Below are 573,169 nucleotides of genomic sequence, written 5' to 3'. Positions count from 1 at the left end.
GTGGGAAATTCTGAAGGAATATCTGCCTGTTTCACTGCATGGGATGTTCAAAACTAGATGGTCTGCAAGGAGTAATGGTGTTCAACTAGTTGCGCAGCATTTGAATTCAGTGAGAAAGGCTTTAAATGAGCTTGTATCTCAATCTCACTGCACAGGCTCAAACTGAACTTCAAATTTGGACATGTGCTTCTGAAGAGACTGAATGCATTCTGATGTCATCTTTGTGGATGAAGCTACATACAATGATCCACCGAACATTAATCTACATTTAATCTGGTAAATGAAGCAGACAATGCTACACTTGATGTTGAGAGGGATAACATTGAAAGTCTTATCAATGACATTCAACAGATTTGTGAACAATGGGATGCGATCTTGAGTCCAAATCAGTAACACAGAATATTGGCATTTCATCTCAGTTCTCCACCAATTGCAACTTATCTAGTGAATCTGATGCCGAGCAGCATTATAGGGTTAATGTCTTCCTTGTCATCATTGACTCTATTCAATCAGGGCTTACATGTCGATTTGAGTCAATGTGACTAATTTGTACCCTTTTGGGGTTTCTTTGGCAGTTCAACAGATTGGGTAATGAAGATCTACTTTCTGCAGCTGAACAATTTCAGCAACAGTACAACAAAGAAATCTCAAAAGATCTCAGTGATGAGATCATCTTCCTTAAACGAATATATTCCACAAACTTTAAATTGGATTGCAACCCAAAGGAATTGCTTCAAGAAATACTCGAGCTTGGACTCTCTGGGGTGTTTACTAATATCACAATTGCATTGTGTATTTCTGTCAGTTTGCCTGCATCAGTGGCTTTAGGTGAATACACCTTCAATGTGTTGAAGCAGGTAAAGAACTATCACCGTTCAACTATGGGACAAGAGCATTTGAATGGGCTCGCCATGCTTAATATCAACTGAGACATTCCACGAAAGCTAGATTTTTTTCCTCAATAATTAGTGCATTGGCACAGAAAAAGGCTAGAAAAGCATTTGTTAAAAAAAAATTCAAATTATGTCTCTCTTTTTTTGGTGCCTTATTTTGTTTTCATGTCATTTTTTATTTTTATTATGGCTAGGGGCCTCAAAAGCTGGAAGTGACCTTGGCCTCTCTGGACCTCTGAGAGGGTCTGACTGGTTGAAGAATCTTCGTTTTTATGCAGGTCTGTCCCTGAAGCGGTGTTTCTAGGCTTACCTTCAAGAGTTCTTGATGGCATCTTCCAACTGCCTCACTACCCCACACCTTAAAACAAGTTATCCTCAGTGTATCACTCTTCCTAGCCCAAAACTGCATTCCCTCAGGTCTTTGTTCAGCTGTCTTGTCCCTGCACTCTGGGTCCCAGTATCCTTAATAGTCCTGACCTCTCCAGTTATCTCAGTGCCCTCAGTCCATGCACCTGAGTGGCAGGAACGCATGTGTTCTTCCCTTTTGGTGTTTGTGATGGTCTGGCCTGTCCATGCGCTGCTGAGTGCTCTCCAAACCTGGTACCAGAACACTGGGGTAGTCGCTGTTGCTCTATCCACGAGTCTGGGAGTTCAGACATCTCACATCCAAGGATAGTGTAGGCACCTATCTGCATTCTCATCTCTCCTTAATGGAAGGGGGTTCATAAGTCCCTATTCAGGCACCACATGTAAAAGCATTCACAGTCCCTGTGTGTGTACCCCATCTTAATTTCACCCAATTGGGGCAACAATGAGTTCATTTCAACAGCCTGGGGGCTGGGGAAAGGGGAAGTCAACATTCACTAACAAATGGGACATCCCCTTTTAATACAGTTTAAGGACAGGAGAAAGCACAATACACAGTTCATAAGGTCCTCACATTAGGGCCCTAGTTCAATTCCCAAACTTAATGTTCACAAACAAGGTTTCTAGTTAGACTAGTCTAGAGCCTGAGAGGAAACAACCCATGTATTCTGCACAGCTTCTATTCCCTTCTCCCTTGGTCAGTTTCCTCTTCCTGTTTATAGAGCCCAGCCCTAAGGCAGGGCATGGCAGGACCTTCTTGATTACATCCCAGGCTTTCGGCTCCAGTCTGTCCCTTAAATGGATAGTACGCTCCTTCACACTCCCACATAGCAACTCTTATGTAGGGTAGCTCTTATTTCCCAAAAGTCTTGTTTAAACTCCTTCTTCCCTTTGGTTCTGATGTCTTTTACAACACAGTAAGCCCAAGCTTGGCAGCACGAGTTTTATCCACCAATCTGTGAGCACAGGTTAGATCTACTACCTTGTTTGGATTTTTGATGACCTCTGTGAAGAATGTATTATCACTTTCATCTTACAAGAAAAGTAAGTAAAAACACAGTTGTTGTGTCTTTGGGCTGTGGATTTGATGATAAAGTTATTTTGTTAATTAATAAACCCCCAAAGACTCTGAATGACTTCCCTGTGTGGCTCTCCATACGGATATTGTTGATTTCACTCATGACATATATACCCATAATATAGATAAATCCCTGTCTTCTAACACAAAGGCAGTTCAGTCGACTGATTCTGCGAGCTCCCAGCTTCTGCTAACTCTGTCGACATGTACTACCATAAGAGACAGCAATTACAAACTTTAGTAAATATAACCTTATACCTTTTAAATTTATATACATATAAAGTTGGCCCTTTTTAAAAACCAAAAGCATTTCATATACATATATTTATTTTAAAAACAAATATATTCCACTGTTAAACACTTTGGTTGTTCCTTCATTGGGTTCTGGTGACACACTGAAGCAGCTGGCTTAATCTCACCAAGATATAAAGGAGGTGAGAGTGGCTGACTAGAGAGAGGCTCTTGAGTATGGTGTGAGCAATACTGATTCAGGAACTCTAGAAGCAACCAAGCCTTGGGAGAAAGTTTTTGAGCTGATCTTTCAGCTCAAGCCCAAGGCCTGGCTGCTTCTAGAGTTCCTTCATCACTATTCAATGTCTGATGATTTGCTTTCTTTACTGTTCCCTCATGCTTCCTCCTCCCCGTTGCCTCCCCACATCAACCTATTGTATCTATATCTAATTTAGACTGTGACTTTTCGGGTGGGGCTGGAGGGAGACTATCTTTTGAGGGGTGTCTGCAAACCAACTGGGACAGTGGGGCTCTGCTGACAGATTGGTGCAGTAGGCATGGCTGCAATACCAATAATAAATAAAATAATAATGTTTGTTATCGTTAAACTGTGCTAATAAACCAAACCACAGAAAGATGGTGAATTTGGAGTCTACATAAGGGACCAGAGATGTTCAGACAGAAGTACACTTAAGTCCACGTACAAGCTGAGGTTCTGGCCCAGCATGAGGACTGTTTTAGAGCTGGTTGGGAATGACATTTACTCACATAATTGTATATCAGTTTGTTTATGGAAAAACATGTTAATGTAAGCCTCAGAACTAAAAGGCTTACAGGGATGGGAAAACTCAGCTCTGGCCAGTGCCATTTACATAAATTATATTGTTGGTTGCCTACAGTTCCACATAACGTGTTTTGTTGCTTTAGTTGGAATTAATCTTTGTTCTGATTGTATAAATGATAACATATTGTTACTGTACATATTGTTACTGTTACTCATAAAAGGGCATAGGTATTGTGTAAGACATGCTTGGAGTATGTGGGTCACCATGACCGTACAGGTCATGGACTCCAGTTTGGGAACAGGATTCAAGCTCACAATATTGACAACATTAAAGGTTAATAAATCATGAGTCAGACCCTCAAAAATCATGAGATTAAAAAAAATTGTATGGTTTTTGGGCCAAAGATTATATTGTGTTTTGGGGTCTGACTTTTGAATTCCCTGTGTCCATCCCCTGTGAGCGTGAGAGTGTGCCCACTCTCCCAAACATATTAGGTAAGATGATTTTGGCCCTTGTTGCAGGAGTTCTCACTCCCATATCTTCCTGCCTAGCAATTAATTCTGCCCCCAACCTCCAAATCAATCCTGCCGCCCATCAGTTCTGCCTGCCTAGCCCTGCATCAGTTCTATCTGCCCTCCCCACCCCGCCCCCATCTGCCCAGCTTCCCATCAGTTCTGCTCTCTAGCCTCACTTCTGTTCCTCCTGGGGTTCTTTACCCCCTGCTCCCAGGCCTGGGGGCCAGCTGCAGTGGGGTCCCCTCTATCCCTTTCAGGCTGGGGAAACACTTCCAGGAGCTCTTCAACCCCCTCTGCCCCTTCTCAGGGGGGATGTTGCAGCAAGGGAGGGCGCAGAAAGAGGAGCTGTCCTGTTGTTCACAAGAGGGCTGAGGGAGGAGGGAGTGGAGCCGCCCTGAGCTTGCCGAGGTCTTTCTGCTCCCTCCTTCCCTCTCTCCTTGCTGAGGGAAGCGGGAGAGAGAGCGCTGCAGTAGCCCTGATTGGCTACTCTTTCTCAGGAGGTGCCCAAAGGCGGAAAGCAGCCAATCAGGCAGGGTTTCTCTCAGGCCAGGCTGAAATTTGCTAGAGAGTTGGAGCTTCTCCTGTCATCAGCAGATGGGCTCCAGCCCATCCAAAATTCCATTACTCGCCAAAAAAAAATAGTAAGCTGGCAAGGCTGAGCTCAGCAAGAAGAGGTTTCTGTTCCAGGAACCAAGCACTCTCTCCAAAGGCCCTGTTTTGCTTTCGTCTCCCAGTTAGAGATTGATTCAGAAGGGCTGGACTGGACTGGCAGGAGGAGTGGTTCAGAGCTGACTTCACAGTAACAACAGGGCTGGACCAGTGGTGGCAGTGCAGAGCTGACGTCACAGCAGGGCTTGACTGGACTGGAAGCAGCACAGAGCTGGTTTCACATTGAGGGCAGACCAACAGCAGCAGAGCCAATGTCTGGAACTCGACCAGATAGCTGCAAATCAGAACAGACTATGCTGGGGTGGACTTCACTGAACTGGAGTAGAGAGACAGAAAAGAGCCAATCCTGATGCCCCTGACTACCACTGAATCTAACTAGAACTGTGAGTGAGATTTTTGGATAATAAGTAAGGCTACGATTTAGTCACGGAGGTTGCTGGAAGTCATGGATTCCGTGACTTCCAGTGACCTCTGTGACTTCAGTGGTGGGGAGCTGCAGGGTCCCCCACCGCCCACAGGGTCCCCCACCACCTCTGGCTGCCCCTGGAACGCCCCTGCCACTTGTGGCAGGGTTCCCTGCAGCTCCCAGCCGCTGCAAGGGGTAGCGTGGGGACCCCCAAGCTTCACAGCGGCAGGGGAACTCCCGAGCTCCCAGCTGCCACGGGTCCCCGAGCTGAGGGTGGTGGGATACCCTGCAGCTCCCGGTTGATATGGGAGCCAGGGACACCCAATGGCTCCCTGCCCCCATGGGCAGTGGGGGACCTTTGGAGCTGCAGGCAGCAGGGGCACCCCGCAGTCCCCAGCTGCTGCAGGTGGCTCCTAGCCCCTGCACAGCTGCCCTGCTTCAGGCAGTGTGGGGATCCGCAGATCCCCATTTTGACCCAGATATTTTTAGTAGAAGTCAGAGACAGGTCATGGCTTCCATGAATTTTTCTGTTTTTGCCCATGACCTGTCCCTGGGACTTCTACTAAAAATATCTGGGACAAAATCTTAGCCTTAACCATGAGGTCTAACTGGACTCACAAGGTGGGTAGAGATTGTTTTGTGACTGGACCTCAACAATTCAAATTTGAACTGTGGGATGACCATACTCCTGACCTACTGACTAGGTTTTGTTCATTTGTGTGGGGGACAGGGACACGACAGGGTGTTTCTTTTGCTTCCTGTATCCCTTTTCCCCAAAATAAACAGTATTTGTGATTCCATATTCCCAAAGACTCCTTAGGGATGGTGGGGATGGAGCACCTTCAAAAGTGACCAGGGAAATTAATGTTTAGTTTCCCTGGCCTAGAAGGATTACAACTCGGGGTAAGGGCGGTTCAAGACATCATTTGATTTACTTTAGAAAAGGACCCTGAGACAGACTGAACCCAGCCCTCGTTGCTGCTTTTGGCATCTGGCAAAAGGGTTACATCAGGGATTCTCAAACTGGGGGTCATGACCCCTCAGGAGGTCACAAGGTTATTACATGGGGGTTCACGAGCTGTCAGCCTCCACCCCAAACACCTCTTCACCTCCAGCATTTATAATAGTGTTAAATATATAAAAAAAGTGTTTTTAATTTATAAGTGGGGTGGGTCAAACTCAGAGTCTTGCTGTGTGAAAAGGGGTCACCAGTACAAAAGTTTGAGAACCACTGGGTTATATTAAGTTACCAGTGACTTTAAATTAAGCACACAAATAAGTTCAGAGCTGGTTAACGCATAGAGCAGTAGAAATGAGAGGTGCAAAAGCTGGCATAACTGCTGGGGAGGTGTTCAATATGGTGAAAGCAAACTTAGCAGGATGCTGGCAGAAAGGCTGAAGGGGCATGTCTTCAATGCAGGGAGTGCAGGAAATGTGGTCAGCTAGGATGCATTTGATGATGGTATGAGAACATAAGAATACAGGAACTCACATACTGGATCAGATCCAAGATTGGGGCAAAGAAATCATTTAGCTTTTCAGAAATGTTATCTTCCTTAATTGCTCCTTTTAAATTCTATAGTGATCCACCGACTCTTCTGCAGACTTCTGTTTCTAATATACTTAAGAATTTCTTGCTGTCTTCCTAAACCTTTAGCTATTTGCTCTTTGAAATCCATCTTAGCCCTCCTTATTTCTCTCTTACATGTTGCCTGTTTATTGCCCCTGTTTCTTGACCTCACCAGGGTTAGATTTCTAAACTGAAGGAGCTCTCTTTGGCTTACGTAACCTTTCAACCCCTGCCATTTAGCCATACTGATTTACTTATTGCCTTCCTGGTTTCCTTCTTCTTGTGAGGTATACGTGCCTTTTGAGACTCTATCATTGTTGGCTTAAGTAGTATCCCTGCTATGCTTTCCTTTACTTTTGAATTTAGAACTATTTTGACTCATCTCTTCATTTTATTGAACTCTCCCTTTCTAAAGTTCTGTGTCACTTTTTATAACTCACCACCATATGAACATACTTATAGTCCTATTGGCTACTCTCCCAGTGATTATGTTGAAGTCTGGGATAACTCATAGGAAATAGTAATACAAACCCAAAAAGTAACAAATTATAGGTTTAACAAGCTCACTGACCACACACACATGCACACACACATACTGTTTAATTGTTTGTGTTAAGTTTCAGAATCAATGCTTTGCCAGCTTGGTTTTAAAACAGCATATTTTCTGTTTTGATTTATACTGAAATAGTTAATTTAAATTTGTATTTTCATCTAACAAGTCTTCAGTAATTACCATATTTTCCATTATTTATAAGTAAGTCTTTATGTGGAAGCTAGTAGCTGAAAGCCTGTGCAACAGGCAGTTGGGTCACGAAATCCATTTGTGCAGTCTTCCTCATACAACCAATTAAGTTGTTGCCTGTAAATTACCTGTAGAGTAAGGATGGTGATTGGTTGAGTTACTGCTGACAGATATCACAATAGTCTAGGACTCTCGGCATGCCTTACTGTAGTTGTACACCACCCAGGTGTAAGTTGTAAAGTCAAACTGATTGAAAGCTTAAAAATTGAGAGTTTAAAAAATGATTGAACCTGGTGATATTCTGAACAAAGAGAACTCTCATCCATGTTTGTAGCTTCTTCTATCACTTCACAGTGATTCAACAGACATTTTAGGCTTCAGCATAATATACAGAGTGATGTTCCAGGAATATTATATAGATTATCATGCAGTCCAATCAATGACTCCCATAGGATTGCTCACAACATGTAAATCTCTGCAGGCTTGGGACCAAGGTTTATTATCAGGTTGATCCAAAACCATTTGTGTCACAAAACCATAATTACCAAGTAGATATAAAGTAAATTTAATGTATTTTCTAAGAAATATAAAAACTATAAAGTAGAATGAAAAGCATGTAATGAATCTGCTGGCTTGTTACTAGGTACCACTGGCTGACCTGGAGGGGAAAGCTCTAGTCAGTGGAGGCTACTGTTACCTGTTCAACATCCAGCTAGTACAGACAGAAATCTATAATTCATAGAGTACCAAAAAAGGAAGTAACATCCTGAGACCAGTGGGGACCTGATTCAGGAAAGAGCCAGAGGCTGAGTGGAAACAGGAGCACCAGGTCAGAAGTAGCAGCCTGAGAACTGGCTATGGGGGAAGGCAAGGCAGCAAGGAGCTTAAGAGCTTGGTCTGAAAAGCTAAAAGTCCGGCAAAAACCCATGGTGTTAGCCCAGTAGTGGCCATAGCAGGAAGATACAAGGCAGTGGCCAGAAGGCAGGAAAATGGTGTAGAGGAATCCCAGAAATATTCTTATCTGTCTTTGTACTCCTGTACCATGCTGCGCTTAGTGGATAAAGTTAGGAACTTAGTTTGATCTTTACTGTAATTGTTGGAGTTCTACCGTGGCTACTTGCATTTTCTGTTTTTGCCAATCCTACAGTTTTTTGGTTATTTTTTTTAGTGTTACTTATTTGAAACATGAGTATTTTATGGGAACCCTTGCCAATGACTACAGTTTATACAATACAGTGCATGGAGGACTCACAGAGCTAGTCTCCAAATTTATAGTACAATGAGCATTTGGAAGGGACTCCCATCACAGCATATCCTGCAATAAGGTTGTCAATTGTTTTCTGCAAGTTGGCTGTATAATTTTCTTTGTGAAAGCTTAATCACAGTTTCCATTATCAGTAACTTCTGCAAATTTGTTAGATGAAAATAAAAATTTGAGATGAACCATTTCAAAAAACAAAAATAGTAGATTTTTTTACACAGAATTAGAAAACTTGATTTTGAATTTTAACAAAACACAATGCTAAAGATGTCAGGGCTTTTTAATTGTTTCTTCATTTTCTGCAAAGTTCAGTTACTTGTTTTTTGTGAGATAACACCATATAAATCAAATCAGAATCTCTTAATAAAGAATTTATACATAATGCATTTTTAGTACAACTCCTTACCGAAGTGGCTGTTACATTTCGGGAAAGTTGCTTTACAACCCCACCACCACTGTCCCTCTATGCAGAAAGGTTTGCAAACCGACAGCTTACTGCGAATGCCTTGGTCTACTTCCTCCCAGCTGTTCTGCACATCTGGCCACAGCTGGTTTATTTCAGAATGGAGCTGTGTGGGGGCGGATCTGCAGCCTCCTCTCTCCCTTCTATTGGCTCATCCTAATGGGACTCTCCGGGCTTGCTGGCATTTCATTGGCTTGTCTTGCCCCCTTCCCCGTGAGCTAATTGGAGGAGTCAGGATGGAGGGGACGGAATCCCCTTTGGTTTATTGGGAGTGGGGGAGCGGAGTCATGCCCAGTCACCTGCGGCTCGGGCAGCTGTTATGTCTCCGGCGGCTCACCCCCGCCTCTCGCTGCTGCTGGGGGCTCCGCTGAGGGGAGCTGGAGCTGGAGCTGCCAGGCCCGCCGCTGTCGGGGGAAATGGCCAAAGCGACACACACAAAGAACATGGCGAGGGAAGGAGGAGTCTGAGCCGACGGCAGCTGCGCTCGCCCGCCCGCCCGCCCGAAGGACGCTCCGGGGAGGGAGGACAATGCCCAGCCCCCTCTGGCCCAGCTGCCGCCCGGCTCCCGAGGGAGGGGGCTGTTTTCCCAGGGCTGGGCGCCTCCTCCCCACCCCTGGTCCGGGTAAGTGGCTCCCACTCCTGTCCCCTCTCCTTCCCGAGGGGGCGGGGCTGAGCCGCAGTGCGCCCCACAGCCGAGCAGCCCCCCTGTCTACGGGAACTTTGCTGGAGCCGGGAACTTCGCTGGGAGCTTGGGCTGCAGCCCGTCGGGAGCTGGCCCAGGTAGGGAGAGGGGGCGCTGCTCGCTCCTCTGGACCAGCCCTGGGCGTGCCGCTGCTCTGGGCGGCGGGGGAGGGCGGGCAGGCGCGCCCCGGACCTGCCCTGGCCGGGAGCAGGCACCAGTCCCGCCAGCCCGCGCTGGGACTCGCCCTGAGAGGCGTTTCCCGGGGACGGCGGCCTCGTCCCCCGCCCGGCCGCCCTTGGCCGGTGCTCTCCCACCTGAGGCGGGCGCGGGCGGCTCTGGCCGTCTGAGCTCCGCTTGGGTGACCGGCTTCCCTCGGGGAGGGGGCAGCGGAGCCGCCGCTGCAGCCGGAGAAGCAGCCGCGGCGCCTGGGAACTTTTCTGCAGGGCGTTTGCAACTTGTCTGAAATGCGGCTGGGGCGAGTGGGCGCCTCTGATCCCCCTCTCGGGTCTGGACTGCCGGTGGCCCGGGCTGCTTCCCTGCCTGCCCCTTCTCTGCCGGGCAGAGCAGCGGGGGCGAACTCCAGAGGTGACCCCAGAGGTAGGAGCAACCTGTCTGCTGGGTCTCATCTGTTGTGGTTTGGTTCCAGCCTGCCCCGCGCTGTAACACTACTCGCAAGTGCTGCTGAACAGGACGCCGCTGGAGTGAGATCTGCAGGTGCAGCGACTGGTACTTCAACCCACCCTCGCCTGCTTTTTGCCCCCAGCTCTGGTTTACTCTGCACTGCATACAGGAGTTTTCTGTTTTCTGGCAGGAACAAAAACGGGAGCAGGTAGAAAGAAATTACGTGTAGCAACTATATTTTGAACTCCAATGTCCTTTGATGCCTGACCCATAGACATTACTATATCCTTATACTTAGCTGAAAGTGTCTGAGTTTAAGGAAGGCTTGAAAACAATTTGAAGAGCTGCTTTAAATGATTGTGTAATTTCAGTCTTAAGGATAGCTGATATCTGCATACTTGTGTTTTGTAACTTTAATTATGTCTAGTATTTATCTGCGTTAAACATAGCTTTACTAAAATATGACCAAACTTAAAATCATCTGTGACTTTGATCCTCTGAGGTACCATAGTAACATATTCTTAACAGATGTTAGTTTGTGTAGATAACCATCCAGAGGAAAAATAATCTAACCATGCCTCATTTAAAATAATTAAAAGTTAAATTATTTTTTTAAAAATAATTTATGGGAGTGGGCATGCACAGGCAACATCAGTGTGCAAAAAAACCCTCAAGATAAACTACATCAGATCTACAAAAAGAAAAGGAGGACTTGTGGCACCTTAGAGACTAACCAATTTATTTGAGCATAAGCTTTCCTGAGCTACAGTTCACTTCATCGAATGCATACAGTCTGATGAAGTGAGCTGTAGCTCAGGAAAGCTTATGCTCAAATAAATTGGTTAGTCTTTAAGGTGCCACAAGTCGTCCTCTTCTTTTTGCGGACACAGACTAACACGGCTGCTCCTCTGAATACATCAGATCTCTAACTCTGGAAAGTATTTTCTTACATTTTCAAAGTAATTCTACTTGTATACATTTACTTCAAAGTTTAATACTGCTGTCATGTGATTGTTGACCATGTAAACTAATCTTGACTGTTCTCAAACCCTCTGGAGTGTTTTCTTTTTTTGTCAGATTAGTATGTGCAGCAACATCCTTTCTTCAAATCCATTATTTATGTTAGGAATTAAAACGTGCCTGTGGAGGAATGTGTAATGCATCATTATGTAGTTCTATCAAGTGCCGTTACAGAAAACTGTATCCCTTTTTAATTACAGAAAAAGTGACTCTGCACTGTCTCCCTCTGTTGTCCCCTCATTCACCCATAAAAATCTTTTAATTTATATATTTATCTTTTATTTTAACTGTATTTTGAAAGTCTTGCTGATGAAAACTGGTATTGATATGATTGTTTTTGCGACAGTAGTTTCCTGAGACTAATCAGGGTTTGTCCCCCATTGTGCTAGGCCTTGTACGAATAGATAAAGGCCTACAATTTCAAAAATGACCAGTGATTTTGGGTATCCAATTTGAGATGCCATTAGGTGCCTGATTTTCAGAAAGCGTTGAACACCGATCCACTGAAAATCCAGCTTTAAGATGTTCCCAGAATCTCTAGCCACTAAAAACTTACCTATGAAGATAAGTGACAGTGAAGAGGCAAAATAAAATACATATGTGATCTTTTTAAAATCATTATTTATTATTGTGGTCACAGTCTCTTTTTCCAAACTTGTGACAGAGTTATGTTCTTCAAAAGTTACAGCCACCTAACGTACTAGTTGTGTTCTCAGAAGGCCTCTTCGTTCTAATGTTGTAATTTACTAGGCTTTCATCCTGTGAAACAAACTGTTTTTTCTCCTTGAGGATTAGAAAGAAATGAAAAAAGGGTGTCTCAGTGTACTTGATTAAACTAATAAAAGACAGACAGTTTAGTCGTATTAAAGCCAACAACATAACTTATTTTCTGTAGATTAATTAGTATTTATCTATCCTATATGTGCATACATAAATTTAGGTTGTGTAGAATTTAAATGTAAAGATGACATTACTGATTTAGAGGGTGCCATTACACATTGACCAAATTTAAGAAGAATCTCTCTCTAAAATTTGTTGACATTTAATTGACCTTTTAAAGTTCATTCTGTTAATCATACTCAAAGCGCTGAAGCTATGGTTGACTGCTCTCGTGTTCTTACATTCAGTCGTGCTCAGCATATAAATTCTACAGCATAATTGCTACTTATTGAGTAAGAGTTTCTTTTCTTCTCTGAAAATGAAAAAGTTTTACTTTGCCTCAGGCTGGATACTTGTTGTAGAGTTTTGAATCAAAATTCTTTCATGTCATTAATTGTTGTGTAGGGTGTGGCCTCTAGTTAGAGAGTAATGGAAATTCTTGTCTCCTTAAACTGCATTTTTTCTCTTTCCTGAAGCATTTTCAAATAGGGAAAGGTAACCTTGAAAGGTTTGAAGGTTATATTTGTCTAGCACAAATTTAAATGCAGGGTTTCAATATTTGCTGTATAAACCTTCACGTTAGCGTCTTTTTAAAGTAAAATCTAGTTGTCTTAATAATAAAATTCTGAATATAAAAGGTTGGTTTTGAAAAAACTTAGATCTAAATGCTAATAGTAGTATATGTGAGATAAAACTCTTACTACTGCATTATGGCTCTTAGTCACAGGACTGTTTTTAACCAAAAATTGTACAGATACTCAAAATAGCAATATTACTGAGAAGCTGCTAGTAAGGGATCTAATTGAGGATTAATTTCTATTATATCTATGTTCTAAAGGCCAGATTTGTAACCGAGGTAATATCTCCTGCTGTATGTCTTAGCGTTTCTGGGATTTTTGTGTAGTTTGTAGATTAGAGCTAAATTTTCTTTTCTTGTGTTCTTGCGTATCCAGTTTTACAAGTAATCTTTCTTTATGGTAAGAAAAGCATTAACCATGTAAATGCAGACAGTGAAATCTAATACCTGTCGTTCCTAATATCAATAGCCCTTCATCTCTGGGACACTACCATTGAAAATTAATTGATTAATTCAATGTAAGACTGTACTTAAAAAGATTGGGCTCCAAAAGAGAGTGGTGATTGTATGGATTTCTAAACTATTTTCTTGATGCTGAAAAAAGGAAAACCCAGAACACTTGATCCTGAATAGGCTGTGTACATTGCAAAATCAGAAATTGGTTTTTCAGGCTCGTTCTTAAGTTTCAATCTTGCTACTGCATGGGTGCAGGCAGACCCCTGAATACTTCACTCTGTGCAGGGACTCTCGGTGGGAAAGAGGATCAACACACACACAAGATTTATTTTAAAAAAATACCTTACAGATCAGAAAGTTCTGATAGGTAATTAATTTACCACATCACTAGTGATCTAGGTGAAACACTAAAATAAAACTATAGTGTGTCTGTATTTTGGTGAAGTTGATGAAATAAATTGACAAAAACCCCAAGTAACTTAGTTTAATCATGTTGGTGTCTATGGAAGGATGAGCTAAAATTCTCTGTACTCCATAACTGATATACTTTCGTTTTGTAGTACTCCTGGATTATACAAATGCAGCTAAGGAGGATGATCCTACAGTCCTCACCGTGAGGCTGATGTGAGCTTTGCCAGAATAAGGACTGGCAAAACTAATATAAATTTCACTGAAGTATGTAAGGTTGTATAACTGGAGTAAAGTCCTATTTCTCAGGAGGGCCTCCTGTTGAATGAATAGTTTAAAAATAATTCCTAACACTTCATGCTCTGCCTGAGTTAAAAAGTTTCTAGTACAAGATGGAAAATGGCAAAATGTACCACATTTTCCTGTGCCTGAGGATAGTATTCTTTCCATGCAAGCAGCAGGAGACTTGCAAGATATGCAAGTGATAAAATCATGACTGACAGGTATTTCCTCAAAATAGAAGTGAATATATCTTAGTGCCCTGTTCGGTTTTTTTTTTAACCAAAACACCAGTCAGACCTATGTTGATTGTGTGTCTAACACAAATCTTTTAAAATCATTTGCTATCAAAGCCTCTGACTGCTATTGTTGGGAGATAATATTGTGGGGTGATTTTGTGAGCTACCTTTTAGGAATTAGGTGAAACTAACAAACTCCTCTTTCTAGAATTCACACCCCGGTAATCCTGACTGCAGGGCTGTGCGGACAAGCCCTTAATGAAGAAAACCCTCTATAAATTACTTACCAGTATATATTAACTAACAGTTACATTAGAAAAAGGTTTCATTGTTTTTTTAAATGGTACTAATTTTTTGCATTTAGAACGCCCTTTCAACCAAGGATCTGGAAGCACTCTTACCAAGTGAGCATTATTGATTTGGACTCAGGAAACTTGGGTTCAATTCTTGATTCAGCCACAGATTTCTTCTGTAACCTAGGAGAAGTCTCACTTAACCCAGTGGTTCTCAACCTTTCCAGACTACTGTACCCCTTTCACGAGTCTGATTTGTCTTGTGTACCCCAAGTTTCACCTCACTTAAAAACTACTTGCTAACAAAATCAGATATAAAACTATAAAAGTGTCACAGCACACTACTACTGAAAAATTACTTTCTCATTTTGTCTGTATGAAATTTTTAAGTTGATGTACATCATGGAAGACCTTTGTGTACCCTGGTGGAGAACCACTGACTTAACCTACCCTGTACCTCAGTTTCATGTCTGTAAAATGGAGATGATACTTCACTACACCACTGCAGTGTTTCGAGGACAAATCCATTAATAACATCAGGTACTCAGATACTACTATGATGAGGGCCATATATAAATTGTAAGCCCTTTGGGGAAGGGAACAGGGTCAAGGTTTTCAAAGCCAACTAGTACACTCCACCACACAACACACAATTTCAAAGTGAGGACAAATCCCTTAGTTAGCTTTGGAAATCTCCACATTTCTTATGCATTTGTACAGCATTTAGAGCTCAAAGGGCCCCTTTTGTATTGTTATATTAACTCACTGGCAAAGTCAGGAAAAGAAGGAGTCTGTTGACCCTGCCTTTCCCAGCTCTAATCATTGAGCCATTGTTCTGCCATTCAACAACAACACAGTTCTTATGTCATCCTTCATAATTCTTTATCACGTTACTACAATAGATCTAAAATGTATAGTAGTTGTTCTTTAGAGTTTACACTGGGCTTTCAGAGAGTAGGAAGAAAATATCTGAAATATTAAGAGGATACTTTAAGTGCTGTGTCTGCAAGTTATAACCAGTGGGGGAAGGGCTGGAGTAAGAAGAGAGGAAATAAACCAGATAATTCTGACCTCCAGTGACTGGATAAGAACATGACATTTAAAAAAATGAAGGCTCACTTGACCTTTTTACTCACCCCTTCCTGGTTTAAAATTCCAATGTGTCGGTACTGGGGGAAATGTGAGAATTGCATACTAACTAGTGCACAGAGGGCAAGTTAGGCCACTTAAATAAGACATAGTTAGGGCTATTTAAATAGCTAAACCCCTTTTCCTAAGATAGTTGGTCTAGTAGGGATCTTTTAACTGGTGCTTTTTTTTCTTTAAACATATAACTTTTTGACTCAGTTACATTTTCCTCTACTTCTAGAAAAGCTATAAGAAGTAACTCTTTAATCAGTAATTGCACTGGAGGTAATAGGAACTTTAAAGGTATAACATTAACAGGATTTCAGGTCCATGACCCAGGCAATAAATGTCAACACTTTGTCCCCTGGGTCACGGTATTTAATTACCAACCACAGGAACATACAGGCGTTAACTGGCTTTTAGGTGTACTTCTCTTCACCCTGCTCGCCTCAATGCAATATTGATACCCAGGAACAGGGAATCCTTCATAAAGCAACTGAGAGCTAGAATTCAAGCAGGTTTGGCTTGCAGTGAATACCCCACTCTATATTTGATGACAATTAGAGTTCATTTACTATGACTTGTGCTTCTTTAAGAACAAGAATGTTCCCATATTTTAGCTATGCACTTCCTTATAAACAAGCCTCTTATAAAACCACTTTATTATGTGGTTTTATTGATTATAGTTTGTGCAGAACACCCAGAAAATAGTTGAATTGCTTTGTCAGTGCAATGCCCAAGATTTCCTGTTGTGTGGCACAAACTGGTACATAAATACGATGGGTGTGAAGTTAGCAACCAGCTAATACATTGCACTACTTTTTAGTGAGAAAAGTTGGACTAAAAGCATTAGTTCAAAATCTTGCTCTTACAAAAATGCTATGGGATCTGTGAAATCCCCACAGATCTCTGCTTGTTAAGATCTTGACTAAAAAGATCTCTGTACAGTAATAGAGTGGAAGTCAGCTTATCAATATCTAATCATTTGAGACTAACTAGACCCTGCCGTGATTTGAGCTAATTGTTCCTAGGTGTCTAGGCATTCCTGCTCTCTGTTTCTGCACAGGAAGAGTGGCAATGGAGAGGCAAAGGTGCTTTACACCACTTTGTGTTCTCTCTCTTCATGGGGAAGCCAGGGGCCTGCCTGATGCAAATTTAGAGCTGTCTCCAGGCAGTGGGAAGCCAAAACTAGTTAAAGCACGGGGCACTCTGCAGTTGCCCACTCCCTGCCCTGGAATGCTACTATGTGGGGGCTGACATCATTGTGGCAGCTTTATGCCATCTAGGGAGGCTGTCCTTCATTGAGTACACCTAGAGGCTACCTTTTGCCTCATTAAAGGCTCTTATCTTATGTGCTCATATGGCCCCCATTACAGGAGTATCTGAGCACTTCACAATCTGTAATATATTTATCCTCCCAACAACCCTGTGAGGTAGGGATGTACTATCCCTAGTTTGAAGATATGCTTCTGTGCTTCGCTTCTTTCCCCAAGTGACTTGCCCGTGGTCACATGGAAAGTCTAGTGGAGCAATGACTTGCATGAGCGTCTCCCCAACCATAAATTAGCGCTCTAGCCCACTAGACCTTTTTCTCTGGTAGAGTGGTGTAAAGGAGTCTTAGGCCTCAGTTTTCTTCTACAGAGGTATGTCAATATTTAACCATACCTAGGGCTTGAAATAGTCACCTAACACATACCTACCAGAGTGAAAACTATCTGTGCCCAATCCTTGAAATTTAAAAGACTAAAACAATTTTGTACCGTTCATGTGTTCTGTAGTGAACTGTAGACGTAAATCAAATTTATTATTTAATGTTAACTTACTGATAGGACTGATCAAACAGCAGAAAAAAAAATTATTGAATATATTCAGTGAATTCCATCTATATTCATCTAATGTATTTTCTGTATAGCGTTTGCTCACCTGGAGCTGGCTGTGTTTTACAAAAGGTGTTTGTTATTATTCACTGAATACTGGTGAAATTTGTAAAATATATTTGAGTGTTATTTAACAGGTCATATTTGCTACATTTTTCTTGCTTTTGTTGTATGTTCACAGTGGATCATCATGAGCGCTCTTGTTTCTCCCTTTTCTTCTTTCCTTCTATCACCTTTTTAATTCTTTGTCCCTATACTGTGTTTTCTCTACTGTCATCTTCTCCTAAAAACTCTCCCCCCCCCCACCTTCCCTTGCTCCCATATTTTTCTGTTCTAACTTATCCCATCGGTTCTTCCCTCATATATTTATCCAGGCACCTGTAGGACCTGGACATGCTTACCTGACCCTAATAACCAGAGAAAAAATTTACTGGCCAGAAATGGCAATGAAAGAGCAGGTGTTCTACTCCCTAGGGACAAATTCCTATATAGGAGGGAGTTGGGATTCTTCTGACTACAGATCTTGAACTCCCCTTGGGTGGCTCCATCTTTTGTATGAAACTCGTGCTAGTAGGTGTCTGTAACTTGATGTAGCTCTCTCTGCCTCTTCTCTGGCTTTCAGAAGAAATAAGCAATATTCCAGCTGACCCCAGCCCCAGTTTCCCTGCTCCCTTCTCAGTGGTTTCAACAGTTGTTGGGGCTTCTCTGTTACTTTCCCCCTTCCCCAGGTTCCTGGTTAGAGCTGGTCAGGAATTTTTGGATGAAACTTTTTACTGTAGAAAAATGCCAGTTCATTGAAGCAAAACCTTTTCATGGGAAGATTAAGGTTTTTTTGGTCAAAACCAAATTTTTTTGATACTTGAAATGTAAACATTTTTTTGGTTAGGAATGACTTCATTTTTTTTTGTTTTTACACTGTTGTGTAACTTAAATTTTGAAACAAAAGTTTAAAATCAAAACATGTTTTGAAATTCACAATGTTTCATTTGATCTGATCCAATTTTTTTTTAATTGGCTTTTCAGTGTGTGAAAATTTGAAATTTCAGCTCTTCATCTGATAGGGGATGGTAAAACTTTTTGAAATTGTGCAAACTGTTTCCTGCCCAGCTGTACTCATAGTTGCTGCAATAGAGGCATGTATCTTTGCCACTCTTACCTGCCTCAAGTGTCAGTTTTTTGGATCTGCCTCCTCTTGTGGCTGCTCCAGGCTGTCTCAGACAGCAGTAGAATGAAATTGATTTGATTCTTGTCACTTTAAATGCTGCTCACAGGAATCTGGAAAAACAACTCTGAAAATATAGTGGTTGGTTTTCACTCACTTCAGCCAGGGACAGCTCTGAGCAGTAGGAGAAGCCCTGGAACTACCTGTCTGCAGGCTTAGTAATAAAGAATTTCATTAATTTATCCCAGATTTGCATTTAGAAGGCTTTATTCTCAATCTTAAGGGCTAGAAACTTAATTTTTCAAAAATCAAAGTTTAGTTTCTGCAGAAAATGACATTGGGAAAGCTGTCTATTTGCTGTGGGCCAGTGGGGTTTTTTTCAGCCCTGACTGTGCTTCTCAACTGTCTGAAGCCCAAATGTGGGATGCTGTGGGCTGAAGACACAAAAGGAGGGATGTAAGAAAAGTAGAAAGGAAAGCTTAAAATGAAGTGAGCTCAATTCTCAAAGATATTTTCTGTAATTTCAGTATCATAGTTAGTGCTTCTGATGTAAATAATTTACATTAATGAAATTAGGTTAATGTGGAAAAAGAAATAAACTTAATCTAGTGTATATACTCGTTCATAAGCCGAATATTTTAGGTAAAAAAGTGATGCATCAAAGAGCGGGGGTTGGCTTATAAACGGGTCTAAACCAAAATTTGATGATTTTTTTGAACTCTATGAAATCATTGAATTGAATATTTAATACATTGTAATTTTGTTTACCTGGAGCGTCTACAAGCATGGAGCCCCTCCACTCCCTGTGGCTGCGGTTCGCCGTTCCCAAGCAATGGGAGCTGCAGGAAGTGGCACTGTTGGCTGGGAATGGCGAACCGCGGCCACAGGGAGCTGAGGGGCTCCATGCCTCAGACGCTCCAGGTAAACAAAACATCCCGACCTGGCTTACCCTGACAGGCTGGGAGCCAAAGTTTGCCGACCCATTTATTGATGTCAATACTGCAGCCTTTTAAAGTTGCAATGGCTTTGTTTAGTGGACTAGATTGCCTTGAAAAGAATACCAAAAGAGCAGTGCTGCAGATCTGCATGACATTTGACCCATACATTTCACAAAATATAACGTGCAGAAAATATGTTTACTTGGAGCATCTGCAGTGGCTGGGAATGGCAAACCCCGGCCACTGGGAGCTGAGGGGCTCTGTGCCTGCGAATGCTCCAGGTAAACAAAACATCCTGACCCGCCAGTGGCTTACCCTGATGGGCCGGGAGCCAAAGTTTGCCAACCCCTGAAATATAGGGTCAGCTTATGAAAAGGTCATACAGTTTTTACTATTTTTACCTATCTATCTTGGTGGAGTTGGCTTATAAACGAATGGGTTAACGAACGAGTATATACGGTATATAATCCTGCTGTGCCTGTACTTGTTTCCTCACTGTTTCTCTGTTCAGTTTTAGGCAAGCAAGGGGTGTGTGACTTCCCTGCTTGTGTATGCATATTCACAGTAGCGCTCATCGAGCTAATGCAAGTATAAATAGCAATATAGCTGCTGTACTCTGTTGGCAGCGGTCGAGTTACTAAAACCGGTAGGTATGTACTTGGCACGGCTCTGCCAACAGTGCTGCCAAAGCTACACTGCTGTGGATACTCACACTGGCTTGATGAGAGCTACTGAGAGTACGGTTACACAGACAGGGGACACCTCTAGCTTACAGTGTAGACAGATTTCAAAGCCAAAGACTACAATTTACTGGGGCAGATAGCAAATCTGGGAAACCTGTATCTACCTTTAGTCAATTTACTGAAAAAAGTTTGCAAGGTACTCAATAGTGGCATTTCAGTAATTGTGTTTCTTCTCTTTGTAACAGTTCCACCAGAAGTACTGAAGATAGGAACCAGCTGCTGAGTGTGCAACTTCAGGAATAACCATTTCCCTACTCCAAACTACTAGCCACAGCAACTTGCTATTTCACATTACCACATGAAAATTGCATCCACTTCATTGTGGATACTTCTGTCACAGATCATAGATGCAGAGTGAGTTTACCTGGAAACCTCTTGAGTGGCTAGGAAAACTTTATGTATAAATTTCCTAAAAATATTTTAAGAATTGATAGGTTTTCTTAGCAGGTATTGGCACTAGATCTGTGTGGTATTATCACTTACTTTAGTCTTGTGCCCAATTGGGTCTTGTAAGCTTTCTGAAACGGTCCTAAAACTGTTTCTACACAAGCAGTTAAATCTTTTTCAACACCTGCTGAAGGAGGCCAGGGGAGTCAGTTTCGGACAACCATTATCAGCCAATAAGTCAATTTCCTAATGTAGTGTTCTAAAACATAGAACAGTAAAGTGACACTTGCTCTCCAATCCAACTATTTGACTTCAAACTTGTTTTAATTCACTTCTAGAAAACAATTTTAATGATGGGAGCCAGATGATATGAAATCCTAACTGAGCTTCTGTAATTACAATAATCCATTCAACTAATTTTTGTAAATGTATAATACAGTTCATGTCTTGAATTTCCAGGAATCTTCTCTTAATGGCCATGCAGTGTGGTGTTCCCTGATTGAGTGTGCAGCTTAAATAAATTATAATGGAAGTTGAAATGGGAAGAATTGGACCCAACAAGTAAGTTCCTGGGTTTTTGCTCCCCCCCCAAATATTTCCACATGGAGATTATTGTTTTAAGACTTGTATATAACTCAGTATATTATTCACCCTCCTAAATAAACCACATTAAAAAGTGAAACTTACATCAGACAATATGGGGAGGCATCTGACATAAAGCACTAAGTGTTGTTCAAGTTGTATTTTGGGAAACAGATAAATCTTTCCTATTAAGATGTCTGAACTGTCACTTTACCAAAGTGAGATGGAAAATACTGTGCTGAATTTCACCTGACTGCAACTGCACTCATGTTTGCTCAATGCATTGGAATCTGCATATCAACCCACAGCTCTAAAATACTGAGTGAAAGGCATTTCAGAACAGGCACAAACATCTCAGAGTTGGGAATAAAAGCTACCAACAAATAGTGCACTGTCTCACAGAAAAAGTGAATACCAAATTAAGTTGTAATTTCTCACTTATCCTTGCCTATACTCTATGTGATAGAAATGGAAGGATGAAGAACTTTGGATTAATGTTAAATATGAGAACAAAGTCTCTGTCCACATAAGTTGTAATAAGTAGACAACATACTGTTGGGGAATGGGTTGCAACATGCGAAGGAGTGACTTTTTTTTATCATGGGTCTTGTAAATTCTACATGTTTTGGTTTGTATTATTTATTTTGTTAGCATTTTGACATTAGATTAATTTAACTGAATTACTATAATTTACCTTTATGCATTTGCCTGCGTCATTCTATCCATGCTTCTGGTGGTAGAAAAGTGAAGCCATTTTAGTTGCCCAGCTAACTTTCAATTGTATCATGAGTATAATTTGAGTGACAGTTTTGTGTTGCCTTTTTTTAATAACAATTCTCTCTTGCCCTTCTATACCTCCTTCACCAGATAATTCATATAATTTTTATTTGTTGTTCTGTGAAAAACTCAATGGGCTTATGACCAAAACTTCCTTAGTTGTACTACCACTGGTAATATGGAAAGTTATCATGCTAAGATGTGAACATAAAGGCACAAGTTTATGAAGACCATCCCAAAAGTGTATTAGCCTGTTGGAACACTCTCTTTAATTTCTCAGTCATGGCCATTCAGAATCTCTGCATCTACACCACTAATACATAAAAAGCTTTAATTACCTGATATTTCTGTCTTTTAACACATTTTATTTAATGCTGTAAATGTTACATTATCCTGCTAAATGAATTACTTTACAGTATACAAATTGTGCATAATATAAATTGGAAAATTATCATATAGTGGAAACACCTAATCTTAAATTGTCTTGCATAAATGGACATTACTTTACTGGTAAAACTGGCTCACATTTTAGATGTGACCTTGCTTTGACTTTAATATAGATCTAATCTGTTTCTTGCAATAGTTGAAAGGGAACTATACATGAGGAAAATGATACAATGTATTGTTGTGACACCGTGTCCTTCATCTAATGAATTCAAACAACTAAGATCTTGTTAATCTTTCTCTTCCCACACCTCACCCCCACATTTTTTCTATTAATGAATTGTAGATATTAGATTAGCCTTCTATCTGTAAATTTATTAATCTTCAGTTTGTGACAAGGTGTAATTAAACTGAAATCTTTGCCCTCTGCTATCACTGAATTATATCTAGTTCTGCACTCAGTGTGCATTGTGTTGTACGGTGTGTGTTCACTCGTTTTCTGCTTGGATTACATTTTACAAGAGTTTTTAAGAGTCCATAATCAAGGAAATATTTTCTTAGCCTTTGTTTTGCTCTATAGACTCTACAAAGGGATTTATTAAGTAATTCTATCTGTAACTCGCTGAAGTGAGCATCTTAGTGAGAATTTCACAAAGTTAGTCTTGGTCATTCTGCTATGTAGAGGGAGGATCAATCTCTCTGGTCTGGAGTGTACGGCTGCCAAGTGCTAAGAATTCCTGGAATGTAGAATTGCCACAGCGTTAATAAAGTTTGCTTTGTTCCCTTAGTGACTTGACCCATTGAGAAAATGTGGTTCCTTAGCAAGTTTTAATAGCTCAAAGTTGGTAGTGAATAAAGGGAAAGACCTCAACATAATTATGCTTGTTTTCACCTGCTGCCTGGAAGATTAACTTTCTTAACCTTAGTATAGAAAATATAACCCCTGTGTTTTGAAATAGTGATTTATGAGGATTCTTCACATTTGTTTTTTTTAAAAAACCACAGATTTTTGCATTCCAAGCAGCTATATTCTTCCCATAAACTAGTTAGTTTGCTATATAACTTCATTTTAAGGCAAGTTCCAAGGAAAATAACTTCCTACTTATGCCACTTTAATCACGTAACTGATTCTCTATGGTTTTGAATTAATTTGGAAAAATAGTTGAGTTCTTAATCTTCTGTTTTCCCCCTTCATTATCTGCATAAGAAAACAGGAGTTAGGATGAAGAAACCAACTGCAAAACTGCACCACTGAGACTCGTTATGTCAGATATTGTTGTGTTTTTTGTTCTGTGGTAAATACTGTAATTCTGATAACTCTGTGATTTAATGGCAACTGGTTATCCAAAACAGTAAATTAGTAAAGTTTTATTACCCATTTAAACTTTACATAAGTTTTCACAGAGCATGCTAACTCCCTCCCCCGCGCCCAGTTATCTTCTGCAGTCATTCTGGAGCAAAGGTTGGATAAGTTAATTTTAAGATCACATAGCTTCTTCCATTCCTCTTTGCAGAAAGGAAGAAAGCCAATCCCATCATTATATTAAAACAGTCTTAAAATTAGATCTTCTGTTTCAGTGGCTAATAAAAGATCTGTCACTATATTTACTGAAAAGTTTTATGTTACTGATAAGTGAACTTAGTGGATTGCATAGTAATGCAATAATAAACACCACCATGACTGTTCTATTAGTATCTTGGACTCACAATAAGTTGCAACAGAGCATGCAAGTCACTTCTTCCATAAATCTTTACTGTAATTCTATACCATATGTAAAACAGACATATTTAAATTATATAACATTTGAGTATTAAATATACCTATGTTTCAAACTATTCCACTAGAAGTCATAAGTTATCTTATTAATAAAAATGTGTGAAAACAGGCTACTTTGTACATTTGCATGTAGCAATATGGCAACATGGAGAGAGGTTGTACCAGTTTTCTTAAGCAACTTGCTTGGATCCTCCTGTTGGATAATGATGTGAAGTAAACAGCTAAGGAGTGTGTATTGCTGTTGACAGTGAGCGACTGTAAACATCCTCGACTGGAAGCTGTGAAGCAGCAGATGGGGCTTTCAGTCGGATGTTTGCAGCTGCCAGCTGTCACAGACGTCAAGAAATGTTTGACACCTAAGCATAGCAGTCTTTTAAAACCTTTAGTGTGCTAGGTTTCTGTCTGTTTCAGAGACATGGAATTAAAACAGTAAGAGTGAAAATGTCTGACTTTTAATGTATCTTGAAATGTCTCTATAAAATATCTAGTAATAGTTCATAGATGTTTTGTTTTTTTTTAAAGGAAATGATGTGAAATGTAAACCAGTAAAATCTTAGATGAAATAGGAATTCCTGGAACACTGAACTATTATAGTGAAGGTGAGAACTTTGACTTAGAAAAATGCTTGCTCAACTTTAAGTGTTTAGGCTAAAAGTAGGTTTCATACAGCTAAGTGTTTATACTGTATGGCTCATATATCAGGTCTTTATAAGAGGAGTCTGTGTATTTAGCTTATCTTTGATAGTTCATATAGAATTTCAAATGAAGCCTTTTAGGAAAGTGAAGCTTGCAAAATTTCGAAAGGGAGAAATATACTGGCTGTAACAGTAAAGTAAGAATTCAAAACTCGGCATTCTTGGAGAAGAGCAACATTTTTAACAAAATACGGGGGAAATGGCAGCATTTCATTGGACTGGTTTTTGTGGCTCATATACCATGTTGCGTCTCGTATAAATATTTTTTAAAAATAAAATCTAATGATATTTCTTCCCCTTCCCCCAAAACAAACAAAAAGTCAACATTAAATGGACTCTAAAACAAACAAACTGGCTTTAAGACAATTACAAGTCCTGTGCTTGTGGATCCCTATGTTTGCGTAAAACTCCAGGGGTTCAGCTGCACAAAACAGTTCACAGAATTGGGGTTATAGTTAGCAAAGTCATAACTTCATCATAGGTAAGAAAGGAAAAATAAAACTGGGTCAGAAGCTCATTCTCAATTGAAATTGCCAGGAAAAGCACTTATATTTTGAATATCTCATCTTAAATTTTAACATTTATCTGTGTATTAAATTTGTTTAGATAACCCTAGTTCTGTTTTAACGCATATTCCTTTTGTCAGTTTCCTTTCTCAGAAGAAAATATATTTAGTATTTCCCTATATATTTATATAAAAATAAATGACCAAGAAGACATTTGACCCTTACTGTAGTTCTGTGTTATAAAGGAGTTAATATTCCTGGACGCGATACTTATATTGACATACTTATTCAAACTAGTTTGGGGGCCCTAAGCAGGAATACACACAACACACATTAAAAAAGTAATTAGGGGGCCCTACACAATTGCTTTGTCTACTTATGCCTAGCACCAGCACTGTTTCAAAGCCATATCTCTGAGGTCAAAGAAGTGGGATCTATATTTGACACAACATCACTAATCCATGCTTTAGCACACAGCTTTAATGTAGATTTGCAGGCTTGCTGTTCATTTAGTTTGTTTTATTTATATTTCAGTAGTGCTTGGAGGCTCTAGTCAGGATCAGTGCTGTACAGTGTACTAGGAGCTGTACAACACACTATAAGAGACAAGCTCTTCAGGACACAGATTCCAATCTAATTTTAAGACAAACTACAACAAAGATAATTGGAGGAAGAGAGGGAGAGAGAAAGAGGTTAACCATAAGAACACATTGCATAAATTAGCTGTCTACATTACAGTAGATGGCTTTGAGTTGTCCGTCTTTTCATTCTTATTTTAATTATAAACAAAATAGGATGAATAATCGCTGCTAGCCTTCTACTTAGCCATTGAGTTAAGTTTCCCATTAAGTATTATGATAGAAGTAGGCCTTGAGGATAGAGTTGAATGAAGGCAGGGTAGCGGCTTTAGTTCCATGGATATGGGATGGCATGGAAACATATGCTTGTGAAAGCTGGAAGAGGAACTGACAGGTGATTTGTGGCTGACTTCATTAGTAGAGCAGAGGAGACAGGTTGCAATGTGTGGATGAGCAGAGAGAGGCACTGTTGTAAAGGGCCTTAAATGTGAGTATAAGAACCTTGAAATTTTTGTAATGGGTTCAAAGAGGTAGGTGGGGCCACAAGAACAGAGCAATCAACCAAGGAGATAATCTTAGCAGCACAACTTTGAATAGATTGAAGGGGGCAAGGTGGATGTCAGAAATGGCAGAGAGGAGGAAATTGTGGAAGTCAAGAGGGAAAACAAGTGCCTGGATTACAGTAAGCAATATGTCCAGATAAAAGGCTAGATCTTGAATATGTTATGTTGAATATGTTAGGGAGGAAGAAGCAGCAAGACTTGGTTGCAGCCTTGATGCCCAGGGAAAAGGCAGAGTTAAAGATAACTGATATGTTATGATTCTCAGTGACTTGGAGGATGATGGTATTGTCAATAGAATTGGTGAGTGGGGAGACTTGTAGAGGAATGATGAGTTTAGTTTTAGTTAATTTAATTGTTGAATTGACAAGGAGCCACATCAGAGATCCAAACTGTGATTCAGGATTGGATGTAGGAGATTCTCCAGAAGTGGAGGGAGAGATCTGTGAGTAAGCCATGTGGACAGTTAAGATCTTCTGAAGTGGGAGGTGGGGAGGCGAGAGAAAGTGGGCCCAAAGGACTAAGCCCCAAGAGACTCCACAGATAGTGGAAGTTGTGGGAGGAGGGGAAGGAGAGTCAATTGAAGGAAATGCTGAGGAAATAACCAGAGACATAGGAGAACCAGATGTAGATGGTCACAGAAGCTGGAAGTACGGTGTGGAAGAGGGGTACAACAGGATTTCAAGAAGTCTCTGATCAGTGGTATTTAAAGCAGCCAAGAGATTAAGGACGATGACAATAGACTAGAAGCCTTGAGACCTACAAGAAGAGGTTGTTAGAGACCGTGGTGGGAGCCGTGTTAAGTGGAGAAGTGAGAATCTGGGTTGGAGAGAACTCGGGAGAGAGTTAGAGGAGAGAAATTCAGTTCAATGGTTGTAGACTTTTCAGTGATCTGAAAATCAAGAAGGAATCCTACAAAAAGTGGAAACGTACACATTGCTAAGGATGAGTACAAAAGAATAGTGCAAGCGTGTAGGGATAAAATCAGAAAGGCTAGGGCACGAAATGAGTTGCACCTAACAAGGGACATAAAACGCAATAAGAAAAGTATCTATAAATACAGTAGAAACAAGAGAAAAATGAAGGAAAGTGTAGGCCCTCTACTTAGTGGGGAAGGAGAGCTAATTATGGATGACACCAAGAAGGCTGAGGTGTTTAATGCCTATTTTGCTTCAGTCCTCATTCAAAGATTAACTGTGACCAGATGCTTTACACAGTTAATATTAAAAATAATGGGAAAGGAACACAAGCCAAAACAGGGAAAGAACACGTTAGGCAGTAATATTGCTGACAAGCATCTGGGGATAATAGTGAATTTGTGAACACAAATTGAATATGAGCCAACATGATGCAGTTGGGACATAATATTCTGGGATGTATTAACAGGGGTGTCATATATAAGACACAGGAGGTAATTGTCCCAGTCTGCTTTGTGCTGGTAATACCTCGGCTTGAGATCTGTGTCCAGTTTTGGGTGCAGCACTTTAGGAAAGATGTGGACAAATCGGAGAGTCCAGAGGAGAGAAAAAAATGAGCAAAGGTTTAGAAAACCTGACCTATGAGGAAAGGTTTTTAAAAAGGGGGCGGGGAGAAGAGCATGTTTAGTCTTGGGAGACTGAAGGGGAACCAGATAAGTCTTCAAATATGTTAAGAGATATTATAAAGAAGACTGTGATCAATTGTTCTCCCTGTCCACCGAAGGTAGGACAAGAAGAAATGGGCTTAATCTGTAGCAGGGGAGACTTAGGTTAGATATTAGGAAAAACTTTCTAAACATCAGGCTAGTTAAGAGCTGGAATTGGTTTCCAAGGAAGGTTGTAGAATCCTCATCATTGGAGGTTTTTAGGAAGAGGTTAGACAAACACCCACCAGGGATGGTCTAGATTAGAATCATAGAATAACAGAGTTGGAAGGGACCTCTGGAGGCCATCTAGTCCAATCCCCTGTCCAGAGCAGGACCAATCCCAACTAAATCATCCTAGCCAGGGCTTTGTCAAGCCTGACCTTAAAAATTTCTAAGGAAGGGGATTCCACCACCTCCCTAGGTAACGCATTCCAGTGTTTCACAACCCTCTTAGTGAAAAAGTCTTTCCTAATATCCAACCTAAACCTCTCCCACTGCAACTTGAGACCATTACTCCTTGTCCTGTCATCTGCTATCACTGAGAATAGTCTAGATCCATCCTCTTTGGATCCACCTTTCAAGTAGTTAAAAGCAGCTATCAAATCCCCCCTCATTCTTCTCTTCTGCAGACTAAACAATCCCAGCTCCCTCAGCCTCTCCTCATAAGTCATGTGTTCCAGACCCCTAATCATTTTTGTTGCCCTTCGCTGGACTCTCTCCAATTTATCCACATCCTTCTTGTAGTGTGGGGCCCAAAACTGGACACAGTACTCCAGATGAGGCCTCACCAATGTCGAATAGAGGGGGACAATCACGTCCCTCGATCTGCTCGCTATGCCCCTACTTATACATCCCATAATGCCATTGGCCTTCTTGGCAACAAGGGCACACTGCTGACTCATATCCAGCTTCTCGTCCACTGTCACCCCAGGTCCTTTTCCGCAGAACTGCTGCCTAGCCATTTGGTCCCTAGTCTGTAGCGGTGCATTGGACTCTGCACTTGTCCTTGTTGAACCTCATCAGATTTCTTTTGGCCCAATCCTCCAATTTGTCTAGGTCCCTCTGTATCCTATCCCTACCCTCCAGCATATCTACCGCTCCTCCCATTTTAGTGTCATTTGCAAACTTGCTGAGAGTGCAATCCACACCATCCTCCAGATCATTTATGAAGATATTGAACAAAACCAGCCCCAGGACCGACCCTTGGGGCACTCCGCTAGATACCGGCTGCCAACTAGACATGGAGCCATTGATCACCAAACATGCACTTCAATGATATTGCCAGTAAAGAAGACACTGACTGAGCAGCCCAGTGCTCACATTTTATAGGGCATGAGTGTGTGTGGTAGGGAAGGAATTTTCAAGGAAACTATTCAATTTCAAGGAGTGGCTCTAAAGAGGAGTTTGGGTGTCTGGGCATTCTCCTTTATTCTGCTCTCTTGGAGTTTAAATTACAAATGCAATAGTTACCTTTATTATGTAAAACTCTTAAAGAAAATTACTCTGTTTTGGGGTATGTCTACACTATGAAATTAGGTCGAATTTATAGAAGTCGGTTTTGTAGAAAGCGTTTTTTACAGTCGATTGTGTGTGTCCCCACACAAATGCTCTAAGTGCATTTAGTCGGCGGAGTGTGTCCACAGTACCGAGGCAACCATCGACTTCCAGAGCATTGCACTGTGGGTAGCTATCCCACAGTTCCCGTAGTCTCCGCCGCCCATTTGAATTCTGGGTAGAAATCCCAGTGCCTGATGGAGCTAAAACATTGTCGTGGGTGGTTCTGGGTAATATCATCAGGCCCCCCTTCCCTCCCTCCTTCCGTGAAAGCAAGGGCAGACAATCGTTTTGTACCTTTTTTTTCTTGAGTTACCTGTGCAAACACCATACCACGGCAAGCATGGAGCCCACTCAGCTAACCGTCACCGTATGTCTCCTGGGTGCTGGCAGACGCGGTACTGCATTGCTATACAGCAGCAGTTTATTGCCGTTGGCAGCAGACAGTGCAGTATGACTGGTAGCCGTCATCGACGCAGTCCTGGGTGCTCTTTTAACCGACCTCGATGAGGTCAGGGGCGCCTGGGCAAACATGGGAATGACTCAGCCAGGTCATTTCCCTTTTAAGTTTCATCTCCTTGCGATTCAGTACAACCAGCAGTGCACTGTCTTTTAATCAGCAGCCAGCAGAAGATGATGGCCAGCAGTCATACTGCACCGTCTTCTGCCGAGCACCCAGGAGATGACGATGGCTAGCGATCGTACTGCACGGTCTGCTGCCAGCAAGAGGTATAAAGATAGATGAAGTGGCTCAAAACAAGAAATAGACCAGATTTGTTTTGTATTCATTTTCTCCTCCCTCCGTGAAATCAACAGCCTGCTAAACCCAGTTTTGAGTTCTATCCTTGAGGTTTTGAGTTCTATCCTTGAGGGGGCCATTCTGTTTCTCGCAAAGCCACCCCCTTTGTTGATTTTTAATTCCCTGTAAGCCAACCTTGTAAGCCATGTCGTCAGTCACCCCTCCCTCCGTAAGGGCAATGGCAGACAATCGTTCCGTGCCTTTTTTCTGTGCAGACGCCACACCACGGCAAGCATGGAGCCCGCTCAGATCACTTTGGCAATTAGGAGCACATTAAACACCACATGCATTATCCAGCCGTATATGCAGCACCAGAACCTGGCAAAGCGAAACCGGGCGAGTAGGCGACGTCAGCGCGGTGACAAGAATGATGAGGACGTGGACACAGACTTCTCTCAAAGCACGGGCCCTGGCAATGTGGGCATGGTTCTAATGGGGCAGGTTTATGCTGTGGAATGCCAATTCTGGGCCCTGGAAAACAAGCACAGACTGGTGGGACTGCATAGTGTTGCAGGTCAGGGATGATTCCCAGTGGCTGCGAAACTTTCGCATGCGTTAAGGGCACTTTCATGGAACTTTGTGACTTGCTTTCCCCTGACCTGAGGCGCAAGAATACCAAGGTGAGAGCAGCTCTCACAGTTGAGAAGCGAGAGGCAATAGCCCCGTGGAAGCTTGCAATGCCAGACAGCTACTGGTCAGTCAGGAATCAATTTGGAGTGGGCAAATCTACTGTGGGGGCTGCTGTGATCCAAGTAGCCAACGCAATCAAAGATCTGCTGCTATCAAGGGTAGTGACCCTGGGAAATGTGCAGGTCATAGTGGATGGCTTTGCTGCAATGGGATTACCTAACTGTGGTGGGGCCATAGACGGAACCCATATCCCTATCTTGGCACTGGAGCACCAAGCCGGTGAGTACATAAACCGCAAGGGGTACTTTTCAATAGTGCTGCAAGCACTGGTGGATCACAAGGGACGTTTCACCAACATCAATGTGGGATGGCCAGGAAAGGTACATGACGCTCGTATCTTCAGGAACTCTGGTCTGTTTCAAAGGCTGCAGGAAGGGACTTTATTCCCAGACCAGAAAATAACTGTTGGGGAAGTTGAAATGCCTATAGCTATCCTTGGGGACCCAGCCTACCCCTTAATGCCATGGCTCAAGAAGCCTGGACAGTAGTCAGGAGCTGTTCAACTACAGGCTGAGCACGTGCATTATGGTGGTAGAATGTGCATTTGAACGTTTAAAAGCGCGCTGGTGCAGTTTACTGACTCGGTTAGACCTCAGTGAAACCAATATTCCCACCCTTATTACTGCTTGCTGTACACTCCACAATATCTGTGAGAATAAGGGGAAGACATTTATGGCAGGGTGGGAGGTTGAGGCAAATCACCTGGCTTCTGGTTACGCACAGTCAGACACCAGGACGGTTAGAAGAGCACAGGAGGGCACGGTGCGCATCAGAGAAGCTTTGAAAACCAATTTCATGACTGGCCAGGCTACGGTGTGACAGTTCTGTTTCTTTCTCCTTGATGAAACCCCCCGCCCCTTGGTTCACTCTACTTCCCTGTAAGCTAACCACCCTCCCCTCTTCCCTTCGATCACCGCTTGCAGAGGCAATAAAGTCATTATTGCTTCATTGAAGCAACAATTACTTTATTAATTCATCACACAAATAGGGGGATAACTACCAAGGTAGCCCAGGAGGGGTGGTGGAGGAGAGAAGCACCAGGAGGGGTCGTGGAGGAGGGAAGGACAAGGCCACACAGCACTTTAAAAGTTTAAAACTTTAAAACTTATTGAATACCAGCTTTCTGTTGCTTGGGCAATCCTTTGAGGTGGAGTGGCTGGGTGGTCAGAGGTCCCCCCACCGCGTTCTTGGGTGTCTGGGTGAGGAGGCTATGGAACTTGGGGAGGAGGGCGGTTGGTTACACAGGGGCTGTAGCAGCAGTCTGTGCTCCTGCTGCCTTTCCTGCAGCTCAACCATACACTGGAGCATATTGGTTTGATCCTCCATCAGCCTCAGCATTGAATCCCGCCTCCCCTCATCACGCTGCCACCACCTTTCAGCTTCAGGCCTCTTTTCAGCCCGCCACTTAATCTCTTCAGCCCGCCACCTCTCCTCCTGGTCATTTTGTGCTTTCATGCACTCTGACGTTGTCTGCCTCTGTGCATTCGTCTGTGCTCTGTCAATGTGGGAGTTCAGAGAACATTTCATCGTGAGTGCGTTTTTTTTCGCCTTCTAATCTTCGCTAGCCTCTTTGAAGGAGAAGATCCTGTGGTCCTTGAAACACATGCAGCTGGTGGAGGAAAAAAAAGGGACATTTTATAGAACAATGGGTACACTCTTTCACGGTAAACCTTGCTGTTAACATTACATACATAGCACATGTGCTTTCGTTCCAAGGTCGCATTTTGCCTCCCCCCAGCGTGTGGCTAGCCCCTTACCCCTCACCATGGCTAACAGCGGGGAACATTTCTGTTCAGCCACAGGCAAACAGCCTAGCAGGAACGGGCACCTCTGAATGTCCCCGTAAGAAAAGCACCCTATTTCAACCAGGTGACCATGGATGATATCACTCTCCTGAGGATGACACAGAGAGATAAAGAACGGATGTTGTTTGAATGCAGCAAACATACGCTGCAATGCTTTGTTCTACAATGATTCCTGAGTTCGTGCTACTAACCTGGAGTGGTAAAGTGTCCTACCATGGTGGACGGAATAAGGCTGCCCTCCCCAGAAACCTTTTGCAAAGGCTTTGGGAGTACATCCAGGAGAGCAACGAATGCCAGAGCAAATTAATCATTAAACATGCTTGCTTTTGAACCATGTATAGTATTTTAAAAGGTACACTCACCAGAGGTACCTTCTCCGCCTGGCAGGTCCGGGAGGCAGCCTTGGGTAGGTTCGGGGGGTACTGGCTCCAGGTCCAGGGTGAGAAACAGTTCCTGGCTGTCAGGAAAACCGGTTTCTCCACTTGCTTGCTGTGAGCTATCTACAACCTCATCATCATCATCATCATCATCCTTCCTCGTCCCCAAAACCTGCTTCCGTGTTGCCTCCATCTCCATTGAAGGAGTCTAAAATGGCATGCAGCTCATCCTAGAAGCGGCATATTTTGGGTTCTGACCCGGAGCGGCCATTCGCTTCTCTGGTTTTCTGGTAGGCTTGCCTCAGCTCCTTAAGTTTCACGCGGCACTGCTTCGGGTCCCTGTTATGGCCTCTGTCGTTCATGCCCTGGGAGATTTTGACAAATGTTTTGGCATTTCAAAAACTGGAACAGAGTTCTGATAGCACGGATTCCTCTCCCCATACAGCGATCAGATCCCGTACCTCCCGTTCGGTCCATGCTGGAGCTCTTTTGCGATTCTGGGGCTCCATCATGGTCACCTTTGCTGATGAGCTCTGCATGGTCTCCTGCAGCTTGCCATGCTGGCCAAACGGGAAATTGAAATTCAAAAGTTTGCGGGCCTTTTCCTGTCTACCTGGCCAGTGCATCTGAGTTGAGTGCTGTCCAGAGCGGTCACAATGGAGTACTCTGGGATAGCTCCCGGAGGCCAATACTGTCTAATTGTGTCCACAGTACCCCAAATTTGACCCGGCAAGGCCGATTTCAGCACTAATCCCCTTGTCGGGGGTGCAGTAAGGAAATCGATTTTAAGAGCTCTTAAAGTCGAGAAAAGGGCTTCGTCGTGTGAACAGGTGTAGGGTTAAATCGATTTAACTCTGCTAAATTCGACCTCAACTCCTAGTGTAGACCAGGGCTAAGAATTTTGGCTGGCATTTAGAGATTTCTCCCCCTGCCTCCCTTGCATAGCCCACTTAAGGGCCGGGCATACTTGCGGTCTTCTGCTGCAATTGCCCTCCTTATAATATGAGACTGGAATTACTAACTTCTTACCAAAATTTCAATTATACTGTGACATGGTTAGATTTTTCAATGTATGCTGCCATTGTTAGCAAAATGGTCTACCTCTCCTGTTTTACGAGAGGAGATGAAAACACTAATTACAAAAAATGGCAGCATAGCTATAACAGTATTTTATAAACTGCTAACACAATTCTCTGGTCACTTAATTTTTTTTATTATGCTACTCCATTTTATCTCATGTTAAAATTGTTTATTCCAAACTCAGAGTTGTAGAGTTATGAATGAGATATTAATTACAGTAACAAATACAAACTTTACAAATCCACTGAAGTTGTTGTTGTTAGGCATTCATTGGATCATTAACAAGTGACATTTTTTTAATTAACTGGTACATCTAGTTTGGCTACATGAAGAACAGTATAACACTTTCTTTTCCTCTGGAACAAGATAACTTACCAGTGTGCCAACAGCATAATATGCAGGCTGGAGTGTATTACAGATCAAAAATTCTGACATAGAAGGGATTTTATAGAATGAGCTATCTTGATTAGTGGATATTATGTAATTGTAAAGCTTCCTTGCATATCTGATGTGATTTAAGATTTATAGGCGTGAATAAGAATACAGAAATGGTAGGTGCTGAACATTAAAATGTAAAATGTGTCAACTTTTTAAAGATTTTCAGATCTTACCATAACCATAATGTAGACTTACAACCATGTCACATAATTCTCATATATAGCCATATAACATACAAAAGAGAAATTATACTTTGACAAATTTACTGATTTCTTAATTCTCCTTCCTAATTATAGTGAGTTGGGCAGTTAATGCTATAATGTAAGTAGTAGCCCTTAAAAGATTCCCTTGAATGGGTATGGCTCTACAGAATCACAAAGAAAATAGTGGAAGGCGTGTAAGTGATGAACAAATTACTTTACTTTGGAGCTTGACAAATGCATTTACCATCTCTTTCCTTGACAAGTGGGTGGGCTTGCTCATCAGTTTCTGCACGTTTAACAAACTAACAAACCTCTGCCATTAATGTAAATTAATCCAATACTATCTGCCTGAATCTGAGAAATACTAGAAATGTGAACTCTCCATTCCTCTCAGTGGAATGTGCATGTGTGCTGTCTGTTTCGACCCAGAACACTTCTGAGGGGCTTCCACTGTTTCCCTTCCAATAAAACCCAGCATGTATTTAAACACTGGCAGCAAAGAGGATAAAACTCCATGGCCTAGTGGGCCACTTGTCAAGGATTATATAGGTCCCCCTTTTCTAGCAAGAAAATAATGCACAGATTTTTCTAAGATTATTTTCTTCCTAAATTCATTTCCTTCACCCACTTCTTAATTGTGGCAGGTCAGTTTTCCCCAGTCCTCCACTCTTCTTCAGTGCAATATAAATGGGTTTAAAAATAGTTTGAAGAGGAAGGTGAGATTGAGGGTCCAATTGGGAGGAAGGATGGAACATTTACATGTATAACAAGAATTTCCAGGGTTATAATAAAGGTTTTAGAAGGAATCTAAAACCTCATGCTTCAGGATTTAAGCAAATCTCTAACCTATATTAGGAATTAGGAGGAAACTCCCACTTCTGCCAACTGTAGCTCTTCTCTTCTCCTTCCTCCCCGCCCCCCTCCTCCCCCCCCCCCCCCCCCGGGTCTTCCTCAAAAACTTTTGGTACTGGCTACTGTCATGGACAGGATACAGGACTAGATGGGCCAGAGCTTTGATTCAATATAGTAACTCCTATGATTAAAGATCAAAGGGGTTGGGGGGGGGAGATAGTCCTTTGCCTCCAATCCTACTTCTTCTGACGTATTGCACAACACAAGTTGTCCTCTCCACTTATTGCAGTATCAGTAAAGCTCTTTAAACATCTTGACTCTAACCTACTATTTCTGAGTTGCTCATTACTTTCATCTATCATGCTGAAAAAAATGTGGTTTGACCTCTGCCTGAAAATGAGGTTTGTTTCTAAAGTTTTTGAGCAAAAGCAGTTTGAGTTTTTGAGTATGATGGCACAAATTGAGACTTGAATAGCCTAGGCCTGAAAAACATAGGCCAAGATCTTAAAAAGTAACCAGTGATTTTGGGTGTCCAACTAGAGACATCTTAAAGGCTCCTAATTTTTCAGAGGTTGGGTGCTCAGTGCTTTCTGAAAATCAGGTCTATTTAAGGTGTCTCCAGTTGAGCACCCAAAATCATGTCAGTCTTGAAAATCTTGGCCATATTATGGGGTTTCCAGAAGTCATTCTTGAAGTTGTCTCATGAGCCTATCCTGGGAAAATGAGTCCTTTTAATATGTCATAACTGTTGTCTGCTTCTAACAGTTAGATACTGTTCTGGCCCTTATTTGACTTGAGCTGGGTCATAATTCTGAAGAAAGATGTATTTATCCATATAAAATCAATATATTTTTTTAAATTCTTGTTTAAAGATTATTGAATAGTCAGTCTAGTTTGAACCCTCAAGTTCTGACCTAGTTTAACTTATTTGTGTAATCTCCAATGCTTCCAGATATTGGCAATGGAACAGTGAGGTCAGAGTAGGTAGATCAAATTCCTAAATCAATCTGTTTCTGATTCATCTTTGAAGCACAGTTCCAGATCTTCAGTGTAAGCCAAGTTCTCTGCAGCAACAAATGTTTCTACTTCCCTGGGTGTATCGAAAAAGTAGCAGAGGGATAGCCGTGTTAGTCTGGATCTGTAAAAGCGGCAAAGAGTCCTGTGGCACCTTATAGACTAACAGACGTATTGGAGCAGAAGCTTTTGTGGGTGAATACCACTACATGCATCTGACGAAGTGGGTATTCACCCACGAAAGCTTATGCTCCAATACGTCTGTTAGTCTATAAGGTGCCACAGGACTCTTTTGCCGTTTTTAAAAAAGTAGGTATGTTCAGTGAAATCCGAATGCAATTTGGCAAGCTAGAATATGGAGATGATGCTGCCTGCCAAAATTTAACCTTAGTGGAAGCTCTTCTCTGTTTTCAGTAGACCTGGAATATACTCATACAAGATCTCTGTTGCCTACACATGGAAACACAGCGGATGTCTTAAAATATTTATATTAAATGACTTGCGTGTAATAAACAGCTGTAGAGGCACTTTTAAACCCTGGGTAGTTTCCTTGCTTGCAATTTCTGTTCAGGCTGTAAGAATTGTATTATAGATGTGAGAGTAATTCAGACAATTGTTAAATGAGCAGCAAAGAACACCAAATCTCTGGGTAGATTTTTTTTTTTTGTCTTGTAAAACTGCTATATAGCACCAAAAGTGTGCTAGCTGCTTTGTTCTGGCCTCGGAGAATAACTGGTGGGCCTACAGATTGAATCCAGTAAGCAGGCATAATGTGGCCGACAGACAGAAGACTTGTGGGCAGCTAGAACTTAAACACTTCTCTGGGAGTCCAGCCTCAGAACATAGGCAGTGGGAGAATCCAGAGAGCGGTGCAAAGAACCTATAGGATGTCTCTTCCTCTAAAATTTCCCATGGTTGGAACTGTACTGGTGATAGCAATGGTGGTAGCACAAGTGTAGACTAGCCACCAATATTCTAACTATTGTCATCTAGACTGACATTTGCACTGGTAGAGCTGTGCCCGAGTTAATGATGGGAAACTTGGTAAGAAAAGCTAATAAAGACAAGATCTGAGAGATTGGAGATCAAGACAAGAAGAAAGGAAGGGAAGTTAAAGGCAAGAAAGAATGAAAAAGTGCTTTTCAAAGTGAGGAGAGAGATGATAAATAGTTAGAATGGAAGTGGGGAAAGTAAGGAGACAGGACTAAAGAGAGCAAGAAAAGCAGTGTGTAGCTTGAAACTTAGTACAAGTGCATGTTTCTTCATTATATTGTATTTCCCTCACTGGTATTATAGAGCCCTAAAACTATAGCAAGCTGGTGTGGTCCTTGATGCTGCATCAGTTTGACACGCTTTCTCTAAATGCATCCAGTGTAGAGGAAAGACTTATTCTTCTAGATTAACACTTCAAACCACAGAGAGAGGAAGGTGTTCAACACACTGAATTCTGCTAGACACTTTCACCCTGACTCTCTGCTATTGAAAGTCACCTTTGACCCCTAACTGCCATCCAAAGGCCCACTTAATTTAGGCACCCGTAATTTAGAGGCTCCTCCTCAATGGAAAGCTGAATGGTAAAGCCACCGACTTTAAGTTGCTGAGCTACATTTGGAGGGAAGTGTTTTTCGTAGATTATAAAGAAAGGAGTGACTGTTCTGATCTAGTCTGACTTCCTGTACAACCAAGGTCATAGGACTTCTCTGAATTAATTCCTGTTTTCTCAGAGTAGGTTTCCTTTCTAGTGGTCTGACTGAATACAGTTCCCTCAGGATGGGTATGGGTACGGGAAACCCAATCTGGATCACTATTCAGTAATAGCAGAAATGGGAGGGGGAAAAGTCAGTACCAAATGACACACACACAGTTTCCAGGACTGCGGGCCACACATGATTTAGAATAGGAACTCTTCCCCACTGAGTTATATTTGAGTTGTGCAGAGAACTCACTTCTCATGTAACACAAAACTAGAATGTGATTATGGTTTACGCTTAATCTACCTGTTGTAATGGCACTACGTATACATCATGACTAAAGTCATTTCAGTGCCAAATGACATCGTAGCTGTACAATGAACTATCTGAAGAAACTGACAGGAAATATAATTGTATGTAAAAACTAAACAGACAGTGTATGGTGACTGAAGGTCACAACCATGGATATCCTGAACTCCATAGAATCCCTGGTTCAAACACTGGTGTCCTCCTTGGAATGATGCTATTGTGTATAGACTTACACAAGGCCCTTCAAAATGTCCTCCTTTTGTTACCCACAGACACACTCTCCAACTCAACTGTCCAGATTGAAATATCACAGAGAGTGATGGATGAAGGACAGTTGGTATCTAACAAGGACATCAGATTTTTAAACCACACAGACTCTGACAGATGCCAATCTAAGCAGCTGTGGAGAACCTGCAAAAGGGAGATCTGTACAGGGAATCTCTTCAGGAGATGGGAGAAGACAGCATACATTGGCCAGAACTCAGATGAGTATGAAATGGCCTTGGAGTATAGCTGTTCCCACATTGAATAACAACAGTATCCCAATAATGACGGATGACACATCTACCAGGCTTTAAATCAAAAAAGGCTAGAGGAATCACTTCTTCAACTCTACAGCAAAAAGCTGCTCCGTTGAGAAGACAGTGTCTCATTGCTTCATGTCTTCCATCTAGAAGGGAAGCTCGATGTCAAGACAGTTTGGCTTAAACAGGTGATTGATCAAGCCAAATGGAGTCTCCATCACAAGGTGGTCAGACTTCTAGTCAACTCTTGGCAATGCAACAATTGGTTTAGCTGTAATGTTCAGGTTCTTCTCAAAAAGACAAGACCAAAAGAAAATGGTAACAGATGCTCTCTCCCAGAGTTGTCCAAAATCTAACTTATAAATATCCATACATTCTGAAGATCGGGAAGGAGAGTGATGTTGATAGCCCCTTGCTGACTTAGGAGATCCTAATTCTGACCTGAAGAAGTTTGCAGCTTGCCTTCCCATGCAGAAATTGTGCTCGTTTGCATTCTGTCTCTCCCATAGGGTCTGATCCTGCATCATGGCTGCATGCTGACCCCAGCTGCATGGTATTTGAAAGGAGAACATTCAAATGAGGGGGGACTTAACAAACTCATTATCTAACGAGCATCTGTGAAGAAGTTGTTCCACAGCACATACTGTTAGACGTGACCGATGATCCTGATGTTTGGTAAGGTCCATAATGTAGTCTCAATTAATTCTGTCAGACATGTCCTGGAATTTCTACAAGACAATCTGACCACAGATACTAAACTTTGGACCTTTAAAGTGAAAGTGGCAGCTTTATCCACCATACTGTTGACAACTATCAGAAGAGGATGAATCTCACTATACCTAGACATGAAGAAGTTCCGTGGTGGGAAGGAAGTCTCCAGTCAGTCCTCCTTTGGTGCATACAACACAACCCTGAGGTTTGTCTTCTCCCTTCTCAGGGTGTCTCCTGTGAGTGGCACAAAGTGAAATGAAAATGGATGAAAATAGAAGTGTGGAACACATGCTCCCATTCTAAGTGACATTCAGCCTGGAAGAGCCACCCTGCAAGGGGACTCCTTTCAGGACCAGCACTGCAAACTCTAGTGCTGGGGGTGGTTCTCAAGATGCTACATTTTAATATTGAGGGGAAATCCGTGGTGAAAGTGGATATCTATTTCCACTTAACTACAAACTTTGAAGCACATGTAATCTTGCTCCAGGAAACGCACTCCACCACCAAAGCACAACTGCTAGTTCTGTGCTATTCTGTCATAGCTCATCACCATCACAAGCGCTTGGGATGGCCTCTTACATTAGAGAAGGGTTGTCCATTCTCACTGCATTGACATCTAGTCATAACATCAATCCTGAGACATCAATCTGGCTACTTTTCCAAGTAACTTTCCTCATAATCATGATTTCAGCCAGAAGGATGTCAGACTCAGGATTCTGTCCATAGATCTATAGTATTGACACTTCACAAAGAGAAAGTAGTGCTCAGAACGAATTTGGCCTTAATGCCCAAGTTGAATATCTTTATACAAGAGTTAATGCTGAATTTATTCTGTGAAACTCTTACATCGCTCAAAAAGTCTCTGCCGTATGCTAAATGTCCACAGGGTTCTCAAGATCCATATAGAACACACAAACTTGCTGAAGTGTCCTGTACAATCCAGCCACCAAAAGCAAGAAGCCTCAAGGGTTTTCAGTTTCAAGATGGATCAAATAGAGTACATTGGAAGCCAGTAAAGCAAGACATCTGACCCCCCTGCTTCAAAGCAGAGCCATGGCAACTATCTGTGTGGAAAAACTTTATGCATTATTTGAGGAAACGTTGAAGGAAGGTGTTTCGTGCTTTGTCCATGCTTTTCATAAAACAAAGATTTGCAACATAGGGGTGTGTGTGTGTGATGCTGTTTTGGGAAGATGCATGTTACACTCCGTGGGACCTTAGTGATCAGAGAGACCAACTGTAAATAGTAATGCATAATATGTAGGAATTTTTGTCTTATCTAGCACTTGGCTATGCACTGGCTATACACTGCTGACAAAATCCTATCATAAAGGATCTGTGTACCTTCCTGAACAGAAAACATGAAAATGTATCCCTGCTTACCTGCACATTTCCTTTCTTTCTCATAGGAAGGTTCACAAATCTGCCTAACCTTACATAACTTCTTATAATGTGGGACAATATTAGTAGAATCAGGAGGAAGAGGACATATGCGTTGACAATTTTTTTATAAAAATAATTTTTAGTATCTCTGATCTCTTCCACACTGCTGCTTACAGAAGTAACTTATTTCATAATGGCTGGGTTGTCAGTAACTGGGTCACTGCTGCTCTGTTGCTGACTAACAGGTCGGGTTTTGCCCCTAAACAGCAAGCAGGTTGAAGACCCAATTTTTTTTTACCTAATGGTAGAGACAGAAAACTATGGTAAGTGCACAAACATTTTTGTTCTTGTATGGTATTAATTGGGCTCAATTTCTAAAAGCTACACACACCTTGCAGGTTTCAGAGTGGCAGCCGTGTTAGTCTGTATCAGCAAAAAAAAATGAGGAGTACTTGTGGCACCTTAGAGACTAACAAATTTATTGCAGCTTTTCAAGCCACTATTTTATGGGGCTCTTGTTCCATTTATCCTGGTTACACTGATTAGAGTGTTTTCCACCATAGACTCCTTGTTTAATATTGCAAAAATAGCTAATGCCATAACTTTCAAAAGTGTCTAATCCTTTTGTGTGCCCCACTCCCATCCTCACCCATGGCTTTCAGATGGTGCTGAGTGCAGCTCCCATTGGCTTCAGTGCTAGATGTACTGATTAAATTGAATTAAAATGTACTATTTTTGAAAGGTTCGTGATTGTGGGTATGGTATTTGGTGCTTAACGTCCTCGTACAGAGACTTAGCATGCAATTTGACATTTAGAACTATTGTAACTACTGTTCTGCACTAAATTTTAAGGGTTTCTTTTATAGAAGAAAACCTTTCTAAACAGATGGCAGACTACACTTGTTAGATGTGTTGAATTACCGGATAAGGTGATTGCACACAGAGATGCTTTCTTTTCCATGAAAGCTGTAAAACAAGCAAGCACTCTAACTGGATCTGTAAATAGATTGTCTACTGTCTGTTTTCATTGGTGAAGTATCTTTGCTTCTAGTGTCCTTAATGAGATTCAGCAGCTGCTAATGGGATTATATAGTTTAGCTTCTAATGTGTGAATACAGTGAATATTTCTTTCATTTTAAAAGATGCAAGCGTTTTTGCTTTTTAAATTTATTTTATTAACCACAATTTCTAAATAGCCCCCTTTTTTAATATTTGATATTGCAGCGTATGAGCAGAAATAGTATGTGCTAATGTGATCATGTACCATATCAGGCTGTGACATCGTATTCTAGAAAACACATTGTGCCAATCTTGAATTGTATTCACTTACTGAAAAGGTTGTCTAAAGATATAAATCTCATAGCCTTGTATCAGTATAATGTAAATCATCTCTGTGATTAGACTGAAATTTGCATTTTACTAACTCTTATGGAGGAATAACAGGTTCAGAGACAAAAATAGCTGGCCTTATACCCTGATATGTTGCTCTAATTTCTCGTCCTTGCTTTGGTGTGAATAACTTTCCTTTCTTTTTTCTGAGAGGGAAGTTGGCAACTTTCATGTTTAGGGTTGAGTTGGTATGGGAAGCCTGTTGGAGTGGACAGACTGTCCACAGCAAAGGCAGCCAATGTGTATAGATATAGTTGTTTTGTTTTTGTTGACAGTTGATTGGAGTGCTTGTTGAATATCCGATGGCGAAGTCTTCCAAAAGCCTGGCTTGTTTTTTGTATGCTGTTTGACACTTCTTGATCCAGGGGATCATTACTTGAGGTGGTAACAGAGTTGGATCCCTATGTATGTCATGCGAAGGGCAAACTGAAAAAATGTTGGTTGTAAACCTTCTGACATTTGATATCCTAAAATGATAGCTTGTGGGAGATCTTCACTGAACAATGGGGATTATATGGTTGTGTTAGAGAGGCGGTGAATCAAAGAACTTTTGAAAAGTTAGATAACATTTTGTGTTAAATGCCCCCTCAGAGGTCGCTTTGTGGATTATGAACATCTTTCTGAACCTGATTTAATAGTCATTTCAGCCCTGAAGTTTACCTCTAAATGCTATATGAAAACAAATTGCTACTTTTTTGTTTTAAAGCTGTTGTCATGCTTATGAGAGGTCTCACTTCAGCAGCTCTGGAGAACAAAATTCTCTATCTTCAGAATGAGCAGCAGCTGGACAGGATTTTCTGCGTGGTGGAGGAAGAGTATAGGTAAGCTACTGTGCCTCTTGGATTTGAGTCTTGGCCTCTGCTAACAATGGCGCTAATTTTGGTGACTGCTTATTTATTGTATGTCCTCTTATCCTAGTTTCCAGTAATTCCAATGAAGCATGGTGTAGCCCTGTCCTACCAAGAGGCAAAAGTGTCAGTCATGGGAGATTCTAAATATCCATTCCCTACCCTTTATCTTGGGGTTATTTTTCTCGCTCATTAAAGCTAAAGAGATGGAGTCCTCAATCTTCTGTTCCAACAAATTGCAGCTTTCTTTTTCCTTTTCTCTCTTATTAGATTCACTAAGAGGAAAAGGAGGATGGGATTGGGAGTGGAGGGGAAAGGGAGGGGGCAGAATAGAAACAAAGATGAGAAGTCTACTGTGGAAACTCCACTTGCTACTGACACCTTCTGTAAATGCCCCCTTCAATTTGTACGCCAGTATAGTGGCTTTAAATTAGTGTATTGTTGACCCTTTGATACAGCCCAGTTCTGGAACTGCAGCACTGATCAAAAAATCCTCCATAAAGGAAGTACCTGTCTGCATCCCTACAACCCTTGGCAGGCTTCTTTGCTTGCTCCAGAGGTTAATACAGTGAAGTAGCTGGATAGGCTAGTTGCATCAAGTAATGACTTCTGAATACTAGCTGGATGCTCTCAATTCTATCCAGGAAGAGCATGAAACAGAGTTGCAGTTAGTTGTTTGATTGTCCTGCAGTGCTTCTGAGATGTTCTGATGTTGTGAAATGGGCCAAACTGAGAGAGGAAGATGTATTATCAGGTCTAAATCCATTGTATGGTATTTGATGTCTTAAAAGGCTGTCTTGGCTGCAGGTTACTTAGCTGAGAAGTAGCACAATTAATGGTTTTAGTGGGACATGCCAGATTCTGGAGGTGAATGGAATCATTCCATTTTAACAAGATGACTCATAGTCCAGAATAGTACAGCAAGATGTGATTTAGCAATTAATATGGTGGAGGAGACTTGATTGATTGATTGATTGATTTGGCTGCTTCCATTGCCACAGCATTGGCTCACAAAATTCTTTGTGCCAGAGCCTGTCCCTGTCTGCTCTTATCTTCAATAGTTAACACTTTCTTTCTTTCTTTCAGCTTCTCGGGTGAAGCTGGGAATTTATGTTGTCCATTACTGATGGTTCTTTCCTGCATGCTGTCTAGATGTCATGCTGGAGAAGATAACAAATAGAATTACAGTGTAACACACACCTGCTAAAAATACTAGACCAACTTATTTTATGCAAGCAAAATATGAGTTGATAACTTCCTACCACGAATGAATGTCTTGGATTCAGTTCAGTAGCCACATGATTAAAACAGCACCTAGCTTTAAGAGTTGACCATTGGACTGGCTTTTTCAAAAGTTGCTATTGAAGTAAATTTTGCAGCACTGAAAGAGTTAAATTGAAGTGTCCTATTCTAGGATTATGATTTTATTTATTTATTTATTTATTTGCCTAAGCTTGGGGTACAGCATATACTATCATGATGTGAACTACTGTATTGTTTCATTTCCTTAACATAAATAAACCAATCTTTAGCAGTTCACTAGATGGTGAAGGGTTGATTGCTAATTAAATAAATAGAATTGCCAAAGCATATGTAGGAAGAATTATAACTGACACAGTATTTTATTAAATATTTCAGTTACTCCTGCCTCCCACTGCCAGAACTTTCAATCCATGAAAATATTAAGTGTCCTGGTCTCATTTCAAAAAATTCCCCCTTGTTTTATGTTGCCATCATGTGGGCTTGTTCTAGTGTGTGTGTGTGTGTGTGTGTGTGTTCAAAAGCAGGCAGGAGGAAAAGGGAGGGTGAGGGCAGGGAGGCAGAACTGGAGCCAAATCAGGACTTTTTAAATTTCTCTACTTAAATAAACGCTACCAGAATCAAGAAGATATATATTTTATATAGGCTATTTATTTAAGTAACTAAAATATATACATCTTTGATCTAATGTATGGTATACTCTTTAGTGGTGACTCTTTCTTTGCTACAAGTCCCTTGTTATGACGTATCAGTTCTCTGAAACTGTCATATCAGTGATATTGCTGTCTCTGTAAACAGAGTATATGTGAGCTGGCTTCATGGCTCTGTTTTTGCAGAGAATTAGTTGGGAGACTCCCTTCCAACAGAGGAAATGAGCTGATGAGTATAAGCTCTTGCTCAAGATTGTTCACATCTACAGAAGCTGTATTCTCTACAGGGGAAAAAAGGACTTGGAATCTTGCCACAATGTGTCTGATGTTAATGAGTGGGAGAAGCCACATGTTCTTTGCCTGCTTCAGCACTAATCTGCTAATTTGGTGAAGGAGTGATAAAACTAAAAAAAAAAATGGAATTTGATTAAATGTAATGTTAAATTAGGTGTAATGCTGTTAAAACAGACTGGGTTGTGAAAAGTACTGTCCCTGCATGCATGCCAAAACCAGAACTAGAGTATTCACCTAAACCTTTTACATTGAGAGGGGTCAGATAAAATGGGATAATGGGAATAAGAGTATGTACTGGAGAATTTATTTTTTGAAGATTGTTTACAAATTACTAAGAGTTAAAATGATATATCTGTAAAACTTTCTCAAAATTTCAAGTTTGAAAGTTCCAAAAAAGTTCTGTATTTATTGCTTATTAGATCTTGCTTGTTTGGAAGCCTGAGGTTTTTCAGTAGCAATTTAGAACAGAAACACTTTTGCTTAGCTTATCACTAAAATGAAACTCTTAAAAGTCCAAAGCTGTGATAAAATAATGTTAAATAATCTTTCCTTCAAAGTGCAGTTTCAAACCTTTTATTAAAGTGACTCTACCAACTTAAAAATTGCTCCTGTTTTAAAATGTTTTACCTATTATTGTTAAACATATGATCTTATAAATGAAATATTAGCTAAATACTTCTGTATTTTTTTATCTTTGTATCTTTGATAGTACTTTGTTTATAGTCCATTTCACTTTGTCCTATTAGAGTCTTTCAGGAAGCAACACAGGGACTGGAAACAGGTGTATTTGAATCTACTTGTAACTTTTTTAATGGATGAGATTTCAAGCTGACAGTGTCCCTTTCTTGAGTGCATCTTTATCTAGAAGAACTAGGTCAGTGGGAAAAAGATGCATTCCTGACATCACTCCCCAGGTGTTCTGTCACACAAGTAGTGCAATGTTGAAGTGCAACCACACAACAAGGCTTTATAGGCTGGAATCTGGCAAATGGCATTCATTCAATAGCCTCGCTAGTTTGGTTAGTGGGTGTAGTACCATGTTAGAAGCATCTGAGGGTGGGGGCTAGATGGTAAGGAGAAAGGTGGGAATAACTGGCCTAATCATAGAATCATAGAATATCAGGGTTGGAAGGGACCTCAGGAGGTCATCTAGTCCAACCCCCCTGCTCAAAGCAGGACCAATCCCCAATTAAATCATCCCAGCCAGGGCTTTGTCAAGCCTGACCTTAAAAACTTCTAAGGAAGGAGATTCTACCACCTCCCTAGGTAACGCATTCCAGTGTTTCACCACCCTCCTAGTGAAAAAGTTTTTCCTAATATCCAACCTAAACCTTCCCCACTGCAACTTGAGACCATTACTCCTTGTCCTGTCCTCTTCTACCACTGAGAATAGTCTAGAACCATCCTCTCTGGAACCACCTCTCAGGTAGTTGAAAGCAGCTATCAAATCCCCCCTCATTCTTCTCTTCTGCAGACTAAACAATCCCAGCTCCCTCAGCCTCTCCTCATAAGTCATGTGTTCCAGACCCCTAATCATTTTTTTGCCCTTCGCTGGACTCTCTCCAATTTATCCACATCCTTCTTGTAGTGTGGGGCCCAAAACTGGACACAGTACTCCAGATGAGGCCTCACCAATGTCGAATAGAGGGGGACAATCACGTCCCTCGATCTGCTCGCTATGCCCCTACTTATACATCCCATAATGCCATTGGCCTTCTTGGCAACAAGGGCACACTGCTGACTCATATCCAGCTTCTCGTCCACTGTCACCCCAGGTCCTTTTCCGCAGAACTGCTGCCTAGCCATTCGGTCCCTAGTCTGTAGCTGTGCATTGGGTTCTTCCGTCCTAAGTGCAGGACCCTGCACTTATCCTTATTGAACCTCATCAGATTTCTTTTGGCCCAATCCTCCAATTTGTCTAGGTCCCTCTGTATCCTATCCCTGCCCTCCAGCGTATCTACCACTCCTCCTAGTTTAGTATCATCTGCAAATTTGCTGAGAGTGCAACCCACACCATCCTCCAGATCATTTATGAAGATGTTGAACAAAACCGGCCCCGGGACCGACCCCTGGGGCACTCCACTTGACACCGGCTGCCAACTAGACATGGAGCCATTGATCACTACCGGTTGAGCCCGACAATCTAGCCAACTTTCTACCCACCTTATAGTGCATTCATCCAGCCCATACTTCTTTAACTTGCTGACAAGAATACTGTGGGAGACCGTGTCAAAAGCTTTGCTAAAGTCAAGAAACAATACATCCACTGCTTTCCCTTCATCCACAGTACCAGTAATCTCATCATAGAAGGCGATTAGATTAGTCAGGCATGACCTTCCCTTGGTGAATCCATGCTGACTGTTCCTGATCACTTTCCTCTCATGTAAGTGCTTCAGGATTGATTCTTTGAGGACCTGCTCCATGATTTTTCCGGGGACTGAGGTGAGGCTGACTGGCCTGTAGTTCCCAGGATCCTCCTTCTTCCCTTTTTTAAAGATTGGCACTACATTAGCCTTTTTCCAGTCATCTGGGACTTCCCCCATTCGCCACGAGTTTTCAAAGATAATGGCCAATGGCTCTGCAATCACAGCAGCCAGTTCCTTTAGCACTCTTGGATGCAACTCGTCCGGCCCCATGGACTTGGGCACATCCAGCTTTTCTAAATAGTCCCTAACCACCTCTTTCTCCACAGAGGGCTGGCCATCTACTCCCCATGTTGTGATGCCCAGCGCAGCAGTCTGGGAGCTGACTTTGTTAGTGAAGACAGAGGCAAAAAAAGCATTGAGTACATTAGCTTTTTCCACATCCTCTGTCACTAGGTTGCCTCCCTCATTCAGTAAGGGGCCCACACTTTCCTTGGCTTTCTTCTTGTTGCCAGCATACCTGAAGAAATCCTTCTTGTTACTCTTGACATCTCTTGCTAGCTGCAGCTCCAGGTGCGATTTGGCCCTCCTGATATCATTCCTACATGCCTGAGCAATATTTTTATACTCTTCCCTGGTCATATGTCCAACCTTCCACTTCTTGTAAGCTTCTTTTTTATGTTTAAGATCCGCTAGGATTTCACCGTTAAGCCAAGCTGGTCGCCTGTCATATTTACTATTCTTTCGACTCATCGGGATGGTTTGTCCCTGTAACCTCAACAGGGATTCCTTGAAATACAGCCAGCTCTCCTGGACTCCTTTCCCCTTCATGTTAGTCCCCCAGGGGATCCTACCCATGCATTCCCTGAGGGAGTCAAAGTCTGCTTTCCTGAAGTCCAGGGTCCGTATCCTGCTGCTTACCTTTCTTCCCTGTGTCAGGATCCTGAACTCAACCAACTCATGGTCACTGCCTCCCAGATTCCCATCCACTTTTGCTTCCCCCACTAATTCTTCCCGGTTTGTGAGCAGCAGGTCAAGAAAAGCCCCCCCCCCCCCCCCAGTTGGCTCCTCTAGCACTTGCACCAGGAAATTGTCCCCTATGCTTTCCAAAATCTTCCTGGATCCTTCCAAGAAGGTGAACTTTGATTTAAAGGTAAACTGCTAAAGTTATTTTAAGAAATTAAATTGAGTAGCTATAAACTTGCACATATGATCTGTTATTAAATAGCTAATGCACTTGTTTTGTTTAAATGCTTGAAAAAATCTCTTTTTTTCTTTGCTCACCTGTCAGTTTATTCAGAGTTTTGTCTGCCCTGAAACATTTGATTTACATCACCACAACCTGCCTCAAAACATTTGGTGCATTCAGGTTTGCAATGCTGTTGTCTGTAGCGTAAGCTTGGAATGCTACTGGTTTTTGCCAATCTTAAAAGAAAAGATGCCATTTTAAATTCTTAGACTAAACAAGTCAGAACTAATTCTGTTATTGAGGCAAGGTCTTCAGCAGGTTGTTTTTGTTTTCTTTTTAAATAAGTTTTGCCATTTACCTTTTATAGAAGCTAGAATTCCTTTATTACTGTCTAATAAAAGATCTTTGAGCTCAACGATACAGAATAGTCTATACAGCAAAAAAAGTGGACTGCACGTTAACTATTCCATTACTGCCTTTTGATTCACATACTCTAGATACTAGTAATGTTGTTAGTACTTTCTGAAGAGAGGTTTGACAGACTGAAGTTGCATGATGAGCACCTCCGACTCTTTCAGTATGCAGAAGGAATGCTTAAACTTTGAAGAGTTTATTTTTGTTACATATTTTGAATGCATCAAAAGCCATTTCAGATTTTTTTAAAAGGGGTGGGCAGGACCTGTAGTACTAAATGTTCATAGAGGACATATGGTAAACACAAGTGTTTGGATATGACAAATTTGAGATCCTCAAAGAAAAGTTAGTGTAGGGGGGGGGAAACTTGAGTTTCAAGGGTCCTTGTTCATTTAGGAACAAGACTGAAGAACCAGCAATTCCAGTTTGCAGTCTCAAAACACGAGTTAACCTAGGTAAACATGACAAAGATTAACAGTTCTATGGCATAATAAGAAATAGAGATGTGCAAAAGTTTCACAGTTAATCCCCAAACAAGGTGAAAGTCCCTTGTGAACCTTTTACCATCTTTCTAAGCATTTAGTTGTGTTTGTCAATAGAAATTCTGTCTTCCTTTCTAACTTTGTGAGCAAGCACCTTGGGCAGACTCTTTTGAGAACATCTCATTAGTGCTAGGCATGCTCAGACACTTAATACAAGCATTAGCTTACTTATTCCCATTCTGTGAACAGGGCACTTACCCTTGGTTTGGCAGCATAACAGCCTGCAAGTTATCTGAACATCAGTGAACACTTGGAGCTACTGAGTTTCAGTTTGGGGTACATTTGGCCCAGCCTGGCTGGGTTCCTCTCTTTCATCAGGCTCCTGGGGTGCTGTTAGTCCCATCTTCTCCTCTATAGAATGGTATGACAAGGTGAGATTGAACAACCATGGAATCTTCTGGGTGATGGTCATTTGCTCCTTCTTCTAATTTCTCTCCCACTCCTGTTTCTGAAGTAGGAGGATCCACTTTGATCCACCAGTGTTTCTTTTACCTCATTTTAGACGGTAGAGATGCTCCAGACTGAATTCCTCTATATTTATATGGTTTGGTTTATAGGTTCTATCTATGTTGCCCCCCCCCCAAAAAAAAGTAAGGCAAAACTTAGGAGTCATGAAAATATGCACAATAAATACACCAATGAGGTATATTTGAAACTCCAGTGCACTGAAACTCTTGGCTTTAGCACAGCCCTAAATATGAAACTAAATCATTTGCCCAAAGAGACCTCTTTCCTACTTATACAAAATCTAGACTTGACATTGATAAGTCATTAATGCTTTTCATTTTCCAAGTCCTTTACCAACACAAATGAATTCTCACAATATCACTACCTTAAGTATTACCTTTTTTACACATGATAAGAGAAGATAAGTGTATAGCCCTGGGGAAGTCAGCAAGTCAGTGTCCGAGCTCTAGCTAATCTAGTTCTTTATATGGCTACTATCACTGTGATATCGGAGCCATGGTTAGAACTCAAAAGTTCATGACGCTCATTCTTGGGTCATTAAATAAACCATATGTTAACATATAGTATCTGCCACTTCGATTACCTGAATATTGTTTGACATTGTAAATGACACTTTTTATCTGAAATTGATAAACACCTTACATGCGTCTAGGCTTTGCTCTAGTTCAGCTAGAAACCTTTAGCCTGTATTTTTGGGTCTCTGACCAGTTCTCTTTATTTGGTGTGTACTGTTCTAGTGTTCTCTTAACTCATACTTTTGCTTTTGAGGATGATTTTCTATTTATAACAAACAAACAAGCCCATACACACAGTGTCAACCACTGAATCTGCAAATTCTTGCCAAAACTGACCAACTAACTATAGATTAAGTGTTTTGGTTTTTTAATGTGTACATTAAGGTTCTAGGTAGGCCATATAATCTTTGCAAGTGCCCTGTGAAACAAACTGAGTATAATTATTTTACGTTGTAAGATAAGAGCCATGAGAAACTACTGAAATTAGACTATATGCGGCAAAATGTTTTTCTGCAGTCTGCCTGGCTGAATTGTAATGATAGTTGTATAGAATGGTTGGATGCCCATTTGAGTGAATTAACCAAAGCTAAGCTCTGCTACTAGAACTTTCCAAGTATGCTGATATTATCTTAACCAGAAAGACCTGTCAAGCATTTCCTGCAACTCTTCTGGAAAACCAGGGGCATGTGGGAAACAGAGCTGCTACAACAGTTAGTATGTGCCCATCTGAATAATGCAATGTTCCTTTCAGAGGGAAGCTATATTTAGTTATCTTTGTAAACACCCACAGGCAAGTAACAGTATAGTCTGAGGAGCTTCAGGGGGTATTTGTGAAAGAAGAGTTGCTGCAAAAAACATTTGGGGCTTTGGGGGTAGGGGGAGGGGAACAGGGGATGAAGAGTGTAATAGGTTGTCATAGTGAAGAGATCAATGATAACCAGTGTTGGGGAGAAGAGGATAATTTTCCCAGAAGTGAGCCCAAATGCTGATTCGTGATGCCTTCAATAATGGTGGAGGAGGAGGATGGGATGAAACTTGAGACATTTAACTAGCTTTGTTTAAAAAAAAAAATCCCTTCAACATCTAGAAAATGCAAATCATTTTCACATGGTATTGAAGTGCAGACCTTGAGGAATCACCTACTCCTCCAAGAGTTTAACTTTCTAATTGATCCTTGACTCCTGACTTGTGCCAAACCTATTATATGACTGCCTGTTTGTGCATGCTAAGAAATAGGTAAAAAGCCTTACTAACCAGTTACAGGGGCGACAAATAGCAGTTTTTTAGGTTGTACTGACACCTGGTGGCAGCCAGTTTACTAATCCTTAAAACAGGTTGTTCCACTCAAAGATGGGAAAATAACTTCATACATTTTCAGCTCTTGCTCTGTCCTTCACTGAGCCAAGAAACCGTTTGGCTCTTCTGCTAGCTATCCTTCCCTCCGTCAGACTCCTGCAAAGTTAATTCAGAGTGTTTGTGCAAAACCTAACTATAGCTGTTCCTTTCACACAAGCTTGTAAAACCATCTGCTGAACCTTTGTTTCATAAGTTTGTCTTACGGAGTGGCCCTCGCAGCAGTTAGTGTTAAGAGGTGTTTTATGTTTGGAGCCCTTTTTTTTTTTTTTTAAGTGCTGTAAAATCCACAAACTTAGTGAAACTGGCCTGAAAATGAGTATGCCAGTTTAGGGTATGAACTAGTTTGTGCTGCAAATTTAGGATTACTTGGTCAAAGTTTTCCTATAGGCCCAACTCCAAAATGTCCTGTTTTTAAAATGACTGATGCATGCCATTGGCATGCAGTTCTGGGGATTCATGTGTGGAGCAGAGAATAACCATGTTGATTTCATGATGGTTACACAGTGTAGTTAAGTCAGTCTGGGTCCATTCCACAGGTAGACTGTGATACTGGGATGGGCAAGGAGATCTCTGGGGGTAGTTCATACATCTGTATGCCTCCAGAAGATTGGTACACAGCTTCCTAGGAGTGCCTCACAGGGCTTTGGAGACCCGTGAGGCATTCTGGAGCTTCCATTTCCCCTTTACCCCCTCCCCACAGAAGTAGAAGAAGCCCTGAGCTCCTTCCCTAATCAGGGGAAGAGATTCTGGCCTTCCTCATAACCAGTTCAGGAGCCAAGGGGTGTGCAGAGCTCCCTGCCCTCCACTAGGTCCTGATATGAAGCAAAAACTCAGCAGCTCTTCACTGATGCTGCCTCCACCTGGCAGATACACTCCTCACTCGGTCAGCTACCAGGTTCACTCCTTAGCTTGATCCTCCCACTCCTGCCCAGAATGTGGAGGGGGCAGGAGCAGGAGCTGGTGGGTGGTGAGATGTGACCAGGAAGCCACATCATGCCCCCAGCCCAGGATGCCTCCTGGTCATACCTTCCTCAGTACTACCACTTTCTCATTATTTAAAAAAAAAAAAAAAAAAAAAAGCAGCAGATCAGTAACAAAAGTCTCTGTTAATGGGGAATTAAGGTTGCTTAGCAATGCCTTGCAGCCAAAAGCAGATGTATCTGAGAACCAAAAAAACCACTTAGCCACACAATAAAGGCATTAGAAGAAAAAGAGGAAATGCAGTTACGGTCGTGCTTCCCACCCAGCCCAAAAGCCTTGAAAGTGCCTCTGAGGGTATGGTCATATACCACTAGGTGTACATCTCACCCACACCCATCCCTAACAACACCTGCCATTTTCTCTGTGCCCGTGCACAACTCCAAATCTGCACTCTTATTCATAAGCTCCCAGAGACCCTCACCATGCTCCAAGCCACACCATTGATCTAGTGGTTCTAGCAAGGTGTTTGGAAACATCTACCTGGATGTTAGAAGTGTGTCAGGACTAAGGTAATGCCATCTCCCCGAGGGACTCCTTAGAGCAGGGAATAGATTTTAAATACTTCAGGGTTTCCTTGAAACTGCTGCTCTTCGCTCTCCGGGCTGACCTCGAAATGTCTTGGGGAGGGATACAGCACTGAATCTGCCTGATGGAGGTGATCACTTGCCTCTATTCTACTCTACCGTCCATACGCCTATGGCAGAGGTGAGTTTTTTCAGGGTGGGCCTTGAAAGTGGGCAAGCTGTCAACATCACAGATTTTAATTGGGAGCTTTCCCATTCATAAAATACAGCATGCGGGAGCTTAAAGTCTAACTAGTGCTGCCTCTGCCAGGCTATCCAAATGATTCAGTGCCTCCCCTTTCCATTTGAATGGTGGAGTGCGAAGGAAGCAGAAGTGTCAGTGAGATACAACAGAGAGTGTAAGGGAGCATGTAAATGAACTGTGATCTCAAATAGTTGTGAGCATGTCGCATATTTCAGATGTGTATGTACTTGTGTAATATGCAGTTGTCCCCATGTTTGCAAACTCAGGCCTAAAGTTCCTCAGATACTTGATTTAAACTCCCACTATCAGGATACAGTTTGGCCCAAAGATTAGGAAAAACTGCTGTGTGCATTAATATACTAAGTGTTGGGTTATTAAATATACCAACATGCAAAAGAATTGTGAAAACATCGTGTAAGTGCGCTCCTAACTTCAGATTTTTGTGATGACTTAAGTTACCTACAAGAGGAAGAACTAGAGACTAGAATTTCTTTTAAATGCTTCTCTTTAGTGCTTAATGTGGAATAAAAGCTCATGAAAAGACCACAGTCTCTTTAGATACAGGCTGTCTGTATCTTGCAAATTGGGGTCTGTGCCGGATGGCCATGGTTCACTGATTTTTTTTTTAATTTGGTTTTACTTTCTGCTTTATTCAAATCACTCTGTAGTCTTTCTCTTTGATTCAAATCTAGTGACTGATAGTGGGTTGGTGGGGTGAATGGAAGGGTAAACGTAATGAAAACAGACAGTTTGGGGCTAACCCAGGCTCAGGCCCACCAGTACTGTGCTACTTTAAGTATTGAGAAACAAGATTTTCTTCCAGCAGCCTACCTTTACCCCCTCCCCTCCTCACTTCCCCAGACCTTAATTTCTTCTTCTAAGCTGTAGTCCTATACAGTTGCTGCCCCACTTTAACCCCAGCAGGTCCAGCTGTGTCAGTGCTAGGAATTCCTACCTACTGTGATTCTGCTGCTCTTTGAGTTCACCATGTTGTCATGCTGGGCATTGAGGCATCCTGGATAACACTGCAGAGGGTATAATGAAGTAAAACACTGAATTCAAACAACATAAATTGGCTTGGATAGTGACCTTTTTGAAGGTCCTGGACCTCCATTCCACCTTAACATCTCTGCTCCCTCCCCCATAAAAGCACACAGATACTCTGCCAATCCACACTTTTAGCATGTGAGGCTCCAAGATGTAGATTAATAAATCTGCCCTTAATCGCCTCCCTCCCCCTGCATTCTATCTGGAAAATACTGTGGATTTTTTGACTCTTCCAGAAGCACATTAGTGTGACTTAAAAATGCATCTTCCTACCTCTAGAAAACTTGTCCATTATTTACATTTTAAAACAAAAGTCTATACCACATTCTGGTGCATTGATATCCAGAATTCCAAGATACTATAAATTCTCCTTTATTTCTCACTTGTACACCAATTGGTGAAAAGCTGAAAGAATAAATGGGCATTTCTGGGAATCTGGATCTTTTTCTGACAGTGGAGGTGGAATTAAGCTCCAAAATAGAGGACTCTCCACTGAAAATGGCCTGCCACCCTTCCTTTCCAGTTAAAATGAGGACTGTTGGTTCAGGTGTCCCGGCTGATTCCAACTTTGTAGTATTTTTGTAAGTTATGAGACAGTCTCTCTACTAGCTGGAGCCATCACCCTTAAGGGCTATATAGGTCAAAAGCAACACCTTTTAAAATCACTCTGAAGCCAAAAGAAAGTGTGCGTATCGCAGAGCATGGTAGTATAGTGTGGCACAGCACTTATAAGCAACATCTGCAATCTCTAAAATTTCAGGTAGGGCTTAAAGGTGTGCAGCCCTAGGTAGCATCCACTGCAGTAATCGTACATCGGGGTGAGATTGTCATGAATAATAGTGATGAACTCTGCATCTAAAAGGAAAGGTTGCAGTATTCTTACCAGACAGATGGGGGAGAAATACCCTTCGATACTGCTGCTGCCTGGACATCTAGTAGTTCATGGGGAGCCAACATACACCTCCATTTTGCAAACCTGTCTAACAAATGGTAGTCATGCTACTTCAGTTAGGAGGGCTGATATAATCTCTATTATTTCTCCTACCCCCCCCCCCAAGCTCACTAACACTACCTCCATTTTCGTAGGAATTAGATAAAATATCTGATATGCCGGGGTAAACACTGATTATAATAAAACCAAAATTAATGACATACCCTACATGTAGTAATAGGTGCCTTTTTCAATAGGGTACCCATTCCCTTGCCATCCATCTCAATCAACTCCTATGCTAATATAAATAAGAATGAAGGCTGAAGGGAGATGTGGTAAATAGGTAGAAAAGTAATAAAAATACAAAATATGTGCTCAGTGCAATCATTTCACTGCTACCCTGTCCTCTACCTGTTGTCTCTTGTCACTTGTGTTCATTGTAAGCTCTTTGAAATGGATTGTCACTCAATATGTGTGTGCAGTTTGATAGTGATCACAACTGGGGCCTCTAAGTGCTACTGTAATATAAATAATAGATTAATAAGTTTCTGATAGGATGCTATAAGGTAGCCAGAATATGCCTAACTTTAGACAACCAACTTTGAAAACTGTTCTCCACATAGAATTCACAATTAGGGCTGTCAATTAATGGCAGTTAACTCACACAATTAACTCAAAAAATTAATGGAGATTAAAAAAATGAATTGTGATTAATCACACTGTTAAACAAAAGAATACCAATTGATGTTTGTTAAATATTTTGGATGTTTTTCTACATTTTCAAATATATTGATTTCAGTTACAATGCAGAATACAAAGTGTACAGAATTGAATGTCTCCTGCTGTGTGTTTTACCCACATCCTGCCATATATCATGTTATAGCAGTCTCAGATGATGACCCAGCATGTTGTTCGTTTTAAGAACACTTTCACTGCAGATTTGACAACACAAAGAAGGAACCAATGTGAGATTTCTAAAGATAGCTATAGTACTCTACCCAAGATTTAAGAATCTGAAGTGCCTTCCAAAATCTAAGAGGGACAGGGTGTAGAGCATGCTTTCAGAAGTCTTAAAAGAGCAACACTCCCATTCAGAATCTACAGAACCCGAATCACCAAAAGAGAAAATCAACCTTCTGCTGGTGGCATCTGACTCAGATGATGAAAATGAACATGCATTGGTCTGCACTGCTTTGGATAGTTATCGAGCAGAACCCATCATCAGCATGGACGCATGTCCTTTGGAATGGTGGTTCAGGCTGAAGGGACATATGAATCTTTAGCACCTGTTCTCACTTTCAGGTGACATTGTAAACAAGAAGCAGGCAGCATTATCTCTTGCAAGTATAAACAAACTTGTTTGAGCGATTGGCTGAACAAGAAGTAGGACTGAGTGGACTCATAGGCTCTAAAGTTTTATGTTTTATTTTTGAATGGAGTTATTTTTGTACATAATTCTACATTAGTAAGTTCACCTTTCATGATAGAGATTGCGCTACAGTACTTGTATTATGTGAATTGAAAAATACAATTTATTTTTTTATAGTGGAAATATTTATAATAAAAATAAATATAAAGTGAGCACAGTACACTTTGTATTCTGTGTTGTAATTGAAATCAATATATTTGAAAATGTGGAAAACATCCAAAAATATTTATATAAATGATATTCTATTATTGTTTAACAGTGCAATTAATCGTGATTAATTTTTTTAATCGCTTGACAGTCCTATTCACAATGAATATGTGAAAATATTCATAACTGAACTGTAAGACTGTACCTATCAAGGTTATGTCATGATAGGTAATCTGATGACTTTGGGTTTTTTCTTTGTTTGGTCAGAGCCCTTGGAAGAACTAACAATGTTTTCCTCTAAAGTTATAATGAAACCCCATCAGAGGTGTATCGACAAAAGGGTTGTGTTTAAACTACCATGGGAATCTTCAGCTGAATTTCCTGACTGCTTTCGTTCTCCGTTTAATAGAAGTGTGGTCCCTTCTGACAAACATACTGGCAGTTTAATTCCGAGAAAAGTCTCCTCTTTTTTACTAGTAACAATTACACATTTTACTCTTTCTTCTTTCCCTTTTCTGAGCTTATGTCTATTTATTTTCTCATTTAACTTGTATCTGCTCCAGCACTAGACCATCCTGCCTCTTAAAAGGTTGGCTGGCACTCCCAAAAGACTGGCTTCCCAGATTCTTTTCACAGAGTGTCTCTGACGAGCACCCAACCCCTGACCCTATTAAACAATTAAAATGAAATTTTTAGGCATTGGCATATCCTGTGAGTGCAAAATATAAAAGTTGCATTTGTGTTATTAGTTGCTAATTAGAGATGATTTTACTCCTCATGGAGAGCTTGAGGTGAGCAGCAAACCTTTTAATTCTTTACGTACCTTCATGTTTGCCAGCTGGCTGCACGTGTGGCACCTAATCCCATCTAGAGGCAGTTCACCTGGCCCTGTGGCAGGCTGAATGTTGGACGTGAACTAAATGTTCACGTCCCTTTGAACTTTTCAGACTTGCACAATTTTGTGACCCTTCTACATATGCCAAAGTATCAGCCACTTTCTCTCTCTCTCTCTCTCTGGATGATCTAGTCACCTCTATCTTAACTAGGGTCAGGAGTTCTAAAAATGAGTGGAAGAATCAGACTGCTAAATAACTGGCCTGTTTTTTTCAAAAGTGATGCAATTGATGATATAGGAGTTATTCATGAATGGTAAACTCTAGTCCAAATAAAACTCAGTTTACGACCTTATGATGATACTTCAGATTTCATCCAATATTCTATGATACAAGTGAACAACTTGATTAGAACAGTACCAGAACCAGTCCTGGAGTGAGTTCAAAACTTCTGTTGATTAAGCAGAGTATTGTAAAGCCCTCTCTTGCCTCTTCAGCAACAAGCTAAATTTTCTCTTCTGCGGCTGGGTTAATCTTAATCCATAAAATTCCCCATATTGTGTCTCTTTGGCAGTAGCAGTGTTATGAGTATGAATGAATACTCCTTTATGTTTACATCATCTAGCACACAGTGGGTGCTTCCAGAAATAAAACATTACAAATAATGTAGTATGGCCTGTTCTGCAACTTCATAGGTGTACTACAGGCCTTAAAAGCAAACAACACTTAATGCTATATATTTTTCCCATCCTGCTTCCTGGCAGGTAGATTGAGTACTTTAGACTGTCTGGGTGGCTATTTCTAGTAGATAAAGTTGTTTTCCACATTCCTCTAACCCATCACTCTAGGTCTTTTTCTTTTTTCTTGTTACTATTAATTTAAAACTTTGAATCTTGTTTGGACAGCATATTGTGTTCTGTATTTTCCTTTTGTTAACATGCTTCTGTGCACTCTAATTAAAATGGTGAAATATCTTCTGTCTGCAGGCACAGCTTTGTCAGAAGTTGAGCTGGCATGAAGTCTTGATACACAACTGTCAAACTGATGGTGGATATCCTCTGGAGATGCCAAGCTAAATGTTCTTGTGAACTTTCATCTATTATTCCTCCCCTGTCACGCACTAAGAAAGGAGGACAAATCTTGAATTTTAAAAAAAGTGTAAGAATTTTGTGGTATAAAAATGTACTGGATGTTTTTCCTCCATTGACGATGTCTGTATATTTCCTGCAGTTTTAGTTATGAAGTCTGTACTTGGCCAGCTGATTTGTGATTCATTCTTGAGAGCTCTGAGTGGCAGGTACTGTAAACATCCTACACTCTCAGCTGTGGAAAGTAAGGAAGCTGGGAGAAGGCTGTTTACTCTCTCTGCCTTGGAAAGCAGCTGGAGGGAAGAGAATGGAGAGTATTGCAAGTTCAAATGTCTCTGCTCTAATCATATTTACTGTACTTCAGAAAACTTGTATTTTGTATCTTACATTCTGGTGTCAGTATACAAGTAATGGAATTATATAGTGATGTGAAATTTTAATGAGAAAGGAGGGATGTGTTCTTAATCTGCTTCTGTGGCTTTGCTGGTATGAGAGAGTGCTGAGTGGTAGCAATTAAAACAGTATGGCACTTACAATCTGATCTGGTTTTTTGTTTGTTTCGTTTAAATGGTGGTTGTTTTTTTTAATAGAATGGCTCCAAGACAGTAGTTTATTATTTTTTGCTTATAAGTATAATGAAAATTAAAAGTACTAGTGTAGCCATAACTCTAGAGCAGCGGTTCTCAACCCAAAGTGGGACAATCCTGGGGGCAGCTCCACCCACTCTCTCCTCTCCCCCTGCCCACTTCAGGCCCCGCCCTCTGGCCAGGTCCTAGGTGGGAAGCTGGAGCCAGGTAAAGCATGGCAGCTGCTCTTCTGGCTGGGGGTGCCATGGAGCAGGCAGCTGTGGCATTTCCCCATCTGCTGCTGGTGCCCGGGGTTGTGGCTGCTCCTCATCTCCCAGCCCCCTTGCACTGCTCACACAGCTGGTCAGAGCTGCCCAGACGACACCAGGCCCAGCAGAGCCCTCGGGGAATAGCCACCGGCACACAGCCCCAGATGGGTGGGTGGCCTTCTGAGGTGAGTCAGGGATGGAGGTGGCGCTCCATCCCTGGACCCAGCTGTGCAAAGCTGGCCAGAGCCCCACCGGTCCTTGGCACCGTCCTTCCTCTTCCCCCCCAAAAATAGAAGTCAAACTACGTGTATGCTCAGGATTCTCACCCTGGCCTGGAGCCCCGAGTTCCCTCCCCACTGGGCCCTGGAGTTTTTCTAGCACGTTGAGGGCCTCAGAACGTAAAAGGTTGAGAACCCATGCTCTCGTGTTCTAAAATGAATAAGGCTCCCAAAAATCAGGAGACTTTTTTTTCTACTGTTTTCTGAGCCTTTAGGGTTCACTTTCGAGCCCTCGTGGTTGTGGAGTTTGAACTTTTTTTTAAAAAAACAGGAAGTTAAGATTTTGTCAGGATCTCACTAAGGGTATTGAACAAATACCCCATCCCTTCCTTTTTCCATCATTGACCACACCCCTAGAATGCACATGTGGACACCTACTTATGGCTTTTTGTCCGATCATGGTTTGGAAAAAATTTATTTTGAAATGAATTTAAAGTTAGATTGACTTGAATTTCACTTCCTGTTCTGGGTGTCTGCCAATAGGTTTGAGTTTGTGTTTCGGGTACGTTTTACAATAAAAACACGTGTACTGAATGCTGCCTCCCCTGCTCCACTCTCCTCATTTCATCACAACCCCTCAGATGTTGTATGTTTAATTTTATATTTAGTAAAGCTGAAATGGAAGTCTTGTTTATCCAGCCCCAGCTGTCATGATGGGAGATGTGTAGTCTTGGGATTCCGCTGCATTATGAAGAATTTCTTGGCGGCAGCTCAAGGGTTACTCCCCAACCCCAGTGAAATATTTCTTTCTGTCCTGGTTTCGGCAAGTGCCACTGCTCTGCTCCAGAAAGCAGTCTGCTCTCCATCAGGATTGAGATCATGCCAGCAGGATATTGGATTTGGGAGAAACAATGCCTTCTTCAGCTTCTTCTAAATTTAAAATGATAAAGTCTTTGCCCTTGGCTAAAGCAGAAATCAGAAGAAATATGGGGAGGGAGAAGGGTTGGCAGGTCTCTGCTACCTGAGGATTCCCCTGCATCTGTGAAATCCTTGAGTGACTGAATCCACCATTTAAGGCTGCTTAATGCCAACAGAACAGCACAGAGAAGCCCTAGTGTTATCAAATAAGGAGGGTCACAGGCCTGTACCATTTGAAAGCTGTTTTTTGCCAACTGTTTTCATATAGTCTGAAGCACTAGGTTCTGGCTGTTGGTGCTCTCAAGATAGAGCTGCTAAAATAACTTTTGAATTCATGGGGGTGGGAAAGGATGCTGTAGAGTGAAATAATTTTAAGGTCCATTAGCTCATGATCTTTCTGTAACTAGGAATAGATGTTTTCATACAGCTGCAAATCCTAGATTTCCTATGACATCGCATTACTAGCCCTGATGGTTTACGAGAGAGTGGATTTTAAAGGTGATTATGTTCCCTCAGTCAAGTGATGCTTATTAATGCTGATCCAAGACAGAAAATATAGCAAGTCCTAGACCTTGGATTGGTGTCACTTTCATTCCCCATCATAAAACCAGCTTGGATTATGGTATTTAGGAGCCTTCTGAATATGTTTAGCATGCAGTTCACCAAGCAGACATTCACTCAGATGTGAGGATTTGTACATATAGCTGAGATGAAGCTCTGCAACAGATCTTAATATGCGTGGTGCTGACCACACATAATGCTGACAGTGATGAAACTGTTAATGGAAGTAGTATGTATCACTGATGATATGCTAAAATATGCTTAGTGCACAGCCTGCATGGAAGAGCAGATCAAGTATGAGGTGAAATAGATAATGTTTTGTTTTACTTCCTGTTGGGTAATTGTACATTACACACACAACTTGAAATCAGACATAGCAAAACTGGTAATAGCTGTTCCTCACAGGGCTGCTTCTCAGAATAAGCATGAGACACAGGGTGTGATTGCAGCATAGCCATACCAAACTAGCTTTAATCTAGCTATCTTGGGTAATCTGGCTATCTTCAGTGTCAGTGAAGCCATGCTGCCATGGTATCACTGCTACTGGTTCCCAAGATAGCTAGATTAAAGCTACCTCAGGAATATCCACATGAGCTGCAATCAAACCCCATGATTGCAATGTAGATATCCCACAGTGTGTATAGACTATAAAACTAGAGATGGGCAATTTTTGCCTGGAATTCTAGATAAACAGGCCGTGGAGTCCAAAAACAGTGGTGCTCATTTGTATACAATTGTTATTGGTTCCTTGTGGCACTTCCTGGTTCCTGCCAAAATAGCTACCCCAAAGAGAAGTGGTCCTAATGGCATTTCTTCCCTAGCTGGAAGTGAGAAGTAAGGGAAGTCTCATGAGAGTCTATTTTTGTGACAAATCCAGGTCAAGTCTGCAGACTCCAAAAAGTTGGATAAGTATCGAAACTTCAGGGCACCTGCTAGAGATTCTAAGTGCTAATGAAGAGCTCTTGTTTGTCGTTGGAAGTCACTTATTATGAGAGTTCATTTTACATGTTTCAGAGTAGCAGCCGTGTTAGTCTGTATTTGCAAAAAGAAAAGGAGTACTTGTGGCACCTTAGAGACTAACAAATTTATTTGAGCATAAGCTTTCGTGAGCTACAGCTCACTTCATCGGATGCATTTGTGCATCACTAAATATTCACTACCCTATAAATTCTTTCCTGGGGTAGTTGGGAAAAGGGTTTAAATGACATTCTGCTTTGTTGCTGTTTAGTTTGAGGAGACCATCAGTAAGAGCTACACAAGCTTGCTGCTTCCTGGAGTCTTCATCAAGGGACTTTACCATTAGGATAGAAAGAAAATAGGAGAGTGAAACCTCTGGGGCAAAAGGAGAAAAAAAAAACATTTCTGGCAGGATTTTTTGTTTTTTTGTTTTTTAAACTTGCTGAGCGCTTTCAAGTGGCTGAGGAAAAGGATTAAAAGTGAAGAATGTTAAAGACAAATTGAAGTTGATGCTTGAATTGTCAGTCTCCAGAGTTTTCCGAACTGACTGAATGAAAAGTTTTTTTCAGTTGAAGTCTACAAAGAATTTAAGAAAGGTCCGAATGGAGAACAGCAAGGATTTACATCCTTGTGTCCATGAACTGAATAATTACGGTCAGCCAGGAAAGAAATTCAAGATTCTTGGCAGTAAAAGAAAGTGGTCCAGGACAATGTACAGGCCTTTGACTGAGAGAGACTTTAAAGGAACTATCTAAGATGTTGGACATGTAAAATATAATGAATGGTATGGAAAAAGGGCTTACATGGAAGTTGGAGGTTGGGGGAGGTGGGGAAGACTGACTGACTTTGGTTTCGCTGAAAGCATATTAAAGATTGATCATTTGTCTACAGTTCATTTATTACAATTCATTTACAGCCAGCAAATTAATTGCATAGAAATGAGCACATTATTTCCTGCATTAGATTAAAACCCTGTCATTTCATTTTAAAAAAGCAAAACTTCCTTTCTGTGGATGATTAAACAATCTTCCAGTTTTTCTCACATTTTGTTGGCTTTTTTGGGAGGCGGGGAGAGAAGGTAGGTTAATCTTAAATGCTAGGAAAGACATTTGATATTGTAATTATATTCTCATATGGTACAATTTGACCAGTTTGAGGAATTTGTCTAGATTTTATATTCCGCGTTGTACTGAAACAACATTGCTCAAAAGTTTATGGTGCTCATGTAGATGGGGTGTTCCTTTTCTTTATTGATTTCCTTGCGCCCTTCGGTAGCATTTGGTATGGTCAAACCTGACATTCTTTTGTTCTGTTTGAAATAGCTGGTGTAATTGTCTGAGACAACCTTGGGCTGGTTTTATTCCTCTCTCCCCAGTAATCTGTAATTATGTCAGGGATGAAAAACAGTGTGGGGAGCAGAGTAAGGATTTAGGTGCAATCCATTTTGACTCGCATTCAGGTCTCCTGTGGAGGTTTATTCTGAGACCTCCACAGTTGCTATTAGGATTTTATTTTTTTTTAATTTATTTATTTTTGGAAGCTGAGTTCTTACCATTAAGCAAATGATGCACAGATTTATTTAGCACTGCAATCTAACTGAGTGTTCACAGGCCTGGATGGTAGAAACTTGTGATACGCTAACTTCTCATAAGAGCAAATGTTGCTGAATTGGTCCTAGATATCTTCTCGGTATCTCCCCCTCCTCTCGACCGGTCCTTGACAGTGTTTTGGACAGACCAGTGGAGTTTCTCCAGGCTCCTTCTGCAACCTGTATTTCTCTGTGGAAGAGAAGAATCTGTTATTTCCTAAAGGGCTGGTCCAATTGGTTTACCATCTCTGGGATATTTTTCCAAAGCTGCTCCTTTCTGGAGGGGGAATTAATACAATAGGCTATGAGGCTGAGAGAAATGAAAAGCCCACTGAGAAGGGAAACAGCCTGCAGAAAGCTAACTGCTTTCAGTAGAAGGGAGATCCAGCTGGCTGAGGAAGCTCACCATGGGCTAGGGCTAATGTGATTGCCAGCAGAGCTGAGAGTGGAGCTTGCAAGGCATTTGGCTGTCAAGGTCTGAGGAAGGTGTAACCAGAAAGAGGCATCACATGAGGTGGCCTTGGGAAACAGAGGAAAAAGGCAGTCTTGGGTTAGGGCAGATGCTGCCTTGTGATACTGGATCTCAGGGCTGAACCTCATAGTAGAGGGGGAGAGCACACTGCCTCCTCCCCGTAATGCCCCCTAGGACGGAGGTGCAGAAACCCATACACCAAAGTTAAAAGGACAGTTAAGGCCAGGGAGATTGAAGGACTACCAAACCCTGCAATACAGACTGTAGTTAGCCCCTGATTGACAGGGAAAGGGGAAGACCATTACATAGAGGAGTGAAAGATTATTCAGTGCAGGAAGTGCAAAAATGGTTGTTGGGTTCCAGGGGGGTCAACTACAAGGGTTATTCGGCCTAGGGAGGGCCAAAGATTATTGAGCCAAAGGATCTGATTTGTGCTTTCATTTGGACTTTGATTTTTGCCCTGGAATGGGGAGGAGCTTCTGCTTTGCCAAAAGGGCAAATGGTCAACATCACCTTACCATCAGCAGAGCAGGGAAAAGTAAGGCCTTATACATCCTGATTCTGGGGGAGGAATAAACCAAACCCTCGCATCGCTCTGTTCTCAGCAATCCTGAACAGAGGCAAAATAAAAAGCAGCAGAACCCTTAACTGAGTTCTGGGCAAGCAGTGCTCCAAACTGTGCTACTCTGTGAACTGGTTTCTTCCCCTTAATAAAGAAAGACCACAGGATGCTTCCTTTTCATACACTGCAGTAGTTCAGAGCTTTTTTAAAGATAGCTTTATAACTTTTCCTGCAGCATTCCTCAAGCAAAGAAATCCTAAAGGGAAACTGTATTCATTCCTTCTGATTCCCATGAAATCTGAACATGGTGGTGCCTATAGGCAGAACTAGAAGCTCTTGGAAAATGTAGTAGGAGGTATTTTTTAATAATGTGGATTGTTGGTTTTTTTGGTTTTGTTTTATTTTTGCATAATACCTATCACTTGTGTTGTCCTTAGAACATAACGATCAATATGTTTAATGCAAGGCTATACCCAGTCCTGCATGAGGGCGAAAATATTAGCAGGGAAGAGGAGGATGATAAAAGGAGCATTTCCTTTCTCTTCCGTGTGCAGGGTTAGACACTACTGCAGACTCTGCTCCCCTGAGTGTAACTGCATTAGGTTGCTGGTGCTAGCAATGTTCTGTCCCTGCACTAGCACTGACAATGGAACCGACTCTCAGCAGAGGGAGGGCAAGTGCATTCTGCACTCTGTCAAGCAGAGGTGCAGCAGCCCCACAGCCCCTGCTCTCCAGGAGCCCCTCTGCTTGTTTGAAGCCTAATGCCTCCTGGAGCTGGAGCAAAGTACATGCACCATCCCCACCGACCATGGGCTGAACCTTAAAACTGTTCTGCAAAAGATTTTTTTTAATTGGATTTGTGCCTTTGTATTTAGCTGCTTTATTATGCGTAAGAAGAGCTAAAAAGTGGTTATTTTAAGCTGTGGGTGAAAGGTTTGGGAAGAGGAAGGTGGGATTTCCTGCTCTCTTTACCAAAAGGTCAAAAATGGTCTTTGTAAATGTCACAGACAATGTGTGCAGATGCTTTGTGCATCTGAATTGAAGATTCAGGGGTACTGAATGTGTAACAGAGACTTCCTTTCTCCAACATATTAGTTGGTCATTGAAGATGTTAAAAAAAATTGAAATGGTCGGACTGAGAAGCTAATATCCTCTCAAAGGCTCGTCTTTGTCTTTTATCTCTTGATGTTTGTTTGCCTCGCAAGTTCCCTAGGTCCCCATTTATCTTTTGAGCTGGTCTACACCCAGTTTCCTTGCCTACAAGCTCCCATATCCATTGAGCACCTAAAGAGGGGCTTCCATAGACGGAGGGAGTATGTCCCCTTTTGCCTTTCCCTCATCTCTCTTCAAATTTTCTGCTGTTTGTCCCACTCTGCTTGCAGAAGTATGTTGGAGCATCAGGCCCTCTGACCTCATCACAAATAATTAATCACCATGGGCACCAGTAGCACTGTGTAAATAACAGTCAGACCATACCGTAATTTTGCTGTCAAACTGAGCCCATTCCTTCTGCTCTACCCTGGAGATTGTAGTAAGTATAATAAAATTGAATTTGTTTTCTAAGGACTAATTGTTAGCTCACAAAATGCATATTAACTAAATGATCAGAGTTCCTCAATATATTGTTTTCAGAGGGTTTGGGACTTTTTTTTAACCCTTAGACGTGTTTTATAATATGAACCTCTGAAATGGACTCAAATTCATAGCCATTAAAAAGAACGAGGAGTACTTGTGGCACCTTAGAGACTAACAAATTTATTTGAGCATAAGCTTTCATGGGCTACAGCCCACTTCATCGGATGCATGCAGTGGAAAATACAGTAGGAAGATATATACACACACAGAGAACATGAAAAAATGGGTGTTGCCATAAGCACTATAATGAGAGTGATCAATTAAGGTGAGCAATTGTCAGCAGGGGAAAAAATAATCTTTTGTAGCGATAATCAGGATGGCCCATTTCCAACAGTTGACAAGAAGGTGAGAGTAACAGTGTGGGGCGGGGAAAATAAGGATGGGGAAATAGTTTTTGCTCCAAACCCTCAGACAGAGACAAACACCTACAAGATCTCTATCAAGCGTTCTTACAACTACAATACCCATCTGCTGAACTGAAGAAACAGATTGACAGAGCCAGAAGAGTACTCAGAAGGCACCTACTACAGGACAGGCCCTACAAAGAAAGTAACAGAACGCCTCTAGCTGTCACCTTCAGCCCCCAACTAAAACCACTCCAGCGCATCGTCAAGGATCTACAATCTATCCTGAAGGACAATCCCTCACTGTCACAAATCTTGGGAGACAGGCCAGTCCTTGCTTACAGACAGCCCCCCAACCTGAAGCAAATACTCTCCAGCAACGACACACCACACAACAGAAACACTAACCCAGGAACCTATCCTTGCAACAAAGCCTGTTGCCAACTCTGTCCACATATCTATTCAGGGGACACCATCATAGGACCGAATCACATCAGCCACACTATCAGAGGCTTGTTCACCTTCACATCTACCAATGTGGTATGTGCCAGCAATGCTCCTCTGCCATGTACATTGGCCAAACTGGACAGTCTCTACATAAAAGATTAAATGGACACAAATCAGACGTCAAGAATTATAACATTCAAAAACCAGTTGGAGAACACTTCAATCTCCCTGGTCATTTGATTACAGACCTAAAAGTAGCAATATTATAACAAAAAGCCTTCAAAAACAGACTCCAATGAGAGACTGCTGAATTGGAATTAATTTGCAAACTGGATACCATTAAATTAGGCTTGAATAAAGACTGGGAGTGGATGGGTCATTACACAAAAGAAAACTATTTCCCCATGCTTATCCCCCCTCCCCCATGGTTACTCTCACCTTCTTGTCAACTGTTGGAAATGGGGCATCCTGATTATCACTACAAAAGGTTTTTTTCTCCTGCTGATAATAGCTCTCCTTAATTGATCACTCTCATTATAGTGTGTATGGCAACAGCCATTTTTCATGTTCTCTATGTGTGTGTGTGTATATATATATATATCTTCGTCCTGTATTTTCCACTGCATGAAGTGGGTTTTAGCCCATGAGCGCTTATGCTCAAATAAATTTCTTAGTCTCTAAGGTGCCACAAGTACTCCTCATTCTTTTTTGCTGATACAGACTAACACGGCTACCACTCTGAAACCTATAGCCATTAAAGACATCAAATGTATTTGTATTTCATATTTCTTCAGACAATGATTGTCAAATGAATGTTTTACTCTGGTTGAAATGCCACGAGAGGGCATTATAGTTCTTGTACAAATCCTAAAGTATGTGGTTCCAAGAATGATAATGCCGGGGGGGGGGGGGGGACAAACAAAACAGCTAGATCAAAAGAATGTGAGACTAAAGGAATGGGTGGGTGGTTGGCTTGACTTGGCAAAGTGACTGAAAACCAGTGTAAGGAATGGACAGAATATTCTCTTTCACAAACACAAGAATATCTACATTGCCTTGAGAGATGTAGGATGTCTGCAGCCTGTTTGTGGGGAAAATGTTTATCTTGATTTAAATGTAGTAAAATTCACCCAGATAATACAGTGAACAATCATATGTCAACTACCTTGTTACTTTAAATCTTCTGACATGTATTCACATATACCTTGATGATGATGTGTGTTACAAATATTGGCATAATCTGCAGGAAAATAAATTACTGGCATCAGTTTTGCATGGGTAACCTATCCTTTCATTGCTGAGTTACCCAAATGAGGAGTCTCGAGGGTAAGAGAAACAGGTTTTGAGGAAGTATAATCATTGCCATTTATTTTTTTTTAAACTTTGTAGAGGCAGGGGAAAGAATACAATCAATAAATAGTTTCAAAGAGAGGAAGATGGTTTCTGTTTGTTTGGGGGACATATGGATGATTATATAGTTAGGGGAAGGGTAAAATTGTCTCTTCGATTTTTAGCCACACTGTGCACAGTTTTGGATTTTTGAAATGTGTAGGTTGGTAACAATTAATAAAGGAATAACATTCCAAACAGTACCATGGATAGAAAAAATAGAATACCACCTATGTAAAGTTACAAGAAATGCAAGCAATTAAATCCTTTTACAATGTGAAAGAGGCACATTAAACAAAATTTTTAAACATGCCTTAAATCAGCAAACGTAATCAGGTGCAGACACAATTTATTATAACATTTTGATGTCTAACCACAGGCATGATCAGTTAGACATCTAATGCTACAGTCCCTTTCCCCCTGCCACACTTGTGGATCATCTGCAGATGATTGTGGATGCCAGAATGTAAATGTAAAAATTAAGGCTGGTTTTTAAAAACTTGGCCCTATATTCCTTGTAACTAGTGCCTCTCAACACATCTTTCTCACATCACTTTGCGTCCTAGGCTCAAAGAAAATATCTAAATATAAATCAAATGCACAATCATAATTGGGAAGAGCACATTATAAGCACAATCTTCCTCACACCTTAGGTAGTTGCATTTTTTCACTTGCTCATGTGCAAAACAAACAAAACCTCATATGGGGTGGGGGACGATACAGGACTGCTTTGGAACTTTTCCATGTTGAAAGCATGTTCACTGCCCACAGTGGCTGTATACTATAATACTTGGAGTGCATGTGTCTCTAACTGTATGCAGAATAGCTTTCATATATTCCTGATGGTGATGACTAACCTACCGCTAGGGGTAGCACTGCATTTGGGAGCAGGAATTGGTTAGAAGAAGGAGGCAGAGAGGGAGGAGGAGTCTACCATCAGCGTTCAGACAGAAGAAAGAAAAGAATTATTGGAGAAAATGAGAGCCACCTAAAGTGCCACTGTTATGACCAACAATGTAAAAGAAATGATAAAGTGAGGCTTCAGAACTGCATGTGGGATCTCTTTTTATGAGCTAAGAGAAATTTTACGCAGAGATCTGTTTTGGGGATAATTTCACTGCCAGGAAAGAATGGAGAACAGGTGATGTGTGAGTTTTACATCACATGCAGGATTCATAGGCTTATATCCATCTAATAGTTGATGCTTTCTAGCCCACCCTACTTCCCTCCCACATCATCACAAGCAAATGTGTATTGTGCCTCTGTAAGGATGAATGGGGAGTATATGTGAGCACTAGCTTCTCTGTTCATTATTCTGACAAATAGATGTCGTCAGGCCTTTAATTTTGGTGCATCACCTGTGCACATCATTCTCTCTGAGAGAGCACTCTGACTGTCATGACAGCCAGTTCAATTCCATACTACAGCAGTTTCCTAGGTAACGAACACACAGACTTCACACAATGGAAGGAAACCAAAAGATGTGCAACATTTCCCATTCTTTCTTGATATCTTCGAAATGTTAGAAATAAAAAAAGTTTCAACGAAACATTGTGGTAGAAAGAACATAAAGAGCAGATGGCTGGGGGATACTCTCCCCAATGACAATGGCTCACTCTAAAGAGGGTAGACTATACCTGCCATTAAAAAAAAAAAAAAAAAAGAAAAGAAAAAGAAAGACACTGTATGTCCCTTTTTTTAAGCAGGATGAAAATTTTCCTTTTCCATCTCTGCACGGTCTTCTGCAATATCTAGCTGAAAAAATGACACAAGATCCCAACCCAAAGATTTTTTTAAAAATCTATTCACAGTAGATCTTCCTAAATTGCTACTCCTAGATTCTGCTCTTCCCTGGCTCATGGTGGATTAATATCTTCAGACTGACTTGCTGCCTGAGATGGAATTTTAAGCTTAGGCACAGGGCAAGGAGCTAGCAATATATGCTGGTGAGAGAGGTTGAAGTTTTTAATCTTCCCAAACTGGTTATAGCCATGGCAAAGGATTTACAGGCTCCACTGAACACGTTTGTAAGTTCCGCAAGCCGGATAACCCTGAATATTTTTTTCTTAAAAAGAACAGTTTAAATATGGGGGGAAAGCCAACAGCCTCTTAATATTAACAATAAGGATGATAAACCAAGTACAAAAAAGTCAGGAAATTCCAACATGTATGTCAATTCAGTTGTGTTTTACATGGGTAGTATTTGCTATTTGTATTATTTGTTAAATATAAATATTGGTCTTATATTGTTTGTAATTGCAGTGGGCCATACAATATATACACATATGTAACATGGTTTATATCATGGGGTCATGTGTTAAAAACATTTTACAAGTCAAATTAGGCCCTACATGATACATGTGCAATCCTGTTGCTTTCAATGGGAGTTCAGGACACTTAGCACCTTACTGATCAAGGTGCTAAGGCTCCAAATCAGAAAAAAAAAAAATCAGCAAAACGTTGTCTTTAAATTTAAGATGTTAACCACACACCCAGATTAGATCCCAGAACTCCTATGCACCAACCTCCAGTCACACTTCCTCCCCATGGTAGTGATCGCTAATCATCAAGCGCATGGTGCCTTAGTTTATGCCAAGAAAGTCAGCTCTAACTTGTCTATGTGGAATGCTTATCACTTCAGACAGAATAGATATAACGTTGTTTTGAAAGAATTTTATATGGCAGCTGTTCACCTTATGCGGGTACTCCTCAGTGTAGGATTATTAAATAGTCTGAAAAGAAAACAGAGCAAAACCAGAAAGGAAACATTTTTGTCTTTTATATGTTTACATCTGTAATGTAACTAAATGTCAATAGAAGATGCTACAGCACTTGGGCAAACCGGCTCTTGGGATTTACTCCACAGGAGGCAGAGTGGGGAGGGTGTGGAAATTAGCAGGCACCAGCAGCTGTTCTTAAAGAGAAGGTTTATGTCAGCAGAATTTACACAGCCTCTGCTCAGAAAGTTTGTGTCAGCAGCCATAAATGCTAGCCTGTCAGCATTTCTATTTTATTTCATACGCAAAATGCACATTACTTAACAATTATGCCAAAGGCAGTGAATTTCTGATAACTCAACTTGGAAGGTAATGTCTTCCTATGGGAGCAATTCCTGTCATCCGCCACAGAAATCTAAGTGTTTGTGAATGCAAATCCTTAGTGTCCATATGAGATTGCCCTTGGATACCAAGTAGTTTGTGTGGTATAGTGCAACCAGTGTTCTATAGGCCTGGTCCAAAAGCCCATTGCAGTCAATGGATAGACTCCCAGTGACTTCAATATACGTTCAATAGGCCCTTAAAGTGTGTTTATATGGGGAATGATGAGGTGTAATGTTTGGACCTTTCCAATTCTTTTTCACCCCATGGAGTTCAATAACTACTTAATTTCAATCCAGCAATTGTAACAGGTAGGGCAGAAGCACTTGAAGATAAGAGGACATGGAATATAGATTAAGTCTTGGTCTTCACCACAAAGGTAGGTCAGTGGAAGTAGCCTTGCAACAACCTATTTGTGCACATCTGCACTGATATTTGTTTCCATCTGACATGAGTGCCTTGTCATAAATATAAAGGGAAGGGTAAACCCCTTTGAAATCCCTCCTGGCCAGGGGAAAGCTCCTCTCACCTGTAAAGGGTTAAGAAGCTAAAGGTAACCTCGCTGGCACCTGACCAAAATGACCAATGAGGAGACAAGATACTTTCAAAAGCTGGGAGGAGGGAGAGAAACAAAGGGTCTGTGGGTCTGTCTATATTCTGTCTTGGCCGGGGATAGACCAGGAATGGAGTCTTAGAACTTTTAGTAAGTAATCTAGCTAGGTACGTGTTAGATTATGATTTCTTTAAATGGCTGAGAAAAGAACTGTGCTGAATAGAATAACTATTTCTGTCTGTGTATCTTTTTTGTAACTTAAGTTTTGCCTAGAGGGGTTCTCTATGTTTTTGAATCTAATTACCCTGTAAGGTATCTACCATCCTGATTTTACAGGGGGGATTTCTTTATTTCTATTTACTTCTATTTTTATTAAAAGTCTTCTTGTAAGAAAACTGAATGCTTTTTCATTGTTCTCAGATCCAAGGGTTTGGGTCTGTGGTCACCTATGCAAATTGGTGAGGCTTTTTATCCAACATTTCCCAGGAAAGGGGGGGGTGCAAGTGTTGGGAGGATTGTTCATTGTTCTTAAGATCCAAGGGTCTGGGTCTGTAGTCACCTAGGCAAATTGGTGAGGCTTTTTACCAAACCTTGTCCCGGAAGTGGGGTGCAAGGTTTTGGGAAGTATTTTGGGGGGAAAGATGCGTCCAAACAGCTCTTCCCCAGTAACCAGTATTAGTTTGGTGGTGGTAGCGGCCAGTCCAAGGACAACGGGTGGAATATTTTGTACCTTGGGGAAGTTTTCACCTAAGCTGGTAAAGATAAGCTTAGGAGGGTTTTCATGCAGGTCCCCACATCTGTACCCTAGAGTTCAGAGTGGGGGAGGAACCTTGACTCGCCTCATTATAGTAATGCAGTAAAACTAATTCCCCTAATGACATAGCATTATGATCAACCTACTGTATGAATGTAGACAAGGTATGAACGTACACACTGCTTGACTTGTGTTGACCTTAGCAGTCCTCCAGCAGCTGTCCCACAATGTCCCATTCCCTGTGACAGTGATCACTCTGCTCACAGTTTTAAACTCCATTGCCCAGGGGTCACAGAGACTAGAAGCAAGCCCCCCTCCCTTAAAACACCTCATGTGGTTTTAAAATGCCTTTTCTTGATGGCCTAGCTTGGTAAACACATCTAGCAGCTCATGTTTGTTGTGTGCAACTGTCCAACTGATCTCCAACTGCTGCTGCCTGGAGTAGACAGGAAGTATTGGATCTCCTGGGCCTGTGGGGAGGAAAGGCTATACAGGCACAGCTATGGACCCGTTGTGGAAATGTGAACATCTATGAGCAGATTCCACAGGGGCAGGACAGGAATTAGCAGCAGTGACTCGTAAGAATGAAGGAACTTTGCGCTCCTGAGCCTTGTGGTATCCCTGGCAATCTAGTGCTGTGCTGCAGACCTGGTGATTTTACAACAATTGGCATACTATGCTTGGTGGAGAACCCACCCCAGAATCACTCATAGCACTGTGGATACCTCAAAGGAGCCCAAGGCAGAGAACCCTGCCAAGAACAGGGAGAAGAAGGAGGGAGACGGAGTGGGAGACTGCAACCAAGCCACAAGCCAGGACCTGTTTGAGACTCCACCACAGTCTAGCCAGTCCCACCAGGCAAACACAGATGAGCCTGATGAAGGGGAAAGGACGTCGGGCAAGTATGCACATGCATTTTTCTTTACAGTGTTTAAATTTTAAAATGGCCCCAGTCCATCCACATGTTAACGCAAAGGTATCAACTTTTCATGGGTCTGCCCATGCGAGATGAAGTAGAAGGTACTACAAACGGAGGTAGAGTTGGCAGCAGCTTTTTATTCCCCTGTTGTTAGGTGGGGGTGGGGCACGAAGAGTGCTTTGTTTGTGTGAATAGGGATGGCTCTTTTACCCTCCTGAGAGATCTCGGTGAAACTTTCATGGACGTAGTCTGCCATCCTCCCAAAGTTTTTTGGGGATGGCAGCCTTATTTCTTCCTCCGCAGTAGGACACCTTCCCATGCCACTCTGTGAGCTCAGCTGGCACCATTGCAGTAAACAAGCAAGCAGCATACAGACCTGGCAGTTTCAGGACCACCAGCAGCAGCTGTCGTCTCTATATCTTTGTGACCTTCAGGAGTGAGATATCACTAAAATCACCACTGCCTGTAGAGAGCAGTGCTAGTGTTCTGTGCCATTTCCCTATATTTATGCCCAAGGAATAAGGACCAACATTTTATAGCTTCATACAAGAGGAAATCCTGCCCCACCCCACTGCCCGGCCATTCATACTCACTATGGCTGGGGCTGGAGAGCAGTGCTGTGCCAACACACTCCAAAACTAACGTGTCAATAAGTATTTCTTATGAAAAGCATTTATGGAAATAAGGGTGTGACGGGTTGCATCATAGAAACCCCCTTGGGGCTGCCAACTGATGTGCCAAGACTACTTCTGCCCCTGCTTTCCCTGCCCTCCCAGCTTGGGACTTCAGTGCCCTGCCTGGTTTGAGCCAGACCCGCTAGCCCCAGGTCTGAACCACGTCCCCTAACAGCTGTAGGTTTAAACTGAAAGCAGCTTAAGAAGTGTACCTGTCTTTAACACTCAGATGCCCAACTCCCAATGGGGTCCAAACCCTACATAAATCCATTTTATCCTGTATGAAGCTTATACGGGATAAATTCATAAATTGTTCGCCCTCTATAATACTGATAGAGAGAGATGCACAGGTGTTTGCCTCTCCCCCCAGGTATTAATACATACTCTGGGTTAATTAATAAGTAAGAAGTGATTTTATTAAATACAGAAAGTAGGATTTAAGTGGTTCCAAGTAGTAACAGACAGAACAAAGTGAATTACCAAGCAAAATAAAGTACAGTAGTACAGTAATACTAGTACAGTAATAAAACTGAATACAGATAAAATCTCACCCTCAGAGATGTTTCAATAAGTTTCTTTCACATACAGAATGCCTTCCAAGTCTGGGTACAATCCTTTCCGCTGGTACAGCCTTGTCCCAGCTCAGGTGGTAGCTAGGGGATTTCTCATGATGTCCGCCCCATTTGTTCTCTTCGACCCACTTATATATCTTTTGCATAAGGAGGGAATCCACCCTTCCTTCTCAATGGAAAAGCACTAGGTTAAAGATGGATTCCAGTTCAGGTGACATGATCACATTTAACTGTAAGACTTCATTACCCACTTACCAGCCCACAGGTATGCAGGAAGACTTACAAGTATAATAGATTTCAGAGTAACAGCCGTGTTAGTCTGTATTCGCAAAAAGAAAAGGAGTACTTGTGGCACCTTAGAGACTAACCAATTTATTAGAGCATAAGCTTTCGTGAGCTACAGCTCACTTCATATGCATCTGATGAAGTGAGCTGTAGCTCACGAAAGCTTATGCTCTAATAAATTGGTTAGTCTCTAAGTATAATAGAGCCATCTACAGTCGATTGTCCTGGTTAATGGGAGCCATTAAGATCCCAAACTACAGTTAATGGCCCACACTTTGCATTACTACAATAGGACCTCAGAGTTATATTTCATATTTCTAGTTTCAGATACAAGAGTGATACATTTATACAAATAGGATGACCACACTCGGTAGATTATAAGCTTTGTAATGATACCCTACAAGAGACCTTTTACATGAAGCATATTCCAGTTACATTATATTCACACTCATTAGCATATTTTTATAAAATCATAGAGAGTGCAAAAGGGAAGGGAGTTTTAAAATGTATGTTTCCCTTTCTGTTGTGTTATGAGAGATTGTGCAAGCCCATGCTGCATTCAGGCCATGGACAAAGGGCTTGGAGGACCAACATAACCAACAGCATGGATAAAGAAGCAGTTAAAAAGGCCTAGGAGTCCCAGCATGATAAAGAGCAGGAAATGCACCACGACATAATGGGTCTTCTCAGGCAACAAACCCAAATGCTGCAGACCCTGGTTGACCTACAGGTCTAAAAATCCAAGACTCCTCTCCCTTTGCAGCCCTTGGAGATCTCTATGGTCACAGCTCTCTACACCATCACAACAAATCACGTGATGCATCATTACCCCTACTATTCCATGCCAGGGGACATCAAGGAAAACCACAGCTTCACACACACTGACCTTTGAGAACCATGATGGGTGTATGTATAGCCACAATGGGTTACATTTGTTCACTCAAATGGACATAAATATTTACTTCCTTTCTATTTTTTTTCATTTCACCCCATTAAGTTATGTTAAAACTTTGTATGACCATGCCTGTGGGGTTTTTTGCACACTGATTTTTCTTCGGTCCTTTTTTTTCCTGTTCAATAAAGTTCTCTTTTTGGAGAATCAAATTATTTTTATTAGTTCACGACAAATATTGCATAATGCATAGTGGTAGTCAAAGCAAATAGTACTTGTAAATACACATCAACCATCATCGAATTCATAGTTTCAGGAAAACAGCCAGCCATATTTATAAATGTACAGCGAACTACCCAATTCTTAGCAGCACCAAAAGTTCCAGGCCCAGAGAACATTCCAGAAAAGAACACTACTGTTGCTGACCAATGAAGTGCTCTTTCAAAGCCTGTCTCAGCCGTACAGCTCTGCAGTAGGCTCTTGTAATAGCCCACATGTCTGGCTGTTCAAATTCAACTGATAGCTACCCCCACCACACTGGCGTCAGTTTTTCCTCCTTTGCCTCACAGATATTATTCCTGGGGGAATTCTGCACTCCTATGCAAGCGCAGAATAAATATCCCCTGAACATCTTTTTCCTTGCAGATTCTGTTAAGGCAAAGGAAGTCTGAAATTACAACTTTCACCCACCAGGTGGTGCCAGAAGAGAGCAGTGGGCTCAGCCTGAGAGAGGGAGGGTGCCCTCCTCACAGCACCCTGTGCCTATGTGTGTGTTTTAAAGTGCAATCCTAGAAGCATGAAAACCTGTTTTCCTTTAATAGTTTAGAAGTGTTTTCATTGATTTTAAAGGGATGGTCTTTATTTCCCTCCTCCCTCCACCCCATTTAGGGGATCATTGATTTTTCCTTGTGTTTTAGATAGAGCTGAAATTGACATGCCCATTTTAATAAACAAAATACATCAGCCCCTCATGATTACAATTCCTACCAAACTCATATTTGTTCAGCGTCATCGAGCCATTAATGCTAACCGTGGTTTGGGAATAGTTTTCATTTAGCTGGTGTTGATGCAAATGCATTGGGGAAGAGCACAATTTTGCTTTTCTGAGACTGATAAACTAGCTGCTGTTGATTTTTTTTTTTTTAGATGTTCTTGGTGGTGAAGTGGCCGAACTATTTTTTTTGACAAAACAAATAGGGAAACATTCTGATTTCCTCATGAAGTCCAAGTAAATCATCTTATGATTGGGTGGGGTGATGTTTTGTACAGCAACTGGGAAAAGAAATTCTTATCCCACAGAGCCACTCTATGGCTAATACTGAATTTCTCAGGCTATGTTAGCCATCACAGCAGATGTATCTTCCCTCCAACCAGATATTTAGGTGGTGGATTCATACTCAGTAGTTCTAGATCAGCCAGCCCCCTCTCCCGCCCCCCCAAACAAAACATCCTGTGCAGTGGTGGAGAGGGAGCGCATGAGGAGCATAGCATCATTGCTGGGCAAGAGGTGCTGGACCTTCTCCTTTGTAGGCTCACTATAACCTGCCTTATCCCTGTGTGTCACTACCGGCGCAGGCAGGGGTTCTGCTTTCTAGAATCCGGAAGATGCTCTCCATTGGATGATGGCAGTTTTAAGGTAGGAGAAGTTGCGTGCCTTCAATTCTTGACAGTCTCTCTTAAAATGTAGCCTTCTGACAATCCTAATTATCTTAGGTGTCAGCGTAGCAGCCGTGTTAGTCTGTATCCACAAAAAGAACAGGAGGACTTGTGGCACCTTAGAGACTAACCAATTTATTAGCGCATAAGCTTTCGTGGGCTACAGCCCACTGCATCAGATGCACAGAATGGAACGTATAGTAAGAAGATATTGTGACAGGGTCGTGCCAGATGGCTACAGGAGAGTAATAGAAGGCAGATATAAGGAGTACTTGTGGAACCTTAGAGACTAACAAATTTACTTGAGTATAAGCTTTCGTGAGCTACAGCTCACTTCATCGGATGCATTCAATGGAAAATACAGTGGGGAGATTTATATACACAGAGAACATGAAACAATGGGTGTTACCATACACACTGTAACAACAGTGATCACTTAAGGTGAGCTATTACCAGCAGGAGAGCCGGGTGTGGGGGGAACCTTTTGTAGTGATAATCAAGGTGGGCCATATCCAGCAGTTGACAAGAATGTCTGAGGAACAGTGGGGGCTAGAGGGGGGGAATAAACATGGGGAAATAGTTTTACTTTGTGTAATGACACATCCACTCCCAGTCTCTATTCAAGCCTAAGTTAATTGTATCCAGTTTGCAAATTAATTCCAATTCAGCTGTCTCTCGTTGGAGTCTTTTTTGAAGGTTTTTTGTTGAAGAATTGCAACTTTTAGGTCTGTAATCAAGTGACCAGAGAGATTGAAGTGTTCTCCAACTGGTTTTTGAATGTTATAATTCTTGACGTCTGATTTGTGCCCATTTATTCTTTTATGTAGAGACTGTCCAGTTTGACCAATGTACATGGTAGAGGGGCATTGCTGGCACATGATGGCATATATCACATTAGTAGATGTGCAGGTGAACGAGCCTCTGATAGTGTGGCTGATGTGATTAGGCGCTATGATGGTGTCCCCTGAATAGATATGTGGACACAGTTGGCAACGGGCTTTGTTGCAAGGATAGGTTCCTGGATTAGTGGTTCTGTTGTGTGGTGTGTGGTTGCTGGTGAGTATTTGCTTCAGGTTGTAAGCAAGGACTGGCCTGTCTCCCAAGATCTGTGAGAGTGATGGGTCGTCCTTCAGGATAGGTTTAGATCCTTGATGATGCGTTGGAGAGGTTTTAGTTGGGGGCTGAACAAGATCTCTATCACCTACAAGATCTCTATCAAGCGTTCTTACAACTACAGTACCCACCTGCTGAAGTGAAGAAACAGATTGACAGAGCCAAAAGAGTACCCAGAAGTCACCTACTATAGGACAGGCCCAACAAAGAAAATAACAGAACGCCACTAGCCATCACCTTCATGTTCTCTATGTATATAAATCTCCCCACTGTATTTTCCACTGAATGCATCCGATGAAGTGAGCTGTAGCTCACGGAAGCTTATGCTCAAATAAATTGGTTAGTCTCTAAGGTGCCACAAGTACTCCTTTTCTTTTTGCGAATACAGACTAACATGGCTGCTAGTCTGAAAGAAGGCAGATATATTAGCCCCAGGTTAAGTAGGTCCCTTTCCCCTGGGTAAGGTAACAGGGAAGGTTCGAGAACAATCAGGAACCTTCTGGAGACAATTAAGACAGACAGGCTGATTAGAACATCTGCAGCCAATCAAGAAGTTGCTAGAATCAATTAAGGCAGGCTAATCAGGGCACCTGGGTTTAAAAAGGAGCTCACTTCAGTTTGTGGTGCGAGTGTAAGGAGCGGGGAGCAAGAGTCCCTAGGAGCTGAGAGTAAGAATGCATACTGTTGGAGGACTGAGAAGTACAAGCATTGTAAGACACCAGGAGGAAGGTCTTATGGTAAGGATAAAGAAGGTGTTGGGAGGAGGCCATGGGGAAGTAGCCCAGAGAATTGTAGCTGTCACACAGCTGTTCCAGGAGACACTCTAGACAGCTGCATTGCACAGGGCCCTGGGCTGGAACTCGGAGTAGAGGGTGGGCCGGGTTCCCCCCAAACCTCCCAACTCCTGGTCAGACACAGGAGGAGTTGACCTGGACTGGGGGTTCACGAAAACGGCCAAACTAAGGGCTGCCGTGAAGCTCCAAGGCGAGCAAATCCGCCAATAAGCGCAAGACCCACCAAGGTAGAGGAGGAACTTTGTCACAATATATATATACATACAGATAGGTTGGAAGTTGCCATACGAACTGTGAGAGGCTAATTAGTTAAGATGAGCTATTATCAGCAGGAGAAAAAAACTTTTGTAGTGATAATCAAGATGGCCCATTTAGACAGTTGACAAGAAGGTGTGAGGAGACTTAACTTTAGAGAAATAGATTCAATATGTGTAATGACCCAGCCACTCCCAGTCTCTATTCAAACCCAAGTTAATGGTATCTAGTTTGCATATTAATTCAAGCTCAGCAGTTTCTCGTTGGAGTCTCTTTTTGAAGCTTTTCTGTTGCAAAATTGCCACCCTTAAATCTTTTACTGAGTGGCCAGAGAGGTTGAAGTGTTCTCCTACCGGTTTTTGAATGTTATGATTCCTGATGTCAGATTTGTGTTCATTTATTCTTTTGTGACTTTGTCCTCACCCACAACCATTTCACATTTGGGGACAATATATACCTTCGAGTCAGCGGCACTGCTATGGGAACCCGCATGGCCCCACAGTATGCCAACATTTTTATGGCTGACTTAGAACAATGCTTCCTTAGCTCTTGTCCCCTAACGCCCCTACTCTACTTAAAGTAAGAGACTACCAAAACCAGAAAATTATAGCTGGAAGGGTTGAAAGAACCCTATTTCGTTGTCCAGAAGCAATCAAAGATTATATTTTCTATATGCTGTACTGTACTTATCTAGCTTGGGTGCCTTGTATCCGTTTAACTATTGTAACTCAAAGAAAACATCCTTTCTGTCCAATTGTTCTTACCTCCCTCAGAAACTTTTTTTCTCTAATATACAAGTTAAATTTATCCTTTTTCAACTTTAATCCTTTACTGTTATATTTGTGGCTTCTCAGTGCAAATTATTTTCTTCCTTTTATAATTTTCTATGAATATTTATATTGTTATTCTGTTCCTCCCTTTAATTCTTGTTCCTTAGGTTAAATAAATTGAATTCTTATCATCTTCCTTTCTAAGTCCTATTGTTAAATAATAAGACAGAGTTAAATGCAGTTAAAAACAAAGTGAGCAGACAGCATAATGGACGATTTTAGAATAATTTCAGGCATTTAAAGACAATGGTGCCTAATTTGCTAAAACCAACAATCCAGAGTTCAAGAATACTCCCCTCTATGAACAAACTGTGAAATGTATTTTAATATTTTTTAAAAATAAGTCTTTTTAAATAATTCATTACTGGTGGTGACAATGAGAAGCTCATTGTCTGACACTGTAAAAAGTCCCCATCCTATTTTATTACTAACTTGAACAATTTTTGAAGATGAAATTGAGTTTTCCTTCTACTTGTTAAACCACTATTAAAACAGCCTGAAGACTCTTGCAGTGTTTGGCACAGGACTCCCATGTTGTCAGATGGAAATTGACTTATTTTTTCTCCCATTGGGCTCCCACACTGTCAATGCTACTGGTTTTTCAGCAAGATGATTCCTACTAGGAATTGCAGAATGCTAGTGGTATCAATATTTTCCCATGGGAGCCGGATTGCTCATGGGAATAGTAATGGAATATGGAGCCTTTAGCTTCTAAATCACTTGTTTAAATCCAGCCTATCTAGATAGTAACTGAAAAGCTTTACAATACTATATATTGTAGTATTATAATTATAATATAAAATATTATAGCCTCTTTGATACAAATTGTATCCCAAAATGATTTACCAAGTAATGATACCATGTAATGAGCTATTTATTATTGTATATCTTATGGACAAATCCTGTAAAAATTACTACAGAAGTTAGGATTCTAGAGCCATTATTATTTAAAAGTCTATAAGATATAATTTTCTGTTGTTTTTTTCGAAACAAATTTTAAACTAACCTATAAATACTAAGTGTAGGTAACTGATCACCCCAGTAGCATATGAATGTCTTTTGTTATCCAATTCTGCTGTTTGTTTCATAACTCAAAGCTACTCAAAAAGCGCTTCTAAGCTATGTCATGAGTGTAGGAGATTTGTCCTTGATCCCTATATTAAGAACTTGACTCCTACTGATTAAAACTTGAGTTCTAATGAACTTCAAGGCAGAGCTATTCAGTGAATTACACCAAGATCAAAAATACTTAAAGCTGGAGCTTTTCAGTTGTTTGTCCAGAAGTAGCCTTGAAAAGCCATATACTTGATTCCAAACACTGAATATTTTGGAACTGCCCCAAAAAGAGTGAAAGTTGTCCTTTCTGGGTGACACTTGGGACGCTTAGCCAACATAACTAGTTTAAATGTACTAAGGAAGTAAGGAGTGCAGTAAGGCATGTGGAGTATATAATATTGTTACTTCTTAAATTTATTATAAATAGATGCATGACTAAGAGATACTTTACACTGACTTTCTGATAACTCTGTACCAAGATCTGTATTCCAGACAGTTCTGTAGCTTTTATTGTTAGTTTCTAATTTTATCTAAATATTTTATTAAGCATGATACTGTGCCCTTTGGGGATTTTAAGATGTATAAATTTCTCTAACTCACAGGTTTCTCTGATTCATTTTCTGGGGCTCCAGTGATTAAGATGAAATTCTTTGTCTGTATATACAGAAAGTGTTGTCTTGTCTCAAGTCTTCTGGTGATTTGATAATGTTCTCCGAACGGAAAAAGTGTTTAATTTTTGCATAAGTTCAGGAAGCCTGTACTGTGCACTCCATGTTGGAATAAAAGGAGTCTTATTGTGAGTTTTGGAGAGAACTGAGTTTGACTTCTCATTATTTTATATTTATTATAGTAGGACCTAGAGGCTCCAACAGAGATCAGCGTCCCATTGCACTAGTTGCTGAATCACATGTGCAAGAAGGAGTCCCAGCTCTTGTCTTCTCTATTTTGACTGCATGTTCTTCAAAGACTGAAGGAAAGAAGTATTAATAAGCCCATTTTTGCAGATGAGGAAATGAGACATAGAGAAATTAAAGAAAAGGAGTACTTGTGGCACCTTAGAGACTAACAAATTTATCTGAGCATAAGCTTTCGTGAGTTACAGCTCACTTCGACAGCTTATGCTCAAATAAATTTGTTAGTCTCTAAGGTGCCACAAGTACTCCTTTTGTTTTTGCGGATACAGATTAACATAGCTGCTACTCTGAGAGAAATTAAAGCTATACATCTTTAAAGATATTCACCTCTTGCCTGTAGGCTAAAAGCATTTTCTTTAGACAAAAAAGTAAATGCATATAAAAATATTAAAGAAGAAAAACCCCACACTTTTATTTCAAAGGGAACCTCAAAAGTGTGCAATTATAATAGCAAATAATTTCAAATGACCCCTAATCAAAGCAAAACAGCAAAGCAGGGTTAAGCACTAACTCAAAGACATGTAGCCCAATTATCTTTTTGATGTTGTTCCTGTGATGTCTCAGAAGAAATTACTACCTGAAACCTTTCTCCACTCTTCAATGGTAGGATGGGGATAATAGCAGAGACAAACATCTGCACATTGCAGCTCACTTTCAGGTGTCTTTTTTGGTACTCAGCACTCTTTCCAAGGTTAAATTTTGCAAAGAAAACTTTCCAGCTGAGAACCATAACCATACCAAAGCTCCTGCTAATTTAAAATTTTGGTTCCTTGGTAGAACTGCTGCCAGTACCACAAGGATTCCAGTTCTAACTTTGGCTCTGGTTATATCTGGGGACAGCAAGTTTAAATGTTCAACCCCTGATCTCCTTAGTGATGTCTGCAGACAATGTACAGTTTGTTGAAAGCAAGGAAATCCTATAATGTTATATGTTTATTAGCTAATTGGGTGCATTACTGAGTATTTGTATGCATAAATACCTACAATAGCATGTGATTGTGTGGGGTTGCTGATGCAATTAATTGTGTGCACATATACCCACATCTTTTCTGAGCATAATTTAAGCTATGAGGTTTGAAATGTTTTTGTTCTGTGAGTCCAGCCATCTGGTTTATTCTGATAGCTAAATCTGCTCTGGTTTTTATCCACAGACTGATACATAATCCGCACACACAAAGTCATGGCACTTCCTGTTTTTATCCTTTCTTTTCCCTACTACTTAAGCATTTCTTACTACTCCCAATGCCCTTCATTTTTATTTTGTTTAAATGTCTTGGGAATTTATTGGTGTTTTAGAACAAAAATGAAGAAACAAGTGAAAAATCAGTGCAAAAAATTAACTTCACAATTTTCCAGATAAATATCATGGTTAATATTGGGGGATGGGAGGACAGAAAAAAAGCAACAAATACTGATTGTTAAGAAAATCTACTACGTTATATTAGGTACGTGTGTTTATATTAATAAATTAAGTGTAAATGTGAGGCTGTCTGTTGAAGTAAGGCAATATAGCGGAAGATACATATACATTCATGTGTACAACAGTGCTCAAGCCCTAAAAAAAGAAGTGCCAGAATTCCCTGGACTTGGCTCCCTACTCCTGGCTGCTCAGGTTACCAAGGATAAAAAAAAGCTGCCATTTCTCATTCCAGAGTTGCCCACAGTCCCTGTAGCTACAAGATAGTCAAGTTCTCTGCTGTCCTCCTTGCCCTTTGGCAGCAGGGATTCCTAGGGAATCGCTGCTGGCAGCCTGCTCCTCCCTCATGCAAACTAAAGACAGTTAGGTAGAGACTGCTGTGGCCAGTTCCTTCCACTGGCAGCAGTCAGAGAACACTTCAATCTCTCTGGTCACGCGATTACAGACATGAAAGTTGCGATATTACAACAGAAAAACTTCAAAACCAGTCTCCAGCGAGAGACTGCTGAATTGGAATTCATTTGCAAATTGGATACAATTAACTTAGGCTTGAATAGAGACTGGGCGTGGCTAAGTCATTATGCAAGGTAACATATTTCCCCTTGTTTTTTCCTACCCTCCCCCCCCTTCCCTCCACTGTTCCTCGGATGTTCTTGTTAAACCCTGGATTTGTGCTGGAAATGGCCCACCTTGATTATCATACACATTGTAAGGAGAGTGATCACTTTAGGTAAGCTATTACCAGCAGGAGAGTGGGGTGGGGGGAGAGAAAACCTTTTGAAGTGATAAACACCCATTTTTCGTGGTCTGTGTGTATAAAACATCCTCACTGCATTTTCCACTTTATGCATCTGATGAAGTCAGCTGTAGCTCCTGAAAGCTTATGCTCAAATAAATTGGTTAGTCTCTAAGGTGCCACAAGTACTCCTTTTCTTTTTACGAATACAGACTAACACGGCTGCTACTCTGAAACCTGGCAGCAGAGTTCTCAGAGGAGGACAAAGCCTTTTTTGACAGCAGAAGTACTTGGTGAAAGTTAGGAAAACACCAGGGTCCTGACTACCTAATCAAACATGTAAGTATGTGCTGTCTATGAACTGGCATTGCACTTCAACCTGGTTGATTACTTGAATTCTGACTATTCTTAGCTGTCTCTGTCTCCCTTGTCCTACTGTATATACTCAGTCTGCAGTTGGGGGAGTGGGTGGCTGGGTGACTGTTCTTGTGGGCATACTTTGAAATGCTAAAATGGGACTTTGATATTAAAAATTGTGTACTGTGCCTAGAGCCTTGGTTCAGTACTGCTTCCTTTCTCTTGGTTTATTATTCTAATCCCTAGATACTGTATTTTCATTATTGTTAGCTTACTCCTAAAAGGCTCCCTCATGTAGAATTACTGGATGTAGTTACTTACAAATACCACTACAAAGCTTATAAAATGAAAAAGTGATGTTTATTTTATTTGCCTTAGGCAGTTTCTTGGCCTACTTGCTCAACCTGTGAATGAAACTTTCCCATCAGCTTGTTCCAGGCTCTGCTCACTCTCCAAGTAGTTGTCACTAGTTCTCTTTACTGTTTTTCAGTTTACTAGAATATTTGAAAACACCTTTTGCTAATCTAAAGAAATAAGTGGTGTCTCTGATTCCTGCCAAGTACATCAAGTTTGTAGTGCAGTGATAAAGCATACAAGTTTGGTTAAAGAGTCAGGAGCCTGATGTTTTCATAACTTCCCCCAATTCCTTTCACCAAGCACAAGAGGTGTAGGCGGTACAAAAGTACACATGTTCATAAAAGCAATACAAGGATTCCAGGACTCTCTTACTTTGGTTCCTCCAATAATGGTGTATAAGTCAAGATTATTTTTTTGCAGGAAGAGACTATGAGATAATGAATAAAGGAGCATGTGTGATTGTACATCATTCTACCAGGGTTTGGGAGTGACCCTGTATTTGATGGTATGCTCATCTCATCCTTCCTCCCATACTCATTCTGCTTGTTTTTTACACCTACTTGTTGCAGTTTGTCTTAATTTAGACCCATACATGTGAGTAACTTTAATGGGACTTCCATGTGTATAAAATTACATAAGTGTTTATAGGATGAGGGTCTTAGTGGATGGCCTCTTGCTATGGGTTTGAACAGTGCCCAACATAATATGGGGCACCTTCTGATTAGGGATCCTGGATGTTACTTTTAATACAAATAATAATGAATTCATTAATAAAAATAATGAGGATGATGAATACTGTTGTGCCTGGTAGGCCTAGAGGAGGGTGGAACTTTTTGCTTAGGATCTGCGGATGCATAAGAGTTGATACAAATGTACATGGGCATGTCCCTCCTCTTTGCGGGCTTCTCCATTCCTGGGGGGGGGGGGGGGGGAGAATGCATCAGAGAGCAGGATTCTTGTTTATTTTAATGGACTGCCTTTTTACACAAAACAAAGCAGCTATGCAGAATGAAGGTGCAACATGACAATCATGTATGAGATCATGTAGGAGGTTGTGGAATCTCCATCACTGGAGATTTTTAAGAGCAAGTTAGATAATCACCTGTCAAGGACTGGACTAGAAGACCTCTTGAGGTCCTTTCCAGGCAAAGAAACTGTAATTTCTTGTCACACAGGGACACTCATAGAGAAACAGAGCTCCCTGTAGTTGTTGTTCCATTACCAGGCAAAGAAACTGTAATTTTTCCCCCTCATTTGATTTGAGTGGAAATAGTTTTAAAATAAAGATCATATGGATTATTTTACACTGCATTTTAAAAGTAGATTAAACTATTAATGCATGTATCTAACTATGCCCCTCTAGATATTCTGAGAACTTTTGTACAGGGCATGTAAAAAAAGATCCGAATCCTGCAGTTCTTTATACAGGACATGTATTTAAAGAAGCAATAAAAAAGGGAACTATAAAGTGCAATCTCAGAAAGTTCAACACAACAAAGTTTTAAACTTTTATAACTAAATAAGTCTAACAGTTCTATAAAGAGGATTTTTTTTTTTGGTTTGACACCTCTTTGCCAGTGTAAACAACAGATGAGATATTCCAATACAAGACACTTTTTAAAAGAAGTAGTAGATACTTCATTCTGTAACAGCAGGTATGGTAAAAGATTAGATAGAACAGCCTTCCTTAAAAATCTAAACATAAAACACTTTCAGCATGTTTTTCTTCTGTCTTCCCTTGTATGATAAGGCTATCTATTGATCTTAAATTCTATTCTCCTACCATTGAGTGATAGCATCACAGATCATCAGACATCATTGTCTTCTTCATGTGTATCAGTCCTAAAAAGAATGGTCTTTGTCTTCTGCCCCTAGTTTTTTACATTTCCTGCATTTATTTCTTTATTTGTTCTGTGCTAGGCAATTTTCCTTTTGGTTGTCATTGTGAATCCAGCAGGTATATTTCTCACCTGCTCTTATGCCAGTTCCTTGCTTTTTGTCACTTTTCTGGATCATATTCCATTTCTTCACTGTCTTTCACTCTGCAGACTGACCCAGGAGCTCACTCAGCTTCTTAGCTGTTTCCTTGCCTGCATTTTCCTTCTTAATGAGCCCTGAGTGACAAGCTATTTGGATAGTGTTCTCCACTGTCATTTCTGACTCCATCTGTAATTGTAGTGACACTGCTTGCTTTTTTTTTTTTTTTAACAGCATTGCAGTTTTAAATGCACGTCTAATTTGTTCTTCTTTGTCTGCTCCAAAGTTAGAGTGTTTGCCAGTTCAGATTCTTCTAACAAATGTTTCTGTGAGTGCTCCAACAATCATGGTGCAAGCAAGGACTCTGCTGAGTGAAGTGTGTCTGGGGACAAGGTATCATTTGGTCATTTATTAGTTGTATAGTCTAATCATGGATCAGGACCCCACAGTGCAAACATAGAACTAAAAAGACAGTCCCTGGTCCAAGGCGTTTACAATCTAAACATAAGACAAGAGAGAACAGATGGATACAAAGAGTTTGACAAGGGGGTACAAGGAAACAATGAGACAGTATTAGTCAGCATGATAGGCTGGGTCTCTGCACATCAGCAGTCTAACCATTATCAAGTTTTATGTAGTCATCGTGGCAAGGGAGAGTTTTCAGGAGGGATGTGAAGGTGGATAATGAGGTAGCTTTGTGACACAGCATTATAAATATTTTCCAGGTCTATTTTCTCACATTAAAAAAAAAGTATAAATATGTTTAGTCTCTTTCCCCCTTGAAAAGGAGTTAACTCATATGTCACTGGTTCATCCAGCTTTGTCAAAATATAGACCTTAGAGGATAACTGTCTTTTCAGGGCACAGTGACGGCTGTCAGGTGGATTGTAATAAGGCATATTGCACAGCTAGGATGTGCTAATTCTGGAATGCTTCATACGTCACACAGGGCTCAGATAATTTGTGATATTATGTCACCTGACAGATGAAACATAGTAACATTCTTAAGATTCTTTATTTGCTATGTGGTAAACCCAGGACAAACAGCTAAAAAAGGGGGGTAGTAATTAGTCCCAGGGGATTAGAAGGCCGCTCCCTGTCCACTGAGGAGAGAGAACCACGGGGCAATAAGGTTCAGCTGGAAAAGGGGCTGTTAGGGAGCCAATTAGGTTCAGCTGACTCCAACTACTTGGGACCTTTTTAAACCCTCCCCTGGGTGGTAGGAGGGGAAGAGTGAGGGAGTGAGAGGAGCAGGGAAGTTGCCAGTAGGCTGTTTGCAGCAAGACACCAGACCTTCGCAGTAGGGAGGCTGCACTCGCTCCCCAGAAGGGAAGGAAAACAAGCAAGGGACTGACTGAGGAAAGGAGTAGCAGGACCCTGTGCCACCTATAAGGATTCACCTTGCCCCAAACCTGAGTCTCCAAGGCTAAAAAGGATCGAGCCTACTGAGGCAAACAAGTATTTTGCCACACGTGGTGTCAGCAGTGGGATGTGGTGAGTGAGTAAGACTCTGTGGCAAGCCATCTCAGGGCAGGGTAAATCACACAAAAAAAATGGAGGATGTAGTGAAGACATTGGTACAGGCCACTGCGGCCCAACAAGAGGCTACCAGGGTGCAGATGCTTGCTCAGCAAGAGTCAGTATGTGTCCAAGAGGAGACAAACCAATTACTGATGAACCAGGCAGCCCAAGATCGAGCCACCCTGAATGAAGTAGTGAACCAGTTAAAAGCCCTGACCACGGTGACGCACGGGCCCCAGGGGATCCGGCCGCTGTGGGCAAGCAACTATTTACAGAAGATGACTACGGATGACTATATAGAGGCATATCTCCTCGCCTTCGAGAGGACGGCACTGCGGGAGGCCTGGCCCCAAGACAAGTGGGCAGGTATTCTGGCTCCATTTCTGTGTGGGGAGCCCAGAAGGCCTATTTCGACATGACCACAGAGACAGTTATGGATTACCCCCAGCTGAAGGCAGAAATTCTGGCAAGGTCAGGTGTGACGTCAGCCATACGGGCCCAGCACTTCCATGAGTGGAAATACTGGGACAGCAAAGCGCCGAGGTCCCAGCTATTTGATTTAATCCGCCTCGCCCGGAAGTGGCTCCGCCCCAAGACCCATGGGCCGGAGAAGATAGTAGAAATCCTCGTGTTGGACAGGTACATGAGGGGGTTTGCCACCTGACATACGCGGGTGGGTCCACCAAAATGATTCCTCCTCCTATGATGAACTAGTTGCCCTCGTAGAGAGACACCTAGCAGCCCAAGAACTTTTGCGGACCACCGGGGAAGGAAGGCGCCAGAATCGGAGACAAGTCTCTGTGCCGAAGCCCCAGTTTGCCCTAGCACCAGGCTGGACTATGGAGGGGAGGAAGGAGGCCGAAGAGCAGCCAGAGGTCTCGGAGAGACTTGAGGATGAGGGGAGAAAGGCTCAGGGGATAAAGCCCAGTAGCCCGAAAAATCGGGGGCTGCCCTGAGCAGGGTACCAATGTTATACATGTGGCGAATTGGGGCATTATCGCTGCCCAATCTAGAAGAGCCCAGGCAATGTGAACTGGGAGATATAGGGGGACCATGTGATCTAATAAGTCTAGTAGGGGTTGCAATGGTCCCTCATAGATACACTAGACCCGTTAAGATGAATGGAATAGAGACCATCACGTTAGTAGACTCGGGAAGTGCAATCACGCTGGTCTCAGGAAAGTTGGTCGGGCAGGACCAACTATCCCGGGCCAAATGCTCAGGAATATCCTGTGTGGATGGGGATGTCAGTTACTACCCGACCATCCCCGTAAAAATAGAAGTTCTTGGAAACCCCACTAAGGAGATGGTGGGAGTAGTTCCGAAACTCCCCTACCCAGTCCTTATCGGATGAGACTTCCTGGGGTTTGATAGCCTACTCCCTGGGGAGAAGGTAGAAGAAAATAATAAACCCGGGACCCAGGGGATGGCCCAGATAGATAACCCCCCCACGCCCCGGCCTTCCACGAATTTGGCCAGGATTTGTTCTCCCCGCTGGGAAAGCCCCGGGAGACTCGGAGGGAACAGAGGGTGGATAAAAGGAGGGGAATGAGGATCTTGACCCAGTACCAGAAATCTATGCTTGTAGGGGAAAGAGGTGGCTCAACAGACAGTGGGGCGGGGCAGGAGATCAATGACCCAATAGCCGGACCTTGTTCTCCGGGGGTTTTCCCTGAGGGGGAGACAGAGGTAGATCCCCCTGAGTTTGGATAAATGGGGACCTCACTCGGGAATTTTGGTCAGGATCAGCCCAATGATCCAATATACAGCAATATTCGTAAAGAAGTAGTCGAGGTAAATGGGGTCCCCGTGGAGGGGAGAGTCAAGGGCCCAGGGCCATATTATGTGATTAAGGGTGATCTGCTATACAGAGTAGTCCAGGTCCAAGAGCAAGTCATAGAACAACTCTTGGTCCCACAGAAGCATCAGAGGGGCGTGATGGATCTGGCCTACAGCCATCTGTTTGGGGGCCATCTAGGGGTAGATAAGACCCTTGATCCAATTCTGCAGAGGTTTTTTTGGCCCGGCATTTATGCGGCTGTCCGGCGATATTGTACCTCCTGTCCAGAATGTCAGTTACATGGGCCCCGAACACACCTAAGGGCCCCTTTGGTACCTCCACCAATTATTGAAATCCCATTCGAGCGAACAGCTATGGATCTAGTAGGACCACTGGAGAAGTCAGCCCGGGGTCATCAGTACATTCTGGTAGTACTAGATTATGCCACCCGATATCCCAAGGCTGTACCCCTACGGAACACCATGTCCAAGACCATAGCCAAAGAATTAGTCCGGATTTTTTCCAGAATAGGGATACCTAAAGAGATCCTGACGGACCACGGGACCCCCTTTGTGTCTAAGTTAATGAAGGACCTATGTACAATGCTTCATATACGGACCCTCAGAATGTCAGTTTATCATCCCCAGACTGACGGTCTTGTCGAACACTTCAATAGAACATTGAAGAACATGCTACAGAAAGTGGTTAGTCGCGACGGGAAAGACTGAGATGCCCTGCTGCCTTACTTGCCGTTTGCTGTACGGGAGGTTCCCCAAGCTTCCACTGGATTCTCCCCATTCGAGCTGTTATATGGTCGCCACCCCAGGGGCATATTGGACATGGCCAAAGAGGGCTGGGAAGAACAGCCGAACATCGGGAGAAACATTGTTGAACATGTATTGCAAATGAAAGACAGGATAGCCCAAGTCGCCCCTCTTGTGTGCGAACACCTGGAGAAGGCCCAAGGGGCCCAACGGACATACTACAATTGCCAAGCAATGACCCAGAAGTTCCAGGTGGGAGACCGGGTAATGGTGCTCATACCCATGGCAGAGAGCAAGCTCCTGGCCAGGTGGCAGGGACCATATGAGATGACAGAAACCATAGGAGAAGTCGACTATAAGGTCCGACAGCCGGGTCACCAGAAGCTGGAGCAGATCTACCAATAAACCTGCTGAAACCATGGCAGGATAGAGAAGCGCATGTGGTTGCGCTAGGGGCACCATCCCCTAAAAGCAACCAGCCCGACAAAGTGGGAATATCCCTGGAGTTGACTCCGGAGCAACAATCTGAAGTGATCAGCCTAATTAAACACAACCAGGATGTGTTCTCAGAAAAGCCAGGCAGGACTACTGAGGTTCACCATCACATCCTCACAGAGCCTGGAGTGAAGATGAACGTCAAGCCATACTGGATCCTGGAGGCCAAAAGCGAGGAGATCAGGACAGAGGTCAGGAAAATGCTGGCCTTAGGAGTCATTGAAGAATCTCATAGCCAATGGTCAAGTCCAGTGGTTTTAGTGCCTAACCTGGATGGCAGCGTGAGGTTCTGCAACGACTTCCGAAAGCTGAATGAGGTGTCCTAGTTTGATGCGTACCCTATACCCCGGATAGATGAGCTAATTGACAGATTGGGAAAAGCACAGTTTATGTCTACCCTTGACCTGACCAAGGGCTATTGGCAGATCCCCCTGGCCAAGGCCGACAAAGAGAAGACGGCCTTTGCAACTCCAGAGGGACTATATCAGTACACCGTCCTCCCCTTTGGGGCGCCCGCTACTTTCTAAAGACTCAGTAGACAAACTGTTGCAACCACATGCCAAGTATGCAGCAGCCTATCTCGACGACGTTATCATATATAGCCCCGACTGGGGGAGACACTTGGAGAAGGTAGAGGCAGTGCTGGATACCCTGAGGAAGGCAGGGCTGACGGCAAACCCCTCCAAGTGTTCGCTCGGGCTTGCTGAAGCCAAATACCTTGGGTATATAGTCCAGAGGGGTGTGGTGAGGCCCCAACTCAACAAGTTAGAAGCTATACAGAAGTGGCCCCGACCACTCCGAAAAAAACAGGTCAGGGCATTCCTGGGACTAGTGGGGTACTATAGACTGTTCATTCCCCACTTTGCCACCAGGGCATGCCCATTAATGGACCTAACTAAAGCTCGGGGTCCAGACATAGTAAGATGGACTACCGCGGCTGAAGATGCTTTTTCAGATCTATAGATGGCCCTCTGCACTGACCCCATACTCGTGGCCCCAGACTGGAGGAAGGAGTTTATCCTACAAACCGACGCCTCTGATGTAAGGTTTCACAAATCGTCAGGGATGACGAACACCCCATCCTCTTCCTCAGTAGGAAGCTCCTGCCTAGGGAACGGAAATACGCTGTTGTCGATAAAGAATGCCTGGTGGTAAAATGGGCCGTAGAAAGCCTCTGCTACTATCTACTGGGACGGAGATTTACCCTTGTCACGGACCGTGCCCCTCTGCAGTGGATGCACCAAAATAAAGACAAAAGTGCCAGAGTGACGAGATGGTTCCTGTCACTTCAATCCTTCCACTTCAGAGTACAACATAGGTCTGGAATCCAACATGGCAGTGCGGATGGCCTGTCGAGAGTGCACTGTTTGCCAACCCAAGTAGCCCAACCCCGTAGTGTTGAGCGGGGGGGGCGGGGGGGGGCGCAGGGAGGATATGTGGTAAACCCAGGACAAACAGCTACAAAAGGGGGCTAGTAATTAATCCCAGGGGATTAAAAGGCCCCTCCCTATCCACTGGGGAGAGAGAACCACGGGGCAATAAGGTTCAGCTGGAAAAGGGGCTGTTAGGGAACCAATTAGGTTCAGCTGACTCCAACTACTTGGGACCTTTTTAAACCCTCCCCTGGGTAGTAGGAGGGGAAGAGTGAGGGAGTGAGAGGAGCAGGGAAGTTGCCAGTAGGCTGTTTGCAGCAAGACACCAGACCTTTGCAGTAGGGAGGCTGCACTTGCTCCCCAGAAGGGAAGGAAAACAAGCAAGGGACTGACTGAGGAAAGGAGTAGCAGGACCCTGTGCCACCTATAAGGATTCGCCTTGCCCCAAACCTGAGTCTCCAAGGCTAAACAGGATCGAGCCTACTGAGGCGAATAAGGTATTTTGCCACAGCTAGCATATATAACTCAGCTCCTCTGGCAAGGAAAAGATTTTCCATGTACTTGAATGATGGTGTATCTCTGTTCAGTACCCTGGTAGCTGTATGCTTAAGTGGCACCTACTGTAGAATGTCACTCCCTCAATTTGCAATCTTATTTACTCAGCACAGATGACAAGTGCAGTAAGGCAATGAAGATTTGGGGAAAACAAATTGGAGTCTTTACAGAATCCCCCCTGTCATAAATATAAAGGGAAGGGTAAACCCCTTTGAAATCCCTCCTGGCCAGGGGAAAGCTCCTCTCACCTGTAAAGGGTTAAGAAGCTAAAGGTAACCTCGCTGGCACCTGACCAAAATGACCAATGAGGAGACAAGATACTTTCAAAAGCTGGGAGGAGGGAGAGAAACAAAGGGTCTGGGTCTGTCTGTAGTCGTTTTGGCCGGGGACAGAACAGGAATGGAGTCTTAGAACTTTTAGTAAGTAATCTAGCTAGGTATGTGTTAGATTATGATTTCGTTAAATGGCTGAGAAAAGAATTGTGCTGAATAGAATAACTATTTCTGTCTGTGTATCTTTTTTGTAACTTAAGGTTTTGCCTAGAGGGGTTCTCTATGTTTTTGAATCTAATTACCCTGTAAGATATCTACCATCCTGATTTTACAGGGGGGATTTCTTTATTTCTATTTACTTCTATTTTTTATTAAAAGTCTTCTTGTAAAACACTGAATGCTTTTTCATTGTTCTCAGATCCAAGGGTTTGGGTCTGTGGTCACCTACGCAAATTGGTGAGGCTTTTTATCCAACATTTCCCAGGAAAGGGGGGGTGCAAGTGTTGGGAGGATTGTTCATTGTTCTTAAGATCCAAGGGTCTGGATCTGTAGTCACCTAAGCAAATTGGTGAGGCTTTTTACCAAACCTTGTCCAGGAAGTGGGGTGCAAGGTTTTGGGAAGTATTTTGGGGGGGAAGGACGCGTCCAAACAGCTCTTCCCCAGTAACCAGTATTAGTTTGGTGGTGGTAGCGGCCAGTCCAAGGTGTAATATTTTGTACCTTGGGGAAGTTTTGACCTAAGCTGGTAAAGATAAGCTTAGGAGGTTTTTCATGCAGGTCCCCACATCTGTACCCTAGAGTTCAGAGTGGGGGAGGAACCGTGACACCCCCCCTTTCTGGTACGCCACCTGATGTACTGGGATTTCACTGAGCCCACCTGCTCCACTAGCCTAGGCTCCCTCTCCCTGTTTTGCTGAATTAGGCTCTCCGGCCTCTAGCAACACACACACACACAGGTAGGGACGCACCAGCTGTAGAATCACACTGAGTCTGCAAACAGCTGTCTATGGGAAGACTCAGCTAGGAAATCACCCAGCACTCAAGTGCAGCTCCCCTCTGGAAAGTACACCCAAGATAATAATGTCTTGCATTGTAGAGTAATCTATACAACATAAGCTCATAAATTCGCCCCCTCCCTCAATGTAGACAAAGATATGCACAACTTCTTGCCCGCCCCCAGTTATAAATTGCACAAACTATTTTTTTATAACAAACAAAACAAATGTATTAACTATAAAAGATATTTTAAGTGATTATAAGGGATAATAAACAGAACAAAGCAAATTGCTAAGCAAATAAAACAAAACACGCATACTAAGCTTAAGATTTTAAAGAAATTGGTTACAAAATATAATTTCTCACCTAAATGTTGACTTAGGCAGGATGCAGAGTTTCTGTAGCATAGAGTTCCAGTTATTTCTCTTTACAGACTAGACTCCTCTGTCTCAGTCTGGTCTCACCCTTGCCTTTCCCTCAGCTCAGTTCCTTTGTCTCTTCAGGTACTTTCAGCAGTCTTTCTTCTTGTGTGGGAAGGCAGTGAAGGGGAGAGTCCTGTTTGCCTTCCTCCCCAGCCTTAAATAAGATTTACATAAGGCGAGAATCTTTTGTTTCCCAGACTTGACTTCCACCTCCTTTTCATGGAAAATTACTAGAAGTCCAAGATGGTGTTTAGTACCAGGTGGCAGGACCACCTGACCTAGTAGTGTCACAGCTACATTCCAGGATGCCTCTCAAGAAGGAGAGAGATTAGTATCTTTAAAGTCTTATTGTTCCTTCCTAATGGCTCATCAAGGCTGATGGCCTGTTGTCTGGTTGGTGTCTCCCAAACACATACAGTTGTAATTGTTACATAGTCAATATTCCTAACTTTAGATACAGAAATGATACATACACACAAATTGGATCATCACATTCAGTAAATTATAACCTTTCCAATGATATCTTATCAGACCCATCTTACATAAAATATATCTCAGTTATGCCATATCCATATCATATGTATATTTCCATAAAGAATATGGGGTGTAATGTCACACTATTAAGTCTTTTTTTTTTTTCAGAACAGAAAGAGTTGCTATGCGTATGGTCCTACAGTGGTCTGAAAGAGCCCGTGACAATGAATCTAATATGGGAAACACAAAAGAAATGAAATTCAAATTAATATTTAAACATTTCATAGCAGGAGTTGTGTGAAGCTGGGTGAAATATCTTGTGCTAATAGTTTTTTCCACAAAAATTGCAAGTCCAGGTCATCCAAAACTATTTGTAAATTCGGGTCAAATTCAACAAATTCATTTTGGCTATTAAAAAAAAAAAGGGAAAACATGGAATTGTCAAAATATTTTGTTTTGGCTTTTCTGAAATGAAACATTTTGACTTTTTGTTTCAGAATTTACCTACATTTAATTTTAAACAAATTTAAATCCTCCAAATTTTTTTGTTTTGTTTCATTTTCCGGAGGTGGTTTTGATCCAACAAAATATTGATTTGATCCAAAGCAATACTTTTTGGTTTTTGTTTCAAGAAAAACTGAAAAATCATCATTTTGATTTGATCCTAAATGATTTTCCCCGCCAATTCAACCACTGACTTGAAAAATTTGTTATTTTCCCAGTCTAACCAAGACATCAGTTGTTTCCAGTAGTCTCGCCAAGACTTGCATTTATGAAGAACAAAAGGCTTTTGCAATGAGATCTACTCACACTTTGATCAGTTTACTAATATCACCTATGGGCTGGATATTCAGCCCCTTCTCAGTCTTCTTTGCACCACTCCAGTGTAGGGGAATTCTTAGTTTGTTTAGGGCTAGCGTAGCTCCGCCCGCCATTCCCACCTCACCTAGGACTGGAAGGATCCTAGAGCATGCTGGGGGTAGAATTATGTTGCGGGTGGCACTAGATTGTGATGTGCTCCACCAAACCTGGCAGCACAGCAACTCCTTGCATGAGCTTTGCATTAGTGCACCTGGGGATCTTGCCCTATATTTTTTATTCCATGCTTAACATTTAAACAAACTAGTCCAAATGGCTGTACAGTCATAGGGCCTGAGATGAGCATGTCAAAGCAGAAGTTAGTATTAAGTCTCATGCAGTGAGTTTTCTCCCTTAATCTCATTAAACTAACAAATTCACCAACTAAAAGCATCGTAGAACACCTGTGACCTGATTAAAAAATGGCTTCATGGAATTCAGTCCCAAATATTTGTCATGTGTTTATTTTTTGAGACAGTTGACATATCAAGCGTCATGTAGAAAAGGTAGAGAAAAGCAGGTGGTCTTACAGATGTTGCCTACAATTATCACAGTCATGCATCTTGGCACTGTGCCAACAATAGACTGGACCTAACCATTGCACAGTTTGTCAGAAAGATTGATGAGGTTAAGGCTTTTAAAATTGTCCTTAATTAATTATATAAAATCCACAGTTCTCCTCCAAAGACAAACCACAAATTGCAAGAATGTGCATCAAACTTAGTGCACATTTTTTTACTTGTAGGGATTCTATAAACTCAGTGAGTCACATCCATCATGAAGTCAATTAGATCTTTGAAATAGCTTTGCTGCACTCCTGTATAATTCACACAGTCAGACAAAAAGCAAGTCAAGAAGGAACAGGCAGAATTTGCTGGTTTAAAATAATTATTTACTGACTTTTTTCCCCACACACACTGAAGGGGTTTGTTTCTGCAAAACTTCCATTGATAAAGTATGGTTCATTTAAGTATGGGCCAAATTCTCAGCTATGACTTCAATGGAGCTACATCAATTTACCCTAGCTGAGAATCTGACCTAATGAGTACAACTGTAACATGACACCAACATGTAACATGTCCCTCTACACCAACATTCCACACAAAGATGGACTACAAGCCGTCAAGAACACTATCCCCGATAATGTCACGGCTAACCTGGTGGCTGAACTTTGTGACTTTGTCCTTACCCATAACTATTTCACATTTGGGGACAATGTATACCTTCAGATCAGCGGCACTGCTATGGGTACCCGCATGGCCCCACAGTATGCCAACATTTTTATGGCTGATTTAGAACAACGCTTCCTCAGCTCTCGTCCCCTAAAGCCCCTACTCTACTTGCGCTATATTGATGACATCTTCATCATCTGGACCCATGGAAAAGAAGCCCTTGAGGAATTCCACCATGATTTCAACAATTTCCATCCCACCACCAACCTCAGCCTGGTCCAGTCCACACAAGAGATCCACTTCCTGGACACTACAGTGCTAATAAACAATGGCCACATAAACACCACCCTATACCGTAAACCTACTGACCGCTATTCCTACCTGCATGCCTCCAGCTTTCACCCTGACCACACCACACGATCCATCGTCTACAGCCAAGCTCTGCGATACAACCGCATTTGCTCCAACCCCTCAGACAGAGACAAACACCTACAAGATCTCTGTCAAGCTTTCTTACAACTACAATACCCACCTGCAGAAGTAAAGAAACAGATTGATAGAGCCAGAAGAGTTCCCAGAAGTTACCTACTACAGGACAGGCCTAACAAAGAAAATAACAGAACGCCACTAGCCGTCACCTTCAGCCCCCAACTAAAACCCCTCCAACGCATTATTAAGGATCTACAACCTATCCTAAAGGATGACCCAACACTCTCACAAGTCTTGGGAGACAGGCCAGTCCTTGCCTACAGACAGCCCCGCAACCTGAAGCAAATACTCACCAACAACCACATACCACACAACAGAACCACTAACCCAGGAACTTATCCTTGCAACAAAGCCCGTTGCCAATTGTGCCCACATATCTATTCAGGGGACACCATCACAGGGCCTAATAACATCAGCCACACTATCAGAGGCTCGTTCACCTGCACATCCACCAATGTGATCTATGCCATCATGTGTCAGCAATGCCCCTCTGCCATGTACATTGGTCAAACTGGACAGTCTCTACGTAAAAGAATAAATGGACACAAATCAGATGTCAAGAATTATAACATTCATAAACCAGTCGGAGAACACTTCAATCTCTCTGGTCACGCAATCACAGACATGAAGGTCGCTATCTTAAAACAAAAAAACTTCAAATCCAGACTCCAGCGAGAAACTGCTGAATTGGAATTCATTTGCAAATTGGATACTATTAATTTAGGCTTAAATAGAGACTGGGAGTGGCTAAGTCATTATGCAAGGTAGCCTGTTTCCTCTTGCTTTTTCCTACCCCCCCCCCCCAGATGTTCTGGTTTAACTTGGATTTAAACCTGGAGAATGGTCAGTTTAGATGAGCTATTACCAGCAGGAGAGTGAGTTTGTGTGTGTATGGGGGTGGGGGGGATGTGAGAAAACCTTGATCTATGCAGGAAATAGCCCGACTTGATTATGTAAAGAGTTGTCACTTTGGATGGGCTAGCACCAGCAGGAGAGTGAATTTGTGTGGGGGGGTGGAGGGTGAGAAAACCTGGATTTGTGCTGGAAATGGCCCACCTGTTGATCACTTTAGATAAGCTATTACCAGCAGGACAGTGGGGTGGGAGGAGGTATTGTTTCATGATTTCTGTGTGTATATAAAGTCTGCTGCAGTTTCCACGGTAAACATCTGATGAAGTGAGCTGTAGCTCACGAAAGCTCATGCTCAAATAAATTGGTTAGTCTCTAAGGTGCCACAAGTACTCCTTTTCTTTTTGCGAATACAGACTAACACGGCTGTTCCTCTGAAACCTGTAACATGACAGGATTCCCGACAACCTCCACATTTTAATTAATCAGCAAATGGTGCGTGGTCACTTAATAGAGTTTCTTGAAGTGTCAGAAGAGAAAATAAAACACTATAATTAAATATCAAGGAGTTAAGTGGCACAATGACACACACAAATCTATCAGTTCAGTAGTGTTCCATTGTTCCAGGGCTTGTCCATTTACTGCAGAGGCTTAATATTTGGCCAAATATTTGACATGCTTCAGCCTTTGCCCATCAAATAGCAAATTAACAATGTTTGGATTTGGCCACAATGGTCTTCTCCAAAGGACACATATGGATAATTTTGTATGGATGGGCCATGGACAGTGGACTAGATGTACCTCTCCCATTATTATTAAAGGAAGCTGAAAACATCATAAATATGTAGCACGCAGCATTGTATTATCCCACTGTATTTTGTGTGGAATAGCTAAAGATGACAGCTGCAATGCAGAGAAAGGAGATTAGTACACCCCACCCTGTTTGGTGGGTGGGACCAGGCACTATTTTTTTATATCCGCACTTTACATACAGTACTATAGGCCATGTTACAGGCTCATAAATAAAATTATAAATAGGCTTATTTTTATGATATCTCTTTGCATTGATTCATATTTAGCTACTGGCTCATATTAATTCAGTTCTTTTTCAGGCTTTATCCAATTAAAGTTACCTTCTTTGAGGCTACATTGGATCCATGTCTTATTCAGCCAAACAATGGAGAAAGCGTGAGTAAACCTGTACTTTGGGTCCAGGTATGGTGCAGAGCAGAGTCCCTGGTCTCCAGATACTCCTCACTGTCAGGTGTTAGCAGAGAATGGGTGGAGAGGCTGAGGCGTGGGTGGAGCCTTGACTTTGATTTTATTACTTACTGGCTACAGTAGCTGACCATGTGCAAAGAAATAACTTGCACCCTTCCAAGGGCTGCAGTAGTTACTTTCCCCCATTCTGGAGCAACAGGGAAGCTGGGTGTTAGTATATAGGCTCATCGGTCAGCCTGAGAGAATTTTGGGTTTGACTTTTTGATACTCTTATATCTTATACTAATATGTGTGAACAAAGGACAAAGACACTCTGTGTGTTGCTTCTGCCTAGCCAGATGAGTTTGTTAGTACAATAGGAACAGATGAGAGCAGTTAGTGTTACTGGAGAGCACACTTTAAGATTGCCTCAACCCCTATCTCAAGGCAAGGTCAAGCAACAAGTCGGGAGGGGAAAAGGGAGATTGGAGAAGGTATAAAACACTAGAAGACCAAGAAATGCCTGTTCCTGACCATAGCACAACCTCACTCCTCATCCCTCCCATGGAGTACAAAAGAGGTGGGATGAAGACCCCAGATCCACAATCCCCCGAAACGGAACATGACCATAAATTGCAAGGGATGGGACTGTGGGCATGCACTGCAGGTATATTTTGGCCTGCTAGAAGGAGGAGGTGGGAATGGGGAATAGGGACACAGGCAATGTTCTGCAGCATCAGAGCTGGGAAGGGGGATACGGGATAAACGAACTGTGGCATCAGAGCTAGGAATGGCATTGGGAAGCAGACTCTGCCAGTGTGTAGAGCTATGGAACTAACCCCAATAAACATCACATTGCCTGCACTTTGGACTTCTGGTCATCTGCTTTCAGTCTGTCTGACAAGAACCAGGGGAGAGGGTGAAGGGAAAGCCCTCTAACAGCGGGGAAGCCTCTGAGACCCAGTGCCCCCCAGGGCTACTTTGGGTGGTGCAGTTTATGCACTATGCTTTGCTCAGGTCCAGAATGGCTAAAGGAGGAACCAATCAAGTACATCTTCACTTTGAAAGACAGAGAAAGAGAGAGAGAGAAATACCAGAAGAAAATGTTAGAAGGGTGGGTGTGTGTGTATGTGTGTGTGAATGAGAGAGAGAGAGACAACAGCAGCAGTACTGGCATAAGTGAAAGTGGAAAAAAGAAAAACCAGGGAAACTGGAAGGTGGACTGAATTGGGAGTGATATCCTGAGCAAGAGGTTTTGATCATCAGATTTGATTACATCATTTTCTGTATATTTTATTGTCTCTTTATATTATCCTCTATTCTCCATGATAATTATGGCACCTCTTAGTAACAATTACCACATTGATCTTACCATTCTACTTTATTTCAAGTATACTTTATGCTGTTCTCTGGTTAGAGATTGCTATTTGATCATTTGAATGTGCATAACATCCCAATGAATGGAATGATGTAGGTTGCACTGTTCTGCAGAAGATGATTGGCAAATTACAATGCTGTTAAGCTGCCCTTGAGTACATAGCTGAGAGTAGAAAACTGCATCAGCATCACTCACAAGTGAAGAATGGCAAAAAGCTGGGTATGGCCCAAGCAAAGGCAAGTACAACCAGATGAAAAAATACTTTGTTGTTTCCCTGCTGAGCCCAGAGCTGGTTTCCTGAGACTGAGCTGTGCTAAAGTATGCTTTAGTGTGGATAGTACTCTGTCTTCTTCAGAGATGATGTTGACACTCTGTCAGCAGTGGCCCTTGGTGCTCCCAGGCATTTTTATTTTAACACATACACCAGACACGGTAGACATAAGTTCAAATCAGAAGAGGGAAATATTTTCTTTCAGCACTTGTAGGATGACTTGATCTGTGAATTCTTGGGGAGAAGATGTGTAATATGTGTTAATTTCAGTCTACAGAGGCTACTGTCCAGACAATGTGTCCTGATGCTAGTGACCTTCTGTGACAGGTATTTTGATAGTTGCTCATATCATTCATAGCTGGCTTGTGGGATGGCATGGAGGCAATCTGGGTTGACAAAGCAATTTACGACCTGGAAAAGTTGTGCAGGGTAAGAGTTAGATTCTCTCATGGCAGAAGAGATGGGTCATTTAACCTTTATCATGGCTGCAGCATAGGACTTTAGGAAAATCCTGTTGTTGCTATCAGTACTTGGCCGTATAACCAAATGCCACAGAGCGCACCACTCATACCGGACTGGCGCCTCCTCCAGGTCACTCTGAGGATTAGCTTGAGGCTGAAACCCCCATCCACAGTCTGCACACTGTCACTCCTTCTCCATAATCCTGCAGCCCATCTCACAGTGTCAGGAACCACAGTGTCTTCTCTGTGTCACTGTCTGTGTTCCCTCCCTCCAGGGGAAGTTTAGCTTCTCAATAGTCCTGCACCCTAGTGGTGACCACAGTAAATTGTCCTGCTACTTCCCCAATGGCGAGTGGGGGGACCTAGGTCCACCCACTACTTGAGGTCCCAGCCCAGGGACCCTGTGGATTGCAGCATCCTGCTGCACCTCTCCTATTGTTGCATTTCCCTGGGCCACTTCCCCGTGGCCACAGAACCTTCCTCAGTCTCAGCAGCCTGTCCAGAGCACCCTCTCTTGCTCCCTGGGTTCCTGCCTATACTGCTCTGTCCAAGGTGCTACCGGGTTCCAGCCCACTCCAGACACAGTCCTCCCTCCTCAAGCTCCAAGCAACTAATGACTCTGCTCTGCCCTGAGGCCTTTTTATATGGGCCTGCTGGTCCCTGATTGGCCACTTCTCACAGTCCCTCCCCTTCTCGTGCAGCCTCCCTAGGGCTCTGTTAACCCCTTATTAGCCTGTGTGAGGTGATGCCCCATCACACCAAGGATACCCTTAACTCTCAGGATAGTTGTTGCTCTGAGCCATATTTTCAGCCGCTCTGTTAACAACCTTGTGTCCTTATAGTGGTATGTTTCAGTCTAAGAAACGTCAGCCATTTCTGGATGACAGCAGGCAGTGTCCATGATTTTTGCAGAGACAGTTGCATCTTGGTTACACTGCACATTTTCGATGTATTTTTACCACAGCTTTTCTCTTTGTAAGCTTTTCTGCACATAAAAGAATTACCAAGCCTTTAAAGTTAATTGTAGACTCAGGGTATGTCTATACTGCCAAAAAAAAAAAAAAAAAGAAAGAAAAGAGAAAACCCTGCAGCAGCAAGTCCCAAAGCTTGGGTCAACTGACTCAGGCTTGCAGGGCTCATGCTATGGGGCTAAAAATAGCAGTGGAGACATTCCCGGTTCACCTGGAGCCTGGGCTCTGAGGCCCACACCGCCCTGGCCAGTTTTCAGAGCCCAGGCTCTAGACCAAATGCAAGCCCAGGGCAATTGATCCAGGCTCTGAGACTCACTGCCGTGGGTTATTTTTTCCCCCAGTGTAGACACACTCTTATGTGCCAAACTCATCTCTGGTGTAAATGGCTTCTACTCTTTTGACGAGAATGAAGTGGCAGCTGCATACACCGGAGTGAATTTTGCCTTAGTGTTTATATATTTTTCTCTGAACACTTCTAATAGAATAAATTATAAAAATAAGATGTTGCTAGTTGGGCTTGTTCCATACTGTACCCGGCAAATGGGGGATAGGAAAAAATCCTGAAACTGAAAATTCTTACCCAGAATTATGGATTTAATTATTCTGCATAACATCATTTGTTTAGACTAAGGCACTTGGCACAGTGCTCAAATCTTAACACTTGAAAGAAATTCTTGGTATCCATCACATATTGTTTAAAATCAATTTGCTTACAAATTTTCTCTCCTTTATACCAGTAGTGCTATGGTACCAAAACACTGAATTATTAATAATTACCCCATATTTAATTTTTAATCCAATTTGGTATCCATTTTATAGTAGTCCCATTGAATACACTTTTCATTAGTTTCCCTAAGAGGATGTTGTGCCCAATACTAAGTCCATTGCATACCCTTTATGCAACAAGCTAATATTAAAAAAAAATTGAGTTTGGTATGATTTATTTTTGGACAAATCCATGCTGCCTATCACATATGTTCTTCTAGATAATAACTAACTGATTGTTTTGTTATCTGTTCTAGCAATATTCCACATATCTGTAGTCAATGTTAGTGGTCTATAATTTCCCACGTCTTATGCCATTCTTAAAACCTGAGGTGAGGTTCTGTGGCTGGTGTCATCCAGCAGATTAGACTAGATGAGCATAATGGTACCTTTTGGCCTTAAAATCTAAGAATCCATTAATTTTCCAGTGTACTGGGATTTCGACAATCTTCCATAAGTCCTTGGAAATGATTGCCAATCAAGGAGCTATCCAGGGTGGTAACCCACTTTGTCATTTCTGAGTGCCTACAGCCCACAACAGAACCAAGCACTGTGAAGAACTAACATGTTCACCGAAAAGATCATCTATATTTGGGAAGGCTCTCCAAGAACATGGACCTGCCCTACCTTATACCAACAAAAATACCCAAAACAAAACAAGAAACAAAAATGCCCCACAGCCCACCTTAATTCTTGAAGTTTAGTACAGTCACTGCTCAAGAAATACTGAACACTTAACAGAGTCTCAATCCAAGAACTGGGTACCCAATCAATGCCCTGCCTGGCTGGTGAAAGACAGTCATGAGCAACTGGTGTATGCAGTGTAGTTGTACTCATGTAGGTCCCAGGATATTCGCAAGATAAAGTGGGTGAGGTAAAATCTTTTAAATCTCTCTCTAACGAGGTGATACTTATGACAAAAATATGCAATATATCACTCTGGGAAGGAATCTTCTCTCCCTCCTTCAAACATGCAATAGTGTGATCAACAGAGTATCAAATCTTTCATTCCTGAGCAAGCTGATAGAGAAACTAGCCTAAATCCAACTACAGTCTTGTCTAATTTAAGCTAATATCCTAGACCCTGGCCTGAATCCAGTCTGGATTCAGGCCATAATATGGGACAGAAACATCTTTAACAGCATTGTTGGATAGTCTCTTCCTGTCAATGGGTAGAAAGCAGACATGCATTCTAATCCCTCTGGACCTGTCTACAGTATTCAGCACTAGTGAACGTGAGATACATCTGTCCCACCTGAGAGAGATATCAGTGGTCTAGAAAAGGCAGTGTGGCATAGTTGATAAAGCACTGGCCAGGGACTCAAGAAATCTAGGTTCTAGTCCCAACTCTGCCACTGGCCTGCTTTGTGACCTTGGGCAAGTCATTTCACTTCTGGATGCCTCAGTTTCCTCATCTGTAAAATGGGATAATAATACTGACCTCCTTTGTAAAGGGTTTTGGGTTCTACAGATGAAAAGTACTATGTAAAAGCTAGGTATTATTAATATGGTTTAAATCTTTACTCACAGGACTCACCCAAAGAGTAGCAGTGGGAATCTGCATCTCTGCCACTACAGTTTTCACTTGTTGAGTCTCCCAAGAATCAGTTCTCTCTCGGGTCCCATTCAACATCTACACGCAGCCACTACATGAATTGGTCAGACAACATGCACTAAGTGCCAGGCCTATGCAGATTGCACATTGCTTTATCTTTTCTTTACCACATATGTGCACACCACTACCACCAAGATGTCCCAGTACTTGGATGAGATCAACTCATAAGAACAACCATATTGGGTGAGACCAATGGTCCATCTACCCCAGCACCATGACTTCCAACAGTAGCCAATGCCAGGTGCTTCAGGGGGAATGAACAGAACAGGCAATCATCAACTGATCCATACCCTGTCATCCACTCCTGACTCCCAGCTTCTACCAGTCAGAGGCCAGGGGGAGCCAGAGTATAGGGTTGCATCCCTGACCATCTTGGCTAATAATCATTGATGGACCTCTCCTCCATGAACTTTTATTTTTTTGGACCCTGTTACAGCTTTGGCCTTTAAAACATACACTGGCAATAAGTTTCACAGGTAGACTGTTGTGTGAAGAAGTTCACGCACTGCCCTGGGACAGAACATTCCAGCAAATCTCATCAGCAACAGGAGCTACTGCAGGCAAAACAAACCTGACTTCTGCTCTTTCCCCGGTTTCCCAAAGAATATCAAGTCAAGTTCAAGGTCTTGGTCCTTATCTTCAAAGAACTCAATAGCCTAGGCCCAGGATATCTAAACGTCCACCCAAAGCTCTGGAATGAAGACCATGGTTGACAAGTCCACTGCTCAGGCACAGTGGAACACTATCACAAGTGTAAAGCTTGTCTGTGCAGGAAACAGGGCTTTCTCGTGGGCCAGGAATGAAACGGGCTTTCTCATGAGACTCTGGAATTAACTCTTCTACAGGAACTAAGGACCATAACCAACTTTGCCCCCTTCTGCGCCAAGTACAAGGCACACTTTTTTGGCCTTGCCTTCTCTAACATAAACACATAGCAGTGTGTACAAAAACCCCCAAACCAAAACCCTACCAAACTAAAACACACAGTTCTCCCCTTGGGAAGACAATGAGAGAAAGAGAATAAACCATATGTGACAGATGTTAGTCACATCACTTAATGAATGACTGGAAGGTACTCAGGTACTATGGTATAGTAACATATACAAGTTTCTATCTCCTTCCTCTCACTTTGTTCTGTCCATCCTTACTCACAATTCCTCTTTCTCACATGTATTTGTGCATCTGTTTCTCACTTACAATCACACATTTCTCATGCCTGCCAGGATTGTAGGCAGAATGGGTGTTTGAATGGTGAGAGGGAAGGGTGAGTGGCCGAGAGACAGGTAAGACATGATAGATAAGTGGATGGCACAGCAAGTGGGGTAGCAGTTGAATAGGCAGGAAGGCAGTATAGATGAGTTGGTGAAAGGTAGAGAAGCAGGCGGGCTGGTTGGGAGGAAGGGTGCTTTTCGGGGAAGTCATTAAGGTGAACAGCTGGCAGAAAGACAAGAGAGGAAGGTGGCTGAGAGACAGACAAGAAGTCAGTTACAGTGGGTGGGAATCAGGCAGAATAAGTGAGTGAATGTCAGGATGGGTTGGTCTTCTTTGGAATGAGTGGGTGTCAGTCCAGACCAGTAGGTAGGAGAGAGGCAGGTAGCCATGGTGGGTGGGTTCCAGGACTCAGTGCCCTCAGTTTGTACCCACCACCACCACCACCCCTGAGCTGTGGGAGGAGATACTGTGGGAGTAGGAAAAAATACCTCTCCCTCAAGTTAAGAAGAGTGAACTCCTTGGAAGGCCCTGAAGTTAAGGGCCTGGCCCCCAAAGTCCCTCTCCAAGAGGGCTGCATTTCTTTTGCAGCAGCTGTAGTGCCCAGGAAAGCTCCACCCTCAGAACTAGCAGGTTTCCTTGTGCTCAGGTGCCTTTTCCTTGTTCATATTTGGCAGGAGTTCCTTCAATCATGTTGTTAAAATACTACTTGTTGGTAGGGATGGAGCTGAGCCATTACTGTTCAACTACTTTCCTGGATTGGAAAACAAAAGTCTTTCCTAGCAGGATTGGAGAGAAAAGAGACATTATGGTGAGCGGGGGGTTGTATAAGTAAATAGACACAGATCGGCATACCAGAACATTAGGATAATAGGGCCAAGGGAGGTTGAGGAAATGTGACATTGAGGAGCACAGGGTGGAACTGAAGCTTGTCTGTGATATAAAAGATATAAGGCATTTAGGATGTGGGAAATTTTGGACAGTAGACTGGGCCTTAGGGGCAGCCATCAGATGGAACTGGAGTGCAGACTGGAAAGCCAGGTTTCAGGGACCAAAGCTGTGGAAAGGTTGGGTTTGGGGCAGGAAGGGGATCTTGGATTATAGGGTCCCCATCTTGAGGACTGGGAATAGATTGTTTGATCTAGGGGTGGGTTGGAAGAGCTGGGTTCTGAGGACAGCAGGTTGCTGGGATGATGGTGTGGAAGGGTAGATGGAGAGGGAAGAGGAGACTTTGGTCTTTGTAGAGAGTAGAGGAGGTCTGCATTGTGTAGGCAGTGGGGTGGGGGCATGCTCCATCTTGCAGAGAAGTGGGTACAGGGGCTGGGGAAGCTGCTGCTGCTGGACAAGACTGGGCTGGCTTATTGAAAGGCCTAACCACTTACAGCTCAACCCAGCAGCACCAGTGATCAAGCTAGTGTAATCCTTGGAGGTATAAAGAGGAGAGTAATGAATAGGAGTAGGGAGGTGATTTTACCTGTGTATACGGCACTGGTGAGACGGATACTGGAATAGTGAACATAGTTCTGGTGGATGTTAATAAAATTGAAGAGGTGCAGAGAAGAACCACAAAAATGATTTGCAGTCTGGAGAAAATGCTTTGCAGTGAGAGACTTAAACAGCTCAATCAATGTAGCTTACCCAAAAGAAGAATGAAAGATTACTTGATTATAGTGTATAAATGTCTTCATGGAGAGAAAATATTGGGTACTAAAGGGCTCATTAATCCAGCAGAGAAAGGCATAACAAGAACCAGGGCCGTCCATAGAGGGGTGCGGGGCCTGGGGTAGAAGCGACGGATTTGACTCTTCCGGGACCGACTGCGCTGGCCAATTGCACCAGCCTGCAGGGCCCCCCAAAGCGTGGGCCCTGGAATGGGAGGGCTGGGGCGGAAAGGACGGATTCATCTCTTCCAGGACTGACTACGCCGGCCAATCACACCGGCCTGCGGGGACCCCCAAAAGCGTGGGGCCCGGAGCGGTTGCCCCGATTTGCCCCACCCAAGGGACAGCTCTGACAAGAACCAGTGGCTAGAAGCTGAAGCCAGACAATTAAAAAATAAGGCACAAATTTGTAATAGTGAGGGTGACGAACCATTGGAACAAAATACTATGAGAAGTGCTGGATACCTTTCTGGAAGATATACTTTTGCCAAATATAAGTTATTGGACTCAATACAGGAGTAAATTTAATGGCATGTGCTATACAGGAGGTCAGACTAGATGCTCAAATGGTCCCTTCTGGCCTTAAACTATGAATTTATGATGCCCGTTCCTGTTGCTTCTATCTCATTCCCAAACATGTCCTGGGATTCAAGACCCAGCTCAGACTGGGCGCAGAAGCACCAAACACTGGCTCTCTAGCTCCAATTTTCTGTCTTCTTGCTCTATGTGCTCGTTGCTGTCCATCTGACTCACAACCCTGCCCAGAGCCTTTAAACTGTCCAGTGTAAAATCAGGGCCCATGCTTGTGGCACTGCTAATGAAGAAATCCATCTCATCATAGTGCGGACTTGTCTTTGGTAAATACCAGACTGGAATTTATGGTCCCTAGCCTTCCAGAAAAGCATTTTAATCCCTTTGATTTTCTTCTTAGAGTGCACTCCTATTTGTTGGATTCCCTGCATAGACAGTGTATGTGAAATCTCATTGTACAGCCTGGAACTTTGGTTCTTGTTCCCAAAATCATGGGCCCTGCTAGCATCACACTAGAGATCCACCAGTACCCTGGTGTCATCCTCCAGCTGGCCAGCAGCATGCAGAGGTGATGCCTTCGTTGGGGCCATCTTCAAAAAATGGACTTCTCTACTGGTATGGATGAGCGCAACTGCTGGTACTGGAAGTCACATGGAAATGAGAGGAAGTGGGGGAGGACTGCTGAGCAGGCCTACAGGCAGTGATAGCGGACTTCCAGTTAAGAAGCAGAGAATAGGTAGATTGCAAGAAAAGGACATGGGGATAGGAGTAGAGTAACCAGATACCCTGATATTATCAGGACTGGCCTGATATTGGGGGCTTTGTCTTATATATACAACTACACCTTCTCTCCTCCCCAGCAAAAAAAAGTGTCCTGATTTTTCACACTTGCTATCTGGTCACCCTAGCTGGGAGTCCTAAGGGATTGGAGATCCAGCCAGCAGCCTTCAATTTTTATGCTGAGGTAGGAGCCTGCATCCCCACTACATATAGGGCAAGTTAGTAGCTTTAGAGAGGTTTCAGAGGAACAGCCGTGTTAGTCTGTATTTCAAAAAGAAAAGGAGTACTTGTGGCACCTTAGAGACTAACCAATTTATTTGAGCATGAGCTTTCGTGAGCTACAGCTCACTTCATCAGATGTTTACCGTGGAAACTGCAGCAGAGAAACTCACCTGAGGTCTGCTCTACACCACACCCACCCCAACCCCTTCTGTGCGGCTACCACACCTGGGGTATGTCTATGCTGAACCCGTCGTTCCCAACTCAGGTAGATGTACAGGGCCTAGCTTTGACAGAGCACCCTAAAAACGGAAGTGTAGCTGTGATGGTGGGGGTATGACCTAGCTGCCCCAGTAGTACCTAGGATCTTGGGCGGAGCCACCGCCTTGCCAGTAGCACAGCTGGAAATTACAGCTGTAGCTGCAGTGTAGAAGGAGACTAGAGCTCTACCTCGTGCTAACGGGCTAGTGCCGGCGAGCCCATGAGGGACCCTGAGCGAGACCCTGCCCCCCGTGTCTCATTCATGCAGGAGCAGGGGGAGGGAAGGGGCGTGCTCGAGCGCTTGCTGTGGAAATCCCGAAGCCTCCAGCTCCTCCCTGTGTGTGTCTCTAGGCTGGGGACCGGCTGAGGCGCAGGCAGCCCGGGCTGCCGCCTTTGCCTTGCTCCCGCTCTCCTCCTCCCTGGGCTCCCCGCCTGCGGCCTCCCCACACTGACATGCCCCAGCAGCAGCAGCTGCAGCCCTAGCCCCGCCTGCGGCCCCTTCCCCCGGCTCTCCGCGTCCTCCCGGAGGAGGCGAAGGCGCTCGGCTCGGGGGCTGTCATCGCGCCTCCCCGATGGGCAGCCTGCTGAGCGGGGTCAGCGTCAAGGAGCCCGCCACGGTGGAGGACTGCGACTCCACCTGGGAGACGGACTCCGAGCCCGAGCCGCAGGACCCAGGCGGGGACCAGCAGCAGGAGGCGGTCGGCGGGGAAGAGCCGGCCCCGGAGCCGCCGGCCCCTCTCCCTGCCGCAAGCGGCCGGCCCGAGGAGATCCAGCAGGAAGGGGAAGAGGTGGAGGGGGGCCGAGAAGAAGCAGCAGCAGCAGCCCCCGGCCCTGAGCAGGTACCCCTGGCGCCGTCAACTTCTGCAGGCTGGCTAGGAGCCAGACAGAGCCCCCCGGCAGCCCGGCGGGTGTTTTCTTACCGCCCCCAGCCAGGGCTGTGGGAGGTCTCCACGGTCATGGGTGTCCCATGAATGCAGCAGGCTTGGGGCGCTGGGGATTTGCTCTGCTTTCTCGGTACCCTTCCGCACGTCGTGTTGTCGGCGTAAATTGGGGCTGGATCTTTGCCTTGGAATGAGGCAAATGGGGGTGGGGGGCTGCGTGGCACCCCCGGGCTGGGGGAGGCAGACCCCGCTTGGGTACTTTGCTGCTTTCTGAGCCTGCCGCCTGCTGCCGCCTGGGTGCTTGTTTTCCTCGTGGTGACGTGTGCTCTGTATCAGGCTGAAAAAGGAGGAAGTGTGTTGGGCTGTGGGGATTTTTTTTAATTTTTTTTTTTTTATTTCCCCTACCGCAGTTTGTTTCACAGCTCATTTCTACTGGCCTTCAGGGCTGTTTGAGACCAAGATTGTTTTGATATCCTCTTAGTAATCTAATGCTATGGTTACCAACCATGGGGAATGTGTGTGTGTGTGTGTGTGTGGACAGAGCAAAGGACTGGAAGCCAGGAACTCAGGAGATCTAATCTTGGCTCTGATATTGACACCTTTGTGTGGCCTAGGACAAGTCTCTTGATTTCACCTCTCTGTGAAGACTTAATCTCTCTTGAGAGATTTAGTTAATATTTGTAAAAGCCTTTGAGATGAAACATGCTAAGTATAATAATTATAGTATCACTTTTGGTACTTTCTGGCACCTATGACTGGAATTTTATGCTCCCCTTTCAATGATGATCCTCAGTGCAAGGTCACATTGCTTTGCTACCTATTTCCCATTCATCTGTAAGTGACCTGCAGTGGCAGCTTTGCTGCTCTCTCATGATTGCACCTGTCTTGGTTAGTCTCTAAGGTGCCACAAGTACTCCTTTTCTTTTTGCGAATACAGACTAACACGGCTGTTACTCTGAAACCTGTCTGAGGTTTGGAACAGCTCAGGTTCCACAAATTGTGCACAAAAGGATAGAAAGTGATGTGCACTGTTGGTATAACCAAGGTATTATGCTCTTGAACCTATGACAGGCTGAGTGACTTTAATGGGATTTGAAAGTGCTCAGCACGTTACCAGAGACTGGGCTCAGTATCTGCTAAACTAGTACAGTTGCTGAAAAGGTTGAAAATTGTTAGTGTAGTAGAGCAGCTTTCAGGCTCAGCAGCAGTGGCTTATTAAGAGATACAAGACTAGTATACTGATGTCGTCTTGATGTCTCTGAGGCTTCCATATTTTTTTTCTATACTAAGATTTTATCTATAGTAGGAAACTTTTCCTTAAAATTACCACCATTGCTAGCATCTGTAGTGTTCTACAGAGTAGCGACAGTGGGAGCCCTTGTGTAGATTGGGTTCCAGCAGGGGTAGCCAATAGGCGGACCAGGGGCCAGATCCGGACCGCCAGATGTTTTTGAATGGACCCCAACATCTATTTATTTACTTATTATTATAATTGTTATTTTATTATTATTATTTTCTCCAGAATCTGGACCTTGACTAGATCTTGCCCAAGAAATTTGGACCTTGCCAAAAATTAATTGACTACGCCTGGGTGCCAGTGTATCAGCAGCTGCCAATATTTTAGTTGCCAAAACATGTATACCGATTCTGAGCAGGGCTAGCTGCTAGATGCTATGTATAGCATCATTCCTACCACTGTTACCCCCCAAGAGTAGCAGAACCGGTGGCAGCAATGGTGGGAAATTTTAGAGGGGGGGGGAAAAAAGGCTAATGTAAATAAAGCCTAAAAGCCCAGTTTGACCCTTAATTACTCATGTGCAACTCCAATGGACATTAATAGGAGATGTACTTGCACTCCCTGTAACTGAGGGTAGAAGCAGTGCCTAGGCATCTAAACTGAAAATTGTCTTATGTTTGAGGGACTGAGATGAATAATTACAATTAAAGATGGTACTAGGAAAACTAACAACATAAGATCAGTCCAAACGCAAATATATTGCACAACAAGTTGCAAGTGTCTTATGGTAAGCATTCTTACACTTGGATGTCGAAAACAAGTCAATTTGTTTTCAGATTTACTATAGTAGCAGATATTTGTAAGCCATAAAGTAAGATAACTAACCCTTGGAATGCGCTTACAATTCCAATCAGAAAGCCTGCGCTAAGTCTTTCTTTGCTGATTATGTGAAGATTATTTTTTAAACTTTGAAACACCAACATTAAATTTGTTTCTAAACTGACTCCCCAGTTGAAGGGGTTGAGGGATATGTATAAGTATTGGGTAGTACACAACGTAGATTTGTGACTTCTCACTGGACCGGATATCAAGAGTTTTAGTACTGAGTCCTGCATTTTAGGAACATAGGATGAAATCTTGACCCAGTTAAGTCAATGGCAAAACAGCCATTGACTTCAGTGGTATCAGAACTTCATCAATGGGGTCAAGCTTTTTCTTAGCTTTATAGAAGTGTTTACTTTTTGAGGTATATGTAAATGAAATAAGAACTAGAATTTTAAAATTTACTGTCATTCTGCTTCATGTATCATGGTGGAGCAGCTAATGCCTGGTATTTAATTATCAAAGGGTATTTCCTGTTCAAGTAAGCATGTTTTATCTTTAGTTGGAGTCACAGCCAGTCTATCATCAAAGACTGTTTGTCATCAAAGCAATGTATTAATGGCAAGGAGTTTGGGGTACAGTGGATGGAGGATATCCTGTGTAATAACACAGGAGTAAGCCTGGCTGTGTCCGTACTACCACAAATAAGGTGTAAAGGAGTGTTTGATTTCCCCCCCAGCCCCTGCAAGTTTGTGTATTGATTTCTGTAGGGGAGTTTTATTTCTGCATCTTAAAACAAATAGAAGTATCTCTGATTACAATATTGTAGAAAACAAAATGATGTGAAAAATAAAGTGCATAACAGAATTAAGAAAAGGAGTACTTGTGGCACCTTAGAGACTAACCAATTTATTAGAGCATAAGCTTTCGTGAGCTACAGCTCACTTCATCGGATGCATACCGTGGAAACTGCAGCAGACTTTATATATACACAGAGAATATGAAACAATACCTCCTCCCACCCCACTGTCCTGCTGGTAATAGCTTATCTAAAGTGATCATCAGGTGGGCCATTTCCAGCACAAATCCAGGTTTTCTCATCCAAGAGGGTGAGAAAACCTGGATTTGTGCTGGAAATGGCCCACCTGATGATCACTTTAGATAAGCTATTACCAGCAGGACAGTGGGGTGGGAGGAGGTATTGTTTCATATTCTCTGTGTATATATAAAGTCTGCTGCAGTTTCCACGGTATGCATCCGATGAAGTGAGCTGTAGCTCACGAAAGCTTATGCTCTAATAAATTGGTTAGTCTCTAAGGTGCCACAAGTACTCCTTTTCTTTTTGCGAATACAGACTAACACGGCTGTTACTCTGAAACATAACAGAATTAGTAAGTCTCCGTATATGGGTGCTTTTAGCTGGGTTTTTGTAAAATGTATACAGCTTGATCCAGCACCTGCTGAAGCCAATGGGAGTCTTTCCACTGACTTCAGCGGGCTCTGAATCAGGCCCATAGATTCCAAAATGGTTGGGATCTACTACAAGCTTTGATAAATGCTTTTTTTTTTTTTTTCAAGAACAATTTTGCTTTAGGGGTTTAATGATGCTTTTCACTGGAACGTAAACTTATGTTCTTATGATAAATGAAGGGGGGGAGTAGCTCCCTTTTATGGACACACAGCCAGCCAGTTAGCTATAAAATCCCTCTTGGTGGCTGCTTGCTATACCTGTAAATGGTTAAAAAGTCCCCCAAGTAAAGAAAAGTGAGTGGGCACCTGACCAAAAGAGCCAATGGGAAGGCTAGAATTTTTTAAAATTGGGAAAAAAGCTTTGCCTTTGTGTTCTGTGGTGGTTCTCTGGAGAGAGGGGAACAGAGAAAGGCAGGGCTATGACTATGCTGTAAAAAACCTTTTGCCAGGTATGGAAATAATCAGATTATAGCTAGAACTACCCAAATATGTAAGTAGATTAGGAATGTCTAGAAAGACGTGATTAGGGTTATTTCTTTTATTTTCTGTAAGGCTTGTGGACTCCTCTGTGCTAACCCCAGATGCTTTTGTTTGCTTGTAACCTTTAAGCTGAACCCCCAAGAAAGCTATTTTGGGTGCTTAATTTTTGGAAGTGCTCTTTTAAAATCTAGCAAAAGCCTAAGTTCCAGATTTATTTTCTTTCTTTTTGTTTTTAATAAAATTTACCTTTTTAAGAACGGGATTGGATTTTTGGTACCCTAAGAGGTTTGTGCATATGTTGTTTAATTACCTGGTGGCAACAGCTGATTTCCTTTGGTTTCTTTCTTAGCTCTGCGGGGCGGAGGTGAAAGGGCTTGAGGGTACCCCACAGGGAGGAATTCCCAAGTGCTCCTTCCTGGATCCAAAAGGGGTTTGCATTTGGGTGGGGCAGCGTTTACCAAGCCAAGGTTAGAGAGAAGCTGTAACCTGGAGTGGCAAGTATTAATTTTTTTAATCCTTGCAGGCCGCCGCCTTCTGCACTCAAAGTGCCAGAGTGTGGACTCAGCCTTGACAGATCTAAACACTAGTTTCCTGAATCATATAAAATAGTTTGACAGTGCTACAAATATTCTTGTTTGCCATTCAACAGTTTTCTTCCACAGGATGCAGTGGTAGCTTTAGGTATGCTTTCATGGTAAGATATGACCCAGACATATGAATAGTCTGATTTCACTAACATAAAGGTATAGTTATGCTTCACTTTCATGTTCAGCCACTTCTTATTTTGTCTTGATAAGCGTTTGCGCTTTTTAAATAATTTCTAGATAAGTTTTACATTCAGTAAATAAATCACTGACCAACCTATCGGTCCAAATTCAAGAAATTACAGAATTTATAAATGGATCTACCATGTGTGCTAGGCCTGCTTTTGTTCATATGTTAAAAATATCCTTCCTGTCACACACACATTGTTTGATAAAAGCTTAAGTAAATTTATGCAACTGTACATCTATGTATTCAGAATTCTTGAAGCCCATTCTGAAAAATAATTATTTTAAAATGTGTCAAACCATAATAATACAAATCAGTGTTCAGCTTGGCTGTAGGTGGATATTAACTACTCTTTAAATGTTTCAGAATAATGATACAACTGAACTGACAACAAAACCAAAGAGGAGCTTTTATGCAGCAAGAGACTTGTACAAGTATCGACACCAGTATCCAGTAAGGGCATTATGTGGTTTAAAAACTCTTTAAATAAAGAACAATAACCAACAAAACTCATTAGAACAGGCCTTATCTTTGCCTATTAAGTATGAGACAATGAAAAGAGTAGGATTTCTGATGGAATAGCCAAAAGTAAATGCCAGAGGGGGGAGACTGGACCTGATGTACCATTGTTCCCTCCCAAACCTATAAAACTCCTTCATGCCTGAGGAGCTTACCGTCTAAGGTCCTGATCATGCAAACTCTTATGCACATGCTTAATTTTAAGCAAGTGAGTAGTCCCAGTGACTTACTATTTTTAGAGGCCTACCTTCTTGGTTCTAAAATCTTTTAAAAGAGCTGAATGCTAGCATACTTCCACTGTTGATAGTTTTATTGCAGACTAATAATGCTTTGTTTCTTTCTTTTCAGCAGAACTTTAAAGATCTCCGGTATCAAAATGACTTGTGCAATCTCCGATTTTATAAAAATAAAATTCCCTTTAAACCTGATGGTGAGTAATCTGACAGTAGTAGTAACAAAAACAATGTGCAATAACATAAAACTGAACTGATAATTACAGTACTAAGGACTAGGTTTGTGTAATACTTATGTCACAAAAATGTCCACACAGTGCCTTTTTTAATTGACTTTTCCTGTAGTGTAATGTTAATATACTGAGAACACTGCAGTATACACCATTCCTTAAAGGTGGCTGTATAACACAGAAATTATTTATTACATTAGTCCCTGTTCTACAGGGGAACATTTCAGTCATGGCTGGAAATTCTAAGCAATGCATTCCCAATGCAGTCATGGGACTCTAACCGCGCTTTTCATGAATACCAATGGCTGTTGCTTATGTTACGAACTGCACATCAAGCTGCAGTGATATCCTTAACATAGAAATAAGATATTCCATTAAGAATAGTTTAAGGGCTGCATTATGACTGTTACAGTGATGATGCAGTAGGGCTGGAGGAAGTGCATCTTGTAAAAATCAGCACTGGAGACATTATACCTGAGAAAGCCAGGTGCAGGCTCAATGCCTCCAGTGGTCCGGGGGTAAGAAGAGTCACCAGCAGCACTTGTTACACCTTTAGAAATGGTTAAGAAGGTGCTTTTTCCAGCACAGCCCTCTGGACACTTGCTTATGCATGGGAATTATTAATATCTGTATTACTGTAGCACCTTGGAACCCTAGTCATGGACCATTATCCTATTGTGCTAGGTTCTGTACAGGCAAAGAACAAAAAGACAGTTCCTGCTCTAGAGAGCTGGTGATCTAAGTATAAAACAAGAGACAGAAGGAGACAGGTCTAGAATCGAGAAGTAGATCTGTGAGTTGTCAGCATAGAGATGGTAGTTGAATTTATGATTGTGGATGAGATTACCTACAGATAAAATGTATAGTAAGAAGAGATAGGGGGACCAAGGACAGAGCTCTGTGGCACCTCCACAGGAAGTTGGAGGAGGAATGAGGGGGATCCTCTGCTGGGCATGCTGAAGGAGTGATTAGAGAAGTAGGAAGAGAACCAGGAGAGGACAGAATCACGGAAGCCAAAGGAAGGCAAGATTTCAATAAGAAAAGCATGGAGGACGATGTCAAAGGTGGCTGACAGATCAAGGGGGATGAGGATAAAGTGCTTGTTCTGAGCTTTGGCAAGAAGTGTCCCAAAGAGAGAATAAGAAGGATCTCCCACTCAAGTGTGACTCCATATAATTTTGGGTGGTGTTCACAGGGAGTGCGAGCAGCCGCTCTATGGGGCCAACTGCTCTAGAGCATAGTGGGAAAGGAGCTCCCTGCCTCCACCTGCTTACCACAACACTGGCTCTGAGGTAGCCATAGTTTGGTGCTAAAAGCTATAGATTTAGGGTGTGATTTTTTTTTTTCTGAGTCACTCAGAATAGGCCTTCCTGTGCCCCCTGGAATTTGGTGGCAGTGCTGCCAATCTCTTGAATCATTGTGAATAACATCATTTTGACTGGTACTGGAGCCAGCATGGTAATGATGTGAGGCGCTCCTGGTGAATTCTAGCCCTGCCCAAGGGGGAAAAAAACCCTTTTACTGGCTACCTTCCCCACTGCCCCATGTCCTGCAGAAGAGCATCCAACCAGGGCTGCTTCAGAAGGCAGGTCTAGCTCTCCCCTCAGGAGTCAGTGGTGGTTCTGGGTAGGGGAGTGATGCCATTCTCACAGGAGGGGAGTGTGACATATCAGTCACACCCTGGAAATCCAGATCAGTGGGGGGAGGGCTGTGTCACCCTTGCCCTGCAACATGTGGGGCCTTTCAATGCCTTACTGTTGTAGCTCCCAGCTTGGACCTCTTACAAACAGCATGCAGCTGTTTTATTGCCAGCATGCAGGTCACTCGCAGATGTGTTTCTGTAACTGCAGCCTGTCAGTCACATTCTGGCTCTCACCAGCCTTTGTTATTCCGCAAGGTGACACCAACACATTCCCAGTTCCAGATTTCTCTCTAGAAATGTATGTTTTCTACTGCTCAGCCCTCTTCTGGACAGTCCAAATATATGTTATTCCTTTAAGGAAATAATATACAACTTGCCACTTTAAATGGAGTTACGCAGACACTTCTTAAACACAATTAAATAAAACAATAAAACAAGTTTATTAAAGATAAAGAGAGAGATTTTAATTGAGAATAAGTATAGGAAATACAGTCAGAAATAGATACAAAAATAAAGATAAAATACTTTCTAATGCTAAACTTAACAAACTATATTAGACTTAAGCAAAATTTCTCACCACATGCTTCCAGGACCTCTTCCCCAGAATCCAACAGCTGCTTCTTTTGTCTTCTCAAATGCAAAGAGTGAGATGGACAGGGGGAGAAAGGAGAGGAGACTCTTAAGGTGTTTTTCACCTGTGTATGCTCACAAACAGGTTTGCTTTTGTTTCCTCCCTTCCCCCTTTCTACTTGATGACTCTGTTTATTACTTAAATGCAAATTAAGGCAAACACACACTCTTTGTTCAAGACAGGCTTGTTTGGCCAGTTTGATGCTTCATGAGTTTTGAACATGCACTTTTAACATCATATAGAAAGAAATTTACAGTTTCACACACAATGCTGCTATACACATTTTACCATATTACTGATCAGCAAGTTGAGTTTTCAGATGATATCTCACAAGTCATACTTTTTACAAAGATTATTACAATAATGTGTAGGGTGTGAATATAGGGGTGCATCCCATTACAGGGAGAAGGTAATGAGCAGAAAGATCCTAGCAGCTCAAGGCAGCTCTGCTCCCTCCTTCCTGATGCCCTTTTGTGAAAAATGGGTCAATCTGCTCTCTGCATCTCCTCCATGCCAGGCCTGGGCAGGGACAGTGGGGGTGAAGAGCATCTGGAGCTTTCTCCCTTTTTCTCCGATCCTGGGAAGGAGGAGACGGGCACTTAGCAGATGGGTAAAGAACCCTTGGAGCTGTAAGAGCAGATAAGGGAGGCTGGAGGAGCAAAGTTGATGTGGACACAGGGGCACAGATATGGGAAATTGATGTGGGAACAGATGTGTTCGTATTTAATTTGTTGCTGGGCTCGGAGACAGGCAGATGTGGGCTGGGGCAGGCAGACACACAAATAATTAATTAGAACTTTGTCTTGGGGAGAAGCTGGAAGGAAGTTCAGCACCATCAGGTAGCCATGTAGAGACCCTGCAGTGGGGGCCAAAATCAGCGTGCCATATAAATTTGGGAGAGTGGGCAACACTGTGACACAAGAGAATATTTTTTCTTAAATCTCATGTTTGTTTTTTAGTTTTTCTCATGGTTTTTGAACTTTGGGGGTTGGCAATATTTCAGTGATAAAACTGCCATTAAGTTCAACCAGAGAAGCACAGAGCGCTTTTGAAAATCCCACTATATAATTAGAATGTAAGGCTTTGGGCGCGGGGGGTGTCATCAGTGTGTCCTGTGCTTTGTCCAGCAACTAGCACAAAGAGGTGCTAATGTGTGACTGGAGCTCTTGAGGTGCTGCATGGTATGAATGATTAATAATAATTCATAAATTCCATTTTTGTTTGGTCCCCTACTGTTGGTTTCTGTTTGTGTTTGCCAGTTGGACCCAAATGCATTAATGTGTTGAGACTAATACAAGTGGAAATTATCCTGGAGTGTTGTAGATTTTTCCAGCGTGGCTTGAGAAACTCCATTTAAATTCTTGGCAGTGCTAGTGGCCTCAGGAGTTTCAGGCACAATTAATTGAAACAAATTCCCAGATCCTAATGCACCTGGCAACCGGAGAGATTCTTGAATCAATGACTTCCTTGCAGTATTCAGGACATATGCTACTAGACTAGGATCTCATATATGCAGAGTTGCGTTAATGGAGTGACTATAGATTTCACTCTGAATATCATCAGAGTAAATAGCTTGTTTTAAATGTGATAAAAAATCTACTCCATTGAGTAAACAATGATCAACATACTTTACACAGGTTATAGTGCCATATCCTCAGCTGGTATAAATCCGCATCTATTGAAATCAATGGAGCTATGCCAATTTACGCCAGCTGAATAGCTGGTCTGTATTAATTAGCATCTGTGTATGGACAATGCTAATTATCCTTTTCTTTAATTTAATGGCATGGCTTTAGCACAAAGCACAATATAGGGCTAAAACATTTGTGATACATTTGAAAGATATATTTTATCACTACCTAATAATTTCCTGAATTTGTTTATACAGGAGTTTACATTGAAGAAGTCCTGAATAAATGGAAGGGAGACTATGAAAAATTGGAACATAATCATACTTATATACAGTGGTTGGTTACTTATTAGCTATTTTTATTTTAAAGCATTGATTTGATTAAAAGTGTTATTTTGTCCACCATAAACTAAAACCATTTTTTTTTAAACAGGCTTTTTCCACTTCGAGAACAAGGTTTGAATTTCTATGCTAAAGAATTAACTACATATGAAATAGAGGTAATATACATTGAGTTTACTGTCAACTCTCAGATTAATATTGAAGTAAGACTGTTTGTTATTGTATCAGGTTGTTGTGTACAATGCAAAATAATTTGGTTTAGAGCCATTTAGGTTTTTAGATTAACTTCTTGTTTTATTAGGAATTCAAGAAAACAAAAGAAGCAATTAGAAGATTCCTGTTGGCTTATAAAATGATGTTGGAGTTTTTTGGAATAAAACTAATTGATAAAACAGGAAATGTAGCTCGAGCTGCTAATTGTCAAGAAAGATTTCAACATTTGAATGAGTAAGTAATGGCATGCATTAGATGCCATGTAAATTGCCTTAGAATTTTTATCCTTTGTTTTCTAGAGAAAAGCAGGACATATTTTCAAAAGAATGCCAAGGAAGTGGGAAAGACAAAAAGCAAGAATCAACGATTGTTTTGTGTCTGGATGTGTGTATCTCTTCCACACATTCTTGTGACTGTGCTCCTTACCTACTGTCAATCTAACCAACAGCCATGAATTCACTGAACGTAATACTTTCAAGTACTATTGAATAAGAACATAACTCCATATTAGTTTGTCTAACACGCGGCTGTACAAATTTCTCAATTATTCCCAAAATGATGCTTCTAGCCTATTAACAAATATTGGATTATCTAAGTATTCACTTTTCTTTACTTTTAAAAGGAGGAGCAAATTCTCCACACTTTTAATAGGCTTGAAAAAGAGAAGGCTTCCCTCCTCGCCTAAAAATTAAATGCTTTATCTCAACTGTAACACTACCTGAATAGTTTTAACGTACACTGGACCAAATTTTGACCTGACTCTCACCCTGTATAATCCCATTTCCTTCACAGGGATTATCTGGGAGATAAGTCGAAGTTGAATTTGGCCAACATTTATCTCTCAGGGTTTTTTTTAAGTTTGATAGGACTTTTCTAATACCACTGAGCTTGAAATTGAAGTTTGTTTTCTTGCAACATTTTCTCCTGACATTATGGGTGCACACTGCTTTCTTAGGTTAGAGTTGCTTATGAATAAATCTGGTCAAATAATTGCCTTTTCTGAAAAAAATCAAGTACTTTTATTTATCCAGTAGCTTATCTGAGTCATCTCATTGACCTTAGTAGACTTTGAATCAGGCCCTAAATAAGTCAGGACTGCACAGGAGCCAAGGTCTCAATCACTGCGTATTTTACAAGATCAATTCAAGTGTTCAGTGCTAGCTAGCCACAGTTTTAAGTCAATGTATTGCTAAAATAAACAAATAGTAGTGATCAGATTCCATACTTGCAGCTCTTCGTCCAAGAGTCTCCCAGCATTTTACAAACATTAGTTTTCACTCCCAACTGTCCTGTGAGGAAGGTACTATTAAGTAGTAGTATCTGCATGTTACAGATGGAGAAAATAAAGCACAGAAAGATTAAATGACATGTCCATGACATGTACACAATGGCAAACGAGATAATGGAATCCAAGACTTCTGGCTCTAGTCCTATAACCACTAGCCTATACTCAATCTCTCATGTCAGAAGAATTTATTTTTAAGCATTTCTTGTCCTTATTATTTTTATCTAATTTCAGTGAATCTTTTCTTGCAGGTCCCAACACAACTACTTAAGAATCACTCGCATTCTGAAAAGTCTTGGTGAGCTTGGATATGAGAGTTTCAAATCTCCTCTTGTAAAATTTATTCTCCATGAAGCTCTTGTGGAAGACACAATTCCCAACATTAAGCAAAGTGCTTTGGAATATTTTGTATACACCATTAGAGACAGAAGAGAAAGGAGAAAGCTCCTGCGATTTGCCCAGCAACATTACACACCTTCAGAGCATTTCATCTGGGGACCACCAAGAAAACAGAAGTTGGAGGGAAACAAAACAGGTAAAAAGCCAACATCCCCAGTTTCTTCTCACAACAGTTACATTTCTAAACATAAGAAGTGGAGAGATTCCAAGAATACATCCATAACTGGTAGCTCAAGTAGCAAAACAGCTGAAGAAAAAAAGGTAGAACTCTCAAGACATGGAGAAGAAAATGAACAGTTTGGAACAGAAACTAACTGTGAAGCTGCTAGGCAGAGCAACAGTGAAAAGAACAGTGATACTGAAAGTCAAAATTCCAAATCAGAGGAAGTTCTCAATTTGTCAGACAAAAAGGAAAATATTCCTCATTCCAAAAAAGATACGGGAAAAGATGGTGAAAATCTGAGCCAAGATTGTGGAAATCCAACAGTTGTAGAGAGAGAGCCATGTGACAGTGAGAACTGTTCAAATAATGTATCTGCAGACGTGCAAGACAACCTCGGTAAGGATAAACCTCCAGTGGAATCCACCATAAAGAACAAAGATGAGATAAAATCATGAGTCCAAATTTAAAACTAGTTATGTTTCAAACTGAATGAAACAAATTATTCATTGTTCTTTAATTTTGGATGATATTCACATCTAGTGTAATATAAAGAAGATCATGGGACCAGGCTGGATATGAGAGCATCAGATTAAGCTTCTTAGGGGTTGATTTTTTTTTAACTCAGTTTATAGGGCACAATCCAAAATGTGTATATGCTATTTAAAATATGTATATGCTAATTTGAAACAACTATATAGGATTAAATTCCATACATTCCCCTTTTCAGTTAGGTTACAGTCCACATAGAAAGGAATGCCATTCATTTCTGATCTCACTTTGTTCATCTATTTTTTAAAAAATTAGAATGTTAGAATTTTGGTGTGTTAAGATTTGCAGGAAAAGACTGCAATATTGATTGCCTTTTTCAAGATGATTCTGCAAATTACTTTTAAGGGCCCAGGCCTTTCACTTCGTTTTGAAGTCAGTGGAAGTCCTGCATGATATCCAAGGGCAGAATTAGGTACAAAGGCTTTAATCTTAAATGAGCATTTTTGGCTGAGACTTTCTGAACTGGATATCAAAATGTTCCATTTTGTGAAGCATCATTCTAAATTAAGTGGAAGTGTAACTCATGGTTAAACTGTACAAAAGCTTTATATGTACAGTCCTTGTCACAGTTGCAGGGTGAGCTGTGCTTTAGATCTCTTTAAATGTCTTTCCAGTGTGTCCCTCTGGTGACAGGTTTTGCTTCTCCCATCTACTATATAAAAAAGAAAATAAATCTGGTTCTGAATTTTCAGTTGTTGGGCTCAGGATTCTTGGGATGTAAATCCAAAAAGTTTATAGTTGCAGAAATATATTCTGTCATTGTGACACTACTTGCACATGCAATAATGGCTATCCATCCATATGTAGGCACCTAAAATAAAAATGGCCTGATTTTTACAGAAAGTGCTGAGAACCTGAGAATTATCTCTGAAAAGACAGTAAAAATTTACGTGGTTAAATACAGATTTAACTGCCTAATTATAAGCACCTAAGATTGAGCATTTTAGTCAGGTCTCATAAAGATGAAATGCAATGAGATATTAATTTCCCACAAAGTGTCATGCTACAGAAAAACTAATATCTTTGTGCCTAATAGCACTCCTGGGTTCCATAATTTTTGTTTTGTAACTTCACCAATAGAACAAATCCTACATGGGCACTTCAACATTTAACTAATAAATGCCATTATATGTAAAATATTATGGTATGTCATAATTTTCCTGAAGGAAGGTGGTAAAAGTAAATATTATAATGGTGGTGTGCATAGTACATCTTAGGCAGAGGAAAACTCCTTTTTTCAATTTTTGTAAAAATTCCAATTGTTTCATGCTGTGACAATGGACCACTATTTGTAAGGATGTTTTTGTCTCAAAGAAGTATTTTAATATCTAGCTTTAGTCTATGTATATGCTGTGGAAGAACACCAAAATTCGTTCCCCTATTTTGGAAGCAGTTAAAGAATAATTGAGCTCAAGCCCCAATCCTGCAATGTGGAGCCCCCTTAAAATCTGTGGGGATTCAAGTGGATGCAGGGGTCCACTTGCATGCATCTGCATCGTATTGAAAGATCAGGGCCTTAGGGCTTGCCTATACAGAGAGTTAAGATATGTCTACACTACAGAATTATGTTGACCTAAGTTACATCAGTTGTACAGCCACCTCAGTAATTGAATTGCTTTTGCACATCCACACTATGCTCCTTGTGTTGGCAGTGCACATCCTTGCCTGGAGAACTTGCACTGATTTAACTGTCAGAGTGGGGTATTGTGGGACAGCTTCTGAAAGGCAGCAACAGTCGATGTAAGCAACACAGTGTCTGCACTGAAACTGCGTGGACATAACTACATCAACCTAAGCACTACACCTCTTGCGGAGGTGGAGTTGTTAAGTCGGCATAGCGTGCAAGTTACATCTATGGGAGTAATATTTTAGTGTAGACACTTACAGTTAGGTCAATGTAGAGCTGTCTTGCATCAATCTAATTCTGTAGTGTAGACCAGGGTGAAATCTGCTGCGTGTTAAGTTGCCATGTGGACCCTGCTGCCATTCTCTAGAAGTTCCATAGTGCGCTTGACTTCATCTGTTTCAAATATGTGCTTTACATTCACACCCTGGCTTGCCATGCATTAAGTCTCTGTGGGCATAAGCCCATAGTCTGTAAAAGCACCTGCAGGACTAAAGGGCAATTCATGTTGAAATTATTGAAAATGATTGTGTATTCATAAATGTAAGCAGTTAGTTATTCACCAGTTATTTCAAAATCCAAGGATGTACAAAACAAACCATAATATTTACAGGTTATTTTTAACTTACTTTAGTCTTAAATGCTTGGGACTTTTGTGTGTGCTTAGTACAGTAACTTGCTTCTGCCCAGTAGTTAAGGGGAGTTTGATCAATTCATATATAGATTAAAGCGTCTTTCCCATTTAGGGGTCTATTTTCTATTAAATAGATATGTATAACTCCAAATAATGTAACTAGGAATTATATGTATACATAGACAGGTGGGAATTTGATTTATACCATAGTATTTTATTCAAATATCAAATGAAGGGGCATACCAGTGTGTAACTTGACAAACTTTCTACTGGGTACGCATGTGCAAGTATAGTAGTTTATTTGACAAGTTCTGCAGATATGCTTCTCTTTGTATCTGAAATTGGAGTTATAGCTCACCTCCCCGCCATACTGAACCAAATCCTGCCTGAATACATGGAAACTCTTTGACACAGAACCTATAAAAACTACTACCCATTAAACAGAAATGCAGCAATAAATGTGCATGTCTGGGAGCAAAACAGTGTCCATATTTCTGGTAATTAACAAACTTATCCTCAAGGTTGCTGAGTACTTGCAACTCCTCATTGAAGCCACTGAGGGTTAGGCTTGCTCAGTTCCTCTCAGGATCAGACTCTAAGATTCCAAGGAACCTATGTACTAGGAGTTTGTATAATATTAATTTATATTTCATGTTACCGAGATATAATCCTGCTTAAATTATTATTCTAGGGTAATTCTAATAATGTACAGTTGCATATACCTGTACCATACATAGAAAGTTTACGTCTGTGGTATAATTTTGATGGATGATCCAATAAGATAAGTCAAATGAGGTATAGTAGATTTAAATGGAAAACAAGTCTTGTTTCTTTTTAAATAAAGTTTATTTATATCTGCTTAACTAAATTATTTTGTGCACCTTTTTTTCTGTTGAGACTGAGGGTTGTGCTGGTAGTGATCCATGCAATGGGGCTTGGGGTTTGTTTGTTTGTTTTTTTTTTTTAAGCTGCACGTAAATTTGCATTATAGCATGCATACACTTATAAATGTGGCTAGAGGAAATGCTGGTTTGCCTCTAAAAGACTGATCACATGCTTACAGCCTTGTTTTGTGTGTGTGCAACATACCAACTTTAACTTTAATTTGGGGGAAAAGTGAAAACAGAAAAAATTTGCTTTTTTAATGAATTTTACCTAAAACCATTTTACACTGATTTTTAAAAAATGCAATAGCATCTCTTAATCAAAACTTGATAAAACTTGACAATATTGCCATTTAGAAGCTACAAAAATCCTTTATTCTCATTACAATGGAAATTATTACTTTTTTCCCACTGGAAAATGAATAATAAATTATAGTAAGATTTAATGGACTAGACTTTTTTCTGTTCAAGTGAAAAACATAATTTTATTGTGCATGTTTGTCAGAAGTATGAAAAATATAATTTTGAATTTCATTGACAACTGCTACGTTTACCTGGTTTACATTAGGAAAGCAGCAATCTGCCAGTAACTTTCCCCATTAAATAAATGTCAAACACTTTGACCTATGATATCATTTACTAACTCAGAACCTGCCACTGTACTCTAACAAATACATTAAAAGAATATAGTGGGTAAAGTGAATGTTAGTCACCTTAACTTTAGTGTACAACAACCTTGATAAATTGTAATGAAAACTTGCCCACCCAGTACAAATGTATTCATTTGTCCTTATCGTGATGATAACAGTAAGGATATTTTACTTGTCAGCCAAAAAAGGATGACTTGCCTCTGGTGAATAAATAATTACAGAACTGTTTCAAAATACAGTGTTTAGTGAGTGAAGTATTAAAAATAAAATTCCATCTTCAGAACAAAATTCATAATTTTATTTGTGTAATGGTGTAAAAGTAATTATTCAAAGGCAAAGTCTAATCCTAGCACAAAGCCCAAAGAGGTAAGATTTATGTTAGGAGAGAATAGTAGTGGTGGGACTATGGGATTATTTAAACCAATGTCAGATCTCTCTTAGGTCAAAAATTAGGGGTCGGAAGAGGGTGTAGAGTTGTGACAGTGTAGAAGGCAAAGATACAATCCTGAGCATGTGACAAGCGTAGTCCCCAATTTAGGTAATAGTGGTGACTGTCCTAGTACATATCTACCCTTGCTATTGCAGCTGCACAGAAGTAACTATTTTACCCAATCTAGTTGCTGAATGCTGGATGTTGAGGGTCAAGAATGGGCCAACAAGGCCCATTAATAGCCACCTCACTCTGTCCCCATACTACCCCATCCTCCTTCTTATGTATAATGGTACAATTTGAGAAGAGGAATTGGGTCAGGAGAGTGTGTATATGGAGAGGATTTTGTGCAGGATGCAGATTGACAGGTTCACCGTGCCTCTTTGTGTACCTAACAAGATGCTCAAAACCCCTTCTCTCCCCCTTTTGAACCATGAAAACCTTGCCCAATCTGCCCATTAATTTGTGATAATGTATCACTACTTTATGATGGATGTGCTGCAAAATGAGGGTGGCTTAGCTACTAACATCTAACTAAATACAACAGTGCAGTGTAATTTTGAACTCTCTCTCTGTGATCAGTCTCTCTTGGGCACCACATTATCCTACAAACCATTTTTTCTCACATCAGATGTTACTTGTACAACTCAAATCCTAAGTATCAAAGACCATGGGAAAGATACAATATACTCTTTTTAAAAAAACCTGCTTTATCTTTGATACGTCTGATGAAAATAAGTTCTAACCTGATGCAGTCTGAAAAATGTAATTCAAAATCATATGGAAATCAATTAAATTAAGACCCCTGTGGTTTAACATTTATAATCGCTTCCACATTTATTTTAGAAAGCATAAAGGTTTTTGCTGTAAATGGCTGAATAGAAGAGTGGGTAAATAGTCTCTTATTCCCTAGGGAACTCAGCACTTTTTATTCTAACATGCTTATAAATTTGGAAGCATATCCATTAACTAGACTACACTGAATGTGTTTACTACTGAAGTTAATTATGTGAAATTTATTGTCTTTGTAGTAAATAAAGTTTTAGCACTTATTTTTGGAGGGACCTGCTCAGGACATGTTAGCTAGTCATTGGTTATTCCTTTCTTGGGACTTAACTAACTTCCTAGTTGTTCGCTCTTTCTGAAGTTTAAGTTCAGTGACAGATGGTTGGATGTACTTATGCACTGGTAAAATTTGGACTTATTGTGTACGTGGTTATTAAAATGTATTTCAGGAAAAAGTGCAGTAATTGTAAAAAAAAAAAAAAAAAAAAAAAAAAAAACCATATTTTTACTTGTAACATGAAATGGCAACATGTCATTTTTAATGTGTGGGCGTGCTCTGTACTCTGTATTCCTTTGCAGTGTTAAATTACAGAATGCTGTGCATGTTTGTTAGTACCAATACCATATGTATGTGGTAGAAGTGGTAACCAGTTTCTGGATTTGTAAGGTACTATAAAAATATATTTTATAATTCTGTAATGGTATGGCAATGTTTTATGCCAAAAATGTATAAACAAAAAAAGCAATAGTTTCTGTTGCTTATTGCAGTATTTTAAATTATTTGTTTGTAAAATGATATACTTGGAGTTCCTTCCTTTCAGGTAAATATATTTTTAATAACTGCAGCCAAAATCTATAATAATAATACTAATTAATAATAAAGCCTCTTCACTTTAACAGCATTATTTTGGCAATGTGTTGAAATGTTATGTAGATCTGACTATTTATTCAGTATGTATAGTCTCCTGTATTTAATGTGTGTCTATATAAGCACTTTGAAGTGACACAACTCTGCTCCTTTTGTTGTCAATGGCAAAAACACCATTGATAGGAGAACAGGTTTAAGTCCAGAGTGTTTCTTTTTCTGAAAGTCTTAATATTTTTATTAAAGAAGTGTACTCTGAAAACATGCCTTTTTGGAAGCATTTTAAGAATTGCAGTTTAATAATAACATCACAAGATGATTCGTGTGTACAGAACCCCACTGAAGTCACTGAGGTTCTGCGCAGGGCCTGTGCGTCTGCTGCCATAGATCCAGTCGCAGGATTGGGGGCATATGTAAGGTATGTCTACATTGCTGCTAGGAGCGAGCCTTCTTGCCCAGGCAGACTTGCACTAGCTCCACTCGAGCTAGTGCACTAAAAATAGCAGTATGGACACTGTAGCACTAGCAGCAGCTTAGGCTAGCCACCCAAGTCCAAACCTGCCCAATCCCCTGGGTCCAAGCTCGGGTGGCTATTCCGAGCTGATGCCCATGCTGCAACATCCATACTGTTGTTTTTAGCGTCCTAGTGGGAGTGGCGGTAGCATGGCAGTGTCTACCAAGGCTGGGAAGCAGGCTTCCAGCTGCAGTATATTATTGAAGGCATTACATTTTCAAACCTGTGTACAATATCAACTGCTTAAAGAGCTAAAGCTGTGAGGTGTTGAGCACCACCAAATGTCATTGACTATAGCACCCTCTAGATACTGAGCCTATAATAGTAACCAGCGATGTTTCCATAACTCTTAATAGGAGAATATTATATCTTCTATTCAGTTTCAGTTTGAGCTAGAATTCTACTTTTAGAGAGAATTGGCCAACTTCTGCTCATTCCTCCATTTATATTGCATTGGTGTTTTGAATAGCAATGTCCTGGATTTACATAGATGGATTTACATGGATTTATCAGAGCATAATTTTGGTCAATGTGTTGAGTAATTTAAAATAGTCCAAAGTTCTTTCTTCTCCGATGTTTATTTCCAAACAGCGAAGAGGGTATTTGCCAGATGGAAAACTTGATTTGGAAGAATACTTCACACACAGCCCATATCTCTAACGAAGCTTGAAATTAGCATGTTTATTTTAATTTACTTCCTTGTTGGCATATCATCCAGGGGTAGGATTGAGCTACTGCTCAGTAATACATTCTATAGGCAGTGTGGTGGCCCCATCAGTTTCTTTGTAAAGAATTAAGTGACAAAGATAACTTTCTGAACAAGAACTGAATCGGTATGTAGTTTTTGATTGTAGACTCACTCTCATCTCAGAGAAATGGAATTACATAAGAACGGCCATCCTGGGTCAGACCAAACATCCATCTAGCCCAGTATCCTGTCTTCCAACAGTGGCCAATGCCAGGTGGCGTAGAGGGAATGAACAGAACAGGTAATCATCAAGTGATCCATTCCCTGTCCCCATTCCCAGCTTCAGGCAAACAGAGGAGAGGGATGCCATCCCTGCCCATCCTGGCTAATAGCCATTGATGGACCTATCCTCCATGAATTTATCTAGTTCTTTTTTGAACCCTGTTATAGTCTTGGCATTCACAACATCCTCTAGCAAGGTTGACTGTGTGTTGTGTGAAGAAATACTTCCTTTTGTTTGTTTTAAACCAGCTGCCTATTAATTTCATTTGGTGACCCCTAGTTGTGTTATGAGAAGGAGTAAATAACACTTCCTTATTTACTTTCTCCACCCCAGTCATGATTTTATAGACCTCTATCATATCCCCCTTTAGTTGTCTTTTTTCCAAGCTGAAGCTTTTTTACCAACTACTGTCAGTGGAATGTTAAACTCTGAAGCCAGGTATTCTAGGTATTTCAGCTGCTCTGGATTGTGGGCATAGTTCAGTAAACTACTACCACACATTTTTGTTCCAGTCTGAATCCTGTCCATCAGTGATGCCAAAGCAGCTGTGAAAAGTTTCCCTGAGCCACTGCCAAAAAGCAATAGCATAAACTAATGGTTTTCTATCACATCTTCATTAATACTGGCTCCTCCTTTTTAAATTTGTCCTCAGTGACAGAATGCTGGATGTAAATACATGCACAAAACTCAGCAGTGTTAACTTCACTACCTTTTAGGGTACTCATTGCCATTTCATAACTGTTAGTATTCAATCTAAGAAACGCCCTTAGCTGATATCAAGGTACATTTTAACATATTGCTTGTTTTTCTAGCTATGGTGTGCACGAATCTCCCCCTGACTTTAATAGGAGCTCTACCTGTGGGACCAGTACAGAATAAATTAAAGTAATTGTCTTTGTCTCCTCCTTCCTCTTCACCGGGATGAGCTGTTTGTCTGCTAATTATTCAAAGCTGTACACTTTTGCCTCATATAAGGGAGGAAAGTAGAAGTTTCTCTGTCCGTTCACCTTTCTCTTTTCCCTCTCCTTGTTGTTCTGTTGTAACTGAAATGGAAGATGGATGCATGGCTCTTACTTTAGTAGTTGTATGCAGCACCTGACAAAGAAGTGTTGTAAGATCACAATGCCTGCACCTTGCCCCTAGAGACTCAGCAAATGTCTTTACTATACACAGAGCTGAGTAAAGAAGATTCATTTAGAATCTAAACTTGTTTGACATAGTTATACAGAGATCTCTTTGTTGCTTTGAGATATTTTTCTAGCAGGTACCTGTTAGTGCCATTTTATGGAGACAGCAACATCACTTTAATTTGAATTATATAGGTAATTATTATCAAGTACCAAATTGGTAGTGACAGTTGCACTTAGTTTAAAAGAACTACTTTTGCAACTAACAAAACTGCAGACAATTCTTTTAACAAATTACATTCCACTTTTTCTATAATCATTCACTGGCCCTGTTTGATGGGGTTGAATAATAAGCTGCAAAAACAAAGTCTTAGGAAACGCTACCACTCCCAGAAGTCACCTACCTTTGCACTGTTATTTGAAAGTTAAATCACCAACAATGAGTTTTTGCAATTTAAACCTGATCCACTGAAGAAATAACAAAAAGGATTTTATCAAAATATTTTGTAATTATAAAGATTTGTGGAAGCATCAGCTTCTGATGTACTTCAGTATATAACTTTATAAAACATGGTGCTTCAGAGGTATACTCTATGGATGTTAGAAGTTCATTGTGACTGTGTTGCACAGTTTATTCCCTATCTACAAGCTGCTCTCAACCTTTATCCATTGAACCTCTTCCTTAGTGTGACTCTATGGGGGCGGGGTGGGAGAGGAACTTTGTGGGACCAGGACCATAATGTGATTCCCTGTTTGTGTCCCTCGGGGTTCTGTATCAAACATGCTCCATTTACAAGTAAATAGATTTTTTTTTCCCCAGCTGCCAGCTGTTCAGACTCAGCATGGGATCTAAGAGTCAAGCTGGGTTATTTCTTGTGCATCATAACCAGTGATAAAGCTCCTGCCGATCAAATTGTGCCCTCCATGATCTGTCTGGGCACAGGTGTGTGCACTAGTGCAATTATTTGGAAGCTCACACCTTTACTTAGGATTGATCCTGGTCAACATGCATTGAAATGAATTTAAAACAGTACTCTTTCCCTGGGTTCTTCCCTATGAAAATCTGCATTGCATGCCCCATATATGCCATTTTATTTGTATTATACATTTTTTTATTTATTTTTTGTCCAATGTTTGTATCATTAGAAATTCCTGCAATGTGGTTTTTTTTAAAATGTTCATAAGGTCAATAATGTTCATTTTACACGCGCATGTATTTATTTATATTCTATGTATAATTCCAAGACTTATTGAATGTGTGAAAAAATGTTTAAACCTAGCTATTTCTTTCCTTTGTGGTTTAACACATTTCACAGCTCGACCAAGGTTAGGTTCATTAGTTTAGTTTAACAAACACTATACAGGGTTATAAACAAGTGTAACACCTGTTTCAAATTTCTGAATAAAAATAGAAAAAAGGAACTTCACATTTTCACTTCTTGTGTTTCATTTGAAGGCTTAAACAAGTGGCCTCTGAATAAAGATCCAGAGTAAAGTTTTCAAAAGTGCCTAATGCACTTAGGAAGCTAAGCCTGAGTCACTTAGTTCTTGAAAATTTTACATTGCATCCCACATTTAAGTGGGTCATTCAAAATTTAAGTTCTCAATCCTATAAACCTGGGGGGCAGGGGGGCGGGGGTTCAGGCCTTCTCTGTGTGGTGCATTAGTCCACAGCAAAGGGATGTAAATTCAAATGTATGTTAGCGTCTTGTGGACTAACTGGCCCATGAGGACCCTTCTGGCATGCACTAAAAGTTTCTTAGTGTGTGTTAATGTCCCATTTCAAACTGGGCACTAACACACTTTTAGTGCATGCCAGGAGGGTCCTCATGAGCCAGTTAGTGTGCAACACACTAGTGCACTAGAATTTACAGGCCACTGGTGCAGACAACCCCTCGATTTTTCATTTTGGCAACCCCTTATTTGAAGTAAAATTTATCCCTTTACATTTACTATAAAAGTATATCAATTATAATAAGCCTATATAATTTGTGGGTGTGATTTCAGACGTTGAGAGAGAACAGTTCACCTTGAAGGATAAGGATGTGCGGGAAAAGAGATTTTCTTAGCTTTAGATTGTTATAAAATTTTCAACATCTCATGGCCCTCAGTTACCTTTATGACCCATTCTCACTCCCCCCAACCCCCACCGGGTCATGATCTGCCAGTTGAGAAACACTGCTGTAAACCTTTATTGATGTTTAATGCAGAGGGCTGGGGTGTGAGGGGGTGCAGGGGTCAGGGCAGAGGGCTGGGAGTGTGTGCGCGGGGGTGCAGGGATCAAGGCAGAGAGCTGGGGGTGTGGGCTAGGGTCGTGGGGGTGGTCCCAGCCCCCTGCCCAGAGTGGCTCACGGCAGGGGGCTCGAGGGGATATGCCCTGATTCCACCCCACTTCCCCAAGGCCCCGTCCCCACCTCTTCTCCGCATCCTCCTCGGAGCAGCGAGCACGCTACGGCTCCGCTTCTCCCCCACCCGTGCAAGGGCCATCAGCTGATCGGTGGCAAGGAGGGAGAGGAGGAGGGGCAGGAACCCAGCATGGCAGGGGAGGGGGAGCTTGCCTGCCCTGCAGCAGCAGCCGTCAGGACCAAGCTTCTTCACCCTGCCCCTGCGGGGGAGGGGAGGGGAGGCGGCGGCGGCGGAGAAGAGCAGGCCGGAGCGGGCAGGATTTTTAATAGCACGCTGCTGCCTGCAGGGGTTCTGGCTGCCGGCCCCACTCAGCTCCCTGCGGGCCTGGGTTCAGCGGCGGGCTGAGCGGGGCTGGCAGCCGGGACCTGGCGGGCAGTCGCGTGCCGTTAAAAACCGGCTCACATGCCGTCTTTGGCACGTGTGCCATAGGTTGCCGACCCCTGTCCTAGATGCACCAGATGCAGTACACAGACACTGTAGCCTTCTCTGGGTTCCAATGTGTAACAAGTAACTATGTTATGGTATAAGAGTAATGCTCCTACAACATTTCATAAAACCAATCAGCTGGAGACAGAGTCTGTGAATACAGAACTGCTTCCTGATAGAGGTGTCTAGTGGTTAGAGAACAGAACCTGAGTTCTATTCCCCACTTTGTCAAGTCATCCAGAGATAGATTTTTAAGCAATGGCTTCCATTTTTGCCATTGTCATTACTTGCAGGCATAATATAGCGTATGGCGATCGGGGGAAGTCCCGGACGACTGGAAAAAGGCTAATGTAGTGCCCATCTTTAAAAAAGGGAAGAAGGAGGATCCTCGGAACTACAGGCCAGTCAGCTTCACCTCAGTCCCTGGAAAAATCATGGAGCAGGTCCTCAAGGAATCAATCCTGAAGCACTTACATGAGAGGAAAGTGATCAGGAACAGTCAGCATGGATTCACCAAGGGAAGGTCATGCCTGACTAATCTAATCGCCTTCTATGATGAGATTACTGGTTCTGTGGATGAAGGGAAAGCAGTGGATGTATTGTTTCTTGACTTCAGCAAAGCTTTTGACATGGTCTCCCACAGTATTCTTGTCAGCAAGTTAAAGAAGTATGGGCTGGATGAATGCACTATAAGGTGGGTAGAAAGTTGGCTAGATTATCGGGCTCAACGGGTAGTGATCAATGGCTCCATGTCTAGATGGCAGCCGGTATCAAGTGGAGTGCCCCAAGGGTCGGTCGTGGGACCGGTTTTGTTCAATATCTTCATAAATGATCTGGAGGATGGTGCGGATTGCACTCTCAGCAAATTTGCGGATGATACTAAACTAGGAGGAGTGGTAGATACGGTGGCAGGTAGGGATAGGATACAGAGGGACCTAGACAAATTGGAGGATTGGGCCAAAAGAAATCTGATGAGGTTCAATAAGGATAAGTGCAGGGTCCTGCACTTAGGACGGAAGAACCCAATGCACCGCTACAGACTAGGGACCGAATGGCTAGGCAGCAGTTCCGCGGAAAAGGACCTAGGGGTGACAGTGGACGAGAAGCTGGATATGAGTCAACAGTGTGCCCTTGTTGCCAAGAAGGCCAATGGCATTTTGGGATGTATAAGTAGGGGCATAGCCAGCAGATCGAGGGACGTGATCATTCCCCTCTATTCGACATTGGTGAGGCCTCATCTGGAGTACTGTGTCCAGTTTTGGGCCCCACACTATAAGAAGGATGTGGAGAAATTGGAGAGAGTCCAGCGAAGGGCAACAAAAATGATTAGGGGTCTGGAACACATGACTTATGAGGAGAGGCTGAGGGAACTGGGATTGTTTAGTCTGCAGAAGAGAAGAATGAGCGGGGATTTGATAGGTGCTTTCAACTACCTGAGAGGTGGTTCCAAAGAGGATGGTTCTAGACTATTCTCAGTGGTAGAAGATGACAGAACGAGGAGTAATGGTCTCAAGTTGCAGTGGGGGAGGTTTAGGTTGGATATTAGGAAAAACTTTTTCACTAGGAGGGTGGTGAAACACTGGAATGCGTTACCTAGGGAGGTGGTAGAATCTCCTTCCTTAGAAGTTTTTAAGGTCAGGCTTGACAAAGCCCTGGCTGGGATGATTTAATTGGGGATGGTCCTGCTTTGAGCAGGGGGTTGGACTAGATGACCTCCTGAGGTCCCTTCCAACCCTGATATTCTATGATTCTATGATTCTATGTAAGTCATTGGGACTTAGACTTCTTGCTCAGATAGGCGGTTCTGAAAATTTTACCATCAGTGAATAAGCAGCCTAAGTTTCCAAATGGCTCCTGAATTTCCTTTTATCTTAAATGTGAATATACCCCAATGAGAGAGAATTGTGTGGTATGCCAAGATCCCCAATGAAAATATATTCAGTTAAAAACATGAAGATTCTAGAAAATAATCTATATTGCTAATTTTAGCACAATATACCAATATTTATACTATCGGCCTGATCCAAAGATTTCCTGACCAGATCAGGCAGAGAAAGGGAGCCAGATGATATTGTGCCTCTGTTTTTCCAGCAGTGAGAACTTGTCACTCCCCTATGTGTCCTTTTTCTTTGCTACGTTATTTATTTTCTTTCCTCTCCCTTTTTTACTGAGTTTAGTAAGAATCTGGCTCAGCCATCCAAGACTGCATATTTTGCAACACTGCTGTAAGCCTGTGACCAAAAAGTAATTAAAAGCAATGCCCTAAACAGCCTGATGCTAATACACATGTGCCAGGTCTCAGAGTGGCTAATAAAGCCATGTGTTGTGCCTCTGTTTTTCCAGCAGTGAGGTTGCCAGTCAGAGTTAATACCAGAGATAGAAGCTATATTTTCTCTCTTTGCTGTGCTTCTCTTTCCCCTTGAGTGTGTTTGTCTTCTTTTGCCTTCTGGGAAATGGGACAGCATTCAACAAGAGGTCCAGTCCGTCTCAACTGAAGTCTTCTCTTTTCCCAAAAAAGGATGGTTATTAGCATCCACAAGATTGTCAATAAAGGTGAGTTTATTTTTTAAAATTCTCTTCAGCTGAAGGAAAAGGGAGCAGGGGGTGTTGTTAAAATGAAAGCTTTACTTAATACCTCATTTCAAATGCTCTAAGTGCTTTTCCTTCTTTTCTGTGTCTTTAATAGAAGGCAAAAAAGATTTTTAATTGTTTGCCCTGGCACTAAGCAGGCTGAGGTCTCTGTATATCATACCCCAAACCTTGTTTAACACTTGTTCAATGTTGGACAGTTACAGGCTCATGTTAACACCTTTAACTCTTTGGCCCTTATATATTCCATCTAAATTAGTACACCACCACTCTCTTACACCAGGTAGAAAGCAATGCAGCCACACTGACAAAACCAGTGTAATGGGAGATTGGCCCTGTAGGCCATAAGTACATCAGGATCCTGCTCACCTGATTGATATATGGAATCTTGTTGTTTTCTGTGGGACTTCTTGTCTGAGTTAGGCTTTGGCTGCATGTACCTGAAACTTTTCTTTTAAAGTATTAAGGTCAATTATCAGCCCTTGCTTATGTTAGTAAAGATAAAATGCTACAGACAAGCAGGCAGATTTCCCAATGGTGCTTTTAAAATAATTTTGCCCACTTTGGATAAAACTCTGCTGATAAAACATTTCTCCCTACCTCAATCTTGAAGTCTCTTGCAAACATACAATCATTACAGAAATTCTGCTGATTCAAGCTAAAAATGTGTTAAAGCTGCACTGGGGCATGTCTAGGAACACCAGTGCTTATTTTAAATTAGTTCCCTAATGCAGCAGATCTGAATGATTGAGTACAGATACAGGGCCAGGCTCTGTGCTGACTTACTTGCTGTACAAATCCATGGCCTGAATGGAGTTCCATGGGGTGTAAACTGAGGCAGAATTTGGCTGGCATACAGTAAGAACCACTTCATATTGTCTTTGAATGAAGTTAACTGTATATACTAAAAGCCACATTCAGTTTTAAGGACCTGTGCTGGAGAGGTTCCTGGTAATTACCTCCAGGGCAGGGAGTTGTTTGTTTGAAATTATACTGGATGCCGTGGATCTGTTTATCACGAACAGGTACCATAAGACACATAAGTTGCTGTGATGCCCAATTAAAATACATTTTCAGCGTGGATAGTAAGATCATCAGACAAATGCAAGGTTTACATTTTGTTAATGTGTCCTTTAGGAGCCCTTGCCATAAACATTATCCTATAAATCTCCTTAATGTGATAAGATATGTTTAAATTGGACAATATAATTTTTCATTGTTTTCAATATGTTTCTTCAGTAGCTTGACAAGTTTCTGGGAAAGGGTTTGAAAGGACCCTTGAAGCAATAAAACATCAGAAAACATGTTTAATGTTTGTCTACTTGTCCCACAAATATCTCTTGTGTTTTCTTGCATTTTGTCCCTAATGTGCTGAATTATTCCCCTATAGTGCCACTCCCTACTCTCTAGGAAACAGGATTTGCCATACTGGATCATACTTGATGTCCATCTAGTCCATTATCCTGTCTCTAACAGTGCCCAGCACGAGGTGCTTCAGAGGTAGGAACAAGAACACTGCAGTAGGTAACAATTAGAGATTGGCTTAAACCCTCAAGCATGAGACTTAATATCTCTTCCAAAATTATTTTTAGCATTTATTATTATTATGAAGAATATTATTGTTATCCATATAAATGCCCAGTCCCTTTTTGAATCTTGCTAAATTTTTGGCCTCAACAACTTCCTGTGGCACTAGGTTCCACAGTCTATTTGCATGCTGTATGAAAAAGCATTTAGTTTGTTAGTTTCAAATTTCCCACATTTTAATGTAATTGAATCCTCCTAGCTCTAGTGTTATGAGTCAGGGAGAACAGAAGTTTCTGAGATATCTTCTCTATACTTACATGAGGGAAGGAACAGTGGGAAGGATATACGGCTTCTTGTTTTTGTTTTTGGGGACTCTGTGCCTAAAGACTTGCTAGAGTCGTGGGGGCGGGGGGCAAAGAGTGAGAGGTGTGCGTGACTGCTGGATGGGTCAGAATCATCCAGAATTTGGGTGTGGCAGGCAGTAGACATGCTCATTAGCTGTTTGAAGCTACTTGGGTTATCTCCATTGTGGGCAAGCAGCCTGGTAGGACATCTGGAGTCACTGTCTGAAAGTAGAACGGGGGGGGGGAGAGGGAGGAGGAGGAGTTTATAAACAGGAACAGTGGGACCCAGCCTGGAGGACCTACCGGTGGAGCAGCACAAGTTCCAGAAAGGTCTGATGTAAGGATTGTGCTCTAGGGATTTTGCCAGTTTTTTGGATTTCAACTGTAGGCTCCTGTGCCCTACTGGAGAAGAAGAGAACTAGAATTGCTGCACACTGTGAAAATTGCGAAGACTACAGGGGAGTTTGAAGGAGGCTGGCATGCCCTACAGAGGACTTGGACACCATTCCACCAAATCCTCCCAGAGAGGAGCCTTGGGGGACTGTGGGTGTTGGGTGGATAACAAGTACTAAAACTTGGGAGAAACACCCTGAAAGTGTTGTCCATAAAACAGTTGTTACTGACAATAGTTACAATTATTTCAAGGATTTTAAGTAATCTGGTATGCGTTCTCATATATAGAAAGATAGATTTAGTAAATGTTTTCCTTTAGAGATCTTGTGTCACACTCCAACTAGTGCAGATTTAACTGTAAAAAATTATGTATCTAATCAAAAGGCATGGAAAGACCAAACTCTTGTCTGTACTACAGCAGAAAGATAAGCTAAGGTAAGGGAAAGAAATACTATCCCTGACATTAGCATCTTTCCTATTGCCTTCCCCGGAATAGCTACAGTAGAAATACTGGCAGTGGAAGAGCTATAGTTTGCTGTCTAAAAGCCATGTGGATGCTGCAGTTTATCACATCATCACAAAATCATCCACAGTCAGGGCCAAAATCATGTTATTCATAAGAGTTGGCAGTGCTGCTCTTGGGTGCGCTCCTTCACTCTTTACTCAGGCAAAATTCCCCCTGTACATTTCTGTCAGTGGAGTTAAGTAGAAATAACAAGACATTCAGCTGTGACTCATGTTGTATTTGAAATCCTGAGGCATGCATGGAACTACAAATCTGATGATACCTTCCTATAATGTGAGCAGAGTTTTGATAAAGAGGCTAGTGCCTCGGTTTTCTCAAGACCTGGTCCAGCATTTTAGAATTCACTATTGCTGGACCTAAGGATGACCACAAATCTCAATCTTTAACAGTTTTAAGAAGATTAATCTCTGCAACTAAACAGTCTGTTTATAAACTATATGAAAATGGGGAAGTGAGGAGCTGAGACTCAGTACCCCTCTCTCCCTAGCACTCCCAGATGCAGAACTTTGTAAAGAAGACCACTCTCCACCCCGAAAGTACCAGGGACTATGCAGCCCCACAAGTCCTTGCAGCCATGTGATCTTGGGCACAAATTAAACTACTGGGAGGAGCAAGCCAGAGATTCAGCCAGAGCAAACTTACAAAATCATAGAAATGTAGAGCTGAAAGGGACCCTGAGAAGTCATCAAGTCCAGCCCCCTGTACAAAGGAGGGACCAAGTAAAGCTAGACCATCCCCGACAGGTGTTTGTCCAACCCTTTCTTAAAAACCTCCAGTGACAGGTATTCCACAACCTCTGTTGGAAGCCTATTTCAGAGCTTAACTACTGTTATAGTTAAAGTTTTTCCCAATACCTAAGAAGAAAGCTACTGAAGCAGCGACCGGCCAACTTAGATGATGTCTTTAGCAGCTGATTGTTTTGCTGTTTTTAACAGCTTTTACTCATGATATTCTTTCCCCTGTACTGACCTTCCCTTTTTTCCTAGCTCCCTCCCTTTGATATTCTCTCCACCTTCCTTGTCTCTTTTTAGCTAAATCAATTCCCAAGGAAACACCACTCAAAATTTAAAAATAAAAGAGAGAAAACCAAAACTTACAGTACTAACGTGATGTTTGTAGATCATCACTTTGTTCACTATCGGTATGTTATAGCCCTTCCCCCAATCCAAACCTTTGTTTCCTTTGTGTGTTTAAACTGTATACTCTTTGGGTCAGGGACTATCTCTTATTCTATATTTCCAGACTGCCTAGTGCAATGGATGGCGTCCTGATCTCCATTGGGCTTTGTAGACACCACTAATAAACATAACTAACTAGGTTGGATGAGTATTGTACAGCGTGGAGTAAATTGTCAAAGTTAAAAATAAATCATAATCAGGAGTCTTATGATTTGATGGAAATTATCTGAACTAGTTGCAATAGTAATTCAGTTTTTGAAGCTAGATATGTACAGAGGTTCAAAGGGGGCAGGTGACCAAAGCCTACAGAGGTAGGTCAAGAACATGGAGACCTGAGAGAAGGTTTGAAATTTGGGGGGATCATGGGCTGTTAGAGCAGGGATAAAGAAGAGACAAGACAGAACTGGGGCAGGGGGGAAATCAAATCAGTATCTTATATGTCTGTATACTAATGCAAGAAGCATGGGGAATAAGCAGGAAGAACTCGAAATGCTAGTAAATGAACACAACTATGACATAGTTGGCATCACAGAGACCTGGTGGGATAATACACATGACTGAAATATTGGTATAGAACGGTACAGCTTGCTCAGGAAGGACAGGCAGGGAAAAAAGGGAAGTGGTGTTGCATAATATATTAAACATGTATACACTTGGAGTGAGGTTGAGAGGGAAATAGGAGACAGACTTGTTGAAAGGGGTAAAAAACAAGGGTGATGTCATGGTAGGACCACCTAACCAGGAAGAAGAGGTGGATGAATCTTTTTTTAAACAGCTAACAAAATCATCCAAAGCACAGGACTTGGTGGTGATGGGGAACTTCAACTACCCAGACATCTGTTGAGAAAATAACACAGCAGGGCACAGATTATCCAATAAATTCTTGGACTGTATTGGTGACAGTTTTTTTTCAGAAGGTGGAGAAAGCTATAAGGGGAGAGGCTGTTCTAGATTTGATTTTGACAAATAGGGAGGGACTGGTTGAGAATTTGAAAGTGGAAGGCAGTTTGGGTGAAAGTGATCATGAAATGGTAGAGTTCATGATTCTAAGGAATGGTAGGAGAGAGAACAGCAAAATAAAGACAATGGATTTCCAGAAGGTAGACTTCAGCAAACTCAGGAAGTTGGTAGATAAGATCCCATGGGAAGCAAGCCTAAGGGGAAAAACAATTGAAGATACTTAGTAGTTTTTCAAAGAGATATTATTAAGGTCCCAAGAGCAAACTATCCCATCGTGTAGGAAAGATAGAAAATATGGCAAGAGCCCACCCTGGCTTAACCAGGAGATCGTCAATGATCTAAAACTCAAAAAAGAGTCCTATAAAAAGTGGAAACTCGGTCAAATTACAAAAGATTAATATAAACAAATAACACAAGTATGTAGGAACAAAATTAGAAAGGCCGAGGCACAAAACAAGATCAAACTAGCTAGGGACATAAAGAGTAACAAGAAAACATTCTATAAATACATTAGAAGAAAGAAGAAGACCAAGGACAGGGTAGGCCCACTACTCAATGTGGGGGGTGGGGGAGAATAATAATAGAAAGTGTGGAAATGGCAGAGTTGCTTAACGACTTCATTTTTCGAATTTCACCAAGAAGGTTGGTGATGATTGGAGGTCTAATGCAGTGAATGCCAGTGAAAATGAGGTAGGATCAGAAGAGGCTAAAATAGGGAAAGAACAAGTTAAAAATTACTTGGACAAATTAGAGGTCTTCAAGTCATCAGGGCCTGATGAAATGCATCCTAGAATACTCAAAGAGCTGACTGAGGAGGTATCTGAGCCATGAGCGATTATCTTTGAAAAGTCATGGAAGATGAGAGACATTCCAGAAGACTGGAAAAGGGTAAATATAGTACCAGTCTATAAAAAGGGAAATAAGGACAACCTAGTGAATTAGTTAGTCAGTCTGTAACTTCTATACCCAGAAAGATAATGGAGCAAATAATTAAACAATTTGAAAACATCTACAAGATAATAAGGTGATAAGTAACAGTCAGCATGGATTTGTCAAAAACAAATATGTCAAACCAACCTGATAGCTTTCTTTGACAGGGTGTATAGGGGGGAAGAGGTAGACATGGTATATCTTGACTTTAATAATGCTTTTGATACTGTCTCACATGACCTCATAAACAAACTACGGAAATGCAACCTAGATGGAGCTACTATAAGGTGGGTGCAAAACTGATTGGAAAATGGTTCCCAGAGAGTAGTTATCAGTTGTTCACATTCATGCTGGAAGGGCATTATGAGTGGGGTCCTGCAGCGATCAGTTCTGGGTCTGGTTCTGGTCAATATCTTCATCAATGATTTAGATAATGACATAGAGAGTACACTTATAAAGCTTCCGGACGATACCAAACTGGGAGGGGTTGCAAGTGCTTTGGAGGATAGGATTATAATTCAAAATGATCTGGACAAAGGAGAAATGGTCTGAAGTAAAAAGGATGAAATTCAATAAGGAGAAATGCAAAGTACTCCATTTAGGAAGGAACAATCAATTGCACACATACAAAATGGGAAATGACTGCCTAGGAAGGAGAACTGTGGAAAGGGATTTGGGGGTCATAGTGGACCATAAGCTAAATATGAGTCAACAGTGTAATGATGTTGCAAAAAAAGCAAACATCATTCTGGGATGTATTAGCAGGAATGTTGTAAGCAAGACACGAGAAGTAATTCTTCCGCTCTACTCTGTACTGATTAGGACTCGACTGAAATATTGTGTCCAGTTCTGGGCACCACATTTCAGGAAGGATGTGGACAAATTGGAGAAAGTCCAGAGATGAGTGACAAAAATGATCAAAGGTCTAGAAAACATGATCTGTGAGGGAAGATTGGAAAAAATTGGGTTTGTTTATTCTGGAAAAGAGAAGACTGAGGTGGGACATGATAACAGTTTTCAAGTCCATAAAAGGATGTTACAAGGAGGAAGGAGAAAAATTGTTCTTCTTAACCTCTGAGGATATGACAAGAAGCAATGGGCTTAAATTGCAGCAACGGTGGTTTAGGTTGGACATTAGTAAAAACTTCCTAACTGTCAGGGTGGTTAAGCACTGGAATAAATTGCCTACAGAGGTTGTGGAAGCTCCATTGTTGGAGATTTTTAAGAGCAGGTTGGACAAACACCTGTCAGGAATGGTCTAGATAAAACTTAGTCCTGCCATGAGTGCAGGGGACTGGACTAGATGACCTCTCAAGGTCCCTTCCAGTTCTTTGATTCAGTAGCAGTTTCCCCTTGTTTTTGCAGCAGTACATATTAGGAAAATGTGCTAAGCAGAAATTGTTTATCTAAACAACTTAGAATATATAGGTAAAATACCTGAAACAGTCTCTCTTCAAATGTAAAAATTAAGATGCTCTATTTTAGGAGGGGTTAAGGCCACCATTTGAAAACATGTACAGTGACCAAATCTTTGATTTGCTACCAACAATTTGCTATGTTCCTACACTTCTTGTACACCAAGAGTTGAAAATATCTGTGGGTGAAGCGTGGCTTAAAAATAATCGCAATAGGACTAGAGGAGATTAATTAGGTTTTTTTATGTGTGCAAAGCTGCAGAACAAGAGAGAGAACTCACAAGTAGTTGATGGCTGGTAACTATAACCCATGCCATCTGGATTTGTGTGATTTTATAATATTTATGGTCACTAACTCTGAGAGGAATATATGAATAGAGCTGGCTGCATGTGGAGATGATTTGGCTTTTCAACAGAGAGAATCCTGTGAGGAATCTTGGCAAGGATCTCACATCAGTGCTAGCATCTGATTCCAGCTGTCCAGCTATGCATTATCTCTTCATTGTTCAGGCCTACCATGTGAAACAGCAGCAAAAAATGCTTCAGAAAGTAGGCTTGAAGAAAATGGCAACTAAAATTTGTCATTTAAGTCTCATGAAAATTGTTTTTTTCTTAAAGCCCAATATCTGGAGTCATGAGTATTTGCAAATCGCTGCTTTCCTTTTTTTAGAAAAAGAAATTTAGCCCTCATACTTCAGAGAAAATCATAAAAAATGTGATATACATACCTCTCCTATCCTGAAGGTTGAAAAACTAGAAGACCCCAAAATGTATTTATTTTATTTTAATCTCATTATTTTTAAGCCAGTCTCATGATTTTGGAACATTTGGAGTTGGCAGTGCTGAGGATGGTCATGCAGTTAAGGCACAGGGCTGGGATTGAGGGGAATTGTGTTTGATTTCCTGGCCCTACCATAGACTTCCTGCATGTCCTTGACCAAATCATTTAATGTCTCTGCCTCAGCTCCTCATCTGTGAAACAGGACTAGTCATACTTCCTTACCACAAAAGGTAAGATGAAGATAAATTCATTATGTTCCAGTACTAAGGCAGTGATACCCATGCTCATGATTCTATAGAGACTTGTGATATTGGTTGTTTTTCTTAAAGCCCCAACTTTAAGTTGTGATTACATGACAGTATGAGCTTTCATTTTGTATAAAAGTAAATTTCCAGACCTCATGTTTGCATAGTAAAGCTTGAAGACATGAACCCTGTAGGCTTAAAAGAAGACAAATAAAAAGAAACCCATGTTTATTTTTTAAAATCTCATGATTTTTAATGGCTTAGATTAGTGAAATTCCTATGGTTTGGTGTTCAGATAATATAGAAATATGTACGATAGAAAAGCAAATAAATGAAATGACAATTTATTCCAATAATTACTATGCTTTCCAAATCTGTACTTCCTCAGCTATAAGCTTCTATTTATTATTGTTTTTTCTATGGAAAGCTTTTGGTTCTATAGTCTGGGATTCATTCTACAATTCATGTTATAGTTGCTAACTGTCATCGCAGTTTTGTAAATGCCCCAAACCTACCAATGGAGTTACCCAGATGCTTAAACACACTGGATTAGCTAAAACAAGTTTATTACTAGAAAGAGATAGAGTTTAAGTGAGTACAAGTAATGAGGCATAAGAGTCAGAAATGGTTACAAGAAAAATGCAGTAGAACCTCAGAACTGACCAGTCAACCACACACCTTATTCGGAACTGGAAGTATGCAATCAGACAGCAGCAGAGACAAAAAAGAAAGCAAATAGAGTACAGTACTGTATTAAATATAAACCACTAAAAATAAAAGGAAAGTTTAAAAAAAGATTTGACAAGGTAGAATCATAGAATATCAGGGTTGGAAGAGACCTCAGGAGGTCATCTAGTCCAACCCCCTTCTCAAATCAGGAACAATCCTCAACTAAATCATCCCAGCCAGGGCTTTGTCAAGCCTGACCTTAAAAATATCTAAGGAAGGCTATTCCACCACCTCCCTAGGTAACACATTCCAGTGTTTCACCACCCTCCTAGTGAAAAAGTTTTTCCTAATATTGAACCTAAACCTCCCCCACTGCAACTTGAGACCATTACTCCTTGTTCTGTCATCAGCTACCACTGAGAACAGTCTAGATCCATCCTCTTTGGAACCCCCTTTCAGGTAGTTGAAAGCAGCTATCAAATCCCGCCTCATTCTTCTCTTCCGCAGACTAAACAATCCCAGTTCCCTCAGCCTCTCCTCATAAGTCATGTGTTCCAGTCCCCTAATCATTTTTGTTCCCCTCCGCTGGACTCTTTCCAATTTTTCCACATCCTTCTTGTAGTGTGGGGCCCAAAACTGGACGCAGTACTGCAGATGAGGCCTCACCAATGTCGAATAGAGGGGAACAATCACATCCCTTGATCTGCTGGCAATGCCCCTACTTATACTGCCCAAAATGCCATTGGCCTTCTTGGCAACAAGGGCACACTGTTGACTCATATCCAGCTTCTCGTCCACTGTAACCCCTAGGTCCTTTTCCGCAGAACTACTGCCGAGCCATTCGGTCCCTAGTCTGTAGCGGTGCACGGGATTCTTCCTTCCTAAGTGCAGGACTCTGCACTTGTCCTTGTTGAACTTCATCAGATTTCTTTTGGCCCAATCCTCTAATTTGTCTAGGGCCCTCTGTATCCTATCCCTACCCTCCAGCATATCTACCTCTCCTCGCAGTTTAGTGTCATCTGCAAACTTGCTGAGGGTGCAATCCACACCATCCTCCAGATCATTTATGAAGATATTGAACAAAACAGGCTTGAGGACCGACCCTTGGGGCACTCCACTTGATACCGGCTGCCAACTAGACATGGAGCCATTGATCACTACCCGTTGAGCCCGACAATCTAGCCAACTTTCTATCCACCTTTATAGTCCATTCATCCAGCCCATATTTCTTTAACTTGCTGGCAAGAATACTGTGGGAGACCATGTCAAAAGCTTTGCTAAAGTCAAGGAACAACACGTCCACTGCTTTCCCCTCATCCACAGAGCCAGTTATATTGTCATAGAAGGCAATTAGATTAGTCAGACATGACTTGCCCTTGGTGAATCCATGCTGACTGTTCCTGATCACTTTCCTCTCCTCTAAGTGCTTCAGAATTGATTCCTTGACGACCTGCTCCATGATTTTTCTAGGGACTGAGGTGAGGCTGACTGGCCTGTAATTCCCAGGATCCTCCTTCTTCCCTTTTTTAAAAATGGGCACTACATTAGCCTTTTTCCAGTCGTCTGGGACTTCCCCAGATCGCCATGAGTTTTCAAAGATAATGGCCAATGGCTCTGCAATCACAGCCGCCAACTCCTTTAGCACTCTCAGATGCAGCGCATCCGGCCCCATGGACTTGTGCTCATCCAGCTTTTCTAAATAGTCCCGAATCACTTCTTTCTCCACAGAGGGCTGGTCACCTCCTCCCCATGCTGTGCTGCCCAGTGCAGTAGTCTGGGAGCTGACCTTGTTCGTGAAGACAGAGGCAAAAAAAGCATTGAGTACATTAGCTTTTTCCACATCCTCTGTCACTAGGTTACCTCCCTCATTCAGTAAGGGGCCCACACTTTCCTTGACTTTCTTCTTGTTGCTAACATATCTCAAGAAACCCTTCTTGTTATTCTTAACATCTCTTGCTAGCTGCAACTCCAGGTGTGATTTGGCCTTCCTGATTTCACTCCTGCATCCTCGAGCAATATTTTTATACTCTTCCCTGGTCATTTGTCCAATCTTCCACTTCTTGTAAGCTTCTTTTTTGTGTTCAAGATCAGCAAGGATTTCACTGTTAAGCCAAGCTGGTCGCCTGCCATATTTACTATTCTTTCTACACATCGGGATGTTTTGTCCCTGTAACCTCAATAAGGATTCTTTAAAATACAGCCAGTTCTCCTGGACTCCTTTCCCCCTCATGTTGTTCTCCCAGGGAATCCTGCCCATCAGTTCCCTGAGGGAGTCAAAGTCTGCTTTTCTGAAGCACTTGCACCAGGAAATTGTCCCCTACACTTACCAAAAGCTTCCTGGATTGTCTGTGCACCGCTGTATTGCTCTCCCAGCAGATATCAGGGTGATTGAAGTCTCCCATGAGAACCAGGGCCTGCGATCTAGTAACTTCCATGAGTTGCCAGAAGAAAGCCTCGTCAGGTAAAGAAACTCTGTGCTTGTTTCATTTAAATTAAGATGGTTAAAAGCAGCACTTTTCTTCTGCACGCTAAAGTTTCAAAGCTGTATTAAGTCAATGTTCAGTTGTAAACTTTTGAAAGAACACTCAATGTTTTATTCAGAGTTACAAATCTTTCAGACAGGTTTCAGAGTGATAGCCATGTTATCAGTTTTTGTATCAGCAAAAACCATGAGGAGTTCTTATGGCACCTTAGAGACTAACAAATTTATTTGGGCATAAGCGTTCATGGTTTAAAACCCTCTTCATCAGATGCATGGAGTGGAAAATACAGTAGCAGGTATATATGCACAGTACATGAAAAGATGGGAGTTGCCTTACCGAGTGTGGGGGTCAGTGCTAACAAGACAATTCAATTAACAGTAGAATATCAAGGGAGGAAAAATCACTTTTGTAGTGGTAATGAGGGTGGCCCATTTCAAACAGTTGACAACAGTTCACAGTTGTACTGTGAGTAACAGTACAGGGAAATTAATGTGGGGAAATTAGTTGTTGTAATGACCCATCCACTCCCAGTCTTTATTAAAGCCTAATTTGATGGTGTCCAGTTTGCAAATTCATTCCAATTCTGTAGTTGCTCGTTGGAGTCTGGTTTTGAAGTTTTTTTGTTGAAGAATTGCCACTTTTAAGTCTGTTATTGAGTGACCAGGGAGATTGAAATGTTCTCCTACTGGTTTTTGAATGTTACAATTACTGGTGTCAGTTGTCCATTTATTCTTTTGCATAGAGACTGTTTGGTTTGGCCAACGTACATGGCAGAGGGGCACTGCTGGCACATGATGGCATATATCACATTGGTAGATGTGCAGGTGACCATTCCCAAGGTGTTCGTAACTCTGAGGTTCTACTGTAAAGATAAAATGCTTTCTAGTGCTTACCTTAACCAACTATATTAGATTCAAGCAAAATTTCTCACCTCATGCTTCCAGCAAGATTGCTGACTAACCTCTATAGGTCAGGACTCCTCCCCCAGAGTCCAGTGGCTGTTTCTTTTGTCTTCTCAGGTACAGAGATGCTAAGCACAAAAAGAAAGAGAGGGGAGTCTTGGTGTTTGCTTCTCCTTTTTATTGTTTCAATCCCCCTCTTGAAAAATATTTCCAGCTCAGAACTAGCAGATCCAGTAGACAAAGAGTTCCCTGCTGTTTTTTTTTCACCTGTTTGAGCTTCCTTTGTTTTCCCTTCCTGCTTCATGACTCTGTTTATTGCTTAAATTCAAATTAAGGCAAGCACACATCCCTTTGTCTAGGACAGAACTATTTGCTGACTTCTGCCAGGGCAGGGCTGTGGGGTTTGGAAAATGTGTTAATAATATCAAGTAGGGGAATCTTATAACTTCACATACAATGTTATCATATATATTTATCAGGATAATATTGACCAGCAAATTATGAGTTTTCAAATGATACCTTATATGGCATATATTGTACAACGATTATTACAACAGTGTGTAGGGTGTGAGCACAGGGGTGTAGTCTGTCACACAGTAATTGTACACCTGTCAGTCTGACTGATCCATGGCAAAATAATGAAACAGCTGATATGGGACTCAATTAACAAAGAATTCAAGGTTAATATAATTAATGCCAATATAAATGAGTTTATGTAAAATAGATCCTGTTAAACTAGCTTGATAACTGGATATATATTTAATGAGATTACATGTTTGATTGATAAAGATAATAATGTTGATGTAATAGACTTCAATAAGGCATTTGACTTGGTTCCACATGACATTTTGATTTAAAAAATAAAACAATATGAAATTAACAAAGATTAAATGGATTAAAAACTAGCTAACTGACATCTCTCAATGTAATTGTAAGTGGTGAATCATCATTGAACAGGTGTATTTCTAGTGGGTTTCTGTTCTAGGCCCCACATTAAATAATATTTTTATCAATGACCTGGAAAAAAACATATAATCATCACTGATAAGATTTGCAGATGGCACACATGTGAGGAGTGATAAATAACAAAGAGGATTGGTCACTGCTTCAGAGTCGTCACTACAGTGGATCACTTGGTAAGCAGGGCAGAAGCAAACACTATGTGTTTCAATCCAGCCAAACGTAAAGATATACATCTAGGAACAAAAAATGTAAGCCATACTTACAGGAAGGGGGATTCTATCCTGGGAAGTAGTTACTCTGAAAAGACTTGGTGTCATGGCAGATAATCAGCTGGACATGAGCTGCCAGTGTAATGCTGTGGTCAAAAGGGCTAATGTAATCCTTAAATATATAAAGAGGGGAATATCAAGTAAGAGTAGGGAGGTTTATTGTTTTAGTATATTGTTATCATATTTCACATTGGTGCAACCACTACTAAAGTATTGTGTCCAGTTCTGGTGTCAACAATTCAAGAAGGATGCTGATAAATTAGAGAGGGTTCAAAGAAAAGCCATGAGAATAATTGAAGGACTGGAAATTATGCCTTGTAAGAGACTCAAAGAGCTTCATCTATTTAATTTAACTACAGGACAGTTAAAGGGTGATTTGATCATAGTTTCTAAGTACGTACATGGTGAACAAAAATTTGATAATGAGCTCCTTATTTTAGCAGACACAGTCCAATGACTGGAAATTTAAGTTAGACAAATTCCGTGTGGAAATAAGGTGCCAGTTTTAAACAGTGAGGGTAATTAATCCTCAATTTACCATGGTCCGTCACAGGTAATTTTTAAATAAATCAAAGAATTAATTCAAGGAAGTCCAATGGCCTGTATTATATGGGAGGTCATATTGGGTTGTCATAGGGCTCTTTTCTGACCCAATAATCTGTGAATGGGATGATACGGATGGGGACAAAAGAAGAATATCTAAAATTAGCTAAAAGAAAAGGAGTACTTGTGGCACCTTAGCGACTAACACATTTATTTAAGCATAAGCTTTCGTGTGAGCTACAGCTCACACGAAAGCTTATGCTCCAATAAATTTTAGTCTCTAAGGTGCCACAAGTACTCCTTTTCTTTTTGCGGATACACACAAACACAGCGGCTACTCTGAAACCTAAAATTAGCTAATTTCTGCAGGTAGGAGAAAATCAGAATTGTGCAAAATACAGATCTGGCTAGAGACACATCTCTTTTGTTCCCCACTCCATTTTCCACCAGAATGGAGGATTTACCTAAGATAAGTATCTGTAGTGATGTAAAAGCAAATAAAATATGGAGGATTCGAAGCAGGGTATGGATATTTTGAAATGCTGAAAGTAATTTCCCTGCATTTTAGAAGATTAAAAATGCATTTCAAGAGAGAAATGTTATGCAAAATGCTGTGTTACATATTTATTTGTCTCCCTCTCGCCTCACCCTCTACATTCCCAGGGAGGAAAGGGAGCTGGAAGAGTGAAGGTTGGTGGGTGATGGGGATTCTGTTCCTCTACCCCTGAAAGAGGGAAGGGAAAGAAGATTTTTCTTTAGAGGACACTCAGGTGAGACACCTGTTAGGTGACTATGTTGTTCCACCCACTGGGGGGAAAGGTGGGAGGGCCAGACATCAGCTCCATCTGCTATTTCCACTTTAGATTCCTCTGCCTGTTGAGACTTTACTTCACCAGCTAGAGAAGAGAGGGAGTTCTATGAAAGCAGGGCTCCTACAATCCAGAAAGACAGCAAGATGAGGGAGCTTCCCAGACCTCCTTTACTTTAATGCCTGACTGCATGGTTGGTATTAGAAGAAGTAGATTATTTTTATAATAATATCTCAAACTCAAATAGTAAGTGTAACTCTGTAGAGTGTAGTTCAAAAGAGATAGCATGACTTTATCAATTATTAGTGCAACAAACTCATCTCCTTCTTGCAAAATTTGTATCAGCATTCATAGGAGACTGCCATGTAAGTGAACATTCTTAACATAGCCTCATTCATAAAAAGAAAAGGGATGAGGAAAGATCTTGTGTCCAAATTATTTGATCCCCAGCCCTTAATCAGAAATTATTCATTTGGGGGCCTGCTCCAGAAAACACTTGCACACATGAGTAAGTTTACACAGGAATATAAACTTATTCATATGTGTAAGTGTTTGAAGAATTCAGACTTAATTTAATAAATTAACTACTGAGGAGACATTGCACATCAAAAGATTAAATATGGATCTTATCTTGAATATGGATATTGAATACACTTGGAGCTGGGAATGTGATTTGCACTAGCTTGTGACTTGCACTAGCTTTCATTGAGCTCGTGTACTAAAAAATAGTTGTATAGTTGCAGTAGGACAAGCAGCGGTGAGCTAGCCACCCTGAGTATAAATCTGGTTCGACACTATGGATATATACTCAGGGCAGCTAGCCCATGCCACTGCCTGTGCTACTGAGTCTACACTACTATTTTTAGTGCAGTAGCTCCATCAGAGCTAGCACGAGTATGTCTACTTGAGCTGGGAATCACACCTTCAGCTCCAAACATAGTCACAGCCATGGAGCGTTACAAAGGAGATGACAACACATTCTTCAATTCCTTTGCAGGAAAGTTTTGTTTAATCATATTCAGCTTTTTCCTCCTTGTCTTGGGATGGCCAGAAAAATTAAATCTCATGATCTACAGTACCATAAGGATGTCATTTTTGGACTTGATTGTCTTAAGGGATTGTCTTCTGAGCTGTCAGATCAAAGACAACAATTATTGTGCCTCAGAACTCTCCCCTGCTTCTGACTTCCAGTTAGTTACCTCTGATGACCTAATTTTACACTGAAAAAATGTTATCTTTTAAACTGATTATGACCAAATGAGATACTACCTGTTCCATAAAACATCACACCTCTCCCAGCCACCCTGAGGCCTTCAGCATTTTCAGTTTTTGCAACTTCACTACTTGTTCAAAAACCTTTGTTACAGAATGTTATTGATAAAATTCTTGGTATGCTTGAAAATATCACTGTCTTCAGAAAAACACTGATCAAGCAAAGCAGTTAAGCACATGTTTTTCAGTACATAAGTAGTGCAATTGAAATCAGTGGCCCTATTGACATTCCTACAGTTAAGTACGTGCTTAAATGCTTTGATGAACCATGGCCTAAAAACCTCAGCTTTTTCCTTCACCTAATGTTTTCTTCCCCCCAGCTCTCTTCTAAATTATGTTTTGCTAATAACCTTTCAACTTTGCCCTGCAGAAAGGTCATAGTCACCACAGTCTGTTGGTTTTCTTGTGTATCCCTTCAGTTAGGACTCTAAGTGCCTGGGGAGTGGGGAGCCTTCCTATGTAGATCCTGACAAGACAAGAACCATTCTAGGTCAAATGGTACTTGAGCTTGCTGTGAAAAACATCCATTTCATCAGCTCTTTCTTTCCTACTAGTCATATAACTCAGCAGCTAAAATATGAAAACTTGTGAACTACAGAAGACACCAAAAGTTGCAGTAAACAAATGTAAAGGATTTTTTTAAAATGTAAAATAAGACCCAAGAAGAGGAGCAACAGAACATGGAGTCAAGTCCTGTCCCTCCATATGGATCTAGTATTTTTTTCATAATGCCTCATATTGATAAAAAATAAGATTGTGGCTCAATTGAACCTTCCACAGACTAGGAGAAAGTAAATGAGCAAAATTCTTCAAGTGAAAAATTATTCTTACAGGGTTTTTTTTTTTTTTACACATTTTTTTTTATTGCTTCCCATTTACAAATATACTCAAATAGGGATACACCGAGCCAGAATATGCAGTGTCATTATTCAAACTTATATTGCAAATACTTTCAGGCTATTCTCTCTCTTGTTAACGTACCGTAATATAAAAAATGTTATAGCCCTAAATCTAGGAAGGCTCCTCAAGGCAACTGACTCATAAAAATAATAAAATAAAACAGGTCCAATAAAATTTTTTAAAAAGCACCAGATAGGAGGAGTGTGAAAGATGTGAAGGGCTATAGGACATGATTCACATAGGAGACTTAGTAGCAATGCCTAACTCCTACATGCCCTGCTGCCCGTTTGAATTCACAGCCCTGACTGAGGTGCCTGGATACCCCATGCACTATATGGGAAGAGATAGGTACCTAACAAAGAGATTCCCAGAAGCCAGCAAGTTGATCAGGGAGCCACCTAAGCTATCCAGGCAAAATGCAGAGGAAAGGGCAGGGCTTAGAGGCTAGATCCACAAAGGTACTTAGGCGCCTAACTCCCACTGATCTGGGCCTTAAGCACCTGACTGACAGGTAGAGGGAAGTGCCTATCTCCACTTGGGATTCTCAGCTGTGAACCCTCTCCTGCAGTTAGCCATCTAAGGCAGGTCAGCCCTTTCTTGCAAAAAGAAAACAGAGGGAAAGAGATCCCCCCACTGCCAGTAGCCCAGTGGTTAGGGAATTTGCCTAGTTTCAAATCCTTGCCTCCAGAAACCATTTCTCAGGGGGACCTGAGTGCGGTCCTGGGATTCACCAGCTCACCCAGAGTCAGACCAGCCCTTTCTGTGGCTCCACACTACTCAGATTGGCTTCTCCCCTCCCCAGAGTGCCATGGGGCAGGCATCTCACTTCCTATTGGTCAGACTAGCTCTTCTTCCCCAGCTTTCCCGTCAGCCATTTAACTCTGCTGCCTCCTTTATCTCAGACACTTAGCAGACCCCCTGCTCTCTGCCCCCTGCACCAACAGGGCCCCTGGCGCTCGACATGATATCTCTCCTCTCACCTGCTGACTTGCCTAGGAGAGGCTGAGTCTGTCCTTGGCCCCCTGCCTACTCGAGACAGCGCCGCCCAAGCTACCAGCGCACAGAGCCCCAGGAGAGCACCTGGGGGTTACACAGACAAGACAGACTCAAGTGGGGTGGGGTGGGATAGAACACAGAAGCAGGGTCAACAATGTGATGGCAGGAAGTGGCATGTTAGTGCCAAAAGATTTTTTCATAGGGTGGGGAGGCTATTTAGGGGATCAGCTGAATGGGCTGGGAAAACAGGTCAAGGGGTAAGAGGCGTGGATATGCAGGGCTGGATTTCCAATAGGCACAGTAGGCATGTGCCTAGGGGTGCCTAAAAGTTAAAAGTGGGTTAAAAGTTTTGGGTTTCATGGAAAACATGAAGATCAGCTGTAGGCGGGGGGCACTGAAGATGCTGTGTCTCGGGGTGTGTAAGGTGTATATCCGGCCCTGCGGGTGTGAGGTGAAGTGACACTGTGCAAGGGGGAGAGGGAGGGGTAAGGTTGGCAGGAACAGTCATTCAGCACAAGGCAGAGAAAGTCCAGTCAAGTGCTTGCAGGCCCCTGTTTTGGCTGCTTCTGTCCCTACCTGCTGGAGCGGCTGACTGGCTCCTCTGCAGTTTTTTGCCAAAGCCACATGGAGGGAGAAGGTACCATCTGGTTTCCAGTATGGGCAGAGCGTGTGCGCATGTAGATGTCCTTTACAGAGCTCTGGGGGTGCTAGAATCCAGGGAGTGCATCCCCGCCCTCTGTCATATGGCCTAGTTTGAGACTCCTGGCCAGACTTAGGCACGAACAAGGGCTCTAAACCACTCATTAGTTATGGGGCAGTGTCAGGGTTTGGGTGGCTTTGCACATACCCACCGGCAGAAACTTAGGTGCCTATGGGGATTTCAGTGCCTACAGGGTTAGGCAGCAGCTGAGTAGTGGTTTTGTGAATGTCAGTGGTACCTAGATGGTAGACTTGGGGACTTAAAGAGGCAATGAGGCAGGCACCTTTGTATCCTTTTGGATGTAGGCCTTAGGCACCGAAGTCTCAATGAAAATGGGATTTAGGCACATCTGAAAATGTTACCCTAAGATCTGTAACTCCAGTTCTCTAAATTTGAATGACTGGTGTCACGATGAGGGATGTTAATTGCTTCAACAGAGAACTATTATTTAATGCTTTTCAAAAATATACTAAGGGTCTATCGTGCTATCATTTTTGAAGCAGAAGTCTTAATTGAAATCAGTTAAATAATAATGATACAATATGGCCCTAACTGTGGTGGTATAAATATAGTATGTTCCTGCATAAATAAAATGGAAGTTATTTTTAAAAAAATAGACAGTCATATGCACAAAGCCAATTTGAATTAATTATTCACTGAATAACACTTGACCAAATTGTATCACCATAAAGTCTAAATTAACAGGGAATATTTAAAGAGGAGATTAATCTGATTTATAAAACTGCCCAGTTTAATTAACAATATGGAAGAAAACTTGAATGCTTTGTTCTTCAAGAAAAACCATGCTACTTCTGATGTGTGTAAAATTAAAAGGAGCCAGAGATTAAAATAATATTAACACAGTTTGTAACAACCTTTCTTGGCTAATCTTAAATGTTATCAGATAGCAAAGTGAGAAATGTTTACATTCAGTGTTTCCTGAATAGGAGGGTGCACAAAAAATGTTTTGTACCAAGGGGAAAAAATCTGTTCTTCACAACATATTAAAATCAGTCACATTAAGGGGAAAAAATAATTCTAAAACAACGAAATTGTAGTAGAGGCTAAGCCATCTCCCACATACACTGCTACTTTATAAAGCTTCTCAATTGTCAGCAAGCTTTACTGTGCCCAATGAATGTAAATGATACAGAAATAATTCCTTATTTCATTAGAACAAAGCCTGTCAGAAAATTCTTTCATTTTTTTTCTAAATTAATTCCATTTACCTTTTCAACAGAATTTTCAATCTTTTGTAAAATACTCCAAGGGGTAACTGCGCACTGTGAGACTTATAATCAGTGTGAAAGACTGACAGAAAGTTGGCTCAGTCAGTCTCCCTCACTGTTTTCCTTTTTTCTGGCTCTTCTGTTCACAGCTTAAATCACAGAGAAAGTCAGTGTTTAACTCTTACAGCAGGGAGCACAAAAAATACAAAGAAACCCGACCAAAATTTAAGTAAAATCCTGGTGCAGAGGCAAGACAGGGGCATTACTCACCTACATAAAACAATTGTTCTACGTGTTCAACCTTCTTGAGCACTGTACAATTTGTTGCATAGATTTTACACGTGATTCAACAACCATTCCCATAATGCATGAGGTAATTAATTAGGCAAAAGCAGATTTGCAGAAGGAAAACAAGCATGGGCATGGATAACCCTCTTGGTGGAAGGGGCTGATCTTGATGCTAAACTCCCATAAGAAATAGTCTCGTCCTTCGTGACAGTGGCAATTGGCCTATTGGTACCAATGCCGGGGTAACTGAATGCCACCTGTCCCAGCCAGAAAAAATATTCCATGACAAGAGCTAACATGATTTCTGGTACAACAATTTACTGATGCCATTCTTCTGGTGCCTTTATAGATCATTAGCAAGTATAGGGCAGAAAAGGATTGCCACCTCTATTTGTTTTCCCCCTTTTTTCCTAAGACGTCACAAGCTAAGTATGGGTGGGAGTTTTCCAAAGAAATCCAGACGGTGCAGAAAGTGGTCTTGGTTATTCAGCAGGTGGCACTCTTTCCTCTGAATTAATATTGAAACAATTCACCACTGTGGTGTTGGGCTACTCTGTGCAGATAGAAGTATTGTCTTTTCAGATGAGACATAATGCTGAAATCCTAACCACTTCTGTTTAAAAAAAAAAAAAAAGACAACAGTCACGCAGCTGGGTCTAAATCAACAAAGGGATTTAGGTGATACAACATCTAATTTGAAGGCATGCTGCTGGCCAGCGGAATTCACAGATCTGATATAATGTCTTCTGCAGTTTCCACGGTATGCATCCGATGAAGTGAGCTGTAGCTCACGAAAGCTCATGCTCAAATAAATTGGTTAGTCTCTAAGGTGCCACAAGTACTCCTTTTCTTTTTGCGAATACAGACTAACACGGCTGTTACTCTGAAACCAGTGAAAGAACTGTGTTTCACTAGAATTGAACAGACGCAAGTGAAAGCAGAATTGGAACCTAACTGTGGTTTACCACATTTAGATCTGGATTGATAGAACAGCTCAATTAGGTGATATCTAAACAGATTATAAATACAGTCTTCTCTGCTGGCGTTTCATCCTGTTTTGGTCAGTGTGGTAGCTGTTGCAGAGTAACAACCATGTTAGTCTGTATTCGCAAAAAGAAAAGGAGTACTTGTGGCACCTTAGTTAATCTCTAAGGTGCCACAAGTACTCCTTTTCTTTTAGTGGTAGCTGTGTTTACAGGGTATCTTCCAACAATCTGTCAGCTGCAGAGAATTTTGCCCCTCATAGATGGTAAAGACCAGGGCCAGACTGAGGTAATCCCAGGTCTTAAGCACAACAAGCCACTGAATCCCCAGTGGCCCCACCCGTTACAATGACAAAACATTTTCCTCCCAAAGAGGAAGGGCAGGGCGTGAGGCACCTCAGTTCCCAAAGGACTCTCAGCAGGGTTCTCACCTCCCTTGACAGCAGCGGAGGTGCACTAGGGAGTCCTCTCAACCCTCTGGTGATGAAGGGGGGCAACAAGTACTTAGACCATCAGGAAGGGTGTAACTGCAGGACCAGGTGAGTGAGGCTCATTGTACTCTCCTCTTCCTGCCATACACAAAGGTTTGTCTAGATTAGATAGAAAGGGTGAGGTTAGGTTGGGATCAATAGAGCAGTATTAATTTACACCACCTGAGGATTTGGCGGTATGTGCTACTGTTGCATCCTGAAAATGAAGAAGATGAGCGCATTGCAAATTGTAAGATGAGTGTATTGAAATCAACAGGTTTCAGAGTAGCAGTCATGTTAGTCTGTATTCGCAAAAAGAAAAGGAGTACTCTCTAAGGTGCCACAAGTACTCCTTTTCTTTTTGAAATCAGTAGATTGTGCTCATTTACACCCAGGGCCAGCTTAACTCTCCTGTGAGCCCAAGGCTATTAGATTTTGTGGGGGCCCTGTATACAAGTCTTTTTCCTAATTTAAAACAGAATTATAACAATTATGGCATCAAGGCTATTAATGCTATACTAAACTTGCCTTCTAATTAACATAAAGCCATTTTGTGGTTACATTTCAGTCTTAAAACATGTAGAACATAGTTAAGATAATTCAAAATAGCCTTCTTTATCACCTTAGAACAGCTGTTATATTAGTTTCTTTCTGGGAGGGAGTTTGGGTGCAGGGGGGGCTCCAGGCTGGGGCAGGGTTTTGGGGTGCAGGAGAGGGTGTGGGTGCAGGCTCTGGGAGGGAGTTTGGTGCAGGAGGGGATTCTGACCTGGGGTAGGAGGTTGGGGTGCAGGAGTGGGGGGTGGGGTCTGGGAGGGAGTTTGGGTGCAGGAGGGGATTCTGGTCTGGAGAAGGGGGTTGGGGTGCAGGAGGGGGTCCAAGGTGCAGGCTCTGGTTGGGAGGCACTTACCACAGGCGGCTCCCAGCCGGCGGTGCAGCAGGGCTCAGGCAGGCTGCCGGCCTGCATGCCGTGGCCCCACACCACTCCCAGAAGCAGCTGGCTGCTGGCACATCTCTGCACACCCCTGGGGGGAGGGGAACAGCGTGTCTCCATGTGCTGCCCATGCCCAGAGGCACTGCCCCAACAGCTCCCATTAGCTGGGAAGTGGTCAGTGGGAGCTGCAGGGACAGTGCTGTGGGTGGGGGCAGAGTGCGGAGCTGCTTTTCCCCTGCCCCCCAAGGACTGCTTAGACATGCCAGCAGCCTGCAGCTTCCAGGAGTGGCGTAGGGCCACGGCATGCAGGCAGCCTGCCTGAGCTCTGCTGCGCCGAGACCCCCCTTAGCCCAGGACCCTGCGCTGCAGCCCCTAAAGCCTCTGCATTAATCCGGCCCTGTTTACACCTCTTGAGGATCTGGCTCGTAGTGCCTGTTTCACTTACAGTTGGTTAAGAGGCTGTGACTATTCCACTATACTGTTCCCTACCTTTGTAACTTCCAGGTTAGATTATTGCAACAAGCTCTACATGAGGCTACCCTTGAAATTTACTCAGAATCTACATGGAAAATGTATTGTGATTCCATGATGATTATTCTTCCTTAATTATATCACAGGCTGCACAGTTTCCGTTACAGAATCCTGGCATTTGGATCCTGTATTACTGTAGGAATAAACCTTAGCAACAAGGATATATATGCATTTGTGTTTTCCATGTGGCCGTTTATTCTAAAAATAGGGTTTATGCTTCTGCTGGAAAGACATTGGGAGTTAATTATTGAAAAGTGAATGATGTTTAACCCAGTCCCACCACTATTAACAGTGATCACAGTGAAAGATAAGGGAAACTTGATTCCAAAACACAGGCTGTTTTTCCTTAAGAAGGCTGCAACTTGTTGAATAGAGCTACTGTTGTGAAGTTCTGCTATAAAACTATCTCCAGCCTCTTAAATAAAAGTCAAGCACAGATTGACCTTTCTGTTGCTGTAGCTAAGATGGCTGATCTGAGTGAGTACTAATCCTCCAATTGCACAGGAAACTGATTTTGAAAATCATGAAAAATACCTCAGCAGTGTCCTTTTAAACTTAGCTAATATTGCCGCTAGGTATGATGAAATGTAATTGGGACATCTGTCTATTACTCTGTGCTATTGATTTAATAGGAAAGCTCCATTACATCTTCATTAGATTTCTTCCATCAAATAATGCCTTAGCCTGGTCTGATAATGGATGTGTTCTTTTGATGTCGTTAGTGATGGAAATAAAGCCCGATTAACATTAGTTCCCCAAACTCATTTTAAAGGGATCGTCACAGTGCCCCAATCCAATTTATTTGTATGTACCGTATATTTTTTAACAGCAGCAGCTTTGGCATTTGCTGCTTAAACTCTTAAAGTGCTGGGATTATGAAAAAACAGCTGGACTCTCCTCTGCAGCTGCTTTGTCTGGTCAAGAATTTAAGAACTGTACTCCTGCTGCACAAAACCATCATATATAATGATTGAAGGCCATGCTGTTCCCTTCTCTCAAGTCAAAATGTCTCTTGAAAGATTTTTGTCCCTTTCAAAATATTGTGCTATAGGATATCTTGTATACTTAATTTCAAACATATTTGATGACATTTTTCTTTTTTTTCCCCCTCCCTCTCTCTTTCTCTTGCCCTTCCCTTCAGACAAGAAGAAAATGGTATATTACAGGTTTCAGAGTAACAGCCGTGTTAGTCTGTATTCGCAAAAAGAAAAGGAGTACACACACAAACTCACTCTCCTGCTGGTAAAACCCCTTCAAAACTGACCACTCTCCAAGTTTAAATCCAAGTTAAACCAGAACATCTGGGGGGGGGGGGTTAGGAAAAAACAAGAGGAAATAGGCTACCTTGCATAATGACTTAGCCACTCCCAGTCTCTATTTAAGCCTAAATTAACAGTATCCAATTTGCAAATGAATTCCAATTCAGCAGTTTCTCGCTGGAGTCTGGATTTGAAGTTTTTTTGTTTTAAGATAGCGACCTTCATGTCTGTGATTGTGTGTATGGGGGTGGGGGGGATGTGAGAAAACCTGGATTTGTGCTGGAAATGGCCCACCTTAATTATGCACATTGTAGGGAGAATGGTCACTTTGGATGAGCTATTACCAGCAGGATAGTGAGTTTGTGTGTGTGGTTTTTGGGAGGGGGGTGAGGGGGTGAGAGAACCTGGATTTGTGCAGGAAATGGCCCAACTTTATTATCATGCACATTGTGTAAAGAGTTGTCACTTTGGATGGGCTATCACCAGCAGGAGAGTGAATTTGTGGGGGGGGGGTGGAGGGTGAGAAAACCTGGATTTGTGCTGGAAATGGCCCACATGATGATCACTTTAGATAAGTTATTACCAGCTGGACAGTGGGGTGGGAGGAGGTATTTTTTCATATTCTCTGTGTATATATAAAGTCTGCTGCAGTTTCCACGGTATGCATCCGATGAAGTGAGCTGTAGCTCACGAAAGCTCATGCTCAAATAAATTGGTTAGTCTCTAAGGTGCCACAAGTACTGGTATATTACACTATTTCTGACTAACTGTGAGCTTAGATTTATAGACTTAGCTGATGGCATATTTTACGTGGTAAGCTCCTTGTCTGTTATTTACCATTAATTTATACAAACCTAGCACAATGGGCGCAGTACTTGGTGGGCTTTAGGACTACTGCAATATAAATTTGCTAATAAAATGTGTCGAGGACACAGAGTGTTAAAGAATTATGAGGCCAGAACAGTCATGTAGAGCAATCTGGATCACTTGTTAAACTGGGCCCATTCAAATAAAATGCATTTTAATATAGCCACATACAAAGTGATACAACTAGGAACAAGGAGTGCAGGCCATACCCGCTGAATGGGGGACTGTATCCTGGAGACCAGTGAGAGTGAAAAGGATTTAGCAGTCAAGCAACTGAACAAGCTCCTAGTGTGTTGTTATGGAAAAAAAAATCCTGGAATGTATTAATAGGAGCGTAGTGAGTAGGAGTAGGGAGGTGATTTTACCTCTGTTTATGGCATTGATGAGACTGATACTGGAGTACTGTATCCAGTTCTCGTGTCTACATAGCATATCAGGGTTGGAAGGGACCTCAGGGGATCTAGTCCAACCCCCTGCTCAAAGCAGGACCAATCCCCAACTAAATCATCACATTTTTTAAAGGACTTTGAAAAATTGAAGAAAGTGTAGAAAGCAGACACAAAAATTATTTGAGACCTGGAGAAGATTATTGATCCTGAGATATTTAAAGAGTTCAGTCTCTTTAGCTTATTCAAAAAGAAGATTGAGAGGTGACCTGACTACAGTAAGTACTGGGAGAAAATACCATTCCTAAAGGGCTCTTTAATCTAGTGGAGAAAGGCACTACAAGAATCAGTAACTGAAAACTCAGGCCAGACAAATTCAAATTAGAAATCAGGTGCAGTTTTCTAAGTGATTAGCCGCTACGAAGTCAACAAGCTAAAAATAGAAGTGGTGGATTTTCCATCTCTTGATGTTCTTCAGATCAAGACTGGATGCTTTTCTGGAAGATATGCTTAAGTCAAGCACAAGTTATTGGGCTCAGTTAAGGGTAATGGCCTGTAATATATAGGATGTTAGACTAGATGATCCAATGATCCATTCTAGCCTTGAACTCTATAAACATATATCAAAGAATAATGCAAGAGTGTAGGAAAATGTATTGCATAGTGTATTTGTGCTGTCTTAGATTATAGAATGTAATAACCTATACCACAGCACTATGCAGCTCTGATACATGTTGCAGGTACAAAATTGAGAAGCATATCTACATCCCAATCTCTGACCCAGATCTTACTGGTTCATCTCCCCCATCAAAAAAAAAAAAGAAGAAGAAGAAGAAGAAGAAGAAAGAAATCACTACAGATTCTGGCCAGGAAAATGTTCCTTATTACCCACACATATTTAACTCCACTTTTCGCCTAACCCTTCTGGGAATAGGACAAACTTTCGAGACAGGGATACAAATATGGTGGGAATGGTAGAAGCTCTAAATTTTCCTGACCAGCTTCTTGAGCTCCAGTGGGATCTGCAAGGATGATCTAACCTGGTTCCTTTGTAGCATCTGCTATGCTTCCTGATGAAGTGTTTTCAAGGTGGATAAGTCTCACCACCTTTCTTTATGTTGGCATCAAAGCAATAACAGTGGGACTAAGTGATGCCTAGCAACAGGCATCTTTGTGTTGATGTGTACCATTTCAGTTTCAAATTTTACTTATTAATTTTACTTTAACATTTAAAATATGGAGGAGTTGATCATATGATTCCAGATGGTGCAATATTATTTAAAATATTACTTTATCGAATATGCTAGGAGTATTCAGTACAGCAGATCAATGTATTCATTCAGTTCACACTTTCCTTAAATGGCAGCAACACATTTTGTGTAGACTTATTTATTCCTGATTCTACACAGAACAACATTCTATTTACCAGATGATATCCTGCAGTGCAATATATATAAATGCTCTATACATTAGCTTCTACAATTCCATTTACTCTGTAACCTATATTTACATCATTTTCTTCCATTATTGTCTCATGCTCTTATTTTAAATCCTCAGAAAATATTTTATATGCACACAGTACCTTTCCCCCTGAAGGATCCTCCAGGATGCTACAGCTGGGAATGGGCCACATCCATCTTGATTGAATTGGCCTCGTTAGCACTACAAAAAGTAATTTTCCCTCAGTTGATATTCACCCCTTCTTGTCAACTGTTGGGAATGGGCCACATCCACCCTATTTGAATTGGCCTCATTAGCACTGACCCCCGACTTGGTAAGGCAACTCCCATCTTTTCATGTGCTGTATATTTATACATGCTTACTGTATTTTCCACTCCATGCATCTGATGAAGTTGGTTATATCCCACAAAAGCTTATGCCCAAATAAATTTGTTAGTCTCTAAGGTGCCACAAGGACTCCTCGTTGTTTTTACAGCTAGAAAGGTGGTTCACAGAAATACATTTCCCTCTGCAATGATGGGTGTCATTCAGGTAGACATCTACAAATACCAAAATAAAGACTCCCAGTGGCACAGCCCAGAGTATGTCACTTAGTACCATTAATAAAAAATGTGCAATCTTTTCTGAATTGATCTATTAAAAAGAAGAGTATTAAGTTACCAAGTTACAAGCTGCAATTCTGGTAGTCTCCGCAGCTGTTTAAGGTGTATATTTGCCATCATTTTATGTTGCCAGTCTCCAAAATTATTTTATGATCAGCCATGCCCATGCCATACTGTACCTCTCCAACTTCCCTCCATCCCATATCATGCTATTGATTTTCTTGTTTACAAAGATATGGAGAAATATCCAGGTTTAAAATTTAGCTGGAAGGAAAAGTAAATAATATGATTACCATCAGGCACCAGTTGCAGCCTGAGCCCCATGTAATCTCTCTGGTAGTTTAGGGCCTGGCAGGACAGGAACCCTGGACATAGACACGTTATTTGCCAGCCACAGCAGTACTAATAACAGGACTGTCTCAAATCTAATTGTTCTCTCATCTCAGTTTCAGTTCACAAAAAGAAAAGGAGTACTTGTGACACCTTAGAGACTAACCAATTTATTTGAGCATGAGCTTTCGTGAGCTACAACTCACTTCATCGGATGAAGTGAGCTGTAGCTCACGAAAGCTCATGCTCAAATAAATTGGTTAGTCTCTAAGGTGCCACAAGTACTCCTTTTCTTTTTGCGAATACAGACTAACACGGCTGTTACTCTGAAAAAAGTTTCAGTTCAGGTGCTCTCTCAGCCAGTTCTCTCTGTTGAACAACAATGGGAAGGAGTCACTTTCTTCTAAAAGTGAACAAGGAACTTTATTAGAATGAAGAAAACAGTATTATCTATAAAACAACATTCTCTCTGCTTCACTGTAGAGCTTCTGCCTGGAACTTTTCCCATTTCCTCTCCTGCCTGTATTCTTGTTACAAAGAGTACACACATCCTCACACTCTCATCTCCAGTTTCAAGTTCATACATGTATTTCCTTGCTGCGGCTTTTTCCTTAGTCATTTTCAAGTGTTTTCAGTATGGGAGGGTCAATAGTTGCCACTGAGCCTTGTGAAGAGTTGAAAAGCTGTTTGCCAGTGTTTGTGAAAGATGATACAGATAGGTTGTCATAGGAGAGGACATCTTAGGGAATGGAGATGAAACGTCCTGCAAACTCTAGGGTCAGTCCTGCCAGGCACATTGTAGATAGAAGCTCTGGTTATCTTACTGGAGAATATAGACTATATACAGCTTCACTGTGGCTTCATTGTAGCAGTTAGAGGAAAATGTGACCCTTAATTTGGAATCACTGTCCAAATTACCTTGCAATAGGAAAAAGGAACTGGTGGAACCCTCTCCTTGATTGATATGATTAATCAGATACAAAGGTTTCAGAGTAGCAGCCGTGTTAGTCTGTATTCGCAAAAAGAAAAGGAGTACTTGTGGCACCTTAGAGACTAACCAATTTATTTGAGCATAAGCTTTCGTGAGCTACAGCTCACTTCATCGGATGCATCGATGAAGTGAGCTGTAGCTCACAAAAGCTTATGCTCAAATAAATTGGTTAGTCTCTAAGGTGCCACAAGTACTCCTTTTCTTTTTATCAGATACAAAGAATGCCTTCAGCCTAGCTTAATTACAGCTTCCACAATATGCCTGGGGAGATGCCTAGCAAATATTATGAGAAATTCAACAGTTGGGTAAGAAATTTACTGTGGGAGTTTGGAAGGAAAGCAATTCTGTATCAGACTTGACAGTTTCTATAACATAACACAGTGGCACCCGATAGCAACCCCGCTGTCCACATTCTGTGAGCATTTCCATCATGAACCCCCCCTTTATCAAGATTTTTAAACTGCCATTTCAAATCAGGTTTGGCTGCAACTTATCCATCAAGATATGAATAGTTTTGAGTGATATGCTATTTAAGCCTCTTTCAAAGTAGAGAGTAGCAACAAACAATTTAAATTATCAAGTTTTCAGACACTATTGGTTCTACTTTTCCAAGCCCTGCAGAGAGAATAATTTGGTGTCGTGGTTAAAACATAGAGCTGGGAGTCAAAAGACTGGGATTCTATTCCCAACTGTGCTACTTTGTTGCCTTGTCAACTCAACCTTTCTCTGCCTCACTTTCCCCAAATGTCAAATGCGGGCTAATAGAACCAAAAATGAAGTAAAAGGATGCATGCAGCACAATAAACTTATCTCATATATTACATTGGTATAATCCTTATTCTCCCACACCTCCCTTTCACCCACTCTTCACTTTTCGTCATCCCTTGCTATGTTGAGGCTAATTGATATTCTAAGTTCCTTAGGGCAGAAGCCTGTCATATTTATTTATCTATGAAATTCCATGCACACTTATGGCTTTATACAAGTAGAACTATGATAATTATTAATACCAGCCTCTTTAAGGGAACTTAAGATTCTCAGAGGAAAGGTATTCAATATGTACAGATAATAGTTTTTCTTTTCTTCTTACTGTTGCTAATAATTTTTAAACTCATGGTTTAAATTAAGCCAGCCAAAGATTTTTATCTGGAAGTCCCCATTTTGAATTTGATTCAAGCCAATATGACTGAAAGTCATTAAGACCATCAAATCAAAGAGTTATTGCAGGCCTATGAAAAATGATTTTGGTTGTCTCGGTCCAGGTCCCAATGAATCATTGTTTCAGTCACATAAGTAACTGATATTCACATCAGTTGACACTGCTGTTGGCCGCCTTTGCAAACAGGCTAAGGACTGAGTGAAACTGAAGCCTTGTGCACACTTTAAAAATAGATCAACCTGAATACCAGGGTTAGGTTGACACAACCTCCAGTGTAGGAGAATTGGAGAAGCTGTAGAAGTGGTAGTGTAGATGCGGCCTGAGCTAACCTCTCACTCCTAAAAATAGCCTCTCCTTGTTAAGCACATCCTTGGGCAATGTGATGTGATGGAAGACTGCTTTGCTGCTATTTGTTAGGTGGATAAAGAGGGCTTCTCTCTCTAGAGCTGTCAATCTGGCACTTCTCGCTAACACTAAACTCACTTTAAAAAGAGAGTATAGAAAAGAACGCACAGAGAAACAGTATGCTTATCTGCAGAGTTCTGCCGATCCCAACATATTTCAGACAGTGCACCTGAAATATGAGAGATATTCCAAGCAACAAAGTACTATTTCAGGTATGTAAAGTTGAAAGGTCATATGAGATACTGCAGTTTTAAGACACAAATTCTCCTGCTGAAAATGATGACATCCCTTGAGCCTCAGACTAATTCAATTATAATCTCTTTGTAGTATAATATTGAAAAGAAGCGTTCACAATGCTTAAATCTCTTCAGCGCTACTATGCATTTCAGTCCATCTCACAGTGTTACACTTTTCAGATCAAAATCCCTGTCAGTTTCACTTAGAGGGGAAAGAAACAGAGTTGCCATTGGAGCTGACAGGTGTTACAGCTTTTCCTGTTTTTTCTCTCACTGCCATTTTGGGTGGAGTTTTAATTTTTCAGTTTCTTAGGTATATAAACACAGGGCTCCAATTTCTGATGGATTTAGATGAACCCAAGTTTTCCCATGTTAAGATTATTAAATCAGTCTGCTTAATTGAAGCATGGAACTGAACAGGGAAAGGAACTGTTTTCATTCAGACCTTGGAATTCCAACTCTTTTTGGATAATGGAGAGAGAAAAACCCAATGAACTTGTTTATATTTATAAAAAGTTGGGAGGCTGTAGATTTTGATGAATAATAATTGGGAAAAACAGCTCAAATAAATAAGACCTGACTCAAAGTTTGATCCAAAACTGAACACGAATCTTATGTCAAATCTGAAAATGTTCAGATAACTTTTATTTAGTTTTTAGTAGGGATAAGTGTGCACCACAACCTGCATCTGAACACAGACACATTTTAAGGGGCAGGAATGTTTGTGATACAGTTTTAGATCAGAAGTTTGATGGCGCTGCTCATTTCTAATTCTTAAAGTGCATCTACACTAGTGACTGTACATATGTCCATGTGCATGGTTGTCCCATAATGTCCCTATCTCCCACTCCTAAACCCCAGTAGCACATGTCTGAAAGCAAGTAGAGGGTAAGTAAGCTAGCACGCCTGAAGGGTGTGGGTATGTACATGCCTCAGCCTTTGGCATGGCCCTGTACCTATGCCAGTTTGAGTGTGGATGGGGTTAGGGGCATGTTCCAGGTCTTAATTTGAATAGTCTTCCATCCTCATTCTCACAATGCATTGAACCCTTTTCCTCCTAATCATTACACAATCTATAGAGGTCCACTCCCACTGTTTTCACTGGTAATAGCATGCTGCGCTGACCACAATGGAACAGCTTTCTGCTACATTATTTACAAAGCTGTACAGGTGACAATGGATGCAGTCCTGAGCAGCCACGTGGCCTGCCAGCCACACCTGATCCATGTGTGGTCAGCGTAAACCAGAGTACACCATCCTCCATGATTTCACCCAGAATGGCATGAATATTCATTTGTACTGGGAAATTTCACAGAGGCTGGAGCAGGCAGGCAATGAGCAGACTCTGGCCCAGTGCCGGTGATATATCAAGAATCTGAGGCTCCTGTACAGGAAGGCTAAAGACTCAAACAGTCACTGTGGGACTTTGTAACAATACAAACCAAAAAAAAAAAAAAAGATTTTGGAAATGTTTTTTTTCAAAGACAGATTCCTTACTAGGCTACAACACAGAAACTTATTTCCCTCACCCCTCGGAAGCAGTACAAAGGTTTGGGAGAGGGAAGTAATTGCTGGGAAGGAGCCTGGGGGTGAATCTGGAGGGTTGTTGGGTGTGGGTTGGAGAAGTATAGAATGGGGGGGGGGGGGTTGGAGCGGGAGAGGGATTGTTAGGGAGTTGGAAAGCCTCCCCCATGTGGACTCTGGCTGACCTCTAGCTTCTCCCATTCAATCAAGCACATCTGCCTCTGTCCCTGTGTGTCTCTGCACCCTCCCACCCCCCACATCCCCATGTGGCCCTACACCTCATTCTGCCCTACTCCATGTGTCCCTGCACCTTCCCTCCCCCATCCCCATGTGACCCTGCAGCCCCACTCTGATTCAGGCCCTGGCTCAATGCTGTCACCCCTCTCGCTCCTGAGCATGCCCCAGTCTGTGTCCCCACCCCACACACACACACTAGCCCTTCTGAGCTCCAGTCTGTGACCCCCCAGCAGCTCTGTGTGCCCTGCTCTGTCCCTGCCGCGCCTCCTCACGTGGCCCCACTATGAGGAACACAGCTTCTCCACCCTCTTCATCTGTATGATAAGCTGTTTTTATTTGATGAAGTGACTCATGAACAGCCAGCCACCTTTCTCTCTTTATATTCCTGATATGGGGCCTGGTGATTTATTTTTCTTCTCCAACAGTTGCTTTTATTGCAAAACATTTACAGTAACTTTATGGGAGACAATGTAAACTACTCAACTATATTTTAAAGGTAATGCTTTAAGTGGTTTAGTGATTAAAAGGGTTGCTCCTAGCCTTCCATACCTGGTTAACCACCCATTTGCACACCATACTATCCACAGACATCTTAAAAATTAAGTGTTCCTAGGAAGTTGTTACAGGAAAATAAATTCATTGTCTGTTCACTGTTGTCTCTGACAGTAAATATTTCACTTTATAACAAGAGAGAAGACACAGCTGAATATGTTTTGGATTTGCGTTAGCTGTAACCCAAACACTGTAGGACAAAACCCACTGAGACAGAATTTTTCAGAACAGATTCCTTTGAAATAATATACTCTGGACTGCATTGTAGAATATAATTTTTAGTTTCCTAAACAATTACATCCTGGGGCCACTTGGTTAGTTAGAACATTACTTTCTATTGTGTGGTTAATGTAATGTACTGTCACATTAAAGTAAATTGCCCTGGGATTTAAAAATTACATTGTCTTCAGGTTTCATTTGTGAGAAAAGGTCAACCTTTACTAAGTAAAAGGAATACATCAACAGTTGCTAACAGAAATCCTTTCCAGGCCTTCAATAAATCAGAATATTCTCAAAGCTTTGACTGAGCTCTAGAGAGATTAGCTAGGTTTAGAATCTTATTGTAGTCTCCAGAAAGAACACACACAAGCACTTTCCAATAACACTTCCACAGTATTCTACACCTCATTAAGCCCTCTCAAAACCTTTTTGCTAGGCAAATCATTTTTTCATTGCTCCCTAATCACCCATAGTTGGGAAATTTCTGTTTACATTGCTGCCATTTCTCCATATGGAATAGTTGTAAGATAGAGCTGGGTGAATAATCTTAAAAATAACATTAAATGCGTCTGATAAATTATTCACAAATATATTTGGCCAATGATCAGTGCAGCTCTATAGATGAATGAATGCTTTCAAAAAAGTCATATAATACATGCAAAAAGTATTGCAAAATTATTCAAATGATTTATTTGATGAATATTATTTAAGGAGTTCTAAGCCTAAGGATCTTGTTATGACAAGCGGAGTGGCTTTGGATAGATAAGATGGTGGTAAAAATGCCTGAGCCATCTCTATATTAGAGCTTCTTCTGGTGCAACCATCAATAGAATTGCACCCATTGAGAATTAATCCTAGTGCAGACAAAGCCTGAAAGTCCAGTCCTGGAAATCATTATTCACATACGTATCAAATTAAGTAGTAACTTTTGACTCCACTGACTCACACGAGTGAGGATTACTACATGGTTGGGGCTCTTAATAGCCACCAGGTTTGCTTTAAATTAACGTGCAATATCAGAGAGGTGAGCTACCCACCCACATTTATGTCAGTGAGGTATTAACTCTGAAGTTACCAGCAGGAGAGTGAGTTTGTGGGGTGGGTGGAGGGTGAGAAAACCTGGATTTGTGCTGGAAATGGCCAAACTTGATGATCACTTTAGATAAGCTATTACCAGCAGGACAGTGGGGTGGGAGGAGGTATTGTTTATGATCTCTGTGTGTATATAAAGTCTGCTGCAGTTTCCACGGTATGCATCCGATGAAGTGAGCTGTAGCTCACAAAAGCTCATGCTCAAATAAATTGGTTAGTCTCTAAGGTGCCACAAGTACTCCTTTTCTTTTTGCGAATACAGACTAACACAGCTGTTACTCTGAAACCTATGATAGCATTGTGGACATTTTAAATTATCTTACAGACGACCAAAGCAAACCAGAAAGGAGAAGATTGATCATATTGGGTCAGATTGTGATAAATAGAACATTACTCCATGAGTAGTCCTATTGAAGACAATGGAAATACTTGTGAAGTAAGATACCATTCATTGTGAGTAAGACCATTATTAAGATCTGCCCAATCTGTATTGTCTCTTCTTTCTGGTATCCCAAGTGGGTGGAGTTTAGTTGTAGGAGCTCTTAGGAAAGTGCTACTCCTGTATCTCTAACATTTCACAGCACATGTTATTTTGTTCTCTCTCTTTTGTAGGATGTATGGGAGGAATCCCAGTTTGTTGTGTATTTCCCTAATTCCAGTCCATGTGCCTAGGTGGGGAGAATCCCACTTGCCTCTCTCTAGGCCCAAACCCCTTGGTGCCCTTCCACAACCTTTTAGAAGGCAGCCATGAACCCCAGAATTAAATGCTACACTCAGATGTAATTCTAAGACTTTTATCTGGCCAGCAACAAAATCTTAGTTAGTACAAGACACCATTCAGGGGCACCTATGGGACTCAGACATACCTTCCCCTCTCCTCAATACCACAATTTACTAAGCACCTAAATATTCGGACTATTACTACCTAACTTGATTAAGAGTACAATTAGCCAACCAGCCAAAAGTCCGAGAATATATTATCTCCTGCCCATTGCAGTGGTTGCTAATGCTTGGGAGCACTTTGAGCACTTTGAGTACAAGACACCATTCAGGGGCAACTATGGGACTCAGACATACCTTCCCCTCTCCTCAATACCACAATTTACTAAGCACCTAAATATTCGGACTATTACTACCTAACTTGATTAAGAGTACAATTGGCCAACCAGCCAAAAGTCCGAGAATATATTATCTCCTGCCCATTGCAGTGGTTGCTAATGCTTGGGTGCACTTTGAGCTCAGAATGGTGAATCCACATCTCCACTCTACCTCCAGCTGTGCACCCTGGTGGTTGCTGTGCTAGCCAGCTCCTCTGCTGGATTTGGGCCACCCTTCCAGCCTGGCTTCAGCTGTACCCCAGCCTGATCCATGGGCCAAACCAGCACTGGGTCCAGGTTGCATTTGAGACTGCTCGTCCCAAATAAATTTTTCGTTGGACTTCTCTGTACTTTTCCCAATGGTAATATATCTTTTTTGAGATGGGGCTACCAGACCTGCATGCAGTATTCAAGGAGCAGGTGTACCATGGATTTATATAGTGGCATTATGATATTTACTGTCTTCTTATCTATCCCTTTCCTAATGGTACCTAACATTCTGGTAGCTTTTTTTACTGCTGTTTCACATTAAGAAGATATTTTCAGAGAACTATCCTCAATGTGTCCAAGTTCTCTTTCTTGAGTAGTAACAGCTAATTTAGATCTCATCATTTTGTATGTATTGTTGGGATTATGTTTTCTCATGTGCATTACTTTGCATTTATCAACATTGAATTTCATCTGGCATTTTGTTGTCCAGTTTTGTGAGATCCCTTTGTAACTCTTCACGGAGAGCTTTGGATTTAACTATCTTGAGTAATTTTGTATCATCTGCAAACTTTGCCACCTCACTGTTTACCCCTTTTTTCAAGTATCCCTCTTCTGTTTACACATCATGCAGGTGCTAAGCCAGTGATGAAAGGGGAATTACAAGTCATCTCTTAATTGCTTTTGATATACTAAGCAGCTTTTGCTCTTTAATTCTCTCACCATAAGGCATTTCTCCAGCTCTCAATTCATTTTTGCATCCTCTCCAATTTTTCAACATTCTTTATGGAAATGTGGTCACCAGCACTAGATGTGGTGTTCCAGTATCAGTCTCACCAGTGCTGTATACAAAAGTAAAATCACCTCACTTTATACATCTCAGGATCTTATTAGGTTTTTTTGACACAGCATCACACTAGTGGCTCATGTTCAGTTACTTGTTCTCTATGATTCTAAATCCTTTTCAGAGATGTTGCTTTCCAGGAGCCACTCCCTCACTCTGTAGTTATGTCCTGCATTTTTTGCTCCTTGCATCTTGTTGTATTAAAACACATTTTGCTGGAATAGACCCAGCTAGTTAAATGATTCTGATCATGCTGTATTACTGCCCTGTTCTCATCATCATTTATCATTCCACCATTGTGTCACTGGGAAATTTATCAACTGTGATTTTATATTTACTTCCAGATCATTAATACAAATATTGTGTAGAGCTGGCCTAGTACCAATCCCTGTGGAATCCCATTGGAAACAACTCCATTTGGTGATGATTCTCTGTCAACTATTTTTGATATCCTTCAATTAGCCAGTTCTTAATAAATTTACTGTGTGCTTTATTGATATTATACTGTGCTAATATTTTAATTAGAATGTCATAGGGTACTAAGTCAAGTGCCTTACAAAAGTTTAAGTGCATTACTTCTATGTAGTTACCTCTATCAACCAAATTTGTAATCTCATCAAAAAATGAAATCAGTTTTGTTTGACAAGACCCATTTTCTCTAAAATCATGTTGGCTGACATTAATTATATTGTCAGCTGTTAATTCTTTATTAATTTAATCCTCTATCAGTTTTTCCATTACTTTGGTCGGGGTTGATGTCAGGCTAACCAGCCTGTAATTACCTGGGTCATCCCACTTGCCTTTTTTGAATAGTGACATAGCATTAGCCCTCTTCCAGTCTTTTGGAATTTCCCCAGTATTCCAAGATTTATTGAAATTTACATAAACAGCCAGAGATTCCCTCAGCCAATTCTTTTATAACTTTGTCACCAACCCCACAACTGAAGTTCATTCCAGGCTTCACAGAGGCACATTAGGACATATTCAACTCTGGAGCATGTAGCTCCAACTCTAAGGCAGTCACTAGGGTTACACCAGGGTTCAATCTGACTCTCTCTTTTTAGCTTACCTCTATTATGAAATCATTGCTGATCAAAGAGGGTGCACCGTGTTTCAATGTATTAAAACAGCCCATACAGTACAATTATGGTTTGAATTAGTTGTGCCTCCAATGCTAATTTACTTTTCCGCAGTGTAACTCTGAAAACTACAGACTCTTTTGCTGCCATCTACATTCTTCTCCTCAGGTCAATTATGTGTTTCCTGGTATTAGTTCATAGTTTGATTAAATTCTTTAGTGCTATAAGCAAAAACTTATAAAGGTTAAGGCTGATCAGAAGAGCAAAGATAAATGAGCAGATTTCTAGACATGGTTGTTAATGGCACGTATTCAAAGTAAAAAGAAAAAACATTCACAGATTAAATACATTCCCTGTCAAAGAGAGAAAATTTGATGGGAAAAGATTATTGGTGTCAGTATTAACTTGCAATCCTCCTGCCCAGCCTTTTACATATTAATAAAGAGGAAGGAGACAGAGAAAAGCGAGAGTAAGCAGCAAGGTATCAAGAGGAATCAATATTAGAGCTGTCATACATATTGCAATTTTTAAAACATTACTTTTTTTTATTTTGCCATTTTTCCTGTGGGTGGATGGCTCCACACTGCCCCCACCACAAAGCTATGTCTACCAGGGATGCTGTACTGTTTGCATTATTTATTTTCTTAATCTGTCACAGAATTTCAAGCTTGTCTCACCAAAATGTTATGAAAACCAGGAGCCTGGCTGCAAATTTTGAGTCCATCTTGGCACACAGTACGCAGAGTCTCATTCCTAAGGTGCTCAGAGAGGGGACTCCTGCCCGAAAGATTTTACCAAGAAAATAAAGTCCAATGCTGGAACAGTAATGGGGGCAGGAGAGGGTGTGAGTTGTAATTTTAAGGCGTTTACACAACAATCTTGAGAGCAGCAGGAAAAATAAGCACCAGATATCAATACAGTGTGCAGGTGAACATTCCTGTACTATACTGTGCAGGGGCTGAGAAACAGGAGGAGACACCAGTGCTGGAACTGGGGGTGGAGGTGGGCAGGAGGCCACCCCACTCCCCTCCACTTTTTATCAAAAGAACGTAAGTTCAGAATTCATGTCCCCTGCAGAGTTCCCCCCCCCCCCACAGAATAATAGGTGCAATTACACCTTTCACCCACCAGGAGCTGCTGTGGCACCAGAAGAGAGGGCAGCTGGCTCACTACTGGAGAAGCCAGCTGCAGAGTTGGGGGGGGGGCACTTTGTTCTTGCCCCCCCCCCAACACTTTTACAAAGGTTCCGGTGCCCTTAGGAGGAGGATCAGAACAAAAGATTCCACTGTGTTTATCGCCATTCTTTTTAGCATCTGTATGAAGTTACATGGTGCCAACAAGGATCATCTGACACTTATAAAAATGTGTAAAAAATAAATAATGTTAGGACAACATTAGAAAATAACTTGGAGGATTAAAGTTATCAGAATTGTGCAACCAATATTAATTTAGGCTGCCTGCAATGGGTTTATATGTCTGAGCCAGCTTTGCTTAAGTTGGCCTCGCATTTTGAAATGTCATATTATAAATACCGATGAGCTCCAATAAGGGAGGGAAGGATGGTCCAGTGGTTAGAGCACTAGCTTTGGGCTTGGGAGACCTGCTTTCAATTCAGCCACAGGATTCCTGTGTGATTTGGGGCAAGTCAGGTCCTTTTCTATAAAATGGGAATAATAGTACTACCCGTCCTGACAGGGACTCTGTGAGGATAAATACAGTAAAGATTGTGAGGTGCTCCGATACTATGGAAATGCAGACCATATAAATACCTTAGATGGACAGAGGAGGGTTATGAACAGCTGTCCTTGTAAAATGCTGATTCAATTAAACCTAAACATTTTGTAGGAACTTATCAATAATGTTGACATTTTTGTTGGACATTATTGAAATGTTTCTGTCACTCTGTCTGAAGTGGCTTTCAACTGTCAATGCATACCTCAGGGTAGACTGTCAGGTAACAAGGGTAAACACCCCAAACTGGTATGTTCTACCAAGCCAGTAACTGTTGGATCACTTTATCAGTCTTACCATGGAGTCACAGGCCCCTTAGACTCTCGAGCCTATCCTGCCACTCAGACAAACTGGACTGTGTGATGATGGTCACTTAAACCAAAAATCACACCACATCAGGTTTCTGCCAGTCCCAAGAGACCATCACTGATCCCAGATCAATTGGTACTCCAGATCTTACACCAAAGATGACACTGGCAGCCAATTCTATAGTAAACTAACTAAAGGTTTATTATCTAAGAAAAAGAATTAGAGTTATTGAGAGATTAAAGCAGGTAAAATGTACGTGCAGATGATTCACAGAGTGTAACTCCAAATGGTGGCAGTGATGAGCTCCGCTTTGCATCTGGTACATTTCCCTGTAAGAGTCCAAACAGTTCAGGGATGAAAGATCTTTCTTTGAATCCATTCTTATATCATCTTCTGACAGCAGACAAGTTGACAATCTCTCCACTAACATGGACTTTTCCTTTGGTTACGGTGAGTTAGGATTCAGAGTAGCAGCCGTGTTAGTCTGTATTCGCAAAAAGAAAAGGAGTACTTGTGGCACCTTAGAGACTAACCAATTTATTTGAGCGTAAGCTTTCGTGAGCTACAGCTCACTTAGTTAGGAATGTACTTAGTCTTTTGACCTCCGACCAGCATAGATAATGGCCACTTGCTTTGAAATTAGCATTTTCTGTTAAAGTCCTTAAGTCCTTCATTAGTATTTCACAAGATTTCTTTGGTGGGTTATTTAGTTATAGGGGTATACACAATGTTTGCTATTACATTATAATAGGAACAGATAAGTGAGAACAATGCAAATTAGTTTTCATGAAGTTTAAACATCCAATACACTCTTATACAGTTAAACATTACTTTGATCTATACTAATACAGAATTGAATAGACCTGAATGCATTCTAGCATGACCTGGTCTGCCAGTGTCAAAGTTTCATGTCTACTTCACCATTTTGACTTTTATGTTAGACTATAATATAAATTATAATATAAATATTTTTGGAATATTTTGTTATATGAAAAATTTCAGGATTTCAATTTTTTTGTCTGATTCAGGATGACAACAAATTTTGAAATCTCAGAATTTCCCATGGAAAATATGGCATTTTTCAATTAGCTCTATTTGGCAGTCAAAAAGTTAGTTCTGCTAGAGAAATGGTTGACATCTATTGGCAACTTACCCCAACCCTGACGGAAATGAAGGACATGTCAGATGACAACAATATTCAACTGAGCAGTTTGAATGGCTGATGTGCATCAGCTATACTAAGTGCAGAATCACTATGGAGACAGAGAATACCCTGTACTGTAATGAAAGCTAATGAAAAAGGTGTTAGTCAAGACTATCGGGTGGGAAGAGGCTCCGGGGAGGCTATTTTTCCCTACACCTATGAATTAGGCTTGCCATCTTGTGACAGGTTCAGTCCATCTCCCAAATATCTGACGCAAAACCACCTGAAAATGTATGCCTGTTCCTTACATCAGTTTGCTGAAATGTCAAATGATTCAATTCTCAGCATGAAAACAGAAATGCGGATGAAAAGTGCTTGGCATCAACCCTTGAGAATGCAACACCTCACTGAGGAGCCAGAGAGGGAGAATTGTCTGTTAGATTTTCCTGAACACCAAGTGTGAGGAAGCTACACATAGTGACACCTCCCCATCCTAAATCACACATGTTCCTTCTCCATTCTGCTGCAAAAAATTGAAAAATTGGTCACTGAATTAATGTCACACTCTCTTCCACTAGGCCATTACCAATTTGCAGCATATGGTCAGCCTGGCTGGCATATTGCAAACATGCATGCATATCGTTTATCGATTGTCCTAGCAATACTACAGCATGCTTTTAGAACAGGAAAAGATTTAGGAGAAAATAGTTTTAGGACTGGTAGTGAACAAATTTACTTTACCTAATTAAAGTGACCGGTGAATTTAGATGGGCAGAATATAATTAACCCAATTATAATTTAATCAGAACACTCATCTGTTCTTTTTTTCACATAGAAATAAAATATCATAGAAATTAAAGATGAGAAAAGACATTCGGTCACCAAGTCCAATTCCCTACCAATGTATTGTTCCCTACAAAACATTTTTTTAGTGTTATCCCACTCATTTTAAATGTCCCAAGGAATGGGGCTACTATCAGTTCCCTTGGGAACCTATTCCATATTCCAATGCATTGCATTGTCAGTAAGTTTTTCTTGATATTCACCCTCAATTTTCCCTTTCTTAATCTATTTGATTATATCCCAATGTATTATCCTGAATAATAATTCTTCATTATGGATATTTATATTCTTCAGCTATATATGCATGATTGTCCTGTCTCTATATTGTGCAACAAATAGTATAACAAAGCACTCTAGGATTTTAGGACCTGATCCTATTCTCCTTGACCTCAGTGGCAAAAATCCCATTTAAACCAGTTGTGTAGAGTCTGGATTTTAGTAACTGAAAATGTTTGGGGCTTCAGTTTTATATCTCAACTAAAAATATGTGATTTGATACCTATTGTCTGACTTCTGCTAGTGTACAGATATTTTCATTTCTACCATCCAGAGGCTGCTGGGGATTCATAGGAATTAAAATCTGTTAGAATTGTCAGTGTTCTATTTTATTATTTGAACAGTGGTGCAGACTGTTTACCCAGTGCTATTAACTGGTGGTATCTGGTGTATTAATCATCTTGAGGAAAGAAAAATACTATATTTTTTCATTTCATGGATTCCCCATGTTAGTCCTTCTAGATGTATTCTTTTAGGGCTGTGTCTTGGCAGGTTCACTTTCAGAAAGAGTAGGTCTGAGTAAGAAAACAGAATAAAAATCATGCTTGTCCTGCTTGTCAAGCATGATATTGGCTCACAAGGTTATTAAAATTCTCACACACAGCAGGTGAAGTGCAAACACTCACTGCACGCTCTTGCATCTAGCTGCTATAACAATAAAGATTCCACTAGACAAACAGGAATTGGACTGATGTAGCTCACAGTGTTCATGCTGATTGTTACTAGTCAGTGCAGTAGTGAAACACACACACACACACTTTTAGCATCATCAGATGTGTCATGGTACAGTTTTGGCTACCTAATAGTTTATTATATGCAAAGCTCAAAGACACTGTAGCTGATTAAGCTACTAGACCCATGTAGACCCTCGTACTTGGTGGGTACCCATAAATCCCCTTCAACACACATCAGTTACAAATGAGCTAACCCTTGTCTGGTAGACAGGAACTGGTGCAAATTCTTCATCTGTGCCTACTGAGAGGAGTGTGGCCTGTTCTTTATGATGATGCAGATTTTGCTGCAGTTATCCATGCTTTTATCATTACACCTAATTTCAGGGTGATATCTACATGATATCTACATGGGGATGTACCTTGAGACCATTAGCAAACTGAAACTTGTGCAGAATGTGGCTGCTTGCTTACTGAGTGCAGTTTCATGCCAAATACAAATTACACCAGTGTTCCGTTATCTGCACTGGACTCCAATAAGCTTCCAGGTGGAATTTAAGGTGTTTGGTGTTTTATCTATAAATCCATAAATGGTTTGAGACCTATTCACCTGAAGGATCAACTCTTTCCCCAGACCATACTGGTGCAGTTGATATCAGTTCAAGCCGCAGCTGCTTTGCTGTGCATAAGAAGGAGCTGCTGGCAGGGTATTCTCTGTGAGGGGTCTTCAGCTTTGGAACTTGATCCCCATTTTGGTTCAACAGAGCTGGGATTTGCTAACTTTCTCGCCATGCTGTTTAGCCTGCTGGTATCCATTCACAAACATCAAGCCTCTGTCTTTCACTCTGCACTTCAGTGCCTAGGGAAGATATAGAGAAGTGAAGCACTGACTGCCCCTGGACTGGGGAAAACCAAAACTCAAAAGCCAAGTATGATATCCGGTCCTTCTCTGTATTGGCAATACCTCCCAGCTTTGTGTCATCCTCAAACTTTATTAGCACATTCCCGCTTTTTGTGCCAAGGTCAGTAATAAAAAGATTAAAAAAGATTCGTCCCAAAACCGATCCCTGAGGAACTCCACTAGTAACCTCCTTCCAGTCTGACAGTTCACCTTTCAGTGTGACCCGTTGTATCTCCCCTTTAACTAGTTCCTTATCCACCTGTCAATTTTCATATTGATCCGCATCTTTTCCAATTTAGCTAATAATTCCCCATGTGGAACCGTATCAAATGCCTTATTGAAATGAAGGTAAATTAGATCCACTGCATTTCCTTTGTCTAAAAAATCTGTTACCTTCTCAAAGAAAGAGATCAGGTTGGTTTGACATGATCTATCTTTTGTAAAACCATGTTGTATTTTGTCCAATTTACCATTGACCTCAATGTCTTTAACTACTTTCTCCTTCAAAATTTTTTCCAAGACCTTGCATACTACAGATGTCAAACTAACAGGCCTGTAGTTACCTGAATCACTTTTTTTTCCCTTTCTTAAAAATAGGAACTATGTTAACAATTCTCTAGTCATACGGTACAACCCCTGAGTTTACAGATTCATTAAACATTTTTGCTAATAGCCTTGCAATTTCATGTGCCAGTTCTTTTAATATTCTTGGATGAAGATTATCTACCTACATATCCGCCTTCCCATTTGTCTTCCTACCATTATCTCTAAGATCCTCATTAAAGACTGAGGCAAAGTATTTGTTTATATAGTGTTATAAAAAGTTTATACAACTGACTAAAGCCACAGTTAGGGCCTTGTACTTAATTAGCCTGTGAGGATTGTATAACCTTATCAAGCTCTTCCAAATGAATGGCTTGCTCCATTTTTTTTTAGCAGATAGTTGAGACTATTAGTGACAATTTTTGGCATGTATTCTATATGCAGATTAACTCCCCTCTAAGGGTAGAGGCCATTAGAAAAAGCTGTTTCTTTTTGTGAAAATCAGTGTAATATTTACCATCTTTGATAGAAAAGTTCTCTTACTAATTGTTTTGTTATACAAGCTCCAGTAACTAAAGGCTACTTTGCTAACTCTTATCCTGTGACACAAAGTAGGTGTTCTCTGGTCAATTAAGTCTTCCAAGTCTTACTCAGAATTCTGCAGTAAGAAAAAGACAGTGATAGTTATGGATCATGATAATTATTTTTGTACTAAATGTCAATATTTCAGGTTTGCACTTGTAATATTTATTTTAAAATATATTAAATATAATTTTGGTCATTTCATTTTGATGGGTTTTTTTCTTATCAAGAATAAGATAATAATACTCCTGTCAAGGTTCCTTCCCCACTCTGAACTCTAGGGTACAGATGTGGGGACCTGCATGAAAGACCCCCTAAGCTTATTCTTACCAGCTTAGGTTAAAAACTTCCTCAAGGTACAAACTTTGCCTTGTCCTTGAACCCTATGCTGCCACCACCAAGCGTGTTAAACAAAGAACAGGGAAAGAGCCCACTTGGAGACATCTTCCCCCCAAAATATCCCCCCAAGCTCTACACCCCCTTTCCTGGGGAAGGCATGATAAAAATCCTCACCAATTTGCGTAGGTGAACACAGACCCAAACCCTTGGATCTTAAGAACAATGAAAAAGCAATCAGGATCTTAAAAGAAGAATTTTAACTAAAGAAAAGTAAAAGAATCACCTCTGTAAAATCAGGATGGTAAATACCTTACAGGGTAATCAGATTCAAAACATAGAGAATCCCTCGAGGCAAAACCTTAAGTTACAAAAAGACACAAAAACAGGAATATACATTCCATTCAGCACAGCTTATTTTGTCAGCCATTTAAACAAAACAGAATCTAACTAGATTACTTACTAACTCTTTACAGGAGTTCTGACCTGCATTCCTGCTCTGGTCCCAGCAAAAGCATCACACAGACAGAGACACCCTTTGTTCCCCTGCCCCCCTCCAGCTTTGAAAGTATCTTGTCTCCTCATTGGTCATTTTAGTCAGGTGCCAGCGCGGTTATCTTAGCTTCTTAACCCACCACAGGTGAAAGGGTTTTGCCTCTGGCTGGGAGGGATTTTATAGTTCTGTATACAGAAAGGTGGTTACACTTCCCTTTATATTTATGACAGCTCCTTATCAGAATGTCCCAAGTTATTGAATGGTTAAAAGATTATATACATTACAAATGCTTCCAAGATCCTTAGATCAGATTTGTAGCAGTGATGGATGAGTCCACTGGCTTGCAAAAGTCTTCCGGAATCATCCCAAAAGGTTAGCATCCAAATGCAGCTCAGATATAGAATCTGTTAGTCTTTCCAGGGTTTTCCAAGTAACCCAGGGCTTGAATCTTTCCCTGTTTAAAGTTCAGCAAACTAGAGATGCAGGATCAGGCCCAAGGTTTCACTTTTATAGCTGAAGCAGGCTATCAGGTGTTTTGAGCACAGCATGTGACTGCAGAGTCTTCTTTGTTGAGGACACAGGAACCCACCACTTTGAAATTAACATTCAATTTCCTATGGATACAAAGGTAATTTAGTTACACTCATTTATATAAGGCAACAGCCAGTCATTCATTATAATAGGGACAGATAAGCTGAAGACAATGTAGATAATGTTATTAGTTTCCAGTAGTGTCTCACATCTTTTGATCTTAAGGTTAACTGAACACAGTTGCATACATAATGTAAGACAATTAAGACATGAAAAGGATTTAGCATCTAACATCTAATTTGGTTACATTGGTAAACTTTTAACAGGATACAGGAATGCAGACAACACATTTAGCATCTACCCTAGAATTCTATTATGACAAATGAATGGATTAGTAATTGCTGGTCTAGTACATCACTTTGATATTCACATACAAGTGAATTGTCCTGATACAATTGTAATGCCTCTTGTTAAGTTGTTATAGGTCATACAGAGGTTGCCTGGTTTGCCAGTGTCAGAGCTCTGTATTAGAACAAGCATTGTTAAATGATCCAGAAAGGGGGCAGAGTATTAAATGGATGAAATGGCAAAATTTGTGGGCAACACAAATTTATTTAAGATATTCATCTCAACAAAAGATTGTGAAGAACTCCAGAAGGAAAGAATAATGTTGGCAATAGGATGGCAGACAAAATTCAGTGCACATGGACAGTATTTGTAAAATTAACTGATGGAAAAGCAAGGCCAAAGAATTAATCTGAATTACTTCTGTATATTGATGGATTCTAAATCAATTGTAATCAATTAAGAAAGAGACCTGGGCATCACTGTGGACAACTCAATGAAAATTTCAGCTGAAAGTAGAAGAGCAAACAAGATGTTATAATGTACTAAGAATGGGATAGAGAACAATACTAAATAAATGTAGGACCAGATCCTCAGTAGATGTAGATTGGTGTAGTTCCATTGGTCATTGGAGCTGTGCTGTTCTTATACCAGTGGGAGTTCTGGCCCATGATAGTATTATTATATATTCTAAACAGACATGCTCTTACGTTCATTATGGTGTCCAGATGAGGACAATCAAAAAGATCTGAGGCATGGAAAGCCTTCCATTTCAAGAGAGATTAAAAATATTAGGATTATTTCATTAAAAAGCAGACAAATAAAAGGGGCATACAAAATAATAAGCAGTAGAGAGAAGTTGGGCACTACTATTTACCCTCTCAAAATACTAAGACAAGGGGGCAGCCAATGACACAGAAAAGCAACATATCTAACATTAATAAAATAAAATAATTTTCTACATAATGCATAAATAAGATAGGGGGCTCACAGCCACAAGATGTTATTGAAACTAATAGCTCACTGGGATTTTACAGAACTAGATTATTTATATAAGTAACACAAACATCTGTAGTTACAATAGATGGTATACAAATGTACCAGAGATACAAACCCTCATGCTCCAGGGAAGAAACCCACCACTAACTTCCTGGCATCAGGAAGAAAAGTCCCCCATAAGCATATTATTTTATCATTTTCTATTTGGGGATTAAACAGCTTAGTCTGAAATATCTGGAACTGGCCACTACCAGAAACAGAATACTGGACACAATTGGTCTGATCTGATGTGAAAATACTTATGTTCCATTATACTGTAGTTTTCATTTAATCTTCTAGGAGAAAAAAGGAATGTATAATTACTTAGTCATTACATATTCTCTTTGAAAATTCTTTCTTGAAGTATTCAAACTGCTAAACTCTGCCATGAATTTTAACTAGTGTAGCTGATGAAGAAAATGCATTTATTTTTGTTAATGGCTTCTCCTTTCAAACGACATTATTATTCAGTTGCTATGGTTTATCTGATTTTGTTAAGTACCCTGGGAGACACCACAATGATTGGGCACTTTAGAAATACAGTGATAAATAGACTTGATATACTTGTAAAAAGCAGAGTATTAACACTTAGGGGGCTGACTTCCAGAGGCAGTGAACACCCAGTACCTTCAGCTGGATTTGAGGATGCCCAGCATTCCTTAAAATTAGGCCTTCTTTTTTGCTATATAGCTTGTACCACAATATTAGACAATTCGCTACACTGTTAAAAATTGCCACCTTTTTAGTTTATAATAATGCCACTTACTCTTTATAATGTACATCTGTCTAATAAGAAGAGTACAGGCCCCAAACAGAGCTATTTTTTCCTCTCTTTGCCTAAAAACAAACAAAGGTATTTTCAGAGTAAAGCACTGGATTCAGTTTTAATATTCCACATTCACAGTACTTGCTATGTCTCCTGGGTTTGGCTTAATTGTATTACCTCAATACAAGAAACGACATGTGTCTTCCTTTAGAAGTTGCCCAGTGTTAAGTTCTAGTGCGCTCAGTAGAGAAGAGTTTATATAAGCCCAGCTCTATGCACTGAACCTCAAAGAGGCACTTCCAGATTCTGCTGTCATCTCGGCGTTTTATTTAAAAGGACACTGTCAAGTAATATTTTGTTTGGGGTGAGCAAATGCGGGAAGTTTGAGTTCTGGTTGGGATTCTTCTGTTGCACTCAAAATTCAGCAAGCTAAACTCTGAACCCAAACTCCTCTCTCTATCCATGCATTAGTGACAGGCTCCCAAAATACAGGCTTTCCTGATCCTACAAAAAAGAAAGATACACAGAGACACCCACTTCTGCCATCTTCACCCTGGTTGTCATAAATATAAAGGGAAGGGTAAACATCTTTAAAATCCCTCCTGGCCAGAGGAAAAATCCTTTCACCTGTAAAGGGTGAAGAAGCTAGGATAACCTCACTGGCACCTGACCAAAATGACCAATGAGGAGAAAAGATACTTTCAAAAGCTGGGAGGAGGGAGAAAAACAAAGGGTCTGTGTCTGTCTGTGTGATGCTTTTGCCAGGGACAGAACAGGAATGGAGTCTCAGAACTTAGTAAATAATCTAGCTAGATATGCGTTAGATTATGATTTCTTTAAATGGCTGAGAAATTAAGCTGTGTTGAATAGAATGATACTCCTGTCTGTGTGTCTTTTTGTAACTTAAGGTTTTGCCTAGAGGGATTCTCTATGTTTTGAATCTAATTACCCTGTAAGGTATTTACCATCCTGATTTTACAGAGGTGATTCTTTTTTACTTTTTACTTCTATTAAAATCCTTCTTTTCAGAAACTGAATGCTTTTTCATTATTCTTAAAATCCAAGGGTTTGGGTCTGTGGTCACCTAAGCAAATTGGTGAGGATTTTTACCAAACCTTCCCCAGGAAGTGAGGTGCAAGGGTTGGGAGGATTTGGGGGGGAAAGACGTTTCCAAACAATGCTTTCCTAATAAATAAACTGAGATAAACGTTTGGTGGTGGCAGTGGAAGTCCAAGGGCAAAGGGTAAAATAGTTTGTACCTTGGGGAAGTTTTAACCTAAGCTGGTAAAAGTAAGCTTAGGAGGTTTTCATGCAGGTCTCCACATCTGTACCCTAGAGTTCAGAGTGGGGAAGGAACCTTGACACTGGTTTTGAAGGTGCAGGGCTCTTCTAAAATATGGTCACAATACAATCCATAACTTTCACATCAAACTCAGATTATGTGTATTCAGAGAAGTGCTAACATTGAAACCAGCATTACACACACACACACACACACAAACTAAAGTCACCTGAAGATTTTTCTTAATAGAAAGTCTTATGTGGATATTTTGTTGATCTTTCTTTTTCTGTTACTTTATAAGACTATTAAGGAATTTCAATTTTTCTGATTAACTTTCATTTTGGAAGTTAGAACAGGTTTATTCAGATGTGAAGTAATACAGTTTATATATATATATATATATTTTTAAATTAGATTAATGTTAAAATTCTTTCAGTTTTAATCATTTAGAATATTATTAGTAAGAAAGATAAGTCACTTTAAATATAGGAATATGATGCATTTTAACCTACAGGGGGAAAAGTATTTTAAAAACCTCCACCTCTAATACGTTTCCTCCCCCAAACCTAATTTAATAGGGACTCATTTGCTTTTCTGTTTGAAATGCCTTTCCTCCTAAACTCCAAAAAACTGTTAAGCTCAATAATGTATCCACATGAAATAGACTGCATCTCCCAGAATCGATTTTGAAATACTACTTCTATAACCTACACACTAATGTATAGTTTAAGGCCTCCCCATCCTTCAAACGCCTCTGCATGGACAGACTTCTGAGTAGGCACAGAACCTTTAGACTTCACTGCATCTCTGCACAAGAACAGGTATCCATTCTCATGGAAGGAGTTGCAGGATTAAAGAATCTGTAAACTTCTCGTTTTCCCAGTTAGTTAAGAGACAAAACTGCAAAAAAATACAGACTATGCTTCTAGTTAGGTCTGGAAACTGATCCAAGCCTTTGCAACATAGCAAAAATCCACCTGTTTTGTATTCAGGCCAAATTTTAAAAAATTGTAATCTTTGCTGAATGTCAGGCTCCCTTATTGTCTGCCAATTTGATTAAAAATATGCGATGATACATTGGAAAGAGCTTAAATGAAGGCAACAAAGTCATGCATAGGATTAGACAGCAGACACAAGACCTGTAAGGAGAAATGAACTTATTACATGTCCTGTGTTAAGTTAATGAGAGAGAGAAAAGACAACAAGGGGGACACATGGTAGTTGTCTATAAAAAAGGTAACTGCATAAGAAAGAGCAGGGATCGTCTTAGTGTCCATAGGTGATAACAACAATTCTTGGCCTTTGGAAAAGAAACATTTAAGTTGAACTTCAGAGGTTGTGGGGGAAAATCAAACAGTCAATTCAATGAGGCATCGGAATGATCTGTGAAAGAAGGCTAGCGATGAACCAAAACTAGATGTTCAAAACCAGACTAGATGAAACACTGAAGGGAATATATTAATATAATAATAAGTAGGGCTGTCAATCACAGTTAACTCACGTGATTAACTCAAGAAAATTAATCGTGATTAAAAAAATTAATTGCGATTAATCAGACTGTTAAACAATAGAATACCCATTGAAATTTATTTTGGATGTGTTTCTACATTTTCATATATATCTATTCTATGTTGTAATTTAAATCAAAGTGTATATTATTTTATTACAAATATTTGCACTGTAAAAATGATAAACAAAAGAAATAGTATTTTTCAGTTCACCTCCTACAAGTACTGTAGTGCAATCTCTTTGTCATGAAAGTGCAACTTACAAATGTAGATTTTTTTTTTTGTTACATAACGGTACTCATAAACAAAACAATGTAAAACTTCAGAGCCTACAAGTCTATTCTGTGCTACTTCTTGTTCAGCCAATTGCTAAGACAAACAAGTTTGAATTGAAAAATACTATTTTTTGTTTATCATTTTTACAGTGCAAATACTTGTAATCTAAAATATACACTTTGATTTCAATTACAACACAGAATACAATATATATGAAAAATGTAGAAAAACATCCAAAATATTTAATAAATTTCAATTGGTATTGTTTAATGGTGTGATTAAAACTGCAATTAATTGTGCTTAATTTTTTAAATCACAATTAATTCTTGAGTTAATCGTGTGAGTTAACTGTGATTAATCGACAGCCCTAATTAGTATTATTACTAATTAGTAATATATTGTATTACCATAGAACCAAGGAACCCTAATCATGGACCTTGACTCTATTGTGCAAGATGCTGTCCAAACACAAACCAAAAAGATGGTCCTGCCCCAAAGAGCTTAGGTCCAGATCCACAAAGTATTTGGGTACCAAAAACCCAGACATAGTCCTATTTTAGGCACCATTCACAAAACTCCCATTGGCTGCCATCTAACCCTGTAGGCACCTAACTTTGTGGGCACCTAACACAAACATCTTTCAGGGTAAAAGTTCCCAAGGAGCAGGGCTGGCTCCAGACACCAGCGTTCCAAGCAGATGCTTGGGGCGGCAGTTAGAAAGGGGCAGCAGTTCCGCCTGCCGTGGCAGCAAATCAGCGGCAGCTTCTCTGTTCCGCCCACTGAGGCGTCTTCCTTTTGCCATCTGCGGCGGCAGTTTTTTTCACGGCTTGGGGCGGCAAAAAGTGTAGAGCCGGCCCTGCCAAGGAGCCTGTGTTTCTGCCTCTGAGCATATGCACTGTTGCCTCCCTTGAGGTGTCCGGACGCTTATCTCCCACATAAGCTCCAAAGCAATCCACAAACCAGGTAAAGATAGGCACTCCTCTAAACTATCTCATCCTGAGGCCTGATCCGGTAGGTGTGCTCAGAGATCACCTACTGGATCATGTCCTATTCAAAATTCAGCAAGCGCAGAAGGTAGTGTTGGTGTTGCCCACCTTATTGCTTTTAGTCCAGTAGTTAGCACCTTCACCTGAGATATGGGAGGCCAAGGTTCAATCACCCCCACCCCCACTGCCTCAGGGGGGAGAAAAGATTTGAACAGGGATCTCCCACCACTCAGGTACATTTTCTAATTACGGAGATATGGGTTAATCTGATGTGGGGCTCCCTCAGTCTCTGCTGTTGAAGCTGTTCTGTTGTGTCAACATAATTAAAGCGTCAATGGAGCAGAGGGACTGGACCCTAGGTTTCCCACCTCCTGTGACAGATGTAGCCTGTTGATTCAATGGGTGCACTATACTGCATCCAGTTATTCACTATGGCGAGAGAAACCCCACCCAGGATGCAGTGGGGGAGGCAGCTCCGCTCACCATCTGAACCTGGATGCTCAGAGTGGGGAGAGGCCCCACCATGAGTCCAGCACCTCTCCCAGTGTCCCTATTTGCTGGAGACTGGAATATGTGATGGCACCACCCCAGGGCTCCCTCTGGCAGATTTTGCCCTTTGGGGATCTGGTAGCAGCATGTGACTCTGACGTCATTGCACAGCAACATGGCCAGGAGCACAGCCATAGTGACATAGGGCCTAGGCTATGGACCTGCGCAGTTTCTCCTGCAAAGGTGGAAACATGGCTCCTTGCCCTCCAGGATGTTTTTTCACCCTTCGTTTCATGATTTCTGTGGGTGCAGTTGAACCCAGGAACTCCCACTAAAGCACCTTCCCCACCTCCCCAGTGCGTGTTCAAACACCAGACTAAAACATCTCTCTCGCTGTCTCACCCATTAACTCTTGAAGTATTTATCCAAAGTGGAATAGCTTCAACAGGAGATAGTGAGGGAGCCCCACATCAGAATATCCCATAGTGGTTAGAGCACACACCTGAAAGCTGAGGGAGACCCCTGTTTAAATCCTCTCCCCCACCCCTCATCTGAGGGGAGAATTGAACCTGCGTATCCCACATCCCAGGTTCGTGAGCTAACCACTGGGCTAAAAGTTATAAGGTGGGGAGCACTGCCTTCTCCTCCTCCAGCCATTTGGCATGAAGTTAGGCAGGCATCTAATTCATTCCTGCAAAAAACAACTTAGGTGCCGAAGCAACCTGACAGCAGGAGAGGGCTCCCATCTGTGGATCGCAAGCAGAGATAGGTGCCTCTCTATAACCTGGACTTAGTGGGACAGTTCTTCTTGTTGACATCTCCCATTGGCTAATTTAGGCAGTTCCCTGTCTAGCGTGCTGGTTTTGTGGCTTGTAGTCTAAGGCACTTATCTCTCCCCGTTCATTGTATTATTCTTGTGATTTTGTAGGTGCCCAAAAGGCACTACGACACTGAAGACGCACTGCCTTAGAGTACGTCTACATTGCAAAAAAAATGAACCCGAGGCCCAGGTCAGCTGACTCAGGCTCACGCTACGGGGCTAAACATAACAGTGTAGACATCCCCACTCAGGCTGGAGCCCAGGCGGAGGAGAGTACAAGTGAACAATGAGGCAGCAAGATAGGTAATGGTGTCAGCACTCCAAGAGCACTTAAAAACTAGCCTGCACAGAACTCTAGGGGCTAGCTTGTGACACGTACCCACAAGCCCTGAGAATGGGGTGTCGAGTCACACTGCTCCAGGAGGAGCTCCAGAGAGATTATGCCACAAGTAGTCTCTCTCCTGGTGTTGCTCCCAAAGCATGGACAGGGCAGACGTTTCACTAGCCAAGAAGCTGACACAGAATGCTCCCAGCTGGAGCACCTGGCCCTCTCTGCAGACTGCTGTAGAGTGGAGACAGGGCAATGGTCCTCTGTCAGCCACCTTGCACCCTGGTAGTGAGGAGGAGCAAGTAGTCCCTGTGCTTCTCATATCAAAAAGAGTGCAGGGGCTGCCATTGTGTGTTGCCTAGAGCAGTTACATAAAGTGGATGATGGGGGAAGGCTTCATGCAAGTCCCTGCATGGGTGAGCAAGAGTGGCACTCAGTCTGACCCTAATCCAGTATAATGCACAGTAAGAAACAGCTTGCACCATCATGGAGAGAGGCTGGGTGATCTCGTTGTGTTTTTTCTATATCTAACTTCTGTGATTCTACAAGGGGTCTCAAGAGAGTTACAGCGAGTAAGTGAAGGCAGGTTAGAACAAGAAAGAATGTGCTATTCTGCCATCTTTTTCTTGGCTTGTATTTCAAAGAAAATAGCTATCAGAACAGGAAGTGCACCATTTCAGCGTGCTTTCATTGAAAAATGCACAGCCATGCACCTTTTTCCTCTTAGCTCCAAAGATAACCACAAGATCTTCCCACTATCAAGACTGTCACATTTAATTGACTAGTAATTTGTATTTTTGAATGATCTTGTTATTTTCCATTTGTACCCTGGGGAAGATTCCTATCACTGTTTACTCGCTAGTCCTGAGATTGATGGGAGTAATCATATCACCCTCTCGCTGCTTGTATGTCAACTCACAACCAAATGCAGCATTTGCTGGATTTTATTAAAATGCCATTATAACCTCTCACTGACTTTCAAAAATTAGGCCATTACCGGATCAATACGGCTACTTTTATTTTATTTCAGGGATTGATTTTGGTGCTTTAAGAAGATAACCAAAAGGGTGATAGGAGTGGACTCCTTTTGACATTGCAGCACTTAATATTTTTTTTCTATAGTCTGTACCAGTAAAACCTGCACATTTTGAACTTGATGTTTATTCAGACATGAGCAAGGCAAATCTCGGATTGAATGTTCTTCTTTACATGCGGAGAACTCCCACTGATATAAATAGAAGAGCAGACTATTGGAATCAAAAGCTGCCATGTAGATTGGAGAAGAGGATATTGCCTTTAGAGTGCCCTAATATGGTGTAAAATGACTCTGTAAAAATGGCAGGTAACATTCATCTTTACTGTCACTTAGTGGTTTCCATATCATATGTGCTCTGTTTACAAGTAAAAAGATGTTTGTTTCCAGTTGCCAGCCCTGTGAACTCAACCAGGTCTCTGTGAATCAAACTTTTTGCAGCTTATCACCAGTGATAAAGGTTCTGGAACCCCACATGAGACTCTCAGAGTCAACTGTGTAACCCTCTACTGTCAAGGGGTTTGCACATGTGTAACTTGCTACAATTTAGTAAATAATTCTGTTGATGTTCAAAAAGTATAGAATCCCGCTAACTCTCCTTGAGCTGGATTGGCTCTTCAGGGCAGGCAGAACTAAAAATCAGCAAAAATTTATTTTTTATCACTAAAGCCAGCAACTATGACTCTGAATACACACAGTGACAAGTTCTGTTGAGTGTGAAGATGCAATATAGTACGTAATTGCTCTTCAGAGCAGAAATGCACTTTAATGAGCAGAATGGGATGATTGCAAGGAACAGAGCTGGTGACAGTGAAGTGTAACTTGCACATTTCTCCTCCATTCTGGTCCCTGCCCTGTTACAAATTAAGACCCCAATCCTGCAGTTGATTGCATGTGGGTAGGCTGAGCCCCATTGCTTTCAACAGAGAGTAGCTTAGCCAAGTAGTCCATCAGTGTGCAGTCCCTCGCAGGTTGGGACTCCGAGAAAAAGAGAACAATCCAGCTGCCTTTCAAATCCAAAGAGCAGCACAAAGGAAGCTTTCCCCTGGGGATGGGTCCAGCTGAAATGAGAATTTTAGTCTGACATATCTTTATTATTGTTTATTTTGCCATACAGCACCTTGAGGCGCATAATATATTTAGTTAGAAAAACATGTTTTTCACTGCATTCTAAGTAGTTTGCCATAAAAAAAAACATTTCCCAGGAGTCATAAAAGTTCTAAATCTCTCATAAATCAACAAGACATTTCTGTTACAAAGTAATTTAGAACACAGAGCCTTTTAACCTTCCCTCAGCCCTCTTTTCCATCATACATTCTACAGCTGTAGACTGTCCTGCTCCATGGCAGGGTATCCTATTTAATGCAAGGCTCAGAAACCAGAAGACAATGAAAAAAACCCAAAATTTATTAGTTTAAAAAAAAATCTCATGATTTTTTAAGACTTTCTCCTAATTTTTGAACCCTTGGGGTTGGTAATACTGGAATAAGAATTTCATCTTAAAAACCTCTTACTTCAAAGATGATTTTTCCAGGTCAGATCAGGGTTGAAGTATATTGGCAGGGCAGTGTGGAAAAGTTGTACAGCCACTGGCTGTGTTGTTCCAGTTCTGTGAGAATGAAATTCACTGTTTCAATCACAAAAACTAATCAACTGGAATAGGAACCATTGTCCCTTTGTGCCCCATCATCTGGCAGGGTTGGGGCCCCTGTGTGTAACGTTGGATTGTGGGCACCTGCATTTGGCCTGCCCACAAAGGGCCAAGTCTATTCAGAGCCAGTACAGAGACGAGCTGTGTGGCACAAAGAGGGATGCAGAGACCTCTCTGAACAGTCAGTTTGCTCGTGGCCTCCTTTGCACAGCATTTTAAGTGTTCCAGAAGGAATTTCAGTGTGAAACGAGGCAGGACTTTCCCCCCAGGACTGCCAACCAAGCACTGCATTCACCACAATGTGCAGTCCTAACAGAGCAGAAGTGGAACTTAAGAGGTACACAGGCCTTGGGCTGGCACTCTTCACGGGGCAAATTTCTTCTTTTACACAGAAGAGTAAAGTAACTACCACGTAGAGATTTCCCTCATTTAATGCTTCAGTATTTACAGATGTCCTCAGAGAGAAACATCACATTTCAGCCCATCTCACGGATACCTGTCATACACTTTAAATAGCAATGCTGCTGGCACCCAGTGGCACCACAGGACACCGGACAATTTCTGATAAGTCTCCCAGTGAACAGCAAATACAGCTGTAATGAACTCCCGTAAACAGCAATATTCTGCTGCCCCCCAGGGGAAGGAAGTAACATGTATTGTTGGGCTCAGAGTGACCTGTGTCACTGAACCACAGACTTTGTAGTTGACCCTGTATTGGTAGAGCTCTTTTGTTAAGTGAAGTCTGCGCTGCTGAACATTGCTCTGGGAATTAGTGTTTTTAAATGTGCTGCAAAAAGGACAGAGGTAGAGGCTTCAAAAAAATAGTGGGTGCAGCCAGATCTTTTACTGTTATTTTATATGGTGAAATACTGCATTATGATAATTAATCATGCAGTACAGGCAAAGCACAGAAAGGGAAGATAATACACATATTTTAGAAATGTACGTGTTAGTAGAAACAGCGATACTAGTATCAACAGTCATAAGAATAACTTTCCCTTTTCAAATAACATACATTATTTAACAATCATATATGTGCATAAATAAAAAAGGACTGAGTATTAGCTAAGATCTTTCTTTTGCTTCTGAACAATATTTGGTATTTGTTCAACAAAAGCTGTTCATGAAAATGAAGATAACCTGCCATACAATTGAACTGTCTGTGCATTCACATTGAATCATAACATTCAAAACATTAGATCTACCCAACTTACAATCATTCTAAATAAGTGGCCTCTGAAGGTTACAGTAGATGAAGTTAGAGATGGAAGTGAACTATTAGTTTATTTACTCCCTCCCCCAGCCAAAGTAGGGTTCTCCTCTGACTGTGTTGAACAGTGTTTTGACCAGTCCTGTTTTAAATGATTCTGGAAAGCAGCTTAGGTAAATATGATCTTCAATTCAATAAACAGAGAGTCATTAAAATATGTCTTATTATTGATGGTGTTTGTAAGTGGCTTTGTAACGGAACATGGATGATTCACCTCTACTTCTGCAGTTTGAATTAGTCAGTAGTAACCAATGGGAGCTATTGCCACAAGATGGCTGTTTGTTGAACTTTGTGAAATGATTTGGTGGTTTATATTGGGAAGAGGGCCACAGCAGAAAAAATGTGGAATTGTCACCTTGTCAGCAGTCTCAGTAAGGAGGCCAGATATCTAAATGGGCAAAGAGACTGAGTTATATGCCCGCTCACCTCTTCCAAGATAAAAGTTGAAGTAAATGATAAAGCAATGTGGAAATGCCTGTCCTGCCTTATAAAGGATTCTTAACAACCAACAGAGCATACAACTATGAATTATCCACCTGTAATTATCTCTCTCCCACAAAGAAATTTCATAACCCTATTATTAACTAACCCCTCTTAGAAGGGGTTGTTTTTCCAATTTCAACAGTGGATTTCCCACCCAAAGAACAAAACCAAACTACATAAAGCAACAACACCACAACAAGAAATCTAATAAAATCAATGCTAACTAAATTATTGACATGAAGGACTGTACTTTCAAAGGTGGGACCTTCACTAGATTTATTTTACTTCCACAAATCAATAATAAAGAAGATTAATATTCCAAAGTCAACTACTCAAAAGTTAGGAAATGTGTATGCACAAGGGGGCCAAATTAATGTTACGCAGGCAACCTTAATTCTGGCATTTCCTAACTTCTAAATGCTTGACTTAAATTACATCATATAGAACCTACAAACTCCCAGCTTGGGTCATCAGCAGGATTTGGACCTTTAAATCCACCGCACAGACCCCTACTAAGCTAATGGAGTAAATGATGGCAATAGTAGGCTGTTATCCTCTGTGTGGCCCAAACAAAGTAGACTGAGACACACTTTGCCAGTAGGTTTCACAGCTATTTGCTGATACAGAGATATGTAGAGACTTAGAACTCCTGGATTCAAATCCAGGTTTTGGAAGGGAGTATCCTCTATTTGTTTTAGACTGTCCCCTCTGTTCTCATCCACCCCCTTTCCCATCCTGGTTTCCATCCCACTAGTCTTCTGCTCCGATTATGGTTGCCAACTTTCTAATCGCACAAAACCAAACACCCCTGCCATGCCCCCTTTCCCGCCCTTTCCCTGAGGCCCCAGCCCTGCCTCACCCCTACCTCGAGGCCCTGCCCCTGCTCACTCCATCCCCCCTCCCTCCGTAGCTCGCTGTCCCCCACCCTCACTCACTTTCACTGGGCTGGGGCAGAGGGTTGGGGTGTGAGAGGGGGGTGAGGGCTCTGATTGGAGGGTGTGAGCTCTGGGATGGGGTCAGGTGTGACACTACACCCCCATATTCTTCATAGAAATATTGTTGTAATATGATTATAGCATAACTAGGATATGTTTTGTGCAAGGTAAGGCATGTGAAATATCATTGGAAAGGTTATGATTTGCTGAATACGATTATCCTATTTGTATGCATATATCATTTTTGTATCTAAAGTTAAGAATATTGACTACACCTCTGTACTTCAAAAGTGTTTGCACCTGGGGAACGCCCACCAGACAGTATGCAATCAGTCTGACTGGCTAGCGGGAGACAAGTAAGTGGGCCATTAGGGAGAACAATAGGTCTTTGAAGATGCTAATCTCCAACCTTCCTGGGATGCTACAAACAGTCTTTGACTCATGGCTGCCTTGACACTGCAGGGTCATGTGTTCATGTCATCTGGCACTGGACTCCATGATAGCATACCAGTATTTTCCACAGGGGGGAGAACCACCCTGGAAAACAAAGGGTTCCCGCCATATGTAAAACCTATTTAAGGAAGGGGAGGGACATAATCGGTGTTCATTCTTCACTGAATTCCCCCCCAGGATGACTGCTGGAAACATCTAAGAAAAAAGACTGAGGGGAGGAGAAGAGCTGAGCTCAGGCTAGAAAAGGTGTCTGGCCTGTGAATGAAATATCTTAGAATCATAGAATATCAGGGTTGGAAGGGACCTCAGGAGGTCATCTAGTCCAACCCCCTGCTCAAAGCAGGGCCAATCCCCAACTAAATCATCCCAGCCAGGGCTTTGTCAAGCCTGATCTTAAAAACCTCAAAGTAAGGAGATTCCACCACCTCCCTAGGTAACGCATTCCAGTGCTTCACCACCCTCTTAGTGAAAATTCTTTTCCTAATATCCAAGCTAAACCTCCTCCACTGCAACTTGAGACCATTACTCTTTGTTCCATCATCTGCTACCACTGAGAAAAGTCTAGATCCATCCTCTTTGGAACCCCCTTTCAGGTAGTTGAAAGCAGCTGTCAAATCCCCCCTCATTCTTCTCTTCTGCAAACTAAACAATCCCAGTTCCCTCAGCCTCTCCTCATAAGTCATGTGTTCCAGTCCCCAATCATTTTTGTTGCCCTCCACTGGACGCTTTCCAATTTTTCCACATCCTTCTTGTAGTGTGGGGCCCAAAACTGGACACAGTACTCCAGACTAGGTCTCACCAATCTCGAATAGAGGGGAATGATCACGTCCCTCGATCTGCTGGGAATGCCCATACTTATACAACCCAAAATGCCGTTAACCTTCTTGGCAACAAGGGCACACTGTTGACTCATATCCAGCTTCTCATCCAGTGTAACCCTTAGGTCCTTTTCTGAAGAACTGTTGCCTAGCCATCCGGTCCCTAGTCTGTAGCAGTGCATGGGATTCTTTCATCCTACATGCAGGACTCTGCACTTGTCTTTGTTGAACCTCATCAGATTTCTTTTGGCCATTCATGCAAAGACCCCGCTCCTTGTGGATTCCAGGATCCTGTGATGTCATAAGAGCTGTCATCACATGATCCTGTCACTGAGGCACTAGGCACAGGACTGTTGAGCCTATTGGTCAATCTGGCACTGTGAATTCTGAAAACTACTCACTCAAGAGATTCAGTCTGTGTAAAAGTAGCCATCTATTCCACCTCTGCTTGGAAAGCATTGCCTTTCTAGTGCCTTAAAATCATTCTCTTCATCATCATTAAACTGTGTCCAGGCGATCTTTTCTAATATAGGTTTCAGCGTAGCAGCCATGTTAGTCTATCTACAAAAAGAAAAGGAGTACTTGTGGCACCTTAGAGACTAACAAATTTATTAGAGCATAAGCTTTCGTGGGCTACAGTCCACTTCATCGGATGCATAGAATGGAACATATAGTAAGATATATATATATTGTGACAGGGTCGGGCCAGATGGCTATAGAAGAGTAATAGAAGGCAGATATATTAGCCCCAGGCTGAGTAGGTCCCTTTTCCCTGGGTAAGGTAACAGGGAAGGTTCGAGAACAATCAGGAACCTTCTGGAGACAATTAAGACAGGCTAATTAGAACACCTGCAGCCACTCAAGAAGCTGCTAGAATCAATTAAGGCAGGCTAATCAGGGCACCTGGGTTTTAAAAGGAGCTCACTTCAGTTTGTGGTGTGCGTGTGAGGAGCTGGGAGCAAGAGGCACTAGGAGCTGAGAGTGAGAATGCGGACTGTTGGAGGACTGAGAAGTACAAGCATTATCAGACACCAGGAGGAAGGTCTTATGGTGAGGATAAAGAAGGTGTTGGGAGGAGGCCATGGGAAAGTAGCCCAGAGAGTTGTAGCTGTCACACAGCTGTTCCAGGAGACGGCCCTGGGCTGGAACCCGGAGTAGAGGGCGGGCCCGGGTTCCCCCCAAATCCTCCCAACTCCTGGTCAGACACAGGAGAAGTCGACCTGGACTGGGGGTTCAGAAAAACGGCCAAGCTGAGGGCTGCCGTGAAGCTCTAAGGCGAGCAAATCCGCCAATAAGCGCAAGACCCACCAAGGTAGAGCAGGAACTTTGTCAAAATATATATATATACATATACAGATAAGTTGGAAGTTACCATACAAACTGTGAGAGGTTAATTAGTTAAGATGAGCTATTATCAGCAGGAGAAAAAAACTTTTGTAGTGATAATCAAGATGGCCCATTTAGACAGTTGTCTCTAAGGTGCCACAAGTACTCCTGTTCTTTTTTCTAATATAATGTTCTTCAGATCAGAAATACAATTTAGTATATATCCATTGAATTAAATGCAAAGTTCATATCCAGCAAGGTGATTATCATCCTGGCTGTGATGTCTTGTCCATTTAAATGTGTGGGTTCTCTGCGCTCCTCTCTCCCCGAGCAAAAAGCCTCACTTTGGTGTTTGTTTCATTTTTACTGCCAGAAGGATAAAGCTACTTGAGGAGACAGCTGTGTTTCTATCAGCTCCTTCTCTGCTGGGTCCAGATATAACACATTGGTGACAAAGGTCTTCTATCCCATGAGTGCTCAGTGTTCCCACTGCCTGACCAAGAAGAAGAAAAGGCAAGCAAATACTGAGGGTTGGGGGAAGGAAAAGAAGTTCTCCTAGAAGCAGAAGGTTGCAGACTGCTGCTGCATTTTGCTTCAGGTATAGCTGGCACCAACCAGCTAGAGCAGGGGAAGTTGGTATTTAAGGACAGAACACAGGAGTTTTCTGCTTTTGCTGCCTCACTGCTGCAGAGATAGAACTGTAACAAGAGAGCAGCCATCTGGTTGACCACATGCAAGAAAGCCGAGAAACAGCATTAGCCTGCACTAAAGGTCTGTAGCCAACAGCAGGAGTGACTTTTCAGTATAAGCACACAGCCAAAAGAGAGAGATCAAGGGCAGATAATGTGCGGTTAAAAAAAAAAAAGTTTCCCTGTGGCAGAGAAGACATCCAGGAGGTGTAAAATTCAACAGGAGAGAAGCAAAATGACAACTTTTATGGGCAATGTTGGGGAGTTTGATGAAAATTGAGAATCATGGATAGCTTGCCTCCAACATTTTGAGCAATTTGTAGCTTACCGCTCCATTTCAGACAGACAGTTTCAACCTTGCTGACCATGATGGGCATGAATTGCTGTGTGACCTATTGTCTCCAACTGTGGCCAAACTGCCATGTACAACATAATGACTGCAGCAATGCAGGAACATTTCTCTCCTACACCATCAACGATAGCAGAACAATATCAGTTTCATTAGCAGCATCAGGGAAGTGGAGAGTCAGTAGCACAATTCGTTGTTGCTCAAAGGAAATTGTCAGAGCATTGTCATTTTGGACAATGCTTAAGTGATGCTCTCAGTGACCAATTTGTCTCTGGATTATGCAATGACCAGATCCAGAAGAAGTTATTGACTGTATCAGTGTGTGACAGGATGTACCAACCTCGCACTGAGGAGGCAATGGTTAACAAACTGCTCTGGGCCCAAGAGGAGCCCCCTCACTCCTGCTTTCATGCTCCCAGTGTAGGGAGCATTCAAAAGCGAGCAGCTCAACTTAGCTCAACTGGGCTGACTGAGGAGGAGAGCAGTTGGGTGTAGTAGCCTCCTGCCAGGAAGTCACCAGGACTCCAAGCCACTGGGGTCGAGCCTCCTAGCCACGTCGTGGGAAGCCGGTCGACCACAGGAACCGCTGTTGCCAATGGAAGAGACTTTGGAGATAAACCGAGGGAATGCAAGAGGGACCCCATGTCCAACCCTGAGACAACACCAGAGGGACTGGAACAAGGGTAGGAAGTGACCCAGAGAACATGCTTGGGGGTATCAGTGCCTGAACAATGTGTCAGGGTCCATTGTTTCAGAGGGCCCTGGGTCAGAACCAAATGGAGGAGGTGGGCTCAGGTTCTCCTTTCTCACCGGTGGGCAACACTACCATGTGATATTGCCCCTAGGCAAAGCAGCCCCTGTGACTCTTGCCGGTGGGCACCACTACCCCATGACATTGACACTAGGCAAAGTGGTCCTTAGACGCTTACATTTAAGCATTATATCCCTGAGCATTACCATTAGGTGGCACGGTTGACCTGGAGCACTCAACAAGGAGGCTTGAAAAGCAGATTGGGCTAAACAAGACTTTAAAAATAAGCACCTTGTGCCAGATCCCATGCAGAAGGTTCCTAGGTTTGACCTTCCATGGTCCTCTTGGTCAGCTCTGAACTGAATTTAAACCAGCCATGGTAGATGCAGATATCTAATGCACAAATGGAAAATCAAGGATTCCATGGTGTGTAAGTGTGGTTCCCCATGACAGACCATCAAACATATCACTACCTACTGCCCATTGTATAAATATGAAGGAGGCATCACTGCAATACATTCTGCTACTCCTGATGTAGCCATTTGGCTTGATCAACTTCAGGTGAAATTGTAGTTGCTGCTTTACACCAGCCATACAAAAGAAGAAGAGAGTCAACCAACCTTCGACACAGTGCCAACATTCAAGAAGGCTGTTGAAATACATATTGCCCTGGGAACCATAGGGAAGGATTCTCTGAAATTTAATGTGAGCCAAGAAGTACATCTCCTGAATCAGCATGACAGAGGACCACAGAAAGGTAAGGAATTTCTATATGGCTGTTGTGCACAAACTATGCATACTAAGAAAGGCTGCTGGGCACACCAGGTCATTTGCAGAAAGTGACAGAAGAAAAGACACATCACCATGATCAGTCACACAGTTCAACAACCAGCAACACAGAGTAACCATCCATCCAAGAAGACACTTATGAAGGTTGAACCTAAGAAAGGACAGAAGTCAGGCATTCATAATGTGGAAAAAATCAAAAGATTGAGCACTGCACGTGTTATCAGAAGCTAGAGTAAGAGATGACATCTAGGAGTTTGATCCTGGAGCTGTCATCTCACTGGTTTCTGCATCTGCCTATCATCAGACTTTGTCACAAGTTCCTCTGGAAGAAACTTACAAAACTTACAAGTTTTGTAGATGTATGCCAGAGAAAGTTACTCCCAAATGGGATACTCCAGGTGAAAGTTCAACTAGATGGACAATCAGTTGTGCTACCCTGGTATGTGATTGAAGGAAACTATCCACCATTATTGGGCAGATCTTGGCTTAAGCTCAAGGTGAATTGGACTGAGATCCAGGTGATCATGAAAACACCTTGAAAGCTTCAAGATATGCTGGACAGACACTACAAAGTTTTTGAAAAAGAACTTGGACAGATGAACAATATGTTAGTTAAGCTTTCTGTTAAGTCAAACAGCCAACCAAAATACTACAAGCTCAGAGTTGGGCCTTATGCTGTAAAGCCTCTGGTAGAAGCTGATTTGGACCGTTTAATGAACTTTGAAGTCTTGTCATCTGTTTCACACAGTGAGTGAACTACACCCATTGTACCAGTGATCAATAATGATAGCTCTGTCTGAATTTGTGGAAATTTCAAAGTGACACCAAATCCAGATTGTGTGCAGGCTGGTATGCACTACCTTATATTGAAGATTTGTTTTCTACTCTTAGTGGAGGAATTTCAGTAAATTGGCTTTGTTCAGTGTATACCTACTAATCAAGACTGATCCAGCATCTCACAAATATTTCATAATGAACACAAAGAAAATCTTATTTTTTAACAATAGTTTGCCTTTTGGTATCACATCGAGAGCTACCCTGTCCCAGAAAGCCAGGGATAAGATTGAGAAGGGACTAAACAGAGTGCAATGTTATTTGGACAACATCCTTGTTACAGTGAAGGATCAAGAAGATCATCTTCAAAATTTGGACACTGTCTTACAACATTTCGAAGACCATGGACTGAGGGCACATCAAGACAAATGTGAGCTTTTCAAACCTTCAGTTGAACACCTTGTATATGTAATCGATGTTACAGGCTTAAGGAAATTGTCAGAGAAAGAGAAGGCATTTTTAAATGCCACCCACCAGAGAACGTGTCCCAGTTACATTCATTCTTAGGCTTGTTTACTACTATGGTAAATTTCTGCCTAATCTGCTGACAGTATTGATACCTTTACATGAAATGTTACAAGCAAAGAAAAAATTGAAATGAACTAAAGAGTGTGAGTGTGTATTTAAGGAAGCAAAGGAACTGTTGACATCCGCTTACATTCTTACACACTGAGAAGCTCTCAGCATTATCTTAGGAATTCAGAGGTTCCTTACTTATCTGTATGGTAGACATTTTACCATGCTAGCAGATCATCACCCATTAATTTCAATTTTTGGACCAAAACATGGAATTCCATCTGTGACAGAGTGTACCGGATCCTTTGAGGTCCCCGGCTGGAGGCCTCACAGTCCTACCACACCCCACCCCAGAAAAGGAGCAGTGAAGGTGAGTCCTCCAAGCCTGCCTAGAAAGGCTGCAGAGAAGAAACCAATTATAGCACAGCAGTTTCAGTTAAAAAGAGCTGCGGAGCATGAGCAGATCAGTTCCTGGCTAGGACCAGAAGGGATTAGACAGAGGAATTCTCCAGGCAAGGAGGACTGAGAGAAGCCCTGCACAAACAGGGAACAGAGAACCCAAGAACTGTAACCGCAAGGTAATGGGTGAAGATGATGGGACACAGTGGGAAGCAGCCCAGGGAATTCAGCAGCAGCAGCTATTAAAGAAAGCAGCACATGGGTGCTATTTGTAGGGTCCTGGAATGTGGAGTAGTGGATGGAGCCAGGTCCCCGCACCAGCCACTGGAAAAGTGGGGAAAGCCCCAAGAAGGGGACAAGCTATGTTTGGAAGCCCAAGAAAGGGGCTGGAACTTTAAACAGGGCCAACCGTTTGTTGAACTTTGTTACCCCCGGAAGGGGACTGAAGTTAAGAAGTGACCTGGCTGGAGAGCTGGGAAACAATAGAGCTGCAAAAGGCAGAGTCTCCACAGAAAAAAAACAGGGGGCACTGCTCTATAACAGGGCCCAGAAGGGGCCAAGAACTGAGCCCAGAGGCAGGGCTGCAGATACCACCACAGGTCCAGTTATAGCACTTGTTGGACCTTTTTCATCCCTGGAAGGGTTCATTTGTTTTAGTCTGTGTGACTTAGCCAGAGAGTTGAGCCACTGAAGACCCACCTGCCAAGGGCACCGGGCAACAGGGGGCACTGCAAACACAAAGAGAAAGAGATGGTAGGTTCCCACTCAGCTAACAGGAGGCACTCACAAGAGGTGAGTGCGCCCCATCACACCATCATTAGCTGCTGCATATGCAACGATGGTCATTGGTTCTTTTAGCTCATTCCTATGCTATTCAATTCTGTAAAGGAACACAGCACAACAATGATGATGGGCTATTGTGTATGCCATGTCCAAGCTCCTGTCAATCCAAAGAAACTTTGGACAAAGTGTTCTATCTCAATTGATGGATAAGTTACTCATCACTAGCACAGAGATCAAAAAAGGAACTACTAAGGATGGTGTGCTTTCTCTTGTGAAAGGTTCTGCAAGATACAGTATTGGATTGTAAGACTTCCCAGTTTACACAGTTCGTATCATATCAGCATGAATTATCTGTGAATCATGGTTGCATTTTATGGATAATGCTAGCGATCATTCCAAAATTATGTCAGTCTCAGGTTTTGAAAGCTTTTTATGAAGGTCATTTTGGCATTGTACAGATGAAGGCCATAGCTTGGAGACAGGTCTGATGGCCAGGGATTGACAAAGACATTAAAAGGAAGGTAAAGTGCTGTGCTAAATGTCAGCAAATGCAGCATGATCCTAGTCCAGCTTGTCTTGTCTACACCATTGGTCCTGGCCTCAGAATCCTTGGCCACGTATTCACATTGACTGGACTTTTAGTCAACATTCATTCAAAATGGCCACAAGTTTTCAGAATGACTTCTACTACAGCTACCAAGACCATTGGACATCTTTATATCTTGCTTAGCCAAGCTGGTTTACCATTATAGTTGGTGAATGATAATAGATCTCAATTCAGTTCTGAATAATTTCAGAAGTTACTAGCTTCAAAGGAAATTCAGGAAATGTGCTCTGCTCCATATCATCCTGCTACAAATGAACTAGCAGAACACTTTGTACAGACAGCTAAGCATGCCTTAAAAGCTAACAAGTCTATTTTGAGTCATCTGAAGAAATTGGGCAATGTCTTGCTTATCTACAGGAACACACCATGTACTACTACCCAGGAGTCACCTGCCACTCTTTTCTTGAAGCAATCTTTGTGTACCTGTTGGGACCTGCTATGTCCTGATGTTACCTCACGTGTAGCTAAATCACAATCTATGCAAATTGATCGACAATGTGAGACTCATCATTATTCTTTTCAAGTAGGAGACTTAGTGTGGACAAACAACTATGGTTGCAGAGTGAAATGGATACCCGGAGAACTTGTGAAATGCATGGGATTTCTTTCGTTCATGGTCAGATAATTCAATGGCACTTTGTGGAAATGACATATGGACCCGTTGCAGCCTCGACAAGTACCACACTCAGGGGATGTTCCAGTAGGACTTTCTGTTTCTCCAATCGAACCTCTTTCTTTTACAACTCCTAATTTTGATGATTGTGTTGAAGAAACTTTGGTATCAAATCCAGTTGATTCCTTACCCGATTCAGTTGATTCCTTACCACCAGTGGTTCCTGTTGTTCAGGACACTGCTGCACCACTATCACCACATTATCCCAAGAGAGTGAAAAAACCGGTGATGCACCTGAATTTATAAATTGTTTAGTTAGTGAGTTGCCATTCCAGGGCAGAATAATCCCTTGCAATTTAAGTGTCTGTGGTAGTCTACCTGCAACTTTTAGTTAGGTTGTATAGTATTTTATGTTAGCCAAGTAAATGATAATATGTAAATATATGTGGAAAGTATTTTTAAGCAGGGTGGAGAATGTAATGTGCTGTCCTTTTAAATGTGTGGACACTCTGCACTCCTCTATCCCCAGAGAAAAGCCTTACTTTTGTGTTTGGTTTCAGTTTTGCTGCCAAAACAATAAAGCTACCACAGCAGACAGCTGTATTTCTCTCAGCTTCTCTGTGTGTCTATCTGCTTCTCCGCTGGGTCCAGATAGAACACTTACCTTTTCCCACTGTGTGTGTATGATCCCACAGTCTCAGAACATTTGGATAAGATCTATTAAAACTTCTTTTCTAAACTAAGAAGATTTGAAAACTGTTCAGCCTAAGCAATAACCCTGAAAAGCTTATTCCATACTATGCACAATTGATTTTATCCTAAAATGAATGTAGTTTGTTAAGATACAGTACACAAAGACATTGCACTATAAACTTTAAAACATCCATCAATTTCAATTTACAGTCATTTGTTTTTAAAAATTAAATTATGGGTTAACTCAGCAGGCAATAAAATTCAGGAGGAAAGTATTTGTGATACAGGGAGTCCCTTCATACGTTAATTTTCATTTTTGGTGAGATTGCAAATTATAGCTTTGTATGGGCTCCCTATTGCTACCCAGTGAAATACTCAGGTTCTTGAGGATGAACAATTTTATTTCCCATAATAGGGCTGCAAAAGCCTTTTTTCCCACTGGTAGAATAACAGGTCTGTAGCATGAAGTGAAGGAGTCAAGCATTTGCTCCTTGACTTGGTGACCAGCAGGGATACATTAAACTGAAAAGTACAACAGAGATGGGAAGAAACATTGTTATATGGTGAGTTTAAATTAAACCCAGAACCTACAGCTGTCTCACCTACTTCATTTTCTCATGCTCAGATACTAAAATTATATTTTTGATTCTATAAAAGTAGTTAATTGTCATTCTATGCAATATACATGATCTGTGTTTCTCATACACTGCTGATCTCATGTTTTGTACTGGTATTTGTGCTAGGTACTGTACAAACTCAGGACAAAAACACAAACCCCATCCCAAAGAGCCTACAATCTATGTATAAGATGAGACAAAAGGTGGATACAGAGATAGACTGTGCCTCAAGAATTGATTTTAATCAGATCCCAAGGCAGAGAGCAAATCCACTCCTGCTAACTCACAGCTCCATCTCCTCAAGCCACCTCTATATAAAAATCTTGCGTAATTCAAAACTGGGAACTACATTGATGTCTTCCCAAAAGTCAAAACTTCCTCACATTCTAAGAAAAAGAACTTTGAAAACTATGTGTAACAGCACTGCCTGGTGATACCTGCCATAACGATATGGCAGGCGACCAGCTTGGCTTAACGGTGAAATCCTAGCGGATCTTAAGCATAAAAAAGAAGCTTACAAGAAGTGGAAGGTTGGACATATGACCAGGGAAGAGTATAAAAATATTGCTCGAGCATGTAGGAATGAAATTAGGAGGGCCAAATCGCACCTGGAGCTGAAGCTAGCGAGAGATGTTAAGAGTAACAAGAAGGGTTTCTTCAGGTATGTTGGCAACAAGAAGAAAGCCAAGGAAAGTGTGGGCCCCTTAATGAATGAGGGAGGCAACCTAGTGACAGAGGATGTGGAAAAAGCTAATGTACTCAATGCTTTTTTTGCCTCTGTCTTCACGAACAAGGTCAGCTCCCAGACTGCTGCGCTGGGCATCACAACATGGGGAATAGATGGCCAGCCCTCTGTGGAGAAAGAGGTGGTTAGGGACTATTTAGAAAAGCTGGACGTGCACAAGTCCATGGGGCCGGACGAGTTGCAACCGAGAGTGCTAAAGGAACTGGCGGCTGTGATTGCAGAGCCATTGGCCATTATCTTTGAAAACTCGTGGCGAACGGGGGAAGTCCCGGATGACTGGAAAAAGGCTAATGTAGTGCCAATCTTTAAAAAAGGGAAGAAGGAGGATCCTGGGAACTACAGGCCAGTGAGCCTCACTTCAGTCCCCGGAAAAATCATGGAGCAGGTCCTCAAAGAATCAATCCTGAAGCACTTACATGAGAGGAAAGTGATCAGGAACAGTCAGCATGGATTCACCAAGGGAAGGTCATGCCTGACTAATCTAATTGCCTTCTATGATGAGATTACTGGTTCTGTGGATGAAGGGAAAGCAGTGGATGTATTGTATCTTGACTTTAGCAAAGCTTTTGACACGGTCTCCCACAGTATTCTTGTCAGCAAGTTAAAGAAGTATGGGCTGGATGAATGCACTATAAGGTGGGTAGAAAGTTGGCTAGATTGTCGGGCTCAATGGGTAGTGATCAATGGCTCTATGTCTAGTTGGCAGCCGGTGTCAAGTGGAGTGCCCCAGGGGTCGGTCCTGGGGCCGGTTTTGTTCAATATCTTCATAAAAGATCTGGAGGATGGTGTGGATTGCACTCTCAGCAAATTTGTGGATGATGCTAAACTGGGAGGAGTGGTAGATACGCTGGAGGGCAGGGATAAGATACAGAGGGCCCTAGACAAATTAGAGGATTGGGCCAAAAGAAATCTGATGAGGTTCAATAAGGATAAGTGCAGGGTCCTGCACTTAGGATGGACGAACCCAATGCACAGCTACAGACTAGGGACCGAATGGCTAGGCAGCAGTTCTGCGGAAAAGGACCTAGGGGTGACAGTGGACGAGAAGCTGGATATGAGTCAGCAGTGTGCCCTTGTTGCCAAAAAGGCCAATGGCATTTTGGGATGTATAAGTAGAGGCATAGTGAGCAGATCGAGGGACGTGATTGTCCCCCTCTATTCGACATTGGTGAGGCCTCATCTGGAGTACTGGGCCCCACACTACAAGAAAGATGTGGATAAATTGGAGAGAGTCCAGCGAAGGGCAACAAAAATGATTAGGGGTCTGGAACACATGACTTATGAGGAGAGGCTGAGGGAACTGGGATTGTTTAGTCTGCAGAAGAAAAGAATGAGGGGGGATTTGATAGCTGCTTTCAACTACCTGACAGGTAGTTCCAGAGAGGATGGTTCTAGACTATTCTCAGTGGTGGAAGAGGACAGGACAATGAGTAATGGTCTCAAGTTGCAGTGGGGGAGGTTTAGATTGGATATTAGGAAAAACTTTTTCACTAGGAGGGTGGTGAAACACTGGAATGCGTTGCCTAGGGAGGTGGTGGAATCTCCTTCCTTAGAAGTTTTTAAGGTCAGGCTTGACAAAGCCCTGGCTGGGATGATTTAATTGGGGATGGGTCCTGCTTTTGAGCAGGGGGTTGGACTAGATGACCTTCTGGGGTCCCTTCCAACCCTGATATTCTATGATTCTATGATATATTTATTCAAGAAAAGACCTCTTTCTGTAACTCTTAAATACAGGAAAGTTTGATGTCTTTTGAAGTTTTACACTGCTTTTCTCACATTCATTATTAGTGATTATCATTACAGTCATTCATAACCATTACATTTCTAAAGAATCATGCATTCTTGCTGATCACATAAAACCTCTTCTTTTATAATATGCTGTTGTACCAGATGGTAGATGCTAGGTCCATGTGTCAAAACGCTGGGCTTCTCTGCTGAGTCACCTTAAACCTAGGAGCTAGAATCCTGCATAAAAGAAGCAGTTTTATTACGGCCACCTCCTGCTTGGAGCTAGATCTTGATCCTTCCAACCAGGCTAAACAGGGTTTAGAGCCCCCCGCCCTCCTCTCTCTCTGGGATAGAGGCAACAAGGGGCAGAGATAGATGGGTTCTATAGGGGAAATGCTAGGAATAGGCTTTTTTATTTTGTTTCAACTGCCAATAAAGACAAACTATAGAAAGGGGGTTTTGTTGAGACTTTGATGTATACACTAGTCAGAGCAGGGTGAGAACTCCACCTGCTTCCTCCTCTTCTGCCAATAAACATTAAGTCTGCTACCATTTTAATATTATGATTTTAATTCTTTGGAATTATATTCCTGAATTTATTTATCTCTGTCTGTGGTACAACATATGGGAGGGCAGTGGACCATTTATTAATGATGTCAAATCACAACAGGTGAGACTCATTGTATCATTACCAAACCAAACTATCACGAGAGGAAATTGTAATATTAAGAATGTGATATTGTTTCTTGATTACTCACTTCTTTTAAGAAGCTTTTGGGTCTGATCTTATCACACTGATGTCAATGAGAGTCTTGTCATTGACTTCAGCTGGAACAAGTTCAAGCTCTTTATAAATGTTTTAGTTTGTTGGAGCAGATATAAGTGCTTCTCTTATGTACAAGAGTAAATTTGTCATCAGAGTTTAGGAAGGGGAACTTACATACATGCAGGTATTGAGACAGGAAGAGCTAAAGCAGTGGAGAAACAGGAAGAGATAGGTGGGCCTACAAAAATACATTCACAAATGGTAAGTTATTTTTTCCTAATTTCAACAATGTGCATAGTAAATAAACATATATCCCAAGTAAGTCCTTTAGAAAAACATTGCTGTGTTTTACTAAATGCATGTTGTTATGCTACAGGACAGAGATGTATTTGAGCAGTATTGTGCATCTATCTGCTACATGAGTATTTAGTGAAAGTGAGCAAACGTATGTGTGTAGTAGATAGGCACTTGATGATGGCAATAAATAAATGCATTTTATTTCAGCCATTGCTGAAGATACATTCTCTGTTTACTCCTGGACCCTCAGGAAGGATGGCAATTTTTTAAAATTCTGGGACAAAACAAGGAGAAATTGATTCACATCACAAAATTCAAATCTTATTCTAGATTCCAAATGCCTCAGCATTCAGCAGCATTCAGCTCTGGGGTTCTCCCCATCTCTAGAAACATGACACAGCATGAAAACACACATCAGCTAAATATTGAGAGGTAAAGAGAGATGGGCAATAGGTTAGACGCACCTGTCAGGGATGGTCTAAGTATACTTAATCCTAGCTCAGCACAGGGGGAATGGACTTTAGTAACCTGTTAAGGTCCCTTCCTGCCCTATATTTCCATGATTCTATAAAGACAGAGATCCAAACTGTGTATGTGCATGTGCACATTTACGCATGTCCAATTATGTTTTCAAAAACTTCATTCACATGTATAAGGTATGTGCTCATGCAAATCCCTGTCACAGGTCTATGCATCAGGGGCTGCATGCACATCTGGTACTGTAAAAAATGCACATACTATTTTAGGAACACCTGTAAACTTTGAGCTACAAAATTAGGAGAAAAAGAGGTTTATGTAAAAGCGGGTTTCGAAAAGAATGAGCCATGAGACTTCAAGATGGACCAAGCCATTACAGCTAAAAACTGCAGATAATAAAGGGAATAAATTGATAGTAAAAAAAATAGTTTACAGACTACATAATTAGAAGCAGCATCATAATGAGATAAAATAAAAATGGTTACAGAGAACTGGATGACTCAAGGGACTGATAATAAACGGTGTACTGTGCTGTAAGCCTCTCTCCTATCAGTCAAATATGCCCCGGGTTGTGAGTTTCTGAAGGTTGTTACTATCTGATGGCTGTTCTTTGGACTTTATGAAATTAGCTGATTACTTTAATCCAGTTCCTAATGGACAAGTCCATCTTATAAAAACTACAATCATAATAGGCACCTTTATTGGCTGTTTCGGCAAAGAGGCCTACGGTTGAATGGGCAAAGAGACTGAAGAATCCACTCTATGTAGAGATGGTACTCTGATCTGGTTTGTGGTAAATTGCTCACCACTATGGGGGAAATTTGCACCACTGCTACATGTGTTAGATATCTTTTTAAATATAGGATTTACATGCTTCCAAGCTTAACTTCTGTACCTGGAAAGATAATGAAGCAAATAATTAAGCAATCAATTTGCAAACATCTAACAGATAATAAGGTGGTAAGTAACAGTCAGCATAGATTTGTCAAGAACAAATCATATCAAACCAACCTGATGGCTTTCTTTGTCAGGGTAACAAGTCTTGTGGATAGTGGGGAAGCAGAAGACGTGGTATATCTTGACTTCAGTAAAGCTTTTAATACTGTCTCGCATGACCGTCTCATAAATGAACTAGGGAAATGCAACCTAGATGGAGCTACTATAAGGTGGATGCAAAACTGTTTGGAAAACTGTTCCCAGAGAGTAGTTATCAATGGTTCACATTCATGCTGGAAGGGCATTATGAGTGGGGTCCTGCAGCGATCAGTTCTGGGTCTGGTTCTGGTCAATATCTTCATCAATGATTTAGATAGGGGCATCAAGAGTACACTTATAAAGTTTGTGGAGGATACCAAGCTGGGAGGGGTTGCAAGTGCTTTGGAGGATAGGATTAAAATTCAAAATAATCTGGACAAACTGAAGAAATGGTCTGAAGTAAATAGGATGAAATTCAATAAGGACAAATGCAAAGTACTCCATTTAGGAAGGAACAATCAGTTGCACACATACAAAATGGGAAATGACTGCCTAGGAAGGAGAACTGTGGAAAGGGATTTGGGGGTCATAGTGGACCATAAGCTAAATATGAGTCAACAGTGTAATGATGTTGCAAAAAAAGCAAACATCATTCTGGGATGTATTAGCAGGAATGTTGTAAGCAAGACACGAGAAGTAATTCTTCCGCTCTACTCTGTACTGATTAGGACTCGACTGAAATATTGTGTCCAGTTCTGGGCACCACATTTCAGGAAGGATGTGGACAAATTGGAGAAAGTCCAGAGATGAGTGACAAAAATGATCAAAGGTCTAGAAAACATGATCTGTGAGGGAAGATTGGAAAAAATTGGGTTTGTTTATTCTGGAAAAGAGAAGACTGAGGTGGGACATGATAACAGTTTTCAAGTCCATAAAAGGATGTTACAAGGAGGAAGGAGAAAAATTGTTCTTCTTAACCTCTGAGGATATGACAAGAAGCAATGGGCTTAAATTGCAGCAACGGTGGTTTAGGTTGGACATTAGTAAAAACTTCCTAACTGTCAGGGTGGTTAAGCACTGGAATAAATTGCCTACAGAGGTTGTGGAAGCTCCATTGTTGGAGATTTTTAAGAGCAGGTTGGACAAACACCTGTCAGGAATGGTCTAGATAAAACTTAGTCCTGCCATGAGTGCAGGGGACTGGACTAGATGACCTCTTGATATCCCTTCTAGTCCTATGATTCTATGCCCAGGGCTGCCAATCCAATGTTTTTCACGTGTAGTAACAAAAATCATTAAGAAGGACCAATGACTGGAAACTGAAGCCAGACGCATTCAAATTTAAAATTAGGCACAATTTTTAATAGTGAGGGTGATTATACATTGGAACACACTACTGAGGGAAGTGGTGGATTCTCCATCTCTTGATGTTTTTAGATCAAGATGGGATGTTTTTCTGGAAGATATGCTTAATCAAAGACAATTTATTGGGTTGGTAATCAGTGAAAATCTATTGCCTGTGTTATACAGGAGGTCAGACTAGATGATATAACAGTCTCCTCTGCCCTACGAATCTATTAATCTACTAGATTCCTTTGTAAAAGGTTGTGAAAATAGCACACTTGTAGGAATGGGAGATGTCGATTCCCCGGTTGTACTCTAATGTAAGACAGAAAGAAAGCCATCCTTGATTTCATTTGAGGTGATGCGGAATATGGCTGGAGGAGCACGTAGCAACGATTTGTTAAAGGAGGGGGAGATTGTAATTTGACACACAAAGTTTATAGGAACAACGAACAAAAAGTCATCTTACTATTATCTTTAACCTTATTGCAATGCCGGTCAGTTATTTCTGCATCAGCCAAAGCACTAATATCATTGCTTTCATCAAACATAATATCATCCTTCATCATTAATGTCACCCCACCTTCTATTTTATCTTGTCTATCTTTTCTGTAAACTTAGCACCTTGGTATTTTTAATCCACTATCGTTTCCTTGGTTTAGTCATGCCTCAGTAATGTCAATAATACAGTACCTCTCCCTCAATAGGTATGCCTTGAATTCATCAGTCTTGTTATGTATGCTTCTAGCAATGTACCCTGTAAGAGATATTTCATATTTCAGTTTCCTTTCTCTCAGCTATCTCTTTCTTCTTTCCTTATCATTATCCCTTACAATATTTGCGTGGCGGTACAATCCTTTGGAATTTAGGTCCTATGGGCCTGATTCTGGTGTCATTTTACACTGGAGTAACTCTATTGATTCCTCACTTATACTAGAGTAAGTGGGATAAGAAGCAGGCCCTGTGTCTCTATATTTCTGTCCTTTTCATTATTAATGTTTTAAAACACTACCAAATTACTTCAACTGATGTGTTTGGTTCAGATGCAGCCCATCCCCCCCCCATAAGAATATAATGTAAAAGAATGATGCATTACATGTCTCTCTCAATGACAATACCAAAAACAGACTCAGGGACGGGAGGAAACCCATAGAGCATAGAAAGAATGTGTACATTATCTACAAAGTGACAGAAAGGACTTATCTGTGATAAAACCTACAAAACTTAAACTGTACAAACTTCACCTTCATTTTGCATTATTAGTATTGTCCAATATTTATATAGCGCCTTACGTTTAATTAACAGTTTTCCCAACACAGATAAAGCACATTCCCATCTCCAAAGAGCTTGCAATCTAAATAATACAAGACAAGGCAGAGGACGACAGTTCAGGAAAGGAGAGTGGGGAGATTGTTGATGAGGGAAAGAAGGGAAGGGGAAATGATGGAAGATTCCTTTTTTTTTTTTTAAAGAGTTCATACAACTAAGGAACTCGGCATACTGCAGGAGCGAGGGCAATAGACATGTTACTGATAAGGCCATGTCTGCATTTAAATGTGTCTGAAATTTTGTGGTTCACACAAAAGCAGCTCGGCTTTCTCAACATAAAACAAACGTTAACCCTCCATGGGCTCCATCCTCTATGTATGAAATTATACATAAAAGTGACTAGCGATTTGGGTCTATTGGTTTTTGGGTGCCCAACATGAAATACCTTAAAAGGACCTTTTTTTCAGCGGGTATGTACTTAGCGCTTTCTGAAAATCAGGCCCATTCAAGCAGACTCAAGTTAGTCACACCAAAAATGAGGCATCAAAAATCATTAGTCACTTTTGAAAATGTAGGCCATAGATCCTGGGGTAATAGGCCCCAAATGACAGCAGATGCTAATTGCACATGGTATAGTGTATATATATGGATATAGTATATATATGGAGCTGGCACAGAGTTAATCAGGAGCTTGGATCTCATATAAAGAAGCTCTCTATCCTTCATACATGGCTACTCACAGTTCTGGTTCCTTCTGCCCTTTCCCCCAGCTCAAACCCGCTGGGACCATACAGCCCACAGGAGTTACTACATCCCTGGCAATGACATTGCCTTAGGTTATATGGGGATGAGTTGACCATGGGCATTTGGGTGGAGTGGAATCTTAGGATCCACCCTGCAAGCGTGGCTACACTGAATTTGGCACTGGCATGCCCAGTCAGGATATGGTTGTTTACACAGTGAAGTTTTTGCATGCTAACTACTACAGAATAACTATTCCAAACTAATTGCGTCCACGTGGCCATTTTACCTACTTGCTTCTGAATCAATGCGTACACACAGGACAGACTTTTTTTAAATAAATACTCAGCATTCTGGGTGGGTATCCTGTTGTGCTCTGTCCCACTCCTGGGATCTCTTCATGCTGGGGGTTTTCTTGCAGCTCATTGTGGGATACATACCAGAAGGCACTGTAATTCTGGGACTTGAGGGCCACAGCAGCAAATTCCCATGATTCCTCTCCTTGGATCCCATGACTCATCTGCCTTTTGCAAGTCTGCACCATTTTCAAACTGCTCTCAACCAGCATGAAGGGAACACAGCTGTGCAGCACAATCCAAGCACTCGTTAATACATACAGGCAGCTAGAATGACACATGTGGGTGGCTTTGGAAGCTAATCCCTGCACTGCCGAGCTGTTTTTGATAGAGAGGAAGGATGAAAATGGAGCAGCTCATGGATCACCTTGGGGCTTAGGCAAGAGATAGGCATCTGGACACATAGAGAGAGGCAACAGCCTGCATGTCCAAAAGCAGAAACTTAGGTGCCTAGAGAGCTTTTACAGTGAAAATTTAGAAGCCTAGTTTAGTTGCCTACAGGGTTAGGCATGAGTTCTGTGGATCACAGTGGAGCCTACAGTGGGATTTAGGTGCCTAAACCCCAGATTGAGGCATCTAAATTTGGGATTTAGGCATCTGTGAAGGGATTGATTCACCACTGGAGCCTCCTTGTGGCCAGACATGGTGTAGCAGCTCTCTCCCTGCTGAGTATCGCCTGCCAGCAGCTGCTGTGCTCCTTGGTGACTTGCCTCTTCCTGTGACTTGGTCCCTCAGCCAGGTCACTTTAAAGTCTCTTCCCTTCCGCAGTGGTCCATGAACAAAAAGCAAGAGGAATTAATGCAAATAAACTGAGTCAATAAAAAATAGAGGGGAATGTTTCCCTCTTAGGGTGCATCAGAATTTGGCCCTCCCATCCCCCTTCAGGCAGTGGTTGTCTGGGAAGCTCCTGCCTTCAGTCAGCCCTTTCCTTGGGAGCTGAGGGCTGAAGGTGTGTTTTCTTCCCTGCTCTGTCAACAAGTGATCTGCTAAGCACTTCTGCAAAACGCTGATTGCCCTCAGCTTACTGTGAGTTGAAGGTGCTTTGCCCTTTGCAGGATAGAGGACTTAATGAATAATTTGAAATAGACAAATAGAAAATAACACACATATATAAGATCAGACAAAATGTGCTTGAAAATTCTGGGGAAGGAGATGCTTCCCCAGTGACATCCATGACAGAATGTAAATATATTCCTTCTGCCTTTTCTCAAGTCAAGGGCACATGACTGAACCTTAAACAATGAGCCATGAATGGATATGTCTCAAAACTGCAAATAAAAATAAATCCAGCATTTTAGTAAAAATGCTGTTCTTGTTAGGATGCACAGTGACAACTTAGTGGGAAAATTAAATATGAGCATCCTAGAAATACCTGGCTCCTCATCACTTCTTGTTTTTGAGGAATTCCAGCCAGCTCATATCACCAACGCAAAGTTCATGCTGGCAACTGATGTAGCAGGTCATGTCTATTTCCAAAGCTTGCCTGATTATGTTTTTTAAACAGAGTCTGAAGGACACATTTTCAAAGGGGCTCTCAAACCGGCCTACACTGATGCTCATAGAAACACTTGTACTCTGTCAGGAATGAGGGCCTGCAGCTGCACCTGCCGAGACACCAGGCGGTCAATGAATACAGCTAGACCAGTGACCTGCCTCCCATCCCTTGGGGGGTGGCTTGCTCTTAAGCCCAGCACGTGCAGAGGATCAGTAGCAGCTGTAGAGGATCAGTGGCAGCTTATTGTATGTACCTGGGGATTCATTGTCTCCTTTTGTTCGCTTTGCTCCAATCCCTGCTCCTGCACTACTCCAGTCTAGACCTTGCGCTGCAGCCAGCCTTGTTCCAGTCCTATTCCAGCCTTGCTTTTGCCTCTGAACTGCCCTACTCCTGCCCTCCCTGACTTCAGGTGATCTCATTGTGACCTTTGGCTCTGATTCCTGGCTCCGACTTGGTCTTGACCCTTGGTTCTGGCATCAGACTCTGATTTTGGTTCTGACTGTTGGCTCTGATCCCTGGCTTTGACTTTGCTTTTATCTTGGGCTTTGGCATTTGGAGTCTGACCAGTGGGCCCAACTGACTGTACCCTGATCTCCTGACATACTCACGCTAAAAGAACTGTGAAGATCAATGATAAGATAAGACTCAATCACATATGTGGACAATGATCGTGATCAAAAATGCATATGCATGTGTTTTCCCAGGCAAAATTGTGGGTGCACAACGGAGGTTGGGTTTGAGAATTTGGTCCCAAAGTTTTCTACTTCCTAGGCTTCTTACATATTAGCCTATACGTTATTTAGGGAAAGGACTGTCTTTTGGACCTGGTGTACACTACAAAGTTTTGCCAGCATAGCTATGTTGGCTAGGAGTTGGGGGGGGGGGGGGAACACATACACCCTTGCTGACTTAGCTGTTCTGGCAAAACCCCAGTGTAGATGCTATGCCAATAAAAGGGTGCTTCTGTCAGCATAGCTACTGTTGTTTGGGGAGGTGGTATAGATATGCACTGGGAGAACTCCTTCTACTGGCTTAGGCTACATCTCCACTAGGGGTTTTGCTGGTGCAGCTATACTGGTCAAGGGTCTGTGGTGTAAATAAATCCTTACCATATGCTTCTATAGCACAATGGAACTCCAATCCCAGGACTGGGGACTTTAGGTACTACTGTAATGGAAATAAATCATAGTAATACTTCAGCTATCAAAAATTGTGCTTTTCTCCACCAACAACATGTCTTCCACAGGCATAAGCCAAGGAGAAGGAGCATTCCCTGAGTCTGAGCGCAGTTCTTACTTTACTGTCACACAATGCTGCATTGCCTTTTGGGCACAGTGGGAGGCCTGCTAGGTAGTGAGGATAACCTTTACAACAGATGTCACAAGCGTTCTCCCTGTGCAACGCTGCCCCTGTGGAAAGGCACGTGTTCACCTTCTCACCACTCATGGTGCTGGCAGCATTAGTACCCCAATGCTTCCCTGCCCAGCCGTGCAAATAATGGATGCTGTCAGGACTAGTGTGCTAGAGATGTAGAGGACTCGCTGTTCCCTCTTCTTCCTTCAGTAAAGCCATTCTGGAGCAGCTATAATTCGGCTCAAAGTGTTTATCTCTTTAAGGTCCTAGTTCAGCAATGCATGTAAGCGTGTGTCTGATTTTTAGCACATCAGTAATCCTACTGGCTTAAACCAGGGTCTGCTGCTTTTTATTTATAACTTTTTTTTATTGTTATTGCCTTAATAATGTTGCCTCATGGCTTTTTAAGGAATGACATAAATAAAAACGGATACCTCCATTACAGAAAGATGAAAGTAATGAAACAATCTGATGTGCCTTTGTTTTACAACAGTGTGAGACACTGAGTAGCATACTGTGATTTCAGTTACTTCATTTCCTATATCTCACTAATGCACTCAAGGTACATCTAATAACACAAAATAAACAGACAAATGAAGAAATCAATAAAGCAAAGAAAATATTGTGGCACTGCACATACTGTGTCTGACTGCGTACTCTGCCTCTTAGTTAGCATATAAAATATTTCCTAATTGATTTTGTAATTTGCGTACAACTATTACAGATTCAAAGCACCATAACCTCACATGTAACCAAGGTCAATAAGAGAAGCAAAACAGACACCTCACGCTGTGACTGTTCTTTTGTCTAACTGAGCATCATTCCACTTCAGCTTTCACAGCATTTCAAATATTTTTCCAAATTAGCTATCTCCAGTTACCCCTGTGATTTGGAAGCTACGGAGGGAGACATGTGGTGCTTTCACAGTGTTGTGCAGTGCTGTGAAGTAATCTGTAATTTTGTATATGCAAATTGAGGTCCAGGGATGCACAGATGCATATGCTCCAGAAGGAGAATATGATTTATCTGGTGGTACAAAATCAGCATCAAACTTCCAGCACTTACAAAAGTTCCTGTGAAGCCGGACCCTGAATGATCCCCAGAAGAAGAGCTAACTTCCACATGAATTTTCCATTGTAGCAACATTTGCCTTTTTCCTCTTTTTGTCCTGGACAAAGGGTCAGATTTCTAATAAAGCTGGTTATGGAATTTCACCTGGTTGAGTACCTGCTCTGCAAAGGATCTGTTCAATCAGGGTAGCTCCCTTCTTTTAATCTGTCACTTGTCTAAAATATTGTTATAATATCCCTTAAAGTGAAATTCTTATTTCTTCATAGTGGATCAGGCAATCCAGTCTCCTCATTGTCACGGGCCTTTAATATTATCATTTTATTATTATTATTATTTATTATTATTATTGTTTGACTGTGGTTCCCACTGTCACAGCATTTCCTCCTCACAATTCCACAACATTTCTCAACAACTATGGGAACATTCTTCTATGTCTGTTTGTATAACGCACTGGGGACCCATCATGTCATAAATCCAAACAGGTCACTTCTCTACTTCTCTGGGGTAGTCCAATAACCCAAGTGTTATGAGGTCTGACTTGGTTCTTAATTATTTCTAGACACAGATTTAATATCTTGTTTTCTTTTTGCTATTATTGCTGCTGTTGTAACAGTGTTAAATCACCCCGTGTGCAGTGCTATTTTTCAGCATAAGCCTTGACAATAGCCTAGTTTCACAGTCCAGTGTTCCAAAGAGTCAAGTCTAAAGTTCTTATTGGTATATACAAGATGCCTATCTGTTCAAATTGCATAGTACTTTAGTCTCAGATTAATCTTTTCTAGCAGAGTTTCTCCAGTGGTTGAAGACAAAAAAAGTTCTGAGAGGGAGATGGTGTTGAACATTGCATTCCTTCCTCAGACATCTTTTTTTAAAAACCCGCATTTGTTCTTTGCTCCTCCCAGTCTTGTGTTACACCCAGCCCTACAGCTAATTGTAAGCTGTAGACATCCAGAAGGGAGAGGAATTGTTCTGAGTACAGTGGCAGCTGGTGACTTTTCTGAGAGGTGAGGCACAAATAACAAAGTAGTTATTTCCACCCCTGGCCCTGTCCAATGTATAATTAATAGCTATTAAAAGCTTACCTTATTTATAGTGAAGAAGCAGCAGATGCACCCAGGAACTGGAGATGCCACCATTGGCTCCTCACACACAAGTGTGGGGCCTGCCCTGTGGGGAAAAGGGCCAGGGAGGAACAGGGCATAGGCTCCATCACTTCCCCCTGCAGCCTTTAACAGCTACCATCCTGTTATGGCCTCACCGGCAAATTGGCATAGTAATAAGGGAGCTTGGTGAGACACTACTAGGTATAACAAGATTTGACCCTCACACAGCACTACATTCTTTGAACTTTCTTGTGTTGCGTTTTGCTAGCGGAGAGAGTGAGTTGTGACACTTAAATCACAATTACATCTATATATATATATATATTTATATATATATATTTATTTATCACATAAAAAACATGCAAAATGTATTTTGTAACTTTGTGGAATTCTTGGTTAAGCTGTGCCTCTCTTGCCTAGCCTTACAAGCTGCCCCTGTTCGAGTGACTGAAGGGTTGGTTAGTGACCACATAAGAATAGCGGGATAGAGGTTAGCAGTAAAAAAAAAAAAAAAAAAAACCAAAACTCTTAACAGGAAGATGTATTTGAATAGGGAAAAGTCTTTGAAGACATTCTCAGAGTTACCTGAAACCACACTGATCAAAGCACTAAAGAACACACTGTTGGGAAAAGCTGCATGGGTAGGGTGGTGGACTGTATGGGCTAAAGAGGATTTTCCTCTCCTTAGCCTCTATGATTCTCATATAATTTTGCTTCCTAATTAACTGTTGTGGAAATGTAGACTATGAAAATTCAGTGCAGTACCTTGAAACTTCTCTGTGGTAGTGGTAAGTTTAAGCCCTGATCCTGCTACCATTGAAAGCAATGGCAAAATTCCACTGATGTCAGTAGTACGGGATCGGCACCAAATACAGCGTACTCTACCCTTCTTCCCCTTGCACCATCAGTGAAATTAGCTGAATATGTCTTAGAAAGTTACAGAAGGTATTTTTAGTCAGCTGTCTGTGAGCAAGATTGACTGCACTCAATCATAGTCATATATGGTTACATTGATATAGTATCTTTCTGTTTCCTCTGTCTTTTTTCCCACAACTCCCCAAGTGCACTATACCCTCTTACCTCGTGATAAGTATATTTATGTTACTCACACCTTCTTGTCAACTGTTTGAAATGGGCCATCCTGATTATCACTACAAAAGTTGTTTTTCACCTGCTGATAATAGCCCGCCTTAATTGATTTGTCTCGTTAGAGTTAGTATGACAACCCCCATCTTTTCATGTTCTCTGCGTGTGTGCATATATATATATATATATATATATATATATATCTTCCAACTGTATTTTCCACTCCATGAATCTGATGAAGTAGGTTTTAGCCCATGAAAGCTTATGCCCAAATAAATGTGTTAGTCTCTAAGGTGCCACAAGTCCTCCTCGGTTTTTTTGCTGATACAGACTAACACGGCTGCCCCTCTGAAACCTATATTTATAGATACATGCACACAAACATACATTTTTCTAGCATTGCACTAGACAATGAGTGATGCTATAGAGAAAAAAGACACACTGAAAAATTGAAAGCAATCATTGTCATCATTTCAGCAAAAGAGCAAAATACTCTAAAGGCAACACAAAACAGCCAACAAATCCTCTGCATGTGGCTAACAGATTAAACCCCCATAACCTGGATTTATGTATGCCAAATCAGAGGGGATTTATTTAAAAGAAGTCAGAAACTAACAATGTCCATAGACTTATGGACATAATTGACTGGGTTAAAATCACTCCGCTCCTGTTTTGGTTCCCTTGCTTGGCTCAGAGAAAGCTTTTGACTAAGCAGAATGAGAGTCTGAGCTCTGTGTCTTATGGATGATGGGATTTAACAAGAAATACATTGATTAGATTGAAACTCTGGATGACAAATGTACACACACATCTGCTTGAACAACTGTTTCTTTTATTGGGCTCCATGGATTCATCATGAAGTTACCTCCCCTTCTCCACAGATGAAGACCTAGTTGAGGCCATCAGATTACACTCAGCAGTATTAGCAGGTCACAGATGCTCACACTTTACAAGGTGTTTTTCTGAATTGCTATAGTCCTTCCTCTCTGTTTAGGCAGCCCACTGTTCCCAATCTAACTCAACTAACAACCATTGCAAACTTCCCCTCTTATAAACATCACTATACCAAACACCTGACTCTCTTCCACAGTAAAGTATCTAGAGACAGAGAGCTTCTCAGTTCTTACTACTTCTTCTGTTTCATTTTGTAGACTTCCATGGTAAGTTTGAGGAGCCTCCTGGGTAGAGAGACTGAGAAAGCAAAAATTCCAGTTTCCAATTACAGAATGAATTTCAAGTGTGAAGCATCCCTATAACTTCATTAGTTGTGTCACACTCTTAGCACTTCCAGTATCTCTTATGTGTGTGGAATGCTCTCCATATCTTTAAATCTCAATAAGCCTTATTTCTTATGAACTACTTGATCATACTTATTTATTCCTTAATATTTTTTAATTATGAGATTCATTTCTATATGTTGTAGGGTCTTATCTCTATCAATATTCAATAAAAATAATTGGGGGAGAAATTAAGCATCCTGTATAAGCCTTTGAATTGCATGCATTGATTCTTTATCGCAGAACCTTTAGTATTAAAAGAGCCATTTTCCTATATTATGTACCATGCTGCATATGTTACTATTTTCCATTCCCTGTCTCATCTACACTGTGCCCAAATCCACTGAGTCCATACTCAATTTGTCCATATGCTGAGGTATCAGAAATTCTACCAGTAGCCAATGTTAGTGTTAGAATATTTGTAACTCATTTACCATTTGTAAAAATCTCTTTTTATTTGGATTTTTAATATACTTTGGAGTCTCCAAATCTGGCAGTATATTGTATCCTAGAAGTTCTTCTACTTAATTAAACAGAATTTATCATGATATAATTGTATGAAAATGCTTAATTCTATTTGTAAGTAATAAACTGCTTAAAACTACTATTTCACCTAAATAATAGTATCTTTTGCATGCTTATAGTAATTCTTTATATGAATTTAAGACAAGAAATTGGCTTGCACATTTTATATGAAAGAATAATTCCTAGGATTTTCAATACAGCTATACCACTCTTTTTTCTCTGAGGCTTAGTAGCTTCAGATGTATAGAAATAATATTTTATGGGCAGAATATGATTTATGATCTAATTATTTCTAGATACATGACTAAAGCAGAAAGGTTTTAAATAACAGAAGAATTATTATGTCTGGAGTATATTCCCACTCTTCCCTATTGCAGGCAAACTCTCATTTCCCCTCTATTCTAAGTTAATAATTTTAGGACATGTGAAACAAATGTATTAAATGAAAACATTTATCAATACACACTCTCTATTATTCTTTCTACAGTGGAGTGTGTGACCCAAAAACCCACTAATGCCAACTGGCAAGAGGATTACAGGAATGTCCTGATTCTTGTATGCACATTGATGGTTCACCAAACAATGTCATGTGAGCTCTCAAATTAAAGCTGTGGCTCACTGGTCATTAATATGAAATGTATATACAGATAGGAGTTATGTATCCTGAAAATATATTTTTAAAGTCAGCATCAAGGTGGAGTTGACAAACAGACTTTCCGTCAGATGAATAAACATTTCTTGTCTGTCTCTCTGAGATGTAAATTAAGTAGTATAAGCTAACACAGGGGATATCCATTAACTTACAGAAGTCAACAGGGATGTGAAGCCAACAGGGAAGAGCACACAGGAAAAACTAGTGATGGGGGAATTATATTGTCTGAGCACAGTCAGCTTTGGGGATATAAATAGAAGGCAAAGAAGACTTCCCCAAATCTGTACCTAGGAATGAAACAGGCAGAGCATTTACATTCATGAATGGGATCACAACCATCCTTGGTTGGAAAAGCTGTGGAAGACTTCTTGGGCGAGAGGTTAGCCTGTTAAGGTAAGTTTAGTCTCTAGAAAGCATGTTATGATTTTGTTTCATATGTAAACCTTTTGTTTCCATTATCCTTACTCACTGTATCTTGAATTTTTTGTAATACATTTATTCTTGTTTTCACTATAAATATATCTCAGTGCTGTGATATTAAGCAAGATGCTGAGCCTGAGTTGAATCATACAAGCTGGTGTGTATATTGTTCCCTTGGGGACAACAGACCTGGTATTTCTATGAGTGCTCACAGGATAAGAGGCTGGACACTACAGGAGAATTTCAAAGCAGTGTGGGGACTGGGATGCATGTAACATTAACCTGCAAAGCAAAGTAAGAGCTCTCTTAGCCCAGAGGAGATTGTTTGTTTGGGTGGCTATCAATCTGGTGGTGTCAAGGAGCTGGCACCCAGTTAAGCATAAGCAAATCTCCCTCATGCTGGAGGCAGAGGGGTAACAGAATGTGATTCATAATCCTGGTTACCTTGAGAACCGTCAGAGTTGTCTGAGCCAGCCAGAATATAGGGATGCTGTACCTTAAGGCCCTTATCCTACGAAGACTGATGCATGGATTTAATTTGAAACATTGTGAGTAATCCTGTTGAACTCAGTTGGACTGTCCTGTCCTTGAAGTTAAATCTGTGAATAAGTCTTTGCAGGATTGAGGCCTTACTGACTGAACAGTGTATAGTAACCTTCAAGTGAGAATACAATATGCAGATTCCTGGACTGACAGACTACCACATGTAAATTGGCTTCAGTAACTGTACAGCATGCAAATCTCTGCACTGATGCACTACTGCACTCAGAACTCACCTTCCACTTGCCCAAACCAAACATGGAGAGCTCAGCCTCTCATTTCATTAGATGAAAGATGCATGTTTGCACATGCTTAAATTCTCCAGTAAGATATTAAATAATCAGCTATGACCATATCTGCGCAGAGTATCCTCTGCCAAATCACTCAGATATCATTATATATAAATTATTGTATTAATTAGTATTTATACATCACCTAGAGTGTGCTAGGCACACACAAAAATAAAGCATGTTCCCATCCCAGGTGAGCTAATGGTCTAATTTTTAAGATTGAATTCAGTTCCCATTGAGCCCAGTGGGAGTATTTTCATTTACTTCCATGGAACTGAATGGCACCCTTACCCATGATTCAGCTGGTGAAAATAGCTGATCATGGCAGGAAGAAAGGGAGGATAAAAGCTGCAAGAACAACATTGTGACATTATGCCCATATTCTTTATAGAAATATTGTTATGATATGAATATGGCATAACTAAGATGTTTTATGCAAGATGGGTCATGTGAGGTGTCCTTGGAAAGGTTATGCTTTATTGAATGTGATTATCCAATTTGTATGCATGTATATTTCTGTATCTGAAATTAGAATGATTGACTATGTAATAATTACAACTGTGTTTTCACCTGGGGAACACCCACCAGACAGTATGCAAACAGCCTGGATGGGCCATAAGAAAAGACAATAAGATTTTCAAGATACTAATCTCCCTCCTTCCTGAGACATTTCTAGGATGCTGCTTTGTCCCTGCAGGGTCATGTGATCATGTCACCTGGTACAGGATACCATCTTAAAATGCTGGTATTTTTCCACAGGATGGGAAACAAAGGATTCCTGCCATATACAAATCCTATTTGAGGCTGGGGAGTGAGTTAATCTTGACTATTCTCCACTGTCTCCCCGCCCAAGCAGGAAAATTGCTGAAAACACCTGAAGAAACAAAGGAACTAAGCAGGGAGAGGCAGGGGCTGAGCCCAGGCAAGAAAGGTCAGCCTGTAAAAGGAATCCCTGGAGATTTAAGCTGCAAGAGGTGCAGTTTACCTTCAAGAAACTCTGCAACCTGCTTGAAACAACATTTAGGGTGAGACATTTTTATTTGTAGCCAGTATTCCTTAGTGTATTACACTTAGTTTGTGTGTTTTATTTGCTCAGTAATCTGCTTTGATCTGTTTGCTATCCCTTATAATCACTTAAAATTTATCTTTTGTAGTTAATGAACTTGTTTTTTGTCTGTTCCAAAACCCAGTTTGTGCAATTCATGACTTGGGGGCCAGGGGGCAAAAAGCTGTGCATATCTTCCTCCACATTGAGGGAGGGGGCAAATTTCATGAGCTTATGCTGTATAGATCTCTATACAGCGCAAGACAATATACTTTCAGGTTTACACTCCAAAGGGTGTGTGCACCAAAGTACTGGGCAGTTCCCTGAGTTGAGTCCTGCCACACAGAGCTGATTGCAGACTCTGTGCGATTCTACAGCTGGGTGTGTGCTGGAAGGGAGCTTGGGAGCCTGTCACAGCAGCCCAGAGTAAGGGGAACCCGTGCTGGTGGAACAGGCCAGCTCAGTGGGACCCCAGCACAACAGGTGGCACTCCGGAAGGGGGCTCCAACCCGTCGCAAACATTTCACCGTTGCTTGGTTTGGTTAGGTATATGTCTTGATGGCATTACTGACTGGCTTGCTTGTATTTATTTATTTACACTATTTAACAATTTTCTTATAATCTGTTATTTTGACTGTGTGCCTGAACATTTAATTGCCCTACAAAAATCACAAAGAAAAATAGAAGTGAGAAAAACCTTCAGATATAGCAAAAATGAAGCTCTGACCTTGAATATTTTGCATAAGCATGTTGTGCAAAAGCCTGTTCTCTTAATTGTCCAAGGGCATAAAAGTTCAACTCAGCCTGTTATATAAAATTGTTATCACAAAAGCTGGAGGCAAAAGATGCATAACAGAGTTGGCATTCAGCATCTGAGCAAGGGGTTTGCAAACCAACCCATTCATTGCGAATAGTCCCATTATGTTATGTAGACATTTTTTTTTAAATTGACATTTACAAATCTATTATAGCATCAATGAAGATGAGTTAATTGACTCAATCCTAGTATACAAAGTTCATTCAGATATTGGTTTAGTAATAATTATGGCATATTTCCAGAAGTGGGTCAGTGGAGCGATTCTTCTTTAATGAAATATATCATATGAAAATACATTGCAATATTACACGAGCTGTGTGTGCATCCAGCAAGATATGTTTGGGGAATGCAATAACAAGAGAAATTATGGAGGAGAAAGCAACCTGCTGTAATGGCTAAATTAGATGACAAGAGCGAATGTTGCAATCATATAGTTATTCACCTTGGGATCTCTGCATTATTTGAAAAATAATATACAGCTCATGTGAAGCGATCTTAGTGCTGGAATGCATCTAACACTTTTAAGTCACACACCAGTTTCCATACACAGTAATGTGATTATTTTTTTTACCTTATATTCACATTTTAGAAATAGCTTTATTTGTACATCATGTAATTAAAATATGTCATATACAGAAGCCAAACTTTTGCCTTAAACTTGATTAAGGTGGGTTGGCTAGGAAATCCACTGTCAAGAAACACTGAGGTCACCAAAGCTCATTTCACTGAGGTATCCTGCAAGTTCAAGCCAAGTTCTCAAACCCATTATTATTCCTACTCCGAGGTGGTGTAGTAAAGTGGGTTCAAGTAACCTAGGCAACAGCGATGCCAAGATACAGATTGGAACTGACTAGCACCTGACTTACATTCCCAGTGGTAATCTGCCAGTCGGGAAAGAAAGTCCCTGCTCGTAGCTTTCTGAATAGTCCTGTATTCTTAAAGATGTGAGCGTCATGCACTTTCCCTGACTAGCCATACTGATGTCAGTTTCGCATCCCTGGTGATGCTCTTTTTGTTGGTGGTAGGGTGGTCTGGTGCCAAAAAGAGGGATGTGTGTGCTGTCTATCACTTCACCACAGTTCAGGAACCCCATTGTTGAAAATCCATCCATTATGTCAGGGATAGGCAACCTTCAGCACATGGTCCATCAGGGTAATCCACTGGTGGGCCATGAGACATTTTGTTTACATTGACTGTCCGCAGGCATGGCTCTCTGCAGGTACGGCCCCCCGCAGCTCCCAGGTGCATCGGTTTGCCATTCCCAGCCAATGGGAGCTGCAGGAAGCGGCACGGGCTGCAGGGACATGCTGGCCACCGCTTCCCACAGCTCCCATTGGCCGGGAACCAGCTCCCATTGGCACGGCGAACCGCAACCACTGAGAGCTGTGGGGGGCCGTGCCTGCAGACAGTCAATGTAAACAAAATGTCTCTCAGCCTACCAGCAGATTACCCTGATGGGTCCTGTGCCGAAGGTTGACAACCCCTGCATTATGTCCTGAATGTTGCCAAGAGTCACAGTCCTGCATAGCTGGAGGCAATTAATTGCACATTTGCATGACAATGGTCCCTGTGGTGGATTTCCCAACTCTAGCTTGATTCCCAACTTACCAGTAGCATTCAGGTGTTGCAAGTTTCCTCAGTGCATTCACTTCTCCACTGTCAGTGCAGCTCTCATTTTGGTGTCCCTGCACTGGAGTGGTGTGGCAACCTAAGAGCCAGGAATATGGCCTTGCACATCTGAAAGTTTGACAGCCACTCTTCATCATCCCAAACCCACACAACAATGTGATCCCACAGGTCAATGCTTGTTTCCCAGGCCCAAAAGTAGCACTCCACCATCTGCAGCTGCTCCGTGAATGCCACTGACAACCCTGAATTGGTTCTCGCTATGACACACATCAATCTGACCTTCAGGTATTCATCATGTTCCCCACTCGTTCGTCTTGTGACTCCTCAGATACTCAGGATCATGTGCCCTGTGCTTGCAATACTCATGACAATAATGTAGAGCTGTGCAGGCATCATGCTTTTGTCAGAGATGGCTGACAGCAAGGAAGGCCATGCAGATTTGAAAAAAAGGCATGAAAATTATGGGATACAGGTAACATTATGGGAAGTTGACCCCGTGCTGCCAATTACCCCTGAGTGACTTGTTTTGGTCCCATCATGCATTGCCAACACTTCCCAAAAGATAGTATGCGGGACAATGGAGAGCTGCACCATAGGATACCTACCCATAGTGCACTCTACAATGCTACACGCACTCCTGGTGACACACAAAGCCACATATGCACACGCACAAGCAATTTACTAACTGTTGTAGTTGTATGCTGATGTAACTTGAGTCAACATAAGTCTGTAGTATAGACATGGCTGAAGGAAGTTAACCTACTTTCTGCTTGTAAATTATTCATGACAAGATTTTTTTTAAGAATGTATTTTCAAAACAGATTTCAGCCTGTGCATTCTTCGTCTTGGTTATTAACTATTAACTTTTCACCATGATCATATAAACCTCTTCACAGATTTTCTGCTCCTTGATTGGATGACTAATTTTATCAGCAAACTTTCTACAAATTAAACTTATATGCTGCTTTGTGCTATCCCTTATTTTTTTTCTTTTTCCTCTCTCTCCCTTCCACATTTTTCTTTTCTTCTATATCTGACTCTTACCTCACACTCTGCAATTAACTCCTCTAGTCCCCCTTCTCTAAGGCCTCGTCTACATTACGAGTTTGTCAGATTTAGCAGCATTAAATTGAATTAACCCTGCACCTGTCCACACAAAGAAGCCATTTTTTTTTCAACATAAAGGGCTCTTAATACCGATTTCTGTACTCCTCCCCAGTTAGGGGATTAGCGCTAAAATCAACATTGCCATTTCGAATTAGGGTTAGTGTGGATGCAATTCGAAGGTATTGGCCTCTGGGAGCTATCCCACAGTGCACCATTGTGACCACTCTAGACAGCACTCTGAACTCGGATGTACTGGCCAGGTGTACAGGAAAAGCCCCGGGAACTTTTGAATCTCATTTGCTGTTTGGCCAGGCGAGCTCATCAGCACAGGTGACCATGCAGTCCCAGAATCGAAAAAGAGTTCCAGCATGGACTGAATGGGAGGTACGGGATCTGATTGCTGTATGGGGAGAGGAATCTGTGCTATCAGAACTACGTTCCAAAAGACAAAATGCCAAAACATTTCAGAAAATCTCCGAGGCCATGAGGGACAGAGGCTACAGCAGGGATGCCACACAGTGCCGCGTGAAACTTAAAGAGCTCAGACAAGCGTACCAGAAAACCAAAGAATCAAACAGATGCTCCGGGACAGAGCCCCAGACATGCCGCTTCTACGCTGAGCTGCATGCAATTCTAGGGGGGCCGCCACCACTACCCCACCCCTGTCCGTGGGCTCTGATGATAGGGTACTCTCCGCCATCCCTGAGGATTTTGTGGATGGGGAAGATGAGGAGGAGGAGGACAAGGTTAAGGAGAGCACACAGCACACCATTCTCCCCGACACCAGGATCTTTTTATCACCCTGACTGAAATACCCTCCCAACCCAACGAAGACAGAGAAAGGACCTCTGGTGAGTGTACCTTTTAAAATATAATACACGTTATAAAAGTAAGCGTTTTTTTAATGATTAAGTAGCCCTGAGGACTTGGGATGTATTCGTGACCAGTACAGCTACTGGAAAAGTCTGTTAACGTGTCTGGGGATGGAGCGGAAATCCTTCAGGGACATCTCCATGAAGCTCTCCTCTAGGTACTCTAAAAGCCTTTGCAGAAGGTTTCTGGGGGGAGCAGCCTTATTCCATCCTCCATGTTAGGACACTTTACCATGCCATGCTAGTAGCAAGTAATCTGACATGACAAAGCCATGGCAGCGTATGGTCCCGGTGTTTGCTGGCATTCAAGCAACATCCGTTCTTTATCTCTCTGTGTTATCCTCAGGAGAGTGATATCGTTCATGGTAACCTGGTTGAAATAGGGGAATTTAATTAAGGGGACATTCAGAGGTGGCCTTTCCTACTGGGCTGTTTGCCTGTGGCTGAGAAGAAATCCCCCCTGCAGTTAGCAATGTGGTGAGGGGAGGGGGGCATTGGTGCTGAGCTGTTTGTGTTTGGCTAGCAGGGATCTTCCCTGATACCAGCCACGCGGTGGGGGGAGAGGTAAACGATCATCCCAGAGAATTGGATGTGGGGGGGGTTAGTTTGGTTTCTGCTGCTGCAGTTAACAGGAAAACCGCAGCACTAAATGGCTAACTCAACATGCTTTGCTTGGTATGGGAGAGTAGGGCGCTGCTGTTGTGAAGGTTGCACAAGCCGAAAGACTATGGCTTACCATGGCCACCTGCAAGCCGAATTCTGTTGCCCGGCCCTGCGTGTATGATCTCTAACACCAAAGCCGCAGGCACTCAATATAAGATTCAAAATGCGATCTTGTACCAAAATCACATGTGCTATGTAATGTGAATAGTGTTGTTCACCGTGAAAGAGTATAGCCATTGTTCTGTAAAATGTATCTTTTAAAATACTTCACTCCCTTTTTTTCCTCCAGCAGCTGCAAATTTTTCAAGCCTCCCTCCACAGTCCCAAAAGCTATCTCCAATATGGCAGCGAAAAAAAACGATTGTGCGACGAAATGTTCTCTGAGCTCATGCAGTCGTCTGGCACTGACAGAGCTCAGCAGAATGTGTGGAGGGACACAATAGCAGAGTACAGGACAGTGACCAATGAACGTGAGGAGAGGTGGAGGCAGGAAGATCAGAGGAGGCATGAGGCAACTCTGGGGCTATTGCGGGATCAAACGGACATGCTCCGGTGTCTGGTGGAGGTTTGCAAATGGCAGCGGGATCACAGACTGCCACTGCAGCCCCTGTTTAACCGCCCTACCTCCTCCCCAAGTTCCATAGCCTCCTCACCCAGACACCCAAGAACGTGGGGTGGGAGGCTCCGGGCACCCAACCACTCACCCCAGTGGACAGCCCAAGCAACAGAAGGCTGGCATTCAACAAGTTTTAAAGTAGCCTTTTCCTTCCCTCCTACCCTCCTCCCACACCCCACCCAGGCTACCTTGTGAGTTATCTCCCTATTTGTATAATCAATTAATAAAGAATACATGTTTTTTAAATGATAGTGACTTTATTTCCTTTGCAAGCAAGATGTGATCGAAGGGGGGAGGGCTGGTGGCTTACAGGGAATTTAGAGGCAACCAAGGGGGTGGGTTTTCATCAAGGAGAAACAAACAGAAGTGTCACACAGTACCCTGGCCAGTCATGAAACTGGTTTTCAAAGCTTCTCTGATGCACAGCGCTTCCTGCTGTGCTCTTCTAACCGCCCTGATGTCTGGCTGCATTCAGCAGTCAGGCGATTTGCATCAACCTCCCACCCTGCCATAAATGTCTCCCCCTTACTCTCACAGATATTGTGGAGCACACAGCAAGCAGCAATAACCATGGAAATATTGGTTTCACTGAGGTCTGAGCAAGTCAGTAAACTGTGCCAATGATCCTTTAAATGTCCGAATGCACACTCTGCCACCATTCTGCACTTGCTCAGCCTATAGTTGAACAGCTCCTTACTACTGTCCAGGGTGCCTGTGTACGGCTTAATGAGACAGGGCATTAAGGGCTAGGCTGGGTCCCCAAGGATAACTATAGGCATTTCAACATCCCCAACAGTTATTTTCTGGTCTGGGAAGTAAATCCCTTCCTGCAGCTATTTAAACAGACCAGAGTTCCTGAAGACGCGAGAGTCATGAACCTTTCCCGGCCATCCCACGTTGATGTTGGTGAAACGTCCCTTGTGATCCACCAGAGCTTGCAGCACCATTGAAAAGTACCCCTTGCAGTTTATGTACTCACCGGCTAGGTGCTCCGGTGCCAAGATAGGGATATGTGTTCCGTCTATGGCCCCACCACAGTTAGGGAATCCCATTGCAGCAAAGCCATCCACTGTGACCTGCACATTTCCCAGAATCACTACCTTTGATAGCAGCAGCTCAATGATTGCATTGGCTCCTTGCATCACAGCAACCCCCACAGTATATTTGCCCACTCCAAATTGATTACCAACTGACCAGTAGCTGTCTGGCGTTGCAAGCTTCCACAGGGCTATTGCCACTCACTTGTAAACTGTGAGGGCTGCTCTCATCTTGGTATTCTTGCGCTTCAGGTCAGGGGAAAGCAAGTCACAAAGTTCCATGAAAGTGCCCTTATGCATGGGAAAGTTTCAGAGCCACTGGGAATCATTCCAAACCTGCAACACTGCGGTCCCACCAGTCTGTGCTTGTTTCCCAGGCCCAGAATCAGCGTTCCATAGCGTGAGCCTGCCCCAGTAACACCATGATCTCCAAATTGCTGGGGACCGCGGTTTAGAGAAATCTGTGTTCATGTCCTCATCACTGTGCTGCCGTCGCTGCCTCGCCTGGTTTTTCAGGTGCTGGTTCTGCATACACTGCATGATAATGCTCGAGGTGTTTACAATGGTCATAACTGCTGCGGTGAGCTGAACAGGCTCCATGCTTGCTGTGCTATGGCGTCTGCTCAGGCAATCCAGGGAAAAGGGTACGAAATGATTGTCTGCCATTGCTCTGACGGAGGGAGGGGCGACTGACAACATGGCTTACAGGGTTGGCTTACAGGGAATTAAAATCAACAAAGGGGGTGGCTTTGCATGAAGGAGAAACAGAATGGCCCCCTCAAGGATAGAACTCAAAACCCTGGGTTTAGCAGGCCGTTGATTTCACAGAGGGAGGGAGGAGAAAATGAATACAGAACAAATCTGGTCCATTTCTTGTTTTGATCCACTTCATCTATCTTTATACATCTTGCTGGCAGCGGACAGTGCAGTACGACTGCTGGCCATCATCATCTCCTGGGTGCTTGGCAGAAGACGGTGCAGTATGACTGCTGGCCATCATCATCTCCTGGCTGCTCGGCAGAAGACAGTGCAGTAGGACTGCCGGAAGGACTGAATCGCCATGAGACGAAACTTAAAAGGGAAATGACCTGGCTGAGTCACTCCCATGTTTGCCCAGGCGCCCCTGACCAACCTCACCAAGGTTGGCTAAAAGAGCACCCTGGAGTACGGTGATGATGGCTACCAGTCCTACTGCACTGTCTGTTGCCAAAAGGGAATGAGCTGCTGCTGTGTAGCAATGCAGCACCGTGTCTGCCAGCACCCAGGAGACATACAGTGACAGTGAGCTGAGCGGGCTCCATGCTTGCCGTGGTATGGCGTCTGCACGTGTAACCCAAGAAAAAAGGTGCAAAACGATTGTCTGCCGTTGCTTTCACGGAGGGAGGGTGGGAAGGGGGGCGCCTGACGATATGTACCCAGAACCACCCGCGACAATGTTTTGCTCCATCAGGCATTGGGATTTCTACCCAGAATTCAAATGTGCGGCGGAGACTGCGGGAACTGTGGGATAGCTCCCCACAGTGCAACACTCCGGAAGTCGACAGTTGCCTCAGTACTATGGATGCACTCCGCCGACTAAATGCACTTAGAGCATTTGTGTGGGGACACACACAATCGACTGTATAAAAACATTTTCTACAAAACCGAATTCTATAAATTCGACCTAATTTCATAGTGTAGACATGGCCTAAGTCTGACTATTTATTCCCCTCTCTCCATTTTCCTCTCTCCTTGTCACCTTTTTCATTCCTTCTTTCATGATGAGCTCCTCCTTCTCACACCTTCCTCTCTTAGCTCCTGGTCTCTCGTCCAAGGCCACAGAACTCTTATCCCCTCAACCTCTCAAGAGCAATCAGCATGAACTCTCGCCATCTAGCAACACGTCCTCCTCCAGTTACTCTAGATAAGCTGGAACTGACCTATGTCCCACACTCCCCTCTGTGCAGTGAATCTGTGAGGAATCTGGGACTGCCAGGATACTTGGCACCTAAGTAAGGGAATTCATGCCCTACTGGAAGATTGTGTTGCCACTTCCCGAATCCACTGATCAGCCCAAGTCCAGGGCAGCATCCCTCCCTGTCCCCACCCCCTTGCTAGCCCTGAGTGTGGAAAAGTTTTTACTCTCTTGTGTCTGTTCGTCAGATAAATATAGGACTCCCAGCTCTCTGGCTTTTAGTCTGGCACCTTTCACAAGCAATCCAGTATCATTGCTTACAAGTATGGCTGATTTAAAGAAATATTTTAAATGTTTATTATCAAGTAACCTGTGTAGATATCTTTATAGGTCTTTATTGTACAGTGGCTCTGGCTGGAACACCCTCCAGTGGTAGGTCACAACACACCAGGTATGTCTGCCTCAGTTTTCCTAGTCCAGTAACACCCTATCAGACTTTCTTGTCTCAATAACACCCCTCCTTGGAGCGGATTTATTATCAAAACATAATTCAAATAATCCCCAACAGAAGTTCCAGACATAGTCTATTTATCAGCACTGTGTATGTAGTCCTTAAAATCCCATGTAATCTAGTCAGTCAGTGAAACACATACAACATTCTGGTATACCCCACCCAGACTCTTTGTCAGTCCTCTTCTGTCCCTCTGCCAGGACAGCTGGAGTGTAACCCTGCTCTTTCCATTGGGAACCTCCACAGCCTCTCTGCTGGGAGATCATCCTCCCCAGGGAAGCATCCCCTGTTCCCCCTGGGTCTCTCTCTATTGCCCTGGCTCCAGCTCTCCAGTTTGGAGCCAGCATGCTCCTCTCTCTGCTGCTCTCCTGCCTTCAGCTGTCTCCAGCCCTTGCCCTCTGGCTTCAGGAGTTAGACCAGCAAAACCCCACTTGTTGCTGTCCTGCCTTCAACCATTTACCAGGAATCTCCTACAACTTCCTTTAGGGTCCTCCTCCAGCCTCCTGGTCTCTAGCAGCTCTCCCCTGCTTTTTCCTGACTCTCACTGATGCAACTCTGACTCATTAGGTCTCTCCTTCTAGCCCCAGGTGCTCCTTTTAAGCCCAGTTGGGATCAACTGATGAGTCACAGGTGCACTGGCCTTGCTCCTACTGAAAAGGGCCAGTTCCAGCCTGTGACAGTTCCCTGAGGTCAACTAAATGTGATTGGTACATGAAAAATCTGCTGCAAAAAGTTCAAACTTGAATGTATTATTAAGAAACACATCCTGGCAATTTTCTAAATACCACTTACCCATTGATTGGAGTTTGTCCGAGAGTCACAGTTCTGGGGTAGACCTTAGAAAAATCCAGCATAATACTAATGGTACCCAATGGCAGGTCATTTCAATCTTTCTACATAATGTATCTGAAGTCAATAATCAGATGCATCATGTGAGTTTCAAGTAATAATTTATTAAAGTATATCTGTCAGGGAGCAAGAAATGCAGTGATTAGCTTTACCTTCTGATCAATTAACAGCACTCAGACTCAGATAAGCAATCCTTGAACTATGCCAAAGCCCCAGATGAGCCAAGTTAGTCAGTAGGAAGTCTGTAGTACTCCTTTGTGGCGGCAGCTGTTCATTTTATCATATTTACTTTTATAAATGACTATTATCGTCATGCAGCCTTAGCTATATGACTCTTTGGAAACTACCCAAGCTTTGCTTTGTAAGGGCTCTACGTGCAGTTTAATCTACTTCAATGGAAAATATTGAAATTTTTGAATGAAGTGGAGTTGCAGGAAGAAAATGCTTTTAACAGCAATTTGCAAGTAATCAAAATACAATATAAAGCCCCTCCAAAGAGCCTCTTTCTAGCCAGGCACTTTCTAATCAGGGAATTCTATCCAATGTGGCAGGCCAGTATCTGTAATTAGAGAATGTCTGACAGCACCTACACTTTTTAGTAGGCTGCAATCCACACTTTAAAGTGTTTTATCTACAGCAGACCTGAAAACCCAAACAAGCTTTCGCAACATATATTTGCACTTGTTTCCCAAACTCATTTTTTGCAGTGGTATCCCTGCTTTCGTGGCCAAGGCCAGGCCAGATGCAGGCCTGACTATCCCTACTATTTTCACCCACTGTAAACACCAGTGATTGGTGCATTAGAAATAGGAAGGAAGACAGTCAAGTAGAAAAAGACTGCCCTGGGCCAATGAGTGACTAACAACTACTCAGAATGAGTAGAAACCACTTGAGCTCTGAATGAGAGTTGCAACCTCACCATGTCTCATTACACTGAGCTGCCCTAACTGGATTAACAGAAGAGGCCACCCCAGTTTTTAATGACTAAATACAAAATTGGAGTAAAAATATTTGTGTGAGCAGGACCTGTCTGAGCTTTCCCCTGACATCTAGTGACAAACTGGGGGAAAAGACTTCAGGGGCAGACTGTATTTGCCTAGACCCACCTGCTCTGCCTACATGTTCAACAGGCAACCGCTTTGCCAAACTGATCAATTGTGGCTGGTTTTGGGTTACAATTTACTTTGATGTCAGACACCATGAGGTGGTCAAAGGACACTTATTTAGAACATATCACCAGACATTGGCAATACCAGGAGAAATGAGCTATCATGCCAATAAGAAGAGAAGATGGGAAAGTAGCCGAAATCCTTTTCTAATGGACTGTGTTTATTCAAGGACAACCCACCCTAAATTCTCAATTACTGAGAGACAATTTACACTCATTACTGAATTTATTTTCCACAAGCTACTCCTAGTATAATTTTCCATGAGTGATGGACCTGAGTATTTGAATTCATTGTGAAGAAATGTTGTTACCCTTATTGTATGAGTAAATGGCAGCAGAACTGTACTTAGCACGCTCTGATTGAGGGGGGTCTCTCTAATCTGAACCTCATTCGCTAAGTAGTGGGTAGGGATGCCAAATCCCACTGAAAGAGAGTGGGGATGGGGATAGCTTTTCCTACGTGGTGTGGATTCCGCTTAAAAAGTCCTAGACAGCATTTGATCTCCCCTCTCCAGTGTTTAAAGATAGAGCTGACAGGACGCAATTGAGAGTCTTTGTTTCTGTTTGGTAATTACTGGAGCTAAAATTGCTGATGACCAAGCTAGGGGGCTAAACCTTATACCTTGTGTGGGGACAGTGTGGCAGTGAAAGACAACACAGAGACTGCACTAGCAGTGAGGTTCGCAATTACTCAGTGACATCACTAAGAACTGAGTCAAGTGGTAGAACCTCAGAATGCTGCAACACAGACGTGGCAGAGCTGAGTGGTGGCAGAGATAACAGAAGCAGAGGTGACAATATGGGCAGAGAGCGGTAGAGATAGCAGCAGCATTGTGCCATTGAGTTGTAGAGGGCAGCAGCAGAATCATTGCTTGCCCCTCACCCCTTCCAGGGACAGAGCTTAACCCACGCAAATGGACCTCTGGGTCTTTGCGCACCAAGGATGACCAACTGTGCATGGGGTGCAGTGGAGAGAAAGGGGACTGTAGTGTTAAAGGGACGTTTACTCGTCAGCAAGGGGCTTATAGCTTATAGCTGTGCAAGGAGGAGTCTAGGGAAGGAACCGGGCTTCAGAGAATCCCAATCCCTTTCTTATTTCCCCCTGGCTCCCATTACCCGGAACCTTAATTATCAATAGTAGATTACAAACAGTACGCACACCAGTTCAGCTGTGTTGTCATGTGCATGGGGAGGAGAAAGAGAACCAAGGTTCCATTTGCTTCCTGCCCTTCTTCACCCGTACCCCTGAGCTGGGGCAGAGGATATGGGACACTCTTAGTCTCCCGGATATCCCCTGAACAGCTATGTAAGTCCAGGCCAAAATTTGGCTCACGTGTTTTACAGCTCCATTTTTATGCTGAAATGTGTCTGCCATTTTTCTCTAGCTAGGCAGATAGAGTACACCTGCTATTCAGCACATGAAATGCATCTCTACACGTACAGATCAGATTAATACAGTAATGCTCGTTTTTTATATGTATACATCAGAACCTGCTGAAAAGGCAAAGACTGCTGTTCATATTGTGTAGCATTTTGTTGCAAAGCTGGATGGATCTCTGACATGGGGTGTATGTACCCCATGCTGGCCCAGCAACCAAAGAGTTAATACAGGCACTGCTGGCTGCTGCTGATTGGGAGGATAAAAGGGCTGGGAAGCAGTGGGGCAGGTACCAGAGGAGTGCTCAGGCTAGAGACTGGAGTTCCTGCCAGAGAACCACTAAAGAGCTGCTCAGAAACAACAGCCCTGAAGGGGATGATCTGACCAACATAGGGAAGGTAAGAAGATGCTTAGGGCACTGTCAGAGTTAAAGATCCCTGATTTTGCTTATCTAACTTGAGGGCTGTCAAGGTTCCTTCCCCACTCTGAACTCTAGGGTACAGATGTGGGGACCTGCATGAAAACCTCCTAAGCTTACTTTTATCAGCTTAGGTTAAAACTTCCCCAATGTACAAACTATTTTACCTTTTGCCCTTGTACTTTATTGCTGCCACTACCAAATGTCTAACAGATATATAACTGGGAAAGAGCCCGTTTGGAAATGTCTTTTCCCCAGGAAAGGGGGTGTAAGGTTTGGGAGGATTCTGGGGGAAGGTTTGATTAAAAATCCTCACCAATTTGCATAGGTGAACACAGACCCAAACCCTTGGATCTTAAGAACAATGAAAAAGCAATCAGATTCTTAAAAGAAGAATTTTAATAGAAAAAAAAGTAAAAGAATCACCTCTGTAAAATCAGGATGGTAAATACCTTACAGGGTAATTAGATTAAAAACATAGAGAATCCCTCTAGGCAAAACCTTAAGTTACAAAAAGACACAAAAACAGGAATATACATTCCATTCAGCACAGCTTATTTTGTCAGCCATTTAAAGAAAACAGAATCTAACGCATATCTAGCTAGATTACTTACTAAATTCTAAAACTCCATTGTTCTGTTCTGTCCCCGGCAAAAGCATCACACAGACAGAGAGAACCTTTTTTTCTCCCCCCCCCCCTCCAGCTTTTGAATGTATCTTGTCTCCTCATTGGTCATTTTGGTCAGGTGCCAGCGAGGTTATCCTAGCTTCTTAACCCTTTACAGGTGAGGAGGGATTTTAAAGGTGTTTACCCTTCCCTTTATATTTATGACAAGGGCCCTGAGATGGAACTCAGTGGAGTGGGTGGGCCTGGGTTCCCCTACTAACTCCCAATGGGCTTGGAACTGAAGAAAGGCTTTTTGGGCTCCTAGGCACCAGGATTAGACTCTCAGTTCCACTAGACTAGGTGAGCCCAGGGGCTGTGCCATATTTGGCCAGAGGGGGCGCCATTGCACTAACAATGCCTCACCATCTTCTCTTTGCTGGATGAGACAGAGATTCTGTCTGCATAGACCTAAGAAAGAAATTCATTTTTTAATGTGGATCCTTCCTAAATGATTTATCCCCATTTGTGTCATGGACAGTTCCCACTATTGCTGACTTGCTGCAGTCTGTGATGTGCTACTTGCAATAGGGATCTGCATCCACTGTTTCATAGCTAGTTGTCAGTTTCCCCAACTTTGATGGAATTAATCTGTGTTTAGTTTTTGAAGAAAGTCATGTGTCCTGTGCGCTCCTGCATAGTCTGAACAGTTACAAGTTGCTACCATCAAACAGATCTTCTGAATGATTCTAATGTTGTATTTTCCTCCCCACCCCCACCCATGCCCACACAGTTAATGTTTCCTTTCTTGCTATTATTTTTGTTCATTTTGTTTCATTTCCCTTAACAAAAAGACCTGGAAGTTACTGCAGCTTTTATGCAGTACAGAGATCTGCCAAGATCAAAATACCCTTATATATAGATCAGATCTAACACGTTACTTATATGCTGGAAAATACTCTGAGGCTCATTAGCAACCTAGTCTGCATGTTAGTCACAAAAAGCGAGACAGGGTATTTGCCATCCATATTTGTAAACCATTTCTTTTAATCTTCATTTCTCGTTAGATGCAATTCACTGTAGAAAAGGGGGAAATGGGATGTGGTCATTTTCCCCGATATTATCTAACACCACTTCACAGGGCACACCACTATTTTCTTAGCTGATTTTTCCTAGCAGATATACCTGATTTACATCATAGCATTTTGGCCAAGCAAGTTTTTGTTTCTCACCATCCATGTCTCATATCTCAGGCCAAATAGCGAATGGTTTTGTATATCACTGTGAATTCTTGGGGGTTTTTTTAAGTGCCAGTAGTATACTCAGTGCTGTACAAGAAACTTGTTTCAGTCCTTGCTCTGGATACCTCACACTCTAAGGTTAGTTTGACTACAGGCACAGCCCTCAAAAGTGATGTGCATGAACTACTTGAATCTGTATCTACTGCATCTAGTGGGGCCCTACAGGGGACAGGGCTGGGTCTAGTACTAGTCAGTATTTTCATTAATGACTTAGATAACGGAGTAGAGAATATACTTATAAAATTTGTGGATGACCCCAAGCTTGGGGGTGTTGCAAACACTTTGGATTAGAATTCAAAATGATCTTCACAAATTGGGGCATTGGTCTGAAACCAACAAGATGACACTCCATCAAGACAAGTGCAAAATGTTACACTTAGGAAGGAAAAATCAACAAGGTGATGCAGCTGCAAAAAAAGCTAGTAGCCTTCTACGATGTATTAACAGGAGTATGTATGTAAGACACAGGAGATGAGGGTCCCATTTTACATGGCACTGGTGAGGCCTCAGCTGGAGTACTGCGTTCAGTTCTGAGTGCCGCACTTTAGGTATAATGTGAGCAAATTGGAGAGAGTACAGAGGAAAGCTTTTTATCAAAAATAAGTTTTAGAAAACCTGACCAATGAGGAAGGGTTAAAAAAGCTGGGTACATGTAGTCCTGAGAAGACTGAGAGGGCCCTGATATTGGTCTTCACTATCCCCCTTTATAGGAGTCCTTAACTTATTTGATCGATTGTTCTCCATGTCGTCTGAAGGTAAAACAAGAACTAATGGGCTTAATCTGCAGTAAGGGAGATTTAGGCCAGATAGTAGGAAAATCTTTCTAACTCTATAAGGATATTTAATCACTGGAATAGGTTGCCAAGGGAAGTTGTGGAATCCCTATCATTGGAGGTTTTTAAGAACAAATTAGACAAACATCTGTCAGGGATGGTCTAGGTATACTTGGTCCTACCTCAGTGCAGAAGGCTGGACTAGATGACCTCTCAAGGTCCCTTCTAGTCCTAACTTTCTATGATTCTATGAAGAGTAGCCTATGACTGAGGGGATGCCTTCACTATGGAGCTAACTGGGGCTCTTACTCAGGTGTTGCCTCTGACCTCCTCCTGTCCTCACACAGAACCCTCTAACCAGAGTGTGGTGCTTTACAGCCCAGCTAGCTTGACTGTCCTGGGCTATAGGTTAAAACTTGAATGTTGCTTACGCTCAGGCTGGTAGCCCACCCACTTTGCATTGTGGACACAGGCTAAACTACTTGAGTGCTGATAGTCCTCCAGTACCTTCTCACAATTGTGCCCATGTGCCAGAAAGACAGACAAGCTCTCCCAACATTTACTGGGAAAGTTTAAAGAGCAGTTCATCTTACTGCCTCACTAAGAACCATGAGCAATGACCCCAGGTGGCTTACATGGCTGAGTGAAGCACCAGTGAGGGTGCTGTAAAGTGAGTGTGGCTTTGCAGTGGGGCTGCTCACACCTGAACCAGGCTAACCTGAGTGCTCAAACCCAAATACTGATCACCTGGGTTAACTCTGTAGTGAAAACATGCTCTTAGCAATAGAATTCTTACCTGCTTCATCCTCACTCTCCGTAGCAGTTGACTGCTAATCTCTAGTTGCAGAAAACTACTGACACCCTGCTAGTGCTGGCTCAGCAATTCTCTTCAGTAAGTAGGGGAATGAAGCCAAGGCACCACCTCTGCCCCACCTCTCTGGAAGTAAGTTAGTAGTCCCACATACCCCTGGAACCCAACATCCAGATAGCTCACCTAAGGGAGTAAGAGATCCTCAACTCCTTAATCCCTTGCAGGAGCCCATACAATGTCACCGTGAAAGGCAGACCAACAAGACACACCAGGAGACCCAAAGAGCTGCTAACATGGTGTTTTTTCTAAAAAATTGCTGTATTTATCTTTTCAGATTGTGGGCCTCAAGGAAGGAGGGGGTCTTTATGAGAGACTTAAATTTGGAGAGGGTGGGGACCTAGCACTCTGGTACCGGGACATTGTTTCTTGTATAGGAGCAGCTTGGAAGAAGACACACAGATGGGAATGGGAGGAAGTAAAGGCAGTGTTGAGGATAGCCTTGTTGGCAAAGGGAAGCAAGCAGGGGACTGTGTGATAAGAGCTGAGAAATGAGATCCAGGCCAGGGAAGAGTTGTGCAGTACATCCGAGACCAGGCTACTTGCAGAACTCAGCCCTATGCATTATTCCTGGGTTGTGCAAATTGTGTCAAATTCACAGACCCCAGAAGATACTAACTGCTTCACCGCTAAATAACGTAAAAGGAAAGGGAGAGGTATCAACCCTCATCCCCGCTGCATTCAGTATTTTTCCTTGACTCAAACAAAGACCTTTCACTACTTTATAGATGAGATGATGCCCACAGACTGCATTGTAGAGCTCCATATGCCACATTTGGTCCAGAAGCTACATTCTGGCCACTGCAGAATTACAGTATATGCTGCAAGATATACTGTAACATATTTGTCTGGATAAATTCTGAGCAGTGACTACAGAGGTGAGGAGGTTCAAGAATTCATCTGTCTAGGCTTTCCAAGGCCTATCATTTCAGCATTTTCTCCTTTAGTCCATCCATCATTTACTGTGCATTTTCATGTCCCCACATGCTGACTTAATGCTGCAAAGCACACGTCAGATCAATGTTCGAAGACCAGAAACTGTTTCTCATTCTTGTAGGATTAAAGGGGGGGACGGGCAGGAACAAAACCCCATGCATCATAACCTCTCAGAAGTTTGACCTGGTTTCTGTTTGTTCATTGAGTTTCTCCTGGGTCTGGGCTCCTCATGGTAATATACTTCTGACCATGCATTGCCATGTTATGGGGTAGAGATGGTGAAAGAACACAGGACCTAGAGAGAGACTCTGGGAATTAAAGACTCCATTATATCAATAGACTATACCTTTGTAGCATGCTTCTAATCATAAGATATTTATCTTTCAAAAATGCATTCCTCCAGCTCTAATCCTACATATTCTTCCTTTTGCACTTGCAACATGCCAGGCTTTGTATCTGAGGACAAAGCAGCTGAAAAGAGGAGTCTCTGTATCTGAAATGAAATTAAAATGTAGGGCTTTCTGGATGAATTGTTGTGATAGTTACTTGATGATTATGATTTCAGACAAAGTCTTTATAATATTAATAGAGATGTGTTGGCACTAAAATCTCCATATACTGCATACAAATAACACCAGCTAGAATTATTAGCTTCAGATAATACAGTTTTTCTCAAGGAGGGGGGAAAAAAAGTGCTAAAAAAACAAAGACCACTCAATAATAGGTTTTTACTTTCAGAACCACAGTTTATTAAAAATATCTAATGCATCATAATCAGTCAAGTGGTGTGGTCTACTGTCTGTCTACCATGTCACACTACACAGTTGTTTGCTGTTGCACAGTCATAAAGGCACCTCACTATACTTTGATGTATGCTTTATGCTTCATTAAGGAATAGTCAATGGTGTGTCATTACTAATAAGAAATGCACCAGGCATGCAAAGCTGTAGAAAAGCGATCCTTGCTAAGCATGCTGAGTGGCCAATGTTGTATGTTGAGGCTCTGGGTCTGAGAGATAGCAGTTTGCCTGGTGCTAGCCCTCCTGAGCCCCACAGAGTCACTGACCCAACCAGAAGACTGACCCTCTTTCTTCATTTCCACTTGTCATACCTACAGACAACAGTGATGATACCTTATGGCCTTTGAGACACGTGTGGCTCTTTGGGGCCTTGCAAATAGGTCTTCTGAAGTGTTTGTGGCTGATCAAGCTGTACTGTTAGGCAGACAGAGCAGAAAGCTGATCACAGGAGCACTCCCCAAGCTGTCTGGGACATGTGAAAACGGCACTCGGAGCAGCTAGGATTCTTTAAAAAGAAAAGGAGTACTTGTGGCACCTTAGAGACTAACCAATTTATTAGAGCATAAGCTTTCGTGAGCTACAGCTCACTTCCTCAGATGCATATCGTGGAAACTGCAGCAGGCTTTATATATACACAGAGAATATGAAACAATACCTACTCCCACCCCACTGTCCTGCTGGTAATAGCTTATCTAAAGTGATCATCAGGTGGGCCATTTCCAGCACAAATCCAGGTTTTCTCACCCTCCACCCCCCCACACACAAATTCACTCTCCTGCTGGTGATAGCCCATCCAAAGTGACAACTCTTTACACAATGTGCATGACAATCAAGTTGGGCTATTTCCTGCACAAATCCAGGTTTTCTCACATCCCCCCCACCCCCATACACACACAAACTCACTCTCCTGCTGGTAATAGCTCATCCAAACTGACCACTCTTCAAGTTTAAATCCAAGTTAAACCAGAACATCTGGGGGGGGGGGGGTAGGAAAAAAAAGAGGAAACAGGCTACCTTGCATAATGACTTAGCCACTCCCAGTCTCTATTTAAGCCTAAATTAATAGTATCCAATTTGCAAATGAATTCCAATTCAGCAGTTTCTCGCTGGAGTCTGGATTTGAAGTTTTTTTGTTTTAAGATAGCGACCTTCATGTCTGTGATTGCGTGACCAGAGAGATTGAAGTGTTCTCCGACTGGTTTATGAATGTTATAATTCTTGACATCTGATTTGTGTCCATTTATTCTTTTACGTAGAGACTGTCCAGTTTGACCAATGTACATGGCAGAGGGGCATTGCTGGCACATGATGGCATATATCACATTGGTGGATGTGCAGGTGAACGAGCCTCTGATAGTGTGGCTGATGTTATTAGGCCCTGTGATGGTGTCCCCTGAATAGATATGTGGGCACAATTGGCAACGGGCTTTGTTGCAAGGATAAGTTCCTGGGTTAGTGGTTCTGTTGTGTGGTATGTGGTTGTTGGTGAGTATTTGCTTCAGGTTGCGGGGCTGTCTGTAGGCAAGGACTGGCCTGTCTCCCAAGATTTGTGAGAGTGTTGGGTCATCCTTTAGGATAGGTTGTAGATCCTTAATAATGCGTTGGAGGGGTTTTAGTTGGGGGCTGAAGGTGACGGCTAGCGGCGTTCTGTTATTTTCTTTGTTAGGCCTGTCCTGTAGTAGGTAACTTCTGGGAACTCTTCTGGCTCTATCAATCTGTTTCTTTACTTCTGCAGGTGGGTATTGTAGTTGTAAGAAAGCTTGACAGAGATCTTGTAGGTGTTTGTCTCTGTCTGAGGGGTTGGAGCAAATGCGGTTGTATCGCAGAGCTTGGCTGTAGACGATGGATCGTGTGGTGTGGTCAGGGTGAAAGCTGGAGGCATGCAGGTAGGAATAGCGGTCAGTAGGTTTCCGGTATAGGGTGGTGTTCATGTGACCATTGTTTATTAGCACTGTAGTGTCCAGGAAGTGGATCTCTTGTGTGGACTGGACCAGGCTGAGGTTGGTGGTGGGATGGAAATTGTTGAAATCATGGTGGAATTCCTCAAGGGCTTCTTTTCCATGGGTCCAGATGATGAAGATGTCATCAATATAGCGCAAGTAGAGTAGGGGCTTTAGGGGACGAGAGCTGAGGAAGCGTTGTTCTAAGTCAGCCATAAAAATGTTGGCATACTGTGGGGCCATGCGGGAACCCATAGCAGTGCCGCTGATCTGAAGGTATACATTGTCCCCAAATGTGAAGTAGTTATGGGTAAGGACAAAGTCACAAAGTTCAGCTACCAGGTTAGCCGTGACAGTATCGGGGATAGTGTTCTTGACGGCTTGAAGTCCATCTTTGTGTGGAATGTTGGTGTAGAGGGCTTCTACATCCATAGTGGCCAGGATGGTGTTATCAGGAAGATCACCGATGGATTGAAGTTTCCTCAGGAAGTCAGTGGTGTCTCGAAGGTAGCTGGGAGTGCTGGTAGCGTAAGGCCTGAGGAGGGTGTCTACATAGCCAGACAATCCTGCTGTCAGGGTGCCAATGCCTGAGATGATGGGGCTCCCAGGATTTCCAGGTGTATGGATCTTGGGTAGTAGATAGAATATCCCAGGTCGGGGTTCCAGGGGTGTGTCTGTGCGGATTTGATCTTGTGCTTCTTCAGGAAGTTTCTTGAGCAAATGCTGTAGTTGCTTTTGGTAACTCTCAGTGGGATCAGAGGGTAATGGCTTGTAGAAACTCGTGTTGGAGAGCTGCCGAGCAGCCTCTTGTTCATATTCCGACCTATTCATGATGACAACAGCACCTCCTTTGTCAGCCTTTTTGATTATGATGTCAGAGTTGTTTCTGAGGCTGTGGATGGCATTGCGTTCCGCATGGCTGAGGTTATGGGGCAAGTGATGCTGCTTTTCCACAATTTCAGCCCGTGCACGTCGGCGGAAGCACTCTATGTAGAAGTCCAGTCTGCTGTTTCGACCTTCAGGAGGAGTCCATCTAGAATCCCTCTTTCTGTAGTGTTGGTAGGGAGAACTCTGTGGATTAGTATGCTGTTCAGAGGTATTTTGGAAATATTCCTTGAGTCGGAGACGTCGAAAATAGGATTCTAGGTCACCACAGAACTGTATCATGTTCGTGGGGGTGGAGGGGCAGAAGGAGAGGCCCCGAGATAGAACAGCTGCTTCTGCTGGGCTGAGAGTATAGTTGGATAGGTTAACAATATTGCTAGGTGGGTTGAGGGAACCATTGCTGTGGCCCCTTGTAGCATGTAGTAGTTTAGAAAGTTTAGTGTCCTTTTTCTTTTGTAGAGAAGCAAAGTGTGTGTTGTAAATGGCTTGTCTGGTTTTAATAAAATCCAGCCACGAGGAAGCTTGTGTGGAAGGTTGGTTTTTATGAGAGTATCCATTTTTGAGAGCTCATTCTTTATCTTTCCCTGTTTGCTGTAGAGGATGTTGATCAGGTGGTTCCGCAGTTTCTTTGAGAGCTTGTGGCACAAGCTGTCAGCATAGTCTGTGTGGTATGTAGATTGTAATGGATTTTTTACCTTCTTTGCCATTCTTCCACATAACTAAGAAATGAGGAACAGGACAACAGGGAGCGATAAGAAATTGTGTTGATTAGCAATGAAGGGATGCAGTTGTGTGATGGCAGTAAGTTGTCATGTTGCAACGTCAGGATGTGAGAATCACAACACACCACCAGGTACTCCTGTCTCCTCAATTGCCTTCACAGAGGAAGTTGCTCTTTGAGGTTGAAAAGTACGACTCTGCAGAATAACTTGTTGCTTTTAACATATAGGAATTGATTCTCTGTTATCCTAAAGCTCCTTAATGCTGCTCTAGCCTCCCCAGCTAGTGTAAAGCTGATGTAAGGGCCCTATCTGACCCTGCTCCCAGCCCTGCTGTAGAGGGCAGATCAAAGGGGTTGCAGGAGCAGGGCTGGAGTGCACTGTTTCCATAGGTGCACCTAACTCTGACTCAGCATTTCATTTACCAATAGATTCTAGCAACTCTTTCCAGCCTAGTGCCTGGTTTTCATTGCATAACAGTGAGATCTGCAGAGATGGAAGGAGCGATCAACTATATGTGAAAAGCTCACAAAAGTAAAAAATCTCTTGTATGGGAGGTGGAACAGCAGAACTGCTGTGAAAATACCTATCAAAGGCCTTCCTGCCTGCCTCCCTTTATTCTTACACTTCAAAGACCATTCTGGGCCAGCTCCTCAGGAGGTATAAATCTGTGTGAATGTGCATTGCCAAGAAGGGGAAGGAAACAGACTTGGCTAACAATATCACAGTTATATAAACCCTCCCTCACCAGGTATGAAGAAGTTCTGGCCAAACATTACTTCATAATGGATAGAAGCAGAGCAGCACCTTTCACCCTACTATCAGCTATGAATAGCTCTACTGCTAATACTTCACTATCCACGTATGTGGATTAGAAGAAACTACAGAATATTGGGAAAGAATCATGGACACCTGCTTTGCTAATTGTTTGTACATAATATCATCATTGTTCCTCAGCTGACATGTTTGATTTATTGCTTTTAATATCTTCCAAGTAATGCTCTTGGTAATTGTAGTTATGCTATTGATATTCAGAGACACTTCATCCCATAGGAAACCATTGCTTTTAAATCCAATGAATAAGTAGTGGAGTAATATGAATATTCAGAGTGCTTCTCATCAGGTTTTCTCAACAGCTACCCTCTAAATGCAATTTCAGGGACCTAAAGAAACTGTTTAATATAGTTACTGAATGCTCACCAATTCATAAGACTCTGCCCTAGCTGCCTCATGTCTTTTACGCATAACAAAACCTTCTTAATTAAGTTGGTGAAAGAAATGGATTGCCATACCCACAAGGGGACTGATCATACATGATTATTAAGCATTATTAAAAAACCCAAAAACTTCTCCCACCCAGAAAACGGATTAGAAAAGCGCTAACGAGAAAGAACCTTCCTTACCTTGGAACAGGGAAACGAATGGCCGAGTTTAAGCTGACTGACTCAGCCCCTGACTGACACTGCAGTGCTTCGCTGGAGGTAACATATATTTTTCTTGGACTAGCTGTGTGTCGTTTGAAGTTCCTCAGCCCATTTTTATTTTTCTTTCTTACAGCAAGACACAATTGCTGTGATCCTTAGTCCAAGCTGAACTCCATTTGGCACCAGACACAAGAGGCTGTGGGGAAGGGGGTTCTCCCCCAAGGTGCTAGGGACTGGTTCTGCCCACCCCCTATTCAGCTTCAACCCTTTCTACACACAAAAGGGTTTGCCAGTTTAACTATAACTATACCAGCAAGCCCCACTAGTGGAGGTGCAGCGGTCTTTTGCCAGCATAGCTTAAACCATTTCCCTGAACAGAAGAAGTCATATATACAGTGCTACCAGCAAACACTGGGGCTTTTGTTGCCAGAATTATGCCAAGTAGCAGAAGGATTTTTTCACATTCCTTACCAAAATAGATATGTCACTGAAACTTGTTGAATTAGAGTAGGCCTTAGGGTTGCTCTAAGTTACGCTGATTGTAACATGCCCTTCCCCTCCCCCCCACCACACATACACACACACACACACACACACACACACACACACAGGCTATATACACAAGTTGGTGATCAACTGGACCGCATCAGCACCCCAGCAGACTCTGCCCACATATCTTGGGGGGAGGGGGACTGTATAGAGCCAAGTACTCCAGATCTGTGCCAGCTGGGGATTTTTCCCTGCATTGAGGGACCCCCAGCTAGTCAGTTAAGCTAACTTTTGGACCCTATGTGCCACCAGAGCAGTGCAAAAGGGCCAAAATGTGGCTGTGGATCTGGCCCAATACACTTAAATTTGGAAATTTCATTAATATTTAGTGATAGTTGCATTACATTATTTTCTAGTGGCCTGATTAATTAGGTCCATATCCTGTGAGATGCACATTGCAGGTCCCAGCACCTTCATTGATGTGGTGCAGGGATGTGCTGACATCCGTCTCTGTACCTGAGTATTGAGCATTGGTGCTTTTATGCTCCGTTCCTCCATAGGGACGGAATCCCCAGATCTGCACCTCTCGAGAACCTGGTGACACTGAGGAAATCAGGATTGTTTTATACAAAAAAGTGTTGATCATGTCAGTCTGTTGCTTAGTGGTCCAACAGTATACGGGGTAATGGGACATTTCTATCCAAAACACAATACAACAGAAACAAAAGATCTATTGCAGTAGGACCAGGTCACCTCTTTTCTATGATTGGCATGGGGAGAGAATAATAGGGTTAGAAGGGACCTCCAGGGTCATCTAGTCTTTCCCAAGGAGGGTTGCCAGGGCAGTGGACACACCACAATCCAGGCACACCTCCAGGCACTCCTCCACACACACACCTCCAGAACCTTTGTCTTTGTTCAGGGCCCAATCCAATTCGCATTGAAGACTATGCAAGTGTTTCCATTGACTTTGGCAGGAGATGTATCGGTCCCTTACTGGACATCAGCCACCTCAGGTACCAGCTCCTGCTCACAATGGTTCAAGCAAGGTGAAGCAGTCCTCTACGATCATCTGATCAACCGTAGACCAGAGCTAGAAGAGTTTGGCAAGCTAGGCATCCCCCACACAAATGTTTCAATAGTAAAGGGGCTGCAGATCTTGGTGCCTGCAGGATGTATTACGGGCTGAGTTTTGGGTTCAGTGATAAATCCAAAACTGAGCTAATGTCAAGTGAGTTCAGGTTTCATTGCAAGCGTTTTGAACAGTTAAGTTATCACCATGATGATGGGGATGCCATGCAGGAATGAGGTAATGTGTGCACCTATGTAACTAGTATTTTGTGTACTGCATCATTAAATTTCCACAGTGCCTGCCTGCCCATCTGCTGTGCAGTTCTCCATTTGGAAGAGCAATTTTTGTTCAGAATGGATGGTTTTACAAAGACCATCACACACCTTAATGTCTCTCATAGGGACTTTACAGTGGTTGGTTCTTAAATTTAAAATAAATCATTGAGACTGAAAGTAGTCTGTCTGTCAATCATATTGTAAACTCTCTGAGGCTGGGATCATTATTTACTATATTATACAATGCCCAGCACAATGGGGCTCTGGTGTTGAGGCCTCTAAACTCTACTACAGTATGAATATTGGTTATTTATTTATGTGGCCCTCACCACTGTAGTATTTGAGAATTTTTCACACTCACTAGAGGAATTTGGGTCCAAAAACCAGTGAATGTATTACAAGACTGTATTGTGATTTCATCTCTCTCACCTCAAATCTGCTTCCAATATTGTTCAGTATATAATAAAAATGTAAACATTTCCCTTAGACCTGCACTCTGAAATTTCAAACAGACAATTTTATTCATGAATTATTAATTATTGTTGTTTGTATTACAAGGACTTTTAGACACTATGGTCACAAAGCAGGATCCCATTGTGTTAGGCACGGTACCAACACCGGGAAAAAAATAGGCCCTGTTGTGCATAACCATTAGTTTGGTCTCACCTTTTGAAATTTCATTCTTCTTGCATATATAAATTACTCCATTTTGCTTTCGTTATTCAGTTGTAAATCTGGAATTACTTCAATGAGGTCAGAGAAGATACTCCAGATTTATACCTGAGTATGAGAGCAAACTCTGGCCTTCAGTGTGCAGAGTGGAGCAGGACAAATTATTTGCAGTAGACAATCATTAAATTTAGCATCTTTTTCTTTTTTTTGTGTATTATCTATGAACAGATTTAAACTTTTTACAAATTGGTTTATTCAGAATTATTCAACTGTTTTGAAACTGTTTCTGTTGTGTGGTTGGTCACAATGTTTTTCTGCACTGTGACTGCATAATTGAAAACTCTTATAAGCAGAATATAGGATTGAATAAGTCACTTGTAATACCAAGCATGGTTGTGACCACATCTTTATCACAAATATCTGTGAATTTCTTTTTCCACGAACAATTGCTCATATGACTGTTCATAGAAAGTCAATTAAAATTGGTTTGAATTCCCTCAAAATAATCTTGTTTTTTTTATTTGAGCAAATGTCCACACTCATATTCAGTATTTACTCCTTTCTAGTAGAGATGTCCACCATAATTTCTGGATCAAGTACTCTTTTCTGGAAGGTAGGGTCTGTCCCTTTGTGGATACTACTACTGCTAAGTACTGAGACTGCTGTTGCAGTAACAGATATATTGAAAACATGTCAGGATGACGAGTTAAATTGCTGTACATATTTCTTTTAGAAGTTCTATTTATCACTGGAGGTAGCAACACATCATTATGCATAAAAGAAAAACAAATCTCCAGTGTATGAATACTGATAGTACTATTAAGCTCTTCAAATTACCAGTGCAGGATGTTTTTTAAAAAATCCTTAAGTACAAAGCAATGAGACACTGCTTCAAAGATAATCCTCAGGCTATAAACCCAGCCTGTCAGCCTTAGAAACTTGTACCCAGAGTATAAACAAATGGGGGTTTTGAAGCTATGTTGCCTTGGCAGACATGAAGTTTGTTTTAATGTTTTTAATTTGTTTGTACTGTGCATCTTTTATTTCTCAATGGCATTGAGAAGTAGACAATTAAGGCTTGGTTCTGCATTTGTTGTTCTGAAAGTGGGTGTTTTGGGTGCAAATAAAATATAGGTTTGGGACCTGAAATGGACTATTTTCAGTCTACATTTCTCAACTTCCTTTTCCCAAAGGACAGTTGAGCACTGTCTGCATTGGAGAGCAACTGAATCCTTATGGCCTCAGGGACTATTTTATGTTAAGCTGTACTCATTAGGAAATATTCACTAGTGCTGCTACTCTGGCTCTGTACTTCTTCATGATGCCATGCAACCTGGGTTCAACACTGAGCTCATTACTCACTACCAGTATGAGAGATGGCCTCAAACTATTTTTATTATTCTTGCAGGTACAATGGCCAAAAAAAGTAATTGCAATAATATTATTCATATGATCAATACTGTGATGTACTGAGGGAACCCCTCTCCTTTCTTGTTGTGTTTTGTGGAGGGGCACTTGAAGAGCTCATGGCAGAGCAAGACTGAACCTGCTAAGTAGAGTGGTGGTCAATATTCCATGGTCTTTGGAGGCAGGGAGAAAATACATTAGTTGGTTGGGAATCCTCAGTGCCCAGTGTTGGTTGAAAGTCTCTGTTACCATAAACAATAAGGAAAGGAGAGGTGGTGTTTTAACTGCCTGGAAAGTTACTAATACAACAGTTGCTGCTGCCTGAGATGGCTCCAGACTCTCCTGTTGCTGTTTGTAGTTTAGAAGGCTGGGGGCCCCTTTTATTGTACAGATGGTCAAAACAAGGTATTGTTAGGAAACACTTGCAGCCTATTGTGGGGGCGGAGAGGGAAATAACAGCTGGTATGTGCAATCAACTTCATTTTCTTTAAAGAAACCATATCTCTTTTTCTCTGTGCTCTGTGTTCTGTACTCTTTATTATTTAGTACTCTTCCACCAATAATACTAAATGATTATTTGCTTGTGCAGTTGTGTGCCTCCTGTTTAAAATACTGAAGGGAACATTTTGTGCTTCACAGCTGGACCCTAATCAGCCTGTCCTTGTTAATTGACATACCCTCCCCTCCCATTGGATGTGGAGCCAAGGAAGAGCCTCTCTACACAGCATGCTTTCTTCCAACACCTGTGAACTGCTGAGTTGAAATCTGAGCAGTAGATGAGGCTGCTAGGAGTAGTGTTAACTCTCCTCTGTTGCTTTTACCTACCTTGAGTACAAGGGGTACTGGACAGTCACAAGGAAGGAGGTGACCCAAGAGGTGAGAGGTAGACCAAGATGCTGCACAGAGGGGCAGCTTTCTTCATGATGAGAGAATATCCCAGGAGCTCTACAAACTGTGTGGTGATTTCTTCCTTCAGTAGATTTCACCATAGGAGAGGGAGCACACAGGCCTTACTAACACCACTAAAACTAGCTGACAAAATTAGAGCTGGTCACAATGTTTCAAAATTCAAATGTTCAGTTCTGATTTTTTTTTTTTTGTCAAAATGTCTAATTGTGCCCAAAAAAAGGGGAGTGGAGGGTTTACCAAAAATTGTATTTTTTTTACCTCCCTATTTCTTCAGCCAGCTCCAGTGAAAAGGTTGGGTCAGATTCACTAGTGCATCCCAGCTGTTTTGCACAGCCGTTATGACACAAAGCAGCCATAAACTAGACGTGTTGCAGTACATACCAGTGAATCTGGCTTTTTGTCTTATGAATAAAGATTAAATTCCATGTTTGTGGTTGCACTGCAAAGGCTGTCAACTCTCTCCTGCTGTCACAAGGTGACATCGAATCTCTCACTCTCTGGAACACTCTCCTCACACACATTTGGATGGTGAGCAAGACAAATGTTCTGGGCTCCATTGTAAGAAGACCTGTGAACAAGGGGTGAGAGGCACCAAGACACAAACAGGAGAAAATCAGAAAGAAAGGGCCTGAGGGGAAAAGTGGTGTCAAATCCGAAAAGAAAAATGTCTTGTAGGGAATGTTTATGATAGAGAAATTAGCAAACATTTAAAAAGATGGAAAAACTATAGAAATACTAAGCTGAAGGAAAACAGAGACCTCAAGAGATGGAAGAAAAGTGTTTGAATAGGAAGAAATAAAGGTTGTGGGGAAGAATACATAGTAATTTTTTCTTTGTAGAGAAAGTTTGCTTTGATACATCGTTCTATGATGTAATGGTGGCTTGGCTGTTTCTAGCAAAATAACTAAATACATATGAAAACATTCCCAGATTTGGATAGGGATGGAATGATGCCCTTACTCTAAAATGACACTTTTCAATGCTGTAGGTAACCTTCATTTGCTTTTTGAAAATGTGACATTTGTGTGAGGCACTAAATCTTATGGCCACTTTACATCTGGGACACCTGAACTACCGGTTTGATGCAGCTAATTCCTTTGGGGATCCAGACCCAGGGCTGCACCATCTGCCAGTCAATAAACTCTGACCTTTGCAGGCATTCCTTACTGAGCTAAGCAGAATCTTTGTATTTCTAAAGGTTTTGCTCTGGAGAAGATACCAGGCTAAGATGACTACATTTCTACTTCAGTCTCCACCATGGATTCCTTGAAAAACAATAACTGGGGAGTGCTGGGTGATGGCTCTGTCTCAGTTAGCGCCCGGTGCTGTCACCAACATGGCAGCATATTTTGGAAACAAGGAACTTAAAATTAATGATTAGTCAAACATCATAAATATACGACTGCTGGCTGTGATTTTTGTCAGCTTCCTCCAGAAAAGGACAGATCAATACTTGGATGCGAGCCATGCATGAATGGGTGACTCAGTAGGCTGCACTCTTAACTCCATGTTAAACCAATGCCCCACCAAGTGTTTGAGGTAACTGTTCTGCTGGAAGTGATAACATTGCCAATAAAAGATAACTCAAGGTCCTGACCTAGGCCACTATCTATCTCATGGCCCTTGTAGCGAGGGGGCGTGGCCTCCCTCCCAGATGAATGGAGGGATAGCTGCAATCACCCTCCCCCCCGACCCCCAGGTGGGCAGAGCTGGGACACCCATGCCCGCCCTGCCAGAAGCGGAGGGGTAGGACAGGAACTGGAAATATACAAGGCCGGCCCTCCAGCTCAGTTGGAGCAGAGACACCGGAGGAGAGGGATGCCTCTCACCTGCTATTTGAGCTCGGACCAGACAGCAACCGCAGCAGTGCCTGAGATCTAGAGGGACTGACAGAGCTGCCAGTCTCCAGAGACATCGAGGAGTTGCTGGGGCTGCCATTAGCTCTTTACCCCAGCAAGATGGACGATGACCCTGGGACCCAAGTGCCCCCACAAATGGGAGTGTAGGAAGTAGCCATGGGGAGCTGAATAACATTCAGCTCTGTTGCTGACTGAGAGCCGGCCAGCTTGTTGCAGTTGAATTTCCCTGCTGACCCAGTGGCAGACCACTGCCATTGTTAGGGCCCTGGGCTGGGATGCAGTGGAGTCGGTCGGGCCTGCATCCCCCCACCCCCTGACTCTGAGGTGACTGCCTCTCCACCACAGGCCAAGAGGCCTGGGTTTTTCGGCGGTCCACCAGAGCTGGGACCCCCAACTGTTTGCTGCCCTGCCCTGTTTGAGGTCCTGGGCTTAGAGACTTATTATTATTCTGTCCTGAGTACAGGCCCAAGCTTCCTGACTTTGCTGCCCCACCCTGTTTGAGGGATGGGCTAATAGACTGGTTACTGCGCTGCCCTGACTACAGGCTATAGCCTCCTGATTTTGCTGCCCTGCCCTGCCTGCGGGCCTGGGCTAATAGACTCATTGCTCTGCCCTGAATATTGCCGAGAGCTGCCTAACTGCTTGCTGCCTCACCCTGCCAGAGGCCAGGGGCTTATGGACACTGCTGCTTTACCCTGACTGTAGGCTGGAGCCCCCTAACTGTTTAGTGCCCTGTCTGGTCAGAGGACCAGGGCTCCTAGACCCAGTACTGGGTTACCCTGCTGAGTGGCAGAGACCCTTATGCTAATTCCCCTTGAACTGTGCTCTTCCAGAGGACTTGTAGTGAGGGGGCATGATCTCCCTCCCAGACCAACGGAGGGACAGCTGTGACTGCCTTACAGCCCTTTTTGCCAGAGTAGAGGAATTAGCTATCTAATTAGCTATTAGCTGTCCTGGTCAGGTTCCAACCTGAGTAACTCCCCTGTAATTTCAGGGGATATTAATTTCAATACCTATCTAAATACTTTTGCATATCCCACACCTAGTGAAATGATCAATAACCAATTAGACTATATTAAAGATGGAAGCAAACTAGTTCCAAACCACCCTTTCTCCTCTTGAACTTTTGAGGAAGTTTGGATTTGGATCCAGTCCTCATTCTGAACGTCATGGATCAGTCCCATCTCAAGAATGTAAACTTTAACTTTCAAACTGAAAACTGTCAAGGTAAACTGGCCTGCATTCATTATGCATTGCCATCACTGAAGGATTTTTGTGCAAACAACATCTGCATAAGCTCTGTTTTGTAGATGTTCTATGACATGCTTCAGTACATTCTTCAGGGAATTTTAGGCTTCAGACTACATAAAAAAAAATTTAGGCTTCAGAGTATCTTTCTTAGCAAGCTGTCTTTGTCAAAAGAACTCTGATTCCAGATGCTGCTGATACAAAATGGTACCAATAAATATATATTTCACCTATTCATTTTAGAACAAAATTTTTATGTTCCATTGAGAGAAGAAAAGAGAGAGTGGCATAATAGTAGCCATATTTGGCTACAATCTTCTAACAAGTCTCTGTTTCAGTCCTAGGTAACCACAGTATCTGTAAAGCCCAATCCTGAAAATTCCCATGCATATAGGAAGTCACTTTGACTTCACAAAGGAATTATATGCATAAGAGTAATGGTTGGCATGAATGGCCCATGCTATAATTACTGTTACTCTTAGTGATTTCTAATACAATATTGCTTTCAAAAATAATGGAAAATTGCTTACTTGAGTGTAAAAGTGGATAATTATGTATTTCCAAGATCCACTGAAAATCAAACTATTATAAAAATTTTACCATATTATACATACAAAATCTACCTTAGTCTGAATGTCTTACTCTAAACTGTTTTGTTTTTCAAGTGCAGTCAGTTAATTTAGTCTTAATTTGTATTATGTACACACATGTATTTTCAGAACTTTTGAAAGTTGCATGATGTTCTATTTAAGCAATGACTCTGTATCTCCCATCATTTACTGACCTGCTTCTTTGGGCCAGAGGCATAGTTGATGGCAGTTAACTTTCCAGTTCACTGCTTGCTGACAATAACAGCTGATCTACTATTTTATGGAAATGACTGATGGAAAATCAATAGTCCTTTGTTGATAACTGATTTTCCACCCATCTAAATGCTCATGTCAATATGTTGAATTTGCTTTTAGCCTTAGAGTAACAGATGACACAGCTAAAATATAGCATGTCAGCTCTCTCTGTAACTGCCCAGCTCCAAAACCTCTCCTCTTTATCCTACAAAGTTTCTCCACTGAAAATAAAGCCACAGTAAGTAAAGAAGATTTGGGCATTTTACATATTTTGCTTTTAAGTCCAAAGGTAAATAACTGCACAGCAACCCTCTGCCACCCACTAGATGGCGCTCTAGCACTTTTATTTACAATAGTTTACAAGGATTACAAAAAAATAAGCAAAAACTTCTAGGAAGCATACAGGAGACAGATGAAATTATTATAATTTAGAGGAGTTTACCTTTTCGCTGCTCCTGGACTGTGACAGTGACCAGGTAGTTCTTTTAACAAAAACCCCATAAAACTAAATGGAGAGTTATGACAAGCCTGTTAGCTACATCTGGCTATGTTGGACCTGGACATCTCTCTTCTCACAGGCATTGACCTTACATTGGCATAACTACATTCATTTCAGTGGAATTGTTCCTGATTTCTGCCACAGTCGATGACACAGGAATCAGTCCCTTTGATTGTACCTGAAACTTCTGTTAAACTCCAGCTAGTTGGCTTCTGATTTTATGGCTAGAATTTTCCCCTGTCCCTGCTTGATCTGCCATTAGTAACAACTAAGGACTGAGAGCTGAAAGGCAGTAAATACATTTGTATTTCTAAGCATGGCTGAAGCTCTCACTCATTAAAATACTTACATGTAGCATCTACTTGCCTGAGTCATTAATTTCCTTTTTATAGATGTTGCCTCCATTATTTTGATGCTTTGTCCTTGATGTTTCGTTACAATGCCCCTGTTTTCCATGTCATAGAGCACAAAGGTGCTGTACCCATTAGAGATGAATAATACAGGAACAGACAGGGGGAAAAACAGACACAAAAGAGAAAGGAATTTGTACTAGCATCATTAAGAAAATCCTGCTGCTCACACAGAAGCAATCTGTGTAAGGAAACTCTATTAGGAAGCCATTACTTAGGTGGAAATACAATTAAAGCACCATAGTAAAGTAGCAGAAAATGTAGAAATAAGGTTAATAATAAACTCAATTCATTGATTAGAAAAAATACTTTCATTGTTGCATGAATGCACGAAGCTTAGAAGGGAAATTAAACTGCTAGTCACTTATTATGTACTCATTAAATACAGAGGAGTATATGGAAAAATGGATGGGCAGAGAATATTGGAGTGGGCCCTTAATGCAAAAACATAGCTCCTTCTAACATTCAAGAGTAAATATGCCTCCACAGAAGCTTCTTGTTATATGTGCATTAACTGGTTTATACACCTACTTACCGTATGCCTCACAAAAACAGCTCATTGCACAATACAGTAATACCTTGATTTCATCTTATTTCATTTTTCCTGGCATTCCTTGAAATTGGAAGCCCTATCTTTGGATTTTAGAACAGAACTTTCTGTCACAAAAGATTCTCTCCCCTCTGCTTCTGCCGTCCCATCTTAAACCCTATTTCCCCATACTCTCCCAACAATACTAAGCCCCCCAAATTCCTCCTCCAATCCCTGCCTGCCCCCCAGGCTCCCTCTTTTAATGCACCCCTAATCTTTGGCTCTTCATGGAGCTACTTCAAGCTGTGTGAGGAACTGAGGGTAAGGGAAGAGCAGGGATGTTGGGGGTGGAGGCAATAGGGGTTGACTGGGGAGGTGAGGAATTAGAGGGATGTGTATGTCTGCAAGGTTTGGGGAAGAGGTTTTTGGTTGGAAGGAATAGAGTGGTGCAGTGTGATTGGTCTGTGGCACTGGAAGCCAAGTGCCTCTTTGCTGAAGCACCCACATTTATTTTCCACTGAATGCATCCGATGAAGTGAGCTGTAGCTCATGAAAGCTTATGCTCAAATAAATTGGTCTCTAAGGTGCCACTAGTACTCCTTTTCTTTTTGCACATTTGAAGTGCTTCCTCAACATCACTGCCACTGTTGCTCTGCAGTACACTGCAGGTAGCCCCTCATGTGCTGCATTGTCTCCAATAGAGACTGGTTTCTCTGTGCTGCTGGAGCCAAGGCAGCAACCAGGGGAGACGTGTCAGAGCTGGAGAGAGGAAAATCCTGATAAATGTGTATGTTTTCCAAACAACCCTATTTTTTTAATTGAAAATGGAAATTCTATCAATGAATCTTGGTGAAACTCAAATAGATTCCTTGAATAAGGAGGAAAAACTCTCATTTAAAAAAAATGCACAAAGCTTAAAAATGGCCTGAGTAGAAAATGTTATCAGAACATACATATACATGTCTGTGTTTGGGTGAAGTTTGATGTTTGTGAACATTGTGGCTCTTTAGCTAGAGGAACCCAAATAAATGTGAGCTAACCAGGCAACATTTCAAAAAGGGAGTACTTTTAAATGTTTCTTCTGCAAGAGTTAGTCAATATTTTTCTTAAAAAATGACATGGAAAAATCAGTTGTCCTCTGAGGATTACTGTGCCAAATTCAAAGAATAAATTTAACCATTAAAGTGTGAAGCAGAGGGATTTTAGTCCTTCTTTAAATGCAAATCTCAACACTTAATTATGTAGTGAGTGATTTTTCAAAGGCACAAATGGGAGTAAGATGTGCAACTCCCAATGCCCTTGGAAAATCTCCCCCCTAGTTACTAATACCTCCACAATGTTAAAAATTATATCTCATATGGTTTTCTGAAGCATTCAGGTTTTTTAAAAAGCCATGCCCCCCTCTATTTCCTGTTATGTATTCTTTACAGTAACAGCCTGTACATTAGATTGTAAATTCTTTAGAGAAGCGACTCTTAGCCTGGAATATCTATGCTACTGTATTAATAAGCCAATACATTCAACATGCAAACAGGACACTTTAAGTCCCAATATGTAATATTTTGTAACTGTATGTGTGGTGACCTTTGTGACTAATACATTGGTAATGAGTAGGGCCCTGCCAAATTCATGGTCCATTTTTGTCAATTTCACAGTCATAGGATTTTTTAAATTATAAATTTCATGATTTCAGCTATTTAAATCTAAAATGTCATGGTGTTGTAATTGTAGGGGTCCTGACCCAAAAAGGAGTTGGGGGGAAGGGTTGCAAGAGTATTGTGTGGGAGGGGTTGCATTACTGCTACCCTTACTTCTGCACTACTGCTGGCGGTGGGGCTGCCTTCAGAGCTGAGCAGCTGGAGAGCAGCGGCTGCTGGCCAGGAGCCCAGCTCTGAAGGCAGAGCCACTGCCAGCAGCAGCACAGAAGTAAGGATGGCCTGGTATGGTATTGCCACCCTTACTTCTCTGCTGCTGCTGGCAGGGCACTGCCTTCAGAGCTGGGCTCATAGCCAACAGCAGCCACTCTCCGGCCACCTAGCTCCGAAGTCTGTGCAGAAGTAAGGGTGGCAATACCGTGACCCCCTAAAATAACCTTGTGACCCCTCCTGCAACTCCCTTTTAAGTCAGGACCCCCAATTTGAGAAATGTTAGTTTCACCCATGAAATCTCTATAGTATATAGGGTAAAAGCACACAAGGCCAGATTTCATGGTCCATGACACATTTTTCATGGCCGTGAATTTGGTAGGGCCCTGGTAATGGCACTGGATTACAGTTCCTGTGCATTTCAAATCTCCATATGACCATTGCATTAACATAGTTTTGTAATATCCTGGATTTTTTTCCACAGATATAAAATGAATGCAGTGCTCATGACCACTCCACTTCACTGGTACTCTAGGCGCATACGCCGAGCCAGCCCTGTTGAGACTAACAACAAACAGTGGTTCTCAAACTTCATTGCACTATGACCCCTTTCTGAGAAAAAAATCACTGTATGACCTGAGGAGGGAGGCTGCCCCAGCTCCACCATCCTGAGCCCTGCCACCCAGTACAGGCTCCAGCTTTGGCTTCAGCCCTGGGCCCCAGAAAATCTAATGCCAGTCCTGGCAATCCCATTAAAACAGGGTAACCACCGACTTTGGAGTCCTGAGCCACAGTTTGAGAACAGCTTTGCTAGCATGTCTGCCCTCTCTGCACCTGTCCCAAGCCCCACATGAACTCCCATGAACCAAGCCAAGACAGCCTGCGCTCCTGTCTGCCTCCATTCTCCAACTGCTTCTTTGCTGAGAAGACACCCCCTCTTCCCAACAGCCTCTAGAGCAGGGGTTGACATTCTCAGCCCCTACCTGCCGCTCCAGGCTTGATAAGTTAAAACAAACCCAAATTTAAAAGTACCTGACCCAAACACCGTTGAAAATTGCAGAAGAGTCAGCCAGAAAGGGCGGAAGCAGACAGTTCAAGGTCCTCTGCCCTAGGAGGAGGAGGTAAAACTGGGCCCAGCCAGGGCCCCCGCTCCCTCCACTACCACCCTGGAGCCAGGGGGAAAACACATCCCACTCGGGGGGCACTAGGATGTAGGTGGTGCCTCCCCTCCATTGGCATGGGACTTTGGGGGGAAAAACTGCAGAGGAGTCAACCAGACACTCCAGGTGGCAGGGATAGAGGCAGCCATATCACGGACTGTTGGACATCCAGAGACCTTTCTACAGCAGTGGTTCCCAGACTTGTTTCACCGCTTGTGCAGGGAAAGCCCCTGCTGGGCCGGGCCAGTTTGTTTACCTGCCACATCCCCAGGTTCAGCCGATCGCGGCTCCCACTGGCCACGGTTCACTGCTCCAGGCCAATGGGAGCCGCTGGGCATTGCGGGCCGATGGAGCTAAAAATTGCTGTGGAGACATCCACTCTTGCAGGGTGCCAGAGCTTGGGCTCCAGCTTGAGCCCAAATGTCTATACGCAGTTTTTCAGCCCTGAAGCCTTAGCCTTGTGAGCCCAAGTCAGCTAACCTGGGCCCCATGTAGACATACCTTTAAATTGTAAACTCTTAGGGGCACAGACCATTTGCTACTCACTGTTTGTACAGTGCCTAGCACAATGTGGCCTCATTCTTGATTTGTCCCATAGGCAATAAACACGATTAATAACCCCTAACACTAGCAGCCAAAAATGCAGCACAAGGAACCACAGTGCTGTCCAAGAAAGCATTTCCCCACATGCCTTCTGTAGAGTACACAAGCTCCACAGGTAGGAAATACAGGCCACCTGTACAGTGTGCATGCAGCCAGTTACCATCATAACTGCTGTAAAGCCTAAATTACTGGTGTTAAATGAAAATAACCACCCCCTTGTTTAAAAAGAGAAGGTGGGGGAAAGAACAGATAGATTAGGACAGGGGCCAGAATGTCTCTAGTATCTCACTTCCACTTTAGGGCTATCTCTGAATCAGACATCAGTGGGAGAAGTAGCTCCATTTTCAATACCTTCCTTTACATTTTGTTTATTTGTTGGGTTTTTATGTATAAAATATTTTTTTAGGGCTGTCGATTAATCACAGTTAACACACATGATTCAACTCATAAAAATTAATTGTGATGTTAAGCAATAGAATACCAAGTGAAATTTATTAAATTTTTTGGATGTTTTTCTACATTTTCAAATATATTGATTTCAGTTACAATGCAGAATACAAAGGGTACAATGCTCACTTTATATTATTTTTGATTACTAATATTTTCACTCTAAATAAACAAAAGAAATGGTATTTTCAATTCACCTCCTACAAGTACTGTAAGGCAATCTCTTTGTCGTGAAAGTGCAACTTACAAGTGTAGATTTTTGTTGTTGTTGTTTGTTATATAACTGCAGTCAAAAATAAAACCATCTAAAACTTTAGAGCCTACAAGTCCACACAGTGCTACTCTTTGTCCAGCCGACTGTGAAGATGAACAAGTTTGTTTATAGGACATAATGCTGCCTGCTTATTATTTACAATGTTACCTGTAAGTGAGAACAGGCATTCGCACTTTTGTAGCCAGCATTGCAAGGTATTTATGTTCTATATATGCTAAACATTCGTATGCCCCTTCATGCTTCGGCCACCATTCGAGAGGACATGCTTCCATGCTGATGACGCTCATTAAAAAAATAATGCATTGATTAAATTTGTCACTGAACTTTTCGGGGGAGAATTGTATGTCTCCTGCTCTGTTTTACATGCATTCTGCCATATATTTCATGTTATAGTAGTCTCAGAGGATGACCCAGCACATGTTGTTTGTTTTAAATCTGCAATGAAAGTGTTCTTGACAAAACGCAAAGAAGGAGCCAACATGAGATTTCTAAAGATAGCTACAGCACTCAACCCAAGCCTTAAGAATCTGAAGTGCCTTCCAAAATCTGAGAGGGATAAGGCGTGGAGCATGCTTTCAGAAGTCTTAAAAGAGCAACAGTCTGATGCAGAAACTACAGAACCCGAACCACCAAAAAGGAAAATCAACCTTCTGCTGGTGGCATCTGACTCAGATGATGAAAATGAACATGGGTCGGTCCACACTACTTTGGATCGTTATCGAGCAGAACCTGTCATCAGCATGGATGCATGTCCTCTGGAATGGTGGCTGAAGCATAAAGGGACATATGAATCTTTAGGGCATTTAGAATGTAAATATCTTGTGACGCTGGCTGTAACAGTGCCATGTGAACACCTGTTCTCACTTTCAGGTGACATAGTAAACAAGAAGCGGGCAGCATTATCTCCTGCAAATGTAAACAAACTTGTTCATCTTCATGATTGGCAGAACAAGAAGTAGGACTGAGTGGACTTGTAGGCTCTAAAGTTTTACATTGTTTTATTTTTGAGTGCAGTTATTTTTTGTACATAATTCTACATTTGTAAGTTCAACTTTCATGATCGAGATTGCATTACAGTACTTGTATGAGATGAATTGACAAATGCTATTTCTTTTGTTTTTATAGCAAAAATATTTGTAATAAAAATAAATATAAATTTAATGTACACTTTGTATTCTGTGTTGTAATTGAAACCAATATATTTGAAAATGCAGAAATCACCCAAAAATATGTAAATGGTATTCTATTATTTAACAGTATGATTAATTGTGATTAATTTTTAATCACGATTTTTTTAATCACTTAGCCCTATATTTTTTTATATTGTCAGCTGTCTGTACTCTGTGAGCTCACTTTATTTTCCAGACCACCTACCCTTCATATACATTTTTTTTTTCTTTTTCCATAAACTGTGTTGGATTTTTGAACTTCAGTTTTTCTTTATGGGGAACCAATTCTAGTACAGCCCCCACCAAAGGTGTGCAGGAGAAAACAAGTCCATATGAGCACTTCCAGTTCCCAGATGCAGGGAAGGCATGCAAATCAGTCTGTATTTCTGTTGCCTCTCCACGAAGCTAACAACTGGCTTACAGCAGTATGATGGCAAATTCAATCATTAATTCCCCAAGTCATTTGTGAGATGGACTAATACTCTATGCTAAAAAGGATGAGACTCATTTGGCAGGCCCTACAACAGGCTACTCCTGGGGGGAATTCTGCACAGGTGCAGATTTCCTGTGCAGATTTCTTTGCTTCCCTGCAGAAAAAGGCCTTTCTGACTGGGAAGCAAAGGCTGCTAGTCCCAGCTGGGCTGGGGGGGGCGGGACTTCCTCTTCCCCTGTATGGCAGCTGGGGCCAGGTCAGACCCACTCTCAGATTTATCCCCCAGCTGCAGGAAGCTCTCCTTCTTCCTGCTTCCTACATCCATCACTCCTTAGCTGCAGGCGGAGGGATCCATATAAAGGGAGCTGTTCCCCCAATCTCCATGCATCTAGACCCCCTCATATTCAGACCCTACTGCCAAGCCTCACCGCCTCACACTCAGAACTCACCAACCCCCCGATGAACTCCACTCCCTCCTGCACCTGGGCCATCCCAACAAGCCACCCACACCCCTATCCCCATCCCTCTGAGCCCTAACCAGCTGCACCTAGATCCCCACCCAACCGAGCCCCACTCCCCCAGCATCTGAACCTCCACTGAGCCCCCCCATATCCAGACCCCCCTGCCAAGCTCTATCCCGCACACACCCAGACCCCCTCCTGCTGAGCCCTAAACATTTTCACCTGGACCCCCTGCAGAGTCCCATTGCATCCAGAACCCCACCTCAACAAGCCCCTGTGCATCCAGATTCTCCCTGTACCCAAATCCCGCAGTGAGCTGCCCGCACCCAGATTGCCCCACTCAGAACCCTTTCAACCTGCACCTGAATCCCCCCACACTAAGCCCCTCCACACTTGAATCCTGACTTGCTGAGCCTGCCTGCCCACACCTGGTTCACCTGTCATGGAGGGACAGGGCCCTGGGGTGTTTCTGGGGCAGACCCGGTCCTTGGACTGTCAAGGTTGGGTGCAGCCTCACCACTGAGTCCATGTCCCAGAGGGAGCTAAACAGTGATCTCCCGCCTCTGTGCAGCCAGTGGCCTGTGCTCCCCAATGCCATGCTGAAGCCTCCACATTTATTTGACAAATAAAATTTGCAGAATTTTAAAATATTGTTTGCAGAATTTTTATTTTTTTAGTGCAGAATGCCCTCAGGAGTAACAGGCACTAGAATTAGATTCCTGTCCTATCAATAGCTACACTTGAAGGGAAAACCAAAATACTTGGAAGAGCTCTTATACCAAAAGAACCTGGGCTTTAAAAACTCAGTTCAATCGTTTGAAGGGACTGTGGGCAGTTTTAATAAAGGGAAAAACACTCTTTTGCCAGAAAATAGACCATAGAAAACATAAGCAAGAGTCTGAATATACGTTCTGGGATTCATAGGGGAGATTGAAGGCAATTCTTCTTTTGAACCAAAGTTACATGGGATTCCAGAGACCATTCTTGAAATCAAATGTTCAAACCTCCTCTGGAAATTGTGAGGGCATTTCACAATCCCTCATGGCCTTCTGCAGCGAGTGAGGTTCTCACTTATGGCCTCCAAATTTGTGAAATTTAAATTATTTAACCATAAATTCACTTCAGAGTAGTTGGTGATGTGTCAAGATTTTCTGGAAATTCAGACAGAAAGGTTATATTGATTTAGGACTGTACAGATTTCCCTGCAAACCTCTGACTCTTCTACAGAGGGCAAACATTTGTTTTTTAGATTAGGATGTTGCCAAAGAATTCCTTACTGCCCGTCTGACAGCTTGGGAAAACCAGCTGTGGGAAACACAGGGACATTTCAGATGGTTTAGACAATGATTATATTAGGAAATGCTGTTGTTCTGGATGTTTAATCTCATTTCCTTTTCTCCCATCTCTGTTTTATACATACATTGTTCCAGTGGCAGACTGATGTAATAGCTTGCAGCCTGAAGATGATACAGGGACACTGTTAATTGTGTTTACTATTACACAGGACATGTGTGTGACATTTTGGCCTCCATCTTGCCGTGAGCTCTGCTCAGGGCAACTCATATGGAGTTTATTGCAGGATTGTGTCCTTAGTAATAAATCAGTTTAATCTGAATATATGATAATAATTTCTCCCCTCCATCAGTTATTGTGAATGCTTCTCATTCTCTTGGGGGCTTTGCACAATTTGTTTGGGACCTGGACTAACTTAATTTTTTTGTTAATTATTATAATATATTTTATATATTTATATTGGTAGAGCTTTAGTGTCTGCTTCTTTCTTGACTACTCCTAGTCTTTAGTTTCATTATTATGGGGAGGGAGGAAGTCCATGTTATAAAATTAAGAACTATCACTGAAGATATCCTTTTTAAAAAGAACTGTGATTGCTCACACATTCAAATAAACTTATAGTGTCTTCATTTGCATGAGCCAGGATACAGTTAATGAAATAGATATATTTCCATCTGTAATAGCTTCAGGTCAGCATCTTGGGATGGCTCCAAAGCCGACTGAACTTATTGGGAATCTTTCCATTCACTTCCCTGGGCTTTGGATCAAGCCTCTTGAGTATAGTACATTGAGAAAACTGTAGTAGAAAAGAGAAAAGGAGGACTTGTGGCACCTTAGAGACTAAAAAATCTATTTGAGCATAAGCTTTCGTGAGCTACAGCTCACTTCATCGGATGCATTCAGTGGAAAATACAGTGGGGAGATTTATATACATAGAGAACATGAAACAATGGGTGTGACACACTGTAACCAGAGTGATCACTTAAGGTGAGCTATTACCAGCAGGACAGCGGGGGGACCTTTTGTAGTGATAATCAAGGTGGGCCATGTGTTGTGCATTTGCAATTTTTTTCAAAGGAGTTTAAGCTTGTTTCTACCCCAAAATTTTATAAACATATGGAGCCTCTCCTCATTGAGGACTATGGCTCCATAAACACATATGTAAACATTTAACTTTGTTTATGTACATAGGTCCATTGACCTAAGTAAATATTTGCAAGAATGGGGCTAAGTCCATTGCAGGTTTCATTCTTTTATTAAAAAAAATAACCAATTTGAGTTATCTAAACACTAAAACTCATGCATTAAGAAATTTTTCAGATGTAAGATTCATTTTCCACATAAGCAGAGGAAATTCAAAACTGGGTAAATGTTTTTTAATGTTCTTTGCAAAACAGGCACCCTAAGACTTAAAACAAGCATAAGAAATCTCACCTCTTATTTTTATTTACATTTACAGTAATAACCAGAGGTCACAGTGACGACAAGAGCCCCATTTTATTAGGTGCTGTACAAACACAGATGAAGACAGGAGGTAAAAATCCTGGCCTCATTGAATTCAAGGGTAAAACTCCCACAGACTTCATTAGGAGCAGACTTTCACCCAGGGTCCCTTCCCTGAAAAGCTTACCATCTAAAAAATTAAATGGGGAGGATTTTTATTTCCAGAAAGTTATAGATGCATTTGAAGAAAAGGGCTTATAATGAAAATGCCTCTTTTACGGTTTTGTTGTCTATCAATATCTGGAATCTATTAAAAAAGCATGTAGAATTCTATCCCTATACATCAGGAAAAGTCTAGTGTTAAGCAACATCTGAATTCATTGAGTACAGTATTGTACATTTCTGATAGGGCTAACAAACTCTCATACTTCCACCCCTTTCTCCGCCTTGTTTGTTACACTCACTTCTATCTCTTTTCAAATTAGATCATTAATTCTCTGGGGCTGGATCTTCTTATGTTTGCACAGCACCTAGCACTATGGAACTTTCATCTTGGTCATATCTGGGAGCACTAACACAGTAGTAGTAATAACAACAATAAAAATAATGTCCCTGTTTTCTCCCTAAAGAGTTATTTATTAATTACTGATGAATGTTAGCACCTATGATATAGTCCTGTTCATTACATAAAACCAACATTTTCATTAGATACGTAAGTGAAAACCTGGCCCCATTGAAGTCAATGGCAAAGCTCTCATTGACTTCAGTGGAGCCAGCATTTCACCCTATAATTCTAAAGACCCTTCCCTAAATGAACTAATGTTTGTAGCTCATGGAGCTAGCTATAGTATTTTATTTTAGTTGGCAATAACACAAGGAATTTACATGCCTGTGTCATGAGATATTTAGCTTAATAGTTAGCATAAGATATAAGTTAACATAATGCTTTGAGGCCTGTGAACTTTGGCATGGATAAATGGCCAACGGTTACCCTGAGTTTTGGGGAAGTAGGAATAGGGTGCTTAAGAAGGGGTTTGTCTAAAATACTACCAGGAATATTGAGCTGATACTAGGCTTGCTATTTTAGGATAGACTGTTGGCAGATGTTTAACCATGAATTTGCCCTGGTGACAGTGGGATGGGGGCTGCACAGGGCAAAGGAAACCCCTGAAGGGTTCAGCAGATGGGCCAGCGTTCCCCAGGGTAGCTTCTGGGCTCTGCGTGCAGAAGGAGCTAACGCCTGGCCGAGTGGCTGGCTGTGAGACAGCTATTGTTCCGCCTCGCCCGCTCGAAAGAGTCGCCCTTAAACTTCTTTTGTTTAGCAAAGGTGGCAGCTCTAACACGCTCTGAAGCTTGTGGCAAGTGTGGCTGCAGTGAGACAATGTCTGTGCAATGGGAGATGTAATAAGTAAGGCTATGTTTTAGTAATGGGTATTTTTAGTAAAAGTCATGGACAAAAATTCACGGTTTGTGACTTATCCATGACTTGTACTGTATACACCTGACTAAATCTAGGGTGGGCGGGAGGAAGCGGCCCGGGGGCACCATGTTTGCTGGGGGGGGGGGAGGTGGCCCAGGAGGCGTCGCGGGTACTGGGGGGTGGAGGTGGGCTGGCAGGTTCCCTATCTGACTTAGTGCCTCCCTGGAAGCCATGACATCCCCCACCCTCAGCTCCTAGGTGGAGGCATGGCCTGGCAGCTCTGCACGCTGCCTCTGCCTGCAGGCACTGCCCCCACAGCTTCCACTGGCTGTGGTTCCCGGCCAGTGGGAACTGTGGAGCCGGCACTTGGGGCAGAGGCAGTATGCAGAGCTGCCTGGTCACACCTCCACCTAGGAGCTGAGGGTGGGGGATGTTGCAGCTTTCGGGGAGCCACCCAAGGTAAGCACCGCCCCGATCCCTCACCCTGTCCCATGTCCCAGCCCACTGCCCCCTCCCATACTCAAACCCCTGCTGCTGCTAGGGGAGAGGGGCGCAGTAGCCCGAGACTGCCCCAGCAGTGGTGGCCGTGACTGGCCCAGGGGCTGCTTGAACTACTCAGGCAGCCCCCAGGCCAGGCACACCAGCCACTGCAGAAGTCATGGAGGTCTCAGAAAGTCAAGGAATCTGTGACTTCCATGACCTCCAGGACAAACTCATAGCCTTAGTAATAAGCTACAATTATTAATATACTAACCTATAGGATAAAAGGCCTCCCAACATTATTAGGGTGAGGAAGTTAGATGTGGACAAGGGAGGCTGGACATTTGCATGACTATTCATGACAACACCTAAGCCCTATAATAGGCCAGACCACCATGTAATTGGAGTTGTCAGTTGATCAGGACCATTAGACTCATTGCCAGGGACAGAGAAGGTTCTTTGTCTTTCACCACCGGATCCCCAAGAAAGGGGGTGAATATATGAGTATATATCTGAGGAATGGTACAAGATATCACCTTAACTCTGTATTTGGTTTGGAACATTTTTGTCTTTACTAATTGTGCTACTAGAAGTGGTTAAAGCTTTGCTCTGCCTTCAGTGTGAGTATCTTTGTGGTACATACCAGGATTCCCACCCAGATATGGAACTTGATAAGCACAAAAGAATCAAGTTTGATTCTGGGACTAGAACCCTACAATCCCCCAGCTCATTACGTTAGAATTAATTGGAATTCAATAATAATCGATAACACTAAGGGCACGGCTACACTTGCAGATGTAGAGCGCTGTGAGTTAAACCCACCTTCATAGAGTGCAGTAGGGAAAGCGCTGCAGTCTGTCCACACTGACAGCTGCAAGCGCTTTGGCGTGGCCACATTTGTGGCACTTGCAGCTGCATTGGGAGCGGTGCATTATGGGCAGCTATCCCACAAAGCACCTCTTCCCATTCTGGCGCTGTGGCTTGTGGGAAGTGGGCAGGGAGTGCAGGGCATTCTGGGTCCTGTCCCAAAGCCCCGTGATGCATCGGTTTGCATCCCAGCATTCCCTTTTCTTCCGTCCACATTTGGTGCCATCTTTCAATGTTTTTCATACTGCTGGCTCTGTCTTCCCTTTTGGTCTGCGGGAATGGAGTCCAAACTGCTGAGGAGTATGCTGACGAGCCTTGCCAGCACATCACGTTTGGCAGTTAAGATATTCCTTATGATCCAAAGAGACAGTGAGGCGGTGATGAGCTGCCAAAATCTTAACAACGGGTTCCCTCCTCACCCCACGAGGGGGTCGTTGCCCACCCCCGCCCCCCGGGACTCCTGCTCCATCCAACACCCCCTGCGTTCCTTGACGCCACCCCCAGGACCCCTGCCCCATCCACCCCCCTCCCCTGTCCCCTGACTACCCCCAGAACCGGGCAGGAGGGTCTCGTGGGCCACTGTAGTGGGTGCCCACCCCACCCCTAAGAGCCAGAAGCACCTACTGGGGGCAAGGTGGGGAGTCTCGGCAGTGCTTACCTGTGGCAGCTCCCAGGAAGCATCTGGCAGGTCCTTCTGGCTCCTAGGGGCGGGGGACCATAGCTAGGGAGGGGAGCAGGGGGAGCGGCTGCTACCTCACTGATCCGCTCCATGGCTGGAGCACCCATGGGGAAAATTTGGTGGGTGCAGAGCACCCACAGTCAGCTCCCCACGCCCAGCCCCAGCTCACCTCTGCTCCGCCTCCTCCCCTGAACCCACCGCCCTGCCCTGCTTCTCCGTGCCCCCGCCCCCCCGACCGGCTTCCCATGAATCAGCTGTTCGGCGGGAAGCCAAGGAGGGCTGAGAAGCAGGCCACAGCTTCCCACTCAGGCCAAGAATGGTGGAGGTGAGCTGGGGCGGGGAGTGGTTCCCCTGCGCCCCCACCCCCGGGTTACCTGCTGCAGCATGGGCAGCCCTCCTCGCGCCTCGCCCCCCGGCCCGAGCTCACCTCTGCTCTGTCTCCCTGGCCTGAGCGGGAAGCCGCCGCTTGCTTCTCAGCCTGCCCTGGCTTCTCGCGTGAACAGCTGATTCGCGGGAAACCGGGGGGGTGGCAGAGAAGCAGAGCGGGGCGGCGAGTTCAGGGGAGGAGGTGGAGGCGGAGCGGAGGTGAGGTGAGCTGGGGCCTTGGGGGGGGAGCTGCCGGTGGGTGCTCTGCACCCACCAAATTTTCCCCTTGGGTGCTCCAGCCCTGGAGCACCCGTGGAGTCGGCGCCTAAGGCGCCACTTTTGGCCGGTTAAATTTAGAAGCCCTTTCAGAACCGGTTGTCCCCTGCGGAACAATCGGTTCTAAAAGGGCTTCTAAATTTAACAACCGGTTCTAGCGAACCGGTGCAAACTGTCTCCAGCTCACCACTGCAGTGAGGACTTCGAAGATATCGACTTGAGTAATGCATATGACATGAGTTTGCTTGTGACATTCACGGACATGCTCACCACCGTGGAGAGCCGCTTTTGGGCTCGGGAAACAAGCACTGAGTGGTGGGATCACATCGTCATGCAAGTCTGGGATGACGAGCAGTGGCTGCAGAACTTTTGGATGAGAAAAGCCTCTTTCATGGGACTGTGTGAGGAGCTCGCCCCCACCCTGCAGCGCAAGGACACGAGATTGAGAGCTGCCCTGATGGTGGAGAAGCAGGTGGCTATTGCAGTCTGGAAGCTGGCAACTCCAGACAGCTAGTGATTGGTCGCTAACCAGTTTGGAGTGGGGAAGTTGACCGTTGGAATCGTGTTGATGCAAGTTTGCAGGGCCATTAATCGCATCCTGCTCAGAAGAACCATGATTCTGGGTAACGTGCATGACATTGTGGCTGGCTTTGCACAAATGGGTTTCCCTAACTGCACAGGGGCAATAGATGGCATGCTGTCAAGGTTCCTTCCCCACTCTGAACTCTGGGGTACAGATGTGGGGACCTGCATGAAAACCTCCTAAGCTTACTTTTACCAGCTTAGGTTAAAACTTCCCCAAGGTACAAATTAATTTTACCCTTTGCCCTTGGATTTCTAATGTCACCACCAAACTTTATCTGGGTTTACTGGGAAATGTAGTTTGGACACATCTTTCCCCCAAAAATCCTCCCAACCCTTGCACCCCACTTCCTGGGGAAGGTTTGGTAAAAATCCTCACCAATTTGCATAGGTGACCACAGACCTAAACCCTTGGATCTTAGAATAATGAAAAAGCATTCAGTTTTCTTACAAGAAGACTTTTAATAGAAGTAAAGGAATCCCCTCTGTAAAATCAGGATGGTAGATACCTTACAGGGTAATTAGATTCAAAACATAGAGAATCCCTCTAGGCAAAACCTTAAGTTACAAAAAAGACACACAGACAGGAATAGTCATTCTATTCAGCACAGCTCTTTTCTCAGCCATTTAAAGAAATCATATTCTAACACATACCTAGCTAGATTACTTACTAAAAGTTCTAAGACTCCATTCCTGTTCTGTCCCCGGCAAAAGCAGCATACAGACAGACACAGACCCTTTGTTTTTCTCCCTCCTCCCAGCTTTTGAAAGTATCTTGTCTCCTCATTGGTCATTTTGGTCAGGTGCCAGCGAGGTTACCTTTAGCTTCTTAACCCTTTACAGGTGAGAGGATTTTTCCTCTGGCCAGGAGGGATTTTAAAGGGGTTTACTTTTCCCTTTATATTTATGACACATGCATATTCCAATTCTGTTTCATATAGCCCACATAGCCTCCGAGTACGTTAATCGGAAGGGGTATTTCTCGATGGCTCTCCAGGCGCTTGTGGATCACCGTGGGCGTTTCATTGACATTAACGCAGGCTGGCCCAGAAAGGTACATGATGCACGCATCTTTTGGAACACTGGCCTGTTCAGGAAGCTGTAAGCTGGGACTTTTTTCCCAGATCAGAAGATCACAGTAGGGGAAGTCGAAATGCCCATTGTGATCCTTGGAGACCCCGCTTACCCTTTAATGCTGTGACTCATGAAACCCTACACAGGGAGCCTTGACAGCAGCAAGGAGCAGTTCAACAACAGGCTGAGCCGGTGCAGAATGACTGTGGAGTGTGCTTTTGGCTGTTTAAAGGGCCGCTGGCACTCTCTGTATGGGAAGCTGGACCTGGCTGATGACCATATCCCTGCAGTTATATCCCACGCTGTACCCTCCATAACATTTGTGAAGGGAAGGGTGAAAGATTCACTCAGGCATGGAAGTCGGAGGTTTCAACACCTGGAGGCTGAATTTGAACAGCCAGAGAGCAGAGCTATTAGAGGGGCCAGCGTGGGGCTGCAAGGATTACGGATGCCTTGAGGGAGCAATTTGAGGCTGAAAGCCACCATTAATGTCTGGTGCCCTGCAGGGGAGTGAAGTGCGGTGGTTCCAATGTTAGTAGGAATCTGTTTGCTACGCTGACTTGCAGTGCCTGTTTCTTTCCTGGGCTAAGGTATCTTTTACTCTATGCAATAATGAAGAATGTTTTCAAAGCCAAAAAATCCATTTATTTATTGAAAACAGACACAACTGCTTGGGAAACAGAAAGGGCAAGGGGGTGGGGAACGGTACATCACAGATTTGCGTATGTCCTGTCTGGAGTGCTGTGCAATGAGTGCTGCACTTCAGGATGGCTATACTGTATGGTGATGGAGGTTGAGTGCAGTGGGTAAGGGTCGTAGTTTTCAGGGCTGGGTGGTGAAGCTACAGGTGTTGGAGGCAGCTGGTGGTGGTAAGAACCCGGATGTTGGGGAAAGTGGGTTGGAGGTGACATGGGGGCACAAGAGAAAGAGTTTTGGGATGGGGCTGCGGGGTGGGGAGGGCGCAGTAGTGCTCCGCTTGCATTGCTACGAGCGCCTGTGTCAAGTCCGTTTGGCGCTCCATGATGCTTAGCAGCTGCTCTATGCTTTGGTGCCAGCGAACCACATTCTGCTGGCAGACCCTCCTTTCACTCTCCCACCACTCCTGCACTTTTTGATTTTCATTACTTGAATGCTGCATTACTTCATGCAACATGTCTTCCTTGCTTCTACGTGGCCTCTTTCTGATTCTTTGGAGGCTTTCGGCCAGTGATAACACAGACGGCTGAGATCTCAAGGTTGCATCAGTACAGGCAAAATGCAACACTTAACAGGCAGCATTGTTCACATCAGACAGAGCAATGATTCCCCCGTACTTAAGGGCAGCACAGTCTATACAATAGCATAATTTGCTTGTCCCAAAGCGAGTGCACATAACCCACAGGAGCCCCAAAATGATGAGTAAGCACAGGGTCAAGCATTACTGATTGTTTCATGGCTGTACTGTCCTTTGGCTTTCTGTGCCTTGGGGAGAGCCAACAGTGGCAGGGGCCCTATACTGAACACTGTCCCCACATTTTCCACAGGAGTTCGTCCTGAAAGATGTCGCCCTGCTGAGGGTGACCTGGGAAGCAAGGGAGGGTCTTCTACTGCAATGTGGCTTCCGCCCTGGCCCATATGCAGCTTGCCTGTGTGCAACAATGGTCCCCTCACCTCTCACAGTACAGTGGTGCGGACAAGTTAGCCTGACTGGGACAAGGACCCGTGGTGCCTCTCCCAAGAAACCTGCGCAAGTGTATTGCCCAAGTTCTGGATGAGACCTTTGAAGGCCTCCACTGAGGCCGCGATGTGAGAGAGCACATCAACGCCCTATTCCACATCTAGGCATGCATGCAACCCTAACCCTCCTCACCCCAAGAGCCCGCGCAGAATAACTTCCTTCCCAAAATAAAAGCCGCTTACCGGGAACCTCCTCTGGTGTTTGTCCTTCCCCAAGCACCAGCCTCCGCGACTGGCTACCTTCCTCCTGGCTTGAGAACAGCTCTTGGCTGCATGCATCTAGGGATTCTGGGGTGTCTTCCTCCGCCTCAGCACCCTCGCTCCCACTTTGCTCTTGCTCCTGCCTTGTTGCACTGGGCTCTGAAGTGTCCATGGTGGTACTCGGAGTGGAGGTGGGGTCAGCCCCAAGTATCGCATCCAGCTCTTTGTAGAAACGGCAGGTCACAGGGGCAGCACCAGAGCGGCTGTTTGCCTCGCTGGCTTTGCAGTAGGCATTCCGCAGCTCCTTCACTTTAATCCTGCACTGCAGTGCGTCCCAGCCATGGCCCGTTTCCATTATGTCCCTTGATATCTGCCCGAAGGTATAGTAATTCCTATGGCTGGAGCGCAGGACTGGACAGCTTCCTCCCACAAACACTGATGAGGTCCAGCTTGCCATTGCTCCATACTGGGGATCGCCTGGCGCGTGGAGGCCTGGTCACCTGGAAGGACTCGGGGAGAGCACTCCACACGTGGCTGAGCAAACAGGAAGAGATTTTTCAAAATTCCCAGAGAATTTAAAGGGTGGGTCTGATGGTTGGTCACCTGAGGGCAGGGCAGTAGAGTTCAAAGTGATGACCAGAGTGGCTAGCACAGGCATTGTAGGACAGTTCTGGTGGCTGATCAGAGCGCACTATAGGACCGGGGCGTCCACACTGGCACTGTGGCGCTCCAGCGGGGGTGCAGCAAACCTGCAGCAAATTCCACTCACCAAGGTGGAGTACTAGCAGCGCTGTAGCTGCGGAGTCAGAGCGCTCTACGTGCCTTGCCAGTGAGGACGGGTAGTGAGCTAGCATGCCTGGGGCTCCTTTATTGCGCTGTAACTCCCAAGTGTAGCTAAGGCCTAAATAGTCACACAACACATTTAACTCTGCAGTGTGCAATCTGAATATGCCCTTGCCAAGAATGCCTGTGAATAAATGAACATCATCCAGTATTTCGAGAGACGTTGCACTTCTCTGAGATAGAAAAACACGCTGGTGTGGAATGGAAAACCTGAGCATTTTCTTGTGTAAAAATATGTTCAGGCTTAAGTCTGACATGAATTGCACACAACTTGAAGAGTGAGAGGAGTCTGAACAAATAAAGATGATCATTTCCAAATAATATATCCAAGCATGATTATTAAACTGTCTTTCAAATGTATTTTCCCTTTCTGTTTTGTCTGATGCAAATTCCAGTTCTGAACATTATAAATAAAGTTAGGGGTGCAAGATAGGGAATTATGAATGAGAGAAGGGACCACCAAGCCCCACTCTTAAAGCGATGTATAATTTACATCCTCATCTTTTACAGGATTCCTGGTGTCAGAGAAAGACAGGGAGATGAATCAGACTTCACAGTAACTGGTGGTCTGTAAAGAATAGATCTTTTTAGGGGGAGATAAAAGACTGTAATGGAGTGATCAACATTCCATTGTTACATTTTTAATCAAACAAATGTTACAATAGTGATTTTAATGTATGTATCGTGTAGATTTCAATACTGAAATTGAAACCACAATGCTGTAGTTCAGTGCACTGAAAATTGTAGGAGAGTCCTTCTGAAAAGCCTACCCAAAAGTGCATAACATTTTCAAATTAATGTCCTATAGGAATATAGGTTGACCTTTCATAAAGTATTAAATTTCATTCACAGGTTTGGAACAACTGTAGTACTCAGAAATTGTGGCGCAAATAAGGTCATACATGAGGTAAAGTGAATGTTGATTAAGATAAGTGATGAATAGTTTCAATATTCAATAATATATTCCATAATGTTGTATTTCTGTTTATGCTATACATAATTAATACAGATCTGTCAAATATGGTATGTTAAATGATGCCATTTGAGAATTCTCTAATACCTCATCCTTAGTGAAAACTTTGATAGGTAGTTACACTATGTAAAATTGCATCATTTGAGAATTACAAACAGTGCATTCTTTGGGAAATGTTGTGATAGCTATAACTATTTGCCTTGTCTTTTCACAAAGGATATGATAGTCTGTCCCTCTCAAATGTCATAACTGATCAGACATATTTGGTAGAATTAAACTGTTTACAACAACATTACAGTCCTGGACTGTGAAAACTCCACCTGCCATGCAGGAAGAGTTTCTCTTTTACAGGTACTCATTGTTATTCAATAGAATTCACCCTACAGGATAGGAAATCCACTGTGGAGAGATGTAATTTTAATGCTCCAGGACTATATATTAAGGTCCAGATTATGTTCTTATATGGGCATGTAAAGGTGGGGAAGGGGATAATTCTATTAAGGGATTTGATACTGGGCACAACACAGTAGTATCTAAGTGCCTTATCCTGGTATAAGTGTGCCCCAAACATGCAAAGTCCTGGCAATCTCAGATGGTTCCCTTTGATAGCACATCACAGGCACTTCCTTGAGCCACAGTCCTTCCTGGAAATCCCTATAAGCAGTCACCTCTACACTGCCCCTCATGCAGGACAGTGCCATCAATGCACCATCTGGCCCTAAATGTCTGTCAAGATAACATACTTTGCAGCTCTGTTTCTGTTGCAACATCTAGCCCTAATCCTTAAAATTGTGAGACATCAAAGGATTTGAACATGCCTAGGGATAGAGTCTGACTACACAAATGCTGTTTAAACATTGTTATGTAAAAGACAACATAATTGTAAAATACAACAAACAAAAACCCCCACAACCACACACCCCACCAGTGCTGATAAAGAGCATATCAGTAAACAGCATATTAAACAGCAGACAGAGAGCCTTACAGCACAATTATACATAATTTGCCAAGGACATGGTGTGAGGAAGACATGCACATAATGATTTAGAGAAATTTACCTAGCTTGACCACAGCTGTATTAATCACAATAATGCCAGAAGGCATATCGTCCTTGAAAAAGAACTCTTGGGAAAGAACTCTTGGCCAAATCCTTTCCCTACTGATTGCCATGGAGGAACCCCATCCTTCTGCCCCATCCTGGGACCTCTTTATGGGTCACCTGGGCCAAGTGCTTTTGCATAGTGATGCTTAAACATCCCACCTCTCATACTGAGAGCGTGGGCCTCATAGCTAAGTTTCTACCAGCCATCAATTGCTGGCATTTCAGAATCCATGTAAATGACTTCCTCTTGCCTTTCAATCGCACTGAGATTAAGTGGCTGGGATACTTCACCCAACTCAGGCCTACTCTTTTGGCCATTTATCTAATGCTCTTGCAAAGACTACCTTCCACAAGATCCCACTCGCAAATTGCTTAGCCATGCACAAAAGACTTGAATCCACAAAGGCAAAGCCAAAAAATGTTAGAGAAATATAGTCACACCAGAATCTATGTGCCTGCAAAAAGTTTGCCCCACTGCTCCTTACACAGGAGGAACGCTGACAAGTCTAGCATAGCCTCAAGGAACACCTATAGCTCTATCAATCCCATTTCACTTTGACCATCAGCTCTTTGTATGTTTCCAAAACCATGTTTATGTGAGGTGGATGAAGATTGTGTCTGGTTGTCCATGCTTTCTCTGCATGTCATGGAAGAGGGGTCTGGGCTGAACCAAGCACACGCCCCCTGATTTCTTTAAAAGTGATTCAGTTTGTGCCACATTCAAATTCCAGTGACAAGATCTTTCTTTTGCTGGCCATTTACTTTTGAGTCCAAGACACAATACTTGTGACCAACAACTTTGGTGGTCTCAGGGACACATTGTTGGGACAACACAAGGAAGAAAGATTATAAAGGTGAACGAATGGTCTAACAGAGGGATGACACCCCTTCAAGTCAGATACATCACTGGAAACACTAAGATCACTATCTACTCATAGTCTGTACCTCATTGTCTTGGAAGCCCAGCCATCGTGGCTAAGGTTGCAAGCTGAATGCAAAAGAAATGGGTAATGTATATATTTATGTCCTGAAAGGGATCACCAAGAATCGTCACTGGAAGAAGAGTATGCCATCACAACATGTAAACCCAACAGTAATACTGAGCTGTAATGACCAGGTTTATGTGTTTGGTCTATTTTGGAGACAACAGCTAGAGTTTCAAATAGCACTGCTCCATGGTGTGACCTTTTTTCCAGCCCCTTTATCTTTATATGGCGTGACCCTTCTTCCAGCTAACTCATCCAGGATGCCCCAAGGAAGATGACAGCGAAGATGGCCTGAAACAGCTGAAGAGTCAGAACCAGACCCGTTACTTGACAAGACTTTGGCACCTAATGGTTAATAATGTGAACTATCACTTGATTATCATGCCAAGTATTAGATGTGGAGCTGAAAAAAAGGCCAGATCACTGACCTGTGCCTGCCTTTATGGTGGCTGTGTGAGACCCACATGCCTAATTACCATCTGGAAGAATTATTGATCAGTTGATCACAATGTCATTGTCTTGGGCCTGTCTACCTTCTATGCCATTGAGACTGGCTGACATTTAGATCTGCAGAGCAGTGACAAATTGGAACTCTGGAAAATCATGAACCTCACGCTGTGAGCCATTGGGCCACAGAGGTCAAGGAAGCCACTTCTTATATTGTCCTTCCTTCCATCTCCCCAGAGTAAATTGGCTCAAATGCAGGACTGGTATGAATTAATTTACAATCTAGATTCAGTGAATTTTCTTACTGAGACTTTGTCTACATGGGAAAGTTGCACCAGTTTAATTTAAATTGATTTTAAACTGATATAATTAAACTGGAACAAACCACCAGTGTGCATATTCTTCTCAGTTTAAGAGTGGCTTATTTTGGTTTAGCTTAAACCTTTTCCTAATCAATTTAAGCTAAGCAGCAAAAAGCCATAGTTATACTGAAATAAGTATACCCCAGATTAAGTAAGTATATCCCCAGATACAGAGAGGATTTGCATGGTTTAACTATATTGGTTCACATGCAAATATTAAGCTAGACCTGTGCAACTTTCCTATGTAGACAAGGCCTTATTTAGGCCCCAGTTCTGCACCATCAAGGTTAGATCAGCAGTGACTTCAATAAGAATTGGAGCAGGTTCTTTGCCTTCTCAGAGACAAAACGGCATATCAGCCTGAGGGCCTTCTAAAAATTCACTACATAGTAAATAAAATAATCTTTCTTTATGAGGAGTGACTGCTACCAACTGGAAGCCATTCTTCTTCTGAAGGCATTTCAAATGATTTCCAGTGCCTTAGTATAATATAACATCACCAAAAAAAAATACAAAATAAAACCTGCACAAATGTTAGTATTGTGTCTATGGTCGAGTATCCTTTAATTTTCTTTTCTCAGGGATTTATTCAATATGGATAGGAGAGGCAGTAGAAGTAATATATCTTGATTTTAATAAGGCTTTTGATACAGTTCTGCATAACATTCTCATAAGAAAATTAGAGAAAATTAATCTAGATTAAATTATGAAAAGTGGGTGCACAACAGGTTGAAAGACCATACCCAAAGAATCAATCATTCACTGTCAAACTGGGAGGGTGTATCTAGTGGGGTCCCTCAGGGGTCCGGCCTGGGTCTAGTACTGTTACATATTTTCACTAATGACTTGGATAATGGAGTGGAGAATTGGCTTCTAAAATTTGTGGATGATACCAATCAGGAAATGGTTGCAAGCACTTTTGACAGGATTTGAATTCAAAATTACCTTGAAAAACTGGAGATTTGGTCTGAATTCAACATGATGAAATTCAATAAAGATAAGTCTTCAGTTAGGAAGGAAAAATCAAATGCACAACTAGAAAATGGAGAATAACTGTGAAAGTGATAGTACTTTCGAAAGGGATCTAGGGTAATCGATCACAAATGGAATATGTGTCAACTATGTGATGCAGCTGTGAAAAAGGCTTGTATCATTTTGGGATGTATTAAGAGGCCTCAGCTGGAATATTGAGTCTAATACTGAGTGCCACGCTTTAGGAAAGAGGTGGACAAGTACAGAGGAGAGCAACAAAATGATGAAAGGTTTAAAAACTTGACCTATGAAGAAAGATTTAAAAAACTGGGCATGTTTATTCTTGAGAAACGAAGATGGAGGAGAGGGGAATCTGATAACAGTTTTCAAATATGCTAAGGGTTATTATAAAAAGGACTGTGATAAATTGTTCTCCAATTCCACTGAATGTAGGACAAGAAGTAATGGGCTTAATCTACAGCAAGGGAGAATTACATTAGATATAAGGAAAAACTTTTAACTGTAAGGGTAGTTAAGCACTGCAATGGGCTTCAAAGGAGGTTTTGGAATCCCTATTATTGGAGATTTTTAAGAAGAAGTTGGACAAACATTTCTCAGGGATGGCCTAGGTTTATTTGATCCTGCCTCAGCACAGGGGACCAGACTTTATGACTTTTTGAGATCCCTTCCACCCCTACATTTCTATGATTCTGTCATTCTATGAAATCTCCATCGTGTGTCCTTCAGATTGAAGTCTCCCATAATAATGTAGCTATTTTTGCCCCAAACATTATAGATAGGTGTTTAAGGACCAGCCATCCTGTTCTCTAGTGTGAGCTGGTGGTCTGTAACAGACACCTAATAGCATTCCATCTTGTTCTTTTAAGATAATTTAAGATAATTTGCTTCAAAGTTGTCAGCAACTTGGAAACAGGTAATGCCATTTTTGACATAAATTGCCACTCCCCATCCCGTTTTGCCCACTCAGTCCTTGCTAAATAGATTATAACCAGTGATTTTTAGCATCCAATCATGTGATTCTACACCACGTTGCAAGAATGCCAGCTATGTCAAATTGTGTATATGCTGTTATGATAGTCTTTAACTACCTGGTCACATACTGTAATTCCACAGGACACATGCCTCATTCCACAAGACTCAGCAAGTCTTTACTGAGCATCTGGAAATTGTGATATTTTCAAAGGCTTATTACTTGGCCAAATTGTTCCTGTTTCCTTCAGGAGTGAAATAGTTCCACCATTGCAGAGCATACAGAAAAATCCATTTTAATTGCTGCTTTCAAATGCTCCTATCTCCAACTATAACTTCAGATAGATATATTATCAGCCTAGGGAAACCATATTGCTTATAACCCTGGACAGAAAGAAGTGCTATTTGGACAACTAAAAGTGTCAGGCTTTCTGCCAATGAGACAGGCATGACAGGAGAGACTGGAGATAGGCTGGGTGACATCAGAAGTAGCAACACTGATGACAAAGCAGAGAGTGGTCCAAGGGGCTGAGTGGAAGAAAAGCAAAGAGAACTGAGCTGCCTCAGGATTAGAGGAAGTGTAGGAGGATTCTCGGATGGTCCAGCTGTAACAGTTCCTGTACCATGGCTTTTCCCCCCAATACATACATGTTGGAGGGATTGTGATCAGTGGAAAGAAAGCATGACATCACTGGCTGTCATTATGGCTCCTTGTTTCCAGGCAGTGCATGTTGCAACAGCCTGCAGTATGCTTTAATTTGGTACAAGGCAGCTGAATCCTGTGAATCCTGAATCCCTAGGATGGAAAAGTTGGCACCACGTCCTGAAAAATCTATGACAAAAATCTGCATTGGGGAATGGAGGAACTGATCAGCAACACCATAATATATTTTCAGCACAATAACCTTCTGCAAATAAACCATTTTGGATTCTAAAGAGAAATCATGCCCACATGCCATCATGCAACTCCGAATATGCTTTTGTGTGCAACCATAAGAATGATCTGAGTCATGCAATGATTTGTGCCATCCATCACAGGTTAGAGTCTGGCCCTTTGTTTTATAGTTCTACCTGAGGCCCAAAATCAAATGTAACAATTTTGGTAATAAATAGTGCTGAGGTGTTTTGTAGTAAAATCTGTATCTGTAGCTAGTCTTACCCCACAAAAATAGCATGTTTAGTCATTATATAATGTGAGTGTGTCTCTCTAATTTCAAAAACAAGAACATTCTCCTTTGCTTATTTGGGAGCAATATTAATAAATAATACTTTATTTGTATATAGTGCCTTTCAACCTGAGGAATTTCAAAACTCTTCAAACACTTTACAACTCACTGGTTTTCTCTTGGCCTAAAATAATCTATATTTAAATATGAAAGACAATGCTTCTGCATCATTAACTGGCATCTGCTACTACACATTGTGTCCTTAATCTACCATTGAAATGCAGCCACCTCTGAGGCAAAATGTAGTTGCTGTGTCATAACATACATCATGCAAAAATTTAAGAGTAAAACTACAGGCACAGTAAAATAATTACATAGCATGTGGACATAAAAACAGGCAAATGAGCGTTGCCTACAAAACAATATATAAATACCGTTCACACTGTGCGGATATATTTATCTAGAAATTTATATCAGCACACATTGTCAGACAGCTGGGTACTTCCCATCAATAAAACCAATCAATAGATTACAATATGTTGTGTAACAGAAACAGTAAATACAAATTGAATAGATGTACATAAGCACTGAATTTAGTTACCAGATGCCAGGAACATAGTCAATTACAGCGATGGAATAGTATCAAATATTCCATCAAGAACTCGCCTTGATGTTGAGTTAGTGGTTGTGCTCCTTTCTAAACTGTTGCAATTACACCAGTTGTTCCTATTGCTGTCTTTGTTAAGGTATAAATATATCAGTATTGATTACTCCTACAAAATTCCCACTAAAGATAATTTTTCCTGAGAAAAGACTAGGTGTTATACAAAGAATATGTCCATTAAAATACACTCCTTCCTAATCCTTAATTTTAGTCTGTGCCCCACTGTGCTTTTGGTGCTCTGATACTGAAATATCTGGAGATAATGAGCTTTGAACTCCCCTGAAGTGACCCTTAACTTTTAAAAATGAAATCTTATTGGGATGTGGCTTTAATACATAAGTTACATTACCTGAGTAAGCACCATCTGTAAATATCATTGTTCAGTAAATGGGGAAACAATGGCATATTCAGCCATCTGACAGAGGTGTTATTTAGATTATTGTCCTTTAGATAAGCTACATCAGCACAAAATGGGCAACTGTAATTTCAGGTATGAGATGCTTTTGATTTGGATATATTGAACTACTTATACTTGCTGCATTCCTCCGTATTATTTCATTAATCACATAACAAGCTTTCCATTTCTCCACTAAACACGCTAACTCAAATTATTGCTAGACTGCACAGATGTTTCCTCATTTAGATGCTCAGTACATAGTCATTTGTTACTCTCATTGTCACACAGATTTCAATTTATATTACATCACTCTAATGTCCTTTCTGTTTGTGAGCCCTTTGGATTAATATGTTCATTTGAATAACAAGTATAAACATAAAAATAGATTAGAAATGTGAACTTTCAGCTAATGGGCTTGTCTGAAAATATAAGGAATGTTTCTTTTAACAGCAGAATCATCCCACTAAATACAGCTAAATGGGCAAAATTCTGATGTCAGATACAATTATTCCAGATTTACACTGGTGAGGCCATAAGTTGGCCTATAAATGTAATATATGTATTAAATAGCATAATTCTCATTATAATGAGTAATAGTGTATCTTTCTATCTATTTTGCGTCACATGAAATGTAAAGGAACTTTTAAACTAATGTTTAGTAATGACAGTGGGAAATGCTGAACAATGCAACAGAAACTTCTTCTGCACTCCTAGGAGAGGAAGGAGTAGTGTTTAGAACCTGTATTTCTTTTTGGTATGAGGGAATGAAGTTTGTTGTAGCACTTGATTGTCTGTATCGTATTCAGATGAAATACTGATATATGATTGATTACAAGATAAATACCCATGCCTATTTGATTTGAAACAACAGTTCTTGGGATTTGTTTGTAACAAAGTTGAAGCAAATTTAGAGATACGGTGAACAAGCAAGAAAATGAGATTCAGGTGTACAAAAATGGGCAGTCAGAGGGGGTTAGAATGCCTTTTACTACTCTTCTTAAAATGGTTTCAGAGTAGCAGCCGTGTTAGTCTGTATTCGCAAAAAGCTCAGGAAAGCTTATGCTCAAATAAATTGGTTAGTCTCTAAGGTGCCACTAGTACTCCTTTTCTTTCCTCTTAAAATGTTTGTTATGCAACAAAGAGTATGGGTTATTCAGATATTAAAATAAGCATGTAAAGTCCTGCTGCAAATACAAGAACACAAAGAAGCTGACAAAAATTAAGTCAAGAAAAGGAAATGTAAGTGTATGAAATGTTTTCAAGTAATTTACAAATATTAATTTTTGCTTATCTCAGAACATTATTCTTCCAGTTAAAAAAGGGCAGAAAAGTGGGCAGCAGCACACACTATACATATACTCTAGTATTCAATTTTTCTCCCTGTCAGAAACACTAATTTTATTGTAAAAACAATTGCGTTGTAGAGACTTAATTTCTCTAGGCAACTCGGAGGTGAGCAGTAAAGACCTCCACGCACACGTTTCCCAGCAATAGATACGGTGGTGCAGTCTCACACAGAGCCCTGCAAAGCCGAACATTCCCTCGCCCTCAGCCGCGAGAACTGCCTGCTCTAACATCCCGCCTTGGAGCCGTTGGCATTTTGTTTTCTATGGCCCAAGCAGGGAACGGCATGTTTCAGAAGACAAGCTGGATTCAGCCGATGATGTACGTCCTTGCGTTTGTTACCGTCTCCCGGAGCACAGGCACTGTCTCGCTGCAGCCACGCTAGCCACGAGCTTCAGGGCGCCTTACAGCTGCCACCTTTGCTAAACAAAAGAAGTTTAAGGGCGACTCTTTCGAGCGGGCGAGGCGGAACAATAGCTGTCTCACAGCCAGCCGCCCGGCCAGGCGGTAGCTCCTTCTGCACGCAGAGCCCAGAAGCTACCCTGGGGCCCGCTGGCCCCTTCTGCGGAACCCTTCGGGGGTTTCCTTTGCCCTGTGGAGCCCCGTCCCGCAGCACGCAAACCCGCGCGGCTGGCTTACGCGACTGGGCGGGAAGGCTGATTAAAACTCACGGCATTGGTTCGTTAGTGGTGTGAACCCCCCGCCCCCGATGCTCCGGTCCCTGGAGTTTTAAGCACGTGAGCACACGACGCTGCCTGTTCTCCAAAGACCCCGCAGCCTTTCAGGAGGGAGCCCGCGCGCCAACCTCTCCAGCCAGCTCCACCGGCGAGTCCCTGCTCCGCCCGCGCACCCGAGGAGCCTCCCACCACCAGCGCCGCGCACAGGACTGTCCGGCAGGCCCGCCGCGGCGCTGGCTCGAGGGGGGATGCTGCGAGGGCAAGAGGCGGCGGAAGGGCGGCAACAGGCGGCGTAGGAGAGCAGGCAGCCCCCGGCGGGACTGGCCGGGCGAAGAGGGGAACCACAGGCGCCCTGGGCAGCGGCTGGGCACCCTCCCTGCCCCGGCTCCGCGCCTGCCCCAGCGCCATGTGACTGACCCGCTCTGTGCGGCCCAGGGCAGAACGTCGGACTCGGTCCCCGGGGCATTGACCCGCCCGCCCAGGCTGACCCCAGGCCCCCTTGTGATCGCTGGGGCTGCCCCCCTCCGCCCGGCCGCCATGCGCTGAGAGCCGCCGGCCCGCAGTCCGGCTCCCATGGGGAGGGGAGCCCAGGCGGCGGCCGCTGGCGCTGTGAGGGCGGCGCCCTGCTTGGCCGGGGCATCATGAAGTCCCTGCTCCTCAGCCGCTTCCTGCTGCTGCTACCCTGGGGGCTCATCGTCATCCTCCTGCTGGACACGGACAGCAGCCGGGCGCCGCCCGCGCCCCCGGCCCGGCCCCCGCAGCAGGCGGGCCCCCGGCGGCCGGCGCTGCCCCCCATCTATGCCATCACCCCCACCTACAGCCGCCCGGTGCAGAAAGCCGAGCTCACCCGCCTGGCCAACACCTTCCGCCAGGTGGCGCGGCTGCACTGGGTCCTGGTGGAGGACGCGGCCCGGCGCAGCGAGCTGGTGAGCCGCTTCGTGGCGCGGGCCGGCCTGCCCTGCACCCACCTGCACGTCCCCACCCCGCGCAGGTACAAGCGGCCCGGCCTGCCCCGCGCCACCGAGCAGCGCAACGCCGGCCTGGCCTGGCTCCGGCAGCGACACCAGCACCTGCCGCCGCCGCAGCCCGGGGTGCTCTTCTTCGCCGACGACGACAACACCTACAGCCTGGAGCTCTTCGAGGAGGTAGCGGGGGACGGAGGGCGGGTGTCGGGCCCGGGGTGAATCCAGAGCCTGGCACACCCTGTCCACCTGCATGCACCTTAACCCAGTCCAGAGCCTGGCCCCCCGACACCCTGCAAACACTGGCTCCACCCAGTCCTGAGCCAAGCCGTGGTACTCCGACCGCTTCCATTCAGTCCAGAGCTGTGCATCTCCAGCCCCTTGCATGCACCTCCACCTAATCCGGAATCAGCCCCCCCCGCATCTTTAGCCAATCCAGAGCCGTGCACCCTGCCTGCACCTCCACCAGGTGACACCCAGGCCCAGAGAGTCCGCAGCACCACAGACCTTGCATATTCTTCTAACAGCCAATTAACACCCTGACCCTGCATGCACTCTTCCCCAGCCTGCACACAGACACAGTTTTATGCACTGTGCATTCACTTTCAGGAGATCTAGACCTTCAATACACCCAGAACTCATACAGTCCACCTAGTTTTAGGCACAGTGCATGGCCCCTCACCCAAACTCATGCAAAGGCCTTTCTAAAATCAATATTCCAGCATTCTGCACCCATCTTTCCCCAGACTCAACGTTTCACATATTCCCTTCTCCCAAATTCATGCACTCTGCAAGCATTCAGAGTACCAATGAATTTGTGCTGCTCCTGCTACCATTACCTTAATCTTAATTCTGCCTTTCAGGAACAGTTCCCCTTTTTTTCCCTTCCCACATCCTGAAGCAGTCACTTGCTCTTTTATCATTTTCTTGCTGAGATATGCAGAGTTGGATTATATAATGACTTCACTGTGGCTCTGTTAAAACTGGGATAAAAGAGACACCACTGTCTTTGATCTCTTCAGTTCTGGTTGTGTCTCTTTCTTTTACCCTGGAGGGCAAACTCACATCATGAATCATGGTCCTTTATAATTTAACTTGCCATGAATTACTTTGCTTGGAGTTGCCCACTCTTTTTTGAAGCCTGTCATTGTTCAAAGCAGAAAATCTTTTACATAATGGCTAAACATCTTTTCAGGAGTCTCAGTTGTAAGGGGATGTGTTTTGTCTTTATTCCAGCCACTCCGTGAAGTGCTTGCTCCCTTTCAGTGGGAGTTGGCAAGTGCACAGGGATGAGGTTATCCAGCTTTCTGATTTCCCACTGGCAGGAAGGAGGGATGTTTAATAAGTGGACATAAAACAGCAGAAGAAAGATCATGTATATTTGACAGATAAAAGAATACCTTGGCAGAAAAACGGGGGAGGGAAAGAGGAAAAAAATAGATTGGCAGACAATGTGCAGGAGTTTTAAAGAGATTGAAATCAGCATACTTCACTGCTTAAAGGTATGAACCTATCAATGTATGATAGTATCCTGTATTTAGCTAGCACTTCACATCCATGGGTGACTTACAATCAGTAGATGGAAACACCCAGTATACAAAGATGTGCAGCAGATAAAGCCTCTAGAGGGAGTTTGTTTTAGAAATGTTGATCAACGCAATTGACTAGTGTTTAGATTTAAAATATATTTTCTTCCCTTTTCAATACATTGACAGGTGCAAGTTCCTCATTTAGCAGAGCTGCTCTAGTTCCTTTTCCAGCGTGAGATGCAGCACTGAAGCTCCTAATTTGAGGACCTTACACTGGAAATGTCATATTCTGTTTTTCTGGGTTATTTTCCTAAACCTCCCTACACCCCCATGGCTGTACTTAGCTCATCAATGCAAAGGAATTCTATGCCTTCATCTTGTTTTAATGATGTCATCTGGGTTCTTTTGGAATTCGGTGCCAGTGTGGTTCATTCCGCTGAAGGTTACAACCCAATCCAGAAAATATGCCCCGCTCCCAGCAGTAGCACAGGGGCAAAGTCTGGACACAAATCCTTTCTATAATATACACAGGAAAGAGGAAACACTAAATGAAGAAGTGACAGGGCACACCAGTTGAGTAACTGTTAAGTTTATGCTCAAATAAATTGGTTAGTCTCTAAGGTGCCACTAGTACTCCTTTTCTTGTTAAGAGAAGATGGTCCTGAGTCAGCTTGAATCTTTTTTATTTCCTAGTCCTTTATTTCTAATTTCTGAGGATGATGAAATTAAAAAGGTACAAATTAGCTCCCCAAAGTGCTGGCTGTGAATGCAGGAATGCAAAGGATGAATGAATCTGTAGGGTTAACCTTGAAGATTACAGGCACAACAGGCAATCCATGTTCAATTATTTCTCTTTGCTAACAGGAATGCCAGCCTCTTCACACATGCAGCTAAGCAATTCTAAGCCTCCTTTCAACACGGTTCAGTGCTAAGAAAGAAATGTGTGCTTTGAACAGTCCCATGTTCACAGGGAAACACATTTGTGAGTGAAGCTCTTGCTATGAGATGCAGTAGCAGAAACAAACAAAACAGATCTCAGGGAGAGATTTCAATCTTCAAATATCTACCGAAACAACCCCATTTCTGTTTTCCCTGCAGCACAGATGGGCTCTCGTGGTGAGGGGGAGGTACTGCTGGAACACAGATAATCCTCCCCCCCACCCCCCGCCCATATTGATCTGTTGCTCTGTCCAAGCAACTAAAATCGTTTGCAAATGAGCCTTTCCAAATGCCACAAGCAGAGTGTGCCTTTCTGGTGAGAAGGTGGACCGCATAGCCTTGTTTTCAATCAGGGCATTGGTCAGATTTCTATTTCTCACTGAAAAAACTTCATATTTCTCATTGGAAAACCTTCACTATTTTCATGAGTTCTGACTTGACAATTTTAAAATAAATTTCTGTCTCCCCTTTGGGAATTGATTGAGTAAATTGTGCTCCTCCTCTCCAAGCATGAAGCGGCCAGCCTCAGAACACATCACCTATGACAGAAATCCTGTAGTAATTCCCTTCCTGAAAGTGGCTTAATGGGATGTGAGAGGGAATATGTTAATGCTTAATGCTGTTTCCTATCCTTCCAGTAGCAACTCTTCTAAATGGTGGTTGCTGAATCGCTAATCCCAAAGGAAACCGGATTTAAGACCTATTGTAGACGAGGAAGGGATTGGGATAGACATGGGACTGGAAGCCAGAAACTCCTGTATTCTAATCCTGCCTTGAGCATGGACTGCCTGTGTGATTTTTGAACAAGTCACAATTACAGCCAGAAAATGACTATGTAAAATTGCTGTCTTATTAAATAGATCTGCATGTGTGTGTTCAGAATCATAGCTGCTGATTTTAGTGACAAAAGTAGGGATGTTTTGGTAATATTTTTCACTCCTGTTAGCACCAGAAAGACCAGAAAGTTCAAACTCTGAAGGACTTCCAAAACCCCATAGGAGTTTTGCATCAGTTCACTTTACACTGGTAATGGTTTGCATTGGTGTAGCTCCAGTGATGCAATTTTCTCTAATATACTTAAGAGAATGTGAGCCTCTTTAATGAAGCATCCCCCTGCAGCAGCTTTATTACTAGAGAAGGTGTACAAGCCAGAAGGAATGCGCTTTGTGAAATGCCAGGTTGTTTTTGTCGAGGTGTCAGTTTGAAAAATCTAGTCTCCATTTATGGTATTTTATAATGTGCTCATCATCATATTAGAAATGCACCAGATTTATTTGATATGGAGAGATGTTAAATATTAGAGTTAGTAAGAAAACAGCAACAGTTTTCCTTTACAATTAAAAATAAAATGCAGGGTTTTTTCTTTTTAATTAAATCTGGAAACAAATATAGACTAACTGTAGTAAACGTGGAACCCCACAGGGCTCTTTGTACTGTGGCCCACACATTTGCCTGTCTCCCCTGGGTGGTGTGGAGCTTAATTTGTTAATAGCCAAAAAATGTGCTCTCCTATTCCAATTAAATGAGGTTGCTCCAAGCAGGTTTTAACTATAGTTTCTGAAGTGGTGCTGAGGATGGTTTGTCCTTAGCTACCTTGCAGCTAAACTTTGATCCCCATTGGTTCCTCTGCATCTTTTGTCAGGAATGAGTATTTTTAACAACTTAGAAGAGGCTTCTGTGAGAGGAGCAGTTGGCCAGTGTTTGGAGTGCTAAGTGATATTATGGCAATAACTGAGAAATTGTTCTCTGGAATAAATGGAGGTCCGGCCTTTAGATGCTCACAACTCTTTTCACTTTAGGATGTAACCTAGAAATTTAGGTCTACAATTTCTCTTTAGTCCAGATAGCTGTGTCAGTATTTATCTATTTATTTTCATAGCCTAGAGACCTAGAAGTTGATTGATTCTTTACCTGAGATGTGGATCACTCATCTACAACCCCATCTCCCATCAAAAGCAATTCCTCCCCCCGCCCCCATTCTGGAAATGTATTTAATTATATGATCAGACAAGATACTCAACAAGAAATTAATTTTCATAGCAAAGCCAGTGGAAGGACTGAAGCCCAACTAACATTTATTTCATGAATTTTATTGAGATTTCAACATGAATCAGTGTGACCTCTCTTTCTTTCTTTTCTTGTAGGTTGTTTTGAGTGATGCAGTTACCCTTTCTGTTGCATTTAGCTCACCCTATGCCTGGATACAAGTAATTTATAATAAAGTGCTAATACTTTGATTTCCAGTTATATACTTTTAGATTTCTAAACAAAAATCTTAGTTAAGACTGAGACTATCTGATCCTGTAATTCTGCCTCCATAGAATGTTAGATTAATAAGTCAAAAACAACAGTTTTTGTGGTTCCAACTCCAACCTCTACCTTAACTTTTCATATCTCTTCCTGCCCACCTTGTATATATCACTAAGCCAGAGATTCACTTACTCTGCCCTTTCTGTATTTTAAATAATGGGCCATATACTATTACTTTTAAAACCTATATATGTTAAATTTACACGTACAGATTGGGTGTCCTCCATCAGTTCAGCTAATCTCCTGCTTCTTACTCAGACATACCTGTCAATGAAGACTTCAGTAGGAGGTTGTCCTGCTGAAAGGATACAGGAAAGGGCTTGATGTATGTAGAATCAAATATGCCATCTCAAAATCTGCAGTGTAGTTATAGCCACCTCAGTCCCAGATATTAGAGAGACAAGGATGGCTGAGGTAATATCTTTTATTGGGCCATCTCTCTTACCAACAGAAGTTCATACAATAAAAGATATTACCCCACCCACAGTGTTCCCGCTAATTTTTCCCATCCATTTGTGGAATGAATTTTGTTATGTGCACCAATATGGAGGTGATGTGGGTGACACATCACCTCCATATTGGTGCACATAACAAAAGTAATGGGGTGGGGCTGAGGGGTTTGGAGTGTGGGAGGGGGCTCAGGGCTGAAGCAGAGGGTTGAGGTATGTGGGGGAGTGAGGGCTCTGGCTGGGGGTGTGGGCTCTGGGGTGGGGCCAGGGGTGAGGGGTTTGGGGTGCAGGCGGATGCTCTGGAGCTACGGCGGGGAGAGAGAACTCCCCCCAGCTCTTTCTCCTCGTAGCAGCACCTGGTAGGCGCCCCAGCCGCGGCAGGGCCAGGCCAGGGCTGAGCTGGGGCTGGGGGAGGGGAGGGGCGCCCCAGCCGTGGCAGGTTCTGGCTGGGGCTGGGTTTGGGCTGCCCCTCCCCCAGCTGCAACAGGTCTGAGGCTGAGTTGGGGCTGGGGGAGGGGTGCCCACTCCATGAGAAATTAGTGAGTGCTGCTCAGCAGCACCAATGGCAGCCAAGCTTCCCCAACCCCCCAGCACCTCTCACCTGCCAGTGGCCCCGCTGACCAACTCCTCCCGCTCCCTCCCAGAGCCTCCTGCCTACCGCGAACAGCTGTTTAGAAGCATGTAGGAAACTCCAGGAGGGAAGGGGAGGAGTGGGGATGGGGTATGCTTGGGGGAGGAGGCAGGGAAGGGGCGGAATGGGGGCAGGAGAAGCAGGGTAGGGACCTGGGTGGAGGGAGGGAGGTTGAGCACCCCTGGCTAGAGAGGAAGTCAGGGCCTCTGGGCGCCCCTCCCTTGGCCGCAGCAGGTCCCAGCTGGGTGGGCTCCCTGAGTGCCTGCGCAGTGCTAAATAGGCTGCTGCGTGGCCGTACAGCTTACAGAGAGCTTAGCTCACCCACCTTGTCGATTCAAGATATTGTGAAATAACTGATTTTAATAACTGCCTTTCTTCATACTGGGATATGTCTTCCACCTTTATTTGTCTTTTGTGGTTATTCTAACCATTAATTTGTTCCCAGACAAAACAACTTTGTTAATCTTGCAATAAAGGATGAAAGAATTTTTCATTTCATTCAAAAACTGCTAAGACTTAAGTAATAGTTCAGGGGTGGGCAAACTTTTTGGCCCGAGGGCCACATCGAGGTGTGAAACTGTATGGAGGGCTGGGTAGGGAAGTCTGTGCCTCCCCAACCAGCCTGGCCCCTGCCCCCTCCCCCTGACTGCCCCCCTCAGAACCCCCCCTGCTCCTTGTCCCATGACCGCCCCCTCCCAGGATCCCTGCCCTGGGACCCCACCCCCTATCCAGCCCTCCCCTGCTCCCTGTCCCCTGACTGCCCCCTGCCCCCATCCACACCCCTGCCCCCTGACAGACCGCCCCCCCCGGGATTCCTACACACTGTCGAACCCCCCTTGTTCCCCATCCCCGACCGCCCCATCCCCAAGAACCTCCGCACCATCCAAACGCCCCTTGTTCCCTGACTGCCCCCGGGACTCCCTGCCCCTTATCCAACCCCCCGCCGCCGCCCCCTCCTTACCATACTGCTCAGAGCAGCAGGAGCTCACAGCCCCGCCGCCCAGACAGAGCCAGCCGTGCTGCCCACACGGCGGCGTAGCTGCGTGGGAGGGGGCTAGCCTCCCGGGCTAGGACCTCAAAGGCCGGGCAGGACAGTTCCGGCTAATAGTTGGTAGTGTTTTCAAAAGACTCTGAAGCTTTCTCTAGGAAGTTCTGATTTATCGTTTTAGTTTATAAACTAACAAAGCAACACACCATATCAACCATTTGACAGTTACCAACTGCCTAGCTAGTTACCCAAACTGCCCCGATGGTCAACTTGAGAACTGTCAGACTCAGACATTGGATCCATCCTTTCACACAGGTTTATTAAAAAGAAGAGTAAGGTACTAAATATTTTATGGTCGCTAATAGGAATGACCTGTTTGATGTCTGGGTTTGTGGTAGTCCTTAGGATGGCACTATGAAGCAGCGTTAAGGTTGGTTGGGTGACCCAAGCTTTGCATTTTACCAAAAAAGGTGGGTGGGTGTGTGTAAAAACTGGCATCTTATCTGGAATTTCCAGTCAATGCAGTTTGCTGCCTGGGAACCTCCTGGGATTTTAAAAGTATAACAGGATTCCTTGTATGACTTGTATTGTCTGTGGGCACTTTGGTAGCGATGCAGGAAATCTGACAGATTTTGTAAATCATGCACAAACTGACCTCATTCCTTTCCAGAAAGCCTTCTACACCCATATGTGGCTTCCTCATCCCTATTTCTGGTCCAGGACCTGTTATGACCCATGTAGCTTTTGCTCTTTTATTCTTCCGGGCAGGACTTACCTGCACCAAAGTGGTTCCCTTGCAGAACCTCATCCCATCAGGAGCATCTGTCTGTACCACGCATGCTTTGCAAAGCCCTTGTCATGCCATGTACATTTTGCAAAGAACCTGCTGGGTTACCTATACTTTACCAAGTGTCTGTCAAAATAATGCATGTATCAAATTGATGGATTATCAAATTTATGTATGTATTTTGTACATTTAAAAAGAGACGTGTTCAGTGCACCTGAATATATACATATCTGCAATACATGTATGTAAAAAGATGCTTGTATCATATACATGGTACATGTTATTTTTAAATGGATTTAAATCATGTTGTCCTTACTTATATCTATATGGGTGATAACACCTTTAAACTGATCCATAATTCATGCATGCGTCACTAGCTTCCAATGTACTACCAGCATCTCTGCTTTTTAGGGACTAAGGCCCTGATCTAATGCCCATGAAAATCAGTGGGAGCCTTTCCATTGACTTAAATGGATGCTGGATTCAGGCCGTATTTAAGCAGTTACCTTGAAGTTTTGAAGATATGATTACTCAAAAAATGTTAGGAAAATCTTCTGAAAGGGAATTAAGAGTATATTTCCTAGCCTCCATATCTCTGAAACTGCTTATGTGATTTGCTCCCAGTTTACCAAAAAAAATTTACACTGAATTTTCAGATTAGGCAGGTTTTGTGTCTGCTCTAGTGGAAGCTAGTTCGACTGTAGCTCTGGAAGGACTAGTGTGCCTTCCACTATACGTTTAATGTAATCTGTTATTAACCAGCATAGGTCAGTTGTTAGTGATTTCAGTAGTAGTCAAAAATGGGTTCCTATGTAATTGTGTATGGATAAAATGACAGCCAAATGGATTTTTTAAAAAAAGTTTATTAATAGACTCCTACCAATATTTTTTAAATGTGACTGGTATTATGAAATCTTTGAATCTACAGAATTGGTTGGAAAAAGCAGATTTTTGCTCAGCTCCCTAGTTTTGGGAAACAGTATTTAGCAGCCTAGACAGAATGAAATATTAGCCATCTGTCATTGAGTTTTTTTTCTTCATATTAAAAAAACCTTACCTTAAGAAACAATCTAAATATGTTTAGACCACTACTGGGTCAGTAGTGCATTAAATATTTTTCTAATGTGTAGATGAATTTGATACACTTGAGGGTATATGAATGCACACTGATATTAGAGTTAGTCAAGTGATGCCTTTTCTAAATAGTTCAGAATAAACATAAGTTGCTGGGAAAAAAAGCTGGAGTAACTTTAAAAGGAGAGAAACTAGATAACAGTAAAAAAAGGGGGGAGGGATTTGGTGCAGGTATTTAAGGATTTAGGGACCCTATTTTTCAAGATGCTGGACGTCCTCAAGAGATGCTGAGCATCCTCAGCTCAAGCTCTTTGGGACCAAATCTTGTCGTCTTATACGTTTATAGTGAAATCCAGACCATTACTACTAATAATAATTGAGGGTGGCCAGCAGCTCTGAAGAGACACTTGTTTTCCTTCAGGATCAGGACCTACCAGAACAGCAAAATGAGGAAAGAGAAAGAGGATCTATTAAGTAAGAGTGGGATAATAAACTCAAATAGTAGATATTTGCAAGGGTAGAAAGTCTATGAAATTTAAAGGTTGAGTGCTCTCTTCCACATTTTGCTATATTCATTGTCAAAATATAAGCTGCTGTTTCAGAAGGTTTCTAGTCCTAATTGTAAAGCTAGTTCTGGTGCATGACTGCCTTAGCGAATTTAGAGCAAGACTCTAAATTATAAATATAGTACATATATATTACATTATCGTCATACCTTGCACTTAATCTAAGGCCTTATTTACACAAGAAAATGATACTGATGTGTTCATCAGTTTAGAACCTAAAGTTAAATTAGTGCAGCTCCCTTGTGTAGCTACTCCTTTTGGTTCAAGAGTGTCCTATATCAAGTTAGCTTGAGTCATTAAGGTTTGACTTTGGCTAAATCAATAAAATGCATTTTTAAACTGAAATAAGTGTGTCCACATGAGGGCTGTGCTCTGCTTTAACTAAATCAGTTTTTAAAGTGTTTCTAAAAACTTAGCGCATAGCCAATCTGATAGCTTTCTTTGACAGGGTAACAAGCCTTGTGGATTGGGGGGAAGTGGTAGATATGCCATATCTTGACTTTTGTAAGTCTTTGGGTACTGTCTTGCATGACCTTCTTGTAAACAAACTAGGGAAATACAACCTAGATGGAGCTACTATAAGGTGGGTACATAACTGGTTGGAAAACCGTTCCCAGAGAGTAGTGGTTCACAGTCAAGCTGGAAGGGCATATCAAGTGATGTCCCACAGGGATCAGTTCTGGATATGGTTCTGTTCAATATTTTCATCAATGATTTAGATAATGGCATAGAGAGTACACTTATAAAGTTTGTGGAAAATACCAAGCTGGCACAGGCTGCAAGTACTTCGGAGGATATGATTCAAATTCAGAATGATCTGGACAAACTGGAGAAATAGTCTGAAGTAAATAAGGTGAAATTCAATAAGGACAAATGCAAAGTACTCCACTTAGCAAGGAACAATCAGTTGCACACATACAAAATGGGAAATGACTGGCTAGAAAGGAGTACTGTGGAAAGGGATTTGGGGGTCATAGTGGACCACAAGCTAAATATGAACCAACAGTGTAACACTGTTGCAAAAAAAGAACATCATTCTGGGATGTATTAGCAGGAGTGTTGTAAGCAAGACATGAGAAGTAATTCTTCTGCTCTACTCCACGCTGATTAGGCCTCAACTGGAATATTGTTTCCAGTTCTGGGCTCCACGTTTCAGGAAAGATGTGGACAAATTGGAGAAAGTCCAGAGATGAGTGACAAAAATGATTAAAGGTCTAGAAAACATGACCTATGAGGGAAGATTGAAAAAATTGGTTTTGTTTCGTCTGGAAAAGAGAAGACTGAGAGGGGACATAACCATTTTCAAGTACATAAAAGGAGGAGGGAGAAAAATTATTGTTCTTAACCTCTGAGGATAGGACAAGAAGCAATGGGTTTAAATTTCAGCAAGGGAGGTTTAGATTGGACATTAGTAAAAACTTCCTGTCAGGTGGTTAAGCATAAATTAATAAATTAATGGAATAAATTACCTAGGGAGGTTGTGGAATCTCCATTATTGGAGATTTTTAAGACCAGGTTAGACAAACACCTGTCAGAAATGGTCTAGATAATACGTAGTCCTGCCATGAGTGTAGGAGACTGGACTAGATGACTTCTCAAGATTTCTTCCAGTCCTATGATTCTATGATTGTATGCCTGGTATATTAGCCCCACTTTACAGTTGAGGAAATTGAGACACACAACTATCATGGGGTGAATTCTGTTTCCAGTCACAATTTGCAATCCCCTTGACTTGTATGAGCATGACTCAGGCCACAATTTGGCCTTAAATGATTTGCCTGTGGTCGCATAAGAATTGCGTCTCAGAGCTTATGGTCAGGAGACTTGCATTCTAAGGTCCATACTTCTACCGTACACCATCTTTCCTCTTTTATAGAGGTACAGTGGTAAATGTTGAAGAGATGGAGTTCTAAATCCAACTTCTAGCAAAATAAATTGGAGCTGTTTGTAGAAGTCTGCTGGTGTCCCACTGGTACTGTGTGGCAAGTCCAGGCAATAATCTGGGCACTAGCATTGCATCAGAATGCAGATTACATGGGAACTGAAACAATAGAAAACTGAGAAGCAGAAAAAAATGTTACACAAAGCTGAATTTTCTGGAGACTTTTTAGTCCTAAATGGGGAGGCAGTGATGGATGGCTGTGAAAACATTCAGCAAATTGTTACAGTCTGGAAGCCTTTTCATGATAGAAGCAGTGACTAGATTCCCTCCTCTTCATCTTTTACTTCCAGTTCCCTGGGGTTTTTCCATTTTCCAACCAATTTGACCCCTTCCCTATCATTCCTGCACTTCCCAGGTCTTAATCTTCTTGAGTGACTAATGAAGTGCTATTTTTGGCAAGATAGAGAGTGTGTGTGTGTGTGAGAGAGAGAGAATGAGAGAGAGAGAATCGTTTTTGTTCTCTCTCTGCTTTTGTTTTTTTTTTCTCTCTCAGCTCTTGGCTTTCGGAGCTTCCTTCCCCCATTATCTGTTCTCTGATTCCCCATTTCCCTCTAATCAGTTGTCCTCATCTTCCTCCATCACAATGCTCTGTCCCTCCCGTTTTTACTTTTCCCTTGTTCTTTATCTATTTTACTCCTCCTCCCCCCATGCTGTTCTTTCTTCTCCTGGCTTTACCCATCCACTTCCTCATTCTTCTTCCTCATATCCTGTCCCTTTTGAAAAAGATTGCCACATTGTGGTTGCCAACCCTCCAGGATTGTCCTGGAGTCCCCAGGAATTAAAGATCAATCTTTAATTATAGATAATGTCATGTGATGAAACCTCCAAGAATTCAGCCAACCAAAGTTGGCAACCCTATATCACATGTATACTGTGGCTTCAAGTTTTGATTATTCAGATAACAGATGTGCTGCTGTCCATTAAAAATATAGTTAGAGAAACAGTGCAGAATTCTTGTGGTGCAATGTATGGGATTACATTGGTATCTGATAGTCTAATATCTTTAAATTACTCTCTCTGTGCCCTAACACTTGTTAGGGTCAAGCAGAATAGAAAACAAAATGAAATCTCTGATACAGATTGACTTATTAATCCATATGATTTTTCCTACCCTGGTACATGAACAGTGTTCACAACACATCAGCACATTAATGTGTAGTAATACTGAGGCTTATAAGACATTTTGCCACTTCTACTCTCAAATATATCCTGAGACTGTAAAATACTCTACAGTTAGCATTTACACAGCCTTAGATACATTCTTTCACTTTGCGCTAAGGGATTTTTATGTTCTTGGCAGCTACTTAGATTTGTAGAGAGTGACCGAGTATACAGGAAAGAGAACAAAGAAGTGAGATTACAACATAAGGGTGAAATGAATCGGTCTGGAAGTATCTGGTTTCTTTTTCCTCTTTAGGTACACACTTAACATCTACACAGGGTTGATGAGTTCCTGAGTGAATAAGAGGTGAAGCTTAATGGGCCACCCAGTTCTGCTTCTCTGAGGTCAAGGTACTTCTCGCTTACACTGGGATAAAGGCTTGTCTACATGGAAAGTTATACTAATATAAGATAAGATATGAATTTAAATTATCTCCATGTGTCAACACTATTATTATAAGAGGGTCTGTCTTTTTATTTAGCTTATGTCACTTTGGAAGGGGTTTACACTAATTGGGGAAAGTCATTCTTAAAAGAATAAGAGTATCTGCAGTAGGGTTTATACTGGTATAGTTATATTGGTTTAACTATACCAATTAACTATACTGGTAAAACTTTCCTGTGTAGACATGTTCTAAGAGAGGGCAGGCAGGGCTGGCCTTACCGTGAGGTGAACTGAGGTGGCTGCCTCAGGTGCCAGACTGGGGGGGGGCTGCCACTAGGACCAAAGTGTAGAAAATTGTGTCTGCTGCTGGTGCATATGTATTCTCTTTGCTTTAGATGCACAGAGATGGTGGACTGCTGTGCTGGAGGAAGGAGGGCACAAGAGACAAAACAGGCAGGCAGGAGAAAAGGTGAGAGGGAATAACAGAAAGCAGCAGGAGCTGCAGGGAGAGAGAGAGAAGGAGCCTCTTATGTACCTCTCTAGCACCCTCAGGAGCCTGGACTGATTAACACCAGCTTCTCAGGGAGCTTCCTGTTTCCTGTAGCTTCCCTGAACCCACTTGAGGAGAACAAAAAGAACAGGAGTACTTGTGGCACCTTAGAGACTAACAAATTTATTAGAGCAAAAGCTTTCGTGGGCTACAGCCCACTTCATTAGATGCATAGAATGGAACATATAGTAAGAAGATATATACATACAGAGAAGGTGGAAGTTGCCATACAAACCGTAAGAGGCTAATTAATTAAGATGAGCTATTATCAGCAGGAGAAAAAAACTTTTGTAGTGATAATCAAGATGGCCCATTTAGACAGTTGACAGGAAGGTGTGAGGATACCTAACATGGGGAAATAGATTCAATATGTGTAATGACCCAGCCACTCCCAGTCTCTATTCAAACCCAAGTTAATGGTATCTAGTTTGCATATTAATTCAAGCTCAGCAGTTTCTCTTTGGAGTCTGTTTTTGAAGCTTTTCTGTTGCAGAATTGCCACCTTTTAGTCTTTCATTGAGTGGCCAGAGAGGTTGAAGTGTTCTCCTACCGGTTTTTGAATGTTATGATTCCTGGCAGTCAACTGAAGTAGTAGGAGCCAGTTAGGCCCTTAAGATGCTGTCATCTTTCCTCACTCAGGCCCTGCTACCAGCCTGCTTATTTGTCCCCTTCAATTGAGTCTTGAGAGCCACTATAGCTGGCACAGAACAGCAGTCATGAGTGAAAGAAGAAAACACCCCTCTGGGTCAGCATTCAGAAAAAGAAAGCAAAGGAAGCTTTTCTATCTAAGCAGGAAGGAGCTCTCCTGAGATGCATAGACACAAATGTGCACGGAGAGCCTTCCGGCCCCAGTGAGGATGTGAGTGGTGAGGAGATGCCTGATCTTCCAGTTAGTCAGAGTGCAGGTGACCTGGCAGCTACTGCAACATCCCTATCTCCATCTCAAATGGATGTAACCATGCACATCCCTGAAGAAAAATGTAGATCAGAGAAGAGTGTGGTGGAGGCGCAAGAAACAGCTGCTGCTGAGTTTAGTTCCTTAAGTCTAGATGATCCAGGACTGTGGACCCACTTGAGCACTAGCCTGAGGGACTTCCTTGTACTGCATGGGCCACAGCAAGTGAAAAACTTCATGTTCCCCAAAGACAATGAAAATAGAAATTTCCATCCAACACATTATTGAAATCCCCAATGGTGACAAAGTGGAGAGGCTATGGCTTATGTACTCAAAAACTCAGAATGCTGCATCCTGTTTTTGTTGCAAACTCTTCCAGTCTAATGTTCCAGCCACATTGCTTCTACAGGAACAAAGGACTGGAAAAATCTGGCTAGAAATCTGGCATGCCATGAGAAGGCAGCAAATCACCAGAGAGCATTCCATAGGTGGAGAGAGCTTGAGATGAGACTAAGTTTAAAGGCCACCAAAGATGAACATCAAGAGAAGATTGTGTCAGAATCTCTTTACTGGCAAAGTGTTCTGAAAAGGCTCATTGCCATTGTGAGAATGCTTGCTACCTAAAACCTAGCACCATGTGGCACGTCAGATCAGCTGTATGTGCCAAACAATGGAAACTTCCTTAAAATTGTGGAGCTGATGGCTGAGTTTGATGCTGTACTCCAGGAGCATCTAAGAAGAGTCACCACCGAAGAAATGTACACACACCAGTAACTTGGAAAAACAATTCAAAATGAGATCATAGAGTTACTGGCAACAAAAGTCGAACAGAAGATTGTGGCAGATCTGAAGTCAGCAAGATATTACTCTGTTATTCTGGACTGCACACCTGACATCAGCCATACGGAACAAATGACTTTAATGGTGCGTTTTGTAACAACAATAGAACCTAGTGAAAATGTCCCTGCAATGGTGACAGTCAGAAAGCATTTTCTAGAATTTATTGACATTGATGATACTACAGGAGCTGGTATGACAAATGTGCTTCTTAAAAAGCTGGAAGATACAGGAATTAAACCCTCGAGCTTTTTTTGTCCCATGCAGTTCTCATTCATTGAATTTGGTGGTCAATGATGTAGCATCAGCTTCTAGTGATGCTGCTGAATTTTTTAATGTAATTCAGAGCACCTATGTATTTTTCTCTACATCAACTCATCGATGCCAAATTTTGAAGCAACATCTGGGAACATCTTCTCTGACACTGAAACCACTAAGTGCCACACAATGGGAAAGTCGAGTGGAGGCGATAAAGCCTATCAAACACCAAATTGGAAAGATAGATGATGCCATAGTTGCCATTATGGAGGATAATGCTGTGACAGGAACTGTTTGTGGGAGAACAGTGGCAGAGAGAAATAGAATTACCAGAAACATACATAACTTCAAATTTCTGTGTGGCTTAGTGTTGTGGCATGACATAGTGTTTGAAATAAATGTTGTAAGCAAGAGACTCCAAGGTGTTGACCTTGATATATCTGGAGCAATGGAACAAGTGGACAAAGCAAAGTCATACCTACGGTCTTACCGGTCAGATGAGGGATTTCAAAACATTCTGAAGAGTGCACAGCAGTTGGTAGAGGAACTTTACACTGAAGCTATTTTCCCACCCATTCAAGAATATGAGAGTCACCAAAGAAGAAGACATATTGATTACAAGGCACGGGATAATCCCATAAGAGACCCCAAACAACAATTCAAAGTTGAATTCTTTAACCAGGTGCTAGATTGTGCAATACAGTCAGTTCAAGAACGTTTCATGCAGCTCAAGGAACACAGCAGTATATCTGGGATGTTGTATGGTATTCCAAAACTCCTCACTATACCTGAAGAAGACCTACATCAGCAATGCAGGGCACTAGAGACAGTGTTGACACAGGATGACATGCGCGATATTGATGCGAGTGATTTAGGTGATGAACTCAAAGCCCTTTCAAGATACATTTCAGCCGGATCAACTCCAAGGGCTGTTCTGGAATATATGTGCACAAATAAGATGACCACCCTCTTTCCAAATGCTTTTGTTGCTCTGCGCATACTTCTAACACTTCCTGTAACAGTTGCCAGTGGAGAACGCAGCTTCTCCAAGCTGAAGTTAATAAAAACACATCTACACTCCACAATGACACAGGAGAGGCTGGTCAGCCTTGCAACCATCTCAATAGAGCATGAGCTGGCCCAGATTGTGGACAGTCAGCAGGAAGCAGTTCAAATCTTTGCAACCAAGAAGGCATGGAAAGCACTACTTTGATTATTCAAACAGATAAAAATGCCAGTGTTTACTATGCAGAGAAGAAAAGTTACATTTGCTGTTCAGGTGTTTGAAAGTTAAGTGTTACTTAAAAATTGTGAACAAGGCATTTTAAGTTGTTAGTTCTCCTTTATTGGGGTAGGTAGCAGAGCAGTACCATGAGAGGAGTAGAACAGGAAGAAGGCAGAATTGAGACGTTTCAAAGTTTTGGCCCAAGCGAGGGGGCATAGGGGCGTCATTTGAGCACCCCGCCTCAGGTGCCAAAATGCTGTGGGCTGGCCCTGAGGGCAGGATCCAGCCCTGCACCTGTATGCACATTTTGTGACATTAGATCCAATATGTGTACATGTTACAATGTATATATTTTTACAAAGAGCTCAAGAAATGGGTGTAATGTTGAAACCACAGCTACCGAACCACTTCATGTTTTGCAGTCTTGAAGTAGTCCAAGTGACTTTTGTGCACTAAATATTTAAAAGAAGATAGTAATTAATGTTGTGAACTTTCCATTTCACCCCACAGAGCAGTAAAAGACCAGGGAAAAATGACAGCAAACAAAAAGGCCTTAAACAGGAAAAATACAGTACAGACCCATTTACGCATGAATCCGCTTAAAGCGCGGTAGCGCCATGCTTCCCAGTGCTACCTATTTAACACGCAAGACTCAGGAACTTGCAATGTAGCGCTACAGATTTGCTCACTAACTCTCTGACATAGAAATCGACAGGAAGTGCGGAGCGGAAACGTATTGTACATCTTTACTGATATTGGTTAAGACGTATCACGCACACTTAATCATTATCCCGCTAGTAGTTTTATTTATATATATACACACACACACACACACACTACATTAGAAAATTTTAACCGTAGGCCGAATATAATGGCAGAGGGCATGCCTCAGCGTTCCTACACTGTAGAAGAAAAACTAGCTGCAACAGATTGAGTAAATAGTGGAGAAACCCAGGCCAAAGTTTCAAAAGCTATTGGGATTGCTGAATCTACTCTCCGAGGATGGCTAAAAAACGCATCTAAACTGAATAGCTTTGTACAAAATATCGATTCTGCCGTGGGGCTTAAGCGAAAATGTGTGCGCTATTCAGCAAAACCCACAATAGACAAAGCTATGCGCACGTGGTTTGCTCAGGAAAGGCTGAAAGGAATGTCGCTAAGTGGTCCAATTCTTCAAGCGCAGGCGACAAAATTTGGAAATTTAATGGGGGATGAATCATTCCAAGTCAGTAAGGGGTTTAAAGGTCGTTTTAAAAAGCATCATGGCATAGCGCCGATATCGATTTCTGGAGAAAGCCGATGGGCCGATGAATTGGCTGCGAACACGTTTCCCACCAAGTTAAAATCTATTTTACAAAATGAAGACTACCATGAAAAACAACTTTTATAATTGTGATGAAACAGCTTTATTTGCAAAACTGCTATCTGATAAGACTTTAGCCTTTAATTACGAGACACAGAAAACAGCTAGATTTAAAAAGATAAAAGATCTTGTGACTCTTCTTTTTTGTAGTAATAAGATGGTCAGCCATAAGCTTGCCCCTCTTCTTGTTGGCTGCTTTCATAACCCTAGCTGCTTTAATCACCTCAGTAGAGCCAAACTGCCAATAATATACGCTAACAGCAAAAATGCTTGGATGACAAGACACATTTTTGATGACTGGTTCCACAACAGCTTTGTTTCAGCTGTTCGTAAGCATGTGCAGTCGAAGAAACTCTATGCCAAAGCACTTTTGCTACTTGACAATTGTCTAGCCCATCCTCCAGCTGAATCACTGGTATCGAGCGATGGAAAAATTTGAGTGCTATACCTACCATTCAACACAACATCAAATATTCAACCTTTTAGACTAGGGCATTATTCAGAATTTTAAAAACAATTATCGACGGGAGCTGATTTCGGCAATCATGTCATGCACGTCTTTAGGCATTTCCGAATTCCTGAAACAATTAAACATGAAGGAAATTATTTATTTAGTTAAAAAAGCTTGGGACGGAGTAAAACAAAAGCCCATTGAAAACTGCTGGATGAAGGCTCTTGGTGATGCTTTTTCTGTCAAAGATGGCTCAAACTTGGAAAACTCCAGCAGTGGCACTGATTCAGAGCCAGACTTCGAAGGATTTTTGAAAGAAGACATCCTACAAACACGCACACAGACAAAAGAGGATAAAGGTAAACTTCTCTTTCAAATGATAAAACAGGGGTTGGCAACCGACGGCACACAAGCCAATTTTTAATGGCACGCTGCTGCCTGCCGGGTCTCAGCTGCCGGCCCTACTCGGCCTGCTGCCAAACCCAGGCCAGCAGAGGGCTGAGTGGGGCCGGCGGCCGGGACTCCGGCAGGCAGCAGTGTGCCGTTAAAAATTCTGCCTGCCCCGGCACGCTCTTCTCCTCCTCTCCCCTACATATGACAGTAGTTTAGTTATATAATATATAGACTTGTAGAGAGAGAGACCTTCTAAAAAACGTTAAAATGTATTACTGGCACGCGGAACCTTAAATTAAAGTGAATAAATGAAGCCTCGGCACACCACTTCTGAAAGGTTGCCAACCCCTGTGATAAAAGATTTTAGTTTGGATACGTCACCAGAAATCATTACCAAGTGGCTGGAAATGGATGAAGATTGCCCGACTTCAGAATTTCTGTCCGAGGAAGAAATATTAATGCGCTGCGAGGCTATGTTGGACTGCAAAAGTGATGGCGAGAATTCTAATAATGCAGGCCTAAATGACAATAATGACGACGTTGAAAAGGTCAGAATTTCACCCACAGAAGCCCTTAGTGCTGTAGAAACTGTTGTAAGATTTATGGAGAGCAAAATGCGGAAAATATCGAAATCATTCATCTGCGGTGAATGACAGACTTCATAAGAAAGAGAAAAAAATGTGAGCCAGAAAGAGCGGAAAATAACAGCTTTTTTTTCTAAGTGAATCATAGACACTTTTTTCAGCATGGTCCTCTTAACCTGCAGTCCGTTAACACACGGTCGTGATGGCTTGACTCCCGACATCCGCGCATAAACGGGTCTGTACTGTAGTTAAAAGGAAACCAATAACCCATGTTGGAACTTGAACACTAGACAAACGTAAAGGTGTCTTAAAAGGGTTAGAAAAAAAGGTTTTGTGTCCATTTTGAAAAGTGTTTGTTTTTTTTTAAGATGTAGAAAGAAGACCTGAAAGATAAGGCTTGCTTATTTTTAGTCTACTAGTATTTTCACCTTTGGATATATAAGCAATGTCAGTCTGATCTTCTGGTTTTGCTGAAGGAGCTTGGGAGCCTAGAGGAGGGGTATTATGAGCTCTCTGGAGTGTGGGGTGATGGGTGATCACTTGTTACCGAGCATGATCATCTTCCATGGGAGTTATGGGTCCTCAGGTGGCTAATAAGGCCAATCTTTGAACCACAAGCTCTATTACAATGAGAGCAGATGTTTTCAGGCTCAGCAGGAGGCTGTTGACCATGACTGGAAGCCATTCTCTCCTTCCTCCTGTGCAGTGTGGGGTACTGAATCTTTAACAACAGCTTTCTTTCTCTAGAGTGTCCTGTGGATATTGGAGTTAAAAAGCTGTTAGTAAAAACAAACAAAAGTTTTAAATGTCTGGGAAAAGACTAATTGTAAGGGGAAGGATTTTAAGACTTTGTCTACACTTGAAGCATGAACTGGTTTAACTAAATCAATATAAAAATCAATCTTGCTAAACCAATGCAAACCCCGAATGTAGATTCATTTAAATGGAGTTATCCTTGCTTAAATTGGGACTGACTTAACGTCAGGTACAGTGTAGGGTTGTGCCAGTTTAACAAGACTGATTTTTAACTTGATTTCGTTAGATTGGTGAACTTTTCTGGGAAAGACAATGTCTTAGGCAATCTCTGGTGATGCCATAATGTCCATAGCTTTCCAGTAACAATAGAATCTTACAGGGTAGACAAGACCTACATTTCTAGGGTGAAATCTGGCTTCACTGGACTTAGTGGCAGAACTCATACCTCTGATGTCAAACATGATTGCAATCAGTGTTAAAATTAATGGTTATAACCTATTTAGGAAGGACAGAGTGCCATTCCCCCTACCCTTTTGCCCACTTAGTGTCAAAAATAGAATTAACTGTTTTAGCCACTGATAACTTGGAAGAAAATGGTCTTGAATGCTTATGGATCAATGTCCTAACATATAATGAACAAGATACGGTATTAAGTGATTTGGTGGTTTGTAGCAGACACCAACTGAGAGAGGAGGACAGCAGGCTCCTTGCACACCTGTCTATAATGTGTAGGGGAAAAAAAGCCATGTGATCATGGGCGACTTCAACTTGAGTGACACATGCTGGAGGTCTCATGTTGGCAGTACTAAAACATCTTCGGAATTTCTAAATATTATACATGACAATTCCTAACTAAAAGCGTTGTCTCCAGCACAGGGAAGTTCTATATTAGACCCTATCTTAATAGATAAAGAGGAACTGATCACAGAGCTAAAGTTTTTATGGTAATCTTGGTCAATGATCCTGATTTAATGACATTTTGTAATGTGCAAACAGAAGAAAGTCTAGACCAGTGATATATAGATGTAGTACTTTAAAAGGGCAAATTGCACAAAGATGAAGACAACTCTGAGCCAGAGCAGTTGGGAGGAAGAATTTAATCAGAAAAATGTGAATGATAATTGGGAATTGTTTAAGAACACTTATGAGATGCCCCAGAAGTCACAATCAAGGAAGAATGCCTCATTGTTTAGAGGGGAATTGAGGTCAGCTATAAAAATATAAAAGAAAGAGAAAAATGATAGTATTGAATATAAATTAGAAGTGAGGAATTGTAGAAAATGGATAAGGGAAGCAAATGTACACAAGGAAAAATCTACGGTCAGCAGAGTTAGACAATAAGAACGAGGTTTTTTTAATATATTAGGGAGAAAAAAGAATCCTAACAATATTATTGGCCTATTACTAGATGGAAATGGTAGAATTATAGATGATAATGCTGAAGTGTTCAGTAAGTATTTGTTTTGTATTTTGTTAAAAAACAGATGATGTAGTCATATCATGATAACACTCTTTCCATTCCACTAGTATCTTATGAGCATGTTAAACTGCAGCTATTAAAGTTAGATGTTTTTAAGTCAGAAGGTTTGGATAACCTGTATCCAAGAGTTTTAAAAGAGCTGGAAGAGTAGCTCACTGGACTATTAATATTGATTTCTTTAATAACAAAGAATTAAAGGATGGAAATATAATTAATGCCAATCAACATGGGTTTATTGGGAAATAGAGCCTGTCAAACGAACTTGTTTTTTTCTAAATGAGATTATACATTTGCGTGATAAAGGTCATAGTGTGATGTAATATTCTTAGACTTCTATAAGGTATATGACTTGGTATTGCATGACATTTTGATTTAAAAAAAGAAAGATATCAAATTAACATGTCAGCCAATAAATGGATTAAAAGCTAGCTAACTAGCTAATTACAAAAAAATTGCAAATGAGGAATCATTGAACAGGTGTGTTTTTAGTAGGATCCCGCAGGGATTGGTTCTTGTCCCTACACTTTTTAATACTTTTATTAATGACCAGGAAGAAAACAAATTAATCACTGATAAAATTTGCAGATGACACACAAATTTGGGGAGTGGTAAATAATGAAAAGGACAAGTCACTGATATAGAGCCATCTGAATTTTGCTTGGTAAGATGGGCGTAAGCAGCAATATGCATTTTAATATGGCTAAATGTAAATATATACATCCCGGAACAAAGAATGTTGGCCATATTTGCAGGATGGGGGACTCCATTCTGGGAGGCAGTGACTCAAAAAGATTTGGGGGTCATGGTGGATAATCATCTTAACATGAGCTCCCAGTGTGACGCTGTGGCTAAAAGGGCTCATGCAATGCTGAGAAGCATAAACAGGGGAATCTCAAGTATGAGCAGAGAGGTTATTTTACCTTTGTATTTGACACTAGTGTGATCACTGCTGGAATACAATTCTGGTGTCCACAGTTTGAGAATGTTGATAAATTGGAGGGATTCAGGAAAGAGCTACTAGAATGATTATGAAAGGATTAGGAACATACCTTTTAGAGATAGAGACTGAGCTCCTTGAATCTTTAACTTAACAAAGAGGAGGCTAAGGGGGGGTCTTGATTACAGTCTATAAGTACCTACATGGTGGGCAGATATTTAATAATGGGCTTTTCAGCCTAGCAGAGAACGGTCTAACACAATCCAATGGCTGGAAATTGAAGCTAGACAAATTCAGACTGGAAATAAGGTGTACGTTTTGTAACTGTGGGAGTAATTAACCTTTCAAACAACTTACTGAGGTTTGTGGTGGATTCTCCATCCCTGACAATTTTTAAATAAAGATTGGATGTTCGTCTCAAAGATATGCTCTAGGAATTATTTTGGGGAAGTTCTATGGCCTATGTTATATGGGAGGTCAGACTAGATTATCATAATGGGCCCTTCTGGCCTTGGAAACTATGCATCCATGAAAGGAAAACATCATTCCCACTATTTTTTTTTCTTCCAAAAATTAAAACTGGCCATTTTTTAGGCACCATGTGGGGGTGGGGGGAAGGCACAAGCCCAATTTTGTTGTCCTCTACAGGCCACTTTTTAACACATCTAAACATACTTATTGTGCAATCCTCATAAGACAGGCGTTTGTGTATGTGCACTTCCAATCAGAATCAGGATTTATTTCTCTTCCAGAGTCTGTTACTGGCTTCTAGATACAATATATTCTGATATAGACCTCAAAGTTGCATGTATGTTTTTATAAATGACTGTATTTTACAGACTGTAAAATAAACATGCCATTCTACCGTGATGGGCTTCTGCAGTCATGATGCAAGCGCATTAAGGATTTATAGAAAGAAACACGTTAAAACAACAAAACATCTTTCCAGAGAAAAAATCTACCACAGACGTCTGTGCTTTTCTTTACCGAGGAAGAGATTATATAGGGTTTTTGTGTTTGTTTTTTGTTTTGTTTTTTTTAGGTGCTTCATATCTTAAGCAACACTGGTATTAACAACCTTATTTCTCTCAGGATATTCCCAGTAGACTTGAAGTGACTAGAGATCTGAAGAACTAGCTGGCAGTGAGAGAACTTTGGGGCACATATAGCCTCCGAATACCAACTCTCTAGGGTTGAAATCTGGAAACACTGACTCTGTTGTAAACACCTTGTGGTGACTGGAAATGTCTAGGTTTTGCTTCCCCCATTTACAAAAAAAGCACAGCCTGCTGAGAAAACTTAAGTGAAATCACCCTGTGCCTCCTCCTTCTTGCAGATGCGTACTACCCGCAAAGTATCCGTGTGGCCTGTGGGACTAGTGGGAGGTCGACGGTATGAGCGCCCTGTAGTGGAAAATGGGAAAGTTGTTGGCTGGTATACTGGCTGGAGAGCAGACCGGCCGTTTGCCATTGATATGGCAGGTAAGTACTGATAAAGTAGTTCTATAGGATATATGAACACAATGTCCTGTTTGTACTCATGAACAGGCCTAAAGCATGTGTTTGCTTTTGAAGTGGTCATCCTTAAAATGAGGACAACTCTGAAAATTTCCATTGTTTCCTGTGGAGTTCTTGATTCTGTAGGTAAGAATATTGCTGAAAATGGTTACATCTTTTAAAACAGCAGAACTTTTGAAGTGCAGTAATTATACACAGCCCTTCTGGTTTTAAATATCCTACAAGTCTTGGCATGCACATTTTCTCCAATTAAATAGTTCTTTGATAATAACACAATATACTGTAATTTGCTTTAATTTTATGTGATAATTTTGCTTTTATGTTTGATTAAATTGTCTGTAAATCATTTAATTTTGCAGGAAGCCTATGTATTTCATTGTGTGATCAACACACACTATGCAGTGTAAATGTAGACGCTTCGTAAAGCTCATGTTGTAAAATGCTACTTTATCATGAAATGATTCATTTTCTGTTGGTTATGTGAAACGATGACCATGATAGCTGTAGATGGATATGGTTGAAACACCGGGCTTAGGGGAAAAATCACTGACAACTTTAGCCAGCTAGATAAAGGCAGAAAAGCTTTAAAATTGATCTCATCCATCTTCTACTGTGAAGTTAGCACACCACATAGCTGTGCCTAGCTGTCAGCCCATGCTTGGCCAGTCTTTTGTGTATAAATCTCAACTGCTGACAGAATCTCCTGTGTGCAGAATTCTGACTTTTGATATAGCAGTCTTCCAGCATGGTAAACTTTTTTGTACTTTAAAAAACCCCTCTGCATTATTTTTCTTGTGAGGGATGGGGAGGGGAAGAAAGGAATACAAAATGACCACATATTTTTCTCTTGACACTTGGTGTGAAGGCACGTACTACTCCTCTAAGGCAGAGGTTCTCAAACTTCATTGCACCGCGATCCCCTTCTGACAACAAATATTACTACATGACCTCAGGAGGGGGGAATGAAGCCTGAGCCCGCCTGAGTCCCGGAGCCCCAGATGGGAGGGCCAAAGCCAAAGCCTGTAACCTGAGCCCTGCCACCCAGAGCTGAAGCCCTTGGGCTTTGGCTTCAGCCCTGGGCAGTGGGGCTCGGCTTTCGGCCCCCGGCCCAAGCAAGTGTAATGCCAGTCCTGGGGACCTCATTAAAAAGTGTTTGTGACCCACTTTAGGGTCCCAATCTGCAGTCTGAGAACCGCTGCGCTAAGGGATAGCCAGGTGCTCACAACCAAAACAGGCTGGTGGGGGTAGGGGTCGGGGGTGGGACTCCAGGATTGGCCCTTCCCTAGGCCTCTTGGATTTCACAGACCTTTCCCAGGGGTATCCTATTTCAGGCCTACAGTCCAAAATGATTTATAAAGAATATGAATGTTTAGCCTCTAAAAACAGTAATAGAAAAGTAAAGGTGGTTAAAATAATTCCTAACACTTTTTTGGAGACACTAGCAGTTTTGAATAATAAGTGATCAATATTTGGTACATTGAAAGTCCAAAGTGTAGGAACATTTCAAGTAAGATAAAGAGAGCAATTGGCCTTAAATATCTACTGTAATATTTTTTGTCCTGCTTAGTGAGATGATAGCTGCACTACTCTTTGTGAATAGGACAGAGCTGGGATTCTCAGTCCCTGAGCCACTGCAGTGTTGTCAGAACGAGGTGCAGTGTGGTTGGGGGACACATCTAAAAGAGCAATCCCTGTCTGTAGAGTTTTAGAGACACACTGGTAGTATGCTGTGCAGGTTGTTGCTTATGGGAATTCAAAGGATGATAGGAAGGTGTATAATTCATTAGCTACAGGCAAAGGCAGTTAGACAACATAAGCCCAGGGAATCTCACCCTTAGATGAAGAGGCATATGAAAAGTTGATGAGTTACCTTGGTTTATACTTCGAGATCATTGCTTTGAAAGTCAGGGGATACACTGGTGTAAATATGGGGAAGAAGCAACACCAACAGAGAGAAGTATCTGCTCATATTTTTAAAAAGCAGCTAATGGAAGAAGGGAGCATGGAAACGAAGTTGCAGATGTTGAGAGGAATATGAAATGTTAGAAAGCAAACCTCTTAGAGATTTGTGAGAGAAAATTCTTTTCACCTGCATCAAGTGGTTTTTTTTTAAATTTCCATTATTATTTTTATTTTATTAAGGATCAAGTTTTTTCATCATCTTTATTTTGGCAAAGTAGCAGCTAGACTCAGTGCCTGATCTGGTAAACAGTCATGTCATGTTTGCAAAGGTGTTGCTACTTCATCATTAGGCGGAGACACAGGGTGGAAAGAGTAAGAGTGGTATATGTAATTGCAGAATCAAGCAGACATTTGAAAATGAATGGTGTCCATCTGCAGGCATTTTGACCAGTACTAACGGTCAGGTCTTCGGTGAGTGCTTGCTTATTCCATGCTAGGTGTGTGCTTCGCATGCACAATTGCAGGAGATTTTTTCCTCATTGGTACCCATAGGACCACCTCTAGCACCCTCTGGAGCCACGTGCGTATGCAGTGGTATAAGGGGCACTGCCAGCCCCATACCATCTCAGCTCCTTCTTTCTGCCTGTGATGGTTGCATGGAATGCTCCTTCTTGCTCTTGCAAGGCCTCTTTCCCAGTGATTTGGACTTTCTGTTGTATATTTATTGTAGTCAGTCATATAGTAGTGTTAATAGTTGTCCCTGTTGTCAAGGGACTTTCTCCCAAGGGCTGGGCATGCCTTGGTCTCCGGATTTCAAGTCGTGTACCTCATGTGGCAAGCCAATGCCAGTGAGTGACCCACACTCTATCTGTCTAAAGTGCCTCAGGAAAATTCAGGTTAAAGAGAAGTGCCAGATTTGCAGGGGTCATGCACACAAAAAGACAGAGACATTCATTGGAACACTTTACTCATGGAGGCAGCCCTCAGACCAGTTTCAGAGCTGAGCCGCTCTGAATTGGTGCCGAGCACTTTGACTTCCATGCAAAGTGTTCCACTGGCACCGTGCTCTTCCGGGCACCCTTCTCCATTCTTGATGCCGAAGACGCAGCATAAGAAACAGTGCACCGAGAGGGCACTTTGCGGTGCCAAAGAGTGGGAAGTGACCAGTGCAGTGAGACCCACACCAGGCTACTTGTCCTCCCAGAGCCACTGGTGGCTCTGCTGACTACACCTAGAGTGCCAAGTCTAATCTGGGTGCCACCCTCTGATTCTTGGAAGCCGCAGTGGGGCCATGCGCCTGTGGACTTGTTCAACCCCGGAGGCTTTCCAAGGCGGCAAGGGACCTTATGTCCCTCCCGATCTAGCAGACCCCTCAAGGCCCCCTGCCAGCCAAGGGATAGAGGGAGCAAGGGATGGTGAGCTCCACTGCAATACTGACCACTGCGACACCATCCAGGGACAAACCCTCCTGTGGTCCTATGACAGCGGTCTACGGCCCGTTACTGGTCTCCACCTCCCCGGCACCGCCCAGAGGCGGAAGTGGATACTGTGCCACCCGGTCTTCCAAGAGAAGAATCCTTTTTTTGGAGTCCGAAGGGGAATCCTTCACTCCACTTAAGACCTACCGGTACCCGGCCTAAAACCCGGACTTCGGTACTCGCCCCCTGGCTGGCGCCTGGCCACTGGGTCACTGGCCAATGCAGTGACAGTATTGGAACCTGTGGGAGTTTCCCCTGTTCTCTGGGCCTCCTGTCCCACCGCTCATACTCGGTGGTATCAGGGGGGCAAGCCATCCCGTCTGGCATCAGACCCTGACTCCGGTACTGACGTCCAAGAAATGGCCCCAATGGATGTGGTGGAAGAGCAGGCGGACCCTCACCTATTACAGGCCTCCTCCTCATCATTCCCAGATGAGACGGTTGCAGGTCCTAGTAATGACTTCAGGGCCCACCAAGAGCTCCTGAAAAGGGTCACCACAAACTTGAGACTGGAAATGGAAGAGCTCAAGGAGCCTAATTGACATCCTGGCTACAGCAGCTCCCTCCAGAGTGGCTCTGTCAGTTAACCAAGTGGTGATGAGACTTGTCATGGTACTATGACAGACTTCTCCTTCTCTGCCCCCTATCTCAAAAAGGGCAGAGAAGAAATACGCTGTCCTATCCAGTGGGTTTGAATACCTCCACCCAACCCCCCCGCCCTCTGTGGTGTTGGTGGCAAATGAGTGGGATAGATGGGGCAGTCGAGTGTTACCCCCAAAAATAAAGAGGCCAAGAGACTGGACCTGTTCAGACGTAAGGTTTGTTCAATGGGCAGCCTCCAGTTGCATCTCTGATCAGCAGGCTCTCCTGGAGAGATACGATTGTAACCCATGCGACTCATTGTCCAAATTTAGAGACTTGCTATGACAGGAGTTGAGGTAGGAGTTCACAGCCATCCTAGAGGAGTGCAAAACAGTGGCCAGGACCTCCCTCCAGGTGGCTCTGGATGCGGCTGACTCAGCAGTCTGGACTATGGAGTCAGCGGTCACCATGTGGCGCTGCTTGTGACTCAAGTCATTGGGCCTCCCTCAAAGTGCAGCAGTCCATTCAGGGCATCCCTGTTCTCAGTACAGACTGACTCCAAGCTTCAAGGACTTGAGGACTCCCCTTCGCTCCTTGGGCCTTTATACACCTCCTGCCTCCAGGAAGCATTTTAGGCCCCAGCAGCCTCCCAGGTTTGTGGCACTTCCCAGGCAGGAGCCCTATAAAAGAAAAGGGAAGGGCTATAAGCGATGCCAACCCCTACTTTCTATCTCAGCCTCCCAGTGAAGCTCGCATAGGTAACCTGGCGGGGCCAGGGAGGCCTTTTGAAGTACACCCGAGGACAGTCTACCAGTCTGATCGCCAGATCCATCCCCCACTGCCTGTCACCCTTCAGCCCAGACAGGTCATATATAACATCGGACAATTATATGCACTATAGCAGCTGGTTACACCCTCCAATTTTCGTCCACTCCTCCTACCTACCCCCTGTCCCTCTTCAGGGACCCTTCTCATGAGCAGCTTCTTATCCAGGAGTTGCAAACCCTTCTACACGTGGGGGCTGTACAGGAAGTTCCTTGAGACTTGAGAGGGAAGGAGTTTTACTTTGATGTTTCCTAAACCCGAAAGTCAAGATGGGGGGTGGCTATGGCCCATCCTGGACCTGTGTTGCCTCAACAAATATCTCAAGAAGCTGAGGTTTTGCATGGTCTCTCTGGCCTCCATCATTCCCTCCATCAGTCCCTCCCTGGATCCAGGAGACTGGTATGCCACCCTCGATTTAAAGGATGCTTATTTCCACATCTCCATCTTCCGTGGGCACAAGAGATTTCTCAGGTTTGTAGTGGGTCAACACCATTATCAGTTCACCACTCTTCCCTTTAGCTCGTCGGCAGCCCCACAGATCTTCATGAAGCGCATGGTGGTGACAGCAGCCTTCCTTGGAGTTGAGGCATGCAGGTCTACCCATACCTCAATGACTGTCTGGTCAATGGTCAATCTCATGTTCAGGTCCAGCGCAGTTCAGTACAGTACGAGCCACCTTCCAGGTGCTGGGTCTGTTGGTAAACGAGCAGAAGTCAACCCTGGTCCTGGTTCAGAGAATAGAGTTAATCAGGGCAGTACTTGACATGACTCGGGCCAAGGCCTTCCTACTGGAAGCCGGATTCCAAGCTTTTTGGACCTGATCTCCAAAGTCACGACCCACCTGATGATAACTGCTCAGGTCTGCCTCAAAGTATTGGGGCAAATGGCAGCATGTACCTATGTGGTGCAGTACACAAAGCTATGCCTCAGACCCCTCCAGATGAGGCTTGTGTCAGTCTATTCCCTGAGCAGACACTGCCTGGACTCAATACTCATTATTCTACCTCCAGTCATCGTTTTGTTGACCTGCTGGAGAGACCCAGGATCACTAATGATAGGGGTACTCTTCACTGCCCCTCAACCATCCATTACTCTAGTCTTGGATGTGTCAGACCTAGGGTGGGGAGCCCACCTCAGCAATCTCAGGGCTTGTCCTGAGTAACTGCTTGTATTGGAGCTTGCTTTGAGCAAGCAAAGGTTCTGCCTCCTTGCCATCGTGACCACCCATTCCACAAGAATCCAGGCCTTAGCAGCAGTGTTCCTCGTACAGGTACTAATCCAGAGCAGTAACCTGGTCATTGGTTCATACCTTTGCATCTCTGTACAGCATCTCTCAACAGGCCCATAATGATGCCAGTTTTCAGAGAGCAGTGTTGCAATCAGCACATCCGTGAACTCTGAGCCCACCTCCAGGGTTACTGATTTTGAGTCATCTAGCATGGAGAGATCACAGAAAACTGGAAAAGGGCAAATATAGTGCCAATCTATAAAAAGGGAAATAGGGACAACCTGGGGAATTAAAGACCAGTCATCTTAACTTCTGTACCTGGAAAGATAATGGAGCAAATAATAAAGCAATCAATTTGCAAACTTCTAGAAGATAAGGTGATAAACAGTCAGCATGGATTTGTGAAGAACGAATTGTGTTAAACCAACCTGATAGCTTTCTTTGACAAGGTAACAAGCCTTGTGGATGGGGGGAAGAGGTAGACGTATATCTTGGCTTTAGTAAAGCTTTTGATACTGTCTCGCATGACCTTCTCATAAACAAACTAGGGAAATGCAACCTCGATGGAGCTACTATAAGGTGGGTCCAAAACTGGTTGGAAAACTACTCTCTGGGAATGGTTATCAGTGGCTCACAGTCATGCTGGAAGGGCAAAACAAGTGGGGTCCCGTAGGTATCAGGTATGGGTCCAGTTCTGGTCAATATCTTCATCAATGATTTAGATAATGGCATATAAAGTTTGCAGATGATACCAGGCTGAGAGGGGTTGCAAGTGCTTTGGAGGATAGGATTATAATTCAAAATGAGCTGGCGAAACTGGAGAAATGGTCTGAAGTAAATAGGATGAAATTCAATATGGACAAATGCAAAGTATTCCACTTAGGAAGGAACAATCAGTTGCACACATACAAAATGGGAAATGATTGCCTAGGAAGGAGTACTGTGGAAAGGGATCTGGGGGTCGTAGTGGACCACAAGCTAAATATGAACCAACAGTGTAACACTGTTACAAAAAAAGAACATCATTCTGGGATGTATTAGCAGGAGTGTTATAAGCAAGATATGAGAAGTAATTTTTCCGCTCCACTCTGCACTGATTAGGCCTCAACTGGAGTATTGTGTCCAGTTCTGGGCACCACGTTTCAAGAAAGATGTGGACAGATTAGAGAACGTCCAAAGAAGAGCAACAAAAATGATCAAAGGTCTAGAAGACATGACCGATGAGGGAAGATTGAAAAAATTGGGTTTGTTTATTCTGGAAAAGAGAAGACACAGAGGAGACATTACAGTTTTCAAGTATGTAAAAGGAGGTTACAAGGAGGAGGGAGAAAAATTGTTCTTCTTAACCCCTGAGGATAAGACAAGAAGCAATGGGTTTAAATTGCAGCAAGGGATTGTCAGGGTGGTTAAGCACTGGAATAAATTGCCTAGGGAGGTTGTGGAATCTCCATCATTGGAGATTTTTAAGAGCAGGTTTGTCAAGGTTCCTCCCCCACTCTGACCTCTAGGGTACAGATGGGGGGACCTGCATGAAAACCTCCTAAGCTTACTTTCACCAGCTTAGGTTAAAACTTCCACAAGGTACAAATTGATTTTATCCTTTGTCCCTGGATCTCCACTGCCACCACCAAACTCTAACTGGGTTTACTGGGAAACGTAGTTTGGACACGTCTTTTCCCCCAAAATCCTCCCAACCCTTGCACCCCACTTCCTGGGAAAGGTTTGGTAAAAATCCTCACCAATTTGCATTTGCAAGAACCCTTGGATCTGAGAACAATGAAAAAGCATTCAGTTTTCTTACAAGAAGACTTTTAATAGAAGTAAAGGAATCCCCTCTGTAAAATCAGGATGGTAGATACCTTACAGGGTAATTAGATTCAAAACATAGAGAATCCCTCTAGGCAAAACCTTAAGTTACAAAAGAGAGACACAGACAGGAATAGTCATTCTATTCAGCACAGTTCCTTTCTTAGCCCTTTAAAGAAATCATATCTAACACATACCTAGCTAGATTACTTACTAAAAGTTCTAAGACTCCATTCCTGTTCTGTCCCTGGCAAAAGCAGCATACAGACAGACACAGACCTTTTGTTTCTCTCCCTCCTCCCAGCTTCTGAAAGTATCTTGTCTCCTCATTGGTCATTTTGGTCAGGTGCCAGCGAGGTTACCGTTAGCTTCTTAACCCTTTACAGGAGAGAGGATTTTTCCTCTGGCCAGGAGGGATTTTAAAGGGGTTTACCCTTCCCTTTATATTTATGACACGCCCCCCAAATCTCAGCTAGAGTGAAACGCTGGCTGGGATTTCTTCCTGGAGCTCTAGGAAAAACAGAGTTAATAAGATACATGCATCTCTAAATATACTACCAAGTATATAAAGACTAACAATATTTTCCACATCTCAAGGACGATTTTAACCAGTTGATTCTGGGAAACTTTCATGGGAGAGTGCATCAGCCACTTTGTTAGAAGCTCCTGAGATGTGTTGGATGTCGAAATCAAAATCTTGGAGAGCTAAACTCCACCGAAGATGTTTTTTGTTATTTCCCATGGTGGTATGAAGCCACAGTAGTGCAGCATGGTCGGTTTGCAGGTGGAAATGCCATCCCCAAACATATGGGCGTAGCTTTTCCAGGGCGTAGACAATGGTGTAACATTCTTTTTCACTGACTGACCAGTTGCTTTCCCTCTCAGACAGTTTTTTGCTGAGAAACACTACAGGGTGGAATTCTTGATCAGGTCCTTTCTGCATTAAAACTGCTCCCACACCACGCTCGGACGCATCTGCGGTTACTAGGAACGGTTTGTCAAAGTCTGGGGCCCTTAGTACAGGGTCAGACATGAGTGTCGCTTTAAGCTTGTTAAAGGCTTTCTGACACTTTTCAGTCCACTGAACGGCATTTGGCTGTTTCTTTTTGGTTAGGTCTGTCAGTGGGGCGGCGATTTGGCTGTATTGTGGTACAAATCGTCTGTAATAACCGGCCAAGCCTAAGAAGGATTGAACCTGTTTCTTTGACTTTGGGACAGGCCACTTTTGGATAGCATCCACTTTGGCCTGTAGGGGGCTGATAGTTCCTTGACCCACCTGGTGTCCAAGGTAAGTCACTCTGTTTAGGCCTATTTGACACTTCTTAGCCTTAACAGTTAGTCCTGCCTCCCTTATGCGCTCAAGGACTTTTTGTAGATGTTCCAGGTATTCTGCTCAGGAATCTGAAAATATGGCCACCTCGTCAAGGTAGGCGACTGCATATTCTCCTAATCCCGCTAGGAGACCATCTACAAGTCTTTGGAAGGTGGCGGGTGCATTTCGCAGCCCAAAAGGGAGTACATTAAATTCATACAGCCCGAGATGTGTGGTGAAGGCTGACCTTTCCTTGGCAGATTCATCTAGCGGTACTTGCCAGTACCCCTTGGTTAAGTCCAAGGTAGAGATGAACTGGGCCCATCCCAGTTTCTCCAATAGTTCATCTGTGTGTGGCATTGGATAGTTGTCTGGGCGAGTTACAGCATTTAGCTTACAGTAGTCCATGCAAAAACGTATTTCCCCATCTGGTTTGGGAACTAGAACCACTGGAGATACCCATGCACTTCCAGAGGGGCGGATTACACTCATCTGTAACATATCCTGGATCTCCCGTTCTATAGCAGTTTTAGCTTGAGGAGGCACCCGGTAAGGTTGGACCCTAATTGGGTGAGCCTTACCTGTGTCAATGGAGTGGTATGCCCATTCAGTCAGTCCTGGGGTGGCTGAGAACATTGGCGCATAGCTAGTGCACAGCTCCTGGATCTGCTGTCGCTGCACACGCTCAAGGGTCATGGAGAGGTTCACCTCTTCCACACCACCAGCACTTTTCCCTTCGTGGTAGACACCTTCAGGCCACTCAGCGTCGTCTCCTCCCTGGGCTGTAAACTGACAAACCTTTAATTCTCTGGAATAAAAGGGCTTTAGAGAATTAATATGGTACACCTTAGGCTTTCGGTTGGAGGTGGGGAATGCTATGAGATAATTAACAGCTCCCAGGCGTTCCTGGACCGTGAATGGCCCTTCCCACGATGCTTCCATTTTATGGGCCTGAAGCGCCTTTAAGACCATGACCTGGTCCCCTACTTTGAAGGAACGCTCTCTGGCATGTTTATCATACCAGGCTTTTTGCTCTTTTTGAGCATCCTGTAAGTTTTCTCTAGCAAGGGCTAAAGAGGTTCGGAGGGTGTTTTGTAGGTTGGTGACAAAGTCCAGAATGTTAGTTCCTGGAGAAGGTGTAAATCCCTCCCACTGCTGCTTCACCAACTGTAATGGCCCCTTAAGCTCACGGCCATATACAAGTTCAAATGGTGAAAACCCTAAACTGGGATGTGGTACAGCTCTGTAGGCAAAGAGCAACTGCTGCAACACTAGGTCCCAATCATTGGAGTGCTCATTTACGAATTTACCTATCATGGCCCCCAAAGTTCCATTAAACTTCTCCACCATGCCATTTGTTTGATGGTGGTAAGGAGTGGCAACCAAGTGATTTACCCCATGAGCTTCCCAAAGGTTTTCCATAGTTCCTGCCAGAAAATTAGTCCCTGCATCTGTGAGGATGTCGGAGGGCCAACCTACCCTGGCAAAAATGTCTGCTAGTGCCTGGCACACACTTTTAGCCCTGGTGTTGCTTAGAGCTACTGCTTCCAGCCATCGGGTGGCAAAATCCATGAAAGTCAGTATGTACTGCTTTCCTCTGGGCGTCTTTTTCGGAAAAGGATCCAGAATATCCACAGCTACTTGCTGAAATGGAACTTCAATGATGGGGAGTGGCTGGAGAGGGGCTTTGACTGGTCTTGGGTTTTTCCCACTCTTTGGCATACTTCACAAGACTGGACATAGATAGAAACATCCTTGCCCATTCCCTCCAGTGGAATGACCCCCCCCAAACGGTCTTTGGTCCTGTTCACCCCAGCATGGCCACTAGGGTGATCGTGGGCTAAGCTCAAGAGCTTGGCCCGGTATTTAGTTGGAACTACCAACTGTCTCTGAGGATGCCAGTCTTCCTGGTGTGCACCAGAAAGAGTTTCCTTGTATAAAAGTCCTCCTTCTACAGCAAACCGGGATCAATTAGAAGAGCTGAGAGGCAGTGGGTTGCTCCGTGCCACTGTCCAAGCTCTCTGGAGGCTTTCATCTGCTTCCTGTTCGGTCTGGAACTGTTCCCTTGATGCTGTAGACATCAGTTCCTCATTGGATTGTGGACCTATGCTTGGTCCCTCTGGAAGCGATGTAGGGGATGGGGCTGTTTCTGTTGACTGTGAACCGCTTTCCTCTGGGACACTCTGTTGGGTTCAAGCTCTGGCTGAGCCTCTTGTGTAGGGTTATGGGCTGCTGCCGGTTCAGGTTCGGTGGGGCCCTCTGGTGTTGATGTTGCAAGTACTGGATTCAGTGCTGACACTGGGTCTGGTGTTGGTTGTTCGGCTGCTTCCGGTTCTGGGACTGGTTCTGTCTGGGTCTCTGGGACTGGATCCACTACTGCTGTTGCAGACATTGGCCTGGGGTCCGGGTCCATCACCTCTGACCGGGTCCTGATAGAAGTTTCCGGAACAGAGCTAGGCCTCACGGCTTGTTTAGCCTGGCTGCGGGTGACTATTCCCACCTTCTTGGCCCACTTCACATGATTGGCCAAGTCTTCCCCCAACAGCATGGGGATGGGATAATCACCATAGACTGCAAAAGTCCACGTTCCTGACCAGCCCTGCTACTGGACAGGCAGCTTGGCTGTAGGCAAATCGAAAGAGTTGGACTTGAAGGGTTGAATCGTCACTTGGATCTCTGGGTTGATTAAATTGGGGTCCACTAAGGAAGCATGGATAGCTGATGCTTGTGCTCCAGTGTCCCTCCACGTGGTGACCTTCTTCCCACCCACACTCACAGTTTCCCTCTGCTCCAAGGGTATCTGGGAGGTATCTGGGCCTGCCGACCTTTGGTGTGATTCCGGTGCAATGAACTGTAATCTGTTGGGGTTCTTGGGGCAGTTGACCTTTACATGCCCCATCTCGTTACACTTAAAACATCGTCCAGCTGACGGGTCACTGGAGCGAGGTGGGTTGCTGGGACGATAAGGTGTCTGGAGGGTTCTTTGGGAGGTAGGTGGGGCCTTGGGCAGCCCCCGATAATAGGGTGTGGTCTGGGGTTGTCCCTTCTGGTCTCTGCTCCAACTGCGACCAGTTTTCTTCTTCTCTGCCACCTCCATCCATCTGGCTCCAATCTCTCCTGCCTCGATTACAGTTTTGCCATCTAGGATGTATCTTTCTATTTCCTCAGGAACACCCTCTAAGAATTGTTCCATTTGCATTAGGAAGGGCAGATTTACTGGAGATTCAACACTTGCTACTGATATCCAGGCATCCCAATGTTTCACAATGTGGTAGGCATGTTGGGTAAATGACACGTCTGGTTTCCACCTTAGGGCTCTGAACCTCCGACAAGAATGCTCGGGTGTTATCCCCATTCTGACTCTCGCCTTGGATTTAAACAGTTCATACTTGTTCATGTGTTCTTTAGGCATTTCATCCGCCACCTCAGCTAAGGGTCCAGTGAGCTGTGGCCTCAGCTCTACCATGTATTGGTCTGTAGAGATGCTGTACCCAAGGCAGGCCCTTTCGAAGTTTTCTAAGAAGGCCTCAGTATCATCGCCTGCCTTGTAGGTGGGGAACTTTCTGGGATGGGAAGTGGTACCTATAGAAGGATTGCTAGGGTTTGTTGGTATATTCTGTTGAGCCTTTACCTTCTCCATCTCCAGTGCATGCTTCCTCTCTTTTTCCTTCTCCTCCTCCACATGCTTCCTCTCTTTTTCCTTCTCCTCCACGTGCTTCCTTACCTCCATTTCCCTCCTGTGGGCAGCCTCCTGTACCTCCTTCTCCAGCCCCATGAGTTCTGTCTTTCATGTTCCTTTTGTTTTTCCTGAGCCTGAAATCTGGCTAATTCCAGCCTTTGTTGAGCCGTGGATTTTGTCATCCTAAGCTCTCTGTTTTTAACTAACTTTACACCCGAGGTTTAGAAATAAACAAACAAAACTTGGCTGTAAAATTTTGCTGTGCTGGAATAGGATACCTATTCTCTGATAGTGATTGTCAACCTACAGAGAAAGACAATTCCCTTTGTCTCTGCTCTGGCCCCAAATCAAAGCAAAAAATCTCCAACTACTTGGAAACCTGCTTACCAGCAGCCTAAAGGAAAAAAAATTCCTTTTCAAACCGGTGCTCCTTGTAAAAAAATCAAAATCCTAAAAAAAAAACCCTGCCACTTTTGTCTCCAGGCAAATGGGTAGAACACCCCCCCCCCCCGTTTACTTTTAGGAAAAAAAAAACTCTGGCACCTGGCATTCCCAATCAATTTTGCAAACATTGGATTGTGTCTGGGTTGTGTGTTTTTTGTTTTGTTCATTTTTTTTGGAGGTTGGGGCCATGTTTGCTGGGTGGGGTTTGTGGTTGCTATAGTTATTGTGGTATAGTGTGTTCAAGAAGCTGCCATGGCTGCCAGTGTTATTTCTCTCTGATCAAAGCAGAAAGTTTTTTCCCACTGAAAATTCAAAGGCAGCAACCCTCAAGACTTGGAGCCACTTTTCTTTAAGCCCAGACCCTTGTGTCACCTGCAGATGGTTTCTTGAGGTTGACCTGGGATTCCTTCATATGGAAAAATGAGAGAGAGAATAGGTAATATGGGCAAAAAGCAACAATAGCAGAGTGAGGGAGGGAAGTGAATGAGAGTGGATTGTGAATGGTGTGCAGGAAAGTGGGAGTGGAGCAAGAGGAGAACAATGTGAGTCAAAGGAAAATGAGAGCAGGAAACCTGAAGAGAAAAAGAGGAGGCCAAGGAACGACAGAACAGGGAGAGCAAGATATTGGGCAGCACTTGGAGCAAAGCTGATAAGTACACACTTTAAAAGGGAGTTGTCCGCAGCAATGGGGTAGAAAATACAGTAAAGGGACTGGGACAAAAGCATGAATAGTGTTTCCCCTCCCCCAACTCTGTCCATTACAGGAAAAGACACTCCTTTCTCATTCAAAAAGTGGGGAGGCTGGCAGGAATGGGGAGCAAGGAATGTGGGCACTGTTCTCTCTACCCATTGAAACCTTTTGGCACATACCTGCCCCACTGCACAACAAGAACCCCTGTTTTTCATGTTAAAGCCTGGTTATCCTGTTAAAGAAAGTTGGCCAAGGTTTCTGTTTTCAGCACATTAACCAGCTTCTAGAAAAACAAGAGCCACCATTGGAAATGTTTGCTACTGTCACTTACATCCAATATAGAGGGCCCATATTAGGTAGGGGTGAGAGGAGGTAAGAAAAGTAGAGCTACCTTTCAAGTTTTTCACTATATGTAACAAAAATAGAGGTACAGTGTAGTGTGGCACCAACAAACCCAGAGGACTTTTCAGCAGACGCTCCTAGGACAAGCTTTGCCTACCTTATTTTGCATCAAATATTATAGGATAGTTATTCTCTGTTGTAATCAGTCTCAGAGACCATCCGTATTTATTTAATATAGAATTTTACTCTCTTTAACTCTGGCAGTGCCTTGCATATCTTATAAAAAACAGAATGAAACTAGAGTTTGCACTGTGGAACATTTAAAGCCAGTGCTGTGATTTGAAGAGACTTAGTGGGAACTAATAAATAAAGCAAATAAAAGGTCTCATTAAATAAAACTAACCAAGCAAAAGTCCTGTATCCACACCCTGAAATTACCCAATGGGTTCACTTGGACCATGAAAGGGAACAAATTCAGTAGGCAAGATCCTGCCTCTTTCACCACTCCTTGAACGCAGACTTCCAGGCCTGGATCAGAGTGACTCAGTGGAGAGAGATAACAAAAAGAGGGGGTAGCTGTCTGCCTCTCAAATAGCTCAGTTCCACACCTTTTAGGGGTTTAAAAATTAATTCACAGACATAATTCATGCTTAAACAAGATTAAGGTTGTAAATATGTTACTTCTGGAAACAGATTTTCTTTTAAAAACCAGAAATTTTAGAAAGACTAGAAGTTCAAACTTAAGGTTACACTAAAATTAAATATGGAAATGGCTGCAACTCATGGCTGGTATTATCCCATTCCATCCAACCCGTGCACACTTCAGGCAGAGTCTAAAAACCCTCTATATCTTTTCATGTTGCTCAGACCTTGAGAGAGCAGCAAAGTCAGCAGTTTAGCCGTCCTTGACTATTTAGTCCTGTTTTTCTCATGTGATTAGATTTTTTTCTATTAGCTTCACAATATTTTGGAGATGTATTACCTTTGCATTTTTTTATATAATTTTTAAAGAAAAGACAAAAGAACAAAGAGGGGTAATAGAGAAATTTGTAACAATGCCTTCTCCAGCTCACACAAAAGATGACAAGGAGAGGATGCCACCATTAGCCAGGACTGCACTGAAGGCAGTTTCAAATAAGAAATGTGTTTTTCCCCAGTCATATAATGCTATGGGTCCATCAGAAACTTCCTTAAAGTTTATTTCTTTAGCAGTTCAGTCATTAGGATTAGGAAACATTGTTGACCAGTTCAGTTCAAAATTACTAAATTAATTTACATAGTTCTACAAATTAGTTCTACATTCCTTGGTCTGCTAGGGCAGCTTTGTTTCCTGGTGGATCTGGCTACTGGAGGATTCCCTTTCCATAGGGGAATCCTTGGCTGGTATAATGTCACCATGACAGTCCTATCACCTCCTCTTCTAGACCCTGCTGTAGGGGGCACAGCCAGGGCCAAGAGGGGTGTTGCTTGGGTTTCCCAGCAATCCTTTTGGCTTGGCATAGTGTTCTTGGGGTATCCAGGACTGGGAGTCACCTTGTTCACCTGACTCCAGTGAGAGGGAGTCTTACCCAGGGTGGCTGGGTGTCAGCTCCCTGACACCACCAGCCCTTCAGCCACTCAAGCACTCTCCTCTGGGCTATGCCAGCCCTGTCGGTCAACAAGAGGTACACCCCATTCTGAATAGCTTTGAAGTGTTCCCCTGTGATAACCAGCCTCTGACATTGGTTACTCACAGAAATCCCAGATCCTCTGTTCCCAAATATGCCATGTCACACCCCAGTTCTACCTTAAATCCCTGCTCCTGTATACCACACAGCACTTGTAACAAAACAAAAGACTGTTTATTTAAAGAAGTTTTGAGATTATACTAGAAACGAGAGTGTGGTGGAAACAAATGATTACAATATAAAACGCAAAATTGGGTCTACACTTATTAATAGTTATATTTCCTAGCTAATAAAGTAGGGTTCCCATCCCCCTCCCCCCCCCACAAAGTTCGGCCTGTTGCAGAGGTAGCTGGAATCACAGGACTCAGGATCCATTTTTTTTTTTTCATGAGAACACCCTTCAGTGAATGGAGAGCTTGTGCCTTTCCCCACCCTCTGTTCTACTGAAACAGTCCTTTGTCTTTGTTCCTATAAAGGGTGATTCTCAGTCTGTTGAAATGTTCGGGTTTTTTGTTTTTTTTTACCTCGAAGTGGTTTAGATTGTTTGCAGTTGTCTCTGATGTTTTGCAGTTGAAAACCTTGGGATGGAGCAAAGCTAGACAATTGTGCTTTGTATTATATCATTGGCTAACCATGGTAGGGTAACAACTCCTCCTGCTTGAATGAGCCATCATTGATGCTTATTATCCCCTGGTGACTTACTTTTATTTCAAGTCCATAAAGCAGAGGTGGGCAAACTACACCTGCGGGCCACATCCGGCGCTGTTCTACCCGGCCCTTGAGCTCCCGGCCAGGGAGTCTAGCCCCCGGTCCCACCCCTGCTGTCCCCCCTTCCCCACAGCCTCACCTCACTGTGCCACCATGCTCCTGTCAGGCAGTACAGCGATGGGGCTGCTAGCTCCTGCTGCTCTGAGTGGCATGGTAAGGGGGCAGGGAGTTGGATAAGGGGTAGGGGCTCCAGAGGAGCAGGCAGGGGACACGGAGCAGGGTGCAGAGGTTCTGGGGTGGGGCAGTCAGGGAGCAGGGGTTCTGCTGGGGGGCAGTCAGGGGATGGGGAACGGGGAGGGGGTTGGATAGGTGTGGGAGTCCCAGGGGGGCGGGGGGGGCTGTGGATAGGGGACTGGGCAGTCAGGGGACAGGGAGCAGGAAGGGTTGGATGGGGCAGGGGTTCTGATGGGGGCAGTCAGGGGGAGGAGGCCAGGCTGTTTAGGGAGGCACAGACTTTCCTACCTGGCCCTCCAGTTTTGCAACCCCGATGTGGCCCTCGGGCCAAAAAGTTTGCCCACCCCTGCCATAAAGCATACTTTATAAATACATTTATCTTTAAAGATTACCGTACATACATGTCACAAAGATTATGCATCTTGACAAGTTACAAGCGTACATGTTACTCTTATGGATAAACATCCTGCAAGACGTCTTTGGTGTGGTGAGTTCTTTCACAAAGAATGGGACTCTGCCAAGGAGCCTCTGTATTACACAATGCTACCTGAGGATTGGATTTCTAAAACCACCTTCCCTCCAGTCTTGGTTCAGTCTTTGAATACATTGAAAGAAAATATACATGCTAAAAGCACAAACATCATTAGTAGGGGTCTTATAAAGGATATGTCACACAGATATGTATGAGATTGAATAAGATTTATTATACTTGTGTGGAAATGTGAATTTATTAGGTTAAGGTTAATAAGGATAAATATCTGTATAATTGGAATGATTTATATTTTTTCAGTTAATGTTAAAAATTACTTTTTAAAATGGCAGTTTTCCAACATCTTTCCAAAGTAAACCACCACCACGTTAGGCTCTTAGATTTCCAGAGTATAGGTGAGTTGCATCATATGTGCATTTAACTTACGCAAATTCAACTATACATGCTCGGCAAAAAAAAGAAAAACAACAAGATACCTGTAAATAGTGTGGGCGATTCCACCCACCATTCCACTCAATGAGTGTGTGCCCCGTAGTGAGTGAGAGATGGGAGACGTGAATCTGCTGTTCCCTCAGTTGGTCTCATTCCCGCTTGCCTCTCATAGTGTGAGCATCTCACCATGCTGAGTGTGATTCTGCTGTTTAAAGATACATATTTTTCATACAACATGGCCCCTAAACGCAAGCCAACTACTTCATCTGGTGCTCAACCAAAGAAATATCCATCTGTTCCAATGCTGGAGGAAAAACTGGCTGTGTTGGACTTATTGAGAGATGGTATGTTGGTCTCCAACGTGGGGCGTAAATATGGCCGCAACGAATCTAGCATCCGTGCCATCAAGATTTGAGAGAGAGAAATTCGTCAAGCCATGGCATCAAGTGCTCCAGTAACTGCTAAGGTGATGAGCCAGGTGCGTGATAAGAGTTTAGTGAAGATTGAAAAGGCATTAAACTTATGGCTGGAAGACATGAACTGTAAACGTGTGCCTATGGATAGCAACATGTTGCGAGAAAAGGCTCTTAGTCTCTACCTGCTGTTCAAACCTCCCGCTGAAGAGGGACAGCCTTCTGATGAGAAGGAATTCAAAGCCAGCCAAGGTTGGCTTAACAGTTTTAGGAACCACTTCAACCTCCAAAACGTGCAGACTATTGGTGAAGCTGCATCTGCCAATGAAGAGGCAGGAAAAGCCTACCCCGAACAATTAAAGAAAATCATAGAAGAAAAGGACTATCTTCTGGAACAAGTTTTTAATGCTGACGAGACTGGGCTCTTCTGGAATAAAATGCCCAACTGCACTTACATTTTGAAATCAGAAAGACAAGCCCCTGGCTTCAAAGTAGCTAAAGACAATGTGACTGTGTTGTTTTGTGGCAATGCGGCTGGGCATTTAATAAAGCCGGGCTTGCTCAACAGGGCTGCTAATCCCCGTGCCCTAAAAGGCAAGAACAAAAATCTTCTGCCTGTGTTCTGGCAATCAAATAAAAAGGCTTGGGTGACGGCAGCATTATTTCTGGATTGGTTCTACAAGTGTTTCATTCCGGAGGTCAAGAGGTACCTCGAAGAGAAAGGACTTGACTTTAAAGTGTTGCTGATCATAGACAATGCTCCTGTCGACCCTGCGGCACTCTGGTTTGCGATAACGACGTTGAAGTAGTCTTTATCCCCCCCAATACCACCGCATCCTCCAATGTCTTGACCAAGGCGTGATTAGCTGTTTCAAGGCCACGTACACAAGGCTTACGTCTTCACGGATACGTAGTGCTATGGATGCTGATCCCAATCTTAATGTGATGGTGTGTTGGAAGTCCTTCAACATTGCCGATTGCATCACTTATATTAAACAGGCAATGGATGCAGTCAAGCCTGAAACAGTCAATGCATGTTGGCGAAACCTATGGAAAGAATGTGTGAATGATTTTAAGGGTTTCCCGACCATTGACAAAGAAGTGAAACACATTGTTCAGATGGCCAGGCAAGTGGGTGGTGATGGTTTCGTCAACATCCTTGAGGAAGAAATTGAAGAATTAATTGAGAGCCATAGAGAAACATTAACTAACGAAGAGTTAGAGGAATTGATAAAATCATCTATAGAAGACGAAGATGACGACAACGAACAGGAAGAGCCAGCAAGTTGGAATCTTCATAAATTTGAAGTGTTCCAAGCAGTGAAACACTTGAATGGTTTAATTTCTGAATATGATCCCTCTACGGAACGAAGCCTCAAAATCATACGTAGTATTACGGACGATTTGAGACCGTATCAAGAAATGTTTGAGCAGCTCAAGAGACAACAGCGACAGTTGCTGATCACCATGTTTTTCAAGGAAACACAACCAGCAGTAGATGAGCCTACGCAATCAACTTCTCGAGCTGAACCAGAGCCAATCACTTTGTCTACGACTTGCTCTCCGTCACCCAAGCTTTCTATCACCTCCATCTCCTGGATTGACCTCAAACCCTGACGACCCCCCGTAATTACCCCATCATTAAAAATACAGTACAGTAAAATTATATTTTGCATATGTACTCTTTATTATATACCGTACATTACTGTATACATTTATACATATTACTGTACAGGTTTGTATACACAAAACCATGTACAGTATACTGTACTCTATGGGCGATTGAAGGGATTTTCAAGGGTAATTTCGACTATACGCGATTTTCACCTTACGCGCTAACTTTAGAACCTAACCCCCACGTAAGATGCGACACCACTGTACACAAACTAATTCAGAGTCTCTTTCTGTATTGTTAATTTTGATCCCTAAGGGCAGGTCTACACATAAGGCGCTGCAGGGGCGCAGCTACAGCACTTTAGTGGCGACTCTACCTATGCTGATGGGAGAGCTTCTTCCATTGGCATACTTAATCCACCTCCATGAGAGGCGGTAGCTATATTGACAGGAGAAGCCCCCCCATCAACATAGCGCTGTCTATACCAGGAGTTAGGTCAGTGTAACTTAGTTGTTCTGGAGGGTAGATTTGTCAGACCCCTGAGCGACACAGTTATGCTGCTGCAAGTTCGTAGTGTGGACTTGGCCTGAAATGTAAACAATAATTTTCAGAATCATCTGGCTAAAATGAACTGACTTGAATGCTGCCTTATTGTAACCTTTGGATCTTATTCATATTACCAGAGAATGTTGTCAATGGTTTGGAAATGAAAAACAAGAAATCTGTTATAATGACAAACAAGTTTATACATATTTAGACCTAACTGGCTAAAGGGAAAAATTGTTTGTGCTGTGTCATAAAAATAAAGGGAAGGGTAAACCCTAGCTGAGATTTGGGGGGCGTGTCATAAAAATAAAGGGAAGGGTAAACCCCTTTGAAATCCCTCCTGGCCAGGGGAAAGCTCCTCTCACCTGTAAAGGGTTAAGAAGCTAAAGGTAACCTCGCTGGCACCTGACCAAAATGACCAATGAGGAGACAAGATACTTTCAAAAGCTGGGAGGAGGGAGAGAAACAAAGTGTCTGTGTCTGTCTATATGCTGGTTTCTGCAGGGGATAGACCAGGAATGGAGTCTTAGAACTTTTAGTAAGTAATCTAGCTAGGTATGTGTTAGATTATGATTTCTTTAAATGGCTGAGAAAAGAATTGTGCTGAATAGAATAACTATTTCTGTCTGTGTATCTTTTTTGTAACTTAAGGTTTTGCCTAGAGGGGTTCTCTATGTTTTTGAATCTAATTACCCTGTAAGATATCTACCATCCTGATTTTACAGGGGGGATTTCTTTTTATTTCTATTTACTTCTATTTTTTATTAAAAGTCTTCTTGTAAAAAACTGAATGCTTTTTCATTGTTCTCAGATCCAAGGGTTTGGGTCTGTGGTCACCTATGCAAATTGGTGAGGCTTTTTATCCAACATTTCCCAGGAAAGGGGGGGTGCAAGTGTTGGGAGGATTGTTCATTGTTCTTAAGATCCAAGGGTCTGGGTCTGTAGTCACGTAGGCAAATTGGTGAGGCTTTTTACCAAACCTTGTCCAGGAAGTGGGGTGCAAGGTTTTGGGAAGTATTTTGGGGGGAAGGACGCGTCCAAACAGCTCTTCCCCAGTAACCAGTATTAGTTTGGTGGTGGTAGCAGCCAGTCCAAGGACAACGGGGGTAATATTTTGTACCTTGGGGAAGTTTTGACCTAAGCTGGTAAAGATAAGCTTAGGAGGTTTTTCATGCAGGTCCCCACATCTGTACCCTAGAGTTCAGAGTGGGGGAGGAACCTTGACATGCTGTTAAAAGAATTTTCTGTGCTAAGATTTGCTGTCTGTTTTTTGTCAGCAGCCTTTGGGGTTTGATCCTGCTCCCAGTGACATAAGTGGGAGCTGTCCCATTTCCTTCAATAGAAGCCTGATTGGGTGCATACTCTCATTTAGTATTTGTTATGATTATGGCTATGTAGTTTAATTTTTGAATAGTCAAAAGGAAGAAGAAGGTGGAGTGAACCTGCAGATGAAAAATTTAGATGATTCATATGAGCCTCAGTTGTTTGATTTAAATTAAATTTGAATAATTTAAACAATTTATTTTTTTAAATTGAAACTGTTCTCAAAAATAGTATATCTGCATTTACTTTTATGGGGCTTAATTCCATATATGTCTTGCCATTAAATAACCAATTTAATTCAAATTTGACTAATATAAAAAGCAAGTTTGACTTAGTTTTTTCTATTGATCATTTGAATTGACACTGTATGACCCTGGAAGTAGTAACATCTAATTTTGTAGGCTTTTCTCTAAATAATCTGACAAATATAGAAAGCAGTTTTGACTTAGTTCTTTATAGGTTTCTTTGTATTAAAACTCTGATCAAGAGAGTAGTAAGTTTGCATTTACTTACCATCTTATTAAGAGAGTTTTAATTTTAATCTTGGAGGGCGCTTTTTTTTTAAATTATACATGGTTATTAAGGTTAAGTGCGATTTGATTTATAAAAAGGAAATTTTGATTGAGTTCTTTCGTATGGGTTATATTTTTATAAGACAAAATGAAATTCTTGAGCATTGTAAACCTCTTGGTCTAATAGATACTTTATTACTCAAGGTGTTCCAAGTACTTGGTGATGTTACTGTGTGTGTGTGTGTGTATTTTAGTCCATTACTGCATTGAATATTTATGGAATGTACTTGTCACTTTTTAAGTTACTGTTTTATTGATATGAAAGTAGAATTTTGCCCCTTTTTGCACCAACCTTTTGCACCATGGATGTAAACTGGAAAGAGTTATAAAAACTTTAAGAAGTCTTTAATATGTGGCTGCAAACATGAATCCAGTTATTCCTCTTTATTTGTGTAGTTTGCCTACATCGAAGTACGGTTACTCTCAGATATAAGATACCTGTTTTTTGTCCAGTCCTAGGAGGTTCATAGCGCTACAGTACAACACAGTATGGCAACAAATTTAAATTAAATATCCTACATACTTCTGTGGAAATGTTTATAATGATTATCCTGAAGGTGATCATTTTTAGTGAAGAGATGAAAAAAGTCTCACTGCATTTTCCAGTCACTGCTTATTGTTTGCTGTATCAGTGCTAAGGTGGGAATATTTTGGCTTAAGGATGCAACACTGATTTACATACTACAGTGCTGTACATCTCTCTGGTGATAAGAGTAAAATAGTCCAGAAAAATCACTTCTCAGTTTAATGAGTTACTGATCCAATAAAGATGTGCAAAATTTGGAGAGAAGTCTATCCACTAGTTTTGGCTAGTTCTGAGAGTGGTGATTGTCATGCTGTCTGGAGTGGCTCATGAGTGCGAGTGCCAACCTCAGGGCAGACTATCAAGAAGCAGAGTACAAACTCTAAACTGATGGTATGTTCTATAATTAGATTTCACCAACCCAGTAACAAGTGTGAACTCCTAAAGCACTATAACAGTCTTACCATGGAGTCACAGACAGTCCCCTTGGGCAGTCCAATTATTTTACCACCCAGGCAAGCTGGACTAAATGATAGTTGGTTGCTATATTATAACAAAGATCACAAAATACTCATATTGCTCCCAGTCTCACTTACCCAGGTCAATTTGTATCTTAAATCTCACACCAAAGACCATGCTATAATAAACTAACTGAAGATTTATTAACTCGGAAAAGGCAATGAGAGAGTTATTACAAGGTTAGAGCAGACAAGCATATGTACACAAATGAGTTAAAGTCCATGGTTTTAAAAGGTGACAGAGTTGTAGTAATCTGTCAGCTCTGAATATCTTTTAGGGCTAACCCAGGTTGACCCTGGGGATCTCTGCTTCTGTTTCATAGCTCCAGCCCCTCAGAGTCCAAATGGCAAAAGAGATGAAAAAATTTGTCAGTTATTTTTATTCCCTTCTTCCAGAATTCAAGCTGGTGAGCCCTTTTAGCTTCTTCATGGGTATGAAGGGGCAATTAACAGTCTTCGTATTGTGATGTCCCACAATGACCCATTTAGTTTTGATAGGCCTTCTTGATGGTTAGGAGACAATCCCTCCTGACTGAGCTCACAGTTTCAGAGTAAACTGTTTTTTACAGTCAAAGCAAAAACTCAAATATTCTTATATTATGTGATAAAGATAGTATAAGTGAGATTAGTGCATGCAGCAACTTACAAACATTTCATAATGCCTAAACACATTGTTTCACTTGTGTTAGTATGGTTAAGATTGGTATCAGACTTAGACTGGTGTACAGCAATGAATTTGGCTGGGGCTTAAAGACTTGGCAAGAGCTGGCATTTGGTCTGCCAGCCTCACAGTGACTGATCCAAAAACAAAGTTACTTTTGTAACATTTGAGGTTTTAAGTGTAACCTTGTCTTTTAACTTCCAGGCTAGCATTTGCTCTCTCTCTCTCTCTCTTTTTTGTTGTTGTTGTTCCAATTGCAGTCAATATCCTTTTAAGTTTTGCAGTATTACTTAGACCAGTGGTTCTCCACCTATCTACCATTGTGGGCTGGATCCAATACTACCTGTATGTCCCTGAGGATGTCAAATGAGCCGCGGCTGTGTGCTGATTGGGCCACAAGCTGAGAACCACTGACTTAGACTGTTTCCTTGTTTGAGTGGGATCATCACCCCTCCTGACCCTATAATCTGTTTCTGATTCATAGATGTGGATACCTTTCTGAAATCTGTCTCTTTGTACATTATTGAAAAGATATAGGTGCTTCAGAGAGAATCTTGATCTTGGTTGATGATCATAGTAAGTGCAGTGGATACAGAAGAAAAGCTCTAGAGGAGCATCCTGTAGAATTTGGTCCACTGTAGTACATTTATACAGTAGGCATTCATCACCAATATATACTTAGGAGGAATTGGATTGTGGATTCAGAGGAACATTGAGTCTGCCTTATGCCTTTGGTAACTGCTGTTTTCACTGCTTTGAGATGAGTTACATTGTGACTTACATTGTGTATTTCTCTGCATCCCAGATGAATAATTGTTTCCTTTTAAACAATGAACTGGGTCGGTTTATCATGAAGCCAGATTCCTCTAGTACTTATCCTGTCTGTAGGGTATCTACTTGAACCATTTATGTGGATGGGTCCTGGACTAGGAGGTCCTCTATAGGGGCAGATATGAATCCCTTTCTGCCTATGCACTAAAATACTTGTTTGTTATGGTTTATATTCCCTTTTATTAGGCAATTTACCCAAAGACTCAGTCACTACTTTTGTCTATAAGCTTCTTCAAAAAGTTTGAAGCATATTGTGCTCCTGCCAGGAGCTGGTTGGATGTGTGTTCCAGGAACAAAACCACATAGGTTTATATTACTGTCAATAGACCTAGCTGAGGAATATAAAGCATCCAGGATATACAATGTAGCTAGTGATTTGTTTTAGCTTATTTCTAGCTCAAGAGTTTTTGATCTTCTTCGGGAGGAAGTTGGATGAGTCTTCTAATGCCAGGCTAGCTCAAGGAAAGCAGATGAATTCTCAGGGGGACATTAGCATTGATGTAGTAGTTGCATTAAGATGAATCCACTCACCTGTCTGTAGACCACAAGAGTCACTGGATAGACTATAAAAAGGAGGACTTGTGGCACCTTAGAGACTAACAAATTTATTTGAGTATAAGCTTTCATGAGCTACAGCTCACTTCATCGGATGCATTCAGTGGAAAATACAGTGGGGAGATTTATATACAGAGAACACGAAACAATGGGTGTTACCATACACACTGTAACGAGAGTCATTACTTAAGGTGAGCTATTACCAGCAGGAGAGCGGGGGGGGGAGAGGAACATTTTGCAGTGATAATCAAGGTGGACCATTTCCAGTAGTTGACAAGAACGTCTGAGGAACAGCAGGGGGTGGGGGGAATAAACATGGGGAAATGAATTTGAGCTCTCTGTCCATTGTGCGACAGACGTTGAATTTTGCTGGAGTCTCCTGAGGCTTGAAGAGCTGGCATTTCTCAGGCTTTGCTTTATTGTGAGATCTGTGATGTACGAAGGCCTTGGTTATGATGGTTCTACTGAGGCAGAGGAGAACAGACTTTTGTTTTAGTGACCATTGGTTTGGAGTGGGGGCCCTGCAATCTATGGTATCCTTGGTCAGAGTCTGAAAGAGCCCTTGCCAAAGTTAAGACAATCAGAATGAAAGTAAAAGCCCACCCCCAAAGTAACCTACCATAGTGGATACCAAACCTAAACAAAAACACCTTTTCTCACAAACAGCATTAATTGTGACTCTCCCCTCCCAAAAGCCTGGGTTTTTTTGTTTGTTTTGGTTTTAATCTCTAAAGGCCAACAGTTTAAGGAATTAGTAGGTCCCGCAGCTGAAGGCCTTCCTCATGGTAAGCATCCTGTCAGCAGGGGTCTCTCCCTTTTGAATGGTTAGCATTCCAGCTCAAGCCCCTCCACTTGAAGCACTTTGGCACGAGGAAAAGGGTAGTCTCTGAAGTAGGCAGGTTCCAAGCCACTGAATGCTTTTTACAGGTAAAAATCAATACCGACTGGAAACCAAGTGGTAGCAAGTGCAGGTCACAAAACTCTGGTGTTAGATACTTAAGGTATAATAAACAGGCTACTGCTTTCTGTATGACTTTCGGTTTCCAGGCTGACTTAGGTGCAGCCCCATCAGGAGTTTATAGAATAATCTAATGTTGAGGTGACAAAGGCATGGATCCCAGTAGCAACGTCTTCATCCAAGAAAATCAGTCACAGTCTCTTGGCTAGACAAGGATGGGAAAAATGTTCATGGAGGCTGCTGCTATGTGATCATTTTAAGAGCTGCTGGGGATCTAACACAACTCCTAGAATGTGAACAAGTAGTAGAAACAGCACCTCAGCAAGAAGGGCAGGTATAATTCCTTGGTGTATCTAATTGCTTTCCCACATAACTTCAGTCTTATCCCAATAGGCCTTCAGACAGCTAGCTATCATGCATGGCCCAGGTGTTCAACTGTACTGGCTGGGCTGATGTGGAGAGAGCTGGATGTCAACACTGAGCAGGAGGGAGGCAATATGAAATCCTGTGAAACTCCACACAGCAGCAGTCCTAGGAATGAAAAGAAATTGCCTAACACAACCCTGTGGAATTACTCAATAAGGAAAGAATGGAACTGTCCAAGAGCAAGCACTGCCCTGACAGGTACTGCTAAGCAATGTTCTCCTGCTTTGGTGCACACACACAAGCCTGGAATTCCTGGCTGGAACCACCCGAAGAACTACTTCAGTTTCCAGCAAACAAGTAAATCCACTTAGAGGGCGATAGAGTAAAATGGAAGAACATCATCAAAGTAACACCTGGAGTAATTTTAGGGAAGCTTTAGATGTCTGCTTTACAAAACTCATGATGTCCATCTGTAACACAAAGAAAATGTACATCCTTGGATTAAAAAAAAGAGGAGAATGCTTCTAATTGAAGCAGCATTACAAAACCCTGTTACCAACATATCTGCTTTAGTAGTGCTGCCATGACAGTACTCGCTGCAGTCTGCAGTGAATTTAAGCGCTTAGCTTGTGAATCTCCAAAGCTGGATGGACCTGAGGCTGCTGTTGTATCCAAACGTGGGTGGAATGAGCTGTAGTGTGATGTTCTACTGATGGGCATTCCCACCATGGAAAGCCCTGGGCCATTTCTCAAAGATGCTATTTTCATGTATTTTGCTTAGAGGCTAAGCCAGGGATGAATGTTTTCAGTGCCAGATTTATTTATTTTTAAAACCCTAATCTGCTCTTTAAAAGAAGCTGTCCTGCTGTGGAATGAGATGGGTTTTTTTGCAGGGAGATAAGGGCTAGGCTGAAGCCCATAACCAACATTAAGGTTTTTACTTCTAACCAACTTTCAAATCTATGAGCGTATGTTGCCTTATTTCCTAGGCTTGGGTAAGTCTGGTTTTGGAAGCCAGAGAATCTCTGAGGTTGGGATACTGCTCTTAAAGAGAGTACATGCAAGTTACTTTAGAGCTGATAAGCTTTTTGTGGTGCTTGTTCCTTGAAAGCTACTCAGAAAGAATGTTGTCAGTCAGGAGTTAATTTTCTCATCTGTGATAACGGCTAGCAGTGTAACCACTGCCACTAAGGAGCTAACATTCACAACTGCTTGCTTTAAACAAAGGGATTTGTGTGTATCCACAGATTAATCTAAGCAGCAAATGCTGTGCAGAATAACAATTTTCTTTATAACTTCCCACAGAAAAGCAGCACTGGCTGGGCAAATTGTTAGAAATGTATTCTTTAACTAGACAATAATAAACATAACATGTTCTTGAATCCACTAGGGTGTATACACATTTATATAATTTTTTTCTTTCAATATTCAGGAAAAGTGAATGTCTTCATTTATGACAATAGGCCTGCTTCCTTGGTTAGGTCTTACTGGTGAGAAGGACTTCAGTCTTTTTCTCAGCTATAGAGCCATTTACTTTCTGCCCTTACAGAACTAAAGACAAATGAAGGGAAAAAATGAATTTGCCTACTCAGGCCTTGTCTACATAGAATCATAGATTTTAAGGTCAGAAGGGACCATTATGATAGTCTAGTCTGACCTGCACAATGCAGGCACAGAATCTCACCCACCAACCCCTGTAACAAACCCCGAACGTATGTCTGAGCTGCTGAAGTCCTCAGGTCGTGGTTTAAAGACCTTAAGGTACAGGGAATCCTCCAGTAAGTGACCCATGCCCCACACTGCAGAGGAAGGCAAAGAAACCCCATGGCCTCTGCCAATCTGCCCTGGCGCTTTAGTCCACACGAGAGGGCTGTAAATTTCAGTGCACATGAGCATGTTGTGTGCTAACTAGCCAGTGTGGACTCTGATGGTGCTCACTAAAAGTTCCTTAGTGTGTGTGATGTAGCTCTGTTTGAAACAGCACTATGTTAACCTGCATCATGTAGAGAAGCTCTCAGATTGTCTATACAATTAAGATTGAGTGGAGAGGCCAAAAATATGTTTAGCAGAAAGGGGAACCAAGTTAACAGTTGACAGCAAAGGTAACCTTGAAGAAAAATTCTAGTGTTTTTCAGAATAGCACTTTCAGTGATAGAGGAAGTGTATGGATGGGGGAATAGAGTCCAGTTTTGAGGCTGCTACCTTATGCTGCAGGACACTGCGCTATCTTGCCTCCTTCTTCCCCTTCCAGACTGAGGTGGCAGGAGGCTGCATTCACATGGTTACTGGGACAGACCGAAGTCCAGAATCCTGTCTTCCAACAGTGGCCAGTGACAGGTGCGATGGCTGTGTCAGCCTTGGCTCCCTGCCCACCCATGGGATCTGTCTAAGTGAGGGGGAATAGGCCAAGCTAGATTCGGGGAACTCAGTTAAGCCAGTTGTGGGGATGTAACCTGTTGGCAGCCCAAAAGTTTCTCCTCTGGGATTTAGAAATAGGGAGTAATCTTAGCAGTAGGGGTAAGAACTGGATTGGGAGGGGAGTAAGGAAAACTGTAATAGGGTCATTAGTGGGCTGGATTGCCCACTAGTTAATGCCCACCCACTTGCAGGGGCAGTGGTAGGGGAGCCTGGGCTCTGACCCAGGGCTCTAGTGGGGTCAAGAGTTGCTAGGGCTTCCTTCTTGATAACTAAGTAGACTACCTCCGATGGAAACAACTTCCTGCTAAGAGAGAGAACTGGGTGTTCTCCTCCTAAAGGTTCCTGAGATAACACTGCTCTGTGTCTGACATCAAACAGTCTGTTTGGAGATTAAAGAGCTTTGAGAAGTCTGGGTGGAATAGTACTGGTTCCCAGGTCAACCGGTCTTGTAGTGTCCTGATCACCTTGTCACAGCTTTTGGGCTACTGGACCCTTTTGCATGCAGTGTCTTTTACCATGTCTATCAAAGAGGCAACGACAATGGCGGTTTGGTATGAACCGTTGATAGCACGCTGCTGTTCTCCGAAACTGCTGTACTTGTCTCTTGGTGGAAGGGATGGGCAACCTGCTAAGGCCTGAACTTGGTCCACCAAAAGTCATAGCCACCTCTTTCTCCCCGCCACAGCATACCCCAGGGTAGGTGACTTCTGGGGTGGCGAGTTAACACTTGGTTGGGGTAGTTGTCAACAGTAGCAGCGCTCCGGCTCGGCGGGGACCTTCACTCGCTCCCAGTCCTCGGCAGCATTTCGGCAGCAGGAGCCTTCAGTGCCCCTGAGGATCCGGAGCGCCATCCGGTGAGTAAAAGCAGGTGGCACCTTTTTTTGCACCTCTCTGAGAGCCTGTAATACTGCCATCATGTGCTTCATGTGTTCAGCTCAGCTTTCGCTGTAGATTATGTCAATGTAGTATGCCCCGTGTGGTCGTAACATTCTATCCATCAGTTGCTGGAAAGTGGCAGTGGCCCCATAACATTTAAACTGGTACAGCCTTCATAGTGTGGAGAACGTGCTTTTTTTTCCCCTTTAGATTCAGGTGTCCAGGGGATTTGCCAGTTTCCCTTGGTCAAGGTTCAATATTTACTTAGTGGGTCAACCCTAAACATGGGGTATGCACTGAATTTTGAAATGGTGTTTATCTTTCAGAAGTTGATACAGAACTGTCACCCCATCCAGCTGGGATTCCTCCACTCTATGTGACTCTTTGATAACTCCCTAGTTCTATCATGGCCTGGAGTTCCTGGTGAATGGTCTCCCACATATTCCTTGGGAATGGCCATGGGCTCTCATGTGTCTTCCTCCCTTGTTTGGCATCTATGTGATGGAATGTCAGGTGGGTTCACCCGGGTACCACTGAAAACACCTTGGCGAATCACCAACTGGCAAATTTGTTACTCTGATTCAGGCTGCAGACCCTTTCCTACAGGTACTGAGACAGCCTTATGGTGCTGTGGCCTGAGATTCCAAGCTCTGGCCTGGGGAAGAAACTGGGTGACAAGGAGGCCCTCTTATCCTTTGCAGACCTTCAACAAGTTGATGTGATACACCTGGGTAGACTGCCTTTACCCAGGTTGCTGGATCTCATAATCAACCTCACCAACCCATTTCACCACTCTGAATTGGCCTTGGCATCAAGCCAAGAATTTGGATTCTGAGGTTGGCAGCTGGAGTAACATTCGGTCTCCGGGCTGGAACTTGTGTAGTTGGGCCGTTTTGTTATAGGCTTCTTGCTGTGTGTATTGTGCCTTCTGTATGTTTTCTCTTGTGAACTCCCCCAGGGTCTTCAACTTGTCCTACAGCTGTATAACACATCACGGTGTTGTTCGCCCTGGTGCGTTGCTCTTCCCGTTTCCTGGAGGAAGTCCATAATTCCCCTTGTCTGCCTCCCATATAGTAATTGAAACGGGAAGAACCTTGTGGATGGTGAACAGGAGAGTGGGGATCAGGCGGTCCCCGTGTCAGGGTTTGGTGGTCACAAACTTTTTCAGCATGTTCTTCAATGTTTTGTTAAACTACTTGACCAGCCCATCAGATTGTGGAAGGCACACTGACATCTTTAAGGACTTGACCTTCATTAGGTCACACAGCTCCATCAGTTGTGAGGTGAAATTTGTCCTTGGTCTGTCAATATTTCTTTCAGGTTCCCCATCCCGGCAAATACTTTTGGAGTTCAGTAGCAATGAGAGCCATTGTTGCTGACTGGATGGGAATGGCCTGGGGGGATCTGGCGGCATAGTCCAAGACTACAAGTATGCATATGTGCCCTGCTGCGGACTTCTCTAACAGGCTCATCATGTTTATACCTATTCGCTTGAAGGGCACTCTCACAATGGGTAGTGTTAGCTGGGGGACCGTCTTTTGGCCCTTCCACTGGCATTCTGGGCATAAGGCACAATAGTCTCCCATCTCCAGGTGGATGCCTGGCCAGTAGAATCTCAGGGTCACCCATCAAGCATCTTCTCTCTTCACAAGTGACCCCCATTGTATTGACTGTATTGGACAACTGTAGTACCCTCCTTTGAAGCTTCCTCAGTACTAGGAGTTGCATTCTGACCTTTCCCATTCTAGGATCCTTCATCGCCCGGTATGCCCTCTCACCTATTCAAAATGGGGCCACTGTTTCCACAGCTGGGGGTCCAGTAGTTTGCTGTCTGCACAGGCAAGCTGCTCATAAACCTCTTTCAGTGTGGGGTTGTTCTTTGTTAGTCCACAAAGTCCCCCTCATTAAAAAGTAGGTCTTCAGCAAACTATGGCAGCGGCAAGCCCCTATGGCCCCAGTTGGATCAGGGGACATATCCTGCACCCATGGGGAGGGTCTTTCTTCATCTTCCTTTGATCCCCCTTCTTTCCAAGGCTCCCTCTTGGCCACTGCAGCTGTTTCCTGCCTTCTTGGGTCTTCCAGCTCCACTTTCTCCAATGAAGTGCCTGCCACTCTTTGACCACTTCTTTGAAGAACTTCCATTCATGCCCAAGTATGACCCAACAGGGCAGGTCTTTTGCCACTGCAGCCTGTAATGTTTCCATGTGTTCTTGCATGGTCAGCCGTACGTCTCTCATTGGGTAGGGTCAGATGTCCCCATAGATACCCTGGAGGTCAATTTACATCTTCAGCTTTACTTCCTGTCCCCCTAGCCTCTCCCAGACTAAGATCTGGCTACAGCCTGAGTCTATCAGCCCCTGTACAGACACTCCATTTGCTTGTATAGGGACCAACATCTTCCCAGGGCCCCTATTTCAAGCTCTATTATTGGCTGTCCAGGCCTGCCCATAATTACAATCCACCAACAAGCAGTCCTTTCTGAAATATTCTTGCTGACCACATGCAAAACAGCTCAGAAAAGGAGGAATTGGTTTTTTATTAGGTTCTCCCAAGGGAGGGAAATCCCCTTGGATAAGATTACTTGGCCCAGCCAGGCAGGGCTCTCCTGGTTATTAGGGGTGGATTTGCATGTTTTTCTCTTAGCTTTTGTGCGCATGCATGTCCCCCGCCCCCACTAAGGTTGTACATCCAAGTTCTCCCAGTTACCCGTTGGTGTTCGCTTATCAGTGCTTCTGGAGGACTCAGGGCACATAGGACTGACTTTCGGTGTTTCAGCCTCTGGCCCAAGAAACATCAGGTAATTCTCTGACAATACTGCATCTGCCAATGTTTCTGGGCGATATCTCACAACCCATTTGCATCCCCCCACTGGAAGGATTCAGGCAAACTGTTCTATGACCACCTTTTCTGTCACCTGAACCCTAGTACATCCCTCTGGCTGGAGCCATTGCTAGCAGTGTTCCGTCAGGCTCTGAGTGACTACCCGTGGCCGGGGGGGAAGAGACTTCTCAAAGCAGAACTGTTGATGGTAGGTTTCTAGTGAGATATTTAAGGTGTCCATGATGACTGCTTTGACATACAGCAAACAGCCATTACCTATGACTAATGACTCAAACGATCAGAAATGATTCTGAAGTTTAACACTTCAGGCAGTGAGGAAATTAAGGTTTTGCCTATTGAGAGAGATAGGGGATCCTTTATTTTTGCACCTCTGTAACCTAGGTAAGAAGGTGGGGGAAGGACAGATGTATATGGAAAGGATTGAAATGATAAACTGCCTAAAACTTTGTGCCCAGAACTATTCAAGGTGTTCAGAAAACAAACTGTTTTACCTGAATCAGTTTCAGAATGGCTTTACAAGCTGTACTATTTTTAGCTCTCCCGTGTTGGTACTTGACTTGACTTGCTAAAGTGGAGACCATCTATTTTCAGGTCTAACTCAAGTACTTGCAAGATGGCAACAACAGCACTTAGAAGCTGTTTTGCATGTGATGCATGAAAATATTTCCTTTTTATTCAGTTGCAGTTTCATGTCTAAAAATGATGCTGCACTAAAGGGACCTGATAAGATACTAGAGTTCCCTCAGATACAATAATTTCAAAGACTATCCCTGCAGGATTATTGTAGTAGAAAATGGGAGTAAAGTTTACATTTCAGACTCTTTGCAGCATTAAACAGTTCTTGCCAGTATTCCAGAACAGATTTCAAAATTATGTTGTGACTCCTTTGAGAAAAATACAATGGCCACCATTCCAAACTGCCCTTGAGGAGCATCGTATTGGTAAATGTAACAGGTCTGTTAATGGATGCCTTAGACTGAGCATCTGTAATTTCTTTTTCCTGTAGGTGTGTTGCCCTTGTGTTGAATAATGTTTTTCAAAAACTGGCCAGCTCATATTATAAACACACGTCAGACTCCTTAGTCCTAAAACTTGTCAGTTGGCTTGTGTTAGGTTAGGTGACTACAAACTGGAGATCTGTGGATATTTCTTTAATAAAAAAGAAACTTAACACAAATGATATAAATTATAATGCCAAAATCAATCTAAATTTACTTGCCTTCCAACAACAGAGTTCAATTGGAGATCCTAATCTTCAGTAACTAAAAAAGCTGTCAGGTCAGAGAAGACACCGAGCTGCTGTGGCTTAGTCTTCCTGTTTTAACTCACCTTTATGTTTGAGGTGGAAGCGTTTATAGCACGTGTGAATTCCTAACATTTGTATTAGCTATTGGTTTATATTTGCCAAGACAATGAAAAATAAGAGAAAGTATTGATTTTTGAGAGAGCACAGTTAATCAGCTAAAAGAAAATATAAAAACAAAACTGATTTTGTTGCACCATAGGCAGTTGGTATAAACATGCAGAAATTAAGCGATACAGACAATTTCACAGCAAAAAGCAATCAATTTCATCAGTAGGTTTTAGTCAACAATTGTAAGGTATGTAAAAGTCTACCCAAATGATACATAGGAATATAAAACAACAAATATGCAAGTTCTTAACTAAGGGATTGGAAGATTTTCAGATTTAAATGACAGCCACGTAAACAGTTAAAAGTTTAATTTTTTATTTTAAAAATTGTCTTAAAGGATTTGCTGTGAGCCTTCAAGTGATTCTGTCAAACCCTAAAGCTGTATTCAAACGCCGTGGGTCTCAACCAGGAATGCAAGAATCTGATTTTCTGAACCAGATAACGACTGTGGAGGAGCTGGAACCAAAAGCAAACAATTGCACAAAGGTACTAACTAATTCCACTACCATTGCAGAGTACTTACAGCTATCTGTGTAGATTACCCAATACTGCACTAATTAACCTTCTGTTTTTTAGGTTCTTGTATGGCACACTCGAACAGAAAAGGTAAATCTAGGTAATGAGCCAAAATACCACCTAGACACAGTTAAAATTGAGGTATGATCTGGAGATATAACTGTGTGGGACATACTGTATAGGAAATGGATGTGGCTGAAGATGCCTGACTTCAGTCAATTAAGAATTCAAGCAGCGTACAATCTACCACTCTGCAACATCCTGCACTAGTCATCTGATGGACTTCTGTGCAAACAAAAATTTGTCAGATAAGCAAATCTGATATCTTAAGAGACATAACATCTTTTGTCTTGTTTTGCATGCATTTCTCAGCTTGGTATCACTGAACTGAAATATAAGCATTTGTTTTAAGAGTTTCCACATAGTAATACCAATCAAGACTGAAACAACTGAAGTGCAACATTTTGAAAAACGAGGAGTCCTTGTGGCACCTTACACGGCTACCACACTGAAACATTTTCAAAAACATTTATCCAACTTAATTGATGGAATTATTATAAACTGGTTTTAGATCGCAAAATACTAGTCACCAGAAATATTTGTTAAAAGCGTTTTTCTTGTATTAAACAACTTTCTTGAAGTCACTGTGACAAGGTAAATCATACAGTATGAAATAAAAACCACACAATGGTTTATGGCTTTATCTTTTTAATATAGGGAAATAACATTTTATCAATACGAGGCACCATAAAATGTAAACACAATTACTGTCAAACCTGGATATATCTGCAAGGACAAAAAGTATCCGTATGTGATGAGTTACCCTGTATGCATATTGTGCAATAAGTTCTTTATATTAGCACTATGTATACACCTATGGAGCCAAATTGCATGTTTTGTCACAGGAAACTCAAATGGATCAAATATTCATGTTTTAAAAGAATAAACTAAAAATGTGTGGAACTACAGTAATATCCAGGTTTATCTTGCTTTCACTAACCATGTTCCCTGTTAAGCACACCATAGTAACATCACAGTGAAATGAATGATAAAACACAGTATGTTTGATACATTAAAAACATTATTCAGTGATACATTTACATTCTATTTATATGATTAAACATTTGGTTCATACAGTACCTTCTACAAGGATTACTGGGTAATTTGGGGGGCAAGGTTTATATATTTAGAGATATTACTAACATGATAGCTATGTCCCTTATAGGCAAACGTTTGATCTATAATTTTGAGAAAAAAATTGAGTATGCAATTGGTAAAGCAGCTTCTTGATATGGTTTATGAAATCAAATGTACTGGAATATGAAAGAGCTGCCAATGATATATAAATGTATTTTCAATCTGCTTTTCACCACATCAAATTTAAATCAATACAGACCACAACATGGTCAGTTAGATAACTTCTTAATGTGAACAACTGGGAGAAAAGAAAAAGAATAAATGCATTTGAGCAAGGAATGTCAAGTGACTGTTCTGCATGAAACTTCTGTTGCAATTTTCATTTCCACAGTTGTGTGCTGAGAGTCTGACCCGAAGAGCTTCCTGTCCATCCTGCCACTGTATTGGGGGGCTGGCCAAAGCCCATCACATTGCTGGAACTATTGAGATTCATGCCAGCCATTTGCTGATTCATCTGTGAAATGCACACACAATTCTAGTTAGTACTGGTGTTAAAGCACACACACTTTTTATCAGCTTGAAACAGTAAAAGGGTTCCTAAACTAGGTAAATATAATGTTAGGGAACAAAATGGTCGATTAATTTAAACCTTGATTTAGCTACTTGATTTTAGTGATTTAAATCAATCGTATTTTGCATTTGTACTTTATTTTCCTAAAGAAAGGCTGATTCTTATTAGTTGATAACTATTACAACATGTTATTTGCAGCTAAATATAGCGTTGTGCTAAATATGGTACTTTTTTTGGCTAAGCAGCAAGATATAGTGTATCTATACATATTTAAACAATTATATAGATTAACTCACCTTTAGAGTCTTAATTTTTACATTTTATGTTAGAAAATGGTGAATGATTTATTAATTAGATGATGAATAATATTTTATTTGTGATTATGTCAAGCTATATTTGGATGGAAATTCAAATATACAAAAACAGCATTTTAATTTTTTTATTAAATCGAACGACCTTAAAAAGTACTGGCTACACAGGCACCGGCTTCCTCCGGGCCCCAGGGGTGCTCAACCCCCCCCAATGCCGCTGCCTCTTCCCACCCCCATCCCACCTCTTCCTGCCCAGTTCCGCCCCCTCCCCCGAGCACATCCCAACCCCGCTCCTCCTGCACACCTTGGAACAGCTGATCATGGTGGGCAGGAGGTGTTGGGAGAGGGGGAGCTGGCTGCCGATGGGTGCTCCAGCCATGGGTCACCCTCGGAGTCAGCACCTATGGCTGGCTATATAAGAAAAAAACAAGTTTATTTTGCATTTAAAAATAACTGAGGTGTACCTACTGTCCTGCTTGAGCACCGGGGGCTGGGCTACATCGTTCCTTCTAGCCCTACATTTCTGACTACAATTTATGAAACACAGGAAGAACTATCTGCAATTACTAAATTGAACTGATTTTGGTCACCATGTCCTTTAAGATTTTATAACTAGTAGATCTTGTCCTCACACACCTAATTTTTATTCATAGATTGGAAAAGGAAAACAAGCTTTCCTGCTTTTTCAACTCCCAACTGGTTTCTTAACTTTGAATAAACTAATCATTAAAATGAACTAGTTGAATAAACTGAAAAACATTCTCATTGCAGAAGAGGCCACTGCTGTCAAAAGCTGGTTTTGCACATCTACAAAGTCTGCTTCCAGGTGTTTGGCCAGTCAGGAGAAAGCAAGGCAAGAATCGTGTATTGCTTAATACTGTCTTTTATCACTAAAACATTTGTAACTGGAGAGGAATGATAAAATAACTACCTTGCTCCTTACATCTATAACGAAAACATGAAGTGTACTTTAATGGGTTATATAGATTTATTTAATTACGTTAATTTGTAATGTTCTGGTCAGTTTTGCAATCTGAAAATATTAAGGTAAACAGCTATTTTTATATTGATTCTTGAAAATTACTGCGAATTAATTACCTTGGTAGAAGGTAAGCAGTATTCTTACCATCTGCCTAAAATGACTAATTTTTTGGATCATTATCCTAAAATTAAATGAAAGGTGGTAACTGGATGTCCTTTTTAATTAGTTAAACCTTTTTTGTGAATTAGTCTGTCCAAATTTTAAAGAAATGAACTATGAATGATCAGGCTTTACAGAGAGTTTTCTGCAGACAGAGGCTAAAGATTTTTAAAAAAGTATTCTCCATCCAAATTTTAAAATCATGTTTGCAATGTGGTACTGAATTTCTAATTGTATCTGTTTGTGGGGAGTGAAGGCTCTTGAGTATTTCAGATCTTTTATGAATCGAGTTGTCTCTCTCTCATTTGCTGATCAAGGAAAGTGCAGTACAGGAACTCCTCGCTTAACGTCGTCCCAGTTAACGTTGTTTCGTTCTTACGTTGCTGATCATTTAGGGAACATGCTTGTTTAAAGTTGTGCAATGCTCCCTTCTAATGTCATCTGGCAGCCACCTGCTTTGTCCACTGCTTGCAGGAAGAGCAGCCCATTGCAGCTAGCTGGTGGGGGCTTAGAACCAGGGTGGACCGACAGCCCCCCATCAGCTCCCTGCTCCCCTAAGTTCCCTATGCAGCAGCTGCCAGCAGGCTATCAATTGCCAACAGTTCAGCTGTTCCTCCCCTCACTGCTGTGTGCTGCTCCTGGGAGCCTCCTGCTTGCTGTTTGGGGGTGGGGGGTGGAGGAAGGGGAAGGGCAGGGGGGCTAATGTCAGTGTCCCCCTCCCCCTTGCACTCTGCTTACCCCTTCTCCATATAGAGCAGGCTGGGGACATGGACAAAGAGACAGAGAGCTTGGGGCAGCAGCTGCTGTCAACTTCCTGATCCACTTAAAAATGACATCAGCTTACTTAAAGGGGCAGTGCGCATCTCTCTCTCTCCTTCACACACAGGGTGTGTATCTGTCTCTTGTTTGCCATGCTTGCTGTGTCACTTCCCTCCATTCCTGCTGCCTTGTAGTGTGAGGCTACATCAACAACGTGTTAACCCTTGAGGGCTCAGCCAAAAGCTAGTTCATCATTTATCAGTAAGGCATTTCCTGGGAAATATCCCACCCTCTTACACCCTCTCACTTCACCACCTCAACCAAGCTTCACAATCATCATTGCTGTGTACAGTATTAAATTGTTAAACTTATACTGTGTGGGGAAATTGGATTCGCTTAACATCGTTTCACTTAAAGTTGCATTTTTCAGGAACGTAACTACATCCTTAAGTAAGGAGTTCCTTATCTCATATTCTTGAATGTGCTTTATGATCTAGAGATACAGAACGCTGACTTTCTCCTTTTCATGAACTATTAGAAAACGAACCTATCCAACAGACTGTTTTTAAACCAGAAAGGAAGGCGTTATTTTATTTACATACAAAAGCCTGTGATTTTTCAACCATATTTTATATAAATTTATTAGCAAAATGTTTGTGCAGAATTTGCACATGCCACAAAAATTACTTGAGAAACAAATATTTAGCTATAATTATTGGTAGATTATATACAATTATGTACAAATCTTTTCGTTTTTTAAAAATGTCCTGTTCCCAGAAAACCCCTACTTGGAAAAATGCAAGCTGGTTTGGAACTTTTTTTGAGACAAGTATTCTGAACTTATTTTTTAGAAAATGATACAATTGTAAGATTTGACTTATAAGCAAAAAATATTTTATACCCTAACAGGATGGATAAAAATAAATTATTTTAAAAATATGATTTTTAAAAAATATAAATTAAATACAAGGTTTTTTAGTAAAAAATCAGAATTTCAAATTTAATTTTAATGTATGTTGACGCCTACAATTAACATGATAGATTAAAATCATTTACATTAAATACAAAATGAATGATCAATGAATGATCATGCTGTACATGTTTAGCCCCTTAAACTTCCAACAAAAACAAAAATTAATTTAGATATAAAAATTAACATTTCTCTTGAAATATTTGCTTTTAGAATGTTACACTGAATTGCTTTAATCAGTAGTCCCCAAACTGTGGGGTACACCCTTCTTGGGGGGATAGAAGTACATTGGGGGGGCACGTGGCAGGGCCTGGGCCAGCCCTCATGGGGCTTAGTGAGGGAGTACCACCAAGCCCTACTCTACTCCCAGCCCAGCCCTACCCTCATTCCCTCTCTACCCCCATCCTGTTCTGCCCCCAGCTTCGCTGTCAGCCCAAGCTCCTCTGCTGTGGAAGCTTTGGCTGTGCGATAATGGTGTGTGTGTGTGGGGGGGGACGGGACAGATTCCCTTACTGATAAGGGGGCGGCGGGACAGGAAAAGTTTGGCACCACTGGCAAAAACGGTAGTGAGCGCACACATCAATGCTCTTTATAATTGTTACTACAGTGGAACCTTTAAACGTGTTTAATCAAAATAAAAAAAAGTGTAAAGTATCTTCAGATTATATGGTTAGACTAACTATTATTCAACTACAGTACAGAGTCAGGGCACAAACACAAGCAGTAATGTGCATCCTCCACTAAAGCCTACTTTAAAGTATCTCATTTGAAGGTCCAGATGAATGGCAAATGGCCATTCTCATTGGGTATAAGTTCTGTGCTCACCTACATCCGTGCAATACCATTAAAATGAATGGAGTTGCACACATACAACTGATTGGAGAATCTGGCTCCATGAATTGGGCAACAGAGGTTAATACACAGTAACGCAGAAATTGTGGTATCTGTGGTCATTTTAAAGTACATTGTTCAATTTGTTCTAGGAGCTGGTTAAACTGCACTCAAAATTAATGCTGGTTTCTTTACTCTTTAGAATCATAGAGTATCAGGGTTGGAAGGGACCTCAGGAGGTCATCTAGTCCAACTCCCTGCTCAAAGCAGGACCAATCCCCAACTAAATCATCCCAGCCAGGGCTTTGTCAAGCCTGACCTTGAAAACCTCTAAGGAAGGAGTTTCCACCACCTCCCTAGGTAACCCATTCCGGTGCTTCACCACGCTCCTAGTGAAATAGTTTTTCCTAACATCCAACCTAAACCTCCACCACTGCAACTTGAGACCATTACTCCTTGTTCTGTCATCTGGTATCACTGAGAACAGTGTAGATCCATCCTCTTTGGAACCCCCCTTCAGGTAGTTGAAAGCAGCTATCAAATCCCCCCTCATTCTTCTCTTCCACAGACTAAACATTCCCAGTTCCCTCAGCCTCTCCTCATAAGTCATATGTTCCAGTCCCCTAATCATTTTTGTTGCCCTCCACTGGACTCTTTCCGATTTTTCCACATCCTTCTTGTAGTGTGGGGCCCAAAACTGGACACAGTACTCCAGATGAGGCCTCACCAATGTTGAATAGAGGGGAAAGATCATGTCCCTCGATCTGCTGGCAATGCCCCTAATTATACAGCCCAAAATGCCGTTAACCTTCTTGACAACAAGGGCACACTGTTGACTCATATCCAGCTTCTCATCCACTGTAACCCCTAGGTCCTTTTCTGCAAAACTGCTGCCTAGCCATTCGTTCCCTAGTCTATAGCAGTGCATGGGATTCCTCCGTCCTAAGTGAAGGACTCTGCACTTGTCCTTGAACCTCACCAGATTTCTTTAGGCCCAATCCTCTAATTTGTCTAGGTCCTCTGTATCCTATCCCTATCCTCCAGCGTATCTACCACTCCTCCCAGTTTAGTGTCATCTGCAGACTTGCTGAGGGTGCAGTCCACGCCATCCTCCAGATCATTAATAAAGATATTGAACACAACCAGCCCCAGGACCGACCTTTGGGGCACTCCGCTTGATACCGGCTGCCAACTAGACATGGAGCCATTGATCACTACCCCTTGAGCCCGATGATCTAGCTGGCTTTCTATCCTGATGATGATGATGATTATTTTGTATGTGATAGAATACATTTAGTTTAAATGTATCACATCTGTAATACTATGCTGCCGTCTCAGACATGGAAGAAACAGTTTCAAGTCAGAGGGTCAACAGCAGAGCAGAGCTACATACAGCTTTCCCAGTATAGCTGAACTCCTAGTATGTGGAAAACAAATGATTTTATTCAAAAAACAGTAACTTTTATCCAATATAAGGGAAAAAAAATCCTCACCTGAGAGATGTTCCATTGAGCTTGTTGATTTTGTTGCATGCCATATTTATTTTGTGCAGTAACCATTTGTCCCACCATTCCTCCTTGGGGTCCAACGACATTTTGAGGAAGTCCCATCACACCAGTTTGTGTAGTGCCAGTGAAACCATTGGGCATTCCCATGCCCACCATCATACCTGTGTTCTGTCCTATGACAGGCACTGATTGTCCCATCATATTTCCCATCATTCCAGCAGCTGCAGGCACAGGTACTCCCATAGGTGGAAAACCTTGAAAATGAGTTGATGGTTGTGTGGTAAATGGCATGGAAGAAGATCCCATGAACATACCTGCATTTTGGAAGCGGGGGGGTGGGGGGGAAGAGAAGGAGGAACAGAAAGTAAGAAAAATAATTTTTACTGATTTTTTCCCCCTAATGTTTGAACCACTAAATGCCAGTTTTAGAAGATAATTTGTAGAGTTGATTCTGTCCACACTATTGTACACAAAATCAGTGTCTGGCAAAACTGAGAAAGTGATAAGAAAGAGTGGTGTAACAACAAAAAATGGCACAATAAGTAACAGTTTAACTGCCAAAGCTGAGTTCTGCAGCCTCAGAGCCAAATTTTTTTCTCATTTGCACCAGCACCTCTTATCTCAGTCACACTACTGAAAATTAGTGGATTCCCACCAGTTTAATGAGATCAAAACATGACTCTTTGTAATGATTTAGGCAGTCTGCTGTTCACATACTGAGGAATCTCATTGCATACCCAAGTAATGAATGATTGTACAACAAAAGTAGTATCAAATCATAAAAATTAGGATGATGATGATTTTGTATGTGATAGTTTATAATATGAGAACAGCTGTAACATCTAATAAAATAAAATCAGTCTGAATCCTGTACTACTTTTTCTTCTAGTCTTAATGCTTCATTCATTTTAACTTTTCAGCTGTGAAAATGGTAAGAACAAATAAATCCACTTGAATATACATAAGTAAGGACAAATGTGCTTAATTTTATGTTGACAGGAGATTATAACTACTATATATTCTAAACACTGATTAAAAACTGAATCACTCTGGAAACAGGTTTGAAAATTAATTACCTGGAGCATTTTGCTGCTGCATGGTCCCAGTGCCATACAGTGATAAGATGGAGTCTTTGGAGAGTTGTTTCTTTGCTGACTCTTCTGATTTTGTTGTTTGCTCAGTGAACAAATCAAGATCCCCAGATGCAGCAGATAAGGTGGCAGCTGTTGGTTTAGTGGAAGTGCTCTGGGAAATAAAGGTCAAAACAGACAGGCTTATTGAATGAAACTACCAGTGGAAATTATATCAGATTAAGAGCTATGCATTCTCATTCCTAAACTAAATTAAAAGCAATGTAGTTATTAAATTAGTTATAAGTGAATCAGTATTTTAGAATGTGTAATATTACCACAAAGAAACCCAAATACTTGCCAATGTGTAGCATCTGCAAGGAGGACCAATTCAGGTTAACACAAGCAGCAAAAATGACCGTGAGTGAATTTGTGCTTATATACATTGGTTACACAACTCTTGCTTTTCTTAAATTTTCCATCTGTGGATAGCATACTTCATAAAATGAAATTAAATGATGAAAAATCATTAAGAAACCAAGAAGGACGTTACAATTTCACATTTTTCATTAATCCTCTTAGAGAGGAAATTAGATAGGAACTAAAACAAAAGCTTTTCACAGTGTTGGAAGACATTACCTTGTCTACAAATAGCTTCTTTACTCTAAGGCCTGGTCTACACCGGGTGGGGGGCGGGGGGCATTGATCTAAGATACGCAACTTCAGCTACGAGAATAGCATAGCAGAAGTCAACGTATCTTAGATTGACTTAGAATCACTTACTTTGCGTCCTCGCGGCGTGGGATCGACAGCGGCCGCTCCCCCGTCGACTCCGCTTCCGCCTCTCGCCGTGGAGGAGTTCTGGAGTCGACGGCAGAGCGATCGGGGATCGATTTATTGTGTCTACACTAGACACAATAAATTGATCCCTGATAGATGGATCACTACCCGCCAGTGCGACGGGAAGTGTAGACATGGCCTAAGAATATTGGGCAATAGAATTTTACGCTAAATTATAAGTAACATATCTTCTCTGAAATATGTTGCCTGTGAATTGTTGCTTGATATTTTCACATCTGGAAAACTGACTTTTGGACAGTTAAGATGCCATCACTAAGCAAATAAACACTATCTCGAGTTTCATAAGCCTCTAGTCTACCTTCAATCTTTCTCAGCCTTATTACTTTTTAATTAATGCTTTATAAACAAATTACATGAAGATGGCTTCCAGGTTCTACTATTCTGTTACTGATACACAAATAATATGGTTCTTTGCCTCTGGTATCTGAATAGACAACATATTGTCTTTATACAACATAATCCTCTACCAGAATGATACTCTGAGTATCACAGCTAAATGCAAGGTGGAACAGACTGTTTAGCATAAGTAGTTAGAACATATTTTAAAGAGCAATTCAACACCGTAAACACCCCTGCACAAATAGGGCAAAAACCGGGATGTATGGCTTATTACAACAATCTGTAACCCACTAACTGCATTTTTTTGTCCTATGATAGCGGAGATCTTAACAGCCCACTCTGCCTTGAATGGTCCCTTACAATATGTGCTAACTACTTATGCTAAACAACCTGTTCCACCTTGCATTTAGCTGTGATGCTTTGAGTACCTTTTCCAAACCTGAAGAAGCACTCTGTGTGGCTTGAAAGTTTGTCTTTCTAACCAGCAGAAGCTGGTCCAATAAAAGATATTACCTCACCCACCTTATATCTTGGGATCAACACAGCTACAACTATGTGACATACATGTTACGTGTAAGGAGTCCAATAACATGGGTTGCTATAGAGGCATTTGCAGTTCCTTTCCAGATTTAATGTGAAGTACCTATTTCTCTAATTGTTATTACTACCTCTTGATCTCCCACTACAGCTTGTTGTATACCCACAGATGATGTGACTTTTTTGACATTCTTTTAAATAAACGAGCAATAATAGTCTGTCACGAGTTGCTGTCTCCTCCTCTCATCACTGTATTGGGAAAATTCCCCTTCTTCTGATAATAAAGAATTGAGGGAGAGAAATGCTACAAAGAGCCTATCTTCTTGCCCTTGGATTTCTCTGGCTTGCACTTTTTTGGGTGTCTGTCTCTGTTAAATTTGAAGATAATGATGATGTGCTAAATCATTTACTTGAACTAAATCACTTACTCCCAGAAAATCCAATCTCTCCTTACTGAAAGTTAAGTCGAAATAATTGTTTGAATCAGACTTTGGAATTTGTCACATTTATAAGACCTGTTAGCGCCGCTATGCTTAGAAAGGTTAAAATTCAGGAAATCGGTTAAATTTGGCTTAAATGCTTCTCCTTATGTAGTTTTTAATCATCAAATAGCAAATCTCTTCTGTAATGATTTGGAGAAATAGGACATAGCACATTTAAGAGGATGTCTCCCTTTCTTGAATGCTGGGAGGCTGTAAGGAGATCTGTTGGATGCTGAGGAAATAAAAGGAGCTCTAGGAGTCTCTACAGGGCCACTGCTAGCAGTAAGCACAAGCAGACAGAATTCTTGACAGAACCCTAATCATCTCTGTGACCACCCATACTGGCTAGATCCCTGTAGGAGAACATATGTCCAGTGTTCCCATGGCAAAATAGCTTACCCCAAACTGGGAAGGTAAAGTCTGCATCAGCAGTGTTTAAGGAGCCGCTGGTGGTAGATGCTGGAGCCACTCCACTGTGAAGTGCTGCAGGAGAAAGTAGTGCTAATGCTACTTTTCCCCTGTTCCGTGACACTCTCTGCAGCCTCTTCCTTCAGAAACAGGACTTGCTAGGTATGGAACCAAGGGTCTCCTGTTGCCTGCTCAACCAACTTGGCACAGCCTGTGCCAGGCACGAACTATGGGATCAGTTTACCTAGGATGACTGGAGAGGGACCTGGCCCATCCTCAATTGTCTGGGCTCTGCTCCTTCTGCCAGGGACCCAGCAAAGCAGGCAGATTGTCCCTTCAAGGAGGGCTGTACATGCAGAGCACTTTCTGGTTTTCTTCTCGTATCACCTCTCCCGTTTTACAGCATCATGGATTGTGAGGACAGGGATTACCTTGGATGATCTAGTCCCCCACTGAGTGTGACATGCTAAAAATCACCATTTCCCTTCTCTCACTTGTTTTCCTCAGGAAAACTTTTGCTACATGTCAAAATTACTGAACATTTTAAAGAGCCGAGCCCATGCTACTGTCAGAGTAGCAGCAGACACATATCCCAGCATCCCATTCTCTGAAGGGCACCACGTGGGGCAGAAGCTCACTCATCTCCCGGGGGGGCGAAATTGAGTCAGGCTCTCTCCATAACTGCTACTCTACTCCCCACCCAAACTCAGCATATGGCCTTGTTATCCCATTGCCTTCACACAACCTGGGATTCCCACATGGGACCCCTCCTTATTTTGGGGCAGGAGAGGGATGCAGTCGAGAGTCGGGCCAGGCTTGGTTCCCTCCCAGATCCAGCAGTTCATCCCCACTCTGTGATAACAGCCTTCTCCTGCTGCCAGCTAATGTAATTAGCCCCCAAAGTCAAAGATCCATCCATTTAAAGAAGTATTTTACTGAAAATTGTGCATTTATAAAAAAGAAATTCATTAAAAGTATGTTTCAAATGAATCTATAAAGCCATATTAAAAAACAAAACATCCTCAACCAGTAACAACAACAGACTACAGAAAATAGTAAGAAAAAAACTCATTAGAGTCGTGTCCATTCTTTCCCTTCCAAAATTGGGTAAATAGTCAGCAGATTGGTGAATGATACTGCTTTTCACATCTAGCTCACCAGATAAAATGCATGACTGCTCTGTGATCACAAGTTGTTGACATCTGGTGACAGCTTAGTTGTCTACATGTCATCAGATGGCGTTCTTTGTCTAGTTCTTAGTGCAAGAAGTCCACATGACAAGAACTGGGACAACCCACACCCTCGTTGGCAATCTCAGAGGGGCCGAAGACTGAATGGGCATAGAGAAAAACTAATCTCTCTTACTGTGTATCGTTGATCTCTCTAGTTCTGGTTAAGATGTTAGTAAGACAGTGTGGAAAAGCTTGTCCTAATGCTATATCTGTACTTAATAAAAGACAGATGATTTCAGTCTAAAATTTGGTCTGGCATTTTTCACAAACGAAATTCAATAAGGAGGAAAACAACATGCAATTACACCTTTCTAAAGTTTACCTGAGCAGGAGATACAGAAGCTGCTGGCAAAGGATTAGAGATCATTGGGCCAAAGATATCCAAGTCATCGTTCAGTGTTGTTACAGTAGTGGTGCTTCCATTTGTAACAGGTGCTTCAGGAGGACCATCTTAAAAAGACAATGGATTCAAGTTTTTAAGTGGAAACCTCTATTAAAACAAGAATTTAATAATTGTAAAATATGAATATATAAATCAAATCACTTAAATTGTCATTGCTTAAAAAAAATACTCAGTGTTGGAAGCAAATCTCTGAAATACAATATCTCAGATCCACAAAATTCCAAAAGGATTTTTCTAATTTGAAAAGTACATTATATCAATATAATTAAGAACTGAACATTTTAAATACAGTTTTAAGAGTTCCATAATGGCATCTGAGCCCTGGTCTACACCTTGGGCTGGGGGGTGGAGGGGGTAGGAGATTGATCGAAGTTACACAACTTCAGCTACGTGAATAATGTAGCTGAAGTCGATGTTCTTAGATCGACTTACCGTGGTGTCTTCACCGCGGTGAGTAGACTGCTGCCGTTCCCCCCTTGACTCCACCTGCACCTCTCGTGGAGATGGAATACAGGAGTCGACGGGAGAGCGCTTGGGGGTTGATTTACCGCGTCTAGGCTAGACATGATAAATCGATCCCCGCTGGATCGATCACTGCCCGCCGATCAAGCGGGTAGTGTAGACATACCCTTAATCAGTTTAATGGAATAGTTTTGCAAGCATTTTCACAATTTTAGTCCAACACTCACTAGCACTATAGTATTATGAATGGGAATTTAATAGTTATCCCATCTAGCTACCAAAGTTTTGGGCTACTCAACATGAGAGCTATCAAATACATTAATTTGAACTACTCGGGGTAATTAAATATTTGACAATGCTTGAAGTTACTTCCTACAACTGGTTTCTAAGAAGGAACACAAAACCAGCCTGGGACTCCTAGAGAAGAAGAAACATACTGTATAGGTCATTGGACAAGCAAAGGTTAAAGAAAGAAATATTCCGAAAGGACTTTTCTAATTTTCTAATTTACAGTGCCATATTTATTCAAAATATCGACTACATTCTTCACATGAAGAAAGAAGATTTTTTTTTTTTTTTTAGAATGAGCGATATTTATTTCTATAAAAGTAGATGTGTACATTGTGCCTGACAGCCACAAAATAACATGGTCACTGACCTGTCCAGAGCTTACAATCTATGGCCCTGGAACTTATCAATACTTATATACATGTGTGAATTTACTCATCTGAGTAAAGCTGTGCATACACGAATGTGTTTCGAGGATTAAGGTCCAAATTAGATAATCCTGGAAGATGATGGAAGTTGGAAGAAAGTGTAACAAAATCATGCTGTATAAACATTATAATTTTTTCCCCACATTTAATAACTGATTTTCTAGTAACTGCTATATGTGTAGACATGTGAGTGTGTAGGCTACATCTTACAGAAAATATGGCCATAAATCAATTGTTATTTTTACTCCTAGCAGAGTTCAGGATTATGACATTGATGAAACTATACCAAATTAAAACACGGACATTACTGTTAATATAAACAGTGACTGTGGAGAAAGGTATGTTCCCAAAAGTAGACAATTAAGCAAAAATATGGTTGACATTTCTGGACCACCTACAGATTGTTTTGCATAAAATTTTACATCATTATTTAGAAAAAATGGAAAGAATATGTGACAGCAGAATACACATTACACCATATAATAAGAAATTATTAACTTTCTTACACTGAGTTTGGTAGGAAAATAATATGAAGTTGAATGGATGGGTTTCATGGAACTTTATGCTGGCTACACTTTATACAAAAAACTTAAGAGGCGGATCTATAAAGTATTTTGTGTAGAATAAAAAAGGAATCAGTCTGGGAGTATCCCTCACTGAGGGCAGAAGCAAAGACTCCTCTGGTTAGGGCACTGAAGGGCTATACACCTAACGAAAATGGCCAAAAGACTACAGCATTATCGAACTGCAGATGTGGCTGTACAGATTAAAACCATTAGACTAAAATAATAAATTACAAGGACAATAAATAGGGCCCTACCAATTTAACGGCCATGAAAAACGTGTCCCGGACCATGAAATAAGCCCTGTAAAATCCAATCTCCCTGTGCTGCTGGGAGTGTCTCAGCCTGGAGCTCCTGGCTCCAAGTCCCAGCTGGGCTTGGGAGGGACAGGACTTGTCCTTTTGCTCCACAGCTGCTCTCAGGGGGAGATCAGACCCACCTCTGGGTACCTCCCCCTGCCGCAGAAAGCTCCGGGGCTGGGCAGCAGTCCCAGAGGCTCCTGTAACCCGAGGAGGCTTCTGGAGATGGAGGTGGGTTCAATCTCCCCCATGTTGCTGGGAGCGCACTTCCTCTTTCCCTGCACAGCTGCTTTTGGATACCTCTCCTGGCTACAGATAGCTCCACACCCCCTCCTCGCCACTCACTTCTTGTCCCCATTGCTTCAAAGCCGGGCGCATTGGGCGGTGGGGGGGAGGAGGGATCATTGTACAGGGAACTGCCCCCCTTCCATTTGCAATTATTAGCTTGTTTCAATAAAAATAAAAAGGTCAAGAACTTAACAGAATTTTTTGATTGACACTTTACAGCAGCAAATCATAGTCACTCACTGATTGGTAGATATGACCATCTGAGGCAGTTTTTTAAGACAGTGATCTCAATTGGTAGCCTCAAACTTGAGAACCACTGCTTTAAGTTAACAAAAGCAAGTGGGGGGGAAAAAGAAGGAAATAAAAGGTCAAATGGTTTCAAATGTCATTAATTGAATGTCAGCATGGAGCATCTAGGTGGGGCGCTCCCAGCAGCATGGGGGTGATGAGATCCACCTCCACCTCCCAGATCCTCCTGAAACTCTGTGGCTGCTGCATTCAGAGCCTAGCTCTGAAGACAGCACAGACGTGAGGGTGGCAATCCCGCAACCCCCCTGCAACAGGTTTGCGACACACACCCCGCAACTCCTTTTTGGGTCAAGACATTGTCAGAAGAGCACTCTCCCGTAGACTTAGTGTGTCTTCACCAGACAGGATAAATCAATACTGCTGCATCAATTGCAGCGATGGTGATTTAGCCAATAGTGTAGACATGGCCTAGACTGTCTTCAGACCCTTGTGGAAAGTGACCCAACCCAGGCTGCATTGCATGAAAACATGCTCTTGAAGGAGAAAGAGCATGCTATTGCTATGTTATATTTGAAACTAAAACAACAGAAGACAGGCAACTGAAAATTATAGTATACACAGCAGCTGAGCCTCTCCCCCCCCCCCCCCCAGCATAACTGAATTTTGCATTACTGTAGAGGGGATTAACCTTTATGCCTTAATATGTATATGAAATCTGCACAGTTACAGTTGCTATGGGAACGACAACTTTGAATTGCCTGATTTTACTATGTGTAAAATCTCCAATATAATGTTGTTTGGTTTTTTTTTTACATTTACTTCACCTTTTTGTGAAAAAGAGGAGTTAATACAATCAGAAAAAAAAATACTCCAAAGGAAAACTAAAGGTGCAACCATGTGATTATTTGAAGGTTTTTAAAAATATTTTATTAATATACAAAATGTACCTTATAATGATTTCATTCTATAAATATAAAAATGTTCATAATTAGGTGAATCAAATAATTATAGAGAATCATAATTATAAGCATATATACAAGCCCAACATGGCATCCGTATGTGTCTTCTATGCTTTTAGATGACCACCAAGTTATAATACGTTGCAATTTGCGCTCTCAATTTATTTCAAATAGCACTGCAGAGTTCAAGACTGCCCTATGCACAGAAGTAGTGACATGAGGGCTCAGTAAGAGCCCATATCAGTGCCTAATGGATTCCCTTAAAATGGGCTTCTGAAAGGTAGTGCGGGGGAAGGATGTGATGATTCAGTAGTATTTACAGGGGAGGATAACTTGCCAATGTTCCACAGTGCCAAGAACTGCCCAAGGTTTGAGTGGCTATCTACTTATATACATGCTTAGAAACCTGGCCTCTGGGGCTAATCTTGCCCTTTCTTCTGCAGTCACAATGGGTCCTCAGGCAGCGGAAACAGTGTGGCTCCACTACACAAGCTGCAGGGAGGCTTTACAGTGGATGCACACACTTCATGGGGTGCAGAGACCTGCTGTGTGGAAGCTTCCATAACGGCAATGCAAGGAGCAGAGTATAGTGAGCCAGCAAATTGGTGCAGTGGGGCCAGAGGACCTACCACAATGCAGATTCTCTGGTCCTTCCCCCACAGTGATCCATATGCAAGGGGCTGTGGAAACTACTCTAGCCGCATGGCTGGCACAGCATCTCTGCAGCCTGGAGAGAGCCTCTCTGCAGAGATTATTACAGTCTAAAATGAGCTGGGGAATGGGAAGTAGGACTGAATTGTATCATGGGGGTGCTGTGGCTACCATGATGGGTTATTTGATCCCCTCCAAGCTTCTCCCCTTGCTGGAAAAAGCCTTCTCCAGTCATGGAGGAAGATGCAGGATTTCACCCAGAACACAAATATCCAAGTATACATGTACATAGATATTTACATACAGTTGATGGTGGCTCTGGTACCTGCAAGCCATCCTATTCCTGTAAATTGCCCTGAACCCCGAGGAACCCTCTGCCCTGACTCTCCCCACATGCAGTTACTCAATGCACAGCTTAATTCCTGGTAATTACAGTAGGTACTAGGATTACGATTTGCCCTTCTATGCACAATTAACTCCCCCAAAGGTGGTAAACCTGAGTGTGTTATCACTCAATCATCAACAGTTTTTAAAAAAACTTGACACGGATTTTCCATTTGAAATATCACAAAATTAGTCTTAATAGACATTATCAATAATTAATATTCTAGATAGTGTCAAAGTATTTCCATATATTAACCTCAACACCCTTCTTATTTATTAACCTCTGTATCTGTAAACTAGGATAAGTGACTTAGCAAAGGGCTTATATCAAATCAACAAATCAGAGAAGAAATCCAGGATCAGAACTGAGGTGTGCCTGCCTATCTGTAAACTAGACATGCTGTCTCTTCAATTGTTTAAATTATCCAAGCCCAAAAAAATCCATTATGTTCCCACATACTAGGTAATTTTATTTCTGTGGCTCAGTCAAGACAGCGCAGAAATTGGGTTGCTCCCTCCTCACTCACTCTGACAGGCAGGATGACAACCTGTCCAGGATTTTCACATTCTCTAAGGCTCCGTCTTCTGCTTCTCAATTTTAATTCCTTCTGATAGAAAACAATCTTGGCCTACGCAACCTCCCTACCTAAGGTGGCGAGTTTGTCGTCAGAGTATAGAAATCCTAGTAGTGTAGGAGTCGATGTTGCCTTGACCAAATTACAGAAAGCAAATGAACCGGTAATTGGGAATATAATTTGCTTGTCTGTAGCCGAGGCCACAATGGTGCGGATGCGGAGTTCTTTGTAGCAGTACCCTATGAGAAAACATTCAAGGAAAAAGTAACACTTCAGAGGTGGATACAGAAGGGGGAGTGCACAAGAAGAGAATGAAAACATCTAACCCCAATGCACTACTCCACCAGACGGAGAGCTTCTCAGGGGAGCCCAGATTGAGGCACTTTGTGATGAAAGATTACACCCACAGACCCCTGCACATTCAGATGGCAATACTCTGAAAAAAATGCAAGGAACAGGTGGCATCTTTGCAAAGCTGATCTATTAATATAACATCCCCAGTCTAGTGCAGAAGTTGGCCTTGGATCTAGTGGAGTAAAGTATCTTTGGACAGGAAACTCAGCAACTTTGGATGTCTACTTGATAGTAGACCTGATTTATTTGACCATCTAGACACCTTGAGTCCTTGAAGCAAACGAAAGAGGGGATCCATTCTCTGGTTTCTTATCCAAGTATACCTTTAGCGACCTAACTCAGGAATCCATAATATTTCCCTTTGTTTAGAATTGAAAAATTCAGAATGGAGGTGTCTTGTTTAAATGAGAAGAGGACAGGACTTGGCAAAAACTAGAACAGAAGACAACCCTGTCCCTATGGAAGGCCAAATATAGAGGACTTCAGAAAGGCACAGAGAACTCTTCTTCTGGCTGAGGTGATTGTGGTGGTCAGTACTCTGAACACTATTACCCAGGAGTCCCTCAAGTTTACTGCTAATATACTTAACTCCTCTCGAGGTGCTCAAAGCATTATAGAATTCCCCAGTATGGAAGAGGTAAATACCTTGAACCATCTCTGTATGACCACTTTTCCCTTCAGAGGGCATGATATTATGGGGGGAAAACCCTGGATTCAAATGATCAAATTATAAATTATTATCAAATTATAAATTCCATTTATCCTGTCCAATTTGTCAGGCAAATAACTATGGCGAAATAACAATTTTTAGCCCGCTGGTCATCTTCAGTCTATGCATTATGCTTTTCCGAGACAATGGATAAACGTCCTCCCCATAAAAAGACAAAAAGCGGAGGAATGTAGTAGGAAGAGAGTCTGAGACATAAGCTCTTGTATCAGAGGCCTGGTATGAGGCAGGACCTGCTCACACAATCTGTCAAGAATAGGGCTGATATTGCAAAAATACACATTCCTAAGAAGTACTAAGCACAGAGTACTCATGCAAACACATCCCAACATCAAATGGTACCAGAACATCCCAATATCAAGGATGGTTCAAAAACATTCCTCAAGGAAAACAGGAACACACTGAGCCTTCCTAAAAGATAAGTACTTAATAGAGATGTTTGATCGAACCAACATGTACAAGGTGATGGGTAATAACTAGCCACTTCAGGGGGCAGTAACTAACAGTGTCAGAGGCAGTACATAACTTGTTCGTATCAGAGTATAATGGTGCATCTGAGAGGGAGTATCTTTGTCCAGCCAAGGGGAGAATGGAAAATTCTGCCATTCACTGAGCTCATTGTCACGGGCATATATGTCTTAGTATCCTCATAGAGTCTGCCAGGTGCTATTATCGTGCTTCGTTGACAATACACCTGGCCGGGTGCCTTCACACCTTAATGGATCTTGGGCGGTTTGCTCAAGGTCTGCTGTGCCAGCTGTCTGCGCAGAGCTGGAACAGCACACAGGGAAAACACACACACACACAGTGTCAAACATCTGACAACACCAATAGCACTTTCCTAGGAAGGCAGAAAGAGAAAATCTCATTTTCTGAAATTCCAACATCTAGCAAATAACTAATTGGGACACACAAGATTTATGGGAAACTTTCTTGCATCAGACATGTTTTTCCCTATAAGGCGATATTTCAGCTGACAGACTCCACAGGGATGTATGTGGAGAGCAATTTATCACCTGAACCTTCTGTAAGCATATACAGGTCTTTAGCTCATTTAACAACTGGCAAAAGAAGAGGTATAGGAAGTCTCCATGATTTTTGACTGAGGAATAGACTGGGAGGGAATTTGCCAAAAACATACCTCAGTAAATATTCTCAAACCTTGAGAGAGCCTCCTAATCGAGTCTGGGTCTCGTTTCTCACATCCAAAGTTGAAAGATACTGCTCCCTCATCTAAACTACGGCCCACTATAGCGGTCATACAAAGCTGAAAGAAAGGGCAGCACCAGTGACTTGGACATTTCTTTATTAATAAGAGAATTTAGATTTGTCCCAAATAAGTCTCTGGAAATATTTGAAAAAGCAGCCTTTGTGTAAATGCTTGGAAAGCCCCTCAAAGCTTTTTATGCACCTCCTAGGTGAGGAGATTAAAGCCTCCTGGCAAGATTTAACAGCTAGGGAGTACTCTCTGATCTACTCGAACACTTCACAGGCAAAGGAAAGAGGGGTTTCGAGTTAGTTCATTGATACGCCCTAGTCTGAGGCTGCCTCACAGACAGTCTCCCTCCTCTGTCCCCCCAACCATGGGTGAGCTTTTCTCCCCCTTTGGGTTGGCTAGTTTTGTCTTTCAGTCCCAGAAATTGTCTTGCTTTGCTTCTGCTACATGGAGCGCCTCTTCCCCTATGTATGAACTTCTCCCACTCTTTAGGTAGTCGAGAAGCTGGTTTTCTGTCTTCACAGTCAAAGAAATTGCTTCAGCCACTGTCTCATTCCACTGAGGTAGTAAAGGTTTCACTCACTGGAAAGCAGAAAGGACACTTGAGGTCCCTGCAAGAACGCTCTAGTTCAAGAAGTATAATTAAGTAGAAGTCTTGTTTTTAGCCTTGTCAAGAGGCAAATGGACCAAACACAGCCACATGTTACCCTGAATGAGGCAGGAATCAGGCTAGAAAGATGAGATGATAGCTCTAGAGAGCAGGAAAATCCTGGATAGCAATTGGTTGTCATCTTGCCAAGTTGCCTGTCCAGTACAAGGGCTGGTCAGGAACATGGACTTTTCTAGTCTATGATGATTATCCCATCCCCATGCTGCTGGGGGAAGACTTGGCCAATCATGTGAAGCTAGCCAAGAGGCTGGGAATGGTCACCCGCAACCAGGCTAAGCAAGCTATCACGCCTAGCTCTGTTCCGGAAACTTCTACCAGGACCGGGTCAGAGGTGATGGAACCGGACCCCATGCCAACGTCAGCAACAGCAGTAGTGAATCCAGTCCCAGAGAAAAGGTGGAACCACCAGCACCTGAACCATTGCCAGCACTGAATCCAGTACTTGCAACCCCAACACCAGAGGGCCCCACCGAACCTACACCAGCAACAACAGATAACCCTACACAAAAGGCTCAGCTGGAGCCTGAACCCCAACATAGTGCACCAGCGGAGAGTGGTTCACAGTCAACAGAAACAGCCCCATCACCTCCATCGCTTCCAGAGGGACCAAGCCTAGGTCCACAATCCCATGAGGAACTGATGTCTCCAGCATCAAGGGAACAGTTCCAGACCGAACAGGAAACAGATGAAAGCCTCCAGAAAGCTTGGATCGCAGCATGGAGCAACCCACTGCCTCTTAGGTCTCCTAATCGATCCAGGTTTGTGGTAGAAACCTTTCTAGTGGACACCAGGAAGACTGGCATCCTCAGAGACAGTTGGTAGTTCCAACTAAGTAGCGGGTCAAGCTCTTGAGCTTGGCCCATGATCATCCTAGTGGCCATGCTGGGGTGAACAGGACCAAAGACCATTTGGGGAGGTCATTCCACTGGGAGTGAACGGGCAAGGATGTTTCTGCCTATGTCCGGTCTTGTGAGGTGTGCCAAAGAGTGGGAAAACCCCAAGACCAGGTCAAAGCTCCTCTTCAGCCACTCCCCATCATTGAGGTTCCATTTCAGCTAGTAGCTGTGGATATTCTGGGTCCTTTTCTGAAAAGGACACCCAGAGGGGAGCAGTACATACTGACTTTCATGGATTTTGCCACCCGATGGCCAGAAGCAGTAGCTCTAAGCAACACCAGGGCTAAAAGTGTGTGCCAGGCACTATCAGACATTTTTGCCAGGGCAGGTTGGCCCTCCGACATCCTCACAGATGCAGGGACTAATTTCCTGGCAGGAACTGTGGAAAGCCTTTGGGAAGCTCATGGGGTAAATCACTTGGTTGCCACTCCTTACCACCATCAAACAAATGACACGGTGGAGAAGTTTAATGGAACTCTGTGGGCCATGATACGTAAATTTGTAAATGAGTACCCCAATGATTGGGACCTACTGTTGCATCAGTTGCTCTTTGCCTACAGAGCTGTACCACATCCCAGTTTAGGGTTTTCACCATTTGAACTTGTATATGGCCACGCGATTAAGGGGCCATTACAGTTAGTGAAGCACCAATGTGAGGGATTTACACCTCCAGGAACTAACATTCTGGATTTTGTTACCAACCTACAAAACACCCTCCACCTCTTTGGCTCTTGCTAAAGAAAACATAAAGGATGCTCAAAAAGAGCAAAAAGCCTGGTATGATAAACATGCCAGAGAGCATTCCTTCAAAGTAGGGGACCAGGTCATGGTCTTAAAGGCGCTCCAAGCCCATAAAATGGAAGCGTCGTGGGAAGGGCCATTCATGGTCCAGGAGCACCTGGGAGCTGTTAATTATCTCATAGCATTCCCCACCTCCAACCGAAAGCCTAAGGTGTACCATATTAATTCTCTAAAGCCCTTTTATTCCAGAGAATTAAAGGTTTGTCAGTTTACAGCCTAGGGAGGAGATGACGCTGAGTGGCCTGAAGGTGTCTACTACGAAGGGAAAAGTGATGGCGGCGTGGAAGAGGTGAACCTCTCCATGAACCTTGGGTGTATGCAGCGACAGCAGATCAAGGAGCTGAGCACTAGCTACGCACCGATGTTCTCAGCCACCCCAGGACTGACTGAACGGGCATACCACTCCATTGACACAGGTAATGCTCACCCAATTAAAGCCCAACCTTACCAGGTGTCTCCTCAAGCTAAAACTGCTATAGAATAGGAGATCCAGGATATGCTACAGATGGGTGTAATCCGCCTCTCTGACAGTGCATGGGCATCTCCAGTGGTTCTAGTTCCCAAACTAGATGGGGAGATACGTTTTTGCGTGGACTACCGGAAGCTAAATGCTGTAACTCGCCCAGACAACTATCCAATGCCACGCACAGATGAACTATTAGAGAAACTGGGACGGGCCCAGTTCATCTCTACCTTAGACTTCCCCAAGGGGTACTGGCAAGTACCTCTAGATGAATCCGCCAAGGAAAGGTCAGCCTTCACCACTCATGTCGGGCTGTATGAATTTAAAGTGCTCCCTTTCAGGCTGCGAAATGCACCCGCCACCTTCCAAAGACTTGTAGATGGTCTCCTAGCGGGATTAGGAGAATATGCAGTCGCCTACCTTGACGATGTGGCCATATTCTCGGATTCCTGGGCAGAACACCTGGAACATCTACAAAAGGTCTTCGAGCGCATAAGGGAGGCAGAACTGGTAAGCCTAAGAAGTGTCAAATAGGCCTAAACAGAGGACTTACCTTGGACACCATGTGGGTCAAAGAACTATCAACCCCCCACAGGCCAAAGTGGCTGCTATCAAAAAGTGGCCTGTCCCAAAGTCAAAGAAACAGATCCAATCCTTCTTAAGCTTGGTCGGATATTACAGGCGATTTGTGCCGCAATACAGCCAAATTGCCGCCCCACTGACAGACCTAACCAAAAAGAAACAGCCAAATGCCGTTCAGTGGACCGAAGAATGTCAGAAGGCCTTTAACCAGCTTAAAGCAACACTCATGTCTGACCTTGTGCTAAGGGCCCCAGACTTTGACAAACCGTTCCTAGTAACCACATATGCATCCGAGTGTGGTGTGGGAGCAGTTTTAATGCAGGAAGGACAGGATCAAGAATTCCATCTTGTAGTGTTTCTCAGCAAGAAGGTGTCAGAGGGAAAGCAACTGGTCAGTCATTGAAAAAGAATGGTACGCCATTGTCTATGCTCTGGAAAAGCTACGCCCATACATTTGGGGACGGCGTTTCCACCTGCAAACCAACCATGCTGTGCTACAGTGGCTTCATACCATGCCGGGAAATAACAAAAAACTTATTCAGTGGAGTTTAGCTCTCCAAGATTTTGATTTCGACATCCAACACATCTCAGGAGCTTCTAACAAAGTGGCTGATGCACTCTCCCGTGAAAGTTTCCCAGAATCAACTGGTTAAAATTGTCCTTGAGATGTGGAAAATAGTTAGTCTTTATATACTTGTTAGCATATTTAGAGGTGCATGTGTCTGATTAACTCTGTTTTCTCCTAGAGCTCCAGGAAGAAATCCCAGCCAGCGTTTCACCCTATCTGTGATTTGGGGGGGCGTGTCATAAATATAAAGGGAAGGGTAAACACCTTTAAATCCCTCCTGGCCAGAGGAAAAACCCTTTCACTTGTAAAGAGTTAAGACAACCTCGCTGGCACGTGACCAAAATGACCAATGAGGAGACAAGATACTTTCAAAGCTGGAGCGGGGGGAAGGGGGGGGGGACACACGACACAAAGGGTCTGTCTGTGTGATGCTTTTGCCGGGACCAAATCAGGAATGCTCTTCAGAACTTCTGTTAAGTTAGTAAGTAATCTAGCTAGAAATGCGTTAGATTCTGTTTTGTTTAAATGGCTGATAAAATAAGTTGTGCTGAATGGAATGTGTATTCCTGTTTGTGTGTCTTTTTGTAACTTAAGGTTTTGCCTAGAGGGATTCTCTATGTTTTGAATCTGATTACCCTGTAAGGTATTTACCATCCTGATTTTACAGAGGTGATTCTTTTATTTTTTCTTTAATTAAAATTCTTCTTTTAAAGATCCTGATTGCCTTTTCATTGTTCTTAAGATCCAAGAGTTTGGGTCTATGTTCACCTATGCCAATTGGTGAGGATTTTTATCAAGCCTTCCCAAGAAAGGGGGTGTAGGGCTTGGGGGGATTTTGGGGGGAAGGACATTTCCAAGTAGGCTCTTTCCCTGTTCTTTGTGTAACACTTTGGTGGTGGCAGCTTTTAACCTAAGCTGGTAAGAATAAGTTGCAGTGGGGGAGGTTTAGGTTGGATATTAGGAAAAACTTTTTCACTAGGAGGGTGGTGAAACACTGGAATGCGTTGCCTAGGGAGGTGGTGGAATCTCCTTCCTTAGAAGTTTTTAAGGTCAGGCTTGACAAAGCCCTGGCTGGGATGATTTAATTGGGGATTGGTCCTGCTTTTGAGCAGGGGGTTGGACTAGATGACCTCCTGAGGTCCCTTCCAACCCTAATATTCTATGATTCTATGATTCTTTCATGCAGGTCCCCACATCTGTACCATAGAGTTCAGAGTGGGGAAGGAACCTTGACAAGGCCATTTTGTGACATAGAAATTTAGTTTCATGAATGACGACAAATTGTCATTTTCACCTCAGGCTATGTCTAAGTCTTGATCATTCATTCTGAATCACATCTCTGAGGGTATGTCTACACAGGCAGAGTTACATCGCTGGCAGTTACAGCGCCACTCAGAGAGCGCTGAAGGAAAACCGCTATTGTGTGTTCACATTGTCAGCTGCCTGTGCAACAGCATGTTCACATTAGTGGCACTTGTAGTGGTATTCGGAGCGGTGCACTCTGGACAGCAATCCCACAGAGCATCTCTTCCTCTTCTGCCGCTAAGAGTTGTCGGAAGGCGGAGGGAGTCACAGGGCATCCTGGGTCCTGGCCCAATGCCCCGTGATGCATTGCTTCGCATCCCAGCAATCCCCAGCTTCCGTTCACATTTGGCACCATCTTTGAACAGTTTGTGTATTGCGCCCTCTGCCTCTTCTGTCTGCAGGAATAGATCTTGCACTGTTGAGCAATATGCTGCTCGCTCTCACTAATACATCACGAGTGGCAGTGGAGTTATTCCTTAAACTACAAAGGCAAGAGGAGCATGAAATTGATCTCACCATGCGAAGTGCTACGTCACAAGATTCCTTGTGGCATTCACAGAGGTGCTGACCACAGAGGAACACCGCTTTTGGGCTCAGGAAACAAGCACTGAGTGGTGGGATCACATCCTCATGCACATCTGGGACGATGAGCAGTGGCTGCAGAACTTTCAAATGAGGAAAGCCACATTCATGGGACTGTGTGACAAGCCTGCCCCAGCCCTGCGGCGCAAGGACATGAGAATGAGAGCTGCCCTGTCATTGGAGAAGTGTGTGGTGACTGCACTGTGGAAGCTGGCTACTCCAGACTGCTACTGATCAGTCGCTATCTAGTTCGGAGTGGGAAAGTCAACCGTTGGACATGTGTCGACGGAAGCGTGGAGTCATTAATTGCATCCTGCTCCTAAAGACCGCAACTCTGGGCAACATGCATGACATTGTGGATGGCTTTGCACAAATGGGCTTCCCTAATTGCGGTGGGGCGATAGATAGCAGGCATATTCCAATTCTGGCACCAGACCACCGAGCCACTGAGTACATTAATCGGAAGGGGTATTTCTCTATGGTTCTCCAGGTGCTTGTGGATCACCATGGGTGTTTCACAGACATTAACGCAGGTCTGGTCCAGAAAGGTGCATGACGTGTGCATCTTTTGGAACACTGGCCTTTCAGGAAGCTGCAAGCAGGGACTTTCTTCCTGGATCAGAAGATCGCTGTAGAGGAAGTCGAAATGCCCATTGTGATCCTGGGAGACCCTGCTTAACCCTTAATGCCATGGCTTATGAAGCCATACATGGGGAACCTTGATAGCAGCAAGGAGTGGTTCAACAACAGGCTGAGCAAGTGCAGAATGACTGCTGAGTGTGGTTTTGGTGGTTTAAAAGCCTGCTGGCACTCCCTATATGGGAGGCTGGACCTGGCCAATGACCATATTCCTATGCTTATAGCTGCATGCTGTATGCTCCATAATATTTGTAAAGCGAAGGGTGTAAGCTTCACTCATGGCTGGACCACTGAGGCTCAGTACCTGGAGGCTGAATTTGAACAGCCAGAGACCAGGACTATTAGAAGGGCACAGCTCTGGGCCATAAGGATTAGGGATGCCTGGAAGCAGCAATTTGAAGCTGCAAGCCACTAATATTTGTTGCTATGCTTGTAATGCTAGGAGGTGATTGTAATTGGTGCAGAAGATGCACTATGAAGGTTTAAGAAAATTGCCTGTTGCTTTGCAGGGCTCTCTCTGCTTTCAATTAATGGACTAAAGATTGCTTTCAAATCAAAACAATCCTTTTATTAAAAAGCAACCAGAGGAGAGAGAGAGAAAGAAAACACATCAGCGCTGTGGAGGGTGGGTGAAGGGAGGGTCCCAGGAGGAGGTCGGGTCCTGGGACAGTTAAAGATGTGTGTATGTCCAGGTATCATGTGCAACCTTGTCCTTTGGAGTACAGTGCAGTGGGTACTGTACTTCAGCTGGGCTAAACTGCAGAGGGAAGGCTGTTGAGTGCACTGGGTACTGGGAGTCCGCAAGGCTGGACAGCAATGGGACAGGTGTGAAATGCAGCGGGTACAGACTGGAGCCAGGAGGTTGGTAAGAGGGTTCGTGGTGTCTGGGGGACGCATGGGAAAGAGTTTTGCGACAGCAGCTGCAGGGGCGGGCTGCAGTGCTAGTAGTCCCTGGAGCATGTCCGCTGGCCAGGAGCCCAGCTCTGGAGGCAGCACCACTGCTAGCAGATGCAAGGATGGCCTGGGATGGGATTGCCACTCCTTACTTCTGTGCTGCCACCTTCATAGCTGGGTCCTCAGCCAGCAGCCGCCACTCTCTGGCTATCCGGATCTGAAGGCAGCAGCGTGAAGTAAGGGTGGAATGGTATGGTGTTGTCACGCTACTTCTGCACTGCTGCTGGTTGGGTGCTGCCTTCAGAGCTGGGCGCCTGACCAACAACTTCCACTCTCTGGCCACGCAGCTCTGAAGGTGCAGAAGTAAGGGTTGCAATATCAGGATACCCCCTACAATAACCTTGCGACCCCCCATAACTCCCTTTTGGGTTGGGACCCCCAGTTTGAGAAACTCTGGTGAAATCTGTAAAGTATAGGGTAAAAGTACAGAAAAGACCAGATTTCATGGTCCGTGACGTGTTTTTCATGGTCATGAATTTGGTAGGGCCCTACCTATCATGCTGACCAATATGGTTTCATTGTTTCCTTGTACTTCCCAGTCTGTCTATATTCTTCTGTTATCTTTTGTCTTGCACTCAGATTGTGAACTCTTTACGGCAGAGATTGTATTTTTGTTGTTCGTTTTAACAATGCCGAGCATAATGCAGTCCTTGTCCATGACTGTGGCTCCTGGGTGCTACAGTAACACAGATAATAAATAATGGAACAGTGTGGAATTTTGTACATTTTCCCATTCAAACTGATTTGCCTTTTCTTAAAAGGGCAATGCTGTTCACTGAAAAAGTAGGAACATGTATAAAAACCTGCTCACTTGGACTCCAAAATGGTCCAATTTTCCAGTGGGGGAGGGGTGTGCGTCAAATATAGGATCTTTTAAAAATTGGATCACTTAAAAATTCAAAAGAAGATATGAAAACTTCCACGTTGGAAGCATACACATAAGGAGTTGAATTTCCGGGTGCTTTCAAAATAGACACAAGACAAACATGTACCACTACGTATTTAAGGTTAGCAACATTTTTCCAATGTTACAACTGTGTTACTTATAAATCATCAGTACTATGGGAATCAAGATTCTCAACCCCAAATTTTGGTTGCATCAGTCTAAGCCCTTTTACCGGTTTCAATAAAACACCCAGGGCTGGCCCATGTTAGCCTAATTAGGCTTGCGTGGCTTGGGCTTCAGGGTTATAAAACTGCAGTGTAGATGTCCAGGATTGGGCTGGAGCTTGGGCTCCGGGACCTTCTGTGGTCTGAGACTCTCCCAAAATCTCTTCAGCTATATGTATAAATGGGACCCTTCAGGGTCCTCATACAAGTCCACTCAGTCCTACTTCTTGTCCAGCCAATTGCTAAGACAAACAAGTTTGTTTACATTTACAGGAGATAATGCTGCCCGCTTCTTATTTACAATGTCTCCTGAAAGTGAGAACAGACACTCGCATGGTACTGTGGTAACCAGTGTTGCAAGGTATTTACATACCAGATATTCAAAACATTCGTATGCCCCTTCCTGCTTTGACTTGTAGGCTCTAACGTTTTACACTATTTTGTTTTTGAGTGCAGTTATGTAAAAAAAAATATTCTACATTTGTAAGTTGCACTTTTACAATAAAGAGATTGCATGACAGTACTTGTATGAGGTGTTGAAAAATACCATTTCTTTTGTTTATCTTTTTTATAGTGCAAATATTTGTAATAAAAGAAATAAGTGAGCATTCTGCATGTTGTATTCTGTGTTGTAGTTGAAATCAATATATTTGAAAATGTAGAAAAATATCCAAAAATATTTATAATAAATTTAAATTGGTATTTTAGTCTAATACAGTGCAATTAAAACTGCAATTAATTGTGGCTATTTTTTTAATCCAGGTAATTTGTTTTGCATTAATGTAATGCATTAACTCTGATTAACTGACAGCCCTAACAACAACGATGAAGCATGGCTCTTTACAATACTTACATAGTTAAAGGAAAGTTTAACAGTATATTGTGATATGGAAATACTATAAACACACTTATTTACTCAAAAATGTATCAAAAGGTCAATTTATACTTTTAACTTATTAAGGAAATCATCACCAAATAAATCGAACCTTCATTGCTCCACTAAAAACTAACTTCAGGAGGAAAATAACATGCAGTGCACACCATGGTAGCTTATCAGTATTATGCCTCCCCCTCAATATTAATAATACCATAATTTATTTTAAAATATATTTATAAGTGACTCGTATTATAGTGGAGAATATGGACGGTCATTAATTTCAATCCCTTCAAGCCACACATTTATCCATAGAGGTCAATAAATTGTATTCTCTAATGTCTGAGACAAAAATGTACTGGAAACCTGGTTTTCTTTCATTACTGCTTTTCCGCTAAAACCTCTGATAATTCTGTGGCAATAATGATAAGAGGCAAACTCAGGATTATCTGTTTTGCAGTCTAGCATGTAATCTGTTAAAGCCTTAGACTTCATATTTTTAAAATATGACAGAAGTCTAAAATATACCATAAAGCAATAGTGTAGCACAATTAAGTTTCTTGTTATGAAATTGTAATTAGGTATAGAGCATTTTAATGTTGTACTCTGCATTACACAATGCTATTAACTACTCTAGGCCATATAGCGTAGAGGGACAAATTTTACTTTGAAGAGTTTCCTATCAACTTCCCATTTTAGGGAAAAGATTAACTCCTTGTAGAGCAGCAACGGGGTTTGGGCTTCCTAAACCAACAGGTATTTTGAGATCTATCCAGTTCCTGGGACACCTGTAGATGGAGGCCTGATGTCTCTGCACAGATCCATTGGCAACTCCCTTTTCTAAGCAGCATGGCTCTTTCAGAACTTATACTCCCAATTGGTCCCTGCTAGCAGGTGCTTTATGCCCCCTTTTCTGGGGTGTTTTTTTCTGGAGCTCACAAAGCTAATAGGCTGAACCATTATCTCAAGTAAAAAGAAAAGGAGTACTTGTGGCACCTTAGAGACTAACCAATTTATTTAAGCCCAAGCTTTCGTGAGCTACAGCCACTTGAGCTGTAGCTCACGAAAGCTTATGCTCAAATAAATTGGTTAGTCGCTAAGGTGCCACAAGTACTCCTTTTCTTTTTGCGAATACAGACTAACATGGCTGTTACTCTGAAACCTGTCATTATCTCAAGTGTGGAGCATAACACAGCTAAAAAACCCAAACCTTCCCAGTTATAACCTATTTCTTTCTGGCAATGGCTTTAATGAAGTTTTGGGAGTAAATAGAAAAAATTGCTGGCTAGTTTTATCACTCCTTCCCTGCATGGGTTCCACCAGGATTGGTTTCTTTCTATTCACATTAAAAGCAGAGAGGTATATAGCCCACTATTTGCTTGAAAAAGTGCAAAAGGTGACTAATGACTACCACACTATTAAGACTTTACATACAATATATGTCAAAATAGAGACCACAACAAATGACAAATGGAATCACTTAAAGAATTCCTTCCCTTTTTTTCCCACCCATTATTAAAATATTTGATGTACAGTTGATGGCAAGGTGCAAAATCAATTTTTAAAACTCCAATAATTTAGAATGCCATCTTGATTACAACACAAGATTTGTATTTTGATACAAGGAAATCAAAATACTGAGATGGCAAGCTAAGAATTTATAACAAGCCTTTCTGAGTATCATGACTAGAATCTCAAAAAGCAGTAAGAAGCAGAAGTGACCATCAGCTTACAGTAATAAACAGTATTACAGAAATAAACAGTATTTCCATTTTGAATTCATCACCTCTGTGGAGGATGCATCAGTAGCTAAGGGTAAAGTATTAGACATGGCAGTTTTCATTGCAATGGGGGTACACTCAAGGCAAAACTTTCATGCTCAGTCAGAAAAGGTAATGAACAACTTAACATCCATTTATTTTTCAAATGGTCTTTCCTAGCTGGTCCCAAAATGGATATTTATTAGCTATTAGAGTTAAAGATGATCCAACTGCTGTTCCTTCTCTTTTTGCATTTATGCTAGTACACAGATAACATTTGACTGCTGCCTGCCACATTTTACAGTAGCAGATGCTGCTGCTCCTCTCAGGTCTTATTTTAACCCTTAAACAGGATCAGAAGGCAGTACTGTACATTTAACAGTGTATTTGACATGGGGAGGGGCACCAGTATATGTTACATCTCTCATGGATTTTACTGATTTTTTAAAAAATTTTATTGGAATTTTCTGGCCAAGAAAAAGAGATATATTTAAGAAAACGGCACCTTTTAGGGTTTTTAATTGTTTGACGCAGAATTCTTTCAGGAGTAAAGCTGCTTGCATACTTGTATCTCCAAAGATGGGCTGGAAAGTAATAAAAAAGGGCCGAGGGGGGAGAGAAAGCCATCTAGAAAATGTATATGAAGGATCATTAAAACCTTGTGAATATGCAGGCAGGAATGAAACAGACAGAAATGCGGGCTTATCAGATATACAGGGTAGGATGTTAGGATGCAGCGTTAGTCCCACATTCACTTGGGAGATAAGAATTTCAATCACACATTACATTAGGTACAAGAAAGTCTGAAGTGTTCAGAGGAAAAAACTGGTTTCTTGCTCTCCCAAAGTAAGGAGGAATTCCCCAAAGACACAAGAGCCAGGAAGTCTGTATGAGTGTTATACACTTGAGAGCTGCTTGGACATGTGACCCTGAACTGACATGCTGAAAGACAATTTTACTATACAAATATTTTCCTACTGGGTAAATAGCATGCTTGCTTAGTAACATTTAGGGCTATATTAGTTTGCCTTTTTCTCTCTCCGAAATCCACTAAAAATGGAAATTTACAATTTGTTGCCGGTGATGCTATGTCTATGCTAATATTGTCTAGTAAATACACATGCCTGTTTCCATGATTTGTAACTTTCAGTTCTAGTTCCTAATACTTGTTAAGCGCTGTAAACAAGGTACTACATTTTTAGGATTGCATCATCCTCAGGTGGTTTCAGTATTATGTTTTACCACCAACTATGACAGACTAATGCCCAGAAATGCATTGCCCGTCATGTTTGTTTAATGATCATCTCCTGCTACATACAACAAAATTTATAATAGTCTGCTCTATTCTTGTATATCCAGATTAAAAAGGTTATATTTTTAAAGCTTGCTGTCAATAATTAACTTGCTTATATTACATGAATTTCTTAAAATGTGAAGTGAAAAACCATGACAATTACTTATCTGTCTTCACAGATCATTCATTACCAGTGCTAATACACTATGCAGTTACTTTAACATGTGCAATTATCCATATTCAATTCTGTGTTTTCTGAATGGAACATCTAACTGCTGAATGATGCATAAAATGGAAACTGAGTTTTACTTCTTCCTGCAAATTCCGCACATGGAAAAGTGATACTTCAACGTTATTTGAGAGCTGCAAAACATCTCAAAAATGAAAAGTGCCAGTATGCACTATTTTAAAAAACATCACTGTCCTTTAGGAATGACATTATCCTCACATGCTGATCCAATTAAATTTGTATTCACCCAGAAAAGATCTCAGCACAATCAATCAATCATTTTCTGTATTTTTAAAATATATTTTTCATAAAATCTGCTTGTTTCAATCTACCTAGGTTGGAATGAGTGAATACATCGAACGGAGTATAAAAGAAGACAATCAGAAGAGTGTAAGGATACTGAGCTGGTACAGCACATGATGCAAGAGGAGAAGCAGCAGGTGACTGGATATAGGCAAGGCCTAAGTACTCTACAGCAGTATTTCTCAATGACTCGTCTGTGGATCAGCACCGATCCCTGAGATCTCCCAGACACAGTATTGGAAGGTATCAAGCTGGTTCCTAGTATCAAAAAGGTTGAAAAACACTGCTGTTCTGTAGCAAGCCAAAGCTAGCTGTATGGCAAGGTCCCTGGAACCTGCAGTACTCTGACTGAAATACTGTGGCAGTTCAAACAAATTTTTAAAATTTAGTTTTAATTATTTAAATATAAAAATGAATAAAAACCAGTACAGTTGCCTCAGTCATAGTTTTTTATATTAAAATATAGGGGCGGTTTAGACTGCTGAGACAGTTGGCGATTTTGACAATTAGGGAAGCGTAGGATGTACTTTAGGACTATGTGACAAGAACACTACTACTAAAATGATCAGCATGGAAATAGTTACCCAGGCTGGTGACACTTATTTTAGAATCTTTGGATTTCAAAGTCAATAGCCCATAATCAAATATTTGGCAGTTTACAGCTCTCAGAGCTATATTTCCTCACATTTGAACAGAATTTGCAATTATATAGAGTAGACACTTAAAAAAAAGGTATGGACTTCCTCAGCTGTTATGAGTTAGCCCAATTTAACTCTTGTTAATGTAACATTTCTGTGCTTTTATGGGGAATAAACTTTGAAAGACTGAACTACTATTATTGCATTACAATGCTCTGAAACTACGAAGAGCTGCTACATCATTGTATCAGTTTTAATTCTATTTTACTAATAAGTGGAAAATATAATCAGGTAGAGGGCTTTTTTTGGTATCACAGTTGTATCTGTACTATGAAAGGGAAGTTACGTTCCTTAATGTAACTGGAATTCCCCGAGATGTGTGATCCCTATGCGTATTCCACTGTGGGTATGGAACTCCAGTAACAATAAAGTACGTAATTTCCCTTTCTTCTTCATGTGCTGGTCCCTGTGTGTATTCCACCATGGGTTACTAGCAAGCAGCACCCAGAGGAGGAGGGAGGAAGGATGCAGATGGTATAGCTGCTTGTAGATCTGCTGCCCCAAATGATGCAACAGTGGAGGAGTCCCGAATCAAGGCATAATGTCTCGTGAATGTGTGGATGGAATTCCATATATCCGCCTTGCAAATATCAAGCAGAGGCACCTCTTGAAGTGATGCTACTGTGCCCTTGTAAAGTGAGCCTTAATCCCATGCAGGGAAGGAAGCTGTGCTGATAGCAGAGTAGGATATAGCCAGAGGTCCACTTAGAAATTCTCTAAAAGGCTATAGCTTGTTCTCATACTTGTTCTGCTATGGAACAATCAGTCAAGGTACCTTTCTGATCTGTTTCATTTTCTGCAAGTAAAATGCCAACGCTCATCTTATGTTGGGGGAATTAAGTCTCCTTTCCTTGCTAGAGGCATGGGGCTTCAAGAAAAATTCAGGTAAGTGGATTGACTGGATTATGTGAAATTCCAAAACTATTTTAGGAATGAATTTTGGGTATAATCATAGCAAGACCATATCCTTATGAAATATAGGGCATGTCTACACTACAAAATTAAGTTGACCTAACTTATGTCGGCATACAGCCGTTGCAGTAATTACACTGCTTGTGCATGTCTATACTTTGCTCCTTGTGTTGGCGGTGTGCATCCTCATCAGAAGTGACTGACAGTACAATCGGTACAAACTGGGGTATTATGGGACAGCTTTGAAAACCAGTAAGTGTTAATGTAAACAATGCAGTGTCTACATTGACACTGCGTTGACCTATCTACATTTACGATGACTCTCATGGAAGTGGAGTTATTAAAGGCAGTGTAATGGGGCAGTTACATCAGCGGGAGCAAAATTTTAGTGGAGACACTTTCACAGTTAAGTTGATGCAAGGAAGCTTACGTCAACCTAACTCTGTAGTTTAGCCCAGGCCATAGGGTACGGATTATTGGCCGTTAGTGTTCCAAGTTCACCTACTCTTCTGGCTGAGATGATGGCAACAAGGAAGGAGACCTACAGAGAGACAGAATATGTAGCTAGAAGTTTTGAAGGATGGCTTAATGACTATGGAGAGCAATAAATTAAGATCCCAGTGAGGAGCCGATTTCTGTACTAGCAAAAAGGTTTTGATCAGGCTCTTCAAAAACCTGACTGTTACTGATTGGATGAAGACCAAGTAACCATCCATTGGAGGGTGAAACACAGTAACTGTCACCAGATAAACATGTAGCAAGCTAAGGGAAAGACCTCTAATCTTTTGGGTAAGAAGACAGTCCACAAAGTGGAAGTATCCACCATCTCTGAAGATCTGTAGTACTGCAAGCCCTGATAGAGAAATGCTTCCACTTGACTAAATTTTCTGGTGGAGACATTCCTGCTATTGTTAAGGATGACTTGTATGGATTCAGAGCAGGAGTGCTTTAGACATGATGTCCATCCAAATAGCAAGCCAGGCAATGAAGAGCATCTGGTGTGGGATGCCTGACCCCTGCCATCTTTCAAGGTCAAGAGATCAAGAAAGGTTTGAATGCTTATAAGTGGATGGGATGACATTTGCAGGAAGCTCTGAAACCAAAACTGGGCCGTCTAGGGGCAATGAGGATGACTTGTGCCCTGGCTAGTCGAATTTTCTGTAGAACTTGAGATAGTAGTGGGATGGGAGGGAAGGCATAACTGAAATGATCTGTCCAAGGCAAGAGGAGAGCATTGCCCGAGAGTGATGACTTTGGGCTCCCCAGAAATAGTATATTTTGCACATCCTCAGGCAAACAGGTCACAACTGGAGGTTCCCCACTGAGTGAAGATGCTCTTTACTACTGAATCATGCAACTCCCACTCATGTTTGGTGGCAAAATGCTGGCTGAGATTATCTGCCAGTGATTTCCATAAACTGACTGCTTCCATATAGAGGGGGACAGAGCATGCTCCTCCCTGCTTGTTTATAAGGAAGACAGTAGTTGTGTTGTCTGACATTATCAGAATATGCTCAGATTGCATGACGAGTAGAAATGCTTTGCAAGCTTTGTGTATTGCTTTATTCCAGAAGATTGATGTGCAGTGCGATTGTCCATGTGGGCTCCCCAACCTATCAGGGAGACATCTGTAACGATTGTTTTCTCAGGCGTTGGGGATACAAAAGGAACTTACACGCATACATGTCCAGGGTCTCTCCACCATGCCAGAGAGGCCCTCACCTTGGAAGGAACGGTCATTACTGTAATCATGCTGTGCACACTCAGTGTATATTCTGTTTGGAGCCAAGCTTGCAGGCAACAAATCTGGAGTCTGGCAAATGGTGTTACATAAGTACTTGGTGCCATATGGCACAGGAGGGCAAGGTACATCTTGAATTTATGTTCAAGGGTTGAATGTAACCGGGTCTATAAGAGTGCCTATAGAGTGAAATCCACTCCTGGGGTGGTAGTTCCTCACCTTGACTGAATCCAGTGTCGCTCCTATAAATTCTATGGTTTTGGTCCAAATCAAGATAGATGTTTCCATGTTTACAGAGATTCCTAGGGATGCTAACAGGAGGAGTAGGAACAAAGCTGATGCTAAAACATCCAGACAAGAACGACCAGTTAGAAGCCAATCATTAAAGTGCAGGAAGACCGTGAAGCTGTCTTGCCTGACTTGAGTTGCTACTGAGAATGCTTTTATGAAGACTCTCAGAGCTGTAGTGAGCCCAATGGAAGTACACTGTACTGGCAGTGGTGGAGCAAATGTGAGGCATCGTCTGTGAGAGAAGTGAATATTCACATGAAAGTGTGCTTCTTCATGGTGAGAACCGTGAACCACATGCCTTTTTCTAGAGATGGTATTGTCAACGCTGATGTGGCGTTTCAGTTTTCAAATAAAAACATTCATTCAGTTGATGCAGTAGTAGTCAGTTAAGATGTTACAGTTAGTAACAGGCCTATACCTAATCTGGCTAGAAAACTGGATGAGGTTTGTCAGAAACAATTAAAATACATGTTCACAAATGCAAGGAGCATGGGCAATAAAATGGAATAAACTAGAACTACTGGTGCAGGTCGTGAAACAGGATATTATGGAGATTACAGAAACGGGGGAATACAGGTAATGTTATTTAGGAGAGAGAGGGGAAAAAGATAAAGGTAGTGGGGTAGCGTTGTACATCAATGATATGGTAAACTGTAAAAAAAAATAAAAAAGTGATAAGGACATAGGAGAATCTGTTTGGGTCAAAATCACTCAGGGGAAGGATTGTAAAAGAGATTTGACTGGGAAGGTGTTAGGAGTCTGCTATAGGCCCTGTAGGGTTAGACTCTGCTATGCATATAGATCTCTAATATTACAGAGATAAATACTACTGGGAATTGTGTCATAACGGGAGACTTTACCAGCCCAGATATAGATTGGAGAATAAATGCTACTAATACTGGTGGGACTCAGTTAGCCCTGGATGTGACAGACTACAGGTTTCTTCATCAAATTATCACTGAACTAACAAGAGGCAATGCAATTTAAAACTTGGTTTTAATAAGTAGTGAGGACATCATAGAAGAGCTGGTCATAGGAAATAACCTTGGATTATGTGGTTATGAATTGACGCCGTTTAAATTAAATGGAAAGATAATCAAAACCAGGTCATTAACTATGTTTTTTGATTCAAAGGGGTACACAGTGGGAAATTAAGGGAACCAGTTAAAAGAAGTCAATTGGACTGAAGAGCACAAGGACTTAAAAGTGGAAGAGGCTTGGAATTTCTTTAAATTAGCTATACAAAAATTATCTGCAATATGCAGATTCCCCAAGAAAGGGGAAAAAACTTGTCGGAAAAGACCCGGACCCAACTCAATGAATAGCCACCTCAAAAAGGTTATTGGGAGTAAGCAGAGAGCCTATAGGAAAGGCTACATTTATGTCAAGGAGGTCACCTCCATGACATTCTCTGCTTCAGCCCCAGGGGCTGCAGGACTCTGGAGCTGACAGCCACTGGGGCCGTGGCAGGGTTCCAGCAACAAGTGACAGGGGGCCCCCTAAGAAGTTCCAGCAACAGGGGGACAGACTCCTGAGGGAGCCCTCTTCAGGGTTCCAGCAATGGGCAGCAGCCTTGCACAGGGGGAAGGGGATGCCTTGGTTGAGCAGCTGGGGGTGTCCCATTTTCTTTTTGGGAAATATGGTTACCCTGCAGCTTCCAGCCGCCGTAGGCGGAGAGGGAACCCCACAGCTCCCAGCCACCACAGTGGTGCGGGAAACCATGGAGTCAAAGTAGCAAAAATCACAAACAGGCACAGCGTCCGTGAATTTTTGTTTATTGCCCGTGACCGGTCCATGATTTTTACTAAAAATAACCATTACAAAAATCTTAGTCTTACCTATAAGCAATAGAAAAAGGGACTGATTAGCAAAGAAAACTACATTGTGGAGGTTGGAAAATGTTGGAATAAAGCAAGAATTTCTAAAAGTCAAGCTGAATTAGCTCTTGCCATGGAAATTAAAACAAACAACAGTTTTTAGTTATAAAAACAAAAAGAGAATAAGGAAGGGTGTGGTTGGGCCACTATGGGGAGAAGATTAAAAATCATTTAGGTATGCCCCCAAAACTAAATAGTTTGCTTTGGTTTTCAGTAAGGATGATAATATGGAACATGGGCATGAAGGCCAATCAAAACACCATACAGAAATGGAAATCACCAGGGTGGAAGAAAAACTCAGAGCATCATGTGCTCAAATCGAGTGGCCAGATAATGTCCATCCCAGAATACTGAAAGAACTCGCATACGATAGTGCTAGTCCAGTAGCAACAAATTTCACTAAATCTATCAAGTCATAATACTGTATGACTGGAAAATAGCTAATGTTGTACTACATTTAAGAAAGGGGAAAATGACCTGAGCAATTGCAGACCTGCTAGTCTAACCTCAGTAGTATTCAAGACTTTGAAACAAATTGTGAAGGATATAATAATTAAATTAATGGAGGCAAATGGAAAAGAGGAGGTAATGAAACAAGGATTTACCAATGATAGATCATGCCAGACTAACCCAATTTCCTTCTTTGAGAAAATAACTGATTTTTTTAGGTAAGGAAAATGTAGTAGATCTAATGTACCTGGACTTCAGAAAAGTATCTGACACAGTTCCACATGGGAAATGAGTTCAAGATGATGGGGATTAGTACAAAAATTGTAAGGTGGGTAAGGAACTGGTTTAATTGGAGACAGTAACAGATTGTGCTGAAAGGTGAATTATCGGACTGGAGGGAGGTAACTAGTGGAGTTCCTCAAGTATCAGTCTTGGGACCAATCTTATTCAATATTTTTATTAACGACTTTGGCATAAAAAGTAGGAGTGTGCTAATCAAATTTGCTGTTGATACAAAGTCGGGAAGCCCCCTCAATATAGAGGAGGATTGGATTATTATACAGGAAGATTTGGATGACCTTGAAGACTGGAGTAACAGACGTGATAAAATTCAATAGGACAAAGTCTAAGGTCATGGACTTAGGATCTAATAATAAGAGCTTCTGGTACAAGCTAGGGTCTCATCTGTTGGAAGCAACAGATGAGGGGGAAGATGTGGGTGCATGTAATGCAGCTGCAAAAAAGAAATGTGGTCTTAGCATGTATCAGGCAAGGCATCTCCAGTAGAAATAGAGATGTATTAATGTTATTTTACAAAGCACTGCACAGTCAGGATCACTTCCATCTAAGCTATCACTAAGTTTTCAGTTCTGTGATCAATTCCTCTTTGTCAAGATGAAGTCTAATATAGAATGTTGCCATTTTGGATGCAAACAGAAAACAGCAAGTCTTAACACTTTTTTTTTTTTTTTTTTAAAAAAGGTAAGTGTAATTTTCAAATACATCATTACACACTGAGTCAACAAAGTAATCACAATGCTACCTAAAAACGTCCTCAGATGTGGTTATCCCTCTAAGCCCTTCACTTTCTCCATTCCCTTTTGGTGACAAATGCTGGTCTTAAATTTTAACTAGCAAAAACAACAAACTCGGGAACTGGATTCTCCCTCTCTTTAGCAAGGAGAGGGAATAAAACCGTGTAAGTCACAAATAAAGGTGTTGCTAAAAGCAAAACCTCAGCAGCAATTTCCTTAAGGCATGCTCCTTTCTTCCTCCTGTACCTAACAGGATATATTGCTCACCTCAAATCTACCTCCTCCTTCCTGAAGAGACAGCTCAGTCCAGAACATCATACACTTCTCCCAATTTAACTGTTTTTATATATATATATATATTATAATAAAGTTATATCCCATGTATTTGCAGAATAAGGGACTTATACCCACCCCCCAACAAGTTTTAATTTACTGTTTTTACTTAAGCAATAAAATGATAGCTATACAAAACTCTAGCGAAGGGTGCCAAGAGGGAGAGAATGGCTTTCTGAAACAGCAGAGCAAAACTTAAGAAAAAAACCTTTAAATAACTAATGTATATATTTATCTTTAATATTTTAATTATAGGCAAATAATTCAACTGATTGTCTTTTCTCAATACGGTTTTATAGGCTTTTTTTTTTTCTTTTTAGAAAAAATGTGTAGGCCTTACATCAGGCTGTTTTAGAGTCCTAATTTGTGTACAGAATGATATATTATGACTTTTCCTTTCAGCTCATGCCTGAAAAGGCATAATAGGTATGACAATCTCAGAAGCACATACTGATCACATTTTAGCTCGATTAGGTTGCTCGTCTGGTTTCGACTCACAAAAAGCAATGAAATTCACAATTAATTTTTACTCCCGTCACAGTTAATACCATATGAGCCACAATGGCTCAACTGAGCACAGTAAATGACAGCAAAAAGATTAAGTTCTGAGCCTCTTCTCAAGGAGGACTAGTTTTCTAGCAACTTTGAATTGTCTCGTTTATGTAGGTTTACATCAAATCCATAACCTTTTAATATTCTGTGTGTTAAATAAGGTTTGATGGCCTGTTATAGTAGACAAGTTTGGTTATACAGAACTAGCATTTAAAATATTCTAACTGAATTACAGTAGTTAACAGTATATTTTATATCCCATAGAAAATACCATTAAATTTAAGATGTTAGTGTGAATTCTAAATCACATCCAAATAAACCAGCTAGCCTGAATAGGAAACATCAGGCAATAAAAGAGATATTGATAGCTTTACTGCAATACTCTTCACAGCTCTAATCTGACTAAAGCATGAAAAGATTTTCTTCTGTTCTCCATATGCTATAGCATTAAAGGCATAAAGTTATACATACTAAGAAATAACTAAAGAATTCTTAGTACCTTTTTCTGCTTCCACTATTAACCTCCCATGCACCCACCCAAAGCAAAAACAGATTTACAATAATACTAGAAAGATCAGACATGGCTTTTAAAATATGGTGTGTTTCGTCATTTTTTGAGGAGTGAGGAAAAAAAGAAGTATGAAGAACATGACAATATCTGTAGATAAGAAATATTTATCCTATGCAATGTCTAAGTCAAAGCTAGTTCAAGGCAAGTACATGGTCATCTGCCAGCCAGGAAAAAAAAAAAGCATATTCAATTAAAATGAACAAGTCCCATTGTTGTCATGAGACACTACAAAATACTGAAGATACTGAGCTGACATGAAAATATGAGGGTTGGCTGCATTCAACAGAAACTGCTTACTATTATTTTGTACTAACACATTATGAAGATATATATCCTAACAGAAATACGATAGAGCAACCATAGCATTTTGCTTCTTAAAAAATATTTTTGTACTTTAAATGCTGAAATGTCACAATCCACAAACTCTGAAGATAACTGATGGGGGGAGGATGGGTTCCTAAGGAACTCATTACAGATGGAACTCAGCAGTCTTAACCATGTAATTTTCAGGTTCAGCTAAAATGTCTGCTGGCATATGGAAAATAAAACCATTATATTCATTTCAGTAAAAGTCCTGTTGCAGTCATTTTTATAAAAGTAACAGAGAATTTCATTATTTATTACTTACCGAGTCCTAAAAGATCAATAGTAGGTTCTGGTGTTTTTTTCGGACTTGCTTTAGGCTCTAATTGCTGATCCTCTTTCTTCTGAGGCTTTAGAAAGAAAAATATTCACACTCATAAATAAGTTTTAAGATATATGGTACAAGGCTTCTTTAATAGGAATAAGGATTTTAAGATTTCTTGAATACATCACAAATAAAATTTGTTTTCTAGACTAACTTTCCATATTGAAGTCTGATTACAGAATCTGTTTCCTAATGAGAATAAAGTACATGTGGAGGAGATGTGAAAGGAAAAAAAACTGAAACATACCCTTGTTCTTTCACCAGTTTTATGAAAATTCTAAAAACAATATTAACTACAGGATTATTTACTGGGTTTAGGACACTTCTAATATTTAAAAACTGCAGTGAAAAGTATAATATTAAAAAACTAATTGTTAATCATTTACTGTTAGGAATCACCGTTACTGAGTAAAAGAATGACTCACTCATTTTGCTCAAGTTATTTATAGACTAATTTTATTAGACCAAATTAATTATATAGTTTTCCCTGTGTGGAAAAAAGCGCCAGGTTTGTAAGCTTTTAAAAAGTTGAAAATAAGAAAAATTGGGGAGTGGAGGAGGTTATGAGACTTGTAAAGAAGCACATTTGACATCCCTGTTGGAAGAGATTATTATTCAAACGGCAGACTTTTCAGCTGCTAGCGAGTGTGGAGGTGGCATTTGGGTCTGCAAAAACCCACGTTCATAGGCACGCTTAATTTGATAGATTTAGAAACAAAGAATCCTAGCTCCCCCCCCCCACTTAAAAAATGAGACTCCTAGTCTTTTTCTTGCAGAGACCCTTGAAAATGTAAATTGATCTAAATAGAGCATGAGGTTTGACAGTCTGACACATCCTAAAGATTACAGGTTGCTTACATTTCCTCCCCTAACAATTACTCAGGGTTCACTATTGGAATGTATAAAGACCTGGACCATAAGTCCCTCAATTTCTGGAAGGATCACAAGTTAGTTTGCAGCAGCTGGATGTAGTGATACACAGGCTGACATTAATGCCACTGCAAATTCTTCTAATACATATTTTAGGATAGTATTTTTTCCTATATTCATCCCAACAGTGTATATAGTTAAATCTTTTTTTCTGTTGCCCAGTGAGTATGACCTCTGGCAAGGAGAGGCTGCTCAATAGCACAGCTGGCAGAGTGGTCTAATTGCAGACTAGGCATAGGGCTGAGAACCAATGTATCCTGCATTTTAATCCTGGCTTTAACAAATGCCCTCTGTGGCTTTGGTCAAGTCACTGAGCCTTTCCACATGAGGGCTTTCCTAGAATTTCCTAGGAAATTTGCAGAGGTGCACATGAAATTACAAGCCCGTTAGCAAGAATTTTTAATCAATCTGTAAACTCAGGGGTTGTACTGTATGACTGGAGAATTGCTAACATAGTTCCTATTTTTAAGAAAGGGGAAAAAAGCGATCCGAGTAACTACAGGCCTGTTAGTTTGACATCTGTAGTATGCAAGGTCTTGGAAAAAATTATGAAGGAGAATGTTAAGGACATTGAGGTCAATGGTAATTGGGACAAAATACAACATGGTTTTACAAAAGGTAGATCGTGTCAAACCAACCTGATCTCCTTCTTTGAGAAGGTAACAGATTTTTTAGACAAAGGGAACGCAGTGGATCTAATTTACCTCCATTTCAGTAAGGCATTTGATACGGTTCCACATGGGGAATTATTAGCTAAATTGGAAAAAATGGGCATCAATATGAAAATTGAAAGGTGGATAAGGAACTGGTTGAAGGGGAGACTACAGCGGGTCACACTGAACGGTGAACTGTCAGACTGGAAGGAGGTTACTAGTGGAGTTCCTCAGGGATCGGTTTTGGGACGAATCTTATTTAATCTTTTTATTACTGACCTTGGCACAAAAAGCAGGAATGTGCTAATAAAGTTTGTGGATGACACAAAGCTGGAAGGTATTGCCAATACAGAGAAGGACCGGGATATCATACAGGAAGATCTGGGTGACCTTGAAACTGGAGTAATAGTAATAGGATGAAATTTAATAGTGAAAAGTGCATGGTCATGCATTTAGGAATTAATAACAAGAATTTCTGTTATAAACTGGGGACACATTACTTGGAAGTAACAGAAGAGGAGAAGGACCTCGGAGTATTGGTTGATCACAGGATGACTATGAGCCGCCAATGTGATATGGCAGTGAAAAAAGCTAATGCGGTCTTTGGAGGCATCAGGCGAAGTATTTCCAGTAGAGATAAAGAGGTGTTATACAAGGCACTGGTGAGACCTCATCTGGAATATTGTGTGCACTTGTGGTCTCCCATGTTCAAGAAGGATGAATTCAAACTCGAACAGGTATAGAGAAGGGATACTAGGATGGTCTGAGGAATGGAAAACATGTCTTATGAAAGGAGACTCAATGAGCTTGGCTTGTTTAGCCTAACCAAAAGAAGGCTGAGAGGAGATATGATTGCTCTCTATAAATATATCAGAGGGATAAATACCATGGAGGGAGAGGAATTATTCAAGCTCAGTACCAATGTGGACACAAGAACAAATGGATATAAACTGGCCATCAGGAAGTTTAGACTTGAAATTAGATGAAGGTTTCTAACCATCAGAGGAGTGAAGATCTGGAACAGCCTTTCAAGGGAAGCAGTGGGGGCAAAAGACAGATCTGGCTTCAAGACAAAGCTTTATAAATTTATGGAGGAGATGATAGGATGGGATAGCCTAATTTCGGCAATTAATTGATCTTCAACTATTAGCGGTAGATATGTCCAATGGCCTGTGATGGGATGTTAGATGGGGTGGGATCTGAGTTACTGCAGAGAATTCTTTCCTGGGTATCTGGCTGGTGAGTCTTTCCCACATGCTCAGGGTTTAGCTGATTTGGGGTCGGGAAGGAATTTTCCCCCAGGGCAGATTGGCAGAAGCCATGGGGGTTTTTCGCCTTCCTCTGCAGCATGGGGCACAGGTCACTTGCTGGATGATTCTCTGCACCTTGAAGTCTTTAAACCACGATTTGAGGACTTCAATAGCTCAGATGTAACTTAGGGGTTTGTTACAGGAGTGGTTGAGTGAGATTCCATGTCCTGCGTTGTGCAGGAGGTCAGACTAGATAATCATGATGGTCCCTTCTGACCTTAAAGTCTGATTCTGTGTACTCATACAAATGTCCTTAATCTAGACAATCCTTTATGTTCCCTATGTACAAAAAGGAGATGAACAGGAAGAGGGCTACAACAAAGTTAACGTTTGTGAAGTTAGTTAGTTTGGATAAAATTCATCATTGTATTCTAACAACCCTCCAGTGGCTGGGGGTCCTGCAGACTACAAATACCCAGTTTATTTAGACAAGTATCCCTTGAAAAAGTATGTATAGAAATGCTTACATTGAGTATAGACCCCAGACTAACAGGTGGGCTGTAGTTAGAGGAGACGTAAAGATCTCCACCCCACTAAAGAATAGCGTTCATATCAGACCAACATTTTTTTTAAAATATGTCAAACTTACATATAAACCTACTTTTATCTGCAGTTGTATTTATAAAAATCTAGTTAGTATTGAATTTTAAAAAATCATAACCTAATTAATATTGAAAAGTAAAATTATGAACAGCAAGGATTCAAAGAAAAATCTAATGACAGAAGAAAAAGGGCTCCCACAACTGAGTATATTTTCAATGAAATTTAAATTAGAGCTAGAAATATTCATCACAATTAACCATAAATGTTTCACGAAAGGTGCATAAATTATTAATTACAAAAAATTATAAACACCTGGATTTTTTTCACCTGCTTTAAGGAACACTATCGTCTGTCATGGGTCACTGCAGCTGACAGAAGAAATGCAGTTGACATGTTGCTTGTGTTATAACCTTAATATTTTAAAAAAAACATTGACTGCTTTTCTCAACATATACCAACTGTTTTGAAAATAAAGCTAGGTTAAAATTGCACTAAATGTGCAAAATTTTCATTGCCTCAAATTAGGCTGATTATCAGGAATCTGAAAACAGCATTTTGAAACGCATTAATGCATGACAGGGTTAGTCTCAAACGCAACCCTACCATGTGTTCATAAAAAGCAAAGCACTGACTTGCATTCATTAGTAAGCACTAGACAGATGGAATTTAAATAATATTCCCCTTTGCTTAAAAACATTGATTATTACAGGAAATTAATCTCATTACTTTAAAAATACAGTAAGAATATTTTATTGAGTCAATTTTTTTTTGGTCAAATAATGTTTTAATTATATGACTCTGTTTGCTTCATAAGATCTTTTATTACACATATAAATAGGCCAGATCAGGAACTGGTAGTAAAAAGAGTTTACAAGAAAAACTAACACAAATGATAAACCCCAAATCAGGAACTGATGTGTTTTCAATTTCTCTTGGGAATACTGTACAACATGATCAAACTTTCCCATCGACTACAACAAAAAAAATCAGTGGCATTTTACCGTGGAACAATATGTACTGTACAGAATTTATATGTATATGTACTGTTGTGAACTTATGCTTTTTTGTTTTGCAAGTTGTGATATTTGGTGTTTTACTTAAATTCCCAATTCCAGGAGACATTTGATTATGTGACAATCTTAGCTTTCAACTAAATTTCTAGTTCTCGTGGTTGCAGAGAAAAACTCAAAAATGTAACCCAAGGACACTTTAAAGACTCAAATCAGAAGGCAAGTACCCCACCCCCCAATTTATTATTTTTAAATCTCATGATTTTTTTAATGTTTCTGGTTGGCCATATTGTGTGTGCTTTTTCTCACATTCTATTACAAGCAATAAATCCTTGCTCTTCATGCACTGCATTAAATCTCTTAAAAGTTGTTTCAAACCAATTTTGGCAGTGCTCTTTTCCTTAAGTAAATTTTTCACTAAATGAACAAAATTTTGATTGATAATTTAGTGAAAAAATATTTACAAGATTGTGGGAAAAACTGACAAAGAACCTTAAACATTAAATGTAAAAAAGTATTTGCAGAAAACATTTGAACAGTTAATGCTGAAATGTCCTGCAGCTTTTAAAGGATTTATTCATTTTTCAAAACAAAGAAGGATAAACCCTTCTAAATATCAAACAATATAAAGGAAAATAATTTGATGAAAATGAGATTTTATAGGAACAGAGGAAAGCACATCCATTAGGTCTTTTCTACTTCAAATAAATTTGTTGTTTTACAAGCATTCTAAGGGATTAGAACATTTTTTGAACACTTCATATCCAGAAGCAAGAAGGATGCAACTGGTTTACGCACATTCAATTTGGAGTAGATTATACTTAGCTCTACCAATAAATTTGGTTTAAGCCAGTGTTTCCCAAACTTGGCACGCTGCTTGTTCAGGGAAAGCCCCTGGCAGGCCGGGTCAGTTTGTTTACCTGCCGCGTCCACAGGTTCACCACTGCAGGCCAATGGGGGCTGCGGGAAGTGGTGGCTGGTACGTCCCAAGTTTGGGAAACACTGGCCTAAGCAATTTCAGCCTGTACCAGTTTAGTGTCACAGCATGGATGCAAACCAGCTGAAACAGTTAAATTTATCTTTCCACTTCTGTCCACAGTGAACTAGTGGCCTACCAAAAGCTCTCAGAATCCACTATTTCTAAGCATTGTGCCTGGCACCGTGGTTTTATAGATTTTTTCTTAAAATAGATTTTGTGAAAGATTTTTCCGTAGAAAAGATTTGGAAGATGCAACCAATGAATGTTAGACAAGTTGATTTCAGTGGATCTGTACCAATTTACACCACCTGAGAAGGACCACAGAAATTTCTCACATTTAAATGTGGGGTTGTTTGTTTGTATAAATCAGGCAAAATGCCTAAACTTCAGTTAGTTGTATCTTTCAAGCATGAAAGCAGAAGTCATCTTACTGAAATTATATATTTTGCAGTAATTCCACAACAAGTGCAATCAGGAAATCCTTTGGTACAGAGTTCACTCTGTTCCTGCTGCCTAAGGGACACCACATCCAACTTTTCCCAGGACTACCAGGAAACTATTGGGATTGGAGGTAAGGAATGGAAGTAAAGTCTGGCTCCCAAGTGAGGTTAGATAAGAATTCATAATTCAGACTGGCCCTTCTATTACCTTTCTTGACATTTTCTGAAGAACTGGGAAGGAGAATACAGAAACTGGGGACAATTTCAAAGAATAGAGAAGACATACTTTCCCAGTGCTCACCTGCATGGGAAATTTGTGAAAACTTTTGATTCTGTGGCTGTGTGGACTGGCAAAAAGACATAGATCTGGAGTTCCCAACAGCTGATACAGTTTGAGCTATTTCTTTCCAAGCATGCAGACTTTTGAGCTATATCTTTTGTTCCCCAGTCCTTTTACTCTGTACAGTGCAACAGCTACTATCAAAATATTCCTATTCAAATCAATCTAAATAAATTTTGCACGTAATATTTCATGAGGCACTATCAAATGCTTTACAAAAATCCAAATGTATTAGATTTACTGCATACTTCTCATGTACTAATTCTGAATTTCTAACAACAGACAGTTGGTAGCCTGATAAGATTTATTCTATGAAAACCCATGCTGCTCACTGTTTCATTATCCTCCAGATGTGAGAGTGGATCACGTTACTTCTGAATATCAGTACTACATTTGCTTTTCTACAGTTTGTTACTTTCCCACTTTACCAAGCGGTTAGAGAAATCCAGTACATTCTATTTATACAAATATACACTAGTTGCAGTTAGTATATTAATCAAATCACTTAATACCCTATCTTGAAATTTGTTTTGAAAAATTCCAGTATGTTTTCTTTCATTTAAGGAAAATCTAGTCACATTCAAAATGAAATGCCTTAACACTGGAGTGGGTTTATTTAATAACATGAAAACCACTCAGTAAGCTTCCATAGTAAGATCATATACAAACCTACCAGTTTACAGAAAGTGGGTTACCCAGATATGCTTGGCAACAATTATTTTTGTTCATGATATTTTAAGCTGACTGTTACATGTATATAAGTCTTTGGAAAATATACTTCAGACCTAATGAATCCATTCTGTATATATGCTAATCAGTTTATGGACAGATTTTTTCCCAGCTTGCTAAAAAAAAAAGTATTGTGAAGTGTTATTTTACTGTTGTTAATTCATTCTGATACAGGTTACTTTCTATTCATTTAAAGCACCACTCAGTCCCCTCTTCACAGCTGTGATATGCAACTGTTCTTCACCAAAGTATACTAACATCTTCTCTTCAATGTAATCTTTATGACAAATAATTTTCTAACCACAGTTTACCACTATTTCATCTAAACAATGCTGTTTGTAATTGACAATATTCACTACATGACTGGAATTAAAATTTTCCACTCAAGATCCTCTTTATCCTTCAATTTACATAAGGCACTATGTTTATCACTTATTTCCATTTTCTGGCCATTCTACTTCCTAAGCAGCAAGTTAAATAAGTGGAAAAATAGTTATTAGGCCAAGATTTTTAAAGGTATTTTGGCATTTTTCCATTTAGTGTTGCAACACCCAACTGACTTAAGACTCCAAGTGTAATTTGCAGAAGTGACTCAGGCACTCTGAGTGACCCTAAATCTGGGATGGGTTTTTAAGTCACTTCTGATAATGAGACTTGGGCTCCTAAGTCAGTTAGGTATTGGAACACTGAACGGGAACAATTACTGAATACCTCAAAATCTGGGTGTTAGCCTTTTGTCTTCAGTGCAGCTATCACAGAATCACAGAAATGGACTGGAAGGGACCTCGAGAGGGGGAAGCCATTTATGTCAATTTTACACCAAAATCATAAAGATACCTGATTAGTACAGAAGTTCCCTCCTTGAATAGTCTTGGTTATGTGGGTCTCACACTTGATTTCGCTTTATGAACAGATCTGTCTTGAGAAATGCTAAACACAAATACTCTATGTATGGTATGCACAGAAAGGTATGATAAGAAGAGAAAGCCACAGTGTTATAGGATACATAAGTATTTCATGAATAATGAAGATGCTATATTTAGTTTATAGGTACAGCATGACAATAAGCCCCCATGTTTTGTAGCAGACTAATACAGCTTGACAAGCTGACTTGTGAATCCTGCTGCACTAAAATGCTTTTTTGATTTCTAACATTATTAGTCTGGTTAATAACCATTGTGGCAAATATTAGGGATTTTCTAGGTCTTGACTGGTGCTAGATTGTGAAGATGCTCTGTGAGAGTTCCTCAAGGAAACACATAGAGCTGGAAGAGAATTTGTGCAGTCTGGCACTACGCTACCACTGATGAAAGACTGCATTAGTAAAAGTTTGCTACAATGAACTGTGTACGCATTACTAGGGTTTCGTGTCTGTCACGGAGGTCATAGAAGTCACGGATTCAATTTTGTCAGACTGAAACGTTTCAAACAAAAATGAAACAACAACAACAAAACCCCACAACAGAATTTTCACAAAACAGAACTTCTGTATTCCACACATCTCTGTAGTCATTACAGCTTTTATGCATACTGCTTAATGGGCTATTTTGTGGTTGTCACAAACTTTAGCAGTAGTCTTTATTGAGGTAGTAAAATGAGCCTAATGTAATATCCAGGAAGGAGGAGACAAGTTTGAAACACAATATTTTCAGTCAAGTATATTTATCTGGAAGAAGTTTTAGTTATCACAACTGAAAGGCTTGCTTGCATTTGGGCTCAATCAGCCTTTCAGAAAAGGGATACAGGGCTATTTTGGTGGGCAGGATGCAGCTACATTACCTTATTCCTTTGTAAACTATCTGAACTCTGCTTTTGGATATAAAATACCAAGCAGAGTAATTGCCACTATTATGAATAATAATTGTAATATCTTTCAGGTTTTTTAGTACTATATTGGCTGCAGTATTTTGTATATTTGTCATATGCATACTGTTAATAATGGTAGTTGTGGCCTATGTTCAAAAGGAAACAGAGAAATCTCTCTCTATGCAAACCCACATCTGCAACTGGCATCTCGGTGTCTTGTCAACTTGAAGTGACGATATTCAGAAACAAATCCATCTTCCCCCAAATTCTGTCCTCAATTTCTTGCTTTAATCTGTGTCAACAACTTCATCGTCCATCCTCTCTCCTATTTTTCCCCCCTAATTCCAGTCATCTCTAAATCCTGCCAGTTCTTCTCTCTGAAATCCAGTCTTTTCTCTCTAGCTGTCCTGCTCTCATCATCACTTGTTAATTTAAACTGTGCACTGCTTAGACACCAGTGGTGCAAAAAAAACAACATAATAAAGTCTCATGTGGTGACATAGCACGGATGCACTTCAATACACAGAGTTGTGCCTACAGCACCAAAAGCAGTAAATATTCCCTCTTTGAAGTACTTAATACATAAAATCACATTTACATTTCTTATCTGGATCCATTTGTAAATTTTATAAAACACTTTTTAGTACAAATCAAGTTCTCACTTTTGAGTATTTACCATTAAAATGTATGTGACAAATCCTTTATCAAAATGAAAAAATAGATTATATAATCTATTCATAATCTGATCTCTCTTTAGCTACTATATTAACTGAAAAATAGTAATGATAAAATGGATTCCACCTACGCTAAATTTTCACTTGATCACAGTATAATTGGTTGGCTTGGATTTACCAAATGCACACTCATGTTCCTGCATATTCGGCAGCAAGTAAAATGCTATAAACCTTTATGCAGCCAGTCATTCAGCTTTAAGGTTTTGTCCTAATAAACCAGAAGACATAAAATTCATGTCCTAACAAATGTAGAAAGCAGTCAGCTGTGAGTGGATAAAAATTAGACTATTTAATTTTTTTTTTAATAAACAAGAATATAGACCTGCTTAGATAAAATAATTTCATAAAATGTAATTCATGCTGAGCAGATGTCTTGTTCAAATTATTAAAGTCTTCATTAGTGGCAGCTTCACCAGCCAATCTGCTTGTAATTCATAAGACTACTCTCAATATAATTTAATCAAAAATCATTTACTTTCTAACTCCTGCATTTTTGTTCCATTTCCCTGCCATTTTAAATATATGATAGCATAGCTGAAAGCCTAACACTTTTCAGTCTATCCATTTTGGTAAGGAAATTAAATAACCACGTTCAGTGTACTGTTCAAAACACAGTTCCACATAATAACTAAACTAGGCAAATAATCCAGTTCTACGTGAATAAGACTCATCATGCGAATACCATTCTAAAACATTTAAGCACCAAATTCATGAGGAATGGATGGAAAATTTTCCATTATCTTAAGTATAAAAACAAAACAATCTGTACATATTTAGTTGCAACACTAATTCAACTAACTGAGTAAAGTTTTACAATTTAACTTGCTATGCCTATGTTGCTTTGTGGGTCTATCTTCCTTTTGTGCAGACAGGTGGTTCTTGGGAATCCAACAGCTACCAAAACCGTAGCATTTAAAGCTCTTGCAAAACTTGCCTATAGATAGTTGGCACACATCACAATACCCAGTATCAAAAATACAGCACTCAGTGAGATCCCACAGAGTGGGGACTTAAGTACATACAGTAATAGGACCTGAAAACAATTTGCAGAAATGAGCTCTCTTACATCATTCAGAATTGGAGCGTATATGCAGTTTATCTATCTTAGAACCGTGTTTTTCAATCTGTGGTATGCAGACTATGTTTAAGATTTCCAAAGGGGTCCACACGTGTACTAGAAATTTTTTAGTGGTCCGCAAGTGAAAAAAGGTTGAAAACCACTGGCTTGCAGGACAAAAATCTAAAATAATCTACGCTATATTTTGTTCACTCTAGCTCAATAAGAACACAGAAGATTTTGTACAAACTGATGTTACATTTTATTATGTCAAGAATCATGTTTATAAAAAACATCTTAACAGCTTGTACTATTAAGACAATACTATATTGACTCAATCCAATTTAAATGAAAACAATATCTCGCATTAGTTGAACCTAGATAAATCAATAAGTAACTTACTGTGAATTACCCTATTCACTTCTCAAAATCTAGAATTGATTCTACAGGGACTTGTTGGTCCCTTCCATTTGAAAGTGGACTGAGAATTGCTCCTCTGTAGAACTGAATCATCATATTTTCTAATTAAGGAAAATTTCTCTGACAATCAAACTCTACTTTACATTGCATATTTGATGGAGTAATTACCAAAAGCAGCATTACATAAGCCACATAAAAATCAAAATCGTACATGTCTGAATTTAACTAAGAACAAATCAGTAATGGGTTGCCTGCTGGAAATAACACTCCTCTGATGAACTTAACTATTGTTAAGCACCATCTGTGCTGTTTGAGACCAACATATTCAAGACTTCCACAACACCCCAATGAGGCGAGGGAAATACTTGATAGTGTGTACCGTACGAATTGCAGTTATCTCATATCAATGGCCTAGTTATGCTCTGTATATTTGCTGTTCTCATTTTGCAGAAAATACTAAAGACAGAGATGCCCCCATATATTTATACACCACATGGTGATAGCCATGCAATAAACCGCAAACTCATGGGTTAAATGCTACTAATTGAGTACTTTCCCAGCATACTGTCCACTCATGCATCAGCTCAATGACTATGTCCAGCATTCTAATCCTTGGATCAGCTTTTAGACAGACAGTTTAAAGAAAGAAACCACCCCCAGAAAGATGCCAGACTTCCTCCCACCAAACAACAGTGGTCTGAAGCAGTGGTTCTCAACCAAGTGTACATGTACCTCTGGGGGTATGCAGAAACCTTCCAGAGTGTACATCAACTCACCTAGATATTTGCCTAGTTTTACAACAGGCTACTGTAGGGAAGCAGAGGATCCTCCTTCTGAGCCAGAGGGGAAGGGACTACTCTCTGCACCTGAGTGGGTGTAGCTGGGCCGGACCGGGAGCCCTCATGCTAGAAGTGAGAGGCAGGACAGGAAGGGTAAGAGGCAGGGCCTCCAGCTTAGTTGAAGAGAATCCAAGGAAGAAGACAGAGGCCTCTTGCCTGCTGCCTATGACCAAACCGAGTAGTCCCCTGTCCCCAGAGGAGACCAAATCCAGAGAGGAGCCTCTGAGTATGCCAGCAGCTGAATATCCCAAGGAGACAACGATCAGCTGTTGTGACCTGCACAGAATGTGCCATGTTTGTCTTTCTTCCACAGGACAGAAGCGACTGTCTGTACAAACTGCAAGTTGGTCTCCATATTGGAAAAGAAGGTTCAAGGTCTGGAGAAACAAGTATCAACCCTGCGCTGCATAAGAGAAAATGAATATTTCCCAGACAGACGTCAGGATATGCTTCTACAGGGACAACATTCTGAAGAATCAGAGTAGGATGCACAGCGGGGACAGAAGGATGGTGAAGAAATTTGGCAGGATGTGACCTCCACGTGGGCACCAATGATACTGCCAAGAACGACCTTCAGCAGATCACTGCAGACTACGCGGCTCTGGGAAAAGGATAAAGGACTTCGAGGCACAAGTGGTCTTCTCGTCCATTCTCTCTGTGGAAGGAAAAGGCCCCGGTAGAGACTGTCAAATCGTGGAAGTCAACGAATGGCTATGCAGGTGGTGTCCAAGAGAAGGCTTTGGATTCTTTGACTATGGGATGGTATTCCAAGGAGTGCTAGGCAGAGATGGGCTCCACCTAACAAAGAGAGGGAAAAGCATCTTAGCAAGCAGGCTGGCTAACCTAGTGAGGAGGGCTTTAACCTAGGTTCACTGGGGGAAGGAGACCAAAACCCTCAGGTAAGTGGGATACTGGGAGGAAGCACAAGCAGGAGAGCACAAGAGGGGAAGACTCCTGCCTCATACTGAGAAAGCAGGACGATCAGCAAGTTATCTTAAGCGCCTATATACAAATGCAAGAAGCCTGGGAAACAAGCAGAGAGAACTGGAAGTCCTGGCACAGTCAAGGAATTATGATGTGATTGGAACAACAGAGACTTGGTGGGATAACTCACATGACTGGAGTACTGTCATGGATGGATATAAACTGTTCAGGAAGGACAGGCAGGGCAGAAAAGTTGGAGTTGCATTCTATGTGAGAGAACAGTATGACTGTTCAGAGCTCCAGTATGAAACTGCAGAAAAACCTGAGAGTCTCTGGATTAAGTTTAGAATTGTGAGCAACAAGGGTGATGTCGTGGTGGGAGTCTCTATAGACCACCAGACCAGGGGGATGAGGTAGACAAGGCTTTCTTCCGGCAACTAACTACAGTTACTAGACTGCAGGCCCGGGTTTTCACGGGAGACTTCAATCACCCTGATATCTGCTGGGAGAGCAATACAGAGGTACACAGACAATCCAGGAAGCTTTTGGAAAGTGTAGGGGACAATTTTCTGGTGCAAATGCTGGAGGAACCAACTGGGGCAGAGCTCTTCTTGACCTGCTGCTAACAAACAGGGAAGAATTAGCAGGGGAAGCAAAAGCAGATGAGAACCTGAGAGCAGTGACCATGATGGTCGAGTTCAGGATCCTGACACAAGGAAGAAAGAGCAGCAGAATACGGACCCCGGAGTCAGAAAAGCAGACTAACTCCCTCAGGGAACTGATGAGCAGGATCCCCTGGGAGAACAACATGAGGGGGAAAGGAGTCCAGGAGAGCTGGCTGTATTTTAAAGAATCCTTATTGAGGTTACAGGGACAAACCATCCTGATGTGTAGAAAGAATAGTAAAAAGTAAATATGGCAGGCGACCAGCTTGGCTTAACAGTGAAATCCTTGCTGATCTTCAACACAAAAAAAGAAGCTTACAAGAAGTGGAAGCTTGGACAAATGATCAGGAAGGAGTATAAAAATATTGCTCAGGCATGCAGGAGTGAAATCAGATAGGACACTCACACTTGGAGTTGCAGCTAGCAAGAGATGTTAAGAAGGGTTTCTTCAGATATGTTAGCAACAAGAAGTCAGTCAAGGAGTCATCTGGAGTACTGTGTCCAGTTTTGGGCCCCACACTACAAGAAGGATGTGGACAAATTGGAAAGCGTCCAGTGGAGGGCAACAAAAATGATTAAGGGGCTGCAGCACATGACTTATGAGGAGAGGCTGAGGGAACTGGGATTGTTTAGTCTGCAGAAGAGAAGAATGAGGGGGGATTTGATAGCTGCTTTCAACTACCTGAAAGGGGGTTCCAAAGAGGATGGATCTAGACTGTTCTCAGTGGTAACAGATGACAGAACAAGGAGTAATGGTCTCAAGTTGCAGTGGGGAGGTTTAGGTTGGATATTAGGAAAAGCTTTTTCACTAGGAGGGTGGTGAAACACTGGAATGTGTTATCTAGGGAGGTGGTGGAATCTCCTTCCTTAGAGGTTTTTAAGGTCAGCCTTGACAAAGCCCTGGCTGGGATGATTTATTTGAGGATTGACCATGCTTTGAGCGGAGGGTCGGACTAGATGACCTCCTGAGGTCCCTTCCAACCCTGATATTCTATGATTCTATGACCCCGGGCCCCGGAACACTTCACCGAATTGTGACAGGAAGTAGCCCAGGGAAATCAGACTTTGGTCCGGTTTTGCAATTGGTGCTCAGGTTGGTGTGTTTCGGTGGGATCCCTGCTGACCCAGTGGCAAAGCTCTCCACCACCCTCAGGGCCCTGTGCTGGGACCTGGTGGAGTAGGGTGGGCTTGTGTCTCCCTATCCCTTGCGGCTGCCCCATCCCTGGGGTGGCCACCTACTTACCTTAGACCAAGAAGCCTGCATTTGTCTGACGTCTGCCTGAGTCAGGACGTTAGGTGAAAAACTGCTTCTTGCTCTACCCTGCTCAGAAGGCCAGAGCCCTGCAGACTGCCTGTTGTTCAGCCCTTCCTGAGCCTGAGCTCCCTAGACTGTTTATCGCCCTGTCCTGTGCCTGGGCTGACCCCACAGTGACCCAGTGAGGTGGAATGGCCTCCCTCTGAGCTTGAGTGGGAGGGAAAACCACCAACCCATTACAACTACACAAAAAGCACTTGCAAAGTCAGTAGAAACTAACATTTCATATAGACAATTACTCATTTATACTGCTCTGTACACTGAAAGGTAAGTACAATATTTATATTCCAACTGATTTGTTTTATAATTATATGGCAAAAATGAGAAAGTAAGCAATTTTTCAGTAATAGTGTGCTGTGACACTTTTGTATTTTTATGTCTGATTTTATAAGCAAATAGTTTAAGTGAGGTGAAACTTGGGGTATGGAAGACAAATCAGACTCCTGAAAGGGATACAGTAGTCTGGAAAGGTTGAGCGCCACTGGTCCGAGGTGCCAAGAGGCAATTCAGTCCTGCTAATATCCCCAGATATATCTAGAAAGAGGGACTTGATATCATTGGAAAGCTATGCACATGACCCTCTCTCCTGTTTCTAGACATAATATATTGTGAAATGTATGACAATTACAATATTATGTATGGAAAGTCTACTTTAAATTGTCTTCTAATATTTATTTCTAATCATTTCGCCCTCTGTACAACTGGACTCAGGAACCTAGCTACTTGGATTGAGTGGTACAAAAATAGTACCAATAAAACTTAAAACTTCCCTAAAATGTTTCTAAAAGTTTTTACAAAACAACTAAGTAACCTATACAGAATACATGAAGGTATGATGTACTAAAGGTTTAAATTGTACATGTTTGGGATGATTTGCATAAGACCATAGGAACTGACATATTGGGTCAGACCATGCTCCATCTTGCCCAGTATCCTGTCTTTGACAGTGGCCAGTACCAGAGCTTCAGGCATAGTGTACAGAACAGGGCATCTATGGAATGATCCACCCGTCTTCCATTCCTGGCTTCTGATAGTCAGTTTAGGGTCACCTGAGCATGGGATTGCATCCCTGACCACGTTGGCCAACAGCCACTAATGGACCTCAGCTCCATGAACTTATCTAATTCTTTTCGAACCCAGTTATATTTTTGGCCTTCACCACATCCCCTGGCAAAGAGATCCACATGTTGACTGTGCATTGTGTGAAGAAATACCTCCTTATGTTTGTTTTAAACTTGCTGCCTATTAATTTCAGTAGATGATGCCTGGTTCGTGTGTTATGTGAAGGGGTAAACAACACTTCCCTATTCACTGTCTCCATACCATTCATCATTTTATAGACCTCTGTCATTTCCCCCTTAGTTGTCTCTTTCCTAAGCTGAACAACCCTAATTTTTTTTAGTCTTTCCTCATATGGAAGCTGTTCCATATCCTTCATTATCTTTGTTGTCATTCTCTAAACGTTTCCAATTCTGCTGAATCTCTTTTAGATGAGGTGACCAGAACTAGACACAGTACTGAAGGTGTGGGTGAACCACGGATTTATATAGTGGCATTATATTTACTACCTTATTATCTATCCCTAACATTGTTAGCCTTTTTGACCGCTTCTGCATATTGAGCTGAAGTTTTCAGAGAACTATCCATGGTGACTCCAAGATAGTTTTCTTGGGTGGTAACAGCCAGTGTAGAACATATCATTGTATATGTATAGTTGAGATTTTTTCCAATATGCATTACTTCATACTTAACATTAAATTTCATCTGCCATTTTGTTGCCCAGTCATCCAGTTTTGTGAGATCCCTCTGCAACTTCTTGCATTCTGCTTTGGACTTAACTCACTTATAACTCTACAACTCAAGTAATGGAGCCATCCCAAATTCATTCCAATAAAACTTTTGAGGCACACCATACAGATTAAATGTATGCATAGAAATATAATCTGTGTAGTGTGCCACAAAAGCTTTACCATACATGCATACTGTAGTCACTTTTTAAAATTCGTCATTGCCCTAGATAATGGCTTAACCTTAGTATTTGCTGTACACAATAACATTTAATCAAATATAGGGAAAATTAGGTCACACTGTAAACTCTGGAGGTAACCATATCTAAATAGTAAGAGGTCTATAAAATGGGATTTTAATACAAAACAAATGTGCCCAAGATCTGGGTATTTTTCTTGGTGACCAGTCACAGACTACATCTGAAAGTACATTCATAAATACATAGCTGTCATGTAAGCATACTGATAATGTTATAATATTCTTTTTAGATAGAATATAAATTATTATTTTTCATAGATTCTGGCCTTGGACTATGAAAAATAAAGCTGAATGCATGCTATAATTTAAATCCTATAAAAACAGTGAACTAAAATATACAGTGTTTTCTGCTTTAAAAAGTCCTTCTATTAATTACTGAGAAAAATTAGGTAAAACTTGAACAAAACTTGAAACATTAAAATTTTTAATTTTATTGAACTTTTAAAATAACTTGATTTGACTAGTATAACACAACAGAATTACAAAATGATCAGTTTTTTTTTTTAAAAAAAAATTACCTTCTACCTCTTTCTATAGAAATAGTAACAGATATTAACAATGAATGCGTAAGTGCAGGTTAACGTAGTATTAGTAACTTATGCTCCAAAGAGATAACTAATGACGTTAAGACGCAGTGGAGTAAAATACTGTAATTTTGTTTCCCTGCTGTTCTTAGTCACCTCTAGGCCAAAAACACTTTGTAATGGAAAAGAAGCATGTCCCCTGCTTTATCATTTGTAATTCTGCACAGTAGGATTTGAAAGGATAACAGCTAAACTGAGTTTGAGCATATCAGTGATTTCTCACTTGTTATGCTTCTAAATTACATTCTTGAATGCCCAGAGGTGCTGCACTATTTAAACTACCAAACCTCTGCATTAAAAATTCCAAGCACTATGAATATTTGGTTCTGTCAACCTGTGGATAAAGCCCAGTGGAATAAAATTGGATATCGTTATTGTGATTGCCAATTTCTGTATCACTCATCTGTTAATTCTACACTTCTATTTAAACTTTAAGAAGCTTATCCTTGAATGTCAATATTAAGAAAATACACAATTCAAATCAATTAGGTCATATTAGGTCAATTATTCCAATCAATTAGGTCATATGACTCAAAGTTCCTTCTCAAATGCAAAAGCCAACAGGCAAAACATTATTCGTACCATGATATACGCACTTAACTATAGGTAGTCTTGGAAGGAATAGATTTGTGTCAGTAAACGTCCATTTCACGATATACACACACAAACCAATGAAAAATATTTCCAAAGTAAAATAAAAAAAGGTGCTTGAGACCTTAAAGTTTAATTTAAGAGTATTTACCTTGTACAGTTTGACATGAGATGTTGACAATTCATATTTTAATGGTTATAAAGCTTAAAAACTTTTTGAATCTCAATGTTCACTGTCATTAAATAATTGTCTGACTTCCGCCTGGGCCCGTAATTTCATACAACTCTGAACATTTAAAATGGATAAAAAGCTAAAAGTATGCTTAAAAATGAACATGGATATTAGCTGTCAAAATTATCAAAAATAAAAACTGTATTCTGCCAAGTTTACTAACAAGCTGTTCTTGGGGGGAAAAAAGATGTCCAGCTGTTCAATGAAAATTAAGAAGGCAATTGGACAAGACCTTCAGAGAAGAGGAAACAGGCAGTTCAAGACAGATGGTCACATATTATGACTGGATACCTTTTTTTGCAAAATGAGTAGAGAAAGAAAACAAACGAAAGGGTAGAATACACACAATAGGGTATGAGAGCGATACAGGGGACAGAGGGAGACAGAATCATAATATGTTACAGATAGCTTTCTCTTACTGATGACAAGATTAGAAACAGAACAGTTACTTACCTTACAGTGCCCTACAGCAGGCGTCATGCCACAGCAGAGAACCTGCCAGATACATTGGAGGATTTCCACCCTTTTTGCAACACACCCTTTTTCAGAAATCCTGGACTGGGATCACCACCAGAGATGGTCAGCAAAGGATATTGCATACAGTTCCTGTCCCTTCCTACTTCCCCATCCCGCTTTAGGGACCCCTCTCGTTGAATACGTTTGATGCAGGAGACTTGGAACTCCTTAGAGTTCAGCGGGATAGGGGTTTATTCCCATTTTCTCATTCCAAAGAAAAAAGGGAGGTGGGAGGCACATTCTAAATCAGGGTGAAACCTGTTATCTAGAGCAGAGGTGGGCAAACTATAGCCCATGGGCCACATTCGGCCTGTGGGACTGTCCTGCCCAGCGTTTGAGCTCCCGGCCAGGGTGGCTAGCACCTGGCCCTGCTCCTGCTGTCCTCCCTCCCCTGCAGCCACGCTGCTGGCTCCGGCTAGGCTGCGAGCTCCTGCTGCTCTGAGCATCATATGGGGGAGCTGGGGGGGGGAAGGGGCGGTTGGATAAGGGGCAAGGGTTCCTGGGGGGCAGTTAGGGGACAGGGAGCGGTTGGATGGGGCAGAAGTTCAGGGGGAGGGGCAGTCAGGGGATGGGGAATGGGGGGGTTGGATAGGGAGTGGGGTCCTGGGGGGCCTGTCAGGGGGCAGAGGTGTGGATATGGATCGGGGGGGCAGTCAGGGAATAGGGTCCCAGGGGGCCTGGCAGGGGTGTGGATGGGGTAGGGGCAGTCATGGGACAGGGGGGTGTCAGATAGGGAGGGGGGTCCCAGGGGAGCAGTTTGATCCTGGGAGGGGATGGTCAGGGGACAAGGAGTGGGGGGGGGGGGTTGGGATAGGATGGGGTGGGATAGGGGTTGTGAGGGGGGCAGTCAGGGGGCGGGAAGTGGGAGGGGCGGGGGCCAGGCTGTTTGAGGAGGCACAGCCTTCCCTACCTGGCCCTCCATACAGTTTCACACCTCAGTGTGGCCCCCGGGCCAAAAAGTTTGCCCACCCTGGATAGAGAGAGTGTGCTATACCTCCAGAAGACTTGGTGGGTCATCTGCTTTTCACTCACAAGTTCTACTTCTTTAATGAGTGGAGTGCCTCATCAGCTATTTAACTGAAGAGGTTGCAGCCCTTGAAAGGAAGGTTCTCTGTTGTGATCTGCACATCCTGGTTATTGCTAAGGACTGGACCCAGGCAGATTTTTGCATCACCACTAACGTGCCCACAATGTGTGTTAAAGTATCAGATGCATTCAAACAAGGAGTAAACTTTTCTGCTGAACAGATCCAGTCTCATGGTTTTTTTTCCTATGGTGTTGCCTTCGGCGGTCGTCACTGCTTGGCTAACCCAATCCCAGGCCAAGACCTTAACTTAAGCATTGTAATAAAGCGCTTAAATTTTAAAAATCCTGAGCTGCTCTTTTGTTACTTGATGATTTAGAGATTGCCACCAAGCCTATGGCACAGGCTACCTTGTACCAAGCAGGAAACCTTGCAGACTGTCAGAGAGCACTTGTAGTACCAGGTGTGGCCCTGAAGGGGGCATGCAACACAGCCCTGTCTCTCACACAAGGGTCTCACCCATGCATTTTATGAGGTCAGAGGAGGATGAGAAATTGCTACTGGCATCAATTGTTTCCCTGCCTCTACCTGTTCATTGCGCTCATTCTTATCGGAAAGAAAATCTAATGCTAGAAGGGGGGAGAAGAGGATGTTTGCTTGCACATGCCAAAGCACCCAGTAGAGGCATGACTTATAAGCATGTAGATACTGCACTGGTGGACACAGAGAAAGATACAGGGGGGGCTGTTTCCTGAGAAACCTATTTCTTCACCTGCTCAAAGAGGAGTCTCTTGATTACCTCCCTGACTCCCACAATGTGGTGCTCAGAAGAGGGGAAGGGGGATGGGCAGAAAATAAGTCTCTACTACAGGGGTTGGCAACCTTTCAGAAGTGGTGTACTGAGTCTTCATTTATTCACTCTAATTTAAGGTTTCACGTGCCAGTAATACATTTTAATGTTTTTAGAAGGTCTCTTTCTATAAGTCTATAATATATAACTAAACTATTGTTGTATAGAAAGTAAGTAAGTTTTTTCAAATGTTTAAGAAGCTTCATTTAAAATTAAATTAAAATGCAGAGCCCCGGACTGGTGATCAGGACCTGAGCAGTGTGAGTGCCACTGAAAATCCGCTCGCGTGCCGTCTTTGACACTTGTGCCATAGGTTGCCTACTCCTGTTCTACTATATCTTGATGAGAAGGCAAAGAGGAATACACCTTCTCCAGTGGAGGAACTACCCTTTCTGGTGTGCTAGGCTGCCGCTGCATCTCTTCTACCTAAGATGGGGAAGTAGACAGTACTGGTGTCTCAATTGCAGCATGTAGTACCATGACTTCAGTGATCAAAGGACTAGTCAACATACTGACATATGAGCCTGCAAGGGGGAATCTGGGACTGGACCCACAAACAAGTCATTTGGTGCCAAATATGACATAAGCACTGAAAGGGATAATACTAAAGGTACCAAAAGTGCCAAACAATCAGCAACAGAGAAAATGTGGTCAGTGGATTTAGCTAGTACTGCAGTAAAAAGACCCATCTTAGGCCACTGTGTGCCCTTTGGCTGCAGAGCTTCAACAAGTCTAGCACATGTTCAAACTTGTGTGTCTGTTCTAAGGGTCCCAAAGATGGAAACCTGTTTTGGCTCACCTCTGGAGCAACGCTCCTTCCTATCCATTCCGAAGAAGTTGACAGATAGATTAAAGTAGACAACTGGAGTCTCAAATGTCTTGTCCCTTGTGCTTGGGGTGAATCACAGCTCACTTGAGTTCTATTCAAGAAGGACTGGAGAGAAGACTGAGCCTCAGCTATGTCCTTCTCCATGTCCAAGGAGGCGCTTTCAAGGAGCATTCCAGAAGAAATCACTTTAGACAAGCATCCATACCCTTCTGAGAACACTTGGAAAGAGAACAGCTGATGAAGTGATGGTCAGGGACATGCCCTTCACCTAAACAAAAAAGTATTTAGAGTGTCCATCATTGAATGGCACAGAAGCATTGCAGGAGAGGCATGTCAAACCACAGAGATTTAACATCTGCCATAAAAATCTCAAGTCCTAAAGGGAGCAAGGGGAGGGAGGACATGAGAACACTGAGTCTACTAGATATTTATCAAAAAAAAAACAAAAAACCTTTTTTAAAAGCCAAGAGAGAAACTAAAATTAACTACCAAACTACTACACTAATCAAGAACACTAACTGCAACAGTCGCAGAAAAGCAGGCAGACACAGGTGGAAAAAAGAAAATGAGTGACTGTTAGATCCACTCCACTCTTTATGCCCTTGGATGGGAGTGCAAGGAAATCTAGTGCACAGGTGTGGTCCCAATGAACAGTGGTGGTCAAAAGAATCCAATCTTGCATATGTGGGGTGGAATCCATAGTGTCACTTAAAGAAAATTGCTTTGGGGCATTTAAAAGTTGAATCTAGGGTAATTTTTTGCCGTTATTTATGTTATATACTAGGACAAAAACTTTCAGTTATATCTCTGATCAGTTTATAGGGCGAGGAAGAGGAAAGAGATAACTGAGGGAGATGGACATCAGGCTCATGTAAGCTTGATTGGTTGATGGAACAAACAGGTTGGTGCACATAAAACCTTCTCCCATCAGGAATAGGTGGAGGTACATAATGTTCAGCGGCTTAACTTTCCATTTTCTGCTATTGTGTCAAGTTTATTGTGTATGTAGTAGGGCTGTTGAATAATCACGCTATTAACTCAAAAAATTAATTGCAATTAATCACAGCTTTAATCGTACTGTTAAACAATAGAATACCAATTGAAATTTATTAAATACTTTTGGATGTTTTTCTACATTTTCAAATATATTGATTTCAATTATAAAAGTATACAAATTAGACAATGTTCACTTTATATTATTTATTGCAAATATTTGCACTGTAAAAGTGAGAGTATTTTTCAATTCACCTTCTACAGGTACAGTAGTGAAATCTCTATCGTGAAAGTGCAACTTACAAATGTAGATTTTTTTTTTGTTACATAACTGCACTCAAAACCAAAACTATGTACAACTTTAGAACCCACAAGTCTACCCAGTCTTACTTCTTGTTCAGCCAATTGCTAAAACAAACAAGTTTATTTACATTTATGGGAGATAATGCTGCCCGCTTCTTGTTTACAATGTCATCTGAAAGTGAGAACAGGCATTCGCTTGGCACTTTTGTAGCTAGCATTGCAAGGTATTTATGTGCCAGATATGTTAAACATTCGTATGCCCCTTCATGCTCTGGTCACCATTCCAGAGGACATCTTTCCATGCTGATGATGCTCATTAAAAAAATAATGCATTAATTAAATTTGTGACTAAACTCCTTGGGGGAGAACTGTATGTTTCCTACTCTTTTACCTGCATTCTGCCATATATTTCATATTACAACAGTCTCGGATGATGACCCAGAACTCATTGTTCGTTTTAAGAATACTTTCATTGCAGATTTGACAAAACGCAAAGAACGTACCAATGGGAAATTTCTAAAGATAGCTATAGCACTTGACCCAAGGTTTAAGAATCTGAAGGGCCTTCCAAAATCTGATGGGCATGGGGTATGGAGCATGCTTTCAGAAATCTTACTACAGAACCTGAACCACCAAAAAAGAAAATCAACCTTCTGCTTGTGGCATCTGACTGACTCAGATGATGAAAATGAACATGCGTCAGTCTGCACTGCTTTGGATGGTTATTGAGCAGAAACCATTATTAGCATGGATGCATGTCCTCTGGAATGGTGGTGGAGGCATGAAGGGACATATGAATCTTTAGTGGATCTGGCACAAATATTTTGCAACACTGGCTACAACAGTGCCATGCGAATGCTTGTTCTCACTTTCAGCTGATATTGTGAACAAGAAGCAGGCAACTTTATCTCCTGCAAATGTAAATAAATTTGTTTGTCTGAGCAATTGGCCGAACAAGAAGCAGGACTGAGTGGACTTGTTAGGCTCTAAAGTCTTACATTATTTTATTTTTGAATAAGTTATTTTTTGTACATAATTCTACATTTGTAAGTTCAACTTTCATGATAGAGATTGCACTACAGTATTTGTATTAGGTAAATTGAAAAGTATTATTTCTTTTGTTTATAGTGCAAATATTTGTAATAAAAATAAATATGGAGTGAGCACCGTACACTTTGTATTTTGCATTCTAAGTGAATTCAATATCTTTGAAAATGTAGAAAACATCCAAAACTGTTCAAAGAAATTGTATCCTATTGTTTAATCGCACGATTAATTGTGTTTAATTTTTTTAATTACTTGACAGACCCAGTATGTAGCAACACTCACTGCTTCACAACAAAGTTAGTTATATATTACAAGGTGACACCCATTGAGACTGAAAAGAAATTTGAAAACAACTGTGAAAGGATTCCCAGGGTGCAATCTGAACTGTGGGACCACTGAGCCCTCTGTCCCAACCAACCCAGGGTATCCATCTCACATTGTGATGCTCTGACAAGATACAAAACCTCTGCATTTACACAGACATCCACGGGCAGGGACATACATAACTGAGTTACATGAATGCTCTCAAAGCCACTTATGAACCAACAATAGGCTCAAGCCAATTCCCCCCCAGTTCCCCATCAATGCACCCCTGGAACGTACTACATTGCCCGGGTCAGAAGCCATAATTATTATACAGTCTGTTCCTCACTCAATGTGGCGAATATACACACTAGCCTTTGTAACCTGAGCTGAGATTTCCCAAGCACTTCAACCACAACACACTATTTTAGGTCAAATATAAAACAGATTCATTAACTACAGAAAGGTAGATTTTAAGTGCTTGGAAGTAGTAAATGTAGAGATCAAACTTGAGACCTAGAAATAAAACAAATTCGCAGTCTAAGTTCTATAAACTAAACAGGATTTGAATTAAGCAGTGTCTCACCCTGACAGATGGCACAAACAAGTCACAGAACTTCAATACACAGACTGCAACTTTCCTCCAGCCTTGGACTACCCTCCCCAGTTCAAAGTCTTTGTCCTCCAGATGTGTTTCCAGGTGTTGAGTTGTGGAGGAGTGAGCCCAAGTGATGATGTCATTTCCCCTCTTATAGTTTATTCCAGCTTGCTGGAAAGATCTATGCTTGTGATGTGGGGGTCACCCCATTGGTCAAGCATTCTTCATGGTATACGTGCTCTCTCTGAGAAGTCTTCAGTAATGGCTGTTGGGAAAGTGGATTCCCTTTAATGGGCCATCAGTATGTCTGGCTACTCCACTTTGTATCTGAAAGGCTGGTTGAGAGCGTTCCCAACCTCACAACATATTTCAGCAATTCATACATAGCAAAACTTCATAACTTCATGTACAGTGATAGCACATACAATCCAATAGGATATTTATGTTCAACAGATGGAGACTTTCAGAATGATACTACACAACACATACTTTGTACGTTGTACAAAACGTATCATAGTTATAGAACAGTGGTGAATATGGAGGTTCCAGGGTAGTGCTTTGAGATACAGAGCGCCACTACGACAAATATATATTTTAAAATACAAGTTACATTGCTGAGCTCACTACCACAGAATATTATTACAAATACCTCTGTAGGTTTCAAAATAGGATTTAACATTTATATTAATCTTATTCTGAGCTGTATTAGCTACAAAAAATTATAAAATATATCAAATCCCATAATTCAGGACATTAGACAATCACTAATTGTCTAGAGTTAGGAAGAAAATTTTCCCACAGGCATATTGTTGCATGCAAGTCCGTTGTAAAAATTGCATCCCTTTCACAGAAGCATGAGATTCAGGATATTAGTCTGATCCACTATGGCTGTTCCTACATTATTTGACCGAAAGAAAAAACTGACACTGTGGAAAACACATTTCCTACACATTCTCTTACCTCATTTTCTCACTTTCAAATCTTAAAAGATGAAAAAATGCTAGTGGATAAATCTCTCACTTTAAAAACCAATTTTATATATATCAGGCCTGCTTTCTTCACATTTCTGCTTCATTTCCATGCCCTACTCTGACTCTCCAAGAAAACCAACATACTACTACTACTACAAGGTTATAAAAACGTTATATCAAAACAATTTACCAAGAAAGTATTTTCAATATACTTAAAGTAATTTCCAGTTTACTCACTACAGCCTGTAATGCTTCCATGCTTACTGAACAAAGTCTTACTTTTGCACTTATTATGTAGGAATTGTAAGCTTTGTGCCTAAGTAATTGGATTCCTTCCCTTTTTATTGCCTTACTTGCAATAAAGCCTTAAATGACTGCATAAACATTTGAGAATTCCCATAAGGAGAAAAAGTAATGTTAGTAATTTTCTATAAACTTACAATAGGCCTGCAGATATGATTTTTCCTGGCAGCTCCTATCCCTTATAATACCAGTTACTTTAAGCATATATTAAAACCATTACAACTGCTGCTGGTTCCTAAGTTTTCAGGAATTTTTAAAAATGGCATTTTATAACCTCTACATCTGACATCAAAATAGATAAGCCAAATCTTATTTCCTTGCATATTACTACTTGTCTTAAACATTTTTGAGAATTGAAATTAATACTAAAGATTAAAATTTGTTGCTCAGCTTTACTACATAGTTAACATTAAAAAAACAAAAGCATTTTAAGAATTGTGCCTTCTACATATTTTGTTTAAAAACGTACTATAGTCAATTAAATTGCTTCGAATTCACCGTAATCATCTTTTTCTATACTTCACTACCAGACTGATAATCTATATGTTTTCTTGTGACCACGCTAGTGAAAAATGCGGATCAAACTGCAGAGATCAGTGTGGTACAAGATGGTTGTGAAAATTTGCCTTTCAGCAATTTCTTTTATAGATTTTCATATTTTGAAAATTGAACCTGAACAATTAAATAAAAACAGTAGCTTGTATTTCTATTCAAAACCGGTCAGCCTCACCTCAGTACCTGAAAAAATCATGGAGCAGGTCCTCAAGGAAACTATTTTGAAGCACTTGGAGGAGAGAAAGGTGATCAGGAACAGTCAACATGGATTCACCAGGGGCAAGTCGTGCCTGACCAACCTGATTGCCTTCTATGATGAGATAACTGGCTCTGTGGATATGGTATGTCCTGACTTTAGCAAAGCTTTTGACACGGTCTCCCACAGTGTTCTTGCCAGCAAGTTAAAGTAGTATGGACTGGATGAATGGACTATAAAGTGGACAGAAAGCTGGCTAGATTGTTGGGCTCAACGGGTAGTGATCAATGGCTCGATGTCTAGTTGGCAGCCAAGCCTAGTTATCAAGCGGCGTGCCCCAGGGGTCGGTCCTGGGGCCGATTTTGTTCAACTCCTTCATTAATGATCTGGATGATGGGATGAATTGCACCCTCAGCAAGTTTACAGATGACACTAAGATTCAGGGAGAGGTAGATACACTGGAAGGTAGGGATAGGGTCCAGAGTGACCTAGACAAATTGGAGGATTGGGCCAAAAGAAATCTGATGAGGTTCAACAAGGACAAGTGCAGAGTCCTGCACTTAGGATGGAAGAATCCCATGCACAGCTACAGGCTGTGGACCAACTGGCAAAGCAGCAGTTCTGCAGAAAAGGACCTGGGGATTACAGTGGATTAGAAGCTGAATATGTCAGCAGTGTGCCCTTGTTGCCAAGAAGGCTAACGGCATATTAGGCTGCATTAGTAGGAGCATTGCCAGCAGATTGAGGGAAGTGATTATTCCCCTCTATTCAGCACTGGTGAGGCCACATCTGGAGTATTGCATCCAGTTTTGGACCCCCCACTACAGAAAGGATGTGGACAAATTGGAGAGAGTCCAGAGGAGGGAAACAAAAATGATCAGGGGGCTGGGACACATGACTTATGAGGAGAGGCTGAGGGAACTGGGGTTATTTAGTCTGCAGAAGAGAAGAGTGAGGGGGGATTTGATAACAGCCTTCAACTACCTGAAGCGGGGTTTCAAAGAGGATGGAGCTCAGCTGTTCTCAGTGGTGGCAGATGACCGAACAAGGAGCAATGGTCTGAAGTTGCAGTGGGGAGGTCTAGGTTGAATATTAGGAAACACTGTTTCACTAGGAGGGTGGTGAAGCACTCAAATGGGTTACCTAGGGAGGTGGTGGAATCTCCATCCTTAGAGGTTTTTAAGGCCCGGCTTGACAAAGCCCTGGCTGGGATGATTTAGTTCGTGTTGGTCCTGCTTTGAGCAGGGGGTTGGACTAGATGACGTCCTGAGGTCTCTTTCGAACCTTAATCTTCTATGATTCTAATACAAGAGTAATACATAGAAGCCTGTCAACAAAATGCTGCAACTACAACCTGAACTAGAGTGGCACATCCAGCCAACTGGCTACTCAGAGGCGAAAATTTTTTTTAAACCCCAGAATCTGAAGGAGTAATAAATCTAGCCAATATTGATTCTCTCTCTGAACCACTGTCAGAGTTACTGATTAGCTAATGTAGATTTGATAGTTTAGTGTACTTAAAGAATGGAAACCTAGGTAATTGAACCGCTTGTTTTAGCCCCATTGTGTATTCATGCAGGGCAGTCACCTAAACGTGTAACTATTACAGCAAAGCAAAAACACATTTTGTATTATTTTGAATGGGCAATCTAATTTATCCTTTTTTAAAATCTTTTGTTACACTTGAATAAATTAGGTGAAATGAATAGCCATTTGCTTTTCAGGCAAACAATATTTTTAATGGGTTTGAGATCAAATTGTTTAAAAACAACAATTGTATATGAAACTTTATAATTTCTCCAAGGATTTAAAATTCAAATAAATTTTAACTCAAATTCATTAAGATATAACAGCTGCACCTTTAATGCATGTTTCCCATTACTTCACTTTGATCTGAATCTAGACTAATTGATTAACCATTTATACACAGCGGTTGAAGCGCCTCCCTTGCTGCTGCAGTGGAGGATGCTCAGTGGCCAAATGAAGGCCTTGTATTTTGAGCTGGATGACAGGCAGCGTTGAAAGTTTGAGAGAATGACCTAACTGGCTACTGGCACAATATCGTACATACATAGTCTAAGTAAGGCGACTGTCAGTCATACAGGAATACTTTAAAAAATATTCGTGAGGGTTTAAACTGTAAATTTTCAAATACAGAATCAAGAGGAGAGATAGAAAATCAGTTTTTGGAGGATTTAAACAGATCCCTTAACTTTAGGCTTTTTAAAGAATAGCCCAATATCTCAAACAACTTTCCAATCTTGGTTCACAAAACTTCGCCTCATTCAAATTTTGCCTAAAAAACTCACTTTTTCCACAATGCCCACAAGTTGCAATAAAACAAATATTTTCTCCTTTGGATTTCCCATATTCCCTGTGTATCTTTCAGGTTGTAAACTCTCCAGAGTAGGGATTTTCCATCTTTCTATCTTGTTTAGAGAAGAGCACATTTTTGATAAACAAATTTTGTAAACATGCTCAATTTATATGGATTGAGCAACTTTCCCTTTTAAAATTTAAGTCACATTAGCTGCCACTTTCAGTTTTCAGAATCATTCAGTGCAATTTCTCACCACAACTACATCGCATATGCCATTAATGTTATCAATTTAGAACAGTTTTTGCTTGTCCTGTCACGTTCAGAGTTTATACAAATTTATGTTAAATTATGACCATTCAAACTAACAAAGAATAAATAAATCTACAGAAAAAACTATTTCAAGATCCATCTAAAAACTAGTTGTCAACTGTAATTTTGAACGTCTACCTAATTTTGAGCTCCACTAACCAAATAAGCACCACTAAAAAAAATATTTAGGAGATATGTATGCAAGACATGAATATCGTAAAAAGTCCAAATATTCTACTAACAAAATTTTCACTGAAATAAAATGTTATTGTCACCAGCACACCTCTACAATCTATGCTAAAACACTCCAGAATATCCCCAAATATTTATTAATAAAATTACTGGATACAAAATTAATACAATCAGTAAATCTGTTCTAATATCCATCAATAGTAGTTTGTTGTTGGTGTGTACCACATCAAAATTAGAAGTTCATAAGAGAGGCATTGACTGCAACTAATCAAAACTAGATAGGAAGTTACCTTAGGTGATTAGGTCAAATATCCTCCCTTTCAAGCTTTCTTTGAATTTATCCCTTTGGTCTGAAGTTGTATGTTATTACTGATATGATTTTCCTCACTTATTTCGTTTGTCCCCCTTGCGCATCTGTTAAACATGATTGTTTAGTCAGATTATTTTAGAATTTCTTTCTAGCATTCATATTGGAGCTTTTCAGGTGCTCATATGGTCTGTGAGTGAAACAATATATCTATAAACAAGTAAACACAGTCCCCAACAATTTAAATCTGCCTTTCTTCTCATCCTTTTTTTTTAAGCGAATATTCTCTCGGGCAAATCAGGTACAACTTGAGAAATGTGATCTTGCTCTCCCCTCCCCCAAAAAACTGTTTTCAATATATTATATATGAATAGTATATATGAGATTAGGGTGGAGATTTTTTATAAATTTATTTTAGGAGACATGTTTACTGTATTTCTCAGCTCCGAGAAACATTTCTACAGTTTGCTGAAGCCTGTATGAACATACACAAATGGTCAGCTCTAGTCAGTGGTGATTTTCAGTATTACTGCTACATGGAAGTGAGATACTGTTAAGATTTTTTCATTCAATTTCTGTAGGGTCAATTATTGTGTCAAAAGACATTTTTATGAGTTTATCATTTAGAAATCAGGCATTTTGCAATCTAGCAGTAAAGCTAGATCTTTATCTGGATTGCCTGGGGAACTCTGAATATACTGCAACAGTCAAATCTACTCCTCCCTCCAAAAAATATTTTTAAAAAGTAAAATAAATAAAAGTCTGTAGCAAGTTAGCCAACCAAAACCAAAAATCCCGCAAGGAAGTTTTACCCTGAAAAGGGAGGAGGAACCACACAATCCATGAAGTCCACTAGCATCTTTGCTGCTGGTATTTCTACATGGAAGACACTCATGCTGCAGTGATAAGCTTAAGTATAAAGCCTTAAGATAGAAGACTGATGTCAAGTCTGGGAGTTACAGAATCCTGGATGACCATTATGAGGTCTGCATTTGCAAGGAAGAGTCAAAAGAGTCTGAAAAGGCATTACCACACAATGAGATCAGCACCTCCAGCAATTAAGATCTTGAAGGAAAAACAGCATAGATCTGTTAGGTAAAATACTTATAAACAGAAAGCCTAAAGTCCTGTAGGTCCTCAAATATTCTGTATGTCCTTTTATTGAAAAACATTTTTACTGCCTTTACAAAGAGAACAAAAATTCTGATTATCAATTTTTTAAAAATCCTTTATTCCCTAGTGACAATGCAACTTTTATAGTGGCAACACTGAATATTTTGAAGGTGCATATGAAAGAACAGTTACTGGCTACAAATGCCACCATTCTTTTAACTCACAATTTACTAAGTGTTAGTGCATTAAAACAATCACGTGTGACAAAGATCAAATAAGCAGCAAATATTTTAGGATGACAAAATCTTTTCTACCCTGCAGAAATAGTGCAGGCATAATTGCTCATAAAAAGAACAACCTCATTTGGTGATGCTACAATTTAAATGCCAATACTAAAACAAGATAAACAGTTTCATGGATTTGTAAGATCCGTAAAAGGTCTAATTTTGACATACCAAACTTCAGCCTAGGAACAAGCTACCTACAGTCTATAATAAGTTTTAAACAATTATTGCCCAAAAAGAGTAACAAAGAACATGTATAGAACAAGGAGACCTATGTCCCCAGGTCGAAATCTGGTATGCAAGAATTTTACTGCAGAGTTAAATTACTTCACAGTTGGCTCTCATATACAACTACGTATACCGTTTGGACTCCGATAGCACGCCAACACCACCCTACCGACCTAAATATAAATATAAAAATAAAAACAACAAAATAAAAAATAAAAATATTTAAAAAATAAAAATAAAAATAAAAACTGGGTTAAATTTAAAAAAATATTGAGAAATAGTACTTTAAAACTTCTCTCCTATTCCAGTAAACTTCTACCATGTGAGTGCAAATTCTCAGAGTGTATAATTTAAAAGCCTTATTTTGATAGCCTTCTTACAACCATTCTAGAAGACTTGCCCCAGTGTGTGTGTGTATTCTTCATTTAATTTTTTTAAACGTTCTCTCCAATTTAAACTTCCCAATTAATTTTTTTACTTACCTAAAATAACTGAGTTAATTTGCATCTGAGATAATTTTTTTATATACTAATCCCAACAAGATTTTGGGAAATAAATTGTACTTCTGAAATACAGTGAAGTTGTCTGGAAAAAAATCCTAATGAAGGTCATGTGCTGGATTTTTTTTTTTTAAAGTACAAAGCTGCCACTGATTAATATGCATTCCATGCAACAACAGCCCAAAGACAATTATTTTTATAAATAGTCAAATATATCGGTGTCAATTTACATTGCCTCTTACTATAACACTCCAGTATTAGATTGAAGAAATATTTTTGACAAGTGGTTGATGTTTTATATCACATTCTTTAAAAAAATATTTATCTTCAAAGACATGAGTTTAAAATTTAAGCATTCTAGCTGTTTGTTTACAATCTATAAAAAGTAGTTGGGGTTGGGACAGGGACCTTTGGTGTTATGTCAACAAATATTGCAAATAGTACATAATATTGAATTAAACATTTTATTTTACAAAAAGCTATAACATATAATGTCCTAAAATATTTTAAATCAATCCTCTCTCTCTTCACCCAAACATCTCTAAAACTCGCTGATATTTTGCCTAGCTTTCCAGCACTGAGGAACTACCACTGTTGTCTCGCAATAACTCTGGCCCGCTATCTTTTACTACTTTTACATGCTGTCTATTACAGGAATAATATGTGTCCAACAAAATCTCTTTTCTTGACTGCCGCAGAAGTGAACGGTTAGACACAGGGTTACAGACTTTCTATGTAGCCCTCTGGCTCAAACACAATTTGCTTGCTTTATGAATAAAGAGCAAGTTCAGGACCTCCTGTCCATAAGGCATAATCCTAATATTGATTTTATCTAAAAGTAAAATAACCCCCTAATGCAGACAAAAAGATTGGAGGTACTCACTAGACACATGTAAGATGCTAACAGTCATTTTTATATTATTCATTCATTTTTATATTATTATGGATGGAATATCAATATTAACATATCCTCTGTAGAGTTAATTGGGATATTTTGGGGAAGCAGTCTATATAGCTCTTCCACTCTCTCAACAAAATTCCCTTACAATAATTTTTTTTTCACATTGGGAATTTGGATTCCAAATGTCAGGATACGTGAGACTTGAGCTATCTGCTAGACAATGGTTACCATCCTGTTGTTGAATTATGCTTTCTAGGGCAGAGATTCTCAAACTGTGGTCTGTGGACCACCAGTTGTCGACGAGCTCCATTCAGGTGGTTCGCGGATAGTTCCTTCTAAGGTGCGCACCTGGGCCACACACAAGAGAATAAGAGCTGCCCACCTAATTAGTGGAGCCGTGCAGGCGTGGCTCCACGAATTAGGTGCCTGGACCATGGAGAAGATGCACATGTAAGGTGAGGTAGGGGCCTTGGGAGGAATAGGGGGTACGTGGGAGGTGGCAGTGGGGTGAGATGAGGGGGTGGGGGAATTTGGGATGTACAGGGCTACAGCGGCCAGAGAAAGAGGCAACTTTCTCCAGCTCCAGGGCTGTGGCTGCCAGGGAGAGAACCCCCTCCTTCCCAGCCCCAGCTCGGGGGCTGCCACGGCAGGGTAGAGAGGGAGAGACCCCCCTCCTTCCCAGCCCAGCGGCTGCCACAACAGGGGAGAGACTACTGATATTAAAATAGGAGTTGTGTGCTTTTATTTGTAGAACGAAAACATTATTATTTAGGTTTTTTTATATAGCACTTTTATCCAAAGTTCTTTACAATAGTTAGCTAACGGTACAAACAACATTTGGAAAGATTATTAAGTGGTCCGCCAAAACCCTCAGCAATTTTCAAGTGGTCCGTGGGAATAAAAGTTTGAGAACCACTGTTCTAGGGAGTTTTTCCTGTGAAAATGGTTCTTGTGCAATCTAATATGACGACCCTTTCTTGACAACTTTCATGACATCGAGCATGTCACTTCGCAAACATCTGCTCCCAAACCTAATTTTCTGCTAATATGAAGGAATAAATTTCCTTCTCCACATCTTATTTGCAGTACAAACTTAATTGTCCTCATCTTGGGAACCATATGGCCCTACCTCTGGCTGTCTGCCACCCATCCAATACTCCCCACAACACTTCAGTTTCATAATGTGGACTTCTGCTGTGTGATGTGACACTCCATATTCTTTATAGAAATAGGTTTATTATAAGAATATGGCATAACAGATATATCTTATGCAAGATAGTTCATGTAACATATCATTGGAAAGGTTATGATTTACTGAATTTGATTATCCAATTTGTATGCATGTATCATTTCTGTATCTGGAGTTAGGAATATTGACTATGTAACAATTAAAACTGTGGTTGGAGATGCCTACCAGACAATAAGCAATCAGCCTTAATGGGACATTAGGAAAAAGACCGTGAGTCTTCAAAGATGTGGATCCCCCATTTTCCAAGAGTTCCCTCCTGTGGACATTGCAAGTAAACCTGGTTTCATGGCTGCATTGACACACTGCAGGGTCAGGTGACTGAAATCACATGGTACTGGACAATGTCTCAACTTGCTGGTACTTTTCCACTGCACGGGGTGGCGATCAAAGGTTTCCCACATTAGGTAAATCCCTTTTAAGGCTGCAGAGGGAGTTAATCTGGACTCTCCCTTCACTGCCTTCCCACCCAAGAAGAAAGACTGCTAAAAGTACCTGAAGAAACAAAGGAACTAAGCAGAGGGAAAGGCAAGGGCTAAATCCAGACTATGACAGAGAAGTCTAGTCTGTAAAGAGATAAACTCTAAGATACAGAAACTCTGCATCCACCTAAGTCAACACTTAGAGTGAGAAATTACATATTGTAACCTGTTTCTTTAGTGAATCAAGCTAGTTTGTGCATTTTGTTTTATTTGCTTTGTTCTGTTTGTTATCCTTTATAATTACTTCAAATTTACCTTTTATAATGAATAAACTTATTTCTTGTTTATAACAACCCAGTTTGTGCAATTTACAACTGGCAGGGGAGGGGCAAGAAGTTGTGCATCTCTCTCTCCACATTGAGGGAGGAGGCGAATTTATGAGCTTACGTTGTATAGATTTCTCTACAGCGCAAGACAATATTATTTTGGGTGTACTTTCAAGAGGGGAGCTGCACTTGAGTGCTGGGCAATTTCTTAGCTAATCTTCCCACACAGAGATGTTTGCAGCCTCCGTGAGATTCTACAGCTGGTGCATCCCTACCTGTGTGTGTGCGTGCTGCAAGAGAGAGCCTAATTCAGCAAAACAGGGAGAGGGAGTCCAGGCTGGTGGAGCAGCGGGGGCTCAGTGAAACCCCAGTACATCAGGTGGCATCCTGGACAGGGGGTCCAACCCGTCACATCCTGCATAGATGAAACCACTCATCTACGGTTTTATTGTTCCTCTATCACTAAAGAATCTATGTATTTATCTGTATACACTTCACTAAGAGTAGGAGCCCAATAAATGAGAGCAGAATTGCAGGTAAGAATTATACCTTCTCTAAAGACATAATTCTATTGGATTCCTACTTCCCCACTTTCTCTATTCAGTTATTTTCACATCTCATATTTTCCTGTTTTCTCCACTCTTTTTTAAGTTTCCCTCAGTTTCTGTGTTACACCAGACTGTTCCATTCAGCTGTCTTGACCCTGAACCCCTCCATTTTACATAAGTAGCAAGTGCCACCCTACACTTCTTCCTGTGCTGTAAGTTCTTCTTTCCTAGCAGCCCTTATGGGCAGCCATAAAAAGAGAGGAGGAGACCCAGCACAACAGCAGCCCCTGGTGACTGGGAAAAGAAACTGCAGGGACACACTGATGCCTGTATCCAAGCAATACAAGATGTAGGACATTCCAGTGTGGATATATGCAAGGTAAGGGACACAAGTGTGAACAACCTCAGAGATGAGGCATTTGGCAGCTTTACAAAGTCCTTCAACATCCACAGCTTCCAGTCCAGTCACCTCTGTATCTTCATTCACTATTTCACTTCCTGCCCACATCCCCTCATTTCCTTCTTAAGGCTGTTCAAAAATATACATCAGATTTATGCTTTCAAAACTATACATGACTTTCCTATCTCTATTTCTATAAACAGTTGACTTTTATTCTTTACCCATTTCTCCCTTTTACCATTTCTTGATTTGTTTGCCGAGTATAATTCATGTAGTATTCTTTAATTATTCTATTTTCCTTCTCCTTTATCTTTTTATATCAAGAATACTCATATAATAGGCAGACACAGCTGATTAATATGAGACAAGCCAAACAAACCTGCTGAGCAATTATTTGTTCTGTGATATCCACCAAGGGAATTCATGATTTCTGTGTAAGTCCTAGATAAATCAAGTCTTCATAAGTAGTCAAAAAATTATGCAGACAAAATACAGTAAGAAACTAAATGCCAGAAAATCCTAATGAAGTGTGCAGTTAAAATAGCTGTTATCCGACTAAGGTTCACTGCAAAATACAACTACAACAATATTTTAAAGAAAAAATATTAATTTTAAATTTACTTGTTGTTTCTCAAAGTGTCACAAATTTAATTCCTTTTTGGGCAAAGAAAATAGTCTGCTAGCCTTTGCCTTGGCAGACAATTATCTATTCCTTTCAAATGCAAAAAAAACCACGTTTATTTTAGAAGAGGCAAGGTCAAATAAATGTATCTGGCACTTGGTGTGGAAAGAGGCAAGATTTGTGAAGAATTGAAGCGATTACATATACATGCTGATGGAGTGAGACTTCAAAAACTACAAAGACTCAGGAACTACAGCCTTCTTCACACTGACATGGAGTATAGTTTCCAAAGCCATTTCACCTACCCACTTGCAGGCTAACAGTGGCATTTTGTTAAATGGGGCAAGGAAAGGAAAATCTGCATATCAAGTTTTAACATGACCACTGTCAAATATAAAGGGAAGGGTAAACCCCTTTGAAATCCCTCCTGGCCAGGGGAAAACTCCTCTCACCTGTAAAGGGTTAAGAAGCTAAAAGTAACCTCGCTGACACCTAACCAAAATGACCAATGAGGAGACAAGATACTTTCAAAAGCTGGGAGGAGGGAGAGAAACAAAGGGTCTGTGTCTGTCTGTAGTCGTCTTGGCCAGGGACAGAACAGGAATGGAGTCTTAGAACTTTTAGTAAGTAATCTAGCTACGTATGCGTTAGATTATGATTTCTTTAAATGGCTGAGAAAAGAATTGTGCTGAATAGAATAACTATTTCTGTCTGTGTATCTTCTTTGTAACTTAAGGTTTTGCCTAGAGGGGTTCTCTATGTTTTGAATTTAATTACCCTGTAAGGTATCTACTATCCTGATTTTACAGAGGGGATTTCTTTACTTCTATTTACTTCTATTTCTATTAAAAGTCTTCTTGTAAGAAAACTGAATGTTTTTTTCATTGTTCTCAGATCCAAGGGTTTGGGTCTGTGGTCACCTATGCAAATTGGTGAGGCTTTTTATCCAACATTTCCCAGGAAAGGGGAGGTGCAAGTGTTGGGAGGATTGTTCATTGTTCTTAAGATCCAAGGGTCCGGGTCTGTAGTCACCTAGGCAAATTGGTGAGGCGTTTTGCCAAACCTTGTCCCGGAAGTGGGGTGCAAGGTTTTGGGAAGTATTTTGGGGGGAAAGACGGTTCCAAACAGCTCTTCCCCAGTAACCAGTATTTGTTTGGTGGTGGTAGCGGCCAATCCAAGGACAAAGGGTGGAATATTTTGTACCTTGGGGAAGTTTTGACCTAAACTGGTAAAGATAAGCTTAGGAGGTTTTTCATGCAGGTCCTCACATCTGTACCCTAGAGTTCAGAGTGGGGGAGGAACCTTGACACCCACTCTAAAACAAGATCTCTCATAGCTGATACTTGCACATTCAATGCAGATTTTAGATTTGCAACCCAGAAATTAGAGGGTTTCCACTTCTAAACACGTATCAGGACAAAATACAGATCACTTCTGTGGTCTTTTAACTATCTAGGTACTTCTACAGTCTACCTGATCATAGTATCTATTGTAGCAAGCTATATTTATTGTTTGTCAAGCATCCTTAATTTAATCTATGTCTCTGTCATGAGTTACTCTGGCAGAGTTGTAGCAGAAAGGGTAAGTAGGAATAGATTCCTTAAAAGTTGATCATAAAGAGGTATCATTCTGACAGCAGATTAGGCCAAAAACTGTACACCCCCTTGTTAAACAGCCCCTCAAAACTGTGACCTTTAAATGGGGTTACAATTCAGATTTTCAAAAATAAACAGATGTGTAAACTTCTACACAGTTTTACACAAAAACAATTTTGAACACTTATTTGTGTCCACCGAAAAATGGAGGTGGGGAAAAAAGATCAATAGTACATAGCTGATTTAATATAAAAATAAAGGGAAAAGTGGAGATATAAGAAAACAAATCCAAAGTCAAGAGGGAAGGAAAAATTCTACCATGAGAAAGCAAATCAATCTGTAGAACTGATGGCTTCCTAATTCTGATTCTCTTTCTTTACTAGACAGTACCCCATAGGTTTGAGTTTAGGTTGATTCACCTTGACAGTCATCCCTTTTTTGGTCTTACCTTGAAAGAAAGACTTTCACACTTGGGTAAAGATGAAAAAAACAAAAAACAAACAAAAAAACAGTGACAGGATATAACCTGTACAGCACGGAATTACTCTGCCAGCTGGGATACTGATGGGTATGCTTGTCACTAGGAGAATGGAACCAAAAAGAGGGTAGGTCTCCAAGTTCACCATCCAAGGTTTGAAGGAGTCTGAACAGGTCTGCACATGGAGGATTACATGGAATCAACCTTATGACACCCCTTTGATGCTAGTGTATCTTAGGGCTTGTCTACCAGGTGGGGTAAGGTGCTCTATGGCTGTAATAAGTCAGGTAAGAGGCCTGAGGCTCAATATCCTTTCTCCTTGACACAGTTACTTCACTGGAGTCTTCAAGAACACCAGAGCAGAATGAAGAGAACAGAGCGTCCATACAGGCAGGTGTTATCTCTTGCATTCACAGTCCTTAATGTTACTGTGAATGATTAGGGGGGAGAGAATGGTAGGGATGGGTAATTTCTGTCTATTTCAATGATGAATGGAACAAAGTTGAAAAAGAGATTTTGCAGGGGAGTAGGCATAGAGAGATGGAAACAAAAAGGAATATGAGGACACAGGAGGGTGATGGAATATCCAAAACCTCTCCCACTTCCAGAATAAATGATAGAATAATATAAGAAACCCTTGCTGACACTCACTCATCCAGAAAGAGATAACCCGATGACAATGAACTGTACAGTGAGACAAAGATGCATGGAGAAAGAAGGAGAGAATAAAGGTGACTAAGAGCACACATCTTTTGGTGCATGCAAGAGTATCCCATTGTGCTTTTTATGGCTCTTAGTCCTTTCAGAAATGGAAGTTCTGCTAATTTAGTCCCAGTTGGGACTGGAGGTCCACAGGTGAAGCACCTGACTGGTGGGATCTCAACTTAGTAGGGTCACGTGACTGCCTGGAGGAACTATAAGGAATGCTTTCGGCTCAGACATATGGCTTGAGGTGAGTCTACCTAGAGAAGAGCTACCTGGGGAACAGCTGTAGCCAGGACCAGGTGAAGGGAATTAATGCAATACTCCAACTGTGGTTTCATATTTCTACCATAAATGAATTTCCTTTTATCTATTTTTATCAGGATTCTGGGATCATACCAGCAGTCCAGTGGCTATGCAATGCACTGAACTGAGCCACTAGGGATGCATGAAGCAGCACGCAACCAAACAGAGCTTTAATGTTTAGTCTCCTCTCCCTTACTCTGACCTGGAACAATGCTGACTTGCCTTAAATAGGGAAGAAGAGTTTCTTTGGAGCCCATCAACAACAGTTAAACAACTGAAGGAGGACACCAGTACCACTCCCCAAAACACTTTAGAACCGTACCTTTGTTTCAGAATTTTATAATATTTACAGCCTGATTTGTTTATACTGAACAGTATTAATCACCGCAATATTTGGCGTCATGACTAGAATTTGATAATACATCCCACATGGATTTCAGTGGGTATATGTTTAGTTGTTTCTGTAGGGATGCAATAACCATCAAATTTCATTAATCTTTTTAACATGATACATTACTTTACATTGCTACAGTACACGAAGTCTGCTTTGAAATCACACAGATGATGAATTAGGTCTTATTGCTGACTTTCAACTGAACAAGTTGTATAATTGTAGAGCAATGATATAGTGCACAAACGACAACATGTAAGGAATCAGAGATAATTCTGTTACAAAAACAACTGTAAAAGTTTTATTTTATAGAATTGTGTTTGTTAGGACAATACCTTATCTCCCAATGTGTGCAGCAGCTTCCTAAATTTGTGGAATTTTAGCCCACAATTTTCTGACAATGAGACCTAGGCCAGGTGGCCCTCTCTTCTTGAAAGTTCTACTAACCCAGACAATTTCATCCTTGTGCACCACACCTTCTACCCCCGCTCTGGAATTCACCCTGATGGGCTCAGTTACTCCATCAGGATACAGTGAAAGCTTGTCCATCCCAGTATCAGCTGCTAGGTTAAAACATGCCTTCCAGCCCCACCGCAGAGGGGCAACAAACATACAGCAAATTTTTCTTTTCAAAAAGTTTAGTTCTGTATAGTTCAGCAAGGAATGTACGTGTAGCTACATGCAAGTAACTTGTCAGCTGAAGAGCATCCTTGTACACCAACACAGCACCTTAAAAGACACTAAAGGTTCTGAGAATCCTCTTTGATTTTGGGTGCTTCTGACCGTCCAGTTCTTAGCAATATACAGGATTCATCAACTGAACATTAGACTTTTTACATTACATTATTTTTCAATTTAAAGAATAAAAGACGCCTATTCAAGAGCTCTTGGTATCATACCAATTAATGCCACAACAACATCCTTATTCAAATGTCATGACAAATGCTTAAAACTCTCAGACTCATTACTTCAATGACTTTGATATTACTTTGATTTTTGATCCGTGATCCTTTTAAAATTGTGGGCTACTTGAACTCTGCTGGACCTGTACGTTCACACTTTCATTCTAAAATTTAGACTTACCAAATTGACATTTAGACTTATCAAATTGACTCTGTTGCCATGAGAAGCAATAGCAGAATGAACACAAGGGAGCTCAGCATAGAGTGGGGAGTAGACAGCTTAATTAAATGCTAGTGGATGAAATAAAAACTGAAATTACCTTCACTACTAAATAACTTTAGCTTCCAAATTGAAGATAAAAATCTAGTACACAACCTAATACCCATTCACAATGTACAATTTCACTTTAAAATTAGAAGTAAAAGATCAGCAGTAGATTATCCAAAGACAGAGATTTAACCCAGTTTACTACACAGAGTGCAAAATCGACTACACCTTGCCTTACAGCCAAGTGATGTATGTGTGCATCCACAGCAAGCAACTCTCAGTCCTCAAAAGCATAGCATCTTGAAGTGAGAGCAGATGCACTGAGAGCAGAGATAGACAGAATTATTTTTATACAGAGACACAGTAAAGCAGTCCCAGCTCAGAACCGGTTACCTCAGTCCTTCAGCTGCAGTTGAGGAACCCAGTTTCATGCTGGGAGAAGACCAGACAGAATGGAGGTATAAACTCCTTTAGTTGTGACCATGCTTTGCTAGAAGTAGGAGGTAGCTGATTGCTGATCATTCCTCTCTGACTTCAGAGGTCACTCAGGTAAATGGGTTACAGTTGTGAGAGATGTAGATAACGAGAATCATTAGGTTGCTGGTGTGCTGAGACTATTGCCTATCATGCTGACCAATATTGCTTCATTGTCTCTTTATACTATCCCATCTGTCAGCATCCACCTGTTATCTCTTATTCTTGGATTATAAGAGACCAACTTTTTGTTGTTTGTACAGCGCCTAGCAGCTGGTCCATGACTAGGTGCTACAGTAATACAGATAGTAACTAGTTTTCAGAAGTTCAATTATTATAAATATTGATAGCAGATATGTAGGGGCCATGACAACTGTTCGATGACTTCCTCACAGGTGCAAAGGCAGTGGATCTCAAGACTTCAAGAGTCAATTCTTTGATCAAGGTACATACTGTTATATACTATGTGGAGGTGAGAGAAAGACCTTGGAAGCCTATTTAGAATACTAGAATAAAGACTTAGTTCCAAGGCTAAGATGTTAGCTTTTTCTGAAGTTCTTCCAGTTCCACATTCAGGGTCAGATTCTCAGTGCATGAATGAGAAGACTATATAAATTCAATGTAGAATTCAGTTTCTTACTGTGTGAATGAGAAGATGGTTTAAATAGGAGCATTTGAAATTTATTTGGCAATGGGGCACTTTTTGTGGGAGGTCTATACTAAAGGGATGGACTCTACCGTAACTAAAGTGAAACCAGACTACTGGCACAGAAAACTGACAAGGTATTAAACTGGGAGTTGGAGGAAAGCTGACAGCTCCTGATGAACACTCATGTCTGACAGACATCTCTGAACAATAGGAGTTGCTAGGTGCTGAATTCTGAAATCCAGCCACTTTGTTTAGATGCCTAAATGGGAGCTGAGATTTTAAAAAATTTGGCTCAAAAACGACAAGATGCCTATATTTCAATGTAAAAACTTAAAAGCACAATAGGCAAACTAGATCACCTATCAACAGATAAGGCTCTTTATATATTAAGCAGTACTAAGACATGTTGAAATAACAAACCAATGGGATTCTGTAATACTTGGTTATAGGTTATACAACAAAAATGGATCTCATTACAGAGGTGGAGAAGGAGCACTGTAAAAAGATTTCTAAGAAATTTAAGTAAAGAGAATCAGAGTAAAACATGTAGGGATAGAAACCTAAACCCATAAGAACACCAGGGAATATATTAGTTTGGTTATGCTACCTGATCAGGAAGAGTGCACACAGTGTTGATGGACATGAAAGTGGTAATTAAATCTAACAAAACAACCACCACGGGTATCTCCGATGACCCATATACCGCATAGCCAAACATTACAATGAAATAAAGTTTAGAGAAGTAATTTCTCAACACTTTAAATGATTGGGTCTTGGAATAATTAATTCTAGAGCACACAAAGAAGAGATTATTCTCAACGTACTCATAAAGTAACCCAGGAATTAGTTCAATAACTATAGGAGTGGCCACAATACAATTAAGTTCACCATTCTCAGAGAAGAAATCCTAACAAAAATAAAAACTGACACCTAAATTTAGAAAGTGGGATTTATTTTTATTTTTAAAAAGAGGAAGTTGGTGAAACCTTTAGTCAAAAGTAAGGAAATCAAAATCCTTAGTTTCAACACAGAGGCGATGTCTACACTATGGACCTTACAATGGCTCCGCTGTATTGCTGCAGCTGCGCCACTGTAAGGTCTCCTGTGTAGCCACTCTGTGCCAGCAGGAGAAAGAGCTCTCCCACCAGGATAATTAAACCACCCCCAACAAGTGGAGGTAGCTATGTTGGTGGGACAGCATCTCCCACCGACATAGCACTATCCTCACTAGCACCACTTTTGTCAGTGAAACTTTTGTCAGTCAGGAGGGTGGTTTTTTGCACACCCCTCACCAACAAAAGTTTTGCTGAAAAAAAGTGCTAGTGTAGACATAGCCAGAGGTTATGCAAGCACATGAGAGCAGACTGCAGAAGGCATATATGCCCCAAAACCAAAAAGAAATCAGGATGGCAAGGGGAAAAAAAAAAGTATGGCTAAATGACTAGATTTAAGACAAATAGGCAATCACAGAAAAAAAAAAAAAAAGGAAATCCAACCCTGGTGAAGCCAACAGAAAGGAGCATAAAAATGGCAGGTTAAATGTAAGATGGAAAGTAGAAAAACTCAGAGGGAAACTGAGCAGCAAATATCCAAAGATTTAAAAAAGAAAAATTATTTCAGCATAATAAAAGCAGGAAATTTGTAAATTAACCAGAGAACTTTACATAAACTGAGGACAAAGACAATGCAAGCACGTTCAATTACTTTTGCCTCAGTCTTCATAACCGGTGATGTTAAAGAGATACTCATCCTAAGTCTACTTTTTCCGAGTAAGAAAAAGGATATACTTTTAGAGACTAAGCTGTACATTATATGTACAGTTCCTAGCATAGTGGGGTCCTGATCATGAATGAAGCTTCTAGGTGCCTCAATTAAAAAAACAGGAGCTGGAACAAACTGATAAATGAAAAGCAACAGTTACCAGGACTCAATGGTATAATCCCAAGAGTTCTGAAGGAATTTGAAAATTAAGTGCTAAATTGCTAATGAAAATATGCTATCTTCATTAAGATGAGGTAATATACTAGAGGTTGGCAAATGTTGCACATATAAAAAGTGATCCTGTGAACCAGTAAAGTTATTTCAGTATTGAAATGCTAATTAAAAATAATGAAATACACCAATGTGAGCATGATAGGATAAGGATAAACCAGCATAGCAGAGTGTCTCTAAACAAGAAGCATTACTTGAGGGTATTAAAGTAATGGATAAAAAAGAACCAGTTAGCATGCACTGGATTTTCAGAGACCTACGCAGAATTCATTACAAAAGGCTATTAAGGAAGCTAAGTGGTTATGGGATAAGAGGCAATAAGATCAGAAATGAGCTAAGAAAGAAAAAGCAGGAATAATAATCAGTTTTCAGCATGTAAAAGATTGACAAGGGGTAATCCAAATCATACTAAGTCTAGCGTTTATTACGAGTGATCTGGAAAAGGGTGATCAAATAGTGAAGGAAATAAAATTTGCAGATGACAAAAATTATGTTACAAAGACTCAGAGGAACTTCATAACACAAAGCTAAGTGATGGTATATGAAATTCAGTGTTGATAAATGCAAAGGTTATGTGCATCAGGACTAATATGAATTATTCACAGACTTCACAAGATTTAAATTAACTGTAAAAACTCCAGGAAAACACCTGAACACTACCATGGACAGCTCAATGAATGTGTCTTTTTTTTACTACACTCTGAGCAGTCTTAGGGTGCAGAAGGAATAGGATAATGTATTATAATACAGGGGTTCTCAACCTTCCTTTCTGAGGCCCCCCTCAACATGCTATAAAAACCTCCAGGACCCAGCAGAGCAGAGGGGAGACTCAGAGCTCCGGGGAGGGCCCTTGGACTTCTGTTTTGGGGGGAGGGGCCAGCAGTGCTTGGGCAAGCACTGCATGGAAGGGTCCAGGGGGGCCGCACCACCTCCACCCCCGACTCTCCTCATCTGACCACCCAGCCTGTCTGGGTTGTGTGTGGTGGGAGTTCAGCTCAAAAAATCTGAAAACCACTCCGGATACAGGGACAGGGTAGCTAGGGGCTGTGTGCAGGCAGGGGAGTAGCTCAGGGTGCAGAAAGCTCCCCTGCAGTCACTGTTCCCCAAGGACTCTGTTGGCCACAGAGCTGGGTTGTCCTGCCAGGGCGGTTCTTACCAGCTGCATGAGCTGAGCAGCATCCGCAACCTCAGGTACCAGCAACAGGAGACAGAATGCCGCGGCTGCCCTCTCCATGGCACCAGCCAGAGCAGCAACTGCCTGCCTCTGGCTTCCCACCTCTGACCTAACCAAGGGGTGTGGTGAGGAGGAAGGGGCAGTGTGTGGAGCTGTCCTTGGGACTGCTCCGCTCTAGCACTGGGGGGAGGGGGGACAACCAGTGCTCAGGGCTTCAGCTCCGTGGCAGGAGGCACCGTGGCTCCAGCTCCATGGGGGGGGCTCAGGCTCTGGGTTCCAGCTGCAGGGGCCTGTGGCCACCCTGAAAGGGCTCAAGGACCCCCAGGGGGCCACAGACCCTCGGTTGAGAACTGCTGTTATACATTTTTATAAAACTAATAGCTCAACCGCACTTGCAATATTGTGTTCAGTTCTGGTTACCATATCACCAAAAAGATACAGCAAAAGAAAAAGGCATTCAAAAGCTAGTAACACAAACGATTAGAGGCTTGAAGAGAGACTTTAAAGAACAGAACTGTTTGTGGAAGACATGAGCTAGAGAGAAGTATACAAAACAAAGAATGTTGTAATCACAAATGAGAAGGAGAACGTTGGAAATACTAAGTAGTAGTGTAGGCTATGAAACAAAAACAAAGGGCAATTTCTGTCTTTTCCAAGGAAAAATGAAAATATATCTGTTGTAGATTTGTCAAAGTTAAAAACAGTTCACCAAACATCTATGCTTAAAAAACCCCCAAAATACCATTTCACCAAGAGGGTAAAATGCAATTTTTTCTAACTATTTTACTCTCATAGGATCTAGAGCAGAAACTTGCCCTTCTAAAGCTTTAAGTCTAGACCACTTATAGTTTAGATTTTGTAGAATATATTAGATAAAGATTTTGTGTAGCTTAGGTCGACCTAACCCCGTGTCTTCACTGCACTGCATCGACAGGAGACACCCTCCGGTCGACTTCCCTTACTCTTCTTGGAGAGGTGGAGTACTGGAGTCAACCAGAGAGTGCTCTGCCATCTATTTAGCGGGTTTTCACTAGACCGGCTAAACTGACCCCTGCTGCATCGATTGCAGCAGTATCCATATCCCCATAGTGCAAGCCCTTACATATTTCATATTTCTATAACCATTACTACTTCTAAAGAGCACTGAAAAGAGGAAGAGTTGCTTGTAAGTATATGAAAAGACCTTTCTTTCCCTGTGTCTGGTTTAGGCTTGTCAAGCCAATCTTATGTCTATAACATTATTTCAAAACAACAACAACAAGTCTATATCCTCAGCTTTAGGAATTCCTGAGAAAAGTGTCATTGTTTCTGATTAATAAGATAAATACACCAGAAGAGCTTTTTATTGCCTTCTTCCCACCTGATTGGAGTGGAATACAGGCTTTTATCAGAAATAGGGTAAAGTGCACCTAGTGATACAGTAATGGATTAAGGGATGACGGGGGGAGGAAAAACAAACAACAAAAAACACAGATGCAGCAATGAAGGATTCTGAATCAACATAAACCCTAGTCAAAAGAGGTACTAATTCAGGATGCAACAAAAATATAGAGGAAGTATCAGACTGTCACTTATGGTTTCTCGCTCCTGCCATAAGTTGTTTGGGCATGTCTTTTCAGAACAGGAACTAGACAACTGCCTTTCTTCAACTACCTCAAGTCAAAATATATGTTTGCTATAAATTCAAGATGTGTTGAATGAAATAATCAACATATGTTCACAGAGGAGAATTTCTTCTATTTTCAAAACTATATATTTCTATGAGAAGTCCCCAGTAAAATCAGTGACCCTCTGGATTTTGCAAATGAAGAATGAATCAGACAGCTCTGGAAAGGAGAATCTCAGCTTTTCTATTGGTGGATTGACGGATCAAGCACTCTGCAGACTAGTAATACATCTCAGCCATACAACCTGAGTCAGCCAAGCAGGTCTCTCTTGCAAAGACCTTTATACCGCCTGTCATATAACAAATAAAAAAAACATAAGAAATGTAACAAGCATTCCCAATTTGGTGTTTCTTACTCAGCCTGGGTTAAGAGCACAGCTTTCTCCCAGATGGTCACTTTCTTCTTTATCCACAAGTAATTTTAGAGCCCCGCCTGAGTTATTATCTCTAACCCCATTTTGCTGGGGACAAGGCTGTGCTGCTACACCCTACTACATACTCCGAAAACCGCCCTCAAGTCTGGATTAATGATTCTGAAAAAGCACAATGTACATAAAATGCTACTATAAAGAAGACTGGCTGAGCAAACCAATTTCAGATTGCACAATTCATTATTTCTATTTCCTTTCTCTTTACACTAGAATAGCCTGCCAATATAAATAAGTAGTTATGCTGATTGTGATTATTCTCTTTGCTGAATTAAGACCTTTTGGGACTCAGATTATTAAGAAGTCTGACTTGTTCTGACCCGCATTACCAGCAGCCAATCATTCAATGTTAGTATTACTGGTCAAGTAATTATTTATTTATTTATTTATTTTAAACAGAATGGCACTTAAGGTTAGGATTAAGGGCTGCTACATGAACAAGAACTGCCACTCTAACAGACCTGGAACATTTTACTAAATGTCAACATCCAGATAAATGCAAACGTGCCTAGCATTTCACAGCTAGCAAAAGAAAAGTATCCGAACATTTTACAGTAGAGAGGGAACAGTAAGGTATATTAATTACACTAATGATTTGGAACGGTAATTAAAATATTAGATCTTAGCAATAATTTAGGAAAGCAGTTTTGATGTGATATCTTTTCCCATAATCTTTTTCTATACACCAAAATGTCAATATTGAAATTAATATTGTGACCAGCAGTTTTCAGAGATCATAGAATCATAGAATATCAGAGTTGGAAGGGACCTCAGGAGGTCATTTAGTCCAACCCCCTGCTCAAAGCAGGACCGATCCCCAACTAAATCATCCCAGCCAGGGCTTTGTCAAGCCTGACCTTAAACACCTCTAAGGAAGGAGATTCCACCACCTCTCTTGGTAACCCATCCAGTGCTTCACCACCCTCCTAGTGAAAAAGTTTTTCCTAATATCCAACCTAAACCTCCCCCACTGCAACTTGAGACCATTACTCCTTGTTCTGTCAACATTACTCCCTTAGTGACTGAGTCCAAGCTGGTTCTTTTAGAGCCCTTAATTCTTGTGGTACCGGCGAGGCCGGATGGTCCCACTATCTCAGCTCCAGGCACTGCCGGTGCAGTCGGTGCCAATGCTGTTTGTCCGTTCGGGGAACAGCACTTCTTGCCTGATTCCTGCATTGGGGATGTAGCTACTAGCTTTTTGGACCGTTTTTTTAGGGGGTTGATCAGAAGTCTGGGTGGTGGTGGAGGGACCCTTGTCAGAAGCCATTGTTGGCAAGGTTTGTCCAGGTGGGGTCCAGCTTCGGGTTCAGATGCCGGTCTGAGAGACTTCTCGATGGAGAAGAAGTTTTAGTTGCAAGTCTCTAGCTTTTCTTATTCGAGCAGTTAACTTGTTGCAATGAGGACACTTCTGCGTTATATGTGTTTCGCCTAAGCAGCGAATACACTGAGCGTGTCTGTCCAATACTAGTATGGAGAGCCTGCAGAGAGGCAATGTTTAAAGCTCAGAGAATTAGGCACTCCCATCAGGAAAGGCTTTTGCTCCCAGAAAGGCTGACTATCCTAAAGGGTCAACTGAAACCTAGCTTTTAACAAGGAGAATAATAATAAATAATAATAATTTAAAAAAAGGATTATTAAGAGGCAACACAGACAAAGCGAAACTAATCAATTAACTATCCTAACTAAATAACGGTAGTAAATAGGCTAAAAGAACTAAGTAGCGAGGCACTAATAAGTGCTCTGACTCAAAGCCAAAGGTGATAGAGAAGGAACTGGGGAGTGGGGGCGGAGGGGTGGGGCGGGGCGGGTTGGTCCCACAGCACCAGTTAACTCCTGAAGCAGCATGAGACATGGACCACACATGTGCGACCCAACTGGGCATGGCTACCACAAATCTCGGATTATGAGCACAGGGGCGCACAAACACCTAAAGTGGAGCATTCATAGGGACAGCACTCGAAGAAGAACTACAGCTTCTTTCTTTCATCGAAAGCATATGCAAAACTACCTAACCTCTATTTTAAATTTAAAATAGCTCAATATAAGAAATTGTATCTTTGTACGCTAAGGTAAGACCAAGAGTACCAAGGCAAGGAAAGATCAGCATGACATTATAGATAAGCTCTGCCATTAGCCTGTACCAAATTAATCAAAGATTTCAAAATGGGGTGATGCGAACACCTAGCATAACAATCTACAATCCCTGAATATTGGCCAGTTTATCATTCCAACAGATTTAGTAAAGCCTGTCTGATTCAGCACTCCACAAGAATTAAAGAACATCTCTGTTTATGACATTTTGGGTCACACCCAATTTGGAGGTTCCCAGGAGTAACTAGTGGGAGGGCACACACAGACCAGCATTTCAATTGTCCTTCAGAGTTCTGGTTTACAACACAAAAAAGTAACTGCTGAAGAGGGATGGGGTAGGGTGTAACGAAAGGAGATAGCCATAAAGTGGACTGTATAACCAGAAATAATCACTTCTGAGACACAGCTGTCTGATGTTACAGCTTCCCATGCACTACAGAAGTGTGTAAAACAGTTTCCATAGGGAGGATCAGGAGAAGGGTAGGAATGTGTTAGATCTAACAAATCAAGCAGATTAACAACTCTCAACCTGCCTATCAAACTTGTTCTGCTGAAGAGGAGATTTTCTTCTGAAAATCTTTTCTTGCTCATTTCCCTGGAGGTTCCAATGATCTACTGTCAGGTGCTTAGAATGATCTGTCTTTGAAAGGCTTGAGGTATATATTTTCTTTGGGATTCAGGTGTGTCTATTCCCAGGGATCACGTCACTCAAGAGTCTTTTAGAAAAAGCAGTGAGGTATCTATCTTGTCACCAAAAAGAGTCAACCCATCAAAGGGGAAGTCTATTGTATTTTGCACCTCCCTAAATTGGAATATCTTACTTGTGAAGTCAGGATGATCTAGGCATCACCACCACCATAGCAACAGATCACAAGCTGCTCTGGCTATGGACTGTCCCTCAGAAACTAAAGACCTAAAATTATCCTTTTTTCTTGTAGTAAAAAATTTGATGAAGTCTAAACATTTATTCTACTTTTCATAGTCATACCTCACCACCAAAGCCTAAAATTAACTATTCTAGACTGCTTCCAAATAAATGAAGCAGATTAAGGTCCTTATCCTGAGGGGCTGGTCTGGATTAATGACATTTTATTCTTTTGTTGGCAGTATCTACTAGAAAATTTGGAGGTCAATGCGAAAATAAAAATTCTGAGCCGTTAACTGACATACATACATATATAAATATATATAACCTCTTATCAGCACTTTTGAAGGTAGGAGGTACTGTACTTACTATTGACCCTACAGTGGAATCATATCTGGCCATCTTTCATCTGGTGTGGAAAACTGTAACCTTGCCAACCTCCTGGAAGGATGGTATTGTGATCTCACTTTACAAGAGCAAGGGACCACACAGTGAATGTAAGAGCTATAGGCCAATCACCTTGCTGTCTGTTCCAGGGAAGGTGTTTATTCTGCTGGCACACTTGGAGTCTCTGTTACATCAGAAGCATTGCCCCCAACAGTTACACTTTACGAAGTACAAGTCCACATTAAAGATACACCACGAGTTCAGAATGCCCCTGCACGTAGCGTACATTGATCTTAAGGCTGCTTTTGATTCAGTTGATCAGGTCACACTACGGAAATCCTTAAAAGTGATAGGTGTCTACCATTGTGCAGGACTTCATTAGAGAGCTGCATAATGGAACTACTGCCAGTGTATGTCTGGGAAATCGGAGGTAAGCACCTTTTAAATCAGTATCTGGTGCCAGGCAGGGCTGCGTCTTGGCCCCTGCACTCTTTTGTCAGGCAATGGATTCCATAATGCTACATTCTGTCAGGTCCATAGGCATTATGATTGGTGATCTCTCGCTCTCAGACCTTGACTGATGACATTCTTCTAGTACAAGAGCCCCAAAAGTTTTCGGGAGGCACGCCAGCAAATGGAGGAGGAGCGGCTAAGACTGGCCTCCATGTTTTGTAATCAAAGACAAAGCTGTAAAATCTAGAACTAGGGCAACATCCAATCTCTTTGAATAATGAAATTGTCGAAGCAGTCTCTGGCTTTTGCTATTGGGGTTCTATACTCACCAGTTCCTCCAACTCTCACACAGATGTTCTCCATCCGATTGGCATTGCAGCATCTGCCATGGGTCGTTTACAATGAATATGGAATCAACATCCATCCCACAGACCATGGGATGGTGTTCCAAGAAGGAGAAGTGCTAGGCAGAGACGGGCTCCACCTAACAAAAGAGAGGGAAGAGCATCTTAGCAAGCAGGCTGGCTAACCTAGTGAGGAGGGCTTTAAACTAGGTTCACCAGGGGAAGGAGACCAAAGCCCTCAGTAAGTGGGGACGTGGGACACCAGGAGGAAGCACGAGCAGGAGAGCACGAGAGGGGAGTGCTCCTGCCTCATACTGAGAAAGAGGGACGATCAGGAAGTTATCTCAAGTGCCTATACACAAATGCAAGAAGCCTGGGAAACAAGCAGGGAGAACTGGAAGTCCTGGCACAGTCAAGAAATTATGCGACTGGAATAACAGACTTGGTGAGATAACTCACCTGACTGGAGTGGATAGATATAAAAACTGTTCAGGAAGGACAGGCAGGGCAGAAAAAGTGGGGGAATTGCATTGTATGTAAGAGAGAAGTATGACTGCTCAGACCACTGGTATGAAAATGCAGGAAAAACCTGAGAAGTCTCTGGATTAAAGTTTAGAAGTGTGAGCAACAAGGGTGATGTCATGGGGGGAGTCTGCTATAGACCACCAGACCAGGAGGATGAGGTGGACGAGGCTTTCTTCTGGCAACTAACACAAGTTATTAGATCGCAGGCCCTGGTTCTCTTGGGAGACTTCAATCACCCTGATATCTGTTGGGAGAGCAATACAGCAGTGCACAGACAATCCAGGAAGCTTTTGGAAAGTATAGGGGACAATTTCCTGGTGCAAATGCTGGAGGAACCAACTAGGGGAAGAGCTCTTCTTGACCTGCTGCTCACAAACCGGGAAGAATTAGTAGGGGAAGCAAAAGTGGATGGGAACCTGGGAGGCAGTGACCAGGAGATGGTCAAGTTCAGGATCCTGACACAAGGAAGAATGGAGAGCAGCAGATTATGGACCCTGGACTTCAGAAAAGCAAACTGACTCCCTCAGGGGACAGATGGGCAGGATCCCCTGGGAGAATAACATGAGGGGGAAAGGAGTCCAGGAGAGCTGGCTGTATTTTAAAGAATCCTTATTGAGGTTACAGGGACAAACCATCCCAACGTGTAGAAAGAATAGTAAAAAGTAAATATGGCAGGCGACCAGCTTGGCTTAACAGTGAAATCCTTGCTGATCTTCAACACAAAAAAAGAAGCTTACAAGAAGTGGAAGCTTCGACAAATGATAAGGAAGAAGTATAAAAATATTGCTCAGGCATGCAGGAGTGAAATCAGGAAGGCCAAATCACACTTGGAGCTGCAGCTAGCGAGAGATGTTAAGAGTAACAAGAAGGGTTTCTTCAGGTATATTAGCAACAAGAAGTCAGTCAAGGAAAGTGTGGGCCCCTTACTGAATGAGGGAGGCAACCTAGTGACAGAGGATGTGGAAAAAGCTAATGTACTCTATGCTTTTTCTGCCTCTGTCTTCACTAACAAGGTCAGCTCCCAGACTACTCACTGGGCAGCACAGCATGGGGAGGAGGTGACCAGCCCTCATCTGGAGTACTGTGTCCAGTTTTGGGCCCCACACTACAAGAACGATGTGGAAAAATTGGAAAGCATCCAGTGGAGGGCAACAAAAATGATTAAGGGGCTGAAGCACATGACTTATGAGGAGAGGCTGAGGGAACTGGGATTGTTTAGTCTACGGAAAAGAAGGATGAGGGGGGATTTGATAGCTGCTTTCAACTACCTGAAAGGGGGTTCCAAAGAGGATGGATCTAGACTGTTCTCAGTGGTAGCAGATGACAGAATGAGGAGTAATGGTCTCAAGTTGCAGTGGGGAGGTTTAGGTTGGATATTAGGAAAAACTTTCACTAGGAGGGTGGTGAAACACTGGAATGCATTACCTAGGGAGGTGGTGGAATCTCCTTCCTTTGAGGTTTTTAAGATCAGACTTTACAAAGCTCTGGCTGGGATGATTTAGTTGGGGATTGGTCCTGCTTTGAGAAGGGGGTTGACTAGATGACCTCCTGAGGTCCCTTCCAACCCTGATATTCTATGATTCTAAGTCTGTTCCAATGTTGGACTCTCGAATCATCAAGCCCTTGTGGCCATGTAGGAATGGACCAAATGGGGAACGATCATCACGGCTGACTGTTTGGCTAAGCATTGAAGAAGGTACTGTACTTAGAGTACACCATGCAGTTTTAACCGGTCCAAATAATTACTCATTTATGGGAAGTACCACATGTCCCAGAGTTGACAGCTGAAGAGTATCCAATGGCTTATCTTGAGATTCTTGGTGGACTTCCAGTGGAATTTGTAGATTGTCCACAGTTCTCTTCATAAGCTCTTGGAAACGGTTGACATCATCAGCACAAGGAGGGGGGGCGTGGAGTGGGGGGGGGAGGGTGAAGCCAAGGCCTTTTCATACAATCATAAAAACATAGGGCTAGAAGGGACCTTGAGAAGTCACCAAGTCCAGACCCCTGCACTGTGGCAGGACTGAGTAAACCTGAACCATCCCTGAAAGGTATTTTAAAAACTTAAACTGAGGGGAATTCTACAATCTCTCTTGGAAGCCTATTCCAGAGCTTAACTACCCTTATAGTTAGAATGTTTTTCCTAACCTAAAATCTCTTTTGCTGCGGATTAAGCCCATTACTTCTTGTCCTACCTTCAGTGGACATGGAGAACAACTGACGACTGTCCTTTTCCCCCCTCAAGTTATCCACAACCTTCTTAAAGTGTGGTGCCCAGAACTGGACACAGTACTCCAGCTGAGGCCTCACCTGTGCCGAGTAGAACAGGACAATTATCTCCCATATATTTCATATGTTTCTCTTAATGTGCCCCAGAGTGATATTTGTCTTTTTTGCAGCTGCATCACACTACTGATGCTCATTCAATTTGAGAGCCACTATAACCCTCAGGTCCTTTTCATCAGTACTATCACCGAGCCATTTATTCTCCATTTTGTAGTTATACATTTGGTTTTTCCCTCTTAAGTGAAGTACTTTGCACTTGTCTTTATTGAATTTTATCTTGGTGAATTCAGACCCGTTCTCTAATTTGTCAAGGTCCTTTTGAATTCTAATCCAGTCCTCCAAAGTGCTTGCAATCCCTCCCATCTTGGCATCATCTGCAAATTGTATATGCGCACTTTCCACTTCATTATCCAACTCATGAATTGAAATATTCAACAGTATTGGACCCAAGACTGCCCCCAATGGGATCCCACTAGATACGCTCTCATATTTTAACGAACAATTGATGATTACTCTCTAAGTAGTCTTTCAAACCAGTTGTTCACGCACATTACAGTAATTTAATTGAGACTACATTTCCCTACTTTGCTTATGAGAAATATCCGACTGTCAAAATTCTTACTAAAAATCAAGATATCTCCTATCTTCTGCTTCTCCATCCACTAGGCCAGGAACCCTGTCAAAGGAGGAAATTAGGCTGGTTTGGCATGATTTGTTTCTGACAAATCCATGCTAGCTATTCATTATAACTTTATCATCCTTCAGGTGCTTATTGATAGATTAATTTATTCCAGTATCTTTTCAGGAATTGACGTTAGACTAACTGGTGTATAATTCTCTGGGTCTTTTTGCTCCCCTTTTTAAACATGGGTACTGTGTTTGCCCTTCTCCCATCTTCAAACGGTGGCCAGTGCTGTAGAGGGAGTGAATTCAAGAGGGCAATTATTGGGTGACCTATCCGGTCGTCCAATTCCAGCTGCTGGCAGATAGAGGCTTAGGGACAACCAGAGCATGGGGCTGAATCCCTGACCATCCTGGCTAATAGCCATTCATGGACTATCCTCCACGATCTTAGAATCATAGAATATCACGGTTGGAAGGGACCCCTGAAGGTCATCTAGTCCAACCCCCTGCTCGAAGCAGAACCAATTCCCAGTTAAATCATCCCAGCCAGGGCTTTGTCAAGCCTGACCTTAAAAACCTCTAAGGAAGGAGATTCTACCACCTCCCTAGGTAATGCATTCCAGTGTTTCACCACCCTCATAGTGAAAAAGTTTTTGCTAATATCCAATCTAAACCTCCCCCACTGCAACTTGAGACCATTACTCCTCATTCTGTCATCTGCTACCATTGAGAACAGTCTAGATCCATCCTCTTTGGAACCCCCTTTCAGGTAGTTGAAAGCAGCTATCAAATCCCACCTCATTCTTCTCTTCTGCAGACTAAACAATCCCAGCTCCCTCAGCCTCTCCTCATAAGTCATGTGTTCCAGACCCCTAATCATTTTTGTTGCCCTTCGCTGGACTCTCTCCAATTTATCCACATCCTTCTTGTAGTGTGGGGCCCAAAACTGGACACAGTACTCCAGATGAGGCCTCACCAATGTCGAATAGAGGGGAACTATCACGTCCTTCCATCTGCTTGCTATGCCCCTACTTATACATCCCAAAATGCCATTGGCCTTCTTGGCAACAAGGGCACACTGCTGACTCGTATCCAGCTTCTCATCCACTGTCACCCCTAGGTCCTTTTCCGCAGAACTGCTGCCTAGCCATTCGGCCCCTAGTCTGTAGCAGTGTATTGGATTCTTCCGTCCTAAGTGCAGGACCCTGCACTTATCCTTATTGAACCTCATCAGATTTCTTTTGGCCCAATCCTCCAATTAGGTCCCTCTGTATCCTATCCCTCCCCTCCAGCGTATCTACCACTCCTCCCAGTTTAGTATCATCCGCAAATTTGCTGACAGTGCAATCTACACCATCCTCCAGATCATTTATGAAGATATTGAACAAAACTGGCCCCAGGACCGACCCCTGGGGCACTCCACTTGATACCGGCTGCCAACTAGACATGGAGCCATTGATCACTACCCGTTGAGCCCGACAATCTAGCCAGCTTTCTACCCACCTTATAGTGCACTCAGCCAGCCCATACTTCCTTAACTTGCTGACAAGAATACTGTGGGAGACAGTGTCAAAAGCTTTGCTAAAGTCAAGAAACAATACATCCACTGCTTTCCCTTCATCCACAGAACCAGTAATCTCATCATAAAAGGCAATTAGATTAGTCAGGCATGACCTTCCCTTGGTGAATCCATGTTGGCTGTTCCTGATCACTTTCCTCTCATGCAAGTGCTTCAGGATTGATTCTTTGAGGACCTGCTCCATGATTTTTCCAGGGACTGAGGTGAGGCTGACTGGCTTGTAGTTCCCAGGATCCTCCTTCTTCCCTTTTTTAAAGATTGGCACCACATTAGCCTTTTTCCAGTCATCCGGGACTTCCCCGGTTCGCCACAAGTTTTCAAAGATAATGGCCAATGGCTCTGCAATCACAGCCGCCAATTCCTTCAGCACTCTCGGATGCAACTCGTCCGGCCCCATGGACTTGTGCACGTCCAGCTTTTCTAAATAGTCCATAACCACCTCTATCTCCACAGAGGGCTGGCCATCTCTTCCCCATTTTGTGATGCCCAGCGCAGCAGTCTGGGAGCTGACCTTGTTAGTGAAGACAGAGGCAAAAAAAGCATTGAGTACATTAGCTATTTCCACATCCTCTGTCACTAGGTTGCCTCCCTCATTCAGTAAGGGGCCCACACTTTCCTTGGCTTTTTTCTTGTTGCCAACATACCTGAAGAAACCCTTCTTGTTACTCTTGACATCTCTTGCTAGCTGCAGCTCCAGGTGCGATTTGGCCCTCCTGATATCATTCCTACATGCCCGAGCAATATTTTTATACTCTTCCCTGGGCATATGTCCAACCTTCCACTTCTTGTAAGCTTCTTTTTTATGTTTAAGATCCGCTAGGATTTCACCATTAAGCCAAGCTGGTCGCCTGCCATATTTACTATTCTTTCGACTCATCGGGATGGTTTGTCCCTGTAACCTCAACAGGGATTCCTTGAAATACAACCAGCTCTCCTGGACTCCTTTCCCCTTCATGTTAGTCCCCCAGGGATCCTGGCCATCCGTTCCTTATCTAATTCTTTTTTGAACCCTCTTATACTTTTGGCCTTCGCAGCATCCCTGGGCAACAAGTTCCACAGGTTGACTGCATTATGTGAAGACGTACTTCCTTTTGTTTTAAGCCTTTTGCCTATTAACGTAATCAGATGACCCCATAGTTCTTGTGTTATGTGAGTTATACAGATTGCTGAGGCATTTTTTAACCTCATTAGGGAATAATATTCCTTTGCCACCTTCAATGAAAAGGAGCTCATATCCATTCAATCTTATTGCTCTAAGAGTCCTACCCATAGCGTATGGACTTATGGACTGCTGCACCAGATCTAATAGAGCACTAAGACCTGTCCTCATACATAAGGGGGCTGGCTAGGCAGGCTGGGATCCAATGATACTTTCATGGATCCCTCTCTGAGAAACATATGCAGCTTTATCGTCCTTATTTTTCAAGTACACCTCTTCAAGGATGTACAAATGCCGCACTTAGAAGGGACATGAAATTCCCCCTAAACAATAAAACCATGTTGTCTGGACTATTGCTCAAGGGGGATAGCTTACCCACATGCCTTGAAGCTGGGAGATTTAGGTATTCTCTCCTTAAAAAAAAATCATTGATTTTTCTCCCCTAAACAGCAGAGAAGGCTATTTGTCCCCCAAACAAGTAAACAAGAGCATTCTCTCTAGGGAAGAATGGGACAGGATAAAGGAAGTAAGGAAAATACAATAAAATGTACAGAATAAACATAACACTATCCCTAACAATCTAACAGTTAACTATATACAACACCAGACTATTAAAACTAGATACATGCACATTGCTGAGCTGTGTCTCAGGCCAGAAGCAGATGAGAAGGAACTGAACCAACAGTTCCTTCAGCACTGCCCTATATACCCTCAGTATGGGGTGGAAAGATAGCTAGGATGAATGCACAGACCATGCAGACACTGCTAGCAAGACATCTCTAACTGAAGGTGCATAGTCTGCATGTGCACCTGAAGTGAAGCACCCATAGGGACTATCACTTGAAGAAAGAAAAGGAGTACTTGTGGCACCTTAGAGACTAACCAATTTGAGCATGAGCTTTCGTGAGCTACAGCTCACTTCATCAGATGCATACCGATGAAGCGAGCTGTAGCTCACGAAAGCTCATGCTCAAATAAATTGGTTAGTCTCTAAGATGCCACAAGTACTCCTTTTCTTTTTGCGAATACAGACTAACACGGCTGTTACTCTGAAACCTGTCACTTGAAGAAGAATCACTATTTTATAGACCTATATAAAAAAAGTAATGGTCGCAAATGTATTCTTGTAAAGAAAAGTGTACCCTTCCTAAATGTCACTGTGTGGATAACAGTATTTTTGAAATTTCTAGATGGAATTGCCTAGCAACTTTCAGTTCCCTTCAGTTTTCCCACTGAAGTGTACTGTAGATAGATGTCCAGATGAATCGGTGCTTACAAACACACAGCTGTGTGGAAGATTTCACATTCTGATTGCTCTAAATTGCCACCTACCACTAAATAAATTTGATAGCTCTGCAAACCCATGCTCCAAATCTCTGTCAAGTTCCGTTCAAGACAGATGGATTCAGGAGGCTTACCTTGCTCCTATTGACATCCTCTGACATCATTAAAATAGCGACACATTGTAGTGCTGGTAAGAGACTGATCTTTATTTCCTGACGCCAATCACTTGACTTGGCTCCAGTTGCTATAGCTATGTTTAACATCCAGCCAATTATCTGCAGCTTCCTATTGAAATTTGACATTCACTGAAGGTTATCTGTACTATTTTGCAAAGGTTCTAGAGCTGGCCGAAGTTATTGCTTCTAGTGAAATATTTTATTTCTTCATTACCAAACTTAGAGGTGAAACTCCCTCAGAAAGAAGGCATGCAATATAAATTTACTATTCCTGCATTTTTTAAACATGCTATTAATCCAAGATAAGACTGCATTTACCTTAGCTTGTTTTATGAGGTCTACTGCACATATAAATAGATTCGCCATTTTACTTCTGACTCCAGATCTAATACATTTCAATGCTTGTTTGAGGCCAACGACATGTCACTTTCATCTTACTAAATAAAGAAGATAAGGCACTGCTGATAATTGTATTTTACCTCATTCAAATAAGGTTCGGTCAAAACCTTTTGGTTTCGTTTTTAAATTAAGGTTCTGAAGTTCTGCTAAAGTGCAATTCTGCCACACTTGAACAAAAAAGGAGCATGCATATTTTGCTGCTATATTTCTTGAGTAACATGCCTCATTTTTAAACACTTGAATTTTTGTTTCCAAAAGATGACTATTGATCCTCTAGTTTCAAATTAGCAGTTCTGCAACTAATTATACAATTACAGCTCTCCTGACATAGGTACGTAAAACACTTATTTTTATATATTCTTTACATTAACTCCTGGAAAAACTGAGAAGTGCTGATATTAAAACAATACATTTTTTCCTACTTTTCTTTTTTTGGAACTAATTAAAGACCATTGATACAGGTCTAAAAGATTAACCTTAAAGTAAAACCTCAAAACTGATTTGTGAAATGCTGTGAAAACACTGAATGAAAGCCAAAATACAATTACAGTATAAATCAGTTAATACTTAGTATCTTTTTGTAAGACTCCAAGTGCTTTACACAGACTGTGTATATATATATATATATATATATATATACATACACACACATACATACACACACACACATATACAGGAACAGTTTACCAACCACTGAAATGCAACCATCATCCTAAATAGAGCTAACCACAGCATACAATTATCTAGTGACAGGAGAGGAAAATGAACACTTCAATAAAAACAGTAGTGGTAGAAAGTGAGCACAAGCATTTCAAACTGCTCTGTTCTAGAATACTGATATGAAGAAAGGGCTCCAAAAGCAACCATTTGTCCAATATCAATGATCCTGCAGATGTGCCCCTCAACCTGTCAGTGATGCATCAATCACTACAGTTTTCATTAGAATGGGAGGTATGAATCATTCCTATGCAAATTCTGTTCAGGTTCTTCCACCACTCCACTAACTGACAAATGTCCCAAGGAACTATAACTTTCATATTCACACTGTGCTTGCTGGGTAGGTCTGTCTTAAACCATGTATGCATGCCTCTGAAGTGCAGTCTGGCATCAGGTGTCATAAAATTACCCAATACCATGTGATCTAGAACCTGAAGGCATGATCTCACTGTTCTAGGTATGGTCTGTAGTTGTGTTATTAGATTTACTATAGTATTGAGCTTGTCAAGAGGTAAATGGGCTCTGGCAGTCTTAACATTGAGCAGTGTTCCAGTGAACTCCATACGTTGCACTGGGACCAGAGTGGACTTTTCCATGTTTACCTTTAATCCCAAAATCTTGAAAAGACCGATGGCTTTGTTTTTTGCTGTTTGAACTTCCTCATAGGATGGAGACTTGAGAAGCCAGTCATTGAGCTATGGGAAGACTATCACTCCCATCTGTCTCAGATAAGCGCCATTACTGCTAATATCTTCATAAACACTCTTGGAGCAGTTGAAACACCAAAAGGAAGTACTCTATATCGGAAATGTTCCTGGACAACATTGAACCTTAGGAATCTCTTGTAGGCAGGATGCCAAACTATGTGAAAATAAGCATCCTGGAGAACAAGGGTTGTAATCCAGTCTCCTTGATCCAACAATGGTATTATGGACACAAAAAGTTACCATTATGAATCTGAAAGTTTGGATAAAGTTGTTTAGAACTTGGTCCAGTATTGGTCTTCCCCCACCTCTTCTTTTGGATATTAGGAAGTATTTAGAATTAAAAACCCTTGCCTATGTAAAGGAATGTACAGGGTCTAACACTCCCAGTTTAAGTCCACCTCTTATTTCAGAAGCCTCTCATAAGAGGAGCCCCTGAAAAGGAAGGGGAAAGTATTTGGGGACCTGAGATGGTGTGAAAGTGAATAGTGTAGCCAGATGTCATTAATTCCATCACTCACTTGTCCAGTGTTCTTTTTCTCCCAAACTAGGCAGAAATGACAAAGGGAGTCTCTAGAGGAAAGAAGGAGAGAGCAAGATGGAAGGAAGTTTTGGATGAACTAGAAGAGTGGTTGCAGAGCTCAACTTGAGCATCAAAATGGATGTTTATTAGAAAATGTCATGTATGTGTTCAATGTGGAGACAGAGGTCTCTTCTTCTGAAACTTGGTGCAACATCTTCTCCCACAGTTGAAACTGAAACCTGGCCATGGCTGCTTGATAGTTTGCCATGCAAGTATTTGAGGAAGTTGACAAAAATAATTTTCTCCCTCGAGAGTACAACTTTTCCTCCTCTTTCTCATAAGAGGTAGAGGGTTAAAGACCTGATTTTTGTAATGTTGCTGCTGTAACAGGAGAATTAGGCTGAGGGTGCCCATGACAAGACAGTCCCTCATACAGGATTTGATATAACTTGTCAGCCTTTTTTGAAATTGGTTGGCACAATAATGGATGAGACTAAAGGGATTTTGCTGGTTGCCACAGCCCTAACATAGGCAACGAAACTTTTACCTTTGCCATAGATCCGAGAATGTCAAAAAACTACATGTGTGGCCTCCACCAAAGCCACTGATGGAAATTTTTAAAGTGGATACCATTCTGTCAACTAGTTCATGAAACACTATTGTATCCTTCAAAGGAAAAATGCTGTCTTTCTTACCACATTGTCATCATAAGGTGGACCACTTTCCAATTCAATGAAATCTTAGGATTCATCCTGAGATATCTCCTCTTCCGTAAGTACATGCTGGTGGCAAGGGAGGGGAACATTCCCTTGTTCTTGGATCAGCACATCTTGGATCCAGCCCCCTTGAATCTGTAGGTTAAAGTTGATGATACTCCAGCACCAGAGAATCAAATTTACCCGTACCGTATTGATAAGCAGGAGTTGGCCAATATGGCCAAGACATCCAAGGTGGCATGGTCTAGCCTTGTCAAGTCCCCTAACCTGAAATCATATGACCTGGTTGATACTTAGGCTGTCCAGGATTATTATTCTGAAGAGGAAGCCTTTGCTCAGGGAATAGTCTTCAGTACGAGTCTCTGATATGACTCCACATCTTACTATGGATCTAATCCCAGATCTGACCACAAAGCAAACAGAGATAGCTGATTCAGGGATCTGAAACATGGAGAGTAATGAGCCAGCTGGACTCTTAGGGGGTAGGGGTATCAGCTCCAGAGAGCCCTCGCTCAGTCCCTCATCTCCATCTCTTATCAAGTGAGCTCTGCAGTAAGATGAAATCTGTTAAGAGGTGTGGATCCAAATGAACCTGTGTCATCACTATTATAAGCATGTGGCTGGGCTGCCACAAACTGATCTGATGGTCTTTTTTCATGATCCGTACTCTTGGAGCTATCCTGCGGTTCTACCTCTATGGATCTCAGAGCCACATGATGTGAATGACTTGAGGAGACACTCAAAATGTGCTTTGATTTTGTTTTTGTCAGCTGCACAACCAAAGTAGTCAGTTCCGGTAAGTCTCGAGGAACCTCAGGGTGTCTGCACCCAGAAGAATGAACCAGATTTGGTCCGAGGGTGTGGTATTGGAAGCTCAGCTGACTTGGCAGTGGAGCTTGGAGCTGAAGCAGAAGCAATTTCTTGACTCCCAAAATAGCAAGAGCCGATTCAGGTCCCCTGCTCCTCTTATATCCTTTATATCTATCTATCAGATCCCTGAGGCATGGTTGATAAGGCCTATTGTAACAGAAGACCCTGTAGTCTATTCTCTCTCCTCTTCCAGTCACCAGTACTAATTGTACTACAGACAGCGCAACATGTTGGCGAGTGATTCTTGCCTAAACACTTCAGGATCCGAATGTGCACAGACACCAGCAAAACTGCTGGACAGAATGCACATCTTAAACCCATGCTTCTTGGAGTTGGGATCTGACATGTTGGAACCCATCAATAATATTCTTAACTGACATAAATGACCTTGAAAAAGGGTAAACAGTGAGATGGTAAAGTTTTCAGATGATACAAAATTACTCAAGGTAGTCAAGTCCAAAGCAGAATATGAAGAGTTACAAAAGGATGTCACAAAACTGGATGACTGGGCAACAAAATGGCAGATGAAATCCAATGTTGATAAATGCCAAGTAATGCACATTGGCAAAACCTAATCCCAACTATATATACACAAAATGATGGGGTCTAAAGTAGATGTTACCATTCAAGAATGACCTTGGAGTCATCATGGATAGTTCCCTGAAAACATTGTTTAATGTATAATGGCAATCAAAAAAGCTACCAGACTGTTAGGAACCATCAGGAGATTGATAGATAATGAGAAAAAAATATAATGCCTCTGCATAAATCCATGGTATGCCCACAGCTTGAATACTCCATGCAGTTCTCGTTGTCCCATCTCAAAAACAGATATATTAGAATTGGAAAAGGAAGAGAGAAAAATGATTAAGGGTATGGAACAACTTCCATCTGAGGAGACATTAAAATGACTGGGATTTTCAGCTTGGAAAAAAGGTGACTATGGGGAGATATGATAGAGGTCAATGAAATCATGAATGGTATGGAGAAAGTGAATAAGGAAGTGTTATTTACTCTCTGACATAACAAGAAATAGGAAACGATGAAATTAATAGGCAGCAGATTTAAAAACAAACATAAGAAAGTACTTCACACAATAAAGTACTGTGGAACTCATAGCCAGAGGATGTTGTGAAGGCTAAAACTATAACATGGCTCAAAAGACAATTAGGGCAGTGACTTGGTCACGTTAACATCTTTGACTCTCTGGGCCCATATATTCCATCAAAATTAATGTAACCCTCCTATCTGGTCACCAAGTGGAAGGAGGTCAACATGCAAAATCTAAAATTTGACATTTACAAACAAGTTACTTCCAAACAGCCAGCAATTTCACCAGTGTTAAACAGTTAAGCCAAGAAAACCATCAGCTAATCTTTTCAACCATTTACCAGCTTCCTAAACTCCAACAGATGACTGGTAGCTTGTGAGTGTACAGATAAAAGCCACAGAATTTATCTTAAAATTGTGCATATAGAGAACAGTTCAAGTACCTAAAATAACACGATCTTAAATAATCTCACTGTATTAAAAAGGCATCTATTTTGTGGGATAGGAGCTCTGTTTAATCCTGAGAAATAATATTTTCAGTCAAATTCATTTTAATTTTAAACATAACAAGCTGTATCCTCTTGAATTGCATTAGAATGTTTCATGTAATTGTATCTTGGGGAGGGGAAAGGATAGTTGCCTAACCATGTACAATTTGGATAGACTGCCTTAACTGGCCTCAGCAACATAGTTCTGATACTGGTAAAATACGGGCCAGCTCTGGCCAAGGCTGTAGGTGTTAGCTAAGTAATGACAAATTCATAGCTGGAAACCAAACCAACTCACCTGTATGTTAGTTTTGTTCAAAACAAGTATTAGCCTTATAAGAAGGTATTTATGTTTAGACTATAATGAAATGCTTGTAAATTGTTAAATGCATTAAACTCACCTGTCATGTCTGTACTCCACGCTATAAGGAAATGAGAATTTTTCTTAATAACTTTGAAAATATTTGCTCTGAACTTGTCAACCCAAATGCAGGAATCATCCTTCCCACCACTACCACCACCCTCTGCCGCCCATTAAGGAGGCCTATCAAGATTCAACCAGCCATTCAGAAACATCACAATAGAAAGGATTGGTACTATCACACCTTGGACATACTATGTGCAAGGGAACTCATGGACTGGATGACCAAATGTAAAAGATTAAACAGGGTCACAAGAAAACTTTTCATCTCTTTGCTGTTTGAACTCACAAACGTGAACTCGACGGCTGTATGCCTGATTTGTCAGGAGAGCATCGCTGTGTTCAAGAAGTATAATTTGAATCGCCGTTTTTCAACGCAACACCCTAATTATGGCAACAATTTAACAACTGAGGAAAAGGCAAGAAAAGCTGAAAAACTCACCACGAACTTAAAAGCTCAGCAAAATATTTATGTACAACAAGCGACAGTTCAGGAAGCCACTACAAAGGCAAGTTATATTCTGGTGTTTAAAATTGCTAAACATAAGCCTTTTGCTGAAGGGGAGTCCTTAAAAGAATGCCTGGTTGATGTTGCTGGCTTGCTGTGCCCGGAATACCAAAAAAAATCTGAAAATATTAGTTTGTCACGAAGAACTGTTACTCGCCGTGTAGAAGTGATTGATGAACATTTGGCTTCTGAGTTGAACAAGAAAGCACAGGGCTTCACGTTGTTTTCGTTAGCTCTTGATGACAGCATTGACCTTAATGATACAGCACCGTTACTGATTTTTGTCAGAGGAATTTAAGACAAATTTGAAATCAGAGGATTTTTTTATTAATGGAATCAATGAAAGGCACAACTAAGGGATTGGATTTATACGAGAGGGCGTCTGGCTGCCTTGAACATCTGAAATTCCCCTGGAGTAAACTGGCAAATGTAACCACAGATGGATCACCAAATTTAATTGGGAAACACACAGGACTTTTTAAAAGAATTCAGGACAAAATAAAAGACGATGACCCTAATAAAGAGGTGATTTTTCTGCTTTGTATTATACATCAGGAGGCCCTCTAAAAAATGCCCTGGACATTGATCATGTTGTTCGCACAGCAGTGAAAATAGCGAACTACGTAAGAGCGAGGGGACTTAATCATCAGCAATTCATTTTCCTTCTTGAAGACACTGATGCCGAACACCAGCACTTACTTTATCATACAAATGTCTGCTGGCTCAACCTAGGTAAGGTATTGCAGTGAGTGTGGGAGCTCACAGATGAAATTTGCACTTTTCTGAAGATGCAGGAGAAAGAAAATGATTTCCCTGAATTACAGAATGCAAACTGGCTGTACAACATTTCTTTTGGTGTGAATATCCTGGCACATTTAAATGAACTTAATGTAAAGCTGCAAGGAAAGAATGCGTTTGTACACAAATTGTATTCTCGTGTGACAGCTTTCAAAGCCAAGTTTGTCCTTAATTTGTTTTGAAAACTAGACTAAAGTGTTTGCTCACTTTCCAACACTGAAATACTTGGAAGTGTCACCAGAGCAGAGAGAGAACTACAGCAAAATTTTGAGTGACTTGCATGGAGAATTTTCTCATAGATTCTCTGACTTTGAGAAGATAGAGAAGACACTGGAGCTGCTGTCATGCCCACTGTCATTTGACTACAAGAAAGCCCCGCAAGAATTACAACTGGAGCTCTTTGATCTCCAGTGCGATTCCACCTTAAGGGAAAATTACAATTCAGAAAAACTGGACAAGTTTTGTGCCTCAAGTGAAACAAAGTTTCCAAATATCCGCAAGATGGCACAGAAAATCCTTGTTTTGTTTGGCTCCACCTGTGTGTGCAAACAAACCTTTTCCCTGCTGAATTACAACAAATCTCGCTACAGATCCCAGTAAACTGACCAGCATCTCAGCTCAGTATTGCAGTTTTCCACAAGAGTGACATCGGACTTTGATGCCATTGTAAAGAAGGGTGACCAGCTGCATTGTTCACATTAATCGAAGAGGGCATGGGAAGGGGTTAAATTTGGTTTAATTATTGTAATGTGTTATGATGGTATATGTATAATAAGTAAGGTTTGTGTTTATTCCCACTAAAATGTATCTTTATTAAATAGAGTTTATTTGAATATCTCTGACTTGTTAATTTTGTGAGCGTTCATGGCCCACCATATAATTTCCATACCCAGATGCAGCCCTCAGGCCAAAACGTTTGCCCACCCCTGCTTTAGACAGTTTATTACAGCACTGGGTACAGGTATTGTCTTTGGTGTAAGATCTAGGACACCAATTGATCGGGCTAAGTGACTGGTCTCTTAGAACCAGAGCCGTCCCTAGGGGACAACGAATTGGGGCAACCGCTCCAGGCCCCGCACTTGGCCAGCTGCACATGGGCAGTGGGCGAACCGCTGGCTGCGGGAGGCTACCCTCAGCTCCAACCCTTCCACCCGAGGGGAGAGCATGTGCCCCGGAGCACTGGGAGGGAGAGCACACGGTGGCACAGCTGCAGCATCCACAGTCCCGGAGCACCAGTAAGGAGAGCGCACGGGAGTACCTTGAAAGGTAGATAAACTGCCCATATAGTCCTAAAGTCTCCCCAGCCTCAGGATGGTGGAGGCACTGCCAAAGCAGGGCCAGGGAGGGGGGCGGGGAGAGTGTGGGCGTGGCCACACCTCGCTGTTTGGGGAGGCACCGCTTCCCGCAGACTCCCCTACCTGCCCCCGGCACAGTCAGTGCCAGAAGTGACATCACTTCTGCCCCGGGCCCCACATCCCCCCTCGAGACAGCTCTGCTTGTGATTTTTGGTGAAAATGACCGTTTATCACTAAGTCCAGCATGCCTGGGTGGCAAGCTAGACTGGAGAGCCTTAGGGGATGGTCTGTGACTCCATGGTAAAACTGTTATAGTGACCCAGGAGTTCACATTTTTTACTGAGTTGGTGAAATCTAATTATAGAACATACCACTAGTTTGGGGTGTCTGCCCTGTTTTTGACAGTCTGTCCTGAGGTAGGCACTAACAGTTGTGAGCTGATCCAGACAGCACGACAATAGTCTCAACGTTAGCTTCAACCTGGGAGTGACCATCTCTGTATTAGGCATTTGATCAGAACATAAATATATCAACTAGCACTGAGACTGGTAGTAACCTATTACTTTGGGGCTGATCAGAACTGCTGCCCTCCCAAATTATAAGTTTTGGTTTAAATATGGTTTAATCAACCTGATTATAATAATTTGATGCTTTGATATCAACCTACTTTAAGTTGATCTTGTTATATGTATTTTATACTTTTTTGCTAATTTAGTTAAGTTAAAAAATATACAAAAATGGAAACCTGTATGGCCCAGAATTCCGCCCCCCTGCCCTAAAAAAACCATCGGGGTCAGACTTGAAAGGTAGATAAACTGCCCGTATAGTCCTAAAGGAAGCACAGGCAAGGTGACATCTTTCTGCTTTTACAAAACACACTGAATAATCCAACAGCACAGTTCACTGCCCAATAGAGTTAGTTGTCAAAGTCTATAAATCACTAACTGGGTTCAGAACCTGGCTCCACCAAAGGTCTCTTTACCATCTGTGACCCATCAAGAGCGCTGTGCTCTACAGGGGCAGCCTGGAGAAGCTCAGAATAAGGGCTGGTTTACATACCAACTTGTACCAAAATAATGAAATAGTTTTAATTCATACCTTTTGTTATTTCAGTGCAAATTTGTTAGTAGACCAGCCCTGAGAGCCAGGCATTAGGGATAGAACATTCTCAATGGCAGGACCACAGCTACAGAACCAAAGGTCAGATCTAGCCCAAGCTCAACCTTATCAGGTCTAATCACATGCCCATATCTCTTGGCCTTGGCTTTTATCCAATTACTTTTATAATGGTCTGTATCAGACAGATATGATGGGAGAAGGAAAGACGACAGAGGAGGGGAAAAAACAATCCCCCAATTTGCTGGAGGTGGAAGATCATTTGAAATTTTGAGTTGCTTGGTTTACTGATAGTTATATTCACAGGTACTTCTGCACTTAACCAGTGAAATTTTATGTCATGTCAAGGGGGCCTAGAATACATGGGAAGGCTCTCTTGATATGTATACACTGAAATAGTTAGAGATATCATGGGCATGATTTTGCCTTTCAAAGTCTGTTATGCTAAACAAGTGTGCCCAGTACTTAAATATCATTGTGACAGCCATTTTAAAAGTGCTTTAGGAGGACAGATAACAGATTCAATGAAGTGGAAGCTCAAGAGCCACTTTTGGGTTCTTTGTGCTTTCCATTCAGTCCATCGTGAGCGCAAAGGTGGTCACCAGCTCTCAGTTGTTTTATCAGGGACAGCAGAAGGATATCCCCCTTGACATAGCAGCACAGAGCTAGAGTCCTCTTTACTGGGCCCCCGTGGTTGGAGTGAATGCTGTGGAGTGCACAGAGGCAAAGTTTGCAAAAGATGTACAAAAGACAGCCACATGGTACGCTTCTGGTTTTGTCCTAAACAGATTTTTTTTCCAGTACATGATGTAATGTTTCCAGAGTCCAATTAGATGTCCAAACAACACAACATATAGTATTTTAATTTATCCACACATGTACCTACTGGTCGCTGATGTAAAAATAAATGCTTTTCAAATGTAATTTGAAATAAAATTCTGTTTATACAGCTTCATGTAATAAAATGTTTTTCTAAGAAAATGAAGGGTTCAGAACATATTTTGTACTAAAAAAACAGTTAATAGTAACTGAAGAGGTCCATCCACAACAGACTTAAATTGGACATGATCTTATTCAGATTTAATATTTACATAAATATCTTGTTTCTGTATTTACAGTTTTAATGCTTAAATTAATTCAGACATTCAAAATTTCAGATTTTGACCACTATCCACTTGAACCCAACATCTTACGTTTAGATTACTTTTTAAAGTAATTTAAAATTTGGTTATAAAATAAACAGCAGAATCCGGTAAAAAGAAAAATAGGTCAACTGTCAGGGCCCTATCATTTATAAGAGAAGTGTTTTAAGGTACTTCTAATTATTTGGAGAATAAATCCTAAAATACGTTTAAAAAGTTTAGGTGTTAGAAAAATGCCCATTGGGGAAACTCTGGGCTTTATACCAGATAGCTAACAGATACCTAAACCTACTAGTCATCCACAATATCCATATAAATGATGGCTGGAGGGGCATTATCTAGAGACAACACCCAGATGATAACCCCTCCTTCCCTATCCCAGAAACTGGGATCAGAGAAGAGTGCTAGAATTCCTACTAAACTGCTAATCCCAGTCTGCACTCAGGAATCCATTTTCCTATCAGTACCCAGCTAGTAGAAGTCTGATAAACCGTAAGTCCCACTCACCATTTGGTTGCAAGATAGGAGAATGAGATACTCATTGAAGACTCAAATATCAGGGGCTGGATGAGGGATACAGTAGCAGAAAAACCTCCTGCAAAAGCTGAAGGTGGTATAGAGTAGTGAAGACACCACCCTCCCACATCATCAAGGAGTCTATAAAAGGAGTAAATGAAGTAGTAATCTCCTATATATACTCATCACAGCAAGAGGGGGTAAGGAACTGGAGAAAGAGTTTGAAAGTTGATCAGATGCTAGTGGGATCATACCACAGAGGCACCTGGCTGCTAAAAGTGTGGAGGAGGGCCTCTGCTCTTTTGCCCCTCCTCTAGCCTTCTGGCTCCTTCAATGGGAAAATGTCTACTAGTGCTCCAGTGACTGCCTCTGCAGCTGCTGCTCATAATAGACCTCCTAAACCCACAGGAGTTCTGTCAGTATCACCACTGCCCACAGGGTTCTAAATAGCTGTAGTAAAACTGATAAGATTCTGGCCACTTTTCACTGTGGTGCAACTATGGATAACAGGAGGTGGCACTGGATCTGAGTGACTGCAGACTTTGGAAGATAGCACTATATTGATTACACTTGGTTCACACATGGAAGACTCTCTTTGAACCCATAAGAGCTAGAAACATTTTTATTTTTAAATGAAAGCTTAGCGTTTACTCAACTGATAGAGCTCACCTGGAAAAGATTCTGTTCACCCTGCCAAATGGATTTTTAAACTTTGAAAACTTTAATTTGAACGCGTTGTTGTATTCTTGTAATAAAATAATTGTTATTTATACAACTACTGAACACAACTACCCTGATATTTTTTAGGACTACTAGCTGGCTGTCCTTGGAAATGCTATGTCCCTTGCCCAGTCTCATCCCTAAAGCGAGCAAAATGAAGAACAAACAACCCTGCTTACTGATTTTAGAGCATATTTCTTCTCCAAAGTCAGCCTGCAAAAACAATGGCATAATGGATACTCCTTGACAATTATGTCTCAAAGGTTTCAAGAGTAAATGTTCTGTTTACAATTTAAAGGGTGTTTTTCCCTAGTTGGCAGGCCTGTGAAAACTCAACCTGAGATGAGAAAATAGCTACATTATCAGTATGCATATCTTTACTAGTCAAAGATTTTGAGGGCCAATTTCTGTCCTCAGCAAGATTTAAAGTTTCCACAGGGATAAGTTTGGCATGCAACTGGAACCTGATTAAGAATTCTGCTGATACTGCATAAAACAGAATAGACTCCACCCCACTTTCCTACATTTTACAAATTCTGCAGGACTAACAGAAGTAGAAGTAGAAAAATAACTTTTGTTACTGAAACAAGCAGATACACCAAAAGCACATCGGAGCAAATCTGTTTATTAAGTGATACCACTTTAACAGTCCCCTTTCTAACCATAATCACTCCAAGACTCACTGCTCTTTAAGCTGAGGTCAGTCAAAACTGGTGGAATACACTGAATAAAAAGATTGTAAAAAAAACCAAAACCCACTTCCAAGCACTTTGCAATCATTAACATTTTAATTTTCACAACACTACTGTATCTGCAACCCTTAGGGATCCAAACACTATACATTTTAAGAGCTAAGGAAATTTTGCCAGTCTCATGCTAAAGATCTAAGACACAGGAGTACCTTGACAGACAGTATTTTTAGAGCAGGGGAGATCTGTGTTGGAACAATAATCCTTTGAGGATCAAGAACAAAAGCATACAGTCACTACAAGAGTCTCAAAGCCAATTAGGAAATTAGTGTGTAAAAGGTAAGTTACACCACACAGCTCATTTATATCATGACATTTCTTCAAAGTAAAGGTAACACTTTAAAAACTTGATTGGAAGGAAAAGTTCTTTAATGGACAGAATTCCCTTAATGTAGCCAAACACGGTCAGTGCTCAAAGACTTCTGAGGCTACAAGGCCTCATTACACAAAGCAATCAGCATCACCACCACCATATTTTGGAACAATAGCATTACATTCAGAGCTTGGCTTTGTGTGCCTTGTCTCCACAAACTAAAAAAAATGGGGAAAACCCAAGAGATGAATAAAAAAAATCTTGTCACGAATTTCTGGATCTTGAACCCTGCTTTCAAGAAAATGAAGTGATCCCTTTCCCTACCCCACACACACTTCAACCCTGACATGAGTTATTAAATATATACAGTGTTGCTGTACTCATGTTGGGCCCTCATCTTAGAGGCTTGAAGAGGTCTGTGTAAGCTCAAAAGCTCGTCTTTCTCACCACCAGAAGTTGATCCCATAAGAGGTATTACCTGACCAATTTTGTCCCTCACGCATTATTAAAGGCCTACCCAAACTAACAGTCAATAAGGTCACATCCACATTAGGAAAAAAAAGCCAAAGAGTTAAAAAGTGTTCATCCTGATGTAAAATGTACAGCTGCAAAGCAGCTGTATTTTTAATGTAACTGATTAAGGTAAACTCTGGGGAGATTTTCCTCGATCGGCTAACATGTTAAAAATACACCTTTTTCCTAGTAAAAGCAAGGCTTCAGAGTAAACTGTGTAGATCTTCATATGATACGATACCTGCTTGGATGAGCAGTGAAATAGTTAACTATACTGACATTTAAAGTACCATCTTTGACATCTGATTTGGCACGCATTGAAATGATTTGGGTAGTTCACACCTTAGAGCTATTGTTTCATATGTACTGAAACCTCAGGGCATGTCTACACTTCAAATTTTTGCCACTGCAAGTTACATTCGCATAAAGCCACCACAGTTAATATATAGCTTGTGCTCATGCATAGTTGGCTCTTTGTGCCGTACTGGCCATGACTGCTTGCTTCAATGTACAGTGCAGAGCACCATGAAAAGGTATCCTGATCTGTATCCTCAGTGTTTTTTGAGATGTTTTGACAATGCATGGTGGTCAAGTTCCCATCGTGCAATTTTCTCCACTCCATAACTTCCACACCTATTTTGATATAGTCATGAACCTGTGCAGGTCTTGTCACTGTTCGCCATCTCTGACAGAAGGATGGAGCTTGCACAGCTCTGCACTATTGTCATTAGCACTGGAAGCACAGGATCCACAATCCTCCAGTATTTGCAGAGCCACAAGAAGAGATGATTTCCTGCAGGACAAACTGTTGCGGGGCATAGCGAAAACCAATTCAAGACTGTTGGTGGCATTAATGGAGCAGGTGGATGGAAGGGGTTTCTGATCAACATGACTCCTTGGAAGTACAGTTCACAATGCTGAGCAGAGCAGTCAGTGTTAGGCATTGTGGGACAGCTGCTGGAGGACTGATAGGGTTGACCTTGGTAACACAGCATCTACACTCAAGCTCCGTCAACCTCAGTACATCGACCATGGCTCAATGTTACTATGTCAGCATAATGAAAAGTTTATATCAGTGGGAGACAAATTTTAGCGTCGACACATGCACAACTAGGGTGATGCAAAGCTACTTATGTTGACCTAATTTTGTAGCGTAGACAAGGCCTCAGGCAAACACTGCTTTCCTTGGTTGCACTCAAGTCATATTTCCAAGGTTTTCTTCACAACAGCTAATGACTTTTTTTTTTTAAACCAAGGACAGAGAATAATCAAGAAGCCCAACCCCACACATTTTGAGAAACGATACACAAAATTGCCGATAGAGGACAACTTAATAGAATCATGATTGGAGACATTTTGTTGGTGACTTGCCAGTACATAAAAAGGCAAAATCTTAAGTAACTTAAATCTATTTCCAACAGTTATTTATGTTAAAACAATGACAAGACCATACCGCAATTTTGAATCTAAAATCTTGAAAAATACATCAGAATCCAAGAGCAAAAGAAAAGTACTAAGGAGAGGAGAACTAAGAATGTATGCTACTATCTGACAGGTTTACAAAGGAAAGTAACCTTGTCCCCCTCACCTCCAGCTTTCTTGGTTGTATTTTACTTTTTTATTATTACATAACGATGTAGCTTGGTATTCTGGTATATTCAATAAAGAAATATCTTTCTCACTTCCATTTCAACTACCCGAAATATCTTAAGAGAAGCTCATGCTAGCAATGATACCAATGCATTCTGATATCTTCTTTTAAATTTTTCTGTTTTTAAAGTTTTTGTGAATTTCTGGTATCAAGATGCTGGGATATTATTCATGGAAGATTAGTTACAACATGACAAAAAAGTTTGACAAGTGAACATTCAGAACAAAACATACTTTAATTATATTAATAAAACAACAGATAGGAAAGATGGTATTTTTATGCAGCTGTGACACATTACATTGCCACAGCAAAAATAAACTGGCAGATAGAGACTCCAATGAATTATACAAAGTATTGGACTACACTGCAGGATAAAAGTTCTAGGAACATGCTAATTGTTTTTCACAGAAGTAGCCAGCATTTAGCAATGTACATGGCTAAAGATACACAGTAATACATCAGCAGCCAGCCCCATCAGCTCCCCTTCCCCCCACTTCCCTGCTCCCAGCGCCTCCCACCCACTGGCACCCCTCTGATCAGAGCCTCCCTCCCTGCATGTCCCGATCAGCTGTTTTGTGGCATGCAGGAGGCTCTGTGGGTGGGTGGGGGCAGGGAGGAGCAGCGAGGGCACAGCAGGCTCAGGGGAGGGCGTGGAAGGGGTGGAGTGAGGGGCAGGGCCTGTGGCAGAGCCGGGGTTGAAAAGTGAGCACCCCCCTGGGCACATCGGAAAGTTGGCACCTGTAGCTCCATCCCCAGAGTCGGTGCCTATACAAGGAGCTGCATATTAATTTCTGAAGAGCCGCATGTGGCTCTGGAGCCACAGGTTGGCCACCCTGATCTAGTCCATTCCTCTGCCAGGATTGTTTCCTACGAAGTATTTATTGGTACTTTTTCCAGTCTAGTCCTAACTGTACTTAGTACTGCAGACTCCACTAATTCCCTTGCACAATCTGAAAGACCTTGATATTTGGAATATTATTCTGATATTCAGCTTACTTTCAGGAATCATCATCCTAGTTTTAGCTATTGAACAATTTTTCCTCCCTCCTTGGTGTTCACTTAAGTTATTTGTTCAATCAATGACAGAGTTCCACAACATACTATCGTAGTAAATCCATATATTATTTTACAATTTAATTTCAGATACACATCTGTGCTGCATCTACAGACCAGAGCTCTCATGGTGTGTAAACTTGACACTACTCAACAGCATAGACCTTAGTTTTCAAAAAAAATATGCATGAAAAACACACAGTAACTATGAGCACAACAGTGTATTTTTGAAAGCTTAACCATTTAGGTCTAATTCTTGTCAACTATTATTTTACTAGGATCAGATAAACATTTTAATATGAACCCTTCTTTCCCTGTCCCATTAAATGGATAGAAAGTTGTCATTGTCAGTCTTTGCAGATCAGACAATCACTCAAGCATTCATGAACCATTAACACTAGTTAATTTGGACTATTATTCAGACATCTTTTTATATTTCAAATACATCTATCTAACTCCAGGCACAATACATGGCCCAATACTGTATCTATTTGTAAATTAAAAAATAAAATAAAGTAGTCTTACCTTTTCACTGGTTAGGGGTTTCAATGGTTTTTCTGATTCCCTCTCTCTCTTCTTCTCATCTTTTTTTTTCTCCTTTTCCTTCTGTAAGAGAAAGAGTGTGTTACTTGCTAGGAAAAAAGTGTTTGCAAATAATATTAACTTAAAAATTTTTTAAAAAGTCCTGCTGAACACAAATGAAAGTCTTCATATAAAGTATAGAAACTGATTACACATCTTAAAGTTATAATTTTTGAAAATGATAAAGTAAAATTATTTATTGTACTTTCCTCATGTGTATTATAGTAAAAGTCCATAGTCAGTATGGTAGGTTCCAGTGTTGCAAAGAGAGATTATCAAACTCAAATAAGCCTCTGGTCTAGTTAAAAAGCCTAGTGGTTTCAGGCTTAGCACACCTCATTACACCTGTAACTGAATAGTAAATGATAACTTTAAAAGGTATAATCTGAGTTCAGAGAACTATAGCAATTAGATCAATGTTCATTTTCAACTAGTACAATTTTATTCAGTTTCTCCATACCCACCCCATCGTTTTCCCTATTTTCCCAATAGTTTGGCAGCTGCAGCAGCACGGTAACAGCTTTTCCAAAGCTTGCATAACTTTGTCGAGCATAAAGTTATGAATAGTGAATAATAATACATTTGCGTGCCCCAATTAGAATAAACTATTTTTTAAAGACATGCAAGATATTTGTGTGTGCGCGCGCTCATTGTCAGTGAAGGATAATCTTTCAGTAATGAGGTATAACAGTAACGAATGTCCAGTAATCCTATTTTTAAAAGTCTTCAAGTGTAGCTAGTCCTGAGACACTAGTTTTAACTATTTGTGAAGTTTGAAGCATCCGCATTATTCTCTTAAGATCACTTGGATATGGAAAAGGCCCGACACTGAGTGCTAAACTTTTAAAGGACCCACTTTAAAATTAAATTTTAACTTATTAACTAATTTGCTTGTAAATTCTCCAAACTCATTCTATACCCAGAGTAAATGCTATAATTTTTGGAAGATACACCACGTTCTTCACACAAAAATATGGTTGAATCCCTGCTTGCTTAATGGGTAAAATTTTGAGAAGCACAAATCCCATTTCAAAAGTGACCTTAGGCACTGAGGAACTTAAGAACCTAAGTCACCTTTGGCATAGGACACAGGCTTCTAAGTGACTTAGGGGTTTTTGAAAATTTTGCCTAATAATATTTGTCCCAAAAGTTTTCAAATAGTGTCAGGTGACATAAGAAAAATCAGGCTTAAAATTAACTAGCTTTTATGCCTGTAGTGTATGGCATTAATAAACTTAAGAGCCTTTAGGCTTTGAAGCTTGCACAAATGATGCCTATACATCACTGAATGGCTTTACTTGCATGCAATGTACTATAATACTCTCAAGAGGGAACTCATACTGTACTGTTATGCAGACAGTGAAACCAAAAAAGTTTGTGTTGCATTACAGTACTATAACCTTACTACCTTAATTGACCTTGATTATATCAACTTTCTGCTTTTTTCCCCCATTCCTCCTGTCCCACAGCAAGCCACTAGAAAAATCACCAGTTTAATCTAACCACAAATAATATTATGCATTAATCATAACTTTATGATAGACAAAGTTACGCAAGCTTTGTAAAAGCTGTTACTATATCACTGCAGGTTCCAAACTGTTGGGTAGATATGAGAAATGAATGGGGGGTATGGAGGTACAGCTATATTGTGTGTGTCTGGGAATGGTACCATATATGCCACCTTCACTGTAGCAATTGACTGAACTACATTTCTTTGAACAGCACCTGCAGGAGAATCACTGACATCTACACAGCACTTCACAAAACCGAGGTAAACATAAAGGTTTAAATGAAATGATAACACAACCCAAAGATGCACAGAATCATAGAATATTAGGGATAGAAGAGACCTCAGGAGGTCATCTAATCCAATCCCCTGCTCAAAGCAGGACCAACACCCACTAAAATCATCCCAGCAAAGGCTTTGTCAAGCTAGGCCTTAAAAACCTCGAAGGATGGAGATTCCACCACCTTCCCAGGTAACCCACTGCAGTGCTTCACCACCCTCCTAGTGAAACAGTGTTCCCTAATATCCAACCTAAACCTCCCCCACTGCAACTTGAGTCCATTCCTCCTTGTTCAGTCATCTGCCACCACTTTGGAACCCCCCTTCAGGTAGTTGAAGTTTGCTATCAAATCTCCCCTCACTCTTCTCTTCTGTAGACTAAATAACCCCAGTTCCCTCAGCCTCTCCTTGTAAGTCATGTCCCCAGCCCCCTAATCATTTTTGTTGCCCTCTGCTGGACTCTCCAATTTGTCCACATCCCTTCTGTAGTGGGGGGGACCAAAACTGGACACCATGTTCCAGGTGTGGCCTCGTGGCAGTAGGGTGACCTGATGTATTAATTTTATTGGGATAGTCCCGATATTTTGGGTTTTGTCTCATATACCTTACAGCTACTACCCCCAATCCCAATTTTTTCACACTTTCTACCTGGTTACCCTAGGCGGCAGGTGAAGCAACACCCAATCAAATAAGAGAAGAAAGAGGAGGTGCAGCAAGAGACAATGGTACAGAGAGGAGAGACTGCAGTCCTTTGCAGCCAAAGTCACATCAGAGAGAAGGACCGGGAAATGCAACAAAAAACTGTTTTCCCTCTTGGAGAGGCACATCATGATGCTGAAGAGGAGAACATATGTACTCTGGCAAACCCTATCTGTATTCCATTGTGGATATGCATGTGCTCCACATGCCTGGAATCACACAGTTCTTGGAGACAGGTTTCAGAGTGGTAGCCATGTTAGTCTGTATCAGCAAAAAGAACGAGGAGTACTTGTGGCACCTTAGAGACTAACCAATTTATTTGGGCATAAGCTTTTGTGGGTTAAAACCCACTTCGTCAGATACATGCAGTGGAAAATAGAGTAGGGATATATATAATATATATACACACACACACACACACACACACACACACACACACACAGAACATGAAAAAATGGGTGTTGTCATACCAACTAAGTTATAGTTGATATGGTCACTCCCATTTTTTCATGTTTTTCCACATTTGATTTACCAGAGTATATGTTCCTTTCTATTTTCTTCAATAGGATCTGATTTCCACTTTTTAAAGAGTGCCTTTTTGCCTCTAACCACCTCTTTTACTCTGCTGTTTTGCCATGGTGGCATTTTTTGGTTCTTTTACTGTTTTTTGTTTGGGGTACTCATTTCGTTTGAACTTCTATTATGGTGTTTTTCAATTGTCTCCATGCAGCTTGCAGGCATTTCACCCTTGTGACTGTTTCTTTTAATTTCTATTTAATTAGCATCCTCATTTTTATATAGTTCCCCTTTGTGAAGTTAAATGCTCCAATGGTGTTCTCTACATCCCTACAAGGACGTTAAATTTCATTACATTATCTTCACTATCAATGAGCAGTTCAGGTATATTCATCTTCTGGTCTAGATGCTATGTTTCACTTAAGACCAAATTATGTCTTAAATTAAGACCTCTCCTCTGGATGGAGGTGGGAGCGCAGGAGGACAAGCTGCTCCAAGTAGTAATCATTTATGGTGTCTAGACATTTTATCTCTGCCTCCCTTCCTGAGGTGACATTTATATGAGAATAGTTTAAATCCCCCATTATTATTCTATTTTCTGTTTTTGTAGCCTCTCTAATCTCCCTGAGCATGTCAAACACTGTCAAGTCATCATCAGGCAGTCTGAACTAAATTCCTACTGCTTTGTTCTTAACATTCAAGCATGGAAATTCTATCCGTAGAGATTCTATGGCACAGAGATTCATTTATTTATTTACTATATTTAACTCCTACACTTACCTCTCTCCCACAACCTGCTCTATTATTCCTATATATTTTGTACACTGGTATTACTGGTTTCAGAGTAGCAGCTGTGTTAGTCTGTATTCGCAAAAAGAAAAAAGAGTACTTGTCGCACCTTAGAGACTAACAAATTTATTTGAGCAGTATTATTTATACTGAATGCATCCGATGACGTGAGCTGTAGCTCACGAAAGCTTATGCTCAAATAAATTTGTTAGTCTCTAAGGTGCCACAAGTACTCCTTTTCTTTTTACTGGCATCACTCCACCAAGTTTCTGTGATGCTTATTACATGAATATACTCATTTAACACCAGTTCATCATCTTAGTATTTAGACTTCTAGCATTTGTATACAAGCAGTTACAAAATTGTCATTATTTGGTTGTCTGACTTCCTGTGATGTAATCACATGGGACTCTTGTTTGTCTGTTTTGCTTCAGTTCCTTTATCAATTTCTATCCTCTCCTCTTTACTAGGATATAGAGTATCCCTTTAACAAATCCTCCCCAAAGGGATGTTTCTGACCAAACCACGTGCGCCTCCACGTCTGTCAGCTTTCCCCCAAGCCCTTAGTTTAAAAACTCCTCTGCTATCTTCTTAGTTTTACAATCTGGTTCTGTTTGCTTTAGGTGGAGCCCCCATCCTTCCTATATAGGCTCCTCCCTTCCCAGACCATCCCCGAGTTATAAACCTAAATCTCTCCTCCCAACACCATAATTTTATCCACACATTGACACCCTGCAATTCTGCCTAGGTTTCTGGAACTGGAAGTATTTCAGAGAATGCTACAATGGAGGTCCTGATAGCAATCTAAATTTGACCTCCAGGCCCTCTACCTTACCCTTTCCCTGTGTCACTGGTACCTACATGTACCACAACCAGCAGCTCCTCCCCGGCACAGCAAATAAATCTATATAGATGTCTCGCAAGGTCTGCAACCTTTGCATCCAGTCAGCAATACACCACGTGATCCTCCCAGTCATCACAAACCTAACTACCTGTATTTCTAATAATCGAATCCCCATTTACTACTACTGGTCTCTGTTATTACAAAGAGGTCCCCTCCCTCAGAGTAGTCACCTCATTGCAAGAGGCTATCATAAAATCAACTGTAAGAAAGGTCCCAATTATTGAGTTTTTTCCCCCACCACTCCAGCTTGATGTTCTACTTCCCAGAGACTTTCATCCTCCTCAACAGCACAGAGGCTGTCAGATAGGGAGTAGGACCACTCTGCTATGTCCCTGAAAATTTCTATCACTCTGAGCTCCTTCAATGAAATCCCTCTGGTCTCAAGAGACTGTGCTCAATCACTGAAGGCCCTGAGGTGCTTGCAACGAATGCACGCATGACAGCAGACCACACAGTATGTAGGTTATTGGCCTAAGTTTAGAGTCTGTTTGTTAGGTCTATCTGCCTCTCATACTCCCTCTGTAAACTGCTTTGGAAAATTCCCACTTGCTGCTCCTGTTTGCTAGCTCAGTGAAGTCTCTCTTCCTCTTCAAATGAAGATGGTTTCACAAAAAATAAAGTGGATTGACTGATTCAGGTGAAACTCCAAAACAATTCTGGGGGTGAATTTAGGATGTAAATGCAATGAAATGTTGTCTCTATAGAATAAGGTGTATGGCAGATCTGCCATTAGTGCTCTGAGCTCACCCACCCTCCTAGCTGAGGTAATGGCTACCAGGAATGGAAACTTCAGAGATCAGAGACAGATACTGAACATGTATCTGTTCCCCCAGGAATGTGTGGGCCCCTTACTGAATGAGGGAGGCAACCTAGTGACAGAGGATGTGGAAAAAGCTAATGTACTCTATGCTTTTTTTGCCTCTGTTTTCACTAACAAGGTCAGCTCCCAGACTGCTGCGCTGGGCATCACAAAATGGGGAAGAGATGGCCAGCCCTCTGTGGAGAGAGCGATGGTTAGGGACTATTTAGAAAAGCTGGACGTGCACAAGTCCATGGGGCCGGACGAGTTGCATCCGAGAGTGCTGAAGGAATTGGCGGCTGTGATTGCAGAGCCATTGGCCATTATCTTTGAAAACTCGTGGCGAACCGGGGAAGTCCCGGATGACTGGAAAAAGGCTAATGTAGTGCCAATCTTTAAAAAAGGGAAGAAGGAGGATCCTGGGAACTACAAGCCAATCAGCCTCACCTCAGTCCCTGGAAAAATCATGGAGCAGGTCCTCAAAGAATCAATCCTGAAGCACTTGCATGAGAGGAAAGTGATCAGGAACAGCCAGCATGGATTCACCAAGGGAAGGTCATGCCTGACTAATCTAATCGCCTTTTATGATGAGATTACTGGTTCTGTGGATGAAGGGAAAGCAGTGGATGTATTGTTTCTTGACTTTAGCAAAGCTTTTGACACGGTCTCCCATAGTATTCTTGTCAGCAAGTTAAGGAAGTATGGGCTGGATGAATGCACTATAAGGTGGGTAGAAAGCTGGCTAGATTGTCGGGCTCAACGGGTAGTGATCAACGGCTCCATGTCTAGATGGCAGCCGGTATCAAGTGGAGTGCCCCAAGGGTCGGTCCTGGGGCCGGTTTTGTTCAATATCTTCATAAATGATCTGGAGGATGGTGTGGATTGCACTCTCAGCAAATTTGCGGATGATACTAAACTGGGAGGAGTGGTAGATACGCTGGAGGGGAGGGATAGGATACAGAAGGACCTAGACAAATTGGAGGATTGGGCCAAAAAAAATCTGATGAGGTTCAATAAGGATAAGTGCAGGGTCCTGCACTTAGGACGGAAGAACCCAATGCACAGCTACAGACTAGGGACCGAACGGCTAGGCAGCAGTTCTGCGGAAAAGGACCAAGGGGTGACAGTGGACGAGAAGCTGGATATGAGTCAGCAGTGTGCCCTTGTTGCCAAGAAGGCCAATGGCATTTTGGGATGTATAAGTAGGGGCATAGCGAGCAGATCGAGGGACGTGATCGTTCCCCTCTATTCGACATTGGTGAGGCCTCATCTGGAGTACTGTGTCCAGTTTTGAGCCCCACACTTCAAGAAGGATGTGGATAAATTGGAGAGAGTCCAGCGAAGGGCAACAAAAATGATTAGGGGACTGGAATACATGAGTTATGAAGAGAAGCTGAGGGAGCTGGGATTGTTTAGCCTGCAGAAGAGAAGAATGAGGGGGGATTTGATAGCTGCTTTCAACTACCTGAAAGGGGGTTCCAAAGAGGATGGCTCTAGACTGTTCTCAATGGTAGCAGATGACAGAACGAGGAGTAATGGTCTCAAGTTGCAGTGGGGGAGGTTTAGATTGGATATTAGGAAAAACTTTTTCACTAAGAGGGTGGTGAAACACTGGAATGCGTTACCTAGGGAGGTGGTAGAATCTCCTTCCTTAGAGATTTTTAAGGTCAGGCTTGACAAAGCCCTGGCTGGGATGATTTAACTGGGAATTGGTCCTGCTTTGAGCAGGGGGTTGGACTAGATGACCTTCTGGGGTCCCTTCCAACCCTGATATTCTATGATTCTATGTAGATAGCAGTTCAAAGGATAGCTTGGTGAGCACCAAAAAAAACCCAAGGTTTAAGTCCCATGGAGGAGTACATTTCCTTAGTGGCAGAAAGATTTAAACTAGGTCCTTCCGGAATCTGGTAGCTGGTGGGTGAACAAAAGTTAAGTAATCATGTTAAGGTGGGGGTATACACTGATTACAGGTCCACCTGGTAGCAAAGAGTTGATGGAAAGACCAGATGTTTTGGTGGAAAGAGGATAGTCATAGGGCATATGAATTACTGTTGTGCCCAGCTGGAAACACTACTTAGCCAACTGGAAGCGTATTTCCTAGTAGAATCTTTTTGACTATTAGTAAGAACGTTTTGCATGGCTTCAGAGCATGAATGGGTTAGGAGATTCAAAAAAGGCGGAATGTTGATCCGCAACTGAGATGACATGTGTAGGAGACTTGGGAACCAAAAGTGTCTAGGCGAATTGGGGGCAATGGGCACAACTCGTGCCTCATCCTGATGAATTTTCCATAAGACCCAAGGTAGGAGTGGCAGGGGAAGGTAGGCATAGTTCAGATGATCTGGCCATAAAAGGAGAGCATCGCCATGAGAAAGTGAGCTATGGCGCCTCTCGAATACAGCATGTTGCACTTCCAGTTCATTTGAGAGGCAAACGGTTCCCGTGGGAGTTCCCCACAAAGCAAAGATACCGTTTACCACAGAGTTGTATAGCTCCCACTCATGGTCGATAAAATGTCTGCTGCAGAGGTTGACCAGCACATTCTGATTCCCTACCAGGTCAACTGGCAATACGATGATTCAATTGGTGATGCACCAATTTCACAGATTGACTGCTTCTGCACAGAGGGGAATACAGCTTGCTCCTGTGTGCCTGTTGATGTAAAAGCCAGTCATCACATTGTCAGACATCATATGAGAACAGTGACATTGGATGAATGGGAGAAAGGATTTGCAAACCTCTCTGACTGCCCGAAATTCCAGAACATTGATGTGCATCCAGGCCTCTCGGGACATTCAAATACCCTGCACCATGCAGCTATCCACATTGGCTCCCCAGCCTAAGAAGGAGGCAACTATAATCATCTAGTGTGAAGAAAAGAAGGGAATGCCCATGCATACTATGTGAGGATTTTTCCACCATAGTGGAGGAGATGATGTTACTTTGGTGGGAACTATGGTGTTCATGGACTGTTTGGTCAGTACATTGTTTGAAGCCAAGCATGCAGGCAATGAAGATGGAGTCTGTTGAACAGCGTGACATAAGCATATGATGCCATATATCTCAGGAGAGAAAGACAGAAGATTCTGATCGACCTTCAAGAACTGTTCACAACCTGATCTATAAAGTTGTTCATCCCTTGGAACCTGTCCATTGGCAGATAAGCTCTCACTGTGACTGAATTTAGGGATGCTCCAATGAAGTCTGTGGTGGAGTGTGGACAGACTAGGGAAGACAGGAGCTGAAGCACTTATAAAGCTGACTTGTAGGCTTCTTGACATGTCTTGAAGATAGAGGAGATAGAGGAGGACAGCAAAGCCATGACATCTGATAAGAGGGCTACTACCAAGACAACCTTGGTAAAGATCCTGAGGGCAGGAGCACGGCCGAATGGGAAAATCCTTTCCTTGGTAACGAAGAGATACCCTGTCTACTCCTCACTGCTGTAGAAGGAGTTCTACTTCCTGTTTGAGAATCTCCTCCTGAAAACAGACCCTGAAAAAGAGGGAGGAGAGAGGCTTTGGAGGGATCATGGAGGCAAATTTGATCACAGCTGGAATCGATGTTTAACACCCATTGGCCCATAATTACTGCACTCCAGGTGTGGAAAAATGGTGCCAAATAACCCCCAAATGATGTGGGGGAAATCAGCAGATGGTGGCAGCTCTTGAACTCCTGTCAAAAATAGTTTAGCCAATAGCTGGAACTGGGATGGTGATGTTAACACAAAGTGCAGGGAAATGAACTTCTGAACCCTTTGCCTCTTATGAGGAGTCTCATAAGGCTGCTAGTGGTAAAATTGTTGAGCCACTGGTCTAGTTTTATATGACTGCCTGTGGAATTTCTCTCTTTGGGGAAAGTGTATATTTTTCCAGGGAGTGGAGGATGGCCCTGCAGTCCTTCTGAGTGTGCAAGGACTCACCTGTCTTTTGGTTAAAACGATTAACTTCTTTGAAGGGCAGGTCCTGCACAGTATGTAAAGCACCACATATGAATCTGATTTCCTGGGCTTTCTCCATGCTGACAGAAATTAGTTTGAAAATGGCATGGGCACCAGGTGCATTTTGGGATTCAGCAGGGGGAAGTATGGGAGTTTCATCCCGCTTCCTATAATTTTCCTGGCCTTTTGGAGTTATGCCTTTACCCATCTCAAGAAGCTCCCAGAATGCAGGAAGCCTGGGAGAGATGCCACGAATCCTGATAGATCTACCCAGATAGCAATGTACCAAAATGAAGGCAGCATGGTGTGGGCCCACGGCTGAAAGAGAAGATTGTGTGGTTGCACCAGCATAAACTCATTGTAAACACACAATGAAATTAAGATAAATTGATTGATCTATACTGATGTATGTTACACTGCTGGAGCTTTCCGATGAAGGTCAGCCTATAGTAACATATTGGTTAAGTACTGCGTCAGGGGAAAAACTCTACCTGCTGAATCCCCAAGAGTAGGCTTTGCAGTACCTACTGTAGATGTTTTTTGGATGTCTAACATGTAAGTACTCACACCCAGCTTAATTCTCCTTACCTTTTGAGATCTGATGTCACTGTGGTACAGTTACTAGAACCAAAAATAACATTTAGATATTTGGTCTAAATCTCAGCACATGCACTAATGAGTAACAATGAACAGTTTAAAATATAGATGTTCCCAGATTGGTACTCATTGCAGCTTTGTAAATGCAACATGGCTTTCAAAATTATAAAAAATTTATTTTTATCTGGACAGTGAGAAAAGAGAACTCATGACCTCTTGCTTGAGGAGTTAAATCCGCAGAGTATTCTCCAGTGTGGTCCACTGTGTCGGTGTAGGGCTCTGTATTAGCCTCCCCACAGGATAACCTGTCAATTATCCAGACTCTGAGTGAAGTTTAACAAGTATCTTCACATCCACCTACCAGAACTCAGCATCACAAGTAAATGATCCTGGCCACCGATATTAAAATATTAGATTACACAAGAAGATGGGATCAATGTACAGTCTTCTTGTGAAAATTTAATTTCACTGTATATAGCCCCAGTTCATATCAGATTTTTCATTTGAAAACCTGAACAGAAAATATTTTTTAAGCCTGCTGTAAACTGATTTTCAACCTTGTCTTGGAAGGAAATGCTTTTAATTCTGATTCAGGGGCACAGAATTGCATGGATAAATAGATATGCAGGACATACAGAAGATCTTCACTTGAAAAGCTATTTCCTAAAATTTCAGAGCATTTATCAGTGGTTTCTTCAGAGGCAGAAATTTGAACAGTAACATATTTAAAGCAATTGTGACAAGGCTAAAGATTTTTTTAAAAAAAGACAGCAGAGTGAGACTTCAAAATATTGTCTAAAACTGGGGTTTGCAACGTATGGCACGCATGCTAAAGACGGCACGCGAGCCAATATTCAATAGCACGCTGCTGCCAGCTGGGTCCCGGCCAGCCTGCTGCCGAACCCAGGCTGGCTGGGGCTGAGCTGGGCTGGCGGCTGGGGGGCTGGCTGGCAGCAGTGTGCCATTAAAAATCCTGCCCACCCCGGCCCGCTCTTCTCCACCCCCCGCCCCTCCCACGGGGGCAGGGTGAAGAAGCTTGGTCCTGCAGGCTGCTGCAGGGCAGGCAAGTTTCCCCCTCCCCCACTGGCGTGCTGGGTTCCTGCCCCTCCTCCGATCAGCTGATGGCCCTCCCAAGGGAGGAGGAAGAAGCGGAGCCAGAGTGCACCCGCTGCTCAGGGGAAGAGGTAGAGAAGGGGGGGGGTGGCGGGTGGAATCAGGGCATGTCCCCTCCAGCACCCTGCCGTGAGCCGCTCTGGGCTGCGAGTGCCCCCAGGACCCTAGCCCACACCCCCCAGTCCTCTGCCCTGACCCCTGCACCCCCCCATGTCCCCAGCCCTGACTCCAGCACCCCCCACACATCCCATGCCCTGGTAAGTACTCCACACCCAAACCTCCTGCCCCAACCCTGAGTCCCCTTCCTCATTCTAGCTCCTGGCCAGACCCTACACCCCAACCTGATCCTTCATCCCCAGCTCTATGCTCAGTGCAGAGAGAGAGGAAGAGAATGGGCTAGAACCAGGGAGAAGGTAGGTACCCACTCTATGTGGGCAGGACTGGGATCCCAGACCAGCAGCAGGGACCCCGGCTGGTAGGAGCCGGCAGACGGAACCCCAAACCGGCAGCGGGCTGAGTAGCAGTGGGCTGAGCCGCTCAGCTCACTGCTGGTCTGGGGTTCCGGCCGCCGGCCTCGCTCAGCCCACTACCAGTCTGTGGTTCTGGCTGCCAGCCCCTTGCCAGCAGAGGTCCCGGCATCCCAGCCACAGGCCCCATTCAGCCTGCTGCTGGCCTAGGTGAACGGAAGCCCAGGCTGGCAGTACGCTGAGCAGGCTGGAGGCATAAGATCAGCATTTTAATTTAATTTTAAATGAAGCTTCTTAAACATTTTGAAAACCTTGTTTACTTTACATACGACAATAGTTTAGTTATATAATATATAGACTTATAGAGAGACCTAAAAAATGTTAAAATATATTATTGGCACGCGAAACCTTAAATAAAAGTGAATAAATGAAGACTCGGCACATCACTTCTGAAAGATTGCCGACCCCTGGCCTGAAACATGAACATCATCATATTATCTGATACATGCTCAAGAGAAGGAGTACTTGTGGCACCTTAGAGACTAACCAATTTTTTTGAGCATAAGCTTTCGTGAGCTACAGCTCACTTCATCGGATGCATACTGTGGAAACTGCAGAAGACATTATATACACAGAGACCATGAAACAATACCTCCTCCCACCCCACTCTCCTGCTGGTAATAGCTTATCTAAAGTGATCACTCTCCTTACAATGTGTATGATAATCAAGTTGGGCCATTTCCAGCACAAGAGAACTACTCTGATGACCATATGAAGAAAATTTGAGTTGATCTGAGTTGAACATGCTGCACAAAAGGACATAGATAGTAAGCTCCAAGGTATGATTATTATTAAAGATAAGTGTGAATGCCCTGGCAGCTAAATCACTAAGCCAGATTCAAAATATATATATTTTGAAGCCACGTGACAGAATTTAAAGAGTATATATTATCTCCTTTGAAATCAGTTCAATACACCACTGGAGGAGCGTGTTGCCTGTATAGTTTCCATCCACACCTGGCCAAGTGAAGTAGCAATAGATCAAATTTAGTGCCCAAATTAGATTCTAGCGATGGAACTGTTCACTGCCTGTACACTAGGTGGCCAAGATGGTCCTCTTGCTCCATTTTTAACTCATTTCTTTATAAGTATTAGAAAATTGAGGAAGGAGAGCATTTATACTTGTTTCCTTCCCATAAATATTGGGAAGGGTTTTATTTAAATGATAAAAATTAAACCTAAGTTTCCATTAACAGGTCGACGTATAATACAAATTTAAACAAACACTATCATTGCTGTAGTTTTACCCTTTTTTTGAAATATAGTCATGTTTCCCTGCACAGCACATACTCATTAAATGGTACCCTATGTGTGTTCACACACTAAATATATTTCATACCAAAAGTTGTTATAAGATGGTAATTTTGAATGTGAAGACCCCCCAGACAGGAAATGCCCAAGTTATTTATATGGGTCCTTATCTCTTCCCACTTCTTTATTTGCATTACAATACTATCTTTAAAGAGACACTGCTAATTTAATCACCACCAAATAAATTTTTTGGCCCGTTGTAGTAAGCAATACATGCAGTGATATTACTATAAACAGAAAGCCAGAGGAAAATTTCTAATTTGTTCATTTATGTATTTGACAAAACTTTGTCTGCAGTCAAGTGTACTACTTCCCTTGCTGCCTGAGAGTCTTTCCTCTTCTCTCTTGCTGTGTTACATGTTTTTAAAAATATTAAAATGATTAAAAAACTATAAAAATTGGTAGGACAGATTATCCAAAGCTACATTTAAAAGTCATTTTTTGAAGTTTATTAGTTTGTCAATTTTTACAGTCTTAGTTAGGCATAGAGTTTCTTGTATTTTTAAAAATGTTTATATGTACAACATTTAATGTAATTTCATCCACTGTCGTTGCCAGAGATTACAATGTGGATTGCCTTCTCTAACATATGCATTTTTAATTTTGTCATCCACCATGAACCATACTGTTTCTTTTCAACTGCATAGCCTTCCTTATGTGTAAGTCAACGGCCAAGGCAGCAAAGATGAAGATAACCTAACCACAAATGTACACAGTAAGTCAGCAAAATTTATTCTATGTTATATACCTAGACCCTATTCCTACAAACAAATATGCATATACTTAACTAGAAGCACAAAAGAAGACCCCGCGATTTCAATTAGACTATTCCTGTGCTTAAATTTAAGTTGTATTAGTATTCGCAGGATCAATACCTTAGCATGGAGATTGCTATGTAAAGAATTACTAACTCTACAGTAACTTTGGTTCTTCAAGATCTTGTAGTCAGTGTTCATCCCACAAGTAGGTGTGCATGTGCCTAAATGCACATTTCCTGTTCTTCCTCATGTTCCTGTGCGAAAACAAAAGCCAGATTAACTGTAACCTTTCCTCATCTCCCTCACAATGCACAGTCCCAGATAGTTGATGACTGAAAGCAGGAATGGAGGGTGGGTTTTGGGATTACACATCATCCCAAATAGCTACACAGTTACTGTAGCATAGATAACCATTCTTTCTCCTTCAAGTTATGAGTGTGTGGATACACTGTTCGTGACTGGCAAGCAATATGCCTTTGGGCTGGCGAGATGAGGAGTATCAACTGCATCAGTACTACCGCTCTCCTGATCTTGGCATGTGCTTGGCAGCCAAGTCCAATACATAATGCTTGATGAAAGATTATTACATGTTGTGACTTTGCAGTTCTTGGCAACGAACACATTTCAGACATAGGCAGAGGACATTGCTTGAGGGCTGGTGAAGTAAGCCTTGATGTTTGGTGGGAGAAGTACACCACTCTGATGGTAACAGCAAAAAAGACATTCTGTTATCCACTTGGATACTCAGATGTGATGGCCTAGCCTTTGCAAGAGCAGGATATAGCTCGAAATAACCAAAGACACAGTCTGAAGAGGAGGTTATTTACTGTAACTGGAGCATCTTCGAGATGTGTGGTCCCTAGCTGTATTCCACATGTGGGTTCGCATGCATGCCATACACCCGACTTCAGAAGTTTTCTCCAAGCAGTGTCTGTTGACTAGCACATGTGCAACATGTCTATTTGTGGTCCCGACCTAGGGTATAAGGGGCAGTGATAAGTAGGCGCCTCCTTGCTTGTTAATGTAGTGCATAGCAGACATATTGTTAACCAGGACCTGCACTGTGGAATTTCAGAGGCTAGGTAAGAAGGCCATGCAGGCTAGTCTGATGCCTCTGAATTCCAGGTTTATGGGAATTACCACATCTACTGAGGACCAGGTCCCTTGCAACAGTAAGTGGTCCAGATGGCTTTTCAACTGTTCCTGATGCATTTGTGATTCAAGTCCTTGTTCAGTAGGGTGCTAAGCACAGTAATCCTCATATATTTTTAGGTTATAACCACCATTCCAGTTCTGAGAGGCCTCAAAGTGGAACCAACACCTTCCCGTCAAATTGGTGTTTCACTGGACAGTGGATTGGCCTGAGTCAGATACATAGGAGCTAGAGGTGAAGTCAAGCAAGCATCATCATGTATGTGTACACTAACATGTGGCCTAACACTCAAAGACCCCCTGGTAGAGGCCTCAGGGTCCTTCAACACCTATCCCAGGAAAGGAGCAGTAGAGAAGTCCCTCCAAGAGGGCTAGAGTGGTTGCGAGGAAGCAACCAAGCAGAGAGGCTATAGAGGAAGCAGCCAATGTGGGCCCTATAAAAGAGATGCACCTGGCTGGCTGCAGGATCTGAAATGGCTTGGATAGATTAGTCTGCTAGCAGGGCCTGGGAAAGCAAGGGGTTCTCCTGGCTAGCTGCAGGGTTAAGGCAGGTAGTTGCTGGCAAGGGAAGCGAGGGAATAACTTCTGGCTGGCTGCCAGGACTCACTGAAGACAGGCCCACAGGCAGTACTTTTCCCTGGAACTGTTACCTTGCGGAAGGGGGCTCATCTGGCTCATCTAGACTGACCCAGCTGGAGAGCTGGGGTCAAAGGACTAAAAGGCAGGTGAAGAACCTCCAAGGAGGAAGCCCTGGGAGTGCTGCTCCACCCCAGAGCAGGAACCTTCACATGTGAGCAGGTCAACTAGGGTACTAAGTATCGCTTCTTGTATCAACTAGGGTACTAAGATCGGTCCTCAGTCTGACCAACAGGGCCTGAGTCTGGGGAGGGCTACAGGGACAGTGTAGGGAGCTCAGCCAGAGGACTGAGTCGCTGAAGACCTGCTGAGAGATATTTAGTGAAAGGTGGGTGTGCTTGTGAAAGGTGGGTGCCAACCCAGTGAGAAAAAGACAAGTTGCAGACAGTCAGCCAGTGAAAGTGGGAGAGAGAGGTGCCAACCCTGTTACACTCCCTGTCCTCCTGTGGGATCTTAGACTACAATTAACTATTGACAGGAAAGCAGTGACCCTTTCCCCACATGAGAAAGTTGTATTTTGTGACCATAACCTGGTAGTTTGCCACCCAGAATTGCAGTGAGGCAGAGCAGTATGCTTTTTGCCCAGAAGTTTCTAATTTTTTAGGGTCCATGACCTTCAGTGTACTCTTTGAAAATGTAGATTTCTCCTGCATTACTGATACCAACAGGGACTCCAATTTTGAGAAGGTGTAGAAAAGTTCAAAGCCCTTCAGGGGCATTTGGTATCTTCTTTTCAGATGTTCAGATGTGGGAGAAAAAGTATCAGGCATTTGCCAGCTCAAATATTTCATCACTGATGGAAAGAATAATTCTGATGGGTGTTGCAGAACTTAGTATATCAAAAAGCATGTAGGACATCTCCTGTATTACTGTGATTTCAATGTCCAGGGATTCTGCAATGCAGGACTGGAGTTCCTGGAATGCCATGCTCGAGTAGGAGCTAGTGTCACTGCCTCATCAGGTAACGAAGACAACTCTTTCAGTTGAGACAGGTGTTCCTGTTGTCCCTCTATTACCTCCAACTATTGGGATCAACGTCAGGCACTGGTGTTAGTGCCCTGACTAACAGTGCTACCAGAGACCAGGATCGCTTCCACTTTCTTGATGCATTGAAGGGGGATATGCTCTAGGACACATGCAGTGACGGTCCCCAGTAAAGCCAATACAGCCAAGATGGCAAGCCATATGGGTTTTGGTCTGAGGTTCATCGACCCAGTGCCACTCATGCCTTACCTGGGGCAGAGCCCTAAGTGATAGCCTTCTATTACACCCTTGGAGGGACTCAAGAGTAGAGAAGAGGCATACGTACTGCATGCCAGAAAGGAGGAGTCTGCTGTCAACAGTGGAAAAAAACAGACCTCTTCAAACAGCGGTACTGGGCAGCAATATGGATTATGCACTGGTTCGGATGCTAGTCATCACTTTGGTGCAGGGGATGAGGGCATATCTAAGGCCCATGATCGGCTCAGTCACCGGCACCATTGATGGAGTTGGAAGCAGGACTACTTTACTGTGTACTGCCCCTATTTTGGGGGCAAGAGGTTTTATGTCCTCCCGGAAGGATGATCCCATGGGATATTTGGAGCTATGTTTCTGCTCTACCCGCTTTGCCTCTCAGTATTACCTTTTGTATCAGCATTACCTTTTGTATCACATCTATTGCTAAGTTGCTGGTGCTGGGACCCCTGGTGTGAATGCTCTAGGTGCCAGCTTTGATGGTGTCGTCCTCTTATCCTTCTTTCTACTGACTTATCCCAGGGTTGAGAGCCTGCATGAGGGATCACTGACCGATGCAAACTCTTTTGGCTCCACTTTGGGGTTATTTCCTCGAGGGCTCAAGTAAACCATGTTCATTACTCAAGCAGATGAAACATGAGCCAAGCACCCCTGGACTTGTTGTCCTGGTCCTGAAAGAAAAACAACTCGTACACCACGCACTTAAGCACTTGTCTGGGATTTGGCTCTTTCCCCAGGCAGAAGGGGCAATGGCTGGGTCTGTAAATGAGGTGGATGAGTCTGTCACAGAAGGAACAGGGTTTGAACACTGACAGTTTTGAGACTGACATGAGGCATGACAGTTGGCACAAAGTGCCTCTCCCTGCTATACAGTAGGGTGTATTTTTTCTTTTCTTTTTTTTTAATTAGAACATTCAATTAAAGGAAGAAGAAAAGTAAAGACAAAAAATTTCACAAATTGGTAAAAAGGAATGAGTTTGACACTTTAAAATGTAAAAGGTCAGACACACGTTAGATTCTGTCTTGGTAAGACAGCACTGAGGGAGGGTCACAGCTGCTCCGCCCTTTGTGACCTTGCACAGTAGAACACTGTGGCACAGGACACTGCTATTCAAAAGAATCCAATCACACAAAACTTCTACAATGCACACCTACAGTGGGATCCACGCTGACATATATTCAAAGTAGTATGATTTAGTCTGAACTTTTCATATAAAGTGGTCTTTCATTTACTGTCTAGGACACAGAGCAGTAGATAGAACTAAGATCCTACATACATGAATGCAAGGCTGTAGGAAATATTCTACTTGATACTGTATTTGTGAAATAGTATATGATCATGTAGTTAAAGACTACTGTAATGCATATGCAGAAGGGGGTAGAGTTCGGGTTTTCCATCCAACCCTACTTTGGCATTACCTGTGTTTTGAATATTTAATTATACAACCTTTATGTTCCATTACAATAGTTTTTGGTATGGAAATTTCTCACTGTTTTTAAAAGTAAAAAATCATAATGATGGAGCTTTATTCTCCAGGACTTTGAAACTCAAATGGGTTACAATAATACATGTATATTTAATAAGAGCTACTTCAATGTCACGATCAGGCCCTGTTGAATAGATTTGATACGGTTTATAGAAAAGTACCAATCTTCTTCACAACTTAAGAGATGCAGAGCTTTCAGGGTGCATCAGAAGGGCACTTCCTTCTCTGCAGTTTACAAAGCATGAAGGATCCCTCTCTCAACCCCAAATGTTCCTAATGATTCCCAGCATCCACTAGATTTTCACTGTGCACTTAAGTCAGCCATGAAAATCCTCTCACACCTGCACACTTTAAAAGTTAAATATGCTGGTTCATTGTTTCCTAACTCAGTCAGATCAAAACAGAACAAGCAAAAGCACTTCCCAGTTAATGCTATTTTCATTCTTAACCTCAGCTCTCAGCCATTTTATTTGTAGAACTGGTCAAAAAAACAAAATATAATATGAAAGTGAAATTTCTCTTCCCCACTTCCTTGGGTTCAAAAATGACTGAACTACTGCTCTGCAAATTTTGCTCTAAAAATTCCCCAATGGGCAACAGTACAGAAAACAGAGTGAACATTTCAGAAAGTTATAAGCCCTTTGAAAACAGTTAGAATTGGAATAGTTATGGAAGTTTAACTACAGAGGTTGATGTTATTCCTGCTACAGTTAAAAGATGTGTACAAGATGTACTGAAATTAAATTCACTAGGTAAATGTAGTTGGCCCCTGCATATGAAGTGTTAGATACAAAGAAAAGCCAGGTAAAAGTTAAACAAAGACACAGAAAATGCTTAGAATAAGATATGGCTTACCTATAAAATAATTACATTTACCACTTAGAAAATCTGACTATGACTAACTATTATAGAGGAATTTATAAGAACTGGATGTTAGGTCATGTGATTACTTTCTTACATCCTAAAGTCTGAAGTAAAGCCAAAAATTCCAAATGTCAGATTTCAAAAGTTGGTTAACCAAGTTTGAAAGCCAGGACATTATGTATTAAATTTATCACTGTATAAAGAAGTTACTCTCCTTGTGCAGTAACGATGGATCTTCAAGATGTGTCCCTAAGGGTGCTCAACTGTAGGTGTGTCGACGTCCCGGCACTGCTGATTGGAGAATTTTGGTAGCAGCATCTGTTCAGCCTGCTCATGAGACTAACAGCATTGCGGGCAAACGCCCCTGAGTTCCTTCTCTACTGCAGAGAGTATGAGGAGAACTCTGAAATAGAGGGGAGGAGGGTGGGTTGTGGAGCACCAACAAGGACATCCATCTCCAAGACCCATCATTACTGCACTAGGTGAGTAACTTCCTCTTCTTCGAGTAGTGTCCCTATGGGTGCTCCACCATAGGTGACTCCCAAGCAGTATCCTACACTGGAGGCAGAGCTTTGGAATAGAGTCTGTGTTGGATGACAGTACTGTGGCGCCGAACCTGGCATCTGCAGCAGAGTCTCCCCAGATGGCACAGTGTTCCGCAAATGTATGTGCAGATGCCAAGGTAGTGGTTTTGCAGATTTTGAACATAGGGATGCCCCTGTAGAAGGTGACAGATGAGGAAACTGAGCTCATGAAATGTCTGAGGATTGTAGACGGGGGTGCTAAATCGTGAATCTGATTAGAGTTTATTCCATTTGAGACCCATTTAGAGAGTATTTGAGCTGAAATCGCTGTGCCTTTAGACCTGTCTGCAATGGAGATTTTCTGAAAACTCTTGTCCTGTCCAAATAAAAGGCCAAAGCTCTCCTTATGTCAAGCGTATGGAGGATGACTTCCCTATTATCCTGGTGAGACTTTGGAAAAAAGGTTGGAAGGTGAATGAGTTCATTCACGTGAAATGTGGAAGTCACTTTGGGGGTGAACTTCAGAAGTGGTCTAAACATGACTGTCAGGGAAAAAATGAGGAGGACTTGTGGCACCTTAGAGACTAACAAATTTATCTGAGCATAAGCTTTCATGGGCTAAAGCCCACTTCATCAGATGCATGCAGTGAAAGATATAGTAGGAAGATCACACACACACACACACACAAAATGGGGGTTGCCATACTAACTCTTAACAAGACTAATCAATTAAGGTGGGCTATTAGCAGGAGAAGAAAAAACTTTTGCAGTGATTATCAGGATGGCCCATTTCAAACAGTCGACAAGAAGGTTACCCTCTGATCCCACTGAGGGTTACCAAAAGAAACTACACCATTTGCTCAAGAAACTCCCTGAAAAAGCACAAGAACAAATCCACACAGACACACCCCTGGAACCCCGACCTGGGGTACTCTGCTACCCAAGATCCATAAACCTGGAAATCCTCGACGCCCCATCATCTCAAGCATTGGCACCCTGACAGCAGGATTGTCTGGCTATGTAGACTCCCTGCACAGGCGCTACGCTACCAGCACTCCCAGCTATCTTCGAGACACGACTGACTTCCTGAGAAAAAAATCATAGAGCAGGTCCTCAAGGAATCTATCCTGAAGCACTTACATAGAGGAAAGTGATCAGGAACAGTCAGCATGGATTCATCAAGGGAAGGTCATGCCTGACTAATCTAATCTATGATGAGATTACTGGTTCTGTGGATGAAGGGAAAGCAGTGGATGTATTGTTTCTTGACTTTAGCAAAGCTTTTGACACGGTCTCCCACAGTATTCTTGCCAGCAAGTTAAAGAAGTATGGGCTGGATGAATGCACTATAAGATGGATAGAAAGTTGGCTAGATTGTTGGGCTCAACGGGTAGTGATTAATGGCTCCATGTCTAGTTGGCAGCCGGTATCAAGTGGAGTGCCCCAAGGGTCGGTCCTGGGGCCGGTTTTGTTCAATATCTTCATAAATGATCTGGAGGATGGTGTGGATTGCACTCTCAGCAAATTTGCAGATGATACTAAACTGGGAGGAGTGGTAGATACGCTGGAGGGCAAGGACAGGATACAGAAGGACCTAGACAAATTGGAGGATTAGGCCAAAAGAAATCTGATGAGGTTCAACAAGGATAAGTGCAGGGTCCTGCACTGAGGACGGAAGAATCCAATGCACTGCTACAGACTAGGGACCGAATGGCTAGGCAGCAGTTCTGCGGAAAAGGACCTAGGCGTGACAGTGGACGAGAAGCTGGATATGAGTCAGCAGTGTGCCTTTGTTGCCAAGAAGGCCAATGGCATTTTGGGATGTATAAGTAGGAGCATAGCCAGCAGATCAAGGGACGTGATCGTTCCCCTCTATTCGACATTGGTGAGGTCTCATCTGGAGTACTGTGTCCAGTTTTGGGCCCCACACTACAAGAACGATGTGGAAAAATTGGAAAGCGTCCAGTGGAGGGCAACAAAAATGATTAGGGGACTGGAACACATGACTTATGACGAGAGGCTGAGGGAACTGGGATTGTTTAGTCTGCAGAAGAGAAGAATGAGGGGGGATTTGATAGCTGCTTTCAACTACCTGAAAGGGGGTTCCAAAGAGGATGGTTCTAGACTAGTCTCAGTGGTAGAACATGACAGGACAAGGAGTAATGGTCTCAAGTTGCAGAGGGGGAGGTTTAGGTTGGATATTAGGAAAAACTTTTTCACTAGGAGGGTGGTGAAACACTGGAATGCGTTACCTAGGGAGGTGGTAGAATCTCCTTCCTTAGAAGTTTTTAAGGTCAGGCTTGACAAAGCCCTGGCTGGGTTGATTTAATTGGGGATTGGTCCTGCTTTGAGTAGGGGGTTGGACTAGATGACCTCCTGAGGTCCCTTCCAACCCTGATATTCTATGATTCTATGAAACTACAGTCCATCAGTGGTCTTCCTGAAAACACCATCCTGGCCACTATGGATGTAGAAGCCCTCTACACAACATTCCACACAAAGATGGACTACAAGCCATCAGGAACAGTATCCCTGATAATGTCACGGCAAACCTGGTGGCTGAACTTTCTGACTTTGTCCTCACCCACAACTATTTCACATTTGGGGACAATGTAGACTTTCAAACCAGCGGCACTGCTATGGGTACCCGCATGGCCCCACAGTATGCCAACATTTTTATGGCTGACTTAGAACAACGCTTCATCAGCTCTCGTCCCCTAATGCCCCTACTCTATTTGTGCTATATTGATGACATCATCATCATCTGGACCCATGGGAAAGAAGCACTTGAGGAATTCCACCATGGTTTCAACAATTTCCATCCCACCATCAACCTCAGCCTGGACCAGTCCACACAAGAGATCCACTTCCTGGACACTACGGTGCTAATAAGCAATGGCCACATAAACACCACCCTATACCAGAAACCTACTGACCGCTATTCCTACCTACACGCCTCCAGCTTTCACCCAGATCACACCACACGATCCATTGTCTACAGCCAAGCTCTACGATACAACCGCATTTGCTCCAACTCCTCAGACAGAGACAAACACCTACAAGATCTCTATCAAGCATTCTTACAACTACCAAACCCACCTGCTGAAGTGAAGAAACAGACTGACAGAGCCAGAAGAGTACCCAGAAGTCACCTACTACAGGACAGGCCCAACAAAGAAAATAACCGAACACCACTAGCCATCACCTTCAGCCCCCAACTAAAACCTCCCCAACGCATCATCAAGGATCACTCTCACTGATCTTGGGAGACAGGCCAGTCCTTGCTTACAGACAGCCCCCCAACCTGAAGCAAATACTCACCAGCAACCACATACCACACAACAGAACCACTAACCCAGGAACCTATCCTTGCAACAAAACCCATTGCCAACTGTGTCCACATATCTATTCAGGGGACACCATCATAGGGCCTAATCACATCAGCCACACTATCAGAGGCTCGTTCACCTGCACATCTACCAATGTGATATATGCCATCATGTGCCAGCAATGCCCCTCTGCCATGTATATTGGGCAAACTGGACAGTCTCTACGTAAAAGAATAAATGGACAAATCATATGTCAAGAATTATAACATTCATAAACCAGTCGGAGAACACTTCAATCCCTCTGGTCACTCCATTACAGACCTAAAAGTGGCAATTCAACAAAAAGACTTCAAAAAACAGACTCCGAGAGACTGCTGAATTTTGGAATTTGCAAACTGGATACAATTAACTTAGGCTTGAATAAAGACTGGGAGTGGATGGGTCATTATACAAAGTAAAACTATTTCCCCATGTTTATTCCCTCCCCACATCCTGTTCCTCAGATGTTGTCAACTGCTGGAATTGGCCCACCTTGATTATCACTACAAAAGGTTTTCTTTCCTCCCGTCCCCCGTTCTCCTGCTGGTATTAGCTCATCTTAAGTGATTACTCTCCTTACAGTGTGTATGATAACACCCATTGTTTCATGTTCTCTGTGTATATAAATCTCCCCACTGTATTTTCCACTAAATGCATCCGATGAAGTGAGCTGTAGCTCACAAAAGCTTATGCTCAAATAAATTTGTTAGTCTCTAAGGTGCCACAAGTACTCTTTGTTCTTTCTGCTGATACAGACTAACACGGCTACCACTCTGAAATTTGCCAGGGAAGAAAACTGTAAAGGGAGGATGCGCCATCAGGGCAGCTGTCTCCCCATCCTTCCTGCCTCTTCCATAGTTAGGTGGAGAAAAACTGAGTACCCTTCTACCTGCTGGTGGAAGGTCGCTATCGCAGCTAACTGTACTTTTAGCAAGCTAACAGAGTCCCGATTTCTTGAGATTCAGCAAATAGTCTAGGACTACAGGGTAGAGTGGCCGTATCCAGGGTGACTTTTTTGGACTTGCACCAGATCTGAAATCTGGTCCACTTCTGTCGGTAAGTACAATGGATAACCACTTTCCTGCTATGTAATAATACTTCTGATACCTCTTCAGAGCATGTCGTCTCTATGTGTTGGAACCATGAAGGGGCCAGGCTTTGAGCCATAGTATCCGCAGGCTGGGATGAAGAGTGCATCTCTCATTCTGCAAGAGGAAATAAGGAGTGGTTGCAAGAGTCTCCTGTGGACACAGCACCAGTTGAGACAGTTAAGGGTACTATGTCTCTCTGGGCCAGGTGGGAGCGATTAGTATGATATTTGCTTTCTCTCTTTATTTTCAGCAGGTCTTTCAGCAACAGAGGAAATGGGAGAAGGCATAAAGAAGGTCCTTGTCCCATGGGAGGAGGAGGAGGAGTGTCCCCCAATGCCCGCTGTGGAGCAGTACCGTAGACGTTTCTTGTTCTGGTAAGTTGCAAACAAGCCGCTCATCAGTGTCCCCCATTGTCAGAATATGTCGTGGAGCATCACTGAGTCTATCTCCCATTCGTGATAGTGTGGGAATTTGCTGCTGAGACTGTCTGCTGTCGTGTTGTGTACTCCTGGTAGGCAGGCCGCTGATACTGCAACATTGTGGGAAATGCACCAGTTCCATAGCATTAGTGCTTCCGCACAAAGGGAGGTCAATCTGGCGCCTCCATGGATAAATGTAATACTTGCACACTATATTGTCCATCATGACCTGTGTGTGTACATCTCTGATCAGTGGAAGGAAATGAGCACATGAATTCCTGACCGCTCTGAATTCTGATAGATTGATGTGAAGGCACATCTCAGATGGAGCCCATTTGCCCTGCACTGTAAGATTATTAAGATGTGCGCCCTATTGTATGAGAGATGTGTTTGATTGTGGTGGGCAACGACAGCAGTTTGTCTGTGTTGCCTTTGTTCAGCCTATAAACCAAACTGACCCATGATGATTGGAGGCATCTCATGCAAAGTTTGGCATGAACTATCACCTATGTGCCTACGGCCATGTGCCCCAGGAGCTGAAGGGAGTGTATGGCCAGTATTTGAGGGCTGGATTGCAAGGTCTCCATAAGCATGGAGAGACTGAGGAATCTGTGTTTTGGGAGGAGTGCTCTTGCTCATACGGAGTCGAGGTTGGCTCCTATGAATTCTAGTTACTGTACCAGTATTAATTGTTGATTTGTGTGTGTTTATTTGTAGGCCCAGATTCCTGAACAAATCCAGAGTGGTATGGGTAACTCGCTGGGCCTTCGAAGAAGCAATGTGCCCTGATGAGACAATCATCCAGGAAAGGGTAGATCATAATGCCCAGAGAGCATAGCTGGGCCGCAATCATAGAGATGACCTTGGAGAATACTCTGGGGGCCAATGAGAGGCCAAAAGGGAGTACTCTGTATTGGTAGTGGTCCTGGCCTAGTATGAATCTGAGGCATCTTCTGTGACATGGTATGATCGAAATGTGGAAACAATCATCTTTAAGGTCAAGGGCTGAAAACCAGTCTCCTCTTTCTAACACTGGAATAATCATTCCCAAAGTGACCATCTTGAACTTCTGAGCCTTAAATTTGTTGAGCCCTCTGAGGTCTAGTATGGATCTCCAACGTCCCTTTTTCTTGGGTATCGGGAAGCAGTGAGAGTAAAAGCCTTTGCCTCTTAGATGTAGGGGGCACTGGTTCTATGGTTCCTGCGGTGAGGAGATATTACAAGAAGAGATAGACTAGGGTCTCATAAGAAGGGTCCCTGAAGTGGAATGGGGAAGGACACTGGGGTGGGGGAAGGGGGTGAAATGGATGGAGTATTCATCTCAAATAATATCCAGTACCCATTTGTCAGAGGTTACCCGTTCCCAGGTGCAGCGGAATGGGGTGAGACAGAAATCCCCTCTCATCCCTATGGATGCTAACATTGGATGGTATTGAAGAGAATGGTCTAATGGCACCTGGACCAACCCTTTGAAATTGTCGTTTTGAGGTGGATGGCTGTGAAGAAGTAGGATAAGGACCTGATAGTTTCCGTTTAGAGAACCTGAACTTTTCTTTGGGGTTCTGAAGAGTGTCGGGATGAATATTGTGACAACCAGAGCCTGAACGAAGGCTGAGAACTATACTCTCTCTTCTGCCCAGTTGTGTAGATTCTGAGAGACTGAAGAGTAACCCTGAAGTCTTTTAAAGTGAGGAGGAAAAAGTACGCCTTTTCCATAAAGAATTTTCTGCCTTCAAAGGGAAGGTCCTCCACAGTTGTTTGCACCTCTTTGGAGAAACTGGATAAATACAGCCAAGAGACTCGTCTCATCATGATGGCAGCGATGATGGAACATGCCATTGTCAGCTGCGTCAAATGCAGACTGGAGTGACATCTTTGCCACTAGTTGGCCTTAGCTTTGAATTGGTCCTTGTGAGATTCTGGGAGCTGCTCAAAAAAGGAATTGAGTTTTAAGTAGCTGATGTAATCATATTTTGCCATTAGGACTTGATCGTTTGCGATATGGAACTGTAGAGTGGCTAATAAGTATATTTTTCTCGGCTGCTAGTCCCAGTCATAGGGGGTGGATTTCAGGTGATGCTGACAGCCTCTTGAGTTTTCTGCATCCATAATCATTGAATTAGGGGGCAGGTGGAAGAAGAAGAAAAAAATCTCTTTTGCTGGTACGTAATTTTTTTTTTTTTTAATCAGCCTGTTAGCATGTTGGTGGTACTGATGCCAGGGTCTGCCATATGAGTTTGGTTAATAGGAAGGGCTACTCGGAACAAAGTAGAGATGCATAGAATGTCCAGTAGTTTATGGTGTGCCTCTGTCACCTCCTGTAATGATAGTTTTAATGCATCTGCCACTCTTTGAGCTACCTCCTGGAAAAGCTTAAAGGCGTCTGCCAACAATGGAAGAGGGGGCATCACTTTCTTATCTGTTGATGAAGATGAGAAGTTGGTCTGGAGGGTAATCTCCCTCCTCTCAGTGTTCAGGGGGCTTGAACGACCCTCAATGCAGCAGCCGAAGGAGGGTGTCTCATCAGGCCTGAATAGGCCGAGCCAGAACCATGGGAGGCACAGTGTTTATGGGCTTGCCAAGGGTCCCAGTAAGGCCACAGAGCATGGGAAGGACCCAGAAGGCTGCCCCTACCAAGGAGGCTGGGTGCCAGAGGGGCGGTACAGCTGAGGCCCATTTGGGAAATGGGTACCATAGGGTGAATGAGAAGAGTGACAGGAGACTGTCGTCTTGCTCATTGTGACTCATCACTCAAAAATGGGGGGGCATGGCATGAGGTCACTGACAAGTCTGGGTCTCTGAGTGGATTCATTACCAGGTAGAGGTGAGTCGAATGCAGACACCGAAAGATCTGTCACGTACCAGAAGTCCGGCAATGCCACAGTCATCTGTTCTGGTAGCAGTTGGCAGAGCTGAGACATCTGCAACAAAGGAGTTGGCAATGTCTACTTACTGTGCAGTCCACCAGTGCCTGGCATGCCAAGATGGAAAAACTGTCAATGCCTGCACCAAAGGAGCCTTCCCCAGTGTGGATTCTCTATTTTTCTCGCACTCAATACCGATGAGTCTTTGCTTGTGCCCACTGGGTCCTTAGGCAGCCCATAATATTCTATCAGGGCGGTAACGTGAGCTCTGGGTACCTGATTTAGACAGCTTTGGTGCCATCGGTACCCATGATTCCAAGTGAACTGGAGAACGTTTTCAGCTCGGTCACGGCTTGCTGTGGGAATTCACAGCCCTTTTCTTAGAAACCTTGTGAGACTGGCTCATGGATGACTTCTTCAGCTCACCTCCCTTAGATATAGAGGGTTGCAGTGAGAATTCCCACCACCCAGAGTCTTGGAGTGACTCTGTGGGCGGTTGGAGGAGTGCTTCCATTAGGAGAAGCTTGAGTCCCAGTTCTCTCTCCTTTCTGGATCTGGGTTTCAATTGCTGGCATAAACCACACTTGTGTGGGATGTGGTTCTCTCCCAGACAGCAAACGCAGTAAGAATGTCCGTTAGTCACTGGGATAGATGCTTTGCAACAGAAACACTTCCTGAAACCCAGTTCGGAAGGGGGGTGGGGGGAAGTACCCATAAGGACACTACTCAAAGAGGAATACAGGTTCTACCACAACAGTCCCATGCATTAGTGCGGATGCCTTATATACCACCTATATTTGTGTACAGTGTCAGTGTTCTAAATGTTGAACAATGTTTTAGGAGGTTATGATTTTTTTCAATATCTATACACTGTCCACAACTGGAAGAAAATTCAAAAGAATGACAAAATTTAAATTAGTGAAAATTCCACCAAATGGGTCTGTATTTATGGGCTTTTATTTCCCTTGAAATTAGTTTTAAAAAAGGCAGACCTGCTAGATGGCTTGGCTGGAATAGCAGTGCCCTTTCAGGGGAGATTTCTAAAGCAATCTTAGAAATCTTGTTTTACTGGAGGGCAGAGGCTTGTTGCCTAATCAAAGTAATGCTTTAAGAAAAAGGGATAAACTCATGCCTCTTTGCTAGTGGTGTGAAGGTATCTTTACATGGCTTTGTAGGACAACAGTAAGAGTTTGAACATGCTAATAATAATCAAAATAATTATATAGAGAGGAAAAATCATACAGCTAGAGGCACTAGCTCTTTTTACGTATGTGATCAGGGAAACAGGGTGTAGAAAAGCCTGCGGCTTGTTTTAAAATGTCTGAGTTCCTTTTAACAAAGACAATTAAACACTCTGCTAAATCCCGAGAAAGCTACTCTACATTATGGATAAAATCAAATGTACAAATCTGTGCACTGTATTATAATATGTAGGCTGACAAAAAATTACACTAGAAAAGAGATACCTCCAATTTGCTCTTCTCGGCAGCAGCTTGCAGAGAAGGAGAAGGTGCCAAAGGCAGAACAGCATCAGAGGAGGACATCTGTACAAAGCAGATGAAAGGGATGAGAAAGGAACCATGGCAGATTATCAGAATTAACAGACTATAGAAAGAGCAAAGGAACATATGATTTCATATTTTTCCCCAAGATACAGAAGCACTTTGGGGAGAAAAAAAAATCATACAATATAGAAAAACAAGGCAGGCAAGACAAAGCATTTGCATTTTGGTCTTTTGAATTTTACTAATGCTATTTCTAAAGGAAGAGAGGTTTGTCAGGGAACTGAATGATTTATAATGAAATTCACTAGAATATAAATATAAGAAAATGAACCTGGATAAGATCACATCACAGGAATGAGAAAAATAATTAGGTTTCATCCAATGTTCAATTTTATCCAATGTGACTGTTGAAATATTAATGTCTTGAAGCATGAAGGCATGCTGTCCCATGGGGGAGCAAGAGGGGAGTGCTTTTGTTCTTGTTCACTGTAACAGAATATTTATTTAAAGAATACAGCAAAATAACTCTGAAAGTTATACATTTAATTAAAAGTTCTAATGAACTGTTCTCTATTTAAGAACATGCTAAACATAAAAAGCTGTGAGTTTCTACAAAGCAGCATCCTAGCAGTCGGTTGCCAGACCTATTACAAAGCAATTATATATATATTTATTTTCCTTTCTAACAGTGTGCACGACCACTATTACCAGCACTGTACTTCCAGAATTACCAAAGATATTATGAGACCGTTATATACACCAGAGAGGCGACTTACACATGAAAATGGGATTCGTCTAAAAGCATTTTCATACATCTTCCTAATCCATTTCTTTGTGTGTACTTGATCACTTTAATAGAAGCATTATCCTTCTATTCCCTTTACAGAAAAATGCAACTGAAATAGGTTTACTAAATGTGCAGTAAATCTTCAGAGCTATAAAACTGACAACTCTGTATTTCCCAATATCATCATTAGTATCCACATGGAAAATTTAAAAATAAATTGAGCTATGAGTACAGGTCTGTACGTACTGTCAAAATAAACCCTGATTATTTAGATATGCAGTGTTGTTGATCCCAAGTTAATAGAGGGAAAAGATCGGTGAGGTAATATCTTTTTCTGAACCAACTTCTGTTGGTGAGAGAGACAAGCTTTCGAGCTTACACAGAGCTCTTCTTCAGGCATGGGAAAGAAGAGCTCTGTGTAAGGTCAGAAGCTTGTCTTTCACCAACAGAAATCGGTCCAATAAAAGTTATTACCTCACCCACCCTGTGTCTCTAATATTTAGATGGCACTTTTTTTTTTTGCATTAAGTAATCTTTGACACAGCTTCTTACAATCTAGCTGAAAACTACAGAGAAACCCCTTGTTACATCTTTAGTTTTGCATGTTTGTTATAGAAGATCCCATGAGTATTGTTGTAGTTAATTTATGCATGCTTTGAATATTCACTATCTGTATATATAAAGGCCCTGGAAACGTGCTTTTGCTCTGAAGGTTGGTGCATGATGTTCCAGAAAAGGGGTTTTGTTTAACACTGTGTTCAGTAGTTTCAAGAAGAAATTTCACACTGGGTTAAACTTCTAGAAGTGATACATTTATACAAAAAAGTGACTTAGTCAGTATTTTTCTGATTTTAGTTTGTTATAGAATCTACTAATGTTATCGTAAGAGGTACCTGAGAGACTCCCCATGATCATGCAGTAAATTTAATCTTATGCTTACAACTTTCTGTTGCTATGGAAACAGTGATATATCCAGCATTTTGGACTTTACCACATTAATTTATAAAATGAAGAGAGGGGGATTATTCACTCAGCCTTATTTGAGCATTGTTTAGTTACCAAATCTTTTACCAAACTACAGACTATTTAAAACCCAGATAGTCAAGTGTTTAGTCTGATGTGTAAGTCCCCCCATAATTTACTAAAATAATTTAAAATTTCATTTCAGCTATGCTTTCTGGTTCCTAGACATAAATTGTTTTTAGTTCCCTCACACATCTGTCAGATGCAGATGCAGAACGTGGGTTAGGGTTGTTTTTTTTTTCCCCTTTTTTAATCGCAAAATAGGAGTTTTCTACATCTGAAAGTCTATTAAACAAATGATGACTATTGGCCAGGCAATATCACACATTCAAATAATGCAATAGAGATCAATGACTTTTTGAGGCCATCATAATCTATAAAATAAACATACATTGCAGCATTAGCCCACTTGCTTCACAAGTTTGTTTCCTCATTTGCATACCATCTGTCAAAACAAAGGTATCAGAAAGTCCACAAAAGGCCAAACATACAAGTACTGTGCCTACATAATTGGCATAACAATTTTAAACTGAAGTATATTACAATGCACTTGGAATCAAACATTTTGATTCTAGTTTGCCTACAGCTGATTCAACAGTTGTCCATTGTGACCTTGTTTCTTCATTCTTTGGCAAGATTTGGCTGTCTGACACTACATTTGCTGTATCCAAGCAGGAGAGGAATGCCCAATATATTTTAACTCCTAGGTCAAGCCAGCCACATACAGTATGTACCTGTGACCCTGTAAGATGCACAAAAGGCCAATGTATATATCCTAGGTCCACTCTTAGTGAAGCTGACTTCATAATGCAAAGCCCCACCAGTCCTTGAAATGCCTATAGTCCTGTCCATCTTTCAGTGTTAACATCTTGGGGACCAACACTCTTCCTAACAAAGGAAGTTTAAGATGTGCTTTGCAAATGACAGTTTAAGATGATTTATCTTTCAGTCTGGTTTCTCTCTAGGCCTGTCAGTCTAGCTCAGTGGTCACCAACCAGTTGACTCCCTGCCTACCCCAGCCTCACACCGCTCCTGGAAGCAACCAGCGCAGGGGTCTCCCCCCCATGCACTGCTCCTGCCTGCAAGCACCAGCCCCGCAGTTCCCATTGGCAGGGAGAGCTGTGGGGGCAGTGCTTCCAGAGCCATGTGACACCCCACCACAGGGGCACATTGGCCCTTCCTGGGAGTGGTGTGAGGCCGGGGTAGGCAGGAAGCCTGCCTTAGCCTTGCTGCACTCCAACACTCTGCCCCAGCCTGGAGCCCGCTCCTGCACCCAAACTCCCTCCTAGAGCTTGAACCCCTCACTGCCTCCTGCACCCCAACCCCCTGCCTCAGGGTCAGCCCAGATCCCCCTCCCACACTGTGAACCCCTTGGCCCCAACCCGGTGAAAGTGAGTGAGGGTGGGGGAGAGCAAGTGATGGGGGGAGGGGAGATGGAGTGAGCGGGGCGGAGCTTTGGGGGATGGGTGGGGGGAGGATCCTGGGTTGCCCTTAGATTTAAAAAGTAATCTTGGGCATAAAAAGGTTGGAGACCACTGGTCTAGCTGATCAACCTAACATAAGGAGCTCTTACTACAGGGAATTAGCATGGCAGAACACTAAATGGTCCCAGATCCAACCTAGCCACAGAAACTCTCAATGGGAAGTCTCCATGGCATTCCTGGTCCTTTCCCTCCCCTACTACTTCCTACTCTCCTGTCCCCACAACACCACAGCACTCTGGATTTGGCAACCCTCTTGCATCCAGAGAGCTCCAGGCTTTCCAGAGTCCAAACCTGCACATTTATTAATCCTGTTTTTAATCCACCTGTTGATCTTGAGGTGCTGGTGACTAGTCTGCAATCCCTGTGTGTGCGCAACTATTTTTCAGTGGTTTCAAGCTTATTCACTGAAGGAAATCTCTCAAAAGGTGGAGTGAGGCAGTGGGCTGTCACCACACCTTCCTTGTAAGGTACTGTTGGGTTTTCATTCACTACCATTATTATTCAATGTATATTTGAAATCTTCAGGGGATACTCTTAAGTCATAGGCTGAGATACCACTAGTATGTTCAGCTCTTTGAGGACTGGCAAACTAATACCTAGATATTATGGTGATAGGAGCTTTAGAAACAGCCAGATGCAGCCTTGTTTGGCAAGGGTTGAGTGATTTATGTTTATCCCAGAGGAGACAGTGATACCAGCAGGTGGGTAGATATGACTATTCTGAGAAACTTGTGGATTACTAATGATATTGTTACGGAATCCATGAAGCACACATTGGCCATCAGTATCAAGAATAACTGATGCTTCCTTAAATTTTTAAAAATTACAAAGCTAATTAAGTACTTATTCTTCCAACATTTCTCAAAAAAAAGGCAATTGAGATCAGTTGGATCCTCTTTCTTACTGTCTTCAAATTTTATCAGGATTACATCAAGGAAGGGCCTTCAGTTTGGGAGCTATTTATAGACCTCCCCAGTCATATTTCAGACAACATCATCTGTCAGATTTCCACTGTAAATGTTTTCAAGGATTTGTGAATGGTCTAACTAGGATCAGTTCACTTTCAGCAATTCAAGCCTCCTCTTCCCACCCTCATTAGCTCTTCCTTTTCAATCTCCATTTGCAAGATTTGTTGTTCTTTTTGGATCTTACTGGAGTATCAGATATTCTGCACAGGACATTATAGTAAGGAACTTTAAAAAAAATTACCCAAAACATTTTTGCATCTAAAGAAAATTCCATGAAATTAAGATTTTACGCTCATCTACCCTTATAACAAAGGTTTCTTGGTGTACTAAAAGATCCAAATGTATAGGAATAAGAGTGAATGTAGTAGAGCACACTATATTTCAGTTTCTTTCTTTGTGACGGTTTTCATTTTTCTCTCTAGCTGGAAATATAATCTAATAACCAGGACAAACTGATTGCTTTGAATTGAAACTACAGTACTGCACAGTTGTTCTACCGTGCAATTACAGATTAAATAGGTATACCTCTCACGTGAAAAGTGTATAATAAAATTTATGGTACCTACACTCCTTTTACAGTTTTGCCAAGATCTCTGCAATAAACCTTGAACTTAATAATTTTCATTCAAATAAAATATGCTGGAATTTTAAAATTTCATTACAGAAATGAAAGATTCTAATCTTTTATTTTAATTAAAAAATAAATAAAGAAAGTTTCTACAATACCTTGTAGGATTCTACTTGAGTTTTAAATTGACATTATACTGACCTAGTGATGATCCCAGGTGGACTAAATGAGAGCAAAGTATAGCCATACAAATGGCTGTTTCTAAACAAACAGCTATAAACATGGGCATATAAAGGAACTATGACAAAAGCTTTTATTAGCGGCTTACAACTAGTTTCTTCCATTGTTTTCAAAGCACATACTATATTTTTTTTATTTGTTATTTTGAAAAAACAATGCTAAGAAAGAACCCAGCAACATCAGAAATATCACAACCTTTTATTTAACTCTTCTGATATCGAGTGTTAACCAGGTAATTCATACACCAAGTAATCCATAAACATATCTTTTAAACATTTATCATCAAACCATAAATGGACTGCATAAGACCACAGAAAAAAGTCTACGAAAAATGCTTTAACCACCTAAGGTGGAGTTAGGAGTTGAACCAAACAAGAGTGCCCTCTAGTGGCCATTTTATATATGCACAGTTAATCTACAGAGAAGAGATTTTCTGAACTTAGAACACAAGTAAATCCCGTTAAATTTTAACTGGTTTCTAGTTAATTATATTCTGCAATTAGACTTCTTTAGCTGAATGATTAATTAGTTCAGGCTTTTCAGATATTCAGTAGTAAGAAAATTAAATGCACCTTTGCACTACTAAAAATATATTATTTGCTTGGCAGTAATGGCTAGAATCCCAATTAGGTCTCTACTGCACTATGTGCCACACACCCAGAACAGTAGACCCAAAATGCTTGCAATCTTTAAAAAACAGTTACTCACCTTCTCCTGTTGTTCTTCGAGATATGTTTCTCATGTCCATTACAGTTAGATGTGTGTGCACTGTGGGCACAATCGTTGGAAAGTTCTTCCACCAGCAGCACCCGTCGGGTCGGCTGTGGAGGTCCCTAGAGTGGTGCCTCCATGCTGGTGAATATATGACCCTGCCAACCCAGCGCCTCCTCAGTTCCTTCTTGCTACATCTCGAAGAACAGTTATGAGAAGGTGAGTAAATGTTTTTTTCTTCAAGTGCTTGCTCATGTTGATTCCAGTTAGGTGACTCCCAAGCCCTATTCTGGAGGTGGGATCAGAGTTATGGAATCACTGACAGAAGCACAGCTCTACCGAAAGCTGCATCATCTCTGGCATGCTGGGTAATGGCGTAATGAGAAATGAAGGCATGAACCGAGGACCATATCGCTGCCCTGCAGATTTCTTTTATCGGGACCTTGGGCCTTCTGGAATGCACCATTAGTGCCAGAGCAGGGACTTTAGCTAGCTCATAGCACATCTGGATGCAGGACGTGATCCACGATGAAATCCTCTGAGATGAGACCAAGAGCCCTTTTATCCGATTTGCCACTGCCACGAACAGCAGGTTCGACTTACAAAACACCTTTGTGCTCTCGATGTAAAAAGGCTAGCAACCATTGAATGTATGGTGTGTGAAGCCTCTGTTCCTGGCTACTCGCATGAGGCTTAAGGGTAAAGGACAAGGAGAAAAAATGTCCTGGTTGGAGTGGAATTGGGAACAACCTCTGGAAGAAAGGCTGGGTGAGGCCTAAGCTATACCTTGTCCTTGAAGAAAACCACATAAGGAGGATCGGAGGCAAGGGCCTTCAACGCTGAAACCCTCCTCGCCAAAGTAATGGCGACTAGGAAGACCACCTTATAAGAAGCACATGGAATCTTTTTCAAGGGGATACAGCAATATGCTACGTTTTCCATAACAGATATAGAACAAGTCACCAGAGGTTCAAATGGGGGTCCCATCAGTTTGGAAAGGACCAGGTTGATGTCCCACACTGGGATCAGCTGTCTAATCTACAGGTACAGTCATCCCAGGCCCTTGAGGAAAGGGCTGGCAAAGACGGAGTGTGCGGCCACTTCCAGATGGAATGCAGAGATAGCTGCCAAGTGCACCTTGATCGATGATGCTGCCAGACCCTGGTGATCAAATGAAGCAGGTATTCCTGGATAAGCAGTATGGGCACCTGCATCGGGGGGAAGGGGGGGGTTGCTCTGAGCGCACCAGATTGTGAATCTTTTCCACTTGGGCAGATAGGTGGCCCTGGTGGAGGGCTTCCTGCTACCAAATGAGATCTCCCTAACCTGCTCGGAGCACATGAGTTCCATGGGGTTTAGCCATGAAGCTTCCAAGCCATGAGGTGAAGGGACTGGAGGTCAGGCTGGTGAAGGCCACCATGATCCTCGGTAATCAGGTCCAGGACTAGGGGCAATGCGATTGGGGCCTCCACCAACAGCTCCAGCAGTGTGGTGTACTATTGGTGACGAGGTCAAGCCAATGCCACCAGTATGACCATCACCTTGTCTCTGAGGACTTTGAGCATGAATGAGAATGGGGGAAATGCGCATAGCAGATGATCCATCCAGGGGAGGCCCCGGCTGTGATTCCACAAAGAGCAGAATCACCAGCACTTCTTGTTGCTTCGCGTGGCAGAGAGGTCTATTTGGGGAGCTCTAGAAAATACTGTGTATCACGTCTGGGCAGATGGACCACTTGTGGTTGTGGAAGGATCTACTCAGGTAGTCTGCCACCTCTTTCTGGGAACCTTTGAGGTAAGACGCTTCTAGGTGAATGGAGTGGGCAATGTAGAACTCCCATAGCTGGAGGGCTTCCCCGACACAGGGGTGAGGAATGGGCTCCACCCTGCTTGTTTATGTAAAATATTGCAGTTGTGTTGTCCATCATGACTCCCACACACTGTTCCTGCAGATGAGCTTGGAAAGTTTGGCATGCTTCTCAGATCGCTCTCAGCTTCTTGATGTTGATGTGGAGCGGAAGTTTGCCTTGGGACCATAAGCCCTGTGTCTGAAGGTTTCCCAGGTGCATGCCCCCAACCCAGCGCCGAAGCATCCGTTACCAGGGACAGAGAGGACTGGAGGCTTGTGGAAGGTGACTTCCTTGCACACCATTTGTGGGTTGAGCCACCAGCAGAGGGACTTGAGGACCTGTACCAGGAGGCGTGAGCACCGAGTCCAGAGTGACTGACTTGGCTAGGCTGATGCGAGCCAAGCCTGAGTCACATCCTGGCATGCTGTATCACACAGGTTCAAGACGCCATGTGACCGAGTAGCCTAATACAGACCCTTGCTGTGGTGATAGGGCACCATCTGAGTCCTTGTATGATGTCCATTATTGCTTGGAAGTGAGCCTCCGGCAGAAAAGCCCCAGCCCAGTTCGAGTCCAGCACTGGCCCAATAAACTATCTTTGAGTTGGTACCAGGGTTGACTTGCTCTCATTGAGGAGAAGACCCAGCCTGTCAAAGGTGGATCTCACGAAATTGACCTGTGCATCCACTTGGTCCCTGGAGCAGCCAGTTGTCGAGGTAAGAATGCACCTGTACCTGCCTCCTACAGAGGAAGGCAGCTACAACCAATATGCACTTGGTGAACACTCGGGGGGCCACGAACAGGCCGAATGGGAAGGCCATAAATTGGTAATGTTTGTGACAGACCACAAACCTGAGGAAGCATCTGTGGACGGGTTGTATCGATATGTGGAAGTACGCATCCTTGATGTCGAGGGCGACATACCAGTCTCCTGGATCTAGAGAAGGGATAACTGTTCAGGGAGACCATGTGAAACTTCAGCTTTTTCATGAAGCTATTGAGGCCTTGCAGATTGAGGATGGGTCTGACTGACACACACACACACACACACACACCCCCTTTGCCCTGGGGATTATGAAACAACAGGAGTAGAATCCTTTGCTCTTTAGGAACCTCCTCCACTGCCCCTGTGGCAAGGAGCATTTGGATCTCCTACATGAGGAGATGCTCGTGAGAAGGGTCCCTGAAGAGGGATGGGGGCGCACAGAACTGGAGAGAATATCCCACTCTACCCTGCGAAGGACCCAGCGGTCTGATGTTATTTGTGACCAAACACAGTAGAAGTGGGATAGATGGTTCAGGAAACAGGGATGAAGATCTGGTCCATCAGCTGGTACGTCATCCCCAGGCGCACCTTCGAAAGGCCTGCTTAGACCTGAAGTAGCACTCTACTGGCCCTGGTTGGATGGGGGCTGGGAAGGCTTATGCCTGCCGTTCCTGCCACGCCTGCTAGAGAAATCGTACCTAGGACGTGAAGGACAGGGGCTCTGTATAGGCTGTGGCATGCACCCCCAGGAATTTCAGTATAGCCCTGGAATCTTTAAGGCTATGCACACAGGTCGGCTCCATCAAATGGCAGGTCCTGCAGAATATGTTGCACCTCGGGTGGGAGCCCCGAGGCCTGGAGCCATGAGCTTTGCCTCATGGTAATCTTGGAGGACAAGTGCATGCCGCCAAGTCTTCAGCATCCAGTGAGGCCTGTAAACAGGTCCGTACCACTGCCTTGCCCTCTTCAACAACTGCCCTGAACTCCTCCTCAGACTCTGCAGGTACTAGCTCCTAGAACTTTAGCCTTGAGTTCCAGGAATTGAAGTTGTATCTGCTCAGGATTGCCATTCGGTTGGCAATCCTGAGTTGAAGACCCCAGGTCAAGTAGACCTTGCGGCAGAAAAGGTCCAGCTGTTACATTCCTTGGATTTGGAGGTAGGACCCTGCTGCCCCTGTCTATTGTGCTTGTTTACCATGGCTGCCACCAACGAGCAGGGCTGGGGGTATGTGTAAAAATATTTGTACCCCTTAGAGGGAACGAAATGCTTCCTCTCAACTCCCTTTTCAGTTGGAGGAATGGAGGCAAGGGTCTGCCACAGGGTCTTTGTGTTGGCCTATATAGTTTTGATGAGGGGCAGAACCACCCTCGATGGACCTTCCAGGGCCAGGATGTCCACCATTGGTTCCTCTGGCTCTACAACCTCCTCAGCCAGCAGGCCCATGTTGCGCACTACTCTTCGCAGCAGGTCCTGGTGGGTGCGGCTATCTATGGGGGATGGTCCCGAAGCAGAGGTCCCTGCAACCACTTCATCCGAGGAGGATAACAATGATGCCAGAGGAGTTACAGGATCTTCGTGGCCCTCTGGGTCCCCGGGGACATCCTGCACAGCCTTTCGTTCCCCACTGACCACCCCAGGGTCCACGCTGGTGGTGGGAGCAGGCTCAGATGGTGGCAGGGTGGAGTGCACTGGAGTCACTTCAGAACCCCGAGCAGCGGGGTAACTCATTAATGCCGCAGGTACCTGTGGCTCTCACACCTCCAAGTAGAAGTCCTTGGAGAGGTGGGTATGCCCACAGGGTCCAGAACGGCCATTGCACAGGCACTTGCCAGGGCCCTGCAGCCACATCCAGACACCTATGGTCTGATCTGGGTTGGCTACGCCTGGAGTACCAGGACTCTGTCTCCGAAGACAAAGACCTGGAATGTAAAGGCAGTGCCCATCGGAGCTGCACCTGTGATTGGTGCTGGGAAGCAGTGCTGCGACCGGGAGCACCCACAAGAGGTCGAGTAGTGTTGCAACACATGATGCTGGGAGTGGGACCTGTGCCTCACTAGGGACTGGTGCCGCGATGGAGAGCAGTGCTGAGAATCAGAGCTGTGCCACTTGGTCCCTGCTGGGGACTGGTACCGTGGCGTTGCAGTTGATTGCATCAACATCGTGGGCTTGCTTTGAGACAGTGTAGCACGTTGCAGTACCAGAGCCTTCTCCCAACCAGCCAGGGACATGGCACCATCATGGGGCGATTAAGTCCCTTGCGGCCTCGAAGATGTTTGGGGTGGATAGCAACTGGATGTCCTCCACCACGTGGCCCAGGGAGTCCATGAGCACCAGACTTGACAGCCCCCCCTTGCAGGGCCAAAGTCAACAGTGCTGTCTCCCGGGCTGTCGGCGCCGGGTGCTCCTCCCCAGAACGCACACTGGTGGTGCTTTCCGAGGAGGCTGTCCTTGGCACAGGAGATCGGCCCGTCCTGTTTGCAGTGCCGCTTCTGTGGTACTGGTGAATGGGAGTGGTGCTGCGCCACCTCCGCTGGCCTCAGTGCCAGGGAGCACCAGTGCCAAGGGTCTCTATGCCCAGAGTCCTTCCTCAGCACAGCTTCACATATGGAGATCAAAGCACTCCATATGGAGGAGCTCAGTGCCGGATCCTGCCATGCCGAAGCTGGCTGGGGACGAAGAGCTGCCTCCATCAGGAGCTGCTTCAGGAGAAAGTCTCGCTCCTTGTTCTCCCTAAGACAAAACCCTTTACAGATTTTGCACACGGTATGTTTGGCTGCAGGGTTTAAAACCTTAGGATCGAAGCATGCCCTGAGCCCCAAAGGGAACTGGAAAATTGGGATGCGGAGAACCCCCCCACTCCTACACTAACACTATAAACTAACAACTCTTAACAGTACCAGACTACAAAACTACAATGATACAACTACTAGGAGAAACAAGGAGCATTTGCAATAGCAAGTCACCATAGTTCCAACGACCATCACTGGCTGTAAGAAGGAACTGAGGAGGTGCCAGGTCAGCAGGGTCATATATTCACTGCCGTGGAGGCGCCACTCGAGGGGGCTCAACAGCTGACCAGACAGGTGCTGCTAGGGGAAAAACTTTCCGGCAACTGTGCATGCTGCATGCACACACCTAACTGGAATCTACACGAGCAAGCACTCAAAGAAGAACTGGAGTTTATATTTAAAATGCTAATCTGGTACCCTCTTAACAAATAAGTTCTGTGAGGATTCAGAGACTTATCTGCTTAGTTTACTGAAATTCTTTTAAATTTTTTAACTGCTGTCAGCATTCCAGTGCCAATACAGCTATTGCAGGAAGATGAACTCTATTCTGACACCTCCACATCTAAATTCCAGCTGCAGCAACAAGTTCTGCTCTCATTTCCATCACTGAAAGCTGGGGTTGCACAACAAAGGCAGAAACCTCATTATTGGTAACAACATACCAGTCTGGGAGAATACAGTTGACTTTCAAATTCCAGATTGATTTTACAGGTCAGGGAGTTAAATACAGCTTTACTTGGAAACTGAGCAAATTTTATCTGAGAAGTAGTGGGAGACATACACAGAACCACAGTACCATGTTTCCAGAATCACTCAGTTTTCACTCTTATCTAAATAGTATATTGGTAATAGACCTACAACTAGGATCATACTGTAGTATTTGTTTAATAATGAGGTCTCACCTATTGGAAAACTTTTTGAATACTATTTATGTTGACACTTTAATTAAATCCATTAATGGATCTCTGAACAAAGAAATACCAAGTCTGATCTAGAGAGCTGTTTCCATCACAAGAGTAAAGCATGTACAAATTAAATGTGGTGATCCTACCCTCCTAGAAAAAGTTTAGTAGGTCTTCAAACAGCTCCCTTTTGAATGTTACAATTCCCCCTCCCCACCCCCCAAATATACTTGTGTGTGTTTGGGGCCTTGTACAGTTAAGTTGTTTTGGTTCTTTGTGTTTGTGTGTCTGTGGTTTGTTTTATTTTTAAAAAAGGTCAGGTGTTTCTTCAGTGCAACTTCTGTCATGATCAAATTTGGGGATGACATTGTCAGGACTTAAGGTCCTGCAGCTGCGCCTGCTCAGTATTCCTGATACCCTAATGAGCCGCTAGGTGCCTGATGGATTGCCCTACACGACTGGTTGAAGAAGTTAGCAGGCCAGTTCTTAAGCTCAGCAGCAGCTCCTTGGCTACTCAACGAACATACCCACGGACATTCATCCTCCCTGTGCTTGCATCTTGCCAAGCCCTGCTCCTTCTCCATTCCTCCACAACTCCTGTCCAGATCCTGCCTGCACCCAACCTTGTCCTCAACCTGTCCCAGCTTTGCTACTGCCTCAGAACCAGCCATGCTTCTTCCTTTCCTGACTTCTGGTAATCCAGTTCCAACCCTCAGCTCTGATTCCTGACTCCAGCTCTCTCTGTCTGCCAAACCTTGGCTCTGGCATTCAGACTTTGACTCCAGTTCTGACCTTCAGCTCTGCTTCCTGGTTCTGGCCATGTCAACCCCTGGCTCTCACATCCAGACTCCAACCACTAGGCATGACTCCCAATCTGACCACTAGGCCTGAGCGCCTAGAACCCGGGCTCCTGACAGACACGAACCAGATGGGTAGCAAACACACAAGATACAGCCTAACTGTAAAATGACTGAGAAGTTTCAGTAATGGAAGACTCCAGGCAATAAGGAGAGGCTTAGTGCTAATGAAAGTGAAGTCCTACAGCCAGTGAAAGGAAATAAAACACATGGAGTTAAAACCAAGGAATCACTGCATTAAAATGTTTGTCTCCTTAACGCATCCTTAAACTTTTACATTAAAAAAAAGTGTCATAGTTAGAGTTACTGGACCCTTTCTGATTTCGTGGAGTACACCATTCCCAGGATTCAGACCTCTAGCTGTCATCTAGCTCCAGGTGGAATCACAAGATTATCCCATTCTCAGATCAGGCCCTGGGTTGCACAAACTGGTTCTAACCAAGAGTACCTCAGTAGGTTTGATTTAGGGTCAGAGCCTGGAGGCATGTTCCCTCCAAGAGCAACTGCTGTTTTATTGAGATAGAACAAAAGCATGTAAGAGGCCTTAAAACAATAATAAATAAAACTGCAAGCATACCTAGCTTTTCCCTAAGGATTACCATTCCCTGGATCTGGGGGCCTCCAACTTCTTTAGACTCTCTCAGCAGCCTCTGTGTCAGCCTGTCACCCTAGAACTGGGGTGGGCAAACTACGGCCCGCGGGCCGGATCCAGCCCCTTGGGGCATTGGATCTGGCCCATGGGATTGCAACTGCCGCGGGCTCTGCACCACTCTGGGAAGTGGCTAAACCACGTCCCTGCAGCCCCTGGGGCTGGGAGGGCAGAGAGCTCCGCACGCTGCTCTTGCCTGTGGGTACTCCCCCCAAAGCTCCCATTGGCCAGGAACGGGTTACCACAGCCAATGGGAGCTTCAGGGAGGTACCCACAGGCAAGGGAAACACTCGGAGCCCTCTGCACCCCACCCCCACATGCCACGCAAGGACACGAGTGGCATGGCGCAGCACGGGGCAGGGGCAGGCAGGCAGCCTGCCCTGGCGCGCACCGCTGCCACCCCAGAGCTGCTCTAGGTAAGCGGCGCCGGGCCAGAGCCTGAACCCCTCCTGCACCCCACACCCCAACTCCCTGTCCTGAGCCCCCTGCCACACCCCAACTACCTGCTCTGAGCCCCCTGCCACACTCCACATCCCTCCTGCACCCTAACTCCCCATGTGAGCCCCCGCCGTACCCTGCACCCCAACTTCCTGCCCTGAGCCCCCTCCTGCACCCCGCACCCCTTCTGCACCTTAATCCCCCTCATATACCCCACACCCCTCCTCTGCTCCAACCCCTTGCCCTGAGCCCCTTCCAGCACACCACACTCCACCTCTGCAGCCCAACCCCAGCCCTGCAAGCAATTTCTCCACCAAGATGTGGCCCTCGGGCCAAAAAGTTTGCCCACCCCGCCCTAGAAAGTTTCTGGCAAGTGCTCCCCACTACTCGTAATCTCAAGAGAAGGCTTTTGTAACTATTTAAATGCCCTTCTGATCTCCAGGCTCCTACCTCTCGCAAAAAAGCTTGCAACTTAATATAGACGAAGGTCCTTGAAGTTAACAGCTTGACCACTTTTTCAAATGTGCTAAGATTACTTAGCTCTATTGTGTTGCTTTTCTGTTTTCTCTTTCAGCTCCCTGTTAAATTAGATCAGTGGTTCTCAACTCATGGCCCGCACGCTGCCCAATTAGCACACAGCTGTGGCCCAGTTATGTGCTAAAGGCCACCAGGCCACGCGGCCGGGTCCGGGCTCCCGGCTGCCCAGTGTGGCGGGATCCGGGCTGCCCAGTGTGGCCCTGCACAGCGGGGTCCCTGCCACCCGCCCAGGGCTCCACTCCTGGCCCCACTCTGTGGAGGAGTCTCTGGGCAGGAGGCGCTAGGCATAGGGGTCTTGGGAGGAGGGGAGAGCGCACTGTGGTTCTCAACCTGCAGCCCAGGTAACACAATGATAAATAGGTTGAGAACCACTGAGTTAGATCAATAGTCACATAGTAAATTCTAATAATCCACCATCGTCATATAGTAACTTTACCTGACTTGAATAGGTCACACACAATGTTCATACAATCATTACACATCAATATTCATAGACTAATATTAACAATTCCACATCCCTTGCAACAACCACTATACTGTGGCTGCTACAAAGGAGTGAGATTGAGATTGACAGGTTCACAATAATTTTAATAAGCAGTCCATTATGTAAACAAATTGAAACCCAGTGAAATAGTATCTTCAATACTTTGGTTTTCAGAAATTATTTCTCAAATGAGAAATTAAATACCTGTTCACGCTATCAACTTTACCTTTATACTAAAACCAAAATAATCATAAGACGTCACAGTAGGTTCACATAAAAAACATCTGCTTTAAATTACAAGGAACCTAGTGCATTGGAAGTTGCCTTTAGAGTGAAAGGTAAAAATGGATACAATGCTTTCTTACCTTAAGTCACAAGACCAAAATAGTCCCTTCCCAGAAGCAACTCCACAACACAGGTTTGCTTACTTTTAAAAGACTCTTTTCTGATCATGCCTTTCTGGCCTGGCCCTTTAGAATTTGGCAGACACAAGTAACTGCAACCCTAAAGTAGCCATTTTGTAATGGGCTGCTGACTACATTTCATTTTCTCTTTTCCTGCTCGTAAGGATCTGCGATGTTTCCCTTCATTACTTATTGCTAAGGAAATGGCATACTATCACACACTTATACTCTGAGAACAGCTATTTACCATGGAAAATGGTTCTTCTAGAAGTTTTGTCTGTATGTATCCTCAGAACCTGCCCTTCATTATTTCCAAGTCTTAGAATAATCAGATTTTTGAAACAAAGGAACCAGAGAGCAGTTGGAGCTGCACCTCATTACATATCTTCAGATAAGTTGTCATAAGGACCATGAACATGCCACTCCAATGAACACCACAATCCAGAAATTTCTGAACTCACACAAAAAATAACTACTAGCACGCACGCAGACAAATACTCAAAGGAAAACCCATTATCTGTGCTAAAGAATTTCATGTGGCAGGTAATCTCATATGATAAATTTCATGTAGACTAGTTTAGTTTGCAGAAGTCAGAGGAGTTGTGGTGTTAAAGTCAGGCTTACAAATTAAAGCTAGTTACTATATTACCACAGGAAATACCATCTCTATAATAGATGCAATCTGTAGAAAATAAATCTTCAGCAGCTGTACACTCCCTATAACTCCTCTAGATCAAGTGTCAAAACAATGACCACATTTTACAACAAAAATTTAAAATAACCATAGGATTATCCATATTCCATGGCTCTGTAAATTAAATTAATCTAAATCAAGAAGGTAGAACAGATTTATGTATTCCAAATTTATATATTCTGGGGAAGCTGCAACAGCTTTCCACTTGTGGCCCTGAGTACAACAGATGGCTTTGCTGCTGCCATACCATCTGTGACCACCACTAACCGGTCCATTCATTGGTACAATAAAAATTATTTAAAAACCTACTGCTTTCCAGTACTTTGATACATGACCTTCTCACACAAAGAGACAGAGAAACTGACACAACCACTATAATAGAGTGAAACTTGCTGAAGATCTGAAAACTCGCCTGGAGTTGGAAAGTCACCTTTCCAGAAAGTAAACCAGCTTCAAACCTTGACTTCCAATTCTGGATGCATATCACTCAGTTTTGAAAGCAACTTCAGAATCTGGTGACAAGGGAAATGTGAAGGTAAAAAGTGAATTTTCTTGTCATAATGTTTTGCCAGGTGCCCATTAAGGTATCCAAAACTTTGTGAACTGAGGACTTAAGTTTGCCTGACCCCGAATTTCTATTTCAGATTTCCCCATCCTGGAAATGTGACATACATTTGTTCTTAGATGTATATGTTCCCATTTAGCTATCTTAAAATGAATATTGTTTGCCTGCGCACAGCTTACCAAGGGATCCAAATTACTTTGTACCGGTGACATGTCCTCTTCATTACGGACCAATCTTCCCAACCCCATGTATTGTGATCAGTTAGACCCTGAGCCTGTCCCTGCCCCAAAGAGGTTACAGTCTAAGTATACCCATACTTCTGCATCTCACCCCCCCAGGGTGCACAGTGTCAATGACCTGTTTTGCACAAGTGTAACTCCATTAAGTTAATAGAGTTTTCTCCCAAAATCAGGAATAAGTGTGGTGTTTTAGTGAAGGCAAAGGACTAGGATTCAGGAGATCAGGGTGCTACTCTGAACTCCGACATATACCTTGTGTGTGACCTTAGGAAGAAGTTGCTTTGCTTCTTGTGCTTCAGTTCCTCATTTGAAAATGACAATAGTACTTCTCTATCTCACAAGTATACTGTGAGAACAAATATGTCAACGTTTATTAAATGCCACAGAAGCGCCTAAACAGTTTTCAGTCCCATATCATTATCATCTGATCCAGCATTTACTGATAATTATAGCAAGTCTTTAAATCCTAATAAATATAACTTGGCTAGATATCGAGAGGCTCCCATTTTTCAGAGAAGGTACTGATTAGAGGTTGACTAACTGCATGAGTACAATAAAGTGACCACATCTGAAAGACTTTTTTTTTTTGAGGTTTGTCCTTTCACACCAGCTATCCCATAAACGTGAAAACGTCTTTTTTGTGGTAGACTGGTTCCTGAATTAAGACAGTACCCAAAAAGCGTGCTAGGTACCTCACAAACAAGACACACTCCTTGTCACAAAGATATTATCTAATTGCTTTTTATTTTGAAAGAGTGGAGGTGGGCAAAAATTGTGCTGATAATGGAAGGATTGTTTTTTACCTTAACTACAGAAAATACTAGGACCTCTCCATAACATAGATCATTGTAGAAATCCATTACATCCATGCCTTAAATCTGTTATTCAACGGTATCCTATGATTTTAAACTTAAACTATTTAGTACTGTAGGAGTTACTATTAAAAGCAACTAAATATCAAGGCTCTAAAATTGACACACTCAAAATGTATTCAAACTTCTAGTGAAATTTTTTGTAATAATTTACAAACAAACCTGGACTTTGAATGAAAAGCTATTTTTAAAGTTAAGAAATTTTGACATTAAAGAATCATAGCATGCTCTCCAAACACCCCTCCTCAAACAGATGAAGAGGATAACGTATACTGACTTTTAACACTGGAATAGAATAATTAAGGACTGCTAAATGATAAAATTAAAAGCTTTGTTAGTTATATTTTAATGATTTTTAGTTACACATAGTGAATGAGTATAGATGAGCCGACACTTTAGGCCAAGGCCTTGTCGGCAAAAGCATGGTTTTGCCAATTCTTTTTTTACACAGAATTGCTGATCTGCTTAAAATGATGTGACATTAGGTAACATAAAGGTAACATATTGTGCTGGAAGTTATGAGGTAAAAAAATCACACATCTGTAACAAAAAAAAAAAAACTTTCTGGGAAGACCCAGGCCAGGATGACATAAAATGATATGGACCAGGAACGGCACACCCAGCAAGGAAAGTACATATGTTGGGTAACTCAAGCCTGCACGTGCAACATACAGTCACCTAAAACCCAAAGAATTAATGTATTAAAAGCCAATTTGATAACAAGTAATCTGTTATGGAGAAATGCAGAGAAAACTTAAATGGGCTCAACCTGGAGAAACACTGACCAGAAACTGACAGATGGGACTGAAGGACCAGATCAAGTGATCAGAGAATATGACAACTATCACAGAAGGTGGTAGGACTTCCCAGTGTCCTGGAATGTGGTAACTTTTTCCCAACTTCTATCCCAAAAGGTTACAGCAGGACAAACCCCATCTACCTAAAACCTTAAGAATATGGAAATAAGTTATGGGAGAAAGGAATGTATATGTTTTCCGCCTTCGTATTGCCTATAGCACTGTTGATAACACACTCCAACTTCATAAGGTTTTCACTTCCATCTCCAATAGATACCCCAATTTCAAACTTGCACTCTAACACAAGAATAAATAAATAAATAAATCTTACTAGTGACCTCATATGCTTTTATAGCAATTTTAAAAGAGCAGCTCATCTGACTCTCACATTCCATGCATTTGGGAAACTACTTTGCCATCTTCTTCGGGAATGTTAAGCATAAATCTTGTTTTAAAATGGTCTTTTAACTGTGTGAATCACATCCTCCCTTTGGCCTTCATATCTCTAGCCTAGGTCTACACTATATGAGCTACAGAAGTAATTGTTAGTCCCTTTGAAGACCAGCCACTCGACATACTTGGTAATCAGCATGGTTGGATTTTAACCTTGGCTCGGGGGAGGGGGTGGAGGGGAGTTTGGTTTATAGTAGTTAGAAACAGGATAGGGGTGAGATAGCTCAGTGGTTTGAGCATTGGCCTGCTAAATTTAGGTTTGTGAGTTCAATCGTTGAGGGGGCCATTTAGGGATCTGGGGCAAATATTGGGGATTTGGTCCTGCTTTGAGGAGGGGGTTGGATTAGATGGCCTCCTGAGGTCCCTTCCAACCCTGATATTCTATGGTGCTAAGAGAGTAGTTTAATCACTCTGGAAGGCAGTGTGGTGCAATGGATGAGACAGGACTGTCATGTTAGAGACTTGGGTTCTGTGCCTGCAATGACCTTGGATAATTTTTCTGCTAATTTATTTCAAAATCTAAGTCTTCAGCAGCTGTCCCATAACTGTCTTCTAGGTTGAGGTTCATGACTGTAGTCAACAAGGAGAATGGCACTAGAATTTAAACTGCACTTAGGAGTTAAGATTTGAACTCCTGGTCTCCTGTTTCCCAACTGAAGACTACAGGGCTATAGGACAAGATCTATTTCGCCTCATGTATTTTATCCTTCAAAGAAAAGTGAGACTACTAGGGGGGAGTGGAGGCATGAAGGGAGGTGTTTCCAAAGGTAGTGATTTTTAAGTTATTATTCTCTCAATGTCAATTCATTTTTCATCAAACCACCAAGAAAAGTACTGCTCCAAGTCCATACTCTGTGTTTTGGTTTTTGCCACTTCAATAATTTTTTCTACAAAATAAAGCTTTAAAGTTTCTTAGAACTAAACTCTGAAACACAACCTTAACTATATTATAATTATCTCACACACAAATTGTTCACCTCTAGGTTTTTTGGGTAGGGAAGTTGTCTGTCCATCGGTTTTTTTACACAGATAATGAAGATCAGTCTTGTATGGCTCTGGACCAAAGGAATGTTTACTATTATATGTTCATGTCTTTACCATCTATTTAATATTCCTACATACAGTACCTCCTCTGATAAGTACTTAGGTAGACTATTTCAAATTTCTCCAAGGGTAATTTAAAGCTTCAATACAAAGAATACTATCTGAATTATTGGAAGTATTGCATACTTACGCTGGTGACACTGATTGCATTTCTGTCATAGTACTTCTTCTTTTCATATTTATCCCTGATGAAAAATTCTACAGCTCTGAAAACAGGCAGTTAAGGAAAACACAGTGAGAGGAAGAAAATTAATCTAAAATCTGGTTAATTAAGAATATTCAAACTAAAAGAATGACATTAGATTCTAATTCTCCAACATTTCATTTTTGCAATTTTATTTTAAGGTGAGAGAACAAAACCTGAACGGCTTTGGTTATTAATGAACATGGTCAACTACTTTCAATGAACTTATCAATAGTAAAAATTCAGTCACAGCTACTTACTGCTTAGATTTCATATATACTTCTCTTAACAGCTTCATTTTCTTACTTTGAAATCAATGACATGAAAAATGGATATACAAAATAGATGTGATTCAGTGTCCTGCCATCAAAATATTTTCACTCCATATTTATATTATGCAATAGGTTGTGAGCACCCACGAAGACTAACACCACCACACAATCCTGCAATAAGAATCACAGAATCATAGAAATAGAAGGCTGGAAGGGGCCTTGAAAAGTCATCAAGACCAGACCATGCTCTGAGGCAAGAGGACCAAATAAACCTCAGCCATCCCTATCAGATACTTGTCCAAGCTGTTCTTTAAAAGTTCCAATGAGGAGAACTGCACAACCTCCCTTGGAAGCTGCGGCAATTCTCAGGGCTCCCAGGACTCAGAGTCATCTTGTTACCCCCTGCCTCCCACAAGAGGAAGTCTTTCTTGTGGTAGTTGGGTGTCAGCTCCTTAATACCATCAGTCTTCAGCCACTCAAACATTCTCCTCTGGGCTATGCCAGCCCCAACTTCACCTGGCAGGTTAACCATCGGGGCATCCCAAACCCCAAGTTATTTTGAATCGTTCCCCTATGATATATCCAGCCCGACACCGGCTACTCACAGAAATTCCAGATCCTCTGCACCAAACTTCCAGATCCTCTGCTACAGCTCACGAAAGCTTATGCTCAAATAAATTGGTTAGTCTCTAAGGTGCCACAAGTACTCCTTTTCTTTCTGCACCCAAAGGTGCAGTGTACTCCAGTTGGCCAGTTTAATCTTAAACCAACACGCATGTAAACAACAAAGCACTTGTGAGCACTTACAATAAATTTAAAGGCTTATTTAAGAAAGAGTGAAGATTTAATTAGGGGTGTAAGGTGGTGATGGAAACATCTGGTTACAACAAAAAACAAAATGAAACCTGGGTCTACACTTATCAATAGTTACCTTTCCTATATAATAAAACAGGCTTTCTCCACCAAGTTCACGCTGTTGCAGAGCTGACTGGTTTCACAAGTACCAGGATCCAAATGTTTATCCAAGTCCTCCACTTCCTAAGGGGTCAAAGAATGGATAGAGTGCTTCTCCCTTCTGTTTTATACTGAAAACAGCCTTTTGTTTCTGTTCATAGATTGGGAAAACAGCAAAGAAAGTTTCTTTTTCAGCCCCACATGGTTTTGATTGTTTCCAGTTGTCTGTTTTCCATCAAGTCTTCGGAGGTAGAAAGGCTTGACAGTTGAGCCTTGCATCAACAGCTAAATAGGGTAGGGTGACAACTTTCCTTACCCAAATGGGCCATCACTGAGAAACATTATCTCATGGTGAGTAATTTCTACTCCAAGTCCATAAAGCATATTTTCCATAAAATTATATTCCTTAAATATTACCCATATATACATCTTGCAATTATTATAAATCTTGACAAGTTACAAGCTTTGTATAGCTATCTTACATGTTACTCTTTATGAATAAATATCCCATCAGATAAGTATTTGGCGTAGTGAGTTTGACAAGTCTGAGGTGAAAATTGTTCTTTGCAAAGAACAAGGGACCCTTTGCCAAGGGATCTCTATCACAGAAGCCTATTCCAGAGCTTAGCTATCCTTAAGACTAGAAAGTTTTTTCCTAATATCTAACCTAAATCTCCATTGCTGAAGATTAAGCCCATTACTTTTTGTCCTACCTTCAGTGGACATTCAGAAAAATTGATCACAGTCCTCTTTATAAAAGCCCTTAACATATTTGAGGACTTACCAGGTTTTGCCTTAGTCTCCTTTACTCAAAACTAAGAAACTGGGCATGTTTTAAACTTTCTTGAAAAAGGTCAGTTTTCCTAAACCTTTTACCATTTCTGTTGCTCTCCTTTGGTGTCTCTCCAATTTGTTCACATCTTTACTGAAGTGTGACACCCAGAATTGGACACAGTACTCCAACTGAGGCCTCACCAGAACCAAGTAGAGCAGGACAACTACATCCACGTCTTTCACAGGACACTCCTATTAATACATCCCACAATATTAGCTTTTTTCACAACTGCATCACATTGACTCATACTCAATTTGTGACCCACTATAACCTGCCAATCCATTTCTACAATACTACCATCTAGCCAGTTATTCCTCATTTTGTAGATGAATGACGAGTTTAATAAATAATGAATACTAAATGAATACTTTAATAAATTTTCTCTGGTTGATTTCAGACCAATTCTCCAATTTGTCAAGGTTTTTTTTGAATTTTCATCCTGTCCTCCATAGCGCCTACAATCTTCCCAGTTTGGTGTCAATCCACAAATTTTATACGCATATTCTCCACTCCATTATCCAAGTCATTAATGAAGATACTGACTTCTACCAGACTCAGGACAGACTCTGTGGGACCCCACTAGATACATCCTTCCAGTTTGACAGCAAACCATTCATAACTACTCTTTGAGTATGGTCTCAACCAGTTGTGCACCCACCTTACTGTAATTTCATCTAAACAATATTATTTTCCTACTTTGTTATTAGAATGTCGTATGGGAATGTGAGAAAAATCTTACAACAATCAAGATATACTGCTTCTCCCCATTCATTAAGTCAGTAACCCTCTCACAGAAAGAAATTACGTTGGTGTGGCATAATTTGTTTTATGCTGGCTATTTCTTATAACTCTAGTACCCTCGAGGAGCTTACAAACTGATTGTTTAATAATTTGTTTATCTTTCCAGGAATCTAAGTTAGGCTGACTGGTCTATAATTTCCCAGGTCGTCTTTGTTTTCTCTCTTTTTTTTTTAAAAAAAGATAGGTACTACATTCACTCTTCTCCTGTCCTCTGAGATCTCACCAGTCCTCCATGAGCTCTCAAAGATAATTGCTAACAGTTCCAAGATTACCAAAGCTAGCTTTAGTATCCTTAAATGAATTTCTTCAGGCCCTTCTGACTTGAATACATCTAACTTACCTAAATATTCTTTAACATGTTTTCCCTATTTTGACTTGTGTTCTCTCCCCCTTGTTATTATTAATAGTATTGAGTATCTATCTGATCACCCTTCACTAAAAAAAGTTAAGACTGATGAAAAATAGGCATTGTGCCCTTCAGCCTTCTGGGTGTCATCAGTTATTAGCTCTTCTCTGCTAAGTAGAAGACCCACACATTCCTTCACTTTTCTCTTGCTCCTATTGTATTTAAAGAACCTTTTCTAATGGCCTTTTATGTCCCTTAATAACTATGTAATTTTGTCCCTACATGCTTGTTCTATTCTTTTGTATGCCTCCTTACCAATTTGCCCATGTTTTCACTTTTTGTATGATTCTTTTTTTGATTTTCAGGTCTTTAAAAAACTCTTGATAGAGCTATATTGTTCCCTTACTATTCTTCCTATTTTACCTTCCCATCAGGATAGTGGTAGTTGTGTCTTTAATCCTGCCTCCTTTAGAAACTGCCAGCTCCCTGCACTCCTTTTCATTTAGATTTTCTTCCCAGGGACCCTTACCTGCCAGTTCTCTGAGTTTGTTACTGGCTGCTTTTTTTTTTTTTTTTTTAATTGTCCTTACTCATAGAACCATGAAATTTATCATTTCCTGATCACTTTCACTCAAATTGCCTTTCGCCTTCAGATTCACAGCCATTTCCTCCGTTAGTCAGAATCAAGTCTAAAATGGCTGTCCCCCTAGTTACATCCTGCACTTACTGAAACAAAAAGTTGTCCCCAGCACATTCCAAGAACTTATTGGAAATTTATATTTTGCGGTATTACTTTTCCAACAGATGAAAGTTCAAATCTCCCACTACCACCAGGTTCTTGTGTTTTGGATATTTGTTTGGTCGGTCCGTCTGTCCCTCCCTCCCCTGCCTCCCATCCCCCCAAAATGCCACATCCACCTCCTCTTCCTAATTTGGTGGCCTATAGTGAACCACTACCATGATGTTATCTCTATTTTCCCCCCTTTTAAGCTTTACCCAGAGTATTCTTTGTTTAAAAAAATGGGGGGGAGGGGGGCAGAGAAAGTAATGTGCCTCACTTTTTCTCTAGGGAATGACAACTGATGTTGATGTTTTTAGAGATTTCTTGCCATGCATTAAAATTTGATAACAGGAAAAAAAAATCCATGCTTGAACTAAGTAAATATTAAAGCAAAATTTACCTGGCAGAAAAATACAATAAAATTCAGACAATGAAGAGAAGAAAAAAAGATTAGTGTTAAATATAAGGCAATTAAAAAAAAACTTTGAAAAATAGAAAAAAGTTTACATACTGAACTGGAAATCCTAATACACCACACCAGCAAGAAATACACAAAATTGGTTCTACAATACTTTAAAGTTACAATTTTACAATTTGGCAACATGGTTACTGTTTATTCACTATTAAGTACAGTTCTATTCTGAAAAGGGACACTGTAAAATGGCAATGTGGGGTTCCATATTCACTGTGTCTTATTGACTTCCATATCAATTTTGTTCAGTTAGAGAAAAATCCTTTTATTTACAAACTTCTAGCTCTGAAAACTCAGCCTGGGATCTGAGAATCAAGCTTGTTTCTTTCCATGTCATTATAAATCAGGTCATCAGCTACACAGCAATATGAGATTATACATTAAACGGGTTTATGCAGGTGTCACTGAAGGCATAAACTGAAGATAATGGATTTGTGTGCTTGTGCGCTGCACACTTACTTTTTTACCTAAACCACAAAACTCATCTTGCTACCAGAAATAAATTGCAAGTGTTGGCTGCCAGATGGAATAAATCTTAATGACTTTGTTCATAATGTAACTGACAGCAAAACCTAAATCTTCCTTTTTGGGAGAGTAGGGGGAAAAGAAAAAAAAATCCTGCTAGATCCTCAAACCAAGATGAAACAGATACGTAAGGACAGAGAACTCAGTGGCACTTAAGGCAAGAATCTTTCTATCAAAAGGATGGTTTAGGGACACACGAATTCATGGGTGAAGCCTTTTTTTTAAACTGGACATAACAGAATCCAATTTGGGACATATAAAGAAGTGTTATCAGTAATTGCTGTTCAGGAGTCTCCTCTGCATTCATGCTTGGGCAATTCACAATGCTCTGGCATCAAGATGCAGATTGCTCAAGAAGCTGGGTCAGTTGGCAGGTACTTTAAAGATCTTGATAAGAGTGAAGTCACTGCCCTCTTCTATATAAAGAGTACACCCCCGAGCTCACTAAACATCTCATGCCTTTTCTCCATCCAGAGTCCTGCTGTTATTTGAAACAGAGGTAGTGAGGAAGGTGGGCAAGTAGTGTGAATACACAGAGGAGATTCTCAAAGAACAGTTACTGGCAAGTAACCTCTTTTCCTGTTTCAGGGCCTCCTTTGTGAGAGGGTAGCAAGCAGTGCTCCACCAAGAAGATGGTGAGCAAGGAGTTCTTAGCTATATGGATAGTTTGTACTCCCAAAAAGGTTATTAGAGAGCAATGCTAAATACAGTGTCTGCTGGAAGTGCACACTAAACTCCAGGTGACTACTTTTCATATCTCCGTGAGGCAACCTGCCTAGACACACCACTGACGCTGCAGTGCCTTTCAGTGTCTTTAAACCAAGGGGTACTGGACCCCTAGCTAAAATGTCCTATACACCACCTTAACCAGTCAGAAAGCCAATGACTCCAGCATCTCCCCCTATATGCTGCACATAGCTACTGGATTTTTTTTTTTAAAGGGTTTGGTCTTTTTCAGATAAAGGCAGAGCACCCTCTTCACATCTAGTGTATGGAAATAAAATTTCCCTTTGGTGGGAAGTCAGGGGAATAACTCTGGGAGGGAAATACATTGAGACAGGTGGAAATAAGGCCACATTTGGCATAAAGCTGGAATGTGGCCTTATTATTACTTTGTCCATGTGGATTACCATAATGGAGGGAAGGTGGCGGGCAGACAACACAAAGAATTAAACTCATTTACCCTCCTAACAGATGTAATTGCTATCAAGAAGATAGATGCTTGAGAGACTTATGCAATACAGTTGTAAGGAGACCACATCCACTTGGTTAAGACAAGATTTTAAGTCCCATGAAGACAGAGACTCCTTAAGGGGGCTATCTTTCTCATGCCACTGAGGAAGCTGAAGACTGTAGAGCAGTGGTTCTCAAACTTATTTGATTTTTCTTCTTTGTGCCTATAGTAGTTTACACCCCTCCCCCCTGCCACACAAGTACATATATTGATATATGCAGGAGTGGCACTTCACTTGAATCAGTTTTGCCTTTTGTTTTTCCACTTGAGGTTTTTGGGTTTGGGTTTTTTTCTGTTGCACGAAGGAGCCCACAATCCACTGTAATAAGAGCAAAAGCAAAACTGTGCACACCACGTTGTAGCATATTGTAGCAAAAGGATTAATGTACAGATGTCAACAACTTTGTATAATGCTATGCAAGCTTAACAGAAATTCATCAAAATGCACAGCTCCATCTGAGAACCTGATATGTCTGGAGGAATCAACTTTGTTAGTTATTCACTGCTGTGGGTAAAGCTTTCCCCCGCTCCCACTTTCCACACCCGCTAGGGGGTCCCACCCCCCATTTGAGAACCTCTGCTCTAGGTTATGAATCGGGCCCTACCAAATTCACAGCCTTGAAAAACATTATGGACTGTGAAATCTGATCTCCCCTATGAAATCTACAGGGTAAAAGTATACAGAAGTACACAGCATTTCTTTAAACTGGGGGTCCTGACCCACAAGGAACTGCAAGTAAGGGTGGCATGGTATGGTGTATTGCCACCCTTACTTCTGCACTGCTGCTGTGTCTCGGTAGAGACCTTTGGTGAATTATCATGCATACATCCAAACCAGGGGATACCTGTAAAACCTTATGCACTCTGCCTACTGGCATCAACAGGTCCCTGGGTCACAGCACTATTCAGGGACAGCTGAAAGGCCTTGAGAGCCAAACTACCCTGTGCTCCAGTAAGTTAATAAATCTGTACTCCAAGCCTTTATGGGACTGACCTGACTTGGTCTTGGTGAAGGGTTGAAGACTTCCGGAACAAGGAAAGGATGCTTATGTTTAACTATGACCTATATCTCTACACGCTCTATTACAAAATAAGCTAGACTGAGGGAAGATCTAGTCTGAGATCCTAAAGACAGGCTCTATTTGCTCTCTGTAACAGCAGCAAACGAACTAAGGTAGTTTGGGGTGCACGCCCTTATGCAGAGAAAAGCAATGTAATCAAGTGCTTCCCAATGGATATGGGTTTTCAAGGAAGCTCTGCAGCTCAAAGCCAATGGCACCATTTCCCACAAGTGGGAATACACAGAGGCCCTGAAAGAACCACTATTTTTCTGTGAATTCCTGAGGGAGTTTATGCAGCTTCTGATAAGTACTGGCAAAGGGAAGAATACTCAAGTCTTGACCATCAGCAGATGTAGCCAGTATGGTATTAGGAATGTTCTTCCAAATTCAGAATCTAAAGGCAGAGGTGGATGAATGTGTCAGGAGAGGACAGATATCTTAGCCGTCCAAATTCATGAGGTTGATACATTGCAAGGAGAGTGACATTAGACAAACTCTATATACAGTTTGTGGACATCTTCATAAGGTGACAGGAAGATATCCTTTATTCAGAAGAGCAAAGGAGGTCTAGCATTCTACCTAATCCATGACAGCCTTCAAAATGAACAAACCAGTATTTAGGTTTTCTGATTGGTTGTGCATTACAGAGATAAAATGTAGACATTTACATTACATCTGGAACAAGCAGCTCTGTCCTATGTCAGCACATCAGGTCAATAAAACAATGTGGCTAAAATGGGTAACATGATTTACAGTATGCAAAAACTGTTGTGAAGCAGTTAAGGTTGCTACTACAGATCTGACACTCACAAAAGCAAAGAAATGTTAAACCACTCAACAGTGCATACCCCGTTCATCACCTACAGGAATTGCTGGGTGAAGTTATGATCTGTGCTATGCAGAAAATATGTCTAGATGATCATAATGTTCCCCTTTCTAGCCTTAAAAATCTATGAATTATGGAAGTCCAGGTGCAGATCCTCCAGCTGAAAAAAACAGAGTTGCTCTCCCAGAAGCACTTCATGACTATAACTCTCTTCCACATCAATCTGGAGTGCCCTGAGGACAAGACAGAGATTCTGCTTCCACAAAAGGGGTGAGGATGGCACTGTTAAAAGAGCATACTGACTAGAGAACCCAGGAATTGTCCTCAGAGTTTCCAGCATGCAGAAACTAAGGGAAAAGGGCCAGAGTAGGGCTTACATACTGTAGTTAATTGACAGATATTACCCTCCTAACTGGTGAAGCCATATTACTGCTAGTTAAGGCTGTTGCTGGGTAGGCTGAGTGAAGAAGAGCATGCAATAAGAACATGTATGGCATCTAGGGAGGTACACGCTGTTGCCATAATCTTTTGGGCAGAGATACAGATATTTAGTTTTTTCTTGCTTATACTCCTACAAAAATGAAGCAGTATAATTTCTGCTTGGGCCCTTCAAATCACATGGCTACAATGACATTCTTAAAACATATTTCAAGTCCTACTTTGAGACTCGCCTAGCTGAGTCCACAGCCTACACTTTGTAATGAGTCTGACACATCTCCGTCCCTGCCCCGCTCCCCCTCACCACGGGACGGAAGGCAACTTCAGAAAAGATGTCCAAAAGAGAAGAGTCAAGGAGACTTAGGGATACCAAAGCTTTGCAGCTTTATTTCTTCAGCTCAGCCCTAGGTGCAGATGCAATAAATATCTAGAAACTGGAGGAAGCTCCCACTGAAAATAAAAGGAGTTCTCACACAGTTTTACCGAAGGTGTACACACACACACACACACACGAGACGAGACATTCCTGATGATCTTGAACCCCTTTTCCCTCTTTTTCAGAGTCCACCTCATGTTCTCAGGACTCCACTCCTTCAGCAAGGATATTTGCTCCTATGAGTAAACTCCTCTCAACCCTTTACAGCATAATTTGCCCTCTGCAAAGCCAGGGTCTTGTGCAACAGTAGAACCTGCCACCACTCCACCTTGCTGTGTGAGCAGGACCTGCTCACAATGAGTGTAGAATATATGACAGCAACTGCAGTAAATATGAAGCTGGCTTCATCTCCAGTAACGGCTTCTTCAAAACTCCTCTGTGACTCCCAGCTGTCACCACACCAGAAACTGTTTCAAAACAGTAATTAAAATCATCTATGGAGGTCCCTTCATGCTGAGGGTGAAGAATAAAACTGGAGAAGTGGGATTTATAAGGAGATCTAACAGATTGAATTTGCATTGTGCCACCTGCAACAGCTAATAAGGAAAAATTACTCATGGTCTGCTGCTGCTGCTAACCACATCACAGAAAAAAGGTTATTTACATGACAGTAACTGATGCTCTTTGAGTGATTATCTATTATACTCCCCTCTAGCAGTGTGTATTTCCTCAGGGCCAGAAGTTGAAATGTTTTGATCAGTACCACCTGTTGGTCCATGCCTGAATCCTAGCTGCCTTCGTGCCCCTCTCCTAAAGATATAAAAAAGCAGGCCCAGCCCCACCATCTCTGTTTCAAAAACAGAAACCCAAAGAATACAGATTAGGATATAGTGGAGAAGGAGGACATGTAATGGAATACATATAGACAACACCTCTTAAAGAACCTCAGTTAATGCAAGGTAAGTAACCTGCCTCTCTTTTTCAAGTGATTGTCCATATGTATTCCATTCCTGGTGACTCATAAGCAATGGTTCTCAAAACAAATAATTAGGATATCATAGTCTCAAGCATCCACTCTAGCAGCATCACCTATACCACAGATGCTTCAAAGAAGTATGACTGGAGCTCCAGGCGGTCATGAGACATATTTTAGTAATGGAAACATTTTTACAAGAAACCACCAAAGCAAAGGAGCTGTGGTAAAGCAAGCCTTAATCAGAACACACAGATAACTGAAGTATTCTGTATCTGAGAGATGCAGTCATAGAACCATTTAGATATTCTGTCTTTAACAGCCTTCCGTTTTACACTCAGTATAGGCTATCAACAGTTTAGATGAAATTCTAAATGGTGTATAAATAAAGGTAACTCATGCTACTTCTAGTGTGAGATTTCTTTTTCAAATTACTAGCATGAAGTTTTAGGAAAAAAGGAGGTAAATAGTTTGATTACTAGAAAATTGATTCAATTTTTGAAATTGGACTCTGAATTGATGACCTTAATAGGTCTGGGAACCAAAGTTCCTAACATCATTACAGAGTTCTGTTTGATCTTTCTTAAGAGTTTGTGGAATTCACAGAACTGGTAAGTATGCAGATATCAGCCCCCTGGATCAAAATATATGAAGAGCATCCGAGAGAGACCCCAAACTCAACCTATCTTGAACAAAACTCTGTATTTTTTGTTCCTCTCAGAGTCAAATAGGTCTATGGCTGGATAACCTCATGCCCAGAAAAATCAGAACAACTGAATTCCTTAGAGATAGTGTGTGATCAGATGAGAAGTGTCTGCTGAAGTTATCAATCCTGGTAGACAAACCGTAGTGATAGCTCTTTTATATTCGAGGTATCACTCCCACAGCTGGATTACTTCATCACACAGGGAAGACTATCTGGATCCCCCCTGCTTGTTTGCATAAAACTATATAGGTGATGGCAAACAAAACTACTGCAATAACTTTCCTTGGATTAGAGCTAAAAAAGGTATGCATGCCAAGTGGATCACATTGAGTGCCAAGATATTTATGTACAAAAAAATCTCTTTTGTCCACAGACCTGGAGTCTGATGATGTGTGTGTGCATCCCATCCTTGAGTGAACGTACTCGTCACCAGAGTTAACGTGAGAAGACAAAATGGTAGACCTTTGCAAAGATTCACTGGAGAGAGGAAAGGACATGTAAAAATCTTCACTGGCATATGTATATGATGTTTTATCACACTGTAAATTGGCTTCAGCCAGCCCTGTAGATCATGATGGCGATGTCTGACCTGAGAAGTGATAAAAGTGCACAAAACCATGTGACCCAGAATTCTTAAGGCATGATCTCACTTTTGTGAAAGGCTTGATCTGCATTTGTGCTATCATCTGTCACTGTGTTGACTCTAGAATGAGGAGGAAAGCTCATGCTATGTATACAATCTAGAAGAGTACCAATAAATTCCATTTTCCACCACAGTGTTTAAGTGCATACAAAGAAAAAAATCTCAGCTGTAGATTGGCAGAGAGCCAGAGAACATAATGAATGTTAGTTAAAACTTGTTGAGGAGAGGAACCTTATATCAACCAATCCAAGTTAAGGAAATACTTGAACGTTTTGCTGTCTAAGGAACACTGCAACAATCATTAGGCATTTGTTAAGGACTCTTGGAGCTGCTGACAGACCAACCGGAAGAACTCTATTGGAATTGTTGATTTCCTAGGTCAAAAATGCAGATATTTCCTATGTGAGGTGAACTGCAATATGGAAATGTGTTTTCTGGAGATTGAGGGCTGCAAACCAATCTTGTGGATCTAGAGAGAATAACTGAGGCTAGAATCACCATTCTGAATTTGTTTTATGAACAATTGTGTTGATTTCTTAGATACGAAATAGCCCTCCAACCTCCCTTCTTTCTGGATTTAGAAAGAAATGAGAAAAACCCTTTCACCTGAATTGTGAAGAAACCTCTTTATGCCTCAGAGACAAGAGGGACAGGACTTTTTGCTGTAACATCCCCTTATGAGGGGACTCCGTGGAAAGGGATGAGGAAGGTAGTGGGAGTAGAGATAGTCTTGAACTGCATACTATACCCACTTCAGATAGCCTTGAGAACTTCATGGTCTATTCAAATTTTGTTCCAGGCTTCCCCAAAATGAACTACTATTCAGTTTCCAAAAAGGAAGAGGTGAAGGAAAATACCCACAATAATTGGTTCAGAACAGGTCTCGAGAGGACCATCAAACCTGTTTATTGGTACACAACCATCACAAAGAGATGGAAGCAGAAAAGGCAGATGAAAGTCTCTTATGAAAACACTGTTCCTTTCTTGAATCATCTGTAGGTCTTTGGTATGGGTAAAAAAAAAGACAGAGGGTTGTTTTGCTTCAGCTTGTCAGTATTGTTTTCTTTTTGATTGCATAAGACAGATACTCAGCAATCTTAAAGTTTAAGAAGGGAAGTGTGTATGGTGTCTTCTGATTTTGAGCTAAAAAGCTCCATTCTTTCAAATGGCAAGTTCTCTAATATTCTATATTTCATGAATGGTTTTCCAGATGGTCAAAGCCAAGGTGAAGGTCTTATCATTACAGTAGTCACCATCAAAGATGCTGCAGGATCAGATACATCTATAGGTGACTTAAAGGGGTGTCCTTGAGATTAATTGTCCCTCATTAAGACTGCAGCTCATCTCAACTCTTATGGCACTATCAAGAAATTCAGAGCTCCCTATGCCAGCAGAGGAGTCCTATTTTGAAAAGGACTTGATAATTTGAGACTTATTTGTAAGCTGGCTGAATAACTGTCTGCCTACAAAGTGAAATAATTGTGGCTCCTTTGTTTTATAGGGGTAGATTTATAACTTTGTTGCTTAGTTCCCTCTTGGGCCACTGCAACAAAGAATCCAGCTCCATTTAAAAATATTCAAAGCCCTAGGCGATTACCTAGTATCTCATCTTTTCGGATGTTGCATGAATGATGGCAGGGGCATGCTATAACAGCTGAGCAGGCTCTAGGAAGCTCTCATTAACTGTCACTGCCTGTTTGTCAGGTAATGAGGTGCATAATATGTCCAATAAATGGTGAGATCTCACTTGCAACTTCTAGTGGATTTCTAGTGTTTCAGCTGGTGTTCTTAGAAGCTCCTGAAGGTTTATAATCACCGGGGGGTGTTGATGGAGCTACAGCTTCATAAGGTGAAGATGACAGTGATGAAGTAGGAAATACAAATTAATCACACCAATACTCCTCAGATAAATGGAGCTGCTGCTGTAACAAAATAGGTATAAAGCTGATCTTCTTCCTGTGCCCTAGCAAAGTGGTTCTCAACCAGGATTCCCGGGCCCCTCAGGGGAGCCGTGAGCAGGTTTCAGGGGGTCCGCCAAGCAGGGCCAGAGTTAGACTTGCTAAGGCCCAGGGCAGAAAAAGAAGTCCCACTGCATGGGAGTGAAGCGTGGGGCCCTGAGCCCTGTCACCTGGGGCTGAAGCAGAAGCCTGAGAAACTTAGCTTCATGGTGCCCAGGGCAACGGCTCTGCTTGCTACCCCTTAACGCCGGCCATGGCTTTTAGATGCAGAAAACCAGTTATTGTGGCGCAGGTGGGCCATGTAGTTTTTATAGCATGTTTGGGGGGCCTCAAAGAAAAAGGTTGAGAACCCCTGCTCTAGCAAACTTTAGTGCAGAAGGGGACCCTGGCCTAAACTGTGTAGATAGAATCCCAAAAGAGTGGTGTTAAGGACCCTAATAAGTTCAACATGGCCATAAGTGTGGCCTCTAAACAGGATGTTTTCCTAAACTGAAGAAGTTTTCAGAGAGGAACCAGTATGCTTTTATGGATTTATTAAAAGAATAAGCAAATAAATATGAAGGTAAGCAAATATCACTAAATTTACTTCTAATTTCCCTAAACTAATAAAAAACATAATACATGATGAAATTAAAGTTACAACTGAAATTCGACCAATGGTTAATTTCTCTGGCTCATCAATTACTACAGTGAGCAATTACATCAATTTATAAGGTTAACACAAGAATTATTTCAATACTTCACAGGAAAGTTAAGGAAGAATGCCTTTCTTTTAATCTAATCAATTGAGCTAAGAGTCTAGTCTACTAAAAGCAGCAGCTGAAACTCTTGCCTTTGCTTTAAAGAAGTATAACAGAATTATTTCTTCATACCTTCCCATTTTGAAGTTCCATCTTAAGTTTGTCTGAACATACAACCTATGACAGACCCTATTTACTTAGCTTATTCCCCCTACCACAATACTGTAGTGTCTGCATCTCTCTGATCATTTCTGTGTCTGTGAGAAAGTATCCTAAAATCAGGCACTTGGCAGCTTTGGAATAGTATGCTTTTAAAGAAAAATAGCTTCTCACTAATTAGGTAACTGACCTGGGAGTGGAACCTTGGAGAATTCAGTAGCCTTCTTCTCTAACTCATGTGATAGATCTCAGTTGAGACCTACTGTAGTTCTGATGTTGCAAATAACTTGAACTCACTTTGCATGCAGCGAGGCGATTAGTCTCTTTTCTTTTAGCTGTACATAGACTCCAGGCATGGCTAAGCTGATGGCTAGAGTCTCTCTTCTTGAGTTGGCCAATCCAGTGAATAGAGCAGGATACAACGTCAGGTATCATTTTTGGTGTGGGAGACCCTCTTCTCCTTCTGCATGGAGTCTTTTGCAGAGTTCAGGGTCCTCTTGCCCTGCCTCAGGAATCACCTTTGTCCAGTTACAGATTCCAGCATGCTGGCGAAACTCATTATGGACCAATAATTGGGATCTCAATATGAAGTTATAGTAGAAGACTCCAGACCGAGGTAGACTTTTTCTTGTAAAATCAGTTGATTACCACGAACATATGTCCTCTTCAGGACATGTGAAAAGGAGTTGGCAACAGACTTCCATCTAATGGAATAAAGCTAATTCTCACTTTGCTAAATACAAAGGTCCATCATCAATACCCTCTTTCACACATTTCCACTCACTTCTTCTGACAATAAGCATGACAAGGGAAAAGAAAGACTTGGAGGAAGGCCAACCTCATAGTGAGTGCATGAGGAACTCCAGTGCCCTTTCACCTAGGAATGCTAAAGCAGCTTTGATTTATTAATAATAAACTTCATTTAGCATTTGACCAAATAAAAGTTATCCAACTCAAACTACACTTTGGGACATATTCCCTACAATGTGCTTAGAGTGAAAGATAATAAAGCACAAGGCTTTAATGCTTTCGCAATCAGAAAGCTTTCAGATGTGTATGGAGCGTGAAATGGTTAGGCTAAGACTACTCAGAACAACATTTTATTGTTCCATAACACCCTTTTTACACTCTGTTTCAGGGTAAGATATGATAAGTGAGATATCAGTTCAGATCTATTCTTGTGGACTGGCCAGGGTTCAAACTACTGAGGGAGCTTATAGAGGCTGGAAGCCCACATACACAGCTAGAACTAGCTCCACAATGGTCTGGAACTGAAGATAAAGCAGCAAAACAGATTGAAAGCAACCTAAATTAATACTAGTAATGAAGTTAGCTTTCCAAAATTATAAAAAAAAAATTACCAGCACACCATTAAAATTTCACCAGCTTGGTTATGCACTCCAACGCTCCTGGGCACACCAACATTTCACAACTATTTTTCCAAGCGTATCAAACCATACTAATTCACTCACTATTCAGCCCCACACAACTCCTACTTATCTTCCTACTCTGTCACCATTCATCCACCTGACTCACACAGCTCTACATTAGCTCCAAATCAATTCTCCCTACCATTACCAAATTCACCACTTCTCATTTTGCTTCTAGACCCAACTAATTCAATCTCTTCTGTTCTCTATTTATCAATTCTCGTCTTCCTTTCTGTCCCCCAGTGCCCACCACATATTCAGTTCCCAGCCACACTGAATTATCTACATTCAGCAGTACACCTTCAAATGTACAGCAGCTATCTCAGTACTTCTCCTGGAGGAGGCACCCAATGCTTTTCATGACTTCACACTTCTCTTGGCTGCTTCACCTTGAGCAGTACTTCCCCACTCTCCAGAGAGAGATCAGGTATTTATTCCATTCCCTTACTTGCTTACAGAGGAGGGAAGCTAAACTTGGCCCTTTGCTGAAGGAGAATAAAGAACTAGGTATATTCTGTTCAACTACCTAAGCCAAGGGAGAGGATCGCTGGAGTCAGGCAGGAAGAAACAGCTGGGACTGGCCTTAGGAGGTGGCTTAGACATGCTTCGGGTCTGACTTTAGCCAGTCAAATGTTAACAGTCATATCCCAAAGAAAAGGCCGATCTAAGAAATATACAAGACAAGGCAAGAAAGGCTTCCTAAATACACCCAGGGCACTACTTGCAAATGTGAGGACAGTTGCTACTAGTCACCACTTCTAGAAGGAACCAGGGATGGCTAGGGCCATGAGTCCTGATAATCAAGCGTTTGAACTTGCAGCTCTATGTGAAAACTTGTGTAACACAAAAGGAATGCTCTCCAGATTTTTTCCAAGTTTGACACACACGTGTCAAGCAATGAAAGGGCAATTCTGGTCAGAGAACTGGAAAGCCTCATTTCTTGCTGTTCTGCTGGCCAAAAAAAGAGAAGGCACTACCCCATTCATCCTATACAGCGACAACTGGGGCACAGAACCTTACTTAAAGTATGGACAAGAGGTGTTTGTGTTCTTTTTAAGACATTGCTGTGATGAAAATTCCTCTTCGGATAGGCAAAACTAAAAAGTCTAATATAGACTAAATGACATTCACTTGGTCACCAACTCTGGGAGGTGGGAAACACCACACACAAAATAAACAGTCAAGTAATATTCAGCATGGGGTTTTGTTTCATTTGTAGATTTTTATACTAAAACGGATTGAAATAATCTAGTGCAGGGATTGGCAACTGGCAGCCCGCATCCAACCCCCCAGATTTTATTTGGCATCCCCATAGGCAGCTGGTGAAAATATTTAAGGGGGAGGGGAGGTGGTGTGCAGGTGCACAGTCATAGGGGGGCCAATTAGAATCTGTAACCACCCAAATCTGAGCACCAGGGATAGTATTTAAAGTGACATGGGTAGCAGGTGGTACAGAGTTGATCAGATCTCAAGGACTGGGAGCAGGAGCCCGTGTGCTGGGTTGCAATGTCACTGGCTCCACCTCACACCACCCAGCTCCGATTACTGACTTCCCCCAATAGCTCCCACAGCTGATTGTGGTTGTAGTTCTATTTTGAGCAAGACGACAACGAACAAAGCATGAATTTACAGTAGCCCTGTAAATATGTAAAAAATAAAATAGTAAGCAATATGTGATAGCTTGCACCTGTGGCTAGCACATAGTGCAGCACGTGAACTGCTCATGATCTAGACAAGGATCAGCTACAAAAATTAGCAGAATAATCATAAAGTGTGTGATACAATGTATTAACCAATAATAATAAGTGTATATATAAGCTGATTCATGATTACATATGCTGGAAGTGTGGTATAATAATAAGTGTATATATAAGCTGATTCATGATTACATATGCTGGAAGTGTGGTATAACTTGTACCTCCCCCTACACTTGAGCCCGATCAACTCAAGTGTAGTTTGATTGCATGCACTTAAAGAACCCTCAGCGACAAGTTTGGAGTCAAGCTGAGTTCTTGGGAATCAAGTGATTAAGGTCTCAGGCTACTCAGTGAAGAAGTTCTCAGAAACCACCCCAACAGTGGCCAGTCCCCAACCCCTACACATCTAAGGGTATGTTGAGGCATACCTCTGCCAACAGTGAGGTACAGAAGCACTAACTTTCAGAGTTCCCAGGGGAACTCAATTCCTGCTCTGCCCCACCCCTGTCCGCACTCCATCTCTTCTTCCAAACCCCCACCCCACCTCTTCCTGCCCTTGATCCTCCCCCAACTTCCTCCAGAGCCTCCTGCCACTGAATAGCTAATCACCAGAGCGAAGAAGGTGCGGGGGGGGGGAGGGGGGAGAGGAGCTGATCAGCAGCCCTAGCGCACCCATGGAGTTGGCACCTGCGGTGAGATAGAAACCAGAACTGGGTGACTTAACAGCAGAGCCCTTTCCCTGCTGGCATGCTGTGGGGTGCGGGGGCTGCAGCCTAACTAAATATGAATAGCACTACAACCTGGCACACAGGGTCCTGTTGCTCCCATTCCCTGCCTCCACTCTGCTCTCCCATGGACATAGGCTCCATTATGCATCAGGCCCGCTACTGACACAGGCTCTGGCTCCATCCTATGCCACTTAGCTCTGGTTACTTCCTCCCCATTAGTGCAGGAGTGTCCTGCCCCTCCCCAGTGCTGGAAGGAGGAGGTCTGGTCAGAACATGACTGGTTCTCAGCTCCCAAACAATCAGCCAGTGCAGAGGCAACAACTGGAGCTGGATGGTGTGTGGAGTCAGAGCCTACACTGATGGGGATGCAGAGTGGTGCAAGGCAGCAACAGCTTTATTAACACCTGTAACTTTCAGAAGACTGGCTCAAATCAACAACAAAAAAATTCTATATGGCCCACCAAAGGAAGCTAGTAGATTCTGTAGTCATCTACCACCTTAAAAGATGTCAGTCCTTGATCTGTTATGCCTTCTACATGAAACATGCCATATAGTTTCGCCCAGTCACTCCTGTATCAAGTCCAAGTCTGGCTGAACTAGAACATATCTTTTAAAGAGGATTTCCAATCTTGATTTAAACACTTTACATGAGGGAGAAACCACTACTTCCATTGGTAAGTTACAATGGTTAATTATCCTCATTGCAAAAAACGTACTTGATTTACAGTTTGAATTTGTCTAGCTTCAGCTTCCAGCAATTTATTCTTCAAAACAAAGGCATAACATCTGTGAGTCCTCAATCAGAAATCTTCTCCCTGTGTACACACTTATGAACTATGAACACATCAGTTCTTAACCTCTCTCTTTAATAAACTAAATAAATGTCTTAAGTTTCTTACCATAAGGAAGGTTTGCTGAACCATTTCCCATTTTTCAATGCCTCCAGTTAGGTACCGCAAAATAATAAATGTAAAAAAATATCAACTTTAATTAAGTTAATTATGATAAGTTGACATACATAACTAGATGAAGAATGGGGTAAGTAACACTTGGGTTTTATTAAGGCTCCTTGAATTTGAAAACAGTAAGACGGAAAAAGGATACTGATCTGTTTGTGGTCTTCGGAAGTTCTCTGGTAGATTAGCTTCATAGAGTATCCTTGCTTTCGTATTTCCCATATCCTGCATGCACTAAAGAAAGAAGAATTATTATTGTTTTGTACATTGCTAATTTGGGTCTTGGAAACACATTTCCATTGTTATTCTGACCATGTAAGCAAGAGGTTTAAAAACTTTTGTGCACTACATTTTAAGAACTGGAGGTTAAATCTTCTAATCACATCCATTTGTTTCATATATATTCTCTACACTCCTTTGAATGCAATATTCTGTTTTTACCACTGGTCTGTTCAAGTGTTATGGTCTATACCAGAGGTGGGCCACATCCGGCCGGCGGGACTGTCCTACCCAGCCCCTGAGCTCCTGCCTGGGGAAGCTAGCCCCCAAGCCCCTCCCCCGCTGTTCCCTCTCCCCCGCAGCCTCAGCGCACAGCCAGTGCTCTGACCCGCCACTCCTGCTGGGCAGCGCAGGTGGCATGGCTGGCTCTGGCTAGGCGGTGGGGCTGCAAGCTCCTGCCGCTCTGAGTGGCATGGTAAGTGGGCAGGTAGCAGGGGGTGGGGGGAGAGGGTTGGGTAAGGGGCAGCGGGTTGCAGGGGCAGTCAGGGAACAGGGGAGGTTGAACAGGCGTGGGAGCCGGGGGGGCCTGTCAGGGGTGTGGATAGGGGTCGGGGCAGTCAGGGGACAGGCAGCAGGGACGCTTGGATAGGGGGTAGGGTCCTGGGGCAGCCGTTAGGGTCAGGGGACAAAGAGGAGGGGGGGTTGGATGGGTCAGGGGACGGGAAGTGGGAGGTGGCAGATAGGGGGCGGGTGCCAGGCTCTTTGGGGAGGCACAGCCTTCCCTACCGGGCCCTCCATACACTTTCGCAACCCTGATGTGGCCCTCTGGCCAAAAAGTTTGCCCACCACTGGTCAACAAACAAACCAACACAACCCTATTTTGCATGTTTTCTGCAACAGAAAGATAGATAATACAAAAAGCATTTTAAAAAGACCATATGAATGGGAATTATAAGATGTTTCCTGTGGAATTTGCTACTCTGGGTTCATAGAATATCAGGGTTGGGAGGGACCTCAGGAGGTCATCTATTCCAACCCCTTGCTCAAAGCAGGACCAATCCCCAACTAAATCATCCCAGCCAGGGCTTTGTCAAGCCTGACCTTAAAAATATCTAAGGAAGGAGATTCCACCACCTCCCTAGGTTCACTTAAGACAGCTAAAGTGGACGTAGTTTTAAAAAAATAAATCACTTCTATCTGAAAATTTTTAAACTTAGTATTTCAAAAGTAGCTTCTAAGATTGCAAGTGAAAGAAGAAAAAAGGAGATTACTCATCTGTAACCCAAGTTATTCAAGATGAACTCTACACATTGACACTCAAACTGTACTGGCAACGCACCTCTGATGGTAAAATGAGGGAAAAGCTATAAAAGGACAAGGTGCTCCACCTTGGTTCCTTTCAACCGCCTCCTCAGGACCACATAGGAAGATGTGATTTCTTCCAATTTATTCAGATACCCAGTTTCTCCAACACACACAGTCCAGATTGATGGTCAGAGACTTTTGAGATGAAGCTTTTATTAGACATTAATTCAAATAGGAGTATATAGTAATACCTTGCAGTCTTAAGCATGCTGTCATGACAAAGAGGCAATTTGTAAATAGCCAAGGGGCAGCAGAAAGGTCAATGGGGACCCTGTACTCTTTTTTTAAAGCCATGAAATGGAGATATTCACAATATGAAGGTATGATCAATGTAAGGAAATATGCATCCTTGAGATCGAGAGCTACAAATCAATCTTGGGTAGATCAGGAAGAAATTACTGACCCAACTGTCACCACAAGGAAACTGAACTTTGATAAACAAACTGAGTTTTCTGAGCTCTAAGATGATCACATCTCACTATCCATCTTTGGGATCAGAAACTACTTTGAGCAAATACCCTTTTGCTCTGAACTCTTTTGGTACCTCCTTGATAGCCCGAGCTTCCAAAAGAGGTAGAACTTCTGTCTGTAGTAGGTGCTTGTGAGAGGGATCCTTAGGAGGAAGAATGAGGTTGAACAGACTTCCTGCACTTTCTCAAGGATCCACTTCTCTCTGATAATGCTATTCCAGTAATGGAAATAGTAGAAGAGTGAAACTCCCAAAGGTGGACTGGAAGGAGGAAAGTTGGAGAGTTGATTGGGGACTGAGCTGTAGCTCTCACTCCTCATGTCACACTTACTATCTAAGGCCTGGTACAGAAGAGCATGAAGTAGTGTGCCTGCTCTTGGGATGAGGCTTGTAGCTTTTTCTTGTTTGTTGTTGCTATCAAGGAAGCTGCTATTGCTGCTGCTAAGATAGGAGGACAAAGATGAAGGAGGATTCTGCTGCCTGTGCTTATTGAGACAGGAGCGCCAAACCGCCTTCTTGGAGAATGATAAATACCGACTGATCTGGACAGTAACTTTGTATCCTTCATCTTTGAGGACATGGTTTATTCAGCACAAACCATCTTCTACCCACCCCAGTTTCAGGGAATACACCTTGAGATCTCAGCCATGCACATCTCCTTATGGTATGACAGACACCACCGCCCTGGCAGCAAAGTCTGACATATGGAAAGTGTCTCAATAACTGTGTGGCGACAAATTGTTCTTCTGTAATTAATATCTTTGCTAGATTTCTTTGATCTCCAGCAAGGTTCTTAAGCAGAAAGAGCCATCTTCTTCCAAAGACAGGACTGATAATGAGGTATCACAGCTTGGGAGTTCGATGGCCTGATGCCACGACTGGACGAGGAGAAGATCGTGCTTCCCAAAATATCTAGTTTTCTACCTTCCTTGTCAGAGATGGCACAACATACCCGGATCAGACAGCTGCAACCACTGTCAGTGAGGTGGCAGCAGGGTAAGTGTGAAACAGCAAGAACCCGTCAGATGGTAGTTGGTACAGCTTGTCTGCTTTTTTCAAAATGAACACACACTATATTATATATATTTTCATAGTATCTAGGTGATGGTCAGTAGAACCATTCATCCCTAAGAAGAAACGGCAAGTCTCATCAGTAATTAGAATCAGGTTTTCTATCATGTCTTGTCAGTGAAATAGAATAGGGGTAGAAATGTAACCTCTCTATACCTATCTGACTCAACACTGGACCCAATCTCACTTCTGATGCAATTGGAAGCAGTGAAACTAGAGATCGAAGGAACCTTAGAACTGAGAAGGGGAAAAGATGTGTCCAATGAACCCATAGTTTTGGTATGGGGAAGGGACAGTTCTGAGGACATCTGAAAATATTCCACAGCTTTTTTTCCCCCCCGGAGGGGAAACAGGAACAAGGGTGTATGTTGCTCTTTATTTTATCCCCTTCATGGATTCTTGCAATAAGACTGTCTTCTGGATCTGAGGTTCCTTGAGGATCTGAGCCATGTATCTGAGCATGATCGGGGGGGAAGGGTCTCCTGTCTAGCGGTTAATGCCTGCAGCAGCAGTCACACCCTCAGGGCAGCAACCTGGCCAAGTGGATACGATGTGAGGGAAGGGGAGAGGAGAACACAGGCACTCCCACTCCATCAGATTCCGACCCAGGGCCCTGGGAGGCTGTTTTGGCTGCTCACCCATCTCCGTCTGATGTCAGCCTCAAGTCAGCTTCCCTGGGTCACTCCACCCTCAGTCCATACCCCAGTCGGCCATGGGGAAATGTCACCTTCTGGGCTTCCAGTCTCAGTCGCTGGGTGCTGCGGCTCCTTTGCTCCCCAGCTCAGTGCAGATTCAGCTCTGGTCCTCCCATGAAGCTCCCAGGGATGGTCCTCCTCCCTGGCTTGCCACCCCCTGACTGAGCTGCCTGGCTAGCTTTTAAACCCTGCCTCACACCCAAGCATGCTCGGCAAGGGCAGAGGGGTGAGTCCTAGCCCAGAGCTGCTCCTTAACCTCCTTGCCTGGTGTCAAGTATCAGAGGGGTAGCCGTGTTAGCCTGTATTCACAAAAAACAACAAGAAGTCCGGTGGCAATGTGTTAGTCTTTAAGGTGCCACCGGACTCCTCAATCTTCTTAACCCCCTCCTGGCCAGCATGGGCTTTATACACCATCACACAGAGCTACAACTATTAACCACTACACTGGCAGCTGCTTGGCCCTGGAAAAGACTTTTGGAACCGTGAAATTCATTATACTCAGGATACGACCGGCCTCAAGGGATTTATCATGAGCCCCGAACTTTGAATCCTAAACCAAAACCTAGGACTATATCAGATTCCTTGGGGTCAATTCCAAAAAGGACTCCCAATGCTGCTTAACACTACTAACCAAAGCCACACCACACACCACCTGCCCCAGAACTGGGAGAGTCTGATCCAAGTGGGCTTGACAGATAACAGAGGCCAATACTTGTACTGAAACTACCATCTGATGACTTGCGATCCTTCAATACAACAGGTTTTACCAGTCTCCCTGGACTCTATGACTGAACCTTTAGCAGAACCTTAACCTGCCACTGCTTAGTTCCCAAAGAGAATGGGTCAGATGCAGGCCTATCTTTAAATCACAGAAATTGACTGGTCAGCACCAGAGGGTTTGGTCACTAGGGAATGCTGCAGCAGAAGCACTTGGGTCTCGTTTTAACACTTTTTATAGGCTTGGGGAGTAAGGGTGCTACATATTGTGCACCAGGAAAGACAGAATGTCCTTCTCCTATGTATACTATGCACATCATATCGGTGTTGGAGGCACGAAAGACAGCAGGAAAAGACCCTTAAATCCTAGCCACTTTCCTTTTAGATCTGCCACATGATCTGTGAGATTGCACCAAGATGAGGAATCTACAAGAGTCCTTAGCTTAAAAAAAAAAAGTATTATTTTGAATAATAAAATAAAGGACCAAACTATGAACTAGCTAAAGGTACTGTTGACTGAAGAAGTGGATATGGTCAGATGTGGAGAAGTTCCAGGCTGTCTTTAACCACGGTTGTAAGGAACTGAGATGGCCAGAGTGCCACGGCCTGTTTTATAGCCTCATCCTCAGACTGTTCAGAAACAGTGAGAGATGGGACAGGAGGGGGCATGAAAGCATTCCAAAGGCATTGCTAGGAAGCGTTCCACCATCAGAAATGCACAGAAGCCACTTGAACTGTCTCTCAGTTTCTTTATTTCATATATTTGACTGCAATTTTAATATTCCCTGTATTTTCAGCTCCCAATTTGCCTAAGTTTGTCACACAGCACAATGGGAGAGAAATATTTTAAAAGAATAGAAAAATGTGATTATAAAACTGGAGCTGGCAGTGGGAATTCAGAAATTCCTTAAGCTGAACTCCTATTTTGAAATGGACTGAATTTGAAGATGACTTATTTTAAAAATCAAAGTTTTATAACAGCATGAAATATTCAGGTTTCCTCCCTTCAATTTTTTATTATTAAAAATAGGACAAAAATATGTAAGCACAATATTTTTCCAATAAAATCTAGATTTAGGTGAGGGTGGCACTATAACTATAGGATTTCAAATACACACAAAGATATGCTAGGAGGTAAGACTCATTTATTTTGAAGTAACATTCTTTCCCATTTCTTTTCAAATGGGCCTAAGTTCTGCATTGCTCTTACTGAAATGTGCTCCACTATAAGGTTTACTCTGCTCACATTGATACAAGAAAGCCATTGTGGTCCTGCTAGGGTCATCCATGCCATCAGGATTGCTTTTGCAGCTAATTTAAACACAGTAACAAAGCTACTAAGCAACAGTTTTAATTAAATTTAGCATGCTGTTAATGCCAACGACACAAAATTATATAATTTTAGAAACAAATTTTTAACATCCTGTTATTGCTGCTGTGTTATTATACATACTTCAATACTGCATTAGCACCTAGGAGCATATGTCATACATGAGGACCCCGTTGTGGTACATATTGTACAAACAATATACAATTTTTAAAATATTTTACTGGAACACCTTACAACAAATCCAACTGAACTTCCTCCCAGTCACAGGTACACTGGACCCTCGCTAGAACACGGGGTTCTGGATCCATGTGGGGACCGCATTATGGGGGGGACGCGTTACCATGGTCCCAATTTAAATTGGGATCCATGGCCCGACTGAGCTATATGCGAATCTGCGCTATAGCGATGCGCGCTCTAGCAAGGGTCCGATGTATATGCAAATTATGCTTGCTCTTCTGCCTACATGCTGATAAGGGAACCTGCAGTTTTTTCAAGTATCTTTGAACATTTTATTTCTGCTCCCAACAGGCACACACAAAAGGAGAGCATATTACAGTGTAACCATAAAATAAAAACCATGAGCACTGGCAGGTTTAAATTCAAACCTTCTAACCTTGACCCATGTCTTTTAAAATTTGCTATTTATAGCATTAAAAAGGATATTCAGACCCAAACTACAATTCATTCTTTATAACAGGTATAACAGACCATCATAATCAATTAACATTTCTTTAAAAAGAACGGTTTACCAGAAGGATGGTACTTTGATATGAAATGCAGAATGTTTGAAGAGAACAGCAACTTCTGGAGTGTTTTGCCAATTTAGGAAATTTTATTAATCACTCAGCTGTAGATAATCTACTGTGGCTCACAATGTTTTAATTGGGACTGGTTCTTTCTCAAATCGGTTTCTGATAATAAATCCCTCTAATAATAAATCAATGAATATTCAGTTGTGGAGCACAAGGTATATATATGGAAGAAATTTAGCTACCATATGCAAGATTGCAACTTGTCAGGTGAGAGTTCTCATATATATTTACTTTAGATGATATATTAGTTAAATTTTTCTTTGAATAAAGAAATTTTTAAAAAATCCTACTAGTTAGCATAGGCTGAATAAAACAGAAATAAATCTAATCGTGCTATCTTCAAGTTTCAAAATGCTTCTGATAAAAAAGTCACAAATTCAGCAGTACTGTATCAGAAGACACACTAACCATTATCAATATTTGAACTCAACGGTTTATTTCATTTAATCTATATATTTCAAAGGCTCGTTTAGGATTTATCAAAAATTGAGTCTAAATTATTAAAACCTATCTTTAATCATTAAGATTCCTCTGCCTCCCCTTTTCTATTTTGTGAGACTCTGAAGTCCCATACTGACAAAAGAGGGACAACATTGCTCAGTTTCAAATACTCCACCAACTTTTAGATGCTAACATTTAATTCTGCAGTCCATGATGTGACTGTCATTTTTGGTATTAAAGAAGTAATAAAATGAGTCAAGTTGCCAACGTTTAAAAGTGGATAAACAAGTAAAAAACAAAACCTAGAACTTTACAATATTTTTGCACCTTTACGATTGACAATATACAACTGAATGTACTATTCTCATTCATTTATAACGTAGCTAAACATCAAATGAATAATTGAAGTACAAAGAGTTGCATATTATGGAGTTTAAAACAAATACCTCCTCCAGTTCCCAAAACTCCTGAACAATATTGATAGACAGATGTTATGCACAATCCAAAGTAGCACTGAATGTCAACATGAAGATGGGACATTTTTAGATTAGCATCACAAACCCACTACAACAACTGAGGTGAGAGTACTTGTATAGGAACCTTGACAAGATGAATGGGAGGAAAATAAATTTTTGTATCAAGGTTGTTTAACTTCATTTAATTGAATTCCAATTTCCTTCCAAATACAGCTTAACGAATCACAAGTTTTAAAAAAAATCTAGTATAGCATTCCCGTTTTTAACAAAAATATAGAAATTAAGAACCAATGAGAATCAACCAGTTTTGGGAAAATAACTCAAAAACTAATGAAAACAAGATTAGAATTGATTATTTAAATCAAGGTTCCTGGGTTGCTTATTTAAATCATGATTTAAATTGGTGATTTGTAGATCAATCCATCTTGAGTAGCTGCACACAGTTACCCAAGTTTCAAGTAAAGTATCTATACTGAGTTTTCTGTGGGATTGTAAAGAAAAAGAAAAAAAACTCTTGTTATTTTGTTCCCAAGTACCAGGCAAGCATGTATATGGGCCCCTCTCTCAGGGCCTAACAACGTGGCTTTTTATAGCTGTCCTTCCAGTTCAAAAATCTGATTTACAAGAGACCTTTTACCTGTATTTGTTCTGGTGTCCATTGGTCTAAATTGACAGACTTTACCCTTGATATATGAACCCCAAGATTTCGATGTATTCCAGCACATCTGATGCAAATAAATACACCAGTGTTCCAAGAAGCCCATCTTGGACCTAACACAAAAAAAAAAAAGTATTAGCTGATCATTTCTTTTAAAAATTCCACATAAAGAGATTTGATTTTCTGCACCATTCTAACACATAGTTAAGAGAAACAGGATTGACAGGTACACACTAAGTAGAGAGATGAGATGTGTCTCTATGTTAGCAATATCTGGTTATCAATCATCCATGGAAAAACTAAGTGGTTTTCTCCACCTCCTCTGTGGCAATTTTACCTACAATTGTCTTTCATTTTATAACTAATTTATGTGAAAAACCTTTTAGACAGCACAAGTCAGGAATTCCATGAAATTTCACAGTAAAAACTTAACTCATTAGCAGTAGCAAGGTCTCACTTGCACCTAAATTAATCTAGCTGGATGTGCATTAGATGCAAGTGTCAGTACAAATCACTAAAAAGATGTTTTTGCAATTTTTACCATATCTGAGTTATTAGTAACAAATGCAGCAGCCACGCATTCATGAGGCATACAACAACTATCTCTATCAGTGGTTTAGTTTAAAAAACCAAAGTACACTGCAAAGATATTAGCATTCCAAGTCAAGTTTTTCAGTTTAAGCTTACGTATGGACATACATTATTCTGCTTCAAGTTGACAGTGATATTTGGGCTGCTCCTGCTGGGCAAAGATTACTCAAAAGGACATGTAAACTAACCCATATGAGAACATTGACCAAAACATCCAACAATAAAAATGTTGTAAAATAGAATACCCAGAGTAGATGAAAAGACCACCAAATATGCTCTAAATACATAAGTCTATATGTATTGTTTATATTATCAAAATTTAAGGACATTCACATAATAATGACTAAATATACCCAGAATGTAGTTTAGTAATTAAAAGCACTGAAGAACTGATATTTTTGGATAGCAAGATTTTCATCCCACAGAATCAAAAGAAACAAAACCTCAGACTTTGATGAGCATCTAGCTTTAGGGCCTAGCAACCTCAGGAATACTTGGGCTGTGGTTGAGGGTTGAGACTGCAGCTCCAGACATAGGTGGCGGATCATATGGAATCAGTTGGTTGACAAAAACCACTCAACTTTGTAGAGTCTATCAGGGCCCTCAAACTCAATTCTTTGAGTTGGGACCAAAGATGATTTTCTGCTGTTTCGGACGATCTAGACGATTGAGTAAGCATAGCATGAACAGAACATGAGAAAGAACTTCTTTTCTGGATTTTCCCTCAGTAACACTGGACAAACAAGTCAAAATGAGCACTTGCTGGATGCCAGGGGAGGATGGGCCAGCTGGCTAAAACCAGAATCAGAGGGCCTTCGACTCTGGGATCTATGCCCCCTCCGGGTGTAGTCCCACTGCCTTACAGGAAAGCAGACCTGCCCAAAGAAACACTGCAAGCAGTATTGCTGCTGACCACTGAAGTGATGTCTTTGTACAGCTGAAGTATAAACTCCCAAAGAATGCAAACTAGCTCAGGAATTCTTAAAAAGGTTGCACGTCTCATCAATCTTCTTAGAAACCAAAACCTACCATCAACAGGTAAGTCATCAGTGATCTGCTGCACATCAGACACAATGCCCTAATTCTGTAGCTATGAGGCCCTCTTCATAGTCACAGCTGATGCCATAATTCTGGCTGAGGCATCTGCCGCATCTAGAGCGGACACTAAAAGTCTTGGTACCATACAGGCTTCTGCAATGAATGACAAACTGGTCCCTGGAGGCTTCTGGCAATGTGTCTGCAAACTTAGATGTGGGCATCCAAATAAAATTGTATTTGGAGAGCAATACCGACTTGTCAGTGATGTGCATCTGCAGGAAAGAGGAAGTATAAGTCCTTCCTCCCCATCAAGTCCATCCTTTTGGGCTCTTTGTCCTTAGACAGATGTCTACCTTCCCTGTTGTGCCCTCTCATTAGCAGCAGTTACCACAAGAGACTTAGGGGCAGAGTGGAAGTAGAAACACTCAAAATCCAGTATGGAAACTAAGTACCTCTTCTCTGCATGCTTCATCATGGGAGGCAACAAAGTGGAAGTATTCCTTTGTAGGCTTCAAGAGAGCCTCATTTATTGGGAGGGCTACTGGCCCTTGAGCAGATAGTTGGAGAATATACAGCAGCTTATACATGTTCTCCTGAAGAAATTCAGCCTGGATGCCTAAGAAAGTGGTCATACACCTAAGGAGACCTTGATGTGCCTTGAAGTACATGGGCATTGAGGAGGCCAGCACTGTAGAGCTGTCTGGAGAGAACAAAGAAGCAGTTAGCTACGCCAACAATGGATCCTGTTCTTTAATCTGAGGATCCAGTCTGGATTACTGTGGAGGCCTAAGGGCACAGGCTCGGTGGTTGCTTATAGCTGTGTTAGTTCAGGGAATTGGAGTCACCAATTGCACAGGGGATCTCACTCTAGAATGCATCAGTGAATCGGACCTGAAAGACCAAGAAGCATCCTAAAGATTCCAAGAAGGCACTGGGCAAATAGATTTACCATTGGTGGCCAGCAGGCACCAGGCCAAGCACCTCTGTCCTGACTGAGATCGATGCTGATCCGAGGATGGTCTCTGGTGCCTATTAGGTGACAATTAAAAGGTGGACAACCCCAACCTGGATCTCAAGGAATCCCAGAGTTTCTCCAGTGACAAAGGGGGAGCCAGCCCCAACAGGTTGAACAAGTGCTCTGATTCATCCAAAGCCCAACACAGGCTAGGCATCAGTGCCAAAGAAGAATAGGGAATTGACACCTATGGTATTGAGCAAGACACATTCTCATCTGGTCTGGAGGAAGCACCACCACTGAGGCCAAGGATGGTACCAAGCTCGACAATGGGATCTGCTGACCAGGCAATAACTGTGACAAAGAGCACACCACCATCAAGGCGGCCTTCGCTGCTGGATCCAGTGTCTGCCTCAGTTCCACCATGGACAGAGTGAGTTGCAGTGCCGACGAACCCAGCACCTCTGCAACATGGCCAGAAGGTGCCAACAGCACAATGAAAGAAGCAGTAGAAACAATGGTACCAGAAAACTCCTGAACTAGCAGAGAATCAGGGACTGAGAAGCAAAGCAGGTCTGAAGCCACCTGATATGCCATCAGCATGGAGACAATCAGTGCTGGAACTGACATCATTGGTATGGACTCAAAGGACACCTCATAGCCAGAACTGCAGTTGACAGTATTTTCGCTGATTTTCCAACAGTACTGGGAAGCAGTTAGATGGACCTGCTCCATCCTGAGTGCTGGAGGGAGTATGGTGCCATCAGCACTCCTCTTAAGAAGACTCTCCCTCATCTTCTGAGTCCTCAAGAGACCCTGATTAGTCTTATGGGACCTCTTCCTCAATGCACCAGAGGAGGGAGGATGATGATTCTTCTTCTTGAACAAAGACAGACTCTGAAAATGGAGTGGCATCACTTGCTAGTTCTGAAGGTGACTGATCAGACAAGGGCCTCAGTGCCATAAGTCTCTTGCCACCTGAATCTTTTTTGAATGTATTAATAAACTATATTTGTAAATATAAAAGGGTTCCTATATTGTAAGTGTTGCAACTGTGCACATCAGAGTTCCCAACTATATAATAATTTAAATAATAATTACTGGGCCTGATCTTGGGGCAAGAACCTGTCAATCCTCAAAGTGGTAACTGGGAATTCTTAAGTAATCAATATAATTAATACATTATCTAGGATTATGCTTCAGCAGTGGGAAGAAACTGAGGGGGCACTCAGGGTGGGCACCACCCTATATAGCCAAGGTAGGGACTAGGGCCACAGGGCAAGAGTGCTGCCAGGCAAAATTCGGTCTTCAATGAGCTGGGTGCATGCACATCTACAAGGAATACGTGGCTGCATCTACTCAAAAGCAAATGCAAGCAGGGCTCCTAGACTAGGGTCTCTCTCGCATGTCATCAGATATCAACTTACATCCCCTGTAACACTTGTGCAACCACTCTGTCTTTAATAGGGTGCAGAAACATAACTAACTAACTTAGTGGAGAATTCTGTTTACAGAGTGCAAGATGGAAGAGACTGTCCAGTTAGCGGCCTTAACTGTGTTGACTCTACAGGACTACTAGGAATAAGGAGCTTATTTTTGTCACTAAGGGCACGTCTACATGAACATTTACTGTTTGGCAAACTAAGGTGTAAATCTACAGTACTCCAGTGTGGCACACTAATTTCCCGTGTATTCACCTTGCTGTTGTGCGCTAGAAGTTCTGTAGTGACTGCAGTAAATCAATGCACACGAGGTAATTTCTTGTGTGCAGCAGCAAGGCCCACACAGACAGACAGTGCTCACAACACTGGAGCACTGCAGATCATCCTAGTTTGCCACACAGTAAGTATCCATGCAGATATGCCCTAAAGTAAGCAGAAACAACTCTGAATCCACAAATGGAACTGACTTGAGTAAGGGAGCAGAACTGTGACTATGTAAACATGTTACTAAAATTAAATGATACTGCCCACATAAATCCTCCAACCACCCCATAGAAGGTTAGACTTCCTATAGCACAGATGAACATAAAGGAAAGCGCATCAAGAATGGAGAGTATTTCTGAAGTTGCTAGTGTGATTCATAGACTAAGTGGCAAATTACGGAAAAAAAACCTGCCAGATTATTAGCTACCTGTATTCAGGTTTCTTTGGCATGAAACAGCTAAGAACTAACAGTATACCACTGACAAAAGCCGACTACTTCCTTCATAGGAAATAGTCATTACATGGACTACAATTCACTCAGTTTACCACCTGTAAATTTAGACCTGTGCCCTCAGCTGAGAGGCATTTGGTACTTTGGTAGAAACTATTACTTCCCATGGAAACGTAGCATGCCAGCTTTCCTCAAGCAGCTGTGACACGCCTCCTCAAAATGCCATCTTTCGAGATCAAGAATCTTACAAACTCATCTTGAAACCAAACTTCCTTGACCCCTTGCAATCTAGCTTTAATACTGTTTCACCTCGTCTGCATATGAGAACCTTCACCTAACCCAGACACTTGATCTTTGGTATGGAAGAAAAGCCTGGACAATGAATCTCAGCCTTTTTGGGTCCATGGGCCTAACGGAATGGATGGTACAGGATATCCTGTTACACAAGTTATCCAGCAACCCATTCTGGGATGGTGAACTTTTGCTCATAGGAGGAAACTAAGGATAGTTGTAGTGGGTGGATGGGGGTAATGAGAATGGTCAGGGCTGAACGGAGAACTTTATTCTTTGAGTATATTCCTCAAACACTACAAGAACAAGTGTGCAGAGACCTGAATACATGTAATTCAAATATTGTCTTTTCTTTAAGACTAATTCTTTGCTGATTTTGTGCATTTATTTAGTTTATACAAAGCTTTACTAACTGCATAAAAATATTTTCATCTATGAAGGATATATATGAAATATAAATGTGTCCCATTTTTTATTCATTAAGGCTTTCTACATTTATTTTAATTTATTAGTAATTATGCTCGTGGTTTTCTGCGACATGAGTTTCTAAATGGGGCAATCCCAAGGATGAGTGGGACAACCAGCCCAGAAAACACACACACGGTGATGAAAGGCATAGCATTATCACTACCGAGTTACCCAATGTTTGGATTATCACTTTTACAGAATTCAGGTTAGTCAGTGATCTCTCTTCATACGCCAGCTTTGTCTAACTACACACCCTTAGTGGATTTTTTTGGTCTTTATAAGTCAATCCCCTCAACTTTATAAAAAATGAAATTTAATCTCTTTCTGCCGTTGGACTCAACCAGATACAATATTTTAAAAGTGACAACATTAGTGCTAGATAAATACTATCAACTCCCTAAGTCAGTGTAAGACATCTATTCAGCTAGGAGACACTGGTTACTAAATTCTTTGCAGATATCAGTTCAGAGGAATTCACCAACTCAAAACATATATGGGAATACAATAATGGCAAATACAGTCCCACATTAAACCTCTATGAAAATATGACTGTCTATAAGTGAGTAAACCATGACTTAATTAACTGCTGATTAAATATTCTACGTTATTTGCATGCAGCTGATTACATTCCTACAAGTAAAATTGAAGGGAGCTGGATAGTTAAAAGGCTAAAGATTATTATTTCATGGCCTAAGGCAGGGGTCGCAAACTCAATTTACCTTAGGGCCAATGCCAGCCCTCAAATCCTCCCAGCGGGCCAATAATGTCACTGAAGATGGTGTTCAGAAAACAAAATGTTTATATTGTGTTTTTATTTCGAACTTTAGAAATAATAAAACTGTCAGACAACTTTATACAATTCTTTGCCTGCCAGAGAGTTTTCAGTGTTTGCCAGACATCTGGCAACGCTTCAGTTGTCCGTTTGTTGATGTTTGGCCTCAGTGACTGAGCACTTGAAACCTTCAGGACTGCAGCAAGGTGTGCATCAGATAGTTGTGTTCAGTATTTTGACTTGTTTATTCTCATTGTGGGAAAAAAAGTGATGCTGCCTCCATGGCTGCCTCTGCCCGGCAACTAATGATGCTGCCTCCATGGCTACCTCTGCCCAGCAACTACTGATGGTATCTCTGTCCCTCTCCCTCAGCCAATAAGAGGAAGAAGAGGGCAGCACCTGCAGCAGACACTGCTAGCAGTGTGGCTGCATGCATCTCTCTCCGCGGGCCACAGTGGGGAGGTTCAAAGTCCCAGGCCATCTGTGGCCCGGGACTTTGAGAACCCTGGCCTAAGGTATAAACACAAACTAAGATATTACAGGCAGAGCTGGTGCGCCACCTATGGTTAAGGTTGCCCAACGCTTCCAATTATATGACCCTATTTTCACTTTGCTTGCAACTTGTCCAGAACTTTATCATCTGGGCTGAAACTTTTCATGTTATGCGTCTGCTGCAGGCAGAATTATTTTTTGCAAGTTTCACCTAAAATGGTTCAGCTGCTTCCAAAACCAAGACAAGGGAAAATACATTTTTCTCATGGTAAAACTTTAGTTTCACTGAAAAATTCAAGTGTCTCCATGCTTTAGAGCAAGGATTTGAAATTTGGCAATCACACCATCCCACCCTCAGAGAAGCGCCTTCTGCTGTGTATGAAAAATGGCCTAAATTTGGCTAAGTTACAAGCCTCTGAAAACATATCCATTCACACATGCTCAGAGACTTGCTAAAGTTTGGCAGCTAAATTCTCCAAATATTCTATATGTACTGCGCAGGCTTATGCCTCACAGAGCTCCTACATGCTGCCAAGACTATACATGCACTGCCCACAGAAAGAAACTAAGCATGCTCCATCTTGAGGTGGAGCAGAACTATCTCTGGAACTGATCCACTTGGCAGTCAGGGAAACGCTGGTGTCAGGCACTGGAGATGAGAGAACGTAGACAGTCTCTCTTGTACTCTCAATGTTCCTGACACCTAGTTAGCATGGCAGAGAAGAAGAAAGCATCTACACTATAAAGACAGGGGTCGGAAATGGGGGGAGGGTGGGCCAAACAAGAGCAAGGGGGTGGTCGGATGGAGCAGAATCTGAGGTGGTCGGATGGAGGGATTCTCCACACCTCTGAGCACCGTAGTTATATTGACATACGTTTGTAGTGTAGACCAGGGCTTAGACTACACTAAGAAATGGAGAAAGTGAATTTGTGAAGGGTAGTTTCTTGTAAGAAATTCAGTCCAACAAGAAACCTACAAAGTTGGTGAAAAAGCATATATGCAATAGCCCAAAGATGACTTGTTAGCTGCTCTTACAGAAGTCAGCTATGTGAAAATACACACCTTCCTGCCATTTCTTCCTGATCTTATCCTCACTACTCCCTCCCACTTTTGAGAGCTGATTGTCCCACATATCAACTGTGGGTTGGTAACTTAGCTTCCATTGATCTCAATCATGTAACAGGTTGCTGGTCCAGAAGTAGTCATTTAACTTCTGGAAGGCAACACTGATGGTTGAAGCTGAAGTAAAAAATGACCATATTAGAAATTCCATATTCATGTTAGAAAAACACGGTTGCTACTTGACATAAGTGCAACAAGTCATGGTGTACTTTGTAAGTCAAATGATAAGCTTAAGTTCAGCTCCCTAAAGCTACACAGATGAATGCCATTAGAATCCATTAGAGGAAGTTGGTCACAGGCAATTCCACTACAGCCTGTTCACACACCTTAGTTACATAGTCACTGACAGTTTCAATCCCATTTTATAACAGAAAAAGAGACTTTATCTGAACACAAAGCAAACAAAATCAGGAACAATATTCAAAAAAACCTCATCTGTAGGAGTGACTTCTAATCATAAACACCACAAATAGACTGTAAATTTTCAGATGAAATTAATAGTTTACACCATTTACATAAGACTTCACTTGTCTTAATAAAACAAACCAAATATGGATTAAAATCATGAAGATTGAAAGAATTTCAAAGTGTATGTGATGTGGGTTAACTATCCAACAGAATTATATTCAAAATTAAATTTGGACTGTTAAATGAATAGCCCATGTTACACAAGCACCAAATTCTGCACATCAGGATCTTTTATTTCCAACGATGAAAGCATATTTTGAGGATAACAGAAGTCTATTGTTCAAGTCACCCTTTTTCTCATCTCAGTTACTTTAATCAGATGTTATACACCTCATTCTTCATGATCAGAAATATCAAAAATTTCAAGTATAAATTTGCTATGAACATTCAGCTACTAAAATTTTGAAAAGTTGACAGGTATTTTACTGCAGAAATGCACATTTCTCTAATGTTTGTGTTCACTTTCCTGAATGAAAGCTATTTGAATTTTAATCTCACTTATTTGCCTCTTAAAACCTTTTGTGCTTGTAGTCATAAACAGGCTTGTCTTCTTTATGCACTACTAATCTAGAACAGAGTACTAGATAACTAGTGCTCATTCTGGTCTGTTCCAGAAAGGTGCCCCTTAATGTGGAGTCATGAAGAATGTTCAGTCTAAATATGCAAATGCCACATTCAGAAGGCAGATTCCGAGGTTGTGGTCAGATTAGTAACTCCTAAGAGTTTCCCCCTCACTTTCTACATCATTTTTATCTATGAATTAGATTTCAGTCATAGAATATCAGGGTTGGAAGGGACCTCAGGAGATCATCTACTCCAACCCCCTGCTCAAAGCAGGACCAATCCCCAATTAAATCATCCCAGCCAGGGCTTTGTCAAGCCTGACCTTAAAAACCTCTAAGGAAGGAGATTCCACCACCTCCCTAAATAACGCATTCCAGTGTTTCACCACCCTCCTAGTGAAAAAGTTTTTCCTAATATCCAACCTAAACCTCCACCACTGCAACTTGAGACCATTACTCCTTGTTCTGTCATCAGCTACCACTGAGAACAGTCTAGATCCATCCTCTTTGGAACCCCCTTTCAGGTAGTTGAAAGCAGCTATCAAATCCCGCCTCATTCTTCTCTTCCGCAGATTAAACAATCCCAGTTCCCTCAGCCTCTCCTCATAAGTCATGTGTTCCAGTCCCCTAATCATTTTTGTTGCCCTCCGCTGCACTCTTTCCAATTTTTCCACATCCTTCTTGTAGTGTGGGGCCCAAAACTGGACACAGTACTCCAGATGAGGCCTCACCAATGACGAATAGAGAGGAAACGATCACGTCCCTCCATCTGCTGGCAATGCCCCTACATATACTTCCCAAAATGCCATTGGCCTTCTTGGCAACAAGGGCACCCCGTTGACTCATATCCAGCTTCTCATCCACTGTAACCCCTAGGTTCTTTTCTGCAGAACTGCTCCTGAGCCATTCGGTCCCTAGTCTGTAGCGGTGCATGGGATTCTTCTGTCCTAAGTGCAGGACTCTGCACTTGTCCTTGTTGAACCTCATCAGATTTCTTTTGGCCCAATCCTCTAGTACATTAGCTTTTTCCACATCCTCTGTCACTAGGTTGCCTCCCTCATTCAGCAAGGAGCCCACGCTTTCCTTGACTTTCTTCTTGTTGCTAACATACCTGAAGAAACCCTTCTTGTTACTCTTAACATCTCTTGCTAGCTGCAACTCTAGGTGTTATTTGGCCTTCCTGATTTCACTCCTGCATGCCCGAGCAATATTTTTATACTCTTCCCTGGTCATTTGTGCAATCTTCCACTTCTTGTAAGCTTCTCTTTTGTGTTGAAGATCAGCAAGGATTTCACTGTTAATCCAAGCTGGTCACCTGCCATATTTACTATTCTTTCTACACGTTGGGATGGTTTGTCCCTGTAACCTCAATAAGTTTCTTTAAAATACAGCCAGCTCTCCTGGACTCCTTTCCCCCTCATGTTATTCTCCCAGGGGATCCTGCCCATCTGTTCCCTGAGGGAGTTAAAGTCTGCTTTTCTGAAGTCCAGGGTCTGTATTCTGCTGCTCTCCTTTCTTCTTCAGGATCCTGAACTCGACCATCTCATGGTCACTGCCTCCCAGATTCCCATCCACTTTAGCTTACCCTCCTAATTCTTCCCAGTTTGTGAGCAGCAGGTCAAGAAAAGCTCTTCCCCTAGTTGGTTCCTCCAGCACTTGAACCAGGAAATTGTCCTACACTTTCCAAAAACTTCCTGGATTGTCTGTGCACTGCTGTATTGCTCTCCCAGCAGATATCAGGATGATTGAAGTCTCCCATGAGAACCAGGGCCTGCAATCTCGTAACTTCTGTGAGTTGCTGGAAGAAAGCCTCGTCCACCTCATCCCCCTGGTCTGGTGGTCTGTAGCAGACTCCCACCACGACATCACCCTTGTTGCTCACACTTCTAAACTTAATCCAGAGACTCTCAGGTTTTTCTGCAGTTTCATACCGGAGCTCTGAACAGTCATACTGCTCTCTCACATACAATGCAACTCCCCTACCTTTTCTGCCCATCCTGTCCTTCCTGAACAGTTTATATCCATCCATGACAGTACTCCAGTCATGTGAGTTATCCCACCAAGTCTCTGTTATTCCAATCACATCATAATTCCTTGACAGTCATCTGTTTTTTACCTCTTACTGACAATTATCTACGTCAGGGGTCGGCAACCTTTCAGAAGTGGTGTGCTGAGTCTTCATTTATTCACTCTAATTTAAGGTTTAGTGTGCCAGTAATACATTAACGTTTTTAGAATATCTCTTTCTGTAAGTCTTTAATATATAGCTAAACTATTGTTGTATGTAAAGTAAATAAGCTTTTTTAAACGTTTAAAAAGCTTCATTTAAAATTAAATTAAAATGCAGACACCCCCGGACCGGTGGCCAGGACCCGGGCAGTGTGAGTGCCACTGAAAATTAGCTCACGTGCCACCTTTGGCACATGTGCCGCAGGTTCCCTACCCCTGACCTAGGCGATACAGGTCATGTTAACTGAGAAGGAAGTGCTTGCATTGGCTCTGCTATTGTCTAGAATCTTGTTTTGATAGATTAAGATTTAATGTATTTTTATTAAGTCAGTCTTTCCAACACCTGACCAGTTATATAGGCAAAAAGGAATACTTTTGCCAGTATACCTTATAGCAAAATAAACTATACTGGCAAAAGCACTTTTATGCTGGCATACCTGCATCTACATAACAGCTTTTGCCAACACAGAAATATTGCCAAAAAATATGCCCCTAACTGACATTACTATACTGACAACAAGTTTTTAGTTTAGACCTAATCTGACTCTGCAGGCATCATTCCAACATCAGATCAATCAAAGAGGAAACCATTATCCAAACAACCAGCCTTGAAAGATTGTCAACCATTTACCAGCCCAAGCACAAAGTCTATTTGCTTACCCTTTGCCTTGATGATTTTTAAAAAAATATTCATAGGGTAAAAAAATATTGAATCATTGCATATAGATTATATTTGAACCCAAAGCTTACCACTAACATGGTCTATACTGCAGGTGTGAAGCAGTGCACTGGCCCCCGATTTGTGTGAATGAAAGCATTACACAGGCCAAATACTAGTCCACTGTCTTAATACTTCCTTCTGATCAACCTTCCACTTCCACCTCTATCCAAAACAAATAACTAAGCAAAGCAACAGATATGGTTAGATACTGTTAGAAGGGATCAAGGTGTGAACACAAAACAAAGTGCACTTCCCAGAGCACAAAGTCAGAAAACTGAGAAGGAACAGTAAATACTGGCAAGGAACACTGGAACAGAGTGGGGTCTATCTATAAAGGGAAAGAGGAAACAACTTGAAGTACTGGAAGGAACAAAATGGGAAAAGGATAAGAAAAAAATCCCACCAAAATCAAAGTAGTCCTCATTTACACACCAGGAGATGCCACAAAAGCAAATTTGTGCATAGCAAATGCAAGCAGATACAGAAACAGAGAGCAGGACAGTGCTATTCCCCTGACGTCATACACTCAATATTTTCCTCATCTCAGGACTTATCAAAAATTCCTTTCCCAGAGGTCCCCCAAGTTACATTCTTGTGGCTGAGCCACTCGCCTTCCTCTGCAGCATGGGGCACAGGTCACTTGCAGGTTTACATTAGTTGAAATGGTGGATTCTCTGTAACTTGAAGTCTTTAAATCATGATTTGAGGACTTCAGAGTTTAGGGGTCTATTATTGGAGTGGGTGTATAAGGTTCTGTGGCCTGCAATGTGCAGGAGGTCAGACTACTAGATGATCATAATGGTCCCTTCTGACCTACAAGTCTATGAGCATTATATAAAATTTCATTTTCATTTCTGGCTGCTCAGAGCTGCTGTTCTGTTGTGCCTGCACTTAACGAACAGCTTACCAGCTCCCTGCAAAACAGAGGCAAGCAAGCGGGCTTGTTGTTGAAATGTGCATTTATTTTTATTCTAATGAAGAATCTGCTTGTCAATAAGATTTTAGGTTTAAATAGATTTTATTGTATTATAGAGACATGGAATGCTGTATATTTCTGTATCTTACAGGTGGTTTTAAATATTCATAAAAAATGTTGCAAGCCTGCTAGTTGTTATAAACACTGGGCACATTGGAACAGAGAAGTTAGTCTATAGCAATTATAATTAGACTATTTTTTTATCATCAGTAAAAGTCAGTAAACATCAATTTCACTGTGTGTACTGTACACCCAAAACTTCGAGAGAGGTAAAGAAAGAAAAATGGTGCTTGAGAACTTAGACTTTTATTTAGGGATATTTACTTTGCATATTTTGACATGGATATTAACAACTCATGTTTTAACTATTATAAAGCATCCATGTTAATATGTACGCATTAAATTGTCTCCCCCCATAATATCCCACAACTGTGGTAATTAATAAAAATAGGAAAAAATGCTTTAAAATAATCCTCCATTATTATTATAGGTTTGGCCCATTGAATTCAAGAATTACTATCATTCTACAATTCCTCCTTTCACTCCTACGCTTAACATGGCTATCACCTTCCTACCCTTTGAAGCCTTAAACCAAAATTTCCTTCTATTTTCTCTTGCTTCCTCTTCCCAGATTCTGATTAATACCATACAAAAGCAAAGCATGAGATGGGCCTCTTATTGGCAACCTTCATTTGTTGATTTGATAGTTGGCACCACCTGGTGGTCCAGTAAAGTTGTTGCATGAAGATTACAAGTGTACTTTAGAACAGTGATTCTCAATCAGGGGTATACGTACCCCTGGGGGTATGCAGAGGTCTTCCAGAGGGTACATCAACTCATCTAGATATTTACTTAGTTTTACAACAGGCTACATAAAAAGCACTAACAGTCAGTACAAACTAAAATTGCATAAAAGCAGCAGAGTCCTGTGGCACCTTATAGACTAACAGACGTGTTGGAGCATAAGCTTTCGTGGGTGAATACTCACTTCGTCGTATGTATGTTGTAGGAATTTCCAGAGACAGGTATAAATATGCAAGCAAGAATCAGGCTAGGGATAACGAGGTTAGTTCAAACAGGGAGGAGGAGGTCCTCTTCTAGGAGTTGAGGTGTGAACACCAAGGGAGGAGAAACTGCTTTTGTAGTTGGCTAGCCATTCAGTGTCTTTGTTTAATCCTGAGCTGATGGTGTCAAATTTGCAAATGAACTGAAGCTCAGCAGTTTCTCTTTGAATTCTGGTCCTGAAGTTTTTTTGCTGCAAGATGGCTACCTTTAAATCTGCTATTGTGTGTCCAGGGATATTGAAGTGTTCTCCTACAGGTTTTTGTATATTGCCATTCCTAATATCGGATGTGTGTCCATTTATCCTTTTACGTAGGGACTGTCCAGTTTGGCCGATGTACATAGCAGAGGGGCATTGCTGGCACATGATGGCGTATGTTACATTGGCGGACGTGCAGGTGAATGAAAAGGTGATGGTGTGGCTGATCTGGTTAGGTTCTGTGATGGTGTCGCTGGTGTAGATAAATGGGTAGAGTTGGCATCGAGGTTTGTTGCATGGATTGGTTCCTGAGTTAGAGTTACTATGGTGCGGTGTGTCATTGCTGGTGAGAATATGCTTCAGGCTGGCGGGTTGTCTGTGGGCGAGGACTGGCCTGCCTCCCAACGCACTGATGATGCGTTGGAGAGGTTTTAGCTAAGGACTGTATATGATGGCCAGTGGAGTTCTGTTGGTTTCTTTCTTAAGCTTGTCTTGCAGCAGGAGGCTTCTGGGTACACGTCTGGCTCGCACGAGGAAATAAGGAAACAGATCAACAGAGCCAGACGTGTACCCAGGAAAATGAAGGTGAAGATGACTGAGTTAGCTGCAGAAGGCAATATTTTAAGTTTCTGATTTTGCCCTGGCTGACTGTCTTTTTTTAAAAAATATATGTTAACTATTTTAGTTAACAATTATAACAAAAACTCTGATTTTAAAAAACTTGAATGTTTAACTAAATTCATATGCTTGTTTTGTTAAAATATGTTTGCTGTTGAAAAAAAAATCCAGAATACGTAATGTTTTAGTTAAATAAAACAATTTAAATGTGTCTGGTGATGTTCTCTTCCTAACACAGCGTGGCAAGAATATCCTCCAAATATTAATGATTAACCTGTTGAATTGGAGATAGTTCACCTCCCAAGGACTTCATAAATACCTGCTTCAATTACCTTTGCTTATTTCATTTACCAATCATTAATTTTCTGATATAGCTGTAAAACTAATTTAAGTTTTCAAAATAAATCACTTTAAAAATGTATAGTGTACACCTTCTAAAAATGAAACCTACATCTGAGTTGTGAAGAATATGTATTAAGGTTATACCAAACAACAAGAATGCACTTTTATGTAGAAATCCATGATCAAATCGAATCTTCCTAGTGATCAAATCCATCCTGGTTAGTTTGTTTGTATAAAGACATTTTACCGTGTTTTAAAAACACGGTAGCTATGCTGGTTTTTGGCCAGTTCTACTAAGCTGGCTAATCATAAGAAAATAACTAGCAAGGAGCATGTAACAGTCTCAGCCAAAATGAATGTCTGAAGATGCCACATATTTACTGTGAAACAACTCCCATCATAATCTTTAATCCTGTTTCAATTGGCTCAAATACTTGATACAGGCAGTTCTTGACTTTACGACATTTGACAAACAGCACTTACGATGCGTCTGAATTGACATCCTGATTCGACTTACAATTGGTTTCAACTTTACGACGCTCAATCCCACATTGAAGTGGGCTGCACGTTTGACTAACGTCGCAATTTTCAGGAACCAATATCGTCGTAAATCCGAGGACTGCCTGTATTTTCACTTTTGATTGCACAAACTAAGCATGACAATTTCTAAACATACTTTTAGATTAGGTATTTGAGAGAACTCAATATGTGATTGACAATACTCCATGATGTACTTATTGAACAAGCAGTTAAGTTGCTTCACTCTTATAAAACCCTTAAATTTCCTTCCAACAAGCTAAGGAGCTGGTCCTGCTTTCTAATCTGTGCGGGGAGACTGGCACCCAGATGAAGCCCCCCCAATCACTTCAGTGGGGCTCCATGCTGGCATAAGGGCCCACTGCACAGATCTGATGGCAGGATCCGGGCCTAAGTAGATCCTAAAATGAACATTGCCTAGAGCTTCCTCTACATCACAGGCAAACTAAGCTCTCTAACCATATCGCCCAAGTTGCCCATATTAATTTAGTATTTGTTCTTTTCATTTGACAATTAGACTTGAAACCACCCGACACTGACTATGACACTAGAACAAGGAAGTCAATAGGACATACATTAAATGGACTTAAAATTGGCTGATAGGTCTCAAGATGCAACTGTAAATGGGAAATCAAGTCGGTGTTTCTCTCGTGGGGTCCCATACAAACAGCTCATGGGTCTACACTAAATATTTTTATCAATGATCTGGAAGAAACAAAATCACTGATAAAGTTTGCAGAGGATGCAAAGATTGGGGGGAAGTGGTACATAATGAAGAGGACCAGACACAGAGTAATCTGGATCACTTGGTAAGCTAAGCAAATAACATGTATTTCAACATGGCTCAACATAAGATCAACATCTAAGAACAAACAACGTAGGCCATACTTACAGGATGAGGGTCTCTATTCTGGGACGCAGTGACAAAGACAGAGACAGAAAAGAGTAGGAGATCACAGAGGATAAGCCACTGAACATGAGCTCTCAGTGTAGTGGCCAAAAGGGCCAATGCAATCCTTGGCTGCATAAGCAGCGGAATCTTAAGTAGGACTAGAACAGAGGTTCTCAAACTGGGAGTTGGGACCCCTCAGGGGATTGCAAGGTGATTACATGGGGGGTTGCAAGCTGTCAGCCTCCACCTCAAACCCTGCTTTGCCTCCAGCATTTATAATGGTATTAAATATATTTTAAAAAGTGTTTTTAATGTATGGGGGGGGGAAGGTCGCACTCAGAGGCTTGTTATGTGAAAGGGGTCACTAGTACAAAAGTTTGAGAACCACTGGACTAGAAAGATATTACCTCTATCTGGCTCTGATGCATTCAATATTTGAATACTGTATCCAGTTCTGATGCCCACAATTCAAGGACGTTCATAAACTAGAAGGGTTCAGAGAAGAGTCTCAAAAAGGATTATAAGGCATGTTTTCCAATCTTTTGGAGACAGACCCACAGAGACCCACTTGGGACTGTCACCTGATGTGCTGAGACTACCTCTGAGTCAGTTTTCTCTGCCAGTTTGGGACTCCAGAACCCTACCTTGTAGGGCCAGATACACAAGCCTGTGGCAACAGAGACCCAGCATCTGAACCACATCCCCAAAGCTGCAGACTTAACTGAAAACAGCTTAGCAAGTGCTCGTCTCCAGCACCTTGACGCTAGTGGGATCCAAACTCCAAATAAATCCATTTTACTCTGTATAAAGCTTATACAGCAGAGGTGAGCAAACTACAGCCCAGAGGTATATCCGGCCTGCTGGACCATCCCACCCGACCCTTGAGCTCCAGGCTGGGGAGGCTAGACCCCGGCCCCTCACCCGCTGTCCTCCCTCCCCTGCAGCCTGAGCTCGCTGCGTGGCTGGCTCTGGCTGGGTGGTGCGGCTTCAAGTCCTACTGCTGTGAACAGCATGGTAAGGGGGCGGGGAGGTTGGTTAAGGGGAGTCCCAGGGGCAGTCAGGGGACAGGGGAGTTGGATAGGCATATGAGTCCTGGGGGGCCTGTCAGGGGGCACGGGTGTGGATAGGGGTCAGGGCAGTTGGATGAGGATGGGTTTCCAGGGGAGCTATTAGGGGTGGGGGGGGTCAGTGGTTCTGAGGGGGGCAGGAAGTGGGAGGGGACAGACGGCCAGACTGTTTGGGGAGGCACAGCCTTCCTTACAGTTTCACTACCCCAATGTGGCCCTCAAGCCAAAAAAAAAAAAAAAAGTTTGACCACCCATGTTACACAGGGTAAAAACTCAAATTGTCCGCCCTCTGTCACACAGAGATATGCACAACTGTTTGCTCCCCCAGGTAGTAGTTACTGACTCGGTGTTAATAAAATCACTTTCATTTATTAATTAAGTATAAAAAGTAGGATTTAAGTGGTTCCAAGTAACAGACAGAACAAGGCAAGTTACTATGGGTATGGCTACACCTGCAGATGTAGAGCGCTTTGTAAACCAGCCTTTGTAGAGCACAGGAGGGAAAGCACTACAATCTGTCCACACTGACAGCTTCAAGCGCACTGGCGTGGCCACATTTGCAGCGGCATTAGGAGCAGTGCATTATGGGTAGCTATCCCAGCATGCAATTGACTACAACATGCTTTTTGAATGGGGGGGTGGAGTGTGACAGGGAGTGTGGTGTGTGTATGTGGGGGGAAGAGAGTGGGTTTTTGGGGGGCTGAAAACATGCCAGCATACTGTCTTGTAAGTTCAGACAGCAGCAGACCCTCCCTCCCCCCGGCCTCTCTCTCCCCTTCACACACAGCATTCTACAGCAACGGCTTGCTTTGTCTCGGAGCCGGCAGTCAGAAACAGAGTGTTCAAAGGGCACATCCGCATTCCTAGGAGAAAGAAAAGGAGGACTTGTGGTACCTTAGAGACTAACAAATTTATTTGAGCATAAGCTTTTGTGAGCTACAGCTCACTTCATCAGATGCATTCAGTGGAAAATACAGTGGGGAGATTTATATACCCAGAGAACACGAAACAATGGGTGTTACCATACACACTGTAACAAGAGTGATCAGGTAAGGTGAGCTATTACCAGCAGGAGAGCGGGGAGGGGAGGACCTTTTGTAGTGATAATCAAGGTGGGCCATTTCCAGCAGTTGACAAGAACATCTGAGGAACAGCGGGGGGGGGGGATAAACAAGGGGAAATAGTTTTACTTTGTGTAATGACCCACCCACTCCCAGTCTCTATTCAAGCCTAAGTTAATTGTATCCAGTTTGCAAATTAATTCCAATTCAGCAGTCTCTCAGAGTCTGTTTTTTGAAGTCTTTTTGTTAAAGAATTGTCACTTTTAGGTCTGTAATCGAGTGACCAGAGAGACTGAAGTGTTCTCCGACTGGTTTATGAACATTATAATTCTTGACATCTGATTTGTGTCCATTTATTCTTTTATGTAGAGACTGGCCAGTTTGCCCAATGTACATGGCAGAGGGGCATTGCTGGCACATGATGGCATATATCACATTGGTAGATGTGCAGGTGAACGAGCCTCTGATAGTGTGGCTGATGTGATTAGGCCTTATGATGGTGTCCCCTGAATAGATGTGGGCACAATTGGCAATGGGCTTTGTTGCAAGGATAGGTTCCTGGGTTAGTGGTTCTGCTGCGGATACAGACTAACACGGCTGCTACTCTGATTCCTAGGAGAGTTCAAAACAATGAGAAGAGTCGCCACTTGACTTAAGGGGATTATGGGACGTTTCCGGAGGCTGATCAGAGCGCAATAATGCAACACCCCGTTCACACTGACGCTCGGGCGTTTCAGCCACTGCGCGACAAGCGTTAAATCTTCTCGCCGAGGTGGAGTACCAGGAGCGCTCTAGCTGTGGAGTCAGAGTGCTCTATGTGCCTTGCCAATGCGGACGGGGACTGAACTAGGGTGCCCGGGGCTGCTTTAATGCACTGTAACTCACAAGTGTAGCCAAGCCCTAAGTAAAATAAATCAAAATACGCAAGACTAAGACAATACACTAAGGATCTCATTAAAAATATTAACTTCTCACCCTAGATGTTCTCAGGTACTATCCTTTTCAAAACAACACTGTAGTTTATGGCCTGGGTCCAGCAATCACTCTCACCCCCGTAGTTACAGTCCTTTGTTCCAGTTTCTTACGGGCATCTCTTTGGGGATGGAGAGGCCATCTCTTGAGCCAGCTGGAGATAAAAATGGAGAGGCTTCCAGTGCCTTTTATATTCCCTCTTGTGGGCAGAAACCCCTTTGTTCTTCTATGCAAAATCACAGCAACAAGATAGAGTCTGTAGCCACCTGGGCAAGTCACGCGTCCATGAATCATTTAGCTTTTTGCAGGCTGCCGCCATTGTTTACATGTTAGTTTGAATACTCCCAGGAAAGCTCAGATGTGGATTGGCATCTCCCAAAGTCTATTGTTACATACTCCCCATTACTTGAATAGTCCCTTTGCAATATGTTGGCCAAACCTCCGTGTTTCCTACACAAAGCACTTCAAATACAAGCATAGAGCCAATGCTCATAACTTCAGATATAAAAATGATACATGCATACAAATAGGATGAATATATTCAGTAGATCATAACCTTTGCAAAGATGTGTTACTTGGCATATCTAGCATAAAGCATATTTCCGTTATGTTATATTTACACTTAAGCATATTTCCGTAAACATAAAGAGTACAATGTCATAGACCCAAAGAGCTCAAACTATCTGGCTGAACAAATAGACGGTAAAGGGGTGACTCAATCACAGTCTAGAAGTACCCACATATAGGGAATAAATATTTGGCAATTGGCTCTTCAGTCTAGTAGGAAAAGATGCAACAAGAATGAAGTCTGGAAGCTGAAGCGAGACAAATTCAGACCAGAAATAAGGCATACAATTTTAACTATGAAGGTAATTAACCATTCAAACACCTTGCCAAGGGATGTGGTAGATTCTCCTGCAGTGGCAATTTTCAAATTGAGATCAGATTCCCACCCCCCCCCTCAGAAATATGCTATAGATCAAACAGAAAATAGTTCAGCAAAGTCCTATGGCCTCCATTAGACATGATCACAGTGGTCCCTTATGGCTTTATAATCTATGATCCCTGCTGCAGGGTAGAGGTATAAAATCTTTGGGTGCCCTGCTAAAGAGCTGGCTTCCCCCTGCTTCCCTTAGGGTGGCCAGGTGTATGGCCAGGACCCTTACCAGGAAGCCCAGCTGCAGGCCCTAATGAGGGCAGGCTCAGTGTGATCTGTTGAGCCTACTGGAAGCAGCTGGGTTGATGACTGGAAAAGCATATAAACCCAGGGAAGAGCTCAGGAAGGGGCGAGCCAGGCAGGAAGATAGGAGGGTGGTGGCTCTGTCTCTGCTGGCTGACACAAGCCTCAAAGGCCAGAGGACCCAGTGAGGGGTCAGAGCAGGGACCAGTGTTGGGGGAATGGGGACTGTACAGCCACTAAATAAAAATGCGGGTGGAGCATCTGCAGGACCCGGCGACAAGGGGAATGAAACTTGTGCCACCCTGTGACAATCCCCCAAAGACTCTCACAAGAGTCTTAAAGGCAAGGGTAAAAAAGTCAACTGGGCATGGCCTAAACTAAAAAGCTGTTTCATTTAGCTTTCTGTGACTTATGTGGGGATGTTTTGTAATGAACATTGATCTGTTTCCCTACAGCATGTTTCATGAATAGGATTCCTGAGACTGTAGGTCGGCATGCCCACAGGAGCAGACATGTTCAGCACACTTCCCCAACTCAGTCACAAGGATAGACTGCAAACCATTAAGGCTGAATGTGTGTAACTGCCAAACAATGGAATACAGCGGAGTCATATCTTACATGGGGGTTAGGTTCTAAAGTCAGCGCATAATGCGAAAATCTCGTATAGTCAAAATTACCCTTGAAAATCCCTTAAATCGCCCATAAAGTACAATATACTGTACAGGGACAACCCTGTACAATGTATAAATGTATAATGTACACAGTAATGTACAGTATATAATAAAGAGTACATATGCAAAATATAATTTTACAGTACTGTATTTTTAATTACAGGGTGTCGGTCAGGGCTTGATGACGATCCAGGAGACGGAGAGTGAGTTGTAGATGAAGTGTTGGCTCTGGTTCAGCTCGAGAAGTTGATTGCGTAAGCTCATCTGCTGCTGGTTGCTTTTCCTTGAAAAGCATGGTGATCGGCAACTATCGTCGTTGTCTCTTGAGCTGCTCAAACATTTCTTGATAGGGTCTCAAACTGCCTGTAATACTATGTATGATTGAGGCTTCGTTCCATAGAGGGATCGTAGTCAGAAATTAAATCATTCAAGTGTTTCACAGCTTGGAACACTTCAGCAAATTTATGAAAATTCCAACTTGCTGGCTCTTCCTGTTCCTTGTCATCATCTTAGTCAGCATTAAAAACTTGTTCCAGAAGATAGCCGTTTTCTTCTATGATTTTCTTTAATTGTTCAGGGTAGGCTTTTGCTGCCTCTTCATTGGCAGATGCAGCTTCACCAGCAGTCTGCACCTTTTGGAGGTTGAAATGGTTCCTAAAACTGTTAAGCCAACCTTGGCTGGCTTTGAATTCCTTCTCATCAGAAGGCTGTCCCTCTTCAGCAGGGAGGTCTGAACAGCACATAGAGGCTAAGAGCCTTTTCTCGCAATGTGTTGCCATTGATAGGCACACATTTATGGATCATGTCTTCCAGCCATAAGTTTAATGCCTTTTCACTCTTCACTAAACTCTTATTACGCACCTGGCTCGTCACCTTAGCAGTTATTGGAACACTTCAAGCAACAGTTTGACGAATTTCTCTCTCAAATCTTGATAGCAAGGATGCTAGATTCATTGCGGCCATATTTACGCGCCACGTTGCAAACAGACATACCATCTCTCAATAAGTCTAACACAGCCAGTTTTTCCTCCAGTGTTGGAACGGTTCGCTGTTTCTTCAGTTGAAGACCAGATGAAGTAGTTGACTTGCGTTTAGGGGCCACGTTGTACGAAAAATACGTATCTTTAAACATTAGAATCACACTCAGTGCAGCGAGATGCTCATACTATGAGAGGCACGCGGGAACCGAGACCAACTGAGGGAACAGCAGATTCACATCTCCCATCTCACGCTCACTCTGGGGCACACGCTCATTGAGCGAAATCGCCCGCACTATTTACAGGTATCTTGTTTTTCTTTTCTTGCCAAGCACATATAGTTGAATTCGCCTAAGTTAAATGCACATAGGATGTGACTCACCTGTACTCTTAAAAAGCCTGGTTAGTAGATTGGGAAAAAACAGACAGACACAGAAAGAAGAATCAACCTCAAGGCCATGTAACAAAGCCCATTTAGCAATAGGGCTTTTCAAGAAAAGCAATTTTCTATTTTGGGGGAAAACTAACCAAGGGACACTCTCTGGAAGACAGAGACCAGACATGGACCAGACCTGTCTTTGTAAATTAAAGACTCATTTAGGTGCTAAGCATTAAAATCCGCAAGTGTGAAGGAGACAGTGAATACTAACAAGCACAACATGGAGTTGGGTTGTACCCTCAAGGTGCAGCCTGAGATCTGTTGGAACCTCTGTGCCCCCTAACAATTCAGCTGGGTTGGTCTCTCTCACACTGCTCTGATGAGGAGACCTAGCCAGCCTCGGTTATCACCCAAAACAGCAGCAGATGGCACCACACACCCAACCAAGTCACCCGAGTGCTTTACCTAAGCCACTCATGGACCAACAATAAAGGTACCGGCCAATTTCCCAGCTCCCCAGCCTTGCACCGCTACTGGAGAATAAACCCAGTATTATACCACTGCACAGGGGTCTGTACGGTGCAAGTAGTCCCCTTTCTCCTTCAATGCAGGGGAGATATGTACAAGCCTTTGTTAACAGAGCTAAGATTCCCTAACACTTCACTCAAGAACACTGGTTAAGATAAAACAAAACAAGTTTATTAACTACAGAAAGGGAGATTAAGTGATAGCAAACAAAAAAAATTTCAGTCTAAGTCTCATACAAACTGGATAGGATTTGAATCAGCAATTTCTCACTCTGACTCATGGCAGAAGCAGGTTTTAGCCTCCTTACACAGGCTGGGCTTTCTTCTTACCCGCTAGGACCCCCCTGCCCCAGTTCAGTCTTTGTTTCTCCAGTGTTTCCAGATGTTGTCTTGTAGGGGAGTGAGTCCTAGTCATGAGGTCACTTCCCCCTTATATAGTTTTTCCATATGGTGGGAACCCCTTTCTTCCAAGCCCAGTTCCCAGCCCAGTTTGTGGAAAAGTACAGGTACCCAAATGGTGTTCAGTATCATATGACCTGATCACATGCCTTGTTGAGTCATAGCAGTCATTATCCATAGGCTGCCTAGGAGTCCCCAGGGAAGGATAAGGTCTTCTATAGTCCATTGTCTTTGTTGACAGGCCATTAGCACTGTCTAGCTTCTTCGCTGTTTTACTTGAAAGGCTAGTTGTGGGTGTCTTTGTTATACCAATAAAATAAAAACCAGCAGGATCTTATTAAAGGGAAAAAGGCAAAATACCACATTTATTGTGAATACAGAAAGAATCATAGTAAGCAGTTAGTTATAGCTATAACATGCCATTCAATCTCATATTTATTCACACATTCATTCATACAAACACACGCACACAGGTTCTGCAAGGTTGTTATCATAGTTACCAGCCTTAGAGTTGCTCATGCCAAGCCACTGGCCAGGTGGCCTGGACATGAGGAGGGAGCAGGGCCTTGTCAGATGCTCATCTGATGCTCCTGGCAGTTGGTTTGCAGAATCAGACCCCAAAGTTCTCACTTTTTAGAGTCTATTTTTATAGGAATTGCTTCATTATGCTGTTGCTGAATCAATCAGCAGATAGCACATTCCTGACGGCTCCAAGATGTTATCTTGTTCTTTGGTTCTCCCATTCTTGAGGCTGTTGGGTGGATTCCAGTCTGCCCTCCGGGGGGGGGGGGAGGGCGGGTCCTCTGGTTATTTCCACTTGATGCCTTCTTCAGCCGATGGACACTGGATTCTTAGGCTGGCACCTCCCTGATCATTCAGTTATTATCCACACCAAGCATCCATCCACATACATCCTCGATCTCTATTTTAATCACAATTGTTAATACAACAAAAGGGCGGGGAGTCTCTGGGTGCTGTTTCTGTTGTTAGAGTATTGCTTTGAGTCTCTCTCTCTGTGAATTGCTTTGAGAATAGACTCTGTCTTAGAATGTACTAACACAATTAGCAGCTTGCAAGTTTCACACATAGAGGGAGAGAAACAGTACCAAAAACCAAGAGACCTCTTAATTAGTAATACCCTGGAATTTAAACTCTGGGGAATCAAACTCATTTGTGATTTTAATACAGAACTTCTTTAATATGATCCAACATCTTCAACTTTACAACATCTTTCAGTAACACGTACATAGCAAAACTTCATATACGACAGCACATACAATCCAATGAGATATTAATGGTTAGCTGATCAAGACTTTTAGAATGACACTTTGCAAAGCATACTTCCTACAAAACACATTATAATTACATCACCATGGTAAATATGGAGTGCAGAATGTCACAAACATACCACATACCTTCTGAAAAAATGTAAGAAACAAAACTACCCACGTGGCTTTACGAGGGACTGATCGAAGGCCTGAGGCCAGAAAGAGCTGGAAATGGAGGTGGAAGGGGGGAGGACAATAGCCAGAAAATGGTCATAGCTTGCTGAAAAGAGATAACATTACCGACAGAACACTAGCAAGTATTCAACAATCGTGCATTGGAAAGGAAACCTAGATGACACAGAACTAGTGATGGAAAAGACCTATGTTTTCATAAAAGCTATTTTCTGTCAAGATTGGGGTTTCTTTGTGCTACATGCTGTACAGTTTAATGTGATACTTGTCTAGAAAAGCTTAAATAATGCAGAGTTTGGTGTGTGCTAAGTATTTCTCCCTTTCTCTCCACCCCATGGCTGATCCACAAAAGATATAAATCTGACAGAGCTCCTGGCTATTGAAATTAGTCCTCTAACTCAAACTGTAAAGTCTCACGCTTCGTCTTAGGAGGTGCCCAGTTCAGGTCCCTGTCCTGACCATCATAGCTATGGCTGTCACAATGGAGCAGTTGATTATTGAGCTAATACAAAGGACTAGTATCACACTTGTTGAAACAAGGTAATGACCAAAATTATTTTATGCCTTTTATTATATTACCCACTATATAAATATTTTTACATTTTTAAAAATATGATACAAGATTCAGAGTAAAGAAAACAAAGTATGCAGTCTGTCACTTTTGGACAAAATAATTTCCCTGTTTTAAGCCTGACCATGCTCTAATAAACCTTAGATTTCACTCATCACATCATTCAAACCAATATTGCTTAATATTTTGTTAATGAAGATGAGTCTTACACATATTAGACCTTAAATATTCAGCACTTAGGCAATTAAGATATTACTTTTTAAAACACATATCACCTTATTCTAGTGTTGCAACATTCACACCTCAAGTAATAGTGTCTGTACCGGATGTTAAAGAGATAGCTTCTTGATGCTTTTAGAGTAACAGCCATGTTAGTCTGTATTCGCAAAAAGAAAAGGAGTACTTGTGGCACCTTAGAGACTAACCAAGAGCTGTAGCTCACGAAAGCTTATGCTCAAATAAATTGGTTAGTCTCTAAGGTGCCACAAGTACTCCTTTTCTTCTTGATGCCGTGCACTGACCAACCACCAACCCACTGAAACAGGATTCCCTTCTGTCCATTAGAAAGCAAGGGCAATAGTGAAGCTTCAAGAAAGGTTTAGGTCAGAGACTGCAAAAAACCCCAAGGGGCTTGCTCCTGATTGTGGATTACAATTAGTTTACAATTAAACGAAAAGATGACCGATTTGCATCAACCGTCCAACCGGTTTTTGCAGCAACGGTTCAAATCCCAGCTCTTTTCCTCACTGCAGCTTGTTTACAGGAAGCAATTTGGGCCCAGTGTACTCGTAGGCCCATACCCCAGAAGAACTTCAACTCAGCCATTAGCACGGGCAGAGATTGGCCGGCTCTCCCGCAAACCAGGAGCCCCGGGAGCGGCACACAGCACTGGTGGTAACCACCTAGCACCGACCTCACCCGACACCCCCACTTCGGCCCGCCCGGCCCGCCCAGAGCACAGCCCGCTCGCCATCCCGGACTCCGCCTTCGGGCCCGGGGCAGTGGCCGATAACGAGACCTGCCCCACACACCGCGTCCCAAGAAGTCAGCTGCCCCGGGGCTGCTCCGTTCTGCCGGCCGCCGGCGCAGCGGAGAGCTCCCATTCTGCTGCCTTCTGCCCGGGACCCCGGCCCCGCTCCCCCGCAGGGAGTCACCCCGGCCCACGCCCACCCGCGCCCTCGCTCCACCGACCGCGGGCCACATCGCCCCGGAGCCCGCGGCCCCGCCCGGGCACTGCCAGCACCCGCGGCCCCTCCCCGTCCGCCCGGCCGTACCCTTGGCCTCGCAGTCGGCGCAGTACTTGTTGTCCTCCTCCCGCAGCAGCTTGGCCAGGATGGCCTGGTGCTGCTCGTTCTGCTTCTGCGCCTTCTCCCGGCACGAGCGGGTCGACATGGCGGCGGCGGCTCCCGACGCGCTCGCAGAGCGAGGACCGGCTCCGCTCCAACCCTCCCGCAAGCGGGCACCGGCAGCCGGCTGCAGAGAGACTTCCTCAACCGGAACTACTTGCAGCTACATCCGCCTTCAAGCCTTCCTGGCCGAGTAATGCGTCCAACCCAGCATAAGAAAATAGTCCCCGGTTTGGAACAATAGAGTCCAGAAGCTCCTGCACCATGAGACTGCCTGGTGGCCTTCCCGCGCGCTCGCAGCCTCTCCGATTTAACTGAGATCAAAAAGATCCCCCCACTGTGTTTAAATTAGAGGTGGAGTGCAAACCATCGCACGTATCCATCCGCCCACAGGTGAACGCCTAAGCGAGATCCGGGCGCACCTCAGTGACGGCGGGGGCGGGGCCTGGCTCGAGCCTCTTTCGCTGACTGCGCCTGGTGCCGGCTACCTGCAGCGACAGCCGCAGCGGCGAGGGGCGGGGCTGAGGGGGCGGAGCCTCATGCTCTCTCCACACGCCTTGTTAACTCCAAGGGGTGGTGGGGTCTCCCAGGCCGGTACATTTCAAAGCCGCTGATTCCCGAGCAGTATTAGTCCGGCATAACCTTAGACGTTTGCAGGAGGCACGGCCTTAGCAACCATTCAGAATGCATTGGTTAGACCCCAAACAGCAGGAGACTGGCTTAAAAATCACGAGGCTTTAGACAAACAGATTGTGAACTAGTTACTAAGGTCTTCAAGCTTTTTTCACGATTATGAGGGCTAGAAGCGTTTTTAAATAAAAGCTGAGCGTTTCATGCCTCGTGTATCTTTTAAACGTAGAGTGTCAAGAAAATCATCAAATGCCATGACTTGGTGGCTCATGTGCTCCCTTCCTCTCCTGCCATCTTCACCTTTGTCACTCCTTTCACACCACTCCATGCCTCCCAACTGCAGGGGCAGCTATAGGTTATGTGCATCACCACTACCAATGAAAGAATGGGACCCCAGAGGCACAAGCATAAGAGAATTTGGTATTCAGTTTCCCTCTCCTTCTACCCTACTGCTATAAAATAAGACTGGTCAGATTTGGGCTGGAGGAAGGGCGGCATAGCACAGTGGTTTGAGCATTGCCCTGCTAAACCCAGGGTTGAGAGCTCAATCCTTGAAGGGGTCATTTAGGGATCAGGGCAAAAATTGGGGATTGGTCCTGCTTTGAGCAGGGAGTTGGACTAGATGACCTCCTAAGATCCCTTCCAACCCTGACATTCTACGATTCGGGAGTTGCCATATCTGCATATCATGTCTGCAAGCACCCACAAAGTGCCTGGTAAAAACATGATCTGATTATTAAGACCTAGGACTCAGGACACCTGAGTGTTTCCAACCCTGTTTTTGACACTGGCTTGCTGTGACCTTAAACTGCACTAAAGCACATAGCTAGAATTT

The 573,169-nt window shown here is 42.1% G+C and overlaps 3 protein-coding genes and 2 long non-coding RNA genes across 18 annotated transcripts; 4 read left to right on the top strand and 1 right to left on the bottom strand.

Annotated features, from left to right (window-relative positions):
- The first annotated feature begins 9,235 nt into the window (after window positions 1-9,235).
- Window positions 9,236-60,629, top strand: LOC140908700 (uncharacterized). Of its 6 annotated transcripts, XR_012157962.2 has the most exons (7): window positions 9,768-10,490; window positions 20,467-20,635; window positions 21,128-21,229; window positions 24,711-24,787; window positions 39,236-41,904; window positions 43,677-43,791; window positions 59,992-60,629. It is a non-coding gene; the product is annotated as an uncharacterized LOC140908700 (long non-coding RNA). The 6 variants fall into 6 exon arrangements; XR_012157966.2 differs by lacking the exons at window positions 24,711-24,787; window positions 39,236-41,904 and adding an exon at window positions 9,236-9,601 and having other exon boundaries at window positions 10,308-10,490; XR_012157964.2 differs by lacking the exon at window positions 24,711-24,787.
- Window positions 60,630-112,917: 52,288 nt separating this feature from the next.
- Window positions 112,918-132,189, top strand: OGFRL1 (opioid growth factor receptor like 1). 3 transcript variants are annotated; one of them, XM_073336392.2, is made up of 7 exons: window positions 112,918-113,409; window positions 118,598-118,684; window positions 119,102-119,180; window positions 123,375-123,453; window positions 123,550-123,616; window positions 123,760-123,905; window positions 125,208-132,189. In XM_073336392.2, the coding sequence occupies exons 1-7, from the start codon at window positions 113,143-113,145 to the stop codon at window positions 125,971-125,973; spliced, it is 1,491 nt and encodes a 496-aa protein (XP_073192493.1). In that variant the 5' UTR covers window positions 112,918-113,142; the 3' UTR covers window positions 125,974-132,189. The 3 variants fall into 3 exon arrangements, with proteins under 3 accessions (XP_073192493.1, XP_073192492.1, XP_073192494.1); XM_073336391.2 differs by having other exon boundaries at window positions 119,099-119,180; XM_073336393.2 differs by lacking the exon at window positions 118,598-118,684 and having other exon boundaries at window positions 119,099-119,180.
- Window positions 132,190-232,990: 100,801 nt separating this feature from the next.
- LOC140908163 (uncharacterized) lies at window positions 232,991-235,072 on the top strand. Of its 2 annotated transcripts, none has more exons than XR_012157788.1 (2): window positions 232,991-233,526; window positions 234,503-235,072. It is a non-coding gene; the product is annotated as an uncharacterized LOC140908163 (long non-coding RNA). The 2 variants fall into 2 exon arrangements; XR_012157789.1 differs by having other exon boundaries at window positions 234,500-235,072.
- Window positions 235,073-289,782: 54,710 nt separating this feature from the next.
- Window positions 289,783-358,122, top strand: B3GAT2 (beta-1,3-glucuronyltransferase 2). 4 transcript variants are annotated; one of them, XM_073336384.2, is made up of 6 exons: window positions 289,783-291,421; window positions 315,065-315,209; window positions 315,303-315,371; window positions 349,833-349,981; window positions 350,072-350,101; window positions 352,802-358,122. In XM_073336384.2, the coding sequence occupies exons 1-6, from the start codon at window positions 290,918-290,920 to the stop codon at window positions 352,922-352,924; spliced, it is 1,020 nt and encodes a 339-aa protein (XP_073192485.1). In that variant the 5' UTR covers window positions 289,783-290,917; the 3' UTR covers window positions 352,925-358,122. The 4 variants fall into 4 exon arrangements, with proteins under 4 accessions (XP_073192485.1, XP_073192489.1, XP_073192487.1 ...); XM_073336386.2 differs by lacking the exon at window positions 315,303-315,371 and having other exon boundaries at window positions 289,792-291,421; XM_073336387.2 differs by lacking the exons at window positions 315,303-315,371; window positions 352,802-358,122 and having other exon boundaries at window positions 289,796-291,421; window positions 350,072-351,512.
- On the bottom strand, window positions 350,694-572,097 carry SMAP1 (small ArfGAP 1). Of its 3 annotated transcripts, XM_073336382.2 has the most exons (12): window positions 571,633-572,097; window positions 544,580-544,713; window positions 536,496-536,581; window positions 517,383-517,458; window positions 497,033-497,110; window positions 468,130-468,210; window positions 392,132-392,216; window positions 362,491-362,618; window positions 358,316-358,484; window positions 357,225-357,553; window positions 352,335-352,441; window positions 351,579-351,662 (listed from the first exon to the last, which is right to left on the bottom strand). In XM_073336382.2, the coding sequence occupies exons 1-11, from the start codon at window positions 571,748-571,750 to the stop codon at window positions 352,349-352,351; spliced, it is 1,377 nt and encodes a 458-aa protein (XP_073192483.1). In that variant the 5' UTR covers window positions 571,751-572,097; the 3' UTR covers window positions 351,579-351,662; window positions 352,335-352,348. The 3 variants fall into 3 exon arrangements, with proteins under 3 accessions (XP_073192481.1, XP_073192484.1, XP_073192483.1); XM_073336380.2 differs by lacking the exon at window positions 352,335-352,441 and having other exon boundaries at window positions 350,694-351,662; window positions 571,633-571,918; XM_073336383.2 differs by lacking the exons at window positions 352,335-352,441; window positions 497,033-497,110 and having other exon boundaries at window positions 350,694-351,662; window positions 571,633-571,912.
- Between the last annotated feature and the right edge of the window lie 1,072 nt (window positions 572,098-573,169).

The sequence above is a fragment of the Lepidochelys kempii genome, chromosome 3 (genome assembly GCF_965140285.1).
Source record: "Lepidochelys kempii isolate rLepKem1 chromosome 3, rLepKem1.hap1, whole genome shotgun sequence".
NCBI lineage: Eukaryota > Metazoa > Chordata > Testudines > Cheloniidae > Lepidochelys > Lepidochelys kempii.
Note: the sequence above shows the minus strand (reverse complement) of the source record. Positions and strands in the feature narration are given on the sequence as shown.

What these genes read in the sequence shown, in the direction of transcription:
- OGFRL1 (XM_073336391.2), top strand. Translation starts at nt 113,143, where the DNA reads ATGGGCAGCCTGCTGAGCGGGGTCAGCGTCAAGGAGCCCGCCACGGTG. An exon ending in AATTCCCTTTAAACCTGATG is followed by an intron (nt 119,181 to 123,374) that starts GTGAGTAATCTG and finishes TTGTTTATACAG; the next exon opens with GAGTTTACATTGAAGAAGTC. An exon ending in AGATTTCAACATTTGAATGA is followed by an intron (nt 123,906 to 125,207) that starts GTAAGTAATGGC and finishes CTTTTCTTGCAG; the next exon opens with GTCCCAACACAACTACTTAA.
- B3GAT2 (XM_073336384.2), top strand. Translation starts at nt 290,918, where the DNA reads ATGAAGTCCCTGCTCCTCAGCCGCTTCCTGCTGCTGCTACCCTGGGGG. An exon ending in GCCTGGAGCTCTTCGAGGAG is followed by an intron (nt 291,422 to 315,064) that starts GTAGCGGGGGAC and finishes TCCTTCTTGCAG; the next exon opens with ATGCGTACTACCCGCAAAGT. An exon ending in GGCACACTCGAACAGAAAAG is followed by an intron (nt 350,102 to 352,801) that starts GTAAATCTAGGT and finishes TTCTCATTGCAG; the next exon opens with AAGAGGCCACTGCTGTCAAA.
- SMAP1 (XM_073336380.2), bottom strand. Translation starts at nt 571,750, where the DNA reads ATGTCGACCCGCTCGTGCCGGGAGAAGGCGCAGAAGCAGAACGAGCAG. An exon ending in ATGCAATCAGTGTCACCAGC is followed by an intron (nt 497,111 to 517,382) that starts GTAAGTATGCAA and finishes TGCTTTGTACAG; the next exon opens with ATGTCCTCCTCTGATGCTGT. An exon ending in AACCCCTAACCAGTGAAAAG is followed by an intron (nt 392,217 to 468,129) that starts GTAAGACTACTT and finishes TTCTTTCTAAAG; the next exon opens with CCTCAGAAGAAAGAGGATCA.